Source organism: Bos javanicus, chromosome 9 (assembly GCF_032452875.1).
Source record: "Bos javanicus breed banteng chromosome 9, ARS-OSU_banteng_1.0, whole genome shotgun sequence".
NCBI lineage: Eukaryota > Metazoa > Chordata > Mammalia > Artiodactyla > Bovidae > Bos > Bos javanicus.
Genome location: NC_083876.1, coordinates 62193135 through 62769850, shown reverse-complemented (window position 1 = coordinate 62769850; position 576716 = coordinate 62193135). Strand labels below are relative to the sequence as shown.

Below are 576716 nucleotides of genomic sequence, written 5' to 3'. Positions count from 1 at the left end.
CCTCCTCACTACTTCTCCATCTGAGATAATCAACTTTTCTCTAGAGGGCTCATACCACAGCTTTCTAACTGACTATCCCCTGCTGGGAAAGATTGAAGGCAGGAGGAGAAGGGGATGACAGAGGACAAGATGGTTGGATGACATCACTGACTCAATGGATATGATTTTTGAGCAAGCTCCGGGAGATGCTGAAGGACAAGGAAGCCTTGTGTGCTGCAGTCCATGAAGAGTTGGACTGCAAAGAGTGGGACACAACTGAGCAACTGAAAAACAACAGAGACATCACAGCCCACTTTCTTAGCCAAGCTGGGCCAGAATCTATCCTAGGTGGTCCAGCAGCTTCCCTTCCTCACGCCCTCACACCCTCCAGAGCAATCCTACCCACCCCTGTGGTGTTGATACCCCTGACCATGGGCGACACTCAAGGCTACTCCTCCTGGCTGGAGGTCTTTCCTAAGCTCTGTCTAGCGCTGTTCATGCTGCCTATTAGACATGCCTACCCAGTACCCTTTGGACACCTCAACTCCGCATGTCCCAATCTGAACTGTCATTTCCCCCCTCTGCTGCCACACAGACCTTTTTTATTTCCCATACCTAACTTCCACTTAGGTATGCCTAATGCAAGAAGAGTGAACCAGACCCCAGAAGGTTTGGGAAGTGTCAAAAGAGCACAGTCCAGAAGGCCCCACCCACAATGTGAAGTTTCTTTTCAAGTCCCACTTTTTAAACTCATTTTGTCAATTTTGCATTCTACTCTATAACATCTCTGTTTTTGTTTTGAAATTAAAATAACATGTCCCCAAATCTTCAAGCAAAATTGATCTTTAGAAAGGTGGATGTTTAATCCTATGGCTGCCAGAACTTTCAAGCCCCGTAGTTTGAGAAGCATGGGTCTGAGCTGGAATGTCCATTTCTTTGCATTTTATTTGCATGACTCGACTACAGGTGTCCATTTGTCTCTGCAGCTCCAGCCCTCCATCCAGCTCCATGAAGTCCAGGCACTCTGAACTGCTTGTCATTCTGTGACCAGCACACTGGTTCGCATCTCAGGACGTTTACCTGTGTCCTGTTTACATATGCTGTTTCCTCAAACCAGACCAAACCCTTCCCCCATCTATCTGCTTATTCTCTAGATTCAACTCAAGTATCACATTTCCTGTGAAGCTCTCCATGATGAACTCCACTAGAGACTGAGTTAACTATCCCTCAATGAATGCCCCCAAAATTCATACCTTTCCCAGAGCATCATCTCACTTGATCTTTATTTTTATTTGTAGAATAACTGCTTTACAGTATTGTGTTGCCATACATCAACATGAATCAGTCATAGGTATATATATGCCCTTTCCCTCTTGAACCTTCCTCCCACCCCTCTAGGTTGTCACAGAGCACCTGATTTGCCTATTGTGCCTGCTTGCTGCGAGCTCAGTTGCTTCAGCTGAGTCTGACACTGTGACCCTATGTGACTCTATGGACCGTAGCACACCAGTGTCCTCTGTCCATGGAATTCTCCAGGCAAGAATCCTGGAGTGAGTTGCCATGCCCTCCTCCGGGGGCTCTTCCCAACACAAAGATAGGACCCACATCTCTTAATGTCTCCTGTATTGGCAGGCAGGTTCTTTACCACTTGAGCCCCTGGGAAGCCCGATTTGTGTCTCACTTGATCTTAATTCTTTGCTATGTCTCTCCTCTCTGACTGTGGATTGTTTCAGGGCAGTCTGTATCTTATTGTAGTGCTCTCCAGGGTAGATTTGGCTGCCCTGAATGGCCATGGGGATGTCCAGTTCCTCTCTCATTACTCAGTCCATCCCCTCTGTCCAATAGGATGACCCCCGGATGGACAGGAGCTCTCCAGTCAATGGTGGATCCCTAGTTTTCTTCTCCTGCTCTATCCTCCAAACAAGCTCTGAAGACCCAACACATGTAGATTCTCAGTGAATATCAGTTAAATGTTTGAATGAACCCATGAGCAGCACCATGGTTTTCTTAAGCTGCATTCTGTTTTCTCAATCTTACCTTCCAGAGAATCCTGATATCTCTGAATTTCCAACATCTAACCACAGGCCAGCACTTACTGGACATTAATGTGTAATAAATAAGCAAATGAATAAGCTAATGTGTGTGCATTTCGGTGTTTCTTTAAAAGTACATGCGCTCAGTTTAATTTTTCATCCTAACACCTGGTGTTTTTACCAACCTGTTAGAAATTGATTTTTCACTCGGAAATGGGATCTTGACAAACTGGTGATGAATGAATTTTTTTTAAAACCTTATCTGTAAACAGTGTGATATTAAAAAAAAAAAAATTCTGGCTCCTTTAGGAATTGAACTTTTGGGTGGCTTTGATCTTTACCATAGCTACTATAATTTAGTGGGTAAAAACCATGGTCTATCTCTGTTTATAAGTATAAATGCACAATAAATGTGGTTTTGAAGCAGGGCACTCCTCCTAAGCATTTGGACAGAGCTAAGTGCAAGTACTTGGTCTTCCTCCAAGTCCACAGTGAGCACTCAGTGAATTCTTTGTTCATAACTTGCTCATTCCCTTCTGGATGTAAAATTGGAATGTTAGAGGATGTTATCCTTACCTTAGCCACTATTTGGTTATAACTTGGCTGCCAGGAACTACGGTCAGGCATAAGCCAGCAGAAAGCAACTTCAGACTAGGGACGATTTTGGCTTTACCAAACCTTAGAACAGTGGTCTTCCTTTTTTTAAAAAATAATTTTCAGTAAAAAAGTTTGTGACCAAACATCCCCAATATCCACATATGTATTTATTTCTAAATTTTGTACACCCAAGACTATATGTAAATAAATGAATGAGCAGGTTAAGTAATGTGTGTGCATTTCAGTGTTTCTTTAAAGGTACATGCACTCACTTTAATTTTTCACCCTGCCATCTGCTGTGTTTACCAACCCGTTAGAAATTGGTTTTTCACTTTGAAATGGAATCTTGACAAATTGGTGATGAATGAAGTTTTTTTAAAGCCTTATCTGTTATCAGTTCTATTTTTTAACGTATCTGTACTTCTATAAAACTCACCCAAATGGGCATCTAAAGACAATGTGCAAATGAATAGAAATAGAAGTTATATTTTCTTCCTTTACCCCAATGGACTGTCTCATGAGTAGCCCACTGTCTGAGGGGCTCACAGCTTGCTCTGGAAGGCTTGGTTAGAATAAGATTCTCCAGTATTAGGCCATTGACTACATGGGAACCCACCTCACCTACTGGCTCACTCCCTTCCATTAATCCTATCAAAAGTAATTGGCTTGAAACTTTTCAGAAAAAATTAGAATTCAGTGATAGAGTGATGATTTAAAAGACTTTATTTCCAGTGGAATCAGCTTTTTATGGTCATGCTAAATGCCATATTTCATTCCAAATGAAAAGATCAAGACTGCTGATTATATTGTAGGATAAGGAGAAAAGCAATAAAGCTGCAGTATATTCTCAAAGCAGGTTAAAAATGGTATGGCAAGGAAAAGGAGGGTTTTATCTCACAAAGCCATAGACACTGGACAAATTAATTTTCCTTTTGAGCAAGTCAGCCATCATCAGCAAGGCCCACTGCAAACTATTAGGATTTGTGATAATAACAAGTGCTGCAGTGGCACTCGGTGTGGTTCTCCACTCTGACATTTCCCATCACTGTGGCCTAAACGGAAGGGAAGAAAGATAGATGATAGACAGAGGCAGATGGATAGATAGGCAGGCTAGCAAAATTGAAAACTGTTCAGTAAAATAGTCTCTAGCCAGCTGAACTGAATAAATGCTTGCTACATGGGACTTCTGTGCTGGTCCAGTGGCTAGGACTCTAGCTCTCAGTGCAGGGGACCCAGGTTCCATCCCTGGTCAGAGAACTAGATCCCGCCTGCCACAACTAAAGATCCCACATACTGAGTGCTACAACTAAGACCCTGTGCAGCCAAACAAATAAATAAGTACTTTAAAAAACAGACGCTGGTTGTATTCGCATAGTCTCCTTTTCAGCTGATATTTTCATTCCGAAAGCTTAGATTTGCACTGTTATAAGTATTCTATGTTTTCTCCCAACCTGCCCCTTATCACCTCTGTCCACTGTCTTCATTCTGGATAGATCCAGCCTCTGCCCACAAGGTTGCTGACTGTCTTGGTTAAAGCAGACAAGCTCAGCCCTTCGCTCTACAAATGCCCATTGAAAGACTGGTCATTAGCTACCTCTGGCGTGAAGCCCATGGATGTGCTGTGAGGACATTTCTCTGGTTGAACTGTTAGAAAGTTTCTGGGGCCCTTTAGGTCCTCACCTTGGTAAATGCTTTGGCCACACAGCATGTAGCTTCCGAGGTGATGTTCTTGGGGACCAACATTGTCTTCTTAGACCTCGCTGGAGTGGGGTATGCCCTGGAGAAGCAGCACCCCATGCACTGATAGATTGGAGCATCTGGCTTGGAGAAGTATTTGTTTTCTTTTAGCTTGCATTCAGGACAGCCTATCACCAAAAAAAAAAAAAAAAAAAAAACCAAATTTAAAAAGAGAGAGAGAGAAAGAAAAAAAAAGAAAGAAAAAGGCAAAGAGTAAAATAATCCAAAAAGAATTTTAAAAAAAAAAACTGTGAATGATTCCTTACTATTGGACAACAAATATTCTTTTTTTCTATTGGCAGTTAAAATAAATAAATACTTTTTGGTTGTATGTTCATCTTCACACACAATATCTGTTTGTCCTGACTACAGTTATTTTCATTGGAAAATAATTTTTGCAGCTAGGAAGCATGGGACAGCTCAGTAGTATAAGATTCTTTAAGAATGACTTCTCACTTTCAGTGCTGATAGTATGTCTGTAGGTAGTACAAGACTTGACAGATGAAAACACCATGCTCATCCAAAAGAAGAATTTTGCCCAGAGGCAAAATATTTTGCACTTTAGAATCTACTATTTCTTTCCCCCATAGACACTCCAAATACTGACAGAGGAAAACTTGTCAGAATTAAGAAAGCTTGGTGAGTGGGACAGCCTGCTACTAGATCTGGCATCTGCACTTGGGAACAGAGGTTAAAATATTACCACTTGTCTAGAGAAAAACCATCACCAATAGTAGCTCACAGTTTCATAGCAGATGGGGTGGTATCAGCTACTATATGAGATTTTTCAGAAAATAGAGCAAAAAAATTGACTGCATAAAGCGGTTTTGTTTTCTAACTTGTTAACTGATATGAAAATTCATCTACAAAGGCAATGTTAAAATAATCCCAAATCTTCTGGGAGAAATGTAAAAAAAAAAAAAAAAACCACAAGCTAAACTGAATAAGGAGCATTTTTTGCTTGTAAAACTCAGATAAAGAGTAATCAGGAATCTATTTCAGATGGAAATGTACAAGCTGCTATTTAAATGGACATGTAAGATATCATTTTCACTGTACATTTTTTGGAACCTAATTTAATTTTACGTTCACAATCTAAAAGTGCCTTGATATATACCCAATGGCAAAGATTTGTCACATTTGAAAAGGAGGTAGAAATGTAATTAATGGAGTTATTGATGTACATTTAGAAATGTGTGCTTTCTTGTTACTGCAGACCCAAGTTGGGTCACATACCCTGCATTGTAAACTCTCCATCAGGAAAGGAATGGAGAATTTGCAGAAACAGAGACAAAATGGCCAGAATGACAGCTGCATATTTTCTGTAGTAATCCATGGCTCTTCTGCAAAACAGACATAGGGAAAAAAAGTTACTATAAAATTGGCTTAACAGGCATAACAACCAGTAGTTTTAACATTGCTGCAACTAAGTCACCAATGTCTTGACCCCTTGGCCTACAGCTCCCAATACATTTTAAAGCCATGTATAAAAAAGCAATTTCTCTTTAGGAAAGAGGTAGAGAATTGACTCTTCTCATTTCTTTTATCAACCAGTATAACCAGGCCTAATGATAACAATAAGAAATTCTGTTTCCAAAATCTTAACATCCTGTTAAGAATCTTTAATTACCTTATTTATAAAATATGAAACTTCAATAGATAATATCTAAGGATATCTATATGATGGATGGATGGATAAATTGACAAGCTTAAATATGATTTATAAAATAAACAGTATTTGAGCCCATCCTTCCCAGTTCCATGTGGGAGAACAGAAGGAAATGACAATGCCTCTCTTGTTTTTTATTCACTGGGGGTAGCTGAGTTGTAAGGCTAGTTATGAATTGCAAAGTAAATGCTAATCTAACAATGTGGCAAGAATAGACAGCAGGTAGTATTAATCAAAGTTTTCCTAAATGCACTTCCTGACTTATTTATACCTGTAGTACAGCTTTACCTAAGCATTCTGAATGCATGAGATCATGTTAAGTAAGGTCAGCTGAATGATTGATCATATCCAGATATTGACTGCATTTAAAAATTGGGTTTTATCTCTACATGTTTCAGAAAAACCTCATGTAAGATAAAAGGGGCAGATGTTTATCCCTGTTTATTTAAAGGGCTTATGTTCAAACCATGAAAGATAAGAGACAGAGAATCAATTACCTATGAAAAGACAATTCAGAACACTTAAAGAATTAACACCAATTTAACAGAATCACTTTTATAAAATGGAAGAGGGAACAGTTCCCAATTCAATTTATGCGTCCAGGATTACCCTGACACAAAAACCAGAAATATACAGAATAAAGAAAGAAAACAAGAGATTGGTACATCTCATGAAATTTATTTTTTTATCTCATGATATTTAGATGGGAAAATCCTAAACAAAATAATAGCAAATTGAATACAGTAATGTATAAGAAAAATTATTCAACACAACCAACTGGAAATAATTTGCAATAGTCAAGACCAGTTCAATATTTGAAAACCACTCAATTGTAATCCACCATATCAAAAGAATAAAGAAAAGAACCATATGATTATACCAATTGACACAGGAAAGCATTTGACAAAATCCAATACTCTTTCACAACAAACACTCTCAGAAAACAAGAACCAAAACAGATTTCTCAACTTGATAAAGATTTGATAAAGAGCATTTATAAAAACCTACAGGTAACCTACAGATAATATCATACTTAATGTGAAAAACCTAATGCTTTCCTCTTAAGCTCAGAAGCATGATGAGGATGTCCATTCTCATTACTCTTATTCAATATAGTACTAGACATTCTAGCCAGCGCATAAACACAAATTTAAAAGGAAGAAGTAAAACTGTCCCTATTTATAGATGATATGATCATCTACATTTAAAAAAACAAAACAAGGAACCTACAAAAAAGGTCCTGGAATTAATTAGTGAGTTCAGCAACAAGATTGAATGACAAGAACAACATACAAAAATCAACTACATGTCTATATACTAAAAAAAAAAATGCAGAAACAAATTAAAACACAATACTATCTATACTCACTCCAAAGAAAATAAAATACTTAAGTATAAATCTAATGAAATATGAACAAGACTTGTATGCTGAAAATTACTAAGTATCGATGAAGTAAATCAAAGAAGACCTAAATAAATGGAAAGACAAATCATGTTCATGGATTGGAAGACTCGACATAGTAAAGATGTCAATTCTCTTCAAACTGATCTCTATGTTTAATGAAATGTCTATCAAAGTCCTAGCACAGCTTTTGTAGACACAGAGAAGTTTGTGATTACTGAATGGCGAAGGATCTAGAATAGCTAAAACAATTTTAGAAACAAAGTGGGAGAAACCAGACTTCCTGCTTAAGTGTTAAGTCTTACTATAGTAATCAAAATAGCATGATATTAGGAGAAGGATAGATACCTAGACCAATGGAACAGAATAGAGAACCAAAATATAGACTCTACACAAATATGTCCAGTTGGCTTTTGACAAAGATGTCAGAGCAATTTAACAGAGGAGTTCTACTTTTCCAATAATGGCTGCTATAACAATTGGACATCCATAGGCAAAACAAACACAAAAACAGAACATATAAACATATAAAACAAACACCTCAATGTAAACCTCACATCTTATATGAAAATTAATTCCCTGGGGTAGGGGGAGGAAGGCTCAAGAGGGAAGGAATATATGTATACTTGTAGCTGATTCATGTTCTTGGACAGCAGAAACCAACACAACATTGTAAAGCAATTATCCTCCAATTAAAAATAATTTTTTTCAAAAAGTTAAAAAAGGAAAGAGAAAACTAATTCAAAATGAGCCATCCATTTAACTGTAAAATGTGATATCATAAAATTATTAGGAAAAAAATTGACGGGGGCAGGGTCTAGATGAAGAGTTTTTAGAGTAGTCAAAAAAATTAATAAAAAAAATTGATATATTGGACCTCATCTAAATTATGAGTTAACTCTCAAAGAGGACAAAACTACAAGATACAGACTTGGAGAAAACGTTTGCAAGCTGCATATCTCACAAAGGACTAGCATTTGGAATATATAAAGAACTCTCAAAAGTCAGTAGAAAAAAAAATCCAATTGGAAAATGGGCATTGCCCTGGAAAAGATATATAGAACCCAGGGATCAAACCCAGGTCTCCCACATTGCTGGCAGATTCTTTACCAGCTGAGCCACCAGGGAAGCCCAAGAATACTGGAGTGGGTAGCCTATCCCTTCTCCAATGGATCTTCCCAACTCAGGAATTGAACCAGAGTCTCCTGCATTGCAGGTGGATTCTTTACCAGCTGAGCTACTAGAGAAGCCCATATAGAAGGCAAATAAACACATTTAAAATATTCTACATCAACCACTAGGGACATGTGAATTAAAACCACAATGAGATATTACATACCTAACAGATAAAATTAAAATAACACCAAATGGATGCAGAGAAACAGGATACTTCAAACTTTGCTGGTGGAAATATAAAATGGTACAACCTCTGAGGAAAATAGTTTGGAAGTTTCTTATAAAACCGAACATGTACTTACCATACCGTGTAGCCCAACAGTTACACTTGGGCATTTGTCTCAGAGAAATGAAAACTATGTTCAAGTAAAATTTGTACACAGAAGTTCAGAGCAGCTTTACTTGTAAAAGCCCCAAACTGGAAATGATCCAGATGCCCTCCGGTGGACGGAGATGAATAGTTGGTTGTGCAAACAATGGTACCTCCATACCAGAGAATGTGGTGTAGCAGCAAAAAGGAACACATTATTGATAGACATGCAACTTGGATGGATCTCAAGGGTATCATGCTGAGTGAAGGCTGCATACTGTATGATTCCATTTATATAGCACTTATGAAATAATAAAATTAATAGAGATGGAGAATAGATTAGCAGTTTTGAGAAGTTAGTATTGGAGAGGGAGTTGATGGGAGTAAATAAGTGTGGCAATCCACTCCAGTACTATTGCCTGGAAAATCCCATGGACAGAGGAGCCTGGTAGGCTACAGTCCATGGGGTCGTAAAGAGTCGGACATGACTGAGCAACTTCATTTTCACTTTCATACAAAGATAACATCAGGGAGCCTGTGGTGATGGAAGAGTTCTTTATCTTGATTATGATACGGATACACTAAAATATATTCAGGGTGAAACTGCAGAGAAATACACACAATCCTAATGAAATCCAGATAAACTCTGTGTGTTGTACCAATGTCAATTTCCTGGTTTTCCCTTTGTACTATAGTTATGAAAGGTATTATCATTGGGTTTGTTGTGTGTGTGCTCAGTGCTCAACTGTGTCCAACGCTTTGAGACCCCATGGACCTGCCAGGCTCCTCTGTCCGTGGGATTTGTCAGGCAAGTATACTGGAGTGGGTTGCCATTTCCTCCTCCAGGAGATCTCCCCAACCCAGGGATAAAACCTTCTCTCCTATGTCTCCTGCATTGAAAGGCAGATTCTTTACCCACTGAGCCACCTGGGAAGTGCTCCTGGGGGAATTAGCTAAAGAGTTCTCAGGACTTCCCCATGTATTTTTTTGCAACTTCCTCTAAATCTATAATTTATCAAAACCAAAAGTTTCTTAAAAAAAAAAAAAAAGACTTTTCAGAATGAGTCTTAAAATTTCACATGATTCAAAACTTGTGGTTATTTTTCATGTGGACTGCCATAATAAGACCATGTTTTTGCCAAATGTTTATATAAACCCATACCTTTTATAAGAATAATTTCTCAGACAGCAGAACTAACAGTTTATAAAACAGAAAGCAGACTATGTACATATTGGTAAGGCTAAAATATATGTAATGTCATTATTTCTACCTGATCTATATACTTACGCCTAGTATTTAGGGGTTTTATTTATCTTCATCCATGATTAACACTGAATAAATATTGTCCTAAGTCAGTGGCTCTCAACAAGTGATCTGAGGATCCTAAAGAGTTTTAGTGGGTCTGGGAGGTCAAAATTATTTTCACAATACCAAGATGTTGTTTGGGTTTTTCACCCTTACCCCCTCACTAGTGTTCAGTGAAATATTCTAGAGGCTATGTAATATACGACATTGTAACAGACTGAATAAAGAAGCACATAAGAATGTAACTGTATTCTATTAGCTCAGTGCTGTTTAAATTTTTGCTTCAAGGTAAAACAATTCCATTCTTACCACTGACTTTTTTGTTTGGAAACGGTCATTTTTTTAATAAATATATTTTATCTATGTTGACATGTTTTTTAAGTTGTTTTAAAATGAATAAATATTTTAAAACTCATAACATAATTTCTAAATCAAAGACTATTAATAAATATAATTTCATTAAAAATTATTTGAGCTCTTCAATAATTTTTAAGATCATAAACTGTTTCTAAGATTCAAAAGTTTGAGAACAACTTAAGTGATATACAAAGTCACAGGGAAAATATCAGAATTGCAATGGGTTTCCTTTTTAAACTAGTATCATTTTCATGCTTTGATATTGCAGCTCATATATTATGAAAATTCAGCATTATGCAGTGAACAATTATATCAGAATTAATTCAGAGAGAAGCATTTATAACAAGATGGCAGAAAGTGAGAGCACAAAGCTGCTGCACATTTTAGGATTTGCTTTATGCTGAGGGGAAGATTTAAAAAGCAGAACCAAGTCACCATTGCTTTAGCTTTTAATAACAGAAATGGCTTTGTCTTTATTTTAAAAAGAGATGAGATTAACCAAGCGAAAAGGGATTAACTCTCAAATTCTAGGTGTTTCGGAAAACATTTTAACAAACATTTTCATCAGTCTAATCACCCTTAGGTCTTTCTGTTTGGGAAGAAAAACATTAAGATCCAGGGCAGGAACAATAATTATGTTCAGCTGGGATTTATGCAATTTTGCAAAAAATGCTTGATCTAAATCAGATAAACTAATCTCAGTCTCTCCGTATTCTGAGTGAGGACACTGCAGGCATCACAGACTCTAGACATCCAACGCCACAGTCCATCTCAACATCCACTCAACATGCCCTCCCCTCCTGCCACCTGCCCCATCAAAGTAACATGAGGCCAAGGAAATATGTGTTCAACTTGACCTGTAAGGCCTTTCTCCCATTTCTCAGCCCACCCACCTCAGACTTAGTTTAAGGAGCTGCCAGCCACCAGCTTCATGGTGAAGGTTTCATCCTACTTCAAAGGCAGAATAAATAACTCTCCACTGCGTTTACCTATAACTTTGCTTATAACTTTTAGCTAAAAGTCCACAATCTGTCCTGAATACTAGCCAGTTATGTACGTTTGTCTTTCCATCCATGTAAAGCTTCTTAAGGGTAAAAACGGTGACCCCTAACCCACCCCCTTCCTAGCACAAGGCCTAGAGTATATGCAGTTTGTGTGCATGGATGCTAAGTCGCTTCAGTCCTGTTCAATTTTTTTTGTGAATCCATGGACTATAGCCTGCCAGGCTCCTCTGTCCATGGGATTCTCCAGGCAAGAATACTGGAGTGGGTTGCCATGCCTTCCTCCAGAGGATCTTCCCAACCCAGGGATCAAACTCGCGTCCCTTATGTCTCCTACACTGGCAGGCAGGTTCTTTACCACTCACGCCAACTGGGAAGCCCCATTGGGACTTTAGATCAGTAATAATATCTATCAAAACTTGCTTGTGTAGAGCTGTCATGCATAATGAGGAACAAGATAACTCTTGAATGACAACTTAGAATAAATGTTTAATTAAATAAAATATTTTCAGATAATAAATTCATTAGAGACAATATACTCATTTGGCTATAAAATTTGTAGCTGGCTAATATATGAATGTGTAAGTGTTAAATATTCTGCAGGTAGGAGTCACTTTATGCAATGATATATTAAAAAAACATTAAGATCCAGGGCAGGAACAATAATTAGGTTCAGCTGGGATTTATGCAATTTTGCAAAACATGCTTGATCTAAATTAAATATACTAACCTCTGAAGTGACTTAGCACGCCCTCATGCATTTTGGGGGCCATTTTTGAAAAGTTCACCTGCCATAGCAGTGAAAACTTAGGGACAATGAACAAAAAGGCTTCTCCTTGAAGCTCCTCCACTCTATTTTTATCAGAAAAAAAAAGTGTCTATAAAGTAAGGTGCCAAGATTGAGAAATCTATCATCCTAGTCTATCTATCCTATTATTAAAAGGCTTCAAGGCAAATTAAATGTACATAGATACATACATATTACATATGTATATTTATATATGTATATTTGCATATGTAATATGTATGTGGATGTGTGTGGATATGTTTGTACATGCATGTATGTACATGAACACATATATATGTATATTACATATATAAAAGATTGTTTCAAGATGACAAGTCTTTGGTTCAATGTGACATCCTGCCCTTCATTTATCTGCAAAGATGCTGTCATTTCTCCCCCCACAGCCAGAGAGTGAGGTTTTCAATTTTTCTAAAGGTGGTAATAGATGGGGTGACTCATCCATACTCTTCATACCAGGAGGAGCAGCTGATTCATAGCACACTTTTGAGATGACTGGTTAGGTGTAGAGGCATAATTCTTTGTTAACAAAACAGACTAAATCTAACTGATTTCTAGAGGGTTAACCTAAGGTTTCACCTCATTAGCCCCATCGAGCCCAGCTAACAACCAAGAAGAAGAAAAGTAGGCTGCCTTCAGTGAAGGATCACTAATGAAAGGGACCCTTGAAAGAAAAGCCTTTAATCCCCAGCACACTGCCTGGCATGTGATAGGTATTCAAGACATGTTTGTTAAACTGAAGAGAGGTCTGTAAGTTTCAACATCTTGCCTGGCAAGTGCATGCACGTGTAGTCATTTCAGTTGTGTCTGACCCTTTGTGACTCTATGGACTATAGCTCCTCTGTCTATGGGATTCTCCAGGCAAGAATATTGGAGTGGGTTGCCATGCCCTCCTCTAGGGGAATCTTCCTGATGCAAGGATCAAACCCGCTTCTTTTATGTCTCCTGCATTGACAGGTGGGTTCTTTAACACTAGCACCACCTGTGTCTGGAACAGCGAATAACAATAGTTCAGCCTTGATGAAAGATCTGAAGGTGGACAGTCGCAGGGGTAAGTGTTCAGCATCCTTCATCCTTTATCCCACCAACTTCCAGGGAGTGGATCCCTGAACAGGCTCACCTCTACCTCCTATCAACTGACCACCACTGTCTCTTGCTGGATGGCTTGGTCAGTGCTCAGGAAACTCAGCTGGAGTAGCCTTGACTACTCATTTTCTTTCTTCATGTGCTCTAGTTTCAGTAAGTGGTTTTTCACCCTGTTCTTGTAACATATTTTGAATCCCAGGTCCAGCAGTGTGTGTATTCTGCGATCCCACGCTCCAGCCCCAAATCCTCCAAGTAGACATTGAAATTGCTTCTAGGCCCCAAAGTGACCTTGAGACCCAGCAGTGCATTCACTGATGGTCAAACGATGGCTGAGAGGTTGGGGGGATGGAATGAGGAGAAACTGGTTAATACTCCTAAGATCTGTCTCAAATCCCCTCAACCATTCTTTGATATAGATAATTAATATTTTCTCTAATATATGAAAATCTGAGTTTTGGATGATTTGACAGTTCAACATTGTGAAACACAAGATTTAAGGTCCAAGTTGAACCTTTGAAAGATGAGTAAGTACCTGCTACACACCAGGCACTGGTCCAAGTGTGAGTGACACAAATATGAGTAAGTTTCCTGCTCTCTGACCCAGATACAAAGGTGAATAACTATGAATTAGAGTGGTGAATGCTGCAGTAAAAGTATTTGTAGATGTTGAAACATTTGATAGGCTGGGGGCAGGAAAATGGAGAGGTGAAAAGCTAATGAGAATAAAAAAAAACACATGCTTCATGGGGACAAAAGCCATGAAAGTAGTAAATCAATATTTTACCATTTTGACATTTGTTCTGGAGCTTCATGTATTCAGGAGTCCTCATAATTTCCCGTCTAATCACAGAGGTTGCAAATACTGTGGTCACAAATTGCTCCAGCATTCAGAGGAAAGTCAGTGAAGTCATAGAATTCTGGAACCGTATCTGGGATGGGATTTCTGTTGATCAATTACTTAACAGTGCTTTGTGGCTTTGCAAAATTCTAAAAGGGACTCAACTTATTTTCCACATGAAATGAAGAGAAAGAGTGAAAAAAAAGGGGAGGTCTCAGAGTCAAGAGACATATAAAGTACAACTTGTACAACTATACTTTATAAACAAAATCAAAACAAACAAAAAAAAAACCCAGGGGTTTCCGTAAAAACAAGGAGAACAAAAGATGGCCTTTAATTTTTTTTTTTAAAAAAAGAAAAAAAGAGGCAGTATTGAGAAGGGAATTGAAATGCTCATAGAATTATAAAAATTTCAATTCCTTTTTGATCATTCTTGTAACAGTCATATTTTGAGAAGCTTCTTTTCTTTATTTTTTGTATTATACTCTCCTTATCTTTTATCCCCTCAGTCCTGAACCCCCCTCCCATCTCCCACCCCATCCCACCCCTCTAGGTTGTCACAGAGCACTGAGTTGAGCTCCCTGTGTCACACAGTAAATTCCCACTTGCCATCTATGCTACATACAGTAATGTGTATACATATGGCCATTCTGACCGGTGTGAGGTGATACTTCATTGTAGATCTGATTTGCATTTCTCTAATAATGAGCAATGTTGAACATCTTTTCATGTGTTTGTTGGCCATCTGTATGTGAGAAGCTTCTTTTCTTAACTGACTAAATTTAAGGGGCTTAAAATAAGATGTACACGTTCTACTTTAATTGTTATATTAAGGCACTTTAAACTGTTGTCATAATTATGTAATTAAAATCAGCTCTACCATTACCCTTCTGGCTTTTCTAGCACAAAAGCATTTTTTAACTTTTCTACAAACTAAATCAGCAAGAAATTTAGATAGGACTAATTCTATGCACCATAATAATACTGTTTCAAATGAGAAATTCAAATATTTGTTGTTTAAAAATACTCATTTTTTTAAAAAAATCAACATTATTGCAGTTATAAATGCTATCAGGAACAAAATATTGAATAGTGTCAACTTATCACACAGAAAAGTAAAACATCCAGAAGCCAGAACAGTTTTACACTGAGCACTATTGTAGCAATATAAGAATCTTCCTTGTAACTTTTAAAATTTGTGAAAACATTTTTAATGTTTATTTGAGCTATCTTCATGCATTTGGCATACCAACTATGATTTCCATTTAAAAGCACTAAGTTATACAAACATTGCCCTAAAGTCTCTCAACTGTGATATGGACCTGAGATTGTAGATTTCTCATTCCCAGCGCCTTATTTTATCAGCATTATTTTTCTATGATAAAAACAGAATGGAACTGCAAAAAGCAGTTCCCTTATCATTTATTGCCCCTAAGTTTCCTCTGCTATGGCAAGTGTACTTCCCAAGATATGGACACAAAAATATCTCTCGGTTTACATTCACTCTGCAGTATGACCTTGCTACTTCCACATCAAAAAGTGGTGTGTCTGTCTTTGTATCCCACTGCTCTAGGTGGGCTCTGTGACTACTGACACCGAGAGAATGAGGCAGCTGTGAGATTACCCCTTACACCAGTACAACACTGGGCCAGTCCTGGGAGTAGCCCTGCACTGACCTGGCAGTTCCTGCTTCCTGGGTCTTAGAAGCCAGCTGGCATGTAAAAAGTGCTACTGCTCTAAGACCACCACACTGTGAGGAGGCTATGAGCCACGTGAACCAGCCCTGGAGAATGAGATGCCACATGGAAAGAAAGAAAGAGGCCAAAAAGTGATGAGTAAAGAAGCCCTCTGGATGACCAGCCCAGTCAACCCTTTAGATGACTCCAGCCCCAGTCACTGTTGGATCACAAATGCATGAGAAACGAAAGTTAAGAACTGCCCAAGGACTTCCCTGATGGTCTGGTGGTTAAGACTTCACCTTCCAGTTCAGGGGCTGCAGGGTGGATCCCTGGTCGGGGAGCTAAGATCCTAACTGCCTCGCAGCCAAAAAACCAAAACATAAAACAGAAATGGTATTGTAACAAATTCAACAGACACTTAAATAAAAACTGCCCAACTGAGCCCAATCCTGAGAGCCCAATCCTGCAGAACCCTGAGAGATAATAATAACTTTCTGTTTTACCCACTAAGTTTTTAAGTACTGTGAGGCACAGTAATACATAACCAGAACAACTGCTGTCTCTTATAACAAAAACCTCTCCTCCAAGGTCCGAGATATGGGACCCCAGTCTTGACTCTCCTTTTTCTTCTGGTACTTTTCCTCTGTGAGGTGTGATTTATATAACACACATTCAGTTAATCTATTAGGGAGAAAAGTGTGAACAACTTGGATTTAGAATTGTACACAGTATCTGTCATACTGAATTCAGTAATAACTTCCACTTTACAAAGAAAGCCTACTATTAATTGAGTACTTGTGTGTGCTAGGTATTCTTTTGAGCACCTTGAACACACAAATATATTTAATACTCATGTTGACACTGTGAGGTATTCCTCTCATTTTGGCAGATAAAGAAATTCCGTAAGTGAAGTAACCCAGGTAAGTTTATAAAAATCATCACTCCCAGAGCTAAGATTTTAGAAGGTCTCTTTACAACTCTTTACAAGCTCTGAATCCCATATTCCTAAACTGTTTCAAATCTTTATATTTCACAATGAACTTCTTAAATGGTTTTCTCAGGTGATATGCTACAATTGCTAAGTTGCTTCATTCGTGTCCGACTTTTGGCAACCCTACAGACCGTAGCCCGCCAGGCCCATCTATCCATGGGGATTCTCCAGGCAACAATACTGGAGTGGGTTGCCATTTCCTCCTCCAGGGGATCTTCCCTATCCAGGGATGGAACCTGTGTCTCTTATGTCTCCTGCATAGGCAGGCGGATTATTTACCACTACCACAACCATACACATAAATAAAATACTGACGTCTTTTCATTGAGAGCAACATTATGTTGTGCCAGCTTAAAGATCATTGCTTGTGTAGTTTTTTATTTTGCATATGTTTCTGACTTCACCTTCTTCAGAACAACCTTAAGAAAGGGATTTCATTCAGATAAAGAAATAATTTATATCTGATCAAGTTATGAGGACTAGTGTCTGATTAATGAGAGTGGGAAAAGCAGATAATCATTAGCTTTAAAAAAAATTTTTTTTTGATGTAGGTCATTTTTAAAATCTTTGTTGAACTTGTTACAATAGTGCTTCTGTTTTACGTTTTTTGGTTTTTTGGCCTCGAGGCGTGTGGGATCTTAGCTTCCCGACCAGGGACCGAACTCACCCCCTGCATCGGAAGGTCAAGTCTTAATCACTGGATCACCAGGGAAGTCCCAAGCACGAGGTTTTATATCCATTCTCTCTACAGTTCTATAAGGAAAGCATTATGGCACCTATTTCAGAAAAGTAAAAGGATTTGCCAAAATCATCTGGAAAGTGAACTGATCCTAAGATAGTGCCCTTCATCTGCCTAGAAGCACACAGTTAATCCAAACTCTTTAGAGCATTGATTTGAGCATGGATCATGCTGTTGTCTTTTCAAATTCAATTCATAACACTGCCCTTGATTCAGCTCCCACTCTAGCCTCAGTGCACTCTCAATCGCTCTCCCTCTCTCTTTCTCAGACCCCAGTGAACAAAGAATGCTAGAGCATTTCTATATGGTTATCTCTGAGTCTGATGAATCAAGAAATTACTGGATTCTTTTCTACAATATTACAGTGAGTATAGTCAACGCTATGGTCTTTCTGGTAGTCACATACAGATGAGAGAGCTGGACCATATAGAATGTAAATGCCAAAGAATTGATGCTTTCAAACTGCAGTGCTGGAGAAGACAGCAAGGAGAACAAACCAGTCAGTCCTAAAGGAAATCAACCCTGAATATTCATTGGACAGACTGATGCTGAAGCTGAAGTTCCAATACTTTGGCCACCTGATGCAAAGAGCTGACTCATCGGAAAAGGATCCTGATGCTAAGAAAGACTGAGGGCAAGAGGAGAATGGGGCAACAGAGAATGAGATGGTTTGATGGTACCACTGCCTCAGTGAACATGAGTTTGAGCCTACTTCAGGAGATCGTGAAGGATAGGGAAGCCTGTTGTGCTGCAGTCCATGAGGTTGCAAAGAATCAGACACAATTTATCAACTGAGCAACAACAACAATGGGTAATGCTAAAATGTTACACACCAAAACCAGAATTTGCAAGGATCCTAAGTTGATAGTAAACTACTCTGGGATTCACAATCTATAAAAATGGAAGTTTGGTGCTATAGGTCATGCTGTTCTCAATGGAAATATGAATTGATTCCTGTACATTTTCTCTTTGTAAAAGCAAAATATCTTGCTCTATTTTTGAACAAAATGCACATTACCTTCTAATTTTACTATTTTGTCTCCTGGCTCTTACTTTGAGTTTTAATGTAAATTTGAGAAATATACAATAAAACTGAGAATTTGTTCTGGAACATAATAAATTGCTTTTCTAACACTGTTCACATGCTACTATTTTCAGCAAGAAATGGTGAGAAATATGACTCAAAATTTCAACAACTCTATTACTGCAAAAAAAGAAAGAAAAGGGGAAAAAGAAACTTAAACCAAAGTCAAAGTTAAAATGAAGACACATAAACTTTTCATAAATGGTGATTGTTCTTATCACTTAAAAATAACTCAAGACTATAGCTAAGTATTAGAATCAAAATATTGGGTGACCAAAATTTTGAGTAATTGAATTGGTGTTAAGTCAAGTAATTATTTAAAAGACATTTTCAGAAACTTAAAAATATTCCTCCATTCTAATATAAAATATCTTCTTTTTGGATGGAGAGAGGGTAGTAGAACTTAGGAAAAGAAAGTTCCCATAAAAGTGACACGGAGCTTCTGTATTCCCGAGAGACCCATGTAGTGTCAGCTCATAATTCTTCCATTTGCCCAAATCCTGTTTCTCAAAAAAAATAAGTGTGGGGGGGGGAGCACTTTTATTTTCTAGTCTTAATTTCCTAGCCAGCTGCCATTCTAAGTAGCACTGATGCAAATATAACTTTTAGCAAACATTTCTGGAAACTCTCAGCAGAACAAACAAATTCGAATTAGCCAAGTGATGTTGAATTGCAAGGTCCATCAGTAACAGTGGGAAATACTACTGACACTTATTTTCATGGCATTCTATGAAAGAAGAAAAAGGAAACAATGCTGTTCAAGAGATTTCAGTGTTACAATTCAAGTCTACCCAAGAACATCTATTTGAAAAGAGACGCAAAGCCATGGTCATTCAGCTGAACAGGTGAGCTGCTTTACCACTGACCAGCTTGAATATAGTTATGCGTCATTTAAAAACTGATGACGAAACAGTATCAGCAACTTACATAAGGTCTACTCTCCCTCTACCTGACCCCTGGAAGCCACTGAAACGGATGCCTTTCAAATGACATCCAATATCTCTTGAGAAAAATTTTTAGTTACTGACAGGCACTCAGACATCACAGCAGGAGACAGTTGGTTTCTGGCTTCAGTTAGATAACATCTTAGCCTGTGATCACAGACCACAATTTTGCAGACTTCCTCCCAATTCAATCATGAGTGCTGAAAGGAGAATGCATAAATGCCTGTCTCTCTTCTTACTAGGGTTTATGCACAACCAGCTCCCTTGTATCCTCAAATATTTTACCCCTCAATTAAAATCCCCCAAATTATTTCATTCATTTTACCGTCCTCTGGATTTTTGCAGAATGTAGTCAGGGCAGTTGACTGTGGATCTGAAGAAGAATTTTAGTTTTGTCTTGTGATTTCTCAGCAACTGCTTTTAATAAAGTCCTCACCTGTCTTATATACCAGCAGAGTCATAAAAGCTGCATGTTCCCACCTACATCTAAGTCCAGGGATCAACAGTAAATTCCACCCAATGATTGAATGGTACTTCACATAATTACCATGACATCAATTTTATCTTATCTTGTTTCAGCCCTTAGATTATTTTTTGTTTTGAGCCATTTTCAGATGGTGTTGACTGCAAGGTCAGCCTATGAAACAAGAGAACTCTGTTATTTTCTACATAATTTTTTCAAGATTTATACACAACATCCTGAAAGTTGACACTTTCCTATAAACAAGATCTTTACAAGTATTACATTTAATTAGCTAAGTACCTGATGTTTACTTAAAAAAGCAGAGCTGAAAAATTCAGATTCTAGATACAGAGCATTTCTAGCCTTACAACATTATCCCAGTAGAAAACAGAAAAAGAAAACATACACGTATTTAGACTCTTCTAAAATTAAATGTGCATCAGGTTTTAATAAGGATGCATGGAGAAGGTATAAGGTGATGCTGAGAAGGACTGATTGGTTCTCAATATTTGTGCCTTTACCCCCTTACTTTACTTTTGAAAAGCTCAGTTTCTTCCAAACAGAAAAATACTTAAATTTCACAGCTTGCCAACTATGGAACATTTTGCTCCAAGATTCCCTGTACATTGTATTCCCAAAATTTACCAAGAGCCTCAGGCTCCTATTAGGGCTGCTTCTATCCTGCCTTTAGGGTTGTGATCCTAAAAAACCTTCCTGCCTCCGTCTACTCTGCTTAGTGCCATTTCTGTAAGAACTTAGACACAAACTACCAAATACTTTCCCAGGGGGAAGATCCCTGTAAACACAAAAAGCAATTCTCATTTAACATGAAGAAATGGACCAAAGAAAAGAAAGTTGTTCTGTGGCTTATTATCTCCAATAAGTTGATTTGTTTGTTGTAGCCGTGCATTCCGGGAAACAAACTCACTCAGAAGGACAATGCAGATAGTGGAGTGAAGTTTATTACACCTGTGGGCCCAAGGCAGAGTCTCCTCTAAACCAAGGACCCTGACCAGTTTCTGTGAAAACCTTATATACCCTAAATGTACGTGCTCAAACCCACCTCCCCAAATTCCCTGAAACTAATCTGAACAACGGAAAAGAAAGATACAATCAAAGTTAACCCGTGATTCATATGCCTTAAGCCTAGGTAGTTAACAGTGGACAATTATCAGTAGGCCTGTCGTCATACCCCAATAAGCATAATAGAATTTATGATTCTATTCAGTTACACAGATAATTAGGGTATTCTTTTAGGTGATGGAGAGTCTAGGTACAAGCCTGGGGCTCTTCCATCCAGGGGGTCTGGTTTTCCAGTTGGTTTGTCTTTTCCATAGATACTGGGCATATAGCTCAAAGTTCACAGTCCGGCCCAAGATGGAGTCCTGCTTTCAAGATGGAGCCTGTTCTGCCTGTTTCCTCCTTCACTTTCAGTTCTTCCACCTTTTTCAGATTTCCATATTCTCCTTCCATAGTTTCTTCCAGTATCTACTCTATCCATTCACCTTTAAAAGATATATATTTTTTGGCTGGGCTGGGTCACAGCTGTGGGATGTGCAGGACCTTAGGAGAACAAGGGATCTAGTGCCCTGACCAGGGATTAGACCTGGTCTCCTGCACTGGAAGTGCAGAGTCTTAGCCACTGGATCACCAGGTAAATCCCCTGTTCTCCTTTTCCTGGTGATGACTGGTATCACCATTCTTCATGAATTTCTGCCATTTAAACCCCAAAGGGTTGGCAGTGTATTTTCAAAGTAGAAGGCTTATTTTGGAAATCTAGAACCTTTATAGCTTTAGGAGAAGAAAGCCTTTCATGTCTTATGGGAAACTTCCTTTTCCCTCCCTCCCTTACAGTCATTCAGTCATTTCACTCTCCATTAGCTTAGTCTCTCCCCTCCATTTGCACCTTCTTTCAAAACTTCTTTCTTTTGTATCTGGAAAATTAAGTAGAATTTATGTTTCTTGTGTGATCTTATTAAAGTATTTTCATTTGGTTTATGATTGGTTATGGATTCCATTTTTATTTCACATGTTTCTATGTAAGAATTAAGAATATTAGGGGATTCATATGAACATTTTATAGTGTTTTTAGAGTTTACAGTTTTTTAACATGATGTGGCAAAATAAACTATACAAAAGAGTTGTCAAAAATAACCCCTTCTGGGAGGTGGGTTGTAGGTACAAGTGGGAAAGGACATATATATACCTATGGCTGATTCATGTTGATTTATGGCAGAAGCCAACTCAATATTTTAAAGTAATTATCCTCCAGTTAAAAATAAACAAGTTTAAAAAAAAATAAAACAATTCCTTCTACATGTGACCACTCCCTGACCCCAGATCCCAGTTTCTGTACTCTGTAGTAATGTTTCCAATTCCTTATATATGTTTCTACACATAGCCTATGTATACATGAATAAATACATTAACTTCCCATCCCCGTCCAAATTCTCCTTAAAACAATGAACAGAATATAAAATTGAAGGAAACTCTGCCTTTGTCCTCAGAGTTTAGAGAAACATCTTTCTGTTAATATAGTATAAATTATACTTTTCTATACTTCTTAAAGTATAGAACACATATTACTTTTAATTATAATTGGGGAAATTAAATTTTAATTAACTGGGAAAAAACAATTTTTATTTATAATTGGGTGAAGTACTATTAACAAAAACATTTTGAAGTCAAACAATTTTATGTAGCTGCTTCCACATATTATTAACAGGACTATCCCATACTTGGCAGCTTTATTTCCCCCCTTCTTTGGATAACTTGTTGGAGAAGGCAATGGCAACCCACTCCAGTACTCTTGCCTGGAAAATCCCATGGACAGAGGGGCCTGGTAGGCTGCAGTCCATGGGGTCACTAGGAGTCGGACACGACTGAGCGACTTCACTTTCACTTGGATAACTTGTAGGGCTGGTGGGTGAGATGTCCAGACCTCTCATTCATCTACTGTTGTCTCTCAGTTGCTAAGGGACTTCTCTGGTGGCTCAGGCAGTAAAAAATCCACCTGCAATGCAGGAGACCTGGGTTCGATCCCTGGCTTAGGAAGATCCCCTGGAAAAGGAAATAGAAACGCACTGCAATATTCTTGCCTGGAGAATTCCGTGGACAGAAGCCTGGTGGGCTACAGTCCATGAAGTCACAAAAAGTGGGACACAATCCCTAACACAAGACACCATTTCCATTGCTAAAATCCGCAGTGCCCATTACAAAGAGGTAGACTGGCTAAAGACACTAGGACTGTTATCTGAAAACTGGATTTGCCTCTTGGTGGATGTCAAGCCACTATACGCAACCAAACCGAAGATCAGGAGAAGGAAGTATTTATTATTACTTGCAGCAAGTAAGGAGAACACATGGATCTTTCCCAAAGCAGTATCTCCTCAAAAGGCAAAATTGGGGAAGTTTTAAGTTAAGGGTATGTGCTTATTCATGCAGGAGCTTGAACTCAGCATAGAATTGGGGCAGAGGTCAACAGAATCCTAGCTTTAGTTGATTGAAGTCAGGAGGGTCAACAGGTATGCAGGTCAGGAAGCAACAGTTAGAAATGGACATGGAACAACGGACTGGTTCCAAATCAGGAAAGGAGTACTTCAAGGCTGTATATTGTCACCCTGCTTATTTAATGTTTATGCAGAGTACATCATGAGAAATGCCGGGCTGGATGAAGCACAAACTAGAATCAAGACTGCAGGGAGAAACATCAATAACCTCAGATACGCAGATGACACCAGCCTTATGGCAGAAAGCAAAGAAGAACTAAAGAAAAGAGCCTCTTGATGAAAGTGAAAGAGGAGAGTGAAAAAGTTAGCTTAAAACTCAGCATTCAGAAAACTAAGATCATGGCCTCTGGTCCCATCACTTCATTGCAAATAGATGGGGAAACAATGGAAATAGTGAGAGACTTTATTGGGGGGGGGAGGGGCCTCCAAAATCAATGTGACCGTAGCCATGAAATTAAAAGACGCTTGCTCTTTTGAAGAAAAGTTATGACCAACCTAGACAACATATTAAAAAGCTGAGATATTACATTACTAGCAAAGGTCTGTCTAGTCAAAGCTATGGTTTTTTCAGTAGTCATGTATGGATGTGAGAGGTGGACTATAAAGAAGGCTGAGCACTGAAGAACTGATGCTTTTGAACTGTGGTGTTGGAGAAGACTCTTGAGAGTCCCTTGGACAACAAGGAGGTCCAACCAGTCCATCCCAAAAGAAATCAGTCCTGAATATTCACTGGAAGGACAGATGTTGAAGCTGAGGCACCAACACTTTGGCCACTTAATGTGAAGAGCTGATTCATTTGAAAAGACCCTGATGCTGGGAAAGATTGAAGTTGGAAAGAGAAGGGGATGACAGAGAATGAGATGGTTGGATGGTATCACCAACTCAATGGACGTGAGTTTGAGTGAACTCCAGGAGTTGGTGATGGACAGGGAGGCCTGGCGTGCTGCAGTCCATGGGGTCTCAAAGAGTCAGAAACGACTGAGTGACTGAAATGAACTGAGGAGGGTCAATGTAATCATTCCATCCTCCACATGGGTGGGGGCCTTGGTTCCTGCAGAACTCAAAGATACTGTATGTATTATTATGTATTATTATACATCTCTTGCGAAAGAACTCTGCTTTATCACTGCACTATTGCTTGCCTTTTCTCTGTTCCTGCATTCCTTTGTTCCCTTAAGATCACTAATTACTTAATGACCTATATGAGAAAAGAATTTAAAAAAGAATAGAAAAAAACATTTTTTAATAAAAGTATTTTAAAAAGTGAGACTTCTCTGGTGGTCCCATGACTAAGAATCTGCTTTCCAATCCAGGGGACATGGGTTCTATTGCTGGTCTGGGAAGATTCTACACTTTGAAGGGCAACTAAGCCTCTGCTCCACAACTAGAAAAAGCCCATATACCACAACAAGGACCCAGTGTAGCCACCAAAAAAAATTTTTTTAAGATTATAAATTACTGAGTCCTGTTTAAGGGCAAGCTTGTGGCCAGCTTTAGATCACAAAATGGCTTAGGTGAAAAATAACTTCTCTTATATCTAGAAAGCCATTCCTGGTTCTCTTTCTCTAGGGACCCCCTAACTTAACTGGTTCCAGATGACAAGGAAAATATCCATCCTTGCAAGGCAAAGTCCTGAAAGCATGTCATAGTACAGAGCAGGCGTCAGGAACATCTTTTCTTAGCAATATGACACGGTGATGGCAAGGAGATCAAACCAGTCAATCCTAAAGGAAATCAATCCTGAATATTCATTGGAAGGACTGATGCTGAAGCTCCAATACCTGGGCCACCTGATGTGAAGAGCGGACTTATTAGAAAAGACCCCGATGCTGGGAAAAATTGAAGGCAGGAGGAGAAGGGGATGACAGAGGATGAGATGGTTGGATGACATCACTAACTCAGTGGACATAAGTTTGAGCAAGCTCCCAGAGATGGTGAAAGACAGGGAAGTCTGGTGTGCTGCAGTCCATGGGGTCACAGAGTTGGACGCAATTAAGCAACGGAACAACCACAACTACGTGACTCAGTGAAGTACACACAGGCTATGCTAAAATGCATGGATTTTTTTCTAATGACATTTTGTCATTTACTCTATTTTGTTTTTCAGAATAACTACCTTTGTAAATGTTTCATATACTCAGTTGATTTGTTTTATAAAACATGATTTAATCTTTCTAATAGCAAAGTACGATTATCACAAACATATTGCCTCAATCAGAAGAACAACTGAGATATGTAAAATTCTTGCTTTTTCAAGTAGCTTTTGCTTCAGTGATTCCAAAGATGCATTACATGATTTTAAATTTTCAAGCCACACAAGAGTATTTATGAGGAAAAATAAGTCTTCCACTTAACACACTCCCATTCCCAAAAGGATTCACTTTGAACAATTTCTTAATGTTTCCAGAAATTTTCTGAGTACATAAACACATTTTATGGGGGGGTTGCTGTATACAAATAGAAACATAATAAACATATTGTTGAATGTCTTACCTTCTCTTTTTACATCTAGCAATGTATTTTGGTGTTTTTTTTTTTCCATATCCAACCACACAAATCTAAACATACTTTTAAAAATATTACCCAGTAGGAAATTCCTTGTGGTCTAGCTGTTAAGACTCTGTGCTTTCACTGCTGAGGGCCTGGTTTCAATCCCTGATTGGGGAAATAAGATCTGCAAGTGGCTTGGTCAGAAAAAAAAATAGTACAAAGAATTATGAATCATGAATTACTTAACCAGCCCTCTAATAAGCATTATTTGGATTATTTCCAAGTTTTTTACTATTACAAATAGTACTATATTTATTATCCTTGTTCTGGTTACATGTACATTTATAGTTCTACGATACACTGAGAAGTGTAATTGCTGGATCAAAGAATTTGAGAGTTTTAAACTTATTTAGAGATTGCTCAAGTGCTCTTCTCCACCACCACCCCATAGTTGATGTCATGAAATATGTTAATTTCTGTGAAATAGATGAAAAAGAGTATCTAATTTTTATTTATATAATTTTGAGCAAGGCTAAACATCATTTCATAAATTATAGAGAATTTATGGATTGTTTTTCTATAACTACCTATTCAAAAATATTCCTCAAGTTGTTAATTTTATCTTTAATTTTGTATATCTATTTTATATATAGTAGTTTGTATCTGCTAATCCCAAACTCCTAATTTATATCTTCTCTACCCATCCCCCACCACCCCGCCACTTATGTGGTAACCATAAGTTTGTTTCCTTTGTGAGTCTATTTCTACACAACATGATAAATCCACTATGCTTCAGTTTTTTTAAAAAACTGATTACCATAATAAATTTACTTACTCAAAAAAAAGAGAGAAATTAAACATAACTCATATCTTTAACAGTCTAGTTGCTATGAATTAAAAGTATTGGGATTTTTCCCCTCAATATTCTCTTTGACTTGTCATGAGGCTATGAAGACAGAACTCCTAACCTCAACTTGACTCTTTAATGTTGTGTAGCTCTTTCTTGTAGTCTATACCGTGTTCCATCTAAATCAGATTGATCAGGCTGTTTATTTAAAATACAGATTCTTGGGTCCCATCTGGGACCTCCTAGATCAAATTCTCAGTCAGCTGAGCCAAAAGATTTGCATTTTATGTGCCAAAGCTTGCAAACCACGATTGTGCAGCACCGTTTAGCAAACCAGCCATGTAGTTAAGGTGTAATAGCATGTGGTTTCATCTTCAGCTGTCCCTGTAGCACAACTAAATTGAAAATGGTAGAGTCATTTGTTCAGCTCTGCAAGCCTCCACTTCCCGCCAACAGCTGGAACCCCAAGCACCAGGAACCTGCGATAAAGATAGCCCGAAGCACCAAACAACTATCCCCGTGGTCACAGACTCAAAGGCTGGCAGCAGACAGTTTCTCAGTTAAGATAAAGTTTTTAATCAGCAGCAGCAGGTAATTGACTGACAGCCTGAAAGAACAACCTGAGACGTGATGTCTAACACACGCAGCAGCAACAAACTCTCCCCAGAAGTGATGGACAAGAAGCAGGCCAACTTGACACATGCTAACCACCCGAGAATATCCTCTGCTATTTCAGTCAAAACAGCATGGCCTAATCAATAATGCAAACATCCTGTTTCCCGGGCTAACAGACTCTGTCACTGGATTCCTCAGAGAGATAAAGAAACTGCTGCTACAATTATGCATAATCTTCCTCTAGCCTGAAATGTCAATAGAGGAGGTAAATAATGCTGCAGAGAGAGGAAAACCTCACAGGTGAAAAGTAATTTGCTTAACATTTTTCCTTTTTTTTTTTTTTTGGTTTTGCACATACCTCCTCCCACTTTCATTTAATAAAGCTTTTGGTAGTGGACTATCAATGAAAGGCTTCATGAAAGAATTAGGTTTAGTGCAAAAATCAAAAAAGAAGAAATTGAATTGATAGAGTGGTTTAGTTATATTTATAGTGCATGAGGAGAGAGAAAAATGAAGCCCAAAGGAACTTTCTACTCTCATTCTGTTGAAGTCTTAGGAGACATTAGATGTGTTGTGGGTTTGCTTAAAGCCTCCCCATCCTAAAGGGCTTGGCTCTTTGCTGGGAGAGGTAAGGGTACTACATTCAGAAAATTGTGTCTTTTCCCTCTGTGTCTGTATCAATTGCCATGTGCAGATTCAGAGACAGTGAAGAACTTGGTGGGAGGCAATCATAGTCACTTTCATTAAGTAAAAGACATGTCCTTGGAATAATGCCTTTGGAGGGTCACAGGTGCCCCATGATTCCCTCAATAAGGAGGGACAGCAGTGTGGCTGTCCTGGTGTGAAATGTAGGCTACAATTCAACAGAAAGTATATTCAAAAGGAAAGAGGGAAAGGGAAAGTTGCTCAGTCGTGTCCAACTCTTTGTGACCCCATGGACTGTACAGTCCATGAAATTCTCCAGGCCAGAATACTGGAGTGGGTAGCCTTTCTCTTCTCCAGCGGATCTTCCCAACTCAGGGGTCGAACCCACGTCTCCCAAATTGCAGGTGGATTATTTGCCAGCTGAGCCACAAGGAAACCTTGTCACAAACATTATCCTGACACTCTTTCACCACATACCCAACCACTCCAACCCCCAAGCTCTAGTTGAACAGGAGGGTGGAAGGATTCTGCCTAAGCTCATAGTCTAAGTGCTGCCTAAGGGAATTCCCTGCTGATCCAGTGGCTAAGACTCCTTGCTCCCAAAGTAGGGAAATGGGATTTGATCCCTGGTCAGGGAACTAGGTCCCACATGCCATGACTAAGTGTTCAAATTCTTAGTCCTGCAGGCCACCACTAAAGATCCCAAGTCCCACAACAGAGATTCCACATGCCACAATGAAAGACTGAAGATCCCGTGTGAAACAACCAAGACCTGATGCAGCCAAATAAATAAATATTTTCTAAATAAATAAAGGTAGAAGGTCATGCGCTCATCTCCTCTTTCAAGAACTCCAAAATTGCAACTTACTGCTAAACAACCATTGACAGGAAAATGTTGGATCACACCAATGAAAGATATCCCATGTCCAAGGGCAAAGAAGAAGCCCCAACAAGACAGTAGGAGGGGCAAAATTGCATTTAGAATCAATGGCTCAAAGAAAACCTTTTGCACGCCAGGACCCAGAGACCCCACAGGGACTGAGCCAGATGTGCCTTTGAGTGTTTGAGTGTCTCCTGCAGAGGCATGGGTCAGTAGTAGCCTGCCAGAGAGCAGGGCTTCTGGCTGCAGCAGACCTGGGTCACACAACATTACCCACCATAGAGTCACCAAGCAGATGACCCACAGACTGCATAGCAATTATACCAAAGACATTCTCACACTGTTAAGAAAGTTGTAGGGCCCATAACAGATTTCCCAACTTGGGGATCCAGCAAAGGGACTGAGAACCCCAAGGGAATTTGACATTGGAGGCCAGTGGGATTTGATTATAGATTCCACAGGACTGGGGAAACAAACTCTTGGAGGGCACAAACAAAACCATGTGTGCACCAGGAGCCAGGAGAAAGGAGCAGTGTCCCCAAAATAGACTGAGTCAGTTTTGCCTGTGAGTATCCAGGAGTTTCTGGTGGAGGCATGGGTTGACAGTTTGGCCTCAGGCCAAATAACAGGGAGGGAACACAGCCCGACTCATCAACAGAAAATTGGATTAAAGATTTACTGAGTATGGCCCTGCCCATCAGAACAAGACCCAGTTTCCCCCACAGTCAGTCTCTCCCAAAAGGAAGCTTCCATAAGCTTCTTATCCTTATTCATCACAGGGAAGACAGAATGAAAACCACAGTCACAGAAAATTAACCAATCTGGTCACATGGACCACAGCCTTGTCTAACTCAATGAAAGTATGAGCTATACCATGTGGGGCCACCCAAGACAGATGGGTCATGGTGAAGAGTTCTGACAAAACGTGGTCCACTGGAGAAAGGAATGGCAAACCACTTCAGTACTCTTTCCTTGAGAACCCCATGAACAGTATGAAAAGGCAAAAAGATAGGACACTGAAAGATGAACTCCCCAGGTCAGTAGGTGCCCAATATGCTACTGGAGAAGAGTGGAGAAATAACTCCAGAAAGATGAAGAGATGGAGCCAAAGCGAAAACAATGCCCAGTTGTTGATGTGACTGATGATGGAAGTAAAGTCAGATGTTATAAAGAACAATATTGCATAGGAATATGGAATATTAGGTTCATGAATCAAGGTAAATTGGAAGTGGTCAAACAGGAGATGGCAAGAATGAACATTGACATTTTAGGAATCAGTGAACTAAAATGGACTGGAATGGGTAAATTTAATTCAGATGACCATTATATCTACTACTGTGGGCAAGAATCAAAAATGATTGAATGATCTCTGTTCATTTCCAAGACAAACTATTCAATATCACAGTAATCCAAGTCTATGCTCCAACCACTAATGCCAAAGAAGCCGAAGTTAAACAGTACTATGATGATTTATAAGACCTTCTAGAACTAACACCAAAAAAAGATGTCCTTTTCTTCATAGGGGACTGGAATGCAAAAGTAGGAAGTCCAGAGATACCTGGAATAACAGGCAGGTTTGGCCTTGGAATACAAAAAGAAGCAGGGCAAAGGCTAACAGAGTTTTGCCAAGAGAACGCATGGGTCATAGCAAACACTCTCTTACAACAACACAAGATGACTCTACACATGGACATCACCAGGTGGTCAATACCAAAATCAGATTGATTATATTCTTTGCAGCCAAAGATGGAGAAGCTTTCTACAAGACCTTCTACAAGCTTTCTACAAGTCAGTAAAAACAAGACCGGGAGCTGACTGTGGCTCAGATCATGAACTCCTTACTGCAAAATTCAGACTTAAATTGAAGAAAGTAGGGAAAACCACTAGGTCATTCAGGTATGACCTAAATCAAATCCCTTATGATTATACAGTGGAAGTGACAAATAGATTCAAGGGATTAGATCTGATAGAGGGCCTGAAGAACTATGAACAGAGGTTAGTGACACTGTACAGGAGGCAATGATCAAAACCATCCCCAAGAAAAAGACATGCAAAAAGGCAGAATGGTTGTCTGAGGAGGCCTTACTAATACATGAGGGAAGAAGAGAAGCTAAAGGCAAAGGAGTAAAGGAAAGATATACTCATTTGAATGCAGAATTCCAAAGAATAGCAGGGAGAGATAAGAAAGCCTTCTCAGTGATCAATATAAAGAAATAGAGGAAAATAATAGATTGAGAAAGACTAGAGATCTCTTCAAGAAAATTAGAGATACCAAGGGAACATTTCATGCCCAAAGATGGGCACAATAAAGGACAGAAATGGTATGGACCTAACAGAAGCAGAAGATAATAAGAAAAGGTGGCAAGAATACACAGAAGTACTATACAAAAAAGATCTTCACAACCCAGATAACCACAATGGTGTGATCACTCACCTAGAGCCAGACATCCTGGAATGCAAAGTCAAGTGGGCCTTAGGAAGCATCACTTCAAACAAAGCTAGTGGAGGTGATGGAATTTCAGCTGAGCTATTTCAAATCCTGAAAGATGATGCTGTGAAAGTGCTACACTCAATATGCCAACAAATTTGGAAAATGCAGCAGTGGCCACAGGATGGGAAAAGGTCAGTTTTCATTTCAATCCATAAGAAAGACAATGCCAAAGAATGTTCAATCCTTGGTCAGGGAGCTAAGATCCCTCATGCTGTGTGGAGTTACCAAAATTAAAAAAAAAAAAAGTTCAGAGAGTTGAGAGAATACAATCATTACTGAGTATGTCACTCCCTCTCCCTACCCATCAAATACTGTATTTTTAACAATTTCTTTTGCTTTGAAAATTATTTCTATCCTTTGTGATGGAGACATGCTGGATCAGGTCCTAGAAAGGTTGAAAGCTCTGACCTCAAGCATAAAGCATTCGAGGCTTACCCTCTCTCATAGTGTCATGTGAAATCTCTCTTCCAGACCTGACCTCTCCCCTGAGCTTCACATCAGGGTCTTGTTTCAGTACACTAATGAGACATTGCTGTGTAACCAATCACCCCAAAGTCTGGAGCTTAAAACAACAAACATTTGTTACCTCACATACTTTCCGAGGGTCAGAAATCTGGGACTGTCTTAGTTGGGTGAATCTGAATCAAGGTCTCTCTTGAGACTGCAGCCCAGCTGTCACATGTGGTTGCAGTCATCTCAAAGCTCAACTAGGACAGAGAACCAATTTCCTAACTCATGTAAGTGGTTGCTGGCAAGCCTCAATTCCTCATTCAGACAGGATATTTATAACACAGGCTTCTCCATAGGGTGGTTAACAGCATAACAATGTGGTGGGCAGTGGGAAGAAGCAGGGGAGGGAGAGGAGGCACCCCAAACATCCACTGGAACCCTCATTCATTGTTAGTGGGAATACCAATAGTATTGTCATTTTAGAAAAGTTTGTCAGTTTCTTGTAACATTAAATATATATTTATGTTGTGATCTAACAATCTCTCTCCTAAGTATTTATCCAAGAGAAATTATGTCTGTGCAAAGACCTGCAGGTGAAAGTTTATCAAAGCTTGAAGCATAATAGCCAAAACTAAAAATAATTCAGTTGTTCTTCAACTGGTGAATGTATATGCAAAGTATGGCACCTCCATACATAGGAATTCTATTCAACAATAAAAAGAAAGAAACTATTGGTACCTGTAAAGCAGGAGTGAATCTCAAAATCATTAGGCTAAGCAAGGAAATCTGGCACAAAAGGTGTGATTCTGGAAAAGGCAAAACTATAGGGATAGAGATCAGAGTTTTGGAAATAGAGTGAGGAGTTTGACTCCAGAGAAACACAGAGGAAATTTTCTGTTTGAGTGCAGTGGTGGTTATATGACCGTATACTTTTTTTTTTTTTTTAATTTCGGCTGGGCTGAGTCTTCATGGCAGAGAGTGGGCTCTTCACTGGGATGCACAGGCTTCTCTAATTGTGGCACAGGGCTTCGTTGCCCTGTCACATGTGGGATCTTAGTTTCCTGACCAGGGATCAAACCTGCATCCCCTGCATTGGAAGCACAGAGTCTTAATCTCTGAACCACCAGGGGAGTCCTTCTATGACGTTATGCTTTTCTTGATACTCATAGCATAATCTGGAAATGATGGATTTTACTGTATGTCAACTATACATCACTAAGTCTGATTTTATTCATTGGAAGGACTGATGCCAAAGCTGAAGCTCCAATACTTTGGCCACTTAAGGAAAAGACCCTGATGCTGGGAAAGATTGGAGGCAAAAGGAAATGGGGGCAGCAGACGGTGAGATGGTTAGATAGCATCACCAGTTCAATGGACTTGAATTTGAGCAAACTCCGGAAGATAGCAAAGGACAGAAGCCTGTCATGCTGTAGTCCATTGGGTCACAAAGAGTCTGACCTTCAGACTTAGTGACTAAACAAGCCTGACTTAAGGAAAATATAAAAGTAAAGGTGGGGAGGGCAAGAGAAAAGGCATGAAAGTATGACAGCATGGTGTATGCAAGAAAGAGACTCCAACAGTTCAATCTTACAAGGACATAACTGTCAAAGCAAGGAATGCAAGGACACAGTCCTGAGCCTTTCACTCATGCGAGCAGCTTTCACCTCAAGCTCAATATATTCAACATGAAAGCCCCCATCCCTCTGTCCTAGAAAAGTACCATCTTGCCTGTTGAGGATGTAATTTTCCTAGTCAGTGAAACCCTAAAGCTGGATCATTGTCCACGTCTCCCTCTATCTGCCCTGCCAAATCCATGCTGCTCTCTTGCAGTGCCATGGCTTTTGTGCTTTTGGTGGTGGCAGCAGTGGTACACTGATGACCACGAGGGTTTTCCGTTTCTCTCATGTACCATTTCTTTTTCTTACCCCACTGCTCCCATATAGTTCAGGCTTTTGTTTCGTCTCACCAGGATTAGAACATGGCAGCCCTCTAACCAGTGTTTGTGCATCTAGTCACTCACCCTTCTTGCCAGATGAAAACGCCAACCTTATCCTACCATGTCCTAAACGAAAATTGATTCAATGTCTTTGTCAACAAAAAGACTCTCTGCTTGATCCAAATCTACGTTTCAAGTTTATTCCTCAGTCCACCCAGGTCAACAGCCTGCTTCAGAGCCAGCCAATCTGAGTTGTGCAGTTCCACCTGTGTGTATTTTCTTCAAGAGAGATCTTACAGTTTTGAGTTGCCCTCTCCTTTGCTCTCCCTATATTTATATTTTTTTAAATATATTTATTTATGAATGTATTCATCTATTTGGGTGAACCGGGTCTTAGTTGCGGCATGCAGGATTTTTCAGTTGTGGCATGTGGGATCTAGTTCCTGACCACAGATTGAACCCGGGCCCCCAGCATTGGGAGTGCAAAGTCTTAGCCGCTGAACCACCAGGGCAGTCCCTCCTCTCCATATATTTCAATCCTTTTCTTCTACCATGACTCAGCACAAGTCCTCTATCTCCCCACTTTCATCTCTTGCTCCTTAAGTTGCACTTGCTTCCTTCTCTGAACTCGGCAATACTGATTGTTCAGTATCCAGGAAGTGGTTGTATTGATAATGGTATTTCTACAGCCATTGAAAGAGATTACAAACTACTTTCCTTTTCATCATCCAGTTTGAGGACTTCTCAACAAACCTAGGAGATTATTCTTATTTCAAAGTTAAAAAATCTGAGGCTATGTAATGCATGGTGATTTGCCTAAGGCCACATAGCTAAGAAATTAATTTTTGAAATGAACAAATGAAGACAGAACTAGGAAATTGACTTAGCAATCAAGAGGAAGAGGCAGGACTGTTTTTAATAGAGAAGAAACTATTTAAAGTCAGAAAAGGACTATGTCAAGTCAGAATTCAACCATGATTTGCATTCTTACAGACCACACTATCTGTTTGGCTTTTGTCAGATCGGTAAGATACAGTAAATGGTAGTACTTAATCTAAACAGTTCAACAGATGAACTTTTAATAAACTTGAAACTGGAAAACAGTACCCTAAGCAAGGACTTATTTCTGCTTCTGTGACTGTTGGAGCTGGCTGTGTGGGAGAGTTAACTACTATGATAAATGTGGAATTAAAATTAAAAAGCTCTGATGTATATTTTTAGAGGACAGAAACAATTAAAATTAAATGTAACTCAAAATTCAGTTCGTAGAGTTGGCATTTAAATTGGCTGTTTAGCAAAATTCTATATGATTAAAGTAGTCACTTGAAAATGTCTTTCAAAGTAAAGCATTTTAGTATGCTCCAGTTCTTAGATGATCGATATCACTTGATCTTTATGTTCTCCTCTGGAATTGACTTGTTCTGCAGGTTGAGTTAGGAACTCTTGGACTAATGTTTTAGAAAGGAGCTTATCAGAATAAAAGAAGAAAGAGAATCTTATCTGACAATAAAATATCCTGGTCCTTTAAATACTGATAGCATCTTCAGTGTAGAAAGGAGGATAGGGAGGAATCATTTTCTTCATATTAAAGGCTTGGACCTTTATCTCACAGTCCATTTTGAGTTATTGGATGTGTGACTATCTTTGAGGGTGCTGATGAATCAGAAAATTCTTGCGGTTGTGCTTCTGACCTAGAACATTTTTTAAACAAAAGACACATTTTTTAAAACCCCATGTGAACAACCATATGATCTCTGAGAAAGGATATCTAATTTATTCCATTTTTTATTTCATCTAGAGTTATACCAAAACCATGACCAGCAGATAAGAAACCAATTTTTAAAACTCCCCGGGGTACACATGAAAAGATGCTCAACATCACTAATTATAAGAGAAATGTAAATAAAAACTACAATAAGGTATCACTTCATACCAATCAGAAGGCCATCACCAAAAAAATCTACAAACAAAAAATGCTGGAGAGGATGTGGAGAAATGGAAACCCTCTTACACTGTTATTGGGAATGTAAATTGGTACAGCTACTGTGGAGAACAGTATGGAGGTTTCTTAAGAAACTAAAAATAGAACTACCCTATGATCCAACAATCCTACTCCTGGGCATTTACCCAGAGAAAATCATAATTCAAAAAGACACATGCACCCTAATATTCATTGCAACACTATTGACAATGGCCAGAACATGGAAGCAACCTAAATGTCCATCAGCAGAGGAATGTATTGATAAAGAGGTGGTATATATATACAATGGAATATTACTCAGCCATGAAAAGAAATGAAATTGTGCCATTTGCAGAGACCTGTGCTGTGCTTAGTCGCTCAGTTGTGTCCGACTCTTTGTGACCACATAGACTGTAGCCTGCCAGGCTCCTCTGTCCATGGGGATTCTCCAGGCAAGTATACTGGAGTGGGTTGCCATGCCCTCCTCCATGGCATCTTCCCAACCCAGGGATCGAACCAGGGTCTCCTGCACTGCAGGTGGATTCTTTACGGTCTGAGCCACCAGGGAAGCCCAAGAATACTGAAGTGGGTAGCCTATCCCTTCTCCAGGGGATCTTTCTAACCCAGGAATTAAACCAGGGTCTCCTGCTTTGCATGTGGATTCTTTACTAGCTGAGCTACCAGAAATGCGGATGGACCTAAAGACTATCGAACAGAGTGAAGTAAATCAGAAAAATAAATATCATATATGAATGCATATATGTGGAATCTAGAAAAATAGTATAGATGATCTGATTTACAAAGCAGAAATAGAGACACAGACGTAGAGAACAAATGTGTGGATATCAAGGGGGAAGTAGCGGTGGGGGTGGTGGTGATGAATTGGGAGACTGGGATTGACATATATACACTATTGATGCTATATATATAAAATAGATAATTAATGAAAACATACTGTATAGCACAGGGAACTCTACTCAATGTTCTGTGGTGACCTAAACAGAAAGAAAATCCAAAAAAGGGGGGTTATTTGTAAATATATAGCTGATTCGCTTCGCTGTAGAGCAGAAACTAACATGACATCATAAAGCAACTATGCTCCAATAAATTACTACAAAAACAAACTAAAATCCCCAGGGCAGAGACTAGCTGGATATTCACCAAATAGTTTTCCTCTTCCTCTGCACCCAAATAAACACTTCCCAACCCCTGAGCACTCAAGAAGACCATATAATCAGTTCTTGTGAATTAGATGTTAAAAGGGATGTGCCTCTGTCCATCAAGGCAGTTAAGAGGGCTTCCCCCTGTGCTACCTGGATAATGCTAGGGTGCCTCTGAGGTGACACGTTGAAGATAGCAGAGTCACAGCACTGAAAGAGCCTGATCCTCAGTCAACTGTATATAGAAGACCCTCCATACCTTCCACCTTCCACCACTAACTGCATTGATCTTCACAGTGAGAAAGAAAGAAATTGTCATTATGATAAGGCATCAGAGTTTCGGAGATTGTTTATCAGACTACTGGCTGTTGGCCTACTTACTATCTCTTTGCTCCCCTCAAAAGAAATTTCTACCACTATGAGCTACCATGCAATGTCTAAACAATTCTTTTGTCTTCACATTTTTTTTTTTTTTGTTCTAGCTGCCTGCTCAAAGCCAGTGGATCCTAACTTGGAAGCCAAGGAATTTTTTAAATTTGATAAAAATTCAAAACCCTTATCTGTCAGAAAATAAACAAATGCAGTCATGTTCCCAATTTTTTTTAAATTGGAAGATAATTGCTTTACAATGTTGTGTTAGTTTCTACTACACAATGAGGTGACTCAGCTATAAGCATACCTATATCCCCTCACTCTTGAATCTGCCTTCCACCAACCCTGTCCCATCCCCTCTAAGTCATCACAGAGCACTGAGCTGAGCTCCCTGTGTTATACAGCAGCTTCCCACTAGCTAGCTATCTATTTTACACATGAAACTGCAAGTGTTAGTCGCTCAGTAGTATCTGACTCTTTGAGACCCCACAGACTGTAGCCTGCCAGGTTCCTCTGTCCATGGGGATTCTCCAGGAAAGAATAGCCTTTGCAATTTCCAGGGGATCTTCCCAAACCAGGTATCGAACCCAGGTCTTCTGCTTTGTAGGCAGATTCTTTACCATCTGAGTGTAGTGTATATATGTCTAGACTACTCTCCCTATCCGTTCCACCTTCTTCCCCTTCTGTCCACATGTACTTCCTCTTCGTCTGTGTCTCTATTTGTGCTCTGCATATAGACTCATCTGTACCATCTTTATAGATTCCATACACATGCATTAATATACAGTATTTGTTTTTCTCTTTCTGACTTACCTCACTCTGTACGACAAACTCTAGATTCATCTACATCACTTCATTCCTTTTTGTATCATGCCCAAAATTTTGCTTAAAACTTCAAAATATTTTCAGAATCCCAGACCCCAGACTAAGATTCTCGCTATTAGCAATTAGTGTATTAGGAATATAGAGGAACCTGAGTTAAGTCTTAAGTGTATATTATTTTCAATCTTTCCAGTTTTACTTGTCATCCCCTTCATTGTACAACTGCCCAGTCATATTCACGTCTTTGATCTTTGGATTTTAAAAATGCAAAATAAAACCTAGTTCTCCAACATTGATTTTTCTCTCCCAGAATAGAGACATCAGTGTAACAGTCCCAATGTCAAATATCAATTCTGCAAACAGGCCTTTTGATTTCTGTATTGATTATGAGCAGTCTCTGCATCAGAACCATCAACGATGTGATGGTCAATATTCTATGCCAGGCACTGTGCAATTGCTTTTGGAAACAGCACCTTAACTTCCTAGCGTGAGCCTTGAGACCTTTTCAGTTTTGCCCTGTCAAGCTCCCTAATCTCATTTCTCATCAGTATGGCACATAAAATATTTGTTCTTATAGTATCACATGGCTCACTGGTACATGGAATCTACCATGCTCTATGACTTCTATGACTCTATGACATGGAATATCCTCTCCCTAACTATCCAAAATCTCCTGTTATATTTGAAGGTTCCTCCCACGCATCACCTTTCTGGGAACAGATGCTGGCCTGCACACTCCTGAATGAAGTGTCCTCAAGCCTGCTTCCACAGGGTGGCCCAGGCCCAGGCCACAGTACTCCTCACAGTGCAGATTTGCTGCCATGCCTCCCATGGGACTGTTAGCTCCTTGAGGGTGAAGACTGTCTTTTGTTGCATGCTCTTTTTCATGATTTTGTTATTGAAGTATAGTTATTTAAAATGTTATAGTACATTGAAGTATAGCTAATTTAAAATGTTGTGCTAGTTTCAAGCGTATAGCAGTGTGACTCAGTTATAGGCACCTAGCAAAAGGACACCTGCACCTCAGCCCTCTGTTTTCACATTAGTTTTTCTTTCAGGGGACTCCATTCTTTTCTTTTTTAAATTGGAGTATAGTTGCTTTATAATGTTATATTAGTTTCTGCTGCTGCTGCTGCTAAGTCGCTTCAGTCATGTCTGACTCTGTGTGACCCCATAGATGGCAGCCCACCAGGCTCCCCCGTCCCTGGGATTCTCCAGGTAAGAACACTGGAGTGGGTTGCCATTTCCTTCTCCAATGCATGAAAGTGAAAAGTGAAAGTGAAGTCGTTCAATCATGTCCGACCCTCAGCAACCCCATGGACTGCAGCCTTCCAGGCTCCTCCGTCCATCGGATTTTCCAGGCAAGAGTACTGGAGTGGGGTGCCATTGCCTTCTCTGACATTAGTTTCTGCTGTACAGCAAATCAATCAGCTATATGTATACATATAACCCCTCTTTTTGAATTTCCTTCCTATTTAGGACACCACAGAGCTTTGAGTAGGACTTTCCTGGAGCTCAAATGGTAAAGAATCTGCCTGCAATACAGGAGACCAGGGTTCAATACATTGGTCAGGAAGATCCTCTGGAGAAGGGAATCGCAATTCACTCCTGTATTCTTGCCTGGAGAATCCCAGGGTCAGAGGAGCCTGGTGGGCTACAGTCCATGGGGTCAAAAAGAGTCGGACATGACTGAGCGACTAACACACAGAGAGCTTTGAGTAGAGCTCCCTGTGCTATACAGTTGGTTCTCATTAGTTATCTATTTTATACATAGTATCAATAGTGATGGGGCTTACCAGATGGTGTTAATGGTAAAGAACCCACCTGCCAATGCAGGAAACTGAAAAGAGACATCAGTTTGATCCCTGGGTCAGGAAGATCCCCTGGAGGACGACATGGCAACCCACTCCAGTATTCTTGCCTGGAGAATCCCTTGGACAGAGGAGCCTAGTGGGCTACAGTCCATAGCGTTGCAAAGAGTCAAACACAACTAAAGCAACTTAGCATGCATGCACACATAAATAGTGTATATATGTCAATGCCAGTCTCCCAGTCCACCCCTCTTCTCTTTCCCCCTGACCCCCGCCCTTGGTATTCATACATTTTGTTGTCTGTGTCTGGGACTCCATTCTTTTTCCTTTATGCCAGTCTCTTCTGTACCTCACAGAATATGATTGCTGATGGATCCTAAACCTTATATGTCAGAGCTTCCATTACCATAAGTGATTTTTCTCAAGTTCGAAGGCAAAAAAAGTCCAGAAGGATGCTGGCCTGACTTTGATCATATTATTATCCTGGATCAACTGTGACATGTTACATAATGACCCTCTCAATAGATGCCCACATCCTGATCCCAAGAACCTGCCTTACAGGGATCTTGCAGTTGAGACTAAGTTAAGGATCTGGAAAGAAAGATTGTCTTGGATTATCTGTGTGAGCCCAATATAATCACAAGGGTCCTTATAATAAGGAAGCAAGAGAATCAGAAAGAAACAAAGAGAGAGAGATGTAAAGGCAGAAGCCGAGGTCATAGAGGAGAGAAGATGCTATACTGCTGGCTTTGAAGATGGAGGAAGGGGCCACAAGTTAAGAAATGTAGACAGCCTCTGGAGGCTAGAAAAGGAAAGGAAATGCATTTTCCCCCTAAACTTCCAGAAGGCATGCAGGTTTGCTGGCACCAATTTTATCCCAGTGGAACAATTTTGGATTTCTGATCTCCAGAACTGTATAATAATAAATGTGGCTGATTTTAAGCCAATATGTTTGTGATACTACCTTATAGCAGCCATAGGAAATTAATATACCAATCAAATATGGCCAGGGAATGGGCTGAGCTTGAGTCCAACTTGAGTCAGATCCTGCCTCACATTGATTTCCTATGACCAATATCACCCATTAATAGTATCTGCGTTCTAGGCTACATTATGGAGCTGACAGATGTGAAATTGTTTAAGCTATTAAACTCCCTCGAGGACTCTCAACAGCTAAGATTTCTTTAGGATAACATGACCAATTGGTAAATTAAAGGTAAAGATTCTAATATATTGACTTTCCAAGCAATTTATATATATATATATATATATATATATTCTAAAACAACTAAATTGTATAACATATATTAAGATATAACAGTATAAGATTTAATTCTCTAAATTCTCTATTCAGTCATGATCATTAAATGACTCCCAAGTACCAGACACTATCCACCCAGGTGCTGGTGATTATAAATAAAAATTTATGTGTGAACAAAATGTAAGTGATCTCTGGGACTTCTGTGATGATCTAGTGATTAAGGCTCCGCACTTCCACTGCAGGGGGCTCGAGTTCAATCCCTGGTTAGGGAACTAAGATCCAGCATGCCTCATGGCATGATCAAAAAGTAAAAGAAGAAGAAGAAATAAATTATATATATATATATATATATATATATATAATTGAGCTTTGCTTTCACAGTGTGTATTTTGAATAGGAGGGATAAATACTAAATAAAGTCAAATAAATATGTAATTAAAATGTAATTATAAATTATAATAATCTTCTGGCAGCAAAAAGGAGACAAATTATGAAGTAAAATTTAGAGAGAATATAATTTAAATGGGAAACAAGTCAGAAAAATTTAGAGTTTTTATCTCTTCAGATTTCAAGGTAAAAAAAATCCATCAGAAGTAGAAGTGATTTAGCCACACTGACATCTTTCATCCTTAGGTAAATATAATATATTTCCTGAATAGAGGCTCAATCTGAATTTTGGACATATACCTTCTTCTTTACATTCTTCTTTTATTTATTCCAAATAACCCATTAAGGATTGGTGGCAACTTCCTGTAGAAACTTATTTTGGGCTTTCCAGTGAGCCAGTCTTTAAGACAGAAATATATTCATCTAAAAGGAAAAATTCTCTCTAAATGTATTTAAACACAGAATCTGTGTGTGCTGAAAGGTAGCAAGTAAGATAAATTTGGGGAAAGCTTTGGCTATATTTCTACCCTGGATATCGTTACAAAAGATATCCTGTTTATTTCCTCCCTGCTTTCTCTCAAAATGAATATTTGGGCTAAATTATTATTTTTACTTTTTAAAAATTCCTTTTCATAGTTTACCAAGAAGCCATTTACCCTTGGGATTGGATGGTAAAAATTAAGGCTGTGGAGAGGGTAAAGAGACCAGGAATCTTCCTGATTTTGTGGGTAGATTCTTGCTATCCAATGACTTCTAAAAATCAGCACTGCTTCTTCAAAGGCAAGACTGTCCTCCTCACCTGCTATCGATGGACTGCTGATCACGGTTACGCGGCTGCTCTCAGCAAATTGGGCTCTGTCCCAGAAAGGAGTTTGATCAAGATCACAGGAGTCAAAAAAGCCACAGTTAATAAGATATCTGAAAGAATTTGGAAGATGCTATTGATTCCTTATTCTCTACAAATTGTTTAATCTCCTTAATCTTCTTTAAAAGGACAAAAAGAAATCATACACACACGCACACACAGACACACAAAATCTTGGATTACAGCACAAGCAGAGTGTAAACAACAAATCAGATCTTATAATGAGGGCAGGTTCTTATAATGAGGCCCTTATAATGAGGGCCAAGTTACTCAAGGTATGAATTTGTGAATTAAACTGTAGAATCTCAGATCTTGGTTGATGAAACCATCATCATTATAATCACAGTTATGAGCGATTTCTTAGGGCCGGAATCCAGACTAAATAGTTAATATACATCAGATTACCATAATTACTTCTCACAGTGACTCTGAAAGATAAAAACATTTACCCTCATTTTACGAATAAGTGAAATGACACTTAGAAAACTAGAAACAGTAGAGCCAGCAGTCAAACCCAGACCAAACTTTCCACATCACACGATGCTCTCTGACTGCCTATCAGTATTGTTTTAATTGCTTATTGACTTTAAAAGCTCAACATAAATAAACAATAGTACATGATTTTCTAATTTTGGAATTGTTAAGCCTTGAAGCACTGCTTTGGGCTTCCCAGGTGGCTCAGTGGTAAAGAATCCACCTGCCAGTGCAGGAGACATAGGTTCTGATCCCTGGGTTGGTAAGATCCTCTGGAGAAGGAAGTGGCAACCCACTCCAGGATTGCCTGGGAAATCCCATGGACAGAGGAGCTTGGCAGGCTACAGTCCATAGGGTTGCAAAAGAGACATGACTTAGCAGCTAAACAACAGTAAGTACTGTTTTGAATTCATCCAAACAGTTTGTCTTCATTAACTCTACATATATATAAGTCTGTCAGTTTAGATCCCAACAATAGTTATATATCAGATTTCAAAGAACAGTTGTTTTTTTTTCTTTTGAACTTTTTCCTTTGTATTGGGGTACAGCTGATTAACGATGTTGTGACAGTTTCGGGTGAACAGTGAAAGGACTCAACCATACATGTATATGTATCATTCCCAAAGAAAAGTTCTTTAACCTACTGATTTACTACATCTTTCATCTAATGTGTATGTCAGTTCTGTGTTTTTTAAACTAATGCTGGATTTCTCAAACTGATGTTCATTGTGAAGAAAAGGCATTCTTCAGAGAAAATCATTTACCTATTAACATTATTAAACACTCATCTTGTGGAGAAATCTATTACAAAAATGCAAGCGTTGAGATATACTGGGTTATACTGTGGCAATAAATTAATCTTGAATTCTTGGTTGCTTGCTTAACACAATAAAGATGTATTTTTTGCTCATCCTACATGTCCATCACAGGTCAGCAAGTATCTCTGCTCGATTCAAGGACCCAGGCTGACCAAGACCCTACCAAATTGCAGGCACTCCATATGGAACACATACCTTCCTCAATTAGAAAAGAAGAGAGGCTGAAAATTATACATAAGCTGCTTATTCCTTCACTCTGAAGATCTCTTTGGCTCCCATTTCATTGGCCAAAACTAGTCACACAGGTTCACAAACCATAAAGAGGCTGAGAAATGGAGGAGGAACCAAATGAAACATTTGACAAATGAAACATTTGGTGAGCATTCCTATTTCTCCCACAATAACATAATGATTTTTTTTGTCTTTTATTCATCTTTCTTGTCTTTTTTTTTTTGAAGGATAATTGCTTTATCTCTTGTCTTTTGAGAACAGCATAAATTATTGGTCAAGCTGCACACACTCAAGTAGAAATCCTTTTAAAATCATATTGTTTTGCCTTTTGTGCTCATTTATAATCTGTATCTATTTGAACTAGCTTAAGAAGAGTATGAAAAAAAAAGAGTGGTTTCTTGGTATTCCCACTAACAATTTCCATTGAGACAAAATAGGCCTCTGCAATGCCCCTCCCTGCTTTCTACTTTTTCCCTTGTGATTTGATAGCACTTTTTGGTAGCTCAAATGGTAAAGAACCCACCTGCAATGCAGGAGACTTGGGTTCAATCCCTGGGTCAGGAAGATCTGCTGGAGAAGGGTATGGTACCCACTCCAGTCTTCTTGCCTGGAGCATTCCATGGACAGAGGAGCCTGGTGTACTACAAAGAGTTAGATACAACCGAGTGACTAACACTCTCACTTTTTCCATGGTTCAGATACATGGTTCCACTACAAGCAGAGATAAACATTCTCTTATACACAGATTACATGCCTATTCAAATAGTCCAATATTGGCTTCAAGATAGAATCAAACTTTCTATTACATGACTTCCCTCAAAAAAACTAGAGACCAAGTATTCTCAAATCAAAGTCTTTATTTTTGTTCAATATCATCCAACCTTAAATGAGTTCATAATTTAAAACACTATAAATCCATTTATCAATATCTTACAACCAGTTTAACTTAATATTTCCATCAGAATATCATATTTCTTAAAGGTATACAATTTTCTGAGTCCTTTACTGAAATAGTTTTATGGCCAAGGTCAATGATTAATTATAGCTCCTCTAAAGTCTTTCCGGAATGAACTGATTGTGTATGTGGTCAGGGTAAAGAACTTTGACCTCTGAGAGCTCATTTGTCTGTGTTTTCACCCTCAGCAAATATTGCTTCTTGAGAAGAATCTTGCCATGCCTAAAGATGCTGCCATAGCCATCTCTGTGCCGAAGTGAGATGACTACTTTATGAGACCCCTGTATTGTAATCCCAGCCGGTTTGGTGTGAAAAGCTAAGGCTTGTGGCTCTGCACACTGAATACTCATTTGATAACTTTGAGTGAAGCCCCTCTGGGAGATTCGCAGAAATGAGAGAACTCTAATGACAGTAACAAATACTTTGCCGGTTAGGAGGTTTCTAATTCTGTGCTTTCAACAAAATTGAAGGAGCACCTAATCAAGCTGTCAGTTGCCCTATTTTTAGCACAAAACTTGAAAGAAGTTTTTAAAATTGGGTAATATTGCCACAATAAAGCTTCTTCCATTCCCATTACTTACAGGAATAAAGATTTCTCACAGGTTACATCATTAAATTTTTTTTGAAAATTGAATAGAATTGATGCTGCAAATTCCATCTTCTTCTTATGATATGTAATAGCTATCCATGAAAGTGAAACTGATGGTTGCTCAGTAGTATCCAACTCTTTGAGACCCATGGACTGTAGCCTGCTGGGCTCCTCTGCCATGGAATTCTCCAAGCAGGAATACTGATGTGGGTTGCCATTCCCTTCTCCAGGAGTCTTCCTGACCCAGGGATCAAATCTAGGTCTCCTGCATTGCAGGCAGATTCTTTACCCTCTGAGCTACCTGGGAATTATCCATAGATGCATGTAAAATGTGAGTAGTAAGAGTCACATCATAGTACTGCTGTGAACAGTAAATAAACTAACACAAAAATGCCGTAGACCATGAGTCACAAAAAATCAACACTAATACACGTTAACTATTATTATTTTTATCATTATGACCCTTGTACTTGGCATAGAAGTAACAATCATATGAATTACAGCTGTTTCCCCATGCATTTCTAAAATGTTTAGAAATGCCTTAGTCTCTTCATCCATAAAATGTAGGTAATAAGAGTATCCTCTTCATGAAGTTGCTGTGACAATTAATTAACCCAGTTCACGTAACACAGACAATGCCAGGCACCTAAAGACTATTCTATCTGTATTAGCTATTAATATTATTCTCCCTACACTTGGCATGCGTGCTAAGTCACTTGAGTTGTGTCCCACTCTTAGTGACTGCATGGACTATAGACCCCAGGCTCCTCTGTCTATGGGATTCTCCAGGCAATAATACTGAAGTGGGTTGCCATGCCCTCCTCCAGGGGATCTTCTCAAGCCAGGGATTGAACCCGTGTCTCCTACAGCTTCTGCATGGCAGGTTGATTCTTTACCGCTGAGCCACTAGGGAAAATCAATAATGCAGACATCTTAGCACAAGCCTATCGGTTCCTGCCTGGTCCCATACTGCTTTTTCAGCCTTTTTTCTGTTAGGATCCAGCATGAAGTTATTCTGGGAGACTCTTACCTACTTTTCCTCACATTCCCTGCATTTCTTATTTTCTGTTTCTCCGTTTTGCTCAGTTTATTATTTTCCTGAAACGCTCCTGCTTTGTATGTCTGGGCTTACCGTGGTGCTGGCATTTATGTTTCTGTTGCTTTGTTATAGGTGCATGCTAAAATAATTGCAGGCTGGGTTCCTACAACCTCATCAAGACAAGGAAGTTTGATAAAAATACTGGAAAATTTGAACAGGTCCTACTGACTAGAGTCACAAGACAAGATTGTGCCAATAACTCTGTGCATGCCTGGTCACTATGAGAAAACCCTTCCCAGGCAACTTCCCTGGGAGATGTCCTAGGAACCCATCTACATCTTATGTTTTGTCTACCCCAGATTCTATGACCTCAGCTATCATGGAAAAAGTGTAATTTGGCACAACTCCATAGTTCTTGACCAAAACTAAGTCTTAGGTTTTTTAAAAAGTAATATAACTTTATAATCCCACAGCCCTACCTCTGAAATCTAAAAATCTCTTAAAACTGAAATCTTATTCATTACCCTGTTGGCAATAAAACCCGACCCAACTCAGACTCATTTGACAGTAAATCCTGGCCCAAACTGAGGAGATCATTTACAATCTTTATTTTACTTTGTGTGAATATTTATGTATTCTTGAGAAATATCAGAGTGCTAGATTACTTGATTATGAGTTGCTTTCCTAAACTTTATATATATGTGTATATATATATAAATAATTATAATATGTATATAAAGAATATATGTTATATGTAATTATTATATTCTTTTTATATCTATCTATCTGGCCTCTGGTGGAGTTTGGGAAAATAGCTTATAATAGAGTAATCAAGCACTTCAGTATTTCTCAGCAAAACATGTATATGTGTATATATACATAAATACAATTTTTCTAAAATTAATACTTCAAAAAAATCTCTGAATTCTGAAACAGATTTGTGTCCAAGGGTTGCAGACGTGGGTTTGTGAACTTGAACAGATGTAAAAACACCTGTCATATACAGTCTTCCTTCCACCATGCATTTGACCAGGGTTGAAGCTGGGTGCAGAAACATTGTAAATGAGTAATAATGGGCATTATACCATTAATTTCCATGTACCATTTCCTGTTTACTAGCAACTTCTTAGACTCTCCTTCACTTACAGTCTCAAGGAAATTCTGGTAAGCTTGTTTAACTTTTCTGGAGATAATACACATCCTAAGTTGTGTATTATCACATGAAAATTTATGCTTTCCATGTGTCTGCTTCTTCACCCAGATGTTTAAGCTGTACTCCTTTCATTACCCAAGACTTTTACTGGTGCCCCCAGAATTTGACTGAAGCAGGTTTCTGAGTCACCCCTTTAGGGGTATCTCAGTGTCCTTTCTTTTAGCAGACATAACAGGCTGATTCCAGTATTTGTATTTTTTTCACCCTTGTTCCTCTAGTTCAAAATTTCTAGAACCCTGTTCTCATAATTTGCCATCAATGCTATTGTCGTTTTCTTCTTTCCTATTTCCAGTTCTCTCCTTCCCTAAATTACTCCAAAAATAATCACTCACCTATTTTGGAAGTAAACTTTTCATGATTACTAAAATGCATACAAAAATAAGATTAAGTATATTACAATTTCATATAAAGAGAACTTGTGTTTAGGAAAGGACTGCTGGCTTTACAATCTCTGAATATAATTTCTAGCCATTACTTTCCGTGCGGACAACCCAGGACTCTCTATATATGCACCATGTGCTTGTTTGCACATGCGTCCTCAGTCACGTCCAACTCTTTGCGGCCCTATGGACTATAATGTAGCCCGCTAGCCTCCTCTGTCCATGGGGTGTCCCAGGCAAGAGTAATAGAGTGGGTTGCCATTTTCTTCTCCAGGGGATCTTCCCCACCCAAGGATCGAACCCACGCCTCTTGCATCTCCTGCATTGCAGGCAGATACTTCATCACTAGAGCCACCTGGGAAGCCCCCCATACATGCACCATAGTCACAATAATTTAATGGATAATGTGACTTTTCCCAAAAGATAGGAGTGATAATTTGTGTTTCCAGCTAATAAATAGTTTAATAACTCAAGCAGTTTCTCTCCTGCACATACCCTCACACCCAGTTTAAACTGTTGACTGGGAATTCCCTGGTCTTCCAATGGTTAGGGCTGGGTGCTTTCACTGGTGGGACCCAGGTTCGATCCCTGGTTGGGGAACTAAGATCTCTCAAGTCACACCGCATGGTCAGGGTGAGGGGTGGGGAGAACAAAAAACCTGGAATTAACTTAATCGTTCAGTCTGATTATCCAGAAGTTTCTCTCCATCATACTTTTAAAGAAATCAGTGCTGCAGATTCTGGTCTTTGCTGTGGTAGATGGTTCCACAGAATCAGATTCTGCTTGTTGAAGTTTATACTTGTTCACCTAGACACACACCAAGTAAAAAATCTCTCGTTCTGTGTGTGTGACAGTAATTAGGGATACAAGATGATTTTTCCACAAGACTTGCAGAGCAAGTTGGTGATCTGTACAAACTCTAAAAGCATGGCGCAGCAGAGGAAGATGTGAGAGCCTTAACCCCTGAGGTAACATTAAGGGCTTCTCTGTCATTTGTGAATAGTTCTGTTCTCTCAGCAATACTCTCTCAAGTAAGTAACAGTTGGGGTCTCTTTGTCACTGGCATTTGATGATCAGACCCAGCTCCAGCCCTGACATCATGATGCATAAGAGGTAAGAAGCTGCAGTTTATGTTCATCATAATACATTCCTGTAGACTAAAAGTCAATATCCCACTTGACATTCAGAAAATGTCCTCATGAGCCTGCCATGAACAAATACCATAGACTGTGGGGCTTACACAGCATAAATTTATTTTCTCAGTTCTGAGGCTGGAAGTCTGAGATCAGGATGCTATCATGGTTGGATCCTGGTGAGGATTCCATTCCTGGCTTGCAGATGGTCACCTTCTTGCTATATCCCAACATGGTGAAGACAAAGAGAGAGCAAACTCTGGCATCTCTTCCTAAAGGTCATTAACCCCTTCTTGAGGGTCCCATCCTGATGACCTCATCTAAACTATAAAGAAGATTGAGTACTGAAGAATTAATGCTTTTGAACAGTGGTGCTGGAGAAGACTTTTGAAAGTTCCTTGGATTGCAAGGAGATCAAACCAGTCAATCCGAACAGAAACAGAAGATATTAAGAAAAGGTTGCAAGAATGCACAGAAGAACTATACAAAAAAGATCTTCATGACCCAGATAACCACAATGGTATGATCACTCACCTAGAGCCAGACACCCTGGAATGCGAAGTCAAGTGGGGCTTAGGAAGCATCACTATGAACAAAGCTAGTGGAGCTAGTGGAGGAATTCCGGTTGAGCTATTTCAAATCCTAAAAGATGATGCTGTGAAAGTGCTGCACTCAATATGCCAACAAATTTGGAAAACTTAGCAGTGGCCACAGAACTGGAAAAGGTCAGTTTTCATTCCAATCCCAAGGAAAAGCAATACCAAAGAATGTTCAAATTACCTCACAATTGCACTCATCTCACATGCTAATAAAGTAATGCTCAAAATTCTCCAAGCCACCCTTCAATAGTACGTGAACTGTGAACTTCCAGATATTCAAGCTAGATTTAGAAAAGGCAGAGGAACCAGAGATCAAATTGCCAACATCTGCTGGACCATCAAAAAAGCAAGAGAGTTCCAGAAAAGTATCTACTTTTGCTTTATTGACTATGCCAAAGCTTTTGACTGTGTGGATCACAACAAACTGAGGAAAATTCTTCAAGAGATGGGAATACCAGACCACCTTACCTGCCTCCTGAGAAATCTGTATGCAGTTTGAGGAGCAACAGTTACAACTGGACATGGAACAACACACTCGTTCCAAATCAGGAAAGGAGTACGTCAAGGCTGTATATTCTCACCCTGCTTACTTATCTTATATGCAAAGTATGTCATGCAAAATGCTATGCTGGATGAAGCACAAGCTGGAATCAAGATTGCAGGGAAAAATATCAATAACCTCAGATACGCAGATGACACCACCCTTATGGGGGAAAGCGAAAAAGAACTAAAGATAAGAGCCTCTTGATGAAAGTGAAAGAGGAGAGTGAAAAAGTTGGCTTAAAACTCAATATTCAGAAAACTAAGATCATGGCATCTGGTTTCATCACTTCATGCCAAATAGATGGGGAAACAATGGAAACAATGGGAGACTTTATTTTGGGGGGCTCCAAAATCACTGCAGATGGTGACTGCAGCCATGAAATTAAAAGACACTTGCTCCTTGGAAGAAAAGTTATGACCAACCTACACAGCATATTAAAAAGCAGAGACATTAGGTTACAACAAAGGTCTGTCTAGTCAAAGCTATGGTTTTTCCAGTAGTCATGTATGAATGTGAGAGTTGGACTATAAAGAAAGCTGAGCACTAAAGAACTGATGCTTTTGAACTGTGGAGTTGGAGAAGACTTTTGAGAGTCCCTTGGATTGCAAGGAGATCCAACCAGTCTATCCTAAAGGAAATCAGTCCTGAATATTCATTGGAAAGACTGATGCTGAAGCTGAAACTCCAATACTTTGGCTACCTGACATAAAGAACTGACTCATGGGAAAAGACCCTGATGCTGGGAAAGATTGAAGGCGGGAGGAGAAAGGGACGACAGAGGATGAGATGGTTGGATGGGATCACCGATGAGATGGACATGAGTTTGAGTAAACTCTAGGAGTTGGTGATGGACAGGGAAGCCTGGCGTGCTGTAGTCCGTGGGGTCGCAAAGAATCAGACATGACTGAGTGACTGAACTAACTAATCCTAAAGGAAGTCAACCCTGAATATTCACTGGAAGGACTGATATTGAAACTGAAGCTCCAGTACTTTGACCACCTGATGAGAAGAGACCCTGATGCTGAGAAAGATTGAAGGCAAGAGGAGAAGGGAATGACAGAGGATGAGATGGTTGGATGACATCACCGACTCAACATGAGATTGAGCAAACTTTGGGAGATAGCAAAGGACTGGGAAGCCTGGCATGCTGCAGTCCATGAGCTCACAGAATCAGACTTGACTGAGAGACTGAACAACAACAACAAAACCTAATTACCTCCAGAGGATTCTATCTCCGAATACCATGACAATAGAAGTTAGGGCTTAAATGCATTAATTTCTGGTGGTGGGGGAGGGGACATAATTCAGTCCATGACAGTTTCATAATGTTTTTTCTGAGCAAATAATGGAATAGTTATGCAGAGGTTAAGCTCCATGGGAAAAGCATGTGAAAGGAGTGATGTGGCAATAGAGGTTTAAGTGCAAGATCTTCATCATGAACTTCATGCACGCACACACAAACACACAGACACACATGATTTCACAAGTGGCATCTGGGAAATTTCCCCAAACAGTAGTGCATGGTCTTAACATAAGCAGCAATTTGCTTTCCTATTTGTTTCTAGAGGGGAAATTTATTGGCTTCCCTGGTAGGTCAGACGGTAAAGAATCCACCTGCAACGCAGGAAACCCTAGTTCAGTTCCTGGGTCGGGATGTTCCCCTGGAGAAAGGATACACTACCCACTCCAGTATTCTTGGGCTTCTCTGGTGGCTCAGATGATAAAGAATCCATCTGCAATGCAGGAGACCTGGGTTTGATTCTTGTGTTGGGAAGATCCCCTGAAGGAGGGCATGGCAACCCACTTCAGTATCCTTGCCTGGGGAATCCCCATGGACAGAGGAGCCTGGTGGGCTACAGATCATGAGATCACAAAGAGTCAGACACAACTGAGTGACTAAGCACAGCACAGGGAAATTTATATTTCAGACTAATTTTTGTTGGTTTTTGTTTTGGACAATTCCACCTGAAGACTAGCCAGAGAAAGAAAATAAAGAACAATCATTCTCCCCTGGCCATTTTGCCTGCTGAAGGGAAGTTTCTTCATATATCTACATCCACAACTGAGCCTTCATAACGAGCACTGCTTTGCCCATTATGGGATTGAACCAGTTAAGGGGAAAAGGAATTGCTGTCATTTATTATCAGCTCTTAATTCTTTTTCAGTTGCTGCATGTATCCAGGCTATAGTGATTCTTTACTTTAGAGGGGATTCCAGAAATAAAAGATTATCCTTTTGAAGACCTGTTCCTTCCTTGCTTGGTTTTTGTGTTTTGTGTTTGTTTAATTTTTACTAATAACCAATATGTCTCTAGAGAAGGAAATGGCAACCCACTCCAGTATTCTTGCCGGGAAATCCCATGGACAGAAGAGCCTGGCAGGCTACAGTCCATGGGGTCACAAAAGAGTTGCACGTGACTTAGCGATAAAAGCAACAGCAATATGTCTTTGCCTTCCACCCAAGTCCTCTCTCCCCCATGAATCATATTTCATTCCATTCTAAATTTTTCCTTTTTCTGGTTCTTAAAGCATGCATTGTATGGGCTGCATAATCACTTCCCCAATAGTTCTTTAAGGTGATCACATATAACATTCAGTAAATATTTGATATTCTGTATAAATACTTCTAGTCTATTAATTGGACTTCCCTGGTGGCTCAGGTGGTGGGGCTTCCCAGGTGGTGCTAGTGATAAAGAACCTGGCTGCCAATGCAGGAGACATGAGAAACACAGGCTTCGATCCCTGGGTCAGGAAGATCCCCTGGAGGAGGGCACAGCAACCCATACCACTATTCTTGGACAGAGGAGCCTGGTGGGCTACAGTCCACAGGGTCACAAAGAGGTGGACACAATTGAGGCAACTTATCACACACATGGTGGCTCAGTGGTGAAGAATCCACCTGCTAATGCAGGAGATGTGGGTTCGAACCCTGGTGCAGGAAGATCCCCTAGAGAAGGAAATGGCAACCCATTCCAGTACTCTTGCCTGGAAAACCTCTTAGAGGAGCCTGGCAAAGGCTACAGTCCATGGAGTCACAAACGGTAGCACGTGACTTAGTGACTGAGCACAAGCACACAAGAGTCTATTAATTACCTGTTTCCTTAAAAAGAGAGAGCTAACAGGAGAGACAGCAAGCTATGTGCCATTGAGCTTCTTCTGGAAACCTCTTCATGGTTTATGCCATCAGGCAATGGTTTTCATTCACAGCTCTCAGGCAGGAATGAAGGGAGGTCAGGGCAGAATGGAACTCATTTATCAAGTATTCTTTCCAATTTCTCTGCTTTATACTTGGTCCTGGAGATTCAAATTTAAAAGCAAGGAAACAGTTGATCAAAAATAAGAGGTTGCTGCCTTAAGAATTCCTCCATTCGGGTTAGGATTCTGTGCTTTCGCAGCTGAGGACCTGAGTTCAATCCCTGATTAGAGAAATACGATCTTACGTGGCGCAAAAGAGAAAAAGAAAAAAGGAAGTTGCTACCTTGTTTTTCTGGTTCCATTGTCCTTGGGACATCTGGGGGCACTGGCAGCCTAACATCCATCCCATAGTACAACTGGGAAAGGGTTAAGGAAACAGAAGAACACAGAGGGGACCACATCCATAACTATTTAGTGTTCTAAAAACTCATTTGGGTGCAGATTATGGTGATTTGATTCAGTACCAAAGGCGGTTGAATAATTATTGAAGGACTTATTAAAAAGAATACATTTGAGAAACAGGATTTAGTGATCAATTTAAATAATTATTCTTAAATTAATCATAAAATTATGTTCATCCTAGATTTCTACAGGTTTCTCCAATTCTTGGCTCACACAACTTACCCTATCAATGACATATTTTTTCCTACAGAAATCCATTAACAATTTATATCTGTAAAGTGCAATTTTGATCATTTGATTGCTGTGAAAAGCAGTGGTTTGCTTTCAGCAAAGGTGACATTTTGCCCCTGATCAAGTAAGAGAATAACTGTGTGTGGAGCTGCTATCTTGGTGCTAAACAATGGAGTCTGTGCATCCGAAACAAAGAATGTATTTGCAAGTTGTTGATTTCAGGAGAGATTTAGAGGAGGAAGTTAATACTTTCTTGTTAAATTCTATATCACCATAATACTTGGAATTAATTGCAAATTAATGCAAAGGTTTGTATGAGTGACAATTATATACAAAAAGCTACAGGAAAATAAATTTAGCTGCTGAAGATATATGTGTTATAAAGCTTTTTATTAAGAAATGGTTAATATTACATTCTTCTCCCAATATTTTCTACACTCTTAGTTCTGCTACTCAACTATGTTACAAGAGGAATTTATTACTTTCATTGCATTCCCATTAATCTTTTAAAAAATAAATACTGTATTGCTTTTCATTTTATTTCTCTGCTATTGTTTTTCCACTAGGCAATGATTTTTACCAGGAGGCTGAAATCAATAAACATTTAACAAGTACTATACATAGGTTTATCATCAATCAAAAACCCCAAGGACCTAACACAGCACTTATTAAAATTGAGTTGGATTTCATCCTTGCTATTGTATTTTGTGAAACCTCTTTTACAGGTTCTGGTTTATTTTACTGAGAAAATGATGCAATTCTCAATGATAATTGACAAAAGATTTAAGGAAATGTAATTCAGAAAAAAATAATTTACTGCACATAGCTGGAACATGAAAATTTGGAACCCTTTTCTTCTACTCTCATTCTGCTTTGGTAATATAGTAGAGATGGATATTTTGAGACTACTTTGGCTTTATGTAATTTTTACATAGAAAACCTTTACTTAAAAGGAGATAGGAGATAAGAGTGCTTTCCAGGAAGGCAAAACCAATCTCATATTTTTGAGGAAAAGCTGCTTAAAATAACATGAAGTTGTCTCTGGTTATTTGATTATACTGTCTCCCCCTAAGCCAAGAAACTAGAATGGGACAAGTCAAAAACTTAAAGATCAAATTATTAAAATGATGGCAGAACTTTAGAATTAGAGTGTGGCACTAATTATTATTAGGAGTAGAAGGGAAAATACATAGTTAATACTAAGGAAAGCTGAAAATATGAGTACAGATTCTAGCTAGCAATGAGAGGTCCTGGTACGGAAAACCACACAACTCCAGATGTAACAATGCAGAGGTGATAGAAATGAGCTGTCAGGCCAGGACCTCAAACTTTTCATGCATTGATCTCCTTGTATAATCCTCTGTCACTGGGTTACTTCTTCCTTTATTGCAGCCCATCACAGTCCAACCTGCAGTATTTCTTTGGGTTCTGGAACCCACTTGCTGGTTTTTCCCACCTACCAGGAAGAATTTATGGCTGAATATTTACCAAAGAATAATTCTCACTTATATTAACACAGCACAGCATCAACAGTGCTAGGAGCACACTCTTCCACTTCAAGAAACTCACAGCCTTTATTTTTACACATTATCCTCACCAAATGGAACTCAATATTGTTTGAAATGGCTATGTTGTCTGTACATGCATGTATATGGTTATAAAGGAAATTTCTTGGGGAATGTTTTGATAGTTAAGAAAAGGAAAAGAAAGGAAAGGTGGGAAGGTGTACACACTTTGTGGAGAATACAGTTTAGTAATCAGAAATAAGTCTGTGCAAGAAACTGGGAATTTTGTAAGACTAACCATAAACTCTCTGGGCTTACAAACCCTTCTGTAATCAATCTATCCTCCCAAAAAAAGTCCTCAGAGGGCTGTCACTCCCTTTTCTCCCACCATTTGATTTATAAATTAAAGTCAGGGGTATTTTGTTGAAAATGTCCAACAAACCAAAAGAGGATAAGGCCCATTTAAAATTTGTATACTACCAGGTGTAAAATTAGAGAAGGAAATGGCAACCCACTCCAGTGTTCTTGCCTGGAGAATCCCAGGGATGGGTGAGCCTGGTGGGCTGCCGTCTATGGGGTCGCACAGAGTCGGACACGACTGAAGCGACTTAGCAGCAGGTGTAAAATAGATAGTTAGCGGGAACCTGCTACAAAACACAAGAATCTCAGCTTGGTGCTCGGTGATGACTTAGATGGGTGGGATGAAGGGGATGTGGCAGGGAGGTCCAAGAGGGAAGGGGAATATGTATACATAGCTGACTCACTTCACTGTACTGCAGAAACTAACACAGCATTGTAAAGCAACTATTCTGATAAAAAAAAAAGAATTTCAGTTTATGAAAATGCAGGAACTCATTAGAAAAGACTCTGATGCTGGGAAAGATTGAAGGCAGAGGAGAAAGGGATGACAGAGGATGGATGGCATCACCAACTCAATGGACTTGAGTTTGAGCAAGCTCCAGGAGTTGGTGAAGGACAGGGAAGCCTGGCATGCTGCTGTCCCCAGGGTTGCAAAGAGTTAGACACGACTGACTGATTGAACAACTGGTCAGTTCAGAGACTTCTTGGCTTCTCAAAGGCTAATATTACTTTTACAGAATATGTTACAACTTGAATGCATGGTAATCTATAAAATAGGAGAAGAAAAATCAGGGCAACAACCGTCACTCCAAGCTTTAGTTAATATTCCTTTAGAATGGGGTGATTTTTCAGAGCCTTAAATGCTTGCAACTGAAAACAGCTTTATGAATAAGAATAAGGTAAATTCTTAGCAGATCAATACCTTGTTTTCAAGGAGCCGGATTCTCATTCTATGTAACTATGGAAATCAGATTACACAGGAAGACAATCTTCCCCAGAGAGCTGGTTACAGGTGAACCTTCTCGTACTGCTAGTGAAATTAAAATTCCAAATCCAGCTATGTTGATTGAATTCAACACACTCTACTGGGCATATGCCTCATTTTAGCAAGCTTTATTTTAGTAAATGGAAACAAAGTACAAATACTCTGATTGAAAGGCTTATTTGACTTCTGAGTGTAATGCTGCTGAACAATGTGAAAACATCCTCTGCATCAAGAATCTGGTATTAACATCTTTTACAACCAGCAGTAACACTTAGCAATTGGTTTTGATAAATTGTTTTCTAAGCCAAATCACTGTTATATTTTCTAACATCTCCAAGGCTCCTCTCTCCATGGGGTTCTCCAGGCAAGAATACAGGAGTGGGTTGCCATTTCCTTCTCCAGGGGATCTTCCAGACCCAAGTGTCAAACAGGAATCTCCTGCAACTCCTGCCTTGGTAGGTGAATTCTTTCACCACTGAGCCACATGGGAAGCCCATTTTGTCTTAGGTAGCTCTATTTTACAAATTTCAAGTTGTTGATTCTGTACTAAAATTAACCAGTTTAAAGACTATCTTCCATCTTTTTAGGATATTAGCACTTGTTACATTTGCACTTGTGACTACTGTACTAAATGACCACAGACTAAGTAGTTTAGAACAATACAGATTTGTTATCTCACAGTTTGGGAAGTCAGAAGTCCTAAAGGAGTCTCACTGTTAAAAGTCAAGGTTTTGGCAGGGCTACATTCCTTCTAGAGGCTCTAAAAGAGAATCCATTTTCTTGCCTTTTCCAGTTTCTAGAAGCTGTTGCTCCCTTTCATCTTCAAAGCCAGCAATGGCTAATCAAGTCTTTCTCACAGTGAATCATTCTGACCTCCATATGTTATGACCAACCTAGACAACATATTAAAAAGCAGAGACATTACTTTACCAACAAAGGTCCATTTAGTCAAGGCTATGGTTTTTCCAGTGGTCATGTATGGATATGAGAGTTGGACTGTGAAGAAAGCTGAGCACCGAAGAATTGATGCTTTTGAACTGTGGTGTTGGAGAAGACTCTTGAGAGTCCCTTGGACTGCAAGGACATCCAACCAGTCCATCCTAAAGGAAGTCAGTCCTAAATATTCATTGGAAGAACTGATGCTGAAGCTGAAACTCCAATACTTTTGCCACCTGATTCGAAGAACTGACTCATTTGAAAAAACCCTGATGCTGGGAATGATTGAAGGGGGGAGGAGAAGGGGACAACAGAGGATGAGATGGTTGGATGGTATTACCAACTTGATGGACATGAGTTTGAGTAGGCTCTGGGAGTTGGTGATAGACAGGGAAGCCTGGCGTGCTGCAGTCCATGGGCTCACAAAGAGTCAGACATGACTAAGCGACTGAACTGAACTGAATTATCTATATTCATTTGTATAATTTTTTCAGATTCCACATTTATGTGATATCACATGATATTTGTTTCTGACACTTCACTTAGCATGTTAATCTCTAGGTCCATCCATGTTGCTGCAAATTCTTTTTTATGGCTGAGTAGTGTTCCCTATACATGTATACGTGTATATGTATAGATATAGCTAAATGCATATGATATATATGTATGAGAAGTGAAAGTTGCTCAGTCATGTCCAACTCTTTGCAACCCCATGGACTATAAAGTCCATGGAATATCTAGGCCAGAATACTGGAGTGGGTAGCCATTCCCTTCTCCACGGGATCTTCCCAACCCAGGGATCGAACCCAGGTCTTCCACATTGCAGGCAGATTCTTTACCAGCTGAGCCACAAGGGAAGCTCAATATATATGTATGGAGTTTCCATACATATATGAAAACTATGCTCTCCACAGTGACTACACCAATTTACAGTCCCACCAACGGTGTAGGAGGGTCCCTTTTCTCCACACCCTCTCCAGCATTTATTGTTTACTATTATTATCTTCAAGTTTTTGGAATAGTTTGAGAAGTATAGTATAAGTTCTTCTTTATATATTTGGTAGAATTCCACAGTGAAGCCATCTACTCTTGGAGTTTTGTGTGTGATGATTTTTTAAAATTATAGACTCTGTTTCACTTCTAGCAATTGGTCTGTTTAATTTGTCTGTTTCTTCTTCTTTTTCAAAAAAATTGAGTAGAGTTGATTTACAATGGCATGTTAGTTTCAGCTATAAGCAGCATCATTCAGTTATACGTATAAATGTATAAAAGGGTAACCGACCACCATCACCAATATGTATAAATGTATTAATTCTTTTTCAGATTCTTTTCCCATTTAGGTTACTACAGAATATTGAGTAGAATTTCCTGTGCTATACAGCAGGTCCTTGTTGATTATCTGTATTATATATAGTAGTGTGTGTATGTTCATTCCAAGCTTTTAATTTATCCTTCTCTCCTACTTCCCCTTTGGTAACTATAAGCTTGTTTTCAAAATCTGTGAGTCTGTTTCTGTTTTTTAATGAGTTCATTTGTATCATTTTTAAAAAAAAATTAGATTCCACATGTAAGTGATATTATTGCCTGTTTCTTCTTGACTCAGTCTTAGCAAGCTGCATCTTTCTAGAAATTTGCCCATTTCTTATAGGCTGTCCAATTTATTGGCATATAACTGTTCCTCTTATGATTTTTTATATTTTGTAGTATTGGTTTTATTTCTCCTCTTTCATTTCTTATTTTGTTTATTCAATTAAATGAGACTCAATTTTAAGCAACTATTATGCTATGTAATATTAGTAAGAAATTCCATGAATATACCATGCTTGAAATTGTTTATTAACTTAGATGTTAAAATATCCCCTTAAGGGGAAAGCTTATTCTCTTACATCAGTAAAGGAATATTAAGAGTGAGCTAATGTTTCTTTCTCATTTGATACTTCTGATAGAATGGCTTTCTGGTGTATTATTTCTGTTTTATATTAGTGACAGGTCGCAAATGGCTTGATTTCTAGTAAGAATTACTTATTTTATATAAAATATTCAGTGAACCAGGGAGGCAACTTCTTTTAACTTTGCTTCAGGAAGCCCAAGTCTTGCTGTTACTTTCATTCCACTATAGGATTTCCTTCTTTAGTGCTCTGCCCTATTTCAAGTATAGAAAGAAACAGAACGCTTACAAGCACTCAACTGTCTACAGCTTTGGTGCATCATTTAGAAAGTAAGAATCATTTTTCACTGAGTGCTGACTGGCACAACACAGCAGGGGAGTAAAGCCGAAAAGAGAAACCGGGAGAAACTTGTGTGTTCTCTACGCTTGGGTTTCCTGTCAAACGAGTAAAAGCAGGAATTAAAAAATGAATCGAATGTGCTTCAAATAAACCTTTGAAAGATTAAAGTCAAAACATCAGGTTTTAACTTCCAAGTGATCGATATGTATCGCTCCTCACAGAGGAATTAGAAACTACTGTGTACATATTTATTTGAGGTTGTAGGTCTGTAACTATCAAAACTAGTTTATGACAAACAAGATGTTGGAGTATTTTGTATTTTTCATTTACTCAAGCCATATATATATATATATATATATATATATATATATATATATATGACTCAAAAGGTTACTTTTAAAAGGGTAACCGATCACCATTACTATCCTGTATAAAGTTTTTGCACTAAGAATTTTCCGTTACTCCAAATACTTTCCCTTTAAAACACAGTACCCCTAAAGTCCCTAGTTGTGTTAAAGATGACTGCATGTATGCACCTTGCAGTGTGTCGTGCAGGATGTCCAGAATATCTGTAGTGATGGTCTTGGTGAATTGAAGCCTAAGCCCTCCATTTCCACCTCGGAACTCATAAAGCCATTTTTTGCTACAGTTCTTTTGGAAAATAACTTCCTTTGACACACTTGCCACTGTTAAGTTTCTATTTGGGGTGGGGGGCATATCTTCTCACATCTTTAAAATTTGAAATTGTTTCTTAGTTGCTCTTGATGTCGAGTGATTACTATTTTTTTTGTTTTGTTTTGCTTCCAGTGGCATAACATGCTTCTATTATATTGGATCTTTGATCTCTTTAGAAACCCACTTCGGGCCACTAAATATGTTTCTAAGTTTTGGCCATCAGCCTTCTCATTGTATCCTCTACTTTGGCCATCTCATCCATTTTCATGGCTTTAATTTTTATTTTAATTTTTAGAAACCTGACTCCCAAATCAATATCTCCAAACTGAACTTTTCCCTTCACACCTCCACCTGCCTGATAGACAGCATCATCTAGATGTTGTGCTGGCGTCTCCATCCCAAAAGGAACCCATCAAAATCCCCTCCCACACTTGCTCTCACCTGTGTTAAGCTTTCTTGCTTGCTTATTTCTGTTCAGGGTATTACTGCCCTTCCAAGTTTTGGCTTCCAAACCTTGAGTTCAGCTTTGACCTTTTGCTTCCCCTCTCTTGTCTGTCCCACAGCTGTTCAAACTTGCCTATGAAATCTTTCCATCACTTCTCTTCTCCCTTCCCAATGTTGTATCCCAGCAGCTCTCATAAATCTCTCCCAGGAAGAAGTTTCTTAATTAGCCTCTTTGCCTTCTGTCTCTTCTATTTTGTCCTAAGGATTCCCAGCTAGAGCTGCTCTTGTAAAGAACAACTCCAATTTTAAGGCAACGCAAGGTGGCTCAGTGGTAAAGAATCTGACACAATGCAAGAGACATGTGGAAGACGTGGGTTCGAGCCCTGGGTCAGGAAGATCTTCTGGAGGTCAGTGGCAACCTGCTCCAGTATTCTTGCCTGGGAAATTCCCATGGACAGAGAAGCTTGGCAGGCTACAGTCCAAGGGGTTGCAAAAGGATCAGACAAGACTTAGTGACTAAACAACAAGTTCAGATTTGAGCCCCCAAATCTGGAGTAAGCTAAGGGTGGAGGATTAGTTAAGCCACTTTATCTTCAATTCACTAGTTCTTATTTATAAAGTGGATAATAATAATTTCTATAAGCTATCATTATAGTTGCAATTACATGAAAATATGCACATAAGATGATTTTTCCTGGCAGTTTTGGTCTTCCCAGGTGGTGCAGTGATAAAGAATCCACCTAACAATGCAAAAGATGCAGGAGACAGAGCTTTGATCCCTGAATTAGGAAGATCCCCTGGAGAAGAAAATGGCAACTCACTCCAGGAATTCTTGCCTGGCATTTTATTATTAATAGCACTCAGTAGATGGTAAGTTAATTATCATGTCACTTTGCTGCTCAAAATTGTCAGTAGACTGGCAGTCCAGTGGTTAGGACTCCATGTTGTCACTGCCAGTGGAGGTCTGATCCCTGGTCAGAGAAGTAAGATTCCTCAAGCCGTGAGGTGTGGTCAAACAAAAAATTATCAGTGGTTCTGTAATAGTCACAGCTCTAATCTACCTTTCTAGTGCTGAATCCCACTTACTGGACCCTCACAAACTATTTTCAGTCGTACGTGCTGAACTGTTCTCTACACATTTCATTTACCTAATATGTTTCTTAATTTCTCGTTTGTCTCATGGTTGTTTATTTAATTTCCCCTATCTGAGTCAACATTCTGTTAATTACAACTGACTTATATACCTTTCACAGTGAAGTTAAGTAAAAAGGGATATTATTAACTCAACCATGGGAGTCAATCAGGGACTACAAGGATGTCAAGCCTCATGGAAAGCACCTCCTTGGTCACTGGCTTTTGGGGACCCCACGGGCTCCACTTCTTTCTACACATCAGCTTCATTTCCTGCCCAGCAAGTTGGCTTTCTCTGCCTCTTCTTCTACCTGCAGCAACTCACCTCACAGGTGTATGCCTCACTATTTCCATCCACTCAGTTTCACACACAGATCAAGTGACTCTACATTCCAACTGCAAATTTCTGGGTCAAAGAGTCATTACAATCAGGTACAACATGAGGGCAGATTGCCTCAAACAATCTGAGTGGCCAGGGCCCATCCTGTGTATTCCAGGCAGTTCTCAGAGCAAATCCATTCAGGGTAAGATGTTCCAAAGACAGTTAATATCTCAGAAAATAAGATCAATAGGGTATGATCCCTTGGACTACAAGGAGATCCAACCAGTCCATTCTAAAGGAGATCGGTCCTGGGTGTTCTTTGGAAGGAATGATGCTAAAGCTGAAACTCCAGTACTTTGGCCACCTCATGCGAAGAGTTGAGTCATTGGAAAAGACTCTGATGCTGAGAGGGATTGGGGGCAGGAGGAGAAGGGGATAACAGAGGATGAGATGGCTGGATGGCATCACCGACTCGATGGACATGAGTTTGAGTGAACTCTGTGAGTTGGTGATGGACAGGGAGGCCTGGCGTGCTGCGATTCATGGGGTCACAGAGTCAGACACAACTGAGCGACTGAACTGAACTGAACTGAGGGTGTGAGTAGTGTCTTCTTATCTTTACATTTTCTCATCATTCTTACAAATTGTGACATCCATAGACCCTTTCAATAAATGTTCGTAGAAAGATCTGAAATTTTCTATTGTGAGTTTGCTAAAAGCAATACCAATATTAAAAGTGAAGTTAAATTTATAATTTACTTAGTCTGCAGAGAAAGATATAGACTTGAATGGGAGCTCCAAGACCTCATAATGCAACGGAAATTTTTGCCAAAAAGTGAAGGCCACATGAAAAGAGGCTCAGTGTCACCAATTATTAGAGAAGGCAAAACAAAACCACAATGAAGTACCACATCACACTTGTCAGAATAGTCATCATCAAAAAGTCAACGAATAACATACTGGAGAAGGTGTTGGGAAAAGGGAACCCTCCTACACTTTGGTGGGGATATAAATTGGTACAGCCACTACAGAAAACAATGGAACTTCCTTCAAAAAATATTAAGTAGAACTATCATATGACCCAACAATTCCATTCCTGAGTATACATCTTGACAAGGGAGAAAATTCTAATTTGAAAAGATACATGTATCCCTATGTTCATAACAGCACTATTTACCATAGCCAAGACACAGAGCAACCCAAATGCTCATTAATAGATGACTGACTTAAGATGTGGTATGAATACACACACACACATACACAGGCACACATACACAATGGAATGTTACTCAGCCATAAAAAAGAATGAAATATTGCCATTTGCAGCAACATGGATGGACCTAGAAAATATTATATTTAGTGAAGTAAGTCAGAGAAAGACAAATACTATATGATAGCTCTTATATGTGGAATCTAAAAAAGAATACAAATGAATGTATATACAAACCAGAAACAGACTCACAGACTTATAGTTACCAAAGGTGGGGAGAACAGCTGATAGGCACAAAATTAACATATGCAAACTACCATAAGTAGAGCAAGTAAGTAACAAGGGTTTATTGTATAACACAGGGAAGTATACCAAAAACTTGTTACAACCTATAATGGAATATAATTTGAAAAAATACTGAATGCCTGTGTTGTACAACTGAAACTAACACAATAATGTCAATCGACTATACTTCAACTTAAAAAAAGATGCTCAATTCGACTCAAAATTTAAGAAATGCTCATCAAAATATGGTACTATTTTTAAATGATGAGATTGTTTTAAAGGCTTGACAAAACATAGTTCTACTAAGGAGTCCTTGAAAATGGGTTCTTTTCAACACCTTTCTAAAGTGTTGATGGGACTGTAGCTGGTCCAACATTTAGGAAGCACAATTTAGCAACATCTGACGAAATTAGGATCACAAATTATTTTGATTTAACAATTCTTTACTAGGGAAATTATCCCATTCATATTTACCTATTCAAATAATCAAATATATGCACAAGGAAGGTCACTGCAGCATTTCTATATTAAAAAAAAAAAAAAGAAAAAATAACCTAATTGCCTATCAGAGAAATGGTTAATTGAATTACCTTCACTTATACCATGGACTATCATATGCCCATTAAACAGAATCCTGATATGGAAAACTTGTAAATAAATTACTGAGAGAAAAAAGCAAAATGGAAAACCATCCAACTAAGTGGCATGAATAGATTTGTTAAGAAAATAAGAGTAGTAATAAGCATACATTGCTTATATATACAGAAGAAATTTTTTTTTTTTTTGGTCACTGCATGGCTTGCAGAATCTTAGTTCCCCAACCAGGGATTGAACCTCAGTTCCTGGCAGTGAGAGTATGGATTTCTAACCACTGGATCACCAGGGAAAATAATATTTTAAGACTAAGTAAACCATTGCTGAGCCAAGTAACAGGGTGGGACGTGATCTTGGAGGTTAGAAATGGAGGAAGATGTTTATTTTTTATTTTATATCTTTATTTTCTGGTTGAAAATTTTATGCAAACACAAATTATATTTATAATTTTAAAATTAATGGCACCTAATTAGCAATCAAAAGAAGTCTCAGAACCATGGATATTTGGAATTTACAAATCAAATTTAAGTCTTTCTTCCCTGTCCACTTGCCCTTATATGTATAAAAAGATGCATTTTAATAAGACTGGTAAATACAGGGAAATTTTTGAACTCGCTTCTCCTACCCCTCACACCACTTCTCATAGGGCTGTTAAAAAGTAATCATGTTCTTCTCCTTAACAAGAAGCTTTTCTGGGGATGCATGAGGAAGAGGTTCAAAAATTCATATTTATTAAAAACACACCTCCCACAAGCTTCACATTGAACTAGGAGCTTAAGAGTTAAATGATTCACAAAACAAAGGTTTTGAATAATAGGATGATTAGAGCAAATTTAGAGGAGTTGGCTATAACTTTTTTGAAAATATGATTTGTGCCCACTGGTGGGTGGGGCAAGAAAGAGGTTATTTAGGCTTTTTTTTCTTTCTTTTTTACAAAATAGGTACAATGGCCATGAGTCAGAGGGAAGGAGGGGAAGGTAGAAATTCGGTAACTCTACGTCTGGAACCATATTATTTGAAGGATCCCAAAGTGATGGTTAGAAATGCAAATTTCTAGAGCCCAACTTCAGTCCATTTAATCAGACTTTCTAGAGGTGTGGCCTGAGAATTTGCATTTAGGTCAAAATTTTCAAGTGAATTTATGCACACTAAAGTTTTAGAGTTTCTCCTGTAAGATAATTCAGATACTGAAGAATAAATCGTATCTGGAGTCAGATGTAATCTTCTTACATTAATTTTTCTCTTTAGAATTCTAGGAAGGTGGTAAGGTCCCATATCAAGCACTGCACTAGATGACAGTGAGTGAACTCATGGTGAAGAAATTGAGAAAAGATTCGATTATGTTAAAAAACAATCGGACTGGAAATTTAGAATCTCTTGCTGCTGCTGCTGCTAAGTTGCTTCAGTTGTGTCCAACTCTGTGCGACCCCATAGACGGCAGCCCACCAGAGCAGATGATTAAAAAAAACAATATTGTGACAAAATGTAAGAGCAAAGACAAAATTAAATCAGATCTAAAGCACAGTTTGTTAACGAGAAAGCTAGAGCCTGCGTTTTTGCAGTTCATCTGATATAGTGTAACAACTGAACATCCATCTTGCCATCTTTTGATTCTACTTGCCATAACTTTTGATTATAGATAATTTGGTTGACAAAACACGAATTCCCCAAAATATTTGAAAGGCAGCTGCAAATAGGTTCTTAGAGGTGTGCTGTGCTAAGTCGCTCAGTTGTGCCTGACTCTGTGACCCCATTGACTGTAGCCTCCCAGGCTCCTCTGTCCATGGAGATTCTCCAGGCAAGTATACTGGAATGGGTTGCCATACATTTTTCGAGGGGATCTTCCCAACCCAGGTATCGAACCCAGGTCTTCCACATTGCAGGCAGATTCTTTACCATCTGGAGAAGAGCATGGCAACCCATTTCAATATCCTTACTTTAGTTCAGTTCAGTCACTCAGTCATGTCTGACTCTTTGCAACTCCATGGGCTGCAGCATGCCAGGCCTCCCTGTCCTTCACCAACACCCGGATCTTGCGCAAACTCATATCCATCTAGTCAGTGATGCCATCCAACCATCTCATCCTCTGTCATCCCCTTCTCCTTCCTGCTTCAATCATTCTCAGCATCAGGATCTTTTCCAATGAGTCAGTCCTTTGCATCAGGTGGCCAAAGTATTGGGGTTTCAGCTTCAGCATCAGTCCTTCCAATGAATATTCAGGACTGATTTCCTTTAGGATGGACTGGTTGGATCTCCTTGTAGTCCAAGGGACTCTCAAGAGTCTTCTCCAACACCACAGTTCAAAAGCATCAATTCTTCAGTGCTCAGCTTTCTTTAGGGTCCAACTGTCTTATCATGTATGGATAAGACTAGTCATCTAGTCTAGTTGACTAGACGGACATTTGTTGGTAAATAATGTCTCTGCTTTTTAATACGCTGTCTAGGTTGGTCATAACTTTTCTTCCAAGGAGCAAGTGTCTTTTAATTTCATGGCTTCAGCCACCATTTGCAGTGATTTTGGAGCCCCCCAAAATAAAGTCTCTTACTGTTTCCCCATCTATTTGGCATCAAGTGATGGAACTGGATGCCATGATCTTAGTTTTCTGAATATTGAATTTTAAGCTAACTTTTTCACTCTCTTTCATTTTCATCAAGAAGCTCTTTAGCTCTTCTTCACTTTCTTTTTTTGTTTGTTTCAGTTTTTTGTGGTTTTTTTGGTTTTTGTTTTTGTTTTTTTTTACAGGAAATAGCATTTATTGGTGAGCATGATTAAGGAGGAGACAGCGCTGATGCTCATGAGTGCAGGGCCCGCCATTTGTCCAGGAGACCACGATTAGAGATGTATTTGACCCCACAGCTGTCCAGGATGAGTCGCTTTTCTGCCACAAGGTTTTCAAATTCATCTGTGTTGAACTTGGTAAATCCCCACTTCTTGGAGATGTGGATGTTCTGGCGGCCAGGGAACTTGAACTTTGCCCGGTGGAGGGCTTCAATCATATGCTCCTTGTTCTGCAGCTTGATGCGGATGGACATTATGACCTGGCCAATGTGGGCCCTGGCCACTATGCCCTGGGGCTTTCCAAAGGCACCACACATACCTGTCTGGAGTCTATCAGCTCCAGTGCAAGACAACGTCTTGTTGACGCAGATGACATGAAAGAAGTCGAGCCACACTCGGATGTGAAAACCATCTTTGCCACAGCTTTTCACCATGTGCTTGTTGGCACAAATATAGGCAGCCTCCAGGGCTTCAGAGGAGAGCTGCTCATACTCATATGACACCATGTGGCCCCAGAGTGGGAACTCATCCACTTTGGCTTGCTTATGCCCCAAGTCAAAGATGCGGATCTTAGCATCAGGGACACCTCAGCAGAAGCAGGACTTTGGGTACAGCTTGTTCTTCCAATACCCGTAATACCGGGTGGGGAGACAGCCCATGGCGACACCAGGATCTTCAGTGGCATGCTGAAGGGAAAGAGCTCTTCTTCACTTTCTGCCATAAGGGTGGTGTCATCTCCGTATCTGAGGTTATTGATATTTCTCCTGGCAATCTTGATTCCAGCTAATGCCTCATCCAGCCCAGAATTTCTCATAAAGTATTCTGCATATAAGTTAAATAAGCATGGGGACAATATACAGCCTTGATGTACTCCTTTACCTATTTAGAACCAGTGTGTTGTTCCATATCCACTTCTGTTTCTTCTTGGCCTGCATAAACATTTCTCAGGAGGCAGGTTAGGTGGTCTGGTATTTCCATCTCTTTAAGAATTTTCCACAGTTTGTCGTGATCTACACAGTCAAAGGCTTTGGCATAGTCAATAAAGCAAAAGTAGATACTTTTCTTGGAGAAGGCAATGGCAACCCACTCCAGTACTCTTGCCTGGAGAATCCCATGGATGGAGGAGCCTGGTAGGCTGCAGTCCATGGGGTCGCTAAGAGTTGGACACAACTGAGCGATTTCACTTTTCACTTTCATGCATTGGAGAAGGAAATGGCAACCCACTCCAGTGTTCTTGCCTGGAGAATCCCAGGGACGGGGGAGCCTGGTGGGCTGCCATCTCTGGGGTCACACAGAGTCGGACACGACTGAAGCGACTTCACAGCAGCAGCAGCAGATACTTTTCTGGAACTGTCTTGCTTTTTCCATGATCCAACAGATGTTGGCAATTTGATCTCTGGCTCCTCTGCCTTTTCTAAAGCCAGCTTGAACATCTGGAAGTTCATGGTTCATGTACTGTTGAAGCCTAGTTTGGAGAATTTTGAGCATTACTTTATTAGCGTGTGAGATGAGTGCAATCGTGCAGTAGTTTGAGCATTCTTTGGCACTGCCTTTCTTTGGGATTGGAATGAAAACTGACCTTTTCCAGTCCTGTGGCCACTGCTGAGTTTTCCAGTATCCCAGTTTGCTGGCATATTGAGTGCAGCACTTTCACAGCATCATCTTTTAGGATTTGAAATAGCTCAACTGGAATTCCATCACCTCACTAGCTTTATTCATAGTGATGCTTCCTAAGGCCCACTTGACTTTGCATTCCAGGATGTCTGGCTCTAGGTGAGTGTTCACACCATCACAATGTGGTTATCTGGGTCATGAAGATCTTTTTTGTATAGTTTTTCTGTGTATTCTTGCCACTTTTTCTTAATATCTTCTGCTTCTGTTAGGTCCATACCATTTCTGTCCTTTATTGTACCCATCTTTGCATGAAATGTTCCCTTGGTATATCTAATTTTCTTGAAGAGATCTCTAGTCTTTCCCATTCTATTATTTTCCTCTATGTCTTTGCACTGATTATTGAGGAAGGCTTTTTTTAATCTCTCCTTCCTATTCTTTGGAGCTCTGTATTAAAATGGGTATATCTTTCCTTTTCTTCTTTGCCTTTCACTTCTCTTCTCTCAGCTATTTGTAAGGCCTCCTCAGACAACCATTTTGCCTTTTTGCCTTTCTTTTTCTTGGGAATGGTTGTGATCACTGCCTCTGGTACAATGCCATGAACCCCCATCCAAAGTTCTTCAGGGACTCTGTCTATCAGATCTAATCCCTTGAATCTATTTGTCACTTCCACTGTATAATCATAAGGGATTTTGTTTAGGTCATATCTAAATGCCTGAAGTGAAGTCACTCAGTCATGTCCGACTCGACCCCATGGACTGTAGCCTACCAAGCTCCTCAGTCCATGGAATTCTCTAGGCAAGAGTACTGGACTGGGTTGCCATTTCCTTCTCCAGGGGATCTTCCCAAACCAGGGATTGAACCCGGGTCTGCCACACTGTAGGCAGACACTTTACCGTCTGAGCCACCATTCTTGCTTACAGAATGGACATAGGAGCCTGCTGGGCTATAGTCCATAGGGTTGCAAAGAGCTGGACACGACTGAAGCAACTTAGCATGCACACAGTGTTGAGAGAGGACCATTACTCACTCTGTAAAGTCTAGGATATTTTTGATAATATGAGGATAAGTATAAATCCATTACCTATGACCACCCAAAATGAATTGAATTTAGTTCAATGGGCATTTATTGACTGCTCATTTTTACCTTAAAATGTGTCAAGGAATATTAGAGAAGGGAGCCTGGATATAAGACACAATCTCTACCCTCAAAGGGCTTACAGGCTCATGAGCATAGACTGTAATAAAAAGCAAGATAAGGGATTTCAAATCAAAATGCAGTAAATAATAGATTGAAGCTATAGGAGTATTGAAGAGTGGTTATTTCTGTATGGAAAGTGGGGAGGGAGGGCGGTGCATGTGAACTAAGGGAAAGCAGAACAAATCAGTCAACTCTACTTTGGTGACAGATATATCCAGACTTTTACTCCACTACCAAGATAAAGGAAGACTTATCAGAGGAGCCCTGATTACAGAGGGTGTGGTTGAGAGAATGAGGATGTGGAGAGAGGAATCATGAGTAAATGAACATTTTTGTAAAGGTGTGATAGAGGGTAAGCACCTAGTGGGACTGATCTGGTCCAGTGTATGAACAGAATATTAAACACTCAAATTGACATTATTATTAGTTGTTATATTGAAGAATATACCTGTACGAATCACAGAAATCAGCAAAACTCCTAAGAAGTTGATGTCCTAAAATAGTAAAAGAAACCTGTGCATTTCCAAGTTCATCACACTTTGACAGACCTGTTTTTAAAAATCCAGATACCACAAAAGTGATATTCTTTCATGGATTTTCAATGAGGTAAAGGAAATGCAATGATTAATACTTAGAAATAAGAAAAATGCACTTTTTATATTGCCTTTCTAAAGGCAATTTCTATATTTCTTCTCTGGACAGACACTGTGAATCAACACAAGCATTCCCTGAGACAGCATAGACCACATTTATGATTTCAAGATTTTATTTTGCTTTATCTTGCCATTTTTTTTCACCTAGGTTAATATGTTTGAATAATTGAGGCTTTTTTTCTTTAGAATGCTATTACTTTCTTTCTCACCTGCACTGGGCTTTTCCTCGTGGAAAGAAAGACAAATCCAAATAGGCAATACAAATATCCCTCTTCATTAACTACTTTTTCATTTAAATATATCCCCTGGAGAAGGAATGGCTACCCACTCCAGTATTCTTGCCTGGAGAATCCCATAGACAGAGGAGCCTGGTGGGCTATGGTTCACGGACTGAGCAACTAACACTTTCACTTTTTCACTTTCATTTAAATATATATGCTATCTTCCTTCTGGGAAGAATTCAAGGACTCGAAGTAATCCCTTTAAATGCGGGCCCAGCGTTCCGGGTGCCTTTGGCATCGTTTCAGTGTGCGGCACAGCACCTGCCTGTTGTTTTCAACTTTGGACTCCACTCTCTGCTCGTCTCATGAAAAATGTTTTCCTCGGAAAAGTGTGGTGTGTTTTTAACCGATTCCAAGAGACCGTCAACCCATGCTCCTTCTTTGTGTCTGCACACAATGAGTGATTCCCAGACTCCGGGCGGCGTGGGGTGGGGAGCGGGGGATACTTTCTACCGGACCGATCCCCAGACAGACTCCAGCCCTCACCTCAGAGATTCAGAAGGCGGCCTGTCGGGCCTGGCGGCCCAGCCCCTCGGAGAAGAGCAGGTAGAGCCCACCGGAGACCCAGCAGCCGTGCCCGCGTCTGGGCCTCCGCACGACAAACTCTAGCGTCCCCGCCGCTCCCTTGAGAGGCTCCAGCATCCCTCGGCCTGGAGATCCCGGGCGGTCGCGACTCCTGAGCCAGGATCCACAGTGGTTCCGCGGACTCGATCCGCAGGGCTGGGTGGAAGAGCCGCGCCGCCAGATGTCCGGGCTGCGGCTGCTAAGCGCCGGCCTCCGGGCAGCGAGCTCCCTGCCGCGGAGTGGGGACCCGAGGACAAGGCTAGCCGAGCGGATCGGAGGCAACCTCAGTCCGGCTCCAGCCCCATGCACCTTTCCGGTCGCCCCAGGAGAAAGCCGGGGAAAGGAGAAAGGGCGGCGGGAGGGCGGCGTGCCCTCCTCCCTCTGCTGCCCGCGGGCTCTCCCAGCTTGCCGGGATTGCTCTGCGCCCTGGGGGCCTCAGCCCTGAGCCATCCGCCGCGCCAGCCGCAGCCCGGGCGCGGCCTTCTGGCTCTGTTAGCAGGCACAACCCCACGCCCTTCCGGCTCCCAGGCTCTGCTATTTCAAGAATTTTAGGGGGGAAAATGTGCACTGGCGAGGTGGGGGCCCACGCAGCCTGGGAAACTCGTGAAGCAGGCTGGCAGGCGCGGCCTGGATGCAGTGACCTCTGCCCCCTAAGGGTGTCCCCAGCTTTGCTGATCGCAGGGGTGGAGTGGTGGTTTTTTTCTGTCTCCCAAATTTACTCTGAAATCGAGTCTCTGGTGAGTGAAGGTCCACATGATTATATCACGTCCATAGCAGTCGCGCTGTGTCCTATATGGGTACGGGGTACTCGCGACGCAGACACTGAGGTCCCCAGAGACGCTGAGTCTCTCGGCCCCAGGGCTTATGCTTGTTTTCTGGATGGAACAGGCCTCCGAATTCCTCCAGGAACGTCTCAGTAAGTAGGGGTGGGTGTGCGTGTGTGTGCAGTGATTCCTATGACCTCACAGGTGTGTTATTAATATAAGACCAAATAGACTTAAGTGCAATAATACATCGTGTACTTGTAGATACCTTTTTGAATAGATAATGAAATTTCTGCGATCTTGAAGATCAACTCGTCAAAGCATAGTATTTCCAGTCCTCGTTTAATTAAAAAACCTGCATTCTGTAGAGATTCCATGGATGTGTCTAGCTAGCACCTTTGGAGTTTCAAATTGAATCTCCATTCATTTTCACAATGGAACACTTGTCAGAGAAACTGCCATAGCAGGTTACTCTTCCTCAAAACTGTAAGCTGCCTCCAGGCAGGGATAGTTTTCATTCATCTTTGATTTTCCCCTGCGCAAAAGTACTCAATAAATGATTGTTAAATGATTACACCACACCCTCCAATCCTTACATGTTCTATAAATTCTAAAGGAGGAATGTAGGAAGGGGGCGGGGGGGGGGGGGGATGAAAGATACCAAATAAAAGTGAACGATTTAGTAGTCCAAGTTGGGGCACATTTGCAAGACAGTGATAATGCTTAGAATCAATTTGTTAATCAAATCTTTTTGGTTTTAGGACTATCATGGGCAGGAAGTGGAAATGATCCACATTCTCCGGCTTTTTTTTTTATGCCAATAAGTGGATACATTTCTTTGGGATATATTTTGCTTTCTTCTCTTTTTTTTTCTTTCTTTCTATATATTAGGTGTGGTGTAAGCCATTATACTTGAAAGTATGCCTTGCTGGCTTTTGAAACCTTAGATGTTTTGGATTTACTGGTAGCTAATCTCATATTTCTCACTTTTTATATTTTCACTGGCATCCTACCATAACATACATTGGCGAAATCTGGTTTAGATACCTAAAATACTTCACTTGGGCACATGACCTACAAATACTAAAATCCATTAGCTGCCTTTATTGTTGCTTTTTAGCTCTCAATGATACTTTTGTATCTTTGTTCCTTAGCCTTTGAGTGTACTCCACAGACTTTTCTGTTCCTAAATATCTGAAGAACCTGTGTTGTTAATAGGTAATATCAGCACACACATACTGTATTATTATTTAGCTGATAATAATTTTCATAAAGGATTCATTTTGTGCCCACTCATATAATGGCAGTTAAACATTGCCATCACTGATGCATTATAAAACATTCATTCTGGACAACACACTGTCAATGTTTTCTACTAATGTTTTCTACTAATTCTACTAATACTAGAAATCTCTAGATACCTCATCACTATCATTGTTTCTGAATTTCTGTAGACCAGTTGTAAGGAAGATAAGCCTTTTGTCTAATTTTAGACTACTAAAAAATATTTGTTTTAGTCTGAACTTTAGGCTTAAGCACTTGAATTTTTGTACTACTTTTACTGTTTTGTTCAAGTGCCAAGTATCCATTCTTCTCAGGTTGTAAATAAAATATGGTTCAGAATACCATCTCTATTTACAGCGCCAGGAAAAACTGCTGTTAAACTTATAACTCGATAACCTTATTCTTTTAGCAATTTTACCTCCGTTGTGATTTTTAATGAAGTCCTTATTGCTTTTTTTTTTTTTCCTTGACCTACTTTCAAGAGCTTTCATATACAACGTGTTTTCAGTGATGGTGATTTCTGTAGTGTGTAGGAGAGTCTTAAATCGCGGTGGAACAGATTAGTTGGCTATCATTTATTCCATAAATGTCTTCGTGGTTTCAAATCACCTGGTTCCAACGTCCACAGTTTCACAGTCTGTAATCTTTTAAGCTCTGCTTTTCATGGGTTTGCTCCGTTCTCCAAACTGAGGACTGACTGGACCTCATTCTGCTGTGATCCAATTGTTACTTTTCTTTGTTGCCTCCACCCCCTAGAGATTGTATTTTCAAGGGAGATGCGTTCTTGGGGCTGCAGAGGAGAGTGGGACGAGATCTGGTACCTCAGGCAATAGGAGGAGACCCCTCCTTCGCATGCCGGTGAAAAGCTGGGGACAATTTTGACAGTTCAGTCTCGCTTTTGCTCTCGGGCTTGTGGTCCATGGGTCGGTTTTACCTGCTCCCACTTCGCCTGCCTCTGGCCTGCCTTCGGGCCAATAGCAAATGCAGCCCTTACTCCACCCCACCCAGAGCGCTCCCTCACCCGTTCTCTTGGGGAACTGGGGCATGTGTCCGTAGAAGACTTCGGGGACTGGGGAAAGCCACGCCGGGATTCGGACGCTCGAAAGGGCAGCCCCTCCCTAAGCTTTTCCCCGCGTCGCGGCACCCACGTGACCGAGAACAGGCCTCCACCGGCCCGCCCCTTTCGTCCGCTGCTGCCCACTTCCCGCTCGCGGTAAGTAAACCGCGGTTTTCCGCACCGCCCAACCCCGCCCTCCTCCTTTCCCCTTCCCTTCACCTCCCTCCGGCTCCCTCGCACCACTCTACCCGCCCCCATCCTCCCCACCGGGCCCTTTGTACGTGCTCGGCGGCGTGCGAGCGCGCCCGGCACGTGACCCCGCCGAACGTGGCATTGTGTTATCACGTGACCCAGGTGCGTACGCGACGGAGCGGGGTGTGAAGATGGCGGACGAAGAGGCCGAGCAGGAGAGGTTGAGTCGCGGCGGAGGCGGCTGCGCCGCGGAGCTGCAGCGCCTAGGCGAGCGGCTCCAGGAGCTGGAGCGGCAGCTGCGGGAGAGCCGGGTGCCGGCCGTGGAGGCGGCCACGGAGTACTGTCAGCAGCTGTGCCAGGTGAGGGCGCCTGGGGTCCCCTCCCCCTTTCCCCCTGCTAGAGGGGGAAGAGGGCGAGCGAGCGCCTGGCGGCCGAGCGGTGGTCGGCGCTGCCTTGGCATCGTCGGCGCCGCCGCCCTGGCGGGAGCGGCGAGTACCAGGAAGACGCCTTTGTGTGGTTGCCGTTGTGGCGGTTGTTGTCGGCTGGGGGAAGGGAGTTGTGGTCAGGATGGAAAATCCCCCCTCCTCTTTCCTTCCCCGAACTCGGGACTGCGCGGTCCCCGAGACCGAGAGATGCAGACGGCGAGGTCTGGAGCCCTCCCCTCTGTGGGAGAGGGTAAGCGTGGAATGGAGGCCAGGTTCGCTTCCTCCTCTTATTGTGCACTGGGGATTACCGCGCCCCGCGCCTGTGCGCCCCTGCTTCCCACTCCGACGGGCCTGCGCCCCCACTGGTTTGATTCCTTTGCCTCCGCTAGCTTGCTTTCATCCGTCCCGCCCCCCGGTCCCGTTCTCGCTGTCTCCCGGCCTTTGTTGTTCGAGTTTCGCTTTAGGACTGAAGGGGCCTTTGTTGATGTTCCGAGGAGCAGTCCCCGCCGACCCCTTCTAGCCTGCGATACCTTCGGGGGTAGGGGGGCGGAGATTGTCCCCTCCTGCCTTTACTTGCTAGGAGCCCCGCTTCCATGGTAGAGGTTGCTCTCCTCGGCGGAGGAAAGCTGTGTGTGTATCCTAGGGTCGAATGTCTCTATGGGGTGGCTTCTCCAGAGTCCGGTTCTCTTTTGCTTTCACCCTTGGAGGATGTGTTTTCCTCTCTGCCCTTCCTCCCTCGTCTACCCACCCCCTATCACTTAGAGCCGTCCCTGTTTGGCCTCCCGGTGGAACGGAGATGATTATGTGGACCCGTGCTCAGGTCAGTTTCAGGCCTTACCCCCCTTTTTTTTTGCAACAAGGACACTGCTTTCCAGTAACTGCGTTCTAACCAGGATTTGGAATGTTAATAGCACTGTTTGATAGAAATCGGGGAGTTTGTGTCTACATTTGGACTTGATTACATACCCTCCAGTTAAGTTTGAATTTAAAGGTGCTGCTGCTGGCTATGGTGAAAATTTTGGTTAGATAATTTTCTTGAGGAAGCAAAAGAATTTATACGGGTCGCATTTCGAGTTAGCTTGTGAACACATTATAGAGAAGTTGTTTCGAAAAGATACTTAACTTAAGGTGAAACAATGGTGGGCCGTTTTAGCATATCAGAGTCATCACATTTTCACTTAATTTTTAGCCTCCACGTTCTGAAATCTTTACAAGATCAGGGATACTTGATACCATACTCAAAATTCTCCATTGTTGTTTGCACCTTGTTGTCACAGATTATTTGATAGTGGTTCATTTTCTTGAAACAAGCAAACCAAAAACAACTTTGTGAGACCGCAAGATGACTTTCTGGGAATAAATGCTATGTGAAAGCCACCCTGTTAAAGTAATATAGGTCTGGTGAATACCTATGGCATAATTAGAGATTATGTCATTCCTTTGAATCCTAGGTTTAAAGAATTGTTGAAATTTACTAATTTCACTATCCTGACTGTAACCACTCATTCCTAATTGGCCTTGTAGATATTAAAGTTTACTTAGATTTTTTCTTTTAAAAAGCCACAAAACTTTAGTAAGATATGCATAAAAAGAGCTCTTTCATTTGTAAGTGAAGTTAGCTTTTTAGTCCGTGAAAAGTGTATCTTAGCTGAAAGACATTTTTCAGGTAGCAGTTCCCACTGATGGATTTAAGGCTGATTACTGTAAATACTCTTGACCAGCTGTAATTATAAGCAGAATTAATAATTCTGGGAAAGTGAAGTCTCATGCAAGTCGGTCTTCATCTGGAGGGTGTGCAGCATAGAGAGTTGTCACTTTAAAATGATTTTTCATGTATGAAGCAGTCTTCCTTTTTTGTCAACATGAAAGAAATTTCCTGTAGCAGTTTTAAGTGTTCAGTCTTACAACATGTACTTTGTTTATACTGACCAGTGCTACTTGAAATAGTAATAAAACAAATGCTGGGTTTGTGAATTTCAAAAATAATGAAGTATTGCAGGCACTAAAATCCCGCAATAATGTAACTGCATTTAAAAGTGGTCTCCATTATTTGAATATGAGGGTGTATCTGATGTTTCAGATCCGCTATAGAACATTTTCTTTATGTGTGTGTGTATATATATTTGGTTACCTGTTTGGTCTTGCCAGATGGGAGGTAACTGGAAACAATTGTTTCTTTAAAATTGTATCATAGCCGTTGTTACTTAACATTTCAGATAGGAATTGAGCAGAGCAATGGTTAACAAACAATTACAGAATTTATTAGAGCGGTCTAAAAACAGTGCTAGAAATACTAGGAGCTAGAAATTGCATCTACCTTTATTATTTAGCTTTTTCTCTCAGGTTTCCATGTAAAACTGGGATATTCACATGCTTCAGGAATGCAAAGATGAATAAATATTTGTCAGAGTTAGTGTGCTTCAGAGTTAACATTCTGTGAGTGTTGATGCTTAGTGCTTGTGTAATCCTCATTGTTGCATTTATTTTAAAATACGACTTAGTTTATATCCTGAATTTTTTACCTCAACAAAAGGTGAATTCTGGAGAATGAAGTGAAACCAACAGAAATAAAGTTGCTTACTCTTTTCTGTTATAGATTTTTCTTTCTTTTTGAATGAGGTATAGGAGAGTAACAGATTTCTTGAGTTCTGAGAACTCTTTCATTTCTAAAATAGAAATGAAAAATGTTTAAGTTCTTCTTATTGTTAACAGTATTGTTTTGCTCTTTATATTGGGTTGCTTCCTGGAAGCATGCCTCACTTTTACATGAGCATTTGCTTTAAGCTTAAAAGGAAAAGGAGGGGAAGATTTGGTAGAGGATGGGTACATGGGAGTGTCAGTAAAGAAAAATCTTAGATTTCTTTATATCTTTATAAGCTAGTTGTAATCTGGATAGTGCTTACTTTTTAAAAAACCAAATTAGAATAAAAATATCTGTTATTATTATATATAAAAACTGATTGTAGTTGGGACTTGGGACTCTTTATTGTATTAGACTAGACCAGCATTCACTCACGCATTCAGCATTATTATTGAATACCCGCACCGTGGACCAGGTAACCATGAGTGTGGTCCTTGGTCACAAGGATTCTACAGTCTCTGGAGAAAGACAAATAATTGCAGCAAAGTGTGATTTATATCTTTTATACGAAACACTGTTTATTTGGAAGTTTCAGCAAAGGCATTCCAGTAGAAGAATTGTTCTGAAAGGATTTTAAAATGACTGTTCATTTAAAAAGTTATGCCATTGTAATAGTTGAAGAATGAGTTGTTGGAGCATGGTGTCTGTTGACAGCATTATATACTGGACTGGATGACTGCTTGATGAATGAGTAATGACTGTTTTTTGGTTATTATCAAAACTGATGACCATTTAAAAATTTTTTTTAAAATTTTATTTATTTGGCTGCGCTAGGTTCAGTTGTGATATGAGATCTTCAATCTTCATTGCTACATGTGGGGTACTTAGTTGTGGCATGCAGGATCTAGTTCTTGAGTTGGGAGTGTGGAATCTTAGCCAGCGGACCACTAGGGAAGTCCCTAATAATTATTTTTAAAGGTGGAATTGGTGTTGTGGAAATTCAGTTGCATATCATACACACACACACACACACACACATATCTCATACCTTTGTTCATACCATAATTCATATAAGCAGTGGTTCTCAACTAGGCATAGTGCTTTTCCCACTGCATTTCTCCCTTCAAGGACATTTGGAAATATGTGGGTCAGTTGTTTGGTTACTCCAGTGACTGGGGTTGTGATAACTGGCCTTTAGTGCTCATGGGCTGGATGCTACATTTTCTGAAGTCACCAAGACAGTTGCACACCATTGAAATGTACCGCTTTGCCTAAAGACCCACAGTTCCCTTTTGAGAAACAGTGGCAAGAAAGAAAAGGAATATATTCATGTTTTTGGTTGTTATATTCTTTTTACATTAATATATAGGTATATTAGGCTTTCCTGCTGGCTCAGACAATAAAGAAACCACTTGCAATGCTGGAGACCTGGGTTTGATCCCTGGGTTGGGAAGATCTCCTGAAGGAGGGCATGGCAACCCACTCCAGTATTCTTGCCTGGAGAATCCCCCATGGACAGAGGAGCCTGGCAGGCTACAGCCCACGGGATTGCAGAGTTAGATATGACTGAGCAACTAGGCACATAGGTATATTAAGAAATGTAGTTAATCTGGAACAGATCCAGGCCAGAGCTTTTTGACCGTTGTGTAAGTGCACACTGAGCTTCAGTGCACATTGAACGTGAGCATTTCTACTTTCTTAGCACAGATTACAAGCAATTACTTAAACGGTAAAGCATCTGCCTACAATGCGGAAGACCTGGGTTTGATCCCTGGGTCGGGAATATCCTCTGGAGAAGGAAATGGCAACCCACTCCAGTACCCTTGCCTGGAAAATCCCATGGATGGAGGAATGTGGTAGACTACAGTCCACGGGGTCGCAAAGAGTTGGACGCGACTGAGTGACTTTCACTTCACTTCACTTAAACAATTACTCAAACAATTCACTTTTACTAGGTTAAAAAAGGTGACAAATTCAGCATACTTAGTTGACCTGATTAAAGCAGAGATTTGACCTTTTGATATCACTGAAATTCTGTGCTTATAAGATGATACAGGAGACTAGTAAGATGTAAACAAATAAGATTTAAATATCACTTTAGGTACATCCTTGGCGGTCCAGTGGTTAGATTTCTGCTTCCACTGCAGGGGGCGTGAGAGTCAATCCCTGGTCTCATAGGTGAGCTAGGATCTCACATGCCAAGTGGCAAAGCATTGTTCCCTCTCCACCCCACCCCCCCAAAAAAGAAAAGATTTAAATGTCACTTCAAGATGACAGTTGAAGAGAGTCAAAAGGCTGTGTATCACTAATATACTTGCTTTATTTTTTATTCTCTTTTTAAATTGAAAATGTGGTATGTTAAAATGATTTTTTAAAAGACGAACACTGAAAACTTGATCTCCTTCCCACCCTAGGTGTCCAGTCACCTTCCACAAAGACAGTCCCTTAATAGTATTTTATGGATCTTTCCAGAAATGCCATTTACTCTTTTAAGAAAAAATTTAAAAATGAAGGCATAGTGTACAGTGCATCTTTGTTTCACAAAAAAAAAAAAAAAGGTATCTGAGAGCATTTTGTAGCCGCACGTGTAAACCTGTGGCTTTCTGTTTTAAATTGTATATTGATTCTAGTCTGTGTCTTAATCAGTTAATTGTTGGTGATTATTTAAAAGAATAATTTAATTTCACCTGCAGTAGTTTCAGTAGAATTCAAAATAGGTAGTAAGCACCTCAGCCTGGGGTATCAGAAGGCTTTATTGAAGAGATGGGATTTGACTTAGACCTTAATGCCTTTATTAAAACTATGTTTAGTGCCTTATTGGTGTAAGAAACAAAAATGAAATTAAAACTGTTGAGAGCTACTCAGTTAAAATTGTGCAGTTACAGTATATCTTTGTGTATGTTTCTTTCATCTATTTGATACAAGTTGATTCTTTTGTCTGCATGTTTTGCTTCCTTTTAATTGTAGTGGCAAGAATTTTGAAAATTCTTAAAGTTCTCCTTGAGAAACCAGACTTGATTGATAGAGACTATCTTAATTTGTAGGTCACTTCAAATCAGAAGAAAAGATGGCTTGCTTGTTAATTAGTGATAATTACTTTAGGTATTGAGGGAGTAATAAGTCATTTAAACTTCAAAAGTTTAGGTAATGCTCAGGGGAAATAATTTAAGTGTTCATAATTAGAATGATTGCATGCTAGAGACATTAAATTCCGCTTTCCAGAATATACTTTTACCAGTTTTAGCAAAGGAAAGCTTTACCAAATTTTGCTTGTCTCCTTCTTAACACTTTTTGGTCCTAACTTAAAATAGGGGAAGGGAAGATGTATTCTGCAGTTGCTATTCATAATATTTTATATTACTAACTTGCAAAACCAAGGATTTTTAAAAATACATGGTCTTAACTATGAAACTGCCGCTGCACTTACTTTCCTTGAGATTCTTTCAAAGTTGAGAAATTACATTATTTTTCTCAACTCCCACACAAATTCAGTTCATAAAATTAACCAACCAATATGTGAGTAGCCTTGCTTCTAAAATGGAAAGTTTACTTATTATTAATGTGTTTGTCAGATACCCTGTGTAACTTTTAACTATGTATTTTCCAGGAGAGTCTCTTGATTCATTGTTTATCTTTTAGCATTTAGAGTTGCACAGTGCACGTCATTAGAAAAAATGTTACCTTTCTCGCCTTACCTATATTTAGCCAAGATTTGTTAAAATTCAATCAATTACATATATATTTTTAAATTTATTTTAAACAAATATTTAAATTCCTCTTATGTGGGAGCACTAAGAGAGCTATGGAGACTTGTAGCATAGAGTTTACAAGATCTGGCACATATATTCATAGTTAAGTAATACTATTAGATAGTAAAGTACCTGGTGATACAGTAAATAGAGTGTGAATTAAGAAAAACTAGATGGAAATGGCAACCCCACTCCAGTGTTCTTGCTTGGAGAATCCCAGGGACGGGGGAGCCTGGTGTGGTGCCGTCTATGGGGTCGCACAGAGTCGGACACGACTGGAGCAACTTAGCAGCAGCAGCAGAGCATTTTGAAATTACTTAAATTAACTAAAAATTGAACAGGAAAGGAAAGCACTGTTTATGTTGGGTCTTAAATGTGGGTAACTAATGTTAGAAGGATGAGAATAAACCTCAGAGAACTGGAACAACTTTGGCATCTTGGAGAAAACGTCAGGGGCTGAGATGAAAAATAGGATAGAAAAGGTAGATTAGAACCAGCTTAAGGGTGTAAGATCCAAACCAAGGACTTTTAACTGATCTTTGTAAGTGTAGATGATATATAGTTACCATTTCCTGAAGACTTGCGCTTCCAAGTTTGAGGTCCTGGCATATTTAGAAGTTCAGAATCTTACAGCCTTTTTTTTTTTTTTTTTGAAATATCCTGTATCAGTTAATGCCAGGTAACTACTCAACTACAGTGGTGCTAAAAGAGTAGCCCGTTTTTATTACTGTTATCAAGTTTATGGGTCTGATGGATAGTTCTGCAGTCAGCTGGTTGGTTGTCTGAACTGAATGATCCCAGATGATCCCACTCATGTCTTGCGGTTGGTAGTTTGGTTGAGAAGCCCCAGTTAAGTTGGCTAGTCTCTGCTCCACTCTTACCCTCTACCCTCTAGTGAGGTAGCCTCAATTTCTTCACTTTGCAGCAGGAACGCCAGTTCCCTCAAACAACTGCTTTCCAAGCTTCTGATTGTGTCATCACCCACTGGCTCAACAAGTAGTCAAAATCAGCCTCTTTGGGTATAGGGAGATGTGATTTTTCAGGGACCAATTTTATAACAATCTGTGACATATCCTGATGGTGTAATCACTCACCTAGAGCCAGACATACTAGAATGTGAAATCAAGTGGGCCTTAGGAAGCATCACTACAAACAAAGCTAGTGAGGTGATGGAATTCCAGTTGAGATATTTCACATCCTAAAAGATGATGCTGTGAAAGTGCTGCAGTCAATATGCCGGCAAATTTAGAAAACTCAGCAGTGGCCATAGGACTGGAAAAGGTCAGTTTTCTTTCTAATCCCAAAGAAAGGCAGTGCCAAAGAATGTTCAAACTACCACACAATTGCACTCATCTCACATGCTAGCAAAGTGATGCTCAAAATTCTCCAAGCCAGACTTCAACGGTACATGAACCGTGAACTTCCAGATGTTCAAGCTGGTTTTAGAAGAGGCAGAAGAACCAGAGATCAAATTGCCAACATCTGTTGGATCATCGAAAAAGCAAGAGAGTTCCAGAAAAAAACATCTATTTCTGCTTTATTGACTATGCCAAAACCTTTGACTGTGTGGATCACAACAAACCGTGGAAAACTCTTCAAGAGATGGGAATACCAGATCACCTGACCTGCCTCCTGAGAAATCCTTATGCAGGTCAAGAAGCAACAGAACTGGACTTGGAACAACAGACTGGATTCAAATCGGGAAAGGAGTACATCAAGGCTGTATATTGTCACCCTGCTTATTTAATGTATATGCAGAGTACATCATAAGAATGTATGGACTGGATGAAGCACAAGCTGGAATCAATATTGTCAGGGTCAATAACCTCAGATATGCAGATGACATCACCCTTATGGCAGAAAGCGAAGAAGAGCTAAAGAAAAGAGCCTCCTGATGAAAGTGAAAGAGAGAATGAAAAAGTTGTCTTAAAACTCAACATTCAGAAAACTAAGATCATGGCATCTGGTCCCATCACTTAATGGCAAATAGATGGGGAAACAGTGGAAACAGTGACAGATTTTATTTTGGGAGGCTCCAAAATCACTGCAGATGGGGACTGCAGCCATAAAATTAAGACGCTTGCTCCTTGGAAGAAAAGTTATGACCAACCTAGACAGCTTATTAAAAAACAGAGACATTACTTTGCCAACAAAGGTCCATCTAGTCAAAGCTATGGTTTTTCCAGTAGTCATGTATGTATATGAGAGTTGGATCCTAAAGAAAGCTGAGTGCTGAAGAATTGATGCTTTTGAACTGTGGAGTTGGGAAGACTCTTGAGAGTCCCTTGGACAGCAGGGAAATCAGCCAGTCCATCTGACAGGAAATCAGTCTTGAATATTCATTGGAAGGACTGATGCTGAAGCTGAAACTCCAGTACTTTGGCCACCTGATGTGAAGAACTGACTCATTGGAAAAGACCCTGATGCTGGGAAAGATTGAAGGCGGGAGGAGAAGGGGATGACAGAGGATGAGATGGCTGGATGGCATCACTGACTCAATGGACATGAATTTTAGTAAACTCCGGGATTTGGAGATGGACAGGGAGGCCTGGCATGCTGCAGTCCATGGGGTCGCAAAGAGTTGGACATGACTGAGCAACTGAATTGAACAGAACGACATATCCCACTTGGGTTTATTCTCCACTGCAATTCCGGGCACTTTTATGGATCAGATTTTTATTCTGTATAGCCCCACCTCTGCTTTCTTCTCACATATATTCTGTGATATTCAAAGATGTTCAAAGATTATTAGATTTTCAAAGCATATCTAATTGCCCCTTTTCTCTCTGGTTGGCAAAAAGCATTTCATTCCTGCTTTCTAATCTCAGTCTCCAAATAGAAAGGCACCCCACCCCATCATTGTACCTTTGGAAAATGTATGGAACAATCTCTCATTTCCCATGGTTCTTTACCTTAATGTTAAACCTAGTGTGTATTTGGTGTTTTGTGTTGTCTCTCTGCCTTACACAATTTAATAATATAGTTATTGTCCTAATGTTTGAACTTATTTTTTCTTAACTGATCAACTTCTTTTAACCTGTCATTCAGTTTGAAATTCTCCCAACATCCTGCTTTTAACCTTCTACCTCAGTGACAGTCCAGTACTCATGACAGTTTTTTTCAGGTTTGTGTTTGCAGAAACTCAAGAGTCTGCAGATTTTAGAGTTACTCAGCTCAGTAAGATGTGACTTTTTTTATGGCATCACTTAGTTGTCCACTGAAACAAGATTATCGGACAGAAATACTTACCTTTACTATGTGTAATGCATTCTCTATTCATTTATTATTTTTTGAAAGCTGCTGTTGATTTTGTGATCCACTAATACATCATAACCAACAAATTGGAAAACACTACTTTCGGGGAATTTCTGGGCACAATTCACTAATAAGCACAAACCCAGATAGCCCTTTGTTGTAAGGTGGCCTTCTAGTCTAGTTGATTCAGAACATGCATACATTTTTATTTTAGAGGAGCATCAAAATTAAAATATAATTTAAAATTTCTTATAATGAATGCTAAAAACCCAACATATGTCCAGGGAATTGGTTTGAGAAATGTTGGTACATAGGCTCAAATCCACACTGAAGCTTGAGCCCAGTGATCTCCATGCTTTGTTACTACTTTTTTTTTTAACACTTTCACTATTCACCAGGAATTTTCTACTCCATCTAAATTGTTCATTCCTCATTTAACTGCTTTTGTGACTTTGTTCAAAGGAGCAGTGTTACGCAGTGAAAAGTCAGATGTCTTTTGAGTTCAAATAGGAGGTCTCCAGCAATCCACACAAGGTTTTACTCATACTTTGTCTGGGGTGAGGATGAAGCTTGGCATTAGAGACTAGACTGAACAGATTGAAGAGGAAAAGAATTAATGTTCAATGCAGGCACTATTAGATGCTTTACTAACAGTGAATTGTTTAATCTGAAGACCTATGAGGTCATAGGATTAAGAACTGTTTAGTCTGTTTAAATGTTTGTTTACCCAAATTGCCTCTTAAGATCTCATCTTTGCTATATAATGCTTGTTCATTATGACATTGATTTATCAGAAAATGTTCAGTGTTGTCAGGCATTTGTTTAGGAAGACTGAGCTATGTGGATAAATGGTCAAAATGAAGCAGTTCTTTAAAACATGATTTTCAAATATATGGATAATGTATTCGTGTGGAAGATTTGGCATCCTAGTGATGCCTGACATATAGGCAGTGTTACAGTGTGTGTTCAGTTACCTAGTCATGTCCAACTCTTTGCAACCCCACGGACTGCAGCACACCAGGTCTCCCTGTCCCCTCACCATCTCCAGAAGTTTGGTAGGCAATGTTATTTATGTTCTAAGTTTATCACTCCTAGATACAAGCTTTATTTACTTTTTTTTTTTTTTAACTATTACTTATTTGTCCGGATCGGGTCTTAGTTGTAGCATGTGGGATCTTAGGGTATTTGGGCTCAGTAGCCGTCATGCGGCCTTCGTTGCTCTGTGGCATGTAGGATCCTAGATCGAATCTGAGTCCCCTGCATTGGAAGCGCAGAGTCTTAACCACTGGGCTGCCAGGGAAGTCCCAGATTTTACATTTAGAGAGAGGTAATCTAAATTTAAAAATAATAATTAATTGATTTGGTTGTCATTCCAATTAGTTTGGGGATGTTTGTTTGTTTGTTTGGCCTCTTAGCTGCCTGACCAGGGATTGAACCCACATGCCCCAGTCCGTACCCCCCCACCCCCACCCCTGCTATGAAAGTGCTGAAACCTAACCACTGGACTGCCAGGGAACTCCCCTAATCAATTCTGTAGAGATACTGGAAAGCTAGCATAACAAATATTTAAATTAAGTCCTGTAGTAATTTTGACTTACCAGAGTTAATGAAGCAGATATTTGTGATTTGAGAGAGATTTATTTCCAGTAAATCAGGATGATTGTGTTTGCTTCTTCTTTTAGATGAGACATTATTGTCAAAAGCAGGCATTTAGAATTTTTACTTGTATAAATAGCTTACATTTTATGTTTTCTAGATAAACATTTGTACATATTCTTGATCATTTCCTAATTTCTGTAAATAAAAGAAATCCCATTTAACATAAACTTGAAAACATCATTATATACTTAATTCAAAAGCGTGAGTATTTATATTCTGAAAAGTATAGATTTTTATTTTCTGAACAAAACTTGCACAAGATTATATTTCAAAAGAATAAAACATGAAGCTTAATAAAATAACTATTAAAAATTAATGGGCTTTCCAGGTGGCTCAGTGGTAAAGAATCCACCGGTCAATGCTGGAGAAGCAGGTTCAATCCCTGGGTTGGGAAGATCCCCTGAGTTGTTCAGTTGCTCATTCATGTCTGACTCTTTGCGACCCCATGAACTGCAACATGGCAGGTTTCCCTGTTCTTCACCAGCTCCCAGAGGTTGCTCAAACTAATGTCCATTGAGTCACTGATGCCATTCAGCCATCTCGTCCTCTGTTGTTCCTTCTCCTCCTGCCTTCAGTCTTTCCCAGCATCAGGATCTTTTCCAGTGAATCGAGTCTTTGCATCAGGTGCCCAAAGTATTGGAGGTTCAGCCTCAGCATCCCTCCTTCCAATGAATATTCAGGGCTGATCTCGTTTAGGATGGACTGGTTTGATCTCCTTGCAGTCCAAGGGACTCTCAAGAGTCTTCTCCAACACCACAGTTCAAAAGTACCAATTCTTCAGCACTCAGCCTTCTTTATGGTCCAACTCTCACCATCCATACATGACTACAGAAAAAACCATAGCTTTGACTAGACAGACCTTTGTCCATCCCCTGAGTAGGAGGTGGCGACTCACTACAGTTGCCTGGAGAATCCCCATGGACAGAGGAGCCTGGCAGGCTACAGTCCATTGGGTTGCAGAGAGTTGGACACGAGTGAGCACAAGCATGACTTAAAATTGATGCTTAAGTACTTTGTATCTGTAACTTGCCATGATTTATCCACTACATACATATATAACTGTATTTTGAATCTTTTTAGGGAAAGTTTTTTGAAACCGCTGGACTAAAATGGGATATTGCAGATAGCATAATAGACAGTGTGAATAAAATTTATATCCTCAAACAAATTGATCATGAAGTTCATCATCAGCGTGAAGATATTTTATAGGGAGAATATCTGAGTGCTTGTAGGAAGAGTATATGAATGCTTGTCATAAATTACTGCTTCTTAGTAATTCAGGATTAACCCCAGTAGTATGTAAAATTGAATATGTTGGCAAGAAATGAGTCAGACTTAGTATATTTAGTATTGTGACCTATTTAGCATTTCTGAAAAGGCAACCTAATGTTGTACATGCTACCTAAAGAGAAATTACTAACACCCAAAAAGACGTTTGAGGATTTACCTATCTTGAGTGAAAACATGTAGTGTTTGGTACCCCCCTCCCCCCAGAATCATCTTTTATTTTACTTGATGGGAAAACCTACCCTCTAGATTCTTTCACATATACTTTGCTTGACAGCCCATTAGATACTGTGAATTAAAGTATTGGAATTCTAAGGGTGTTGATTTTAATTTTCATAAAAATTGTTTATTGTGACCCTTGACATGCTACCTATGACTTTCCTGTTTCTTTATTGAAATTGAGATGCTACAGACTTGTTGGTTGTTATAAGAATTGATCAAAGGCATGATTATGTAAAGTGATTGTTGTCATATAAAGTACCATTTTAATTTACACTTAGAGACTACTTTGGAAACACCTTTGATGTTTTATATATGATAATGCTCTAGCATAATTTTTTTCATTAATACTATCATTTCCAGGTCATCTATTATCACTCTGAAAATAGCATTAGATGACTGATTTACCAACTTGGTTGAAGCCTACATTTTAGAGAACGCAGGATTAGATTTTATAATAACTTATGAAAGATCTTTTTGTCTTTGGAGAAGGGGTACATATTACTCAATGTGTGTGAATATGCCAGGAGAAGAGAATTGACTTTGCAATTAAAATCTTTCCTTTGTCCAAAATTGTAAGACTGGGATTTGAGAGGCTGGGATGAGAGATTCTAGTATTACCTAGTAACCAAAAGCATAGATTTTGAGCTATGATTTGAATTCCAGCTGTCTTCTGTGGGACTTCAAGCTTGGTTTTGGGCCTCTGTCCTCATCTCTAGACTAGAAGTAAGAATAATATCTGCCTTAAAGCTGCTATGATTAAGATATAATATATGTTGGGTGCTTTGCATATCATGATGCTGGAAGCACACAGCAAACATTAGCTATTATTTATAATACATTTACAAGTATGAGATCTGAAACTTTCCCTCATAAAAGAATATTTTTCTGTCACCAAGTCAGGTCTGACTCTTTTCGACCCCATAAGAGAATATTAATCTTAGTAAAATACTATTTAGCTTCTTCTCTACTGGTTTTCAAACTTAAGAAATGAGGGAACTCTCTTTTCCTTCTTCTCCCCCCCTAAAATCTGACTTGAAATCTTGATGAGTAAAACAGAAAAGTTACAGCTGTGAAACAGTTTGGTAAGTATAAGAATAATGTAGAAAATTAATAACACTGTTGCCAGAGATTGTAAAGGGAGTTCAAGCATTGTTCTCTTCAGATGTTATTTTCTTCTCAGATGGTTCTTTTTTCTTTCTTTATTCTACTGCTGCTCTACACTCTCCCAAAAGAGAATGAATGACCTTGTCTTAGAGGCATTAACAAAGCCATCAATGAAGTAATATATTGTATTTAATTTTTCCACACTAAATAAGCTCACTTTTTGGTACTTCAGATTTAAAATATATTTACTTCTCTGGAAGCAGGGCACTGATGTAAATATGTCTAAATAGAGAAACTATTTTATCAGAGAAACAGTAAATGTTAAATAATAGTGAAACTTACACATGGAACAGTCCCACAAGTATACTCAGTGTTTGTGGTTAATTCTTTCTGAAAATTTATTGAGAGGACCTAGACCATCTTGTATATTACCTCAAATATCATATTTTTCTCTAAATTATTTATTTTCTTCCTTGGATTTGAGAAGAAATGACTGTTACCTGGCAAGAGGATCTTTATATCTGTGACCTTCTTAGATAACCTTTCTGCTAACCCTAATCCTTGCTCCAGACTGGATGGTCTTTTCACCTGTGCATCTTCTCAGAGAACCTTTCCACTTTCCTATTCCTTTACGTTTTTCTTTCCATCACTTCTCTCCTTTAGCTTATAGAGATGTGTGTGTGTCTTTCTTGTCTTGTTGCTTTGTTGATCATGTCTTCAGATTGTCTTCCTTTTTTCTAACCTCTTCTCTCCACATATGAGATGTCTCCTATCCTAAAATTTATTTTCTTTTTAATTTTTAACTGGAGGGTAATTGCTTTATAATGTTGCATTGGTTTCTGTCGTACAACAGTGCATATTAGCCGAAAGTATCCATGAAATTAAAAGACGCTTACTTCTTGGAAGGAAAGTTATGACCAACCTAGATAACATTAAAAAGCTGAGACATTACTTTGACAACAAAGGTCCATCTAGTCAAGGCTATGGTTTTTCCAGTGGTTATGTACAGATGTGAGAGTTGGACTGTGAAGAAAGCTGAGTGCCAAAGAATTGATGCTTTTGAACTGTGGTATTGGAGAAGACTCTTAAGAGTCCCTTGGACTGCAAGATCCAGCCAGTCCATCCTAAAGGAAATCAGTCCTGGGTGTTCATTGGAAGGACTGATGCTGAAGCTGAAACTCCAATACTTTGATCACCTCATGCGAAGAGTTGACTCATTGGGAAAGACCCTGATGCTGGGAGGGGTTGTGGGCAGGAGGAGAAGGGGACGACAGAGGATGAGATGACTGGATGGCATCACCGACTTGATGGACATGAGTTTGAGTAAACTCTGGGAGTTGGTGATGGAAAGGGAGGCCTGGCGTGCTGCAATTCATGGGGTCGCAAAGAGTCGGACATGACTGAGCGACTGAACTGATACATATATATAACCCCTCCCTCTTAAGCCTCCCCCTGCACCCACCACCATCCCATCCCTCTAGGTCATCACAGAGTGCCGGGCGGGGCTCCCTGTGTTACATAGGAGATTCCCACTAGCTATCTGTTTTGCACATTGTAATGTGTTTGTTTCAGTGCCACTTGATTAGTCTCACTTTCTCATTCCCCAGCTGTGTCCACAAGTCCATTCTCTTTGTTTGTGTCTCTATTCCTGCCCTGCAAATAGGTTCATCAGTACCATTTGTAAATGTGTTTCTTTAACTCTTGTTTTCTAGTCTTTCTTGCCAGGCTTTGGGAAAGTACCCCACATGTTGTCTTTTGAAAATTCTCTTTTTAAGGTGCTTTGCTTGGCATATTTGTAATACTTTATTAATTTCAGACCCAGGTAGCAATCCAGCAACTTAGACTATTTCATATGCCTGCATGTTGTGTTTAATAAAATTTAATTGTCAACATTTTAAAAATCATAAGCTTTCATGTTGACATGAGAGTAATTTCTCCTGGAGAATTAGAAAATTGGGTAATATTGGACTCATTCATGGCTACAAGCTGAAGTAATGCCTGCTCAGCCTCTGTTAGCATTTTAAAATGTTTGACCCCATTTTAAGTTGCTCTCCCTTTAATTTATTTACACTGCTCTTCAGATTCTCCTACCTTTGTGACTGCTTCTTAGTCGTCTTCACTGACTTTTCCTTTCACCTGCTGGAAATCCTTGGTCATTATTAGCTAGTATTAATATGTTAGTATTTAAGGGGACTAGACCCAACATTTCTGAAAATTTTTGTGGCATTTCTTCAGTGTTCTTCCTTTCACTCTTCCTTGGTGACCCTCAACCATTTTTCCCACCTCATCATCATGCCTGAGACAGGACACTAATCAGGAGGTGGCTTATGTGCCCTGGTTGGTAATCCGTGCTTACATACTCATCTTCAGCAGGTATCCACTCTGACAGCCCCCTGTCTTTCTGGATGCGATTTCCAGGGGGTCCCTTCTCTTAGGCCTTGCCACTCTTCTTAGCTCTTGCTTTCTGTTCCAACCACTTGTGGAACCCTTCCTCATGGGAGTTCAGTAGGTACTTTTTTTGTTGTTATTTTCATTTTTATTTATTTACTTATTTATTTTTGGCAGTGCTCAGTCTTTGCTACCGCACTGGCTTTTCTCTAGTTGCAAAGATTGGGGGCTACTTTCTAGTTGCGGTGCTTGGGCTTCTCATTGTGGTGGCTTCTCTTGTTGCGGAGCCCTGTCTCTAGGGTGCCTGAGCTTCAGTAGTTGTGGCTCCCACCCCTTGGAGCACAGGCTCAGTAATTGTGGTGCACGGGCTTAGTTGCTCCTTGGCATGTGGGATCTTTCCTGATCAGGGGTTGAACCCATGTCTCCTGTATTGGCAGGTGGATTCTTTACCACTGAGCCATCAGGGAGGCCCCAAGTTGGTATTTCTAATTAAACAAGTCTGAAATTGAACCCATTCATGCTCCTCTCCACTCCCCCACCCCCTACCAAAAGAAAGACTGATGGTATTGGTGTAACTACTCCCCTCCCCCTCAAACTTAGTGAAACCTTGAGTCATTTTTAGCTCCACCTTTCACTTCCGCAGTGCAGTCACTGAGTTCTGTTAATTTTATACACACACCGTTTCTTGTATCTTTCTCTGGTTATATCTGATATACTCTTAGTAACCATTTAGTTTCTTATAACAAAAAAAACCCAACAGGTTTTTTTTCATGAAGGTACTTTTCTGTCCATTCACTTCGCTAATCTGTTTCCTACATTGTCATTAAGATTATGTTATTCTTTCAAGGCATGGGTATCATATTTTTAAAGACTTTTAGAAGGGTAACGCAGTGTGGAAGAGTTCAGACACCATGAATTGAAATCCCAGCTCCACTGTTTACTGGCTACGAGCTCAGTTTCTTAACCTGTTAAATGAGGATAGTTGTATTGTGAGGCATCAGCACAGCACCCATCACATTAACAAGCACCACATAAAATGCTCTTCCATGAAAAATAAAATTCAAGCTCATTAGCCTTGCATTCAAGGACTGTCATGACCTGGCACCTAGCATGCCAGCCTGACTGATTGGCAGCCATATCTTATTTCTTTTTTTAGGTAAAGCCTTAAGAGTTTATAGTCTGTTCTTTTACTACGGTTTACATAACTTCCCTCACGTCTGTGCTTTGGCTTTAGCTTTCCCCTTTAGTGTTTCCTTCTTTTATCAGCTCCATTTCTCCATATTTTTTCTCTTAAATCTGATCAGATTGTTAGTTATTATTACATTTTTCATGGGGCTTTCCTGTACTTCTAAATGGATTTAATGATATATTCCCTATCCTTTTTTAACGAATTGTGTGTGCTTTTCTGACTTTTTATCACAGTTTTTCCATATTAACATTGTGGTTGTTGCTTCATCCTCTCCCCAAATTGGAGCTCCTTAAAAGCAGGGGCTATGCCTTATTTTACTGAAGCAGAAGTGGTTAAATCTGTTGAATGATTGTCTCCTCTTTTTTTTCTTGAATAGGTTGGTTTAAATTGTGGGTTGAATTTTGTGCTCCATTACTTACTGAAATTAGGTTTCTTCTGAACACTCTTGTTTCATCTCAATTCCAACATCAGTTTTCTATGTTCAAGGCAAGGGTTCAATTTGATCAAATGTTTTTATAAAGCAAACTTGAGTGTATGATGAGTAGTAGCTATCATAATATCTTGCATTTATTAAGTGCTGGAAGGAAAGTTATAACCAACCTAGACAACATATTAAAAAGCAGACATTACTTTGCTGACAAAGGTCCGTCTAGTCAAGGTTATGGTTTTTCCTGTGGTCATGTATGGATGTGAGAGTTGGACTATAAAGAAAGCTGAGCACAGAAGAATTGATGCGTTTGAACTGTGGTGTTGGAGAAGACTCTTGAGAGTCCCTTGGACTGCAAGGAGATCCAACCAGTCCATCCTAAAGGAGATCAGTCCTGGGTGTTCATTGGAAGGACTGATGTTGAAGCTGAAACTTCAGTACTTTGGCCACCTGATGTGAAGAGCTGACTCATTTGAAAAGACCCTGATGTTGGGAAAGATTGAGGGCAGGAGAACGGGACGACAGAGGATGAGATGGTTGGATGACATCACCGACTCGATGGACATGGGTTTGGGTGGACTTCAGGAGTTGGTGATTGACAGGGAGGCCTGGCGTGCTGCAGTCCATGGAGTCGAAAAGAGTCGGACACGACTGAGCGACTGAGCTGAACTGATTGTGTGCAAGACACTGGTGTATGTGTGTGTATGTGTGAGAGAGAGAAACAGAGATGGCGTGAAGGACTGATAGAAAGGAGCTCATTGTAATCCTCAGTCATCCTCTTAGGTGGGTGGCTGCTATCCCTATTTATATATGAGACTGCTGAGGCACAGATAAGTAAAGTAGCTTGCCCAAGTCAGTAAACTCGTTTAATTGAAAAGAAAAACAAAACCCAAACTAAGTTTAACATTTTTTTTTTCTTTTTGGGTATTAAAATTTGTTTTACATACAAAGAGAACTTACAATAATAACCTTAAATTATTTGAAACTAAACTTCAGGAAAGCAGAGCAATGAATATAGGCAGTTAACTGTGATCAAATTTGAGTAATAGTCTTATTTAAGAATGTCTTGATCTCTTTGTTTAGCAGTAGTGGGAATTTCATTAGTTTTGAATTTCTTTGAGTAACGTTGCAAATTGAGGAAGAAGTATGTCAAGGCTGTATATCGTCACCCTGCTTATTTAACTTATATGCAGAATACATCATGCAAAATGCCGGGCTGGATGAAGCACAAGCTGGAATCAAGATTGCTGGGAGAAATATCAGTAACCGCAGATATACAGATGACACCACCTTAATGGCAGAAAGTGAAGAGGAACTAAAGAGCCTCTTGTCGAAGGTGAAAGAGGAGAGTGAAAAAGCTGGCTTAAAACTCAGCATTCAAAAAATGAAGATCATGGCATCCGGTCCCATCACTTCGTGGAAAATAGATGGGGAAACAATGGAAACAGTGAGAGACTTTATTTTCTTGGGCCCCAAAATCACTGCAGATGGTGACTACAGCCATGAAATTAAAAGACGCTTGCTCCTTGAAAGAAAAGCTGTGACCAACCTAGACAGCATATTAAAAAGCAGAGACATTATGTTGCCAACAAAGGTCCGTTTAGTCAAAGCTGTGGTTTTTCCAGTAGTCCTGTATGGATGTGAGAGTTGGACCATAAAGAAGGCTGAGTGCCGAAGAATTGGTGCTTTTGAACTGTGGTGTTGGAGGAGACTTGAGAATCCTTTGGACTGCAAGGAGATCAAACCAGTCAGTCCTAAAGGAAATCAATCCTGAATGTTCACTGGAAGGACTGACACTAAAGCTGAGGCTCCAATACTTTGGGCACCTGACGTGAAGAGCTGACTCATTTGAAAAGACCCTCATGCTGGGAAAGATTGAATTCAGGAAGAGAAGGGGATGACAGAGCACGAGATGGTTGAATGGCATCACCGACTCAGTGACACAAGTTTGAACAACCTCTGGTAGATGGTGAAGGACAGAGAAGCCTGGCATGCTGCAGTCCTTGAGGTCCCTCAACAACAATTTATAGGTCTTTTAAGGGTATAATCAATACATATTTATAAATTAAAATCAGGGCAACTTGTTGAAGAAATCTGTTTCTAATGTCCTAATATAACTAAGATCAATTCTTTATTGGATTAAAAAAAAATGCATTTGTGTTGTTTGGCCTCTTTATATGGTGCAAAGAAGTACCTGAAGTCCATGGGGAAAAGTAGGTCATCAGTGGTCTTTAAGGCTGCTTTTAGTTGGGTATCCTGTAAACATTTTAATATGAAACCTCAGTATAGGGATGTCTCATTATAAACTTCACACATGTGCATGCATATTACTTCAGCTTATATTGCTATTTGAATGTTTATTAAGTAATAAAATTTGTATTTTAGATAGATTTCATAGAAAAAGTTTTTTCCCTCTTCTGTACTGTATTTTATACTCTGTTTGGAAACTGCTGGTTTATAGTGCTACAAATAGCTAATGTTTCTGAGATAACGTTAAGTAACTGCTGGGTTTATTTTTCCCATTTTCATAGTGTACTGGAGAAGTGACAGTAGTGCCCAATCAGATTTTGTTTTTCATCCTGCCTTTTAGTCACATTTAATATAATGTGTATTCCCAGTTTATTGTTTCTGTCATGCTTTACCCTTTATGAAGATCCCTGAGCATTGAGTGCCTGTTAACATCAGATTCCCTCTCAGCTCTGAATCAACTTGCTCTGATATTGGAGCTTGGTCCTTTAAGCATTTCTCCATTGATTGGTATTAAGTTTGTCAGTAGAGGATCTGAAGGGACTTTACACAGAGGGGCTTCTTGCTGCTACTGCATGACCATGAGTGGCACAGATACAGGGACATCCAGTGGTTCTCTGCCCCAGGTGAGTGCTCAGAGTGGACAGAGTCTTGTTGAGCTCACAGCCCCAGCCCCAAATTTGTGACCACCTCTCCATGTCCTGACACGGACACTGCAGTCCCCAGCTCCAGCACCCCACCTTTCCCTGTGTGGCTGCTTGCTCCATAGGTTGTTTCCCGTGGCCCTCCGTGCAGATGCTGCTGGCAAGCAGGTTCTCAGCTCCCTTTGTGGGCTCACCTCCCAGCGACTTAGGCCCAGGGAACCCAACCTGACAGACTTCTTTACTATCCAGTAGGCTGCAACTGTATCTTCTCCAACAAAGTTCAAGCCCTAGCTTTGGGGAAGGGCCCTCTACCTGGTGTGTTTTTTTGCTTCTGGTACTGTCTCGGCTCTTGAGTATTTTTTTAGAGTGCTGTTTAATTGTCTGTGTTTCTCCCTGTTACGATCATTCTTCATGTGAAACTTTGCCTGTTCGAATCTCCAGTTTTTTGGTTTGACCCTGATACAGTAGGCTAACATGAGATAAATTACATACTAAACATAAAAACTGTATGCAGATTAGTATCAGTACTTTCAGCCTCATACACTTTGGATATTTGGCTCATCAGCTAGTTCATGGAAACTGGCTTTGGTATTAAAGGAATATATATATATATATATACACACATATATATACACACACACACACACCATGGTTGTAAATTCAGTTTATTGCTCCCCAAAGTTGTTTAGATGAGGGAATGGAGCAGTTGTGTGTGTTTTCATAGTTTAATATCCTTATACTTGAAACAATCAGGAAGTGTCAAATGAGAACTTTCCAGTCTTATAAAGTTATTAGCATATTTATTGCTCAAAAAATTTCCACCTGGTCAGTTTTTGGAATAAATTAGCAACTGACAGGCAGAAGTTATCTTTAAAAAACTTCCCCAAGTAGTAGTTTGGGTTAAGAAAAAAGAACACCCACACTCCCAGAGGATGTAGGGCTGGTGAGGCAAGGCGACAGAAATGTTATCTTGAGTAACTTATTAGTAGTAGTAACTTCTTAAATGGTTTATTTGTAGACTTCTAAATTTGATTCTGTTTAACATTTTCATATTAGAGGTTTCTTGTGGATGTTTAAAATCAGCTTTGCTAATTTTAAGATTCATCTCATATCTTTAGTAACACATACCACATACCTGCAGTTATTGCTATACAGTTGACTAAAATACTCTATTAATACTACATGCATTCCCAGGAATTTTTCTCAATTTACTGGTTACTGGATTTCTGACTTCCACTATGGTTTGTGTGAACCCTAGTTCCAGCTTTTTCTTTGAAGCTTAAAATGGATGAAGATAATGTTTCTAGAAGTTAAAGAATAGAATAATAAAAATAATCAGATTATTGATTCTGTAGCCAATAATTTTGAGGTATCCAATAGCCTTTACACTGGCATGAAAGTAATGAATCTACAGTGTATTAAATAAATCATGTATTTTTAATTAATAAAAGGACACCAAAATCTGATTTGTGTTTAACTTCACTATTTGTGACAACTTTGGTAGAAAGATTATTGAAGATAAAACTGATAATCCTGACTTTGTAGATGATTATTTTCCCAGTGGAACATTTATCTAGTTAGTATTTTAAGTAAAATTTTAAAAGTAAATAACATTTCCTGTGAAGGAGCCAATTAAAAAAAAATAAACCTAGCTTATAATTACTGTGTACACCATGAGTGCTTTTGAAAAGGAAAAATGTATTTTTTAATAAAGTTACAAGTAGAAATTTTTCTCCCTGCAGTGGAAAGAATGGTACCTTATATGTCTTTAAGTCTTTAACATATAAGATTGATTCAATAAGGATGTGATGTACTTGAGAAGGACTATAATTACAAAGAGATGGACCTAATCATCTTAAAGAAAAATAGAATTCTTTGCAATAGTAAAAGTAATTGGGAGGAAAATAATTTGTAGTGTGTGTATGTGTATATTAGTCACTCAGTTGTGTCCAACTCTTTGTGACCCCCTGAGAAGGAGCCCACCAGGCTTCTCTATCTATGGATTTTTCCAGGAGAGAATACTGGAGTGGGTTGCCATTTGCTTCTCCAGGGGATCTTCCAACCCAGGGATTGAACCCAGGTCTCCTGCATTGCAGGCGATTGTTTACTGTCTGAGCCACCAAGAAGCCCAATTTATAGTATGTATTACTATCAAATACCTTTTTTTCTTGCTGGTTGTCTTCTGCAAGAAAATATAACATGAAATAGATGTGGCATATGTTGTATCTTACTAAAGTAAAATTCAAGTATATTATACAGTGTTGTAACTTAAAAGTTACATTTTTTAAAAGCCTCCTTTGGTTGACACAGTATGGCAGTTAACACAGTAATTTTAATTTTCTTGGTGTACTCTCTGTATTCTTTTAGAACTTTAAGCATACTTTTCTGTGTTATTAATGGAGGTGAAAGTGAAGTCGCTCAGTCGTGTCCGACTCTTAGCGACCCCATGGACTGCAGCCTACTAGGCTCCTCCGTCCATGGGATTTTCCAGGTAAGAGTACTGGAGTGGGGTGCCGTTGCCTGTCTTTTTATTCACACAGTAAGCCTTAAATTATTATTTTGTATTCTAGGAACATGATGCCATGGAGGAAAGAAGGGTTTCCTACTATTTTTTTTGAATATTAGGCAAGCTTACTCTGCAGTTTAGAAATAATAGTTGTGGGTGGTTTCTTTTTTTTTTTGAGGAGGTGGGGAGGTTCCTTAAAACTTAATTTCATTCCTTCTCCTTTCCCCTGCGCTTTTCCCCAAGTAGTCACTGTTTTCATATTTCTGAGTCCCACTTTGCATCCTCACTCACACCCCCTATTGCAGGTGTTGAAGAATTCAGCTACCTGTTAAGGAAGATCTAGACTAATTTATGATGTCTTAATTAGATAAAATATTGAATAGATAATAAAAAAATATGGATAATTTGGGGAAGGGTAAGTTAGAAGAGTCTTCAAAGAGAAAAACCACATTATTGCTGTTACCTGAGTGCAACCTTGTATTATTTTTTTTAAGTTGTTCTGTACTCCTAAAGTCATATAGTTTCTCTGAAAACTTGAACTCAAAACATGTCCCTAACTGCTCTTGTTACATGACAGCAAGTGTTGATGGAATAGATGAATAGGAAGATGGAGCCTTAGGCATAGTATGGATTTGTATGTTCAGGATTCCAGTTATGTCGTCATCACTCTCATCTTCCAGTTATGTGGGCAAATAAATTAACTTTTTTCCCCCTTTTTTACTTAAGTGATTTTGTGTTGAATTTCTAATCCTAATAAGAATATAATCCAAATTTTAAGGGGAAATTAAGTACAAAAATGTAACAAGTTGTCGGCCCTTTCTGACATAAAACATACAGATAATCATGGGTTCAGATAAATTATATGTGTCAGTGAACTTTAAAGAAGAAATCATCTTGTCCAATAACTCACTTGACTACACCTCTGGATTCCAAGGCCTTGGCACCTAATACTGAAAAATATACGTGTCCTCAGCCCAATCTTTAGTTGATGGCCTGTTGAATGAACCTGTTTTGTGGACAAATGTTTGATATTTACTGATGACCTAATGTAGTTTGGTGCTTCTGTGTTAAAATTGCTTTTACTGCTTAACTGTTTGCGCTGGCAGTGAGAACACTGAATGCCCGTAAATACCAGGAATGTGAAATAAATAAATCACTTTGATAGGGAAAGAGCAGCGAAGAACCAGAAAGCTCCTCCATGTTTCCTGAGGTGCTCTCTTCTTATTTATTACTGCCATGGGGAGTTCTGGATCCATTATTGCTAGATCTTCCAGTTTTTCCAAGAACTAGAAATCGTATGTATATTGTCCTAATTTTGAAATATTGGCACTTAACTCAAAATGTCTGGGAGGATCCCCAAAACACATTGTGTCAGCCAAACAAAACATGTCTGGGAAATTTAAATTTATTCCTGGATATTTTGAGCAGTCTACAGTTTGCCAGAAACAGTACATGGAAAAACTCCTCCCCCAGAGTGAGATTTGGTTATGATTCTATCACTGTTAATGTGTTTCCCTTCTTCATTTGCATCTCTGAAAATAGTACTCTCCTGAAGGCATCTGGAAAGAGGTGTGTACAAATGGCTAATATGGTGGGAGGACAGAAACAAGTCAGTCTGCTTTGGCACCTTCTTTAGAATAGAGAGCTCCCTGAGGTAATGAGTCCTGTTGGCAGATACCTAAGAAGTCTCTTACCATCCTCCAAGTCTTGTATTTCTGCTGTAGGACTCTATGCATTGTTTAATTTATCCTGAGGCCTGACAGATTTTTAACCAGTATTCTAAGTTTCAGGAACTGTTTAAACGTTATATATATATCCAAGGGTGACTGTATATCAATGGACAGACAGAGGAGAGCACATCAGATATTAGCTTGCAACCCTGTTAATTTGGTTTGGGTGATTATTTTAAAGAGTTAAAAATATACTTCTGTTAAAATTAGGTTTTAGAATGTTAGTATTCATATTTAATTTTTTTGCATTATCTAAGAAGAATTCTTAAGTTTAGAATTAATTAGCTGTATTAGCTTTTGTAACAAATAGCCAAATACTAAGTTTAAAAATTAATGAAAGATTTTAACAAGTAAATAACCTTTTAAAAATAAATTTCTTTTTTATTTATTTGTTTGGCTGCATTGTGCTCATGCTCAGTAGTTGCAGTGTGGGTTTAGTTGCTCCAAGGTGTGTGGGATCTTAGTTCCCCAACCAGGGATTGAACCTGTATCCCTGTACTGCAACGCAGATTCTTAACCACAGGACCACCAGGGAAGTCCCTAAAAATAAATTTCTTGTTAGGATAGTTTTAGATTTACAAAAACATTGTAAAGACAGACAGGACAGTGAATTCCCATTTACCCCATGACCAGTTTCCCACATTAGTCACATCTTGCATTTGTGTAGCAAATTTGTCATAGTTAATGAACCTATATTGATACATAGTCACTAACTGAAGTCATACTTTATTTGCATTTTCTTAGTTTTTTATCTTAATGTTTTTTCTTGTTTCAGAATCCCATGTAGAACACTTCACACTTAGTTGTCATATCTCCTTAAGTTTCTTTGTGCTGTAATGAACTTCTCAGACTTTCTGTATTTGATGACCTTAAGTTTTGAGCAGTTCAGTTCAGTTCAGTTGAGTCACTCAGTCGTGTCAGACTCTTTGTGACCCCATGGACTGCAGCACACCAGACCTCCCTGTCCATCACCAACTCCCAGTGTTTACCCAGACTCATGTCCATTGAGTTGCTGATGCCATCCAACCATCACATCCTCCATCGTCCCCTTCTTCCGCCTTCAATCTTTCCCAGCATCAGGCTCTTTTCCAGTGATTCAGTTCTTCACATCAGGTGGCCAAAGTATTGGAGTTTCAGCTTCAACATCAGTCATTCCAGTGAACACTCAGGACTGATCTCCTTTGGGATGGACTGGTTGGATCTGCTTGCAGTCCAAGAGACTCTCAAGAGTCTTCTCCAGCACCACAGTTCAGAAGCATCAATTCTTTGGCGCTCAGCTTTCTTTATAGTCCGACTCACATCCATACATGACTACTGGAAAAACCATAGCTTTGACTAGACGGACCTTTGTTGGCAAAGTAATGTCTCTCCTTTTTAATATGCTGTCTACGTTGGTCATAATTTTCCTTCCAAGGAGTAAGCGTCTTTTAATTTCATGGATGCACTCACCATCTGCAGTGATTTTGGAGCACAAAAAAATAAAGTCAGCCACTGTTTCCCCATCTATTTGCCATGAAGTGATGGGACCAGATGTCATGATCTTCGTTTTCTGAATGTTTTAAGCCAACTTTTTCACTCTCCTCTTTCACTTTCATCAGGAGGCTCTTTAGTTCCTCTTCACTTTCTGCCATAAGGGTGGTGTCATTTGCATATCTGAGGTTCTTGATATTTCTCCCAGCAATCTTGATTCCAGCTTGTTCTTCATCCAGCCTGGCATTTCTCATGATGTACTCTGCATATAAGTTAAATAAGCAGGATGACAATATACAGCCTTGACCTACTCCTTTCCCAGTTTGGAACCTGCCTGCTGTTGCATGTCCAGTTCTAACTGTTGATTCCTGACCTGCATATAGGTTTCTCAAGAGGCAAGGTTAGGTGATCTGGTATTCCCATCTCTTTCATAAAATTTCCACAGTTTGTTGTGATCCACACAGTCAGAGGCTTTGGCATAGTCAATAAAGCAGAAATAGATGTTTTTCTGGAACTCTCTTACTTTTTCAGTGATCCAACAGATGTTGGCAATTTGACCTCTGGTTCCTCTGCCTTTTCTAAAACCAGCTGGAACATCTGGAAGTTCATGGTTCATGTACTGTTGAAGCCTGGCTTGGAGAATTTTGAGCATTACTTTACTAGCGTGTGAGATGAGTGCAGTTGTGTGGTAGTTTGAACATTCTTTGGCATTGCCTTTCTTTGGAGCTGGAATGAAAACGGACCTTTTCCAGTCCTGTGGCCACTGCTGAGTTTTCCAAATTTGTTGGCTTATTGAGTGCAGCACTTTCACAGCATCGTCTTTTAGGATGTGAAATAGCTCAACTGGAATTCCATCACCTCCACTAGCTTTGTAGTGATGCTTCCTAAGGCCCACTTGACTTTGCATTCCAGGATGTCTGGCTCTAGGTGAGTGTGAGTGATCACACCATCGTGATTATCTGGGTCGTGAAGATCTTTTTTGTACAGTTCTTCTGTGTATTCTTGCCACCTCTTCTTAATACCTCCTTCTGTTTTGAGAAGTACTGGTGAGATATTGTGAAAATCCCTCAATTGGAATTTGTCTAATGATTTTTTTCTTGATTAGACTGAAGTTATAGTTTTTTGGCAGGAAGACCAAGCATGTAAAGTGCTGTTGTCATATCAGTCATGTTACAGGTACATATTAAAGATATGATCTAACACTGTTGATGCTGACATTGATTACCTGGCTCAGTAGTGTTTGTAGGTTTCTCCAATGTAATGTCACTCTTTTTTTTCACCCTTCCCATGATGTACTCTTTGGAAGGAAATCACTACACTTAAGATGTGGGAAGGTAGGTCCTACCTCCTTGATTATGGTGTCTGGATAGATTATTTGTAATTCTTTTTTTTTTTTTTTTAAGAAATTAATAACCTTTTATAGTCATTTAAAAATATTTATTTTTGGTTACTCTGGATCTTTGTTGCTGTGTGCAGGCTTTCTCTAGTTGCAGCAAGCAGGGCCTGCTCTTGGTTTTGATGCTTGGGCTTCTCACTGCAGTGGCTTCTCTTATTGCAGAGCATGGGCTCTAAGTTCATGGGCTTCGGTAGTTGTGGCTTGAGGATTCTAGAGGGAGGGCTTAGTAGTTGTGGCACATGGGGTTAGTTGCTCCGCAGCATGTGGGATCTTCCTTGACCAGGGATTGAATCTGTGTTCTCTGCATTGGCAGGCAGATTCTTACCCACTGTACCACCAGGGAAGTCCTTGTAATTTTTTTGTAATGGGAAGTTTGTCTCTTTTGCCACATTTATTTACATCAATATGCATTCATGGCTATGTTTTATACTTTGGGTTATAATTTAATACTATTGTACTTTGTTGCTCAAATTGTTCCAGTTTGGGGCATTGGCAGCTCTTTCATTTGACTCATGTGTCCTTTTGGATTACTTCCTCTCCCTACCAATTCTGTATGTGTGTGTGTGTGTGTGTGTGTGTGTTAGCACAATAAGTCTATCTAGGAAAAAAAATTGTTTTTAATAGAGGTTAAGTTTTAAACACAGGTAATCTTTCTATTTTTACTCTCTTGCTAACCCTAAATCTCCATAGTAACTAGCAAAATTCCACTATTATGATTATGCCCTATTCTCGGCTTTCTTTATTCTGGTACTTTCACAGGCATTGGTGAACATTATCTTGGAAGTGAATATTGTCAAGATAGAAAATCCTAGAAGATTTTGAAGTTCTTGAAGCAGTGAAAAATGCCTATGCTTGCTACAGGAAAATTTAGCAGAAAAAGGAGTTCTTAGGCCCATGGATATACTTTTTAAGAATACTGAGGAAAATTCCTTCAAAGGAATATTTAAATATCTAAAAAATATCTTTGAAACATACATTTATTTTACTTTTGATCAACTTTAATAGTTTTTGGTGATATAAAACTCATTTCCAGGGATTGGACCCTAATATAATCTGTCTGTAGAGTTTGATTTATTAGGAGCCAGTGAAGTCATGGTTTGGAGTGAGGTTACTCACTGATAGTAATTATTCATAGAAATGTAATAGTCATTAACATCCTCTGAAAGTCAGTTCTAACACAGTTATCTATGTAGTTGGAACATTCTTTAAGTCAGATAAGATGCTTCTGTGTTACTAGTTTTTCTTAGCTCTCCAGTACATAATATTAATAGTCTCTTTCCATTTTTTAACTATTCCCTTTAAGTTAAAAATGACATTTGTGTTATTTAAAAATCCATCAATACAAAAGTGTCATCCTCCCTATCCTGTTCTACTCTTCACTCCAGAGATAACTAGTTAAAAAATTGTATCTTTGTAGACATTTTCCATGCATTCACTTAAATGTAATTCTTTATATGTTTGTATTAAGTAGCAAGATAATAAATATTGTTCTGTGCTGTACATTTTTTTCATCTAATAATATATACTGATCATTTCATGTCAGTAAATTCAAAACTACTTCATTCTTTTTAAATAAAACATTTTATAATGAGCACATACCATAATTTAGGGCTTCCCTGGTGATTCAGGCGGTAAAGCGTGTGGCGGCAATACAGGAAGACCCAGGTTTGATCCCTGGGTCGGGAAGATCCCCTGGAGAAGGAAGTGGCAACCCACTCCAGTGTTCTTGCCTGGAGAATCCCATGGACAGAGGAGCCTGGTGGGCTACAGTCTGTGGGGTCGCAAAGAGTCGGACACGACTGAGTGCCTTTACTATACCTATACCATAATTTATTAAACAATCTATTACTGACATTTAAGTTTTATAATCTTTGTCATTTTGCAAAGTGAAATGGTAGTTCCGTGCTGCTCTTAGTCTTATATTCCTGACAGCTGGGGTGGTATGAAATTTCTTTTTCATAGACTATGCGATGGAGAAGCCTTTCAGAAGGTTTTATTTTCCATCTCTGATTCAAGGTTATAAAGGAGCTACAGCTGAAATGGTTTTCAGATAGTTTCTGTTTTAGGAGTATTTTGTTAAATCTTCATATCAGGTGCCTCTGAATTGATGGTTAATATTTTTTTGGAAAAAATATTTCAAACCATTAATGTTTTAAGCAATGTTAAATATATTGATCAGTATTTTCCATTAGTTTCATATTGATTCTATGAATATGATGCATTAAAATTAGGAAATTCAGACAGCTAAAGATCTATGTATTATATGACGCTGATCTGTTTAAAATTTAAATTCTAAAATAATTGAGTCATATCACATAATACACATTGTCTTTGTGCTTCATGTTCAGTCATTTAAAAAATGTTAAAATAAGGACTAATTTGTAGTTGGGAAATGGATGATGCTTAATATAGGTGATTAAAAGATACAGAATACTTGAATGTGTTAGAAGGGCTTGAGAAAGTTATTAATTCTGACTTCAGCAATCCTTATTTGAAACCATTGAAGCCAGATGTGATTCAGAATTCAAAATTTTATGACTTTTCAAAAAGTTATATGGTGTATGTACTGTGTTTTACACAGTACCAAAGAGGGGCTTTGGGTTGCCCATAGGCACATAGCAGGATATATGAATATTCTTAGTAAGTGGGATAAAAGCTGTGAAGTATTTCATTTCTTTTTATTTTTTTTCATTGGATAATATTCAACTCTATGGATATAATACAGTCTGTTTGCCCATCTACTCCATCTAATGGACATTTGACTTGTTGCCAGTTAGTGTTGCTATGAACATTCATATACATTTCTTTTTATCAATGTGTTTATATTTGTTGGGGTGCTTTGCTAGTAGAATTGCTGGTTTAGATAGTGAATTTATTTTTACAGTTTTGTGAAACTGCCAGACTATTTGTCACAAGTGGTTGTATGTACCATTTTATATTCTTCCCAGCATGGCATGAGGGTTCTAGTATCTCTAGATTCTCACCAAAACTAGGTATTGTCTGTCTTTAATTACAGCTATTCTAGTGGATTTGTGGCTTCCCTGGAGGCTCAGACAGCAAAGCATCTGTCTACAATGCGGGAGACCCTGGTTCAATCCCTGGGTCAGGAAGATCTCCTGGAGAAGGAAATGGCAACCCACTCCAGTGTTCTTGCCTGGAGAATCCCAGGGACGGTGGAGCCTGGTAGGCTGCTGTCTATGGGGTCGCACAGAGTCGGACATGACTGAAACGACTCAGCAGCAGCAGCAGTGACTAATGATATTAAACATCATTTCATGTGCTTCTTAAGTCATTTGTTAATCTTTGGTGGACTGTCCATGTAAAACTTTTGCCCATTTATTTTAGGAGGGGGTGGTCATTTTTCTTTTTATTTTAGAGTTGTAATAGTTCTTTATGTATTCTGGATACAAGTCCTGTATCAGGTACATTATTTGCAAAAATTTTCTCCCAGCCTAAGCCTTGTCTTTTCATTTTCTTTTTTTTAATAAATGCTTTCAATTTTTTCCAGGTCTCTTGAGGTGCAATTAATAAATAAAATTGTATTTATTTAGGGTGTGCATGATGATGATTTGATATACATACACATTATGAGATTATTACAATCAAATTAGCCTAACCATCACCTCACATAGTTATCATATTTATGTATGTGTATGTATGTGTGTGTGTGGTGAGAACACTGGGATTTACTGTCATAGCAAATTTGAAATTAATTCTGGTCACTGTACTGTACATTAGATTCCTAAAGCCTATTTACCTTATAACTGAATGTTTGTACCCTTGGGCCAGCATTTCTACATTCCTCCCACACCCCAATCTCTGGCAGTCACCATTCTACTCTTTGCTTCTATGATTTTGACTTAATTTTTTTTTTTTAATTCTGTGTATGAGTGAGATCATATAGTATCTCGTTTTCTGTCTGGCTTATTTCACTTAGCATAACGTCCTCTAGGTTCATCCAAGATGTAGCAAATAACAGGTTTTTTTTTCTTTTTTTGTGACTGAATTTGTGTATATATAACATTTTCATTGTTTGTCAGTAGACTCAGCTGTTTCCATATTTTGGCAGTTGTGAAAATGCCACATGAACATGGGGTTCCACATATCTTTTCAAAATACTAATTTAGTTTCTTTGGGTATATATTCAAGAAGTAGAATTGCTGGATCATACAGTAGTTCCATTTTTAATTTTTTGAGGATCCTCCATACTGTTTTCCATAATGGTTGTACACTTTACACTCCCACCAATGTTCACAAGGGTTCCCTTTCCTCCACATCTTCTCCAGGACTAATTTGTTCTTTTTGATGACAGATACCCTAAGAGATCTGAGTTGATACCTTGTCATGGTTTTGGTTTGCATTTCCCTGATGATTAGCAAAAGTAGATAAGGAGGACCACATCGAACTAAAAGGCTTCTGTATAGCAAAGGAGGTTTTTTCCTATGTTTTATTCTAGAAGATCTACAGTCTCCAATCTTCCTTACTTTTACCTCTGCAGTCTATTTTGAGTTAATTTTTATGAGTGGTTTAAGATAGAGGTTTAGTTTTGAAGAATTGATCACTTTTTAAGGTGGGCTTTCTGCTGTAATATTTCATGTTCTAAAGTAGGTGTATTAGTTCATTTGAGATGCTATAACCTAATTAACATAAATTTGGATGGCTTAAAAGCAATAGAAGTTCATTTCTCACAGGTCTGGGGATTGGGGAGTCCAATATCAAGGCATGAACAGAATCTGGTCTGGTGACAGCCCACTTTCTAGTTCATAGACACCACCTTTTCACTTTGTCCCACATAATAGAAGAGGCAAGGGAGCTTTCTAGGACCTCTTCTATAACAGCACTGCTGCTGCTGCTGCTAAGTCGCTTCAGTTGTGTCCAACTCTGTGCAGCCCCATAGACAGCAGCCCACCAGGCTCCCCCATCCCTGGGGTTCTCCAGGCAAGAACACTGCAGTGGGGTGCCATTTCCCTCTCGAACGCATGAAAGTGAAAAGTGAGAATGAAGTCGCTCAGCCATGTCCGACTCTTGGTGACCCCATGGACTGCAGCCTACCAGGCTCCTCCATCCATGGGATTTTCCAGGCAAGAGTACTGGAGTGGGGTGCTATTGCCTTCTCCATAACAGCACTAACCAGATGTATTTTGTGTTCTTAGAATATAATTCTAAAAATGAGAAATTCTGTGGAGACGAAACTGCAGTCACAGTTGTCATTTTTAGGGTAAAGTTCCTGTATGCAGAAAGAGTTATACAGTGTTGTAAGAGTTAATTGGATAGAATCTAAAAACACTTCCTTTCTAGGTTATGTTCTAGACATTGTTACTTTTTAATCTCTGTTACATCAAGTTTCTTAGGAAATTAAAGAGTCAATAATGGGCATTTTGGTTGAGCTGGTAAAGAGTCCACCTGCAGTGCGGGAGACCTGGGTTCAATCCCTGGTTTGGGAAGATCCCCTGGAGAAGGGAAAGGCTACCCACTCCAGTATTCTGGCCTGGAGAATTCCAAGGACTATATAGTCCATGGGGTTGCAAAGAGTCGAACATGTCTGGGCCACTTTCACTTTCATGGGCACTGTGAACAGGTTAGTGTCAAACATGTATATATTAGTCTAAAATTGAGACCTTCTACACCAAGGAACTCATTTGACTGCTTTTGTAAACCTTGCTTATGTTATTTGTTCATTTGCTAAGTCTTGTATCCAACTCTGCAACCCCGTGAACTGTAGCAAGGCAGGCTTCTCTGTCCTCTGCCATCTCCGAGTTTGCTCCAATTCATGTCCATTGAGTTGGTGATGCTATCTAATCATCTCATCGTCTGCCAGCCCCTTCTTTTGCCTTCAGTCATTCCCAGCATCAGGGTCTTTTCCAGTGAGTCACCTCTTCACATCAGGTGGCTGAAGTATTGGAGCTTCAGCTTTGGCATCATTCCTTTCAATGAATATTCAGGATTGATTTCCTTTAGGATTGACTGGTTTGATCTCTTGCAGTCCAAGGGACTCTCAAGAGTCTTCTCCAGCCCCATGATTCAAAAGCATCAATTCTTATCAACCTTCATTATGGTCCATCTCTCACATCCATGCATGACTACTGGAAAAACCATGGCTTTCACTGTATGGATCTTTATTGGCAAAGTGATGTCTCTGCTTTTTGATCTGCTGTCTAGGTTTGTCATAGCTTTCCTTCCAAGGAGCCACGTGTCTTTTAATTTCATGGCTGCTCTCACTGTCCACAGTGATTTTGGAGCCCAAGAAAATAAAGTCTGTCATTGCTTCCACTTTTTCCTCTTCTGTTTGCCATGAAGTGATGGGACCAGATGCTGTGGTCTTTGGTTTTTGGATGTTGCGTTTCAATTCAGCTTTTACGTGCTCCTCTTTGACCTTCATCAAGAGGCTCTTTCGTTCCTCTTTGCTTTTTGTCATTAGAGTGGTATCATCTGTGTGTCTCTGGTTGTTCAGTCCCTCAGTCGTGTGCAACTCTGTGACCCCATGGACTGAAGCATGCCAGGCTTCCCTGTCATTCACCATTTCCCAGAGCTTGCTCAAACTCATATTGGTTGAGTCAGTAATGCCATCCAACCATCTTGCCCTATGTCATCCCCTTCTCCTTCTGCTTTCAGTCTTTCTGAGCATCAGGAGTGGCTGATGAGCATCAGTGAGTTGGCTCTTCCCATCAGGTGGCCAAAGTATTTGGAGTTTCAGCTTCAGCATCAGTCCTTGCAGTGAAAGTCCTTGGAATCCTTCAGGATGGACTGGTTTGATCTCCTTGCAGTCCAAGGGACTCTGAAGAGTCTTCCCCAACACCACAATTCAAAAGCATCAATTTTTTGGTGCTCAGCTTTCTTTATGATCCAACTCTCACATCCATACATGACTACTGGAGAAACCATAGCTTTGACTGGATGGATCTCTGTTGGCAAAGTGATGTCTCTGCATTTTGATAATGCTATCTAGGTTGGTCATAGCTTTTCTTCCAAGGAGCATCTTTTAATTTTGTGGCTGCAGTCACCATCTGCAGTGATTTTGGAGCCCAAAAATCTAAACCTGCGTATCTGAGGTTGTATTTCTCCCGGCAATCTTAATTCCAGCATGTAATTCATCCAGCCTGGCATTTTGTATGATGTACTCTGCATGTAAGTTAAATAAGCAGAGTGACAATATACAGGCTTGTCATACTCCTTTCCCACTTTTGAAGCAGTGATTTGTTCCATGTCTGGTTCTAACTGTTGATTGTTGACCTGCGTGCTGGTTTCTCAGGAGACAGGTAAGGTGGTCTGGTATTCCCATCTCTTTGATTTTCCACAGTTTGTGTGATCCACACAGTCAATTTAGTGTAGTCAGTGAAGCAGGAGTAGATGTTTTTCTAGAATTCTCTTGCTTTTTCTGTGTTCTGGCAAATGTTGGCAATTTGATCACTGCCTCTTCAAAACCCAGCTTGTACATCTGGAAGTTATCTGTTCACATATTTCTAAAGCCTTGCTTGAAGGATTTTGAGCATTATCTTGCCAGCATGTGAAGTGAGTGCATTTGTATGGTAGTTTGAACATTCTCTGACATTGCCTTTCTTTAGGATTGGGAAGATATATTGGGTTGGCTAAAAAGTTCATTTGAGTTTTCCATAAGATGGTATGGTAAAACCAAACTTTTTGGCCAAGCCAGTACTATTAGAACTAGAGGAATTAATGAGCCATACCATGGCAAGGAAGGGAATAGGAAATTTTGGGGTTGTGATGTTCATGCCACCAAAATGCTGCAAGGAATTAGGCCTTGGATTCTTGGAAATTCTGGAAAGTGAGTGTTTATAGCATCCATATTAGAAATTATTTAGGATTTAAAGCTGTCAGACACTCAGGTTCTGAATGGTCACTTCACATCCTAGAATGAGCGTATGGGCGTGTGAATTATGTCAAGTTCATAATTGATTTTCTTTGAAAATGCAGAAGTGCTACTAAAATAGCTACAAGAGTGGGCCATTGGTCAAGGACAGTAGACTGTGGTATTGGGAAACAAGTGTCTGCACCAGAATAATATGGAAGTAAGATTATGAAATAATTTTGAATTTCATCACAAGTAAGAGTGACTTAACCTCAGATATGCAGATGACATCACCCTTATGGCAGAAAGTGAAGAGGAACTAAAAAGCCTCTTGATGAAAGTGAAAGAGGAGAGTGAAAAAATTGGCTTAAAACTCAATATTCAGAAAACGAAGATCATGGCATCTGGTCCCATCACTTCATGGGAAATAGATGGGGAAACAGTGGAAACAGTGTCAGACTTTATTTTTTTGGGCTCCAAAATCACTACAGATGGTGACTGCAGCCATGAAGTTAAAAGACGCTCACTCCTTGGAATTTTGAAAAGTTATGACCAACCTAGATAGCATATTGAAAAGCAGAGACATTACTTTGCCAACAAAGGTTCGTCTAGTCAAGGCTATGGTTTTTCCTGGGGTCATGTATGGATGAGAGAGTTGGACTGTGAAGAAAGCTGAGCGTGGAAGAATTGATGCTTTTGAACTGTGGTGTTGGAGAAGACTCTTAAGAGTCCCTTGGACTGCAAAGAGATCAACCAATCTATTCTAAAGGAGATCAGCCCTGGGTGTTCTTTGGAAGGAATGATGCTAAAGATGGAACTCCAGTACTTTGGCCACCTCATGCAAAGAGTTGACTCATTGGAAAAGATTCTGATGCTGGGAGGGATTGGGGGCAGGAGGAGAAGGGGACGACAGAGGATGAGATGGCTGGATGGCATCACCGACTCGATGGATGTGAGTGAACTCCGGGAGTTGGTGATGGACAGGGAGGCCTGGCATGCTGCAATTCATGGGGTTGCAAAGAGTCAGACACGACTGAGCGACTGAACTGAACTGAAGAGTGACTGATTCAGTTCTCACTGTTTAGGAGAAAGATGATACAAAAATAGCACCAGCATTAAGGGACAAACTCTAGCCTGAGATGCTGAGGAAGACTCGGGAGTTGCCAAGGATGCAGATAAGTGTCAGTTGATTTTTTGAAGTTAGACTTCTGACTAGTTTGGTAGTTGGGAATAACTTCCTTTACCAGTTCTATTCAGAGGAACTTTTTATTATGGATATGTTAATATGTATTCCTGGGAATATGGGTTTCAAATATTTCTTGCCAGTTGTAGCATTTCATTTTATGTGGGGTTTTGGTGACCAAATACTAAGTTCTAGTGGAACTATAGCTGTCAGCATCTTCCTTTACGGTTGTGTGTTTTGTGTCTTGTGTAAGAAATCCTTCATTGTCCTTTGAAATACTCTCAAGATCTTGAGATCTTCTCCTGTATTCTTAAAGTATTGCTTTTCACATTTAGATTTTTTGATATTTAATCCATTTGGAATATAATTCTGTTATATACTGGGAATTGTAATTTTTTTCTCCTGAGGAGATGGTTGTTTCAGCATTATCTATGGAACGCTCTGTATATTTCTCACTGATAAAACTAATGGCACATCTGTTATATACCCAAATTTCCATATACACTTAACTCTGTTAAAGCCCTCTAGTTCTCCTTTGTCATCTGTACCTGTACAGATATCATGCAGTCTCAATTTCCATCTCTTTAAGATGTCTTTCTATCTGATTAGGGGATATAATCCCACCTGGCTCTTTCAAAATTGGTTTGGCAGCCTACCAGGCTCCTCCATCCATGGGATTTTCCAGGCAAGAGTACTGAATTGGGTTGCCATTGCCTTCTGTGATTGATGAGGGCAGGCCCTAACTTAATCAAGTGACCAACATAAACATCATCCATAATGGGACAAATTGAAGTCATGTGTTGCTTGATAGGATCCAGTGGGCAGAAATCATCATGCTTCTGTGATATTTCTGCCAAAATTCATGGGTAAAATTATGAGAAAACACCGAATCCAATTTGACAGCTTTTCTACAAGAATAACTGGCATCTAATCTTTGATAGTGTAAGAGTCCTAAATGAGTCTTTAAGGTTCCACTTAGGACTTAGAGATTGAAGGGACCATGCCAACTAAATGCAGAACATGGTTCTGAACTATATCCTTTCCCGTCCAAGATGACATTGGAATAATTGGCAGACTTGAGTGGTGTCTGAGAGTTAAATGGTAGTAGTGTACTATTTATTCCTGATTCTCATGGTCTTACTCTGATCATGTAGGAAATACACATTAAATACTTGAAAGCCATGGAGCACCAGGTTGGCAACTTACTCCCAAATAGTTCTGGAAAAAAACTTTCTTTGTACTGTGTTTTCAACTTTCTATAACTTTGTGATTGTTTCAGTTTGTTTGTTTGTTTTTTTAATTTTGAGAGTTTATTGCAGGATTTGGTTGGGTAATATTTGGGATTTTAAAATCTGTTTACTAAGTGAGATTGGTCTGTGATTTTCCTTTCTCATATTATGTTTATTCGGTTTGTAGCCTTTGGGGGGAACTTTTATTCCCTCCCTTTATCCCTTCCTTTCTTCCAAAGGTTTCTTTAATAGACAGTCTGTTTCCTAAAGGATCACTTCCTGGATTTTCCTATAGAAAACCAACTTGATTCTTTTTTAAAAAATGGATTCAGTTTCTTTAGAGAGTAAAGAAACTTTATTATTGAGATAGTTTTAGTAACTTTTTCTAAAACACTTCCCATTTCATTCATATCTTTAAGCTGTTTCATTAAAAAACAAATAGTTAAAAAGATTTTTAAAGCTGTTTCAAATAAGGAATAACAGTGTATTAAGATTAAAAAAAAAATTTGTATTTTGTAGTTTTGGTCCCTTTCTCATTCCTAAGTCTATTTGTACCTTCTCTTTTTTCTTGATTACTTTTGCCTGAGGATTTTTTTTTTTTTTTTAAGTCTTTTCAGATGACCAGTGTTTGGTTTTGTTGATCCTGTCTGTTGCATTTTTATTTTCTATTTCTTATACGTCTGCTCTTATTTTTTATTACTTTTAAGTTTTTATGCTTTCTTTGTATTTTTCTCTTTGTCTAATTAACTACTTAGTTGTTTTGACAAAATTCTGTGTAATAACCACAAAACCCTAGTGACATCTGATAGTATATATTGCTCATTTATCTGAAGTCAGGACAGGGTTGGCAAGGCAATATGCTGGCCTTGGCTGAAGTCATCATACACAGGTTTAAGGTTGACTGGATGTCAACTGATAGAGGGTGGTCTCAAGAGATAGAGGGTGGTTGCTCCCTGGAGCAACAGGGATGACATGTTCTCATCTTCCTGGAACAGCAGGCTAATTTGGACACACCTCCTTTTGATGGTAGAAGCATACAAAGGAGGAAGATTCTTAAACTCATAGATAACCTACTATCACTTCTGCCACACACTGTTAAAACAAGTCACGTGAGGTAGGAAAATATTCTCTGCCATTCTGAGAGAAGTATTCCAAAGTCATGTGAAAAAGTGTGGATACAAAGAGTGAGGAATTCAGTCTGCCACTTGCCATCCCCAGTATTTTGCTTTTCCAAGCTTTTTATTATAGAAGAAGTACAAGGATAGTACACTGAATGCCCAGTGTTAGCATTTTGCTATATGTATCTTGTCTCATGCTTTAATTCTCTTTTTTTCCCTTGAATTCTTTAGAGTTAGGCATCATGACATTGCTCCCTTGTGTTTCTCTCTTAAGTCCAAAAAATGCAGTCATCACACTCAGGAAATTTAATACTGACACAATAATAATAATATTGTCTGATTACAATATGTCTTCAGATTTCTCTGTCTCAATATTCTCTGACTTTTCATTTGGTCTTTTTCTATTGCAACCAGTTTAGCTTTATCGCAACGTAAGTATTACTGCCAATCACTTTGCTGTGCAAAATTGCACAACAAAAATCACAAGGCTTATGGGGGAAATGGGGTTAAAGGTACAACACTCAAAACTTCATCAGTGTCACCCATGGAGTCTTGTAAGAACTGCAGTACAATTTTATATCTAGTGGTTAAGACGTACATAACTAAGATAAACGTGGTGCTTTACCTTGAAAAAGACCTATACTTTGTAGGAGTGGTGTCAGAAGAGTTGCAGTTTGTTGGTGAGGTAGTGGGAAGAGAATTCTCTGAAATTGGACAGAAAGTTGAAACCATGTGTGGATAGATATGGCTCATCACACACCTGGTGAACTGACATAGCTGGTACATATTTGAGTTGTATGCATTTTCTGTTTTCCTACACAGCTTAGTTCAGCCGGGTGTAGTTTTCTAGTTTCACCTAATGTTTCTCACTAAAAAAGTTACACATAGGCAAATAGAAGATTAATGTTTTGCTCATACTGTGTTGGAACAAAGTTGCATGTTTTTTTTTAAGCTGTAGCATAACTTAAAGTACAAACATACGCATCTATAAATTTCCCTCTTAAGATTGCTTTAGCTGCATCCTGCAGATTTTTAAATATTTTGGCTATAATTTAAATCTGAGTATTCTCTGATTTCTATTATGATTTCTTCAACCCATGATTTAGAAATACACACGAGGGAGGGATAGATTTGGAATTCGGGGTTAACATGTACACACTCCTATATTTAAAATAGATAACCAACAAGGACCTAGCACAAAGAACTCTTCTCAATATTCTGTAATAACCTAAATGGGAAAAGAATTTGAAAAAAGAGTAGATAACATGTATAACTGAATCACTTCACTGTACACCTGAAACCTAACACAGCTTTGTTACTCACCTGTACTCCAATATAAAATAAAAATTCTTTTAAAAAAAGAAATGCTCTTAAAAATTTTCAAATTTGTAGTTTTCTTTGTAGGTGTATCTTGTTAATATTTTCTAACTATTGCCTTGTGTTCAAAGAATGTGAAATGTATAATATTCTTAGTTATTTTTGTGACTGTGGCATAGTGTGGAGTCAGTTTTTGTAAATGCTTTGCATTTTTAAAGATGTGCATTCTCTAATTGCTGAGTAAAGGTTAATATATTTAAATTACCTTATTTTCTTAGCTGAATATTCTATGTTTATCTCACTGATGCAATCCAGACTCTCCCTCAGTTGTATAAATCTCCTCTCAGCTTATTCAGGCACGTTAGGTAGTCTGTTAAGTTCATCTTGAGGAAATTGGTCCTAGAGTCATCTGATATGTGATAGTTGTTTTTCAGGCCCATTGTCTTCTTGGGATGTTTCTCCTTTACCTCTCTCCTGTTTCCCTTTTTCCTAGATATCATTTTCATTCCTTCCTTGGTTTATCTCCCCTCATTTTGATGAAATTCTCTCTTCAGTAGCATTGTGAAAAAAAATATGCCGACAAGTTGAACTTTTTGAGAGCTTGCATGTCTGAAAATGACTTTTCTGTCTTAATACCTGTGGTAGTTGGGCAGAAATGATTCCCCTTCAGTTTTTAATGGAGTACCTCATTTTCCTTTGGCTCCAGTGTTGCTATTGAGAATTCTGTTCTGCCCCAGTCTTGTCTGAAGCTTGTTTTGATCTTCTCTGTCCTTGAGTGCCAGGATTTTATGAAGTAGTGCTTTGATACAGGTCTAATTTAAGTGATTGTGCTGCACACTCAGTGGGTCTTTCAGTTCTTAGAATTTGTGTCCTTAGATTCTAGGAAATTAACTCGAATTAGTTCTTTGATTTCTTCCCCTCCGTTTTTCTGTTCTAATTTCTGGAATTCCTGTTGTTGATTTTGAGATCTCTAGCGCTCTTCTCCAGATCTCTTTTCTTTATTATGCCTTTTAATTTGGGGGTAAATTTCCTGAATTTACCTTCCAACTCTTTGATTGAGGTTTTCATTTCTGCTATTACATTTTTAATTTAAATCTTTTTTCTATAAATATTCCTTTATGATACGGTATTTTTATTCATAGGTCTAATACATTCTCTGACCCCTAAATAGTAATGATAGTTTCTTGAAATTTTGTCTTCTTGTATACTCCAAGTTTCCTTTTAAACTAATATGTTTTAACCTCTTGAGTGCTCCTTGGTTACCATTCTTTAAAGGGGTGTGTGTGTGCATGAGTGCTCAGTCATGTTCAACTCTGCAACACCATGGACTGTAGCCCACTAGGCTCCTCTGTCCGTGGGATTTTCTAGGCTGGAATACTGGAGTGGGTTGCCATATCCTTCGCCAGGAATCTTCCTGACCAGAGAAAACTGCATTGGCAGGTGGATTCTTTCCACTGAGTCACCTGGGAAGCCCCATTTAAAGATATACTACCAATAAACCGACTGAGAACTCCAAGCTCATGAGTGGGATTTGTGGTGACTTTCACCATAAGGGGATTCAGCTGTTGTCTTTTAATGGTGGAAGACTTTGTTTCAGAATCTTTGGGTCTTTTCTCTTGAATTTCCTGAGAATGACTCAGCTAAGGAGATTTTGGCAATTTTGAGGAGAAAGGAACTCAAGAAGGGAAGTTGTCTCTATAGTCCATATTTGGAAAACTCAGCAGGGGCCACAGGACTGGAAAAGGTCAGTTTTCATTCCGATTCCAAAGAATAGCAATGCCAAAGAATGCTTAAACTACCACACAATTGCACTCATCTCACACGCTAGTAAAGTAGTGCTCAAAATTCTCCAAGCCAGGCTTCAACAGTACGTGAACCGTGAACTTCCACATCTTCAAGCTGGATTTAGAAAAAGCAAAGGAACCAGAGATCAAATTGCCAGCATCCATTAGATTATTGAAAAGGCAAAAGAGTTGCAGAAAAACATCTATTTCTGCTTTATTGACTATGCCAAAGCCTTTGACTGTGTGGATCACAATAAACTGTGGAAAATTCTGAAAGAGATGGGGATACCAGACCACCTGATCTGCCTCTTGAGAAACCTGTATGCAGGTCGGGAAGCAACAGTTAGAACTGGACATGGGACAACAGACTGGTTCCAAATAGGAAAAGGAGTGCGTCAAGGCTGTATATTGTCAGCCTGCTTATTTAACTTCTATGCAGAGTACATCATGAGAAATGCTGGGCTGGAAGAAGCACAAGCTGAAATCAAGATTGCCGGGAGAAATATCAATAACCTCAGATATGCAAATGACACCACCCTTGAAAGTGAAGAAGAACTAAAGAGCCTCTTGATGAAAGTGAAAAAGGAGAGTGAAAAAGTTGGCTTAAAACTCAACATTCAGAAAACAAAAACTATGGCATCTGGTCCCATCACTTCATGGCACATAGATGGGGAAACAGTGACAGACTATTTTTTGAGGCTCTAAAATCACTGCAGATGGTGACTGCAGCCATGAAATTAAAGGATGCTTGCTCCTTGGAAGAAAAGTTATGCCCAACCTAGACAGTATATTAAAAAGCAGAGACATCACTTTGCCAACAAAGGTCCATCTAGTCAAAGCTGTGGTTTTTCCGGTAGTCATGTATGGATGTGAGTTGGACTATAGAGAAAGCTGAGTGCTGAAGAATCGATGCTTTTGAACTGTGGTGTTGGAGAAGACTCTTGAGAGTCCCTTGGACTGCAAGGAGATCCAACCAGTCCATCCTAAAGGAAATCAGTCCTGAATATTCATTGGAAGGACTGATGCTGAAACTGAAACTCCAAATACTTTGGCCACCTCATGCGAAGAACTAACTCATTTGAAAAGACGCTGATTCTTGTAAAGATTGAAGGTGGGATAGAAGAGGATGACAGAGGATGAGATGGTTGGATGGCATCACCAGTTCGATGGACATGAGTTTGAGCAAGGTCAGGGAGTTGGTGATGGACAGGGAGGCCTGGCGTGCTGCAGTCCATGGGGTTGCAAAGAGTCGGACACAACTGAAGGACTGAGCTATTGAACTGAACTGAATGCTCCCCTCATCTCATGCAGATATCTTTTTTCCCCTCTACTTCTCCCCAGAATAAACTACTGGGGATTGTGGTGGTGCCCAGCTTGGGTCACCTAACTACAGAGAGGGATGCAGAAATCAGAGGGGCCACCTGCCTACACAGTCCTGTCATTCTCGGTCTCACCTTTGCCTCATTGCCAGAGGCACCAAATGCTCTGGTTCTTGAGCCCTTTGGTGATTGCGAAGAATTAGGTCTTTACCTAAACCCTGCTTAGGAGTCATTTTTCTCAGAGTGCTAATCTTACATATGCTTTCCAGTGTTTAAAATTTTGTTTATCTTTCCCCTACTTCTGTTTTCTTAGTCCTTGTAAGTTTATGTCACTTAAATCACTCTTGGTTTATTGAGGTTTGAAGGGAGCAGAGTACAAATTCTATGTGTCTAGATCCACCGTTTTCACACAAAACCTTAAAGTAACATTTAGCAAGTTTGAAATTCTGAAAGAGTATCACCCACACTCATGCTCAGTGGGTACAAAAAATTGAAAACCCTGTTATTTCTTTCACTTCTGTCCAGTGGAGTTTTCTGGAGGTTACATGATATGTGATATTGCAGCAGATTAAATGCAGAGATAGATACGAGAATCCTCTTTTCTATTAAGTCAAACATTGAAGAGATTTGAAAAATGTAAAAAAGGCCACTCTTCTAATTTTTTGAAAAAAATTTTTCATTAAAAATACCGTGTTGATAGTAATACAGGATGAGTTTCTTGTTATTTAAAATCCATTTGTAAGTATATAATTAAACATCTCAGTTTTCATTTGTAATTCTCACGTGGTGAAAAGCAGTAGTTACAGCCTTCATAAACACTTTGGATTTCTCAGTAATTTTTAAGAAAGTAAAGGGTTATGAGGTCAAAATTTTGAAAACATGTGCTCTAGAGAATCATAGATGTAAACTGAAATTGGACCATGTTTTTAACAATATAGACATATCCAACACTCCAGTCTTATCTTTACCTAGCACAATAGTGTAATTTAATCCTCATGCTTATTAGATTGAACACTCCTGTGGATTTGTTCTTCTTTTGTTTTTTTCTCCTAATAATCATGAGAGGAACTAAATGAAGCTTCTGGAAGTTACAATCTATACTGTCGTTATCCCTATAGATATTCCAGTCTCTTCTGATTTAGATAATAATAAATCAGCTTGGCCAGAATATTAAATGTCTATTTTTGTTCCCTAGGGAACAAAATTGGTTCTCAGGGAGTAAAAAGAATTTTAGATATTATAATAGTTTGTGGTCCATAAACAGTTATATAGTACATTTGTGGTCTTACAGTTTCATTGGGGGTGGGGGCGAGTTAGGGAAAAAAGTTAAGTCTCCATAGGAGCAGATGAGAGTGAAAAAGAGGTTGAGAAACACTGTTTTAGAGATCCTGCTGGAATATGACCCTTTAACCTTTCTTTTGCTTGTATTTCTTTCTCAGATCCCAGGCTTGCTGCCTAATACACACTATAGAATTGGGGTGATGACAATAGTTAACTTGTGGGAATCCAATAGGTCCCTTCAAGAGGGAGACGCTAGGTGAGGATTCCAGCAACCAGAGAACTAGTGCCTCAGCTTCAACCACTTGTTGCAGGGCTGGACTATGAACCCAAGGATTCCAAATTTTCCAAATTAAAAAAAGTTAGAAATCCAAATTCTCTGTAAACTTATGATTTCTAAATGTTAGAAACTAAACTAATTTGTAAACAATATGCCCATCAGTCAAAACCTCTGTGAATCACCAGTTTAGGGACTCCCTCCCACCCCCACTAGTATAGTCTCTTTTGGCATGATGGAATGTGTCTCCCTAAGTATGATTCCTTTATTTATTGCATTCTAAACTCAGAGCCATTTTGTTGCTGCTTTGGTAACTTCAGTGATAGATCCTCCTGTCCCAGGAGGCCAACCTGCTCAATTTTTGGTTAACTCTGTTGCATGGTCAGTCTGATAGAAAGCAGAGATTTATCTTAAAACTTTAACCTGGTGGTCTTGGTTTATCCTGTGAGACCACAAAGAATAAGACTAAAACTCTGGTTTTGTGCGATAAGTCTTCAGATTTGTTACTTTGGCTGTGAATCGGCGCTTTATTTTTCTAGAAATGTAGAGCTTAGTATTTGAGAATTTGGGCTCTGAAATCAGACTACTAAGGTTTGAATCTCCTCTCTGTGTCTAGTTCTGTGATCTTATGACTTATTTATTTTATACCTTTGTCCATTTTAATACCAGCATATGACTGTAATTTATCTAATTGGTGGTACGTATTACGTGTCTGGTATATAGTAAATATTCAGTAAATGTTGTTTATTTCCCACATTAAGCATCTGAGCCTTAGTTCCATCAGTCATTCTTCAAGCTGTGCTGTGCTTAGCTGCTCAGTTGTGTCTGACTCTTTGCAACCCTATGGACTGTAGCCACCCAGGCTCCTCTGACCATGGGGATTCTCTAGGGAAGAATACTGGAGTAGATCGCCATGCCCTCCTCCAGGGGATCTTCCCAACCCAGGGATTAAACCCAGGTATCCCACATTTCAGGTGGACTCTGAGCTACCAAGGAAGCCATTCTTCATAGACCACAGGTTTAAATTTGCTTACTAAACTTATAGTTTACTCATTAATGGAAGCAGTCTATGCCTTGTAGGAAGACTTACAGATTTCTTTTCCTATCTCTTCTGTACTATTTCCTCCCATATGCCTCTCCAAACCAGTTCCCGATGACTTTTATCTTTGTTCATTTCTGTATGTATATATAAATATAAAAGCACCACACACAGGCACACAGACTTACTCATTCTTGAACACAAGATCATTGGAGGGACAACCAAAGTGTGAAGCTTAGGCTGTCCCCACTTCTAATAGAACCCTGATTTTGCTCACACGTTTTTATTTTAAAATAGGAATCTTGGAGAGTGCCATTTGATTGGTTTAAAAGTCAACTATGGAGTTCCTTTATACTGTGTGATTTTTTTTTTAACTTTTTATTTTGTATTGGAGTAAAGCAGATTAACCATGTTGTGATAGCTTCAGGTGGACAGCAAAGGGACTCAATCGTACATATACATGTATCCATTTTCTCTCAATGGCTCTGTGATTTTTGGCATAGGCATGTGATGAAATTCTGGTCATTGAGACCTGAGGAAAAATTTACTGATAGAATTGAGCTTGTGGTTTCTGGAAAAGGTTTCTCTGTTCCTTAAAAAGATGCACATGAAGTGGTGGTCTCATCTTCTGGCTATTGCTGAGACCTGGGGATTGGGTGGGAGTACCACCTGAGGATGGCAGAGTGAAGGCAGAGATGGGTCCTTGGAGAAATTGTTGAGCTGCTAAACTAGCCAGTCCCGCAACCTGTCCTTCTTCTATTATGTGTGAAACTTTTCTTACTGATTCTGCTGCCTTCAGTTGGATTTTCTTACTTTCACCTGAAATATGGCTGGCAAATTGGATAAATAGTCCATAACCTCATAAAGTTAGGAGGAATAATTGAAATAATAAAGTAATCTACAGGTTTACAGTTCTTTGACATTGCCACAAACAGTATGTGAGTGGACAGAATGTTTCATAGAGAGTGAGGCTACCTGGCTTTGCTAATTACTGATTCAGTTAATATTCGAATTGCAGGTCACTCAACTTCATAAAACAAAATTAAGTGATCTTTAAGATCTATTCTGATTATGCGTAAAGATTATTATTCTGGAATTCCTGCCTGAAACGGAAGGTTTTGTATATATTAAGGCAGTAGATATAAATAACCTTTTTATTTGAAGAAAGCGTAATTTATTAGCCAGTCATGTTGGGAATGCTTCCAGTTCCACAGTGGTTCTACTAATTTTAGTGTCTTGGGAAACAAGGGAAGCTCTACTATCAGTACACTAACCAGCTTGAATATCACCTCATAGCTTTGTAAAAATAGATATTTGTTTTTTAAACCAACTTTGAAACTTATTCCCCTGTAAGTCATCAGTATGAGCATGTCGTTAGTTTTCTTTTTCATACCATCTCATCATCTGCTGTGATCCTTTTCTTCTACCCTTTCCCCAGTTATTAATACACTTAGTCCCAGACCACTAAGCAGCCACCTAAGAGCTCTGCTTTTCACGAGACTCTTTCTCTCTCTTTCTTCATCTATAAATGAAGTGAAAATATATAATTTTTAAGGTGCTTTATGGTTCTAACATTCTGTGATTTGTCAGTTATTTTTCTCATCAGTTCAGACCCTGTTATACCTAAAATAACTCATCTTTGGTTATAACTAAAGTTAAGAAATTTTTTACCTCAGGACAGTAGAACTCACTTATGTAAAGGAAAAAAGGTAATGCATTAAATACCCTGTGCAGAGCCAGATATATCAAGAAATGTAGAGCCTGGGCAAAATGTAGATATATATACACACATGTAGATATATATAGTTTTTTTAAGGGTTTTTTTGGAAGGGGATTGATTGGGAGACAAGAAAAGGAAGAAACTTACAACTTCAAAACTTTTGGGAACTCAGTACATTATTTTCTTTTCCAGGAAAAGTTAAAACTATTACAAGATTGATTCATTACTGCAAGAGAACTAATAGGGGAGACCTAAGTGTTTGATCAAACCCATATTAACATTTGCCAGGCATGAAATTCCCTAGACATCTACACTTCTTTTTCCAGAAAAAGGAAAATAATATTTAATGATCTTCAGTAGAGAGACAGGTGCTAGGTGAAGTAAGAATTATACGCATCAGTTCAGTTCAGCCGCTCAGTCGTGTCCGACTCTTTGCAAGCCCATGGACTGCAGCATTCCCAGCCTCCCTGTCCATCACCAACTCCCAGAGTTTACTCAAACTCATGTCCATTGAGTCAGTGATGCCATCCAGTCATCTCATCCTTTGTCATCCCCCTTCTTCTCCCGCCTTCAATCTTTTCCAGCGTCAGGGTCTTTTCCAATGAGTCAGTTCTTCACATCAGGTGGCCAAAGTATTGGAGTTTCAGCCTCAGTCTTTGATTTCCTTTAGGATGGACTGGTTGGATCTCCTTGCAGTCCAAGGGACTCTCAAGAGTCTTCTCCAACACCACAGTTCAAAAGCGTCAATTCTTCAGCACTCAGCTTTCTCTATAGTCCAACTCTCACATCCATACATGACTACCGGAAAAACCATAGCTTTGACTAGATGGACCTTTGTTGGCAAAGTGATGTCTCTGCTTTTTAATATACTGTCTAGGTTGGGCATAACTTTTCTTCCAAGGAGCAAGCATCCTTTAATTTCATGGCTGCAGTCACCATCTGCAGTGATTTTGGAGCCTCAAAAAATAAAGTCTTGTCACTGTTTCCATTGTTTCCCCATCTGTTTGCCATGAAGTGATGGGACCAGATGCCATGATCTTAGTTTTCTGAATGTTGAGTTTTAAGCCAACTTTTTCACTCTCCTTTTTCACTTTCATCAAGAGGCTCTTTAGTTCTTCACTTTCTGCCATAAGGGTGGTGTCATTTGCATATCTGAGGTTATTGATAATTCTCCCAGCGATCTTGATTCCAGCTTGCGCTTCTTCCAGCCCAGCATTTCTCATGATGTACTCTGCATAGAAGTTAAATAAGCAGGGTGACAATGTACAGCCTTGACGTACTCCTTTTCCTGTTTGGAACCAGTCTGTTGTTCCATGTCCAGTTCTAACTGTTGCTTCCTGATCTGCATACAGGTTTCTCAAGAGGCAGGTCAGGTGGGCTGATATTCCCATTTCTTTAAGAATTTTCCACAGACTCTATTTGTTTACTTCCACTGTATAATCGTAAGGGATTTGATTTAGGTCATCATATCTGAATGGTCTTAGTGGTTTTCCCTATTTTCTTCAATTTAAGTATGAATTTTGCAATAAAGAGTTCATGATCTGAGCCACTGTCAGCTCCCCATCTTGTTTTTACTGACTGTAGAGAGCTTTTCCATTTTTGGCTGCAAAGAATATTATCAGTCTGATTTCAGTATTGACCACCTGGTGATATCCACATGTAGCGTCGTCTCTTGTGTTGTTGGAAGAGAGTGTTTGCTGTGACGCGTGCATTCTCTTGGCACAACTCTGTTAGCCTTTACCCTGCTTTGTTTTGTACTCCCAAAGCCAAATTTGCCTGTTACTCCAGGTATATTTTGACTTCCTACTTCTGCATTCCAGTCCCCTGTAATGAAAAGGACATATTTTTGGGGTGTTAGTTCTAGAAGGTCTTATAGGTCTTCATAGAACTGTTCAACTTCAGCATTACTGGTCAGGGCATAGACTTGAATTACTGCAATATTGAGCATTCTGCATTTCAGACTCTTCTGTTGACTGTGATTGCTACTCCATTTCTTCTAAGGGATTCTTGCCCACAGTAGTAGATACAATGGTCATCTGAGTTCATCTGGAATTCATGCATTCCAGTCCATTTTAGTTCGCCAATTCCTAAAATGTTGATGTTCACTCTTGCCATCTCCTGTTTGACCACTTCCAGTTTGCCTTGATTCATGGACCTACCATTCCAGGTTCCTATGCAATATTGCTCTTTACAGCATCGGACTGTACTTCCATCACCAGTCACATCCACAACTGGGTGTTGTTTTTGCTTTGGCTCCGTCTCTTCGTTCTTTCTAGAGTAATTTCTCCACTGATTTCCAGTAGCATATTGGGCACCTACCGACCTGGGAAATTCATCTTTTCAGTGTCCTGTCCTTTCGCCTTTTCATACTGTTCATGATTGGTGTTAATTTCAAAAAACTTGAAGGTGTGAGTGAAGTCATCCTGCATCATATCATCATATCATAAAATAACCAAAGTGAAGTGTTAAACACTCAGTGTGTTTGACTCTTTGTGACCCTGGAGACTGTAGCCTAGCAGGCTCCTCTGTCCACGAAATTGCCCAGGCAAGAATACTGGAGTGGGTAGCCATTCTCTTCTCCAGGGGATCTTTCTGACCGAGGGATCGAACCCGAGTCTCGTATGTCTCCTGCATAACCAAGGAAAACACTAAAACCAACCATGACAACATTTGCAGATTTAACGTTTTTTAGACACAGAACATCTGCTGAGTTTTATTCCTAGAAGTAGAAGGATAATCACAAGACCATTCCAGAATGCAGATTTTTCCATTCAATTGGTAGGTTTTGTTTTGATTTTTCCAAGTCCTATTGAGAGAGATTTGTACTGACAACTCTATAAACACGTGGTATTTTTTCCAGTACCACTTCTAAAACGCTCTTAACACCAAATAGATGTCCTACAATTCAATTCAATTAGGTCATACTCCACAGGTAAAGGGCTCAATCCCACAAGACTGCTCTTGTTTCACGTGCCAGTTCCAAGGACTAGGCCTTCGGGTAATTTGTACTTCTGTCCAACTTGGAGAGGGTCTGGGTTTAGGAATATATATACTCAGAAAAAGTAACTTGTTACTATGTTGCTCTTCAGTTCACCAGATTACCTTTTCTATTCTTCCTCCTCTCTGATGGCTTACTACTTCTAGTAGTTATAGGGTTGTAGAGAGGACAAGGTAAGAAGTGTTTTCTTTTGAGTGTTTGATAGTAAAATATAATTCTGTCCTTCCTACTTTCCTCCTTGCACAGTTTTAAAAAGCTTCCTCTGTATGCCAGAGGATACAAGCAGGACCTCATGGAGTATTCCTTCAAGATGCCCTCTTTTCTAGGAAATAACACCTAAATTTGCCATGTGTTGATGAGTCTTAAACCTTGAAGTGTGAGAAGGCCACTAATTGTGGCCATCTTCTATATTATAAAAACATTTAATTAGAGTTCTATTTCATTTAGCATAATTGTAGAACCTTTTAGATAGTTTTTAGTAAGTTAACTATTTTAATAGTTGTAGAACAGATGTGTGTCTAATTACTGCTGCCAGTTTCTTCCATTTCTTCTGTAGGATAAACAGCATTTTGATTTTCCTTGTAATAATTTTGATGAGGTGAAATATTTGAACTCTTTACTTCATTAAGGAATAGTGTTCTTTATTTAAAAAAATAAGCGCTTTATTATAAAAATTTCTTGAACTTACAATCATTAAGTCTTTAATAATGATTTTATGTATGTTGAACGTCTTTAGATTCATTTTTTTAATGGTAAAACTTGTCATAAAACAGTAATTTTTTATGACTGAAAATACTTCATGTCTTTTCTGGCCATAATGTGATTCATTTATTGTTAGATGTTGAGTTTTATGTTCCTTGAATGAAAAATAGAAAACATAAATATTTGAAATTCTTCACTGCATACCTGCTCAAATATAACTTGCCCACACATCTTCTTTTTAAAATAACTTTTAAATCTCTGAAATTTGGGGGTGAAAGATGGCATTTTGACTCAGAAAGATAGAAGAGAATGCTTACACTATTTAAAACCAGACTTCATGAAATGATGCTATTTTTGGATGAATTAACACTATAATTTTCTCCTACAAAGAGTTGCTGGATTATGGCTTTATTACTTTTAATATTTTAATCAGTATAAACTGCTTTTTGTTTTTATAAAATAAAGTTGTTTTTCAAAATTTCCTAGGGAGGAAAGAAAAACAGTTGATTTGTCAATCTGTATTTTGATTTACATTGAATACTTTTTATTATTCCTTCCAAACAGACACTCCTTGAATATGCAGAGAAATGGAAAACTTCAGAAGATCCTTTACCTTTATTGGAGGTATACACAGTGGCTATCCAAAGTTACGTTAAAGCCCGACCTTATCTTACCTCTGAATGTGAAAATGTAGCTTTGGTTCTGGAACGCTTGGCATTGTGAGTAAACTTTTGAGTAAATAAAAAACTTAGATTAAGCTTTTTGTTTTAACTCTGCATCTCAGGTCTTATGATAGTTTAATTTTAAATAGATTCGTTATGCAGGCTCTACTGATAATATTAGAATTATTTATCTTATTTTACTTTAAATTTTAATAATTATTTATATCCTTACAACTTCTTGTTTTTTAGAAGCTGTGTTGAACTTTTACTGTGTCTGCCTGTTGAATTATCTGATAAGCAGTGGGAGCAATTTCAGACACTGGTGCAGGTGAGACTATTTACCTACTAGATTTAACATAGGTATATCTTCTGGCGATTTTCTTTATTCTGAATAAATTATTTAGTTAAGATTTAAAAGATTTAAGTAATGACAAACATTAATTGCTGTTCTTATAAACGGTGATGACTTGCACATAGTCAGTACTCAAGATGTTTATTAAATGAATATATACATTTAAGTAGATTGATTGAATATTGCACAGTTCTTTAAGATCACATTAGAACTTTGCCACAGCAGTAAAAGAACACAAAAGAAAATGCCCTCATTGTGTTTAGAAACAGTTTAATTGCTGAAAATTGTGGTGTGCTTTATAAGAATTTAACATATCTCATTTAATCCTTATGAAAACTTTGTGGGGGTAGGTATATTTTTCCCATTTTAAAGGTGAGGAAACTGAGGCTCAATTCTACAGTATTTATTGGCCCATACTTATACAGCTAATATCAGAGTAGTAATTTGAACCAAGATTCTTTATTCCATAGCCCATACTTTTTCTCCTATATCTGAAAACACATGCTTTATTTCTTTTACTTAGTGCTGTTATTCTACTTATAAAAGTACTACATAGTTTAGCACTTAGTTGTTTTGGAGTATTTCAAGAATATTAAATTTTGTTTAAGCACTAGATTGTGCTGGATATATTATAGCTTCGAGTAAATTTTGATTAATTGGTTAGTTTAAAAGAATGTTCCTGCCAGCTAATCTCAGAAAGTATAGTTGTCTCTCTATTCCTCTAGCCAGAGTTCTTAAAATACCTTTTGGCCTTATGTTTTTCCATAGAAGAAATATAAAAGTAGATTAGTCTCAGATTTTAGAAGCATGTGAAATAAACTATAGTTAGGCAGAAAAGTCAACTTTTCTATTTTAATATTAAATATTAAAATCTATGTCAAGTGCAAAATTCTTGAAGATAGGGGTCATGTCTTTATACCGTAGGATTTCACATAGTATTTTACACATAGAGATACTTAATAACTGTTGGAAGTGTCTTGTCCTGTTTGTCACATTGCAACTAACTTTTTGATCATGCAGTTTCTACTTCAGCATATCAATAACTTGTGTCTCAGGTTTTTTCCCCAGCAAGTGGTTATTTTTAGGTAAATGATTGTTTCAGAACTATTTTCATAGTTTGGTACTCACATACACTCTACCACAGAATTAATTAAGTAGATAGTTTATATGCAAATATAATACTGAATTCCTCATACTAATTTTATTGTTTGTCAGCATAAGGTAAACTTTGAAACTTTCCTTTTTGAAACAGTAGCACTACTTGATACTTTTTCATGTGGATTAATGAGAAGGAAATAACTAAATCCCAGTATGGTAGCTCTCAGCAGTTGCTCAAAAAAAAAAAAAATCTTAAGGCACTTGAACTTGTTTTGGTGAGATTTTTATGGTTTTGAGGAATAGATTTTTAATACAAATACAGCATGAGCTTTAAGAGTTTCCATGATACTTTGCTTTCATTTCAGAGCTTCTTTGGGCTTATTTTATACTGGCTTAACTACATTTATTTTATTTTGCTTGTGTTTTAACTAAACATTTCTCTACCCCACTAGAGGATAAGCCCCAGAAACGCAGGGACTAGTTGCTCTCTTCCCTGGTACTTTGCCCACAGAAATTCTCAGTAAACATTTTCTGAATTGAATTAAAATTGTTGGTCTTTTGTGGCCTGAAAAATATGCCAGTTGCACGAACACTTTAAAACAAGTAAGCAAGGTTCAGTGTCAGCTTTAATAGGATATTGCTAAGACTATGCAGTCTTACAGATGTATGAAAAGTCATACATTTAGTTGTTTCCCTAAGTCCATTTTATTGAAATAACGTGTATATAAGTTGTCATTTAGCCTTTGATGTAATTTGTCATCTGTTAATGGTAGAAGTTTTTTGGAAAATTTTTTTTACTAACAGAGGATATAAAATGTATAAGGTCTTTCATGGTATGGATATTCTGATAGCTTCCTCGAGAAATAACTTTGCTGTTGGTTTAGATCTTGGGGGAAAAATAATATGAACTTATTTCTAGAAATATATTTTATTTATTTAAAATTTATAATTAGTATAATTCTTATTTTTGAGATTCATCTTAAAAATCAGAAGGATGCAGCACTTTGTAATGTGACATGAAAATTTTAAGTTAAGTCTTATTTTTCAAAAGTTTAGTATTATATTTAAAGGCTGATAAGCTTGCTTTTGAAAATCTGTTGTAATTCTTTGGATGTTTATTTAATATTTATAGGTAGCTCATGAAAAGCTGATGGAGAATGGCAGCTGTGAATTGCATTTTTTAGCTACTCTAGCTCAAGAGACTGGGGTGTGGAAAAACCCGGTACTGTGCACTATTCTTTCCCAGGAACCATTGGATAAGGATAAAGGTAAATTTTCTAGAGAGAAGAGAGAAAGAAAAAAGAATCATTAGACTAGAGAAAATAAGTACTTAAAATTGTTTTGATATAATCCCAGAATATTCCAAGAAGGACCATTTTGTTTAAGTTTTATATGAGGTACTTGAGGCCCTTCACTTTTTTTTTTAATTGGGGGAAGATGTATTTACAGGATTATGTAATCTTAGGGTAACAGAGAAACTCTTTTTTTTCCTCAACATTATTTTATCCGAGGAATTCCCTCTGTAACATCTGACAGGTGGCAATCTAGCTTATACTTGATAACTTATTTGACAGATGGAGAAGCAAAAGTAGGGTAGTGAAATGATTTTTCTCAAAATAGATAAGAAATTAATGCTAGTAACTCTAAAGTCTTGTGCCTCTAAGATTAGTACTCTTTCTTAAACAGTTTTTTTTTTCCTCAGACTTATTTTATCCTGCTTTGTTATTATTATATGGGCTTAGGCAATAAAGATCCCAGTTAAACTGACAGGTATCCTACTAGATAGATGGCTAAACCACTAATATGTATAACACTTAATGTTCAGAGTTCAAAAACTGTATGTGCTGTGAAGAAGAGCACATATTATTATCTTTGGTATTTTCTTGAGATTATTTAGGAAAGTGCTCAGATTTCCCAAGGTATTTAACTAGAGAAATAAATAAGCTTCTTCCATTGTCGCTTTTCGTGTTGGTTGATGGCAAAGCTTAGGCATTTTGCTATGTGATAGCAATTTCTGATTTAGAAAGGAGTAAACTCATCATTTGTTAACTCTTCTGGTACTTTGATATTTACCAAAAGACTTCTCAGCTAATCTCCAAACTTCTCATCAAGCTGATTGTTCCTACCTGACTCCTCTCTTAATATTTACCCAGCTTTCTGGATAGTTTTAGCAGTGTTATCTGTTTCTTGGCTTTCACTGCAAGTTTATTTGTATTACTGCCCTTTGTGTATTTCCCCAGATTAGTTACATTAGAGGTCTCTTAGACCTTAGAGAAATAGATCCTCATTATTTAAAATAATAAGAACAACATTTAAAGGTTGAGAGTCTTAGGGGCTTTTTGCCTTTGGTGTATTATTTTTTATCCCCAGTATATTACCACCACTGTGTTTTTATTTCTATAATTAAATTCTACTTTTTACTCTTCTCAGCTTTAGAAATATTGGATAGAATATATTAATAATAATACCAAATTACATTATATAGTTATTGCAGTTTGAAATGTGCTTTTAATCTTCACAATGATCCTATGGAAAAATGGGATCTTTTTTTGTCCCTGTTTCACAGGTGAGAAAATACAGGCTCAGAAAGATTAGTTGTCTTTTCTGTATCACACTGCCAGTGATGTGAAGTAGAGCTGGGAATCGAAGTGAGGTCCCCAGCTCTGTCCTTTTTATATTATGCCATGTTGCACCCAGCCTAATAAAATAAAATCACACCTAGCTTAAATAAAGATTTAACTCCTTTTTTCTGTTGTCAGCTTCTGAAGAGCATCTTTGCCAAACTCTCACATTATGCTGATGCAGAAAAATAGAACCTTTACCTTAGCAGAGATTTAAAATTTACCTTAAAAGAATATGTGCTCAGTATGTGCTCAGTGTCCTTTTTTGTTTCAATGTGCCTAACATTGTTTCTGTTAACAAATGTCTTTGCCCATCTCTGTGCCACTTTATTTCATGATCCTCACCTGGCATAGCTACTGGAATAATTTGGGCTATAAAGCAAAAGGAGTTTCTACAGTAACAGATAGACTGTAGGTAGCCAGATTTTAATATGACTCGTGAAGTAACCAGAGGGATGTTATATGACTGAGAGACTGTGCAGCTATAATCTTTATTTGGCCCTGTTATTTAGCCTACTTCTTTGACGGAAGTTACTCTGTGGGTAATCACATAGACTTGAACTATATGTTGAAGTAATTAACATTTTACACATATACACTAATTTATTTACATTTTCAAATTGGGCAATTGTACAGCATGTGGAACTTTCAGCTTTTTATATGATATATCCAAACCCTTGGTTTAACCTATACTGGCCTATGGCAAGTTTGATAAGAGCTAGAGCTCTGCCAGCAATAGGTACACTGTAATAGGCTATGTTCATTAGTTTGTTGATAGCAAAGCGTTTGAAGTTTTGATGTAGTATTTGAACAGTGGATAATCGACTTAATTCTGATTTATTTTAAATAACTAATTTTTATTGACTAATTTTAGAACTAAAATTTAGTTTTATTGACTAAATTTAGAACCACAAAGCCAGGTGGCTCAGTGGTGAAGAATCCACCTGCAGTGCAGGAGATCTGGGTTTGATTTCTGGTTCGGGAAGATGCCCTAAAAGGGAATGGCAACCCACTCCAGTATTCTTGCCTGGAGAATCCCAGGGACAGAGGAGCCTGGCAGTCTGTAGTTCATGGGATCGCAAAGCATTGGTCGTGACAACACACATGCAAAGCCCAGCTAAAACCAACAAATGTTCTTTGATTTAGGGATTGAGGGTGTATGGGACTCAATTAAAAATGCTGGTTTCCCTTTAAGGTTTTAGCATCTTAGAATAATGTAACTCTGATATTTAAACAGTGTAATTAAGTTGATGGCCTTTGAATATCACAGGAACTTTAGGCTTACATGTTACTTGTGCCTTCCTTTAGTTATCATCTAAGAATTGGAAAGGCGCTGAATAATCATTTATCTTTTACTCAATTTTAACTCCCTTCTAAGACATTACTCACTGGTAAAATGAATGGGCCTTTGCTTGAATACTCATAGAGAATGGTAACTATGTAATTCACTCCATTTATAGCTGCTATTAGATAATCTTTATTGTGTAAATTGTGAAAAACTATGTACTTAAGAGTTGCTGTCTTGGATCTAGTGCTACCCATAAGGCCATGCATACCTAACAAAGTACAAATCCCTCTAAAGGGACTAAAAGCTATCCTGGTGTGTCCTGATTTTAAGTCTACAATCATGATTTCTGACTTCAGTGCATTTTGTTTTTTGTTCATGTGTAATTCTCGAAACTTAACATGAACCCCGAATATGATCTGGCTGGCATTTTTATACATAGTATTTTGGCATACAAAGTATTCCTTTTTTTCTTTTTTTAAATTTCACTGTGTTAAATCCATTCTGCCTCTGCAGCTTGTCCATATTATGTTACATCTTGGTTTTGTTAGTTCAAGGGTTTTGTCTTTCCAAGTTTAAGCAGATATTATTAGCATACAGTATGTTGGCATCCAGGTTCTTGATAATGACCATTAAAAAGGTCATACTCAAACACCTAGCCCCTGGAATACTTATAGACATTTTCTTGTTTCCTTTTAGTCTTTTAGCCAGTGCCCTTTTGATTATGGTTGTTTCATCACATATGCCTGTTTCCTTGTGTCTGGTCCATGGCTTTCCTTTTTGTCTATAGTGACACTATGATGAAAGACCACAAGAGGTATTTGGCTAGAGTTTTATTAAGTAAGATTATTTACTATTGAGGTTAGTCTGACATTAATGTTTTAAAAAATATTTTTGTTTATTTATTTGACTGCGTCTGGTCTTAGTTGTAGTGCACAGAATGTTCATTGCATCATGTGAGATCTTTTACTGCTGCTCATGGGCTCTAGTTGTGGCACAAGGGCTCCAGAGCGCGTGGACTCAGTAGTTGTGGCACAAGGGCTCCAGAGCATGTGGGCTCAGTAGTTGTGGTACAGGGGCTTAGTTGCTCCATGGCATGTGATATCTTAGTTCCCCAAAAGAAGACTGAACCCATGTCCTCTGCATTGCAAGGTGGATTCTCAAACACTGGGCCACCAGGGAAGTCCCTGACCTAATCATATTTTAAATGAACTATTTTATAATAGTTTTCTAAATACTCCACACCAGTTTTCCCAACTGTTGGTATGTATATATTTATTAATTATATATGTTAATATAGTATATCATTAGTATGATCTGTTTGTCACAATTAATAAACCAGTATCAATACTTTGCTATTAACTAAAGTCTATACCTTATTCAGATTTCCCTGGTTTTTACCTGTTGTCTTCCTTCTGTTCTAGGATTCCATCTAGGATATCACATTACATTTAGTCATCATGTCTGCTTAGGTTCCTCTTGGCTATGATAGTATTTTCAGACTTTGCTTGTTTTTGATGATCTTGGCAGTTTTGAAGAGTATTATAGGATTTCCCTCAGTTTGGATCTGTCTGATGTTGCTCACGTGATTAGTACTTGGCTTATGGGTTTAGGGGAGGAAGATCACTGAGGTACAGTGCCATGGTCATCATACGAAAGGTACCTGTAACCAACATGACTTCCTCACTGTTGGTATTAACCTTGGTCACCTGGCTGAATGTGTTTTTCACATTCAGTGAAATTACTGTGAAATTACTCTTTTTCCACCTTTCCATGCTGTACTCTTTGAAAAGAAGTTACCTTATGCAGCCCACACTTAGGAGTTGGAGAGTTAAGCTCTACCTCCTTGAGGAGGCAGTATCTACACAGATTGTTTGGAGTTCTCCACAGCAATCTGTCTTTTCTTTTTTAAAGATTACTGATGTTTTGGCTGTGGTAGGTCTTCGTTATATGTGCTGCCGAAGCAAGCACTGTGGCAGGTCTTAATTACTGCCCTCGGGGTTTCTCTTAGTTACGGTGAGTGGGGGCTACTGTTTGTGTGTGAGCTTCTCATTCCTGTGGCTTCTCTTGTTGCAGACACTGGTTCTAGGCTTGCCGGCTTCAGTAGTTGCAGTGCCTGGGCTCAGTAGTTGTGGCACCTGGACTTAATTGTGGGATCTTCCCAGACCAGGGATCGAACTGGAATTGGTTGCATTGCAAGGCAAATTCTTAACCACTGTACCACCAAGGAAACCCGAAATCTGTCTTTTCTACCTTATCTATTTGTTTAATTAATATGGACTCAACTGATATTTACTTTATGCTTTAGTGATAATACAACACTATTTTGTTGATCAAATTGTTCAGCTTTGGCCACTGGGAACTCTTCAAGTTAACTTCTCTGTCCCTTTGACATAGCCCCATGGTTGTGGGTTATGTTTTTGTTTGAGTACTTCCTTGTTTTTTGTTTCTACAAGATGCTCTATGTTTATTCTGTGTATTTCTTGCCCCAATCCTATAATCAGCTGTTTCTCCAAGGAACCTTAGTTCCTTTCAGTGGAGAATAGTGTTAGGAACCAAGCCCTGGTAACTGGTTGTGCTCGTTGCTACTGAGGTGTCATTGCCTCCAGGAACTCTCAGCAGACAGAGTAAAAAAATATATGTAGGTATAATTAATCTGTGTGTGCACACATATTTATAAATGTTTGTATATGTAACCAGTTGTATCTATATTACACTAAATGTGAGAGTTTATACAGATGTCTCCAACTCTAATCTATAGCACCTGGATCATTCTGACCTTCTCTTCTTATCTATAACCTCTCATTTCAAAAGAATGTCATATAATTGGAATTATACAATATGTAGCGTTTTCAGACTTCTTTTACCGTAGACCATCCTATATTGCTTAATCATCCATATATTACTACTTACTTACTCCTAGTGTATGTATAGTGATTTCAGAATTGATAACCTGTATCCCTGTGGAAAACAACTTTTATCAGTGTACACAGTGCCTTTTTCCATATTTGTACTGACTCCTCTTATCCCAAGTTAGGTGAGCAGCCCATTCTCCCATCTCTTTCAGTGAAGTTCTTTCATTACATTTATAAGACAGAATCTTTTGCCATATTCTACAGTCTCTCCTGGGCTTCGCAACCTCCTAAATCATATTTTCAAATTTGCCTACCATTGGAGTCCTTCTTCATGCCCTAAAGTTGTTTGGGTTTTGACCAATGCATATTATCATGTATCCTCCATTATAGTATCATACAGGATAGTTTCGTTGCCCTAAAAAAGATTAACTGTGCTTCACCTGTTCAACCCTCTCCTGAACGATGACAATTACTTATCCACGTTTATAGACTTTTCAGTCTACCTTCATTCATTTAACAATATGCATGTAACATTTATCTATGTATTAGAGTGACTTAATAGCTCATTCAAAAAAAAGTTGCTGAATTATATTCCATTGTAAGAATCTACCACAGTTTGTTTATCCATTCACTTCTTAAAAGACATCTTGTTTTCTACCAGTTTTTGGCATTAATGAGTATAACTGCTATAAATATTTGCATACAAGTTTTTTGGATAAATTTTCAGATCAGTTGGGTAAATACCTAGGAGAAAGATTGCTTATATGGTAAGAGTATATTTTGCTTTGTGAGAAGCTGCCAACCTATACCATTCTGCATGCTGTTCTAGATTCTCACTGGTAGTTACTTTTATCTATTTGGGCAATTTTAGCCATTCTAATATATGTGTGTCATGATATCCCATTACTTTAATTTGTGTTTCTGCACAGACAGATGATACTGAACATCTTTTTACATGAATATTTGCCATCTGTATATCTTCTTGGGAGAAGGATCTGTTTATATCTTTTGCTTTTTTTAAAATTTTTTACTGGTGTATAGTTGATTTACAATGTTGTGTTAGTTTCTGCTGTACAGGAAAGTAAATCATTCATACATATACATATAGCCACCGTTTTTAGCTTCTGTTCCCATGTAGGTCATTACAGAGTATTGAGTAGAGTTCCCTGTGCTATACAGTAGGTTCTTTTTAACTTATCTATTTTATGTATAGTAAAGTATATATGTCTATCCCAATCTCCCACTTTATCTGCCCGTCTTTCCCCCTTGGTAACTGTAAGTTTGTCTTCTAATCTGTGACTATTCCAGTTTTGTGAATAGGTTTATTTGTACTCTATTTTTTTAGATTCCACATATAAGCGATATCATGATGTTTGTCTTTCTCTGACTTATTCAGTATGACAATCTCTAGGTCATTCACTGTTCCCTTTAGTTGTTATAGTTTGATATAGGTCCTTTAGCAGATAGGAGCTTGGCAAATATTTTCATTTACTCTGTGACTTGTTTTTCTTTACAGTGCCTTGCAGAGGGCAGAAGTTCTAAATTTTAATTAAGTCCAACTTATTTTTTTTTTCTTTCATGGATTGTGCTTTTGTTGTTTTGTCTAAAAATAATCACCAAACCAAATATCATATAGATTTGTCTCCTCTTATCTCCTGGACCCTGGAGAAGGAAACGGCACCCCACTCCAGTGTTCCTGCCTGGAAAACCCCATGGACAGAGGAGCCTGGTAGGCTACAGTCCATAGAGTTGCGAAGAGTCAGACACGACTGAGCGACTTCACTTTACTTTATCTCCTGGATGTATCATATTAATAGTTTTGCGTTATATATTTTGGTCTGTGATACATTTTGAGATAATTTTTGTAGAAGTGCAACCTAATTTATGTTTAGTGAATCTTTCTTGGTTCTTGACAGTCACTTTTTTTTCCTGAACACTCACAAGTCATATTTCTAATGTATTAATTTTAAGAATCTTCAGTTCAGTCGCTCAGTCATGTCCGACTCTTTGCGACCCCATGAATCACAGCACACCAGGCCTCCCTGTCCATCACCAACTCCCAGAGTTCACTCAAACTCACGTCCATCGAGTCGGTGATGCCATCCAGCCATCTCATCCTCTGTCGTCCCCTTTTCCTCCTGCCCTCAATCCCTCCCAGCATCAGAGTCTTTTCCAATGAGTCAACTCTTTGCATGAGGTGGCCAAAGTACTGGAGTTTCCGCTTTTAGCATCATTCCTTCAAAAGAAATCCCAGGGTTGATCTCCTTCAGAATGGGCTGGTTGGATCTCCTTGCAGTCCAAGGGACTCTCAAGAGTCTTCTCCAACACCACAGTTCAAAAGCATCAATTCTTCAGCGCTCAGCTTTCTTCACCGTCTCTCACATCCATACATGACCAGAGGAAAAACCATAGCCTTGACTAGACGGACCTTTGTTGGCAAAGTAATGTCTCTGCTTTTCAATATGCTATCTAGGTTGGTCATAACTTTTCTTCCAAGGAGTAAGCGTCTTTTAATTTCATGTCTGCAGTCACCATCTGCAGTGATTTTGGAGCCCCAAAAAATAAAGTCTGACACTGTTTCCACTGTTTCCCCATCTATTTCCCATGATGTGATGGGACCAGATGCCATGATCTTCGTTTTCTGAATGTTGAGCTTTAAGCCAACTTTTTCACTCTCCACTTTCACTTTTATCAAGAGCCTTTTGAGTTCCTCTTCACTTTCTGCCATAAGGGTGGTGTCATCTGCATATCTGAGGTTATTGATATTTCTCCCGGCAATCTTGATTGCAGCTTGTGCTTCTTCCAGCCCAGAGTTTTTCATGATGTACTCTGTATATAAGTTAAAGCAGGGTGACAATATACAGCCTTGACGTAAGACTCTTAGCAATATATTTATTCCTCTAGTCTACAGTTTGCAAAATGTACCTCAGGTCCCATTTTGAAAATTATATTTTCCCACCTGTTTCCATTTGCTCCATTGTTCTATCTTTTTCAATCTAAAGGTTGTTATCAGACCCACCATTCTCTCTATCATCATAAATAATGAATAATCAAACCCAAGGAGCAGAGACCCTTCTCAAGAAGTTACCCACTTCCACCAATTTGATTATATTCATCTTATTTGGCATGCTTGTTGTTTAGTTGCTATGTTGTTTCTGACACTTTTTCGACCCCATGGACTATACCCTTCCAGGTGCCTCTGTCCATGGGATTTCCCTGGCAAGAATACTAGAGTGAGTTGCCATTTACTTTTCTAGGAGATTGCATCGCAAGCAGATTCTTTACCACTGAGCCACCAGGGCAGTCCAGTTGGTAAGCTAGGGGTCATCTTTTTAATAACAGTTTGCATGGTGTATGCATCCTTGGTCCTGAACCTGCTGTTTTTTCTTTTTTTGTATATGTCATTATTGTAAAATCTAAACTTTGAAAGAGCTCCCTACTAACAGTTACACTGAATTCCTTCAGCCCTTTCCCTTCTATTTTGGAATAATTTGCAGTTGCATAAATTGTGTTTTTATTCAGCTTGCCAGTTCTTTCTTGAATCCTAAGCCCTGGGGTTCATTTTTTGTTTTTTGAACTCCTTGGTTTTCAAAGGAAATTTCTAAAGCTTAAGATTTTCCATAGTACTTATAAGTCCTTCAGAGCTTTGTGAGAAAATAAGTCTTTATTTCAGTAATAAACTTTACATTTTAAAATAAACAGGAAAAACATGCTGCTTGGTTTACCAGATATTAGCATATCTACGATGTAATAATATTTTAAAGGAAGAGATGGGAGGAGAGAACAGATGAAATGAGGCCAGATCTGATTACATGCAGCTGAATTTGTTTTCAGATAGAAATCTCTAGTTCTTCTACTTGTTGAAACTTTTCCTGTATATTTTATGGGCCTATGTGTATCTTCACCTGTATTCTATGTATAGAATACCAAAATGGGTGATTCTGAAACCTACACTTAAATATGTTGACAGTTTTTTTGAGTGTTAAAACATTTCTTATACAAAATCACTAAAAAGAACATCTTGTAGATTATACATTAAGTAAGCTTAAGAAATACAGTTCTCCTAACATTTCTATTTGGTTATCCTTTTTTTTTTTTTTTTTTAGTTAAAAAATTTTTTTTGCTTTCTCTCTCTTTGGCTCTTACTGACCTTGTCTTGTTATAAAAAACAAATAAATGGAATATTTTGAATTTTATTTTTAAAAATCACTGCTAAATTAGATTGCCCTCTTTAGGTTTTACTTAGATCATTGAGGATCAGTGACTCTGAATAGAATTAAGCTAATGGAATTTAACGGCAGTAAAACTGTAGAAGTGTTCACTTTCCCATTTCAGACTGATGTTTTATTTTGCATTTTGTTAACCTTAATTATATTCTACTGTTACATAACTAGATATATGGTGACCACCAAGATTTTATTTTTACTAGTAATGATTTAAAACATAAACTTACTGGCTTTTCTAAACATCCTAGAAAAAGTCATTGTTTCTGTTCTAATGAGTCTGATTTCATTATCATGTTACATGGATAAAGACGTGAGAATTTAATTAAATGTAATAGTAATAATTAAATCTTACTCCACAAGAAAATTTTATGGTTACATACTTACTTTTGTTGTTGTTGTTCAGTTGCTAAGTTGTGTCTGACTCTTTGCAGCCCCATGGACTGTAGCACGCCAGGCTCCTCTGTCTTCCACTATCTCCCAGAGACTTACTAGATTCATCTATAACATGGAATTTTTAAAATTTATATAAATTCTATTTTACATCAATCATGTCAAAAATCAGTTACGATCATAAAGTTTCAGGCTTAATGACAAAGCAGGTGGTTTAAGCAATTCTGAAATCTTCAGTGAAAATGCTGTGTCTTGAAATTTAGCTTATTCTCCCAGGAAAGGGTGAGAGGTTGGGTGAAGGAAGTGTTAAGCTTTTATTAAATTTCTGAATTTGAATTTTTTGAACTAATGCTGAATTGATTTTTTCATTGCATTTTTTTCTTGTGGTAAAAACGCAGAATTTAATCATTTTTAAGTGTATAGTTGGAGAAGGCAATGGCACCCCACTCCAGTACTCTTGCCTGGAAAATCTCATGAACGGGGGAGCCTGGTGGGCTGCAGTCCATGGGGTCGCGAAGCGTCGGACACGACTGAGCGACTTCACTTTCACTTTTCACTTTCATGCATTGGAGAAGGAAATGGCAACCCACTCCAGTGTTCTTGCCTGGAGAATCCCAGGGACGGGGGAGCCTGGTGGGCTGCAGTCCATGGGGTCACGAAGAGTTGGACACGACTGAGCGACTTCACTTCAGTAAGTGTTTGGTAGTGTTTTGTATGTTCATACTGTTTTGAAACATATCTGCAGAACTTTTTTAATCTTACAAAAAGATTTTATCACTTGCAAGAGTGATTTTAAACAATAGCTCCCTCCTTTTCCCATACTCCACTCCCAGTCCCTGGTTAGTCAACATTCTGCTTTTTGTTTCTATGACTTTGACTACTTTACATACCTCATATAAGTGTAATCATACTACATATTTACCTTTTTTTGACTGGCTTATTTCATTTAACATAATGTCCTCCAAATACAACTGTTGTTAGCATGTGACAGAATTTCCTTCTGTTTTAAAGGTGAATAATACTACATTATATGTATGTGGCACATTTATTTATCAGTTCACCTGTTGATGGACATCTGGATTACTTCTACCTCCTGGCCCTTGTGAGTAGTGCTGCTGTGAACACAGGAGTCAGATGTCTCCTTGAGACCCTCCTTGACTTCTTTTGTGGCATCCAAAAGTGGGATAGCTGCACCACATGGTAGTTCTGTTTCTGATTTTTTGAGGAACTTCTAGACTGTTTTCCTTAGAGGTTGTATCATTTTATAGTGCTATCAATAGGACACAAAGGTTACAGTTCCTCTACATCTTCAACCAACATTTATTTTCTCTTTTTGTTTTGTTGTTGTGTTTTTGAAAATAGCCATTCTGAGACAGGTGTGAAGTGATATCTCATTATTTTCATTTGGATTATTTGATTGTTGTTGAGTTATAGGAGTTCTTTATATATTCTGAACATTAACCTCTTATCACATATGTAATTTGCAAATATTCTCTCCCATTGTGTAAGTTGCCTTTTTACTCTGTTGATTCTGTCCTTTGATGTAGGAAGTTAACTTTGATGTAGTCTTATTTTTTTGTTGTTGTTCTTGGCTAACCCTTGGTATCATGTCTAATAAATCATTGCCAAGTCCAGTTCTTGAAGCTTTTCCCCATTGTTTTCTTCTAGAAATTTTATAGTTTTGGGTGTTATATTTAGGTCTTTAATTCATTTCAGATTGTTTTCTTATATGGTATAAGGGTTTAATTTTAATCTTTTGCATGTGGATATCCAGTTTACCTAGCACCATTTGTTGAAGAGACTATCATTTCCTCTTGAGTGGTCTTGCCACCTGGTTGAAGATTATCTGATCATTTAGTGATGGTTTATTTCTGAGCTTTTTCTATTCTGTTGCATTGCCTATATTCCTTTTATGCCACTTTTGATTGTTTTGTAGTCCATTTGAAGTGAGGAAGTGTGAGACCTCCACCTTTGTTCTTTTTCAAAATTGTTTTGGCTGTTTGGGATTCCTTGAGATTGCATATTAGTTTTAGGGTCAATTTTTCTATCTCTTCAAAATAGCCATTCCAGTTTTGTTGGGATTACATTGAATCCATAGCTTGCTTTAGGTTATTGGACATCTTAACCACATTAAGTCTTCAAATCCATGAACATGAGGTTCCCTTGCATTTCCCTGTGTCGTCTTTAATTTCTTTCAGTAATGTTTAATTTCTTTCAGAGCTTCCCTGGTGGCTCAGACAGTAAAGAATCTGCCTGCAGTGTGGAAGACCTGGGTTCAGTTCCTGGGTCGGTAAGATCCCTGGAGAAGGTAATGGCTACCCACTCCAGTATTCTTACCTGGAGAATTCCATGGACATAGGAGTCTGGTGAGCTGTAGTTCATAGGGTCGCAAAGAGTCGAACATAACTGAGCAACATGAATTCAAATTCATTCAGATTAGCTGTTTGCTTCCCAGGTGGCACTGCTGCTGCTAAGTCACTTCAATCATGTCCGACTCTGTGCGACCCCAGAGATGGCAGCCCACCAGGCTCCCCGTCCCTGGGATTCTCCAGGCAAGAACACTGGAGTGAGCTACCATTTCCTTCTCCAGGTGGCACTAGTGGTAAAGAACCCCCCTGCCAATGCAGGAGACGAAAGAGACTCGGGTTCAATCCCTGGGTTGGGAAGATTCCCTGGAGGAGGGCGTGGCAACCCATTGCAGTATTCTTGCCTGGAGAAGGCCATGGACAGAGAAGCCTGACAGGCTACACTCCATGGAGTTGCAAAGAGTTGGAAACGCCTGAAGCGACTTGGCACACACCCAGTGTTTATAGGTTTCACTGTATAAGTATTGCACTCTCTTGGTCAGGTCTGCTAAGTACTTTATTCTTTTTGTTGCTATTATAAATGGAATTGTTTTCTGAATTACCTTTTCAGTTTGTTCATCGTTAGCGTATAGAAATGAGTCTTGTTTTTGTGTTCTGATTTTGATATCCTGCAACTTCACTAAATTTATTTAGTGCGTGTGTGTATGTAATCTTGAGGATTTTCTACCTATAAGATGATGCCATCTGCATTCAGATGATGATATTTCTTCCTTTTTATTTTAGATGCCTTTTACTTCTTGCCCAAATGCTGAATCGATTTTAAGAGAAAATAAATTTTTTTAATGGAATAGGTGATGCAGATTCATGAAGGTTATGATGGGAATTTTGGAATTTATCATTTGAACACAAAGGGAAACCACTTGGAGATTTTAACTGGGAAAGGAGAGTTGCATATGTTCTTCAGAGGTGCAGGGAAAAAAAGCATCCTGAGTCCTAGTGGAGATGTGTTAGAAAGACTAGCAGAATGCAACAGAGTGGTCTGGGAGATTAACAGTTTGAGCTGAGAGAAGAGGGTGAATGGTAGCTGTGTAGGTGGAGAAAAATGAATGGGAGTATGGATGTGAGAGTTGGACTGTGAAGAAAGCTGAGCACCGAAGAATTGATGCTTTTGAACTGTGGTGTTGAGAAGACTCTTGAGAGTCCCTTGGACTGCAAGGAGATCGAACCAGTCCATTCTAAAGGAGATCAGCGGAAGGAATGATGCTAAAGCTGAAACTCCAGTACTTTGGCCACCTCATGCGAAGAGTTGAGTCATTGGAAAAGATTCTGATGCTGGGAGGGATTGGGGGCAGGAGGAAAAGGGGACGACAGAGGATGAAATGGCTGGGAGACTCTATGGACTCGAGTTTGAGTGAACTCCAGGAGATGGTGATGGACAGGGAGGCCTGGCGTGCTGCGATTCATGGGGTCACAAAATGTCGAACGTGACTGAGCGACTGAACTGAACTGAACTGAAGTATTTGGGAGTTGGAAGTGACAGGATCATATGGTGGATTGTAGGTTAGGATAAGGAGGAACAAGGCAGAAGAGGAAAGTTTTCATACCACCTTTTAGTTCTCTTTAGTTTTATAACACATATTGTGGCATACATATTTTTGTATGCAGAGTTTGAGATGATTGTGAAAGAGCTAGCTGGAGACGCTGCAAGGGGAATTATGTGCAAATCTGAATGTGGAGATAGACACTCAGTGAATAGATTTGACTCCACTTTGGGGGGAATCCAGGACCTAGTCCTGGGTACATGGTCAGTTAATATTTATATAAAGATTTATCACAAATATTCAACTTACATATTGTAATAGTTTAAAAATTAATTATCTTTCATGTTTTTCTTTTTACTATTATGTAAGTGGCATTTTATGGAAAGAAAGCCATTATTACTTTAATTGAACTGACAGTATCACTCATTTACATTGCCATTGTAGGTCATCCAGATCTCTTGATAGGGTTGAGTGTAGTAAAACCTGCTTTTTCCTCCCAAGGATGTAAATACACAGGACATAAATAAAAAGGCTACCCAAGTAAAATTCAATGTATTTTATGGTTTTCTGGGATAGGGGTGGGGAAAGCAGGGTCAGATCAGATCAGATCAGTCGCTCAATCGTGTCTGACTCCTTGCGACTCCATGAATCGCAGCACGCCAGGCCTCCCTGTCCATCACCAACTCCCGGAGTTCACTCAGACTCACGTCCATCGAGTCAGTGATGCCATTCTGGCCATCTCATCCTCTGTCGTCCCCTTTTCCTCCTGTCCCCAATCCCTCCCAGCATCAGGGTCTTTTCCAGTGAATCAACTCTTAGCATGAGGTGGCCAAAGTACTGGAGTTTCAGCTTTAGCATCATTCCTTCCAAAGAAATCCCAGGGCTGATCTCCTTCAGAATGGACTGGTTGGATCTCCTTGCAGTCCAAGGGACTCTCAAGAGTCTTCTTCAACACCACAGTTCAAAAGCATCAATTCTTCGGCGCTCAGCCTTCTTCACAGTCCAACTCTCACATCCATATATGACCACAGGAAAAACCATAGCCTTGACTAGACGGACCTTTGTTGGCAATCTGCTTTTGAATATGCTATCTAAGTTGGTCATAACTTTCCTTCCAAGGAGTAAGCGTCTTTTAATTTCATGGCTGCAGTCACCATCTGTAGTGATTTTGAAGCCTAGAAAAATAAAGTCTGACACTGTTTCCACTGTTTCCCCATCTGCAGGGTAGGGAGTGAAATTTGATGTGACTAGCTACTTAAGAATAAAGATAAAGCTTTTTTCAAGAGTCTGATAATCTTTGATGTGCTGTTATAACTTTGTAAGGAAAACAGGTCCTGGAGTGGAAAGAAATAGAGAAACATATAGAAGAATGAGGGAAGGAAAGCAGGTAAAAGGAAAATGGAGAAGGAGAAGGGGGAACGTGGGGAGTGAGTTTCCCTCCCCTAAGGGGGAGGTTCTGAATAGAGGTTAAATGTAATCTACTTTTGATCCATTTGAACTGTGAGCTTCAGAATACATAATTACTTTCCTCTGAAAACAAATGCTACTTCACAGCTCTCTTACTTAAAGTGCTATTCTAACAAGTAGTAGGCACACTAGCTAAAGAATTTACTTTTTCTCATTGCATCACTATGTTAAGGTGGAAGTTTGCAAGACTGGGCTGCTTCTGGTCCCGGTTCTATTGTTAACTGGTTTTATGACCCTAGGAAGTCATTTGCCTTCTGTGAGCCTCAGTTTACTCATCTGCCAAATGATGGAGCTGGATAAAATGATCTATAAAGCTCCTTGTGCTCAAATAGTCTGTATTTCTTGGAAATCTGTTTTGCGCTAAGTGTGGCAATGGTTTCCCATTGTTTAAAAACACACACACAAGTATGTTTTTGAAATATATAGTAACATATTCTACTCTACTTGAGTTAGTACAGAAACTATTTTGTATAATTTGTCATTCTAACTACATGCTGCTCTTTGAGATTTTAGGGACTGTTTGAAATTCTATTAAGATTATCATTAGTTTCATTTAAAAGTTGCCACCTTTAAATAATTTCTTTGCTATGATCTTCAGAGTTCGCTGAGTATGAGTTTTTCTGGGAGTATGTGAAATAATTACCAGGCTTTTTACCACTAGTGTTTCCTGGAACCTCAGGCTGTTTCTTAAAGTCCATAACTTATAGCCAGAATAACTTTTTAAAAAAACTCTTATTTCCTTATGTTTTCATTGAAAATCTTTACAGATTTTGCTTTGGCTATTGAGTTAAACTATGAAAAGATATTTGCAGTGTAATTGTCCTAACAGAATTGTGTGATATTGAAAAGAAAAGTAATGCCCTATGTATGTCAGACATACCATCAGAGGTACCAGAGGGTTATACGGATAGTGTTATTTATCTGTGTTTAGTCTTTATACTTTTTTTTTTTTTTTGGTGTAGTTTAATGTGTAAAGAATAGAGAGTAGCAGGAATAAGGTCTAGACTTCAAGAAAAGGATGAAATTTGGGATCTTGTATTATTAAATTACTTATATGCTCATGGTTTTAATACTGAGGAGCTTTGATCATACTATTTTATAGAAGAATATTTTCACAGTGGAGTACAGTTAGAGCTAAAGTTACTAAATGGTAGCAAAGGATATTTACTATCCTTTGCTACCATTTAGTAGCAGAGAAAGTAGAGAGGAAGAACATCTTTTATTTTCCATGTTCTAACCCACAAATTACTTCCTAGACATGTTTTCCAGTCCTTTCACAAGTTGAGAAATCTTGTGTTTTATTTATAGGGCATATAAAATTTTATCACTTGAAAGCCTTCCAAAGGTTGTCGGCTAGCCGTCACCAAGTAAATTTTTAAGCACCATTTTCATCCTGGTAAAGAAAACTTAGGGAAAAGTTTAAATTTGTGTTTGTTAAATTTTAAAATCTCCTTCACAAATTAGAAAAAAAGTTAAATTCTTCCTTGTAGTTCATCAGACAAGCACTCAGAAATCCAAAGTTTGAACAGAATGAATATTTATTATACATTAGTGGGTCTTACGGAGAAGGCAGTGGCACCCCACTCCAGTACTCTTGCCTGGAAAATCCCATGGATGGAGGAGCCTTGGTAGGCTACAGTCCATGGGGTCGCTAAGAGTCGGACACAACTAAGCGACTTCACTTTCACTTTTCACTTTCATGCATTGGAGAAGGAAATGGCAACCCACTCCAGTATTCTTGCCTGGAGAATCCCAGGGACAGAGGAGCCTGTTGGGCTGCCGTCTATGGCGTCGCACAGAGTCGGACACGACTGACGCGACTTAGCAGCAGCAGCAGCAGTGGGTCTTAAGCAAGTGTTGAGGTTTATTGGTTGATACTTTTAAAACTTAGAGAACTTTCAGCAGACTACCCTCCAACCCCTTATTTATTTTTCCATGGATAATTTAAATTTGTCCTAAGACACCTATTAAGGCAAGATAGGGCTTCCCTGATGGCTCAGCGGTATAGAAGCCACATGCAGTGCAGGAGCCGCAGAAGATGCGAGTTCCACCCCTGGGTCAGGAAGATCCCCTGGAGGAGGAAATGGCAACCTACTCCGGTATTTTTGCCTGAAAAATCTCATGGATAGAGTAGCCTGGCAGGTTACAATCCATGGGGTCACACAGAGTCAGACATGACTGAGCATGCATGCTCAGACTTCACCTTTTAAAATGAAAAATACATCAACAGAATTGAACACAATATTAGTTGAATTTCATCCTCTAGAATATCCAAACATCCTTTTGTGGTTACCATATAAGAATCCTCCTGCCATCACAGGAAATGCCAATAGAGACAGGTTCAATCCCTGGGTCGGTAAGATGCCCTGGAGTAGGAAATGGCAACCCACTTCAGTATTGGCTGGAATAGTTTATGGTCAGGGGAAACTGGTGGGCTTTAGTCCATGAGATTGCAAAAAGTGAGGCACAACTGAGGGACTGTGCATATACACATGAATGTGTAATGCCCTCGCCCTGCAGATTTCTAGAAATGCTAACCCCTGATATTCAGGAATAAAAGCTGTGGGAGAAAGAATTTAGTATAATTTTAATAATACTGACTCGGAATCCAATGCAAAATTATTTTTATAATCAGGAATTCAACTCACCTCATTGTAAATAACTATAAATGGTACTTTAAGGGGCTAAAGTATTAATGCAACTCTAAAAAATTAACTACATAATCATCTTCTGCTTATAAGATCAAATATTTTGTGACAGTCTGAGAATAATAGAAAATTGCAACAACAAAAAAGTTTAGTTTCTCTGCTTTAAACAAATATTCCTTGTAAGTATTTGTATTGCAAATGAACTATTTACCAAATGTTAATAATCTATTATGTCTTGTTTTTTAAAGTGAATGAATTTTTAGCTTTTGAGGGTCCCATCTTGTTGGATATGAGAATTAAACATCTAATCAAAACAAATCAGTTAAGTCAAGCAACTGCTCTAGCAAAGCTGTGTTCTGACCATCCAGAGATTGGTACAAAAGGTAGTTTTAAGCAAACTTACCTTGTCTGTCTTTGTACATCGTCACCAAATGAAAAGTTAATCGAAGAGGTGAGTATGTTTTCTTTTGTTAGTAATTATTTTTTAAAGTAAAACTAATAATTTTTAATTACATTAGAATGTCTTTGACTTCCTTTTCTCTTAAATAGTGAAGAGCCATTGTTATCAGTGTTAAGTTTTTGATGTGCTCTTAGATAGTGATTGTAAGCAGCTTTCAGGATTATATGTAAACATTTCACCTGGCTTCTACTTTAAATAAATTGGCTCTTTTTTATCGGAAAGATGGTGGTAGCTTAATTTAGCTAGCATTTTTTATTAGTGTTCAGGCTTTAATTTCAGTTTTACCTGACTTCACAATACTTGCAGATTTTATTTTAACTAAGTAACTTAAAAAAATGTATGTCTTCCCCCTAAGTATACTCTCTCTCTGTCCCTCTGTATACATATCTCTCTCTGTATCTATCTATATTCATTTTTATTTGCATAGTTTAATTTAAATTTGCATGTTTAGTTTTTGTTTGTAAGACAAGTGATTGTGTTTTTTTCACTTCTAGTTGGCATAAAGTATAGTATTCATGTATTTGTGTATTTTATACTACAGATTTCTAAAAGTAGAATCGTAATCCAAATGGAATTTTGCATCTTAGAGGACTCAATTCCAAAATGAAGTTGAAGATAGGGTAGGAGAATTGAAAGTTGTTGATCAAAAAAGCAGAATATGTATATAAAGACAGTAGATAAAGAAAACTATAATACATTGGACAGTGATGTGTATATATGTCTTATTATCTCTAATATAAGTATCCTTTGATTCCAGAGCAGTAGCAAATGGCGAACAAAGGGATTGTGGGACAGATTTTAGGATATGCAAAGGGAGAAGCTGAAATAAAAGAGAGGACAATTAACAGAGGGTGCATGATCCCCTGAATAGATGGAGATTGTAATCAGAATCCAGAAGAAAGATAACCTCTAACAGAAAGCTAAATGGTCACATGAGGTTAAAGGTTGGAATTATAATGGTGATTGTGCGATTTTTCTTGAGAATAGTAAAGAGGAAGACGATAGCCTTGGACCAAGATGAGAAGCCTGTAGTGTATGTTTTGGATAATGAGGATCCTAGGAAGAGTGATGGCATGCAGTTTCTAGACCGGATGAAGTAGAGCCAAGGGCTCTGGCTTAGGAGATCATTAGTTTGGATATTAGCTATTTTTCTCTTTAGTGTTTCTCTTTTATCTCAGGTAATGGCTTTTTCATTGCTGTTTAGTAGGAGCTAAATAGAGGATTGAAATTTTCTTATTAGTCAAGAATAACTTTGTAGACAATTTATTGGCAAATATATAGTTTCTTGAGATACAGCCTTTGAAATGTGTGTGACATTTTTTAGTCCTTAAATAGTTATTATGATATTGCATCCTGTGTATTTTTCAGCTTCATTTAAGTTTTTATTATCAGTTCAGTCCCAGCCCTTAATTAAGTCTGTCCATCTGCTCATCCTTCCTTCAGGAGATTTTTATTAAGTAAATGAAAGGTGTCATCTAAACACCGAGGGGGTTGTAAGTGAGTAAAGCATGGGTCCTTAGAAGCATACCTTCTAGCAGGAAACTGTCTAAAGATAGGGTGGTTACATTAACTTCTAAAGTCCTGTTTGAAGTTGAAGACTGAATTTGTTATCTCCAGGAAAGTCTCTGTTTCTAGCTATCCTGAATAGTCAAAAAAATCTTGCAGCACTGAACCTAAATTCCCTCTTGGTTTAATTATCCAGAGTTAAGTAACAACAGCCCACCCTGCTGTGGGAGATCCTCAGGAAAATTCTATCTCTGATGTCATATGAAGTTGTTTTTTCCTTCTCATTTTAAGCAGGTGGAATTAAGATACTTCATGTTCTTTAAGCAGAGTACACAGAATCAGTTTCCCCACCCAGAAGCAAAACTAGATCACATGCTGTAGAACAGAACAGGATATGTGTAAGTCTAACAACATTTCTTGTTAGAAATCCCTTTTCACTTAGAGATTGTTTGATTATTCATTTATTTTTCTATTAGAAACATGTTGAAACTGACTCTTCATTGTTCCAAGTGAAGTAAATTATGTCATCACTTCTGCCCCAGGGAGAGTAATCACTTTGGAGCAATTGCCCAAACATTGCCCCCTTCGAAAGAGGAATGCTCTCTCCCTCACATGACCCACTTGAAACATTTCCTTTACCTATATGGTTCTTGTAAACATTTGAGGTTTTTACCCATTCCTTAGACTAGGTGGGAATAGATATTGGAAAGAGTCAACCATGACCTGGACCTATAGTCTGTGTCCAGATGAGCCAGTAAGCAAGGAATTGACTATTTCTCAGGACCCTTCCACTGTGATAGAAATAACAGCTAGCCCTGGTGGATGGCCGAGGAATGAGGCTGAGAGAGACCAGTGTTTATCTGGCTTCTCTTGAAGGACTGGGCTTTGGCCTGGGTTCTTGGTGTCAATATAAAAATGAAGTTAGAAGTGTTTATGTATTCAGTATTTCTATTGGTTTTGTTGTCAAAATAAACATAAAAGTAAAATCTTCTACTTTGCCTCTCTCTGTTATTTCCCATTTGACCCAAGTAATCATTAAATGTGAAATTTGTTTATTTCTAATATTTTTACATAGAAACATACTTTAAACATGCACACATCCTTGCTGCTAGGCACTTTTCCTGCTCTTAGTATGGACATCTTTCCATGTCATTTCTTTATAAATCAACCTCATTCCTTCTTCTGGCTGCATAATTCCATAGTATAGGTTTGTAATTAATATTTTAGTCAAACTAGAGGACATTTAAATTGTTGCCTGGTACTTATTGATAGATCCTTTCATTCTTCTTGGGAGTACACTGGTGGGGTAAATTTCTGTAAGTAGAATTGCTGAATCAGAGAACCTACACATCTTAAATAGGGCCGTGCTAACAACCCCTCCCCCCCCAAAAAAAAGATTATATGAGTTATGCTCCCATAAACAGTATATGAAATTTTTTATTCCTTAACACTATAGAGTATTTATCTTTTAAATCTAGCTTAAGATTTTGCTATTCTGAGAGTTTAAAAAAAAACAGCTAATTATTTTAGTGTAACAGGTTTACCGTTTAAGTCCTTTTCTGGATGGAGGAAAGCAGTTTTATTTTGATAAGCAAAAAGCTTCTCCTGAAATGTGTTTAAGCCCATACATTTTAAAAGTGCACTTAGTGAATGTATGTGAAATATGAAGTGTTCTGTATTTTTTGAGTATCTGGCAAAAGGCCATATTAAAACATAAAAGTCATTATTTGCAGTTTTGAAATAATTTTTACACTTTACAAAGGGATTTAGAAAAGTATATCTTTAACAAACAGATCATGCTAATTGACTTTAAGAGTTTTATTCATATTTTTAAATTTTCTAGTGTTAAATTTTTGGTCATTTTTTCAAAGCAATACAGAGTAGATATTTGTAACACATAAATAGTCCCTATATTGGTAATATATTGATAGTCCTTACTTTATGCTGCCTTGGATTATGAAAAATAGTTCTTGCTCATTGATGGCTAAAGTTGACCTATGTTTCACTTGCACAGTTTTAATTCAGCCATTGATTAGGTTTCATTTTCTCTGTAGTGTCCTCTTTTTTTTCAAGTGGGGTATCTATATTAGGGAAATAAAGGCTATTGAATAGTGCATAGTAAAAATTGCTTCCATAGCATACCAATAAAAAGTGAAGTTTTCTGTGTAATTAAATATAGCAGATGTTTCAGTTCGTATGTTGTGTATTTGTGAATTTATAGTTGTTTGTTGTTTGTTTATAGTACCTTTGTTGTTTTTATATTTTACATAGATACATGTTTTATTATTAAGTGTAAGCTAATACAGGTAATATCTTGGAAAAACTAATTTATTATATATAATGTATACATTTTGCATTATCTAACCATTCAGTAAGAACACCTTAGGTTTTTAAAACACATGAAAATTTGATTCAAAATAAATTAGACTTTCATGATTTAAGAATTTTTTTAAAATTGAACTTGTAAAATCAGCATTGATCAATGAAGACCCTCAATGTGCTTATGCAATATGCTTATGTAGAAGTCTAGAAAAAGCACAGACTTTGAAGCTAGATCTGGGTTGAAATCTTGACTGCTAATTAAGCACGCAGCTTTGAGCAAGTAACTTAATTCTCTAAGCCTTGTCTCTAAAAGAAATAGTATTAGTTTAAAAAAAAAAAATCGTAGTAGTATTTACCAGGCAAGCCATTGTGTTGGTTTAGCAGTGCTGTTCCTGAAGAAACTGACACAAATAAATGAATAGTAGAGTAGCTGCTATTTTTATTATTACTGACATCTTAATGTATAAAATGTTACTAATACCTATCTAGTAGAAAAATTATGATTAATAATTATATACATGTATAAGATGTCTAACAATACATTTAACTTATTGTAGGTATTTGAAAATACTAATTGTATAAATGTGTATTGTTCAGCCCTTTTTGTGTTTGTTTACATAGGGTTCCTTATAGATAAAGATCTATACAAAAGAGGAAGACACAGGAATAATGGAATAAGTACTGTGCCAGGGAATTCCAGGATTTGGGTTTTAATCATAACTCTTATACTAACTTCATATTTACTTTAAGAAGTGATTGTTCTTAAACACATAGATTCAGAGTTGGGTCTTAGTGTTTTCTAGCTTGATTTACTGTGTAAAATGGAACTTCTGAATCTGTCCCCTTGCAGTCTTTATCCTTGTTGTCAAAGATCAAACCTCAGGATTACCCCATTTCCATTCAGACACTTGTTTAATTCTAAACACCTTACATTTTACACACAGACACACACAAACACACACACTTTTCCTGTACTCAAAAATTAATGAGACACAGAGATTAACAGAGATATGTGTAGTTAGCTCTGTGGTACATGGGTGCTAATGGTTTGTATTGATCTTCAGTTCTTTTTGCCATTTGACAGTTGTACCATGTTAATTCTGTGGAACACCAGTGATTTGGGATTGTATGCTCTTTGTCACATCTTTATCTTAAAGCAAATACTTATAGAGATCATAGGTAAATTCTGATTGTTTTATGTAGTAAATCATTGTAGTAGAGATAATAAATTTTAATTTTTAAAAAATAAGCAATAGATGTAAGTGCATAATTAAATGAAGCAAGTTGCCTTCATCTAGGTTATACTTATGCATGCATGACTTGACAAGCTTTGAGATGGAATGAATATATATGAAAAGAAAAATAATGGAGATTTATAGAACTCTGAGGTGAGCTTCATTTAAAAGTGGTATAGCTACATAAAATGTTTCATGTTTTATTTTATTCCCTCTGATGAATAGACACTTTGTTTTTTAGTCTATATCCAGTAAATGTTTGTCTTTTTGTTCATTCTAATGCTTTTTAAATTACTGGATAAAGGGGAAAAAATACAAGTAGCAGCTTTTCTTTTTCAGTATTATAGACCTGATTTAATGGGTAGAGGTTGCTTATAATTAGCATTAGTTATTTACATATAAATGAACAGTTGTAAAGGTCTTGAAAATCATTGGTTCTCTGACTTGAAGAAAGATTATTTTTTTTAACAGTAGCCCAGTCATGACAAATTATGAATTGCTAATTTATGAGTTAATGAGGTTTTGCCAAAGAAAATGATCTGTACATATTAATAAAAATTGTAAAGTATATTACTATATATTCTAACATAAAACCATTTTATGGCATATTTCTGTATCCTTTCTCTGTAGATTTCAGAAGTTGATTGCAAAGATGCCCTAGAAATGATCTGTAACTTAGAATCTGAGGGTGATGAAAAAAGTGCTCTTGTCTTATGTACTGCATTTTTATCACGTCAGCTTCAACAGGGAGATATGTACTGTGCTTGGTGAGTTGATTTTCTTTTGAAAAGAGAAGGTTGTTAAATAAGATTACAGATAGGTTGTGCAGATACCTTAAGAACATATTTTTAAAAGTCTTTTTAGTGTTACCAAGACAAAAAAGCTTATTTTCAGATACTATATGCTGTGTAAACTGATTATCAAGTAGTTCATATTATAACTTTAAAATTTTTTTGTATTAAGAGACCACACAATTCCTTAGTATACCAGTAATGATCATATAATGATCAGTTATAATTAGGAAAATTTTAAATGTTGGAAGGTGAAAGAAGGGCTTATTTTATTTAATGCTACAATAAAAATGTTTTCAGCTATGTAAGCCACCTTTAATTTAATGTATGTATTGTTCCTTTGCATATTGCACACTTTTTGCTATTAATGCATAACTAGGTGCTAGTCATTAATGTGTAGAAATATAGTTCATTTACCTACTTACGAGGTGTCATTCTGTTAATACTTCACTAAATTCTTCAATACACATTTCTTCATATGGTACATTCCCTAGTGTGCAAACCTGTTAAATATATCATCTTTTGGGAGGATACAGATAGCAGGGATAATTACTTCAGTTAAATCAAAAAACTTAAGATCAGCTGTCTTAAGTTGGTGTTAGCTCAGACTGGCGATTTATCTGATCAGTCGACTGTATTATTAGTCTTAAGTGTTGTGCTTGTATTGTGGAAACACAAAAGAAAATTTAGTGTACAACATTCTGAAATTTAAGAATATTTACCTGAACTGTGAGGGTGAGCTCATGGTAGGAAGTGGCAGTACAGGGAATTGAGTTGAGATAGAAAAATCAACTAGAAAGCCTGTAAGTAGTTCAGCTGGGAAGTTAGTAAAGTTTCCTGTGGATATGGGGTGAGGTGAGAGAAATGTTTGAAGAGGCTGATAGATAGGGTTAGTAATAATGATGCGTTAAATTAGAAGGGCAGTGAACCAAAAAGAATGTTAATTATCCTTTTCATGTATTAACTTTCAGGTTTCAGGAGAGATCAAAGTGGGGAATTCTTAGAAAAAACTAAAGAGGTGAAAGTGGTCAAAACTAGAGAGACAGATTCTGAAGTCCTCAGTATGCAGGTTAAAATCCAGTAGATGAGCGGGTTATTCAAGTGGATGGTGAAAAGGGCAAATTTTGTAGGACTGGAAACTGAGGAGCTAATTGGAAAGGCCTGTATGGAGAATACTTGAAGTAGCAAAGATTTGTGTGGAAGTTAACTGTGGAGGACAGAGAGAAATAGGATGATAGGTAAAAAGGTGGAAAATTTCTCAGTTCAGTAGGGTTATTTTCTAACTGTGGTAGCACAGAGCAGTTATTTTCTTCTGGGTTCTATGTCATCATTGATTCTTAACATTAATAATAAATTATTAGAAGATAAAAATTAAATGCTTTTTAAAGATCATTTTGCCATTGATGCATTTTATATATACACATGTATTTTGCATTTCTTATTACTTTTAAAGTTCAGATGTGGTGTGTGTATCTTGTTTAAATGTGAGGTATGTATCTTATTTAAATGTCACGTGCTTTCCTAGTAAAAGGTAGTGAGTGCTTCTTTGAGATTGAAAAATCTTAATAAAATGATAAATCATATCTTGATTTTATTTAATAAGTCTCTAGAAAATTGAGTCTTTTTCTTTTAAACCTCATTCCACATATAGCTTTAGAATCTGAAACTAGTTTTAATTTCAAATGTAATTACTAGACTAAGTTCATGATTTTACATTGCACCTCCAACTTACTTTTTTACTTTTTTTTTTCTTTTTAGGGAACTCACTCTCTTTTGGAGTAAATTACAGCAGAGAGTAGAACCTTCTATTCAAGTGTACCTAGAAAGGTGTCGTCAACTTTCTTTGTTAACCAAGACAGTATATCACATTTTCTTCCTGATTAAAGTTATTAATTCAGAGGTAAGAATGATCAAGGTATCTTAATTTCAGATATGTAAATTACACATTTAATATGTGTACTTCCAGTGACTTTTATTTCATTTAATGCTTTGAACATTGATTTTCTTATTAGTCCTTAATTTTACTTGATACAGAGAAACTTAAAAATGCAAATAAGAGCCAGGGGCTTGCTCTTAGCCCAAAGACAAGCAATGTATACATAATACTCATATTTTATCATTCCACAGTTTTTCTTCTAGGTGTTACACTGTTTTGATAATTTGGTTCTATATAAATTTAGAAAGTGTAAAAAGAAATATAGCTTCCTTTGCTTGCCATCTGGCAGACTACAGTATCTAAAATTCCTTCTTCTACAAAAGACCAAGAAATACTTGATGAAATAAAACATTGTTCTTAGTGCTTAGCAGCTTGATTACAAGAATAGTGGAGAATTCCCTAGGCTCAAAAAGAAGAATCTAAAAATTGGAGTAGAAACTTTGAGCTGAGGCTAGGGTTCTCTTAACCTGCTGGGGAGTGGGGTGTGTTAGAACTTGGAGCAGCTAAGGGGTTTGAAGTTTTATATCCACACAGGGATAAGAGATAGGATCTTGGGCCCTTTTAAGTTGGAGATTTAGAACTGAGTTCCATGTCCCCCACCTCCTCTCCACTAACTTGTAAAGTACTATAATTTCATTGCAAAGTGAACTAGGAAAATATTACTTGAACACAGATGATGGTCAGGAACCTTGTACATGTCCATCTGGACTATGGGTCAGAGAAGGAAAATATTTTCCCTAACAAATTATAACCATAGGTCTGCCCTCACACAGATTTAGGGTCCACATTTACCCTACACTATAACCAGGAATCCCCACATCAAGTGAGTGTCAGGGAAGAAGACCTTTTCCTCTCCATTTCCTTCTTAGTTATGTTGGTTTTTCTAAGAATTAAACAGACATGGGGCAGATTAACAGGAGAACACCAAGCAAAAGTTTAATAACAGATATACATAGGAGAGGCCCAGGAAATCTAAGAAGCTCGCCAAAATGGCCAAAATCCTCACCTTAAATACCACTTTCAGTTAAAGACAAAGAGAGGATGTTGGGAGTAGCGGTTTGGGCCTTCAGAGCAAAAGGAGGCAGTTCACATGGAAATGGAAAAGCAAGTGCTTGTTGGGTCCTGCAGAGACAAGGGGACACAGTGGACTCTGATCTCCAGGCCCTGCAGAGTCTCCTCCACCATGCCCATCCCATGTTCTTTGCAGATACATCTGGGATAGCTCTGTTACAGGAACAGGCCCTTTTTCTAAATTCTTTTAGTCGATAAAGAGGAGTTTTGGGGGGTAACAAGAAAAACCTTCTTAGTCTCTTCTTAGTCTTCTGTTTCTTAAACATAATCAGCCTAAAATAATCCTCCTGTCAAAGAGACACATTTTGGGGTGGTGGAGTTTGCTCCCCTACATAAATAATATTTGAAAAGGTAAGCGTGAAGTCCTGGGCTGGTAAATGCCTAGGATCCCTGGCAGAAGCAAATTGAAGAACTACTTTGGAGGAACATACCTTCAATACATGATTCTTTGATAAAGTTCTTCTCAAGATAGGTTCACCATCAAGATTTACAATGAAAATGTCATCCATGGGCAGTTTTTGAGGAGAGAACTAACAGTAGGATTAAACTTTTTAAAGGATAAAAAGTACATAAATTACATATATTTAAAGACATAATTTAATCATAAATATCTATTAAGCATACAAAACAATCCAACATGAATGAATTTCAGTAGAATGATGGAATCATTTGCTTAATTCTTTAAATACAGTCTGATAAATCTATAAAGTACATATATTTAAAAATATAAAATAAGGAATGAAAGTATGAAAAAGAGAGAGAGGTCCTATAAAATGACCAGGCAGATTTTAAAAAGAGTCAAAAGAACTTTTAGAAATACAAAAACATAATCATAGACATGAAAACAATAGATGGATTAAACAGTACATTAGACAAAATTCTAAAGGGAAGTGATAACAGAGATTGCATATGTTTCCATTCATTTACTAGCAAAAATCAGAATCCAGCTTTTACAAAACTAATTTCTTTTGTAATAGTAATCCTTGTAGGAATGCATTTGGTTTCCACTTTAAAAGTACACAAGGGATGCCAAACAGGTCTTAGGGATCCTTGAAAGCTAGGATGTAGCTAGGATGTAGCATGACATGAAGTATTTGTATGTATAATTTTATTTTTGAAAGTAGGGTCCAGCAGACATTCTTACTGTCTTTGATCTTTTAAGATCTATATTTGGTCCGTAAATCTTACATGTATCTTTTGCTTTTTTTTTTCTCCTGAAATAATTTCTCTTCATTTTCAGGATTAAAGAACAGGAATGAACAGTAAAGGAAAGAACAGTAAAGAACAGGAATGTTTATCTGGTGTACCCCTTTCCCCTTTGTACCTCAAAACTCTAGGAGTTGTTGAGAATTGTTGCCCAGCTACTCACATAATGAGTATTAAAATAATTATTTCCTTCTTAAACTGTAATTGAGATCTGTAAAGAAAATGGAGCAAATAACTTAGTTCATCATTTTATTTATTTTTTCCTAGACCCCTGCAGTCAAAGAGTTGAAAAAATAAAGCCCTACCCTTAAGGACCTCATTTTTGCCGAGACACATTACCAGTTGCTTTGTAATGTGTCTTTCTTTAATAGTGGAATATCGAGACTCCTGAGAGGGAAAGAGCACATGGCTTAGCACAGTCTCTGGTATAGAGTAGGTGCTGAGTGAAGAAAGAAGAGGGCCCTCTAACCCATTTACCTATTAGATTCTCAAGTAGTGTTGGCCAAACAAAGTTCCTAGTAACCAAAAAAGCATGAAAAGTAGTATAAAGAAAAAAACTGTTTTCTCCTCTGTTCGCTACTCACTAAGTGCTTCTGAGCACCACGTGTGTGATTTTTTTCCTACACTAAGTACTCCTCTGATTCTCCAGACACCAGTTCAGTGTTCTGTAATTTAACTCAGTTCTGACACTGTTCACCTAACTCAATCTCTACTCAACTCTAAAGATAGTTGACATATAACCAGTTTATGAATTGAATATTACCTGTAAACTTAATCATCAGTCACACATACACAGAAAGATAAAAAACTCAAAAGAACAAAAATTTTGATACTGTTTTGTTGGCCTTATTTGTTAAGGTTTCAAATTGATTTACATCATTAAGATGGCCAGTTCAGTTTCTCAGCCTGTTTCACCCACTCTTCTTTTGGCCCACAAATCTAAGCTTCCCTTTCAGTAAAATATTTTGTTTTCTTAACCTGTGAAAATACAAATCCTTTCAGCTCTTTTGAACTTCTTTTGACTTCCTTGCCCTTTGGTCTAAAGCACACATATTTCATTACCCTGAATGTGGCCACATCTTGTGACTGGCTTATTTTTCAATTGTTTGTTCTCTTTTAGCCTTTTAAAACCCATTTTTATCTCTTCATATATTTTTCAACTGACTCTTACCTGTGTTACTGCTATATTATCATAATAGTTCAAGATGCTAATTCAAAAGGATAAAAGGTTTGTTGTGTCTTCTGCTATTCCTTATTCTTAGGATGTTCCAGTCATGAGGTAGGTGATTTGGCATTCAATTTTGGGCTTCCCTCGTGGCTCAGCTGGTAAAGAATCCTCCTGCAATGCAGGAGACCTGGGTTCAGTCCCTGGGTTGGGAAGCTCCCCTGGAGAAGGGAAAGGCTACCCACTCCATCCAGTATCCTGGCCTGGAGAATTCCATGGACTGTATAGTCCATGGGGTCACAAAGAGTCGGACATGACTGAGCAACTTTCACTTCACTTCACTTTATGATCAAATTAGGATTCCCAGTATTAAAAAAAGAACTTTATTCTCAAATGTGAGAATCTCTTTTCATTGCTAATGAGTTAGGAATTATGGGGACATTCTCAGTTTTATAACTGAACTAAGAGGGTTGTTGTTTTCAGAAGGATTGTAAATACAAACTTAGGAAATGAAATTTGCGATAAAGTTGATGACGTTTCTTGATCACTTACTATGTGCCAGACATGATACTTTAGATCCATGTTATCTATTAATGTTCACAGCAGTTTGATTAAGTTTAAGTGCTGTTTTGATCTCTTATTTTATATTGTGATATGAAAGATCAGAGAAGTTAAATAACTTCCAAATTTGCTAGGACATTACATGATTTTATACTCTTGTCTTAGCTACCAGTGTTTATGTTTTTTGCTATTCTCTACAGCTCATTTCACACACACACACACACACACACACACACACACACACACACAGCCACGATGCTTGGGAGGGGTTATCTTCATAGATGGTCTATTGCAAAATTTGAGAAAACAAACCTCAGTTTTAAAATGACTAAATTCACAAATCTGCATTGATGAGTGTAAATTAAGGTAACATTTCTTGCTTGCTTCTTCACAGACCGAAGGAGCTGGACTTGCCACTTGTATAGAGCTGTGTGTAAAAGCTCTTCGCCTGGAATCTACAGAAAACACTGAAGTGAAAATATCTATCTGCAAGACCATTTCATGCTTGTTGCCTGATGATCTGGAAGTTAAACGTGCTTGTCAACTGAGTGAATTTCTTATTGAGCCTACAGTAGATGCATATTATGCTGTGGAAATGTTGTATAACCAGCCAGACCAGAAATATGATGAAGAGAATCTTCCAATACCAAATTCTCTACGCTGTGAGCTCTTACTTGTATTGAAAACTCAGTGGCCCTTTGATCCAGAATTCTGGGATTGGAAAACTTTAAAACGACAGTGTCTTGCATTAATGGGAGAAGAAGCATCCATTGTGTCTTCAATAGATGAATTAAATGACAGTGAGGTTTATGAGAAGGTAGCAGACTACCAGGAAGATAGTAAAGACACTTCTGTGAATGGTGGAATTGGTGCTAATTCTGGCCTTAGAGACATTTGTGATGAAAAGCAGAAAAAGAGAGAGATAAAACAGTTAAGAGAGAGGGGATTTATATCAGCTCGGTTCAGGAATTGGCAAGCCTACATGCAGTATTGTGTGCTGTGTGACAAAGAGTTCCTTGGTCATCGAATAGTACGACATGCTCAAAAGCATTACAAAGATGGGATTTACAGTTGCCCCATATGTGCAAAGAACTTTAATTCTAAAGAAACTTTTGTCCCTCACGTCACGTTGCATGTTAAACAATCAAGTAAAGAGAGACTGGCAGCTATGAAACCATTAAGAAGGTTGGGAAGGCCTCCTAAGATCACAGCTACCAACGAGAATCAGAAGACAAATGCTGTGGCCAAGCAGGAGCAGCGGCCAATCAAGAAGAACAGTCTCTATTCCACAGACTTCATAGTGTTTAATGACAATGATGGCTCAGATGATGAAACTGATGACAAAGACAAATCTTACGAGCCAGAGGTGATCCCAGTCCAGAAACCAGTACCTGTTAATGAGTTCAATTGCCCTGTCACTTTTTGTAAAAAGGGCTTTAAGTACTTTAAAAATTTAATTGCTCACGTAAAGGGACATAAGGATAATGAAGATGCCAAGCGCTTTCTTGAAATGCAAAGCAAAAAAGTTATTTGCCAGTACTGTAGGCGGCATTTTGTAAGTGTTACTCATCTCAATGATCACTTACAAATGCACTGTGGCAGTAAACCATACATCTGTATACAAATGAAGTGTAAGGCTGGTTTTAACAGCTATGCGGAGCTCTTAACCCACCGAAAGGAACATCAAGTCTTTAGAGCAAAGTGCATGTTTCCTAAATGTGGTCGAATTTTTTCAGAAGCTTATTTACTGTATGACCATGAAGCACAGCATTATAATACCTACACGTGTAAGTTCACAGGTTGTGGTAAAGTTTACCGTTCTCAGAGTGAGCTTGAAAAGCATCTGGAAGACCACAATACGCCTGAAAAAGTGCTGCCTCCTGAAGACCAACTTAATTCAGCCAGAGATTCTGTTCAGCCTTCCAGAGTGAATCAGAGTGCAGAAGGGAATGCTGAGAAAGAAAGATCCATGCTTCCTTCAGAAAATAGTGTTGAAAACACCATCCCAGCTGATAGAAGTGGTGCTTGGGATAAAAGCAAGGCAGAATCACCTGTGACCAAGCAAGACCAGATTTCTGCTTCGGAGCTTGGGCAGGCTGATGGACCACTGCCAAATGGTTTGGGAAACGCTGCTCCCACTCCTCTGCTTCAGGCCAGTGAAGTAGCCGTGTCCATTAAGGTGTCCCTCAATCAGGGGATCGAGGAGAACTTTGGAAAGCAAGAAAACTCAACTGTGGAAAACACTGGTGAATCACTGGTCACAAACTTACATATACCAGTTGAAAATGCTTGTAATGATTTGTGTCACACGGATTTCCAAGAGAGAAAGGAACAGGAGTGTTTTAATGAAACCCAGATTACTCAGAATTCTTTAGTGGCCTCAGAAGCCCTCAAGATAGACGGCATGACCACACAAAACTTAGAAAGACAAGTGAGCAACCTGATGACCTTTTCTGTGCAAAACCAGGCAGGGTTTCAGAACAGTTTACCAACTCCCAAGTTTGAATGTGGAGGTAATGTTAAAACGTCATCTAGTCTTTATAATTTACCTCTGAAGACGCTGGAAAGTATCACATTTGTTCCACCACAGCCCAACCTCAGTAATTCCTTAGGAACTCCATCAGTGCCTCCAAAAGCGCCAGTTCAGAAATTCAGTTGCCAGGTTGAGGGATGTACTCGAACCTACAACTCTTCACAGAGTATTGGGAAACACATGAAGACAGCACACCCCGACCAGTACGCAGCATTCAAAATGCAGCGCAAAAGCAAAAGGGGCCAGAAAGCTAACAATTTAAATACACCAAATAATGGAAAATTTGTTTATTTTTTGCCATCACAGGTGAGCAGCTCTAATAATGCATTTTTTACACCACAGACCAAAGCCAGTGGGACTCCTGCCTGTTCTGCTCAGTTGCAGCATGTCTCATCTTCCATTTTCCCAGCTCATCTAGCAAGTGTGTCAGCTCCACTGTTGCCCTCGGTGGAAAGTGTCATGAATCCAAGTATACCTTCTCAGGATAAAAACGAACAAGGTGGTGGTCTGTTATGTTCCCAGATGGAGACTTTATCTAGCACCACCTTGCCAGCACAAATGGAAGACCTAACCAAAACAGTTTTGCCTTTGAATATCGACAGCGGCTCAGATCCTTTCCTTCCGTTACCTGCAGAAAGCAGCTCTGTGTCTCTCTTCCCATCACCAGCAGACAGTGGGACTAACTCTGTTTTCTCCCAACTGGAAAATAATACAAGTCATTTTTCTTCACAGATCGAAGGAAATACCAATTCCTCCTTTCTAAAGGGAGGGAATGGTGAGAACGCAGTTTTTCCTTCACAAGTCAGTGTTGCAAATGACTTCAGTGGCGCTGGTGCCCAACAGCCTGGACCAGAAAAAGTGAAAAAAGACCGCGGGCGGGGCCCAAATGGGAAGGAAAGAAAACCCAAGCACAACAAAAGGGCTAAATGGCCGGCAATCATCAGAGATGGGAAATTTATCTGTAGCAGGTGTTACAGGGCTTTCACTAACCCCAGATCTCTGGGTGGACACTTGTCTAAGCGATCTTACTGTAAACCACTGGATGGAGCAGAAATTGCTCAAGAACTTCTACAGAATAATGGGCAGCCTTCTCTTCTTGCCAGCATGATTCTCTCCACAAATGCCGTGAACCTGCAGCAGCCACAACAGTCTGCATTCAGTGCAGAAGCATGTTTTAAAGATCCATCATTCCTGCAACTTCTTGCTGCCGAAAACCGCTCCTCAACATTTTTACCAAATACATTTCCTCGGACTGCTGTGACTAGCTTTAATTCAAGTGTTAGTCAAGAGGGGAGCGAAATCATCAAACAGGCTTTGGAAACTGCTGGCATTCCCAGTACATTTGAGGGTGCCGATGTGCTCTCTCACGTCCCCACAGGTTGTGTCTCCGACACAGCACAAGTAAACACAACAGTGATGCCAAATCCACCTGTGCCAACCCTGCTGCAGACAGTGTGCCACCCAAGCCCCCTGCTGACAGACCAGAATGGGACACCAAACCCCAAAACTTCCTCCATTGAGGAATGCAGAAGTTTGCCTGTTTTTCCAACAAACGACTTACTACTAAAGACTGTTGAAAATGGTTTGTGTTCTAGTTCATTCCCTAATTCTAGCGGGCCATCACAAAATTTTACTGGTAGCAGTTCTCGTGTTTCAGTTATAAGTGGTCCTCAGAACACAAGGTCTAGTCATTTAAATAAGAAGGGAAACAGTGCTTCTAAGAGAAGAAAGAAAGTTACTCCTCCACTAATTGCCCCTAATACTCCCCAAAACTTGGTAACGAGTGACTTAACAGCAATGGGACTTATAGCAAAGAGTATTGAGATACCAACTACTAACCTTCATTCCACTGTAATTCCCAATTGTGAACCTCAGGGTTTGGTGGAAAATCTAACACAAAAATTAAATAATGTTGACAATCAGTTGTTTATGACTGATGTGAAAGAAAACTTCAAAACCAGTCTTGAGTCCCATACAGTGTTAGCTCCTTTAACATTAAAAACTGAAAATGGTGATTCCCAAATGATGGCTTTGAATTCATGCACACCTTCAATAAATTCTGACTTGCAGATCTCTGAAGACAATGTCATACAAAACTTTGAAAAGACTCTTGAAATTATTAAAAGTGCTATGAATTCTCAGATACTTGAGGTAAAAAATGGATCTCAGGGTATTGGTGAAACATCACAGAATGCTCAAATAAATTATAACATTCAGCTTCCTTCAGTAAACACTGTACAAAATAACAAGTTATCTGAGTCGTCTCAGTTTTCCTCCTTCATAGGTATCATGCCAACAAAAAGTAACATTCCTCAGTCTGAAGTATTACATAAGGAGGATCAAATACAGGAGATTTTAGAAGGCTTACAGAAATTAAAATTAGAAAATGACCTGTCCACTCCAGCACCCCAGTGTGTACTGATAAATACATCAGTGACACTGACTCCCACTCCTGTGAAATCAATTCCAAATGTCACAGTTCAGCCAATTTCTGAAATTATAAGCAACATTCAGTTTAATGACAGAGTTAATAAACCCTTTGTGTGTCAAAACCAAGGCTGTAATTACAGTGCTATGACAAAAGATGCACTGTTTAAGCACTACGGTAAAATTCATCAGTACACTCCAGAGATGATTCTTGAAATTAAAAAGAATCAGTTGAAATTTGCTCCATTTAAATGTGTAGTACCTACATGTACGAAGACATTTACAAGAAATTCTAATCTTCGGGCACACTGTCAGTTGGTACATCATTTTACAACAGAAGAAATGGTCAAATTAAAAATAAAAAGACCTTATGGAAGAAAGTCTCAGAGTGAAAATTCATCAGCCCCACGAATTACACAAGTGAAAAGACAGCTAGCTCTGACAGAGGAAAATAAAAGGGAATTCCAGCCTGCTTTAGAATTGGGAGCAATGAAAGAAAATACCCTCAGTAATATAGCGGTGATCCCAGAAAAACAACTTCTAGAAAAAAAAAGTCCTGAAAAAACAGAAAGTTCTTCTCAAGTGATTGCAATTACTTCAGAACAATGTAATACAAATCCTGTCACAAATGTGCAAACCAAAGGACGGAAAGTTAGGAGACATAAAAAAGAAAAGGAGGAGAGGAAACGCAAGAAGCCAGTTTCTCAGTCTCCTGAGTTTCCCACAAGATACAGTCCCTACAGACCTTATCGCTGTGTTCATCAGGGTTGCTTTGCCGCTTTCACAATACAGCAGAACTTAATTCTGCATTACCAGGCTGTGCACAAATCAGATCTACCTGCATTTTCTGCAGAGGTTGAAGAGGAGAGTGAAGCTGGTAAAGAGAGTGAAGAAATTGAAACGAAGCAAACTGTGAAAGAATTTCGATGTCAGGTGAGTGACTGTTCTCGAATTTTCCAAGCAATTACTGGCCTAATACAACACTACATGAAGCTTCACGAGATGTCGCCTGAAGAAATTGAAAGTATGACCGCTTCTGTGGATGTTGGGAAATTTCCATGTGATCAGTCAGAGTGTAAATCTTCATTTACCACATATTTAAACTATGTTGTTCATCTTGAGGCAGACCATGGAATTGGGGCCAGGGGAAGTAAAACTGAAGAAGATGGCATATACAAGTGTGACTGTGAAGGCTGTGACCGAATATATGCAACCCGGTCTAATCTCCTCCGACACATTTTTAATAAGCATAATGACAAACATAAAGCTCATCTCATTCGGCCACGAAGATTAACACCTGGTCAGGAAAATATATCAAGCAAAGCAAACCAAGAAAAGACTAAGTCTAAACACCGGGGGACAAAATACAGATCTGGAAGGGAAGGAATCAAAATGCCTAAGACCAAACGAAAGAAAAAAAATAATTTGGAAAACAAGACTGCAAAGATTGTGCAGATTGAAGAAAATAAGCCTTACTCTCTGAAACGTGGAAAGCATGTATATTCTATAAAGGCTAGAAATGATGCCTTGTCTGAGTGTACGAGCAGATTTGTCACCCAGTATCCATGTATGATAAAGGGGTGTACGTCGGTTGTTACAAGTGAAAGCAATATAATCAGACATTATAAATGCCATAAATTATCTAAGGCATTTACATCACAACACCGCAATCTCCTCATTGTCTTCAAACGGTGTTGCAGCTCACAATTAAAGGAAGCTTCTGAGCAAGAGGTTGAAAAGAGTGGTGTGAAGGATTCTGACACAAGTGTATCAGAGAGCAATGATAATGCAAGAACAGCTGTAGTTCCACAGAAGGAAGTTGTAAAAAATGAAAAAGATGAAGTGGATGAACTAACAGAATTATTTATTACCAAATTAATAAATGAAGACAACACAAGTGTGGAGACCCAGCCTCAGACCTCTTCAAATGTAAGTAATGATTTTAAGGAAAATAACCCTTGCCAGTCAGAAAAACCAAAAGCAAGTAATTTGAAGAGAGTTAATAAAGAAAAAAATGTCTCCCAAAATAAAAAGAGAAAAGTTGAAAAAGCCGAACCAGCACCAGCAGTTGAATTAAGTAGTATACATAAGGAAGAAGAAACTGCTGTTGCAATTCAAACCACTGAGGAGCACCCTGCGTCTTTTGACTGGAGCTCATTTAAACCAATGGGATTTGAGGTATCATTTCTCAAATTCCTGGAGGAGTCTGCAGTGAAACAGAAGAAAAATACCGACAAAGATCATCCCAATAGTGGGAGTAAAAAAGGATCCCATTCAAATTCAAGAAAAAATGTCGACAAGACTGCTGTGACTAGTGGAAATCATACATGTTCTTGTAAAGAAAGTGAAACTTTTGTACAGTTTGCCAATCCAACACAGCTTCAGTGCAGTGATAGTGTAAAAATTGTTTTAGACAAGACTCTGAAAGATTGCACTGAGCTTGTCTTAAAGCAGCTTCAGGAAATGAAACCTACCGTCAGTCTGAAAAAACTTGAAGTACGTTCAAATGATCCAGATGTGTCTGTTATGAAAGACATCAGTATGGGCAAAGCCACAGGGAGAGGGCAGTACTGATAACTGATGTGCTATAAATACATTATTTACAGTTTTATTTTAAATAGGAAGCCATCAAGCATGCTAAAATTGTGAATCCTTTTCGTTATTTTTTGTTGTTGCTGACGTGAATTAACCTGGCCAAAAAAGAAAAAGAAAAAAAAAAAAAACATGACGTTTTGTCATGTAAAACTTTTTTTTATCCCTATGGGACTTGAGGAACAGAATCCATACTTCAGTTACTGTAAATAGTTGAGCTAAACCTCAAATTTCTATCAGCCAGTTGCCCTTTTCATGAACTAAACTGAGTTATCTGTGTGATTGATTTGTTTCACCAGGTCACTGCTCATGTGTAACAGTACTCTTTGTAGATACCTTTTTTTGTATATATTTATTATTGTAAATCATTTGCTGCCACCAGCAGTGTGTAAGTCTAAACTATTAAATGACACGTTTATATTTGGAATTTTAATTTTTAACCAAGTGATCAAGTTTTTAAAACTGTTCTTTTATTGTTTTAAATTAAGAATTTTTTGAACTAAAAACTAGAAACTCTGCCATAGTTCATTGATTTTTTTTACATAAAACATTTATTTATAAGATGATCTCCCAAAAAAATTTACTTTTCACAGAGTAGGCACATTATATCAGCAACTTGCTCTGCTTTGTAAATTTACCTTCCAGGATTTTTTTGGGTGGTATACATATGAAATTAAAGCAGATTCTTTAGCAATTTCCTATAGCTACAATTTTTTTTTCAAAGCTTTCAATTGGATATAGTTACTATGATTCCATGAAATATAATGGGAATGTGAATAAAGGATTTCCTACATCAAAGATTTTAAACATTTGGTATTAAAAAAAAAAAATCCTTTGTGAATGTGATAGAAACTAGTAGTGTGGAGCAGTGTAAATATTTGAGGTGGTGATTTGTGAAGTAGCCCAGTATTGCCTTAAATAAAATCACATTTCATTTCTTGTTTTATACATGTGATCTTATAAAGGTTTTGTTTTTTTCTCCCCCATTTTCTGAGATTTATAGATTGGTGTATAGCTTTAAACTGTATAAACTTTTGTGGAAAGATTTTTTTAAACATTTTTATAAATCTTAAAATTGGTATCATCAAAGTGAGCCCATCTTGTGTTTATAAAATGCAAGAGTTCCTTAAACATTTATAATTACATAGATAAAACACTTTCTATAAGGAAGTTGGATGTTTTGATTTTACTGTTTATAGATGTTAGATTGTACAGATTTGTCTGTATTTTCCTGCCATATCTAATGATACTTTTTTCATTAGATTGGTCTTCCAGAACAGTATTAGTTGTTATAATTGATTATTTTGATTATTCAGTATATTGTTAGCTCTTATAGTTTAGCTTTATTCACCATATTTATACTGTGGATTTACGGCCAGAGATAGAGGTTATTTCAGGAGAGTTTATGAATCTTTCTTTGAAGTCCAACTAAAATCAGTACTGGAAACAAAAGAAAACATTCTCTCAAATTTACTTTTGTTTCTGTTTGCCATGAATAGTAGCATTGATTTTTGACTTTGTTTGTTATAAACCAGTTACATTCACAATATTATTGCCTGAGATATTGATGATATTGTGATATGAAAATGTGTATATTCCCTGTGCAACATCAGACTTGGCAGGAAAAATGAAGCACTTAATATTAACTGAAATTGCTGGTACTCTGAATAAATAAGCATGGTCAAGGAGTGAATTATTTTCTTTTGGGAAATATTTTTTTAAGTTTTATTATTAAAATATTATAGTTTTATTTTTAGGGCCAAATGGGGTATATGGAATAGTTGGTTTCTCCTCCTTAAGGTTTATTACCAATATGCATAAAACTTGACACATTAAAATCTCTACCCTTTGGTAAGCCCACTGTTATTTATTAAAATAAAAATTGTTCTTATGGGTGATTAATACATGTTTTATTCCTAAATAATAACTTAACTTTGAGTAATTTTAATATTAAATTTTTGTCAACAACTGAATGTTTCCGTACAGTTTTCTTAGAAGTTGACCTAACTCTTAAAGGTAGGCATTTGGCAAACTGCTTATAGTACAGCAACAAATAGGTTTATTTCTGATGAATGTAGTGATGAACCTGTTAAGGAAAAATGCCAATGTATTGGGGCTTTTCTTTTGCTCATTAGCTTAAGAAAATTAACCACTAGATGTTTCTGTAATTGTTCTCCTACGTGTCAGTGGGGGAGATTTGCCAACATTGAGTTAATTTTTTTTATATTCCAGGTACTGTATGCTTAAACTAATTATGGAATAGTGGGCTTTTTAGCATGGAACAGAAAAATCAAATTATGGTATAAAATAAATAATGAATTTATAGAACAACAGCATGTTGGTAAAATTTGATACGGAATGTAATGCCTAAGTATTAAAAAAGAATCAAAAATTATATATTTTTCATGGTATACTTTTCCTCAATGCCTTGTCTTTGAGATATTTTCTTCCCAGAGTGTAAATTTGCCTAACCTTTCATCATTTGAAAAATGGATTTTTTTTTTCCCCTCTTCTAAACCCAGAGAATTTGAATCTTACCAGTCAGAACATGTTATTCAAAATCGAGTTAAGTGAAATGTAACGTTTTGAGAATTTTTTCAGCGATGTCAAATTCAGTCAGCATAAGTAAATTTTTTTAAACTGTTGGACAGAGAGTTGAACAAGGCAAATTTTGATCAGGTAAGCAAACACAGTTGCTGTAGCTATTAAAACTACATAAAAGCTAGAGATATTGAGGAAATGCTCTGTTTTCAGGGCGAAAGATAAGTGGTTATGAGTGTTTATAGAAAGATGAGTCTTGAAAGATGAATGAGAGGTCAGCAACTGATCTGACTGAGGGGAAAAGGGAATTCTAGGCTGTAGGTAGGGAGTAGCCTAGTGCATTTGCAGTATTAAGGTGGTCAGTGTGGAAACATAGGGAGTTGCAGAAGCTGAACCCAAGAGGCAGATGGGCCAGGTCATGAAGGTTCTCATATGCCATGTTATCTTCACCATGCTTTGATTTGTAAGTGCTTACTGAATGCATTTATGTTAAACGATCTAATCAGGTACCAATTTTAGAAAGGCAGTTGGTACAGTATAGAGGATAGGTCGGATAAGTTGGAAGTTAAAAGTTGGGAAACTTGAAATAGTTCAGGCAAAAATTAGTGGGTAGTGTGTGTGATGTCAGTGCATGGGAAGGTGATGGGAGTGACCAGTGAAGTTTTCTAAACTGTATTAGATGTCCTGTTAAAGAACCCAGTGTGTCTTAGCATGTGGAACTTTTGTACAGAAAAGATGTTAAATGTTAAAGTGGGAGTTTTTCAGACTTCAATGATGGTGAAATATAATATTGACTATAGTTCCCTATGCTATACAGTAAACCCTTGTTTCATATCTATTTTTTAATTAGAAATATAACATTCTACTCATAGTCTAGTGGAATCAAAATGTCATAATGTTTTTAGGAAAAATTCATTATTTTCCTAATACATATATAATGCATTTATATATATATATATATATACAAAAGCTTTCCTACTACACTTGATAAAGACTTGAGAAAGAACATAAAAAACGAGATGGAAAAGTTGAAAAACAAACTAAATGAAATGGGAGCACTGAATATGAAATAGAAAAAGTAAAACATAGTAGATAAAAGATCATTGTGTAGTCCAGTTGTTTTTAAACATGACTGCTCATTAGAAACATCTGGAGCTCTAGTGAAAAAAGCAATGCCTGAGCATTTGTATTTTTCAAAAAATTTCAGATAATTCTGATATGCATCTGGATTTTAAAAGGTGATTGTAGGTTTTTTCTATTATATCCTAGTTTTGGTGAAAATGTGGTTAGTCACTCAGTTGTGTTTGACTCTTTGCAACCCCATGGATTGTAGCCCGCCAGGCTCCTCTGTCCGTGGGATTCTCCAGGCAAGAATGGGTTGCCATGCCCTCTTCCAGGGGATCTTCCCAATCCAGGGATTGAACCCAGGTCTCCAGCATTGTAGGCAAGTTCGTTACCATTTGAGCCACCACAGAAGCATTTCAGTGAAAATAGAGTTTTATTCTTTTTCTGTTGACCAATCATACAATGATATTAAGTGAGTAATAGTTACATAATTCACTAGAGTAAAAGACGTTTATCAGTTTCATAATCAATAGCCAGACAAAAAAGATAATTGTAAGCCATAATGGGAACATGATTAACATGATAATATAAAATAATTACATATAATTTGGGGAGTCTGCGAGTCATGTGGTAAGTGGAAGTGCATACATGCACATGTTTTCATCCACCCAGTCAGTGTCTTTCGGTTGATTTAATCCATTTACATTTAAGGTAATTATCCATATGTATGATCCTACTACCGCTTTCTTAATTTTTAATTGTTTTGGGTTTACTTTTTGTAGGTCTTTTCCTTCTCTTGTGTTTCCTGCCTGCCTAGAGAAGTTCCTTTAGCATTTGTTGTAAAGCTGGTTTGGTGGTGCTGAACTCTCTGAAACATTTGCTTGTCTAGAAGGCTTTTGATTTCTCTGTCAAACCTGAGGGAGAGTCTTGCTGGGTAGAATATTCTTGACTGTAGGTTCTTCCCTTTGATCACTTTTAGTATATCATGCCATTCCCTTCTGGCTTGTAGAGTTTCTGTTGAAAAATCAGCTGATAGCCTGATGGGAGTTCCCTTGTAGGTCATTTGTCATTTTCCCCTTGTTTACTATGTGTTGCATTTAATATTTCATCTTTGTCTTTAATTTTTGTCAGTTTGATTACTATATGTCTCTATGTGTTCCTCCTTGGGTCTGTCCTGCCTGGGACTCTGTGCTTTCTGGACTTGGTTGATTATTTCCTTTTCTGTGTTCGAAAAGTTTTCAGCTATTCGTTCAGTTCAGTTGCTCAATCATGTCTGACTCTGTAACCCCATCAACTGCAGCAACCAGGCTTCCCTGTCCATCACTAACTCCCAGAGCTTGCTCAAACTCACGTCCACCCAGTTGGTGATGCCATCCAACCATCTCATCCTCTGTCAACCGCTTTTCCTACCTTCAGTCTTCCGCAGCATCAGGGTCTTTTCAAACGAATCAGCTCTTCCCATCAGGTGGCCAAAGTATTGGAGTTTCAGCTTCAGCATCAGTCCTTCCAATGAATATTCAGGACTCATTTCCTTTAGGATTGACTGGTTTGATCTCCTTGCAGCCAAGGGACTCTCAAGAGTCTTCTCCAACACCACAGTTCGAAAGCATCAATTCTTTAGCACTTAGCTTTCTTTATAGTCCAACTCTCATATCCATACGTGACTACTGGAAAAACCATGGCCTTGACCAGATGGACCTTTGTTGGCAATGTCTCTGCTTTTTAATAAGCTGTCTAGGTTGGTCATAACTTTTCCTCTAAGGAGCAAGCATCTTAATTTCATGGCTGCAGTCACCATCTGCATTGATTCTGGATCCCAAAGAAATAAAGTCTGCCACTGTTTCCACTATTTGCCATGAAGTGGTGGGACCAGGTGCCATAATCTTAGTTTTCTAAATGTTGAGTTTTAAGCCAGCTTTTTCACTCTCCCCTTTCACTTTCATCAAGAGCAGCCCACTCTAGTACTCTAAATCCCGTGGATGGAGAAGCCTGGTAGACTACAGTCCATGGGTTTACAAAGAGTCTGATTCGACTTGAGTGACTTCACTTTCACTTTCAGTGTTGTTGAGAGGTCTCTTAAGCTGTCTTCATTTCTTTTCATTCTTTTTTCTGTATTCTGTTTTACAGCAGTAATGTCCACCATTCTGTCCTCCAGGTCATTTATCTGTTCTGGTTCAGTTATTCTGCTTTTGATTCCTTCTAGTGTATTACTCATCTCTTGTTTGTTTGTTCTTTAGTTCTTCTAGGTCTTTGGTAAACATTGCTTGCGTTTTCTCAAGTCTTTGGCTCCATTCTTTTCTCGAGATCCTGGATTGTCTTCACTATCATGATTCTGAATTCTTTTGGAAGGTTGCACCTCTCTATTCTTTAGTTGTTTTTCTCAGGTTTTATCTTGTCCCTTTATCTGGGACATAACTTTCTGCTTTTTATCATGATTAATTTTCTCTAATTTGGTTTTTGTTTTAGCCACTGTGAGACTGTGCTCCTCCTTCTGACTGCCTTCTGATGGATGAGGCTAAGAGACTTGTGTAAGCTTCCTGATGAGAGGGACTGGTGATGGGGAAAACTGGGTTTTGCTCTGGTGGGCAGGACCTTGCTCAGTAAAGCTTTAATACAGTTAGCCGCTGATTGGTAAGGTTGCACTCCCTGCATTGTAGTAGTTTGGCCTGAGGCAACCCAGCCCTGGGGCATGCAGACTCTATGGTAGGGCTAATGGCGAGCTCCAAGAGGGTTTACACCAAGGGTGACCATCCAGTGTTTGCATCCCTGTGGTGAGCCCTTGCCGACCCACATCTCCACAGGAGGCCCTCCAACACTAGCAGGTAGTTTTGGTGGTTTTGTGCCCTCCAAGACTGGAGTCTGTTTCCCCTAGTCCTCTAGAAGTCCTATAATCAAATCCCACTGGCCCTCAAGGCAAGATTCCCTGTGGAGTCCCAGTTCTTTTGTCGGATCCCTAGGCTGGAAAGCCTGGGGTTAAGAACTTTCACAACAGTGCAGTAACAACTTCGGTATTCTTGTTCTCCAGTCTGTGGGTCACCCACCTGGCAGGTATGGTATTTGATTTTATTGTGACTGTGTCCCTCCTGCCATCTCCTTGCGGCCTTTGTCTTTGGGTGTGGGCTGTCGCTTTTTGTTGGGTTCTAGCATCCTCCTCTCAATGGTGGTTCAGCAGCTAGTTGCAATTTTGGTCTTCTCACAGAAGGAGATGAGTGCACCTCCTTCTGCTCCACCATCTTGAACTAGAATCTTTCCAGACACTCATCCGATTTCCCATTTTCCTGATGCTTCCACATCCTCGAACACATTGTAAGCTTACCCACCCCCACCACCTCAAGCCTTTACACATTTTCTTTGTAATGCTTATTCCTCTATGTTTATAAGCTCAGCTTAAATGGCAGCTTCTTAGAGAGTCACCCAGATCTCTCTAGTGAAGTTTCATGTGTTCATTTTCTATACCAGTGTGTTTAATTTTTGTATTTGTGGTTAATTATCTGCCTCCCAACCTACCACTCAGTGAACAAATTATATCTTCTTTTATTTCCTAATGACCTTGCTCATTAAAGGTACCTCTCATTGCAGTGATCTTCCCATAAATGGGAGCACTGTGCTTTGACATAATCAAAACCTGTATCACTTACAAGTCTGGAATTAAAATTCCATTTCTCCAACCACAAACTTTCCAGCTCATCTGCTTGAGCTCCCGCCACTAAAAAGTATTTCTACGACATCACAACTAACAGTTAATCCCACCACTTGATCACTCTTTACCAGTTCATTCCTGTCTTCATCTGGTCTGGCTTAGAGGCTAGATTCCACTTTACAGATACCTTCAGACCATACCCCCGCACCTCCCTTCACATCATGATCTGGAAAACCCTCAATGTTTTCTGTCTATTGTTGAGCAGTTGAATGGGAGAAAATTATTACAAAAGGCAGGTTAACAATCTCAAATAGGCCCAAAACTACCTGGCAATTTTTAAATTTTCTGAGAAAAATGCAAAAATTTGATAGGAACTTTGTCAGCTTTTCATCCCTAAATTTACAAACCCATTGATATCTGCACTCTCTTCTACTTAGGAAAAGTCAGTCCCTCTTCACTTTCTCAGAACTTCGAATTAACTATTCTTGTTTCATCAGTCTTTTACTAGATTCTTCCCAACAGCCCATAATATGCCCCTAATGGCTGCTGCTATTTAAAGAAAGGGGTGAAGGAGAGGGGTCTTTTGTTCCCATCCAACTATAGCCTTTTATTTAGTTCCCATCATAACTAATTTGAGTTACCTCCATTTTTCATGTATTAGCACCTTGTATCGGAGAAGGCAATGGCAACCCACTCCAGTACTCTTGCCTGAAGAATCCCAGGGACGGAGGAGCCTGGTGGGCTGCCGTCTATGGAGTCGCGCAGAGTCGGAGTCGACTGAAGTGACTTAGCAGCAGCAGCAGCACTTTTATATCCCTACAAGTTTTCTGAAATTACTTGCATTAGGATCAGCAGTCTCTTCCATGCTGTCATAGCTGTTGGTTCCTTTTCTTCTCTCATTTACTACCTCAGGAGCATTCAGTAGGGTTGACGACTTCCTCTTTAAAGTATTTTCTTGGTTTTTTGGGTTGTTGTTTTTTTTTTTGTTTTTTTTTTTTTTGCATTTTCTCTTGGTTTTCTCCTTATCTTTAGCTTTTCTGGCTGCTTCATCACTGGATCCAATCCTAGTTCTCCTGGGACCTGACCTTTGGCTCCATGTGAGTCTCTACACTCTGGATGATGCAGTCCATTCTGTGGAGTTCAGTGTTACCAGTGTGCCTGTCACACCTGTCAACCCAAAGATCAAACTTTTTATAGCTTCAGGCTTTCATGTTCAGCTGTCTACATCACAGTTAAGCATGTCACGTCCAAAGTCATTGTGTTCCCCGCTTTACCTTCAATCTATTCCTCTCCCAATTCTCTCTATCCAAAGTCACTACCTAGGTTTCTCAAGTTAGGCTTTGTAGCCCCAGCTGTAACATGGCCAGTTAACAGTGTTAACAGCACTCAATGTCCTTGATACCACTCATCTTCAGTTGTAATTGCTTTTTTTCTACCTTGCTGAAATCTCACCACCCATGCCACAGAAGCAACTTATAGGTTGCACGAGGGCAGAAATCTTTAAATAGATCACCTACCACTTTATGCCAAGTACCTAGTCCAGTACCTTGAACATAACAGAACATACTTAACAGAAGTAAAATTTTATTGAATTCTTAAATGGAAGATTATTCAAATTCTCATGGAGCTCAGAATTACACTTATTATAATTTCTTAGTTCTAGGGATACCGTAAGATTAATAAGGTGAGAATATTATACTGTATGATCTGTAGTGAGGGGAAGCAGTTAAAGGTTTAACTGAAGAGGGAGATATTGAGGGAGGGAAAGAGAAAGCTCCAGGCTATGGGGAAATATGAAAAGCTGTGGTAAGAATAACTTTTGAGGAGATGGTAAAAAGCTGAAAAGAGTTTAAAGTGAACAAGGAAAGATAAGCAAGGGCCACATCACACAGTGTCTTAGACCTAATTGTATTTGACTTTATCCTCGGTTCACATTTGGGTTTCAAAACGAAACAATGAAATTCTTACAAGTTTAAAAATTCACTATTGAGAGCATTTTACTGGGGAATTCAAGTAGATCAGTTAAGAAGGCTTTCCAAGTCATCTGGGGGAGAGAAGATACTGTTGGTGTGGAATGGTGATGGCTAAAGGAGAAAATTGAATGGACTTGAGAGATCTAGAATATTGGACAGGACTTAAATCATTATGAGTTATGGAAAAGGAAGAGGAAGGGAGAAGTAGAGAAGATTTCCAGGGTTTTGGCTTGAATGGTTGAAGAAATACCATTTATTCAGGGAGATGAGACTGGAAGAGGAGCAGTTTTGTGAATGGATGATTGGCTAGAGAAGTGTATACAAAAGGGCCTAGGGCTGAACTCTGAGGTGAGTTAATTGAGTATTTTAAAGTAGATTAAGAGAAATAGGAAAAATCATGAAACTAAAAGGAAGCAAGTATCCTCTGGATTTAGTAGTAAGAAAGTTAATTGGTGACCTTGGCAGTTTCGTAGCTTGACTCTGTAAAAACCTATTTTTGGAAAGTTTGGTTGTGAAGGAGAAGATAGAATGGTAGCTGGAATCCCATGGACAGAGGAGCCAGGCTGGCTACAGTGTATGGGGTCACAAAGAGTCAGACACGACTGAATGACTGAGCACGCGCGCACTGGGGAAGTACCCATTAAAGAGGCAAAAGTTGACAGATTAGTAGATGGAACCTCGCCTCAAGAATAGGTGGCCAAGGTCAGCGTTACCAAATAGAAAGGACATCTAGACTAAGTCTGTTAAGTAGGAATGATGATCTAGGAAACAGCATTCCTGCCCCACAGCAAGCGTTGAAAAAGTAGGAAATCAACTTAAATGTTAAAGTTTGAGGTGAAGAATAGGAGAAGAGGCTGTATATACAAGGATTGCTGATAGAGCATTCAAAACCCAGCTAAGTTAGAACATAATCTTGCAGTATTTCCAGTAGTGCTGCTCAATGTGAATAGAGGAGGAAGAGGGAAGAGGTTGCATAGTCCCAGGACAGGTATTTCATCAGTGAGTCGAGCCTGGTTAGGGTAGGAAACAAAGCTAAGAGGACAGAAGAAAATTGAACAGTCAAGGGACTGGAGGTCTTTTGGGGGGAGAGTGGGAGTGTTAGAAGGCTCAATGTTTTTTTATTTTTATACAGTTTAAATTTTTTTTAAATTTTGGAGTATAGTTGATTAGCAGTGTGTTTCAGCTGTACAGTAAAGTGATTGAGTTGTACATATTCCCATATGCTTTTTCAGATTTTTTTCCCATTTAGGTTTTTGCAGAGTTCCCTGTGCTATACAGTAGGTCCTTGCTGTGCATGTCAATCCCAAACTCCCTATCTGTCCCTCCCCCTCATCTTTCCTCCACCCTGCTAACCGTAAGTTCTTTCTCTAAGTCTCTGAGTCTGTTTTGTTAATAAGTTCATTTGTTTTATTATTTTTAGATTCCACAGATAATCAGTATGGGACTGGAGGTCTTAATGGTGCTGAAGAGAGGGTATTATGGGAATAAGGCTGAGAATTAGGTATGAAAGACTAGAGTGTTGAAACTTAAGATTGTAGGAGTAATGCAGTGTCTGGAAATGACCGTAGAAGTATATTATTGAATTAGAATGTCGATGAAGGCTAAATTAGAATGTTGATGAGTTGAGAAATTGAAACAGATTTTGGTCTGATTATTGGATGGACTGTATACAGAAGATGCTGTTAGTAGGAAGTGATGTAAGAGCCCGAGTCCAGTGCTGAAGTCCTGCTTTTATTAGAGATTTGGTGGGGAGCTTGCTTCCTTCCAAACTATGTGGTACATGTAGACGTTTGGAAAATAGTTTCTTCATAGTATCATCGTGGCCCCAAATCCTTGGGAGATCCAGGTTCAGTGAAGATTCAGTTCCAGAATATAAAGATGAGCTTTGAATTCTTTCTTCAAGCAAGGGTACAGTCTAACAGGAATCTGCTGTATCTGGCTTGCTTAGGCCTAGGCTCCATGTTCAGACCTGCCATTGACAGTAAAACAGTTATATTGTGTGTGCTTAGTCACTTAGTTGTGTCCCACTCCTTGCAGCTCCCCAGACTGTAGCCCTCCAGGCAGGAATACAGGTGTGGATAGCTTCCAGGGGATCTTCCCAACCCAGGTCTCCCATGTTGCAGGCAGATTCTTTACCAGTTGAGCCACCAGGGAAGCCCAAGAATACTAGCATGGGTAGCCTATCCCTTCTCCAGAGGATCTTTCCAACCCAGGAGTCAAACTGGGGTCTCCTGCATTGCAGGTGGTTTCTTTACCAGCAGAGCTACCAGGGAAGCCCAAAACAGTTGTATTATTTGACTATTACTGTGTGCCAGGCACTGTGCTAAGAATTTTCCTTGTATTTTCATTTATTCTTTTACCAACTCAAAGAGTTTGGTGCTCTCATTCTCATTTTAAGATGAGGAAGTCTAGGTGTCTTGCTTAATGATTTCATGGCTAGTATGTGGCGGAGCTGAGAGCTGAAAACAGGCAGACTGACTCCAGAGTTTGCGTATCCCTTGATTTGGAGAACAGGCTGACAGCTTGCTCAGTGTCTTTAGCTGAAATGATGCTGTGAAAATTGTCCTGGTAGCTGGAGGGAATTTTCCCCAAATGATTAGGAATCAGTATTAGGAGATGATTGGTAAATGATAACTCTTTTAGGGCTTCCCTGGTGGCTCAGCTGGGAAAGAATCTGCCTGTAATGTGGGAGACCTGGGTTTGATCCCTGGACTGGGAAGATCCCCTGGAGAAGGGAACAGCTACCCACTCCAGTATTCTGATGTGGAGCATTCCCAGGACTGTATAGTTCCTTGGGGTCACACAGAGTTGGACATGACTGAGCAACTTTCACTCTTTTAAGACCCACATCTACTAAAATTTTTGGTCTATAGTTTAATAGTGATTCCAAAGGAGGGGAAACCCTTTCTGGAACCCAGTCGAGAGTCATGACAGAGGTGGCAGTGATCATGAAAGTAGGGAACCTGGAGGAGCAGAGGACCCCGCATTAGAGGTCTGCACTTGGAAACCAAAGAAGCTAAGAGAAAGAAGAAAGTGAGAAGCAGCTCTGGAGGACTGGAGTGGACTCTGTCTCACTCTCCACTCTAGTTAGCATATGTTGGAAGCCCTATACTTGAAACTGTAGTCTGGCCTTTTGTTCACTGCCACCTTGGCTACCAGGTTCTTGTGTGTTCCACAGAATAGCTATGGGCACAGCAAAAGAACGTTCATCCTGCATGCCCCGAAAGCTTTGGTGCGGCCAGTCTTGGGCCCCCCAAATGTCCCTGTTCCACAGGAGAGGTTGGAGAAGAGGAACCAGAAATAAGGGTCGTAACAGTAACCCTCATGTGCCAAGGTCCCTGTGAAACAATGAGGTGTTAAAGTCGCAGGGGGTTTAAGGACACAGGGTGGGTTTCAAACTGTTCAGGAACAGATCACACCGGGAATAATTCTTAGGAATCAGGTACCTAGGAGTCATTCTGACCAGGGGTTGGCCCCTCTTTCTTACCAAATCATAGTCCTTTCTTTTATACAGAGACTTCACAATGGTCATCAACACCTAGACAGGGATGGAAAGGGGGTTGGGGTTTTTTAGAGAGTCTTACGTGTTTCCAGAACACTTCTGTAATCAGTACAACCCAATGTTCAAACAACTGAGTCATTTTGGCAATTCTTGCTTGTTTTCTCCAACTCTCCAGAAAACCACTTAGCTGGTAAACTCATTGTCTTTCCTTACTTGAAAATTTCAAAAGCATCCTTAATGTATTTATTAAACCTGTTAACACAGCTACTTTAAACTGGAGCATATCAAAGTTTTTTTTCTCAAGTATATCTGCCCTCAAACAGAAATTTTCTAATCCATGATGGTGGTTGGGTGGTATTCTAGCCTGAGTTACACAATTTAAAATGTAATTCTTAACCACAGGAAAGTTAGCAACCTTGTTTTATGGAAAGTTCTTGTTGATGGTATGGGAGGCAGTGTAATATTTTAGTAATACAAATGTTTCAAGTCAAATGCCATGGCATATGTTGGTGTCTTACACTTCAAAAATAGTTTTTTGAAAAAAATGTAGTCTACATGTTACCAGTATAAAACAAGAAACTAAAGCAATTCTCGTTTCTTCGAACAAAACCTTGATCCCACACCAGTCCTTCAGCCAAAGTAGATGAGCCAGAAGTATGAAAGGCAACAGTTGCTCTGCTAGAAGTGAGGCAATCAAAAACATCCAGAATGTTCTGTGTGATGATGGTGTGCGCCTTTCCAACACAGAATAATGGTTGTGTGTAGTCATTGAGCTTTTAGCTTGTGTTATTGCTCAAGTCTGGCTCTATCTAAGTGAACAGTGGATAATAATAAACAGTCATGTCAGACACTGTTTGAGTTCCTGACATGCTCCGTTGCATTCCTGACATGCTCCGTTGCTCGGGAGTGTCTGAGTTTGCAACCCCATGGACTGTATCCCACCAGGCTCCTGCACCCATAGGATTTCCCAGGCAAGAATACTGGAGTAGGGTGCCATTTCCTACTCCAGGGGATCTTCCCAACCCAGGGATGAAACCCCTGTCTCTTGCATCTCCTACATTGGCAGACATTCTTTACCACAAGCGCCACGTGAGCCCAAAGCTCCTGACAGTGTCCACTCATTTAATCACAACCATAGGAAGAAGCTGGCATTGGACATAACTGTCACAGTTTCTATTTGTGTCACCACCATACTCATCTATTCCAGGAGACCTGTGTGTTCTTACTGAGGTTGCCAATCCTAGAATACTGCTTGAAGGGAACTTACATAGTAGTTACAATAGTATGTATGTGCATGTACACACACGTTTGTATGTATACCTTCAAGAGAAAGCAGACATCGCAGTAGATTTTATAATCCTGTCAGAATGGGAAGAGAGACCTTGCCACCGTTTGATTTGATAAAAATCTGTATTTAAACCCTGTTACCACCTTGCTTTCCCATGTTTATATGAGGCGATGTTCATATTGTCTTCCCAGGATACGTTACACACACACCTTTTCCGCAATCACATATGCATGTGGCAGTTCATCAGTACGTAGGTGGTTTATGCGCACTTGTCTCCGTGCAGGTTTAGCTGCCAGCACCTCTCTCTCTGACTTAAAGTTTGTAAGCCTTTGCTGAAATGAAGTTGGTCTGGAGGTGAAATTTGCGGTGCAGCTCGTTTACATGCATATAAATACATCTAAAGTGGATGTGCCTGTGTAAAGTCACGGATACCAGAGGCCTTACCATGTGTGCTGGTCAGATGCTGAGCTGCACGAGAGTGAGAGGCCACAAGATGGCAAGCTAACACTGGAAAGCATGTGTGCAGTTAGGGTCCCAAAACTGAACGAGAAATTACATTTTCATTGTTTTTATTTCTTTTTATTTCTACTTTGTAAAGGGTGTGGGCTGATACGTGGTGGTCATTTACATTTTTGAATACTTAGGATTGGAATAACTATTGAAACAGTTTTAAAAATTGGGAGATGACTATAATAGATTGGCTGTTGATTCATTTTAGGATAAGTAGGCCACGGTTTACAGTAGAAACAGACTAGAGTCACCTTGCATGGATTATGCGTATTTTTAACTTTTCCCAAAGCACCAGTCAAAAAGTCTTGTTTTGATAAAAAGATCGTGCTTTGTGTATATGCAAGGGAGACTTGGAAATGGGACTTTTAAACTGAGCATGTTGCCATTCCCAACAAAATCAGAATCATCAAAATCAGAATTCGTTGCCTAACAAAGTAGAAAAACAAAAATAACTGGATGTAGCGCAGTTGGTTGTTACATGGAATACCAACATTCCAAAGATCTTTGAAACTTTGTACAGGAAGATTCTGGAAGGCTAGATTTGGAGTTTTAAAAAATCGAATTCTTGCTCTGTCATTTCGTTTAACATTAGGCAAGTCACTTTATAATTCTGAGTTGTCATTTTTTCATTTGTAAGTATTTTTAAGATTTCCTCTGATTCCAGAATGCTATAATTTTTTTTTTAGTTTATACAATGTAGATATGCTGTGAATTTCATGAATACATTAATTGATGCCAGCAACTACTATGGATTAAGCCCTAAAGGTATGATGATGAAGGCCTTGATTTTTGCCTGCATTCAGTATACTTATAATTTAGAGTGGGGTTAAGAAAACAAGCAAATAATATAGGAAGAAGTGATATAATAAAGCCATGTGCTAATTACAATATCTAACACTTTAAAAAGTTAACGTCTATATGCTGATGCTTCACGTGGACCATCTCATTTAATTTGTTCAACAACCCTATGAGATAGGTATTATCTATCCCCATTTTACAGCAAAAATTTGCTCTCTAGTAGAAATACTTGATCTAAGCTTTGAAATGAGAATTTCTCAAGCTGGAGAAAAGAAGAATGGAATAATACAAAATATTGATTACCTTACATGTCACTATAATATAGCCATGATTTTAAAAAAGATAAATCTTATAATCATTTCTGTGGAACTTCCTAAATTGTTTGTTATACAAGGAGGTCTTGTTATTGTACATGCCATTTCTTTTTTAAGGTGATTCTCTTAATTATCAGAGATCTTTCTACGATATCAGGTTTATATAGTAATATAATCAGTATAATGTCTCACTTTGCATCCACACAATATATGTTCTAGGTACAAGAACCACAATCTGGACCTTGGGGAATTCAAAGGAAATATTGAACTCATCTAGCTATACCTTCCATTCAGTCCAGCATTATTCTTGATCATCTCTTTCAGTGTTATTTAGGAATCTCACTGCTTTATCAGGCAATCACTTAAATATCAGGCAGTTCAAATATTAGGTAAAAATCTTTATGATGTTCACCCATTGGTCCTGGTTCTCAAATCTTGGAACATGAAATAAGCAATTTGTCTTCCAGGCGTTGGGAAAGTCAGTCCCTATCATGTTTCATTTCTGTCATTCAGTATATTGGTCATTTCTTCTGTCTTCAGTAATGCCTTCAGGAAGCATGCCTTCTCTGTCTTCATCCTAATCACTAACGTGAATGTAGTCAGGAACTGTTTTTGTCTGTAAATAAAAGAGGCTAACAAGTCAATGACTTCCCTAAGGTGGAAGTTAAGTTCTCTGTCACATAACAACAAAAATAAAAGCAAGGAGGGACTTCTCTGGTGGTCCAGTGGTTAAGAATCTGCCCTCCAATGCAAGGGAAGTGGGTTTGATCCATGCTTGGGAAAAGAAGATCCCACATGGCACAGAGCAGCTAAACCCACACACTTTGGAGTCCATGTGCTGCAACAAAGACCTCCCATGCTGCAACTAAGACCCCAAGCAGCAAAAATAAATAATAAAATATTATAATAATAAAAAAAGCATAGAGACAGGCGGTGCAGAGCTGATGGTGATTCCATATTGCATCATCAGTGTCATAGGAGCTATCTTTCTACTCCTTTATCCATAAGGTCCATAAGCAGCTCCAACTATGATGTCTCAGGCAGAAAGAGGATGGGGAACAAAAAACATGCAAGGTCGTTCAGCCCCACTTTTTAACTCTTCCCCAAAGCATCAGTCACAATATCTTGTTTTGACAAGAAGGTTCTCACCCTGCTAAATCTGCGTGCAAAGGAGACTTGAAGATGTGCTTTTCCTTTTTTTAAGCAGGGGACATTGGCAACCCCAGCAAAATCAGAGTTCTTTTAGGTGGAGAGGAATAAATAGATGGAAGAGGCAAGAGGAACACATTTTTTTCCCCCAGAAACACTGTGCTTCTCAGTACTATGGACCTAAAAAGCTGTGGCAATACAAAGATGTGAATAGATGAATTAGATAAGATTCTCAACCTTGGTCATAGTAGTTTTAACGTCATCATCAAATTAATGTGATTAGGAGCAGTCTTCTCTAGGAAGATTGGCTTATCAGGTTTGCTAATCTACAGAAAGTCAAGTCTCAAGTTACTGTACTTACTCTCCTTTGAGATACTTTTTAATTGAAGTCACTTGGCTAACCTGATGATTCATACTTCTTTTAGTAACGAGATTGATGATCATCAATTTAGTTAATGACATTTTTATAGCAAGAATGTGGAAATTGTGTTGCTTAATATTTATCACTAAAAATTAATTTAAAAATGTGTCTCGTCTGCCTCACTCTACTGCAGTTTTACCAGTGACCTTTTCCTAAGGGTCAGGACCCTGCAGTCCACTTCTTCAATGTCCTGTTACTCTGCACAGACGAGTAGCGTCTGCCTCAATTCTATACCATAGTTGTCCTGTCAATCTCTACTCTGATAGGAGCATTAATGTCTGAAAAATTTTAAGATAAAAATAAGTTAACAGAAATTACATATATTACTTTGATCTGAACATGTTTTCTTTTTCCTTTTAATAGAACATTAGATCTCCATAGCTGGGGAAGGATCTAATACTTCACCTGTAAGTACAGGGACTGTTGACTTACGCAGTCATTTCCCTTTGCTTTCAGACACAATATGTGGGTACATTATAGAATTGTGAAAGTTCATCTTTGTCTTCTCAGAGTCAGAAAGTTGTTTACTAGACCCTCTGGCACAAGAAGGACTTCCCCTGGTGGCCCAGAAGGTAAAGAATCTGCCTGCAATGCAGGAGACCTGGGTTAGATCCCTGGGTCGGGAAGATCCCCTGGAGAAGGCAGTGGCTGCCCACACCAGTATTCTTGCCTGGAGAATTCCATGGCAGGCAGGATAGCTCTGTGGAAAATTCTCAGAACTCACCACAATCACCAATGCCTTTTATAGCTGAAGGAAGATTTGCTTTGGAGAGAAGACCCAAATCTATAATGAAGAAAGAGCTGCTGGCAGGTCTCTTCCACACCTCCCTTGGGCTTTTGTCATTAAAATTCAATTGAACACTGATGCTTTTTGTCTCCACAGGCTCCACCTCTGCTTTCTTTCCTCACCAGATTTTCAGAGCTGTGAAATGGCCTCTTGTTTATGCTGTCATACTAAATATACAAATAAAATGTAAACTAGGGATGAATTCAATCAGTGTTTATGAAAAGTGTTACATACCTGTGATGGGATATGAGCTAGAAATATTTTGAGATGGGGCTCTTTGGGGTTTTCAGTTGCTTTGTTAAAAACTTAAAAGCAAAAGTACATGCAAAACAATGAAAAGATTTGTAAAGAAAAAGTTCATCTCTCCTCTTATTGTGACCAGTGTTGACATCCTTCTCATTCTTTCTTCCTATTGACACAAAAATTCTATACATACACATATGTCAAAGTTAGAATGCTTGAAGCCTGAAAAGGAAAGGCTGATACGAGTCATACCTCTTTTTTCTAGTATACAGGGAAGAAGTTTTTGAGGAACATGAATTTTATTAGGACTCTTTTAGTTGCAAGATCTAGAAACTTAATTTAAACCAATTTAAACAAAAATGGGGTCTTACCTTCCATGTAAGTAAACTAGAAAGGGTAGGGTGGAGCCAGTGTCCGGGACAGCAGGATTGAAGAATCAACATCCTCAGGTCTTTGCCTTTCCCCCACCTCCTCTCTAGTCTGCAGTCTGTCTGAAGAAAGCTGGCTTAATTTCCTTGGAAAGACTGGAACCATAACCACTTGCATGCCTAGGCATTCTTTCATCCAAGAACTCGAAAAAAAATTTTTTTTTCCTTCCAGCTCCAATTAGAAGAAACCCTGTGGCCAGGGGCAAAATCTGTAACCAGAAATATTTTTGCAGAAAAGTACAAGGAAGACAAAATCGTTGCAAATCAAGAATGAACGTGATAAGTGTTAGTTGCTCAGTTGCATCCAACTCTTTCGGACCCCATGGATTGTAGCCTGCCAGGCTCCTCTGTCTGTGGAATTATCCCAGGCAAGAATACTGGAGTGGGTAGCCATTCCCTTCTCCAGAGGATCTTCGCAATCCAGGGATTGAACCCACATCTCCTGCATCATAGGCAGATTATTTACCATCTGAGCCACCAGGGAATGGCTTGAATTAAGTCTGTTTACTGATCTGGAAGCCTGGTGTGGTGAGCAGGTGGTTTAAGGGAGACCTATGGTGATTTTTAACTCTGCTTTTACTAGATGAGTGTCTTTGAAAAGGCAACTGCGTTTTGGGATCTCACCTTCTCTGTCTGCTTCCTGGGCACCAGAAGCATGCAGGGGGTTAAGTGAGGTGGTACATTAATAAATACAGGACACAGGTGTGAAATACTCCATGGCACTTTCGCCTCCACCCTCGTTAATAGAAGTGGAAATTTTCTTGAGATGGGAATTATGTATCTCTAAAGATGCACAACACAGTGTCTTCTATTAATTGTTGCTCAATAAATATCAGTGTATCCATAAGAGAAAGAATAAAGAAGGCAAAGTTTAACTGCCAGTTTTTCTCAAATGCTTTGAGTCTTCACTGACACCCAGACAGCTTCCAGAATGTTTGTACAGGAAACTCATTTTGTAAATTAAGCTTTAAAGAAAAAAATTATCCCCCTTTCTATCTAAACAACTTCACGCATGGCCTTTGCTTCCATTAGCTTTAACTCTTCTCCGTATGCAAAATGGAAAAGCACAAATGTACATATGTTTTCATTCCTTTTAGCTTGAGCAGAGCTTGTTGTCAGGTGAAGAGGCTGAGGTCCCCAAAGACATTTTGACAGCAAATTCATCCTCAGACTGAAAAATTCCCTGACCTCCCTCCCAGTTGTGTACACAGAACCCTATTTTCTAGATTCCATGCCATGATCAGGGCCTCCAAAACCTTAAACCTCTGTTAACTGCAGATATATATACATATATATATATATATATATATATATATACACACACACACACACACACATATATATATATATATCTTATATATCCTAAAGGAATATATATATAGTGTGTTACTTGCATTCAGTATAAGGCTTTCAGTGGTTACCTGCATTTGTGATGGCTACCTGTTTTCATAACACAAGGTGAAGTAAACTGGATATAAGTGCCTGAGTCCAGCAGTGACCTGTGGAATAAACTGGAGGAAGGGGGACCACAAAGTTCACATCCTCTCTGCTCTCCAAGACAAGTCCTTAAGACAGATTACAACTGTTGTTGGTGGCATGATCTGTGGGCTACATAATGACACAAGCTTTGTTACACATGAATTGTAATGAGACAGTTTAGGTTAAAGGAGGGAAGGCCAGGGAAGACATGACATAATCAGTTTTTGTTAAAATTACATTTTTATGCACTGACTTTTTGTTTAAAAAAGCCACAGCAGAGAAGAATGATTTCTGAGCTATCTTTACCAGGGAGGGTTGCAAATCCTATTCTAAAATTGTCAGAACAAGTTTTATGTCACAGAATAATCATGCCCAGTGTGGCCAAGTAGTGATATCAATGACAGCCAAGTAACACCACAAAGTCACTTCATTTTTATTCTGGAGAAATGCACATGTGTTAGCATATTAAATCCAAAAAAGGAGGAAAGTGAAAGCGATAGTCTTCAAATCAAGTAATAATAAACATCTTTTTTTAAACATTTTTTTACACTAACATAACAGCATAATACACTGTTACTGTCTATCCTAGAGGGAGATGTACCAGCAAATTGTAGGCAAACCACAACCCTTGTGAATTCCTGCTTGTAGAAAGGTCCAACAATATGGAAATTTACAAAATCTTTTGAGTGTTCTATGGTTTAAGATAAGTGTTCAGAAATTATCAGGTGGGTGTATTTTCTTTCTGGGTTGGTGGGTCCCCATCCACGTGGGACCTACCTCCCTCGTGACTACAGTGCCCCTTCCACATGTCTGCTAGTTCAGGCTCAAGTGGACTATCCCCCAGGAATATTTGTATTTAAGTTGCCTTGCATGCATGCTCAGTCATGTCCAACTCTTTGCAACCCTACGGACTGTACCCTGCCAGGCTCCTCTGTCCATAGGATTCTCCAGGCAAGAATACTGGAGTGGTTTGCCATTTCCTTCTCCAGGGGGTCTTCCCCACCCAGGGATCGAACCCAGGTCTCCTGCATTGGCAGGTAGATTCTTTATCGTCAGAGCCGCCTGGGAAGTTGGATACCAATAAACGATGGCTTTCTTCCCTTTCCCCTAGTCCACTTCTATCCAGAGACACTTATACTGCAAAGTGTCCTGGACTGAACCTTCTCACCGAATGTGCTCCTGTGTGCCCCTGGCTCAGCTGCTGTTCCACCCTCATCACGGTCTTTCTCCACAGAGACTGAGCAGGGCTGAGTGAGGGGAGCCTTGGCTGCAACTTGAGAAAGATCGCCAGTGCCTCCATAGTTGCTTGGAGGCCATCACATTTGTCAGAAGTGCCACTTTTTATGTTTTCCAGTTGATAGATCTAAGTGCTTAGAAGAATGTTGTTGGATTTCTTCAAACTAATTTGCAGTTAACTATTCAAACACAACTCATGTAGCCTCACGAACCCTACAACCAAACAATAAGACCTCTGTCTAGTATATACAACTGAGCATGAAAATTTTTAAGAATTTCTCCCAAATGACATTAAAGTTGACACACTTTGTTTGCCAAGGAAGCCTGCTACTGCTAAGTCACTTCAGTCGTGTCCAACTCTGTGCAACCCCGTAGACGGCAGCCCACCAGGCTCCCCTGTCCCTGGGATTCTCCAGGCAAGAACACTGGAGTGGGTTGCCATTGCCTTCTCCAATGCATGAAAGTGAAAAGTGAAAGTGAAGTCGCTCAGTCGTGTCTGACCCTCAGCGACCCCATGGACTGCAGCCTTCCAGGCTCCTCCATCCATGAGATTTTCCAGGCAAGAGTACTGGAGTGGGGTGCCATCGCCCTCTCCGCCAAGGAAGCCTAGTTCTTGCTTAAGGGAGATGCAGGTTTTGCTTTGTTTAAGCCTCTTGTGTGTCACAGAGTAACTTTGTTTCACCTCCCTGGGCTTTGCTTGTGGCCAAGTCTGAAGAGTGCTTCTGGAGCAGGGGAGGGACCCCTATCTCAGCACATGTAACATACTTGAGGTTGTGGCATTCACACGTGGAGGACTTGAGTCTTTTAGAGTATTTTTGGAGGCAGCACTTAATAAAACACTTGAGGACCAAAAAGCTCAGTTCAGTGACATTCAACACAATGCACAGGCATGAAGTCACGACCAGGAAGAGGATGAAAATCGTTTTCTCTGTGGGTTTGGAGACAAAGCAATCCACAGTATTGGGGCAGGGCTTCATATCACACTTCAGGAGGTAGGGAACACGAAAGCCATCATATAGCTTGTAAAATAAAACCAGGAAGCCAATTTCGAAACCGGTTTTAACCATGAGGCTGATAAGGTACGTGTACCACAGGCCCCCACCCATGGTGCCTGGGCTGACATAGAGTTTCTTCCTGTGCCTTTTCTCTCTACCCTCACGATAGGCTACATGTAGAACCACCAGCAGTGAAGGCGTGGAGACCATGATTAGTTGTAAGGCCCAAAGTCTGACCTGGGAGATGGGGAAGAAGTAGTCAAAACACACATTTTCACAACCGGGTTGTCTAACGTTGCACTCAAACTCTTTCTGCTCTTCTTTCCACACGTGTTCTGCTGCCACCATGTAGACCAGCAAACGGAAGATGAACACGACAGCCAGCCAGATCCGCCCAATCCCCATGGAGTATTTATTTACTCCACTCAAGAGGTCTCTGAGGAACATCCAACTCATGGCTGAGATTCCAAAGAAGGCAAGATTCTGCAAAAGAAAATCCCTCATGATTCATTTATCTTGATTCCATTGATTGTTTCTGCTACCTTACCTGTTGGTTATAGAATTGACATTTTGCATTATTACAACCCTGGATATTGAGGGCTCTCTAAGAATCCCATAGGATATCCTCGCTTTCATACAAGGAGATGACACAGCTGGTCTACAGGACATAAATGATCCTATGCCCAGTTTGATTTGGAATTTGTTTGGTCACCCAGACTACCCCATCTCCAAACAAATCCTTCTAATTTATGACTTCTCTCTCAGGGTGGTTGGGCTCTGTGGCTGAGCTGGAAAGAATTAGATGTGACCCCCTAGGTGACCTGGGTACCTTCAGATAACCTTCACATGCCATCTTCTCTCTTTGTATAATGTTCTTTTTTTTTTTTTTTAATTGAAGTACAGTAGATTTGGGCTTCCCTGGTGGCTCAGCAGTAAAGAATCTGCCTGCAATGCAGGAGAACTGGGTTCTATCCCTGGGTTGGGAAGATTCCCTGGAAGGGGGCATGGCGATCCACTCCAGTATTCTTGCCTGGAGAATCCCAATGAACAGAGGACCCTGGTGGGCTACAGTCCATGGGGTCGCAAAGACACAACTGAGTGACTAAGCACAGCACACGTAGTAGATTTAAAACATTGCTTTGGTTTCACGTATATGGCAAAGTGATTCAGTTATGTGTTTTTTTCAGGTTGTTTTCCATTATATGTTTTTACAAGATACTGAGTAGAGTTCCCTGTGCTATGCAGTTAATCCTCATTACTCAGCTGTTTTACGTATAGCTATGTGTATCTGTTAATCCCCAACGCCTAATGTATCCCTCCCCTCCTAGTACGCTGTCTGTGCTGCTCAGTTCTCTTGCTCCCCTCTCCACCTCTTCTGCTCTCTTCCCTGTAAAAGCAGATGGGAAGCTGTCATCGTGGTGACATGGTCTTTCTTGCACTCTGCTTCCATCTTGCTGTAGAACTGAACTCTGGTCTGGGCCCTGATTTGTGCATTGGGCCCACAGAGTGCTCAGCACTCTCTGTTTAGCAGTCTTTTGAGTTGATCTCTCACAGTCACCCTAGAGAGGCGGGGTTTTGTCTGTCTGTGGTGGTGGTGGTAGTGTTTTTTCAGATGAGAAAGCAGACTCTGAAAAATAAAGTCATCTGCCAGGCTCACAAAATAAGAGGCAGAGCAGGGTTCAAATCCAGTTTCCATTATGCTAAGACGGAGTCCCTCCCCACGGTCACCACTGACATTGGGGCTGGGTGATTCTTTGTCCAGCAGCTGTCCTGTGCATGCAGACTCTTTAGCAGCATCTTTGGCCTCTACCAGCTATATATCAGCGTCACCTCCCACCCTGTTTGCGATGACCAAAAATGTCTCCAGACATTTCCAAATGTACACTAGGGACAGAAAAATCTCTCCAGTTGAAAACCATTACTCTTGGGACTTCCCTGGCAGTCCAGCAGTTAAGACTCAGTGCTTCCACTGTCGAGGGCATGGGCTCAATCCCTGGCTGAAGAACTAAGATCCTGCATGTCACACGGTGGTGACAAAAAAAAACAACAACAACAACACACCAAAAAACCATTGGTCTTAACTCTCTACCACAATCAAAATATATGGACTGGAGCTCCAGGTCTGCTACTAAGATACTGCGTTATTTCTCAGGTGAAAATCTTGCCACTTCAGGTTCTATCTCCAATTACAAAGATGAATTACTTCTTGCTTTCTCTATAGACTCAGCTAAGGGAGTATCATGCAAATGACGATGTAAGGGAAACCAGGGGGTTAAGAAAATGGGGATGTTGTGGCAACAACATTCCTATCAGAGCACATCACATGGTCTCTTCCAGAGGGAACAATATGTAACGAGCCCTTGTGCTAGAGCCCCGAGGAGATGTATGAAAGTTAAGAGGTGTTTTCAGAAAAAACAAAGACACAGGTACACAATGCCCTATTCAGTAGGGAATAAAATACTTCACTGTCCTTGGCTTCAGAACACAAACAAAATTGCATTAAATAAAAAGGATTCTCAAATCCACCTCAAAGGTTAACATCTCCATGAATTATTAAAACAAAGCCTCAGAGATTAAAAAGGGGAAAGGGGGATATTATGTTTCCTATGACATGTGTCACTGGGCATTTGTCCACGTTACTCAGGAGGATGTTTATGTAATGTTGCAAAACGTTTAAAAGTAGCCTGTTGGACATTTTGGAGAAGGGATAAAGGTTAAGAGATTATCTTCCTGTTTTTCCAAAAGTAGTAAGAAAGTGATCAGTGTTTAAATAGAATCAGAAGACTGCTGCCATCAAAAGTGCCGGGATTATGAGTATCATCTGACTACTGTCCATCCTATTTTGAATCTCTCTGCTGGTAGAAAGGCAAGTTTTCTCAGGAGGGAGGGGTGTTCTAACACCCACTTTACACGGGGGTGCTTTTGCACTGTGGATAAGAGCCTGGGCACAGTGTTGGACCCCTTGGGTTCAAGTCCAAGTTCATCTCTGATGCAGACAGTACTTCCCTCATGGGGCTGAAAACAGAGACTGACCCATGTTAGGTACTCGGTAAGCATTATCATTATGATTTTTAGTTTTGCCATTTTATTGATGTCTAAGTGAAATCTTTCCAATTGCAAGGTAAATGCATTTTTTCTCCTCTAGCTCTGTTCCTATGAATATGGGTAATAGGAATCTCCCAATAGCCCTTTTGAGCATTTGAAAGCTGTGAAGTCATCAGCTCAACATTTTAATCTCTTAATAATGTAGATCACCTCCTTAATTTTAAAAAGGGTCTTTAATTTATCCCTTTTCTTAAATCACTAAGTATTGCTCCCAATTTTTGAAGAGTCTCCACTTATCATTTCAAATGTACAAATTATCCTGTGACTTTCTCCTTTCCCTTAAGAAGCAGCAGTTTACTGCACAGGAATTTTAGTTTGGAAAACTCCAATATTTTTTAAAAGTAAAATGTTCAGTATTCTAATATAAGGAATAATTTTGAAAATTAGAAATTTCCCCCAAACATTTGATCTCAATTAAAAGTGAGAGTGGGAAGAAGGTGTGAGAACAATCATATTTCCACATGTGAAAGAATGAAATTGGATCACTTCCTCACACCATTAAAAAAATGAACTCAAAATGGACTGATGGCCTAAAGAGCTAAAACCGTGCGTACATTTGTGTTAAGTTGTTTCAGTCGTGTCCAACTCTTTGTGACCCTATGGACTATAGCCCCCCAGGCTCCTCTGTCCATGGGAATTCTCCAGGCAAGAATACTGGAGTGGGTTGCAAAAACCATAAAACTCAAAATCCTCCACCAGCTATTCTAAGGTTCTACGAACTGATTCATCCAGACAAAAGGATTAACCTTGTTTTACTTTTTTTTTTTAATCTTTAATATGTCAATAGGATTTCCAGTATCACCAAACCATTTTAGACTTTTGTTCCTTCCCTCCTCACACACTGGACTTAATGAAAGAGTGCTTTCTATTTTAACAATACATTGAGGTCACTGAGTAAAATTTTCCAGTTGCTATCTGTTTCAGCTAAGTACCATAAGGAAGGTTCCACCATAACAACCCTCTGGAGTTAGGAAAACTACCACAGACCTAGAGCTTCGGTGGGTCATTAACTTCCAACTGGTCTTTATTTCTTGTGATGAAATGATGTGCCTTTACTTGCCTAATCCCTTCCTGATGTGTATCAGCATTATTCAATGTCTTCTAATTTAGCCATTTTTAATAAATATGTCTGTAAACATTGAATTTTTAAAAATCTTATTTATTTATTTCATTACTGTAGTACTTGACTGATTTTAAAAAAATAACAGTAGTTTCTTACAAAATCCTAAATCTGTTTTTTTTTTTTAATAAAAAATGAGATTTTAAAAAAAGAAAAATTAATGGAATCACAGCCCTCCATAAAACATGACACCCTGGAGTGAGAGTATAGCCAGGATAAATTTGGAGACAAATTTGGAGACAAATACCTCCTTTGAGTGTGAAATGAGTAAAAACCATTATGGAAAAGGATTAGCTCTTTATAGAAGAAACCCACACCAAAGAGATCATCTGTCCTGTATTCCTGGGATACGCTGGAAAGTACTAGAATGTTGGTAGATAACAAGGAGTAGGAGTATGCAGGACTTCAAACAGCAAGGTAAGAATTGGGAATTTCATAGCAACCAGAGGGTACCTGAGTAAAGTGGGAAGTAAAGAAAGAAACGGAAGACAGTCAATCGTGTGGTCCTGTGACTGGCATCATGATAGAGCAGCGAAGATTCACAAGGGACTAGAGCTCTGTGTGAAAGATGGGTGAGCAGAAATGACCTAAAATGACATATACCTACCTGCTCAGTGTCTACACGGCTCTCTACATGGAGAGAATACTGAAATGTGTGGACACTATTCTCCTGCAGCCAAGGATACTGGATTTTCTGAGACAACCCCCACTGCAAACGTGCTGCGCTGTTGTCAGAGCTACTGAGAACATGTGCAAGTCTTAGGTTCAGAAAATGAGTTCCATTAACCACCTGGCAGAGCAAGGAGGGCTAATGCATCTGGCATCTCTGGAGTAAATGTCCATCACAATCATTTGCATCTCACTACTCCAAGTGACCTTCTGAGTAATCATGTCCTTGCCAAGACTCCTTAAGCTATCCAAAGAAGTTTTCCTGACATTAGATACAGGAGTTCCAGTCCCTGGAGAGGCACTTTATAAATCAGGCTTCCCAGGGCTTGGTTAATCTGGATGAGTCCCTTGTGGATGAGTCCCTTAAAGCTGACTCCGCTTGGGGTGAGCTAACTATACACCCGAACTTCTGAACATTTGGCCTGAGTACCAGCCTTCCCATCCTTCTCTTATTGCAGGATGAGCCTTTGCTATGCTAGCAACTTCCCACACGGGAGGCTTCTTGTGTGGTTCAGGCATCAGCAAGCCAAGTGCCCTCCCAGGGCTCCAGATGGCACTGTTCAAGAAACCCTGGCACTGCTGGAAGCCAGGGACCTGCTCCATCATTACCAAGAACAACATCATCAGCCTCCGTGCCCAGCTGCTTTTCCCTTCTCAGTAATAATAACACCTTGGATATTATTATCCTTGGATAGGGCTTGACTATTTCCAAAACATCTCACAGCATCTCGTCTGTCCCCCGCCCAATCCTCTGTAGTTGGCAGTGTACAGTAGGACCTTCAGTGCAGTGATAAAGAAACTGAAACACAGAGGGGGAAGAGGCTTGTCCACGACTCCCAGCAATCAGGTGGAAGTCCAGCAGCAGAAACTGCAGGACGGGTCTCCAGTTCCCCCTGCAGCTGGTTTCTGTCCTACTTTGCACATGAATCATTTAACCCCTAAAGAAAAGCTTCCTCTCAAGGGCCTTTTTCCACCTCTGAGACCCATAGGACCTCCTGACGTGTGTGAACTCTCTAACCTCTTGTTTGAATATAAAGTATTTCATTTTTAGAGATGCCTGCTTGGAAAAATCCCCCAGAGATTTTCTCAGCTCAAGATCTGTGGCCCCTGAAGGCCTGTTGTTAGATTCTCAAGGGTGTGTGAGAAGTGTATGAATGTGTGTGCCTTTGGTCTAGGATCTTTAAACAAACAAACAGAAGCAACGCTGGACAACCAGCTCATAACCCAGGCTGCCCCAGGCTCTCAGCGCTCGTATTTACCAGTGTCCGGCAGACTACAAAGCCTTCTGGCCAAATCCAGTCCACCACCTGTTCTGTAAATAAAGTTTTGGGAGACAGTCATGCCCATTCATTTACTACTGTTGTTGGGCACTTTCATGCCAAAACAGCACACTTGAGTAGTTGCAACTGAGATATAACAGCTCTCAAAGCCTAAAATATTAACTCTCAGGCCTTTTGCAGCAAATGTTTGTTGACCTCTGATATTTAAAGTGTGTTTTAAAGCATCTTGGAACAAAAAGTTGCAGAACTTTAATCATCTAGGCTTGTGAGCAACAGCACAGGATGGGTTGTGCTCAACGGAAGGCCACAGGAAGCAGCGGGGAGGGTAACGGGAACCAAGGTGCTGGTCGCTAGAGTGGGGACCAGCGATGGGAGAAGCAGCCAGGACTGCCCTGCTGTTGGGCAGGCCCATTGCAAGGACTCTACAGTCAGAATCTCATTCTCTCAATGAGCAGCAATTTTATTTCAGGCAAAATGATGTCTTTTGTCCACTAAACTTTAATTTACTGGTTTTGTGATGTTTGATTTTCCTTTGGTAAATATAGCCTCATGAAACTCGTAAGTTCAGGGACTTCCCTGGTGGTCCAGTGGCTAAGAGTCTGTGCTCCCAGTGCAGCAGGCCTGGGTTTAATCCCTGGTCAGGGAACTAAGACCTAGTGCAGCCATATAAATATATATATTTTAAAGTTGTAAGTCTAAAGATGAGCCTGTAAGTTAGGTGTAAAATTATTTTACAGCTCTTTTTATTTTTTGTACCTATCAATCACAGTATACTAAAAACGTGTCAATAGTGAGGGTCTACGAGCAGCACTGAGGTGAACAGAACCCACCCAGGCTGACACATGTCCGTACACAGGACTTGTCTGCTACTTCACTTTCCTATATGAATAAAAGTGTTGACACTTTCAGAGTATCCCCTCATAGGAACAGTGCAAAGGTTGTCCTCAGGCCACACAGAAAAGGCCACTGAAAGGTCCTGGGCTGTGCCTCTGTGCCCCCATTACCCCACTTACATCAGCCAATGTCCCATTTTCCTGCCAGGCTTCTGCCCTGGCCAGAGCCTCCCAAAACCCTTGTCACCTCCACATTCCAAATGGGCAACTTTACTTAAGAAGCAGCTCATCCAGAAAGGGCACCTGTGATGCAACACAAAACTGCAAAGCAGTTTGTCTAGGTTTGTAATACAGTAATTAGGATTCCTTCCTAAAGGGAAAGAGGGAATGACTACTCAATTACAATAAGTAGCTTACCTTCCCATTAAATAAATAAATCTTACCACAGGAGAAATAAGCTTAACTTACCTCTTGACACAGATGTGAAGATTAAGAAGAAATCCGGTCCGTTGCTCATTCAATTTAAAAACCATGAGTTGATTATATTATTTCCCTGAGAGGGAATGGTGTTTTAAGCTGAGGAAAATGGAGTCTATTGGTTTCCAAGGTAGTGTAAGCTGAACAGGTGTAACCTGATCGTTTGTTTTGGCTCATAACTTTGATGAGAATTCTGGTGTCTCTGCTGTTTACAGTAAACGTTAGAAGAGAATTGAAACTGAAAAACGAATTCAAAGCTGTTCACGTACACACAGTTTATTGAACATGCCTTTTAAAAAAAACCTTGTCATCATCTACACAAAGAAGCCGGGACAATAGGACAGGGTGTTTCATCTCTTCAAATGATTTCCCAAGGTTATTTATCAGAAGACATTGACAGAGGAAAAATACTAGGTGAAAGAATAAGTCAATCTATCTTTAATGAGCTTATTTTAACTTCACGTCATGGGTTCTAATCTTAGAAATCCTGAGAAGTTAAAAGGCATAGTAAAAATGACTTTTCTAAACCCAGGGAACATTGATAATAGACATTTTCTATGTATATAAATAGAGAAAGAAAGTACTTTATCTTTTTATGGAGCCATTTCTAGGCATGAGTTCAGCTAAAATTAAAGATGTGCAGAAGTGAAAATGAAATCCCTCTCTCTTGGAATAAGAATAGTTTAGAAACAGAATTTTCACAGTTAGAAATGATATTAGATGTCATGAAATCGAATGCCATCATTTTAGAAATGAGAAAAACAGAACCACAGCGAGCAGCTTGCCGCAGGTCCCAGAGCCAGGGTATAAAGTGTAGAGAAGGGCTAAGCAGGAAACCCAAGTCCTAGACTTCCACACTGTGATAGCCACTTCTACAGACCATGTGGATTTCAGTTCTCTCTTAACTGCTCTTAACATGCATGACCTGTAAAATTATTCCATATGTTCACATATTTAGTCCAAAATTAGAAGTGCAGTTTACTTTGAAAAAGCATTGATTTACACTATGAATTGTATTACTGGATAAACCTTTTCCATACCTAACGAAGCAAATCTTGTTTGATTTGGTTTTGTTTTTACAGAGAGATCCCAGGATCCCACAATAGTGACCCAAAGGTTTGTGTGTGCTCAGCTGCTTCAGTCGTGTGCGACTGTTTGCGACCACCAGGCTCTTCTGTCCATGGTTACTATCATGACAAGATCCCAAAGCTTGTTTTCAGATGTGATCATTTCTTTTAGTTTCCACTCCTTTGTTATAATGAGCACTTATCAAACTTCACCCTTGGCCTTAGAACATTACCTGTTGTACTAAGACACCTGCTGCCAGGAAGGTTGGACTGATGTGGTGTGTTGTTAGGGTAATCTTCAGGTGGCCTTGCTGAAAGCTCCAGCACTAATGATTTGAAAGATCCCAGCCTTCAGATAATGTTAGCACTAACCCAAACAAAGGTAGCATTTGATGATCTAGTGTGGCAGAGGTGTAATTTTCTAGGTAAAGGTCCCTGTCCTCAGGGGTCATGTAACATAAGCTAGAGGAGGCAGAAATTACTGGGGCAGGGGGCCATCAGGAGAGATTGTATAGAAGAAAGTATATGGGTTTGCTCTGCTGAACCTGACACTTTCTTAATCACGCTCATGTTTTCATGTTTTTGCCAAACAATTTAATTCTCCCACCCTCCTTTTTTTGTTGTTGTTGAGAAACACACATAATAAGAACTGAAAAAGGAGTGGCATGTTGTAGGGAAAATAACATTTTAGAGTTAGAAATTTAAGGGCGGGGAGAGGTAAGAGAAGAGCCAGAGCTGGAAAGAGAATGGAATGAATGCTGTTTGCCTTGTTCTCTGTTTTCAGTGTGAAAATGTGGCCCTGCAGGACGTCAGCAGGAGCAGAGCCCAGAACAGGATAAGCCAGAGCCGTCGAGTGTCCAGTGTGTCCCCCTGGATGAACTGCACAGGGGTCGGGGCTGCAGGAAGACTTGCTTGGGTACAGAGATGTGTTGAATGCAGAGCCGTATGACAGCCAAGGTCTAAGTGTTAACATCACAGCTGGTGGTGGTGATGCAGGTCTAAGCTCTCCTGTATGTCGGGAACCCTCATGCAGAGTGCTGTGCTCTGAACTCAACCTTGATTGTTTCCCAGCATAGTTTCTCTTCTAAGGGAGGTAAGCAGTCCTTCCTGCTCATTTTAGACACAACTGGAGCACTGAGTTTTTTTCTGGCCTCAGTAAGACCTTTGATGAACTCAAGTAGGTCTTGAAGACAGTGACCAGAGTGGAGAGGGCGTCTCTAAACAAATCTTAAAAAGATGGATTGAAGGTGTTTGTTTAGCCTAGAGAGGCAAAGTTCAAGGGAGTTACTTATCAGAATTTGTGTCAATTCTCTACTAAGAATTTTTTTTTTTTTCCTTTTGGGCAGAGGTAGAAATCCCACAGACCTGAGTTCAGATATACAAAGGTTGGAATTCCAGACCTGTTTTTCAAACTTTGTGAACTTACTCAAGGTGCTTGAATTCTCTGAGCCTCAGTTTCTGTGTTTGCAAAATGGAAAGGGCATTCCCTTCTTTGTTTTTCTTGTAGTGCTTAAATAAAATAATAACTCCTCAATAAATAGTAGCTGTTGTTATCTTTGTCCACTGAAAGCAATGCTGACTTTAGAGTTGTGAGATTTCCTGTCAAGAAAAATGGGACCAGCTGATTCACGCTTTTGTATGGTAGAAACCAACACAGCATTGTAAAGCAATCATACTCCAATTAAAAAATAAATTTAAGAAATGGGATCAGAAATAGAGAAATATGCAGAGACTTGAAAAGCATTGCCCTAGGCAGCAAACCACATATGGGGAGAATGTGCCTTCACGTCTCAGAACAATTGCTCTATAGTACAATCTGTGAACACAAGGTACTTACATGAAAAAGTACCTGTCTCTTTCTTTTTTCCCTCTTTAAAAAAATTTTTATTGGAATATAGTTGATTTAGTATTGTGTTACTTTCTGCTGTGCAGCAAAGTGAATCAGTTATATATACATATATCCACTCTTTTTTAAATTCTTTTCCCATATAGATAACAGAGTAATGAGTTTCTTGTGCTATACAGTAGATCCTTATTAGTTATCTATATTATTTGGAAAACTCAGCAGTGGCCACAGGACTGGAAAAGGTCAGTTTTCATTCCAGTCCCAAAGAAAGGCAATGCCAAAGAATACTCAAACTACTGCACAATTGCACTCATCTCACACGCTAGTAAAGTAATGCTCAAAATTTTATATATAATAGTGTGTATATGTTAATTGCAATCTCTCAGTTTATCCGTGTCCCCGTCCCTCCTGGTAACCATAAGATCATTATCTATGTCTGTAACGCTGTTTCTGTTTTGTAAATAAGTTCATTTGTACCATTTTTTTAGACTTCACATGTAGTGATATCACGTGATATTTGTCCTGACTCACTTCACACAGCATGACGGTCTCTAGGTCCATCCATGTTGCTGCAAATGGCAGTATCTCATTCTTTTTTATTGTATATGTGCACCACATCTTCTTTATCCATTACTCTGTCAATGGACCCTTGGGTTGCTTCCGTGTCCTGGCTATTGCAAATAGTGCTTCAATGAATACTGGGGTGCCGTGTGTCTTTTCAAATTACGGTTTTCTCCAGGTATATGCCCAGGAGTGGGATTGCTGGATCATATGGTAGCGCTACTTATAGTTTTTTTTGTTGGGGGGAATATGCTATTTTATTAACATTTAAATTTCACTAACAATGAATTCAAGTATCTGCTAGCCATGTGCTCAGATTTTTGAAATAAAGATAAAATGGACGTACAGCTTTAAGGGTGCAGTGTATTTAACACTGCACAAGGTACCCAACAATTAGACAATCTATACACTTAGGAGCAAAAGTTTAGAGACAAACCCTGAAATTGGAGGAAAAACATGCCACTCAGGACTGAACAGAAGTCCTTGGTTGCTGACAGAATCTCCCTTTGACTTCAGACTTGAGACAAACTGAGGGAGTCTGTGTACAAAAACCCACTGAATTCAGACCAAACAGTAACAGGATAGATTTGCCACAGCCAGTTTGGACTGTGGGGGCCAGTCTGAAGCGAGAAGGGTTAGCTGGAGGCTGGAAATGTTGCAACTGAAATGCAGGATGTGTAGATTTAGAGCAGCCATCTTCTAAGAGTCACTGATTTCCAAACAAGTTCACAAGATGCTTTTCCCAAACAGGTTATTTTCAGTTTTTTAAGGAACCTCTGTACTGTTCTCCATTGTGGCTGCACCAATGTACATTCCTACCAACAGTGTAAGAGGATTCTTTTTCCTCCACACCCTCTCCAGCTTTTATTATTTGTAGATGTTTAGATGATGGTCATTCTGCCTGGTGTGAGGTGATACTTCATTGTAGTTTTGATTTGCATCTAATAATTAGTGATGTTGAGTATCTTTTCATGTGTTTGTTGGCCATCTGCATGTCTTCTTTGGAGAAATGTCTATTTAGATCTTCTGCCCATTTTTCGATTGTATTTTTTGTTTGTTTGTTGTTGAGCTGCGTGAGCTGTTTGTATATTTGGGAGATTTATCCCTTGTCCATCTCTTTGCAAATATTTTCTTCCATTCTATAGGTTGCTTTTTCATTTTGTTTATGGTTTCTCTTGCTGGACAAAAGCTTTTGGGTTTAATTAGGTGCCGTTTGTTCATTTTTTTCTATTTTTATTACTTTAAGAGGTGGGTCAAAAAAGATATTGCTGCAATTTATGTCAGAGAGTGTTCTGCCCATGTTTTCCTCTAAGAATTCTATAGTATGCGGCCTTACATTTAGGTCTTTAATCCATTCTGAGTTTGTTTTTGTGTATGGTGTTAGAGAGTGTTCTAATTTCATTCTTTTTTTTTTTTTTTCCTCCTGAGAAAATGAAAAGGGGTACATGTGGATATACACAAGGGTGAACTCTGAGAGAAAGTTGCCTCTAATTTCATTCTTATAAGGCAAGCTGTTAGTTCCCCAATCAGGGATTGAACCCATCACCATGGAGGCACGGTCTTAACCACTGGACCACCAGGGAGGTCCCTACTTCTCTCTTTCTAACATGCAATCCTCAGTTATATCAGGAGCTCATGGAAGATTTTTAGCATTTAGAATGACTCCAGGAACACAATAAATATTTCTCATGTATTTATTTATTGGAGCATAGTTGATTTACAATATTGTATTTGTTTCAGATGTACAGCATGGTGATTCAGTTATACATACATTTTTTTCAGATTCTTTTCCCTTTTAGGTTATTACAGAATATCGAGTAGAGTTCCCTGTGCTATACAGTAGATCCTTGTTGCTTATCTATTTTATATAATAGTATTCATAGTATTAGGGCTTCCCTGGTGGCTCAGACAGTAAAGTGTCTGTGAGACCCGGGGTTCAATCCCTGGGTTGGGAAGATCCTCTGGAGAAGGAAATGGCAACCCATTCCAGTACTCTTGCCTGGAAAATCCCATGGACGGAGGAGCCTGGCGAGCTACAGTCCATGGGGTCGCAAAGAGTCGGACACGACTGAGTGACTTCACTTTAACTTTCATTCATAGCTCAGTTGATAAAGAATCTGCCTGCAATGCAGGAGACCTGGGTTCAATTCCTGGGTCGGGAAGATCCCCTGGAGAAGGAAATGGCAACCCACTCCAGTGTTCTTACCTGGAGAATCCCATGGACAGAGGAGCCTGGCAGGCAACAATCAATGCGGTTGCAAGAGTCAGACACAACTTAGCGAATAAAGAGAGAGAGAGATGTGTATGTTAATCCCATACTCCTAATTTATCCCTCCCCTTCCTATGTATTTCTCAGTAATAGTTGATGAGAGCAATATAGTGCTTCCTAGGTTTCAGATTCTGATAAGAATGAGCCATAGGGCTCTGTATCCTGAGCTGCTGCCTCTTATTCTGGTGCCATTGGTGATTCATTCAACTTCTGACTGATGTAGGAAAGGATTGAGGAAAAATGCCTCGTGGATACAGAATATCTGAGGAGTTGGAAAGGTCACATTTCTATATCTAAAGTGAATTTTCAGCAGTTTTCAAATGAAAATATGAGCATCATTTCCTGATTGTGTAAGTGTTAGTTGCTCAGTCATGTCTGACTCTTTGTGACCCCACAGACTAGCCCACCAAGCTCCTCTATCCATGGGATGCTCCAGGAAAATTAGTTGCTCAGTCATGTCTGACTCTTTGTGACCCCACAGACTAGCCCACCAGGATCCTCTATCCATGGGATTCTCCAGGCAAAAATAGTGGAGTGGGTAGCCATGCCCTCCTCCAGGGGGTCTTCCTGACACAAGAGTCAAACTTGGGTCTTCTGCATTTCAGGCAGATTCTTTACCATCTTAACCACCAGAGAAGCTCTTTCCTGATTGTAACTCCTTTTAAATCAGCCCTTTCTGGATCCAGTGGCACAATGGGCTTGCCCCACACCAGGCAGTCATCAACAGAGACCCAGCTCAGAAACCACATCTCCCCACCAGGTCACTGAAAGCACTCACATTTTCAATATTTGCACTTAGAGCATCAGGTATTTTCTAAGCATTTTCCATAGCCAGGAGATATTGCTTTCCTGTTTGAGATACTGTTTTTCCTAAATAAAAGGAAGTCACATATTCCCCAGGCACCAGGCTTTCAAAATTTTCTGGGTTTGAGTGGGCTCTAAGTTAATCAATGCATATGCCTCTAGCTCTGGTTGAGTTTTCTTTATTATATATTGGCTGTGTTGGGTCTTAGTTGCAGCAGGTGGGATCTTCAGTCTTCACTGTGGCATGCTGTATCTAGTTCCCTGACCAGGGATCAAACCCAGGCCCCCTGTATTAGGAGTCAGGAGTCTTAGCCACTGGACCACCAGGGAAGTCCTTCTACTTGATTTTTCTAGCTGTCAAGTCTACGGTTAGAAGGCCCTATTTTACACACCTCTACTTAAGAAAACAAGTATGCAGTATCAGAAAACATTTAGATCCACCTGGATATGTTCAAAGTACACACAGTGTAACAGATATTACACTTGTATGACAAATAAACCTAGGTTTTCGTTTCTCTCCCTTTATTGAATTTTCTTTAAGAAAAATAATAATATGAATGGCTTTGTGTATATGTAAATGTTAATGCAGATATTGGAGAACAAACTACAGATTTATATCTTCTCCACCAATTTGTGTCAAATGCTTCCTAATTTAATCCTTGCATGCCTCCCCACCCTTCCAAAAAATAATACTATTTTGATAGTTAGATTCTGGATGGGAGACACAAGTACCGGCAACAAAATCCCACTGTGTATAGAAAAGTCTATAGAAATCTGTAAATGTACCCTGTAGATTAATAATATGAAATATAAATAGATACATACATGAGTAAGTACCCCCCACTCCAGGGTGGCTGGAATACTCACTGACTATGACTTCATAGTGTGCTCAGGAGTTAGCTCCATCATCCGGCAACAATGTGCAGGTATTGGATAACAGTGTCTGACCTGTAATAGGCATTTGATAAAAGTTAAATTTACGGTTAAAAAGGTGACTAATGAGTCATAGTTTAAACAATTTGAGATTCCCATATGAAAGGGGATCTCAGTAGGTTAAAAGCAGGAGCTACTGGTTATTTCAATGCAATCGATGGGCAAAAATATTAATACATATGTAACTATAAGAAGATGAAATAATTGGGTCAAATACTTCCTCCAGTGCCTAAACTAAACTTTAAAAAATCAAAACAAAACCACATCCAGATTAAAAATTAACGCGGACTTTTTTGTGTGTGTGATTCAAATGAGAGGCACACACTTAAAATTCCATTCAGGGCTTAAAGCCTGTGGCTTGACCACTCCATGTGTTGCCAAAACATTTCAGCAGATGGTGTTTTGTAAAATAAACATGAACATAAAACAGCCATACGCTCTTCTAAGTTTTCATGCCTAAGTATGCTTACCTTTTGCTCCATGTAGTATAATTTGTTGTTATGTAGTCACTAAGTCATGTTGGATTCTTTGTGACCCCATGGACTCCAGCATGCCAGGCTTCCCTGTCCTTCACGATCTCCTGGAATTTGCTCAAACTCATGTGCATGGAATCAGTGATACCATCCAACCACCTCATCTTCTGTTGCCCCCTTCTCCTCTTGCCCTTAATCTTTCCCAGCTTCAGGGTCTTTTCCAGTGAGTCTGCTCTTCGCATCAGGTGGCCAAAGTATTGAGTTTCAGCTTCAGCATCAGTCCTTCCTATGAATATTCAGGGTTGATTTCCTTTAGGATTGACTGGTTTGATCTCCTTGCTGTCCAAGGGACTCTGAAGAGTCTTCTCCAGTACCACAGCTCAAAAGCATCAGTTTTTTGGTGCTCAGGCTTCTTTATGGTGCAACTCTCCACACAGTTAATTTTACACCCAGCCTGCATATGGGTATACACAGAATTAACACAATGGCACCCAGAGTCAAAGCTTCATAGCAATCTCAGAGACTTGTTAAGCATCTTTAGCCTATTGGAAAGGCTGAGAAGGAAACCCAGCATATGTAATGACCTGTGTCAGGCACTGTAGAGAAAGGAGAAGGCTTTGCCAGGAGTACCACTACACACCCACCAGAATGACTGAAATTGAAAAGACAGACAATATTAAGATATTGGTGGGAGTGTGCAACACTGAAACTCTCATACACTGCTGGTGAAGTATAAATTGGTGCCATCACTTTGGAGACTATTAAATGTAGTAAAATTGAACATACACCCACTGATGACTCAGCAGTTCTAATGCCAAGTGTGTATATATGTGCATCAAAATACACCAATGTTCATAACAGTCTCAAACCGAAAATACCCAAATGTCCATCAGCATAAGAATGGGTACATGAACTGTGACATATTCATATTTTCAACCTCCTCACAAAGACTACCAGGAAAACTGTTGATCAAGTAAAGCTTACAGAGTCTTTGTAACACAGGAATTAGGGAATAGTGTTTTTAGGGTTTGGAATTCTGGGCTCACAAGATTAATGGCAGGTCTTTCAAGGTAAGGAACTGGTTAGGATTGGGTCAAGTTCATGATACCATATTTTAGGAGTGGTGGTCATAACAAAGTGACATTCTGCAGGTGAGCTTTCTAGAAATAAAACCATTGTTTTGGTAAGTGAGTTGTTTACCTAGACAGGAAAACTGTTCGTGTTTATTAACTGGTTAGCAAAAAAATTCCTGATATAAATAGTAATGTAATTTATTGATCTGCTATTGTATCTTCCTTGTTATATTGACACTGGGTGGTCTCAGCAATCAGTCCCATTAGTTAAGTTCATGTTGAGGCAGAAAATCTCACTTCTCAGGACAATGCAATACTGTGTAGCAATGGAAATAAATAATAGACTAAGTGCATTAATATGAATGAATTTTAAAACAGAAAAGTTTAAAAAATTAATACATAGTGATAAAAATCAAAATAGCAGTTACCAGAGAAGGGGCTGGATAGTGACTGAGAGGAGCTGTGATGGGGTTCTGAGATGCCCTTATGGGATATTCTGAGATATCCTAGCTCCTAACTCAAGTGGTGGTCACTTGAGTGTGTGCACTTGGTAAGAATCCATCAAGCTGTTCACTTAGGATTTGTATACTTTCTTTTAATTAAACAAGAAGATTATTTAAAAAATAGAGGTGAATAAAGGAAAAGTCTAAATTCCAGCCCATATGTGTGTGCTCAGTCACTCAGTTCTGTCCGACTCTTTGCAACCCCATGGACTCTAGCCCACCAGGTTCCTCTGTCCGTGGGATTTTCCAGGCAGGAGTACTGGAGTGGGTTGCCATTTCCTTCTCCAGTGGATCTTCTCAACCCAGAGATCAGACCCATGTCTCCTGCATTGGCAGGTGGATTCTTTACCACTGAGCCACCTGGGAAGACAGAATAGAAGTGAGTAGAAGAAAGATCCAAATTCTATCACCAGTGTATATTAAATGATTGCTACTGAAAATAAGTATCAGTTCAGTTTAGTTCAGTCGCTCAGTCATGTCCGACTCTTTGCAACCCCATGAATCACAGCACGCCAGACCTCCCTGTCCATCACCAACTCCCGGAGTTCACCCAGACTCACGTCCATCAAGTCAGTGATGCCATCCAGCCATCTCATCCTCTGTCATCCCCTTCTCTTCCTGCCCCCAATCCCTCCCAGCATCAGAGTCTTTTCCAATGAGTCAACTCTTCACATCAGGTGGCCAAAGTACTGGAGTTTCAGCTTTAGTATCATTCCTTCCAAAGAAATCCCAGGGCTGATCTTCAGAATGGACTGGTTGGATCTCCTTGCAGTCCAAGGGACTCTCAAGAGTCTTCTCCAACACCACAGTTCAAAAGCATCAATTCTTCGGCGCTCAGCCTCCTTCACAGTCCAACTCTCACATCCATACATGACCACAGGAAAAACCATAGCCTTGACTAGACGAACCTTTGTTGGCAAAGTAATGTCTCTCTTTTGAATATGCTATCTAGGTTGGTCATAATTTTCCTTCCAAGGAGTAAGCGTCTTTTAATTTCATGGCTGCAATCACCATCTGCAGTGATTTTGGAGCCCCCCAAAATAAAGTCTGACACTGTTTCCACTGTTTCCCCATCTATTTCCCATGAAGTGATGGGACCAGATGCCATGATCTTCGTTTTCTGAATGTTGAGCTTTAAGCCAACTTTTTCACTCTCCACTTTCACTTTCATCAAGAGGCTTTTTAGTTCCTCTTCTATTAAATAAAATCTGAACAAAGGAAATAATTCCTCATAATTACACAGTCCTGTTAGTCTGTTTGCCTTGATTCATGTGCTTTCTGTTATTCTGTGCCTGTGTCACTTGGCTTTATTCCATCAGGCATCCAGCCACTAATGGCAGAGCACTCTTTCTCTGCCTGCCCACTCAATTGTATTGATCAAAGCTCTGCATCCGTTCTGCAAACAAACAAACATTGTACAATATGATGTTCATGATGCTCTGTTAGACTCTGGGACCTCTCTCTAAATGTTTGTAAGTTTGGTAATAGGCTGCAGAGTACATCTGCGGGTTTGAAGAGAGACAGACACTCTTGGTTGCTTGGAGTGAGTGGTAGAGTCTGATTGATCTAGAACAGAAATTGGATCATTTGTAGAGATGTGGGTGGACCTAGAGAATGCCAAAGTGAAGTTAGTAAGAAAAAAACCCCAAATATGATATATTAATGCATATATGTGGAATCTAGAAAAACAGTGTAGATGATCTTATTTACAAAGCAGAAACAGAGACACAGAGGTCAAGAATAAATATATGGCTACCAAGCAGGGAAAAGGGTATGTGGGATGAACTGGAAGATTGGGATTGGCATATATACATTATTGATACTATGTATAAAATAGATAACTAATGAGAACATACTGTATAGATTAGGGAACTCTACTCAATGTACTGTGGAGCCCTGAATGAGAAGGAAGTCCAAAATAAAGGGGATCTTCCCAGGTGGCTCAGAGTGGTAAAGAACCTGCCTGCCAATGCAGGAGATGCAGGAGACACAGGTTTGATTCCTGGGTTGGGAAGATCTCCTGGAGAAGGAAATGGCAACCCACTCTAGTATTCTTGCCTGGGAAATCCCACAGACAGAGGAGCCTGCGGGCTACAGTCCATAGGGTCGCAACTGAGCATACATGGCTGATTCATTCTGCTGTACAGCAGAAACTAACACAACATTGTAAACCAACTATTCTCCAGTAAAAATTAATTAAAAACAAAAAACAGAGCGAGCCTCTTGGTCAGATTAGAAAACCTCTACTCCTGTTCACACGGAGACTGGCCTCTTGCTTTGCCTTGTCACTGTGGGTTTTAACAACAGTAATGCTGCCATTAATCCAGAAAAGCACTTAGCTTGTCACCAGGTCACCTTACTTCAACACAGTTGCAGCTTTCCTGTGAATAAAAACACCGTAATCCACAAATAACCTGCCCGGTGTGTCAGCTGCTGTATCACAACGTCCACGTGACTTGAGGAAATGCTCCAAGTGTTTTCAAACTAAAGAAAGAACAGGAGAAAAGAGAGAGAGTCAAAGAGAATAGAAGAAAAGGGAATCTTTCTTATTCGAACTTAAAGAGACTTTTCTTATTTGTTTAAGCAAGGTCATGACATTCTTTTAGAGACATTGCAATACAATGCAATACAATAAAGGTCTTTATTGTATTTTATTCATCGAAGTAACTCAATTACTTGCTTTACGCCCTAAAAGGATAGAGTTAAAAATAATTAGAATAGAGTTTCTAATCTTCTGAAAAGCTCTGTTTATTTATTTAAATTGAAGTATAGTTGATTTGCAATGTTGTTAGTTCAGGTGTACAGCAAAATGATTCCGTTATACATACATGCATATATATATGCATACACACATACATATTTATCCAGATTCTTTTCCCTTATAGGTTGTTACGAAATACTGATTATAGTTCCCTATGCTATGCAGTAGGTCCAAATCTCTGTTTTGTTTTTGAAGCTTAGGAAGCATTTTCTCAAGATAAATGTCACTGCCCCCAAATTATCCCACTCACTTGATTATATTTGCACTAATCCCAATCCATGCAGACCTAGGATCAACACCAACTGTATTTAAATCTCCACCATCTGAAATGGTCATTTTGTCTGATTTGCTGGAGGCTTCATCCAGTCAGACATATAAATCTCCAGAGGAATTTCTTAAGATGAGTTAAAATATGACACATCCCTCTCCCCAGGGTAGAAACTATATTATAAAAACCAGTTATGTCTCACCTGGCGGATGAAGAAGGAAAGTGACTCACCATGAATGTCTGTGGTTCCCAAGGTGAGGTCTAAGGAGGAGGAACAGCAGCACCCTGGAACTTAAAGTGGAATTTCTCAGGCCCCACCCCAGACCTCCTTTCTGAGACACTGGTAACTGAAGCAGGTTCGATCCCTGGGTTGGGAGTATCCCCTAGAGGAGGAAATGGCAACCCACCCCAATATTCTTGTCTGGGAAATTCCATGGACAGAGGAGCTTGGCCAGCCACAGTTCATGGGGTGGCAAAAAGTTGGACACGACTGACTGAGCACACATTCACAATTGGTGTTTTTTAACAAGCCCTCTGAGTCTGACGCTTGCTCAAATTGCAAACCCTTGATGTGGGAAAATGCTGAGGGTATGTGGATGTCAGACCAACTGACAAGGCTTCAGAAACACTAAGCATCTTGTGAGTTCATTTGTTAGGCTCTGCAACCTCTCTCTAAATGTTTGTAAATTTTTAAATATACTGCATTTTATAACTACATTAAATTTGCTTTATTTCAAAGATATGTACAGGAAACAGTAGTTTCTAGTACAACCCAAATATCCCCAAGCTTTTCAAGCATCTAGATAAAAATAAGGTCTCATGAACATTGATACTGGTGTTTCACTGGCATATTTGTCCTACCTGTAAATCTCAGGGTCTCCCCACCCAAGGGCATGGCTAGTTAAACTGGCAGGTTGCAAAGCCTTGCATGGGCCCCTCTCTACCTCAGGGAGCTCCCCCTATTTTTGGAAATTGGGTTTGGGCAAGGGTGGAAGAGTAAGAAGGGTGGGCTTGGGGATTTGTTTGTGTTTTACCAATGATGGGAGCAGATTGATAAAGGAATGAAACATCTGTGCCTCAGTTAAGAGAAGGTTCTGCAGCCTTGGTTGCTATTGGAGGTAGTCACAGAATTGATGTCCAACAATAATCAGTATCAAGGCTGCAAAGAACAAAGAGCTTTTTGAGGGGTCTTAACAATTACAATTTGGGAGACAGATTCAGGTAAAACCAAGTGAAAGACTCTTCTGGGGAAGAGAGTCAGACACTTAAAAAAGCAAAAGCCATAAGATTGTTCAATAATTATCATTGACTTTGGTGCAAGGAAGGAAATTTTTTAAAATGTCATTAATTAATTAGTTAATGTTGGCTGTGCTGGGTCTTCGTTGCTGCGAGGGGTCTCCTCTCGTTGCTCTGAGTGGGAGCTACTCTCTAGCTGTGTGCTTAGGCTCCTCATCGCGGTGGCTTCTCTTGTTGGGGAGCACGGGCTCTAGAGCATGTGGGCTTCAGTAGTTGTAGCACCTGGGCTTAGTAGTTGCAGCTCGCAGGCTCTAGAGCACAGGCTCAGTAGTCGTGGCACAGGGGTTAGTTAGCAGCATGTAGGATCTTCCCAGACCAGGGATCAAATCTGTGTCTCCTGCATTGGCAGGTGAATTCTTTACCACTGAGCCACCAGGCAAGTCCAAAAAAGGAAATATTTGTCCTTAAGGGATAGGCCGTCACCAGTTATTTTAGGGAAATCCAATAAGTATCTTGAGTTTCTGGAACACTGGGCAGATTCTCTGGACACTTGCTTTAGATGGTAAGTGATCAAAAGTCAGGTTCCATCCAGGCTGAGACGTGTGTCAAGTCACACTTTCTCGTTGGCTTCTGGCTCCATTTGAGAGCATTCTCTCAGCAATACCAACCCCATTTTGATTCTGCTTTCATAACTGTGGGCCTGCAGGCCCATCCTAACAGCTCTACCCTCCTCACTGGGCCCCCTTTCACAATATCTCACTTGCACCCTATTCTGGAAAAGTGTTCTTCGTGATCCAGAGGCACAGTGCAATGGGTTGGTTGGCTATTCTTCATCATGGAACCTCCTCCTCACCATCTCCCTAGTCCACTTAACATCCCTTCAGTGAGTACTTCTGGAGCTCTTCATGTCTGGAAATACACCTATGAGCAAAATACAGAGCCTTCATGCAGCTTCCTTGAAGAAGCTCCATGGAGCTTTCATGGTGTATTCATTGTCATGGCAATCCTAGCGCAGGTTGGAAAAGAATTTCCAGACACAGAGCATTTCAGAAGGAAGTGAGTTTATTAAGAGTAAACAGCAGAGGTCATGTGGGTGCTGCAAACACAGTGGGATGACTTCCTGACAGAACTGGGAAAGCCGACACTTCGTGGGTTGGTAGGAAATTTTTATAGCCTCAAGACAGAGAAGTTTCCTGCTGGAGGTTGGCATCAGGTGATTGGTTAGGGTGCTATAGGGTGAGCACTGAGGTGGGCATTTTGCCTAATATGGAGTCAGGAAGCTCGCTGGTGATGATCGGGAGCCTTTTGGCAACAGTTACAAAGGGGCTTATTCAGTTCTGGAGATGACCGTGTTTCTGGGCTCCCCTTTTGTAGCCTTCATGCCAGGTCTTGCACCAGTAGCCTTGGAATAGGACTCCACATTCATGTCTTCATGGAGCTTACATGAAGAAGAATGGAAAAGAAAGACAATAAAGAAATAAATTGTATAGTGGCAGGTAGTGACACTATTTTTTTCAAGTCCCTTGGGAGTCTCACATGTGTGTTCAGCACCAGGTCCACCCATTTCTTTCACTCTGGACTTTCTCTCACCATAAGAACACATCCCCTCACCACCATGTGAGGGCATGGCTGTGGCACCCCTTGGTGGAAAAGTTCTGTTCTGTGGTCCCTGCTGGCTGCTGCTTCTCAGGAGTTCTGTGTAATCTGGACTAGAAAGCAGGTCTACCAATAAGGTGGAGATCTGCTGGTTTTGTCTTCCTAGTACCTCTACCAGAGAAGGCAATGGCAACCCACTCCATTTGCCTGGAGAATTCTTGCCTGGAGAATCCCAGGGACGGGAGCCTGGTGGGCTGCTGTCTATAGGGTCACACAGAGTCAGACACGACTGATGTGACTTAGCAGCAGCAGCAGCAGTACCTCTACCCCATCCTAAATCTCGGAGGTATGATGATATGACCTTGACCCAGGCTGGGCCAGCCATAGTATCCCTTCCCCCTGTCCACAGCAATTTTTCCTGAAAAATGGTACAGGACCCAAAAGTCATGAAAGCTAGTCAGAGCTCTTTTATGAGATTTGATATATAGATGATTAGAAAAACTCTTTTTCCACTTGGATGAACCTTAACGTGATGAACCCTACTCCAAGACATGGAGTAAGTGTATGTAAGAAGCAACTGAAGCACATAGAGAAATGAGACAAGAGAGCCCTGTTGGCATATATGGATGTACCACGTCTCATTGTTCCCCCAACAAGTTCCCTCCCTGTACCTAATTACATGAGGTAATACAGATCCTTTCACACTTGAGTTACTTTCAGTTATTTGCAGCTGAAAATAATAATTGTATGCTAAGCCCACATTAATCATATCAACTACTTTGACATGGACTGATGCTAGGGAAAAGAAGCCAGCATTTATTATACAAAAATTACAGCAGCAATAAAACAAACCCTGCCTTTGACAAAACACCATATTAACATCATAGTAATAAGTTAATACAATTTTATTACACCTTATAAATTAACTATTAATTCTTGCCTGAAAAAAAAAATGCACCAGCACATATGAGATTCCCTTGAAAGGGCTCACAGACCATCAGGGAACTTCTAATTAAAACAGACATCTTTTGTAAACTTGAACGAATTTTCACATGGATGAAACTTTGTTTTATGCAGCTAGTCCCATCAAATATAAAATCTCCTAACCCTAGCAAATATCAAATCTCTTGTTAAATATTATTAAATATTGATGATGCTATTTTAAAACAGGATTATAAAAGCTGCATTCAGACTAGCATCATTCTTCAAAGTAATTTCTTAAAAGCATCATAAAATAGAACTATTGTCTATTCATATCATTTGCATTGTACTCATATCCATTAAACTGACAAGATCTTCAGGCTTTTCTCTCTTATAATTACCTATAGTTTATGCTTTTTTTTTTTTAATTAAACAGGTTCTTAGGTTTCATTTATTCTTTTACTTGATCACTTTAGGTTGGTCATGATAGTAAAAGTGCTTTTCTTTGCATAGTGGTATTTGGCATTTAGGGCTTCCTGGGTAGCTCAAGTGGTAAAGAATCTCTGCAATTCAGGAGACCCTGGTTCCATTCCTGAGTCAGGAAGTTCCCACGAAGAGGGGATAAGCTACCCACTCCAGTGTTCTTGGGCTTTCCTGGTGGCTCAGACAGTGAAGAATCCGCCTGCAGTGCAGGAGAGCCCGGTTGGATCCTTGGGTTGGGAAGATCCCCTGAAAGAGGGTATGGCAACCCACTCCATCACCATCAGCAAAGTGTGTGCAAATCACAACCATAACCACATCTTGGAATTTCAAGGCACTAATAGAATGGCAGAGCACTAACTGTGCATTTGAAAGACTGTGCCCATAAAATGGGGCCCGCAGGAGACCAGATTCAAGTGTTCTTTCCCAAATCAGAAAGCTTTCCCCTTCCATTAAATAAACGTAGTTCTAGGTGATTTCTTCTTTTACTTATACAAAACACACACGCGAAACTGGAAAGTTACTGGAACCTAGGGGACTGAAAACATAAGGCAAAAAAGGGAAGAAACCTAAAATGCCCCTTGCAAACCTCATCCCTCCGTTGGGCTGGAGGACCAGGGATGTGGAGGAGAGGCGCTAGAGTCATCTCCACAACTCCCGCGCCCCTGCGCCGCAGCCTCCAGGCCGTAGGGGCCGCTGCAGCGCCGAGTTTGCGGAGTGCGCTGAGACGCTCTCTCCCGCAGGAGGAGACGAGACGGAGTGCGGCGGGCGGGCAGAGGTGACCCCGCGACAGGTGAGCGGCGGAAGGGGTTGGCGTGACGGGGTCGGGGACGAGGTGGCCGCTCCACAGCGGTCTTGATCCTGTCCTTGGCGGGCCCTACCGCCCTGTGGACCTTGCTCCCAGGTGCGTGGATTCGGACTCGGGGGCGTTCTCTCGAGGCCCCCTCTTTCCCGGTACAGTCGTCGCCACTCGGTGAACTCCCAGAGCTGGATCTGGAGGTTTCTGACCCCACGGGGCGCGTGTCCCGCCCCATACGTGGACACCTCCACCCAAAGAACCTTCTCATATTCTGGACAGTTTTTTTGGTATCCCACCTCACCAAACTCCTAATTAGGGGAAAGTGGTTTTGTAATTTTTTCCCGTGAGTTTCCTCTTTGCTTTTTAAGCGTGTTTACAGTCCTGTGTCTCCCCTGCAAGACAATGTCTAGAACTTAATTGAATGCAGTTTCTTTTTCTGGAGGCTTCAAAGGCATCTGTCTTTGACTAATAGCAAGATGTAGTGTAGGTCCCGGAGAAGGCGATGGCACCCCACTCCAGTACTCTTGCTTGGAAAATCCCATGGACGGAGGAGCCTGGTAGGCTGCATGCAGTCCATGGGGTCGCAAAGAGTCGGACACGACTGAGTGACTTCACTTTCACTTTCCACTTTCATGCATTGGAGAAGGAAATGGCAACCCAATCCAGTGTTCTTGCCTGGAGAATCCCAGGGACTGGGGAGCCTGGTGGGCTGCTGTCTATGGGGTCGCACAGAGTCGGACACGACTGAAGCGACTTAGCAGCAGCAGCAGCAGCAGCAGCAGCAGTGTAGGTCCCACAATATGGGGAAGGCAGCGGACCCAAATAATACTTTACAGCCCTCAGATTGTTGGCAACATCCTTTGTAAATAACATTCCTTGTCAGTATCTGTCTCTAGGTATGGTAAATTTCAAGGGATTAAAAAAAGAATAACTTTTATCATTAAAAACAACAAATACAGAGTTCATCTTTAAAATTTAAAACCCAAAAGAGAGGGGACACATGTGTATCTATCTGATTCATGTTGATGTATGACAGAACCAACACAGTATTGTAAAGCAATTATCCTTCAATAAAAAATAAATTTAAAAAATTAAGTGATTATAATTTTATGCTTCGTTGGAATATTAATTACTCAGCCATAAAAATGAACGAAATTGGGTCATTTGTAGAGAAGTCGTTGAACCTGGAGTCTGTCGTACAGAGTGGAGAAAATCAGATAGAGAAAAACCAATATTGTATATTAATGCATGTATATAGAATCCAGAAAATGGTACTGATGAAGCCATTTGCAGGACAGGAATAGAGAGACAGATGTAGAGAACAGACTGTGGATGGTGAGGGGGGCTGGGAAGAGGAGGGTGAGACAAATGAAGAGAGTAGCATTGACACACATAGGCTACCTTGTTGTAAAATAGCCCGACGCTGCTGTATAGCACAGGAAGCTCAGTTCAGTGCTCTATGAGACTAGAGGGGTGGACAAGGGTGGGGTGAGAGACTCAAGAGAGGGGGGATATATGTATACATATAGTTGATTCACTGTTGTTATGCAGCAGAAACTAACACTAAAGCAATTATACTCCAATTGAAACATTTTGTTACATTTCTTCAATCTCATAATGACTTAGAAATGCTGAGTCTTAGTGATTTAGGAGTGAAGTGGTGGACCAGTGGTTGGCTGGAACATGAGTGACCTGGATTATCTCACTCTTCCATGGGCAAAGACAATCAATCTCTTTTGGTTTAGATTTGTTTAGAAAAAGGGATTGAATTAATTGGTGGAGATGAAAATAGCTACTATTTGTTGAACTTCTGTTATGTCCTTTAAAAAATGTTACCTCATTTAATCTACAAAGTCATTCTATGCAGTAGGTAATATCCCTTTTATAAAAGTGCAAACTGAAGCTCAGAGAAGTTGTCACTCAAAAACATACACTTAATAGGTAGCAAAATTGGAATTTGCAGCAATGGTACATTCCCTTAAGACAGAAAGCTGTCTGATTCTGTCCTGAACTTGTGTATTCTAAATCAAATTATTTTTAAGGTGTCCTGCCCCAAACTTCAAGTTATTTTCTTAAATTCTGAAATAGTGTGGTATGTGAAACAAAAATAACAAGTACATTATATATCCTTAAAGTATTTTATCCATTTTATAATTCCCCTAAGGCTTTTATTTAATAAAAGCAAGGCTTTATTGCTGGTATTCCTTTTCACCAGTATTCTGTGATTCTGACCTTTTTTTTTTTTTTTCCATTTATCTTCTGTTCAGATGCTTATTTCAAAATGAATATCTAAGGATTAAGTTTCTCACCAAAGTAACTCATATTCTTTATATCTTGGTCTAATTTTTATGTCATGCCAGTTTTGTGCCAGCAAATTGTTTAATATCAGCTGCCAAGTACATTCTGGATTATCCCACAGAGCTGGAATTTTAATAAAGGAGAGAAAATGGTTTAAATTTTCTGCTGCCTAAGATCATCTTTGTACAGTCTCGTACAGTGTATTCGTTCTGGGGGCACGATTTTCACTCATACTTTAGGGCGTTGCTACAAAGAGGCCGCTGCTTCCTTTCTCATCACATATTGCCTTCCCCAGAGAAGGGGCAGGAGAAAAAGGTAAGGAACCTTTTGCTGGGAGGGACGTATGAAGTAAATGCAGTTTAGTTTAGATCTTTTTTTTTTTTAAAAGCTTTTAGATTGGAGTATAGTTTCTTTACAATGCTGTGTTAGCTGCAGGTGTGCAGCACAATGTATGATTTAGTTATACATACGTTTTTTCCAGATTCTTTCCCCTTATAGTTTATTACAAAACACTGAGGGTAGCTCCCTGTGTTATACAGTACATCCGTGTTGATTATTTTATATATAGTTGTGTATGTTAATCCCAGATTCCTAATTTATCCCATGCTACCATTCCCTTTTTTGTAACCATAAGTTTGTTTTCTATGTCCATGAGTCTTTTTCTGTTTTATAAATAAGTTTGTATCATTTAGATTCCATGTATAAGTGATATCATATGGTATTTGTCTTTCTCTTTCTGACTTACTTTGCTTAGTATGATCTCTAGGTCTATCCATTTTGCTGCAAATGGCATTATTTCGTTTTTTTGTTGTTCAGTTGCTCAGTTGTGTCCAAATCTTTGCTACCCCATGGACTGCAGCACACTAGGCTTCCCTGTCCTTCACGATCTCCCAGAGCTTGCTCAAACTCATGTCCATTGAGTCAGTGATGCCATCCAGCCATCTCATCCTCTGTTGTCCTCTTCTCCTCCTGCCTTCAGTCTTTCCCAGCATGAGGGTCTTTTCCAGTGAATCAGTTCTTCACATCAGGTGACCAAAGTATTGGAGCTTCAGCTTCAGCATCAGTCCTTACAATGAATATTCAGGACTGATTTCCTTTAGGATGGACTGGTTGGATCTCCTTGCAGTCCAAGGGACTCTCAAAAGTCTTCTCCAACATCACAGCTCAAAAGCATCAATTTTTCAGCATTCAAGCTTCTTTTCAGTCCAACTCTCACATCTATATAGCTTTAACTATATGGACCTTTGTCAGCAAAGTAAGGTCTCTGCTTTTTAATACAGTATCTAGGTTTGTCATAGCTTTTCTTCTTTCATTTTTTAGGACTAAGTAATATTCCATTGTATATATGTACCACATCTTTATCCATTGATCTGTTGATGGACATTTAGGTTGCTTACATGGCTTGGCTATTGTCAATAGTGCTGCAGTGAACACTGGAGTGCATGTATCTTTTTGAATTATGGTTTTCTCTGGGTATATGCACAGGAGTGGGATTGCTGGATCATATAGTAGCTCTATTTTTAGTTTTTAAAGAAGCCTCCATACTGCTGCACCAGTTCACACTCTCATAAACAGTGATGGAGGTTTCCCTTTTCCCCACATCCTCTCCAGCATTTATTATTTGTAGATTTTTCAACGATGGACATTCTGAACAGTGCTAGGTGATACCTCACTGTGATTTTGATACTCTGATAGTTAGCAGTGTTGAGCACCTTTTCATGTGGTTTTTGGCCTTCTGTATGTCTTCTTTGCAGAAATGTCTTTTTAGGTCTTCTGCCCATTTTTTGTTTGGGTTGTTTGATTTTTTTTTTTTTTTTTGGATATTGAGCTGCATGAACTATTTGTATGTTTGGAAATTAATCTCTTGATCACATGATTTGTAAGTATTTTTTCCCATCTTTGATTGTCTTTTCATTTTGTTTATGGTTTCCTTTGCTGTGCAAAAGCTTTTAAGTTAATTACATCCCATTTGTTTATTTTTGTTTTTATTTTCATCACTGTAGTAGGTGGATCCTTTGGGATCCAAAAAGATATTGCTGAGACTTATGTCAAAGAATGTTCTGCCTGTATTTTCCTCTAAGAGTTTTATAGTATCCAGTGTTAAACTTAGGTCTATAATCCATTTTAAGTTTGTGTTTGTGTATGGTGTTAGAGAATCTTCTAATTTCATTCTTTTACATGTGGCTGTCCAGTTTTCCCAGCACCAGTTGTTGAAGAGACTTGTCTTTTGTCCAGGAGAGACGTATGAAGTACATACAGCTTAGTTTAGATCTTTTTTTATAGGCAGGTATGAAAAACGCAAGTCTCTTCTATTAAAAAAAATTATGTACACAATTTCTTATTTAAGGGAACAAGAAATGGGTGATGGAAAAAAATGAAGAAGAAATAAGAACAGGGCACCTGGACAGATTGCACAGCCATGGGGTGGCCCTTGGGATACCTAACTTACTGAATGTTTTAGAGGTCAACTGGCGCAGAAATTAATCACCAAATTGGCCAGCAGCAGTGCAATGTCAAGTTCCTATCATCCCTGCTAGTGTGTGTTTGTGTGTGTGTGTATGTGCATGCACGCACATGTGCACACTAGAGAGAGAGAGTCGCCTTTTTAACACAATAAATGCGGGTCCTTGCTTAAAAATAAACTCATCTTGAAAGCAAGTATATCTAGAGATGGATCAATATCACATGTGAATAAGTAAGTGTGATTTACCTCACGCTTTGCAGTGGGGAAAAAAAAGAGTAAGAGAAGAAGTGGGAGAAAGTGATGGGGGAACTTAGAAGCTCTAATGGATGTGTGTCAGATGGTAACTGTTTTTGAGGTACTGTCCACTCACTGTTGGAATAGGTTGTTGCTGTGCTTTGGATTCATGATTAGTTCTGTAGCTTTTAAAATTACAACTTACATCAGCTCTGATTAACACACCTGTGAAGAAACTAAGGTTTTGCATTTTATATACTTATTCAACCACGACATCTTGCATGTCTTTCACAGTCATATTCCTACAGTTCTGTGGGCCAGGCATGTGAGGAGATAGAAAAGAACATTTTCTTACATGAAAAGTTTCATTTTGTTCTGTTCATATTACAAATTCTTACCTAATAAATCTCTTTTTGGCCTCAGTAATCTGTCTCTCTTTATTTAAAGTATCAGTCAGTCATTCAGTTCAGTCACTTAGTTGTGTCCGACTCTTTGCGACCCCATTGACTATAGCACGCCAGGCTTCCCTGTTCACCATCTCCCGGAGCTTTCTCAAACTCATGTTCATCTACTCGGTGATGCCATCCAACGATCTCATCCTCTGTCATCTTCTTTTTCCTCCTGCCTTCAATCTCCCAGCATCAGGGTCATTTCCATTGAGTCAGTTCTTCACATCAGGTGGCCAAAGTAATGGAGCTTCAGCTTCAACATCAGTCCTTCCAGTGAATATTGAGGACTGATGTCCTTTAGGATTGTCTGGTTTGATATCTTTGCAGTCCAAGGGACTCTCAAGAGTCTTTTCTGACACCACAGTTCCAAAGCATCAATTCTTCAGCACTCAGTTTTCATTATGGTCCAGCTCCATATTCATACATGAATTAAAGTCAGTAGTTCTAAAGTATAAGATTCTAAAATAATTTCCAAATCAAAGATTTGTCATATTTAGGGAGTATTTTGCCATACTGTAATAGAAATGCACTGACCAGTCCTAAGAATAATAAATAAATAGTTTTATATTTAACTAAAATAATATTGGTATAATTATTTTCATAAATGTAAGGGGTGTGTGTGTGTGGTTGCATGCACGCACGCTTCATCACTCAGTCATTTCCGACTCTGTGACCCCATGGGCTGTAGCCCACCAGGCTCCCTCATCCATGGAGATTGACCAAGCAAGAATAGAAGGTTGTTAAAATTTTTTGTTAGTTCCGTGAGTGGTATAAACAAGTTCATGAACTTTGGGGAGAACTGTTGGAGCATCTGCAGTGACTGTGGCACATACAAAGAGAAGCGGCAACAGAACTGAGCAGTCTTATACCAGGCCTAGTAAAAGAGTGATATATGATAGAAAGTAGTACTTTCATTGGGCTTCCCTGGTAGCTCAACTGGTAAAAAATCCATCTACAATGCCGGAGACCCTGGTTTGATTCCTGGGTTGGGAAGATCCCCTGGAGAAGGGATAGGCTCCCCACTCCAGTATTCTTGGACTTCCCTGGTGGCTCAGACAGTAAAGAATCTGCTTGTAACGTGAGAGACCTGGGTTTGGAAGACCCCCTGGAGGAGAGTATGGCAACCCATTCCAGTATTCTTCCCTGGAGACTCTCCATGGACAGAGGAGCCTGGCAGACTACAGTCCATGAGGTTACAAAGAGTCAGATGTGACTGAGCGACTAAGCACAATACTCTCATATGTTCCTAAAAATATCACAAACAATGAAAATTGTGGTATGTTAAATCTTTTAAAATATAGTGTGGTAGGTAATTCTTTAATTTGTAAAAGTCACTCAGTCATGTCCGACCCTTTGTGACCCCATGGACTATACAGTCCATGGAATTCTCCAGGCCAGAATTCACTGGAGTGGGTAGCCTATCCCTTCTCCAGCAGATCTTCCTGACCCAGGAATTGAAAAGGGGTCTCCTGCATTGCAGGTGGATTCTTTACTATCTGAGCTACCAGGGAAGCCCTTTAATTTGTAAAAGTCCCTTTCAATAAACATTTGCAGTAGTTTCCAGCCTATGTATTCTTTAATTGTCATTTCTGGCAAAGAGTTTAACATGAACAGTTTAACGTAAATGGAATGTTGGTGTCTAGAGTTTACAGTATAATAAATACTACCTTGATTGCTTATTTACTTGTTTCATCACAAAGTAAATGTAGGTTCAGCTAAGGAAAGAGAATCTTGTGCAAAATACAATATATATATATATATATATATATGTGTGTGTGTATATATATATATATAGCAGAGAGGCTATCTCCCAGGTGATAGACCTCAGTAAGATCCCCAAATAAAACTTATCTTGCAACTTTAAGTTTGTGCATTTTTCTTCAGTTTACAGTTTCAAGAAATTCACCTAAGAAATGTGCATGTGAGTGGACCCCTGGTTCAGCAGAAAACATTGGAGTTTTTTGGTAACCTTGGGCATGATGTGTTAGAAGCATGTGCTGGCTGAACAGGTTTCAGGCATATTATGGAATTGTTTCAGAAGTTGTCTGTAGTGGAAAAAAAAATCACTGTTCCAATAGAGAAAATTAGTAACTTGAATGCTGTTGAAATTTTTTTTTAATTTTATTTTATTTTTAAACTTTACAATATTGTATTAGTTTTGCCAAATATCGAAATGAATCCGCCACAGGTATACCCGCGTTCCCCATCCTGAACCCTCCTCCCTCCTCCCTCCCCTCCCCTCCCTCTGGGTCATCCCAGTGCACCAGCCCCAAGCATCCAGTACCGTGCATGAAATTTTTTAAAAATTGCTAGTTACTGCTTGAATGATGTGTTAAATGCTGATGAACCAAGTGTTTTATGAGTTGTTACCTCATATAATTCATGTCCAAAGTGGACTTCAAAGAAGAGGTAAATAGAGGTTAATGATCATTCTTTTCTGCTGTAATGCATCGCGGTCGGAAGAGATGAGACCACTTGTCATTGGCAAGTCAATTAACTCCCAGGGCTTCAGAAATGTTCATTTGCTCCCCAGTAATGATGAAGCCAGTATACATGTCTAGAGAACATGAGGTTTATTTGATGAATAACTGAGAATGGTTGGTAAGAGGAAGATAGGAGTGAAAAGCAAGATCCTCTTGCTGATGGACACCTGCTCTGCCCAACACACCCCTGTGTTTGGATCACATGTGTTGAGTTTTCTCATTGACTAATCTTTTTCACTTTTGAAAAAACTGGACTCCTAAGTTTCTCCATAAGTAATAAGGTTGCAGAAATATTGCTTTTATAAAGACTGTAAAATGGGAAACTTAATACTTGAATAAACAAAGTCCCAACAAGTGTTTAAATGTGAGTGTTTGACTCTCATTTTATAACATTTACTGAGGGTTCAGCATTTCCCCCAAAGAATTTTATTATATTGTCATGAATCTCAGCCGTTCTTTGGAAAGCTTCTTTCCCTATCTTTTCCCTTCCAAACTTCCCCCCACCCACCCCACCAGCATTCGGTGGCAGGATTGGTAAGAATAACCTTTTGCCCAGTAGTATGTAGAAGAAAAAAATATTCACGAAGTGTTGACATTCTAGCAGGGAGAACCAGAAGCCAAAAGACATACTTGGATCTATTAGGATAGATTCTGAGTAATTAAGAGAAAAATGATTTCCAATTAAGGATTAGGATAGATTCTGAGTAATTAAGAGAAAAATGATTTCCAGTTAAGGAGGTAGCATAGTGTTTGTTGCCAGAGAGTGGGCGATAGAGGAGGAGTAAGGACAACAGCTGCTCACCCTTCCTGCATGGTACTGGTGCTGGGGTGACCCAGTGGAGGAAGGCAGAGGGGTGGGAAGGGAAAGTGGGAGAGGAGTCAATCTGTAGGAGGAATGGAGCGAAAGAATGCTCATGCCTCTTAGGTTGGTGTCCTGAAAGGGCTGTTGGAAGGTGAAGAATGGTGAAAATGGAAGGAAATTAAGAAGGTATGGATAACCCACTGGCCACTCCTACCCTTAGTACCCCCTTCATTTAGCAAGATACAGCATGACTCATACCTCACTAGTTCCACGAGATGAAAAATAACCATTTTACCAAACAAAACCTAAAGGCCATTTACAAAGTACGTGTTATACAAAGTAATAAAAGAATTGACCATCACTTTTGATATATATCTAGACCGGAATTTGAAAAAAGACTGAATATAGAATGATTTTTTTAAGAGCATTATCAGAAAAACATAACTTTGAAGGGAAAAAAAGTCTCTGATTTTATTTTTAGGTATTAAATCATCGTTAGTCAAGATGTCTTCAGCACCTGAGCCTCCAGCCTTTAAAAAGGAGCTGCCCAAGGAGAAAGACCTGGGAAACATAGGGCTCAGAGGGGTCCGCACCACAACCTTATTTCGAGCTGTGAATCCAGAGCTCTTCATTAAACCTGTAAGAAATCATCCGGGATAAGACTTTATGTTCAATTTACCTAGGCTTTCAGAAATAGAAAGTTCTAATTTTCTTGTCACATTTGATTTTATCACGGATATTTGATGTTAACTAGTGCCATCTATGGGGTCACACAGAGTCGGACACAACTGAAGGGACTTAACAGCAGCAGCAGCAGTAAGACCTCTCTGTGGATAAGAAGTAGATGGAAGGAAAATCTTAAATGCTGTTTCACTAAATATACATATAAAACTAATTATTTTGAGGGTGTTTGAGAATTTAAATGGTAAATAGTTGAATTTTAATCAACTGATCAAATTCCTGTTTAAATTTTATTTTAATAGCTGCATTGATTTTAAGGAAACTTGTTTGATTGGGTACTATTAAGTAAATAAGGCCTTCCATTGAAACAAAGAAAACAGAATGGAAATCTGATCAGTCTACAATTCCAGGCTTATTAATAATGTTTTAACCTAGGAGATTTTGCAAACATATATTGAAAAATATGAAAACATGCATTTATACACTGTTAGGGAGTTAGCTAATTATATTTTTGTAGCAAGTTACTGAATACATTTGATTTGTTAAGTTTTATTTTTTGAAAAATGCAAATCAAGTCATAAAATTTACTTAAATGTTTGAATTTGATTAGAATTTTAATAACATAGTTACCAGTATAAACTGTTTGAAAGTTAAATAGGTCAATTTAGCAATCAAATCATTAAATCAAGGTAGAATGTTTTAAAAACTTTGAACTAATGTGTTTTTTTACTTGCCAAGTACAGTTCAAGAACTGCAAAAGTAAGCTGCTCTGAGCGAGTGGCCTTTCTCAGATGTCCATCCCACTGAAAAAGTTTGACCTTGATTTTTTTTGATGATTAAGAATAGTAATGAAACAGAAGCAGAAATGATAACAGAAGCAGAAAATACAGAATTGAAAAGCTTTATGATCCAGCAATCCCACTGCTGGGCATACACACTGAGGAAACCAGAAGGGAAAGAGACACGTGTACCCCAATGTTCATCGCAGCACTGTTTATAATAGCCAGGACATGGAAGCAACCTAGATGTCCATCAGCAGATGAATGGATAAGAAAGCTGTGGTACATATACATAATGGAGTATTACTCACCCATTAAAAAGAATTCATTTGAATCAGTTCTAATGAGGTGGATGAAACTGGAGCCTATTATACAGAGTGAAGTAAGCCAGAAAGAAAAACACCAATACAGTATACTAACGCATATATATGGAATTTAGAAAGATGATAACAATAACCCTGTGTACGAGACAGCAAAAGAGACACTGATGTATGGAACAGTCTTATGGACTCTGTGGGAGAGGGAGAGGGTGGGAAGATTTGGGAGAACAGCATTGAAACATGTAAAATATCACGTATGAAACGAGATGCCAGTCCAGGTTCAATGCATGATACTGGATGCTTGGGGCTAGTGCACTGGGACGACCCAGAGGGATGGTATGGGGAGGGAGGAGGGAGGAGGGTTCAGGATGGGGAGCACATGTATACCTGTGATGGATTCATTTTGATATTTGGCAAAACTAATACAATTATGCAAAGTTTAAAAATAAAATAAAATTAAAAAAAAAAAATTCAGGAATTCCCTAGCTATCCCGTAGTTAGGACTCTGCCCTGTCACTGCCAAGGGCCCGCGTTCAATCCCTGGCTGGGGAACTAAAATCCCCAAAACTGTGTGGTGTGACAAAAAAAAAAAAAAAAGTAGCATCCCTTTGCCTCTTAGGGTCTTGGATTTTACACAGCAAGTCAGAGTCATTATATACAGCATATCTGTTCTATGACTGTGTCTCTTGAGGTAATAGAATAAGTTCCCGGAGAAGGGTGTGTCTGTTTTGCTGTGCCTGGTATATAACATGAAAGGCTTTCTGCCAGGTTTTCATGATCCTGGGTGACAAGAAAAGCATGTAGACTTCATTCCTCACTTCTTAATAAAAATAAAAAATTTAAGGTTTGCAGATGGGAAACTTGGGCCCAAAAAAGTTAAGCAACTTCTTCACAACATAGGTAACTGAAAACTGAGCACTGGACCAATTTCCTTCTTAAAGGTGAAGGTCAGAGATGTCCCAGCTGTGATGGGAAGAAGAAGAGTCTTCCATAGTCTCTAAGTTATCAGGAGTTGAATTAACTGAATAAAGAAATGGATAAATATTAGAAATGAAATTTGACCCTAGGAATGCTGGTGTGGTACTAAAGCCTTGGCATGACGAGCGGAAAGTGCAGGAGATATTTGAGTCTCCTCAAATTGGTCTTATTGAGACCTCGTGATTTGTTTTTTTCTTTGACAGAACAAACCTGTAATGGCTTTCGGATTAATAACCATTTCGCTTTGCGTGGCTTATATCGGTTACCTACATGCGACACAGGAGAATAAGAAGGACCTCTATGAAGCTATTGATAGTGAGGGACACAGTTATATGAGGAGGAAAACATCTAAATGGGATTGATTGCGCTGGTTGCTGCAGATGAAGGTTTACTGGGGCCTCTGAAATCTTCAGCTGAAAATTAGGACCGCACAGTGTCTTGTTTGTTGTTCCAGAAGATGCTGCTGAGAAAGAAGGATGCCGATTGCAGCCAGACCCCGAGAGTGAATGTTATCCTTTCAAAATGGCAGCCATTATCGTGTTCTTTTTTCCACAGAAAGAGCTGTTCAGTATTTTACTTTTATTAAATCGTCTTTTAAAAAGTGCCATGAGAATGGAAGTCATTTTTGTGAATTATAAAGTTCTGTCCAATAAAAGTACTGCTGCTCTTAAATTTGCATGGTATTGTTAATATTTTAAGGGGAATGTGCATTTACAGCTGTTGTGAAGGTTTAGTTTTGCTATTTGCAAAGGCAGTGTTCTTTTTCTCTCTGGTGAAGAAGAAAATGATTATAAATTATTGTAAAGCCTGCAGTTAAAAACAGTTTTTACAGAATTACAGATGGGTCATATATTTCAGTTTTCCATTTCAGCTAATTTTGGTCCAGATTTTTATTTTAGTTGAAAAGATACTCCCACTCAATTACTAAAATAAAGATTAAATGAAAGAATAACCCAGAGTAATTGGAGTTGTTTAAAAAAAATAACCAGACAATATGTTATACTGAGTATGATGTTTTTATTTGACTACAACTAAATGTTATCTATTTTGTTTTCATTGTAATTTGTTGTTTCATTTTTATTTGTATTTCATTGTTATCATTGTAATTTAATGTTACAATGATACTATAAATGTAAGACCTAGAGCATTTGGTCTTAGTTACTTGAAAACTAGTTACTTAGTTACTTGAAAACTAGAACTGCTCAGTAGATAAGGTCTAGATTTAAAGTAACTGTAAGTATATGGGGTTTACCTTATACCTTTCTGATGAGGGTTCTAGATGTGTTTTATTTCTAGATATTTACCACATTCTCCAAATCATTGGAGTTGCATCTTAGTAAATAAATCTTGTCTCTGAAATTTTGTTTCATTTATTATTAACAAGTAAAATAATTGCAAAGGCAGAGTTTATCATCATAATGTAAGATTTAATTTCCAGTGCTTTATGATAGTTTTGTAAGATACATGAAAAAGTAATTATGTCTGATTTGTAGATATTAAAGAGCTTAGCTAATTGAGTTATCTGTATGCAACTAAATTAAATCTTTATTACTGACCCTTAAATATTTCTTTGTGAGGTCTCTCTATATAGTACACTTCATACAGTTTAAATACACTTAGGTGGTATACAATGCCTTTTAATTTAAAGTATTATCTTTTGCTGTTGGTTGGTAAAGAACTAGAGTTCTTCTGTTTTCAACTTATGCATTTAATGCCACATCATCATCATTAGAGTTCTTCTAATATTCAACAAAAGAAGTTACTGTTTGGTGGGGGAAGTATTAGTGAGCTATCAAGAGGTTATTGCAGCAAAGAAGGGCTGCAGGAACTGGGCAGAGGGCAGCCTTAAACCACGTGACTGTGTGTGAGTGAACCAGGGTAGCAGTAGATTCCACAAGGTGCGCAGCTGCGAAAAATAGTGCAAGGGAAGAATTCCATTGAATTTTAGAAACAACCTGACTTCCCTGGTGGCTTAGACGGTAAAAGTGTCTACCTACAGTGGGAGACCCAGGTTTGATCCATGGGTCGGGAAGATCCCCTGGAGAAGAAAATGGCAACCCACTCCAGTATTCTTGCCTGGAAAATTCCATGTACAGAGGAGCCTGGTAGGGTACAGTCCATGGTGTTGCAAAGAGTTGGGACAGGACTGAGTGACTTCACTTTCACTTTCAACCTAACTGTGCTACTGTTTATAGGTCTGTTACAAGTTCTGTAGCACGGTCTTCTATGTGCAGTGTCAAAGACTGCTTGGCTGTGGATGTTTTCATTCCTTCTCTAAAGGAAAATGAGACAAAGTCAGTGGTCTAAGGAGGGGATGCTCAGGGCAAGATGCTCAGGGCATCTTGGAGTCTGAGTTCAAGTGGTAGGAGAAATGTTTTCCAATGCAGGAATCTGGTTGAGATCGGGCAAACTGTAACATAATAGATTGTCCTAAAGCAAGTATTGATAAATGAACTGCTGGTAAGCTGCAAGCAACCTCTTAGCCCAGGGAAGTAATCTGTTCTGATAGAAGAGCCATTTGCCCAGAAGAGCAAGCAGTTTAGTTGTTAAGAATTTCCCAGTGTAAACAGTGAAGTTATTTATTGTTTAATAGCCTTATCTTCTGTAAGGCAACCAATCCTTCCTAGTTTTCTAACCAAGGAGGGGATTCTTGAGATGCAGTTCTTTCCATTTTAAAACAAGACAACAAATGAATTAACTATGATTTTAAAAGCCAACCTTAGTAATTTTGAGTGCTTGCTTGCTGCTGCTGCTGCTGCTGCTAAGTCGCTTCAGTCGTGTCCGACTCTGTGTGACCCCATAGACGGCAGCCCGCCAGGCTCAGCCATCCCTGGGATTCTCCAGGCAAGAACACCAGAGTGGGTTGCCATTTCCTTCTCCAGTGCATGAAAGTGAAAGGTGAAAGTGAAGTCGCTCAGTCGTGTCTGACTCTTAGTGACCCCATGGACTGCAGCCTACCAGGCTCCTCCATCCATGGGATTTTCCAAGCAAGAGTACTGGAGTGGGGTGCCATTGCCTTCTCCGGAGTGCTCGCTTACTGAAAGTAATTTTTCCTTTAAGGTACTGTGTGATTTTCCCAGTTTTATTGCCCTGGCACAAAAGCATTATAGATAACCTAAAAAAAAATTAAACTCCTTTTTTTTAGTTCTGGCTTAAAAAATCAATTCTTTAAGTAAACATTTAACAGAAAGTATGGTAGACTGAATAATACACCTCTTTTCCCACACCACCCTAGAGATGTTTGGATCCTAATTCCAGAACCTGTAAACATGTTCATTATATGACAGAAGGGTTAAGGTTATACCAATAACCTCAGATATGCAGATGACACCACCCTAATGGCAGAAAGTGAAGAGGAACTAAAGAGCTTCTTGGTGAAGATGAAAGGAGAGTGAAAAAGCTGGCTTAAAACTCAACATTTAGAAAAACAAAGATCCCATCACTTCATGGCAAATAGGTGGGTAAACAATGGAAACAGTGACAGGCTTTATTTTCTTGGGTTTTCGAATCACTGCAGATGGTGACTGCAGCTATGAAATTAAAATACCCTTGCTCCTTGGAAGAAACTCATTGGAAAAGACCCTGGTGCTGGGAAAGATTGAGGGCAGGAGGAGAAGGGGATGACAGAAGATGAGATGGTTGGATGGTATCATCTACTCAATGGACATGAGAAAGAGAGAGTGAAGTACAGGGTAGCCTGGTGTGCTTCAGTCCACGGGTGCTCACAAAGAGTCAGACATGACTGGGAAAAAGAAAAACCATGGCAGAAGGAACTTGACAGATATGATTAAGTTCAGGATTTGAAATAGGGAAATGACCCTTTATTATTTGGGTGGGCCTGATATAATCACAAAAGTCCTTATAAGAGGGAGGCAGATGATGAGAGGAAGAAGCAATGTCACCCTGCAAACAGGAGGATAAGAGGCTATATTGATGCAAGCCCATGGGCCGAGGAATAGGGACGGCCTCTGGGAGCTGGAAAAGGCAAGGAAACAGATTCTTGCTGAAGCCTCCAGAAGGAAGCAGTGCTGCCAACACCGTTGTAGACTTCTGACCTCCAGAACTGCAAGACAATGAATTTGTGTGGCTTTAAGCCACCAGTTACGTAGTCATTTGTTACAGCAGCAGAAGGAAACATACAGAAAGTATCTGGGAAATGAAGAGCTGTACCATGCTGCCTTTTGTCATGATTTCTAGTTGCTTTTATGAGCAAAGCTTGTCTTACCTAGCAACAGTTGCTAAGTAAGTTAACAATTTAATCTAGACTCCAGGAGGGAGCAGCTGCTTAAATCTTCCCAAATCCAGTGCCCAGACCTTCTATGGGCAGGGGCTTTCAGTACCATTCTTTACCACTAGGCGTATAACCACTACCTAACCATGGTGAATCATTTACTCTTGATAAGCCTCTAGCATTGTCTTCAAACCTTGAATCTCTTCTGCTTTCTCAAACTTGAACTTTTCTTAAAACTACTTTTTCTAATCCTAAGAGTGTTTTAACTGTACATAGTAAAAGACAACTTTAATTATGATCAGAAATCCAAATTATACAAACTTTGTTTGTTGTGCTGTTTGTAATAAAATAATTCCACCAGCCCCTTTTGGGGAAACCTTCAAACGGATCCATGAATACAAGCCATTTAAGACACGGTTTTACACTCACAAAGATATACTGGGTAAGTGAGTTTGCTGGTTTTCTTTGTCCTAATGTTTCATAGCATTGTATGTTATTCTTGTTGTGTAGACTTTGATCAGCTGTCCTAATCAAAGCTCCTTGTCCTGCAGATGTGTCTGTTTGGCATGAGAAGAATATGGGTTGAAATCCTGCTTCTCCACTTTCCAGTTGTGTGCCTTGGCAGGATACTTAGCCTCTCAATCTGTCTCCTTATATGTAAACAGGGATGTTAATATAATACTTTTCTTGCAGGTTTCTTCGGAGGCTTTAATGAAATATTCGTACCTATTCTAAAGCCTGGCACATAATAGTAACTTGGAGTTCTTTTGCCCTTGCCCATCCTTGAGCACTTTCCATACACGTAGGAGAGAAATATCTCTAAGTAACACCTTAATAAACAGATGAAAGAAACTGTGTTCTTTGTTAGCACTGGTGACATAAAATAGATTATAAATAGCATGAGAATATGTACTGTGTATATACTTCTTTTATCTTTTAAGTCCTTTTGTATTTAAAAACATTTTAAGTATAGCTGATTAATGACGTTTCAGGTGTACAGAAAAGTGATTCAGTTTTATATATACATATATTATTATATTCAATATATTTTATATTAAATTATATATATATGTTCTCTTTCAGATTATTATCCATTATAAGTTATTATAAGCTATTGAATATAGTTCCCTGTGCCATACAGTAGGTCTTTGCTTACCTATATTATATATAGTAGTATTATCTGTTATCCCCAACTTCCTAATTTATCTCTTCCCCCTATATATGCACTTCTAATAAGCAAATCAAATTTTAATTACAGGTTTCCTTTTCTCCTCATTCCTGTCAGGTTTTCAGTCAGGTTTTAAGCCTTGGAAGTGTTTTCCTAAGTACTCTCAAACTACTTCTCAAATCCTGTCTTCCTTTAATGTGTTAAATTAGTGGTGATTAAATTTTACTCCTGATCTTTGAAAATGTAAAAAGCTATAGAATGGAGAGTGTTTTGAAAAAAAAAAAACTAAAATGTGGAGGGAGATCAAATTGGGATCATCCTCTAAAAATATCAATACCAAAATTGATTACTGATTTTAACTTCTAGTAACTGTTTAGTGTGACTTATTAATTATGATCTCTATAATGATTTGGCTTTTTACACTCAGAACAGTGGATATCCATTTTTAGATATGTTTTTTTTGGTTGATTCCTTATGCCTCCTAGTATATCTGAATCGAAACATTAAGTGGATAAATTAAAACATGTATCAATGCTAATAAGTATTGCAGAGGGTAGTTCTCAACATTGGCAGTGTTCTACAGAATTTTTAAATCCAAACACAAACGTCATTGGATTTAATACTGTTACGAAGTCCAAATTCATTCTACTCACTGCATGAGAGGCCAGTAAATCAGGAGATGAGTTGTTGGGGCAAAGAAGAACGACTTTATTCAGAAAGCCAGCAAACAGAGATGGCAGATTAATGTGCCAAAGAACCTTCTTACTCCTTTCAGAATGCAGGCATTTTTCATATTAAAAGGGGAGGAGGGGTGAGTTGGTTGGTGCAAACTTCTTGGTGCAGGAATCCTTTGTTCTTGTAATTGTCCATTATGGGTCAGTTCATGATGTTCCTGTAAACCTCCAGCAAGACAAATCTTATTCTCTGTTCTGCAACTTTTCGGCTCTACATGAATGGAAAAGCGTTATACCTTTAAAGGTCAGAACCTTGAGAGCAGGCTACCCTGTATATTTCAGGCTATAGGCAACATTCTTCACTTTAAGCAAAAGCAATTGAATACAAAGGTTAAAGTAAATGAAAACATCTAATATGGAGTCAGGTTTGTTCTTCCCTATTACAATACTAATCCAATACAGACCCACTAAATTAGAACCTTCAGAATTGGCCCTCAGCATGTGGGCTTTTAAAAAACTTTGCCAATATTTTTTACATATTTAATAGATTTTTATTTGGAAATAGTTGAAGACATTTTAAAAATAGAACAGAGTTCCCACCCAGGTTCTCTCACTGATGCCTTACATAACACTGGTACATTGTCAAAACCAGGAAATTGGTGTTGGAGCAATACTGTTAAGTTAGGTGCAGACCTTATTTGTTCTTTTTTCCTTGGTGTGTAGTTTTATTAAATTTATCACATGTAGATTCATGTAACCATCACTACAGTCATAACACAGAAATATTTCTTCACCACAGAGAAACTCGCTCATGTTACCTCTTAATACCTCCTCATTTAAACTCCTGGCAACCACTAATCTGTCCTCAGTCACTATAATTAAAGCTCTTTGACAATGTTTTATATATAAAAATATATATATATATATATATATACTATATTCTCTATATATCCTGTGTGTGTGTGTGTATAATCATACAGTATGTAACTCTTTGACTTTTTTCACTCAGCATGCCCTTAAGATACAAGTTATTCTTCATATTAATAGTGTGTTCCTTTTTTCAGCATTTTAAAAAAGCTATGCAGGGATCCTGTTGTACAGTTAGGGTGGAGAATGACTAATACAAAGTACTGGAACTTATGTATAAAAAAGGATAATAGCAGCCCACACTTGTATCACATTTTTATGAAGTGCAAAACTTTGCCAGTCCATGCTTAGTCCTATGTCTTTCTAAGTCTTCTGTAATTATCTCTTCACAATGTTGGGCCTGTGTAGTATATGTCCATCCTCCTCATAGTATTCACTGCTTTATACTTTTAGACTCACTGATAATCTAGTAGCAAAGACTGTTAAATCAATGCCAATTAATATGTATTTCAGTTGCAGGTGACAGAAACACAACTCAGACTAGACTATTTATAAAAGAGGATTTCTTGACCCTTGTAACAGTGGTACCCAAGAGGGATCTGGTACCAGGGCTGTCAGTCTGTCCATACTTGCTGTCTCCATGCGTTGGCTTAGTTGTTTTACTGCTGCAGCCAAGCTGACTCCAGCAACTGAGAAAGGAGTGAAAGTGGTTCCAAACTGCCCTAATCATCTTGATATCTCCAGCTTAGAAACCTTAGAGGAAAAGAGCTTTGTTCTCCTTATAGCCTTATATAAAATAAGAAAGAGTGTGTTTGGCCAGGCTTGAGTCTGTGCTCCAGTTAACGGGGCTTGGAAGGTGGGGAGCATGTGATGGGCCAAGCAGGTTGGCTGCTGTGATTGGCAGTCCCAGAACAGGTGAGGGAGGAAGTTCTTGAGGAAAATGGGTCCTGTTACCAGAAGGAGAAAATAAAGTCTGTCACTGTTTCCTCATCTAAAATAAAGTGACAGACTTTATTTTCTTGGGCACCAAAATCACTGCAGATGGTGACTGTAGCCATGAAACTCAAAGACGTTTGCTCCTTGGAAGAAAAGCTATGGCAGACCTGGACAGGGGCTGGTGCACTGGGACGACCCAGGGGGAGGGTATGGGGAGGGAGGAGGGAGGAGGGTTCAGGGTGGGGAACACAGGTATACCTGTGGTGGATTCATTTCAATATTTGGCAAAACTAATACAATATTGTAAAGTTTAAAAATAAAATAAAATTTAAAAAAAAAGCACAAACATTACTTTGCCAACAGAGTTACATCTAGTCAAAGCTATGGTTTTTCCAGTAGTCAGGTGTGGATGTGAGAGTTGGACCATAAAGACGGCTGAGTGCTGAAGTATTGATGCTTTTGAACTGTGGTGTTGGAGAAAACTCTTGAGAGTCCCTTGGACTGCAAGGAGTCCAAACCAGTCAATCCTAAGGGAATTCAATCCTGAATATTCATTGGAAGGACTGATGCTGAAGTTCCTATACTTTGGGCACCTGATGTGAAGAGCTGACTCATTGGAAAAGATCCTGATGGTGGGAAAGATTGAAGGCGGGAGAAGGGGATGACAGAGGATGAGATGGCTGGATGGCATCACCAACTCAGTGGACATGAGTTTGAGCAAGCTCTGGGAGCTGCAGTCCATGGGGCAGCAAAGAATCAGACATGACTGAGTGACTGAACAACAACGAGATGTGTGGGTTGTGGTGAAGGGCACTGAGTCCATCCAGGTCTCACCGTGCTGTGAGCTCCTTCCTAATCAGTTGGGGGAATAACTTCCCTCTTTCACTGGTGTCTTTAGAGATTGAAACTTCCCAAAATGATCTCTTAGATAACTCTAGTAAATAACTTGATAGCAGTGAAAAAGAAAGCCAAGATACAGTCCGTGGATATATGTGATTTTTTTTCCTCTTCCACTCCACAGATATTGGGAAAGATATTCTGAATAAGGAAGAGCAATTTCAAGAGGATGCACTCAAAGAACGTATTGCACAGGCAGAAGCTGATATATGGGCTAAGGTAAAGGAAACCGGAAATCCACCTGCATGCCTCTTGGCAGTTCTTTCTCTTTGGGGATTTGTATATGCTAGAGTCAGGCAGGGCTGACTTTGAATGCTGGTCATCTGTGGGGCAGGTTCTTCAGCTCTGTAGTCTTGGCATCTTCAAATGTGAAAGAGGAATAATAATACTCTCTAGAATTGTTGAGAAAGTTCAATGAAATGACATGCCCAGCACACATAGATGCTGAGTAAGAAGCAGAAATCATCAGGAGCTTCCATCCTTTAAAATTGCCCCTGTGTGTGGATGACTCTGGCTCCCTTTATTCTCATTGAATTAAAACTTCAAAAAAAGATATTCTTGTTGATAATTGTTTATTCAATTCAGTTCAGTCACTCAGTTGTGTCCGACTCTTTGTGACCCCATGAATTGCAGCACGCCAGGCCTCCCTGTCCATCACCATCTCCTGGAGTTCACTCAGACTCACATCCATCGAGTCAGTGATGCCATCCAGCCATCTCATCCTCTGTCCACCCCTTCTCCTCCTGCCCCCAATCCCTCCCAGCATGAGTCTTTTCCAATGAGTCAACTCTTCGCATGAAGTGGCCAAAGTATTGGAGTTTCAGCTTTAGCATCATTCCTTCCTAAGAACACCCAGGACTGATCTCCTTTAGAATGAACTGGTTGGCTCTCCTTGCAGTCCAAGGGACTCTCAAGAGTCTTCTCCAACACCACAGTTCAAAAGCATCCATTCTTCAGTGCTCAGCTTTCTTCACAGTCCAACTCTCACATCCATACATGACCACAGGAAAAACCATAGCCTTGACTAGACGAACCTTTGTTGGCAAAGTAATGTCTCTGCTTTTCAGTATGCTTATTGCTTAATATTTAATATGTAGACCATCAATTTGTGCAGCGTGTAGTACCCAAGTGGCTTTTTTTCCAAATACTGCATCATAGCTGAGTCTCTTTTTTTCAAGCCTCTCCCAGCTCCTCTTTGCTCCAAAGTCCTTGACACCTTGTCCACGTGACTGCTGAGGGCCATGGGAGCAATTTGAGTGCCTTGGAGCTCACAGTCAGATCCCAAACACTTCAATAAGGCAAAACCTGTATCCTCCAGCTCCCATTTCTCCCAGTAAGAAAGAAAAGGCTATATGTGACTTCCCTAAAGCGGATTAACACTCCTTGAGAGCAGGATAAGCCACAATGCTTAGAAGTTATTTCTCAGTTTCTCTACAATATAGACATCATAGAAAAGAGTATTGAAATTGTCCAGTATTAGTTCCAGCAAAAGCTTTGTATGAAAGTCCTCCAAACGTACAAAATGCTTCAGTGTGAAGGGTAATAGATATAAAAGTCTTAGTAGTCATTTATCCTTATCAATAATAATACAATTTAAATTGACTGTGAGCCATTAATTATATTCCCTAATACAAGGGAATGCTTTTGTGAATAATGTACAATTTAAATATAAGTTTATCTAATATTCTGGGCATTCTTTTCAAATAAAATAATGAAACATCTTTCTGAAGACCCTGATGCAGGGGGTCACCCTGCTTATTTAACTTATAAGCAGAGTACATCATGAGAAACGCTGGGCTGGAAGAAACACAAGCTGGAATCAAGATTGCCGGGAGAAATATCAATAACCTCAGATATGCAGATGACACCACCCTTGTGGCAGAAAGTGAAGAGGAACTAAAGAGCCTCTTGATGAAAGTGAAAGAGGAGAGTGAAAAAGTTGGCTTAAAACTCAGCATTCAGAAAACGAAGATCATGGCATCCGGTCCCATCACTTCATGGCAAATAGATGGGGAAACAGTGGAAACAGTGACAGACTTTATTTTTTTTGGCTCCAGAATCACTGCAGATGGTGATTGCAGCCATGAAATTAAAAGATGCTTGCTCCTTGGAAGAAAAGCTATGACCAACCTAGACAGCATATTAAAAAGGAGAGACATTACTTTGCCAACAAAGGTCTGTCTAATCAAGGCTATGGTTTTTCCTGTGGTCATATATGGATGTGAGAGTTGGACTATAAAGAAAGCTGAGTGCCGAAAAATTGGTGCTTTTGAACTGTGGTGTTGGAGAAGACTCTTGAGAGTCTCTTGGACTGCAAGGAAATCCAACCAGTCCATCCTAAAGGAGATCAGTCCTGAGTGTTCATTGAAAGGACTGATGTTTAAGCTGAAACTTCAATACTTTGGCCACCTGATGCGAAGAACTGACTCATTAGAAAAGACCCTGATGCTGGGAAAGATTGAAGGCAGAAGGAGAAGGGGACAACAGAGGATGAGATGGTTGGATGGCATCACCGACTCAGTGGTCATGAGTTTGAGTAGACTCCGGGAGTTGGTGATGGACAGGGAGGCCTGGTGTGCTACAGTCCATGGGATCGCAAAGAGTCGGACACAACTGAGCAACTGAACTGAACTGAACTGATGCAGGGGATCTGGGGTGGTACTCAACCTCCCTTCTCAGCAAAGTTTTGACTTTGTGCATTTTTCTACTTCTCTGTATTTTCCATAATTTCTTGGATGAGCCTACATTACTTTGATAGTTAGTCAACAAGAAATAGAGTGCCAAATTAAAAAGACCACCCAGCAGCCTGCAGTAAAGCTCTCCTGGGCAGCTCCTGAAACAGTAATGTTAGCCAGAGGCTAGGGCTGTGTTAAGGACATCTCTGCCTGAGACAGCAGTGTGCTGTGGGAGGTCTGAGATGGGAACAGAGCCAGTTAGTGGGGCCCCATGGTGGTGGCTAATTTCATTAAGCATGAAAATCTGATGTATGTTAACAAATAAATGAACTCTCTTTCAAAGGCCGATGAACGCCAAAGACAAGCAGTGAAGAAAGCCCTCGAAGAAGCAAATGACATGTACAAAATGCAAATCCAGTTTCTGAAAGAGGAACATGAAAAAGAGTTAAAGGTTTTTTAAAAAATTATTATTCGGGTATAATTGCTTTACAGTTTTGTGTTAGTTCCTGCTGTACAACAACGTGAATCATCTCTAAGTATACATACATCCCTTCCTTGAGTCTCCCTCCCATCCACCCCCAGCCCAGCCCTCTAGGTCATCACAGGGCACCAAGCCAACTTTCCTGTGCTGTGCAGCAGCTTCCCACATGGTGGTGTATATATGTCATTGCTACTCTCCCAATTCATCCCACCCTCCTCTTCCCCTGCTGCTTCCACTTGTCTCCTGAGATTTACAGGTTTTTATAGTGACCTGTTTGTTGTCTTTTAAGAAGTACTTAAGTTTGTAAAAAGCTCTGGCAAGGGAATGGGAGAAAAACAATCATACAGAAAGTCTAGATGAGTATTTTATGGAGGTTGGTTGGGAGGCCCAGGATTTTTACAGAAGAAATCCTGGACTCTACAGCAAGAGTGATGATTGGGTGCAGGAGAATCCCTTTGACATAATGAACCATAATGAACGGCCTTGGATGAGCCCAAACCTTTATGGGGTTAGATATGAAGGAGACACCCCTGCCTGTCAGTCTCCACATCTCTTGTCACTGGCTCTCCTCCTCTTACTGCTCTTTCTCTGGATCCTCAAACCTGTACTCACCACCCTCTTCCCACCTTGGAGACCTTGTCAGAATGTTCTTCCTGCACTTCATCAGACACCCAGCATCACTGGTCAAGGGAAGCCTTACCCAATCAGCTCTGTGCTGACACCCAGCATCCCTACTCAGCACTGGTGTAGGTACATAGATGGGAGGATTGATTACTTGTTGAATGTCTGGTTGCCACACTCCTGCAGTCTCCACAAGGACACATCTGACTCACTACCACCCTTATCCAGGGGCCAGTGTGGTGCCCTGACTTTGTAAGTGCGAAAGCAGGCTGGACAGAGGAAGCAGGCTCGATTGCATCCTTCTCCCTAAATTTGCATTTACTGTGGTTATAAGAGAGACCCCTGAGCTGTTTCTCAGGTATTTCCTGCAGGATCAGAAGTCACACGAGGGAAACTCTTTGCAGGCTGTACCTGGTACCATTACACGACTGCACGACTTGGGGTAGTTAGTAAACTTATCAAGGCAGAGCCCCAGGGTTCCTCACACAGTTCAGTCCAACAGCTGCTCAAAGGAAAAGCACACAGCACTCCTTTCACATGTGGGTCATGGTCATGGGAACGACAGGACACAGTGCCAAGTCATGATTCCCGGGCAGAGGCTGGAGGAAAAGCAACAGAAGCATGGCCGCAGTTTGGCCTCATTTAGCAAGAGCATAACTCATAAACAGTTCAGGGACCACAGGCCCATTTGTCCATTGTCAACGCCATGCACACCTGTCATTGATCAGCTCTGTACTAGGGAGGTTAAAGGGACCATCCTTGCCCTCAGAAAACTTGCTAGTAGGAAAGAGAGCTCCATCCCAGGGCTCCTGAAACGTGGTGGGCCCTCCCTATCTGACTCCAGGGGCCATGGTCCCTGAGGGGCTGGCTGCAGTGGACCACTGCCCATCCTTGATTTCAGTTCAAAACATGAGGAGCGTTTATAGCATGTCTGGAGAGGCCTGCTGCTCACCCAGCAGGGACAGAACGGCCACACCGGTTCTTGAACAGTGAAATACTTCTCTATCAGTTGATAAATCACCATGCCCAAGCCTGCCCTGGACTTCCCCAACCAACAATTTCAAGGGGTAAACATTTCCATGGGTGTGGAGGCCTTATGTCCCTGCTCTGTGCTGCAACCAGAGGACAGACATTTTAAACATCACTGCTGGCATTTGGTTGTGAAAACACAAGGTAACTTAAATGTGATGCCTGTTTCCAGGAGCTCACATCACAGTCTTGCTTTAAGTCATTTGGTGGTACCCCGTATAGTCCTTTTTTTTTTTTTTTTTTAACTTTATAATATTGTATTGGTTTTGCCAAATATTGAAATGAATCCACCACAGGTATACACGTATTCCCCATCCTGAACCCTCCTCCCTCCTCCCTCCCCATACCATCCCTCTGGGTCGTCCCAGTGCACCAGCCCCAAGCATCCAGTATCGTGCATCGAACCTGGACTGGCGACTCGTTTCATACATGATAGTATACATGTTTCAATGCCATTCTCCCAAATCTTCCCACCCTCTCCCTCTCCACAGAGTCCATAAGACTGTTCTATACATCAGTGTCTCTTTTGCTGTCTCGTATATATGTGTTAGTATACTGTATTGGTGTTTTTCTTTCTGGCTTACTTCACTCTGTATAATAGGCTCCAGTTTCATCCATCTCATTAGAACTGATTCAAATGAATTCTTTTCAATGGCTGAGTAATACTCCATTGTGTATATGTACCACAGCTTTCTTATCCATTCATCTGCTGATGGGCATCTAGGTTGCTTCCATGTCCTGGCTATTGTAAACAGTGCTGCGATGAACATTGGGGTACACGTGTCTCTTTCCCTTCTGGTTTCCTCAGTGTGTATGCCCAGCAGTGGGATTGCTGGATCATAAGACAGTTCTATTTCCAGTTTTTTAAGGAATCTCCACACTGTTCTCCATAGTGGCTGTACTAGTTTGCATTCTCACCAACAGTGTAAGAGGGTTCCCTTTTCTCCACACCCTCTCCAGCATTTATTGCTTGTAGACTTTTGGATCACAGCCATTCTGACTGGCGTGAAATGGTACCTCATAGTGGTTTTGATTTGCATTTCTCTGATAATGAGTGATGTTGAGCATCTTTTCATGTGTTTGTTAGCCATCTGTATGTCTTCTTTGGAGAAATGTCTATTTAGTTATTTGGCCCATTTTTTGACTGGGTCATTTATTTTTCTGGAATTGAGCTGTAGGAGTTGCTTGTATATTTTTGAGATTAGTTGTTTGTCAGTTGCTTCATTTGCTATTATTTTCTCCCATTCTGAAGGCTGTCTTTTCACCTTGCTAATAGTTTCCTTTGATGGCAGAAGCTTTTAAGTTTAATTAGGTGCAATTTGTTTATTTTTGCTTTTATTTCCAATATTCTGGGAGGTGAGTCATAGAGGATCCTGCTGTGATGTATGTCGGAGAGTGTTTTGCCTGTGTTCTCCTCTAGGAGTTTTATAGTTTCTGGTCTTACGTTTAGATCTTTAATCCATTTTGAGTTTATTTTTATGTATGGTGTTAGAAAGTGTTCTAGTTTCATTCTTTTACAAGTGGTTGACCAGTTTTCCGAGCACCACTTGTTAAAGAGATTGTCTTTAATCCATTGTCTATTCTTGCCTCCTTTGTCAAAGATAAGGTGTCCATATGTATATGGATTTATCTCTGGGCTTTCTATTTTGTTCCATTGATCTATATTTCTGTCTTTGTGCCGGTACCATACTGTCTTGATGACTGTGGCTTTGTAGTAGAGCCTGAGGTCAGGTAGGTTGATTCCTCCAGTTCCATTCTTCTTTCTCAAGATAGCTTTGGCTATTCGAGGCTATTTGTATTCATACAAATTGTGAAATTATTTGTTCTAGCTCTGTGAAGAATACCATTGGTAGCTTGATAGGGATTGCATTGAATCTATAGATTGCTTTGGGTAGTATACTCATTTTCACTATATTGATTCTTCCAATCCATGAACATGGTATATTTCTCCATCTATTAGTGTCCTCTTTGATTTCTTTCACCAGTGTTTTATAGTTTTCTATATATAGGTCTTTAGTTTCTTTAGGTAGATATATTCCTAAGCATTTTATTCTTTCTGTTGCAATGGTGAATGGAATTGTTTCCTTAATTTCTCTTTCTGTTTTCTCATTATTAGTGTATAGGAATGCACGGGATTTCTGTGTGTTGATTTTATATCCTGCAACTTTACTATAATCATTGATTAGTTCTAGTAATTTTCTGGTGGAGTCTTTAGGGTTTTCTATGTAGAGGATCATGTCATCTGCAAATAGTGAGAGTTTTACTTCTTCTTTTCCAATTTGGATTCCTTTTATTTCTTTTTCTGCTCTGATTGCCATGGCCAAAACTTCCAAAACTATGTTGAATAGTAATGGTGAAACTGGGCACCCTTGTCTTGTTCCTGACTTTAGAGGAAATGCTTTCAATTTTTCACCATTGAGGATAATGTTTGCTGTGGGTTTGTCATATATAGCTTTTATTATGTTGAGGTATGTTCCTTCTATTCCTGCTTTCTGGAGAGTTTTTATCATAAATGGATGTTGAATTTTGTCAAAGGCTTTCTCTGCATCTATTGAGATAATCATATGGTTTTTATTTTTCAATTTGTTAATGTGGTATATTACATTGATTGACTTGCGGATATTGAAGAATTCTTGCATCCCTGGGATAAAGCCCACTCGGTCATGGTGTATGATCTTTTTAATGTGTTGTTGGATTCTGATTACTAGAATTTTGTTAAGGATTTTTGCATATATGTTCATCAGTGATATTGGCCTGTAGTTTTCTTTTTTTGTGGGATCTTTGTCAGGTTTTGGTATTAGGGTGATGGTGGCCTCATAGAATGAGTTTGGAAGTTTACCTTCCTCTGCAATTTTCTGGAAGAGTTTGAGTAGGATAGGTGTTAGCTCTTCTCTAAATTTTTGGTAGAATTCAGCTGTGAAGCCGTCTGGACCTGGGCTTTTGTTTGCTGGAAGATTTTTGATTACAGTTTCAATTTCCGTGCTTGTGATGGGTCTGTTAAGATTTTCTATTTCTTCCTGGTCCAGTTTTGGAAAGTTGTACTTTTCTAAGAATTTGTCCATTTCTTCCACGTTGTCCATTTTATTGGCATATAATTGTTGATAGTAGTCTCTTATGATCCTTTGTACTTCTGTGTTGTCTGTTGTGATCTCTCTATTTTCATTTCTAATTTTATTGATTTGATTTTTCTCCCTTTGTTTCTTGATGAGTCTGGATATTGGTTTGTCAATTTTATTTATCCGTTCAAAGAACCAGCTTTTGGCTTTGTTGATTTTTGCTATGGTCTCTTTTGTTTCTTTTGCATTTATTTCTGCCCTAATTTTTAAGATTTCTTTCCTTCTACTAACCCTGGGGCTCTTCATTTCTTCCTTTTCTAGTTGCTTTAGGTGTAGAGTTAGGTTATTTATTTGACTTTTTTCTTGTTTCTTGAGGTATGCCTGTATTGCTATGAACTTTAGGACTTTAATCCCTTAGGACTGCTTTTACAGTGTCCCACAGGTTTTGGGTTGTTGTGTTTTCATTTTCATTCATTTCTATGCAAATTTTGATTTCTTTTTTGATTTCTTCTGTGATTTGTTGGTTATTCAGCAGCATGTTGTTCAGCCTCCATATGTTGGAATTTTTAATAGTTTTTCTCCTGTAATTGAGATCTAATCTTACTGCATTGTGGTCAGAAAAGATGCTTGGAATGATTTCTATCTTTTTTAATTTACCAAGGCTAGATTTATGGCCCAGGATGTGATCTATCCTGGAGAAGGTTCCATGTGCGCTTGAGAAAAAGGTGAAATTCATTGTTTTGGGATGAAATGTCCTATAGATATCAGTTAGGTCTAACTGGTCTATTGTAGCATTTAAGTTTGTGTTTCCTTGTTAATTTTCTGTTTAGTTGATCTATCCATAGGTGTGAGTGGGGTATTAAAGTCTCCCACTATTATTGTGTTATTGTTAATTTCTCCTTTCATACTTGTTAGCATTTGTCTTACATATTGCGGCGCTCCCGTGTTGGGTGCATATATATTTATAGTTGTTATATCTTCTTCTTGGATTGATCCTTTGATCATTATGTAGTGACCATCTTTGTCTCTTTTCACAGCCTTTGTTTTAAAGTCTATTTTATCTGATATGAGTATTGCTACTCCTGCTTTCTTTTAATCCCTATTTGCATGGAAAATCTTTTTCCAGCCCTTCACTTTCAGTCTGTATGTGTCCCCTGTTTTGAGGTGGGTCTCTTGTAGACAACATATGTAGGGGTCTTGTTTTTATATCCATTCAGCCAGTCTTTGTCTTTTGGTTGGGGCATTCAACCCATTTACGTTTAAGGTAATTACTGATAAGTATGATCCCGCTGCCATTTACTTTATTGTTTTGGGTTCGAATTTATACACCGTTTTTGTGTTTCCTGTCTAGAGAATATCCTTTAGTATTTGTTGGAGAGCTGGTTTGCTGGTGCTAAATTCTCTCAGCTTTTGCTTGTCTGTAAAGCTTTTGATTTCTCCTTCATATTTGAATGAGATCCTTGCTGGGTACAATAATCTGGGCTGTAGGTTATTTTCTTTCATCACTTTAAGTATGTCTTGCCATTCCCTCCTGGCTTGAAGAGTTTCTATTGAAAGATCAGCTGTTATCCTTATGGGAATTCCCTTGTGTGTTATTTGTTGTTTTTCCCTTGCTGCATTTAATATTTGTTCTTTGTGTTTGATCTTTGTTAATTTGATTAATATGTGTCTTGGGGTGTTTCGCCTTGGGTTTATCCTGTTTGGGACTCTCTGGGTTTCTTGGACTTGAGTGATTATTTCCTTCCCCATTTTAGGGAAGTTTTCAACTATTATCTCCTCAAGTATTTTCTCATGGTCTTTCTTTTTGTCTTCTTCTTCTGGGACCCCTATGATTCAAATGTTGTAGCATTTAGTATTGTCCTGGAGGTCTCTGAGATTGTCCTTATTTCTTTTAATTCATTTTTCTTTTTTCCTCTCTGATTCATTTATTTCTACCGTTCTATCTTCTAATTCACTAATCCTATCTTCTGCCTCTGTTATTCTACTATTTGTTGCCTCCAGAGTGTTTTTAATTTCATTTATTGCATTATTCATTATATATTGACTCTTTTTTATTTCTTCTAGGTCCTTGTTAAACCTTTCTTGCATCTTCTCAATCTTTGTCTCCAGGCTATTTATCTGTGATTCCATTTTGATTTCAAGATTTTGGATCAATTTCACTATCATTTTTCAGAATTCTTTATCAGGTAGATTCCCTATCTCTTCCTCTTTGGTTTGGTTTGGTGGGCATTTATCCTGTTCCTTTATCTGCTGGGTATTCCTCTGTCTTCATCTTGTTTAAATTGCTGAGTTTGGGGTGTCCTTTCTGTATTCTGGCAGTTTGTGGAGTTCTCTTTATTGTGGCATTTTCTCACTGTGTGTGGGTTTGTACAGATGGCTTGTCAAGGTTTCTTGGTTAGGGAAGCTTGTGTCGGTGTTCTGGTTGGTGGAGCTGTATTTCTTCTCTCTGGAGTGCAATGAAGTATCCAGTAATGAGTTATGAGATGTCTATGGTTTTGAGGTGACTTTGGGCAGCCTGTATATTGGAGCTCAGGGCTGTGTTCCTTTGTTGCTGGAGAATTTGTTTGGTATGTCTTGCCCTGGAACTTTTTGGCCCTTGTGTGGTGCTTGGTTTCAGTGTAGGTATGGAGGCGTTTGATGAGCTCCTGTCAATTAATTCCCAGGAGTCAGGAGTTCCCTGGAGTCAGGGTTTGGACTTAAGCCTCCGGCTTCCAGTTATCGGTCTTATTTTTACAGTAGTTTCAAAACTTCTCCTTCTATACAGCACCATTGATAAAACATGTACGTTAAAGATGAAAAGTTTCTCCGCCATGAGGGTCACCCAGAGAGGTTCACAGCGTTACATGGAGAAGAGAAGAGGGAGGAGGGAGTTAGAGGTGACCCGGATGAGATGAGGTGGAATCAATAGAGGAGAGAGTGGGCTAGCCAGTAATCACTTCCTTATGTGCACTCCACAACTGGACCGCTCAGAGATGTTCACGGAGTTATACAGAGAAGAGAAGAAGGAGGAAGGAGGCAGAGGTGGCCAGGAGGATAAAAGGGGGAATGAAAAGGAGGGAGACAGATCCAGCCAGTAATCAGTTCCCTAAGTGTTCTCCACCATCTGGAACACACAGAAATTCACAGAGTTGGGTAGAGTAGAGAGGGGTTAGGGAGGAGACACAGGCGACCTGGTGGAGAAAAAGGAGAGTCCAAAGGAAGAGAGAGCAGTCAAGCCAGTAATCTCGCTCCCTAGTGAAAAATGGGTACTGAAGATTGGGTTCTTAAAGGTACAAAATTGGTAACAAATATGTAAAAGCAAAAATTAAAAATCTAGAGTAGAGTTTGGAATTTCAAAAATACAATGTTAAAGAAAAGAAGAAGGAAAAGAAAGAGAGAGAAAAACAAACAAATAAAAACAAAGTCGCAAAAATTATAAAGAAAATATAGGTATAAAATTGATAACAAATACCAAAAAGCAAAAGTTAAAAATCTAGCGTAGAGTTTGGAATTTCAAAAATACAATGTTAAAAAAAAAAGAAAGAGAGAAAAAACAAACAAACAAAAACAAACAAAGTCGCAAAAATTATAAAGAAAATATAGGTACAAAATTGATAACAAATACCAAAAAGCATAAATTAAAAATCTAGAGTTGAGTTTGGAATTTCAGGTATACAATGTTGTATAAAAGAAGAAGAGAAAGAAAGAGAGAAAAAAAGTCACAAAAATTATTTAAAAAAAATATATATATATAGGTACAAAATTGATAACAAATAACAAAAAGCTAAAATTAAAAATCTAGAGTAGAGTTTGGAATTTCAAAACTACAATGTTAAAGAAAAGAAGGAAAAAAAAGGTCAAAATATTATATATATATATGAAGTTTGCTTTTAAAAAAAATAGGGTCTTTTTTTTTTTTTGCAAAGTAATAGTAGGTTATAAAAGTGAAAATTAAAGGAATAATAGAGGACTTAAAATTTTTTTTAATTAAAAAAAAGAAGAATGATCGTAAAAATAGTAAAAATATATCTAGCACTTTCTCTGGTTTTGTTGTCGGTATTGTGGGTTCAGTTCATTTTTGGCTAGCTCCTTGGTCTGACTTATCTTTCTCAAGATCTATAGGCCCCTTCCTATGTAGACGGTACTAACCACAGGGTTTTAATCTATTGCCTGTAGCTTCCAAGGTGGTTCCCTCTGTTAAAGCTTCTTCTGTTTGCTGGTCTCTTCAGTGTCTGGTTTCCACCCTGACACAAAGGGGACGGTGGAGGACACTTTTTTTTTTTTTTTTAGGCTCACTTGTTCAGTCACTCTGTGGGGAGGTAGGGATGCTGCCAACAAATAACACTGGCGTGTGCTCGCAGTGCCTCAGCCACACTGGGTCTGCCCCCGCTCACGGCACATGTAGCCTTCCTGCCCACACTGCTCAGGCTCTAGGTTGCTCCGCCGGGAACCATCCGTGGCCGGCCCTGGGCTGCTTGCACCTCCCAGGTCCAAGCCGCTCAGGTTCAGTCACTCGGGTAGTCCTCAGAGGCGCAGGCTCGGTTGGGCTTGTGTTTTGTGCCCTTCCCAGGTCCGAGCAGCTCAGGTGATGAGGTGTTTGGCGAGCACGATTGCTGCGACTTATCGCCTCCCAGGCGCACCTTCTCAGGTTGATGTTGACCGTCCAGACCCCCAAGAAATCTTAGTTAGCAAAGAAGCCTGCTTACAGTTTTATAGATAATGTCTCTCTGGGGTTGCGATTGCCCCCTTCCGGCTCTGGCTGCCTCTCACCAGAGGGGGATGGTCTGCAGCCGGCTATCTCTGTTCAGTCCTTTGTTTCGTCCGCGGGCCTGGCGGTGTCTTAGGTTAGGGCTGGCTTTTCGCGTGGTAGATATCCCAGTCTGGTTTGCTAGCCCAAATTATTTCACTCAGATAGCGCTCAGGGTATTCAGGCCAGATCCTTACTCTAAGCGATGCAGCCCGCGCCGCGCCTCCCTGCCCAGCCCCCGCTTGCTAATGGCATGTGCAGGCGTCTGCGCTGCTTCTCCGCTGGGGGAGTTACCACAGGGCTCATAATCTGCTGGTTTTAATTGTTTATTTATTTTTCCTCCCTGTTAGGTTGCCCTCTGTGATTCCAAGGCTCCGCACAGATTCGGCAGTGAGAAGGTTTCCTGGCGTTTGGAAACTTCTCTCTTTTTAAGACTCCCTTCCCCGGACGGAACTCCATCCTTCCCTCTTTTGTCTCTTTTTTGTCTTTTATATTTTTTCCTACCTCCTTTCGAAGACTTGGGTTGCTTTTCTGGGTGCCTGATGTCCTCTGCTGGCATTCAGAAGTTGTTTTGTGGAATTTACTCGGCGTTTAAATGTTCTTTTGATGAATTGAGGGGGAGAAAGTGTTCTCACCATCCTACTCCTCTGCCATCTTAGCTCCTCCTCCCCCCGTATAGTCTTCAGGGGCTTCCCAGGTGGCTCAGATGGTAAAGAGTCTGTCCACAATGTGGGAGACCCGGGTTCGATCCCTGGGTCGGGAAGATCCCCTGGAAATGGCAACCCACTCCAGTACTCTTCCCTGGAAAAGTTTATGGATGGAGGAGCCTGGTAGGCTACAGTCCATGGGGTCACAAAGAGTCGGACACGACTGAGCAACTTCACTTTATCACATATAGTCTTTGGTGGCTCAGTAGTAAAAGATCCGCCTGCCAGTGCAGGGGACACAGGAGATGCAAGTTCGATCCCTTGGTCAGGAAGATCCCCTGGAGCAGGAAATGGCAACCCTTCCCAGTATTTTTGCATGAAGAATTCCATGGACAGAAAAGCCTGGCAGGTTACAGTCCACAAGGTCACAAAGACTCAGACATGACTGACCATGCACACATGTACATGTCTTTGGGTTGAGTTAATCCACTTAGTGTTAAAATAGAAGTCCTAAGAAAATTTAAGGGGGATAGTTAGAGGGAGGTTGGCCTTTCCAAATTATTCCATAAAAGTTTTAGTGACTTTTTTTCATATAATGAAGATTTGTCTAAGTGGAGTACATAGGGTTGTTTCAGCTGTAGGATCCCCAGACATAGCCCTCATTATTGCTTCTCAGGGGGTGCCTCTGAACCACCTCCCTAGAGTCTCCCTTCCTACAGATTCCTGGTCCCACCTGTCCTACACAGTCACTGACAGTGTTTTTAACCATGTGCTTCTCATGCCTAAGAAAATTTGAGATTACCAGTACAGAGAGCAGAAAACCAATTTCTAGCACCAAACAGCCTTACATTCTGATACATAGAGCTCACCAGGTACTGCTCTTCTGTGATGCTAAGAATTTGGGATAAGTTTTAGGTGAATTGCTGTGAAACCAAATTTCCAGGTCTTGTCCAATGGACAGATAGGATTCTGAAAAAGTGCTAATATTATCTTATTCAAATACAATAATATTAAAAAGTAAATAATAAAATGGAAGCTAAGGGAAAATGAGAAGAGGAAATACGAAGTCAGGTGTGAATCCAAGACTCAGAAATGTCAGTAGCCATGAGGTCCTGTGCTGTTATCACAGCTGGGCCTTTGAGCTTTCTGACAGTCAGTTCAAAGAGGAAAGTGCTGCAAATCACCATGTCCCCCAGCTAAAGACAGATTCAAGGCCCAAGATCTTGCTGCCTGTGATATGTGAGAGAAACTTCTCCTGAGGGAGACATGGTGGCATGAAGAAAGGTCTGTCACACATCTGTACAGTCAAGATGATGGATTTGGTGAGGCTGTCTCTTATCTCATAATAGAGGCCCATTCTCTCAAAATGCACTTCAATAAAAGTAATTTGACTGGAAGGCTTTCTGTTGAATAGGAACACTGCCAAACAGTAGGTCATTGAATTATTTTTTGTAGCTTTAAATAGCTATTGGACATGCCATGTGATACAGTAAAATGCTTTCGGTTTCACTAAATCATTACATGAAAGAGGAATGGGATTTCATTCTCTAAATTAAATTCAGAACGCAGTCAAAATAAAGGGCTGAGGTATCCTTTTTAAGTTCTGTGATTCAAATAGAAATGTATTACGGTAGTACATCATCTTTATAAGGCACAACCATTTGGCAATCTCAGTTGCTGAAAATGTACTTGAAAACCCAGAAATGATACCTAAGAAGTTGAAATATCCCCTAAGATGTTCAACAGCAGCCTCTGACTACAAGATAAAGACTTAGACTTATTACCCGTAGCAGAACCTTCCATACTCTGCTCAGAAATTGTCTCTGGGAGGTGGGGAGGGGTTCGAAGGGAGGGAGGAAACTTACTGAACTGTCTGATTAGACTGGACAGAGTTTCTGGAATGAAAACAAACCGGTGAATCTCTGGAAAGACCCCAGCATCACAGCCAGCAATGAAGTGAAAAGCTGGTGGGTGAGAATCCTGCTTTCTGGGCCTAGTTCTTCCAATGACTCACTCTGTGAAGTAACTTAATTTCTTTTTTGTTTGTTTTGTTTTTACATTAAAATTTTTTTTATTTTATATTGGAGCATAGTTGATTAGCAATGTTGTATTAGTTTCAGGTATACTGCAAAGAGATTCAGTTATACATATATTGACACATGGATCTATTGTTTTTCAAATTCTTTTCCCATCTAGGTTATTACAGAATGTTGAACAACTTAGTTTCTGTATGTTCTCTCTTATCCCTAAAATAGAGATACACATTTCCCTTTAAATGAAAGTTTTGAAACAACTGGAGAGAATTAACTGCTCCTCCTTTCTGGCATGTATTTCTTTTAGAACAGTGGTTGCAGGATGCAGTTTGGGTCTCCTTCAGTAGGCAGAGTCCTGAGGATGGAATTCCAGCCTCCTCCTGCTTGGAGCAGTGGGCCCAGCACTGTATGGTATGGTATGCCTGGCATACCATGCCTTCTTTGGGCATTTCCAGGGATACAGGGTTTCCCTTGAGAGCCTGTTGCGCTCAAGTTCTGTTTTGTTTTTGTTTTTGTTTTATCTTTTGGCCATGCTGCAGAGCATGTGGGATCTTATTCCTGGACCAAGGATCAAATCTGTGCCTCCTACATTGGAAGCATGGAGTCTTAACCACTGGATCGCCAGGGAAGTCCCTAGTCCTGGTTTGACAAGTGTCTCCTCTCTTTACCTAGCTGAAGGCTCCATAGGTCCTTCTACAGGAACAAGTGGTGGAACTCTTGTTCCTGTCTCCATCATGACTGAGGACGGGCTTCTCAAGGTGAATGAGCTGGAATACTCCAGAAGGACAGTGAGGGCATGCAGGCAGCTTCCTGAGACTGCCGTCCTCTGGACTGCTTGCTCAGGTCCCCTCCTACCCAAGAGACTCTCCTGGTCATTATTTCTGCCACTTTCCAGGACTGACTTCCTAAAGCAGAATTGTAGTCTGTATTTCTAATCGTGGATAAAGATAATAGGATGCTATAGAATATTTGAAGAATCAAAAAATGACCATGACTCAATTACTTTTCCTTTTGCATATTCCTTTTCAATATTATCTATGTACATACTTGGACTTCCCTGGTGGCTCAGTGATAAAGAATCCGCCTGCCAATGCAGGAGACGTGGGTTTGATCCCTGGGTTGGGAAGATTCCCCTGGAGAAGGAATGGCAACCCACTCTAGTATTCTTGCCTGGGAAATCCCGTGGAGAGAGGAGCCTGGTGGGCATGAGTTAGCATCTAAACAACAGCTATAGTATACGTACTTATGCTATACAGTTTGTACATTTCTGGTTTTACCTAGCATCATTATAAGTTTCCCATATGGTATATACTCCTTTTCTTTCCTTTTCAATAGTTGTATATTAATAATATTCCATTGTATAGACATACCATTTCAGTTTTTCTTTTTAATTGGGAGATAATTGCTTTATAATGTTGTGTTGGTTTCTGCCATGCAACAATGCAAATCAGTCATAACTATATATATATGTATATATATATATCTCCTCCCTCTTGAGCCGCCCTCCCAACCACCACCCCCCCCCCAAGTTTTTTAAACTTTCTTTTTTGGTATTCCTTCATTTTTCTAAACAATTCTTTTTGTATTGAATGAAAAATTCTTTAAATTCTATGGTACTTTACAATTTTCAAAAGTTTCACACACTTGATTTCATACAACCCCATAAAAATCCTCCTTTTCTCCCCACCCTTATATCATGCCTTCCCCCTGACCTCTTCCCACTGGTAACTTATTCGTTTGATCTCTATATCTATGGATCTGCTTCTTATTGTTCAGATCAGATCAGTCACCCAGTTGTGTCTGACTCTCTGCAACCCCATGAATCACAGCACACCAGGCCTCCCCATCCATCACCAACTCCCGAAGTTCACTCAGACTCTTGTCCATCGAGTCAGTGATGCCATCCAGCCATCTCATACTCTGTCATCCCCTTCTCCTCCTGCCCCCAATCCCTCCCAGCATCAGAGTCTTTTCCAATGAGTCAGCTCTTCCAATGAGGTGGCCAAAGTACTGGAGTTTCAGCTTTAGCATCATTCCTTCCAAAGAAGTCCCAGGACTGATCTCCTTCAGAATGGACTGGTTGGATCTCCTTGCAACCAGACTCTCTCAAGAGTCTTCTCCAACACCACAGTTCAAAAGAATCAATTCTTCGGCGCTCAGCCTTCTTCACAGTCCAACTCTCACATCCATACATGACCACAGGGAAAACCATAGCCTTGACTAGACGAACCTTTGTTGGCAAAGTAATGTCTCTGCTTTTGAATATGCTATCTAGGTTGGTCATAACTTTCCTTCCAAGGAGTAAGCATGTTTTAATTTCATGGCTGCAGTCACCATCTGCAGTGATTTTGGAGCCCCCCAAAATAAAGTCTGACACTGTTCCCACTGTTTCCCCATCTATTTCCCATGAAGTGATGGGACCAGATGCCATGATCTTCGTTTTCTGAATGTTGAGCTTTAAGCCAACTTTTTCACTCTCCACTTTCAGTTTCATCAAAAGGCTCTTCAGTTCCTCTTCACTTTCTGCCTTAAGGGTGGTGCCATCTGCATATCTGAGGTTATTGATATTTCTCCCGGCAATCTTGATTCCAGCTTGTGCTTCCTCCAGCCCAGCGTTTCTAATGATGTACTCTGCATATAAGTTAAATAAACACGGTGACAATATACAGCCTTGACGAACTCCTTTTCCTATTTGGAACCAGTCTGTTGTTCCATGTCCAGTTCTAACTGTTGCTTCCTGACATGCATACAAATTTCTCAAGAGGCAGATCAGGTGGTCTGGTATTCCCATCTCTTTCAGAATTTTCCACAGTTTATTGTGATCCACACAGTCAAAGGCTTTGGCATAGTCAATAAAGCAGAAATAGATGTTTTTCTGGGACTCTCTTGCTTTTTCCATGATCCAGCGGATGTTGGCAATTTGATCTCTGGTTCCTCTGCCTTTTCTAATTGTTATACACTCTTAAATCATCAGGCTTAATCGGTGTATATTCCATCAGGCAGATAAATTATGATCTGAATACCCTCTTAGTATTCATTTTCAAACATCAAAGCTGTAGCATCTGATCCTGGTTTTCCTGTTGTTTAAGGAAATGGCAACTAGGACCAAGATGCAACTGCATAAAAACTTGGAAGAAGAACTGCAGCGAGAACACCTGGCTGCCGAGCAGCGCATGGTCCACAGGATCCAAAGGATCATGATGGAGTGCCACCGCGAGAAGGTCCAGGCTGTGCAGGAAGCACGAGAGCAGGAGAGGCTCATGGCCCAGGAAGAGATCCAGTCTCAGAGAAGGTACACCAGGGAGAACCCCTGCAAATCAGTGTATCCCCTGTCAGAATCACCTTGGAAAGAGGGTAGAGTGGATGCCGTAGATACTTCCTACTTTTTGTGTTTTTACATTTTTATTACAGAATATATCAAACATGGGGAACAGCATATAATATATTGTAGAGTGTGTGTGTGTGTGTGTGTGTGTGTGAGAGAGAGAGAGAGAGATGTAAAGAAAAATAACACGAATACTCAAGGGCCTACCAGCCTTTTGAGTGGATTGGAAAGTCCCATGTTCTTCCTCAACCACCTTTGTTTCCTCTTCTCCTATCTTGCAAGGTAACTACTGCCCTAAAAATTGTGCTTTTCATGCCACATCTCCAATTTTAGGGGAGGCAAGGTATTAAGAAATGTTTTTCCACAAACACATAACGGTCTTCACATCCCCTAGCCCACATGGTACACTACTGTGGATGTGTTACTTCTGGTCTCTTTCTGTTTACACAAGTCATAATGCTATAAACAAAGTTGAGCTTCTAGAAATACAGAGAGAGCAAAATTTACTAAGTCCTGACTCCCTGCTTCCTGCCCACTGTCTCCCACAGACAATCATTTAAAAGAATGTAGTTCAGTATCCTTCCTTGCTCTTTTGATATATTTGCTCCAAAATCACTGCAGATGGTGACAGCAGCCATGAAATTAAAAGACACTTACTCCTTCGAAGGAAAGTTATGACCAACCTAGACAGCATATTAAAAAGCAGAGACATTATTTTGCCAACAAAGATCCGTCTCGTCAAGGTTTTTCCAGTGGTCATGTATGGGTGTGAAAGTTGGACTATAAAGAAAGCTGAGCACTGAAGAATTGATGCTTTTGAACTTCACTATGGTGAAGACTCTTTAGAGTCCCTTGGACTGCAAGGAGATCCAGCTAGTCCATCCTAAAGGAGATCAGTCCTGAGTGTTCATTGAAAGGACTAATGTTGAAGCTGAAACTTTAATACTTTGACCACCTGATGCGAAGAGCCGACTCATTGGAAAAGACCCTGATGCTGGGAGGGATTGGGGGCAGGAGGAGAAGGGGATGACAGAGGATGAGATGGTTGAATGGCATCACCGACTCAATGGAGATGAGTTTGAGTAAACTTCGGGAGTTGGTGATGGACAGGGAGGCCTGGCGTGCTGTGGTCCATAGGGCCACAAGGAGTCCGACATGACTGAGTGACTGAACTGAACTGCCTTATATATGTGCATAATTTGAAGTAACTTTTACATAAATCAGATCACATATACATGTATTAATATATATGTGAAAAATACCAAAGTAACCATTTTATATATGTAGTGAACATTTGATGGGTTTGGCCAGTTTTAACAGATCAGCATTCAAGAACCCTAGTAATTATCAGGATCCAGAGGTTCCAAACCTGTTTCTGGGTGCTCAGTGACCTGCCCAAGCTCATGTAGCTGACACAGCTGGACCCAAACTGAAACCTCTCTGCTTGGCCTCCTGGTCTAGAACTTGTCTCTTGCTTCACTGCTTGAATTAACAAATCTATTTGTAAACAGTGGAAACAGTGTCAGACTTTCTTTTTCTGGGCTCCAAAATCACTACAGATGGTGACTACAGCCATGAAATTAAAAGACGCTTACTCCTTGGAAGGAAAGTTAATGCCCAACCTAGATAGCGTATTCAAAAGCAGAGACATTACTTTGCCAACAAAGGTTCGTCTAGTCAAGGCTATGGTTTTTCCTGTGGTCATGTATGGATGTGAGAGTTGGACTGTGAAGAAAGCTGAGTGCCGAAGAATTGATGCTTTTGAACTGTGGTGTTGGAGAAGACTCTTGAGAGTCCCTTGGACTGCAAGGACATCCAACCAGTCCATTCTGAAGGAGATCAGCCCTGGGACTTCTTTGGAAGGAATGATGCTAAGGCTGAAACTCCAGTACTTTGGCCACCTGATGCAAAGAGTTGACTCATTGGAAAAGACTCTGATGCTGGGAGGGATTGGGGGCAAGAGGAGAAGGGGATGACAGAGGATGAGATGGCTGGATGGCATCACTGACTCATTGGACGTGAGCCTCAGTGAACTCTGGGAGTTGGTGATGGACAGGGAGGCCTGGCGTGCTGCGATTCATGGGGTCGCAAAGAGTTGGACACAACTGAGTGACTGATCTGATCTGATCTGATTTGTATATAATTAATGGGCAAAATGTCCTTGTGAGAAACTGTTTAGAAGAGAGCCAAAAGTAAAATCCTATAGGAAGTATGGATAAATAGGAATGAAGGCTGCAGCCTTGGCTATTTCAGTGGTTCCCTACCTGCATAGTCTGTAAGTCATTGTGAGGTAGAGAAGGAAGAAAATAGAGGATTTGGGGAGAAAGTTAGAGAAGACAGTAACTCCTGAGTGAGTTTTCCAAAGCAGTGGAGGGTGGTTCTCCTCTCCCTCTGCCTCCTCTGCTCCATCTCAGGAACTCTGCCCGTCCTAAAGGAACATCTGAGTCTCTCCTCATACTCCCCTGAGCCTCCTGCTCCCTCCTTCACTCCTTAACTTTTGCCCACCTTTGGCCCCTTCCTGCATGAAGTTCAAAGGTAGAAGACTTTCGATGGCCATCTTTCACTGAACCCGTTGACTAAGACTAGGAAACTGCTGTGCCTGTTATGTAAGTATATCCACCTAGAATGTCCATTTTGTTCTTTGATGTGTCCCTAGTGCCTATAAGAGAGCCTGGCACATGGTGGGCATTCTTCAAATAATTGTCAAAGGTTCAAATTTGTTCCAGTCAGCTGAACCCACTCTGCAGCACACCAGATCTCATTTAGAGACTTTGCTAGATTCCAGCATTCTTTAGAACATTTGCAGAAACTAATATGTGGAGTGAATGTGAAAGTCACTCAGTCGTGTCCTACTCGTTGCAACCCCATTCTATTCAGTCCATAGAATTCTCCAGGCCAGAATACTGGAATGGGTAGCCACTGCCTTCCCTTCTCCAGGGGATCTTCCCAACCCAGGGATCAAACCCATGTCTCCCACATTGCAGGTGGGTTCTTTACCAGCTGAGCCACTAAGGAAGCCCACTGTTTAGAATTCCACTGTGGATCTCTTGTTGTTCTTGTTCAGTCACTCAGTCGTGTCCACCTCTTTGAGACCCCATGGACTGCAGCACACCTGGCTTCCCTGTCCTTCACTGTCTCCCAGAGTTTGCCCAAACTCATGTTTATTGAGTCAGTGATGCCATCCAACCATCTAATTCTCTGTCATCCCCTTTTCCTCCTGCCTTCGATCTTTCCCAGCATCAGGGTCTTTTCCAATGAGTTGGCTCTTCACATCAGGTGGCCAAAGTATTGGTGCTTCATCTTCAGCATCAGTCCTTCCAATGAATATTCAAGGTTGATTTCCTTTAGATACATTATAATCAGAGGCATATGAATTTGTTCAGCAGTGGTTCTCAAAGTATGATCCCAGATCCTTTAGTAGGACACTAAGGTCAAAGCTATTTTCTTAATAGTATTAAGACATGATTTGTCTTTTAACTCCATCTCAGGAGTAAATAGTGGCATTTTCCAGGGTTTTATGAGGTGTGATACCTCAAAGGTTGAAGCAAAATGAAAATCTAGCTTTTCTCCTATTTAGCCAGACAATAAAGGGTTTTACAGAAATGTAAAATGATGCCACTTTTCTCATCAAAAGATTTTTGATTTACAAAAAAATATTTTTCATACAAGGTAAGCTTTTTATTTTAACATTTAATGGATTTATTCAATATTTCACATGAATTTATAATGCTTGTGAAATGTCTGACTTTAATTTTTGAAAATGTTAGGGTCAGTAGATATAAACTATATATATAAACAAAGGCTCTTTGGGTTTCTTGGTCATTTTAAGAGTGAAAGTGATCTTGAGACCAAAAAGTTTGGCTGTCATAGAATATTGCTCAGATAGAATCAAAATTAAGGCTAAACTCACTTTGTGAGATAGTTTCCTGCTCTCTAACTAAAGGCGAGTAGCTATGTTGATATATAGAAATACTTTCTCTAGGGGTTTGGAGCTCTGACCTTATTTCTTCATCTTTGTAGAACTCTCCATTCATATTTTCTGGTAGACTTGGTAGACTCCCTAAAGTTAGCATTAGTCAGTAGACTGGTGGCTTCACTCTAGCTCACAGCAAGGAAATCCATGTGTTCCTTCCCTGCTCTGAAAAGTACTTTTTGATTGTTAACATCTAATCAAAAGCTCATCTTGACCAGCCTGTCTCAGACTGGGACCCATGTAAACCATACAGTCATGTCTTCTCCATCTGTGGTGAAAGACAAAATCTTTTGGTTTTTAGTGGGTAATCCATCTAACCACTAACATTCAACTCTTACTCTTTTTGATAGAAAGGCCATGGAGGAACTTATGAGTTCTGGTGTCACAGTTGTGAAGGATCAGAAGAAGAGTGTGAACCAACTGATAAAGGAAAAGCAACATGAAATGAACCTCTACTATTGCATGACTCAGAGGCAGAAGCAAGAAGAGGTTCAGGAAGTGCTTCAAGAAGCAGAGAAAACACATCAGGCCAAACTTGGAAGTGTGATGGACAAACTGGTTAACACTCAGGGGGAGCTGCTGTCCATAGCGAAGCAACTGGGAATTATGACAAATTGGAAAGACTTCCTGGAGGAAGAGTTACAGGAAACCAGGGCAGCATTTCAAAAATACATCAACTATACATTTCCAAAGCTCTCACCAGGACACGCAGATTTTATTCTGCCAGAAAGAAAGAAAACACCTTCCAATCTTATTATTCCAGAGAACCAAACAACTCCTGATTAGAAGTCTTCATCTGAAATTTCACTACAAAAGACGCAATTCAAAAAACTAAATAAATTCATTCAAAAACCATGTATAGATCCCCAGTTATGTGCATGGTACTATTGAGCTGTAAGCGTTTTGATGGAAAACCAAAATATTCAAAAGCACATTTCAGGCTACAATGGGCTCCAAGTCTAATGGAGGAGAGATAACAGTGAGAGGGGTCAAAACGGACTAGGAGGTGGTACTTCCCCCACAATTTAGTGGTTAAGTAGTCACCTTCCAGCGCAGGAAGCGTGAGTTCAATCCCTGGTGGGTAAGCTAAGATCCCACATGCCTCACAGCTAAAAAACCAGAACATAAAGAAGGAAATAGTAACCCACTCCAGTGTTCTTGCCTGGGAAATCCCATGGACAGAGGAGCCTGGTGGGCTACAGCCCATGCGATCAAAAAGAGTCAGACATGACTTAGCAACTGAACGACAACAACTTGTCTTAAACCTGTCTCTCTCTTTATGTCTCCAAATGCCTGCTGCACTGTTCGTACCTTGTCTTCTTAAGCTAAAACCTGAACTTTTCCACTCCCCTTTCTCCCTTCCCTCTACCAATATTCTTTTCACAGTCACTTTAGCAGTATTTCCCAAATTCTGTCCCTTCTCTTAAATTTCAACATCATTGCTTTGTCCTAGACTACATAAATGCTTTCCTTATCTAACCTAGTGGCCTCTCCAAAGCTCTCCTTACCGCCAGGTCATCTCCAGTCAACCCTGGAACATGCAGTCATATCAGTTATATACCTTGTTATTGGTCTGTTTTAGGACTTCCCTGGCAGTCCAGTGGTTAAGACTGCTTCCACTTCAGGGGGTGTGAGTTGGATCCCTGGTTGGGAAACTAAGATGCCACATGCCTTGGAGTCAAAAAACCAAACCATAAAGCAGAAGCAATATTGTAACAAATTCAATAAAGACTTTAAAAATGGTCCACATCAAAATCAAAAAGCAAACAAAACTGGCTAAGAGGAAAAAAGATTTCATGGAAGTCTAAACTTGTATATCTGGCTTTACTCATGTTTCCATCAGACATTTAACTCTTTTAGTATTTGTTGCAGTTAAAAACAAATAAAAGGAAGTGTTCTTCAAGGATTTCCATTGTGGAGAGGTGTGCTGACCTCCAGTATGTCTAGTAACCTAGCCTAGAGATTATTATTTGGTGAACTGCAATAGCTTTGTAGGGAAAAAAGCAATGTTTCTCAAGTTCAATAGGAAAAAACTTAAATTCTGGGAACCCTATGTAAAATAATTCAGAAAGAATTCCCTCATATTTGCCATTTGTGAAAGATAAATGTCTTTGAGGTCAGATTCCTTGCCTCAGGAATTGAGGGGGGTGGTCCCCTTATTTTATACCCAAGCCCAGGAGTACTTCGAACTCATCTTCTTTGGGTCAAAATGCAGAAAATCATTATATGCCACAATGCGAACTAACATATCAGCATCTACTGAATTAAAATAGAAGAAAACCCAAGCCATAAAGAATTCTCCAAAAAAAAAAAAAATCTATCCATCTTAATGTAACATCCTTAAATTATTAATTACCAGCCTATACTGGTGGCTTTAAAATTAAATACCTGGAAAGCAGTTTTCAGTAAATTAAAAAGTGCTGTTGTCAAGCAAGCCTTAGGTGAACTTGTTTACATTGACTGGTCTGGGATTTCCTAATGGTAAAAGCACCGATTTGTTTACAACTGCGTAATGGACTACACTCTCCTAGTGTTTAGCTTCCTGATTCTGCAGAACTATTGCAGCCTGTACCATCGATTGCCTAGGGGCTGGAAACCAGAACATGTACATAGTACTTTACACTTCTTTTTCCAGTACATTCTCACAATACATTCTTCTCCCAGCAATCAATGGGATAGACAAGACAGGGGTGAAGGTTATCTCTCTTTTGACAAATGATAAAATGAAGACTACTATGTACTAATATATTTACATGTGTGAAGCACATTTTTAAAGTTGAAGTACAGTTGATATGCAATGTTGTGTTAGTTTCAGGTATACAGCAAAGTTCAATTATATATAGTACATATATTATTTTTCAGATTATTTTCCATTATAGGTTATTATAGGGTATTGAATATAGTTCCCTGCACTCTATGGTAAATCCTTATTGTTTATTTTATATATAGTATGTGTGTATGTTAGTCCCACACTCCTAATTTATCCTCCTTCCCACCTCTTTCCCCTTTGGTAACCATACGTTTGTTTTCTGTGTGACTCTGTTTCTGTTTTGTATATAGCTTTGTTTGTGTTATTTTCAGATCTTACATGTAAGTGGTATCATGTAATATTTATCTTTCTGTGTCTGGTTACTTCACTCAGTATGTTATTCTCTAGGTCCATCCACACTGCTGCAAATGGCAACTTTTATGGCTGAGTAATGTTCCAGTGTGTGATATAAACCAGTTATCTGTTGATGGGCAGCTGGATTGTTTCCATGTCTTAGCTATTGTAAATAATGCTGCAGTGAACATTGGGATGTATGTGCATGTGTGTGTGTGCATGTGTCTTTTAAAATTAGAGCTTTCATCTTTTCTGGATATGTGCTCAGGAGTGAGATTGCTGGATCATATGGTAGTTCTATTTTTAGTTTTCTAAGGAACCTCTATACTGTTTCCATAATGGCTGCACCAATTTACATTCCATCAACAGAGAAGCACATTACAAACATTAATATTTAATCTTCACAATGATTTCTGAAAGTAGTTGTAATTGTACCCAATTTATCAGGAGGGAAACTGAGGCTCGGGGAGATTCAATAACTTTCGCCAGGGCACATAGCTGGTGACAGGGTGGGAATTCAGAATACTGCAAGGCACAGGCAGATGGCTGCTTGAAAGAGACCTGGACCTGGGTTTTTCAGACTTGAATAGATAAGAACAGCAGCTGACACTGGGGAGTGCTAGTGTGTGCCAGACAGGTGTATACAAGTGGAATCATTCGTGTTCACGTGGAACCATTAATTCAGGTACAGACAGGTCAAGTCACTTTCTCAGTGCCATACAGTAAGGAAAGGTCATAGCCAGTTTCAAATCCAGAAAGGGAGTCTTTAGCTCATGCCTTTCATCATTATTTTGTTCAGAGATAAAGGCCTTGGTGCTTGATTGGTTGAATCTCTGGGTGTGTGTCTTTGTGGCATCCGTGATTAGGACTGGAAAGACGTGGTTTATCCTTGTCTGTCATGGATCGTTTTTGTCTCTTCTAGAAGGGAGAGGGAAATGGCAACCCACTCCACCACTCCAGTACTCTTGCCTGGAGAATCCCAGGGATGGGGGAGCCTGGTGGGCTGCCGTCCATGGGGTCACACAGAGTCAGACACGACTGGGGTGACTTGGCAGCAGCAGAAGGGAGAGGAAGTTGTACCTAGGATTGTGTCTGAATTATTGTAGTTACCCAGAAGTTTTCAGCTAAGCACACTCTGTAGAGGAGCAGAAGAAAAGCATCTTCTAAAGGGGTTCACTTCGTGGCCACAATTAAGGTGTCTCTATTGGCATCAGTGATACAGTGAGTAACATAAAAAGAAAACAGGTGACTTGTTTTTTTGGTTTGGAAAAAGGAATCTAGTTTCTCAGGTTGCAACCAGATCAGAATAAATTACATGACCCCTGTTTTTAGTCTTCAGTATTTTCCTTGTTTGTACTTCACCTTCTGAGAAGGCAATGGCACTCCACTCCAGTACTCTTGCCTGGAAAATCCCATGGATGGAGGAGCCTGGTAGGCTGCAGTCCATGGGGTCACTAAGAGTCGGACACGACTGAGCGACTTCACTTTCACTTTTCACTTTCATGCATTGGAGAAGGAAATGGCAACCCACTCCAGTGTTCTTGCCTGGAGAACCCCAGGGACGGGAGTCTGGTGGGCTGCTGTCTATGGGGTCACACAGAGTCAGACACTACTGAAGTGACTTAGCAGCATACTTCACCTTCAGCTCCCACCCCAATCCCAACTCTTAGCTTCCCTTAGTTTTGTGTTTGCTCGTGCTCAGTCATGTCGACTCCTTGCAACCCCATGGACTGTAGCCTGCCAGGCTCCTCTGTCCATGGGATTTTCCAGGCAAGAATACTGGAGTAGTCTGCCATTTCCTCCTCTAGGGGATCTTCCTGACCCAGGGATCGAACACGTTTCTCCTGCATTACAGGCAGATTCTTTACCACTGAGCCTCCAGGGAAGTTTCCTAAGGATTTTAATTTGGATGCTTTTGAGAAGGGTGGAGTTAGAGATCTTCTTACTGTCCTGATTCCAGCTTGACCTGCTCACCAGAGGACTCCTCCACCCCCTCCCCCAAAATGCTAATCAGCCCTCATGTTGTACGGATGATCTCAGGGGGCCCTGTAAGGACAGATTGACCTGATCCCTGACCCTCACTTGCCTTTTGCCCTGTAGCCTGGAGTCAGCACTAAGCATGGTGGGAGGGGACCTCTTCATTCCTTTTCCTCACTCAGCTCTGCCTGTCCCAAGGCCAAGTTAGAGAAACAGCATCTTTATTCTTATCCAAATCCTTCACTTTGATTTGATCACTTCACACCACAGTTCTTTCTAACTTGAATGTCTCCAAGATGATAGACCTCTGAGAATTAAAGTTCAAAGTGAATGGATAATCTCAGCAGAAAAAGTTGAGAGTAAACTGAAAATGAGATTGTCCCATCTACAATGCCTCAGCAGTCTCTTGTTTCTATGGCACTGATAAGGATGGTCCTTGTGGATGAAAAAAAAAAAAAGAATGGGAAATATAGCAGTGACCACTGATGGAGCATCTGCTGCGTGTGTCAGCTGTTGCACTAAGTTCCTTCTAAACCTTGTCTTAACTGAAATCTCACAGCAATCCTGTAAGATGCCTCCTGTTACCTCTGATTTGAAAATTAGGAAACTGAGACTCAAAGAAGTAAAATCGATTGCTGAAAAATCACAGAATTGTTTGACTGCAAACCCATGTGTGTTCTGCAACTACAGCACATCAGCCTAATTTTGTGCCTGTGCAAACACTGAGGAGGTGTCAGGGGTGCCCTGCTTTCAAAATACATTGTAATTGCAGTGGGCAAGTCTATATTACTGTGCGGAACACTTACTCTTTCAGTGGACATCGGCCAAGAGTCAAGAATTGATCAACCTTCACTGAATGTGCTTGCGGAGCCCTCCTAATGTGGAGCCCAGGGAGGAATTTATGTAGGGGCATAGCCTGGAGCACCCCCTCCTCACACCAGCATCAAGAAGGGCAGGTTCCCCTCAGGGTTCTGGAGAGAGATCAACTGCTTGATGCTCAAAGGTGAGAATCTCAATGTCAAGTGAAAATTGAAAGTGAGAGATGTCTTTGAAATCTCAGTGGAACCCTTACTCAAGTTTTCTGGCAAAACCTGACTGAAACTAAATCAGGGTATTTTTGAAAAGCAGGATGCCCCGAGTGAACCAATTTTTAGTATAACTTATCTTGAGAACACTTAGTAACCCTCCTGATACCAATTACTCTGAGTACCGTGCCTGGAGAGGCCGCTCTAAACCTTTGATACTAAGCCCCACATAAGTTATTAAGGCTGTTAGGATCCTACTCGGAGAAGGCAATGGCACCCCACTCCAGTACTCTTGCCTGGAAAATCCCATGGACGGAGGAGCCTGGTGGGCTGCAGTCCATGGGGTCTCGAAGAGTCGGACATGACTGAAGTGACTTAGCAGCAGCAGGATCCTATTTCCCCGACCAAGGATGGAACCTGTTCTCCCCTTGCAGTGGAAGCTCAGAGTCTTAACCACCAGACCGTCAGGGAATTCCCTAGAGAGTTACTTTAAAAAGCACATAAAGAGTGCATTTTTCTTTGTTGTCTTAGATGCTCCCCGTACAGTAAGAGTCTATGTGGTTCCTATGGGTTTGTTTTTTTTTTTTTTTGCATTGGGATATATCCAGTTAACAATGTTGTGATAATTTTAGGTGAACAGCGAAGGAACTCAGCCATGTACATGCATCCATTCTCCCCCAAACTCCTCTCCCATCCAGACTGCCACGTAACATTGAGCAGAGTTCCCTGTGCTGTATAGTAGGTCCTTGTCAGTTATCTTTTTTTTTTAAATAATTTTTTAAAATTTATTTTTGGTGTGCTGGATCTTTATTGCTGCTCAGGCTACTCTCTAGTTGTAGTGTGCAGGCTTCTCATCGCAGTGGCTTCTCTTGTGGCCAGGCACAGGTTCTAAGGTGTGCAGGTTTCAGTAGCTGCAGCTCCCAGGCCAGGATCTAGAGCACAGGCTTAATAGTTGCAGTACATGGGCTTAGTTGCTCCATGGCACATGGGACCTTCCCGGATCAGGCATCAAACTCATGCCTCCTGCATTGGCAAGTGGATTCTTTACCACTGAGCCCCCAGGGAAGCCCTGGTTATCCATTTAAAATATAGCAGTGTGTACATGTCCATCCCCAACTCCTTATCTCCTCCCCTCACCTTCCCCCTGCCACACCTTTGCAACCATAAGCTCATGCTCAAAGTCTGTAAGTCTGTTTCTGTGTTGTTGTTTAATTCTCTCTCTTTTAAAACAAGTTTTATTTATTTATTTATTGGCTGCATCCTGTGGCACGTGGATCTTAGCTCCTAGATCAGAGATCGAACGCACACCCCCTGCATTGGAAGCAGTAGTCTTAACCAATGGACCACCAGGGAAGTCCAGCTTCCATGGTTTCTAATACTTAGGAAGGTATGTTAATTCCTAGAGACCATCTGGAAACTTAATGTGAAGACCCTTAGAAATTACTGTAGTTTAATTTTCTAGAAGTCATTCCACCAAGACAAGAACCTAGTTTTTAGAGACAATAACCCTGTGGGCTGGGAAACAGGTGCCTAGCATCCCTAGGAGAGATGAAGAAGCTACCCAGACCCATAACAGTCACAAAGCACTGGGATTGACTGTATAGTAATCCCTGGACTTTTATGTGACCAAGAAGTCACTCTGATATTGTCTTTCTCTAACTTTGGTTTCCATTTGACCTATTAAAGCCTGCATAGTCTAGCTTTGGGGGCCTTATTTCCACTGAAGCCATAGTAGAATAGTAGACACTATTTGGCACAACTCCAGTTTGTTTACAGAACAGAGGATTTTGACATTGTGCTACCTCTAATAAGCTCTCCTTTCTGCTTGACTGCTTGGCTGAAATCACTCAGGAGAGAAAAGAAGAAACCATTGACATTTGCTGTCCAGTTATCAGAAGTCAGGCCATGCATGAATGCTTCACCTGTATTATTCAACTTCTGTCTCACAATAACCAGGTAAAGAAATTTAAGCACGTTGAGGTTGGGTATTCTGCATCAAGTCACCCCATTTGAAAAGTGCAAATGCATTCAGCTCATTGCCATCTGATTCCAAATAGCAGGATTGAAAACAAATGATTTTACTCTCAGTCAGTTCAGTTCAGTCACTCAGTCCTGTCCGACTCTTTGCGACCCCATGAATCACAGCACGCCAGGCATCCCTGTCCATCACCAACTCCCGGAATCCACCCAAACTCATGTGCATCGAGTTGGTGATGCAATCTAGCCATCTCATCCTCTGTCATCCCCTTCTCCTCCTGCCAATCACTCCCAGCATCAGTGTCTTTTCCAGTGAGTCAACTCTTCACATGAGGTGGCCAAAGTATTGGAGTTTCAGCCTCAGCATCAGTCCTTCCAATAAACACCCAGGACTGATATCCTTTAGAATGGACTGGTTGGCTCTCCTTGCAGTCCAAGGGACTTTGGCAAAACTAATACAATTATGTAAAGTTTAAAAATAAAATAAAATTAAAAAAAAAAAAAGAAAGAAAACAAAAACTGCTCTAAAAAAAAAAAAAAAAGAGTCTTCTCCAACACCAAGTTCAAAAGCATCAATTCTTTGGCACTCAGCTTTCTTCACAGTCCAACTCTCACATCCATACATGACCACTGGGAAAACCATAGCCTTGACTAGATGGACCTTTGTTGGCAGAGTAATATCTCTGCTTTTGAATATGCTGTCTAGGTTGGTCATAACTTTCCTTCCAAGGAGTAAGTGTCTTTTAATTTCATAGCTGAAAGCACTATCTGCAATGATTTTGGAGCCCCCACTGTTTCCCCTGTTTCCCCATCTATTTCCCATGAAGTGATGGGACCAGATGCCATGATCTTCGTTTTCTGAATGTTGAGTTTTAAGCCAACTTTTTCACTCTCCACTTTCACCTTCATCAAGAAGCTTTTTAGTTCGTCTTCACTTTCTGCCATAAGGGTGGTGTCATCTGCATATCTGAGGTGATTGATATTTCTCCCGGCAATCTTGATTCCAGCTTGTGCTTCTTCCAGCCTAGCGTTTCTCATGATGTACTCTGCACAGAAGTTAAATAAGCAGGGTGACAATATACAGCCTTGACGTACTCCTTTTCCTATTTGGAACCAGTCTGTTGTTCCATGTCCAGTTCTAACTGTTGATTCCTGACCTGCATATAGGTTTCTCAAGAGGCAGGTCAGGTGGTCTGGTATTCCTATCTCTTTCAGAATTTTCCACAGTTTATTGTGATCCACACAGTCAAAGGCTTTGGCATAGTCAATAAAGCAGAAATAGATGCTTTTCTGGAACTCTCTTGCTTTTTTGATGAGCCAGCAGATGTTGGCAATTTGGTCTCTGGTTCCTCTGCCTTTTCTAAAACCAGCTTGAATATCTGGAAGTTCATGGTTCATGTATTGCTGAAGCCTGGCTTGGAGAATTTTGAGCATTACTTTACTAGCATGTGAGATGAGTGCAATTGTGTGGTAGTTTGAGCATTCTTTGGCATTGCCTTTCTTTGGGATTGGAATGAAAACTGACCTTTTCCAGTCCTGTGGCCACTGCTGGGTTCTCCAAATTTGCTGACATATTGAGTGCGGCACTTTCACAGCATCATCTTCCAGGATTTGAAAGAGCTCAACTGGAATTCCATCACCTTCACTAGCTTTGTTCATAGTGATGCTTTCTAAGGCCCACCTGACTTCATATTCCAGGTAGTTAGTTCTAAATAGAAACACTTTAATATTGAATTGAACGAAGTTCAAATTTTTCTTTAATACATAGCAACTGCATGCTAGGTTTTAAAATTGGCAGGGATCCAAGTTCATTGGTCTGCCTTTCCCTATTTGTAACTATATGTGATACTTACTGTTTCTCATAGCACTCTTTCCATCTCACCTGCTTTGGGTGTCTATTTCCTACCGCTGAACCTTAAAATTCACTAGACTCTCTGCTGAGGACCCATAGCAAACTCCAGGGCCAGACAGTGTCCTTGACATATCACTCTATGCACAAGTATTTTTCATCTCACTGCACCCCACCCCCCACCTCAGTGTTCCCAAGAAGGGTTATTTCTATTATTGGTCCATTTGAAGGATTATCATTTAATCACATAATAGAATATATCCACAGAGTTGTGCATTTTAACTAGAAATATACTTACCTCTAGAAGCTCTACAATCTGTTTTAAAGAATCTACATCTTTAGAAAGCACTTTTCATTTTCATGCATTGGAGAAGGAAATTGCAACCCACTCCAGTGTTCTTGCCTGGAGAATCCCAGGGACGGGGGAGCCTGGTGGGCTGCTGTCTATGGGGTCGCACAGAGTTGGACACAACTGAAGCGACTTAGCAGCAGCAGCAGAAAACATAGGGATGTATGGGATATTAGTGATTGACTTTGTTTATTCAACATGCAGTAGGGAGCAACCTACTGTATCAGGTACTGTGTTAGATGCTCAGGTTCTTAGTATAAGAAGTAAGGGTGGTCCTCAGTCTTAGAGAAATCAGTTAAGTAGGTACAAGGATAGTGAATACATGTGTTATAACATTGTTGAAGGCTGGAGAAGTAGCAATAATGTGCTCACAGCTCACTTCCTAACTCATGTCATGTTATACTGCCAAGCTGTTAATTTCTACCCTCAGTAGCCTTCTAGCCAAACTGGTAGTCTTGCTTTGTGCTAAGTCCTGTCCACAATAGTGACAAAATAGCTTGATTTTTAAATGTTCAGAGTCTTAGAAAAGCTCAATCTTCCAAGACTGAACCAGGAAGAAATAGAAATTATGAAAAACCCAATTACAAGCATTGAAATTGAAGCTGTGATAAAAAATCTCCCAAAAAACCAAAGCCCAGGACTAGATGGCTTCACAGGAAAATTCTATCAAACATTTAGAGAAGAGCTAATGCCTATCCTTCTAAAACTCTTTCAAAAAATTGAACAGGAAGGAACACTTCTAAATTAATTCTACGAGGCCACCATCACCCTGATACTAAAATCAGACAAAGACAACACAAAAAAAGAAAACTATAGGCCAATATCACTGATGAACATAGATGCAAAAGTCCTCAACAAAATTATAGCAAGCAGAATTCAGCAGCACATCAGAAAGCACACACCATGATCAAGTTAGGTTTATTTTAGGGAGGCAAGGATTCTTCTGTATATGGAAATCAATGTGATATACCATTTAAAAAAATTGAAAGATAAAAACCATATGATCATCTCAATAGATGCAGAAAAAGCCTTTGACAAAATTCAGCACCTATTTATGATTAAAACTCTTCAAAAAATGGGCATAGAAGGAACCTACCTCAACATAGTAAAGGCCTATATGATAAGCCTATAACAAACATGATTCTCAGTGGTGAAAAAGTGAAAGCATCCCCCTAAGATCAGGAACAAGACAAGTGTGTCCACTTTTGCCACTATTATTCAACATAGTTCAAGAAGTTCTAGCTTCAGCAATCAGAGAAGAAAAAGAAATAAAAGGAATCCAGATCAGAAAACAAGAAGTAAACTTTCACTATTTGCAGATGACATGATACTGTCCATAGAAAACCCTAAAGATAGTATCAGAAAATTACTAGAGCTAATCAGTGAATTTAGCAAAGTTGCAGGATACAAAATCAATACACGGAAATCACTTGCATTTCTATATACTAACAATGAAAAATCAGAAAGAGTAATTAAGGAATCAATCCCATTCACCATTGCAACAAAAAGAATTAAATATCTAGGAATAAACTTACCTAAGGAGATGAAAGAACTGTACACAGAAAATTATAAGACAATAATGAAATAAAGAAATCAAAGATGACATAAACGGAGGGATATTCCATGTTCCTGAGTAGGAAGAATCAATATTGTGAAAATGACTATACTACTGAATTCAATCTACAGATTCAATGTGATCCCTATCAAATTACCAATGGCATTTTCCACAGAACTAGAACAAAAAAATTTTACAATTCATATGGAAACACAAAAGACCCCGAATAGCCAAAGCAGCCTTGAGAAAGAAGGATGGAGCCAGAGGAATCAAGCTTCCTGACTTCAGATTGTACTACAAAGCTACAGTCATCAAGACAGTATGGTCTTGGCACAAAAGCAGAAATATAGACCAATGGAACAAGATAGAAAGCCGAGAAATAAACCCATGCACCTATGGGTAACTTATCTTTGACAAAGGAGGCAAGAATATACAATGGGGCAAAGATAGCCTCTTCAATAAATGGTGCTGGGAAAACTGGACAGTTACATGTAAAAAAATGAAACTAGAGCACTTCCTAATGCCATACACAAAGATAAACTCAGAATGGATTAAAGATCTAAATGTAAGACCAGAGACTATAAAACTCTCATAGGAAAACATAGGCAGAACACTCAATGACATAAACCAAAGCAAGATCCCCTATGACCCACCTCCTAGAGTAACAGAAATAAAAACAAAAGTAAACAAGTGGGACCTGATTAAACATAAAAGCTTTTGCACAGCAAAGGAAACTATAAGCAAAGTGAAAAGACAACCCTCAGAATGGGAGAAAATAAATAGCAAATTTTTGAAATTTTGAAAGAACTGACAAAGGATTAATTTCCAAAATATACAAGCAGCTGATACAACTCAATACCAGAAAAACAAACAACCCAATCAAAAAGTGGGAAAAAGACCTAAACAGAAATTTCTCCAAAGAAGACATACAGATGGTTGACAAACACATGAAAAGATGCTCAACATCACTCATTATTAGAGAAATGCCAATCAAAACTACAGTGAGGTACCATCTCACACCGGTCAGAATGGCCCTCATCCAAAAGTCTACAAACAAAAAATGCTGGAGAGGGTGTGGAGAAAAGGGAACACTCTTGCACTGTTGGTGGGGATGTAAATTGATACAGCCACTATGAAAGACAGTATGGAGATTCCTTAAAAAACTAGGAACAAAACCACCATGCTGCTGCTGCTGCTAAGTCACTTCAGTTGCGTCTGATTCTGTGCGACCCCATAGACGGCAGCCCACCCCGTCCCTGGGATTCTCCAGGCAAGAACACTGGAGTGGGTTGCCATTTCCTTCTCCAGTGCATGAAAGTGAAAAGTGAAAGTGAAGTCGCTCAGTCATATCCAACTCTTCTCGACCCCATGGACTTCAGCCTACCAGGCTCTTCCATCCATGGGGTTTTCCAGGCAAGAGTACTGGAGTGGGGTGCCATCGCCTTCTCCAGCAATGAGAAGCTAGCTCATCCCAACTAGAGAAAAGTCCAAGCAGCAAGGAAGCCCCAGGACAGCCAAAAAATAAAACTGTATTTAAAAATTATGATAAAATTCAACTACAATTTATTTTATGATCTTGCAATTAGCATTAGGTTGACTGGACCCTTAACTACATCTAAGGTCTAAGCTATGGAGGAAAAACTATGACAAATCTAGACAGCGTATTAAAAAACAGACACATCACTTGGCTGACAAAGGTCCGTCTAGTCAAAGCTATGCTTTTTCCAGTAGTCATGTATGGATGTGACAGTTGGACCATAAAGAAAGCAGAGAGCTGAAGAAAGGATGCTTTCAAACTGTGGTGCTGGAGAAGATTCTTGAAAGTCCCTCGGATAGTCAATCCTAAAGGAAATCAACCCTGAATATTCACTGGAAGGATTGATGCTGAAGCTGAAGCTCCAATACTATGGCCACCTGATGCGAAGAGTCAACTCACTGAAAAAGACCCTGATGCTGGGAAAGACTGAGGGCAAGAGGAGAAGCAGGTGACAGAGGATAAGATGGTTAGATATTATCACTGACTCAACTGACACGAATCTGAGCAAACTCTGGGAGATAGTGAAGGATAGGGAAGCCTGGTGTGCTGCAGACCATGAGGTCACAAAGTGTTGGACAAGACTTAACGACCAAATAACAACAATAAAGAACTACTGAAGCAAAGTAAGTTACATATTGCTGATATCCCACTGATAGCTCTTTATTATTAATTGGCTGAATCTTTTCTAATCTTTTTATTTCTAACACTTTGTTTAAAGTTCTTTGTCTTATCACTTTCATCATGAGCATTTCATTCTGAATTATCTGACATCTTTTGGATATCTGATAAAACAATTATCAAAACACAACTCCAACTTACTCAAGACAACAGAAATCATTCCTTTTATGACGTGATTGTTAGTTCCTCATGATTCAACCATTTTCAGAAAGTTCTCCCGTTTTCCACCAGCTTTCCATCATTTGACAAAAGACCTCAAGGCCTTACCCAAGTGTGGTCAGGGCTGCAAGAAACAGAGCGGCACTAGCAATCCTAATATCCTCTTCACTCTGAGACTATGAAAACTTTAGGTAGCCACACTGAGCTTAGCGGTGAATAGAAACACTTAGTTTTTCTGCATATTCCACCCCATCTTAAATAAAAACATATTTAAATAAAAACACTTCATCTTAAAAACATAACTGGTTTTGTAGAGCCAATTACACAACTGATTGAATTTAACTGCTACTCTGTTGATGTTTACTCTTCAATTTTAAATTTGTGATAGGTTTAAACCCTATTCATCTTACACCTAAGAAAAGTTGCTTTTTTTCTTCACTGCCATTTTTGAACAAGGAAGCTTTTAAGAACATTTATTCCTTTCAAAGAGATTCTATTACTATACCTTCTAAAATCGTGGACATGATATATAAAGCAATCAACTAAGACCAGAATTCTTTTTTTTTCTTTTTCTGTTAAACCTTCATTTTATTGTTTCTGCTAAAACTTCTGAAATGAAGTTAGAACTAAGGAAATTCAAAAGTGTCACATTTATAGGTGAGTAAATAAACTTCCATTACTACTACCTCTTGGCTCTGTAACAGCTCTGAAGTTTCTTATATCACTGACAATCTGTTTCCTTTCCTTGAATCACAACTTGTGTTTTTAAATAATATTCAAATGTTTTTTACTCTCCTTTGTCCTCAAGTTCCTAAATTCTCAAGCACAGATATATTTTATTTTCCTGACATAAAATAATGCACCTACTTCTATCAGAATTATTTCTTCAAAACAAGGTATGGAATTGCATTCTCATGATTCCAGGTACAAGTTCCAACATACAAATATCAACAAAATCCATTACCATTTGCATTGAAAGGACAACATCAGACCCTAACAGTGTCTAAGGTTTTCTATAGAAACTAATCTTCCCTCTTCCATATTCCCATAGTCCTTCATTTATACCTCTATTACAAAACCAGTATTCTACCTTGTAATCAAATAGATATACATATTCTACTAGAGAAGAGCTTACTTGAGGCAAAATGCTTCTCTGTTCTTCTCTGAATGTATCATCAGTCTAACAATGCTCATACTTTAAAAACATTTGTGGTATTGTATTAAATTCATTAGCACCAAAAAGATTTGATTAGAAGAAGTATGAGATTCCCAGAAATTCATAATGTAAACAGTTTTACATCCATAACTATTTCTCAAATAGAGCAACATCAGGCTTTGCAATGGATTTAACCTTAGCTTCACAATAATTTGACATATGTTATCCATTCTAAGGTACAACTTTACATTTCATCATGTCTGAAATTTAGAAGATTCTTAAAACTACATGGAATGTTACATGTAATTTGTGTGTGTGTGTCCATTCACTCAGTTCTGTTTGACTCTTTGCAACCCCATGGACTGTAGCTTGCCAGGCTTCTCTGTCCATGGAATTTTCCAGGCAAGAATTCTGGAGCAGTGAATCTTCCTGACTCAGAGATTGAAACTCCATTTCTCCTGCCAATGCAGGAGACAACTGTGCAACCTGGGAAGCCTACATATACTTTAGAAATATTTTAAAATTCTTGGGTATATATAAAATAATGGTGAGTCTTATGATGGAAGGTATTTCATAGTAGCAGTGCACTTTAACAGTGGATGCTTCATTTCACTAAGCTTCAATTTCCTACAGTGTAAATGAGACTCAAAATACCTATATCTCAGCATATAAAAGACGTGGTCAAAGAAACTATACCTTTTTAAAGAAAAGGATCAAATGAAAGATTAAAATGAACTGTAAAAAAACTGTCTGATAAGCATTAACTGTAATCATGCCTAATAAAGCTCTTGCCACCTACCAAGAGTCTAATTAAAGATAGCAACTTACTTAGTCATCATCATCATCAACAATAGCAAAATCACCATGATCTTGCTTAACAGGGAACTGAGAGGAAAAAAAGTTTCACACTGTAATATTGAAACACCATGTCTTCTGTCCTCTAATTCCTTCCAGAATGCTGAAAATAATTTCCATAATTTCTCAACAGATATATAAGCTGCCAGAGCACATTTCGAGATTACAAAAAAAACAGAACAAACAAAAACTGTAAAGGTCTTGAAAAGATTCATCTTCCGAGTAACAACCAGCTGAAGAAAAATCACCAAGTGACAGACAGTAGACAGAGGTAACAATAAAGACCACAAGATGGGGTTATCAACCTTTTGAGGCTGCTGCTGTTCCAGGAGTTGCTGTCTGAGATGTTCAAGATTTTGCTGCTGCAGTTGTTCTGCTATCTGATGAAATGACCCAGCAATTCCACTCCTAGGCATATACCCTGAGGAAACCAAAATTGAAAGAGACACATGTATCCCATTGTTCACTGCAGTGCTATTTACAATAGCTAGAATGTGGAAGCAACCTAGATGTCCATGGGCATATGAATGGATAAAGAAGTTGTGGTATATATACACAATGGAGTATTACTCAGCCATAAAAAGGAATGCATTTGAGTCAGTTCTAATGAGGTGAATGAACCTAGAACCTATTATACAGAGTGAAGTGAGTCAGAAAGAGAAAGATAAATACCGTATTCTAACACATATATACGGAATCTAGAAAAATGGTACTGAAGAATTTATTTACAGGGCAACAATGGAGAAACAGACATAGAGAATAGACTTATGGACATGGGGAGACGGGAGAAGAGGGTGAGATGTATGGAAAGAGTACCATATGTAAAATAGATAGCCAACAGGAATTTGCTGTATGGCTCAGGAAATTCAAACAGGGGCTCTGTATCAACCTAGAGGAGTGAGATGGGGAGGGAGATGGGAGGGAGTTTCAAAAGGGAGGGGATATACGTATACCTATGGCTGATTCATGTTGAGGTTTGACAGAAAACAGCAAAATTCTGTAAAGCAATTATCCTTCAATAAAAAATTAATTAAAGAAAACAGAGTAGTGCTCCTTCATTCTTTCTTTTAAACTTTTTCTTTTATATTGGGCTTTAACTGATTATACACCAATACAAACCAGAGGTTTTGGATCATAGAAAAAGCAAGAGAGTTCCAGAAAAACATCTACTTCTGCTTTATTGACTATGCCAAAGCCTTTGACTGTGTGGATCACAACAAACTGTGGAAAATTCTGAAAGAGATGGGAATATGGACCACCTGACCTGCCTTCTGAGAAATCTGTATGCAGGTCAAGAAACAACAGTTAGAACTGGACATGGAACAACAGACTGGTTCCAGATCAGGAAAGGAGTACGTCAAGGCTGTATATTGTCACCCTGCTTATTTAACTTATATGCAGAGTACATCATGCAAAACGCTGGACTGAATGAAGCACGAGCTGGAATCAAGATTGCTGGGAGAAATGTCAATAATCTCAGATACACAGATGACACCACATTTATGGCAGAAAGCGAAGAAGATCTAAAGAGCCTCTTGATCAAAGTGAAAGAAGAGAGTGAAAAAGTTGGCTTAAAACTCAGCACTCAAAAAACGAAGATCATGGCATTTTGGTCCCATCACTTCATGGTAAATAGATGGGGAAACAATGGAAACCGTGACAGAATATATTTTGGGGGGCTCCAAAATCACTGCAGATGGTGACTGCAGCCATGAAATTAAAAGATGCTTGCTCCTTGGAAGAAAAGCTATGACCAACCTAGACAGCATATTAAAAAGGAGAGACATTACTTTGCCAAAGGTCCATCTAGTCAAAGCTATGGCTTTTCCAGTAGTCATGTATGGATGTGAGATGGACCATAAAGAAAGCTGAGCGCCAAAGAATTGATGCTTTTGAGCTGTGGTGTTGGAGAAAACTCTTGAGAGTCCCTTGGACTGCAAGGACATCCAACAAGTCCATCCTAAAGGAACTCAGTCCTCAATATTTATCAGAAGAACAGATGCTGAAGCTGAAATTCCAATACCTTGGCCACCTTATTTGAAGAACTGACTCATTTGAAAAGACCCTGATGCTGGGAAAGATTGAAGGCTGGAGGAGAAGGGGACAGCAGAGGATGAGATGGTTGAATGGCTTCATGACTCGATGGACATGAGTTTGAGTAAGTTCCAGGAGTTGGTGATGGACAGGGAAGCCTGGTGTGCTGTGCTGCAGACCATGGGGTTGCAAAGCGTCGGACACGACTGAGCGACTGAACTGAACTGATAACTGATTTAACAATGTTGTGATAGTTTCAGGTGAACAGTGAAGGGAATCAGCTATATATATACATGTATCCATTCTTCCCCAAACTCCCCTCCCATCTAGGCTGAGGAATGGCTTGATTTAAATTTTGTTTTCTGCAAAGTGGAGTCTACAATCTCAAAGTTAAATTTTCCTAGTTCTCATATGGTTTTGTTCATCTTGAGGTGGTCAGTTGGCCAAGAGAAGATGGTTGTTTCCTTCACTGGTTCAGGCCGACAGATTCTTACTTAACCAAATACCATTTCTAGTTCTTCAGAATACAAGGGAATTCCAGCATCACTGGGAGAGGCTTCAGGAAGACACAAAAACACAATGCTGCAACTGCTGTCACCCATTCCAGAGAGTCCAGGGTCATGGTCTGGCTTCATACTCTCTGGTCTCACAGATAAACTCGGTGGACTTTTACCAGCGAGCCTCCTCCAAGTAATGAGAGCATCACAGGAAAAAACCCCACTGTTCTATTGCTGAATGATTTAGACAAGTTGCCCAGGGAGAGTGCCACTTTAGAAGGGTATGGCCTTTCTCTTCCTCTTCTAGTCATCAACATAAGGAAACTCAGTGCCTAAAAAGACTCCTTGACAAACAAGTAGTAATTGGTAACTGTTAGTTATTATTTTTCATCCCTACAAAAATAAGATCACAAGTCACATATGGCTCATCATCTCTCATGCACATCCTATAGCCACTGATTCTAATTTTTAAAATGTACCAATTTTATTAGTCTTATTTCTTCAGTCTTTTATGTATATAGATGGGTGTGAATTATCATTTATCTACTGCTTGAAAATTTTATAGTCTATTTAGTCAATGTAATATAACTTTATTTTCGCTTTAAAAATTTAATCGTATGAGATGCCTGTTGACATTTAAAATTGTTCTATTCAGTTCCTTTATCTCTGTACCCTGTGGAGTCTGTTTATTGACTACAGATGTTAAGCACTTTGTTAAGGAACAGACAGCTGCAAGATAAAATATGTACTTCACCTGAGTGGTGGCATAGAAACCAGCATGTGGCTGAATCTATAAGAACTCCAATGGAAAGTATGTTTACAAGTTTAAAGGGCATACTCACAATCTACAGATTGGATTGGAATGACTGCGAGATTGTTTCAGGATTGTAAGATTTCCACGTAAAAGAAGTTAATAAAAGGCGTATTAGGGTAAGTCTCTTATAATTGTGATTTTGAACAAGCTACTTTAAATTATACAATAGCATGAACTGACAAGAGAAAAATAAATAGAGGGGCATCAGGACTGTAGGGGCTCAGAGCCCAAAACAACTTTGCAAGGCAGTCATAAAGATGAAACTCTGCATGTCCCTGCAACCAGAAGTCCAGCAACAATTAGCCCAGAGACAAAACAGAAAAAGCCTGTTTTTCATTGATTTCAATACACTAAAGGCAATAGCTAAAACTGGACATGGAGAGTGTGAATGTAATAGAAACCCACCGAAACACCACAGGGTTGCTGTTGTTACTATTGTTTTGAGCTCAGTCTTGGCATTGTTTGAGACATAATAGATAAGCTGATTCTAAATTTTAGGTGGAAAAATAAGCAGCAAGTATTTTAAGGGAAATTCTGACAATAAATGCAATGATGGGCCACTCACCTTTTCACTCTGTGCCATTAGAATCTGAAACAGTAGTCCTGGGGCATGAACAGAGAACAAATGTCACAGAATAGGATCTGAGAATAAAGTGTAAAGGTATAGGAGAAACTTAGGGATGCTGTCCCAAATTATGGAATATTCCATTCTGAATCTCCTTAATATTGCTTATTAATTCAGCATATGACAAAAATGGCATTTTGAAGTAGTGAAAAAAAAGATGCCTTATTTAATTAATTGTTTGGAGGTAACCAGATAGTCTTTGAGGGCAGAAATGATTGAATCCTATTTTTCAGTTCATCAGAGTATATTCCAGTTGGAAGAAGTGAAAAAGTGAAAGTATTAGTCGCTCAGTCATGTCTGACTCTTTGCGACTCCATGGACTGTAACCCATCAGGCTCCCCTGTCCATGGAATTATCCAGGCAAGAATACTGGAGTGGGTTGCCATTCCCTTCTCCAGGAGATCTTCCCCACCCAGGGAGCAAACCCATGTCTCTGGCATTGCAGGTGGATTCTTTGCCTTCTGAACCACCAGGGAAGCCCACTCTAGGTGGATCAAAGGTTTAAAAGTAAAATCAAACCTGTAAAAATATTAGAAGAAGCCACTTGAGAATGTTTATTTCAGATTGAGGAGAGCCTTTTTAGGTTTGACATAAAGCCTAGAAGAAAAAAGTATTAATAAAAATGATAAATTTAACAATAAAAATTTAAAAATATGCTAGGTCAAAATCATAAGCAAGGACAAAAGACAAACCATAAATAAGAAAAAATATTTGCATTTCCTATTAAGGCAAAGGGATAATTTCTAGGAATTGAATAAGGAATGGATCAACAATCCAATATAAAAATAGATCAAAAATATAAGTGGAAAATGGAAAAAGTCAAACATCATTTAAATGTATGAAAAAATGTTATAATCAAGAGGAATGTAAATTAAAATTACATTAAAATTTATTTCCTACCTATTAGACTGGAAAAGATGAGAAATTATAAAACTGTGTTGGTGAAAGTGTGAGAAGAAGACTCTCATGCATTGCTGGAAGGAACATAAATTACACAAGTTCTATGGGATTCAATTTGGCACTACCTGTTGAAATTAAAAGGCGTATACTGTTTGACCCAGCAATTCCACTTCTAGGAGTTTATCCTACAGATATTCTTATATATGTAAAACAATATACGGACCAGATTGTCATTACAGTAATATTTGTAAAAATCAAAAGACTAGAAACAATAGAACTGGTTATGTCAATTATGGCACATCTTTCCAATGATGCAATTCCAATGAAATAATAAGCTTCTATAAGAAAGGAGGGAAAAAACATTTGTGCTGATTAAAAAAACTTCCAAGACTTCTGAGAGTATTTGTTGAATGAATGTCATTAAGTGTAAAGTCAAGGTGTGAATGATATGCACAGTCTAATCTACGTATATGCTCATCTATTAGGCAAATACCGTTGAGCATCTGCTGTGTATCAGGCATCACACTCCACACTTGGGATGTGCTTGTAGCCACACAGGCAAAGATCTCACCCATAGTGGAGCTTACATTCTGTAAAGGGGACAGAGCTCTGGGAGCCATGGAGGCAGTGATCCTGTTAAGGGGCTGGTGGCCACCATCTGGGAGACAGCAGAGGAGGGGGCAAGCAGAGACCAGATTCCAGAAACATTTTCAAAGTAGTCAGCAGGCTTTTCTGAGAGACTGGATGTAGCCCATGAATGAGAGGAGTCAGGGATGGCTGAGCAGCTTGAAGGCTGGGGTCGTGATGGGCTAGATGAACACAGGCCGGATGGACAGGATAGGAAAGCTGCAGGAGGAGTTTTTGTGGGGCGGAAGAGTAGGAATTCAGCTTGAACAAGTTGAATCTGAAACATCTATTAGACATCCAAACAACTGTTTAATCAATGTCCTCTCTAGATGGTATATAGAGCCAAGGGTACGTTACTGTGTATTTGCTAGTGCGGGTATGAAATACCTCTGCTGCTGCTGCTGCTAAGTCGCTTCAGTCATGTCTGACTCTGTGCAACCCCATAGACAGCAGCCCACCAGGCTCCCCTGTCCCTGGGATTCTCCAGGCAAGAGCACTGGAGTGGGTTGCCATTTCCTTCTCCAATGCGTGAAAAGTGAAGAGTGAAAGTGAAGTCGCTCCATCGTGTCCGACTCCTAGCGACCCCATGGACTGCAGCCTACCAGGCTTCTCCGTCCATGGGATTTTCCAGGCAAGAGTACTGGAGTGGGTTGCCTTGCCTTCTCCAGTGAAATACCTCTAGAGAAATACAAAAAACTGGAGATTTTGATTGATTCTTTAGGAGAGAATTGAGTGGCTAGGAATCAAGTGTTGAATGGAGCCTTAGGTTTCATTCTATAGTGAGTTTAGACCTTTAAATTTTGAACCATATGAATATATTATGGTAAAAATTAAAATAATGTTTAACAGTAATAAAAATTACAAGCTGTGTTATACAATTTCTGCATAATGATGCCTAAACACTTTTTCCCCTCATTGTTAAAACATTTTTTTAATGCTGAGAAAAGGATATTAGTTTTTCTGATTCCAAAGACATTTATTGAACATCTGTCATATATGATACTGAAATTTTTTTAAAATTAACAAGATATGGTCTTTTTTTAAACATAATAATGTGATAAATTTGAGTAAATCTACCTGTTGGAACTAATTAGTAGCAAAAGCTATACCTTATTAGTATTGGCAAACAGCTGATTTATAAAGCACAGCTGCTGGGGCTTTTTTTTTTAATACAATAAAGTAGGTATCACATGGTTATTTGGACCCTCAGAAAAGATTCAGATTTTATGATCCTAAATTAAATTAAATAGCTAAAGATACAGTTGATCAAAGCTTTTCTAGACAAATAATGTTTGATCTCTTTTAATTCTATCTCAGTACTGATTTGTGTGTTTTTTGTTTTGATATAGAAAAATATAAATCATATAAGAAACGTAAGAAACACCTATATGGTCTCCTGTCCAGAATTAATAACAGATATCAACATTTGGTCATTGTTTTAATCAGCTCAAAGTGCTGTAACAAAGTGTTGTAGTCTGGGTGGCTTAAACAACAAAGATTCACTTCTCATAGTTTTGGAGGCCAGGAAGTCCAAGAGCAAGGAACCGGCCAATCTGGTGTCTGATGACAGCCTACTTCCTGGCTTGTAGATGACTGTTCTCATTGTATCCTCACATGGTAGAAGGCAAAGAGAGGAAGCCAACTCTCAGGTCTCTTCTTATAAGTGCACTAACTGCATTCATGAGGGTTCCATCCTTTTAACCTAATTACCCATTGAAATCCCCACCATCACATTAGGCTTAGGATTTCAGCATATGAATTTTGGGAGAACACATTAAGTCCATACTTTGCTTTATATGCCACATTTATGCTACAGTCATGTTTGCCTTTAATATTTAATAACACATATAAAATATTACAAATTAAACCTGGGTCTTCTTTGTTCTTCTTTCAGTCCTATTCCCTTTCTTCTTGAGATAACCACTCTCCTAAATGAGTGTGCATCCTTTCAGTCCTCATTTTTATTACACATTTGCATTCATAAATAAGATTTAAACTTTAAAAGACCCTATTATTTGGTATACATTAATTTGTAACTTGCCTATTTTCACCTAACATTGTTTTTGAGAGCTATCCATGTTTGATACATGTCACTGTTTTATTATCCTCTAGATAATAAAAAATCCATCTCTCTAAGGTGTGGAATTACAGCAATTTTTATTTGTTTTTTGTTTTTTTTAATAAGGGAACCATACATGATTCGGAGAAGGCAATGGCACCCCACTCCAGTACTCTTGCCTGGAAAATCCCATGGATGGAGGAGCCTGGTAGGCTGCAGTCCATGGGGTCGCTAGGAGTCGGGCACGACTGAGCAACTTCACTTTCCCTTTTCACTTTCGTGCATTGGAGAAGGAAATGGCAACCCACTCCGGTGTTCTTGCCTGGAGAATCCCAGGGATGGGGGAGCCTGGTGGGCTGCTGTCTCTGGGGTTGCACAGAGTCAGACACGAGTGAAGCGTCTTAGCAGCAGCAGCAGCATACATGAATTGGAATTGGATTATGCCTAAATCCCTGGAAAACGAAATGGCAACCCACTCCAGCATTCTTGCCTGGAGAATCCCATGGCAGGCTACAGTCCATGGGGTTGTAAAAAGTTGGACACTACTGAGTGACTCACCTTTATTGCTAAATGCCTTAAAACATTAAAACTGTATTCTCAAACTGTGTGTCAAGTTATTTCAGGACACTGTAGCAAACTCATGGGGGTGAAGCAGGATATTTTTAAATTTCAAGGAAAACACAGTGACGTTTGTCAGATACACACTACTATTGCATATCTAGGTCTACTAGGTACTGGTTCTCGGAGAAGGCAATGGCACCCCACTCCAGTGTTCTTGCCTAGAGAATCCCAGGGACGGGGGAGCCTGGTGGGCTGCCGTCTATGGGGTCGCACAGAGTCAGACACGACTGAAGAGACTTAGCAGCAGCAGCAGCAGGTACTGGTTCTGGCCTAGGTTCAGATAGTTAGGCACTCCTTTTGGCCTAGGCATGCAATGAAATATTATCAAGACACTAAAAGTCACCAGGAACTGAGAAAATTTGAAAATCTCTACATAAGAATAAGGAACCTATGAATTTGTGTATCTGGCCCCACAACTTGGTGTACAACTACAGTAATTTCAGGCAGAGTTCCTCCAAGAAACTAATTAGCCTAGCCTTGCAAACCTGTCTACTTCATTGATAAAACAGGGAACACCTGGAAGGAATAGTTTAGTGTTTTAAATCTCTGGCAAAATACCTAAGATAGTATCTAAATTGTTCCAGGGACTTTTCTGGCAGCCCTGTTGTTAAAACTGTGCTTCCAATGCAGGAAGCCTGGGTCTGATTCCTGGTCAGGGAACTAAGATCCCACATGCCATGTGGTGTGGTCCAAAAAAAAAAAAAAAAACACATGCAGAAAATGCTTCAAATAAATTGTTTTCACCAAAAATGCCCCTCAGACTATGATAAACCTTAAATGTGCATGTAGTTATTTATTTGTACCAGAAGAATGCTCAACTACCGCACAATTGCACTCATCTCACATGCTAGTAAAGTAATGCTCAAAATTCTCCAAGCCAGGCTTCAGCAATATGTGAACCATGAACTTCCTGATGTTCAACCTGGTTTTACAAAAGGCAGAGGAACGAGAGATCAAATTGCCAACATCTGCTGGATCATGGAAAAAGCAAGAGAGTTCCAGAAAAACATCTATTTCTGCTTTATTGACTATGCCAAAGCCTTTGACTGTGTGGATCACAATAAACTGTGGAAAATTCTGAAAGAGATGGGAATACCAGACCATCTGATCTGCCTCTTGAGAAATCTGTATGCAGGTCAGGAAGCAACAGTTAGAACTGGACATGGAACAACAGACTGGTTCCAAATAGGAAAAGGAGTCAAGGCTGTATATTGTCACCCTGCTTATTTAACTTCTATGCAGAGTACATCATGAGAAACGCTGGACTGGAAGAAGCACAAGCTGGAATCAAGATTGCCAGGAGAAATATCAATCACCTCAGATATGCAGATGACAGCACCCTTATGGCAGAAAGTGAAGAGGAACCAAAAAGCCTCTTGATGAAAGTGAAGGTGGAGAGTGAAAAAAGTTGGCTTAAAGCTCAACATTCAGAAAACGAAGATCATGGCATCTGGTCCCATCACTTCATGGCAAATAGATGGGGAAACAGTGGAAACAGTGTCAGACTTTATTTTTGGGGGCTCCAAAATCACTGCAGATGGTGACTGCAGCCATGAAATTAAAAGACGCTTACTCCTTGGAAGGAAAGTTATGATCAACCTAGATAGCATATTGAAAAGCAGAGACATTACTTTGCCAACAAAGGTTCATCTAGTCAAGGCTATGGTTTTTCCTGTGGTCATGTATGGATGTGAGAGTTGGACTGTGAAGAAAGCTGAGCACTGAAGAATTGATGCTTTTGAACTGTGGTGTTGGAGAAGACTCTTGAGAGTCCCTTGGACTGCAAGGACATCCAACCAGTCCATTCTGAAGGAGATCAGCCCTGGGATTTCTTTGGAAGGAATGATGCTAAAGCTGAAGCTTCAGTACTTTGGCCACCTCATGCGAAGAGTTGACTCATTGGAAAAGACTCTGATGCTGGGAGGGATTGGGGGCAGGAGGAGAAGGGGACGACAGAGTATGAGATGGCTGGATGGCATCACTGACTCAATGGACGTGAGTCTCAGTGAACTCCGGGAGTTGGTGATGGACAGGGAGGCCTGGCATGCTGCGATTCATGGGGTCACAAAGAGTCCGACACAACTGAGCTACTGAACTGAACTAGGGCAAGCACTGAGAGAGGGTCAGGGAGGGAAACATGTTGAAGAAAAGGAAGATTTGGGGCATGGTTTTAATGATTAACAAATCAGCCAGATTTTACTCATAAGCCCTATTTCTGAAGATTTAACTTCCTTCCAAGAAACCAGGAACTCGGCTTGGGGGATATAATGGAATACTTAAGACACATTTCATCCCAAAGGATGCCATCAGGGACCTTGGTTTAGGAATGCTTGCATTCCTGCTTAGTACCACTAGGGGCGCTGTCAGGGACACTCAGGTTTTCTGCAGAGGGAGAAGGTGACTGAGAAGACAGGAAAGATGACAAAGACTTTCTCCTCCATCACAGATACATCACACACTCTGTAATCCCAGGGCCAAGTCCATCTCCTTTGCTTTGCTGGTTCCTATTTTACATAAAGTCAATATAGTATTGCTGCCCCATATACGTTTATTTCTATTTAGATAGAAGTGAATTGAAGTCGCTCAGATCAGATCAGATCAGTCGCTCAGTCGTGCCCGACTCTTTGCGACCTCATGAATCGCAGCATGCCAGGCCTCCCTGTCCATCACCAACTCCCGGAGTTCACTGAGACTTACATCCATAGAGTCAGTGATGCCATCCAGCCATCTCATCCTCTGCCACTCAGTCGTGTCCAACTCTTAGCGACCCCATGGACTGTAGCCTACCAGGCTCCTCTGTCTATGGGATTTTCCAGGCAATAGTACTGGAGTGGGTCTCCCGCACTGTAGACAGACGCTTTACCGTCTGAGCCACCAGGGAAATTCTATCTATTTAGATAGAAAGAACCTCGTAAAAGAAAAAAAGGCCGGGGGGCTGAGGCGGGTGGGGATGGAGGATGGCTTCCCTGGTGGCTCAGACGGTAAAGAATCTGCCTCCAATACAAGAGACCTGGGTTCAGTTCCTGGGTTGAGAAGATCATCTGGGGAAGGGAACAGCTACTCACTCCAGTATTCTTGTCTGGAGAATTCTATGGACAGAGGAGTTTGACGGGCTACAGTCTATTGGTCACAAAGAGTCCGACACAACTGAATGTCTAACAGGAGAAAAAAAAAAAGAGTTTCTACTTCTAAAATGTCATGGAAAAGGCTTGGTTTGGGAGGAAATTGCTGAACTTGAAAAGAGAAAAAACAGCAGATTTTAGACAGAATAACTTTTTATTTTAACAAAATTAATGCTGCTAAGAAATCTGAGACAAAAATATATTGCTTTTGCTTCATGAGTAAATGATATCCATCTCCCAAAGGACCATCTGTGGTCATTATGATGTCACCTTGGCAGAAACTTGAGGACGTTAGTGGATCAGATGTCTTGAGTCTTAATAAAGCACCAATAACATTTGAAAACAAATGATAATATAACCTATTCTTACTTTCTTTGTAGAAAGGGGCACTTCCAAAAAATACCATCAACCTTATTGTCTTTCAATTATAAATGGATTCAAATGTAATTTTTTCCAGGATGTTAACGTCACATTTTAAGACCCATTACAGAGAAATAAATAATTCAGAATGTTTTCTGGATTACTGGAATTTAAAAGTAAAGCCAGCTTTGAGGTCATGTAATAGTTTTGCCAAACCTAAAGCCGTCCTAAAGGTCACAGTCAGATTCATAGTCATGTTTTTCCAGTCCTCTGTGATTATGGCACTTGAATAAGTACCAATGACAGATGTTTTTATTTTTCCCAGAACTAAGATTTTAGGTAGAGAACTGCCTAGCAGTGGCATACCAAGCTTATGTCAAAAATACTAACGTAAAATCTGGTGTTATATAAGGATTTGACTCCTAAATGGAATGAAAATAAAAAATGAAAACATTTTTAATTAAAATTTTTTTCATATCTTAAATAAGGAATCTAGGTTGGAGATGGTAGGTTATTCATTCTTTAAGCCTTCACAGAAAACCTACTGTACACAGTCATTGTGTAAGTTCGTAGGGACCATAGAGATAGGTCAGAGAGTAGTGTAGAGGATGCATTCATAAACAATGATATAAACAACACAATTCCAAATCTGGGGACTGCCCCAGTGGAGGAGTTAATAAAGGGGTACAGGAATTCAGGGCCTTCCCAGGTGATGCTAGTGGTAAAGAACCTGCCTGCCAATGCAGGAGCCAGAAGAGATGTGGGTTCAATCCCTGGGTGGGGAAGATCCCCTGGAGGAGGGCATAGCAACCCACTCCAGTATTCTTGCCTGGAGAACCCTATGTACAGAGGAGCCTGGTGAGCTACAGTCCATAACGTTGCAAAGAGGTAGACACGACAGAAGTGACAGCGTGCACATAGGGGCTCAGAGAAATATAATGGCTAGTTTTGATCTGGGCTGAAAGACCAGTTCAATCTCAGTTGGCAGATTTGGTGAAAGAAGGTAGGGTATTCCAAGCAGAGAGAAATTGAGGAGGAAAGGCACAGTCAAGAAAAGTCACCTGATGTGGTACATAAAGTGAAGGTTGTGAGAAATAAGGCTGGAGAGTGAGGTCAAGGTTAACCACAGACCGTCTCCCACACCATCCTGGAGAATTCGGAATTTATTTGCTAGGCAATGGCATTATTATGAACACCTTCAAAATGGATCAGAGAAAGATGTCCACAATAAAATGCAAAAATAAAGAGCTAAATTAACCAAATGATACTCCAAGTTCACAATGCAGGAAGCTCTTTTGTTGTCAAGAGACACTTTCTTATTTAGGAAAAAAAATAGAGTGAAAGCTATCAATGATCACTTTTGTAACTTGGAACACTATTTCCCAATAGGGTTTTGAGAGAAACTATTATTAACAAAACAACATATTTGCAAACAATAAAGTCCTATTTCTTTAATTTTTATTTCTTAAATAACAAGAACAATAATTTACATGATGGGAAGAATCATATAACATTAAGGACATGGAATAGTGTTTTATCCTATAAAAACTAATAATAAATAACATTCTCAGACAAAGTGAGAAAAAAGGAGAGGCAGGATGGAGTAGGGGAAGAGAGATAGAAGAAAGAAACAGGGAAGACAGGAGGAGAAAGAAAGATGGAGGAAGAAAGGAAAGTGGATTGATGGAGGTAAAGAGAGTCCTTAGGAGAGAGACATGGGGTGAGTAGTTGAGAAATGGTTAGGTACACAGATAGCAAGAAGCTTCAAAAAATCCCTGATCTTTTCACTTCCCTCTTCCTCTTCAGACAACTTCCTCTCTTCTTCCATCACTGGCACCATTTCCAAAGTTCTGCTTGTGTTTGCTATGTGCTAAGTCACTTCAGTCATGCTGACTCTGTGCGACCCCATGGATTGTAGCCCACCAGGTTTCTCTCTCCATGGGATTCTCCAGGCAAGAATACTGGAGTGGGTTGCCATTTCCTTCTCCAAAAGTTCTGCTTGCTCCTCTCCAAATCAAGGAATAAAGAAAACCTAAGGCTTATATTTAGGTCATAGTTCACATGATGACAAACCTCCTGATAGCCAATAAACGGATAACGATTTTAAGAATTGCCTACTTTTACAAAAGACATCATAAATGTATGGTTTTACTGTGCCTTCCTGTCTCTCATCTCCTTTGAGCTTTCAGTTATGTAGAACAAGCCTTCTCCTCCTTTTACAGATCAGAAAAGGTAAAATGGCCGTAGGATCTTCCTGAGTCAGTGATATCCATCTCCCCACAAGCCGTCTGTAGCTGTTATGATGTCACCTTGGTAGAAACTTGAGCACATGAGTGGATTAGATGTCTGGAGAGTGAGTGGAAACTATCTAGAGTCTTGATAAAACACAACATTTTAAAGCCAATAATTATATAACCTGGTTTTTTTGAGTTTATGATAATGAAAATGGTACTGAAGCAGAAGATCTGAGTTTTAATAGTAATAAGGATATTACTAACTAATAAAGATAGCTTGGTTTATTAAGCACTGATGCACAGACACTGTGCTAAACCTCATATATATGCATTATTTCCTTCCACCTCCACCCCAGCTGTATGAGGTCAATGCTATTTTTTAATAAATGATGCAACTAAGGTTTAGAGAACTTAAATGATTTGGCCAAATGTTTTATTCAAGCTTTAGATCATTTTGTTTATAACCTCTTTGGGCCTCTCCTTTTTTGTCTATAAAATAAAGCCACTGAGGTAATTTGAAAAAGAATGAAGATGTAGTTTATGCATCAAAGGAAAAGTGTCTGTCACACTATGTCAGGAGTTGCTAAACTTTTTCCGTGAAGCATCAAATACGGACTATTTCATCTTTGCAGGCCCTGTCATCTCTGTTGCAGCTATTCAACTCTGCCCCTGTGGAGCAAAAGTGGCCTTAGACTTAGGATGAGCGTGGCTGTGTCCCAATCAAACTTTATTAGGGACATCGACATTTGAATTTCACATGTCAGAAAATATTGTTCTTTGTTTTTTTTTCCCAACTGTTTAAGAAAATATAAAAATCCTCCTTAGCTTGAAAGCCATACATAAACAGGCAGGGGGATGGGTTTGCTGTCATCCTGTCATTTGCAGACCTTCCTTTAAGTGAAGTAAGGCTGTCATTTGAAGACTTGACTTTATGTGAAGATATCACAAATGTCTGTGTCCACAGAAGCTTTTCTTAGCAGACTGGTAACATTATTTCTAAATAATCAGGAAGGAAATTTTTTTCAAGTAAAAGAAACTGTTTAATCTATTCTCATCAGTAACTGCTGGCTCTGCCGTGTCTTCTACTTGTGGTGTGCCCTATATTAGAAGGAATCGCTGGACCACTTGAGTGTCTATCTTTATATTATCCTGACCTAGATAAAGGCAGTGACAAAGAACGCTCAAACTACTGCACAATTGCACTCATCTCACACACTAGTAAAGTAATGCTCAAAATTCTCCAAGCCAGGCTTCAGCAATATGTGAACCGTGAACTTCCTGATGGTCAAGCTGGTTTTAGAAAAGGCAGAGGAACCAGAGATCAAATTGCCAACATCCGCTGGATAATGGAAAAAGCAAGAGAGTTCCAGAAAAACATCTATTTCTGCTTTATTGACTATGCCAAAGCCTTTGACTGTGTGGATCACAATAAACTGTGGAAAATTCTGAAAGAGATGGGAATACCAGACCACCTGACCTGCCTCTTGAGAAATCTGTATGCAGGTCAGGAAGCAACAGTTAGAACTGGACATGGAACAACAGACTGGTTCCAAATAGGAAAAGGAGTACATCAAGGCTGTATATTGTCACCCTGCTTATTTAACTTCTATGCAGAGTACATCATGAGAAACGCTGGGCTGGAAGAAACACAAGCTGGAATCAAGATTGCTGGGAGAAATATCAATCACCTCAGATATGCAGATGACAGCACCCTTATGGCAGAAAGTGAAGAGGAACCAAAAAGCCTCTTGATGAAAGTGAAAGTGGAGAGTGAAAAAGTTGGCTTAAAGCTCAACATTCAGAAAACGAAGATCATGGCATCTGGTCCCATCACTTCATGGCAAATAGATGGGGAAACAGTGGAAACAGTGTCAGACTTTATTTTTCTGGGCTCCAAAATCACTGCAGATGGTGACTGCAGCCATGAAATTAAAAGACGCTTACTCCTTGGAAGGAAAGTTATGACCAACCTAGACAGCATATTCAAAAGCAGAGACACTACTTTGCCAACAAAGGTCTGTCTAGTCAAGGCTATGGTTTTTCCAGTGATCATGTATGGATGTGAGAGTTGGACTGTGAAGAAAGCTGAGCGCCGAAGAATTGATTCTTTTGAACTGTGGTGTTGGAGAAGACTCTTGAGAGTCCCTTGGACTGCAAGGACATCCAACCAGTCCATTCTGAAGGAGATCAGCCCTGGGATTTCTTTGGAAGGAATGATGCTAAAGCTGAAACTCCAGTACTTTGGCCACCTCATGCAAAGAGTTGACTCATTGGAAAAGACTCTGATGCTGGGAGGGATTGGGGCAGCAGGAGAAGGGGACGACAGAGTATAAGATGGCTGGATGGCATCACTGACTCGATGGACGTGAGTCTGAGTGAACTTCGGGAGTTGGTGATGGATGGGGAGGCCTGGTGTGCTGTGATTCATGGGGTCGCAGAGAGTCAGACACGACTGAGCGACTGAACTGAACTGAACTGACCTAGATGGGGTGCATTGGAGAGGCAAAAAGCAAATTAATCCCAGATTCAAGCTCCAAAGAAGAAATTGCTAAGTAAAGCATTGTTGCTGGATTCAGAAATAGTTGGTTTTAAAAGATAAATTGCATCATGTTGGCATTCAGTAAAAGTGGCGAATAGCTTTTTGAGCATCAACAATTACAAGTCTGGTTCTTCTCAAAGCAGTAAGGCTCCTGGCAGCTTAGGAGGCAGTATTAACCTGTGTGATCAGAGACGCACTGTCCTTGATCTTGTCTCCACATGCAGTCTTCTTGGTGGTCTCTCATTCATTAGCACCTTAAATTAGTGTATCTGAAAACAAAACGTGTATCCCTGCCCCCTAGACTGAGCTCACAGGCGCATGCGCAGATGTACCCTGGAGGGTCCGGCTGTGCGCCTGACTGGCTCTATCCGTTTCTCTGGCTTTTCCAATCTTTCAGTCGTCCTAGTGTGAGGATTCCTTTCATCTCTTGATTCTCTTGACCAAAGGAGTTGGTGTGTGACCACCTACTACATGTAAATATCTTATACAGACGTTGGACTTGTCCTGCTGAGGCTTAAGAATAGGTCTCCTTTCTGGAGGCTGAAGGGGAGGCATCTCCCAAGAGGGCACTCATCTCCCGTGTCCATCCTCTGTAGGAAAGGCAGACCCTCGTCCAGGAAACAGGAATTCTGAATTCTGTCTCAACCCACGGGAGAGTCCCACGTTGCCCTGGACCCAGCGCTCTAATAGCCTGAGTTTGAAGAGGTGCCAGGTTAGTGTTTTTCAGTGGTAGACATGAGGACGGAGCCTCAGCAGGAAGGAACCTCAAGAGTTTCCACTTTGTTGAAGCTTAGAGAGCAGGCCACACCTTGTAACCAGGTTGTGGTATATTTTGTTATGCTTTCTTTACTTTGTGTTACTACCCTTTGTGTTGGTGTTAATCACTCAGTCGTGTCCAACTCTTTGTGACCCCATGGACTGTAGCCCGCCAGGTTCCTCTCTCCATGGAATTCTCCAGGCAAGAATACTGGAGTGGGTTGCCATTTCTTTCTCCAGGGGATCTTCCCGACCCGAAGATCAAACCCGGGTCTCAGTTAATACCCTTGACTTTGGTAAATTCTGATTTAAATGTTCCAGCCTTGCTTCAGGATTGCCACTGGTTTTAAAAGCAAGCTTGTAAAAACTGAGGCGTTAAAAGGGAAGCAGTGCCCCCCTGAGGCCAGTTTAGTGCTGCCAGCAATAACCGGAGGAATCCCTAAAAACCTGTGCAAACCTACTAGGAGATTGAGATTAAGAGTTGGTGTTCAATGGGGAAGGCCATCTTCATCACTGTGTGTTCTCCACAATTTCTAAATCCATTGCAGATAAACATCCTTTTACAGTAACGGTGTAATGCTGATAGATAGCATACAGATTAGGCTTAGGCTGGAGGCTGTGTGACTTCAAGCAAGTTATTTTATCTCTCTGTGCTTCAGTTTCCTTATTGATACAATATGTGTAATACGACCTCTCTGAAATGATTTATTAATAGAATTAAATAGGTTACTATACAAAATTACTTAGCACAGCGCCAGGCTTACAGTATATCCTCAGTACCAGTCCTCTTTATTACTGTAGTCTCTCCCCAGACTTGTTCTATATCATGCTGACTAACAGGACCAAACCAACTTCTTCCATGGGTCTTCTTGGAAACTTAGCAAACTGTAGTAAAACTATCAACATCAGCTCCTGAGATTCCAGCAGCAGCCTAGGCACTGTAAGAACTCAAAAGAATTTTATTACACAGTTCTTGTCCTCTGGGGCCTTACAAACAAGTTGGAAAGGTAGATACAATGTGGCTCCATTGCTTAATAACCTTGATGATGTTGGACAAGATTTTTTAAAAATATCTCTAGAACTCAGTTTCCTCTTTTGAAAAATGTGGATTATAATAGTGACTATGTCATAGGGTTAATGTGAGAAGTAAATAAGTTCATAAAGGTAAAATGCTTACAACAGTGCTGACATATGGTAAATGTTAGTTTCCTGGCATATACCACCATGAAGCAGTGCATGTATGATGAAGTACCAATAAGAGGGGTGTCTCGGGGATAGAGCAGGGGTTCATGCAGCTTCATGAAGCCTCATGGAAGAGATAAGACTTGAGCTGAGGTTGCAGGTTGGATAGCACTGGGATAGGCAAGACAGGTTCATAGTATTCCCCAAAACACTGAGAAGGAAATTGGCAGGGACATTTGTTATTTGTATTTGTTAAAATACAGACTGCTTCATTATTTCCTGCATGCCAGAAACTTGAGAATTTCAATGTGTTAATAAATGGCTATGGATGCTTAACAAATATTTTCTGACTTGCAAAAGAGACAGGGAAGGTACTGTGTGTTACTTATCCATAAAAGTTATGTTGGTTTCTTAAATTCTATAAAATATTTGGTCTGGATTACTGGAGCTAAACTTATGCCGTGTATGTAGTTCGGAAAAAAATGGAAGAAATTGTAGCTATAGGATCCTATTTCAACAGCAGGTGGCTCCCTCACATACAGGTAACAAAAGTGGCCCTGTGGTCTACACAGGAATCATTTAAGTCATCTGAGCAGTTGTATGTCATTGAGGCTGCATTTGGAAATAGTTTTTTGCATTGATTTTTTTTTTTTGCATTGATTTTTGTCTGAAAGATGACATTCATACAGCAAGAAGGAATGTCTTCTTTCTTGGGAGCTATGCTTACCTCTGAGGATCACAATCTGATCACTGTTCTTCTGTGAGTGAAAATCATATACTTGGCAGTACGTTTTCCCTTATTTCTATCATTGAAGGACTTTAGTAGTACTTATACATGCTGGGAGCATCACAAGTTTGGAATTCCTACCTTTCAACATTAGAGTACAATTTTTGTAACAGCACCGATGATGCACCAGTCACCTTTCATTTAATCGCTTCTTGATATTTCAGTTCCACAGATCTCATCTTCATTTCATTTGGCATGAGCAGGAACAGTTTTCTGCCAATTGGGCCTCCTGACACCCACCAGTGTAAGCATAGTTCCATCCTAGTCAGCTCAGCCCTTGTCTGGTATTGTTTCTCCACCTCAGCTTGAGCTTTGCTGTTCTCTGTTTTAGGATGCTGCTGGAGAAAGTCCTCAAATAGAGCACATATAGGCCACTGTAGATTTAAAATAACAGAATTACAGAGCTGAGAGGTTACTTAGGGCTCCTGTGGTTCATACACCTCCTTTTATGGTTTTCTAAAATGAGAAAGTCAGGGAAGTTACTTCATCTATACACACACAAATATGTCCATATATAAATGTACATATACATATATATATGATCACTCTGCTGTACACTCCAAACTAGCATGACATTGTAAATTAACTATATACATCAATAAAAAAATTTTAAACACGAAAGACTACCACAGTGGCAAAAGTGGGATTGGTTTCCTCATATATTCTTTTTCAGATTCTTTTCCACCATAGGTTATTACAAGTCCAAGAATAAAGGGGAAGAGGACAAAGGAAGCTGTGGGAGGCGAATCAGAGAGGGACTTACAGATCTTGGCAATGTCCTTCAGCCGTAATGACGGACATCTCTGTCAGAGTGTTCTGAAGGGCAGTGTTATAACCTGAATGTTTTGTCCTCCCCAAATTATTTTGTTGAAGCCCACCATGAAGCAGGGCATATATGATGAAGTACCAATAAGAAGGATGTGGGGATAGAGCAGGGGTTCATGCAGCTTAATGAAGCCTCATAGAATAGATAGGACTTGAGCTGAGGTTGCTGGTTGGATAGCAATATGATGGTATTGGGAAGTTCTGCCTTTGGGAGGTGTTAGGTTTAGTTAAACTCATGAGGTTGGAGCTCCTGTGATGGAATTAGTGTGCTTATAAGAGACACCAAAGGACTTGCTGCCCCCCTCCACCCTCAGTGTGTGGATACAAGGAATGTCTTTCATACCCATAAGAAATGGGTGGGAGAAATGTCTGTTTAGGTCTTCTGTCCATTTTCTGATTGGGTTGTGTTGGGCTTTTTTTTTTTTTTTTTTGGTCCTAAAAAACTATTTTTATACTAGGCACTTAATAAATATTAAAAAACACTAGCCAAATTTTCATGCTTTTAATGTTACAAGTGTGTATCTAATAATTGTTGAAACCAGAATTGCTTTCTTGTACAGTTAGTCTCACCTTGCTGATCAAACTGTCATACTGCTCATGGATTAATTTTAAATGAAATGCAACTCTAGCATAAGACTGTGATTTAAGAGAGGATATACAGTATTTTTATGACCTGACTGACAACATATTTCTTATTCCAGATTTTTACCTATCAGTGAAGGATTTAAATGGGACTGTTAGCCATTTATGAAGACTCTTGACCTTTTGAATATTTATTTGTAATATGTATTCACTCACAGAAAGTTGAGTGTGTATTATACGTCAGGCCTTGGTCTAGGAGCTAGGAACACAAAGTATGATCGGGCCCATTCCCCAGCCTAGCAAGCTCACGTCATAGTAAAGGGAATCAGACATGAACACCAGTAGGTGACAAGAAGGTTAGGAGGGCCAGGGTAGAAGTCTGCATAGAGTGCAATGGAGGCCCAAAGGGGGAATCCGTCAACCATGTGAGGGTGGGAGATTTGGTTGGTAATGACTCCACGGAATAGGGTGACATTTGAGCTTTGTCTTGAAAAGCACAGTTGGGTAGGGCAAGTAATATGATTAAAAGAAGTTGCTTTAGCCAAAGCATAGAATGCTCAAGGGGTGAGTCATTTGGAAGTTTGAGTTCAGGTACAGCAGGCATGGGTTTCCCTTATGGCTCAGTGATAAAGAATGTGCCTGCCAAGGGAGGAGATGGGGGTTGAATCCCCGGGTTGGGAATATCCCCTGGAGAGAAAATGATAACCTGCTCTAGTTTTCTTGCCTGGGAAATCCCATGGACAGAAAAGCCTGGCAGGTGACAGTCCATGGGGTCGCAAAAGAGGTGGACATGACTTAGTGACTACACAACAACAGCAGGCATAAGAGCCCAGTAGGACTTTCTGCAATGATGGAAAAATTCTATTATCTTCACTGTCAGATATGGTAGCCACTAACTGAACGTGGCTCATGCAACTGAGGAATTAAGTTTTAAATTTCATGTAATTTTGACTAATTTAAATAGATTCTTACGGTTGATGGCTACCATATTGGACAGTGCAGGTAGAGAGACAAGAGGTCAGATCAGGGAAGAACTTATATCTCATTCTAGTGGGACTGACTGTTTTCTTGTAGGTAGTGGGAAGTCTTCAAAGAGCTGCACATAGGAAATTATTTGATCAGCTTTGCATTTAGGAGGGGGTGCAGACAAGAAGCAGATGAAACATTTAAGAGCCCTCAGAACACAGTAACTAGGGAAGTAATTGGGGAAGAGAATGGACTTTAGACATGCTCAGAAGGAAGAAGAGCCTGGCTTGGTGACAAGTCTGCATGTGAAGGGTGATGGAGAGAGAGGAGAATTCTCTGAAGCAGGTTTGGGCTGCTTCAGTCATTCTTCAGTCATTGCATCTGCTATTAATTACTAACAATTCATCCCAATAATGTCAAGTGGGATGGGTTTTGAGAGAAGATTCATATTAGAGATAATGAGTTGGATCATGTTAGAGATAATGAGCTTGGAATACGTCAGAAATTCGGCTGAATTGTTACTGTCCTCCTTCTTGCAGTGGGCCAGGAGGGACTGGCAGTCCAGCACTCACCACTGGAGGAACAACTGTATTAAAATAAACTGATGGAATCTTTGACCATTATCTAGCCACAACAAAATAGCTCCTGGAAGTGGAATGCAGCTCTATTATAATTTCAGCAAACTGGTCAAAAAAATTCCTCCTCAAAAAAATGAGGACTCACAGACTACAAAGTAAGGTGAGTTCTTTGATAATTGAGAAAAAGATTATTTCATTTTTAAAAATTGAAGTATAGTTGACTTATAGCTGTGTTAGTTTCAGGTATACAGGAAAGGGAGTTGTACAGATTGTTCTTTTTCACATTCTTTTCCATTGTAGGTTATCACAAGATATTGGCTATAGTTGCCTGTGCTATACAGTAGGTCCCTGTTCTTTCCCAATTTAATATATAGTAGAGTGTATCTATTAGTCCCAAACTCCTAATTTATTCCTTTCCCCTTTGGTAACCATAAGTTTATTTTCTATGTCTGTGATCCTGAAAATTTTATTTTTTTAAAATAAGGGTTAAGACTTTACCAAATTAAAGTTTGTCCTTGGGCGCCAATAAACCATAGTGTCCTTCTCAGAGGAAGGGAAGCGCAAAGATGAAATCAGTCTGGAGCCCAATCACCAGGCACCATCCCCACCTCCAGCACCTGCTCTTCCAAGAAACCTGTAAGCCTAGAGGTCCCACCCTTCTAAAGCCCAGGCACCACTGGAAACCGTAGACTCTAGTTTGAGGCATGGTCAAAAGGAGCAAACCTGAGAGCAACCTTTCTTCGTGGGGACACAGAAAGGGGTGCTTATAGGTGGGTAGGAGATCCTAAAGCATGAGAGTCAAAAGTGGAGTCAGAGGAAGGTCTTCTGAAGACCTGTCATTTAAATGCTTCCTCTTTTCCCTCCACAATTATAATTCCCTCCAAAATCACCCTAACTTTTCAGTAAAGATAGTAAAGAATCTAAAATTTCTCTCTCTCTTTTTTTTTACTCTCCCACTCCTAAACTCACCTCCCTAACCCAGACTGTCTTGCATGACTGTTATGTCCCAGGCTGTTCTTAGGTGCTGGGGATTCTGCAGAATATGTTCCCTGCCTTCAAGGAGCTTGTGGTCTAGTCGGGGGACAGACAAGAAAACAGACTCCCTGAGAGTACTGAGAACCCTGTCGGATGTATGTACTGGGGGACAGGCATGGGGAGTGGCTGCTTAGTGACTGTGGACATTCCTCTTGGGGTAGGTGGAAATATTTTGGAATCGATGAAGGTGAAGGTTTAGTACCCTATCCCCAATTGACAGGTCAGAGAAAGTTTCATAGGAGACATGGCTTCTGACAACATGGAGGAATTAACCAGATGAAGAGGGAAGAAGGACATTCAGATAGAGGAAGTGACCTCTGCAGAGATCTGGAGACCAGTGAGTAATGCAGCATGGCCAGCGAGTAGAAAGAGTGTGGTCTGGAGCGGGGGAGGGGAAGTAGTTGTGAGAGCTGATGTTGGGTGGGTGAGCTGAGAGCAGGTCGTGGGCATCTTATATGCCACGCCAAGAAGTTTGCACTTTGCCACTGAGAAGCCTTCATAAGCTTTTACGCAGGGATTGATCAGATTTTCATTGTTTAAGTATCATTTTAATATAGCCAAGGATTTGGAGGGTCCCTGGCTGGAGAGGGGAGCCATTTAGTTGGCTGTTGTTGTAATCCAGGACAAAAAAATAAAGAAAAAGTAGTTGCTTTAATTAATTCAGAAGTGGGAATGGAGAGACTTGAATTGATTCAAGAGACAATAATGAAGACTGGGTTGTTAATTTAAGGATTGAGAAGATGAGTGTGGGAGTGGATGGGTGAAAGACAGGGAGAAATTCACCTTTTAAAAAGCTACCTAGTAATATTATCTGCATATACAAAGTAGGTAAATAGATCTCAGAATTCATCATGGGGGACTCCCAAGGAATTTCTGATATGCTATTTCTCATTCTCCAGTGTTGAGAATCACTGTCACAGAGGCTATAATGTAAAGGGTTTTATGCTTTAGATCCTGTTTTATTCATCAGGACTATGTATATGAAATTTACCTCTTTTGAGGGGAAAATACTTTTAAGAAAGAACCACTAGCCTCCGCCCTTTTTTAGAGGTTTGGTTTTGATTGTAACAGAATTTGCTGATTTAATTTTTCTCATTTTGTGTTCTTGTAATTTCACTTCTCTTGTAACACTTGAAAGAACAGGACCCCATGCTTGGGGATCTGCAGTAAGTGTTTCAAGTCACCCCCTAGCCCCACCCCCACCTAGGTTGTGAAAATCTGACCCTAAGGTTTGTTGTTTCCCCAAGGGCTGAGGCATGTGATGGAGAAAAAGATGGGAAACCAATAAGTAATGCTTTTGCTCATCCTTCATCTTACCTTTAAAGGTAACTGACAACCATAAAGAAAGGCCAATTTTTAGGGGTAAGTCTAATGAACTTGGGCTTCCCAGGTGGTGCTAGTGATAAAGAACCTTCCTGCCATTGCAGGAGATGTAAGAGACATGGGTTTGATCCCTGGGTTGGGAAGATCACCTGGAGAAGGATACAGCAATCCACTCCAGTATTCTTGCCTGGAGAATCCCATGGACAGAGGAGTCTAACAGGCTACATTCCATAGGGTCATACAGAGTCAGCCACAACTGAAGCAACTTAGCACACACGCACACTAATGAACTTAAGAAGCTTGCTCTTTTTGTGTCGGGAAACTCAAAATTTGCTTTTTTTCTGGCTTTTTATATCTGTGCCCATGTAACTAACTCTAAAGAGGAATCTCTCTAAGGAAGATGATTAAGAAATGATCTTGTGAATCTTGACTGAAAGGATGTGGGAAAGCAGACTAAAAATAGTTAATGCTTTTTCTAAGGGAAACTTCAGTAAGAATGACTTGCATTGTCTTCCTTGGGCAACGGTTTATTTTTCATCATTATTCTGAAAATTCAGCTACCCACTCCATTAGCAAACATTTCTGTGGAGAAGGAAAGTTAAACTGGAAAAGTACATTGTCAGCTAATTCTAAGACTATGACTTCCTCCGTTTCAAAACTGGTAAACCACGCATATTTCATAGACTAACATGATGGTTTGTGTTTTGAAAAAATAGCCAACTGTTGCACAGTGCATGGATAATAATAGAGAACATGAGTGAGATAGGTGAAAAGCACAAGATCTGAACTTTTACTTTAACTTTGAGGATTTCTGGAAACCAGGATGCAGCTCTATTTTAATGACCTATATAGCCCAAAAGCATAACCCAAAGTGGAGAAGTTCTCCATTATTGTGCCTTTTCTTTACTTTTTATTATGAAATATAACATATACAGAAAAGGTTAATGTAACATGTGCACCATTGAATAGTTATAAAGTGAACATCCATATAAATACTGTTCAGATACATTCAGTTCAGTTCAGTTCAGTTCAGTCGCTCAGTGGTGTCCGACTCTTTGCGACCCCATGAATCGCAGCACGCCAGGCCTCCCTATCCATCACCAACTCCCGGAGTTCACTCCAACTCAAGGAGAGTTCACTTCTTCTCCTGCCCCCAATCCCTCCCAGCATCAGTCTTTTCCAATGAGTCAACTCTTCGCATGAGGTAGCCAAAGTACTGGAGTTTCATCACTCCTTCCAAAGAACACCCAGGACTGATCTCCTTTAGAATGGACTGGTTGGATCTCCTTGCAGTCCAAGGAACTCTCAAGAGTCTTCTCCAACACCACAGTTCAAAAGCATCAATTCTTCGGCGCTCAGCTTTCTTCACAGTCCAACTCTCACATCCATACATGACCACTGGAAAAACCATAGCCTTGACTAGACGGACCTTTGTTGGCAAAGTAATGTCTCTGCTTTTCAATATGCTATCTAGGTTGGTCATAACTTTTCTTCCAAGGAGTAAGCGTCTTTTAATTTCATGGCTGCAGTCACCATCTGCAGTGATTTTGGAGCCCCCAAAAATAAAGTCTGACACTGTTTCCACTGGTTCCCGTCTATTTCCCATGAAGTGATGGGACCAGATGCCATGATCTTAGTTAGAGATCCTTAATCATGAGTCTACTGATACTTGCAGAGAATTTGCCCATATCTCCTTTTTTTCTTTTTTTTTTTTAAACACTGTATAGGTTTCCACGCTGCTAATACGGTTGTTTAAGAAATCTAGTTTTTGACATCCTTTAGTTCACTGAGGTGTAGTGAACCTGTCTTCTTCTGTCTGAGCTTTGGGTCTCTCTGTATCTTGCTTGTCTTTTTTTTTTTTTTTAAGTTATTCTCGCCCATCCCTTCCAGTGAAAGGCTCTCTTTTGGACCCAGCCACGCCTCCCCACCTTGGCTCTACCCACGCCCAGGCCCCGCCCCTTTCGGGCCCTAGCGTTTGGTCTCCATGGTTACTCCAAGAGTGCTGGACTGCCGTGATAGCTCCAGGGAAGAATTGGGTAGACCCAGCTCTAGCTCTTCACTACAGCCAAGGTCAGCCCACCCCGGGCTCCAAGCCCTTGATCCCGGAGTGTACCTCGCGAGGAGGCGAGCATGGGTCAGCGGACGGAGCCTGGGCAGGGGCAGCATGTCGTCTAACCTGGATCAGGGGAAACTGACAGTAAGGACTCTTCAGGCCCCGCCGCTGAGCGTAAAGAGCGGTCGCTTCTGGTCGGAGGCTCACAGGTCCCCAGGTCAGATCGCTAACCAGTGCTGCTCGGCACCGCTCGCACCCCCGCCGGCTAGAACTCGGGAGGTTTAGGCTGAGGCGGGGGTTGTGAGGAGGGCCAGGGGGCGGGGACTGAGGAGAACCCGCAGAGACCTGTACCAGGTGCCCGACGGCGCACGCGCACACGCGCGGCTTCTATTCATTGAGCAGGAGTTTGTTAGTTACCAGCTGCTGTTTGATGCGCTTACTTTCTGCCAACGCTATGTTAACAACTAAGTATATAGACTGGGAAAGGAGTACGTCAAGGCTGTATATTGTCACCCTGCTTACTTAACGTATATGCGGAGTACATCTTGCGAAATGTTCGGCTGGATAAAGCACAAGCTGGAATCAGGATTGCTGGGAGAAATATCAATAACCACAGATACACAAATGACACCACCCTACTGGCAGAAAGTGAAGAGGAACTAAAGAGCCTCTTGATGAAAGTGAGAGAGGAGAGTGAGAAAGTTGGCTTAAAACTCAACATTCAGAAAACTAAGATCTTGGCATCTGGTCCCGTCAGATCAGATTAGATCAGATCAGTCGCTCAGTCGTGTCGGACTCTTTGCGACCCCATGGATCGCATCATGCCAGGCCTCCCTGTCCATCACCAACTCCCGGAGTTCACTCAGACTCATGTCCATCGAGTCAGTAATGCCATCCAGCCATCTCATCCTCTGTCGTCCCCTTCTCCTGCTGCCCCCAATCCCCCCCACCATCAGAGTCTTTTCCAATGAGCCAAATCTTCGCGTGAGGTGGCCAAAGTACTGGAGTTTCAGCTTTAGCATCATTCCTTCCAAAGAAATCCCAGGGCTGATCTCCTTTAGAATGGACTGGTTGGATCTCCTTGCAGTCCAAGAGACTCTCAAGAGTCTTCTCCAACACCACAGTTCAAAAGCATCAATTTTTCGGTGCTCAGCCTTCTTCACAGTCCAGCTCTCACATCCATACATGACCACAGAAAATACCATAGCCTTGACTAGACGAACCTTTGTTGGCAAAGTAATGTCTCTGCTTTTGAATATGCTATCTAGGTTGGTCATAACATGGCAAATAGATGGGGAAACAATGGAAACAGTGACAGACTTTATATTCTTGGGCTCCAAAATCACTGCAGATGATGACTGAAGCCATGAAATTAAAAGATGTTTGCTCCTTGAAAGAAAAGCTATGACCAATCTAGACAGCATTGTATAGAGGATGAGATGCTTGGATGGCATCACCGACTCAGTGGACATGAGTTTATGTAAAATCCGGGAGTTAGTGGTGGACAGGGAGGCCTGGCCTGCTGCAGTCCATGGGGTCGCAAAGAATCGGACATGACTGAGCGACTGAACTGAACTGATATAGAACTCCATCCTCAGGACAGCTCCCAGGAGAGAGTAGTAGTAGGATTCATACTTTTCAGATGAGAAAATCACTTCAAAGAGAAGTTAAGGAAATGGCCAAGGTTTCAGCTAGAAAACAGGGCACAATGGAAACCAGGCTTTCTGGTTCTCCTGGACTAGATGCCAGGTGTTGTTAACCTTACCTGAACCCTGATATGCTGAAAGTGATCTTTACCTACCTGACATGCCTTTGTATTCTCTGCATGCTAATTTCCCCTGTGCTTAGATCAGAAAACCTGATCACTATTAACACCTACCACCTTTTCACCAGGAGTTCATTTTTTTCCCCGTGATCCATAACTCGTTATATGTTTTGGTTTTTTTGCTTTTATGTTTTTAATCAAGAGTCTAAACCTTCACTTGGATGTGCAAGAAATAGAATTTTGATGATTCGAGCAAGAATTGTGTTCCAAGAGTCTCTGATAATTATGAAAGGTCATTTAGTGAATGTGATGAAATAAGCATGTCCTGTTTCAAGCTGATTTTGCCACCTACATAGTGGAATTTCTCACTAATTCTACTCCTATACCCATCCCCCATTTCTAATACTGTTTAACATTTTTTTAATTAAAAAATATCATGTTATAAGGGTACTTTTGATAACCACCATCATTTAAATAAAGAGGAAATGTTTCAATCATTAAGTCCCAATTGCTCTCACTGTTATCATCAGTCCTTCATTTTTATAAATATGAAACCAACTAAGGAAAAACAAGAGGGGCCTGTATACTAGTAAATATTATTAAGTTAATAAATAATATGACTCTTTACAAATATATTAGTGGTGAAATCTCAAAAGGAAAAAATATAAATACAATTAAAAAAATCTTTTTATTTAGAATGCCTCCCACTCAGGCTGAAAGTGTTATAAAGAATATCATTCGAGAAATAGGACAAGAATGTGCAGCCCATGGAGAGATTGTTCCTGAAACTCTGGTTGCTTTTATGGTAAGAATAAATATTTTTGTGAATTACTGCTTTGTTAAAAAAATTTTTTTCAGCAGTGCCTATCTTGCTCTTAGAATTCTGTGATGTTTTCTTAACTTATTCCGTTGAAAACCTATGGCGATTGGTAGACAAATTGTGTTTGGGTGTGCTCAGTTGTGTCTAACTCTTTGCAACTGCATGAATTGTAGCCTGTGAGGCTCCTCTGTCCATGGGATTTTTCCAGGCAAAAATACTGTTGTTGTTTTTTTTTAAATCTATAAAGCATGTTAGTTCTAGGTTTAAGAGACTGATTTAGAAGATCTCAAAGAATCTTAGAAACATCAATAATGTTTTTCCTGTGTTGTAAGTTTTTTTCTTTTTAACATGTATTGTTCACTGTTGTAAAAATTACTCATTTCCTTGATATCCCTCTATTCTTGCTTTTGGTATAATAATACACAATAAAAATATGGTAAAAATATTCAAATTAGTTTCCCAAGGTAAAATTCTTCCCTTTCTCCAGTTTCTGATGAAGATGCTGATAAACTGGGTTGTAAGAAACTCAGCTGAATGATCGACCCCTGGGTAATCAAGAGGGAGTTATTTTATTTTATTTTTTTAAAGAGGGAGTTATTTTAAAAGTGGAAAAACATTAAACTAATGTTGTAGTAATATGAAATAAATGTAATGGACTTTTTCCTACTCTCAGGTGAAAGCTGTTGTTCTGGACCCGAGTAATGGCTTTAACACGGATAGAACGCTCACAAAAAGTGATGTGCAGAAACTGGTAAAGGTGATTATCCAACAATTCTCAAATTTTGAATGATTTACTCACAATTCTAAATATTTGATTTGTGTTGATCAATAGTGCCTTCAGCTCCATGAAACAAAACCCCACCAAACAGTGGTGCAAACAAATTAGAGATTAAATTTTTTCTCATAGGATGACGTCTAGAGGTTCATAGGTTGTTTTTCCTGACTTCCTAGGTCACCATCATGCATGTGTTTTCACCCCAGGGTCACAAGAAAGCTCTTCCACCTTTAGGCAGGTATAAGGTGAGAGGACAAAGGTCAAAATGTGTGTGCAATTGGATCTGTCGCTTTGTTTTTGGAAAATAATGGGTTTTCCCAGAACTCCCCCATCTCTCCCCATTTGTGGCCTGCCTGCGTGCTCAGTCGCATCTGACTGTTTGCCAGCCCATGTGCTGCGGCCTACCAGGCTCCTCTGTCTGTGGAATTCTCCAGGCAAGAATACTGGAGTGGGCTGTCATTTCCTTCTCCAGGGGACCTTCCCAACCCAGGGACTGAACCATATCTCCTGTGTCTCCTGCATTGGCAGGTGGATTCTTTATCACTGTGCCTCCTGGGAAGCCCTTGCATTTATTGAATAGAATGATATTTCAAGTGAGCCTGGGATATTGATTGTTTTCCTCTTTCCTTTTTTAGCTGAAAGGAAATCTCTGCCTTAATCCAGATTGAGGCTTTGTTAGTAAGGAAGGAGGGGTATGGATGCTGGCAGTGTCTGCCGCAGTATTTTAGAGACATCTTATTCATCTAATGAGACATTGAGAAAATTAACTAATATACAGTTAAGTTATATACAAATTCGTATTCATATAATTATTGATTCAACATAATTTGTGTTTTCTAAAAGGAAAATTGAACCCAAGAGCAAAATGATTTGTAGGATAGTTTGGGAATTTGAGATTGACATCTATACACTGCTGTATTTAAAACAGATGAAGAGCTAACCATAAATGATCTACTATAAAAGAAAAAAAAAAAGAAGGAAATCAAGTAGATGTGCCTGAAAAGCAGTTGTAAGAACTAAAGAAGGCAGGAACTTTAGATACTGTTAATTTTTCCATATGTTTTAAGTTTGACTCACTGGGTTTAGATACTTACATGTTTATTTTCTAAATATTTGTGAATGGATTTCCTAAAATTTCAACATTATTTTTCCTCCTGGGCTTAATGATTTTAATTCCCTCCTTCACACAAAAGACTTGAAACAAGCTTTCCCAGACTTGTATGTGGATATTTTCTGAGCTCAAACAAATGGCAGAGAAAATTTTCATCATCTCCATCTTCTCTCTCAGCCAGCAATTTCCATAGTGAAACATAGGTCTGTCCGCAGATGTTAGAGGATCAAGAAGAGCTTTGGAAGATTGAAACTACAGAATATGTTGTTAGGATAACGTGCAGAAGAAACTCCATGATTCTCTATGGCAGCTGAGAGCTGGGTCTTTCTGTGCTGAAACTAAGAATGTGCTATAAAGCCTGTTCTTAGCAATAGGGGAAATGACTAATGGTCAGTCAGAAATTTTGTTGGAAAGCCGTGGAGAAGAACCAAGGAGGGGCAGAAAGTGTTTTTCTCCTTTTCATGGCTTTAGAAGCAATTTTCACCCCCTCTAACTCAACTAAGTTGGCAAGAGTTTGATATATTTTTTGAATTTTATTTTTCTTATTGCAGTGTAGTTGATTTACAATATTGTGTTAATTTCCACTGCACAGCAAAGTGAATCAGTTATACACACATATATAAATTCTTTTTTATATTCTTTTCCATTATGGTTTATCCCAGGATATTGAATATAGTTCCCTATGCTCAGTGTACTTTTAATGTGACAGGGACATTAACTGTCAATTTATATCATAATTCAATTGATAAAAAGTGTTTCCTTTTTTCTCAATTAAGAATCATGTGGATGTGCTAATTTTTGCACTTGTAAAGTCTGTGCTTGGACCGGCACCTCTCCACCTGGAACAGTCCAGGTGTCCCATCCTCACTCCTGCTTTCTCCTCTCCCTTCTCCCAGGAAAGTAGTGTTGGTGCCCTGGGAGGTGGGCTGAGTGAAGCTGTTGATGTGCCTGCCAGGTACAGACATAAAGTCCAACATGAGAGAGGGAAGAGTGGGGTTGGGGGATGGCGAAGAAAGGAGAAAAGAAAAATTCAGGTTAACTGTCTATCATAACAAGGCAACACGGAGGAGGAGGATAAGCTATCTGTGTGTGTGTCGGTGCGGGGAGGGGGCAGAGGAAGGCAGACAGGAGAAAATGGACCAGAGGAAGAAATTTTGAAACAGGAGGCAGGGTCAGAGATTGTCTGTGACCAGAGGATGGTTGCCACAGCAGCTTCTTATAAAATGGACATGACCTCCAGCATCAGCTAAAAAAAAAGGGAGCATGAAGGTTCAAATAAATGGTAATGAGGAACTCAAGGAGAGCTCCAGACATGAGCATAAGCTTCATGCAATGTCCACCCACATTCAGTCTTCAGAGACTGGCCTTGTCGAGGTCCTTGCCTCCAATTAGACTATTAGCCACCTGGGTATGGTAATATTGGCTAACTCAGGGGAAATAGCTTATTACTTAATAAATGTTATTGGTTAAATGATCTATAAAGCATGAAGTTCTGAGGAAAAAAATAATAAAAGGGGTTATTGGTAGATAAATATCAGAAGCTATTGCTTTGATGTTTCTCTTTGATTTTAAAAATAACATTGGAAAATACTTTTAATTGCTTCAGAAAATATAACTAGAAGCATTTATGGGATATTCTCTTTTAGCTTTGTGTGAATCGGCTATTGGACAGCAAAAATCCTTCCCTGGACACCATTAAGATGCAAGTCTATTTTGATATGAATTATACAAGTCGAGGTAACGTATATCTACCTATATTGATACCCTTTAAAAGAAGATTCATTTTGTATTTCAGGTTATAGGGCTTCATTTGGTTGATGAAGAACAATTTAACTTTTTTGCCTGTCTTTTGAAATTTTTTCCAACTTTGAAGAATGTGATAATATTGGAGATGCTAAATGAGACCATTGGCCTTAATGAGTGTCAAAAGTTTCTGAGTCTATTGTGCTTTAACTGTTATACGACTAATACATAATATCATAAAGCAGCCAGCCCACTGAAGTTAAAATTTTTAATTTGCTGATTTTTTTGGTTCCTGGTTTATATTATTATCTCACAATGCTTTCCTAAATTATGTAACTTACCGAAAAATGAAGTTAATGATGGGAAATATAAGCTCAGAACATATTTTGTATGTAAATCATTTATTACATACATCTGAGATAAACTGGAAACAAGATAAAAAGGGAAATAAAGATTGCCTCTGCTGACTGTAATGATATCATTATTAACCATTTGGTTATTTTCATTGTCTTTTTTCTCTTTATGTATTAAACTTTTAGTTATGCTATATGTGTAAAATCATGTATCTTGCTTTTTTGATTAATAATAATGGCATTTTAGGGCTTCCCTCATGGCTCAGTTGGTAAAGAATCTGCCTGCAATGCAGAAGACCTGGGTTTGATTCCTGGGTTGGGAGGATCCCCTGGAGAAGGAGCTGCCAACCCACTCCAGTATTCTTGCCTAGAGAATCCACATGGACAGAGGAGCCTGGCAGGCTACAGTACATGGGATCACAAGTTGGACACAACTTTGTGACTAAACCATCACAATGACATTTTAAAATAATAGTAATGAATTGATGTAATTTAGATTTTTCTTAATTTCAAAGTTTGAGGTTTTGTGGTAAAGTTATAGCTATGAATTGTGTATGGTTGATATTTTAATTATTGCCCTTGTTAAAGGGTATCTAATTGACTTAGTTGCAAAAATTGTAGTGCTGGTGAAGTGTGGCTTCTGCCACAATTAAGCTTAAACCTCATTGTATCACAGGAAGAAGGGTGAGGGATACAGTTCCTGATGCAATATTGTATTACAGTAATGCCATTCAAAGGAAATTTATCTAGAATTAAAATAGAAACACACATAGTTGAAGAGGAAAATTTATACTATCTTTATGGGTATTTATATTTGCTTACATATAGTATACTACATGTGCTTACCAATAGCATATAGATAGTACATACAATTTATACTGTATATGTTTATAATGTATATACATACGTAATATGTGTATATAATGCTTATAATGTATATTATAAAATGTCTTGTATACTTCCTGCTTAACTAGGAGGTTTTAGCCCTATCTATTATGTTTGGATTGTCTGTTTAAATGTCTTACATGTTTTGACAAAGTATGCCATTTAAATCACAGTAGTACATCTTTGCCACCAGATTTTTGTCTTGAAGTTACTTGCTGGCCACTATTTATTTTTTTGTTTTGATGACTATATCCTAAGCAAATACTTGTTTTCATGCAGTAGAATTTCCATACCATGCCATTTCCCCTTCTGGTCCTATTTTCTTATTGGAGAAGAATTCAAAGTATCAATATATGGAACATTGTCTATTGCCATTTTTAGAGGAATTTCTTGAAGAACATCACCGGGTCATAGAGTCTAGATTAAGTTCTGTTAGCAGAGAGATTACAGACAGTCGAGCATGTGTCCGAGAGGAGCTGGAAAGCCTCTACCGCAAGATCGTCAGCTACGTGTTACTGCGTTCTGGGCTGGGGTCCCCAACAGACATCAAGATTGTCAGAGAGGCAACAGGTAAAAAATGTACATCATTTCCATTCCATGTGTGAACATACGTGAACATCGTATCTTATAAAATATGGTGAATTACAAGTGCTGAACGTTGAAGTTTTCTCCTTTTGTCTGAAAAAAAAAATTAGCGCAAATAAGAGGTTAAAATTTACCCACATTCCTCTTACACAGTGTAGCATCACTAAAACTCAAGTAGCACCTCTGGGAAGTGAATATGTTCATCTTCTTAGAGCTGTATGTACCTAGGGACGTATTACTCCTCACTAGAGAAGCATTTGCAGTATGATTAAGAGTACCAGGCTGGCTGAGGAGTGGGAAATGTTGGGAGAGTAAACTTCATACTGGTGAAAGGAGTTGAGTTTGTCTTCTAGGATGGATGAAGGTAAACAACACTGTTTTATCCTTAGGAAATACTTGCCCAGTTTTGTATATAAGATAAGGAATAAGCAATATCTCTAATCTTCCCACGGCTTTCTTCCATAATGCTTTTAAAGCATCATTTTTTTTTCTACTCAGAATCCTACTCATAGAGTTTGTTTTAATGCCCATTGCCAAAAAATTACTGATGGATGCATAATTGTAGAAAAAGATGTGAGGCAATGGCATTATTTTTAGCAGCTCAGCTTTGATGTATGCTAAATTTTGCCAAGTATTCTGGAATCAGGTATCAGACAGTTAAAGAATCATCTAAGTAACTCTATAAAGACAAGCCCCTTAGGTTTCTGCTGAAAGAGACTTGCTATTTAAGTTCTGGTATCTTTATTCTACCATTTTGTTGTCCTTTTTGTGGTTTGTTTAGCTGCCCTACAGAGTGTATTTCCTCAAACTGAACTTGGGACATTTCTAACTCTTTCCAAGAAAGACAAAGAACGCCAGCTGAAAGAACTCACCATGATTGTGACTGGAATTCGTTTATTTAACAGAGACTGTGGAAAGGGAGGAGAAGGCATTGATGACTGTAGGTATATCATTAGGTTAATTCTATAGGTTACACAGGTTTAAATTTTAATGGAAACAGAGGAAAATAATACACAGTACATCACTGGTATTCTTAGGTTTAACATTTGCAGTTTTGATTATACCTTAGATACTGCCTACTGTTCATAATGTACAGTAATCTTTCATGTTATTGGGGCAAGACCATACATTTTTATGTACCATGAAGCCAGGGGCTTTGATCCCTGCATTGGGAAGTTCCCCTGGAGTAGGAAATGGCAACCCACTCCAGTATTCTTACTGGAAATTCCATGGACAGAGGAGCTTGGTGGGCTACAGTCCATTAGGTCAAAAGAGTCAGACACGACTGAGCATGCGCTGCACATGAAGCTAGTATAGGGTGTGAATCAGTAAAAGGATCGAGAGGACCTCCAGAGTCCAGCCTCCCCAATTCAGTGGACCTCTATGTTCTTTGCATGCATATATGCTCAGTTGTGTCTGACTTTTTGCAATCCCATGGACTGTAGCCCACCAGGCTCTTCTGTCCATGGGATTTTCCAGGAAAGAAAACTGGAGTGGTTGTTATTTCCTACTCTAGGGGATCTTCCCAACCCAGAGATCAAACTCGCATCTCTTGCATCTCCTGCATTGGCAGGTGGATTTTTTACTGTTGGTACCACCTGGGAAGCCCTCCAAGCCAAATAATCAAAATGGAATAAAATTCAGTGATTCAAAAAATGAAAATCACCCTGAAAAGAAAACTGTTGCTGATGTGGTTAATGGAATGAAATAGAATAAGAGGAGAATATTTGCAAGTATATAAATCCAGAGCCTCTACTATGCTGTTACATACTTAATGCATTCATTATCTCTATAAGTTTGAAAGCATTTGTTGAAATATTTGCTCAAAGACCAACCAGTAGGAGTAAATTCCTTGTGTGTGTGGCACACATGTAGGCCCACTGAGAAGGTGTTAGTGTCTATTACCAGATCACTGATCTAGTACAATAGGGTAATTGTTTTTGCAATTTAAAAAGTGTTCTAAAAAGTCCAATTCCCATTCTTCATACATTTCCCTACTTTGCTAGATGATTCTGTTGTTTTCCTGTATCCCAGTGAGTTTCTTAAGTGGTACTCTTTTATTTCCTTTTTTACAAGCATAAAGAAGATTCACAGAAGAGATAATAGTGGCTTTTCTAGAAGCACGTAATTAATTGCACATAACACCAAAGCCTGTCTGTTCTTTAGACTCTTCTATATTTTGTTGACAAGGTGATCTGATTTAACTCTTAGTTCTTATTCCGGCAGTGTGGTGTTTTGTTTTATTTGTTTTTTGATAAGTTTTTCTTTTTTGTTCTTTCCTTCCTGATATAGAAGTGATGAAACACCTGCCTCTTTATTATTAATTTGGTTAAGAAAAAAAATGGACTCAACCTACTGTTTAAATATGACTACTTTCTAGGCTTTGTTTTTCTGAATTCTTTTAGCTTGCCTCATGTTTCCTTTATTATGCCTTTCAAACCAGTGCCAGCTATTCTACAGGAAGCAATCCCAGCCACCACTCAGCATGTTGATTCCCAGCTTGAAGTGGTTCAGGAACAGGCATACCGCTACACAGCCATCCTGGAGAAGGTAGCAAAGAATCCCCTCATGAGTCAAGAACTTCAGCCTTATATGTTAAGAGAAGCCCTATATAATGTGCGGCAATGCGAGATCTTCCTTCAGGTCATTTTGGTGAGTTATTGTCTTAAGAGCTGGCCATTTCCACAGAATGCAACCTCATATATGTATATGTATATATGTGTATATATAGACATATATACACTTGCTTTGAATTAAATGTTGAGCTTAATTTTAAAAAAAGCCACTGATTAAATAGGTTTTTTTTTTTTTTTAGCACTTTCTATGATCCAGGTTCCAACTTTTCCACTTACTGTGATCCAGGTTCCAACTTTTTAAACATTCTTTTCCTTAATGGTTTATTATAGGATATTGAATATATTTCCCCATGCTATATAGTAGGGCCTTGTTTGCTGTTTATCACAACCTCCTTATACATTGTGGGGTGACCAGGTCATTGATAAAGAAAGCAACCTTAATAAGTGTTCAGCATATATTGCGTCTGTAGGATCAAGGACTGAAATAGAAATGGGAGAGTTGGATGCTGATTTTAATGAAGGTGCGTTGAGAGGATTTTTGATAGTTGATTCTCTTTGGTCCCTGGTAATATGATTGTTGCATGGTATGGTAATGCAGGTATATGTCTGTGTATAAGACATGTTGCATTGTTTGCTTTCATTCAGAACAAGTGTTTAACATATAGTTTGGCAGGTTTTTGGCACTCAAAGAACTTTTATGTAATTACTTGTTCTAATTGTAAAATTTGGTGGAGGAGATTTTTTTCCTGCTTCTCTAGATCTAATAAACAAACCAAACACTCTCCCTGCAAAGAGTTGGAAAATATGGTATGGTAAAGTGGTGATTTTCAACTTTTTTTTTAAAAGCATCAGAGCCCTTTCTAATAGAAACTTACCCAGAAGAAGTTTACTTACTCCTTAAAATATAAAGCAAGTATCTAGACCAAAGGATCAGAGGCCCTTTTCCTCAAGGAGCATTCCCAAGCCATCCTAAGATTCCAGGAAACACAGTTTCTTAACTGTGTCATGGCAGCGAACTAAGTTTCTACCAGTTACTGTTTTGTTTTCTGTTTTTTTCCCCCTAGCTATATTGAGGTGTAATTGACAAAGTTGTAGGATATTTGAATTGTACAGCGTTTTGATTTGGTACACCTCTATATTACCCCGCTGAATTGATTAATACATCCACCCCCCAGTCGCTGTTTCCCTTCACACAGCCTCTTATTTTCCAGTACCCGTAAGACCACAGGATTGGTGGAACTGTCTTTTGTGCAAGTGAATACTAATGTCTTGAGGGATACAACAGGCTGTGTTCTGCCCCCCTTTTTGTTTTCACATGTATGTTGATTACTCAGTAGTACTTTGTTCGTTTGTTTTGATAAGGCTGTGTCAGGTCTTTGTCGTGGCGCTCACGATCCTCACTGTGTCGTGTGAGATCTTTCACTGCGATGCATGGACTCTACTTGTGGCTCGCAGGCACAGTAGCTGCAGCGTGCAGGCTCCAGAGCACGCGGGCTTCAGTAGTTGTGGCACACGGGGTCTCTCGTTGTGGCGTACCAGTTAAGTTGCTCCACAGCACATGGCATCCTAGTTCCTGACCAGGGATTGAACCCACGTCCCCCACCTTGCAAGATGGATTCCCAACCACTGACCACCAGGGAAATCCCTTGATACTGTTTTTGGATGCCCTAGGTCTGTCTTCTCTCCTTACCTCCACTACAGAGGAGAGAAGGATAACATCCAAAGACATGAATTCATAGCAACAAACTAGGAGGGGTCCTCACAGCTTGTCTACTATCTGTTTGCTTTCAGAAGGGAGGGCTCTAAATCAACTCCCTGAAACCAAACCATTCTTCAGGGTAGATGTTCCCCTGACACGGACTTGTGGCTAGCAGCCTTTGTAATTAGTCAGATACTAAGAGGATTTCACAGTCAGTTTGAGTGCGTAGGGGTCCACAGGAGCAGAATCTCATATTTACTTTTGTCCTTTATGCTCAAAAGGGATATTATAAGAAAGAACTTCGGGGAACTGTCACATATACTCTAAGGATGTTGTGGAGGATGTGTTCCTTCTATAGTATCTTCTCACAGCTTTCGCTCATGAATCGTATTCAGCCAACTGACAGTCTTAAAATCTTTTTGGTGCTGTGCCATTCAGTGGGATCTTGTCTCCTCGACCAAGGATTAAACCTGTGCCCCCTGCTTTGGAAACGAGGGGTCTTAGCCACTGTACCACCAGGAAAGTCTTAAATTCCCTGACAGTCTTGAATTCTCATTGGAGTTCTTACTCTTACATCTCTTACTAGAGAGATGGTGAGTAGAGGGCTGAAGTGCCAAGTGTGGGTCTTGCAGCCAGACTTCCTAGGTTCTAATCCTGCCATTGCTACTTACTAAATCTGTGTCCTTGATGAAGTTGCTTGACTTCTCTGTGCCTTAGTCCTCACATCTGTAAAAAAGGGGTTACTGATAGTCCCCACTAGGTAAATAAGGTAGAGCAGTGTTGTCAGACAGATGAAGATGATGATGACGACAAACACAGTGTTTACCATCATCATCGTCAGGGCCTTAGCAGAGCAATTCTAACTTCGTTTCAATAGGGGCACAAGTAAGGGCTCTTACTTTTCTTGAAATAGCTCCTTTCCAAACCCTTTGTTGCTCATGTTATTGAGAAAGTTCACATTCTGGTCTTAGCACTCTTCATGACTCTTTCATTCTCCCTTTAGTCAGAGTCAGAATGAGTTTTCTTTAAGTTTCTGACTTTCTTCCTGCTTAATCACTGTTTCTTTTTGTTGTTATTGTTTTTATTTTTATTGAGACCTACTTGAATTACAATGTTAGTTTCAGGTGTACAACATAGTCATTCAAAAATTTTAAAGATAGTACTCTGTTTCTAGTTATTATAGAATATTGGCTATGTTCCTTGTGGTATAAAAATATATCCCTGTAGTTTATTTATTTTCTACATTATAGTTTTTATCTCTTAATCCCCATCCCTATTTTGCCCTTCCCGCTTCTCCACTAGTAGCTATTATATTGTTCTCTATATCTGCAAGTCTTTTTTTTTTTTTTTTTAAATATTCACTAGTCTGTTTTATCGGAAAAGGCAATGGTGCCCCACTCCAGTACACTTGCCTGGAAAATCCCATGGACGGAAGAGCCTGGTGGGCTGCAGTCCATAGGGTCGCTAAGAGTCAGACACGACTTCACTTTCACTTTTCACTTTCATGAATTGGAGAAGGAAATGGCAATCCAGTCCAGTGTTCTTGCCTGGAGAATTCCAGGGACAGGGGAGCCTGGTGGGCTGCTGTCTATGGGGTGGCACAGAGTCGGACATGACTGAAGCGACTTAGCAGCAGCAGCAGCAGCAGTCTGTTTTATTTTGTGGATTCCACATATAAGTGGTAACATACAGTACTTGTCTTTCTCTATCTGACTTATTTCACTAAGCATGATACCTTCCAGGTCCATCCATGCCACTGCAGATGGCAAAATCTCTTTTTATGGCTGACTAGGATATGGTAGTTTTTGATACTCCAGCCTTCCCCCATCAATCTGCCTTAGTTACAGTTTAAGGTTGATCGTTACAGAATGGATACAATTTAATGAGTATTATTGCTAGGTTATAAAATACCTCAGTTTGTATTTAGCTGAACCCTTTTCCTATCCATGAAATCTATGAATACTCTTTTTTAAAGTCACATTATTTGAACAAATATTAATAAGATTTTTTGAAATATTGATTTTGATTCAAAAATTTTTCTTTTGTCAATGCTACATTCAGTTTATGTAGACATTTGGAAAATCCAGTTATATCCTGGGTAAGATGGTGAGTTATTGTCTTTTGATCAGGACTTTATCTGCTATAGTGAACAAATTCAAATATTCTGGAAGAGAAAGGAAGGAGTGATTGCAGTCTTGCTGACTGTCTTAGCTGAGAGAACAGAATTCCACCCTCTGTGGGCTTTTGATGAGCACGGCAGTTACCAAAGAGAGAAAGCCACTTATTGTTATTGTACCAGTAAAAGTTGCATGACACACAACATTTCTTAAAATATACAAGTCAAGACTTTTGTACGCTTCCTCTGCCCAAGCTGTGTTTGCAGGGCCATTCACAGAATAGATTACACAGGGCTTCTTGATTTTTCTGAAAATGCAAGTAAAATGTCAGTTAGGTGGAATTTGTGCTTGCTTTAGATTTGTTGAAAAATGTTCATAGAAGAAAGTATGAGAAACTTATCATTTAAAAAGTAGGGGAGAGGAAGAATAATGCTAGGTACACATACTTTCCCCAAGCATTTTTTGGACTGCACTATGAAAAGAAGGTTTGTGACTTTATTCTTGTGTTTTTTGCCTCCAACAATCTCATTAGCAATAGCTTTGTGTTAGGATGCTGTCAAGTTTATGGTGGCAGATGCAAGTTTTTCAAAATGTGAATTTTATCATGGGTAACAAAAGCTATCCTTTTCCCAAAATGATGGACTCATTTCATTGACTCTCAGGAAACTATCTGCCAATAGATAAGGCTCAAAAATCATAGTTTGTCTGCCAGTTGTTCTTTCATATAAAAATGCTTTTCTACTAGAGAGGGGAGGAAAAGGCTCATTCATCTTGCAATCCAGTTATATAAGAGAACTATGTGTTTTACTATGCATGATAGCTCAGTTGGTAAAGAATCTGCCTGCAATGCAGGAGATCCCGGTTCGATTCTTGGGTCTGAAGGGATAGGCTACCTGCTGGAGAAGGGATAGGCTACTCACTCCAATATTCTTGGGCTTCCCTTGTGGCTCAGCTGGTAAAGAATCTGCCTGCAATGTGGGAGACCTGGGTTCGATCCCTGGGTTGGGAAGATCTCCTGGAGAGGGGAAAGGCTACCCCCTCCAGTTTTCTGGCCTGGAGAATTCCATGGACTATACAGTCCATGGGGTCACAAAGAGTTGGACATGGTTGAATGACTTTCATTTCCACTTTCACAGAAGTGTTTTATGTATACTTTCTATTTGATCTGATTGTTAAAAAACTATGCACATAAAGATCAAAATTCAATAAAATTAATACTTCTTACTGCAATATCAAGGATAGTGAAAATAGCTTTTTTTATTGAGATACAATTGATTATATTTGTTTCAGATGTATAACAGAATTATAATATGTTGCAAAATGGTGACCATAGTAAATCTAGTTAAACTCTTCAGCACGTATAGTAACAGTTTTTTTTTCTTGTGATGAGAACTTTTAAGATCTCCTCTCTTAACAACTTCAATTGTACAGTACAGTATTATGAACTACAGTCATAGTCACCATGCTATGTATTACATCCCGTGACATGTATCTTATAAGTGGGAATGTATACCTTTTCATCCCCTTCACCCATTTTGCCCACCTCATCCCCCAACCAATGGGAATTACCAATCTGTTCTCTATCTATGAGTTCAATTTTTTAAAAAAAGATCCTACATATAACAACAAGGTCCTATTATAGAGCACAGGGAACAATATCCAATATATTGTAATAATCTATCTTGGAAAAAGAACCTGAAAAAGTTGTATATGTGTAACTGGATCACTTTCTGTATATCAAAAATGAACACAAAATTGTGAATCAACTATTCTTCAATTTTTTAAAAATTCCTCATATAAGTGAGATGATATGATATTTGTCTTTGTTAGACATATTTCCCTTAGTAAAATTCCTGCAAGGTTCATTCATGTTGCTGCAAATGGCAGGATTTCCTCGTAAATGATGCTGCAGTGAATCTGGGGGCATGTATCAGTGAATGTATCTTTTTGAGTTAGTATTAGGTTAGTTAGGTTAGTTAGTATTGAGTTAGTTAGGTATTCATTTTCTCCAGGTAAATACCCAGAAATGGAATTGTTGGATCATATGGTAGGTCTATTTTAATTTTTTGAAAAACCTCTCTACAAATTTTCCATACTGGCTGCACTGAGTTACATTCCCACCAGCAGCGCACAAGTGTTCCCTTTCCCCCACGTATCTTTGCCAAGGCTTGTTCTTTCTTGTCATTTTGATAGTAGCCATTCTGTCAGATGTGAAGTGATACATCATTCTGGTTTTGATTTGCATTTTCCTGGTGATTAGTGATGCTGAGCAATTTTTCATGTATTTCTTGTCCATCTATATGTCTTCTTTGGAGAAAAGTCTATTCAGATTCTTTGGCCATTAAAAAATTTTATTGTTTGTTCTTGCTAGAGTTGTATGGGTTCTTTATATATTTTTGATCAGATACATGATTTGTGAATATTTTCTCCCATTCCTTTGGTTGCCTTTTCATTTTATTGATGGTTTCCTTTTACTGTGCAGCTTTTTATTATTATTATTATTTTTTTTTTACTTTACAATATTGTATTGCTTTTGCCATACATCAACATGCATCCACCACGGGTGTACACGTGTTCCCAATCCTGAACCCCCCTCCCACCTCCCTCCCCATACCATCCCTCTGGGTCATCCCAGTGCACCAGCCCCAAGCTTCCTGTATCCTGCATCGAACCTGGACTGGCGATTCATTTCTTATATGATATTATACATGTTTCAATGCCATTCTCCCAAATCATCCTCCCTCCCTCTCCCACAGAGTCCAAAAGACTGTTCTATACATCTGTGTCTCTTTGGATGTGCAGCTTTTTAGTTTGATACAGTTATACCTGTTGATTTTTGCTTTTGTTGCCTTTGTTTCTGATGTCAGAAAAAAAAAATTCACCAAGACTTTACTGCTTATGTTTTCTTCTAGGAGTTTTGTGTTTTCTTCTAGGAGTTTATGTTTTCAGGTCTAACATTCAAGTCCTTAATTCACTTTGAATTGGTTTTGTGTGTGGTGTAAAATAGTGGTGCAGTTTCGTTCTTTGCAGGTGGCTGTACAGTCTTCCCAGCACCATTTATTGAAGAGACTATCCTCTCTCCATTGAATATTCTTGGTGCTTTGTGGTAAATTAATTGACTGTATATATATATGGGTTATTTCTGCACTGTCTGTTCTGTTTTATGGGTCTATGTGTCTGTTTTGATGCCAGTACCATGTTGTTTCAATTACTGTGACTTTGTGACTTTGTAGTAGTTTGAAACCAGTTAGCATGATGCCTTCTGCTTTATTCTTCTTTCTCAAGGTGCTTTGGCTATTTGAAGTCTTTTGTGATTCCATATAAATGTGAGGATTGTTCATTCTATCTCTTTGAAAATGCCATTGGAATCTTATAGGGATCATATTGAATCTGTAGGTAGCTTTGGGTAGTATGATCATTTTAACAGTATTAATTCTTCTAATTCAGGAGCACGGAATGTTTTTCCCTTTATTTATGAGGACTTGCTTTGCAATTAAAATTCTGTATAGTCATGAACAAGCTCTTTTCGGTAAAATGTAAACAGTGTGATTGTTCTAGGACACTGTCAGGAAAAATGAAGAAGTTCTGTGTGTCTAATCTGTAGATGGAGCCTACAGGCATAGCTTGGGGGAGTAGCTCTGGAGTAGCTTTACTTAATACATCACACCTCTTAAAACCTGTAAGTAAAGCTACTCCAGACCTACTGGAGTAGGCAGATTTATTTGTTTCTGGTTGTTTGTATGTAAATCTAAGTAAGTTAAGCACTGCATTTTCATATTTTGATTTCTAAAACAAAACTAGCAGTCAAGGGAGGAAGAACAGAAGGGTAGACAAGAGACTTATTAGATAGGATAAATGATATGTAAATTATTATAATTTTGAGAAAATATTTATAAAATTATAACAAATAAATAATGGGAGAATGAGGAAAGAAAGAATAGTACAAGTAAAATTAAAACAGGATATATATTACAGAAGTGAATGAAAAAATTCATTAGTTGAAATGCAGGGCTAATATTTGATATGTCTTATAATTATTTTTTGTCATTTAAAAAGAGTCTAGTAAAGCATGTTTTTAGTCTACAGATATCTGAGAACTCAAATGCAGCTTTTTTTCTCTTCCAGTAATTGTTACTCTTGAACACTGTTTGTACTAATAAACCTATGCACTGCCATTTCTGGTCACAGCTTGGGGTAGGAGCCAGGGGCTCGGGTGATCTGGTGTAGAACCATGATTCTATCCCTCATTCACTGTGTATCCTTGGGCAATTTACTTACCTTTCTGTGCCTTACTTTTCTTATTTGTACTTACCTCTTTTTGTACTTCTAAATATTTATTGTGGGGCTAATGTGTCACAGGATCCACTGCTTAGAAATGCAGTTATGCTGAATATCAGAGTGCTGCTGCTGCTGCTAAGTCACTTCAGTCGTGTCCGACTCTGTGCGACCCCATAGACAGCAGCCCGCCAGGCTCCGCCATCCCTGGGATTCTCCAGGCAAAACATGGAGTAGGTTGCCATTTCCTTCTCTAATTCTCAAGTGAAAAGTGAAAGTGAAGTCACTCAGTTGTGTCCGACTCTTAGTGACCCCATGGACTGCAGCCTACCAGGCTCCTCCGTCCATGGGATTTTCCAAGCAAGAGTACTGGAGTGGGGTGCCATTGCCTTCTCCAGAATATCAGAGTACCTGTATGCATTTGAGAAAAATTATAGCCATTGTACTTCAAAGGGTTCATCAATCCATCAAACGTTTCTGGGGCCCTGTTCATATGTTAGCACTGTTCTTGGTGTTCAGGATACCCCAGAGAGCAGAATCCTTGCCCTCACTGAGCTCACCTTCAGGAGATGTGGGGAGCAAGTAGGGCTTAAGATATATATAATTGTGTAGCAAAATATTAATGCAAATTATGTTGTCTTCACAGTCAGATATAATTACCTGTGCTCAAGAAGTGGAAATGATGATAAAGCAGTTAGAAGCCCAGCTGGAACAATTAAAATTGACTGTAAAGTCAAAGACGGCTGTCCCAACATCACAAGTCTTTGTAAGCATTTGTCATCAACTTTGAAACTTGTTTAAGGGTGAAGGAACTTTGAAGTCCCATAAAATTGGATCAAAAGTAATTTTAATTGTATTTAATATGGAAAATATGATATTAGTTTTATACAAGTTGATCCTGTTCTTTTTGCTTATTTTGTAGTTAATAATCATAGAACTCGGTTGTTGTAAGTTGAATGAGAAGATTCTCTTAGTAGGCAATTGCTACCAAAGTACGTGATACCAGTATTGTCTGTCAGTTCACTTGCTCAGTCATGTCCAACTCTCTGTGATCCCATGGACTGAAGCATGCTAGGCTTCCCTGTCCATCACTAACTCCCAGAGCTTGCTCAAACTTCTGTCCAACGAGTTGCTGGTGCCATCCAACCATCTCATCCTCTGTCGTCCCCATTTCTCCTGATTCAATCTTTCCCAGCATCAGCGATCTTTCCCTGATTCAACTGACTCTTTCACAATGAGTCAGTTCTTCATATCAGGTGGCAAAAATATTGGAGTCTCAGCTTCAGCATCAGTCCTTCCAATAAATATTCAGGGCTGATTTCCTTTAGGATTGACTGGTTTGATATCCTTACAGTCCAAGGGATTCTCAAGAGTCTTCTCCAACACCACAGTTTAAAAGCATCAATTCTTCAGTGCTTAGCTTTCTTATGGTCCAACTCTCACATCCATACATGACTCTACTGGGAAAAACCATAGCTTTGACTAGAGAGACCTTTGTTGGCAAAGTAATGTCTTTGCTTTTGTTGGTCATAGCTTTTCTTGGCTTTTAATTTAATGGCTGCAGTCACCATCTGCATTTTTTTTGAATGCTCCAAAAAATAAAGTCTGTCACTGTTTCTACTGTTTCCCCACCTATTTTCCATGAAGTGATGGAACTGGATGCCATCATCTTCGATTTTGAGTGCTGAGTGTTAAGCCAAGTTTTTCACTCTCCTCTTTCACTTTCATCAAGAGGCTCTTTAGTTCTTTGCTTTCAGCCATAAGTGTGGTATCATCTGTGTATCTGAGATTGACATTTCTCCCGGCAGTCTTGATTCTACCTTGTGCTTCATCCAGCCCGAAATTTTGCATGATGTACTCTGCATATAAGTTAAATAAGCAGGATGACAATATACAGCTTTGATATACTCATTTTCCCAATTTGGAACCAGTCTGTTGTTCCATATCCAGTTCTAACTGTTGCTTCTTGACCTGCATACAGATTTCTCAGGAGGCAGGTTAGGTGGCCGGGTATTCCCATCTCTTGAAGAATTTCCACAATTTGTTGTGATCCACACAGTCAAAGGCTTTGGCATAGTCAAAAAACAGAAGTAGATGTTTTTCTGGAACTCTCTTGCTTTTTTGACGATCCAACAGATGTTGGCAATTTGATCTCTGGTTCCTCTGCCTTTTCGAAAACCAGCTTGAACATCTGGAAGTTCACGGTTCATGTACTGTTGAATCCTGGCTTGAAGAATTTTGAGCATGACTTTGCTATCATGTGAGAGGAGTGCAGTTATGCAGTAGTTTGAACATTCTTTGGCATCGCCTTTCTTTGGGGTTGATAAACTGACTTTTTCCAGTCTTGTGGCCACTGCTGAGTTTTCCAAATTTGCTGGCATATTGAGTGCAGCATTTTTACAGCATCAGCTTTTAGGATTTGAAATAGCTCAACTGGAATTCCATCATCTCCACTAGCTTTGTTTGTAGTGATGCTTCCTAAGGCCCACTTGACTTCAGATTCCAGGATGTCTGGCTCTAGGTGAGTGGTCACACCATCATGGTTATCTGGGCTATGAAGATCTTTTTTGTATGGTTCTTCTGTGTTTTCTCACCACCTCTTCTTAATATCTTCTGCTTCTGTTAAGTCCATACCATTTCTGTCCTTTATTGTGCCCATCCTTGAATGAAATATTCCCTTGGTATCTCTAATTTTCTTGAAGAGATCTCTAGTCTTTCCCATTGTATTGTTTTTCTCTATTTCTTTGCACTGATCACTGAAGAAGGCTTTCTTATCTCTTCTTGCTATTCTTTGGAACTCTGCATTCAAATGGGTATATCTTTCCTTTTCTCCTTTGCCTTTTGCTTCTCTTTCTCTTCTCTACTATTTGTAAGGCCTCCTCAGACAACCATTTTGCCTTTTTGCATTTCTTTTTCTTTGGGGTGGTCTTGATCACCACCTCCTGTACAATGTCACGAACCTCTATCCATAGTTCTTCAGGCACTCTATCAGATCTAATCCCTGGAATCTGTTTGTCATTTCTACTGTATAATCATAAGGGTTTTGATTTAGGTTATACCTGAATGGTCTAGTGGTTTTCCCTACTTTCTTCAATTTAAGTCTTTATTTTGCAATAAGGAGTTCATGATATGAGCCACAGTCAGCTGCTGGTCTTGTTTTCACTGACTGTATAGAGCTTCTCCATCTTTGGATGCAAAGAATATAATCAATCTGATTTTGGTGTTGATCATCTGGTGATGTCCATGCGTAGAGTCTTCTCTTGTGTTGTTGGAAGAGGGTGTTTGCTATGACCAGTGCATTCTCTCAGCAAAACTCTATAAGCCTTTGCCCTGATTCATTCTGTCCTCCAAGGCCAAATTTGCCTGTTACTCCAGGTGTTTCTTGACTTCCTACTTTTGCATTCCAGTCCCCTATAATGAAAAGGGCGTCTCTTTGGGTGTTAGTTGTAGAACTAACTTCAACTTCAGCTTATTCAGCATTACTGGTTGGTTCATAGACTTGGATTATTGTGATATTGAATGGTTTGCCTTGGAAACGAACAGAGATGATTCTGTTATTTTTGGAATTGCACCCAAGAACTGAATTTTGGACTCTTGTTGACTATGAGGGCTACTCCATTTCTTCTAAGGGATTCTTTGCCACAGTAGTAGATATAATTATCTGAGTTAAGTTTGCCCATCCCAGTCCATTTTAGTTCACTGATTCCTAAAATATCAATGTTCATTCTTGCCACCTCCTGTTTGATCACTTCCAGTTTGCCTTGATTCATGGACCTAACATTCCAGGTTCCTAAGCAATATTGCTCTTTACAGCATCGAAATTTACTTCCATCACCAGTTACATCCACAACTGGGTATTGTTTTGCTTTGGCTCCATCTCTTCATTCTTTCTGGAGTTATTTCTCCACTCTTTTCCAGTAGCATATTGGGCACCTACCAAGCTGAGGAGTTCATCTTTCAGTGTCATATCTTTTTGCCTTTTCATGCTGTTTATGGGGTTCTCAAGGCAAGGATACAGAAGTGGTTTGCCATTCCCTTCTCCGGTGGACCACATTTTGTCAGAACTCTTCACCATGACCCGTCTGTCTTCGTTGGCCCTACGCGGCATGGCTCATAGCTTCACTGAGTTAGGTAAGGCTGTGGTCCATAGTATTGTCTGTGGCAACAGAAATAATCCATAGTGCAGTGTTGAAAGCATGTTTACAGTAGCTAGTTAGAAATTGCCTCCAGCAAAGAGGTGATATAACTTGTGACCTTTCTGAAAAGATAGATAAAATCACTTTGTTTACAAGACCTGCATGTATTCCGAATTTCTGATTATCTGCATCACCTTTTTAGGTAAATCTGGGAGCGATCACTGGGTTGGGAAGATCCCCTGGAGGAGGCCATGGTAAACCACTCCAGTGTTCTTGCCTAAGGAATCCCCATGGATAGAGGAGCCTGGAGGGCTACAGTCCATGGGGTCACAAAGAGTCAGACATGAGTGAGCAATTAAGCACAGGGAGCCCCAAAGATATACAATATGCATTTACAATATTTTATGGAGCATTTTGAGCTTCTGATAATTTTCTGTAATCATTCTCAATATTTGATTTTAAAAACCAAGGAACAAAAGCCTAAGTTATTTCACTTATAAGTAGGGCCTGATTAATTTTTTGTTATATGAATATGAAAAAGAAATATTTTACCTCACTAACACAAAATCTCTAACTTACAGCTTACAAGAAAATGCCCCAAGATGTATCCCTGACCTTCCAAGTTCTTTTGAATCATAATTGAGCCAGATAAATCTAATTATAATGAGTCATATTTAGCTATTTTTTTTAAAAAATATTTTTTTCCTCTAGACCTTTTGAAGTGAAGTGTCCGTGAATGTTTCTTACATGATCATATGTCTTTGGTTCTTTTGAATAAACTAACTTTCTAACAATTATACCAAAATAATATACTTTGAAATACAAGTTTATTTTCTTGTAATTTGTGAGTCCAATTTCTACTGATTCTATTGTCTAACTTCATGAGACTTTCACTTGTCTTACTAGAGAATTAATCTCTTTATCACAACAGAAATTTGTACTAATTTTTAAGAGTGATTTATAATTTTATTAAACAGTGACATTTTGAACATTTTTGTCTCTTCTGCAGCCCATCTTCATTGCCCTTTCCAACCTGTGGACTAGCTTTCAAGATGAAACTGTCTTGATTAGCATCCTTAGTAATTTAACTACTCATCTTGAGCCATTCCTGGGGGCTCATGACCTGTTCTTTCCTGAGAAAGTGATGCAAGTTCTTCTTGATGGAGTGACTGTGAAAACTGACGTGTGTAGAATAAAAGAGCACATAGGTAATAGAAATCATCTATTATTTCCTCTTCCTATTAAAATTACCTCTAGAATAAAGTCACTCTTTTGTTTTAAAATTTTCAGCTTTTATCTTTCTGATAAAGTTTTGAATATATTTCTTGATTATAAGACTACTAACATTCATTATAGAAAATGTAGAAAACTGTAAATATATAAACTGAAGAGTCTGCTATCCAGCAATAACCACTGGACCATAAAGAAGGCTGATGCTGAAGAATTAATGCTTTCTAACTGTGGTGTTGGAGAAGACTCTTGAGAGTCCCTTGGACTACAAGGAGATTCAACCAGTCCATCCTAAAGGAAAGCAGTCCTGAATATTCACTGGAAGGACTGATGCTGAAGCTGAAGCTCCAATACTTTGGTCACCTGATGCAAAGAGCTGACCCATTGGAAAAGCCCCTGATGCTGAGAAAGATTGAAGGCAAAAGGAGAAGGGGGCAGTAGAGGATGAGATGGTTAGATTTCATCACCAACTCAATGTACATAAATTTGAGCAAACTCCAGAAGATAGTGAAGGACATGGAAGCCTGGCATGCTACAGTCCATGGGGTCACAAAGAGTCAGACATGACTTAGCGACTGAACAACAATAATCATTCCTGATGTTATTATTAGTGTTTTGGTTAAGAGTGATTTCATGTGCTTATGGGTTTCAGTTGTAATCTTAGTGATTTTGTTAATTTGTTTGTAGTAGAAAAGGATGTTAATCTTTTCTCTATTTGTGCAAACAAAGCTCCACTTTTTCAGAGTGCTTTTTGCCATATATCTACCCCAGATTCAGGTAGAAATTTATGAATCAATAAATGTTACTCCTGTAAAATTGAGCTCATTTTAGACCCTTTAAGAGATGCACTGATTCTTATAGAAAGGCTGTCTTTACCAATAAACTTCTTTTTATATTTGTAGCCCCTTCTATAATTTGAGTTAAATACAACTCAAAATTCATAAGAAATGTCAAAATAGAGTTTGGGAATTGAATTGTTGCCTAAAATGGAAAGTTTTTTGAGAAAATGAAATTAAATAGTTTACTCTTTAAATTTCCTTTTCAAATTCTATTTTTTTGAAAGTGAAAAATAAAATATAGTGGTAACACTCACTCTTAAACTGCTAGAGTATGTAAAACCTGAACACTAAATCAGAAAGACTTTAAAACATCCTCTCAGTTAAAGTTTTTCCTACTCATGTCATTTTGTTGAAACAGCATATCTATGCAAATACTAAATGAAATTGAAAAGTTAAAGGCACTTCAGCAGTAGATATTAAATTCAACCATATTGGCAAGATGTGTCATCTCCTACTATAAATCAGAATTGTTTATGCACTAGAACACAATTTATCAAGTCACTGCTCCAGTGAATTGGGAGACCCAGTGTTCTTCTAAAAAAATTTATACTTGCCACATCTCATCACTGTTTGAAGCTTTCAGGCACATCAGGAAAGAAGAGGGAAGAACCTTTGTTTTTTCTGAAGTGTGTATTTACTTCCAGCAGTAGCCACAGGGTCGTTTATAGTGTCTACTGTTTGGATACAGAGCCAGAAACAGAAGTGAAGGTAGCACTGCAAAAGCAAAGACGCTCAGGCACCAGTGCTTTGTAAAGGCTCTTTTTTATTTGTGTAAAAAAAAAAAGTAGCAACATGAAGAAGACTTTTTATAAGTGTGAAGAACAAAAATTGCACTCCTTGTATCAAAATTAAGTTACTGAAAAATGTTTTTGTGACTCTTTCTGCTCATTCTCAACCATTTCAAGAAGGGACGGTCCTAGTATATAAGCATCGTATTCAAAGTATTTTGTCACCTTGCATATTATGTTACTAAGAGCTATGCTGTTAGTTAATTTATTTCTGTTTTAGTCACATAGCAGCCAGTCTCTTCTGCTCATTTACCCAATGAATAAGGTTTCTCTTGTACTCCTCTTTCATTTTAGAAGATAAAGTAAATGTGGCAGATTTCAAAAAACTGGAGTGGCTTTTCCCAGAGACAACAGCCAATTTTGATAAATTATTGATTCAGTATCGGGGATTTTGTGCTTACACTTTTGCTACAACAGATGGTCTTCTCCTTCCAGGTACATCATTGGAAATAATACTGTTCTCCCTTCTCGAATTTTTTTTTATTTAAATGAAATGTGTTTATTGTCACTCATTCACTTTGTAAAACTTTATGGAATCTAATGTTGAACTAGGAAAGGAGCTACAAATGTGATCCAAATGAAGTATTTATCTCTGAAGCGCTTGCAGTATAACCTGATAAACTGACATAAATAAGTTACAATGCAAGTGATAAGTGATGGAATGTATATCATGAAATATAAGTGCTGCAGTGTCATAAGAGGGGATGACTCATATGTCAGTGAAGGATTCTAGAAACATTATATGGCATTCCTAAAATATGTCATTTTCCAAAGTGATTACTTGAAAGAGCAACACTAGTGTGACCGATATGTTTATTAAAAAATATTCTTTGTCACTTTATGGCTCTATTCCATTAACATAGATCAGTATTTCTGTATAAGTCAGATCCCACTAAAGAAATGGCCAGTATTTTATCAAGTCAAATTCCCCTATGAGGTATATATATATTACTGGAGCTTCTCCAAAACAAAGTAAATCAGAAATTGAGAGGAAAATAAATTATTATTCAAAAAGTGCCATGTGAATTAGAAATAGAATCATTACAAAGAATTATTGGGATTGTATATATGCAGGGTAGAGAACATACACTTTGACTCGTTTTTTTATGGTAGTAGATTTTTTTATTATGGGAGTAATAAAAGGTTTACCTTGGGGAACTGAGAGAATAGTATTCTGAGGTCCCATGAGGGTCACTGATAGTGGAGAGAAACCAAACAAGAGCCATGAAGTAATGAAAAGCAATGGAATGGAGGTGGTTTCTTTCTTCTCTGTTCTGTTTTTTCCTTCCCTTTCCTCCCCTCTCCCCAATTTCTCTCTCTCTCTCTGTTCACAAATACAAAAGGAAGGGAGTCATGAGATAGACAAACAGAGAGAAACATGGATGCAGAGTGAAGAGAGCAGTACCACCATGTGGCTGGAAAAGCTATGGATGGAGGAGCCTGGTAGGCTACAGTCCATGGGGTTGCAAAGAGTCGGACACGACTGAGCAACTTCACTTTCACTTTTCATTTTCATGCATTGGCGAAGGAAATGGCAACCCACTCCAGTGTTCTTGCCTGGAGAATCCCAGGGACGGCGGAGCCTGGTGGGCTGCCGTCTAGGGATTGCACAGAGTCGGACACAACTGAAGCGACTTAGCAGTAGCAGCACTTGGAGAACCTGGTTTCTAGTTCCCATTGTCTGTTAGTAAACAAGGTAATTTTGAGCACATCTTGTGCTTTGGACCTCAGTTTCCAGGTCCAGAAAAGGAGAAGGACCAATTAGGAAATCTCTTTGGTCCCTTCCAGCTCCCATCAACTATGATTCTAAGAAAGGGGGAGAATGAGAAAAGTAGACAGACTTGTGGGGCTTTGGGTTTTAGCATCCTTTCTGAATCAGCTAGTCTGGAGACTTAATTTCTGCTTATTCCGTTGCTTCTACGTCTACACTGTTCTCTGGGCAGTAGCCACCTACGCTGCCTGGGAGGAATGCTCTAGGAGTCTCTCCTTCCTCAAGACTGCAGATCACAGGGCTTGAGTCCCCAGGTGATGCTGGGGCTTACCTGACAGAGTCCTTTCAGATGACATCGTTGACTTTATTGTCTGCCCCTTCTTCCCTTGCACACTGCTCCAGCCCCACTGGCCTTCTTGCTATTCCCAAACATTCCAAGTCCATTTTTCACCTCAGAGCTTTTGCACTGACTATTCCCTCTACTTGGACCACTCTCCCCCTCACCCCCACATAGCTACATACCTTGCTCCCTCATCTTATTCAGCCTTCTCTGTTCACCCACTTTAAAATATCAATCCCACCCTCCTTCCTTTGACTGTTTAAACTGCTTTACTTTAATTTTACTTTAACCTGTTTACTTATTTGTTTTCTGTAGCACTGATCACTCTCTGGCCTATGCTATATTTATTGATTTGTTTTCACTGTATTCTCAGTGCCAAGAACAGGGTCAATAAATATTTGTTGAATAAGTGAAAGAATGAATAATAAGAGTGTTACTGTTTCCTATATAATTCCCACAAACTGTGGATACTTATAACCCATATTTTATGTAGTATCTTTTCATAGTGGGAAATACTTCCTAACATGCAAATGTGCATTTTGGGAAAAATGTCTCATTTTTGTAGTTCTTACCAAATTATTTTTAAAACAATGCTTCTAGTAGTTGGTTTGGTTTAAGGAGATTTGAAAAACCTGCTAGATGACTAAGTGGCTTCCCATAGAAGATTTTTAAGCAACTTATAACTGGATAGTGAACTATATTTAGATAAAATCATAATTTAAAGCTTAACAATATGGTACTTCCCTAGCAGTCCAGTGGTTAAGACTCCACGATTCCAATGCAGGAGGCATAGTTTCAATCTCTAGTCAGGGAACGAAGATCCTGTATGTGGCATGGTGTGGCCCCTCCCCCCCAAATTAAAAATATAAAATAAATTTCTTTTGAATTTTACATAAATATAATTTAACAAAATGTGTAACTTAAAACTGCTAGTTGTAACATTTCAGCTAAATAAAGACATGTGATGTGTTAAAAATGGAGTATGAGGGAAGGGTTCTATGAACGTATTATAAACATAGAATCACTGAGTATTTCCTATCTAATTTAGTTCCTTTTCTTAATTTTCAGGAAATCCATCAATTGGAATTTTGAAATATAAAGATAAGTATTATACTTTCAATACCAGAGATGCTGCATATTCGTTTGCAGAAAATCCTGAAAATTACATTGATATAATTAGAGAAAAAGCCAAAAGAAATGCAGAATTGATTCAGCTACTGGAACTTCATCAACAGTTTGAAAGCCTTATTCAGTATTCTCAGGTAAGCAGGGTTGGCATTTTAAGAATTTATGACATTTAAAAATGTAGTTGATAAAAAAGTTACATTTTGTTGTAGAATCCTTCCCAAGTCCAGGCAGGAGACATGGTCAGATGAGGGCCTTTACAGGTTATCTGAAAGGCATTCACATCCAAAGATGGAAACTAAGGAAATCCACAAAAAGTAAATGAAAACAAGATAAGGAGTCAAACTGATGAATTGGACTGGAAAAAATCTGGAAGGACAAGACTGCTGCTGCTGCTGCTAAGTCGCTTCAGTCATGTCCGACTCTGTGCGACCCCATAGACGGCAGCCCATCAGGCTCCCCCGTCCCTGGGATTCTCCAGGCAAGAACACTGGAGTGGGTTGCCATTTCCTTCTCCAGTATGTGAAAGTGAAAAGTGAAAGTGAAGTCGCTCAGTTGTGTCTGACTTTTAGCGACCCCATGAACTGCAGCCTACCAGGCTCCTCCGTCCATGGGATTTTCCAGGCAAGTGTACTGGAGTGGGGTGCCAATTGAGATAAATCATTGAAACTACAGTATTTCCTTGTCTAAAACTGAAGGAGCTCAGTACAGGTAATACAGGTGATAACTCACGCTCAGAGGTGTGAAATCATTTAACAAGTTTAAATGGCAGTAGTCTGAAAGGCCACAGAATGAATCTGAAGGTGTGTTTCTGTGTGAATTGGTGCCTATCCCCTAATACATTCAACAGACATTTCCTGAACTGCTTGCCATGTGCCAGGCATGATACTTGGCACAGTGAACAAAGCAGGTAACAATCCCTGCCTGCAGGAGTTCCCATTCTGCTGTTGTAGATCCTTGTTTTCTTCTTGCCTCTCATTTTCACTGTTCCAACTTTTAATTACTCTGTCATCCTCTCTGGTTTAATTTACCCCTTTTAAACTCACTAAAGTAAAATCCTGCAAGGCATTATTTATGAATTTTTTTTTTTAATATGTATCAACATTCTAATGATCAAGCAGGTGGGTTTGGGCTGGACTAACTGGGTTGGCAAGGACCCCAGCAGTAACTGGTAGGAGGAAGATGGGGCTGGTGACTGTGAGCACAGAGGGTGGTCTGAATGCTTGGGCAAGGAGACTGAAACCGGCCAGGGATGACATGGCTGAAAGGGATCTGCTGTTGGCACTCTTGTTCTGACATGCCTCTGCCAGCCTGTTGATGTGACATTGCAGCTGTCCTTTTGAGGTAGCAGGAAGACAGGGAAAGACTAGACTCAGATAATCAGAAAGGTATGCTGAGTGTGGATATCTTTTCTATTAAAGGACAATTTCCTCCTATATTCCTGGTTTTCCCTTTCTGTGTATTTAATCCTTCACTAACCTTCACTACCCTTAGAAGTGAGTATTCCCTCTACATATTTCATATTATATTCATAATTTTTACTTGCCATTTGCTTGTATTGATATAATATTGTTATCTTTCAGCATCTTTTTATCTACCTAATTATATCATAAGGTCATTTTGAAGGCAGAAATTATATCTTATGCTAAATAGTAGGCATTTAGTAAATCATCTGTTTCTTGATTTGGAGAAAGAAGTTAATCTATTTGCCCTCTCCTTCTCTAGGACTGGAGTTTCTTAAGCCTCTCTACCTGCTCCAGCAGCCTCATTTCCAGCATAATCATAACTTGTTTAGCCTGGAATTATTGAATACTCAATATTTTAATACTGTAGTGAGCTTCTGGGTGCTTTGGAAGAAAAATGAATCTATTTAACTAAAATGGATAATAATCTGCTGTGTATACATTGTTTAAGATATATTCTAAAGGTATTCTGATACCTTAAACAAACATGATTTATACCTAATACTTAATAGCTATTCTAAGCTTCAATCCATTTCCAATAAGGTATTCACTTATGCTTCAATTGTGAAAATTGGAGAGGAGCATTTGATTTGGGAATGAGTGATGTTATGTTTTCTCCTTTCAAAATATACCTCCTACATTAAGGAGGTATAAAATAAAATTGGGCACAAATCCACAATGCCCAAGAAATTAATTACATTGGGCTTACTTTAATTATGAGCTTTTATTTTTTTTTCTTTGCTGATATTTACAAGTAAGTTTCATATTCTTCTTTTTCTAATGTTTTGTTAATTTTAGCTAAATATTTTAGTTATCTGTAAAATAATGTTTATTTTTTAGAAGTATTAATTATAAAACTCTACTTCTTTAGATGAAAGAGGTTGACAAACGTTATATAAAACCAATTACAAAATGTGAAACTGGCACTCAGACGGATACGCACTTGTTGCCACCAACAATTGTGAGATCATATGAGTGGAATGAATGGGAATTAAGAAGAAAAGCTATAAAATTGGTTTGTAACAATATTATCCTCTAAATTATTTATAGTTGGAGAATTTTGAAGAATTTTAATCTGTTATTCATAGAGTTGGTATGCTAAATTATTTACATGAAATAGTGAGTTGTACAGTTTTTTTTGCTAAAATAAAAATAATTAGCATAATTTATAATTTTCTAGCTTTACAACATTATCTTCTAGTATAAAGCATATGTAGAAATATAAAAGCATGAAGCTGCTCTCAAATTTTATCAGTCAGTAACTATAACAGTAATAGTTTCTATCCTTCTGTCTCTCTATTGATCTATATAATGGTTTTAATCTATTGTGCCAACCTATGAGGTGCTAGTATGTAAAGCCCTCCAGCTTCTTCTAATCATTTAAAGCATACTCTTCTCCTTTTTGGACTTTCTTGAGAAGCAGAATGCTACCTCTATTATATCACAGATACATTCTCCTCTTATTGTCAATGTGTTCCTTCCAGACACTTGACACGCCTGTCCTTCCGATTCTTAGTCATCTTAATCACAGCAGGTGCCTACCCTTGAGGGCTTCCCAGGTGATGCTGGTGCTAAAGAACCCGCCTGCCAATGCAGGAGACATAAGAGATGCAGGTTCAATACCTGGGTCGGAACGATCCCCTGGAGGAGGGCATGGCAACCCACTTCAGTATTCTTGCCTGAAGAATCCCTTGGACAGAGGATCCTGGAGAGCTATAGTCCTTGGGGTTGCAAAGAGTTGGACATGACTGAAGTGACTTAGCACTCAGGCATGCACCTACCCTTGAAGTCTGTCTTTAAAACTTTCATCCTTATCTGATTCAGTGGAATTCCCTCCACTCATCCTTTTTATAGCATCTTGTCATTTTAAACAGCAAATACAGTGTGAAGGAACAGACCTCTTTTATCTGTAGCCTTTTCTCAGTATATTTTATCCATCTCTTTAACTGAAATAAGGTATGGAAATAAACGAAGACTACTCATGTGAGAACAGAGGCTATTTATTTAAAGATTGCTGTATCCAAGGAGTCAGTCACCATCACTTGCATTGGGCAGGGACTCAGAGTAGGGGAGAGGAGTGAAAAAGTTTTATAGTGAAAAAGGGGGAGGCTTGGGTATTCCTCTGGAGGAAGTTGACAGGAAACTCAGTTCAGTTCAGTCCCTCAATCATGTCTGGCGCTTTGCGACCCCATGGACTGCAGCACACCAGGCTTCCCTGTCCATCATCAACTCCCAGAGCTTGCTCAAACTCATGTCCATCGAGTCGGTGATGCCATCCAACCATCTCATCCTCTGTCGTCCCCTTCTCTTCCTGCCTTCAATCTTTCCCAGCATCAGGGCTTTTTCCAATGAGTCAGATCTTTGCATCAGGTGGCCAAAGTTTCAGCTTCAGCATCAGTCCTTCCAATGAATATTCAGGACTGATTTCCTTTAGGATAGACTGGTTGGATCTTCTTGCAGTCCAAGGGACAGGAAACAAGAGGCAGACTAACTACATGCAGGCTAACTAGCAGCATGTAGTTGGCTTAGTGAGCACTAGGCTTTCTCTGATTGGTTCAGAGTTGGAAGGGGAGGCAGCCAAAAAAAAAAAAAAATAGGGCTGTTCTGAGCTGATTGCTACAGCTACTGAGGTTGTGGTTTATCTTCTGAGACTGGTTGCTGCAGAGGTTGTATGTTAGAGTTCTATTTCATATAAGGTCCAGCCTATGTCTGTTTGTATATTCAGTCTCTCTTGTCACTAACCATATCAATTCCCTTGTTATCCTCCCTGGTGGCAACTTTTTAGCCCCTGATTTCTCGAGATGAGAAAGCTTCAGCTTCCTGGTGTATCTTCCAATCATCGTCCCATTAGCATTCTCACCAGTTATTCTTTTGTAGTTCTTGAAGCTCCCATTCCCTGTATTCTTTTCTATTATCTACTATACTTGCACGAAGTCATCAGATGTGTACTGGGTAGCTTACATACCCTGCTGCTTTGTTCTTCAGGAACTAATAGTTTAGCAGGTGAACATTGATACATTTCTGTTAAGTGGTTTAACAGAAGTGAAATAAAAATTCTATCCATTGACATAGGTGATTTATTAAGTTGACCTTGAGATACAGATAGGCAATGGAGAAGAGAGGAGTGATGGTTAGACAGACTGTGAGAAGTAAATGTTAGATCTGGGCTGGAAATTTTAAAAAGAGAATGGAGTGTTCAGTGGGGCGGAACTTTGTACTAACTGGACTCTCTCTTCTCATTCTTCAGCTTCATTCAGATCCCCACCTTAGACCAAATTACCCCTAGATTTGCAGCATGTTGAATGCCAGCTCCCCATATATTACCCAGAACAACTTGTTGATAAGACAAAACTGAGTATATGGCTTACAGTGGTGAGGGAAACCACCCCTTCAGCAGAGCTTTGCAGAGTCTTGGAGTGGGGAAGAGTAAGGTCAGGATTTATTGAGACTTCGAAGTTTAGTTGAAGGTAGGTGTTTCAATGCCTGGGATCAATTGGGGGATGGGTTTGAGGCTTGAATTGGGTTGGGTAAAGATCATGAACAAGCAGTCCAGGATTGATGGAAATAAGCAGGTGAATCTGAAGGCAACTGATACAAAGAGTCCTAGGGTTTCTTCTCTGTGTTAATGTTTACTACTGAAGAGTTGATGCGTCTTTCAGGATGCTGTATAATGAAGTCAAGTGATTTGCTTTGGCAAGAGACTCTCAGAATAGTAAAATTATGCTAATGAAGACATAGGAATAGTAAAGCCCTACTAATGTAGACAATAAGTTGTGGGCAGAAGTAGTTTCCATCATCTGCAGTATCTCAAACTCTGAAATGTTTCCTCTAATTCTAGGTCTCTCCTTCTTAACTCACATGTTCTAATCCCTTCTGAGTTTTTTCCTGTGGCTTCACCACACCTTCAGTAAAACCCTTATTCTCCTTTATATAAACTCTTCTTTGCTTCTCAGCTGGAGTAATCTGTTTAACCTAATGTTTACTAGTAATCTGTAAAAGGAGTAAGCAAAATGTAGAATAATATAAAATATTATCTGGAAACATCTGAACATTTCAAATTAAGTGTTGGGTGAAGCCCATTTAAGTAAGACAGTGGAAATCTTAAAATTTTTGTCTTTTAAACAAATAAACCAAGAATGGTGGGGAAAAAAAAATCCAAGTGGTATGACTCTCTAAGTATAATAATGAATTGAGCTCACTGTACATTTGAATCTGTACATTTTATCTTTAGGTTTTTATGTCCATTTTCATTAATCTATTTTCCTACTTCTCAGCAAAGGGTATTTATTTTCTAACATGCTCTAAATTGTCTAATATTTTAATGTTTTGTAGAAACATGCTGTGTTGTAGGACTAATTTCTTTGTGGATGGAGAGGAGGGGAAAAAAAAGGCAGATATTAGCTACCCAGTTCAGTTCAGTTCAGTTCAGTTGCTTAGTCGTGTCCAGCTTTTTGTGACCCCATGAATCGCAGCACACCAGGCCTCCCTGTCCATCACCAACTCCCGGAGTTTACTCAAACTCATGTCCATTGAGTTGGTGATGCCATCCAGCCATCTCATCCTCTGTCGTCCCCTTCTCCTCCTGCCCCCAATCTCTCCCGGCATCAGAGTCTTTTCCAATGAGTCAACTCTTTGCATGAGGTGGCCAAAGTATTGGAGTTTCAGCTTTAGCATCAGTCCTTCCAGTGAACACCCAGGACTGACCTCCTTTAGAATGGATTGGTTGGATCTCCTTGCAGTCCAAGGGACTCTCAAGAGTCTTCTCCAATACCACAGTTCAAAAGCATCAATTCTTTGGCGCTCAGCTTTCTTCACAGTCCAACTCTCACATCCATACATGAGCACTGGAAAAACCTTGACTAGATGGACCTTTGTTGGCAACGTAATGTCTCTGCTTTTGAATATGCTATCTAGGTTGGTCATAACTTTCCTTTTGATAGCTATTACCTTAGAGTAAAAAGCAGATATTAACTAGTATCTTAGAGTATTTTATTTGTTCTTTAGAGGAATGTTCATTCCAGTGTAATTCTCTTTCTACTTAGGCCAATTTGCGTCGGAAAGTTACTCACTCGGTACAGACTGATCATAGTCACATGAGAAGAGAAAACTGTTCCCAGGTGTACCCTTCAAAGGATGTTGGTACGCAGTCCATGAGGGAGGGCAGCAGCCGAGTGCCCCGGCCGCAGATTTACATAGCTGGTCTCCGTGGGGGCCAAACTAAGACCACCTATGGAGTCAAGGTGAACTTAACTAGAGCGGTTGATGAAACCTAGTTAGAGACCGAGTTTTTAATATGGATACCACAACTTATGAACAGTGGCAAATATTTAGGAGTATGTTTGCATCCGTGAAAATTCACTGACTTTGGGGGGGCTGGTACATTCATTGGTTGTATGAATGTTTTTGGATTCTCATTTATATGCACTGTCAAACTCCTACAAAAAAGGAAACATTGTTTTCTGTAATACATTTTTCATTCTATTAAAATTGAAAAGTAAAACTCTGTCCATTCCTCTTTGACTTCTAAGAAAATGTTTGGCAGTATCGAGACTGAAATTATTAGATATTAATATATTAACATATGATTAGATAGTTATATATATATAATATTATTATGCTTGGGATGGAAATTTATTTAGATAACTTTTTATACATTAGCATCAGATTATTATGCCTGGGATAGAAGTTTATTTCTAAAATCACAGTTAATATTGAACATTAAAAATTTTAAATGTAGTTAACAGTTTCAGCTTCATTAGCTACCCAATGTAACATGAATTAAATTGGTATAAGATTTCATTAATTTGGAACAGTTAGAACAAAGGCCCACATGATGTTTTTATTTTTGTTTATTTATCCCAATTGAGGTCTTGATTTTAATACTTCAGTATTCCTTTACTCAGATTATTTTATCTGTTTATCTTTTATCTAGCACGAATTTGTTGAACACTTATTTTTTTAACCTCTCTTTTCTCTTTTCTAATTGTAATAGTACTTAAAATGTAACCCTAAGTCATAGTTGTGATCACATGATGTCTTTTAAAATCTGGAAATTTTACTTGGAGTCTGGCTGATGGCCCCTTGAAAAGACTGGAATATCTGGCAGCCTTCTGGAATAACTCGGTCAGCCTTCCGTAAGCAGTGGCTCTGCCCTTTCGTAGGGCAGGTGCCTCTGGTTGCAGTGTAACAGCGGGGCAACTCCGACGCCTTACGGGGCTCCCGCTTCACTCCTTTGCCCTGTTTGCCTGACTCCACAGGCAGCTGTTTCAGGCCCCTGTGAATTACTGAGAGCTGAATTTTACAGCCGTTGTTTTCTTACTGCCTTACATGCTCCCAATACACATGGATGGGTAATGAAGACTCTCAGATGGACAGGCTGTTAAAACTTGCCTCAGCAGCTGGGGGTTCATTTATATTTAATACATTTTTTTTTACTTATGTGACTCTTAAGGGGTTTGTATAGTTTGTTTTCTATATAGGTTAAATGTTACTTACATTAATAGCATGATATGCTTCAAAATCCATTTCCCACATATATTATAGAGGTAAACTTCAAAAAACAGATCTCCTTCTAAGTTGTCATGATTTTCATACCTATAGTTTAATTTTTTAATTGAAGTATAGTTGATTTACAATGTTAAGCAAAGGGATTCACTTATATCTTTTTTATATTCTTTTCCATTATGGTTTATCATAAGATACTGAATTTAGTTCCCTCTGTTACACAGTAGGACCTTGCTGTTTATCATACCTGTAATTTAAAAGTGATGTTAAAGATAGGTTGGCTGGCTGTTGAGGCAAAAAACCTGGGGGTGAGAGTGGGGGTGTGAGGGCTCTGTCCCTGAAGATGGTGGGATGGTTAAAGGTGGTACTAAACTTTACAAATTCAGGAATTTGATTTTACCTATTCTAATCAATCCTTTTTTGATCTTACAAGATTCCTAAACACAGAAAAGAATGGCCGATAAACCACAATTTGGGGTTCTGAAGTTAGGGCTGAAAGTAGAATTGCCAAGCAAATAAAAACACGAAATATGATTTGCTAAGCTAATATCAGAAAGTCATCTGGTAAGAATAAAAGAATCAGAATAAAGGGAGCTAGGTCACATGGTCAACTCATCTTCTCCCAGGACCTCTCTAAAGAGTTTTAATCATATGTTGGACCCAGTGTCAGTTGGTCAACACCATTTCAGCAGGTCATAGCCTGAATTCATTTTCTCTACCACACTTGTTTCTCCCTCTGTATTTCCTTCTGTGGTCAAAGGTATCACCACCTACTCAGCAGCATAAATTAAAAACTTCTGGACTGTCTCCCACAGCCCCTACATTTAACTAGTCATTGCACCCCGTTGATTTGGCTTCAGCTGCCTTTGAGATCTGTGTCTTCCTATTCTTACTGCTGTTGTCATAATTTAGATGTAGAACTATTGCTTGATTCACCAGCATAATTTTTGTAACATATAAATCTGATCAGATCACCTGGCTCCCTCCCTGCCAACCCTCACTCCTCTTACTTAAAAAGACACTTTTTTTCATTATCTAGGGGATAAAGTAAAAATTCCTTAACATATGTGAGACTTTTCAAAATATATCCCTTTATCTTTTAGTTGCATATTCTGCCTCCATGCTCTCTGTACACATTATATACATAGTAGGCAGAGTCCAAACGGTCTGAATATATTAGAGTCTTCAATACACCTTTGTCCCATGGAATAGACTCCACAGACAGCCCTAGAAAATGTTTGTCCCCATGAAATCTGTTCATCAGTTCAGTTCAGTTGCTCAGTTGTGTCCTACTCTTTGCCACCCCATGGACTGCAGCATGCCAAGCCTCCCTGTCTATCACCAACTCCTGGAGTTTACTCAAACTCATGTCCATTGAGTCAGTGATGCCATCCAACCATCTCATCCTCTGTCATCCCCTTCTCCTCCTGCCTTCAATGTTTCCTAGCATCAGGGTCTTTTCCATTGAGTCAGTTCTTTGCATCAGGTGGCCAAAGTATTGGAGTTTCAACTTCAGCATCAGTCCTTACAATGAATATTCAGGATTGATTTCCTTTAGGATGGACTGGTTGGATCTCCTTGCCGTCCAAGGCACTCTCAAGAGTCTTCTCCAACACCATAGTTCAAAATTATCAATTCTTTGGCACTCAGCTTTCTTTATAGTCCAACTCTCACATCCATACCTGACTACTGGGAAAACCATAGCTTTGATTAGATGGACCTTTGTTGGCAAAGTAATGTCTCTGCTTTTTAATATTCTGTCTAGGTTGGTCATAACTTTTCTTCCAAGGAGCAAGCATCTTTTAATTTCATGGCTGCAGTCACCATCTGCAGTGATTTTGGAGCACAAAGAAATAAAATCTGCCACTGTTGCCCCATCTATGAAGTCATGGGGTCAGCGGCCGTGATCTTAGTTTTCTGAATGTTGAGTTTTAAGCCAACTTTTTCACTCTCCTCTTTCACTTTCATCAGGAGGCTTTTTAGTTCTTCTTCACTTTCTGCCATAAGGGTGGTGTCATCTGCATATCTGAGGTTATTGATATTTCCCCCAGCAATCTCGATTCCAGCTTGTGCTTCATCCAGTCCAGCATTTCTCATGATGTACTCTGCATATAACTTAAATAAGCAGGATGACAATATACAGCCTTGACATACTTCTTTCCCGATTTGGAACCAGTCTGTTGTTCATGTCCAGTTCTAACTGTTGCTTCTTGACCTGCACAGATTTCTCAGTAGGCAGGTCAGGTGGTCTGGTATTCCCATCTCTTTAAAAATTTTCCATGGTTTGTTGTGATCCACACAGTCAAAGGCTTTGGTATGGTCAGTAAAGCAGAAATAGATATTTTTCTGGAACTCTCTTGCTTTTTTGATGATCCAGTGGATGTTGGCAATTTGATCTCTTTTTCCTCTGCCTTTTCTAAATTCAGCTTGAACATCTGTTTATCAGATTTCACTTTTTCAGTGAAGGTTTTCCCCATCACCTTTGAGATAATTAATTCTTCTTCCTTGGATTTTCACAGGAGTTTATCCATACTTTTACTATAATAGGGCTTGAAATAAAAAGGTCTGTATGTGTCCCTCTGTATTCTCCTGTTAGACTGTGCATTTCTTGAGATCTGAGTTGTGTTTTAGCCATTTTTACCTCCCTAGTATTGTTACTGTATCTTGTTGGATGAATGAGTTTTTTAAAAAAGGAATGAAAGAAAGGACAGACTGGAAGCAGGGTATTGGTTGAGTGATTATTTTAATAGTCAAGGTGGTAAAGTAGTTATTGGAAAATAAAAGGAAGAAACACAGAGAGGAAAAAGGAGATCACCTTTGGGGAAGTTGGTGGAAAATAAAGCTGGATGAGGAGGGTGGGCATAGATTTTGGAGAACTCTGAAAGACAGAGGAATGTGCTGCCTTTCTGTAGTATGATATTAAACAACAACAACAACAAACTGTGGCTGATTCTGGAACAGAGGATCCACTGAGGGAGAGAGATGCTGGAATTGGTGAGATGGAGAAAAGTGAAAGTGAAAGTCACTCAGTCGTGTCCGACTCTTTGTGACCCCATGGACTATACAGTCCATAGAATCCTCCAGGCCAGAATACTAGAGTGGGTAGCCTTTCCCTTCTGCAGGGCATCTTCCCAACCCAGGGATCAAACCCAGGTCTCCTGCATTGCAGGTGGATTCTTTACCAGCCAAGCCACCAGGGTGAGATGGAGAGGAAGCTGTTAACAAGGGTTAGGGCATCGTGGTTTTGGATGACAGGAAGGGACAAATGTGAGATTTAAGGAAGGAGATATTACAGCCCAGGAAAGAGAAGGGAAAATCAAAGTTTCTACCCTGGGAAACAGAGGATGATATGAGAAGGGGAAGTGGTTGGTCAAAAAAGATAATGGGTTCAGTACTAGAAATTTTGAATATAAGAAATGACAAAGAAAGAAAAGCAGAGGTGACTAGAATTTGATCTGGAGAAGGGTAGTTTGGGGGATCATCACCAGTGAATGGGGATGGAATGAGGAGAAAGAGAGAAGACAGAGAAGCAGTCAGAAGAGTAGGAAAAAAATGTAAAGCGATCTCTGTGATCACGCAAGTAAGGTCTAGGTCTTCTACTTATTATTAGCTGTGTTATCTGATCTCTCCCCACTGAGTTTCTTCATCATCAAAATTGGGATAATGGTTCCCAACTCATTGGCTTGTCTGAGAGGATTAAACCAGTTCAGTTCTGTCTCTCAGTCATGTCCAACCCTTTGTGACCCCATGGACTGCTGCACTCCAGGCCTCCCTATCCATCACCAACTCCCGGAGTTTACTGAAACTCATGTCCATTGAGTCGGTGATGCCATCCAACCATCTCATCCTCTGTTGTTCTCTTCTCCTCCCGCCTTCAATCTTTCCCAGCATCAGGGTCTTTTCAAGTCAGTCAGTTCTTCACATCAGGTGGCCAAAGTATTAGAGTTTCAGCTTCAACATCAGTCCTTCCAATGAATATTCAGGACTGATCTCCTTTAGGATGGACTGGTTGGATCTCCTTGCTGTCCAAGGGACCCTCAAGAGTCTTCTCAAACACCACAGTTCAAAAGCATCAGTTCTTCAGCACCCAGCTTTCTTTATAGTCTAACTCTCACATCCATACATGACTATTGGAAAATCCATAGCCTTGACTAGACAGACATTTGTTGGCAAAGTCTCTGCTTTTTAATATGCTGTCTAGATTGGTCATAACTTTTCTTCCAAGGAGAAAGTGACTTTTAATTTCATGGCTGCAGTCACCATCTGCAGTGATTTTGGAGCCCCCCAAAATAAAGTATGTCACTGGTTTCCATTATTTCTCCATCTATTTGTCATGAAATGATGGGGCCATGATCTTAGTTTTCTGACCAGTTAGTTAACATGTGTAAAGCATTTGTCTGGTAAGTGCCTTGTTAATGTCAGCCAAGAGGGGAGAGATCCCCCAGTGTTTCATTTCTCCTGCACCCCCACCCTCATTTTTCCTGATTTCTGTTTTCTAGATCTCAGTACTTAGAATAATGCTTGGCACATTAGGACTTTCCTTAAATGTTTGATGAACAAACACAAGAGGCTGAAGAATGGAGTTGGCAACTGCCGAGCTGTTTTAACAGTGTTGGCTTGAGTTGAAATAAGATTGCAACCAGCGAAGCAGAAAATTATAGAACTAAGTACAATTATCAGTGACTGTTTGGCAGGAAAGGAGAAATGAGATTATGGTAACTAAAAATGGAAGCAGAGGAAAGGGAGAGTTAAGCTCAAATAAGAAATGTTTAACCTGGGTGAGGGGAGGAGGAGATGAGGGAGTAGGGTGAGAGAGAGGTCCAAGAGGGAGGGGATCTATGTAGGCATATGGCCGATTTACTTCATTGTACAGCAGAAACTAAGACAACATTGTAAAGCCATTATATTCTAATAAAAAGAAAAAATAAAATCTATTAACTTAAAAAAGAAATATTTAGATACTGATGATTATTACTCATTTAACTCTTTTTAAACTCAGTTCAGACACTGAATTTTACCTTGTGTCTTTGTATTTTTAAAACAAATTTTCTCAGTTCTAAAATGCTACAATCCTTCTGGTTTGTCTTTAGTAATTTTTATACCACAGGAAAGAGTTGTTTTAAAATCACAGTGAAAGTGAAAGTTGTTCAGTTGTGCCCGACTCTTTGCGACCCCATGGACTATACAGTCCATGGAATTCTCCAGGCCAGAATACTCAAGTGCATAGCCTTTCCCTTCTCCAGAGGATCTTCCCAACCCAGGGAGGGAACCCAGGTCTCAGATTAGTTTGGGATTTTTTTAAAATAGAAGAATGAGAGTAATATGCTTAAGCTGCATTTGTCTACACTGTTCTTTAATGGTTTACTGTACTTTAAACCTTGCCACTTTTAGTAATCTATTGTACAAATACCATACTTGAATTGAGCTACAATCTCCTTAAGCCTTTTGGTATTTGCTTCCTGCACAGTCTTTTTGTTTAATGAAGTTCACGCTTTTACTTTGTTACTAATGGAGATAGTAGTGGGCTTCCTTTCATACAATTCATTGAGACTAGGGTAGCTCTGATACCTAAGCAGAGACAGAAGTGACAGGGTATCAAGACAAATACTGCAGTGTGATAGTGACAATCAGAAAAATCACTGGGGTCTCAGATGGAAAGAGCAACAGCTGCTGTAAGGTTATTTCATCATCAGGCAAATGATCTTATAGCTCACATAATGGAGATGTCTGCTCCTTGCTCTAACCAAGGTTTGTACAGAAAACTAGACACACATAAAAGAAACACATTGAACTGATACTTGTCTTGGAAGACTTAGGATAATTTGAAATGAGAAAGTAAAAATTACCTTAAATCAAGAATGTAAATATCTGCTTGGCCATTCACTGGGCTGGGATGAGAAACACAAAAATCCCAGCTTCAAAGTCAACAGGAAACAATATCTCCCTCAAGGATATGCTACAGTTGTAAAGTATAATAACACCCTCCTTTTTTGAGTGTCTACTTTCTAATTCACTGAAAAGTTTTGTTCTCTGAAATCATACACTACTAGGAACCCTGCTGTGGAAATTGTATCAGTAACAATGAAACACTCTATTCTTGCTTGAAGGGTTTCAGTCACTTTGATCCAACGTCGCAGCTTCAGTTTCCAGCCTAGTTCCAAAGCCTTCATTTAGGGGACTCCTGAGTGTAACAGTTCACATATACAGTAACTTTGGAGTTTCCAAGAAACAGGATCCTGAGACTATTTAGCTCTGATGTTGAGTTTTTCACACACAGCCCTGTTTTGAATCTAACAAAGTACTGCTTCTTTTTAAATTTCACCCACTCTAGTATTCATGTCTCAGAGAAGGCAATGGCACCCCACTCCAGTACTTTTGCCTGGAAAATCCCATGGATGGAGGAGCCTGGTAGACTGCAGTCCATGGGGTCGCTAGAGTCGGACACGACTGAGCGACTTCACTTTCACTTTTCACTTTCATGCATTGGAGAAGGAAATGGCAACCCACTCCAGTGTTCTTGCCTGGAGAATCCCAGGGACGGGGAAGCCTGATGGGCTGTCGTCTATGGGGTCGCACAGAGTCGGACACGACTGAAGCAACTTAGCAGCAGCATCAGCAGTATTCATGTCTAGAAAATCCCATGGACAGAGGAGCCTGGTGGGCTACAGTCCATGTGGTTGCAAAGAGCTGGACATGATTGAGCAAACATACACAGTAAGTCCATCCCTCCCCCAGATTCTGTAACTGTCTTTTCCTTTGTTTCCCGAGACCTCCCACAGTTATTCTGATGTGCAGTCTCCTTCACTGGAATGGACCAATCATCCTGACTCGATCTGACTATAGGTTTGTCCCTGGTGGGTTTTGGGCTGATCAGGTTAGGACAAGAGGCATCAGAATCTAGTCAAGGCTCATGGTAATGGAGCAGAAAGTCTTTGCAGGCAATGAAAATTTTAAGAAGGAAAATTTACATTATGTGAACCAGAAATGCCACAAAACTAGCTCTAAAGCATTTTACCCACCACCCTAATTATGATCGGTGTGTATATGTGTAATACTCTTCTCCCCAAGAAGGAACCATAGTTTCTTGAAGCGTAGTTGATCCCATGGCTTAGAAGAGGGAAAAATCAAGACTGGCCTGGAACCTGGGACCTTGTTGCCAGAAATAAAAAATGTTTCAAAAAATTTCTGCAGATTTAAAGAAAGGAGTGGATGTATAGGGTTCATACTGGGGCAATTTGAGTGTTCAAAGAATAATTACAGTTAATTGAAGTAAGTTGAAACTATAATGATACTCCAAAATAGGAGATAAATAAACCATATAAAACAATATAGAACAAAATAAATGTATGATAGAATATTTTTAATTTTTGCAATTAATTTCAAGTACAGATATGAGTTTTTAAGTATATATGGGTATGTATAAGAACATACAGCAGGGAACTGAATAATTGCATAAGTGAGAACTGTACCAATTATAGGAAGAGGTGATTAGCACCAGTCAGCACACATACAACCAGGCAGAGGGAAGATTCAACATTGCTCTGAACTGAGATTAATCAAATGTCTCACTATATAAACTATGGTCTCCTTCTTTGAGTTCCTTCTGATATTGTCGTTTAGTTGCTAAGTCATGTTTATTTGCTAAGTCCTGCTCTTTTGATACCCCATGAACCATAGCCTGCCAAGCTACTCTGTCCGTGGGGTTTCCTGGGCAAGAATACTGGAGTGGGTTGCCATTTTCTTCTCCAGGGGATCTCCCCCACCTAGAATAGAACCTGCCTTCTTTACACTGAGCTATCTGGGAAGCCCCACTCCCCCCTATTAATGTGATGCTAATAAGTAATGAAAAATTTTGCAATAATATTAAAAGGATATATATATAAAATGATCTTAGGTTCAATTCAGTCACTCAGTCATGTCCAGCCCTTTGTGACCCCATGGACTGCAGCATGCCAGGCCTCCCTGTCCATCACCAACTCCTGGAGTTTACTCAAACTCATGTCCGTTGAGTCGGTGATGCCACCCAACCATCTTATCCTCTGTTGTCCTCTTTTCCACCCGCCTTCAATCTTTCCTAGCATCAGGGTCTTTTCAAGTGAGTCAGTTCTTCACATCAGGTGGCCAAAGTATTGGTGTTCCAGCTTCAGCATCAGTCCTTCCAACGAACATTCAGGACTGATTTCCTTTAGGATGGACTGGTTGGATCTCCTTGTTGTCCAAGGGACCCTCAAGAGTCTTCTGCAACACCACAGTTCAAAAGCATCAATTCTTTGGTGCTCAGCTTTCTTTATAGTCTTTATTTCTTTATAGAGAAATATCCATATATGCCTACTGGAAAAACCACATCAATATATGGCTACTGGAAAAACCATAGCTAGATGGACATTTGTTGGCATAGTAATGTCTCTGCTTTTTAATATGCTGTCTAGGTTGGTCATAACTTTTCTTTGAAGGAGCAGTGTCTTTTAATTTCCTGGCTGCAGTCACCTTCTGCAGTGATTTTGGAGCAAAAAAAAAAAAAAAAAAAAAAGTCACTGTTTCCACTGTTTCCCCATCTGCTTGCCATGAAATGATTGGATCAGATGCCATGATCTTAGTTTTCTGAATGTTGAGTTTTAAACCAACTTTTTCACTCTCCTCTTTCACTTTCATCAGGAGGCTCTTTAGTTCTTCTTCACTTTCTGCTATAAGGGTGGTCTCATCTGCCTATCTGAGGTTATTGATATTTCTCCCGGCCATCTTGATTCCAGCTTGTGCCTCATCCAGCCCAGCATTTCTCATGATGTGCTCTGTATATAACTTAAATAAGCAGGGTGACAATATACAGCCTTGACATACTCCTTTCCCTATTTAGAACCAGTCTGTTTTTTCATGTCCAGTTCTAACTGTTGCTTCTTAACCTACATACAGATTTCTCAGGAGGCAGGTCAGGTGGTCTGGTATTCCCATCTCTTTAAGAATTTTCCAGTTTGTTGTGATCCACACACTCAAAGGCTTTGGTGTAGTCAATAAAGCAGAAGTAGATGTTTTTCTGGAATCCTCTTGCTTTTTTGATGATCAAGTGGATGTTGGCAATTTGATCTCTGGTTCCTCTACCTTTTCTAAAACCAGCTTGAACATCTGGAAGTTCACGGTTCATGTATTATTGAAGCCTGGCTTGGAGAATTTTGAGCATCACTTTGCTAGTGTGTGAGATGAGTGCAATTGTGTGGTAGTTTGAGCATTCTTTGGCAATGCCTTTCTTTGGAGTTGGAATGAAAACTGATCCTTTCCAGTCCTGTGGCCCCTGCTGAATTTTCCAAATTTGCTGGCATATTGAGTGCAGCACTTTCACAGCATCATCTTTCAGGATTTGAAATATCTCAACTGGAATTCCATCACCTCCACTAGCTGTGTTCGTACTGATGCTTCCTAAGGCCCACTTGACTTTGAATTCCAGGATGTCTGGCTCTAGGTGAGTGATCACATCATCGTGGTTATGATGGATCATGAAGATCTTTTTGTACAGTTCTTCTGTGTATTCTTACCTTACCTCTTACCTCTTCTTACTATCTTCTGCTTCTGTTAGGTTCATACCATTTCTGTCCTTTATTGTGCCCATCTTTGTGTGAAATGTTCCCTTGGCATCTCTAATTTTCTTAAAGAGATCTCTAGTCTTTCCCATTCTATTGTTTTCCTCTATTTCTTTGCATTGATCACTGAGGAAGGTTTCTTCTCTTTTCTTGCTAGTCTTTGGAACTCTGCATTCAGATGGGTATATCTTTCTTTTTCCCCTTGCCTTTCACTTCTCTTCTTTTCACAGCTATTTGTAAGGTCTCCTCAGACAACCATTTTGGCTTTTTGCATTTCTTTTTCTTGGGAATAGTCTTGATCACTGCACTGCCTCCTGTACAATGTCGTGAACCTCCATCCAGTTCTCAGGCACTCTATCAGATCTAATCCACTGAACCTTATTTGTCACTTCTACTGTATAATCATAAGGGATTTGATTTAGGTCATACCTGAATGGTCTAGTGGTTTTCTCTACTTTCTTCAATTAAGTCTGAAAGTCATTTAGGGGAAAGATCATGCTACGGAAGGTGTAGGCTGCTGGGAATCTCACAATATTGTACCCATGTTCCTGTAAGAATGGAGGTACTTATATCCAACAATATTTTTAACCAATCCACATATCTTGAAAACCATTTGACGGTGAATTATTTCTAATATCGCTTATGCCAATTAACATGCTTCAGTGAACGTGGAGATTATAGCGGTTGAAGTCTGTGCCTGTTGATATGCCTAACGTTTTGAAGCGAAGATTGTGCAGTTAGAATGTCTGGTAAGGTAAATATAATCAGAGATGATGCTGACGATGAGGACACAGCCACAAGACTTTGAACAATATATAATATAAACTTTAAGTTTAAATAAGAGGTAACAACAGAAGTTAATGAGTGAGGAACTTAATGCAAGTTACAGAAGTTGCCTAGTTTCTGTTACTTTCCGAGTTTTAGGACGATATACAACAGCTTTGCCAAAATCCTTTCATCGAAGACCAATTCCTATTTGCCGCCAAATCACCTGGTGAGGACTACAGTTCCCAGAAGGCAACGCTCGGCTCTCGCGACTCAGCCTCGTTAGCCGGCCGGGAGTTGTAGTTTACAAAAGAACGCTGTGGAACCTAAGTTTTACTCCCTTGTCAACAGAAACTGGGCGGTATCGGTCTCTTCTCCCTCCGGGTCCGCCCCTTTTCTGCAGCGGTCGAATTCGTGAACCTAGTCCAGGTGCTTGGCTGGGCGGGAAGCCGCGGCCGGTTGGCCGGCGGGGCGCTCTAGGCCCCGCGGTTTTAGTCTCTATGACTCCGGGAGGCGGTCCCGGGTGCCCTGACGCGAGCGGAGGGGGTGCGGGTCAGTTCCGCGCGGCGCTGTCGGGGAACCATGGCAGCCCCAAGAGGTGAGGCCGGGGCCGGCGGGACTGGAGAACCCGGGTCGGAGGCGCTATGCCGAGCGAGCCTCAGCACTTGTCTGCATCTGTCTGCGGGCGAGCATCTTCCGTGCCCGCGGGGCTCGGGTCTCCGGGGGGTAGGCCCGGGCGTCGGGGAGCGGGGATTTGTGTTGAGCGGCTCCCGGGCTTGAGCGCGCGCTGCCACGGGTCAGGGGAGCGCGGGGCAGCCAGCCGCCCACTGCGGCTGCTTTCCCGAGGGGCGGACTCAGGGCCAGCCGGTTTGGCGGCCGGAGACCGCACCTGCCTGGACGAGTGGGTGGGAACAGAATTCAGACAGGCCTGGGCTGTAGCGGATCGGGCGAGGGGTCAGTGCGCCGGGCCCGGGCTGGAACCGCATCACCCAGCGGGAGGCAGGACAGGTCTCAGTGCGGGCCGGGGTCACCGCGTTTGCTGTCTCCGCGGTGCCTTCTACACTGGGATGCTCAGAACCTTAAGGGTATGCTCCGGGTGCAGAACCTAAGCAGCGGCTGGTCCACCTAACAGATACTGAAAACATCCTTGGGGCAGGAGAATAGCCTTGCAATGTGACGAGACGGAGAAAGCTGTCGTTAACAGTTACTCTCGAGAATGTTATGTGGTTAGAAGTAACACTTGAATATTTTGTGGGAAGGATGATACCCATCCTCCGCCCCTGCCCCTTCCCCAGGGATAGCTCATTAGAGTAATAATGTTTGATGACTAATTGCCTTTTCCTGAGTGTAAGTATCATTAACTCTGCAGCTCGTTTGCTTTGCTGGATGGGATAAGTTGAAACCGGAGTTGAGTTTCTGAATGGTAAAGCTACAAGAGATTGGGCAACACCCGGATTCTTCTCCACATTTCCTCCATAGAGCTCTTGGCTTCACCCCTGAGTATACGTTGAACAAATATTTGAACAATAGCTTTTTGCTTGGGTGGCGAATTATTTTCCTGGTTGGAGAGGCCACGTTTATCCTTCAAGCCCTGCTCAGGGGCATTGTCTGCAATTGCGTATGCTTCTCGCATTTCAAATAAGCCCACCTTTAAGAGTCTTTTATAGCAACACCCGAAATAAAGGAAAAAAGTAGAATTCTTTTGATAATTGACATAAAATGAAAATAGCAAGATGAATGGTGAAGGCAGTTGCAGAATTACCTAAGTCAAATCATCTGAAATAGTTGCTCAGTTTACAGATTTAGGCTTATTGTCAATACCTATTTGTTGTGCCTGGGTCGTGTGATAAATCTTACATGTCCGCTAGAACTGTGTAATACAAAATTGCAATCCCGAACTTCCTGATATTCACAAAGGATTTATTTATCTGGGACTTCCTAATTTCCATCTTCTCAGGTGTTACAAATAATGTCCCCTCTAAAATATAGTGAACTATAACTGAGAAAAATATACAACTCCAGTTTGTAAATTTGTTTTGCGGGGCGGGGTGGTGGGATTCTCCACATATAAACAGAAGTTGTGTGGGAGCTAATGGGAGCTTTGAGAGGAGAAAACAGTGCCGATGTGCCACTGTGCCCACTCAACAATGCAGTTAAGCTGTGGACTTTTTGCCACCGCATGGATCTTAGTCCCCGACTAACGATTGAACCTCTACCTCCTGCAGTGAAGCTCAGGAGTCTTAACCATTGGACCACCAGGGAAGTCCCTGTATGGACTTGTGATAATATTACCTTGAAACAAACTGAAATTGCTAATAATTGCACTTTCATTATACAGATATCTAAACTTATTTGCTTGCTCTTCTATTTAATTGGTAGTTATTTTCAGGAATATCAAATGTATTCCCATTTAATCACTATGCTAATAGGTGTATTTTCAAAATTTTAGCCATTCATTGTGTTGTTTTGGAATCGGGAACCTATATAATCGCTGACATAGTTTTTAGTTTAGGAGTCCTAACCTCTCTTATTTAGGAAAGTATTGATAATCTAGGACATGTGGGTTGGTAAACTTTTTCTGTTAATAGCTGATGGTCTCTGTCATAACTACTCACCCTGCTGTTGCAGGGCAAAAAAAAAAAAAAAAAGCCATAAATAATTCAGAAACAAGTATGTTCTAATAAAACTTTTTGTGACACAGTAATTTGAATTTCATATAATTTTCATACATCACAAAATGTTATTTAAAAACTTTTTTCCAACCATTTAAAAATGTAAACCTATTCTCAGCTTTCAGATCATAGAAAAATGAGAGGAAATGTACTTTGTTCACCCCTGATCAAGAAGATGGGAAATGCTTTCTCCTGTACTGCTGTTTATTTTTTGTCTTACATTTCCTCCTTGTGTAGGAGAGTTTTAGGGCAAGTGAAATATTACAGTAATCCTCTTCAATCTCTTTTACATTAACATTGCCTTTTGGGTCCTCAAGATCGATTGAAACTTTAGGCAGAGATAAGCTCTATTTTTCCTGTTCTGCCATCCAGCTTTTTAGGTAAGACCTAATGTACTTTTAAACATCTGCCTGAATTTTGCAAATAATTCTTTAATTCACCCAGGGAAAAATATTTATATTGAAGAACCTGTTTTCCTAGTAAGTTTCCACCTTACCATACAAAGATGATTTGTTTGAAACTTTTATTTTCCTGTGCAAGTCACCTTTGAATTATGGTTAGGCTTCCAAAGTAGTTAAGAGGCATACTTAGATGTAATGTAGTTATAGTAGCAGCCCAGAGCAACCTCTGTCCCTCTGGTTCTTAGCCCAGGTTGTCAAAGTATGGCCCATTGGTCAAACCCAGCCTATCACTTGTTTTTGAATGGCCTGTGAGCTAAGAATGGTTTTTACAGATGAACGTTTGCAGTTGATCTGATGGAACACCAACTTTGAAGACCAGTGAAGCACAATGTTACCTGCCTCCACCTCCACCCCCATAATTCCCGTCTTCTCAATACAAGAAAGCATTGTACTCAATTATTATTATATTTTGAATTTTTCCAATAAATATAAGTTAAATGTGAAAATATGTTTTCTCTCTTGTCACCTACATACACCTACATGATATCCTTAATTTTGCCTCATGGCCTAAAAAACCTAAAATATTTACTGTTGGCCCTTACAGAAAAAAACTTGCTGATCCCTGTTTAACATGTGCCTGAAGATTTGAAAGGAGGTTAAATATAGCTGGGGATGAGGGAAGTATGAAGTGGGTAAAAAAAGTAGAAGTAGTTTGAGTATTAGGTGATGGCTGTCTCTTAACAGGGCTGGGAGTTCTGAAGGAGACCTGGCTCCCCACTGCTTGTGGTTTTATTGAAGTTGGTGGACCAGCCTTGGTGTCTGAGTGATGGCTGATGCTCAGATATACTTACAATAAGTTCTTAAATTGAGTGTTCATAAGTTGTGTATATTTCCTGGATTTCAGGTTTTACAGAACTTCATTCTTAATACTCTTTTTGTGTGTGTGTTATGAGTTATCTTTCATATAATGCTGTGAAATGAGAGGCTGGATGTAATTTATAAAATTCTGTATTATTTTATCATTCACTTATTCCTTTTGTTTTCTTCCTGCTGTCTCTCTGTTTAGAATATACATTGCTGCTGTTGTTTTTATCTTGCCATCAATGTTTTGCTTTCACAAGTATGAGTTATAAAGATATATAAAGTGTGTAATTTATAACATCCTAAACTAGAGTTAGTTAAGCCAGATATCTTGCAATTGAGCCCTCCCCAGGAGCAAAATCTGTGCCTAACCAGTTGATATTGAAAGTCAGCTATGTATTGTGTGTGTGTGTTTCTTTTCATGTAGTTAGAGAGCATTGTTTTGAAAACAAGTTTTTTAATGTATTTTGTGCTTGAAATTGGAAAGCATCTTGAAGTATAACACTGATTAACTTTTATATACATAATGTTGTCTATTAAATAATATCTTTGCACATATTTTCCAGAAAATGTCAATTTATTATTCAAGTTATACTGCTTGGCAGTGATGACCCTGGTGGCTGCAACTTATACCATAGCTTTAAGATACACAAGGACATCAGACAAAGAACTCTACTTTTCAACCACAGCCGTGTGTATCACAGAAGTTATAAAGTTATTGCTAAGTGTGGGCATTTTAGCTAAGTGAGTATAAATACTTTTTAGTGTGTTAAATTTTTACTTTTTTACTCAGTTACGTTCTTTATTAGAAAGTTCAAGCTATATCTTCATATGTTTGATTGCTCTAGAGCAAGCTTTCTCAGCTCAGGTCATTTTTGCTCCCCAGGAGGTATAATTTTGGTTGACCCAACTTGGGGGATGCTACTTACATCAAGCGGGTGGAGGTCAAGGGTGCTGATAAACATCGTGTGATGCCGTGTCCTCCAGGACAGCAATCCATAACAAAGAAGTCTCCATCCCCAAATATCAGTGGTGCCAAAGTTGAAAAACCACCATAAAGCAGGTGGAGTTGGCTAACTATGGCCCACTGGTTAATCCAGTTTGCTGCTTGTTTTTGTTGCAACACAGACTGTGTGGCTCACACAGCCTAAACTATTTACCATTTGGTTCTTACAGAAAATGTGCTGACTTCTGTTAGAGAGGAATAAAGCGATCATAATAGTTAACATTTCCTTAGTATTTTCTGTGTTAAGTGTTAGACACTGTACTAAGTGCTTTTCCTTAGTTATCTGGTTTGGTCTTTATACATTCTTTAGGTAAGTATGGTAATTACCCCTATTTTACCTACACGGTGTCTGAGGTTCCTCACTATCGTGCTATTAATATTTGGTAGCACTGGGGGCTTTGGATCAGTAACATTGGGTGAAAATTGTTTTAGCAAGGCTGAAATATAAGACAGGGTTGAGAATAGTGCCTTTGGAGTGATACAGACCTAATTTTAGTCTTAGACTCATTGGGATTATGACTTTCCATATATTCCTTAGCTTCTCTTCTTCTCCTAAGCTTCAGTTTCTCTATTTCTTTTTCTTTTTTTAAAGTTCACGTTTTAAGTCTTTAGTGCTGCCCATAAGCCCAGCAGTTTTTTACTTGTCTGTTTTCATTTCCCACATTATATTCATAGACTGGAATATTTTAAGTCTAATAAAAATCAGGTGACTTTCTCTCCACCAGTAAAGGAAAGTGGGAAATATATGCAAAGGGAAGTTCTGGACACTGTCTATAAAACCAGGGGTAAGAGTCCATTCAAGATAGAGGAAAATAGCCATAGGCTGTGGATGAGAGAAAACAGTAACAAAAGACAAAAGAAAATGAGACAAACAAGAAGGCAAGCTTCGAGTTACACTGTATAGTTTCTTTAGTTTGTAACTGGAGAAAGCAGAGTTGTGAGAATTAAAATCTGGTAGGAAATTACTTGAAAAGTTTTTTTTAACCTTTTTTTTTAAAAAAATTTACTTATTTGGCTCTGCCAGGTCTTAGTTGTGGCACGTGGGATCTAGTTCCCTGGCCAGGGATCGACCAGGCCCCCTGCATTGGGAGCCCAGAGTCTTAGTCATTGGACCACCAGGGTATTCCCATACTTGGGAAAGATACACGAGATGGGGACCCACCTGGGTCATGTGGACAAGTGAATTCATATAGGTTTCAAGATGTATGCTGGTGAGTGTAAGAAGCAGTGAAGAATAGCAGGTGTAAGGGTTAAATTACATTTAAACACTTTAAATTTCATTTAACAAATATTTATTAAGTGATTTCTGTGTGAGTTTTATAATAGGTGCTGGATATAGAAATAGACTGGAGAAGGAAATAGCAACCCACTCCAGTATTCTTGCCTGGGAAATCCCATGGACAGAGGAGCCTGGTGGGCTACAGTTCATGGGGTCGAAAAGAGTTGGACAGGACTGAGCAACTAAACGGAGAAGCCAGTGGCAACCCACTCCAGGGTTCTTGCCTGGAGAATCCCAGGGACAGCGGAGCCTGGTGGGCGGCCATCTGTGGGGTCGCACAGAGTCGGACACGACTGAAGTGACTTAGCAGCAGAGCGACTAAACCACCGCAGAAGTAGACTTGGTATGATATGAAATAGATACAGTATAAATAAAATAGATGTTGTGGAATGAATGAGATATGGTTCCTGCTTGCTTCAAATTTAGGTTTAGTGGAAGAGACAGAAAATATACTAGAAAACACATGCATGATTACAAATAATCCATCTGAAAAAAATACTTTAAAAATGATGTGGAGAGGGAGTAAAGAACAGAAAAATAACTTGAAGCTAGACAGTGGAAAGGTTTAATAGAAAATCTGTGTTTGAGATTTGTCTTATAGGCAGAGCTACTGTGGCAGTCTAACGTGTTGGGTTGCAAGTAGGTTAAAATCTCAGACGTTTACAGTTTCTTAACAAGATCCATTTTTAAGGAAATTTGGCTTCCACTATTCTGGTTTTAGAAAAGACAGAGGAACCAGAGATCAAATTGCCAACATCCGCTGGATCATAGAAAAAGCAAGAGAGTTCCAGAAAAACATCTCTTTCTGCTTTATTGACTATGCCAAAGCCTTTGACTGTGTGGATCACAATAAACTGTGGAAAATTCTTCAAGAGATGGGAATACCAGACCACCTGACCTGCCTATTGAGAAACCTATATGCAGGTCAGGAAGCAACAGTTAGAACTGGACATGGAACAACAGACTGGTTCCAAGTAGGAAAAGGAGTTCGTCAAGGCTGTATATTGTCACCGTGTTTATTTAACTTATATGCAGAGTACATCATGAGAAACGCTGGACTGGAAGAAACACAAGCTGGAATCAAGATTGCTGGGAGAAATATCAATCACCTCAGATACGCAGATGACACCACGCTTATGGCAGAAAGTGAGGAGGAACTCAAAAGCCTCTTGATGAAAGTGAAAGTGGAGAGTGAAAAAGTTGGCTTAAAGCTCAACATTCAGAAAACAAAGATCATGGCATCCGGTCCCACCACTTCATGGGAAATAGATGGGGAAACAGTGGAAACAGTGTCAGACTTTATTTTTCTGGGCTCCAAAATCACTACAGATGGTGACTGCAGCCATGAAATTAAAAAATGCTTACTCCTTGGAAGTAAAGTTATGACCAACCTAGATAGCATATTCAAAAGCAGAGACATTACTTTGCCAACAAAGGTCCGTCTAGTCAAGGCTATGGTTTTTCCTGTGGTCATGTATGGATGTGAGAGTTGGACTGTGAAGAAGGCTGAGCGCTGAAGAATTGATGCTTTTGAACTGTGGTGTTGGAGAAGACTCTTGAGAGTCCCTTGGACTGCAAGGAGAGCCAACCAGTCCATTCTGAAGGAGATCAGCCCTGGGATTTCTTTGGAAGGAATGATGCTAAAGCTGAAACTCCAGTACTTTGGCCACCTCATGCGAAGAGTTGACTCATTGGAAGAGACTCTGATGCTGGGAGGGATTGGGGGCAGGAGGAGAAGGGGAAGACAGAGGATGAGACGGCTGGATGGCATCACTGACTCTATGGACGTGAGTCTGAGTGAACTCCAGGAGTTGGTGAGGGAAAGGGAGGCCTGGCATGCTGTGATTCATGGGGTCGCAAAGAGTTGGACACGACTGAGCGACTGATCTGATCTGATCTGATTCTGGAGAATGTCAGGTAAAGGAGAGGCCTTATTGTGTCTTTAAAAAGCAAGAATCTCTATATTTGAAATGCCAGAACAACAACCAATTTAGGAATAAATAAATTAATAAAAATCTTATGGCTTAACTTCTTTTAATACAAAAATGGAGATAGTGGAAAAGAGGCACAGGGAGCACATTTCTTGTCCTTATCCCCCAGCTTCTTTAGGGAGAAAAAATTATGACCCAGGAATGAAATAGGACTGTTAAGCATGGAATCTGCTATTTAAAGCTGTAAGATCAAATCGTGGTTCAGTTGTTTTGTAACTGTTTAAGAATTTTTTAAAAAGTAGTGAAGCCTTTGGTTTAACTCAGCAGTTGGGCTAGTGTCCTGCCAACCCACTGCATGGACTTTTTGTGTTATTTTGATGCTTTCCCAGCTTTGCATTGCTCGCTTATAGTATTTCTTATTTTAAGCTATTCAATGTTATGGGTATGGTCAGTTGAAGTTTGTTTTGTGGAAACTTTCTTTGAAATTAATATAAAAGCAGAAAAGTTTCTAAGAATTCATCAGATTAGTTAGATAATGGTGTTGAAACAACAACTGTGGAAAACCAAATACTGTACTTCGTTGTCGTCATCATCAGTAACCAGATGGCTGTTTATGTCACCAGGATAATGTAGTGAAAGTGAAAGTTGCTCAGTCATGTCCTTTGTGATCCTATGGACTATACAGTCCATGGAATTTTCCAGGCCAGAATACTGGAGTGGGTAGCTGTTCCTGTCTCTAGGGGATCTTCCCAACCCAGGGATTGAACCCAGGTCTCCCACATTGCAAGCAGATTCTTTACCAGCTGAGCCACAAGGGAAGCCCAGGATAATGTAGAGCCTCTTTTATAAACATTACCTGCAGAGTTCACAAGACCAGGGACAATCAGAAAAAAGTAAAGAATTATGGGACAGAGTTTTGATGGCTGCTGGCATTTGACTTGACATGGCTAGCAAGAGTTTGGCTGCGAAGAAAAATCATTTAAAACACAAGGAGTTTCCAAGTGGGAAAAAACACTGGGGGAAAAAAAAGATTACAAAGCATAAAAGAAGTGAAATGAATTAGAAACTACTGGATTTTAAAGCAAACATAATTTTTAATGAGAAACATGTTGGCAAATTATGTGGTTATTCAAAACACATTGGTAGGGCAGAATTTCTTGGAGCAAATCAAGAGGGCATCTGTGAAAATGTTAATTTCTTGGAATGGTAAAATAGTGAAAGAATTATTTTACAGCGTTAGGTCACAGGTTGATAGCTGCAGAATGAAATGAAAGGACATTGTGTATTACTTCTTCAGCTTATTCAGCAGTATGTCATGAGACAGTCCCTAATGAAACTAAATCAGCGCTGTGTGGGAAACACACCCAGTGAAAACGCTGCAAGTTGATTCTAGATCTTGAAAGGACAGCTAGCTTATCACGGTTCCCCTGAAGCAGTTTGGAATATGGAAAAGATGAATAAAATAGATGGCTGGACTGTGACTGAACAGTTAAGAGTTGGAGCACGTGAAAGCACCTAGAACTTATGTTTGTCTTTTTGATGCAGTTGTGTGAAGTTTGCAGAGTAGATTTTCCAGATATTCTCTATGCTGTAATTTCTTTATACACATATTAAAATCAGTAATTTAAAAAAAGTGGACCAAAGGCAAATAGGATGTTAAGTAGTTTGTTTCCCCCCAAAAAAAGCCAGGTTGGATGTCAGTGCTTTATTTGCTGTGGTAGAGAGACTTCTAAATATCAGAAGATACTTGTTACTCAGAAATTTTAGGAGTTGCTTTGTTGGTACACATAAACAAATTGATTTCATAATTTTGAACTTATATTGTTTGAAAATGCTTTACCACATGATGTTAAACTAATTCCTTCTATAAGGGTAAAAACATGACATTGGACTTTTTTACTTTGTTTTCAAAGTAGAAGCAACACTTTATCATCTGAGAGAAAGGATGAGGACTTCAGGATATTGTGGGAGAATGTGAAAGAATTCTGTTAGAAATAACTAAAGATTTAGAACTTGGAGAATCTTCTGAGAAGAAAAAGGGAAAGTTAGATCTTCATGATTAATACATTTTCCCTATGTTCCAAAAAACTAAGTTAATGTAAAAATTAGATAATACTAAATTTTGATTGGAAAGTTTTAGATAATGACAGAAAAGGAAAAAAGTGAACTACCATGTCAATGGAAAAAACTGTTAAAGGAGGTAAAAGCTTATTCGCTTCTTCCCACTCTTTACACTCTGTTAAAGGGCAATAACTTTATCGAGTTGATAACTCCAGAACCTCACTTGTTTCTGATGTGTGCAAAGCTTGCCGCACTTACTTAGGATGGTCCCTCCAGTAACGCTCTTTGCTCAGTAGTATGCTTCAGTTCAGTTCAGTTGCTCAGTCGTGTCCGAGTCTTTGTGACCCCATGAACTGCAGCACGCCAGGCTTCCCTGTTGGCTAATTGTTAAAGTAAGTACATATCATTTTATACTGTGTGGAGATGGGGGCAGAGACTCAGGACAGTTCTTAAAAATTGTTAACGTCTTGCTTATAATTAAGTTCACTTAAAGAGAAATGTGTCACTGCCATGTCCAAATACTCTGTTTCACTACCTTCAAACATTTTTTTCTAATTTTTTTTTAGATGTGGACTATTTTTAAAGTCTTTATTGAATTTGTTACAATATTGCTCCTGTTTTATGTTTCCGCTTTTTAAAACTTGGATTTGTTACAATATTGCCTCTGTTTTACGTTTTTTTTTTTTTTCGTCTGTTTCTGTGTTTTATGCTTTGGCGATGCATGTGGGGTCTTAGCTCCCTGAGCAGGGATGGAACCCTCGCCCCCTGCATTGGAAGGCGAAGTCCCAACCACTGGACCACTAGGGAAGTCCCAAACAAACATTTTAAATATAGTCATGCTTTGTTTCAATATATTGCTAAAAAGATGTAGTGCAATAGTCAGGTTCATTCATTTATCAAGCCCCAGTTATTTGCTCTTGCCTGGAAAATCCCATGGACAGAGGAGCCTGGTGGGCTGCAGTCCATGGGGTCGCTAGGAGTCGGACACGACTGAGCAACTTCATTTTCACTTTCATGCATTGGAGAAGGAAATGGCAACCCACTCCAGTGTTCTTGCCTGGAGAGTCCCGGGGACGGCGGAGCCAGGTGGGCTGCTGTCTCTGGGGTCGCACAGAGTCGGACACGACTGAAGTGACTTAGCAGTAGCAGTAGCAGTTATTTGCTCAGCACTTTTCAGGATGTAAGAAATATAGCTGCAAATTAAAAAAATCTATTCTGTCCTCATGGAGCTTGACTCTGGTGGAGAACTAGATATTAAGCAAATGAATAATCAGTGGGTGGTAGTAAGAGGATAAGTAGTTTGTTGCATAGTAGCTAAGTCATGTCCAATTCTTTTGCAACCCCATGGACTATGGCCCACCAGGCTCTTCTGTCCATGGAATTTCTCAGGCAAGAATACTGGAGTGGGTTGCCGTTTCCTTCTCCAGGGAATCTTCTGACCCAGGGATCAAACCCATGTCTCCTACTTGGCAGGTGGATTCTTTACTGCTGAGCCACCAGAGGATAGAGGATGCTGTAAATAAGTAAGAGGGGGGGTCTCCATTTGAATATGAGGAAGTTATATTTAACACAGACCTGAAGATCAAGCAGAAGATGGGCAAGAAAAGAGCAGAGAGAAGGTAAAGAGATCAGTGTGTTAAAGAACAACAACAGATCACTGGAGTGCTATGAGAGTGGAGTGGTACTAACACGAAGCAGGAGAGGTGGGCAGGCATCAAGAGGAACTGTGTGCCTGTGAAGGAGTTCAGATTTATCTCAAGTGCATCAGGAAATCACCAAAAGGATGAAACCAGGGACTAACAAGGCGACCCATATTATGTGAGTTACTTGGGCTCCTTTGAGGAGAATGGACAAGAAGGGTGTAAGAGTTGGGAGTAAAGAAGCTTATGAGAGCCCGGGGATTGTGGGCATGATGACAGTGTGATGAAGAGAAGTCAATGAAGAGAAGCTTCTGCTTCTCAGAAGTAGAAGCTACAGGACTGGTGATGGCTTTGGATAAACAGTTGATTACTACTATCGCAGTAGTTCCCACGAACACTGAATTAGTGATTACTGAACTTGCTCGTAGAGGAGCAGGGATAGGTTCCTGTGAGCCTCTGGTCACAACATTTTCATCAGCTGATCACCATAGAACCTTGTTTCTGTTTAAAGACACCTCATTTAATATGTATTGTTGACTTAATAGCATTGAACTCAGGGCCAGGAGTGCTGTAATTCATGCCGGGACAAAGCTTATCTACTGTGTTTTCTCCATAAGGCACACCACAACTTTCTGGCACTTCAGCACTATTGCTATAATGTATAATAAGTTGAAATTTCCTTAGAAAAACCAAAGAATAATGCTTCTTTGGGCGTTTGTTGTGAAAAAAATTTTTGAAAACCCAATGAGCATATATCTAACTTCATTTTTTTGGAAAGGAAGTGACCACTCTCTGGAATACTGGCTGTTAATCACTGTCAAAATGTGTTAAAAATAAAAGTGCCAAACATCCTCTCTTAAGATTGCAGCAACTGCTCTTGCTGTCTTCAGACAGTCAGGATTGTTGCTGTTGAGAATGGCAGGCTGCCAGAGAGTAAAGGTGTTAAGGAAACATTCTCCGCTTAAGAACAGATGAGGGAGACACACAGGTAAACACAGTTTTTGTTTGATTCTTTTTCCACTGTTTTAGCCTTAGGTATTATTTCATCTTCTGTAATGAGAAATCTGAGGCTGAGGGAAGTTTTAATTTGCCAAAGATCCCTAGAAAATGACTGGCAGTGACAGCATTAGAAAGTTCCCTGATTTTTATTTTCAAATCATTAGTCTTTTAGAACAATGAAATAATTGAGCTGTTATGTGATTAGCCAGGGCAAAGATAATGCATTTAGTAGTAGCATTGTTAGACACCTCAGTAATTTTATTTTTTCTTAAGTTTTCATTTCCAAATGTTAACATTTTACCATGTGTGTTTTATCATATTCTTGATTTCTGTGCATTTGTATGTGTGTATAAAGTTTCTGTGAACTGTTGGAGAGCAAGTTTTACACAAGCTGCCCTTGTCCCTAAATTCTTCAGTGCGTATTTTCTAAAAAACATAACATTCTCTGACATACTCACATATATCAAATTTGAGGCATTAGTATTGACGTGATACTGCTAACTAATTCACAGACCTTAGATAGTTTTGTCAGTTGCCCACTGGTGTCCTTTAATAATAAAATAATCACACTTTAGTTTTACCTCTAGCTGCCTGTAACCTGAGACTGTTCCTCCATCTTTTTTTTTCCTCATGTGTTTGCCACTGTTAAAGAGCATAGTCCATTTGCTTTGTAGAATATCCTTCAGTTTGTTTGTTGAATGCTTTATTATGATTAGGTTTTTGGTCAGGAATATCACAGAAGTGATACTCCTTCTCAGTGCAGCTTATCAAGAAGCACATAATGTCTATTTGCCCCCATTAGTGGTGATTTAACTTTGATTTCTTGATTAAGGTAGTGCCTGCTGCTGCTGCTAAGTTGCTTCAGTCATGTCTGACTCTGTGAGACCCCATAGACGGCAGCCCGCCAGGCTCCCCGTCCCTGGGATTCTCCAGGCAAGAACACTGGAGTGGGTTGCCATTTCCTTCTCCAGTGCATCAAAGTGAAAAGTGAAAGTGAAGTTGTTCAGTCGTGTCTGACTCTTTGCGACCCCATGGACTGCAGCCCACCACGCTCCTCCATCCATGGGAATTTCCAGGCAAGAGTACTGGAGTGGGTTGCCATTGCCAGGTTTCACCAAATAAAGTCACCAATTTTCTCTTTGTAACTAATAAGTATCTTATGGAGAGATATTTTGAAACTAGGTAAATATCCTCTTTCTCTTCATTTTTTGATTTGATGTTTCCAAATGGTAATTTCCCAATTCTAACACTCTCTACACATTGATTGGTTGGCCTTCTACTCTGAGGGTCTTCCGTGGTGGCTCTGACAGTAAAGAATCCGCCTGCAATGCAGGAGACCCAGGTTCTATTCCTGGGTCGAAGATTCCCTGGAGGAGACCAAGGCAACCCACTGCAGTATTCTTGCCTGGAGGTCCCACGGACAGAGGAGCTTGGCAGGCTGCAGCCCATGGGACTGCATAAGAGTTGGAACCGATTGAGCAACTAACACATACACACATATTCTACTCTAAGAAGCTTTTCCTTCTTTCTGTCCTTCACTCCCTCCATCCACCTCTCACTCTCAGTGTAGATTCATGGATTATCTTATTATGATGGCTGGAATCCATTATTATCACTCTTTATTTCTGTGCTCACATTGTCCAGATTTGGACAGTGGGATCATCCTCAAGTTTCCCCGTTTTTTTTTTTTTTATCTTTTTCATATTCTTACCAATCTTTGAGTAGTTTCTTTTAGCATAACAAAGGGTGCGTTCCCTGCCCCAATCCTGAAACCATAATTTCTCTAGGAAACCTTTCTTTTTTACAAGAATGGTATTTAGAAACCAGAATCTGGATGCATGATGTGCACATTGGTACTGGAGAGAGAACATTATTTCTGGGCCCTTTACTCTGTTTCTGTATATGTATGTATATAACTATGAGTTATATATTGTTTGATACCTGCAATTCTGACCCAGTACCACAGAGTTCATTACAACTTTCCCCTTTTCTGTATTTTCTTTTCCAATGATGGTAAGTTTGACTTTCATTATTTTAAAGATATTTACTTATTTGCTCAGTCCTAGAATATATAATAAGTAGATTCAGAATTTCTAACATACAGCTGTAGAAAAGCAAACCTACTAACTAAAGTTCAGTATTTGTATGTAGTTCTTTTTGCATTTAGTTTTGGAGCATACAGTAAAAAGACTATTTTAGAATACTTGGGTTAGTTCTGTTTTTCTCCATCAGTGTTATTTTGGTATTCATGAAAAAAACTGACAGGTTTGTTTTTTCTTTTTGGTTTGTTTGTTTGTAATTAATTTGGAGTTTTCCACCATCTTTGTTTGATTTTACTTTTAAGTTTCAGTAATTTTTGAAATATGAAATTATACTTGTTTTTATCATAAGTTAGAACTGCCAAAAAAAATGGGGACTGGGGGGAAGAATTGACGGGTGGCTACCTTACTTTGATAAATAAGGTTTAAGGTTTAAATGGTCTGACTGGGGAATTTTAGTGCATGTAACTAAAATGCATGTACATGTATGTATGTACAATGCTTGTAATTTTGTGTGCATACAAAGTTTACACTGTGCTTTGCTTTTTAACTTTTTTCCACTTAAATGTTTTATCTTAGAGATGGTTCCATGTCCATACATAGAAATCTGTCTTATTTTTTTTAAGAGCTGTGTGGTATTCTATTATACAGATGTATTATATAGACCAGTTTCTATTGATGGACATTTGGATTGTATCCAGCCTTCTGCAATTGTAAAACAAAGACATAATGATTATCTTTTAATATACACTGTTGTGCATATGTATGAGTTATATACATATGAATGAGTCATATATGTATGAGTCAGACCACTATGGTAAAGGAAATAAACATCCTATTTTGTGGAGAGGGGAGCAGCTTAGCAGTCTGATGCAAAAGCAAGTATTTGAATGTTAAGTTATTGATTTCTAAGTTATAATCCAGTTGAAACATAAAACAAATACATGTAAAAATGTTTTAGGTTCATAAAATAATTACTACAACAATTCACAGGAAAATTGCTAGTTAGCTTTACTAAACTCTGTCATAGCTATTAAAATGAACACTTTTGATTTACATCTGTCATTGGTGATATGAAAAAGGAAGTGCAAACATTGTTACATTGTCTTAGAACAAAGTCAGCTTTTTGTAATTTGCTGTCCACCACAGCCTGTAAAGACTAAAGAAACCTAGCTGCTAAGTCACTTCAGTTGTGTTGGACTCTGTGCGACCCCTTAGACGGCAGCCCACCAGGCTCCCCGTCCCTGGGATTCTCCAGGCAAGAACACTGGAGTGGGTTGCCATTTCCTTCTCCAATGCAGGAAAGTGAAAAGTGAAAGTGAAGTCGCTCAGTCGTGTCCGACTCTAGCGACCCCATCCATGGACTGCAGCCCACCAGGCTCCTTGGGATTTTCCAGGCAAGAGTACTGGAGTGGGGTGCCATTGCTTTCTCCAAGAAACCTAGAAGGATGTGTAAATAAACATATTACTTTATGTGTGTCTAGTAATAAATGCATCTTAAATCTTTGAACTACTTATCCATGTAAGACTGGAGAAAATTATTTTACTATTTCATAGTATTACCTAGAATAATGAATGAAGATTAACTTTGCAGATAAGAAATTTGTAAGCAAAACTGAAATTTCTTAAGCTCATGAGTAACTTGTGCTGTATTATTATTCCATTTTACATAGTGCCTTGGTAACCTAGCCAAGGATTTTAGGTCTCCTAGTAGTTCTCGTCAGATCAGGAGCTGGAAGAATGAGACCTACTTTTGACCAAACATAGATCAGAAAGAATTGGTTTCAGCCGGTTAGTAGGAAATTTAGGGGGGTAGGCAGCAGCAGAATCTGTCTACAATCAACATGGAGCTTCAGCATTTCTTCAGGTAACAAGAGGTTGAATATAGATTCTTTTCCAGTGATAAAAATAAAACAGTAAATTTAATGGGACAGACTTTTTTTTTTAAAATATGCTTTTTGATTTTAGACATGTTTTATCTCACAATGTCATTTATATAATTAGATTCAATAAATTTGCTTTTAACAAAATATACTCATTAAAGTGCATGGGATTTGATTTCCAAAAAATATCAGGGTGGGAAAATGGAAGAAAAAATGGCCTTTGGTTTTTATGTGTTCCTTTCACTAGGGCTTCCCTGGTGGCTCAGAGGATAAAGTGTCTGCCTGCAATGCAGGAGACCCAGGTTCGATCCCTGGGTTGCGAAGATCCCCTGGAGAAGGAAATGGCAACCCACTCCAGTATTCTTGCCTGGAGAATCCCATGGACAGAGGAGCCTGGAGGGCTACAGTCCATGGGGTCGCAAAGAATCGGACACTTTACTAAATAAATCTGTTTATTTAGGAAGTTGCTAAGTGGTGTCCAACTCTTCATGACCCCATGGAATGCAGCACGCCAGGCTTTCCTGTCCTTCACTATCTCTTGGAGTTTGCTCAGACTCATGTTTGTTGAGTTGTTATTTAGGAAATTGCAAAGTGGTGTCCAACTCTTCATGACCCCATGGAATGCAGCATGCCAGGCTTTCCTGTCCTTCACTGTCTCTTGGAGTTTGCTCAGACTCATGTTTGTTGAGTCAGTGATGCAATCTATCTCATCCTCTGTCACCCTCTTCTTTTGCTTTCAACCTTACCCAGCATCAGGGTCTTTTTCAGTGAGTCGGCTCTTTGCATCAAGTGGCCAAGGTATTGGAGCTTCAGCGTCAGTCCTTCCAATGAATATTCAGGGTTGACTTCCTTTAGGATTGACTGGTTTGATCTCCTTGCAGTCCAGGGGACTCTCAAGAGTCTTCTCCAGCACCACAGTTTGAAAGCATCAATCCTTTGGCGCTCAGCCTTCTTTATGGTCCAACTCTCACATCCATCCATGACTACTGGAAAAATCATAGCTTTGACTATATGGACCTTTATTTTACTCTACAATGTCATTAATTATTCTTGAGCTTTTGTTTTCTTTTACAAGTTCTTCTAGCTATCTCTGCTATTTTTTGTAACTTATTTCCAAATGTCTTGTTATAATTACATAATATTGATATAATTCTATGGTGAAGTTTGAGCTTTCCACTAATAGCATTCTGGTAGACCTTGGCTTCTCTAGTATCTGCATTAGAGAAGAAACCAGAAAAAGATACTAAAGCCTTCTTGGCAATGAAGAAGTAGTAATTCCTAAGCATCCAAGAAAAAAGATCCAATAAAGAGGATCTAATAAGGAGCCACAGACCTGAAGGTTAATCCGGACACAGTACACCGTACTCTGCTGGTTTTGCTACATTGAAGAAGTGGAGTATTCAGATTGACCGGTGATGTCTCACAGCCCTTCTTTTGATGTGAAAGCTGAAAAGTGTAGAAGTGATAAGAAAAAGTGACATGGAGAAAAGGTGCCACAGCAACCCTGATTATTGTTGCAGGCATGGTGGTTAACAGAAGAAGCAATCAGATCTGTAAGCAGCCCATACTCGTGCAGAGCAAGAGAGTCAGTGATAAAGAGACCAGCTCTGATCTCTGGATAGCCAGTAGTTCACCTGATACTCTTGAGGGTTTAGAGTATCTCTGTGGAGTGGATGTGGGGTGGCACTGCCTATAGATGGGGATTAGAGGAGGGATAAACAGCCACTAAACTAGAGCTTGAGGAATCGTATATGGGAGATAAATAGACATGAAAGGAAGTAGAACATAAAAGATGGGTACAAACTGGTACCCATCTTTCAGGAGTTCCTTAGGGAACCACTCTGAAGACACATCAGTAGAAAAGTATTTTGGAAGGACATAAAGTAACGGTTCAGTGAAAGCAGTGTTCTGTAAGATTTATATTTCTTCCATCATAAGGTGCTTCTTAGAATTATGACAAAATGTTCAATTATGTTTTCTAATATATCACCTGTTAAAATGGTTCTTTGAGTTGGATCTCTGTGATTCTTTTTAATCTTTATCTTCAGTTTTATAATGGAAAATTTGAGAAATTTTTCTTTATACTCTTTTAAGATGTGGAGAATTATATGGAACATCATAGATTTGTTTTTTTTTTTAAAAAAAAGAATGTTAAAGGTTTAAAGGGCCAAACTTCAGGTGTCTGGAAATCTCTGTAGATTTTCCCAGTACAGTCATCTTTCTTGTATTCTCTCCTTCTTCTGGATGGCATTTGTTCGTTCTCTCTAGGCTGTGTGTTACTTTTCAGCATGAGGATTTCCCATTGTGGTGTGGAGTGTATTGAATTTGGCAGCAGATGGTCTGTAACTAAGGACATCGTGTGTTTCTGTGGTCCAGGCCAACTTTCCTGTCTTAAGTATTTTCTTGGGGGCCGTAGTGTTCTGTGGTGAAAAGGCATGGGTAGTCGGTTCAACATTATGGACTTTTTGCTCCCCGTCAGAACCTGGGTAATTATTTTTGCCCTATTTAATATGAAAATACCCAGTTAGTGACTGTTGATTCTAATATGTTAACCGAAAATTTGGAGGCTCATTGTGAGTTGACATAGATTGGTCTTCCCAATGAAGCATTATGGTCCTTTTAAGGATATTTTGAGCTGTAGTTAGGAGCCTTTTGATACAACATTTTTTGGTGTTGATGCTTATGAAAGTGTTCTTTGATATGTATTTTCAGGGAATAAATGAGCTGATTTGTAGCAGGGTAAAGTATGAGTCAGATTAGCTATTAATAGTTCCTCCTGCAGAAAAATAAGAATACATTGCATGCATTAATCAATATGCATGCATTAATCAATATGCAGTCAAGTAGTGAACTTTATGTACACTGTAGATACAGTTTACTGGTATTAATTATTCAGATTTCCTGCAAAGTTATATAGATACATACTTGAGTTTTATGAGAATATGGTTATCTAAAGATTTATTGTCCACCATATTGCACAAACACCGAATTAGTTTACAAATAATATTGACCTATATCACTCAATTCCTATTCCTATCTCATTGAGTGATGCAGGTCAATATTTATAAATTAATCTCAAGTAACTTCTTTAAGTACTAAAGCTTTTTCCTTTTGCTTGCAATTTAAATCTATTGTAATTAAAAATTGTTTAAAATGGATATGCAGTCTGATTAATCTAAAAAATAATCAGGGTAAACTTGATATAATGGCAGTTAAAGTGGCAGGGATTAATTTTTTATGGGTAATATCAGCAATTCTGGTTTCCTGTTATCTCGTAACTTCATATACTCAGAAGCCTCTGGAGCTCTGAGCAGAGGTGGATGATGGTAAACCAAGTTGTCATATTTTCCCAAATAGAAATTGTAATTGTTTTCCACTTATTGTTGGTATATTTCTTTTAATAAATCTAAAATTAGTCAAAAATTCTAAAAATAAACTAAGTTTGCTAAATTCTATCAGTGAACTTAACACATCGTAGCTCCCCTACCTGTGATGGTATCTAACAGGATGACCTTTCATGTTCTTCCTCACCTCCTCTCATTTCCCCTTTTTGTTTTCAAAGAGAAACTGGTAATCTGGGTAGATTCAAGGCATCTTTGAGAGAGAATGTCTTGGGGAGCCCCAAGGAGCTGATGAAGTTGAGCGTGCCTTCCTTAGTGTATGCTGTGCAGAACAACATGGCTTTTCTAGCTCTGAGCAATCTGGATGCAGCAGTGTACCAGGTAGGTGGTAATCAAAAGTGCAGAATCTTTAAAAACATGTTTTTATGGTGAAAGGATTTTTATTAACCCTTTATCTCACTATCAAATATTTTTCTCAATTCTATTAATGATACCAGATATATTTGTGTCAGAGTCTAATGTTAGCTGAGTTGATTAGTTCATTGTTTTGTTCTTAGGTGACGTACCAATTGAAGATTCCCTGCACTGCTCTATGTACTGTTTTAATGTTAAACCGGACGCTTAGCAAGTTACAGTGGATTTCAGTTTTTATGCTGTGTGGGGGAGTCATACTCGTACAGTGGAAACCAGCCCAAGCCACGAAAGTCGTGGTAAGAAACAAAATACTTAATGTAACTAAACTAGGAAACTTTTAAAAGTCTTATGCACTTCAGACAGTCACACTGATGCATGGAGCTTGATTATATTTGAGTGAAAATAACCTTTGCCAGACTTCCCTGGTGGCTCAGACAGTAAAGCATTTGCCTACAATGCGGAAGACCGGGATTTAATCCCTGGGTCGGGAAGATACTCTGGAGAAGGAAATGGCAACCCACTCCAGTACTCTTGCCTGGAAAATCCCATGGATGGAGGAGCCTGGTAGGCTACAGTCCATGGGATCGCAAAGAGTTGGACATGACTAAGCGACTTCACTTTCACTTTGAACCTTTGCCTTACATATATCCTTTTTTCTCCTCAGGAAAATGTTATTAAGGAGAGGTATACTGGCTTCTTTTTTTTAAAGAGGAGAATATGCATAAAATACGTTAGAGATGGATGGTATCTTAAACTCAATATAATGCCCCTCCTTCATTTTATGGATAACAAAATTGAAGTAACTTCAAAGAGAGGAAGTAACTTATCCAAAGTTCCACAGTTAACAGCTAACCTGTGACTCAAATTGTGCAAACTTCCACACAGTGTATATGTTCAGAATTTCTAGGCCTCTTTTAGACGTTTTCTCAGAAATACTGGGCAAAGTTTTCTCCATCTAATTTTCATGTTCTCTTGCAGTCACAAAAATTTTTGCTTTGTACATAACCACCACTGTCAACAATTGGGCTTAGAGAGGAGTAGTAGTGGTTTTCCTGATAATTGATAACTAAAATAGGGCCAAAAGGCGCCTTCACGTCTTTTAGTCCAAGAGTTAAATATTAAGGTATATACCTGATTTTTTTAAAAAACTATTATATGCTTTAATTGGTTGTTTTCCCAAAGAGTAGAAAGAACCACAGTGGAGGATCTGAAGGCCAGGAGCTTCCTTCTGCATATTCTTCCCAAATGAGAGACCATGGGTTCTCCCATCCAAGTACTAACCAGGTCCCACCCTGCTTAGCCTCCAAGATCAGAGGAGTTCAGAGTGGTATGACCATAGGGGGCCCATGGTCTTTTAGGAGCAGAAGGCAGCCGGGGAGGTATACAGAGCTTGTGAAACTAGAAAAAGTCAGCTTTTTACGTACTTTCTGGCCTGGCTGAAGAATTTTTTTTCCTCAGAAACTGAGTTTGAAATTAAGTTTTTATTGTCTTTACATGATGTTTAAATGTGCTTATATTCTTGGTGACATTTCAAACACTGATCAAATATGTACTGCATTGTAACTCGGATGTAGACCATTGGAGAAATTATTTGGGAAATAATGCAAACACTTAAAAGTTAAATATGAACTTCCAGGACCACTTTACATGTTTAGCAAATGTCCACCTCACATAGGTAATGTGTATGAAAAGCTTAGTAAACTAAAGCAGAGAATTTGACTACTGGAGCACTCTAGAAAGTTCTTTCGTATCTTGAACAGAATGAAGCTTCCTGTAACTGCCTCTTGTTCCCTGCTCTCATCAGAGTAACTCAGACCCCTGCTAGCTCCACATGATGATCCTTGGAATGTCTGAGAACAGTGTCACAACCCTACCCTCTGTCTTTTTCTGTCCCACTATTGAGAGAACCTTGTTTCTTTCTATAATATGCCTTCTGGAGACTTTGTGATCCCTGGCTCGTGCCAGTGCTGCCTTGTATTTCTTTTCTAGATGCCTTTAGCCATTGTTTTTCCTCAGTATGTCCCCAAAGCTCATACCATCTCCAGATGTTGACTGAATAGTGTGAGTTGTGGTGGTGGTGGTTGGTGGTGGTTTAGTTGCTAAGTTGTGTCTGACTCTTGTGACCCCATGGACTGTAGTCTACCAGGCTCCTCTGTCCATGGGATTCTCCAGGCGACAATACTGGAGTGCGCTGCCACTTCCTTCTCCAGGGGATCTTCCTGAGCCAGGGATAGAACCCGAGTCTCCTGCATTGCAGGCAGATTCTTTACCAACTGAGCTGAGTTGTAGTTCGCTAATTATCTCTAGACTTGTTCAGTCAGCCTAAGGTTATATCAGGGTTTTTTTTTTTTTTTTGGTTGGAGGTGGCTATCCATTCTGTAACTGATTATATAACCACATGTAGCTGTTTCACACACACACACACACACACACACACACACACAGTTTTTCTCAGATGTGTTTTGTGCAGCAGGCTTCTAAACCAAAGTGCAAGATGTGTTTATTAAGCCTTATATTTATATTTATTAATATAAGCCTTTATATTAAGCCAGTTCAAGCCTCTGAGGACTTTCCAGTCCTTATTGGTTGTTAGCTTTTTCTTGAAATGTTATTATGCTTTCTGCAGATTCAACACATATGTCTTCTGGGTCTTCACTGAAAATTTTAGACAGGACAGGATCAGAGTTCTGTGGACATGCCTTTAGATCTCTCTTTGACTCTTTTTTGTCCTCTTGCTTAAGAAACATTTGTTATCTCTGACAGTTTTCATGAATCAGGAATTCAAGGGTGCCTGAGCTCTGGCTTCTTTTAGACATTCTGGCTTGAGGGGTCTCATAAGAGGTTGCAGTCAAGATATCAGCCAGGGCTGCAGGCAGCTGAAGACTTGCCTAAGCTTGGAGGAGCTGTTTCTCTGGTGGCTCATTCATATGCCTGGCTGGTTGATAGTGGTTGTGGGTCTAGCTTGGTTTTATTCTGTTAATTAGCACTTTGCTATATGAGCATTCACTCAGCTATGAATAGAACTAGTTATCCTCACTCCATTTCTCTGTCTTAGTAACAAAAATACTATGCAAATCTGTCAGATTTCTTACTGAACATTATCTCTGTGGAATTCCCCTCATCACTTAACTAGGAATCCTTTCAGTAAGACAATTTGGTATGTCATCTTCTTATTGAAGCCACACTGTGTGTGTGTGATGACCATTAGACTTTTTAAGCTCTATAAGTTATCTGTTCTGTGATTTTGCTTGTATTCAGTAACAGCACTGCAGTCACACTAGTTATTAGCAATGTTCTAAGTGCTTTACACACATTAACTCACTTATGCCCACACCAATCATATGAGATGTGTGTATTTATTTCCATTTTCATATGAGGAAACTGATAGGGAAAGAAGCTTAGCAGTGGGTCCACAGTGACCTTGCTTGAGCCCAGGCAGTGTGGCTCTTGAGTCTGTGCTTTTGGTAAGTGTACTGGCCTGCCTTCAACTTCTCAAGCTGCTCTTGATAATTTCTGCAGCTTTTCCTCTGCTCTGCCTTTCTGAAAATCAGGACAGTATTTACCCAATTCAGATTTTCTGGCATAGTTTCCATGCCCTAGTAATATTCACAGATATAGTGAACACTATCTTGACTTGCTACTGTTCTTAGTCAAGATGCTTCTCAATTTAGGTAGGTGTTTTTATGATAGCAAACCACACATCTTGGACTTAACTTTCCATTCATTCATTCATTTAAAATCATTATTCACAGAGAAAGTGGAAACTATATTTGGGTAACTCTTATTTTCTTGCTCTCTAATAGTATGTCATTTAGCCAAAGAAACACTTTTCTCTTTTAAAGGCCTTCTTCAAAGTATTTTTGCAAGCCTCCACTTATTCTGAGTTTTCAGTTTTTTTGATACTAAAATTCCTGGTTGGTTCCTCTTGGTTTTGTATACTGTAATTTTTTTTTCTTAGTGTTCCTATAAAATGAGAATTCATTGAAGATGCCCTTAACTAGTGACACCTGGCTTGTTTACTATTCATGAGAATCTCATTCTTCTGAACTCTTATCCTTCTTGAACTATCTTCCCACTAGCTATGGAATTTCTCAGTTTTATTTCTTTGAATTTTCATTTATTCAAGACTGGAGCTCAGGCCTTCTTAACTATGCTGTGTTTGGCTGTTGCTTATCCTCTTAAAACACTGCCCTTAAGTTTCCATGACTTCTACTTCATCGCCCAGTAGTTTATCAGTTAGAATTAAGTCTAGAGGAGCAGTCAGTGTCTATCACCATTTTTCCTAACTGGAGAGATTAAACAGCAGAAAAGCCAAGAATTTGTCAGACATTATATTTAGTAGCTTGAGCTTTCTAGTGTCCTTCCATTATTTTTTCTCATCTCTATGCCAGTCTTATAGTTTATATTAGGAAAGCATCCATGTTAATCCATTGTAGTCTATAGCAGTGATCCTCAAAACAGTGTACATCAGAATTAACAGGAAGGTTAAACAGATTATGAGGGTGGAGGCTAACAGTTTATGATTCGGTAGGTCTGGGGAATGCCTGTCAGTTTTCATTTCTAACAGGTGATGCTGCTGCTGCTGCTGTTCCAGGGACCATACTTTCAGAATCATTAGTTCATAGTATCTTCTATTTCTCCTTTTATCTTCATGCAGATATCTTCTCTCTCAGGTCCTTAAAGTAATACTCTCCTTATTTGTTATCAGGCTTATTTGTTTTGAACAAGGTGTGTGCTTATCACGTTACAGTCATGTGTCTCAACCCTGTAGTTTCTGAGTGCTACCACTCAGATAACATTGATCTCTGAGAAGAGACTGATGAAAGCTCCTGAGGGTTAGTTTAGGAAAGAGGAAATAAGGTTGAAACAATAGGTTGGGGGTCCATATACCTGCATCTGTTAGCAAAGTATTATGAATATATATACATGTTAATCTCTTACATTAATTAACTATTTAAGAATCAGAGCTGTGTATCAGCTTCCTCTTTATTCATTTAGTATCTAAAATAGTGTATATGGTACATAAAAGTCATGCTATTAATATCTGATAAAAATTAAGTAAAGCTGGAAATCTTACAAGTCCTTTATCCCATAGGTGATAGGGAATAAAACAAGTCAAAGTGTCATTTCCATGATTGATCCTATAAGGGCTTGAGTTATGGTGGTGTCAGAAGTTAAAATTAAGTGGTGGCTGCTGCTTGCATGCTAAATTGCTTCAGTCGTGTTTGACTCTTTGTGATCCCATGGACTGTAGTCCACCAGGCTTCTCTGTCTGTAGGATTCTCCTGGCAAGGATACTGGAGGGGTTGCCATGCCCTCCCCTCCAGATCTTCCCAACCCAGGGAGCGAATCCGTGTCTCTTGCCTTGGCAGGCAGGTTCTCTACCACTAGCACCGCCTGGGAAGGCCAACAGGTGGCTGACTATGCACAATTCTATGCTCAGGTGCCACTGTTATTAGGAAAAAGCCACACATGGTTATCGTTTATTGTGCCTGTGATTTGACCAATATGTTTTTAACTTAATACTTTTGTCTGTCCCTGGGATGGCATTTTGTTTGGTCCTGTCTTATTCTACAGAAAAGCTGTGTCTGATACACATACTTTCAGTAGAACTGTAAACAGATTTTTGTATTCATTTGTTTGGTCTCTTGGATGAGTTGTGTTTTTAGTCACTAAGAATAACTTTTAAAACATTACTATTGCAGGTGGAACAGAATCCACTGTTAGGATTTGGTGCTATAGCTGTTGCTGTATTGTGCTCAGGATTTGCAGGTAAATCATAAAAGCACCACTTTATTCAGTTGTCAAATTGTTTTTCTAGGAAGCATGTAGTAGTGTTTAACTCAGCTTAGATCTCAGTCCTTACTCATTTTTGCAGTTACCTAAGAATGTATTTGTCATCGTTGACTATTCCCAGTCCATCTAAGAACCCCAAAATAAATGAAAAAAGACCTCTGAAAATGTAATAAGTTAGCCATCAGAAAGCTCAAGTATTTCTATTTTTCTGGCACTGACCTCAGGCTAGATTCAGCTGCTTTAGGTTGCTAGTTACCAGCTTGCTATCTGTATTTCCCTCATACTCTCAATTTCTTTCTCTGCTTCAACAGATTAGGAATTATGGAGTAGGGAGGAAAGGGAGGTGGAAAATACCTCAGAAAACCTAGTACCCAGAAGTAAGAGCCAAAAAGGGAGAGAAGAATCAAAACCACTAATATCAGATAAACATGGAGGTCTGGACTCACATGTGTAGGGAAAAGCAATCCCTCACTGAATCAAGAAGAGACAAAAGTATGAATGTTAAGTGCAATATAAGAAATGAGATGTTTTACAAATAGTTCCAATGGAGAAGAAACTGAAAGGGTATATCAGTTATAGCTATACATCTTTATTATTTATTTGTGCTATTTCAAGAGTTAAGACTATTTTTTTATTTTATAGTACTTTATTTTTGACTGGGAAAGTAATCTTTTTCTCTTTTCATCTAGTCATTTGATAAGAGGGGAAAATCTAAATTTAGGAATAAACTTAATGACAGCATTATGCTAGACTTTTATTCTTAAACAGCAAATCAGAAACAAAAATTGACTTACACTCGAAATAATATACTATTTGATTTTTAGCACTATTTTGAACACTTAAAGTGTGTCCAACATTCTGTTTAGTTCAACCTCTCAGTACACAAGTGAGGAAACAGTAGGTGGTTTAATACCCCTCTATGCTTGGAGTAACTGAGAACTGAATAGTTGAATGGTTTTTCCAGATGAGGAAAATCAAAGTTAGAAACAGGAGTAGCCATTACGTTTGTTTCCATTCTCTGGCTCTTTCCAACATAGGTTCATCAAAGAAAAAAATCTTGGTTTTCATTTCATTTTAGTTGATGGGTACTCTAGTGGCAGAGTCTCTAGCGTTTGTAACGAAACTCTTTAATGTTCTTGTTAAACACACATTCATTTCAAGTATAGAACTTATAGCTGTGCTATATGACTTTTTGAGGGAGAAGTTACGTGCTTTTTTGGAGTACCTAAAAAGCTATGGATCATCAACCTCAGAAAAACACACATATCCACAAAACACTGTCTGGTTAGGGAATTCATGTTCCTTCTGACAGTGTGTATGAACTTGGCCTATGGACCCCTGCTTTAAAGGAAAGTGGCTTCACTCAGCAGGTTCTATTTAAATTTTATTTTGGTTGTGTTACTTATTCTGAAAAAAAAATTCCTGGTGGTGATTATATAGGTTATTTTGCAAAGTGGAGAGTATTCATCACTAAGCAGATACTATAGGAGTATGATTAAGATAATTGACTCTTAACAGTATAGTTTTCTAGCTGACCAAACCAAGTGTTTCATTGGCATTAGTAGACAGCTTTGGTGATCTAGCTCACTGCTATAATAAAGGCAGAAACTTAACAATATTAAGATTTCCTATTAAATGTGGGTTAGAAAGCTCCCTCTTGGTTATTAATTCTATATGCTCTGTAAAAACAAACTGGTAATGTTCAGTATGGCATGTGTCATAACCAGCATAATAAACGTGCATCAAATTAATATAAAATGTTTCCTAAATCATATACTTTATATCTTTAGATTTTTATTCTAAATGAAAGACATTTTAATTTCTAATAATATCTATTTCATATTTGCATGCTTAATTTTCTTTCAGGAGTATATTTTGAAAAAGTTTTAAAGAGTTCAGACACTTCCCTTTGGGTGAGAAACATTCAGATGTATCTATCGGGGATTGTTGTGACATTAGTTGGCGTCTACTTGTCAGATGGAGCTGAAATTAAAGAAAAAGGATTTTTCTTTGGTTACACATATTATGTCTGGTTTGTCATCTGTAAGTATCTAGGAATTAAAGGTTCTAGGTAGATATTTTTTTAAAAAAATATTAACAATATAATAATATAGTATATATTATATTATGTAATATAAGTTAGATGTCATTTAAGCCTTTATAGCATTTTAAAATTGTTCCTTTGATACTGAGAATACCAGCTTGAAAATGTAATTTTGATTTTATTGACTTACTTTTGTGGCAAAGCTATCCCAAAGCAGTTTTTGCCTTCACAATCAAAAGTACCTAATGTGTTAGCAATAAGTGTGTACAGTTTAGTAGTAGAGTACATAGCCCTTTGGGCATCTGAAAAACAACGTTTTGTAGGAATTACGACTCACTTTTAGTACAAACTCTCTGAGAAGGCTGCGTCTAAGGAAGATAGCATTTTCCTAGGTAAATTAGTATGGCATCTCTGGGGATGAAAAGTGCCCCACCGTCATAGAATGTTTCATATGAGTGTTAAGATTCTCTTTCTTTCTGTACACAAGTCCTTGCCAGTGTTGGAGGCCTCTACACGTCTATAGTGGTCAAATACACAGACAATATCATGAAAGGCTTTTCTGCGGCAGCTGCCATTGTCCTGTCTACCATTGCTTCAGTGATGCTGTTTGGATTACAGATAAGTATGTCTTACTTTGTACTGTAAGTTTTTAACAGGGAAGAGCTTCTCATTTCCTTGGTTCATCTTTTATTAAATATGGCAGTTGCTTATAGTGTTTATAGAAATTCCTTAGTTTTGCTATAGTTTATCCTAGAAGTGCATCATATATGTGTGGAATGTGGGGTTCACGGTACTTGTTATTTAAATGGTTCCAGAGCTTAAACCAAGGGTGTTACTTCTGTGTGAGAGTGAGCAGGCTACTCAGTAGGAAGAGCATTTTTGCAGTCAGGGCCTTCCTGTTTCCCAGGTATTATATACAAGACAGCTTAAGTGCTTCAGCGTGAATACAGTATGACTAGGTACACAAGAAAAGAAACAGAAGGACTTGAAGAATTGATTACTTACCCCAGGGAATTACTGTAAACTTGGCTTTTTTTTTTTTTTTGAGGAAAGAATAGTAAAACTTCATTTCCCCCTTAGTTTGTACCTTCCATTTTAGACTTGGGTATAACCTGCTTTTGAAACTACAATCCAAATCTAAATTTTCTTTTATAAAGCTATCTTTATTTCATTTAATATGTAATTAATAAAGTCATTACTGTAGCTGGCATTCTGGCACCTCCTTTATGCTTGTCCTTCTGATTTTCCCTAGCCATATCCACTATTAATTGGCTTCTGAATTATTTAAGCAGAGATACTGACTTATCAGATATACCATAAACTAATGGTTTATGAGGAAAATCTGTCAAATATCAACATTAAGTAAAAGAATTAGATCTGGCCTGTATTTACATTTCATTTTAAAACTGACTTGTTATAAATGCAAATAGAAGAACATCAATGTTGTAGATATCTTAGAAAAAAATTGGTAGTATGGTTCAAATCTTGCTTGTACCATTTATTAGCTGAACAGCCTTGGGGAAGTTACTTAACCCACGTCTCAGTTTCTGTGTCTGTAAATTGGGAACAAGATCACCCATCTCCTAGGGTTATTTTAGGCGAAATGCTTATTCGAACAGTGCCTGGCACACAGGTGTTCTGTATAAAGGCAGCTGCTTTCCATTTCTAGGCCCTCCTTTAGATGTTTTTTCTTCTCTTATTTTCACTTTGCGTTTTGATCCATCTTTATCCTCAACAAATCCTATGCCTGTACTCCTAATGAATATCTGGGAACAGTGTAAATGCTTTCTGGTCAGTGTTCTGGCTGACTGATGTCAAGGAACTTAATTAAGAATGTTAGTAATCTTAGTTTTCTATTTAATTTACCCTCTTCCCCCCTTTCTGAAGGAAAAGCTAGTCTGTCTTAGGGATGAATTAAAATCCATGGCTCGATGTCATTTCTCTGCATGACATTTTTTTAAAAGATAGTAAGACTGTGCCCTTGTACTCCCTAAAATAGAATATGGCTTAGTTTTGAACAGAATATACAGTTTGACACAAATATTTAGTTATATAACGCCTCCTTTGGGCAAGTAATTCAGTTATGTCCTGATTTTCAGAATTAAGAAGATTAAAAAAAAGGTTAGCAGAAAATATAAGTTTACTGATTAAATCACCACCTCATTTGCTATTCAGGAATGCAATCCTCAAAGGTTTGAATCATTAGTCACCTAACTTTTTGAATTTGCTAACTACCTCTTACTCTAAACTTTAACAGGCTTCTAGTATCATGGAAAATCCATACTTCCCTGCTTTTTCAGTCAGCATATAGGGATGTTGGTATGCTCTCGGTCCGTGATCCAAGACAGTGATACGTGTGTTCTTGAAAAGTGTGTAGTCAGTGATTGTCACTCCCTTGACTTTACCACTTTTTTGTTTTTTTTGGGTACGGGTGGCGCTAGAATTGATTACTTTTCTAAACCTTACCATCAAAATACAGAACACTTAAAATTTATTTTCCATACAATCTGATAGTGTAAACCCACAGTTCAAAGTCTTCAAAATTTTAAACTGATCATTGTTATGTAGTTTTAAGGGCACAAATACAGATTAAGCTCTTTTTTTTTTTTTCCTTTCCAGCACTCACCTTTGCTCTGGGTACTCTTCTTGTTTGTGTTTCTATATATCTCTATGGATTACCCAGACAAGACACTACGTCCATCCAACAAGGAGAAACAGATTCAAAACAGAGAGTCATCGGTGTGTGACTTTAGCCTCAAAAGAGATTCCTACTAAGACTAAACCATTTATATTAAACTAGAGCCTTAAGTCAATTTCAGAAGGTAGATTTAAAAAACAAAAACTGTTTAGCCTAAGAATTAAGAAGAAAGCTATGTGAATGAATTGCAGAGTTTTAATGTGACCTGTTTGGAATCAACCTGTTTTAAGAATGAAGGATTTTTATTATTGTATATATAACAATGTATATATAAAAGTATGGAGATGATGTGGTGTTTAAAAAAAAATCATGCGAGGCTGCAATATTCAATTAATGAGGTTTGGGGTTATGTTAAAGGTTAAAGTGCCAAAGCCATTTCTGTACTAACTGTTCTCTTGTTCAGGTACCAGGGGAGAAGGGTTGACCCCTCCTTATTCTCCAAGGCATGTACAGTATTTAGTCCCAGCAGCAGTGAAGACTCTCTTCTTACAAAAAGGAGGCAAAACCAAGACAGGCTAGTTCAGAAACAAACTGAATGTGTAACTTCTCCAACTGAATCTATTTAGAAACTCAGACGATGATGTGTGGGTGGTGGCTGAATACCCCTTTAAGTGCTGTCTTTGTGCCATTCATTGTCTGGATTCATATTTCTTTGCTGTTAGAGGATATACTTTTCTTCAAAAAATATTTCTAATGTCATTTTTGTACTTTTTTAAATAAAGTATGTAACTGTCGGGCTCTCAATAATTTGTGAAACTTCAGTGTTTTTTTAAAAAATTTCTATGATATGGGAAAATTCAGCAATAAACTTAATTTATTATATGAAATCTGTTTGCTCACTACTTGTATTGTAGATATGACCATTAAGATAATGCTTAAGCATAAACACAAGCCCAAATCATTAAATTTTTTAACTTTCTATATGCGGACTTTTATCAAGTTGCAAAAAAGGGCTATAAAGTAACTCTAGCTAGCATTAAACAGCAACAAAGGGAATTTCTAAGACTGTAGGGCTCTAGGCTGGATCATCAAAAAAGCAAGAGAGTTCCAGAAAAACATCTATTTCTGCTTTATTGGCTATGCCAAAGCCTTTGACTGTATGGATCACAATAAACTGTGGAAACTTCTGAAAGAGATGGGAATACCAGACCACCTGACCTGCCTCTTGAGAAACCTATATGCAGGTCAGGAAGCAACAGTTAGAACTGGACATGGAACAACAGACTGGTTCCAAATAGGAAATGGAGTACATTAAGGCTGTATATTGTCACCCTGCTTATTTAACTTATATGCAGAGTATATCATGAGAAACGCTGGGGCTGGAAGAAGCACAAGCTGGAATCAAGACTGCCAGGAGAAATATCAATAACCTCAGATATGCAGATGACACCACCCTTATGGCAGAAAGTGAAGAGGAACTAAAAAGCCTCTTGATGAAAGTGAAAGAGGAGAGTGGAAAAAGTTGGCTTAAAGCTCAACATTCAGAAAACGAAGATCATGGCATCTGGTCTCATCACTGCATGGGAAATAGATGGGGAAACAGTGTCAGACTTCATTTTTTGGGGCTCCAAAATCACTGCAGATGGTGACTGCAGCCATGAAATTAAAAGACTCCTTGGAAATTAATTACTCCTTGGAAGGAAAGTTATGACCAACCTAGATAGCATATTGAAAAGCAGAGACATTACTTTGCCAACAAAGGTCCATCTAGTCAAGGCTATGGTTTTTCCAGTGGTCATGTATGGATGTGAGAGTTGGACTGTGAAGAAGGCTGAGTGCCAAAGAATTGATGCTTTTGAACTGTGGTGTTGGAGAAGACTCTTGGGAGTCCCTTGGACTGTGAGGAGGTCCAACCAGTCCATCCTAAAGGAGATCAGTCCTGGGTGTTCATTGGAAGTTCTGATGCTAAAGCTGAAACTCCAATACTTTGGCCACCTCATGCAAAGAGTTGATTCATTCGAAAAGACCCTAATGCTGGGAGGCACTGGGGGCAGGAGGAGAAGGGGACGACAGAGGATGAGATGGCTGGATGGCATCACCGACTCGATGGACATGAGTTTGAGTAGACTCCGGGAGTTGGTGATGGACAGAGAGGCCTGGCGTGTTGCAATTCATGGGGTTGCAAAGAGTCGGACACGACTGAACGACTGAATGACTGAACTGAATTGAGGGCTCTAGGCTATAGGAATTAATGTACATTTCTTTCAGGGAGCTGCTTTTTCAAAGACTTGGCTCTAGCAATCATTGACCCTGTGTCATTTTACTCAAAATTCAAATACTAAGGAAGTTAGGAATACTAAGGATCTGGGAAAGGGAAAGCTTTTTCCAAAGAAGAGGCGGGGGATACTAGACCTGTAAACAGGTCCCAACTTACGTTTTTATTCCATGGCTGATTTATGCTGAAGAAATATTGATACTTTAAGTAGAGAATTAGCAATCTGGAAGCTAATTCACTTAAGATTGGAGTCTTTTCTAGGATTAACAATGTATGTGATACTTGCCAATATAAACCTAAGCTCACTCAACTAAAGAAGCTTTAAAAAAAAAAAAGCTTTAGTTCATGCTAATTGGCTTCTCTATGCATAGACTGTCATTGGTATTCAGAAGACTTTTAGTATCAATAGTTAGAATAAATTTTAGCAGATCAGAAAGGAAATTCTCAGATGAGGATAGCTGAACCTATCAAACAGATCACATCCTACTCATGTTCCCTAAGCAGGTAAATGTACTTAACAATATGCAGATACACGAAACTGGGAAACTCCATTTCAAATATGCTTTAATGGGCTAATTTACAAGGATCCTAAGTCGGTATCTGTAAAGTAATTCCTTGTTATTCAGATGTATTCAGTGCCCCAGTTCATGTAGTGTGCTAAGAGTTATCTGTACACAGCAATGAAAAGATAAGTAGAAGATCTGTTTTCTGGGAGTAGTCAGCTGTATTGGCAAAAAAGCTTCATTTTGGTCCCCCTAAATTTAATAAGAACACTCATAATCCTAGGAAAATTGAGATTTTTCTTCACAAGTTTTAAAAAAACCAAATAATCTTATTTATAAGAAGAGTTTCTGGATGAATGGTATAGTAAGAAACCTCAAGCCAGAACTCACATCACCCCATGAACACATACATCAGCATGTGGAACAGGTCTCACTGAGAAGTAACTGGAAATGGGCAGAAAGACTTGTACACCAAGGTTGTAAGAAAGATCCACACAGAATCAGTAGGAAGGAAGGAAAAGCAGCAGTTTGGGACTAGTGCCCCAGGGAGGGGACTCAGAAGGGAGATCACATGAGTAGAGAATCTGGGCACCCCAGCCCTGGGTCAGACACAGCCAGCCCCCTTGGCTGGTCGGAGGGCTGGTGGGATAGGAGGGCTGGGGAAGCCTAGGTGCCACTAGACTGGAGTGTGTGCACCTGTGGGGACTAACTCCCCCTGTTGGTGGGAATGTAAATAGGTGCAGCCACTTTGGAAAACAATATACAGGTTCCTCAAAAAACTAAAAATAGGGCTATGATCCAGCAGTTCTACTCCTGGGTATATATCCAAAGAAAATAAAAACACCAAAGAGCTATGCCCCCCACCCCCACCCCCGGATTCACAGCAGAATTGTTTGTAATAGCAAAAATATGGAAGCAACATAGTATCCAGCAACAGAAAATGTGTATATACATGAATATTAGCCATAAAGAAATGAAATTTTGACATTTTCGACATTTTCAACAATATGGACAGGCCTAGTTATTATGCTTAGTGAAATAAGTCAGAGAAAGACAGATACTCTTGTTATCACTTATATGTGGAATCTTAGAAGTAAAACAAATGAATACAACAAAGACAGGTACAGAGAACAAACTAGTGGTTACCAATGGGAAGTGGGGAGAAGCAAAACGGGTAGAGCTTAAGAGATACAAACTACTATGTATAAAACAGGTAAGGAAGAAAGATATATTGCGTTGCACAGGGAAACACAGTCATTGTTTTGTATTAACTTTAAATACAGTGTAATTTATAAAAATAGTGAATCACTATATATACCTGAAACTAATGTAATATTGTAAGTTAACTATACTTCTATTAAAAAACAAAAACCCTCAAGCCAGAGTTTAAACTCTAGTCCTCTGTCTCCAGTAGACCAAAGTGACTTTAAAAAGACTTCACTTAGTTTTATAAAAGTCTTTTTAGTACTTATTGACCATGAGAGAACTCAGATGATTTTAAAAGATAAAAAAATTTAATAAGTTGACAAATCACTTAATAAAATGTAGACAATAAAATATAGATTCTGACACAGAATAATAGTCAATTCTATTCTAAATAGCAAGGCATATAAGAATAGATAACTAGAATTTAGTATTTGAAAAGCAATTTAATTAGAAATTACATTCTACATACAGGTGTTATTCCAAGAAGTTTCATTCCGTTGGCTAGGACTGAGCGGACAGCTCTGAAAAGGTGAAGTCTGGCCTACAAAATAAATCAAAGAATGATCAAAGGTCAATCCAATAACAGGCTAACTATAACTGAATAAGTAAAATTGCTTTTAGAAGTAATTCTAACATTCTTCTAAATTAAAGTAGGAACAATATCGCCAAGTGCCCGAGGGTTGGCTGTGAGCAAAGAAAGACAAATTCCTAGAATTTGTTTTAGGAAGACTGGTACTCAAGGGTGGTGGGATGGGAGTGACAGAAACACCATGAAGTACAGCTTCAGATGAGAGGAACTAATCACTCTATCACCTGATGCAGGAAAATATTTTGTCGTATGTTGGAAAGTAACGTTGATTGTTACAGCCTAATTCCAGTTACTGCCTGAGTGTATAAGTACACTGCTGTAGTCTGACAACAGGATGCTATTTTAGGAACATTTACAAGACTGACTCAGTAATAACAGTCTGAGGATGCTAGAGATGACAGTGAGCAACTGGATACGACATACCCCGGCCACCTCAGGAGGACTGTTTCTGACGTGCAGTGTTCTGTGTGCCACCGCAGCGAGGTGACTGGAACGGGAAGAAAGAAATCAGGATCAGAACCAGCAGGAGTTTCCTATGTGACATATAAGCTTGATGTCTAATCTCACTCCCTCAATTTAGACAAGTCAAAGCCCAAAGCCACTGAAGGGTATTTCCAAAGTTGAATGGATGAGATTGAATTCACTGCTTGTCGCTAACTGGCAAAGTGAAACACATGAAACTCCTGTTTTAGATTTTTGGTCCTGGTTCTACTACTAGGGCTTCCCTGGTAGCTCAGATGGTAAAGAATCTGCAATGCAGGATACCTAGGTAAGATCCCTGGGTCAGGAAGATCCCCTGGAGAAGGGAATGGCTATCCACTCCAGTATTCTTGCCTGGAGAATCCCATGGACAGAGGAACCTGCTGGGCTACAGTCCATGGGGTCACAAAGAGTCATACACGACTGAGCAACTAACACTAACACTACTATTAATAGTAATGGATGGTATTATAATTTTGTTGTCCTTTAAAGTTATGATTTCACTGTTTTGTAAGTACAGGGGATTATTTTTTAATAATTAGCTTTCCTTTATTTAGGCATCCCTCAGGATGAGATGTAACACAGCCTGGCCTGTCTCCTCTGTATAGTGAGGTGGTGGTGTAAGACTAGTTATCAACCCACTCTGCACACACTGGCCACTCTTAAAATATTTTTTCTGTTTAGGTTATGGCAGCAAGAAGAATACTCTGCCATAGAAATGATGCTTACGACATTGGTTCCAATGACTGTGACAATAAAGATTTTCTGGCTTCTTCATTTCTATATGTCTAAGTGAAAATTAAAAGGAAACAAAAATCTATAAATCTGGGGAAGACAGGTAAAAAGCATGATCAAGAAAAAAGTCCCAGTAAATCTCTGATTTCAACAAATCTTGAGTAAAAGCAAATACTTCCTTTCTTAAATAGCTTTATGAGAAGCTACAACTTTGTTGCTCTAAGACTCAACCTCTATTCAGAGTTTCTAAAGCAGCCACTGCAAAACTTCTATCAAAGTGTCACCTACTCGCTTTCCAATTCATCCTCTACCCTCTATCAGACTGACTTTCCTGTGCCTCTGCTTAAATCTTTTTTTATGGGCCTCACTGTCCTGAACATAGGCCGGAATGCTTCAGTGCACAACAAAAAGGCCACGCATTTGTTCCTCATTCTCTCAGAGCTGCGTTTGTAGTTCCCTGAATGTGTCACCTTCTTGCCCAGCTGGGGCTTTTCCCTCCGCTGCCACCTTGTTTCTCCTGGCTTACATCTACTCCCCTCCTCTGAGAAGTCCTCTCTGATCCCTCAAAGCTGGGCTGAGAGCCCTAACCTCGGCCCTCATGTCCACTCTATCCTAACACGCACTCTACTGTGACCATCCACGATGGAGCTATTGGTTCCCGTTCAGTGGACGACAGTGACAGGACCTTCAATCACTGAGTGAATGAACATTAACTGCTAACTGCAAAGATGAAGCGAGATGTCCTGTAACTTAAAGTGTGTAATTTTTTAGGCTGACGGATTTGTCTATGGGAAACCTTTAGAAGGAAAGGTCCTTTGTCATATCAGGTCTCAAACACTTAATGCCTGAAAATAGCAAGTTTATAAAGTACCTTAGAGTTAGAAGGTAGCTGACAATGTGCCTGGGCTGAAGGTCTTGAGATGACCTATAAAGTACCTCGTCGAACCTAAAAGAAAGATGAGAGGAGTGGTTGGCAGGGGAAGGCTGGACCCTCCGCTAAGATGCTAAGACAAAGATGGTGAAAGGTTGACTTGATATCATTAACGGTATTAGACATATGAAAAACAACCTTGTGTAAATTTGAAGGTGAAGGCACATTTTTCTTTCTTACAAATTCCTCCATGGCAGGTACTTTCTAAATTATCTTAAAATCCTGTAGGCCTAGCCTAAAGCAAGGACTTAAATCATAGCTGTTAAATGTACACAGTCTCCAGCCATGTTTAGGAACATAATCAAGCAGTCTATTCACTGCCAAGAAAACCAGGTTGGCTTATTTTTTCCTCAAAAGTAAGCCAAATGTAAGTAAACTAACCCCTCTTCCCAGGAAAGAACCACAGACCACTGTGTGGCAATCAGAAAATGCCCTTGTTGCTAAGCATCCACATCCCTTCCAGACATTCTGGAGATTAGTCAGTCTCTCCTGACAAGTATGGCTTCACTGATAATTCTGGTGAGAGCTCAAAAGTATGGTCTCCTGCCCAGTGTATTTGAGGCTGCCCTGAAGCCAAGAGGCAAATGAAAGACTTATGGTCTCAGGGAAGGTGCACAAAGGCAGGGATTTTCCTCCACTTATCACAGAGGGTGAGAAGATGATTGTTTCTGAAACTTAAAAGGTTACGCTTTTACTAGGCTTTACATTCTCATACTTTGATCTGAAGGATGTTAGGCATCTGGGCTAATTTAATGGTGATACTGTTTTTAAAACCTCAGGATCAGCCGTGAGCATGCCCTCTGTCTGCTCTCAAAGGGTAGGCATTCACTTTTTGGTCACATCTTTGGAGAAGTGCTGTCTACAGTCACTGGCCTGTTCACCTCAGTGGTCAGCAAATGAGAACAGTCCCTTCACGGGGAAGCAGCAGACTGGATCTTGTTAGGACACCATACCTGAGAAGATGCTGGAGAATGGAAACAGATTGTGGCTCCTGTAAGCAGGCGGTGTTGAAGTCATTGAGATAACCGCATCCAAAAGTCTCTTCCAGACTGTTGTCAAGTTTAAACACAACAAAGAATTAAGCAAGTCAGCTGGGCTACGAATAGTTGCAAATAAGGAACATCTTCCTAGCATGCATACCCTCACCCTCCTTAATCTGTTCTAGACTTGGAAGCTAACAGCATTTGACTCGATGCCTCAATTTTTCCTAAATCTGTTTCTTCATCTGAAAATGGAGTATATTCCTTGGCGGGATTATTCTGAGTGCTAAATAAGGTAATACACAGAAAAGCATTGTTATATAGGTATGCAATAAATAAACATTCAAAAACGCCCTCAAGATCCAAATATAATAGGAGGTCCACCAGACTTCACCTAGCTTTGAATGTTAGATGTTGGAGAAGTGCAGAAAACAGAGCCTTTGGTCTTGGAATCACTCCACCCAGGCCTCACCCTGAGAAGGCCAGAGCCGTCCTGTATTTCCCTGCAGCCCCTTGTCACCTGTGGAGGCGGGCGTGTGTGTACTGCAGGAAGACGCCCGTGTCCCCACGGCTCTGGAAAACACGATCCCAGCTGAACTGATAGTCAGACAGCAGGAAACCTCTGAAGTCCTAAAACGACAGGAAATCTTCAGTGTGAGGAGTTGTTGCAGCACCAAATCAAAGGCCCTCCCTCCCAGGAAGCAGTTTTCACAGACCTGAATGATGAGGGCTGCAAGTCCCACCTGCTCTGCTGTCTCCTCGGGATTCTCCAGCTCTTTGGTCGCTGAAACAGACAAAGGTAGCTACTTTCACCTTGCATGAAACTGTACAAAACCCAGGATTGAAGTGGAGATGTGTTGTGTGTGCTAAGTTGCTTCAGTTGTGTCCAACTCTTTGCAACCCTGTGACTGTAGCCTGTCCATGCGATTCTCCAGGCAAGAATACTGGGGTGGGTAGCCATTCCCTTCTCCAGGGGATCTTCCCAACCCAGAGATCAAACCTCTGTCTCTTATATTGGCAGGCGGTTCTTTCCCACTAGCGCCACCTGGGGAAACCTGCCCAAACGTATGTGGACAGCATCAGGAACAAACAGGTGCACAGTGGGTACTTTACTTGCCTATTTGGGCGGACTTAACTTTGCTAATGATGTTTCCCAAGCCTTCATTAAAAGGGAAGAGACATGATTTTCCTTACAAATATCCCATATAAGACAGTAGACTTCTTTACTTCTGTTACTTCTTTTTCCAAGGGTGAAGCTTACACAAAGCCATGAGGACTTGTGACTTGCTTCAATTATGGAATATAGGAACTCTGCATAACCACTCCAGCTGTGGAGTGACGATGCTAGAGCTGCCTGGGCAAAGAGGCTTAGGGTGTATCGATTCACATTACTGGACCAAGCCACAGCCAAGTAGCAAGCACCAAACCCTAGCACCCTGAATTAGTGAAGCTATTTTTGACAAGGTTAGTGAAAGTTCCAAGGAGGGATGGTCAGAATAAATCACACTGCACAAGAAGTCCAGCAAAACTAAGAGTGGACGTAAGTTATGCCTGTAACAAAACAATGAATTTACTCTTAATAGAAGCCATGTTCTGTAGCATCCTCAATCGAATCTCATTTAGAACATCTTCCAGAAAAGTAACATCTCCTCTCCGAGTTTTCATTCCCTGCACTACCCCAAAGGGCACGTGCTGGCACCTGAAATGGAACAGCAGGCATTTAGTTCCCTGAAAACTGAAAAGGAGCTGCTTGATCAAAGCAAGTAACAAGACACTTACAGAGAACAGTTTGAACTTTGAACTCCTGTGATTAATAAAAAGTGAAACATGCTGTGATGTGTTGTGTGCCACAGAAGACGTTAAACACACAACCTCACTTCATAGTCACAGGATATGATTAGACTGTTAGTTGCCTTTATGAAAAAAAGGAGATGAGAATTAAGCATTTTGAAAATCAAGCCATTGAGAGCAGTCATCTAATAAAACCATTTATTAAATGTTTAGACAACAGAAATTAATATAACCCTGCAAAACTAAGTGCAAAGAACAAATGTTTTTCCACACTAACAGCTTGAAACAAGAAAGTAAAGTCTGAATGAAAATCTTTATCAACCTGGTACATTTTTGGACATGGCTGACCTAGCAACAGCTGAATGCTCTTGAGAAGGCAATTTAGAATCACACAGACTGTACCTTTCTGCCCAGTCATATCCCATGATCTGCAGCATCTGGAACACTTGCTGAAAATGCTTTTTTTGCCCTTTATCTGTCTTGAGAAAAAAAAGTGTATTTAAATAAAAGAACAGTGATAAGTTAAATCTACAGTGTTGTTGTTTAGCCGCTAAGTTGTGTCCAACTCTTTGCAGCCCTATGAACTGTAGCCTACCATGGTCCTCGGTCCATGGGATTTCCCAGGCAAGAATACTGGAGTAGGTTGCCATTTCCTTCTCCAGTTGATCTTCCAGACCTAAGGGATCAAACCCACGTCTCTGGCATTGGCAGGTGGATTCTTTACAACTGAGTCACCAGGGGAGCCCATTGAATCTACAATACGTTGGACATAAATCATATTAAAATATTTGAGTTTTGACAGACTAGAGTCCTTATCAATGGATCAGTTTTAAATAAACATATGAAGAGGATGCCACTGGAAGAATGTCTAAGCAGAGTGCTCTACAAGAGCAGGAGGAGCTGCAGCACTGCACTGAGTATTCTACCCAAATTACTCCTTTCTCAGCTATTGTGACCTTTATCTCCAAGAAGGCCAGAACTAAGCACTAAAAAGATATTTAATAGCAATTTTTCCCCCTTAGGAGAAAGGAAGGTTTCACATGGAAAGAAAGGAAGGGGAGAGGAGACTAGACTATTACTCAGCATAAAAGGAATAAACCACTGACATATTCAAGTTTGGGTGGATCTCAAGGGCATTCATTATACTGAGTGAAAAGAGCCAATCTCAAAAGGTTACCTAGTGTGAATCCATTTATGGAACATTCTCAAAGTGACAAAACTGTATGATGAAGAACAGGGCAGTGGCTGCCAGGGATGAGGGTTGGGGGAAGGCATAATTACTAAGTGGTTGCCATAAACGAAGTTGTTTGGTGATGGCACAGTTCTGTATTATGAATGTGGTGAAGGTTACCCGAACATACATGTGATAAAATTTCATAACCACCCCCCCATCCTTCCACAATCCAGGCCCTACCTAACACCAGTGTCTATAAATATTGGTGAAATTTAATTAGGGTCTCTACCAATGTTAGTTTCCTGGTATCTTTGAGGAAGACTAAAAGTAATATGCTGCTGCTGCTGCTAAGTCGCTTCAGTTGTGTCCGACTCTATGTGACCCCATAGACGGCAGCCCACCAGGCCCCCCGTCCCTGGGATTCTCCAGGCAAGAACACTGGAGTGGGTTGCCATGTCCTTCTCCATGCATGAAAGTGAAAAGGGAAAGTGAAGTCGCTCAGTCGTGTCCGACTCTTAGCGACTCCATGGACTCCAGCCCACCAGGCTCCTCCATCCATGGGATTTTCCAGGCAAGAGTACTGCAGTGGGGTGCCATTGCCTTCTCCAGAAGGTAATATGGAAACTGTACTATTCTGAAACTTGTGAGTCCTAAAATATTTAAAGTAAAAAGTTATTTTTAAAAAATGCATTATGACACATACATATTCATTACACATAACCACTCTTTTGTGTAATTTTCTTTTAATATGAAGCAATGTGAACTCTTTCATTTTTAAAGTTTTTTTTTAAACATAGTGGTTGTCATACCACTGAATTCTTTCTTTCTATAGTTTGACAAATTATTTTTGCATAGTTTTTCAACAAGGCTTTCAGTTTCTATCTTTGCAGTTTTCATGAGACAGGCATCATAACCTTTTGTTTTTTACTGTGATTACTTACCACATAGATCATTTTATCAAAATTATACTTTTCCATTCGATCTATTGCAGCTGCAAGATCTCTGAAAAAAAATGGCCATAGATTAAGTTACTATGCAGATCTGGGCAATAATTTGTTTCGCCTATTTAATAGTAATGAAAGTTTTCTAATTAAGAGCTACTGTTATTCCTCAGCCTCAGGTATAGTCCCCATGCTTCTATAATCCCAATACCATGCTTAGCTACAAAGCAATTAATAACACAATCAGCTTTGGGAAAAGAATTATGAAAGTGCTGTGAAAAGATAAAAAATAAATAAAAGCTCTGGGACAAGTAGTGATAATAACTAAATAGCTCTAGGCAAAGTGTTTCTAGGTAAATGCTTTATGATTTGTTAAGCCTTTACTGTAAAGAATCGCCCTTCTGTCACTGTTCTGCAATATGCTTTCCTAAAGAACTTATTTAAAGCATAGGTGATACAACACCTGAACAGGTATCTTCTAGCCACTCTTCCAAAGCCGTGGATCACTCATAAGCAATATTTTCTCAAGCATTTGAAAAATACCATAAATTCTTTGACTAAAATTCTACTTATCTCTGGTTAAGTATCCAGTTTGCACACAGTATGAAATATTAAGAGTAACAAACTCATAAACTATGAAATTTTAAGTAAACATTATTTAAATATTGAACTTAAAAATTATTTTAATTACCTTATGGGGAATACAGTCAATAACTAAGTAATATCTTATATGGTGACATATTGTACCTAGACTTACCATGGTGATCATTTTGAATATATAGAAAAACAAAATCACTTACACTGCTGTGAACTGGGAACTAACAGTGTAGTAGGTCAATTACAATTAAAAAACAAACTCACAGAAAAAGAGATCAGATTTGTAGAATTTCAGAGGGAAAGGATGGGGGGGGTAGAATTGGGTAATGGTAGTCAAAAGGTATAAACTCAGAGGTAAAAGATAAATTTAAGAACTAGGGATATAATGTAGAAAATGGGAAATTCACATTGCCATATTTTACATAATGAAGTTGTTAAGAGAGTAAATCCTAACAGTTCTTATCACAAGGAAAAAAATTTTCCTATTTCTTTAGTTTTGTTATCTACATGAAATGATGGATGTTCACTAAGTCTACTCTGATAAACATTTCATGATATATATAAGTAAGTCATTAGGCTGTATACCTTAAACTTACACAGCGGTGTATGCCAATTGTATCTCAGTAAACTGCAAGAAAAAGAATTAAAGATATTTTTGCTTAACACTACAAGATCCTGGAAGAATCATTTTGTACTCACCTCATGCTCCTGATAAAATAGAGCATGCATCCTGAATGGAGGTAAAAACTGTCTTGTGAGGGGCCAAAAAAAAAACTTACATATGTATAAAACACATATGTATATAATCCAGACAAATATGTGGTGTTAAAATTTCACGAGGGTGGGCACAAAGAAAAATATGGCTAAAAAGGCTCTTGAGAAGGGTTATAATAAAAGATGGTTGTAAAACAGTGATACAGATTATCCCCAAAATGAATTCATAAATATACACCTCCATTATATTTTTCTATTTGACTCAAGGACAAAAATAAAGAGAAACTTTTTGATCCAATGAAAAAAAGAGATGAATGTAAGAAAAAGTCCTAGGCTGAGTTTGTAGAATTTGGATTTGAAAGCTGAAAGAAATGCCAGGTCATTTAGTTCAGGTCTCTTTTCACCAAGTAGAGAATCATGGCCCAGAGAAGTTAAGTGATTGATGATTATGGTCTCAGAACAAAAATTCAGGTCTCTAGTCTCACTCTGTGCTCTTGTTGGTATCATCCTGTACTTTCGTTTGTCTGTTATAACAATTCCTTTAACTCACATGCACACACATAGTTTTATTCTATAAGGAAACCATCAAGGGGCAGAAACAACTGAAATTACAGCAAGGTGAAAAATCAAACATTTCTACATCTGGCAAAAAGATAGTTATTCTCCCAAAGAAAAAGTGGAAAGTACAGGTATTAAGGTAAATACACAGAAAAATCTGGACCTAATGATAGCTCTGCAAAAGATATCAGATAAGAATAGTTACAGAGTCTCCATTCTGAGTGGACACATTTCTTTCTTTTTTATTTGATAGTGGACTTGCAATATTGTATTAGTTTCAGATATACAGCATAGGAATTCATATTCGTGACGAATATAGTCCAGATGAGTGGAGAAACAACTCCAGAAAGAATGAAGAGACGGAGCCAAAGCAAAAACAACACCCAGTCGTGGATGTGACTGGTGATGGAAGTAAGGTCTGATGCTATAAAGAGCAATATTGTATAGGAACCTGGAATGTTAGGTCCATGAATCAAGGCAAACTGGAAGTGGTGAAACAGGAGATGGCAAGAGTGAATGTCGACATTTTAGGAATCAGTGAACTAAAATGGACTGGAATGGGTGAATTTAACTCAGATGACCATTATATCTACTACGGTGGGCAGGAATCCCTTAGAAGAAATGGAGTAGCCATCACAGTCAACAAAAGAGCCCGAAATGCAGTACTTGGATGCAATATCAAAAATGACAGAATGATCTCTGTTCATTTCCATGGCAAACCATTCAATATCATAGTAATCCAAGTCTCTGCCCTGACCAGAAATGCTGAAGAAGCTGAAGTTGAATGGTTCTATGAAGACCTACAAGACCGTTTAGAAGTAACACCCAAAAAAAGATATCCTTTTCATTATAGGGGACTGGATGCAAAAGTAGGAGGTCAAGAAACATCTGGCAAATTTGGCCTTGGAATACGGAATGAAGCAGGGCAAAGGCTAACAGAGTTTTGCCGAGAGAATGCACTGGTCATAGCAAATACCCTCTTCCAACAACACAAGAGAAGACTCTACACATGGACATCACCAGATGGTCAACACCGAAATCAGATTGATTATACTCTTTGCAGCCAAAGATGGAGAAACTCTATACAGTCAACAAAACAAGACCAGGAGCTGACTGTAGCTCAGATCATGAACTCCTTATTGCCAAATTCAGACTTAAATTGAAGAAAGTAGGGAAAACCACTAGGTCATCCAGGTATGACCTAAATCAAATCCTTTACAATTATACAGTGGAAGTGAGAAATAGAATTAAGGGACTGAAGCTGATAGAGTGCCTGATGAACTATGGACAGATGTTCACGACACTGTACAGGAGACAGGGAGCAAGACCATCCCTAAGAAAAAGAAATGCAAAAAAGCAAAATGGCTGTCTGAGGAGGCCTTACAAATAGCTGTGAAAAGAAGAGAAGCAAAAAGGAAAGATATACCCATTTGAATGAAGAATTCCAAAGAATACCAAGGAGAGATAAGCCTTCCTCAGTGATCAATGCAAAGAAATAGAGGAAAACGAAGAATGGGAAAGACTAGAGATCTCTGGGGAACATTTCATGCAAGGATAGGCTCAATACAGGACAGAAATGGTATGGACCTACCAGAAGCAGAAGATATTAAGAAGAGGTGGCAAGAATACACAGAAGAACTGTACAAAAAAGATCTTCATGACCCAGATAATCACAATGGTGTGATCACTCACCTAGAGTCAGACATCCTGGAATGTGAAGTAAAGTGGGCCTTAGGAAGCATCACAATGAACAAAGCTAGTGGAGGTGATGGAATTCCAGTTGAGCTATTTCAAATCCTAAAAGATGATGCTGTGAAAGTGCTGCACTCAATATGCCAGCAAATTTGGAAAACTCAGCAGTGGCCATAGACTGGGAAAGGTCAGTTTTCATTCCAATCCCAAAGAAAGGCAATGCCAAAGAATGCTCAAACTACCACACAATTTCACTCATCTCACATGCTAGTAAAGTAATGCTTAAAATTCTCCAAGCCAGGCTTCAACAATACATGAACTGTGAATTTCCAGATGTACAAGCTGGTTTTAGAAAAGGCAGAGGAACCAGAGACCAAATTGCCAACATCTGCTGGGTCATCGAAAAAGCAAGAGAGTTCCAGAAAAACATCTACTTCTGCTTTATTGACTATGCCAAAGCCTTTGATTGTGTGGATCACATAACTGTGGAAAATTCTGAAAGAAATGTGAATACCAGACCACCTGACCTAACTCTTGAGAAATTGGTATGCAGGTCAGGAAGCAACAGTTAGAACTGGAAATGAGCAACAGGTTGGTTCCAAATTGGGAAAGGAGTACGTCAAGGCTGTGTATTGTCACCCTGCTTATTTAACTTATATGCAGAGTACATCATAAGAAATGCTGGGCTGGATGAAGCACAAGCTGGATCAAGATTGCTGGGAGAAATATCAATAACCTCAGATATGCAGATGACACCACCCTTACGGCAGAAAGTGAAGAAGAACTAAAAGCCTCTTGATGAAACTGAAAGAGGAGAGTGAAAAAGTTGGCTTAAAACTCAACATTCAGAAAACGAAGATCATGGCATCTGGTCCCATCACTTCATGGGAAATAGATGGGGAAACAGTGGAAACAGTGGCAGACTTTATTTTGGGGGGCTCCAAAATCACTGCAGATGGTGACTGCAGCCATGAAATTAAAAGACACTTACTCACTGGAAGAAAAGTTATGATCAACCTAGACAGCACATTAAAAAGCAGAGACATTACTTTGCCAACAAAGGTTGGTCTAGTCAAGGCTATGGTTTTTCCAGTAGTCATGTATGGATGTGAGAGTTGGACTGTAAAGAAAGCTAGTGCTGAAGAAATGATGCTTTTGAACTGTGGTGTTGGAGAAGACTCTTGAGAGTCCCTTGGACAGCAAGGAGTTCAACCAGTCCATCCTAAAGGAAATCAGTCCTGAATAGTCATTGGAAGGACTGATGTTGAAGTTGAAACTCCAATACTCTGTCTATCTGATGCAAAGAGCTGACTCATTTGATAGGATCCTGATGCTGGGAAAGATTGAGGGTAGGAGGAGAAGGGGATGACAGAGGATGAGATGGTTGGATGGCATCACTGACTCAATGGACATGAGTTTGAGTAAACTCCGGGAGTTGGTGATGGAAGGGAGGCCTGGCATGCTGCAGTCCATGGGGTCTCATAGAGTTGGACATGACTGAGCAACTTAACTGAACTGATAGGTTATTACAAGATAACAGATTTAATTCCCTATTGCTTATGAGTAGACACATTTCTTATAACAACTACTCAAAGGTTTATTTAATCTGTCCAGCAATAATTGGCTAGCATAAAAAAAAAATTTCTACTATATATCTTTGTATCTAGAAAAAGAAATGTACCTCTTAGATATATAGGTGCCTAAGTCCAATTATATGGAATTGATAAAAGGAAATGCCAAAAAGTAACAGAAAGTAAGAATTTTCTAAGGGACAGTAAGGTATTGGATGGTTGTTTACAGTTGTCTGGGGAAAAAATGATGGTAGTTAACAACAACAACTATATGCTATAGAAGTGGTTTGTCATCTAAGACTCTAGGATGGGAGACACTAGAACCTTCTGCCAGCAGCGCTCGATTCTGGCTGTCTTTTGCTTGTGTGGTTTTTTTTACTGTCCTGTCTTCTCCTTGCTATTAGCTTTGTCTCAGAAATAAGGGTGCTTGATAAACCTGTGCTGTACTTAGTTACTCAGTCATATCTATCCGACTCTTTGCGACCCCATGGACGGTAGCCTGCCAGGCTCTTCTGTCTATGGGGATTCTCCAGGATAGAATACTGGAGTGGGTTGCCATGCCCTCCTCCAAGGGATCTTCCCGACCCAGGGACTGAACCCAGGTCTCCAGCATTGCAGGCAGATTCTTTACCCTCTGAGCCACCAGGGAAGCCTGGTAAATAAAGACTGCTCCTTTCCATAGGGTTTGGTCATGGAGACAGATGACAGAATACAAGCGACATGGCCTGCTTCCCCCATGGCCTATTTTACCATAAATCAGAATGAGGACTGGCACTCATGTACCTGTTAGATGATCTTTACAGAGTGAGGATACCACTGAGCCAACATGAGCTCCTTACAGCATACATACTCTGGCAATGTGCAAATATAAAATATTTATAGTTGGCAACAAGGTATTTCAATTTTATAGTCTGTAGAACACTGTATTCATCTCTGGAAGTCTTATGATGTTTAATGATAAACAGTTTTCGACTAACTTTTCTGATGACATTAAACCTTTCCAGGAACTATAAATAGCAATAAATATAAACTCAATAAAAATATCTTGAGTGATGAGAAGAGATTTTAAGAAAGTAGAATTTGATAACAGTTTTGAGAATGAAAAAATTTGTCTTAGCATTAATCCTAGAACAAAGAACATGAAATCACACGTTCTACTGATGAGCTTCATATAAGACACAAACCTGGTTGCATACAGAGACGTCCCGTCACTTCGCATTACAGTACAAACTGAGGAGGGGTCACCATTCCCTGAAAGATCTACTACAGCAGTGCCTTTTCTAGAAAACGCAAAAAAAGGGAATTCTGAAACAACATAATGAATTAAGACCTTTAACAATACAGTATCTATAACCTTATCTTTGGCAAACTGGAAGCTATTTTTATTCCTTAGGTAGCAATAAGCAGTATAACCAACAATGAAGAAAAACAGGAGGCAATCTGCACTTGAATGACTATTAACAGTAGGTATTTGGTTTAATATTTACTTATCTTTTTAAATTCTGTAGCTTTGGATGAGGTAACTAAAGTCTTTAACACACCGAGTCGAAAACGAGATTTCAACTACAGTTTACCTATGAAACATGTTCTTCAAATCCAAGTTATTGTAACACTCAATATTGGGTTAGTTTTTAACATGCAAGAGTAAACTATGAGTAATAAAATAAGCAAATTGTGTTACTGTCTTTCCTGCCCAATCAAAAATTAGAATCTGTACATGGCGATCTAAAAATTTTCCTTAAAGACACTATTGAGGATGCTGTGAACCACATCCTCTTGTCTTTCTTAAAAGGATGATGAGAGAAGCTGCTCTTTGGAGCTATGAAAAATGGTATATCTAAGCAACTGGTTTGCTTCTGTTACACATGCCTGGGCTCCTATGAAGGTACCATTTCTCTGGCTGATGAGCTCAAAGCTAAATTGGAAATCTACCATAGGCAAAGAAGCAGAATCCCAGTGTGTGTCACATGATGTACTAATATCATTCCTGACTTCCTATTATTTTCTGCTCCTGCTTCTTGATTTCCTCATTTTACTCTTTCAAAAGCTTTGTGTTGTATTATAGCTATTTTTAGAAGCTGTTTTTAATCCTTTTGAACAGGACGGGATCTTTTTAAAGAGGCAGGGTTGAGTATGAAGAGTTCTATTTCCCTATTCCAGTTATACCATTATCAGCTTGTGTGAGCTTAGACAGATCACTTTACACTTTCTGTGCTTGTTTCCTCATATGTAAAGACAAGATAATAGTCTTTCTCCCAAGCTTACCAGGATTTTGCTTTGGCAGCACAAAACAGCATGTGGAAAACTAGTCTGAATGGCAAAAAGCATGATAACAAATGCCAGGAAAGCTGCACATGAGACTCTGCTGTCTTTGCTGAGAAAATACATCAATACTAACTTCAAAGAACTACAAAGAACTTTCTAAAGAACAGGAACCTGATCATACAGTGTTTTCTGTAGGAGTCCTTTACTGTCCAGCAACTTTAAGACTTCTTGAGATTTTTCACGGTAAAACGATTCTCCTGAATATTCATCAAAGTGTACTCCTAGACGCTAAGAGGGTTCAGAAACAAAAGGAAAAAAAGAGTTACTTACAAGTCCTATTATCTTACCCTAAAACAAAATAAAATGCTCTACAGTCTGTCATACAGATGGGGAAAATAAGAATTAAATCAAGTCACTCTGGCACTCCAGCCTTCTAGTGGCTCCGCCTTATCAGTCAAGCCCTCACAGTGGTACTGTGCTGTCCGGGAGGGGAGTTGCTAGGCACCTGTGGTTATTCAAATGCACATGTAAGAAAAGTGAATAGTTTCTCAGTCACACTACTCACACTGAAGTGTGAGCCCTTGAAAGCGCTCAATGGCCACGTGTGGCAGGAGGCCGCCATACTGGGCAGCACAGATATGGGACGTTTCTGCTGCAGCAGGAAGCTAACCATTTCCACTGCACAGTCCTGGAAAATGTCCTATCTCCTGCCCTACTCTACAACCCCCTGGACCCTGTTCCTACTGTCCTTCATCTCGCTTCCTTACTCCAGCCATGTGGGTTCTTTGATGAAACCCTGCTCAGGCAGCCCGTCTGATCCTCCCTCCTCTGTTTCACTTTTCTCCATGCACGCATCACCACTGAACACACTCTCAAAGTTCTTGTTTAATCTGTACTGCCTTGAATTTGTTTAACTTGCTGTGTCCATGTGAGAATGTAAAGTCCATGAGAAAAGAACTTATATGCCTTTTACTAACTGTTGTATTTCTCCCATTCCCAACATGTTATTAGACGAACAAATTTATAGCCATCACATATGCCTAAGGAAGCAAGAGAAGAAACAATGGTTAAGAAAAAGTGAAGGGATGATAGAAGAAAGAAAAGAAATGCCAGACTGAAACCAAGTATTAGGATATCACTTCATATTCAGCCTGTGAAGTTCATTTTTAAAATTTATTTCATAGCTCTAACTTTCAGCCCAAAGAAGAATATGTGAGTCCCAACTATCAACTCAGTGACTAACAACAAATCTGAGCTTCAGAAGCAACCTTTCTAGCCAGGAGTACCAGTGAAGAGCTGTATTACATGACAGGATAGCAGGAGAGTGGGTGGGTACCTGGTAAATCCGCATGTACTCATCTATGCTCAAGTCCCGAAATTTCTGCCATAGGGCAAGTGCTTGCATGTCGCCTAGTTCCAGTCGCTGGAAGAACTCATGTGCTGATTTTGCTACGTTTTTATCGTCTGCTGCTTCTTTATTAACTTGTACATAAACCTAAAGGCATAATAGTATATTAAATGAAGTACACTACCAGTCACTGTTATCTTCAAAACAGAAAAGAGGAAAACAAAACAATCCTGAGAATTTTCATTTAAAGGTTACACAAGTGCCCTTCTCACGAGCGTAACCTTTTCTTTTTCTTTTGCTATGGACCCTTAGTGAGCCCTACCAACCTGTTCTCAAAATGCATATACATAGGATTATACAATACAGGAAATAATCACATTGAAATATAAATGTTCAAATATTTAAAAATATTTGTGATATAGTAACAGAGGAAAACATTAAATTTCTGATTGAGGTTAATGAAAATAATGCGTAATTTTTTTCTTCTCATCCAAGTTCATATACTGTTAGGTCAAGAATGCCTGGTTTAGACTAAGCTAGCATTTCTTCTTAAAAAAAAAAAAAATGTGAAATTATTATTGCTGCGACTTCTCTGAGAAAAGGCTGAAGACAGTAGACTAGTTCAATCTGGGAAAGAAAAGGCCAAAGGATGATTTAGCAGTTATTTAGCAGTAATGAAAAACATTTTAAACTCTTCTCTAAATCTGCAAAGACCAGGAAAAAAAAAAAAACAGGTGCTATAGGAAGACCTTTGGGATAGTTAGCTTAATTATACTCCAACTTGGGCTCTCGAGAACCGTGGGAAGCACTCACTTCAGTGTGCTTTTGCGTGATCTGTCCTGGCTGGCTTAGCTCTGCCCCACCCAGTGATGGGAGTGCAGGCGGATGGCTTATTAAGGGCTCTTCCAGTGCTAGGATTTTGTGTTCACAGAATCATTTTCCAGTCTCTAAAATACAAGGTTGATAAGTGATATAAAAATATCAACAATATAGCTCAAGTAATATTGAAATGATGCATTATGGACTATAAAGATTTTACTTACAAGTTGTAACTCACTTCCAGGGTGAAACATGAACAATAAATTTATTATCCTCATATTTTTTCCAGCAAGCTATTAAAGTAGTATGATAAAAAAAAAATTGGCAAATAAACTACCCAAAAATATGAGACCTCTAAACCCTTGCATACTCTTAAAATATCATGGTAGCAGCACTTAGGTAAAAAAAAAAGTGATTTTATTGCTGGAGACTACTTTAGGACAACCATAATGTGGCTTATGGGTTCCCAGGTGGCTCAATGGTAAAGAATCCACCTGCCAATGCAGGAGATGCGGGTTTGATTCCTGGGTTGCGAAGATTTCCTGGAGAAGAGAATGGTAACCTGCTCCAGTATTCTTGTTTGGGAAATCCCATGGACAGAGGAACCTGGAGGGTTACAGTCCATGGGGTCGCAGAGAGACAGATATGACTTAGAGACTAAACAACAACAATGTGGCTTATACCCACTAGATACTACTAACAAAAGGAACAGGGTATTAAACACTTATCTCAAGCTAAAAAGGCCTCAGCTTTCATAGATGGCTCATGTTAATTACTGGAATTGCAAAAGTAAACAAATAAGTGCTTTCAAATAAAGGTTGCTGTTGTTTAGTTGCTAAGTTGTGTCCAACTCTGAAAAGAGTTAATAACACAGCAGGTCTAGAAACTGCTATCCTTAAAATGTGTTGTCTGCAAGTTTAGCTCTTGGCTGCCATCTGGGGAACTTGAATTTTGACAATGCTCCTACCAATCTAACCAGTAAGAGTGGGTCACAGTGCCTCTAAACTGCTTGTGCAAACAATATAGTTTATGCTAAACACCCGCTTTTCTTCCAGGAGTTTGGAATTTTAGTACCTAGCTACACAGAGGGCGGCTACATAATCAGCCTCCAGTGAACTTCCCTGGTAGACAACATTTCACACAGGCTGTCACAATTTGTTGTAGCAGGAATTAAATACATCCTGGGTGACTCTATTAGCAAAGGACTTGGAGGCTTGGGCCTGATTTCCTCTGGACTTGCCCCCATGTGCCTTTTCCCTTTGCTGATTTTGTTTGGCATCTTTTTGCTATAACAGATCTTAGCTGTGAGTTCAACCATATGCTGAGTGTTGTGAATCCTTTCAATGAACCTTTAACTTGAGGGTGGTTTTGGGAGACCTGATACTTATCATAAAGAATTAATTTCTACATGGTCCTATGAATAAGTCAGAACACAGAGAAAGAAGATTTTTGGTATGAAAAGTTATGACCAACCTAGATAGCATATTGAAAAGCAGAGACATTACTTTGCCAACAAAGGTCCATCTAGTCAAGGCTATGGTTTTTCCTGTGGTCATGTACAGATGTGAGAGTTGGACTGTGAAGAAAGCTGAGCGCCACAGAATTGATGCTTTTGAACTGTGGTGTTGGAGAAGACTCTTGAGAGTCCCTTGGACTGCAAGGAGATCCAACCAGTCCATTCTAATGATCAGTCCATCCCAGATCAGCCCTGGGATTTCTTTGGAAGGGATGATGCTGAAGCTGAAACTCCAGTACTTTGGCCACCTCATGCGAAGAGTTGACTCATTGGAAAAGACTCTGATAATGGAAGGGATCAGAGGCAGGAGGAGAAGGGGACGACAGAGGATGAGATGGCTGGATGGCATCACTGACTCGATGGATGTGAGTCTCAGTGAACTCCGGGAGTTCACTCAGACTGGCGTGCTGCAATTCATGGGGTCGCAAAGAGTCAGACACGACTGAGTGACTGAATTGAACTGAGGAAAAAAGAGAGTCACTGCAAAACAGTAACCTGCAGACTTCCTGACTTTTGAATGACCTATCCAATGACAACTGCTTAACAGTCCAGCCTGCAGAAGTAAAGGCATACATATATCCATAAATGGCTTGTTATTCAAAATTAGTATCTCCACCCTCTCCCTGTCTCTCTCGCGCCTCTTCGCTCCATCTCCCTCTCACATACACGTGTGTGTGGTGTGTGTGTGTACATGCACATTCAGTTTAGAAGTAAATATATTTAAAAAAAATCCTTATTTTCAAAAGAGGAAAGGTATTAGATTAAAAAAAAAATCTAGGATCCTAAATTCAAACAGTCAAACATTAAAAAATCTAATATACACTCAAAATACTGATAAGAATATTTTAGGAAAAACATCACCAGAATCTTTTTCTCCCTTCCTTAAGATTTAAAACAGAAATAATTAAAACAAAAAGCCATTCCTAATTCATGAAGACAAGCTTGGCATTTCATCAATTTGTAGGGAAAAACCAAACATTACTGAGAATCAACTGACATTATTAAACAGAACAATAGAAGAGCCTTAATTAGCATTTAACAATCTGCCTGTAAGCATACTATATAAAACTATTAACATTCATTAGCATACTAGAAAAGAAATACTTTTTCCTTTGAAGTAAAATTTTATACAATGCATTTCTGAAATTACACTTTTCCATTTATAGTTACTTTGAATCCACTACCCTCAGAAAGTATGTATTCTGAAGACAGCCCCCTTCTGAGGTTAGATCCAGACTCAAAGGGAATAAAAAGGAAATTTTAAATTTGCATTTGATAGGTAACAGTGTGGCTGAATTAAAGTGTTTTTGAGGATGGTTGAAGAAAAGTGTTTTTGAGGATGGAGATGCAATTTTTCTTTTAGAGAACAACGAGACCTGTGGCGCTGTCCGAGGGGAGTAAGGGTGAGGGACAAAGCATGTGGCTTTGGGGAAGACATCACGAGCAATGGTGAAGCAGGGAAGTTGCCAGGAGAGAGGAGAGAATTGCCTAGACTGAGAAGGGCCTGAGGGGAAAACTCCTGGGGACAGTGTGGGCTGGGCAGCCCCTCAGGTGGCGGCAGGCCCTCACAGGGCAGCGGTTCACAGTGTCCCCACACATGGAGGCTGGTCTCCGGGCCTCTGGGACTGCGATGCAGCAAGACCTCCCAGGTGAAGTCTGTCACGCAAGCAGAGCTGGGTGCCTCCAGGGCATCATGTAGACTTGGATCCTGGGCATGTCAGTCACGAGTAGTGTGCACTGAAGCCAAGAAGAGGTCTCGATAGCTCTCTTGGGATGCACACAAGAGCCTCTGTGTGACCTGGGAGGTGGAAAACCCCAAACCTGACTTGAGTTGGCTCCCACCATTCTCAAAAGTGATCGCTGGGTTCAGACTCAGGTTTATAATTTAAAAGCTATTTCTTGTAGCTGTTATAACAAGTAAAATCCACCTCAATCACAACAATCATTTTCCCTGAAAAAAGTAATGTGGATTAAACCAACAGATTACATTTGAATTCAATTCTTTAAACAGTATGAACTATTAACTGCCTATATAATCCTATATATGTCTAGAATTGATTTAGTCTTGATTTACTTTGAGAAATTGTTTTGAGATTCTGAAGTCAGAAAAAAATATGGTCTTTTGATTTTAAAAAATGGGAGCAAGTAAACATTATCACTTTTTAAATTGGTGCTTTGGTCCTGCCTTATCTTGTTTTTTATTATTTTGCTACTGATACTGGGAAACTCAGGGCAAAATCTCTTACATACACATTACCTAGTAATACATTATCTCCAACTTTCTATGTCTTTTTTGTTAAATGCCCATCACTGTGATTACCTCAAATCCTTTTAGAAAAGGGGCAGGGTAAAAATAATGAACTACTATAGGGATCATTCTGAAGCTTTACAAATGCCAGTGCTAGGGGACTTCCCTGGTGGTCCAGTGGTTAGTACATGGTGCTTTCCCTGCTGGTGCCCAGCTTTGTTCCCTGATCAGGGAACTAAGATCCCACAAATTGTGTGGCATGACCAAAGGGGAAAAAAAAAACAGCCAGTGATAGGGTACAAGGCTAATGCATATTGTATTGGCATATTTACCTCTTATGAGAGGCTGCTCATATTTCAGAGAATCTCTATAGTTCTCAAAATACAATTAATATGCAACATCAATGAGTGAAGCTCTAAAATCTTCTGCAGCAAAAAACAAACAAGCAAAAAAGCCACCAAACCAAAAAACCGAAAACAGAAAAAAGTGACTGGGTTCTATGTTCTTAAAGGTACAGAGTTAGCTTTTATTAAGGTCCATTCAAGTAGCTTAAATCTAGGAGGAACTCTGAGAAATTACTTTTAAAAATCATTAAAACTGAGTAAATGATGACCCCCATATACCTATGATTTAGATTTAACATTATTAACATCGTAAGAACTATTTCTTTTATGTTAATAGGAAGGCATTTTGAAAACTTACTACTACTGTTTTCTTTGAATCAATAGAGTGAATTTTAAACAGCAAATATATTATTTAACTCATCAGCCAATTTGGGGGAGGGGAGGAACTATTAAAAGCCACTTCTCTGTTTCGTGAAAAATTAGTAGAACAAGGAAAGGAAAGGTTTCGAATGTTGGCTGAAAAATAGTCCTAGGTCAATGCACAGCATGGCCAGATGTCCTGGTTAAAGAATGACTACCGGTGCAGAGAACAACCATTTTAAATAGAGCAAAGCACAAGCATGGAAATGTAGCAGAGAAATGACTGCATTAAATATTTTCATCACAGAAAACAAATGCTAAAACTATGATATAATTTCTAACCTGGCGAAGAAACTGAAACTGGGGGGATACTGATCATGGTGCAAATTAGAGGCACCCAGGCCATGAAATCTGCTCCTGGATGGCCAAAGCCAAATTTAAAACAAATACGCCAGAAGACAAACTGTGACAGCTAAACTACTAATTGTGCCTGGGGTACAGTAATTTAATTTTGAAAGAAAGGAAAATGCTTTGTAAATAATGACAGCCAGTGGAAATGACTGGCTCAGAAAGGCACTCTGCAGGGCCAGTGGTGGGGTAAGACAGTATAGCACACAGAGCCCTCTGGAGCAAAGTTGCCTGTGGTGGATTTCTTGGGCTTGGTACTTGGGTTCTTTACCAGTAAACTGCATAATAAGTTAGATTTTGGACAAATGCTAAATAGTGTATCCTATGAGAGTTAGCCCTTCCTTGGAGCTTTACAGAAGGTTTCTTTATGCCATAACTTAAACAGAAGAGGCAAATTCATTGAAGCATTTACTGTAAGGCACTGTGTCTGAGGCTGCAGATAAAAGACCAAGAAGACAGATCCTTCCTCTAAAAGAGCTCCATCTGTAACTTGAGAAGGAAAAAAAAAGGATTTGACCAAGGTTCAGGTTTTTTGTTTAGAAACAGGACAAAATCATTAACATTTGCTTACCACTCAAAAAGGGACAAACTTTCTCATTTATATTAAAAGCTGTTGCTGGAAGTAACCTACAGTGACAACTGTAATTTTAAATGAAACTGGGTCTGCAAAAATAGCACAAAGATAAAATAACCTAGAGTCTTCCATAGTAGGCTCTGCATTTTTCTCCATTCAGCAAAGGAAGGAGGAAGAAAGCAGATAAGTGCTCTAATGGATTGCTGTTTTCTATTACAAACAGCAAGGTGGGTGTATTTGACTAGCTCTATTTTGTCTATAAATACTGCTCCTCTATGAAGCTATCAGGGCTTCCCACATAGTTCAGTGGTAAAGAATCACCTGCCAAGCAGGAGACACAGGTTTGATCCTTGGGTTGGAAAGATCCCCTGGAGAAGGAAATGACAACACACTCCAGTAATCTTGCCTAGAAAACCCCATGGGCAGAGTAGTTTGGCAGGTTACAGTCCATAGAGTCACAAAAGAGTCAGACATGACTTAGCAACTAAAACATCACCACCATGAAGCTATTAGGCAAAAGAACACTTAATGAAAGCAATATTATTGTGCCTTGAGTTTTTTGTTATTCATAAAAGTACCCCCTTCGCCTGTTCCTTATGTGTGTCTGTCAATCAACAATCTCTAATGTAGATGTCTGATACCCCTCTTCTTATGAGTCTCAAGAGGCAGGAAACTGTATTAAACTGCATAGAATAAAATGTATGTTTAGGTTGCCAGAGAGTTTAAGAACAAATTTTACTACAATATTTAAAAGATTATGGGCCACAAATATTTACTATTGTCAGGATTAAATTAAAAACTTCTGAGATTGGGTGGGAGAAAATGCCAGGAGTAACTCTCATATGTCAAACTGTACTCTAAATTCTTAAAGAATGTTCTCTGAACAACACAAGGTCTCCAAGTGGTTTCTTGCATTTCCCGCACTGTGGGTTCGTCTCTGGGGCCTGGATCTGATGAAAGGTTCACTAAACTCATGATAAAAATACTCATGATTATTCACAGTTTTAGAAAATAATACAGTAAAATGCCAGGCACTAAGGCAGCATACTTTATTGACAACCATAAAGATTTACTAATTTTTAAACTCTCGACTATCCATAAAACTCTCAATGGGAAAGAGGGGGGAAAAATCTTTTGGTTAACAGTATAAATCAAATGGCTCAGATGGTAAAAAATCTTCCTGCCATGCAGGAGACTTGGGTTCAGTCTCTAGGTCGGGAAGATCTTCTGGAGAAGGGAATCGCAGCCCACTTCAGTATTCTCGCCTGGAGAATTCCATGGACAGAGCAGTCCATGGGTTTGCAAAGAGTCACACACGACTGAGTGACTAACACTTTCACTTTCATAAATCAAAACATAGGCATTTAAAATGCAAGTGAGGGTACAAACTCAGGAGGAAATCACAAATGTTAATGATATTTAAGAATCAGATGTGTTTGTTATATTTAACTACAAAATAATATAACAAAAATGAAAACTAAGCGCTCTCTGTGGCTCTGGCTAGAAAGGTAAAGCGTCGCTTGGCAAGTGCTCTTCCTCACACACAACCTTAGTCTGATCGCCCATATGTCGCCAAAGTGGCTGGTAGTATCTGTGCTCCTTGTCAGGCCCAGAGATAACAACTGGGATAATGAAAATGAAACACATTTCTGGAGATTAATTGGACAGGAAGAGCTTTATTGATAAGCTCCAGGAAGAACTGAGGACAGAAAAGCAGAGTGAAGGGACTAAATGAGGTAGAATGGAAAGACGTGCACATTGGGCAAAAGCCAGGAAAAGGAGCTGAAAGACAAATGAAAAAGGACACACAAATTTGGAGAGACACATATATGCCTTCCTTCTACAATAGGACAAGAGCAAAAACGTATATACTCATGTTTCCTCAAGTCTAAATGAATTATAGTTATTAGAGCAAAGGAAGCTGCAGTACATAACAACAAATAAAAGCCCAAAATAATTCTTTGCTGAATCTGATATTCTGTGTGTTTATGCCAAGATTCTATACCTGAACAAATACTGTCCCAAATCAACTAAAATAGTAATAAAAGAAATATTTGGATAAGAAAATTAAAGTAAGTCCTTAGTAAAATATAAGCAATATTTTCAATAATTTTGGGTCCTTGTTTTAAGAACAGTTTTGTTGTTTGTTTTTTTTTAAAGCCCCTGGGAGTAAAAATGTGTTACCAAGCTGCACTGTACTCTGAAAAAAGATGAGGCATTTTCTAATTTTTTTTCGCCAACTTACTTCAAAGAGATGCTGTAAAGGACTGGACTGCAGTTTTTCTTCATAGCCAAACAGCTGGAAGCCAGTTCCCAGAAGACCTACCACAATAATCCATAAATGAGAAAATTTAAAAATGGAACAGAAGAGAACAGTCATGGCAGGGAACAGGTATGCATCCTAAGAATATTGCGAAACACACACTATCATGTCCTGCTACCCATAAACTGACACAAGTCAAATTCAATATATTGAATCACAAATTAAATATATATAGAAGGGCTCACTGAAATTAATTCCACAGAAACCAAAAGACTGTGAGCTCAAAGGCAGAGTCTGGGACTAATTTATCTTTGTGCTAACAGTGCCCAACACCTACCTCCCTACAAGACATCAGTAAAACAAGCATTTATTGAGCAACTACTCTGTGGAAGGACATCATGCTACCAGGCACTAGACACACTAGACACTCAAAATTTGTGAAAAGACAATGATGGGAAGTGATTTCAAATATCTTTTAAAATTTGTAGATGTGAAAATAAAGATAGGAATCAGATTAGTGTTATAATTATTAGTTCTCAACTGAAAGTAAAACTCTGATTACTCTTCTCATTCAAGGTGACAAAATGCTTTTATCTGGCTATATATTTGTCTTTCACTTGCCATTGTTTTGTTTAAGTTTTTGGTTTTTTTTTAGTCTTTTGTAAGTTCAAAATTCAGAGATGGTATTAATTTGAACTTTTAAAAAAATAATAGTTGAGGTTTCAAGATGACAATGAAAATTCTTAGTACAGACTGTGAATATTTATATTCTAAGATATATTGAATATTTATATTCTAAGATATTTTGCTAAAAGGTGACCACAATTTTGGACTTGAAGGATATATGTAGCCTGGGCCAAGAGTAATTTGTTTCTATGTCAGTTATGTAGCTTCAGATCTAAAGAAGCTATTGCTGCTGGGCCTTGCTGATGTACATTTTTCTATACAGACTCAGCAGAAAGTGGAATGTTACTAAACACAGGGTAGGTAATCTTTGGAGCTTAGACAGGAACTAGAAGGATGATTAAAATAAGTACCAGCACCATTCACTTTTAAGCAAAAGCAAATGTGATCATGATTCAGGGTCCTGGAAGTTGGGTGTGAAAAGACACCCAAAGCATTCTAAAGAAATGGAGACAGGAAAAATAAAGGCCAATTCCATTTGACATTAAACCTAATACATTTTCAAAAATTATTTCTGTACTTAAGAACTGTTGGTCACTTTCAATATGGGATAGGTGAACAGCCAAAATTAAAACTCTTTAACAATGATGGTTTGATGGAAATGTCGACAGACCATTAACCATAGTAGTCCTTTAGAGAAAAACCACTACAATAAAACCTTGCAGCTAAAATTTAATGAATATCATAATCACATATTTGCTAATGGCTGTGAAGTGCCTGAATCAGTCAAACTCATATAAAGTGGGTGCCATCTATTAAATCTGACTGTTGAGCTTAGAGCCCAAAACTCTGAGTGCCCACTGTGAGCTGCAGGTGGGTTTTTAAATGTGAGGTGTGTTTTCTGTTCCTCCACAATGAATAGGAAGGACACTGTTAGGGTCAAGTTCTATTCTTTTTAGTGTCTAAAAAAGATTTTTATTAACTGAGAGGATAACGCTCGTAAGAGAAGATCATGATAAATTTATCTTTCAGAAACTCTGATTTCATTTCAGTAGATATGGAACATGGTATTTAGTACTGAAAATGTTACCTAGCCTTTCTTTTGGAATAGACTGTGAAAGACTTCCCAAGACAGATTCTTTCATCATTCTGAGTGCCTATTATGTGCTAAGCACGATGGATACAAAAATAACTAAGACATAGCCCATGCTTTCATGGAACATTTCACCTAGCAGGGGAGAGTAGCATACAAAAGAATACAGTAAGAAGAGAAGCCCATTTGGGTAGAACTGGATACTAGGAACTTGGTGATGTGAGAAGGTGGGCAAGGGTGTGTTGGGGTGTCAAAGAATGCTTTTCTGAGATGACACAAGGGCTGGATCTTAAAATGCACATGGTAGCTGCCTGAGATTTTAATAAAAAACTTTGCATTTTACATGCTACTAGTCCTTCCCTACCACATCAACTTCATTTATCTTATCATTCCACACCTTGACTACTGCAGTATATGAGCTGGGAACGGTTCTGAGTAAACTCAAGACATTAGAGATAATCTGTGGCATTCAACTCTTTGGGTCTCATGCTTTTCTTTCTCTTTTCATTTTGACCAATCGCCCACTCCATGACTTGTACAATTTAAGGGGAAGCCAAAATATCCCAGGTTGTTTTTCCTCTAGCCACTGGCTCAGGCTATGACAAATTCCATTTCCTGTAGGTTGGGCCGGGGAGGCTGTTGAGAAAGGTGTATACCTAGTCTTACTTTTCCTCTAATACTTACATCTACATTTAACTAATGAATGTAAGCTACTTTAATAAAACCACAAAAGTCTGTATTTTTCAGGACTTGTTCTGTATGTATGACGTTTCCTCCCCCCCAAACTTACTTGTATGGTGAGAATTATTCTAATAAGTAAAATACAAGATTTATGGAAAAGAGCCATCAGGAAAAAAAACAGGTAGGAGGCACTACTTCATCCAATGGGAGTTTGCCCATATTTTGTCCAGATGATCAAGTAACGTGATATTAAAACAAATTAATCTTAACAATGATGTGAAAAATAAAACCTCAAACTTACTTACCAAACTGCATGCCCCAATCGCCAAGATAATTTATTCTTGTTACTTGATGTCCTAAAGCTTCTTTGAGATTTGCTATAAAATTTCCTAGTAATCAATAAAATACATAGTTTCTCATTCTTACATGTTTTGGCATAAGAACCATCTAATATCAAAGCATAACAGAAAATTCTGTTGACAAAATTTATTTTTAAAAACAAAAACATTTATTATTGTGTTTTCATCTATATTATGGAAAGGGAGTAAAAATTATTTTGGAGGATACAGTTATTCTAAATCTCAACAATTTTCATCAACATTAATGGAGGTTATGAATACACAGAGTAACTGTGATTCCAAGTCAATTCCAAGGACAGAAAATAACAGAATCTCAGTAATTAACAGAGAATATATAATTTGGTTGTTCCCTACTTAGCCATATCGTTTGTTTTTTTTTAAGTAGCTCACTCCACCTTCTTTCAGTTATGAAGTCCAACCTCTCATGCTGCTCCCTAAATAACAGCACACAGGAATCCAAGGACTTCACCTTTCTGTACTGCTGATGCAGGTTTGACATTTGACATCTATTCCCTTCTGCATATACTAAAGCTAAAAGTAACAGAACCCAGAACCTCTTGCAGTTAGGGTTCCAGAAGTCATGGGCAATCAGATACACTTTGCTTACGATCTAGAAGGTGAAAAGCAAGTTACCTTTATTTTTTCTGAGAAGCACAGTGGTGGAGGTTTTGACTTTTAGTGGCATCACTACTAGAGGTCCTAGTGTCCTGTCATACAACTTCCAAGGGGAGTGAAAGATAGGATATGGGTGACCTCTTTTGCTTCTCTGAATTCTCGAAGGTACAATAAACCAGGAATGATGGCAGGTTCCTGACTCTGGCAGCAGCAGTAATCGAAGAAAAGGCAGAAGCTCCCTTGATGATGAAGTTCTGTGGTAGTTTTGGGCATCATCTATGTCAGCTTAATCCAAAGCGTCTTTAACACTCCCAACAACTCTGCAAGCTATTCAATATCCCATTGTAAATTTCCTCCCGCTTTTACTAGAGGAGATCTGCTGCTGCTAAGTCACTTCAGTCGTGTCCGACTGTGCGACCCCATAGACGGCAGCCCACCAGGCTCCCCCGTCCCTGGGATTCTCCAGGCAAGAACACTGGAGTGGGTTGCCATTTCCTTCTCCAAGACGATATCTAGTTTTCTGCAAATAACCCCTCACCAATGCATAGCTGACAAATTACAGTAGCTACTTCTCCAGTTTCCCTACTTCTAGACTTCCCCAAACTCTATAGTCCCAGCAACAGAATTCACCTTTTGCAGATGGTACTCAGACTGTATCCCTATTTTTTTGTAGTACCTTATTATTTTATGTGTGTGCTTAGTCATTTGATCGAGTCCAACTCTTTACAACATCATGGACTGTAGCCCGTCAGACTCCGGTCTATTGCTTGGGGATTCTCCAAGCAAGAGTAGTGGAGTAAGTTGCCATGCCCTCCTCCAGGGGATCTTCCCAACCCAGGGATCAAACCCAGGTCTCCTGCATTGTGGACAGATTCTTTACCATCTGATCCACCAGGAAAGCCCACGAACACTGGGGTGGATAGCCTATTGCTTCTCCAGGGGATCTTGCCGACCCAGGAATCAAACTGGGGTCTCATAGCAGGCAGATTCTTTACCAGCTAAGCTACCAGGGAAGCACCTATTATCTTATAAATCCAACGAAATGCTTGAACCTAGGCTTTCGGAATTAGGCTGCTGCTGCTGCTGCTAAGTCGCTTCAGTCGTGTCCAACTCTGTGCGACCTCATAGACAGCAGGCTCTGCTCACCCCTGCCCCCGCAACCTGGGGATTCTTCAGGCAAGAACACCGGAGTGGGTTGCCATTTCCTTCTCTAGTCGGAATTAGGCTACCTAATTTCAAATCCTTGCTGCTATACTTTACTAGCTTTGTGATTTGGGGAAAGTTACTTTTGGTGTCTGAGTTTCCTCATCTATAACCAACAGGACTTAATAATTAGGGCTACTGTGAAACTAGTTCAGATAATACATGAAAACACTTAACATGGTAAGTTTCAATAAATATTATCTCTTCCTGGTTCAAGCATTTCCCTTAACAACTGTCAAAAAAGTTTACCATGCTTTACCCATCAATTATTCCTATGCTTTTGACCAAGTAGTTTTTCTTATACAGTATATTTCTTATATTCTTTTTCATCTAGTCCTGTCATTTCCTCTCTTATAATGCTGCTTGAGAACTTTGTAACAAGAGTCGACTGTAGTGCAACATAACCTATTCCAGAAATACGGACATTTTCCAAATCTTTAAAGTATTCCAGTATGGATTAAATCACTTTCTTATAAGTATGCAAAAGACAGATTTCTATACTGGAAGACAGATTATATGAGATAAACTCTAAAGTCCCTTCCAATTCTAATATTACACAATTCTAACTGCAGTTTTAAGATGGGCTACTATATAAATCATGTTTTAATAGAAATCATAAGTCTACTGTACACTCAAACATTACAACCAAGAAGTATTACAGCAATCTTTGTTAGGATAGTCCTGTTTAAATTTTCAGTCTTGAAAACTCCAGTTAGTACTCATATGACTCAGACTGAGTTTATTTTTTAAAACAAAATATATGGACAAAAAAAATTGGGAGGATAACTATCAATCCCATATAACTGTTTTCATTTATGCATCTTTCAGTTCTTCTTAATATGCATACATACTTTTAATAAGTTTAAATCAAAATATACATACCTGGTTTCTAAGTCAATCTTTTGGTTTTGAAACAAATTTCTTCTTGTCATTTTTAAACCAATTTTTTTCATTTTGGGGTCATATTTAATTAGCATTAAGCTCATATAAACTTCATTTTTTTGTTTCTTTGTCCTCTTACTACTTAAGCATTAAACCAATACTGCTTCAAAAGTCATGTTCAGTATTTTCTGTGAAACTAACAGTACTTACCTATGATGGTAGAACGCAAATGTCCAACGTGAAATTTTTTGGCAACATTAGGTGAACTGCAAGATAATTGTAAAAGTTATTTTTTTCTGTTCTACAAACAAGAGTTCTAAAATGAATTAGGTCATAGCTCTATAGTTTAATATAATTGTGGACTAAAGCCTTTGGTAATTTTGGACAAAGACAGTTAAAAATTAGACATTTAGAGTACTTCCCTGCTGGTACAGCGGATAAGGATCTGCCTGCCAGTGAAGGAGACACAAGTTCAATCCCTAGGCCGGGAAGATTTCACATGCCAAGGAGCAACTAAGCTTATGTACTACAACTACGGAAGCCCATGAGCCTAGAGCCTGTGGTCCACTGCAATGAGAGCCTGTGCACTGCAACGAAGAGTAGCCCCTGCTCGCCAAAACTAGATAAAGCCCATGCACAGCAATGAAGACCCAGTGCAACCAAAAATAAATAATTTTTAAAAATTAGACATTTAGAGCAAAGATAAATTAGATCTCAGAAAGAACCACCCTTAGGGAATTGATCCTGTGACTCAAGAGGTAGTCACATAACATACATAGAAGTGGCACACTCAGCAAGCAGATACAGTAGGGGCTTGGTAAAAAGACGAAGAAATTCAGAGAGATTGTTTTGACACAAACAAGGTACATTATTAGAAATTAAGTTTAGTGCACTAGTTCTCAATTCTTTAGGATCTAAAAATTATTGTGGACCCCAAAAGAATTTTATTTATATGAATAATATCTATCAATATTTATTGTATCAGAAATTAAAACAAAAATATAAAAATATTTATGTGGAAAGCTTCCCAGGATAACCAGAAATAGAATTTACCATTCCAAATTCTCAAGCAACACATTTGTTGCTCTTGGTGGCTGAGAAGTTGCAATTAAGATTTAACAATACCTAATGCTAGTTGGAGAAGACTCTTGAGAGTCCCTTGGACTGAAAGGAGATCCAGCCAGTCCATCCTAAAGGAGATCAGTCCTAGGATTTCTTTGGAAGGACTGATGCTAAAGCTGAAACTCCAATACTTTGGCCACCTCATGCAAAGAGTTGACTCACTGGAAAAAACCCTGATGCTGGGAGAGATTGGGGGCAGGAGGAGAAGGGGACGACAGAGGATGAGATGGCTGGATGGCATCACCGACTTGATGGATATGAGTCTGAGTGAAGTCCAGGAGTTGGTGATGGACAGGGAGGCCTGGCGTGCTGTGATTCATGTGGTCGCAAAGAGTCAGACACGACTGAGCGACTGAACTGAACTGAACTGAATGCTAGTAAAGTAATGCTCAAAATTCTCCAAGCCAGGTTTCAGCAATATGTGAACCATGAACTTCCCAGATGTTCAAGCTGGTTTTAGAAAAGGCAGAGGAACCAGAGATCAATTTGCCAATATCTGCTGGATCGTGGAAAAAGCAAGAGAGTTCCAGAAAAACATCTCTTTCTGCTTTATTGACTATGCCAAAGCCTTTGACTGTGTGGATCACAATAAACTGTGGAAAATTCTTCAAGAGATGGGAATACCAGACCACCTGACCTGCCTCTTGAGAAACCTATTTGCAGGTCAGGAAGCAACAGTTAGAACTAGACAAGGAACAACAGACTGGTTCCAAATGGGAAAAGGAGTACGTCAAGGCTGTATATTGTCACCCTGCTTATTTAACTTATATGCAGAGTACATCATGAGAAACGGTGGGCTGGAAGAAGCACAAACTGGAATCAAGATTGCCAGGAGAAATATCAATAACCTCAGATATGCAGATGACACCACCCTTATGGCAGAATGTGAAGAGAAACTAAAAAGCCTCTTGTTGAAAGTGAAAGAGGAAGAGTGAAAAAGTTGGATTAAAGCTCGACATTCAGAAAACGAAGATCATGGCATCTGGTCCCATCACTTCATGGCAAATAGATGGGGAAACAGTGGCTGACTTTATTTTTGGGGGCTCCAAAATCACTGCAGATGGTGACTGCAGCCATGAAATTAAAAGACGCTTACTCCTTGGAAAGAAAGTTATGACCAACCTACATAGCATATTAAAAAGCAGAGACATTACTTTGCCAACAAAGGCCTGTCTAGTCAAGGCTATGGTTTTTCCCGTGGTCATGTATGGATGTGAGAGTTGGACTGTGAAGAAAGCTGAGTGCCGAAGAACTGATGCTTTTGAACTGTAATGTTGGAGAAGGTTCTTGAGAGTCTCTTGGACTGCAAGGAGATCCAACCAGTCCATTCTAAAGGAGACCAGTCCTGGGTGTTCATTGGAGGGACTGATGCTGAAGCTGAAGCTCCAATACTTTGGCCACCTCATGCGAAGAGTTGACTCAATGGAAAAGACCCTGATGCTGGGAGGGATTGGGGGCAGGAGGAGAAGGGGACGACACAAGATGAGATGGCTGGATGGCATCACCCACTCGATGGACGTGAGTTTGAGTGAACTCCGGGACTTGGTGATGGACAGGGAAGTCTGGCGTGCTGCGATTCACTGGGTCTCAAGGAGTCAGACATGACTGAGTGACAGAACTGACTGACTGAATGCTTCTAGAGCACATTTACTCTCCGACAGGCACAGTCTGACACACTTTACATGCATTAACTCAACAGTCAGAAGAACTGTGATATAATCTCTTATTTCTGATGAGAAAATTGAGACACACAAAGGAAAAAAGATAATGAAGCACATTTGGCAATATCTTGAGGACTCTTGAACCTAGATGATAAGCATATGGGGCTTAATATACATTTTCTCTCTTTTGTGTATGTTTGAAAATTTCTTAAGTTTTTCAGTATTAAAAAAGATATTAACTAGGACACAGCTGGTTAAAAATGGCAAAAACAAGAGCTTACTTGTGGTCTGTCTCCAAAGCCTTGTTATTTACCTTTTTAAGGGTATTACAATTTAAAACCTTGAACTGACAGATGTGTATACAATTGTGGCAGTTATGAAACTATAAGGAAATTCATGTAATCATTATTTAGAAAGAAAGCAAATGTTCTTCTATGGGATTAAATAATAAGTAATCTAGTCAAGAGAGAAGAACAAGGCTTAGGCTTAATTACCCGTCTTCCTTAAACAACTAGAAAACTAGAAAGATATATGGAACACTGGTTTTACGAAACTGAACAGGACAGTGAAGGACTGTGATCCCTAGGAGAAGGTCAGCCAACAGGGTGACCCTTAGGACTGCTTTACTAGCAAATTCATGAGATGTAGCTAAAGCAGACCAATGTATACCATGCAAATGTTTATATCAGAAGAAAGGTTTCAAATCAATGACTGAAGACTCTCCTTTAAGAAACTAGAAAGGGAGGCTCAAACTAAATCCCAAGTAAGCAGAATAAAAGGGAGTAATTGAGATGAAGGTTAAAAAAAAAAAAAGACAGAGAAACTGTGATATCATAACCGGTAGTGGTAGTTATGTGACCTGGCATCTTTGATAAAACTCATTAAACTGCATGTTGAAATACAGTGATTTGCATTGTACTGTATACCTCAATAAAGCTGATTTTTTAAAAAATACTATAAAAAACTAAAAATAAGCTGGCCATGGATGTGCTGATATTAAAGGAATGTAAGATACATTGTTTAATAAAAAAGGAGAAGAACAATGTATAACCTGTATGATCTCTAGGTGGGTAAGCAAAAAACTGACATTGGTGAATGTCTGCATAAAGAGAACCAGAAGACTGAGGTAGGGAGACTGCCTTCTCACTGCACACCCTTTTGTCATCTTTGAATTTTCAAAAACTAAGGTTATTATCTAATAATATAGTTTTTGCATAGCTTTTGCATTTTTAAAAATGCAAAAAGGTATAGTTGATTTACATTATATGTTTCAGATGTACAACAGTGAATCACAACCTTTAAAGAAAATACTCCATTTAAAGTTATTATAAAACGTTGCCCTGTGTGGCACAATATATCCGTGTAGCTTATTTCATACATAGTAGTCTGTATGTCTTAATCCCCTATCCCTACCTTGCCCCTCCCCACTGGTAACCCTGTTTGTGCTCTGTATCTGTGATTGTTTCTTTTTTGTTATATTCATTAGTCTATTTTTTAGATTCCACATATAAATAATAACATAAGTATTTGTCTTCCTCTGACTTATTTCATTTAGTACAATGCCCTCCAAGTCCATCTATGCTGTTGCAAATGGTAAATTTTCATTCTTTGTTATGGTTGAGTGGTATTCTACACAAACCTCATCTTTATCCATTCATCTGTTGATGGACACTTAGATTATTTTCATATCTTGGCTCTTGTAAATAATGCTGCTGTGAATGTTGGGGTGCATTAATCTTTTTAAATTAGTGTTTTTCTTCTTCAGATATATACCCAGGAGTGATATTGCTGGATCATATGGTAGTTTTATTTTTAGTTTTTTGAGAAACCTCCATACTGTTTTCCACAGTGGCTTTACCAATTTACATTCTCTCCAACAATGCACCAGGGTTCCCTTTTCTCCACATCTTTGCCAACATTTGTTATTTGTGATCTTTCTGATGATACCCATTCTGATAGGTGTGAGGTGATATCTCATTGTGGTTTTCATTTGCATTTCTCTGATGATTAGTAGTGTTGAACATCTTTTAATGTGCCTGTTGGTTAGAACTTTTGTACTTTTTTTTTTTTTTTTAATTAGAAGAACTGAATCTGTCTAGAGCTTCAAAAAACCTCCCTTGAAATATCAGTTTGACATTCTCTGGCACCGCATTCCTACTTGGAAGGGAATACAATGAAATGGAAAATACAAATTCAATTCCTTTGGCAGCCAAAGTAACTACTATGGATTACAACTTGTATGCTTTACTGGAACTCTGAAATATTACTTCATGTAATTTCCTCAATCTTGTAAGAAAAGAGATATTATTACTCTTATTTTCCACATATAAGAGACTAGAGAAATAAACTGTCCCATCCCAGATGACCGAATCAGTTACTAAGTGAAAACTAGTACCCTGATCTACTGGACTCCCATTTTCCCAGAGGTCAATTTGTTTTCTGGGAACACTTCACATCGAGGAACAACAGTGGGTGGGGGAACATGTGTTGATAAAAGAGAAGAATGGCTATCACTGCTGACTGTGCTCCTGCAGATTTGATCTGAACACAATAGGAAGGGCTGACTCAGGAGAGAGGCAACTGCTGCTGATGGTTCAAGTCTTACTCTACCCACCAGGCAGAGCCAAAGTCTGAGGTAGACAGTTATCTACTCTGGCACTTTATCACACTCCTCCTGGATCTGACAAAATATAGGGAAACCAACCATATATCACTATATCAGGGAGGCAGTAAAGGTTAAACATACAGGATTCAGAGTTAGCTCTGTGACTCTGAGCAAGCTCCTTGACCTAGCATCACCATCATCATCTCAATTTAAGGGCCAAGTTCCTATTTTTCAAAGATTTCTTTTGATGTGGACCATTTTAAAAGTCTTCACTGAACCTGTTACAATACTGCTTCTGTTTTATGTTTTGGTACTTTGGCCCCAAGGCATGTGAGATCTTAGGTTTCTGACCAGGGATCGACCCCTCACCCCCTGCATTGGAAGGAGAACTCTCAAGCACTGGACCACCAGGGAAGTCCCGGGGGCAAGTTTCTTGAACACAGTATTTCTATCTCTTTACTTTGGGATGAAGTCACCTGGTCTATTAAAGATACTGTATATTTAAAGAAATTCTCTCTTCCCATCTCTTTCATTTTCAGAAGAAATTCAGGAAGGATGTTTTCTATCAATTTTTACCCTCCTGTCTACCTCTCTGTCTCCCTTTTGAAATCACAATAAGAATCACAGAATCTGGAATACTTCTAAGGGAGGAAGCAGCTCTAGTCCCCCACCAATGCCAGATGAAAAACAACAGAAAGCAGAGATGACCGCTGGGAAATAGACTCTGCTTTCATTAATGATCAGATGCTTATAAAAGTTCCAGCCTTCCTTAACTGCTTTGGAAAAAAGTTGAGAGAGGCAAATCTGTAAGTAAATAAAGTGCAGTTCAAAAAGCCTCCAGAATACAATTCAAATGGAACACGCTATTTTTAGACATTTCTTATAAGCACAAACAAAAAGGAGTATTATATGGGAAACAAAAACTTTGGAGAAAAACCAAAGAATCAATGACTAAGAAAGACTAGTCTTGGTATTTTGATTTTGGTTGGGGAGAAGGGATGGTAAAGAGGAAGTGAACATTAAGAAGGTACATGGGTGGCAACTTTTCACATTTCAAGAAGCTGGCAATAGCACTATTTCAAGAGTGAATGTGCAGTAACAGATACTATTCTACTTTCCTACTGATATTCCTTTACTGCTGGTTAGGTAAGAGCAAGGAGTGTAAGAGTACTGAAGTGCTTCCCCAGAGAAGGGTATGTATACTGCATCACTGTAAAGATATAATGAAAAGAATTAAAAGTGTCTACAAACTCTTTGCCACTCTTTCATTAAGAGATATAATCTATTTCCCTGCCCCGAGTCAGGGATGATCTTGTGACTTGCTTTGACCAGCAGTGACATAAGTGATGATATGCCTGTTACAAGACCAGATATTTTACTATTTTGGAGTCCTGAGCACCTTTGTAAAGAGGTCTGGCTACTCTGCTGGAGAGAGAATACAGAGAGATGCCTGGCCAACCCACAGGTGAGACACCAGAAAAGTAAATGAGTTACCTGGATTTCTAGCCCTAGTATAATGTCTAGATGACTAGAGTTGCTTAAATGACCACAGGCAAGCAAAAAAACCATTAGGCTATGCTCTTCCCAATTTCCTGGTCTATACATGAAACATAAAACAACTGGTTGTTGTTTTAAAACACTAATCAGTAGTGTGGCAAACTTTTTCTTAAAGAGCCAGACAGTAAATATTTTAGGTCATCTGGTCTCTATCTCAATTATTTGTCTATTGTACTCAATTGCCACTAGAGTATCAAAGTAGCCACTCTGAAAATATGTAAATGAATATCTAAGACTGTACTCCAAATTTACAAAAATATAGCAGGCTGGATTTTGCCCATGAGCTAAAGTTTGCCATTCCCTGTATCAAGTTTTGTAGTGGCTTGTTAAGCAAGAGAAAATTGAAATGACAAGCAACTTTCTTTGGGGGATGGCCTTAGAGTAGTTCCTCTCTGGTGTGAGGATGACTGCAGAAGTCTCTGTTCTTTTGATGCAACAACATTTAAACTTTAAATATCCTGACTGAAGCACACTGGTAGCATAAGATTTATTCATAATTTATATCTGCTCCATAAGAAGGTTAGCTTACTCAACAATCAATCCTTGTCATAAACAGGTGAGTTTACCAAGTCTTAGAGGGTCTGCTTTTTCTAAGAACAGGATTGAGTGACAGAAGACAGTACAAATAAACCCCATTCACCTCTGATTATCCAGGTGCTAATCATAACTAAGTTTAAGTTATCACCATAAATTATGAGTTAAGAAACCAGAAATAGTATTTACCACGTCCACTTAAAAAAAATCTTCCACAAAAACATATACTAAGAAAAAGGCTCTAGCAAGTTCTAGCTAAGTGAGAAAACAGCTCATCGACACTTTTCCTTAGCTTTGAAAAAGGGATTTCTCCAATAATGGTCATGAGTGGTCACCTGCTAGCCATACTCCAAAAGTAATCTTTTTTTTTTTTTTTTTTGTTACCTAAGAACAATTCAAAGATTAGATAGTTTTATTGATGGCATGGCATGTAAGAAAGTTATCATGAAGACTATTTAGAGCCATATTAAAACATCAAGCTATTTTTCTGGTAATTTTAAATAATATGCATTTCATGTAATAGACCCTGGGATGTTAGATCTGAATTGGTAACATCAGTAAAAATTGAGTTCCAGTAAAATAAGCACTCTTATAGCCAGAACTTGGCTTCTAAATACCTTCCCTCACAAAAAGGGAACTAGGACTTCTTGGGGGAAATGGACAATTTCAGGTCTGAGTAAGACTGGAACATCTTATGCCAAAAAGAAAGTATACCAGGACTTAAGGGAACGTGCAAAGAGAATAAAGGAGCCTGATCTGGGATAATTTGAATATGTGTGTGCTTAGTCACTCAATTGTGTCCAACTCTTTGCAACCCTATGGACTGTAGCCTGCCAGGCTCCTCTGTCCATGGGGATTCTCCAGGCAAGAATACTAGAGTGGGTTGCCATGCCCTTCTCAAGGGGATCTTCCCAACTGAGGGATTGAACCCAGGTCTCCCGAATTGCAGGTGGATTCTTTACTGTTTGAGCCACCAGCAATCCCACTTTTGGGCATATATCCAAAGGAAACAAAATCATTATCTTGAAGAGATGTCTGTTCTCCCATGTGCACTGCAGCATTATCACAATTGCCAAGGTATGGAAACAGCCTAGGTGTCCATCAGTAGATGAACGGATAAGGAAAATGTGGTATGTATATATAACGGAATATTATTCAGCTTTAAAAATGAAGGAAATTCTGTCATTTGCAACAACACGGATGAAACTGTAGGGTATTATGCTAAGAAAACTGAGCCAGACAGACAAAGACAAATACTGCGTGCTATCATTTAAATGTCAGATCTAAAGACTAAAAAGTCAAACTCTTAGAAACAGAATAGAGAAGTAGTTGTCAGAGGCTGGGGGCTAGGGGAAACAGGAAGAGGTTGGTAAAAGGTTCAGACTTTCAGCTATAAGACAATTAGTACTGAGGATCTAATGTATAACGTGGTGAGTACAGTAGATAACACTATCTTGTATAATTGAAATTTGTTAAACAAGTAGAACAAATGTTCTCACACAAACAAAGAAGTAAATATGTAAGGTGACAGCTATTAACTAACTCAACTGGGGAAATCCTCCCACAGAGTGAGTGAGTGAGTGAGTGTGTGTGTGTGTGTGTGTGTATCAAATCATGCTGTACACTTTACCTTATAATTTGGTCAATTATACCTCAATAAAGCTAAAAATACATACACATACATCACAAACACAACAAAGCTTGTTTTCTGGTAATTATATTACTTTGCAATTCTTAATATGATAGTAACCATCATATGTACCTTAAGAATCTACTAAAATGAACTAGTTCTTCTAAAAAAACAAATCAAAAAATCTATTAATACATAATTAATAAAGGAAAAAACCCATAATAACCATTAGGTACTTTTTTGGTTAAAAGTTCAAAAAGTTTTATTCATGGTTTAATGATCAACTCACTGTGACTTTAATTACATAGTCTCACTGATTTTTCATTTTTCCATGTGTAATTTTGTGAGACCCAGATGATAACAGTAAAATACCCACCTGCCCAGTCAGTTGATCAACCAATGCATATGACTGGTAGGTACTCACCTGAATTCAACCACGATCCTCTTCTGGGGGAGGCCAGAAAAAAGTTCACTTTTTAATCCATATTTTGAGCCATCTTCAATCACCTGTTGCAGTACTGTCTGTAAAGTAAAAGGTATGGGATTTAATGATACAGAAAAATTGCAATTTTCTCAATTACTTTGTTACTGGGAACTAATTCTTGCTAATTTTCTCATTCTAATTTATGGAGCTGAGAATTTTACAGCATTGTTAGCAGCTCTGCCTTCTTTGATCACTAATGCTAATCAGAGTAGTCATGACACAAGTTAACATCTACGGGGCTCATGTCTATTCATCCTTACAGCAGCCAATGATGGAGATATTTTACAGATGAAGAAACTGAAGTTTAGAGAGGTAACTGCCAGAAGTCCATAGCAAATAGCAACAATAATACTAGAAGCAGCATCTAATATTTATTGAATGCAGATTTCAAGCCAGGCACTGTACTAAACATTTTATATGTATTATATATATTACTCCTCACAACTACCCTGAAATGAGTATTATTTTTACAAGTGAGGAGACAGAAGCTCAGACTGGTTAAGTAACTTTCCCAAGGTCACATTGCAAAAACTTTGCTCACTCCACAGCCTAAGTGTTAACTCGGCATGGTGCTGCTACTTCTGTGATACTGATGATCTCAGTAATGGTAGAAAACAAATAAAAAAAAATATATAATTCAAGTGCCTCTTGGCTACATAAGAAATGAGGCAATACCACAGAAACTGTCAAAACATATTCCAGGTTAACTTTTAGTTACTAACCACAGAATTACTATATAGGTTACAAAATTCATACTTTATTTTTTGCTAAGGGTGATGATGCATTTATTCATTATTTATTTTTTACTGTAGGATTTTGAAATGACTGATAGATTTTTATTTACTCTTAAATTGATTTTGTTCCACAAACAGGATTTTACATCCTCAAAATGTAGTTTCTGACATGAAGAATTCTATGGTTAGAGCTCTTAAGACAGTCACTAAATCGAAAAGGCAGAAAGGGAGTAGGAGGCAATAAAGCAACACTTTTAAGAAGCCTCTATTGAGTGCCAGGTTCAAGTCTAGAAGCTTCTATGTTATCTTTAAGCCTTACAATCTTAAAATGGGCAACATTTCCCATTTAACTGATGCAAGAACTAGGTTCAGATATAGAGAAAATCTTTCACTGACACTGTGCATTAAGCTATATAGAGAAGATTATATAGACATTAAATATTGTCTATTGTACACGAGGGACTCATTCAATGTTTGTTACTCCAAGAACATGGGTCACAAGAAGACTGCAAGTAGGGCAGTAAATGTTATAGGTAATTCACACTTGGATCATTCAGAGGTTAAGGCTTATCCATCCTTTTCATCCTCTATCCCTTTTTATGTAAGGGATGGCAGACTCCAAAAAAGGTAGTAGCAGTTAGTTAGAATTCTCTTTTAACAAATGACTCTTGAATAATTGATTTCTCTGGCATAAACAAACTAAGAAAAAAAAATCTTTAAGACTATCTTATGTGCTTCACTTCCAAAGCACTCACTGACAATTGAACCCACCTGCTAACTAGTTTCTTTCTCTACTACTTCACTGAAGGTGCTCTCAAAATCAGTATTTTAAATGTCAACTCAGCTGAATACTTAAGTTGTGTTTATTAATCAATTCATTTTTTGTAAAATTAAAAAAACTAAACAAATTAAGATAGGGCTAAAGTCTGCTCTAATCCTCATCCCTTTCTGCCTTCCCCAGGGGTAACCACTTTTAAGCATCATTTTGGTGGATGACGACTCCCTCCTCCTTGAAACTACCCTTCCTTCCTTGGTTGCAGTGACATCATTCTACTGACTTTTGCTTTCCTTTGTAGATCCCTCTTTCAATGCCCACCCCGATTCCCTCGCTGCACTCTTTCCTCACTTCTCGCTCCTTATTTACACTTCTTCTAGGTGTAAAGTCCTAAGACTTCACCACTTACCTACCAGAATCTTGTGCTATAGACTGATCTACACAACTTAGGATCGAGCATCTCCCTCAGGCACTTCAAATAGAACATACTCCTCTTCCTTTTACATTTTTCATTTCCACAAACTTCACTCTGAACCCTCCAGCTAACCAACTCAGAGACCTGGGAGTCCCTAAGATCTGCCTTTTTCCCTCAACCTCCAGAATCAGTCATCTGTTAATCACCAAGCTCTGCATGTGCTGTCTCCTACATATCATTCTAGTTTTCTCCTCTGGTTTAGACCCTCATTATCTGTCAGCTACACTGCTACAAAAACTAAAACAGAAAAGTAACACCTATCTTACATAATATACATATTCAATCAGGTCTATGGGCTTTCCTAGTGGCTCAGTGATAGAGAATCCGACTACCAATATGGGAGACACAGGTTTGATCTTTGGGTTGGAAAGAGCCCCTGGAGAAGGAAATGGCAATCTACTCCAGTATTCTTGCCTGGGAATCCCATGGACAGAGGAGCCTGGTGGGCTAAACACCGTGGGGTCACAAAAGAGTCAGACATGATTTACTTTCTGTTTAAAGGTTTCAATGACTTCTTACCACTTAAGTGATTTTACCAGTTTCTGGTTTGATTTTTACATGCATATCATTTTTACTTTTTTAATTTTGAGGAAATTAATTTGTTGAAAAGCACACTGTAATACTGATAAAAATCACAAGTTAGAAGTGTTTTATAATAACAGATAATATATAATGATTAAAATGAAATAAATTTCATTAGCATAATAACAAAAAATCATAACAGGGGCCACCTTTGGTACACATAACTCACCATGGAAATGACGACAGAGGAAAAAGCTGAAACTATTATGCACTATTATGAAACTATTATTCCCACTGTGTAATTTCACATCCTTCCCCATGCCATCCAATGTACAAATCATACTCAATCAACTTCTGACTTCCAAACAATGCCATATTCTTATTTGTACCCTGGCCCAACTGTCCCCTCTTCCTGGAATGCCTCCCCAAGTATATTCTTTATTTTCATCCTAACTCAAGGTTACCTTTTGCTTCCTCAAGACAGATTTACTTTGAGGGAGTAAAGGAAAAAAAGAAAAGATTTATGTGCTTCTTTCTTTCCACCGGGGTTGCATCTTATACATGCCTTCATTATATGATTCATCCCAGTGTCCAGCCATTACACATTACCTTGTGATTTTTTTATGCTTTTCTTTCCTTGAGGCCAGGACACATGCCATTTGTCTCTGTATTTCAGTAATATAGTCCCTGGCAAATAATAAGCAAGGGGTTTATTGAATTAGTGGGCACAAAGAAGAATGTCAGAGAGCTAGTAAAGTTACCTGATATTACAAAAGAGAAATAAGTTAGGGGCCATATATTCACCAATATTTATGTTTAAAGGTAAGATATACTTGGTAATGTAAATGGAGGTACATAAAGAACTTAGCAGAAATTAAATCTTTCAAAAGTTTCACTTTTTGGAATGCTTTAGCCAATTAATGACTATTCCAATTGGCTGGTACTTTCTATTTACCTCCCACCATTCCATTTTCTGTGGATGAATTTTGCCATTTTATTGAATTCTTTATTGGTTGGTATTTCTCTACAACTTTCAACAGAACTTCTAATGAAGCTACCACTGCTTGATTAACAGGTCAGTTCCTTAGTCAGTAGCTGAAACATGCTTAATCATTCATTCTTTCCACGTGTTCAACTGACACTACACATGACTTGAATGTAACCACTGCCTACTGACATAAACTCAATTAGTGAAATAATGAGCAAAGTTAGAGCCACTGAAATCAGTCTTTTTTTTTTTTCTTTTCCTTAAGTTTTGGAAGAGCATGCACAGTTGAATTTGGCAAATAAAACTGCATGTATGTGAAATAAAAAATAAGGTTATTCATTGTGTATTTCTAAGGCACACCAAAAAAAAAAACAAACCCAAATAGGATTTTGTTTGCTTTTTCCCTATGTGGTTAAACTCGTTTTCTGTTTTTCCTCCCTGTAAACCGAATTAACTATTAATTGAAGCTATAGTTCCTTCTGAAAGTCATCTGTGAAAAGTGAAAGTGAAAGTTGCTCAGTTGTGTCTGACTCTCTGTGACCCTATGGGCTATATAGTCCATGGAATTCTCCAGGCTAGAATACTGGAGTGGGTAGCCTTCCCCTTCTCCAGGAGATCTTCCCAACCCAGGGATCAAACCCAGGTGTCCCGCACTGCAGGCAGATTCTTTTACCAGATGAGCCACAAGGGAAGCCCAAGAATACTGGAGTAGGTAGCCTATCGCTTCTCTAGCAGATCTTCCCAACTCAGGAATTAAACCGGGATCTCCTGCATTGCAAGCAGATTCTTTACCAATTGAGCTATCAGGGAAGCCCAAGGAACAAGTTTGGTACCAAAGTGATCGTTCTTCATAGTGATAAGTTCTTCTAGCACTGAAAAATATAGTATTATCTAGCCCCAGAGATTTGGCAGTTTGCACTACTTTTAATTTCACATTTTAGCCTCCTACCTTTGAGGATGATTTATATGAGGACAGTATAAACTGCTATTAGTGATCCAAACCTAAGCTAACATTTAATCATCCCGATTCTGCCAGTATTAATAACTCAATTGCAATGCATGAACAGATACATTTTATGCAAGGCTGAATTTGTACACGTGTAAGCAATGACAAACTCATAATTCTCTGCTTGATGATTAAGTTTTGGACATAGATCATCGGCTACATGTTAATCTTGATAACTTCAAAGTGGAAAAAAAGTTTTATAATGGTCCTGAGAGGGTTGAATTTTCTTTTCAATGCGATCTGGAAACTTGAGACTCACAAGTGAATATTGTTTAAGGCCCAAAAATAATGGAGCCAAGTGTAGAAGAAATTAGGCTTTGAGCAGATAAGAATTATTAAATCATAACTTATAACACAGGTAAAATGCTTAATATTCCTTTCCCAAACTATAAGTACTGCTCTAGGATGTATCTTTACTGTGACACTGAGCAGGGCTTCTGTAAGCAATCGGCTTGCCCTTTAATGAAAATCACATTATCCAGAGCCTCAAAGTTGTTACAATGAAGGGAGGGTTTCCACGTGAGGAAGAGCAGCTGAACCCCAAAGCTCTCACTTTTTCCCCCACACTGTCAACTGAGAAGGATTTGCGAATTTTTTTAATAAGTGAGCTAGTGGGCATCCTTATACCACAGAAAAACCTCAATTAATTGTAATAAAGCATGAAAACTCACAACCATTGAAATTTTAAATTATTAACAAAATATATGCCTTGCCTCGAAATATAAACCACATCTCCTTCAGCTAAGCTGGCTATAAAGGCAAACATCTACCATAGCACATTTTCCCATCTCAGGGAAAACAAAAAATGTAAAATATTGGCATCTATCAAGGGGCCTAAAATTTGGAAGGCACACTGGTAAGCTGCCTTTCTCCTTCTACAAACACTGAAAAAGCAACTGGGAAGAAAGAGTTATTTATTTCAAAATGGGACATTAGATTCACTGGTTTGCCAAGTTGACATGAAATGTTATCAAGAGCCCAACAAGATAAAGACACTTGTTGACAATCTCAAAACAAATTTCCTTCTTGTCCCTGTGACAGATTTTGGTTTAACAAGTTTAATCTTGAAATAACAGTGGAAAAAAAGATAAAAGAAAAAAGTTCAAAGATCTAAAGACAAGCATGAAACACTTTTTCAGAAGAATTATAGGACTGATGGGTAAATATCTGTAAACTATATAACCTTGGTAAGAAACTGTATTAGAAGTTTTGGTTTTATCTTTATTTGCAATTAAAGACCATAGTATATACAAAGTCTGACCTATCCAACAATTGTGTTGTTTTTTGTTTTTTTTTTTTAATAATAGACCAAACAATGCATTATGATAAATTTTAAAGTTCGATTGAGATAAAACTCAAAGGGTCTCACACCACTGCTTATCTAGGATTACCTGTCCTCCACACTCACTCAACAGAGACCCAATTTCTCTATGAGGTTTCCCCAACTCCTTCAGGTCATTCTATTTCACCATCTCTGATCTTTCTTATGCTTACTGTACCACTTTAAGAAAATTCATATTGTTTTATTAGAAGAAAAAGAGTCTTATGGTTTTTCTCGTATACATCTTATGCTTCCAATAGATTATAGGCTACTAAAGAGTGGCAACCAGCTACTGCTTTCAAAGTATTCAATGTACTACTTTGTACTTTGTACAATGTACTTTCAATGTACTGCTTTCCTGTATTCAATATGGAGTCCAATGATTCATTTAATAATAGTATCTCGCACTTACTGCATGCCTGGTGCTGTGCTAGGAACCGTGTATGTGAGAAAAACAGATGCTATAAGCCCTAATGGAAATTAGAGTTTAAAGGGCAAAAGGCATTCATCAAATAAGAAAAATGTAAAATAGCAACTACAGTTAAGTTTTGCCAAGGAGGCATATACAGTGTTAAGAGAGTGTATGAATGAAGGGGTCAGAAAGGCACTGCTAGGGAAAAACCAAGATGTGCAGGATAAGCAGACTGAACTTGGGGTGATTTCCACGCAGTGGGATCAGAATGTGTAAAAGTTCTGAGGCAAGAGGAGGCAGGATAAGTTTAAGAACCGGAGGGAAAACACTGTAGCTGAAGCGGAGGGAACGAGAGAAGGTGCAACAGCTGCACCGTAACCTGTTCTTACCTTTGTTAACAGTTCTCTGTTGATTTTGAAATTTACAGTCCCTTGACCAGTGCTGATTTCACTCACCACTGTGTCACATTTTAGCTGAAAAGATATAAAGTAAAACAGGTATGTTATAAAATAGGCCTAATGAGTTTTGCAGTTCTAATCCTATGGGACTGGCTTCCAAGGACAGCAGATGTGTCCTTTCTCATAGTCATGTGTCTGGACTTGGGCTTAGCTGGTCTCTCCAGCTCTGTCATTATATTTGTGTTCACATGTTTTCTTCTTTCCCGGCTGGAATGCTACTCTACTCAGAGACTCTCTCTTCCTCTTTCCCATTCTCTCACTTCAAATTCTCTAATGTGGAAAAAAGGGAGCCATCACTTGACCCCCACCTCACGTACTATAACATGCAATGAACTCTTTATTTTACCCACCTTTCGTAAGAGTGTTAGAACATGATACCCTGTTAGGGCCTCTGCTAAAACAACTTACACCCCCATAAAATATGTAAAAAATTTAAATATTTGGTCTTTAATGAACACGCTTTACATTTTTAACCAACCAGATGTTCAAAGCAGCTGGGAGACTTAAAGAGATACCTGTTGTTACTGAGGAGCCACCAGCTTTCATTTTTGAGAACTCACAAGAGGAGGAAATAAATATTGTAGTTAGGAGAATTTTATTCCTGGTATGCTTCCTGATAAAAATCTGGGTTGAGAGACCATGGGTTCAATCCCTAGTTGGGGAACTAAGGTCCTGCGTGCAGTGTGGCAAAAAAAGAAAAAAAACCTGGGGTGATTTCTGTGGTCAAATAAACATTGACTTAGCTACCAGAGCCTCTTTATTATACTCATTCTTTATATATTTTTTTCTGTGAAACTGACTTTCATTGTTTGGACTCTTCAGAGTGCCCATGCCTTCCTCAGTGTCACATGTAGTAATCCTATTTAAAACAAAAACAAAACAACTTTGTCCCAGATCTTCCTCTTTCTTTCTGAAGGTATTAGACACTCACAGTTTAGATGTGGTCATTCTCCACAGTCCTGTCAACTCCTCTCTCAGATACTGAGCCCATCGGAGATATTAGAAATGAAAGAGGATTACTAAATTATCTAACCACTTCTCTGAAATCATGGTTCTATTTACATCTAATCATTTCTTCGCATATTTTAATGTTCATCTTCTCAGAAACTCATTTTTTAAAACTGCAGCCCACTGTTCTAATTTATTAAACTTGTTCTCCTGAATTCAGAAGTCCATCCAGCTTCAATGTGTAAATTTAATTAACACTCAGTCTTCCTATAAGTAATCAAAAAACTGAATACTGTCAGCTCAACAGGAGTGTTTCATAACTAATTTCAAAAACCATCCTAACCTTATAATATGCAGCTAAAATAAATTTAAATTATACTTTCCAAGGTGTCTTGAACAAAAATACTATTAAATTCATTATTATGGCTGACATAGCCTGCAGAATATTTTTTTATTTAACATGTTTATTACAATGTCAAAAGAGATAATAGTGCTAAAGTACCTTCTCTGCCAGTCTCATGGCTTGAATTTGAATATCTGGTCTTGAATGGTCATTGTTGTTTTCCAATAGAGAATCCACAGAAAGCTGGAAGTCAGCTACCTCTCTAAAGACAGACGTGAAACAGGAAAAGACTGTTACCTTAAAAATGTTACCAGAGGGAAAACAAAAAAAGACTAATCACTTTGGGTTCTCTACACTGACATAATCTTATCAGAAGAAAGCAAAGCAATTAGAAGTATCATCACTATGTACTGATTGAGTACTTTATCTTATAAAATTCTTCCTCTTCCATCACCCAGCTGTAGCCTTATGGTATCTCTGTAAGAGACACACAGCAACCACCTTATTTGACAAATGTGAAAAATGACGTCTGGCAAGTTCATTGTCTCCCCTAAAAGTCTACTGCAACTACTAAACAGAGTCAGAAAAAAGCTCAAGTCTCTTGACCTCTTCTACAAATCTTCCTCCACTATTTCAAATACTTCCTTCTTTCAAGCCTCTTCATTGACCTTCAGATGACCAAAGCAAAATTTTTAAAAACTGGTGAAATCTGAATTTTAACATGCTGCTGCTGCTAAGTCGCTTCAGTCGTGTCCGACTCTGTGAGACCCCATAGACAGCAGCCCACCAGGCTCCCCTGTCCCTGGGATTCTCCAGGCAAGAACACTGGAGTGGGTTGCCATTTCCTCCTCCAATGCATGAAAGTGAAAAGTGAAAGTGAAGTTGCTCAGTCGTGTCCAACTCTTTGCGACCCCATGGACTGCAGCCCACCAGGCTCCTCCATCCATGGGATTTTCCAGGCAAGAGTACTGGAGCGGGGTGCCATTGTATTATTCTTAACACTCTGTAGTTCTTTAAAGAGACAGACACTGCCATTCTTTTCATTGGGTTGGTGATGAAACAATGCAAAAACAAAGAAACCAAGAAAGAAACTAGGCAAGCGAGTAGTGAAAACAATCATTTTCTTCAAAGAGCAGTTATCTCTAAGGAAGGATGGTATACAGGTGGCTTCAACAGTAACCAATGTTTGATTTGTAGAAAACAAAATTTGGAAAAAATTAAGACCTAACATGTTAGAAAGTGAGCATGAGTGTTCATTACATTATTCTCTATAAATTTTCTATAGTTTGAAATTGTTCAAGGTATAAAAATAATATACAAACTTCCAATTAATTACTGACACTGAATGTTTAATAACGAAGTAGAGAATGAGACTCTCTGGGCAGAATAGGTGGGCTGAACCACTGTCTGTCTAGCCCATTTCTAGCCCCCTCACCTGCTCTTGGACTTCCCTGGTGGCTCAGCTGGTAAAGAGTCCGCTTGCAATGTGGGAGACCTGGGTTCAATCCCTGGGTTGGGAAGATCCCCTGGAGAAGGGAATGGCTACCCACTCCAGTATTCTGGCCTGGAGAATTCCATGGACTGTGTAGTCCATGAGGTCGCAAAGAGTTGGACACGACTGAGCGACTTTCACTTCACTTCAACACAAAACACAGGAGCACAAATAACTTCCTTATCATTCTTGAAATCCAGGCATATGTCTAAAAAATTGTGTAACTTCTGATCACATTAAGGAATCTAGTCAATAATAACCACTAAGAATTTTCCTGAGCCTTGAGCAGTGACCAAGGTGGCAAAATAAAAAGACCCTGAGCTAACCTCCTTCTGCATGCACATGAAAACTGCAACTATTTAACAGAGCAACTATCCACTGAAGTCACTGGATGACTAGGCGGCTCAGACAGTGAAGAATCCCCCTGCAATCCAGGAGATCCAAGTACCATCTCTAGGTTGGGAAGATCCCCTGGAGAAGGAAATGGCTACCCACTCCAGAATTCATGCTGGGAGAATTCCACGGACAGAGGAGCGTGGTGGGCTACAGTCCACGGGGTCACAAAAGAGTGGGACACAACTGAGTGACTAAGTATAGCAGCACAACTTGGGACAGAGACACTGACAGCAGTCAATTTAGGGAGCTCATTCATGAGGATACTGGTGCTAGTAAATACCATTTTGAAATTCTCCTTCAAGCTTATTAGTGCTGGGTTCCAGCTTCAGGTACTAGCCAGTCTCATTAGTTTGGGGGTATTCCAGGCCAGGTACATGGCCCCACCCAACAATGGGCTGACAATAGCCAAGGGATCCCCAGGCTGCCACAAGTATTCATAGGGACCCTCCTTCCTCACTGGGGTGGGCATCAGCCCTGGGATTCCTGGACCCTGCAGCAAAAGATATGGCTCAGCCCACTAGGACACAGCCTTACTCAACATAAGGCTGACACCACCTCCAGGATATCCCGGGCACCTCAGCCAGCCGGGTCAGGACATGGCCACACTCACCAGTGGGCGATCACCAGCCTTGGGTCACTTTGACCCTGCCCTCCAGGAGGCCATCACCAGCCCCAGGACTATTCAAGGCCATGGCCCTGTTCATGAGCAGGCTAACACTGGCTCTGGGACTGTGGGCCCTGCAGCTAGCCACCCTAGGACTTAGCTCCCCAACAGAGAGGCAGCACTAGTCTCAGGATCCCTGGGGCCCTGTAGCCAGTTGTCTTATGACCCAGCCCTACCCATCTGCTGGCCTGTACCAGGCCCTGGGGTCCCCTGGTCATACAGCCAGCCACCTCAGGACCCAGCCCTGCTGATCAGCTTGTCATCATCAATAATGGGACACATCAGGCCAAGTACATCTCTGGGCAGGGACACAGCCCCACCCAGCTGAAGGTCAGGCATCTCAAGACCTCCAGAGTCCCAAGCTTCCCTGGGACTGGGTCCTGCCCACCAGAGGGCCCAGGACCAACCCCCACCCTGGATCCCCTTCCCCCCGCCCCCCATTGCTGGCACTACTCCTGGACCCTCAGGGTTACATTAGACCCAGTACCACCTACCAGTGGGCTGACAGACTGGGACCACTAGGGGGGCCTTGTAGCTACAGACACCAGGACCTGGCTCTGCCACCAATAGGCCAACACTAGCCCTTGGACCTTCTGGGGCTCTGTAGTCAATTGACTTCAACCAACCATGGATCATGAAGTACCGCAGTTCATGCTAGCTGAAAAAAAAATCCACATATAGCTGCACCCATGCAATTCAAACCCACGCTGTTCAAGAGTCAACTATATAATTCAGAGAATTAGACTACCTGAACAAATAGATTCATATCACATTAAATAAACCACATTAACAAAAATAATATTTCTTAATTTTCCTGGCATGTTATAGCACTTTAGAATCAAATTAGAAATACAGAACAGTTAGGTTTTGTTTCAGTACTCTAAAGGATAACTGGGGTTATGAAGACAAAGCAGTAGCAATTCCTTTAAACAAATTCAATATGCAGAATTTTCAACTGGTAGATTAAAGAAATTGAGGTCCTCCTTATTATTTATTTTCTATGAAACAAAATCTTAGTTTTTCAGACTGCTAAAGTGGAACTGCACAAAGGAACTCAAAGCAGGTATAGAAAATCTTATTCAAAAGAGGGGCCAAGACAACAGGCAAGTGAAAAGATGCCCAGCATCACTAATTACTAGGAAAACGCAAATAAAAATGAGGTATCACCTCACATCAGAATAGGTACTGTCAAAAAAGTGAGAAATAACAAGTGCTGACAAGAATGTGGAGAAAAAGGAATACTCATACACTGTTGGTGGGAATGTAGATTGGTGCAGCCACTACGGAGATTCCGCAAAAAGACTAGAGCTACCATATGATCCAGCAACTTCTGGGTATTTATCCAAAGAATATGAAAACACTAATTTGAAAAGATATAAGCACCCATATAGAGAAGGCAATGGCACCCCACTCCGGTACTCTTGCCTGGAAAATCCCATGCACGGAGGAGCCTGGTAGGCTGCAGTCTATGGGGTCACTAAGAGTCGGACACGACTGAGCAACTTCACTTTCACTTTTCATTTTCATGCATTGGAGAAGGAAATGGCAACCCACTCCAGTGTTCTTGCCTGGAGAATCCCAGGGACGGCGGGGCCTGGTGGGCTGCCGTCTATGGGGTCGCACAGAGTCGGACACGACTGAAGCGACTTAGCAGCAGCAAGCACCCATATATTTATTGCAGCATTATTTATAACAGTCAAGGTATAAAACAAACTAGTGCCCATAAATGAATTGATATAGAAGATGTACACACACACACACACACACACACCAACAATGGAACGCTCCTCAGTCATAGAAAAAGACGAGATCTTGCCATTTGGGACAATGTGGATGGACCTTGAGGATATTATGCTCAATGAAGTAAGTCCGACCAAGAAAGAAAAATACCGTATGATTCTGCTCACATGTGGAGTATAAAGAACAAAAAATAAGTGAACAAATCAAATCAAACATACAGATACAGAGTTCTAGTTACTAGAGGGGAAGGGGTGGTGGGGAGAAGTAAACGGGTAAAGGGGATCAGCTGCATAATGACAGATGGAACACTAAATTTTTGGTGGTGACAAAGCATGCTATACTGTATACAGAATATTGTCCATGTGAAATATATACAATGTTACCTCATTTAAAAAAAAAAAACAAGAAACAAAAGATGGGTCAAGACAGTTCAGCTTACTAAAGGTCTTTGAAACACAAAATAAAAACAGGCATTTCCATTATTATGCAAAATGCCCTTTACAGATTCATAAATTAGGTAACTGTTCGAAACACTGAATCAGTTTACATACAAAGCCCATCTTTTGGTCAGTGGTCTCCTCTATTCTTGGAACTCAATACAGATGAAGTTGTAACAGGCTATTTTAAAAATGCTCTTTTACAAGATCATATGTAGCCTTTCTCTTTCTTTTCCACTTATCCATTTGTCCTATTCTAGGAAAAAACATTCATTCTACTTTGTCTTAAAATCCTAACAAAGTTAAGGGGACAAAATATTTAAGGACATGATGGTATAGTAATAATGGTATCATTATATCGTAACAGTATAATGATAATTTAAGCTTAAAGCATTACGCCTACTACGTAGCTAATTTCTTGTCATTATTAATTAACTGAGAGAGTATTTTATTCAAGTATTGAAATTTTCTAGTCAACTGGGAGCCTGGTGGGCTGCTGTCTATGGGGTCGCACAGAGTTGGACAGGACTGAAGCTACCTAGCAGCAGCAGCAGCAGTCACCTGGTAAACAAGTATCAATGAGAATGATCAAACTCACAAAACAGCTCTCTCTGAATCCAAGTAGCAACTATATAGAGTATATGTAGCCCTAACCAGTAGTTCTCTATCACTGCTGCTGCTGCTGCTAAGTCACTTCAGTCGTGTCCGACTCTGTGTGACCCCACAGACAGCAGCACACCAGGTTCCCCCGTCCCTGGGATTCTCTAGGCAAGAACACTGGAGTGGGTTGCCATTTCCTTCTCCAATGCATGAAAGTGAAAAGTGAAAGTGAAGTCACTCAGTCGTGCCCGACCCTTAGTGACCCCATGGATTGCAGCCTTCCAGGCTCCTCCGTCCATGGGATTTTCCAGGCAAGAGTACTGGAGTGGGATGCCATTGCTTTCTCTATCACTGGGGGGGTCCTCAAATGGAAACAAACAAAAAAACTGAAACCAAACAAAACCACTAAAAATCTAGCAGTCAACATGGCACAATAGTATTCAGGCATTAGATACGTGTTTCATCTCTAAGATCTCTTCAAAAACTCTGATTTTCTAACTAGAATCATAGTTCTTTTATTTGCTGTTACAGAATTAACTCAAACCTTATTCCAAATTTCTCAAAGACTGCCATACAGTTATCACACTAGACATCAAAACAACATGAGAATATTAATATAATCTGCCACGTCAGAGTATTAAAGCATAGAATTTTATTATTTAAAGCCATAGAAATAACACATTAAATCATGTATTAAGGATAATTTCTTTTGTAAACTGGAGAGTAACTGCATTTTTTGGTTAACTGACAAAATCAATCACATTCTAGATCATTACAAATATATTATACTCAACCCTTTTCTGGAAATCGGAACTGCAGATATTGACTTGATCAAGTTTTCTGGTGGAAGATCCAACACTCTGGAAAGCTAGAAATCAAACAAAAAGAATAAAACAGTGCAAGATTGTTAATATATTTGTTCCAGATTAACAGAATGCTACTCAACAATTAAAAAAAATGCTGAACCACAACACAAATGAGCTTCAAATGTACTTTGTTTTGTGACAAGTGCCAGAATCAAAAGACTGTATAATGCACGATTCAACTTATTAGACATTCTGGAAAGCCCAAAACTCTAAGATTGAAGATTAGATCAGTGGTTGCCAGGAGTTGAGGACAAGAAGAGGGTTTGACCATATATTGGCAAATAGAACTGTTTACTAAAAAGGATCAATTTCTATTTGTAAATTTAAAAAACTTTTCTTCAAAGAGTAGGGATAAACCACTGAGGACCAAAGATAATTTGCTTTTTATTCATTCATAAAGTCTTTTTGTGCTAGACACTGTTTTAGGAGTTGTGAATACAGCAGTGACTAAAAGACAAAAATCTCACGCTACTTAAACAAGCAAACAAATAAATAATGGGGGGGGGGGGGCGGGAGGAACCTGACCCACAGGATCTACCAAGTTTACTCCCTTGCATTTTTGAAAAGCTCACTGACTGACCCTCATCAGAAACTCAAAGTTTGTTGGAGGAGACATTCTTACTTATTGAATGATTCTCACATGATAGAGATTTCTTACACGCCTAGTTTTTCTCCCAAATAATTCCATGGATCACTATTGTAGACTTCATGAGTGATGAAACTGAAGTTCAGAGAATTTATGTAATTTGCTTAAGCAGAAAAACAGAGATGTGAACACAAGCTATCTTATAAGCAGAACCTACATTTAATCTCTATGTCACATCTATATCCTTTCAAAGAGAAATGTATGAAAACAAAACAGTGAAACAGCAGTACAGTCATATGAATTTAAAACTGTCTTCACCTTTCTCCCCTAATTCCTCAATCTTTATGCAACCTCTGCAATGGTCAAGTCATAGCTGGTGAGAGAAGGGAAAGGGAACAGCGGGGTGAATAAAAAAAGAACGTTGGAAGAGATTAAGAAGCAATCTTAATCCTCTTCAGAGGTGTTTGTAAGTGTTCAGAAGGAGAGGAATAAAACTAAAGCCACTAACCCCATTATGAGTAATAATATCTACCCTAATATCAAAATAAATTGGTAAATTTCATAAACCTAAAAAAAGGTTAAAATTTGCAGACCTGGAGCTATCATTTATGTTTAGGATACTCTGTAGTTCTGCTTTGATCTAGCATATGCTGATTCTTTAAGTTTAAATCTCAGAGTGCAGTCTTTCTTTTTAAATTCTAGCCTTTAGGAATTGAATTACTGTATACTTTACAAAAAAGGCTTTTTTTCCTTAAGACACTTGCTCAGTAGTGGATAAATAGTTCCAAAGCATTTACCAAATAAAGACTGTAATAGTTCATGTTTATATTGCAAAATGTTCCTGCCAGTACAGCTACATCAATAATAAAGGGTCCACTTTTACTATCTATGAGTCCTTGAGAAAGTCATTTTACATCAATGAGCTTAAGTTTTCCTATCTGAAAAGCAGGGATAACAAATCTATTAATAATAAACTAGGGCTCTTGTGAAGACTAACAAAATTGTGTCACATAACAAGCATGTAATAAGTATTATTTCCTTCTTCCTTTAAAGGGTTTTATTTCGGCCATGTCTTTCAAACTTATCCATAGCAATAAGATCTTCTGCCTATTCTTCTATTATATTTTTGCCTATTTTAAATATATCTAAACTCTGCTGAAAAATAAAAGACTGTCATGCAGTTATAAACAAATTAAGTCATTAGCCACTGTAGTTGCTGACCAATAATACACCCGACAAAAAAAATGAGGCATTCTGTGCTTTGGAAAATCAGGCCCCTTTAGAAAGGTCTATGTACATCTCAGCAAGAATTTTAATAACCCAGATTCTTGAACCTTCCTATATCTGAAGCAGCACTGAAATAATTAACTGAGACATTTGTTCCTTGTGATTAGCTGTAATCTCTTACTGAGATGTAAGCTTGACTGTACGCATTCCCTAGCCAACAGCCACGACTCAACTGGCTTCTCTTCCTACCTCTTTAGAGCAATTCACTCAGAGCTGCAAAGTGGCGGTCTCCCAGGCTACAGTCATCAGTAAGGTCCCTGAGTAACCTACTCCAGTGTTCTTGCCTGGAGAATCCCATGGATGGGGGAGCCTGGTGGGCTGCCGTCTATGGGGTCGCACAGAGTCGGATACGACTGAAGTGACTTAGCAGTAGCAGCAGCAAGGTCCCTGAGTAAAACTGAAACTCACACAATGGAATACTATTCAGCCATAAAAAGCATAAAGCCATCTGCAGCAACATGGATGCAACCAGAATTTATCATAATAAGTGAAGTAAGCCAAAGAGAAAGACAAATAACAAATGGTATTACTTATATGTGGAATCTCCAGGAGATGGTGAAGGACAGGGAAACCTGGCGCGCTGCAGTTCACGGGGTTGCAAAGAGTCGGGCACAACTGAGCCAACGAACAACAAATATGTGGAATCTAAAAATATGACACAAATGAACTTATCTACAAGACAGAAAGAGACTCATGGACAAACAGAGCAGACTTGTGAAGGAGAGGTGGAGTGGGAGGCTGGAGTTAGTAGATGTAAGCTATTATATATGGAATGGATAAATAACATCTTACCGTATAGCATAGAGAACTATTAACATAGTCAGTATCCTATGATAAACCATCATGCAAAATATAAGAGAATGTATATATATGTGTGTAACTGAATTACTTTGATGTACAGCAGAAATTAAACACTGTAAATCAACTGTACTTCAATAAAAAAACACTATAAAAAAATGGTAAATTTGGTTATGTGTTGTTGTTCAGTTGCTCAGTCGTGTCCGACTCTGCGACCCCAATGAACTGCAGCACACTGTGCTTTCCTGTCTGTCACTATCTCCCAGAGTTTGCTCAAACTCATGTCCATGGAGTCAGTGATGCCATCCAACTATGTGTACTTGCCCGCTATGTGTATTTTCCCACAATTAAAACCCAAAAGACAGACTTGGGGATTAAGTAGTAGAAAGAAGTCTTCTTTAATCATCTCCCATTTCCTACCCATTAACAAATTAAAATGAAAAGGAAGGAAGAAAGAAAAGGAGAAAGGAGGGAAGGTTAGAGGTTGGTTGGTTCTCCATCAACAAATACAATATGATAGGCACAGCTCAAAGTTATAAACTTCAAGAATGGAAACCAAGGAAAGATACAGCAGATTCTGAGAAGAAATGGAGCAGCTGTTTGGCAAGGCTCCTAAAGTGAATTAACCACCTCATTAATACACCAAATCTGGAGAGAAAACATTGAATTCTCCACCCCGCCCCCCCCCCACCCCCACCAACCCATCTATGACTGATAGATGCTACAGAACTGCAGGCAAGAACGGGTAAAACAGAGAAGTGATTTAGGGCACTTTCCAGCAGAAGTGAAGATTCTAGGGCTAGAATCTGAGGGCCTCCACAATGGAAACACAATATACGCCCCAATCACAGGGAGTAAATCCTGATATTGTGTTGCATGGGCAGGAAGAGTCATAGGAGAAATTTTTATAGGAAGACAGAAAAATGTCACAACTAGCAGCAAAAATATGCCAAGTCAGAGTTCAGGAGTAATGTGTACAGGTCACCACGACCTCCTGGAGAGACAGAAGAGTAGAAAGCTGCAGAGTGTATATTTTGTAACCACAAAAGTGAGCTGAGCCAAGAATAATGCTGATATGGAGAGTAAGGAAGCTGCCCACACAATCAGGAAGCAAATATGAAGTCTGGGCAGAGCTGTCAAGCACTAGTAAGATGAAAAAGAACAGGCATGAAAAACAGACAAACTGAAAGACAGCTCAATAAGGAGAGAGCAGGGGCAGGGACTGCAAGAAAAAAAAAATAATGAATGTGGCATACAAGAGATCAAAGAACTCTAGAAGAAAAATACAATTTAATACAAAGACATTCTTCACAAGGGCTTCAAGATGTCTGAATATAATAACAAGAACTAAATGACTGAAACAGAGTGAAATAAAAATGGAGTCTGATGATCAAACATTATAGAACTAATAATTAAATACAAAGGAAGAGTGTAGTCAGAACTGAAAATAGAACATAAAAGGGCTAAGATAATCAGAGAATATACATTTAAAAAAAACATAAAGCAATCAAAGATAAATAAAATTGGGTACAAGATAACTCAACCTTAGGGTAACTTGTGTCCCTAAAATAATAGATAGCCAATGGAAATTTGCTGTAGGACTTAGGGAACTCAAACTAGGACTCTGTAACAACTTAGAGGGGTGGGAAGGAGTAGCAGGTGGGAGGGAGGTTAAAGAGGGAGGGGACATTTGTCACCTTTGGCTAATTCATGTTGATGTATGGCAGAAATCAAACCAATACTGAAAAGCAATCCTCCTTCAATTAAAAATTAAAAAACACAACACCAGCAGCAAAGAAGCAAGTGAACAGGAAGAAGAGGTACACTGGCTCTCCAGCTGCAGTAAGTCTAGAGAGACAAAGCACAAACCCACACGCTAGCGTGCCAAGAAGAGATGCAAAAGATTCTCAAACAGAATGGAGCAGCCTTATTTAGCAGGGCTCCTACCTTAGTCTCATTTACCAGCAGTCATAGAAATGAATGAACAAAACCTAAGAAAAATAGAAAGTACTCATAGATTTATATTGTGGCTCCCCCAGAAGCGGGGCCTGGGAAAAGGACTGCGTGCAGGCAGTTTATCTGGGAAGTGACTCCTGAGAGCAGAAGTGATATATGGGGGAGAGTGAGAGAAGAGAAGAAGTAAATATAAGATAGTGCTATCAAGGTCACTGATGCAGGCAACAGCGGCTTAATTTCTATCTTACTTTTGTATACAATGTATACTGAAAGTGTCTATCCAAAAGTAGGGAGCAGGAGCCTCCATCTCTCAGTGATTGAGCGGGAGTTCCATGAGAGTGTTCACTCCACCCAAGCCGAGTCTGTGTTGGTAGCAGGCTTTTTGACAGGATGAAGCGCTGTCGATGCTAAGTAAATGGAAGCACATGTGAAACTGTTCACATCAGTGGCAGCTAGAATCAGGTGTGACCTAGGTAACAGGGCATAATTGTCAATAAAAGGGAAAGCATCCCTGAAATAAAGAACTAAATCTAAATTGTGGTGTATTACTGCCATGGCACACCACTCACCAGTAAAATGAAAGAACTTGATCTCTGTGCACCATTATGGAGAAATCTTTTAATATTTGAAGCAAAGAAACAACAACAAAACACCCCAACATGCAGAGGATAACTAAAATTTGATTACTGCCTATATAAAATTTAATAACTTGCAAAAGAATACTATATAGGAGTACTTTCGTAGGTAGTAAGTCACATGCACAGATATGATAAACACAAAACCTCATATGTGAAGAGAGTTTGCAACCAGGGATGGATCCCCAGGGGATTTTAATAGTATTTGTAATAGTTTATTTCTCAGGTTGGGTGATGGGTACATGGGTATTAATAGTATTCTCCATGATTAAAGACTGTCTTAAAAGGGAAAAAAGAGACAAACAAATGGAATCTACAGATCAAAATAAATGACTACATCAAAAAAACACAATGACAGAAACAGAAAATGACACATCCTGGTCAAGTCACTAAATTTCAAAAATAAAGCACCCAATCAAGAAGACTCCAGAGATGAAATAAATGTATTTTACTTTGTCACCATGCTAACTATTCACAAAGATCACATTCTGGTTAAAGCAAATAATTTAGAATTTATATAAGGCGAGTTTCATCTACTGGAGAAGCTACAAAATGATACACTTATTTCATCTGCTCAGTTGGTTTTTAAATTGAATTAGTTGCCAATATATGAAAATCAGAAAAATTTTAAATAACATTAGATTATTGTATGGTGTTTGCATCTGTGGTATCAGACTTTGGAAAATCAAAGTCAGAACTAAACAATCTGGTGTTATTGCTTTATTTCTAAAACAAAGATTTTTAATATTATTCCTAAATCTACTATTTTCATAGTTTTTTTAAACACGCTAATTTTCCAGTGATTAACCCTCCTTTTGATATGCCTAGGATTTTTTTTTATCTGAAAAGTCATAATTTCTTTTTAAAAAAAGTTAAAAAAATAATGCCCTTCTTGAAAAATCTACTCATAAACAAAGGCAGCCAATTAAGCCATGTATCAGAAGATTGGTCATATACCAGGTAAGCATTGTATTTAATTAAAAATAGAAGTATGCAGATATCATTAATAAGTGTTACTAACTTTGACAAAGTTACTGAAAAGGTAGAGGAAAGTTACACCAGCCTTAAGAGTGTCATGTATACTGCCTAAATCTGAAACATCAAGATTTTAAGAAATTAACATTCAATGTTATATTAGTTTCAGGTGTACAACAGTGATGCATGAAATGACAGCCAAAGTAAGTGCAGCTACTATCTATCACCATACAAAGTTGCTACGTTACTGACTATATTCCTTATGCGTACATTGTGTCTGGTGACAATTATTTTACAGCTGGAAGCTTGCACATCTTAATTCCCTTTACCTCTTTTGTCTGATTCCCCCAGCCCCTCCCCTTTGGTAATCACCAGTTTGTTCTCTGTAGAGATGAGTCTCTGAAACATTAAGATTAAAAAAAAAAATAACGCTCCAAACTGTGATGCTGTTCATGATCTGTTAACTGCTCATTAGAAAATGAGGGCTCATTTAGAAAATATATCAATAATTCTTTGAAATGTACTTTTGTTGCTACTGTTAAATTCAGGCTAAACTGTGTTTAACACTTTTTACTTAAAACTACATTTAGGTTACGAATATATGAGGAATCAGGATAGTATACTTTTAGCAGTCGGACATTATTCATTGTAAAGCTTAAAAAAAAAAACTGGTTACAATACAGCCCAATTTTTATAAAAAGCCTATCTATCCTTTTTTCCACCTGTATACCTGCAATGAAATGTATCTAAAATAAAGGTCAACATTAGTGATAACTACTTATGGGGGAGATTTTTAAAAATATTCTTGGTACCTTTTTTATTGTAATTCTTTACAATAAGCAGGTATTACTTTTGCAAAAATGAGAAAGGTTTTTTTACTTTATGCACAACTTTATAAAAGTATCTACTGTTAAGGAATTCCTGTTGAAAATTAAGCAGTATCGTTCAGATACACAGTTTTCTGGTTACCTAACTTCATGTAGGGTTGCTGCACCGCACCCTGCAGGCCCGAAAGCCTTGTTGATGCCCAGCCTGGAGACCAAAAAAAGGGACCAGGAGACAGTGACAGACACTAATGATTTATCAGATAGAAAAATCTTACATGTCTGAAGCCTGCTGCTGCTGCTAAGTCGCTTCAGTCATGTCCGACTCTGTGCCACCCCATAGACGGCAGCCCACCAGGCTCCCGCGTCCCTGGGATTCTCCAGGCAAGAGTACTGGACTGGGGTGTCGTTGCCTTCTCCCGTCTGAAGCCTAGGACCTGGAAAACATCCCACCCTGTAGAGCAGACAAGACACAACAGCCATTTTTGCTACTTGGGGGAAGAAGGAGCTACCATTCATTTATAGGCGGAACTGCCATCAGGTTGGCTCACCAGTTACCAGAAAAACCAGCAGCTGAGGGAGGGTTCAAGAAAGAAGGCAGTAACTGAGTAAGCTCTATAATTAAGAGGATTGGATAGTCATGTGGGTGAAGCAGGGCCTGGTCAGCAGAGAATACAGAGAGCAAGGGAACAGCCATCTTGAATGGCCTGACCAAACAGGTGCTAAAGTTTTTACCTAGGCTAGTGGATAATAATTAGGTCCCCAACTCCAGCCTCTGGGGGTAGTAGTGTGGAAAGGTGGTTCAAAATACCACATCCTCAAAACTCTGAGATAATAATGACTAATGAGTACTACATTTATACAATATATAAAACACAATCCTGAGCACTCTATTAATTCATTGAATCTTAATGCCAAGTCTATAAGGGAGCTAAATAATTTTCCATTTTACAAATGAAGTACAGTGAACTTACCTACTTATCAGAGAAGCTGGATTTAAACCTGTATCTTCTGTTCTTAATCACTATACCAGGGGTTTCCACATTTTGCTGCCCATGGGAATGACCCAGGGATCTTTAGAAAACACTGGAGTCTGGCTCCCACATGCAAATATTCTAATTAATACAGGGTGTGACCTGAGCAACAGATGTTAAAAAGCTCTTGGGATTGATTATAATCTGAAGTAAAACATGGGGACCACTGTACCATACCTTTCCGCTGCTGGTCATCTTTAGCTAGCTGCTATCAAGCCTGAGTGAATATCAGAATCACCTGATAAGGTTTAGAACTTTAAGGCCCCTACCCCATTACAGCCCAAGGGACCTGGGCTTAGGAATTGTTTTTAATGCTTCTCAGGTGATTCTCGTCTCAAGTAGACAAAGCTAGAGACAAATTGCAAAAGGAGAAACCAGCTGCCTCCCATGTTAACAATCAATGCCCAATTGAGGGAGGGTTTTTAATTCAAGGAGTATAATTCAAATGGATGGGGCAAATACACAAAAATAAGAAAACATTAAGAACCACTGTCAAATATTGGAGAGCATGGTTTTTCATTTCCTTACAGTCTCATAGGTTCCAAATTATTCTGGAAATAATAGGACTTTCTTCAACTGTCTCTGAGATTGAAATTAGTGTTTTCTCTGATGAGAAAGTGACCTAAGAGTTTCTTTGGCTACAGATTTCTTTTTTATTTCCCTTTAGGTAAAAGTGTTCTCCTGGGTTTCATCTGGGGCTACCACAGATATAACAAGGGCATTTTGCTAGCTATCCACTTGAGGCCTCATAATAGTGAAAGAAAATTTTTTTAAAGAATATGTCAGAAGTTTATTTAGTTGAAAATAAAGCACTAAAAGAAGACTAAGGCTCAAAAATTTAAACCTGAAGACAGAGGAATAAAATCCACAAGGCACAGTCCTTGAAAAATAAACTAACTTACAACTGAGCAAAAAGGAACCCTGAGGTTGAAAGCAGAACCATGTCTAAAAGGGAGAATCAAAGTGAAAATTCACATATGCCAGATCTGGTTTGGGAACCTATCACCAGAGATTCTCATGAATAACACAATAATAACACCTACTGAATGCTGACAATGTGCCAGGTACAATTCTAAACCTTGGATTTGGCAACCTAAAGTCAAAGATTCCAATGTAACAGAACCTGGCTCCCAGGATACCTGGCATGAAAAAGACAATAATTAATCAGCTTGAGGGCAGTTCTCAACAATTTGTTTCCCTTACACACAGGCACACATAAGTCCCACATTTGGTAGTCAGGAACTGAACACAGAGTCAAAAAAATATACTATCAGTGTGGCTAGTCTACATAGACTTGAAATTCAGTTAGGAGTTTAACTTGCCAGGTTCCAGATCAAAATCTCCAATAACCACACAAAAAATCCTAATTTAGCTGATGAAAAAAAGATCCTTATGCTTTAGCAACCAAACATATATGTGGCAGAACTGATACCTTATAGAAAATTAATTCTATATTTTTATCCAGATAACAGTCTACAAGGCAATGAGTTTCAAAATTCTTGAAAGATGATCAATCTTTTTTCCAGATTCTGAATTACTTAAACTATCAATTATCCTTGGTTATTCCTCATTTCTGACTCTACTATAACCAGATCCCAGGTGTACGTTTGCCAGCAAGAGCCAGTGCACCAATATTCCCACATGTGCAGAATTTCTTCAGGTCTGAACTAGTTCAGACTCAAATAGTCAGCAAACAAGGTATCAACTGAAACTTCAGTTCAGTTCAGTTGCTCAGTTGTGTCCGACTCTTTGCGGGAGCCTTCTCCAACACCACAGTTCAAAAGCATTAATTCTTCCACGCTCAGCTTTCTTTATAGTCCAACTCTCACATCCATATATGACTACTAGAAAAACCATAGCCTTGACTAGACGGACCTGTGTTGGTAAAGTAATGTCTCTGCTTTTTAATATGCTGTCTAGGTTGGTCATAACTTTCCTTCCAAGGAGCAAGCATCTCTTAATTTCATGGCTGCAGTCACCATCTGCAGTGATTTTGGAGCCCCCAAAAATAATGTTTGTCACTCACTGTTTCCATTGCTTCCCCATCTATTTGCCATGAAGTGATGGGACGAGATGCCATGATCTTAGTCCTCTGAATGTTGAGTTTTAGGCCAACTTTTTCACTCTCCTCTTTCACTTTCACCAAGAGGCTCTTTCATTCTTCTTCACTTTCTGCCGTAAGGATGGTGTCATCTGCATATCTGAGGTTATTGATATTTTCTCCCAGCAATCTTGATTCCAGTTTGTGCTTTGTCCAGCCCAGCATTTCTCATGATGTACTCTGCATATAGGGTGACAATATACAGCCTTGACTTACTCCCTTCCCGATTTGGAACCAGTCTGTTGTTCCATGTCCAGTTCTCACTGTTGCTTCCTGACCTGCATACAGATTTCTCAGGAGGCAGGTCAGGTGGCCTGGTATTCTCATCTCTTGAAGAATTTTCCACAGTTTGCTGTGATCCACACAGTCAAAGGCTTTGGCATAGTCAAAGGTATGATCTAAATCAAAAAAGAACTTCCCAAGTGATTTGACAGTAAGTTACCTGCAGTTATTTATAATGAAAGAAATTTAGCACGAGTCTTAAAGAACTTGTGGTTTGAAGCTGAACTGAATGCTGGTGAGCCTGTAAGAACAGGTTGGAAGTAAACTACACATTTAGATAATACAGTCGTTGCTGTGGTTCACCCGAATGTGTGAGAGTATCTTCCCAAATTACCAGGCCTAAGCTGCAAAATTTATGTTGGGGAGATACTCCAGCTTAGGACTAGATGACAACAACTGGACTGGTTTAACAGCTCCTTGAGGTCATGAGATTTGACAACACAACTCAGCAGTCAGGGAGCTGTGTCTGCTATTCACTGTTATCAGTGTATCTCCTCTATCAATTTATATATTCAATAGATAATAAATTAGTGAGGAGGGGAGCTTAAGGTCTTTAAAATATAACAGTCACATAACAATGAAATGCAGTGAGCCTATACTGGAAAAAAAGGCTGTTGAAAAACATCAACAAAACAGGAATGGATTGTAAATTAAATTTTAGAAAAAGTCTATCAGTGTGATATGAATCTAGTAACTGAACTGTGGTTATCTAAGGTAAGCCTTGTTCTTAGAAGTAAACAGTTGGGTATTGGGAGGTTCATTTATGAAAGTTCATTAGGAGTTAATTTATGAAACCTACTCTCAAATGATACAACAAAACAGATCATACAGATATAAAGATAATGATGAAGCAAATGTGTAACACATTTATTGGTGAATCTGGAAAAAGGGTGTACGGAGTTCTCTCTACTACTCTTACAACTTTTCCGTAAGTTTGAAATTGCTTCAAAATTAAAAGGAATTAAAATGAACTGGCTTAATTTATCCTCAGCATCAAAACCTAAAGGAAAAGCAAGTGAGAAAGGGAAACAAATCTGTACCGTGTCATTATGTTTCTGAGCCAGACAAGAGTGCTGAACATTTTACCAAGGTCATAGTGCAGAATCCAAACAATGTGTGTTTTGAATCAGTTGGGTTGGTTAGTCACTGAACTCCACAGTTCTGTAGCTCTGTGACTTTATTCTCTCCATCTTCTTGAGTCTAAGTGTCCTCCTCTATGAAGTGGAGATAATGCTGCCAAGAGCATAAGATGAGTGAGATGATTAAATGAGATGCTAATATCAAGTATTGAACACCTCATCTACATACCACTGTGCTGAGGGTTGGGAGACAAATCTCTATGGGACTCTAAGTTTCTGCAAGTCTTATGCAAAACCCAACTGCTCTTTGTCCTGGACTATCTTTTCAAGGATATTTGTATTACAGATAGCTATGTGAGACAAAAATAGTGTTGCACATCAGAATAAAGGGGAAAATGCCTGCTGTCATTACAAAAGTCTCAGGGTCCTCTCCTATATAACACACATCATCTGACCCTCTGCACAGGGCCCTCTGGGAAGAGTTGGAGCTTGGGGAATCCACACAAGAAAATGTTGATACTCTGGCTACTACTTTTGCTGGAAATAATGAAATAATATAATCCTTTCTCCCAGGGCTCTTATATTTTCTGCCACTGTCCATGAACTGTGGCTGACTAACTTGTAGGGTAAAATCACAAACTCTTCACAGTTTTCAACACTAAGCCCTCTGTGCTAATATTACATTATTAAAGCTTATCAATAGCCCTGTAAAGTTCAGTAAAATGCTGCGTGGTACAAGTAAGATATTCCATATCATCATCATCATCATCATCATCAATCCTTGCAATAAATTAGCAATCAATACCATCATCTGATAGCTGACAGATTAATTAAAAGCTGCCAAGAGTAAATCTGTTACATTAATGAAAGGACTGGAGTTTGAATTCTTTGCACTTTTACCATGTCATCTCACAGTTTTAAAATTATGAACTTATTTGGAGAAGCTGAAAAGTTTATATTACATCCCAACAAGTATTTTTCAGGCACTTTGCTGATCTGGGCAAAGAACAGTGAAGAAAACATGCTCTCTGTCTTCATGACGCTTATAACATACACCAAAACAAGTAAACCATGACAAAATAATTAACTCAAAAGTGTTATGACAGAAGCAGACAAGGGACTGAGACGGAGAACAACTGGAGGACATATTTATCAAACCATAGGTTGTCAGTTGGGAATAAATTCAGTGAGTTCCAACCAGGATTTCTGTGGGAAAATGAAGCAGTACAGAATAGAAAAGAATGCACACAGATTACAAACTATTGTTCTGTGCAACTTCCATCTAGTATAGGAAGTCATAGTACAAAGTGCATTTCTTCAAGGCACAGGGAATAATCTATGCAATCTGAATGTGATGGCAATGGAAAGAACTTACTAGGTTGGAAAATAAGAAAATTACAGTGCGGCTACAATCCTACAGAAAGGGCTAGAGTGGCATGAATTACTGTTGGAAAGAAAGATGTTAAGGTTCTGACAGTGAGTTTGTGTAGTTTTAAACAGATAAGTGATCTGATTTATGCTCTAGAAGTCACTTTTGTTGCTATAAAGAGAATGGATTGGAGAGAGGGCAAGAATGGAGACAGAAAGACCCATCAGAATGCTGCTGTAAGGAGCTGATGCAGGTGACAATGGTGGTTTGGCTTGGGGTTGGGGGAAAGAAGGAACAGCAGCAATGGGAAAAGAGTGGATGAATTCAAGATATTATTTTGAAAACAGAATCAAAAGAACTTACTGAAGTAAGCATCAGAGGTATACTCTAAAGAATCAGTCATCCCCAAATATTGTGGTTCCATGAGCATGCCATGCTGTCTTATGTGTCTATGGATATGCTCTTCATGAAAAATCCTATCCCCACCAAACTCTCACTCTCCTCACTTAGTATACTGCAACTCAACCTCTCCTCAACAGCACCTTTTCCACAAAGCCTTCTCTGACACTAACAGGCTATCTTCTCCATATTCCCTCAGCATTTCACACACGATTTTAATACAGTGGTTACAGACTGCACTGCAGCAACCTGTTTATATGACTGTTTCTCAAATTACTCTGAAGCCATGCCAGGAAAGAACCCATATTCCATTTACTTTCAGCTTTGGGTCTGAGGTGCTTAAAAACTTTAGGTGCTTAGAAAGTGCTTAGAAAACTTTAGACTCCGAGAACCAGAGAAATGACAACATAAAAAGATCTCAGCTGGGTCGCTAGTGTTCAAGAAGGAAAGATGAGACCATGAACCAGTTAGTAGGAGTGTCCAAGATGACTGGGTAGGAAGACCCTGAACTCACCTCCTCCAATAGGTATAGCAAAATTACAACTATTTACAGATCAACTATTGAAGAGAAAGACCTGAAGACTAGCAAAAAATGTCTTCTTACAATTAACAATATAAAGAAGGAACCACAACCACAATGGCTAGGAGAGGTGGAGAATAGTATAATCAAGACCCATACTCCCAAATGGACAACAAATGGGAGGAAAATTACAAGACCAGAGGTTCTTCCAGAGGAGCGGGGGATCCGAGCCCCACATCAGGCTCCCTAGCCTGGAGGTCTTGCACCAGAAAAACAAGTTCTCAGAACATTTGGCTTTGAACGGTGGAGGGGTTAACTTTCGGGAGAGCCAGTCTGTTTGCAGGAAACAGACTCCACTCTTAAAAGGGTGCACACAAAATATCATACACTCTGAGACCTATGGCAGAAGTAGTACTTCAAAAGGAACAAAAAATAAGTGAGCGAGCCTGCACCAAACTAAATAACTTTTGCACAGCAAAACAAAAAAGGTCACCTACTGAATGGGAGAAGACAATTGCAAATGATACACCAGACAAGGGGTTGCTACTGCTGTGTCCGACTCTGTGTGACCCCATAGACGGCAGCCCACCAGGCTCCGCCGTCCCTGGGATTCTCCAGGCAAGAGTATTGGAGTGGGGTGCCACTGCCTTCTCCAGACAAGGGATTAGCATCTGAAATATATAAAGAATTCATACAACTCAAAAAAAAAAAAAAAACCCCAATTAAAAAATGGGCAGAGGACTCGAACATACGTTTTTCCAAGATATGCAGACAGCCAATAGGCACGTGAAAAGATGCTCAACATAACTAATCATCAGGCACATGCATATCAAAACCACAATGAGATGTCAATTCACATCTGGCAGAATGGCTATTATCAAAGGACAACAAATAACAAGTGTTAGTGAGGATGTGGAGAAAGGGAACCCTTGTGCATTGATGTTGGGAATGTAAATTGGTGAAGCCACTATGGAAAACAGTATGGAGATTTCTCAAAAAATTGAAACTAGAACTGCCATGCTGCTGCTGCTAAGTTGCTTCAGTCGTGTCCGACTCTGTGCGACCCCATAGACGGCAGCCTACCAGGCTCCCCCGTCCCTGGGATTCTCCAGGCAAGAACACTGGAGTAGGTTGCCATTTCCTTCTCCAATGCATGAAAGTGAAGTCGCTCAGTTGTATCTGACTCTTCTCGACCCCATGGACTGCAGCCCACCAGGGTCCTCTGTCCATGGGATTTTCCAGGCGAGAGTACTAGAGTGGGGTGCCATTGCCTTCTCCAAGAACTGCCATACAATCTATGAATTCCACTTCTAGGTATATATCCAAAGAAAATAAAAACCCTAATTCAAAAAGATATATGCACTCTTATGTTCATTACAGCACTATTTACTATACCCAAGATATGGAAGTAATGTAAGTGCCCACCAATAAATGTATGGATAAAGAGCATGTGGTATATGTATACCATGGACTATTATCCAGCCATTAAAAAAAAAAAGAGGAGTCTTGCCATTTGCGATGACAACGATGGATTTAGAGGATATTACACTATGTGATATGTCACACAGAGAAAGGCAAATATTGTATGGTTTCACTTTTATGTGGAATCTAAAATGCAAAACAAATGATCAAACATAAGCAAATAGAAACAGTTATAGCTACAGAGAACAAACAACTGGTTGTCGGTGGGGAGGTGCTGAAGAAAAATATCAATAGGTAAGAGTGATTTAAGAAAAAAAAAAAACTGACTCATTAATCAAAATTTGCTGAATCAATGTGCTCTTTCATGTAACATATTCCTTCATTCCTAAATTAGGTAAGAAACCCCATTCATAAAGGTATGTATTGCACATATTTTTATTTTTATCCTTGTTTCAGATCATCTCTCAATTATCTTGTTTGGGGAAATACATGTTTGCTTAATCTTAGTTTATGTTGTCACACAACTCTGTTACATTCTGTTTAATGATCGGATTGTGCTCCTCGCCTTCACAAAGTATAGGAAGGAGCTGATTTCAAAGTTAGATCTTTGTTCATGAACCAACTCTTCGGTAGGTTATTTAATCTCTCTGAATCTCAATTTGCTCACCTGTATCACAAGGTTAATACTTCTCTATTGCAGGGGTGTCCCAAGGTTTAAATGTGACTGTGAAGTAATTAGCACAAATATACTCAATACATATTAATTCCTGTTTCCCCAACTTGCTTTCTCTATAAGGAAGGATACTGCTGCTGCTGCTGCTGCTAAGTCGCTTCAGTCGTGTCTGACTCTGTGCGACCCCATGGACTGCAGCCTACCAGGCTCCTCCATCCATGGGATTTTCCAGGCAAGAGTACTGGAGTATGGTGCCACTGCCCGAAGGATACAGCCTTTGAAAAATTAAACACAATACGTTTCTGGTAATGGCACTATCTTGATCTCAGGGTGTTTGTAACCAACTCACACAAAAGGTTGGACACTGAGGTCCAAAGCTACCTACCCTGGACATAGTTTACATGACTAACATGTTTTTATTATTCATGTTAACATGATTCTCTTATTTCTTTGCTTTCAATAGCATGATTTTACTTTTTTGAAAGAGTAAAAAAAGATTTTTGATGAACTCTAACGTTCCAGTGTTTTATTTCCATCCTTACTACAGAGTTGTTTAAATACTGAAACTGATTCTCCCTAAAACCGAGTTCCTCTGCCAAGTTCACGATTAACCTCTCAATCCAAAATGTTATTCCCTTTCTTGTCTAACACCTGATCCCCTCAAGACTGAGGAGGAGCATCAAAGAAAAAGGATGGAAACCAACCAGGACCCTGTGGGTCCCTCTTGGGTATAAAAAACTTTCTAGTTCCCTTCAGCCCTTTAGCTCTTCCCTGAGTTCCAAACAGGCAGATTCAAAAAGTTATAAATTCGGAAAGTGAGGGAATACAGAAAAAAAAGGAAAAGCAATCAAACAACCAGGTAGGGAGAAGGCAGAATCCTAATTACCCCTCAGGGGATACACAAAACAATCTACTTTGAATTTCTCTACTGGAACTAGGCATCCACCCAGGTGAAGGAGGATTAACTATCTGCTAGCTAAGAACTTGGACTGGTCAGAACCTAAGGAATGAAGATGTTGATCCTTTCTGACCCTGGTGATTTCAACTAAACCTTATACTCTCAACCACTGACTCAATATGATATGGAATTCACCTGCTCAAGCCCCTTCACGAAAATGCACAATACCTTTAGCTTAAAACCTCCCCGATTTTGCCACCTGAGAAGATACTGCTCTGGGAAAGGTAACCCTTGGCAACCCCCACATCTCCGTACTTGCGTAAGTAATAAATCCTTCTTTCTCATCTTTGGTTTGGCTGCGTCTTCTGCCCCTACACCCCTCAAGAGGCAAAATGTTTTCCAGGAACAATATGCCTCAGAATCAAAAAAAATAGGGCCTCATGTTACATTTGGAGTTACCAAAAATAACACTAGGACGGGCAGTCAAAATGATTGGAAGAGAAATGACTAGCTTTGAAGTTGTTGCTGCTGCTAAGTCGCTTCAGTCGTGTCTGACTCTGTGCGACCCCATAGACGGCAGCCCACGAGGCTCCCCGTCCCTGGGATTCTCCAGGCAAGAACACTGGAGTGGGTTGCCATTTCCTTCGCCAATGCATGAACATGAAGTGAAAGTGAAGTCGCTCAGTCGTGTCCGACTCTTCCCAACCCAGCCTACAGCCTACCAGGCTCCTCCATCCAAGGGATTTTCCAGGCAAGAGTACTGGAGTGGGGTGCCATTGCCTTCTCCGTTTTGAAGTTAGCTCTTTTCAGATGGAAATTCAGATCCATCAACTACACTAAGAGAAATGAAGTGAAGTCCGTGGACTGTAGCCCACCAGGCTCCTCTGTCCATAGGATTCTCCAGGCAAGAGTACTGGAGTGGGTTACAATTTCCTTCTCCAGAAAGGATCCGGGGATCGAACCCAGGTCTCCCGCATTGGAGGTAGACGTTTTAACCTCTGAGCCACCAGGGAAGCCCAACACTAAGAGAACAGAACACTAACTTCTAGGGGGTCTAGGCATGGCCCACTGACTTTCTATCCAGGTAACTCACACTGAGCGGCGGGGCGGTAAGCAGTGAGCGAAGCAATGTGCGCCTTTCAAGGTTTACTTTTCACCCTGAAAACTGATCTGGGCCGCAGGCTCAACCCTGGACCGGGTTTGCCTCGGCCGCTCCAGCACCTCCTGAAAGCCGAAAGCAGGCGGGAAAAACAAACAGGGTATCAGCAAAACCCACGAGGCCTCCCGGTGACTGCGGGCTGGCTCGCAGCGGTGAAAGGAGCTTCGTGGCTCAGGGGTCCACCATATGCCAGTTCCCGGGCCCGTACCTGACTGGCGATGGACCTGCGGAAACCGCACGCCATGTCTGACTCCACGAAGCGGGTTCCTCCAGAACTTCGCCCCTCCCTTCTCTGCACGCCCCGCCTCCGCGCGCCGGAAGCCCGCCCCGAAGGGTGCTGCCAGCCAATCAAACAGCAGCGTGGCCCGCTACTAACCTCTGCCCCGCTGCCGCGAAGGAGCGCGGGAAATCCCGAGTGCATCTGGCGTTCCACAGGTTGCTGGAGCCATGGCCACCTCTTCGGTGTCCAAGGTATGTGGGGGCGGGCGCCTACTAGGACTCCATAGCTGCCTCATTCTCTTGTGAAGGAGGGATGAAGCAAAGGTTACATTGTCCAGTTGTCCTGGCTCGAGGAGCAGGAGCGGCGGGCGGAGCTGAGGCATCTTTGCTCCGCGTCTAGTGCAGGCCAACTTTGCTTGGGGAGCGAAAACGCCGAAATGCCTTAGTGTTTTGCCTCGGAGGAGGTTTTAAGTTCTGCTTTGTGGAGGTCAGATCCCGGGAGGATGTGCCCTAGTCTGCCCTCTTTTTTCCTTCTCGTGTTTATTGTGCGCCAAACGCTGTTAGGTACAAGTAGTAAACAAAATAGACGCAGATATTTTCATCATTACCGAAAATTCTTTTAGTGCCTCTTTAGACACTGAGTGCCGCTTAGTAATATTAGGAGTACAGCTGGAAGCTCCTGAAACTTAAGTTATGTGATAAACCTGTGAATGCAGATATAGTTGCAATGACTTTTCTCGCGTTCAAACAGTAAATTAATGAAGGATATACCATGGATTTAATTTTTAATTTTGATTAAAACTACATTAGAATAAAATCATGAGACTCAGTACTTTGCAAGAGTACATATTTGGGAAAAACTACAAAGCGTAGGATTCAAGCGTACTGAAGTTTGAGCGACTGTGATGCCAGGTGCAAATGCCAGAAGAGCTGTCACTGCTACTATTTTTTTTTTAGGGTTGATGCTGTTTGCATTTTGCCCTGGTTATAAAGTTCATAGGTTTTAAAAGGGTTTTATTGGGAGTATAGTTGTTTTACAATGTTGTGTTAGTTTCTGTTGCTGTTCAGTTGCTAAGTCCTGACCTTGTACAACAAATGAATCAGCTATATGTATACATAAATCCCCTCTTTTTTGAATTTCTTTCCTGTTGGTTCCATAGGTTTTGAGTGTTCTGTCCCCCAATCCTTTTTGTTGCTTAAGCTTTTCTTATTTTTGTATACTTTGCAGGATTGTGAGAGGTTTATGGTTTTTTCTTTTTTCAGGAAAGCATTTATGACATAACAGATGCTTGTATTGACATAATTATGAAGGACACCTTACATAAATGAGAATCTTTAAGGACTGTTTTATTGGTTTATTGAACTGTCATCTTCCTTTTTTATTTAAACTAAACTTCTCTTTCCTTGTCATGTTTTCTGGCTGTTGGCTTTCCTCCCGTCTTCCATCTCCAACACCATTTCTTGATCAATAGTTCAAAGTAAATAATGGTATTACTCCCGCTGCCATATATTGGGATCCATTCCCAGGGCTCTTCATATCTCACTCCTTCATTGTTCCTTTTCCTGCTCCTGAATTGCAGGTGGCTATAGAAAGGAGGCAGTGACAAGCTTGTCATGGCACCAAAAGATTTTTCTTAAAAAAAAAAAAAAAAATTAAAAATACTTGTGTATTTTAAATCGTTCCATTCAGTTCAGTCGCTCAGTCGTGTCCGACTCTTTGCGACCCCATGAATCGCAGCAGGCCAGGCCTCCCTGTCCATCACCAGCTCCCGGAGTTCACTCAGACTCATGTTGGTCGAGTCAGTGATGCCATCCAGCCATCTCATCCTCTTTCCCCTTCTCCTCCTGCCCCCAATCCCTCCCAGCATCAGAGTCTTTTCCAATGAGTCAACTCTCTGCATGAGGTGGCCAAAGTACTGGAGTTTCAGCTTTAGCATCATTCCTTCCAAAGAAATCCCAGGGCTGATCTCTCTCAGAATGGACTGGCTTGCGGATAAAATTGTTCAAGACACAATTCTTATTTTGGACCCTGCTTCCTAGGTAGCTCAGTGGTAAAGAATCTGCCTGCCAACGCAGGAGACTTGGGTTCAATCCTTGGGTCTGGAATCCGCTGGAGAAGAAAGTGGTAACCCACTCCAGTATTCTTGCCTGGAAAATCCCATGAAACAGAGGAGCCTGGCGGGCTACTGTCCATGGACACAACTTAGTGACTCAACAACAATTCACATGGCCAGTTTATATTTGTACAGCAGTCCTTAGATCTATCCCGAGATGGCTTTTCCTAGGTATATTTCTTTCATTTTCCATAGAAATGGAAATCTTGAAGAAGCTGTCCATGATACAGCTTTAGGATTGTAGAACAAGCATAGGACCAGCAGCTTGGGGCCTGTGTATCACTAGTCAAATAATAATGAAACTCAGTGTAGCTAGGAAATTACCCAAAAAGTTATTTGACAAGCATTCATCCATTTTGTATACTGATTGCCTAATGTATATGTTAACACTATCCTAAATACTGGGGAGACAGTTATGAATTAAATGCAGTCTGTACTCTGAAGGTGCTTAGTAACTGGGGAGACAGTCATAAATAGCTATCTTATATAGGGAAAATAATTTAAAACAAAGCAAAACAAAGATATGCAAGTACTGTGAGATATTAGGGGAAGGAATAATTCTTCTGATTAGAGAAATTGGGGAAGGGTTCCCAAAGCAGGTGAATTGGAGTCGAACTTTAATGGATAAATGAATAAGGATTTTTTTTCAGATGAAGAAAGATATGTAAGGTGAATCAGTAGCCAGAATTGTCTGTGTCCTGCCAAGGTTCTAGATACTTGGAATTTAATTAAATAATGAATGTTTCTTTAGAGATGGGAAGGTGTCAGTATTTTGTCTCATCTTGATGTTAATATTAATGTTCTTTTTTCACTGGGTTTTATAAAAATGGAGCTTTAATGGGTTTAAATTTCATCAGTTTTTATTTTCTTTGTCTCTTAGATTAGCTCCCAAAGAGTAAAATCAAAGAAGAGCTTCCCATTGGAGGGAGGAGAAAGAAGTATTTAATTCCCTTGTTGTTTAAGAATTTCCCTTCTATAATTCAGATTGAAGAAAGATTTCTTAGCACTTTAAAGAAATGCCTTAAAAAAATCTGTTTATTCATAAAATACTATGTTAATCAGATTTGTCTACTCCTTGGCTGCTTTGACTTTATGCTATTTTTTCTCTGTCTTTTTTGTAGGGTTGCTTTGTGTTTAAGCCAAACTTCAAGAAGAGAAAGATCTCTGTGCCAATAGGTAAAATATCTTAATATGAGATTTGTTAGTTTTCCTCCCTCAAGTCTGAACTAACCTAACTCTTAATAAATTAGTAATTCTCTTGCCTAAGCTTGCTTTGCTTACCGTGTTGATATAGCATTTATGTTCGAAGGCGTAGGACAGAGTGGTAAGGGCACTGCCCTAGGCTCTAATCTAAAAGAGGATCCAAATGTACCTTCAAAAGACAAATTGAAATTTCCCTCAAAGGGTTACCATTCTTCAAAAGAGATTGTCTTAAAAATCCCAGTGATTTCTTGGAATGAGGTAGGGAGAGTTGACTGCACAAATGCAAGGGGGATTTTTTTGAGTGATGGGTATGTTCTCTAGATAGGATGGTTACGTTAAGTGTACACCTTGGTTCAGTTTAGTTCAGTCACTCAGTCGTGTCCGACTCTTTGCGACCCCATGAATCGAAGTATGCCAGGCCTCCCTGTCCATCACCAGCTCCCGGAGTTCACTCAGACTCACGTCCATTGAGTCAGTGATGCCATCCAGCCATCTCATCCTCTGTCATCCCCTTCTCCTCCTGCCCCCAATCCCTCCCAGCATCAGAGTCTTTTCCAATGAGTCAACTCTTTGCATGAGGTGGCCAAAGTACTGGAGTTTCAACTTTAGCATCATTCCTTTCAAAGAAATCCCAGGGCTGATCTCCTTCAGAATGGACTGGTTGGATTTCCTTGCAGTCCAAGGGACTCTCAAGAGTCTTCTCCAACACCACAGTTCAAAAGCATCAATTCTTCATACCAAACTGTTAAATGGGCATATTTTATTATTTGTAAATTACACTTCAATAAAATTAAATTATTAAAAAAATACTATCTTCCTCTATTTATATCCAAATATCTGTTTAGTGGTCATGTTAGAAGACTTGACTACTTCAAACAAATTAAGATGTTGTTACCAGTCAGAAAATGTTTATTGCACTGGTTCTCAGTTGGGGCTGCAGATTATAATTAGTTATTTTTACATATTTATTTAGTTGCTCTGGATCTTAGTTGTGGCACACAGGATCTTCATTTGCCACATTCGAATTCTTAATTGCAGCATGTGGGATCTAGTTCCCTAAGAAGGGATCAAACCTGGGCCCCCTTCATTGGGAGCACGGAGTCTTAGCCAGTGGACCACCAGGGAAGTCCCAAGATTAGAATCACTTGAGGAACTTAAAAAAAAAAAAAAAACCTGATTATTTTTTCAGTATAATTGTAGATTCATGTGCAGTTGTAAGAAAAAGTGGAGAGAGTTCCCTTGAACTCTTACTCAGTTATCCCTGTTGGTAGCATATCTCGTGCCTGTAGTACAGTTTCACAACTAGCAAACTGACAGTGGTACAGTCTGTCGACCTTATTCATATTTCAACTTTCTTAAAAATGCTGATGCCCAGACCCTATCCCAGACCAATTGAATCAGAATCTGTGGGAGTGGGACCCAGGTGTTAGTATTTTTTAAAAGCTCCTCTCAGGCATATTGAATATTTCCACTCAATATTCAGTACTATGAAGATTCATTCTGATGGGAAAATTATGTGCAGTTAAGTATACTCATGCACTAATTTTGTATTAAAAAAGGAAAACTGGACTATCCTATTGTTTGACTAAGAAAATAAACAGTTCAAATATATAAAATTGGATTTTTCTAAATCATCACAGAAAGTAGACCTTAAAAGTGTTAATCCATCAGTTTGAGACCAGCTAGGCTTCCCTGGTGGCTCAGTCTGTAAAGAATCCACCTGCAATGCAGGAGACTGGGCTTTGATCCCTGGATTGGGAAGATCCCCTGGAGAAGGAAATGGCTACCCACTCCAGTATTCTTGCCTGGGAAATCCTGTGAACAGAGGAGCCTGCTGGGATACAGTCTATGTATGGAGTGGCTGAGAGTTGGACACGACTGAGCAACTGACACACACGTGTTAATTTGTTTAATCCTCTCAGCAAACTATGAAATCAGTTTTAAACTGTTTTCTGCACTAAAGTATGTGAGGATACTTAGACTAGAAAGAACTTTCTCAGTGATAGTGCTAGCAAGTGGCAGAGCTGAAATTTGAAATCAAGCTGATTCCAGAGCCTACGGTCTAACCACTACTTAATACTGTCTGTCATAATATGAGGCAAGTTTTTGCTTAGAACTTTTTGTGTTGAATTTCAGCTGTAACTTACTAAGATTTGTTTAAAGATTTTTAGTGTTAATAAAGCGAATATGTATAATTATATAGTTTGACCTTTGAAGTACCTGAGGGGTTTTTTTTTTTTTTGGTATGTATGTGCTGATTAAAGGCCAACAGATACTGTTTTATTACGAAACTCTTAGGGGGAATTGACCCTGATTATAGGATGGAGCAGAAATGAGGAAAACAAATCCAGATTTTAGCACTTGCTTTCGCTGGCTTCAGTTCTTGAAACAAATTGCCTAAAGAAGTAGGAAGATGCTCTGCATTCCTCACCATTTGTCCCCTTGGCTTGAAGACACTTGGGCATATATATAAAAGAAGAATGGTACCTCTCCCTTGCTTCAGCGTTGTGTGGATGACTGCACATCTGTAACACAACTGGGCAAGAGGTGGAGAGGGAGGGAGGGAGGGAGGGCCAGGCATCGGCACTGGCACTGCAGGGGGTGTTCACCTGAGCAAAGCAGCTAGACTAGGAGCAGGAAGGAATCTGTCAACAGGGAGAGCTTACTTTCTTTAGCTTATCTTAATACTTACTTTTTTTTTTTACCTACCATATCTACAAATGACAGCAGTTAAAGTGTCCTGCTGCTGTTTTTTCCCCTCCAAATTTTAATAGTTAAAATTATATATTTTGATGTAGCATAAAAGGTAATACCACTTTAATGTTTTATATGCTTTTACTCTTCAAATTCGGAGAAGGCAATGGCAACCCACTCCATTACTCTTGCCTGGAAAATCCCATGGACGGAGGAGCCTGGTAGGTTGCAATCCATGGGGTTGCTAGGAGTCAGACACTGCTGAGCGACTTCACTTTCACTTTTTACTTTCATGCATTGTAGAAGGAAATGGCAACCCACTCCAGTGTTCTTGCCTGGAGAATCCCAGGGACGGGGGAGCCTGGTGGGCTGTCGTCTCTGGGGTCGCACAGAGTCGGACACGACTGAAGCGACTTAGCAGCAGCAACTCTTCAAATTAAAATGACTTTTTCACAATTAAAAAATAGATACATTTAAAAAATAAATAGCTTCTTCTATTTAAGGACCTGTGTTATTCTGTTTTATCTCTTAATAATGTATCTTCCGGAGAAGGCAATGGCACCCCACTCCAGTACTCTTGCCTGGAAAATCCCATGCACGGAGGAGCCTGGTAGGCTACAGTCCATGGGGTCGCTGAGGGTCAGACAAGACTGAGCGACTTCACTTTCACTTCTCACTTTCATGCTTTGGAGAAGGAAATGGCAACCCACTCCAGTGTTCTTGCCTGGAGAATCCCAGCGACGTCGGAGCCTGGTGGGCTGCCGTCTATGGGTGCCAGTGCCAGCCGGCAAAGTTGATCAGGTCCCGAGAACGTGCACGGCAGGGCTGAGAAAAGAAACTAAAGCAAGAGACTACAACAAAGATGGGGTCGAGAGGTTCAGACACATCTCCACGAATGGACGCAGTCTGACACCAACTTTATTCAGCATCTTATATTTATACAGAAAAGTGTGAGAAAGACAAGACAGTTGACATTTTTTCTTGGTTGACCTATACATCTTACAGACAGTCACAAGAAATCTTGAGAGCATGGGAATGGCACCCTGTTATTATTTCTTACACCAGATAACATTTCTCTGTGTGTGAGAAGTTTGCACAGAACTCCAGGTGTCCGGGACAGAGAGCTGTGTAAGCGCCTAATCTCTGGGGTGGCGGGACAGAGAGCTGTGTTTGCAAGCAAACCCTCAAGGACTGAGGCAGCTCCCAGAGCTGTGTCCTTCGGACAAAGGACCCCGTTCTCACGGGCAGCTCCCCGAATATGGGGTCGCACAGAGTCGGATACGACTGAAGTGACTTAGCAGCAATGTATCTTCTTGCTTTTATTTGGTTTGCATTTTTATTCTATAACCTTGTCTATCCTTTACCATATGATGACTTCAGTATATTCTAAGGCTTTTGATAAATTTTAAAAATCAGTACTTATCAAAAACTGAGTAACAATTAGAAGGAAGAGTTCCTAAACTTGAAAGAAAATTTCTATTCCAAACTATCAATTAACTTTAAAACTTGTTCAGAGGATACTAGCAGCATCTCAGTGAAATCAGAAAAAAATATGTACTTTCCCGATTATTTTTTAATACCATGACACTTCTAGCTGTTGCAATATCTATCAGTAAACAGGAAATATGAAGAGAAGTGGAAAACTATAAGGCATATAAAATATTTGACTACTTTACATATTCGAATATTAAAAAAGAGACCTGTAGTATTTGGAGATGTGAATTTTTTTTAGCATATTAAAAATTTTTGTCACTTCTTCCCTAGTCGTCTACAGATTTTAGTTCATCCAGTCAAACACCAGTATAATTGGTTTTGAGAAGTGACAAAATTAATTTGAAAGAATGTCTTAAATTTTTTTGAAAGAGAATAATGTTTGATGGTAGTAGGAAGAAGCTGAATCTATTTGATATTAGAATGTACTACACAGCTACAATAATTAAAAGAGTCAGAATTGGTACGGGAGTAGAGTTGGATTTGGTAGAACAAAAGAAGTTCAAAAACAGTTACAAGTGTATTTGTAAGTATTCAGACCATAAGGGCATCTTACATTGGTGGGAGCAAGGATGGATTATTCAATAAATGAGTATTTTTTAAACTGAAAGTTTGCAACCCAAGTGTGAGTCATGAAATTAATTCAGTGGGTCCTGACAGTTTTAAAAACAGGTTGGAAAATGTTTGCTATCACATGAAAATGAAAAGTACTTCTTTAGGATTTTTGTTTTTCATAGATGTACATGTATAGGATGTAAATGTGTTCCTTAGTATGGATCATGGTTTAAAGAGTTTGAAAACTTGCAATAAATAGTGTGTTGATAAATGGCTAACCACGTAGAGGAAAACATTCAAGAAGGATGTAAAATGCAGACTAAATAAAAGACTGCTATACTATTTCAGTTGAACAAAGAATAAGAATAGTAGCAGTTAAATGAATGAGAATTAAATGAATGAAAATAGAAAAAGAAAAAAAGAAAATAGAAAAAGAAAAAGAATAGTAGCAGAAGAATTAATGAGAATCATTTAGTAAAGGAGAATAAATGAATGAGAATCACTTATTAAAGGAGAGTTCAAATATGTGAAGTATACAGAACCTTGTAAGAGCAAATAGAGAAAATACATTAATACTAGATGTATGTACCTCAAACCAAAACCATTAAATAAACTGTTAGAAATTTTTAAAAAATGATAGAAATACAATCAAAATTTAAAAGATTTTTGAACTTACAAATACCATTAGTATAGTAAAAATATAGATATAAATAAAATTAAATATAAAGGATACTGAATGTTACATATAAAATATATATATTTCTGATGTTTATTAAAAAATTCAATCCTGTCACTTCTTGTGTGATTTTGCACAGAGATTTCCTAAGTGTTACCATGTAAAAAAGAAACTGACTGATTTCTTTCTGTGTTTTTAGAGGACTATTTTAATAAAGGGAAAAATGCATCCGAGGACAGTAAGCTTCGCTTTGAAACTTACCAGTTAATATGGCAGCAGATGAAATCTGAAACTGAGGTGAATCCCTTTTTTTTTTAAAATAACGTTTCTTTAATATCATACCTCTCATGTTTGTTGGCTTCCCATTTTACTTTCTACCAATTTATAAGAATATTGATGACATGTAGTTAATCTTGGTTAAGCATAATATGTGTATCCTAAAACAACCACAACACCCTTGTTTCAAGTATTAAGCCTAGCTTCAGGTATTGGGACATATGTTTACAGTGGTGGCTCCTAGTGCATAGGCCCTTTTCATATCGTCACTACTTCTAAATAGTGGCACTCTTTTTATTTTTTTAATTAATTTAATTAGAAGGTAATTACTTTCCAATATTGTGGTGGTTTTTGCCATACAGCGACATGAATCAGCCATGGGTATACATGTGTCCCCCATCCCAACCCCCTGTCCCACCTCCCTCCCCATCCTATTCCTCTGGGTTGTCCCAAAGCGCTGGCTTTGAGTGCGTTGCTTCATGCATTGAACTAGCACTGGTCATCTGTTTTACATATGGTAATACACATGTTTCAGTGTAAATAGTGGCACTCTTTAAATTATCCATTCAGTTACACATTTAAGAAATCAAGCTAATTCTAAACTACTTCATTCTCTCATCCCCCTTTTCAGTTGCCATGTTCTTAATATTTCAGCTCTGAAAAGTTTCTCCACCATAGCAGATTTGTAGATGTGAGACCAGCATATTGAGGGGTCTTGTTTTGTTCGACCACACAGGATTGTATTTCTTGTTCTTTTGTGTCTTTAGGGGGCAGAGTTATGTACTTCCAGTTTATTACTGCTTCCCAGCACCCTCTATTGCTTTCCACCTGATGGCTTTGCTCCTTGCTGTATTTTGTGGGACCCTTGAAGCAGTTTGGATTTATGGTTTCTAGTTTAAAAATGCTAAATCACTTCAGTCGTGTCCGACTCTGTGTGACCCCAGAGACGACAGCCCACCAGGCTCCCCGTCCCTGGAATTCTCCAAGCAAGAACACTGGAGTGGGTTGCCATTTCCTTCTCCAATTAAAAAATCTAAATGGTCCTAATAGATTGTCATCATATCCTCTTAACTGATGTCCCTGCCTCTGATGTCAAACCCTTCAGGTCTGTCGCTTATCCCTATGCCACCATTGGCCAAATCCTGTGGGGCAGATCCAGCCCTATGCCAGGCTACAGGGGTTTTCCAGCCCCACTACCAGAACAGCTCCTATGATCCCATCTAATCTGGCCTTCACAGATTAACCCTTCTTAACCCCGATTTAATCATACCTCATGGTTCTCCCCACAGGACAAAATCCTAATGCTTCAATTTCAGATATATATTTCCTTGGTCTAGTCCCTTGAGTGTTTTGTCCAGTCTCATTCCTGGCCACTTCTCATGTTCTTTATGTTTAGCTGTGTCTGATTCCGCAGATGATTGGTGCTTTCTTCCTTGTTTGCCTTCTCCATTGTCCATTCCCATTCCTTCTTCATTTTTTTTCATCCACCATCACCTCCTGCATCACCTGCTCCGTGCTTTGGCTCAATTATATTACCTGCTCAGCTTAAGTTGGATGGTCCTTCTTTTTGCATAGATTGCTACAACAATATTGGAACAGTGTATTTTAATTTAATTGTAAGTGTTCTATCTCAGTTCTTCTCTTTTCTTAGGGAAGAGATTTTTTCATTTGTAAGGTGATTAGAAAAGCCTTGTTGAATAAATAAATGAGATTTTTTGAAGGAAAGAATCCCAAACACTGGATATTCACTGGATATTTAAGGAAAAAAAATTTAAATTTCATCTAATAATCATTTTACATGTGATCTTTGGAATTGAAATTATGATAGTTTTCTTTCTCAGATTTGGAAAGATGTATCAGATTGCTGCTAAAAATAATTTGTGAAGTTTTGTGTTTTCTTTGTAGCGACTACAGGAGGAATTAAATAAAAACCTATTTGACAGTCTCGTTGAATTTCTGCAAACATCTCATTCTGGGCTCTGGAAGAATTCTAAAGACTGGAGCTGTGAAATAAAACTCAGAGAAATTCCAACTGCTGCTCTTGTTCTAGGTACAAATGTGTGTGTTTGTTTTTTCGTAAATAGTGGTTTTGTTGTTGAGAATAGTATGGAATCACCTGTTCTGATAAATTTGTTTTGTCTTTTTCATTTGCATAATTACATTGATCAAAATTTGCATACTTTGAAAACCAATTAAGTGTTCTTACATTAATCATACATCTGTAAATTAAATTGACCAAGGGTTAGTTAGTACCCTCCTCACCTTTTTGTCAGAAAAATGAAGGGGCACTAAATTTGTATTACTATTACTCTTTCTTCATTAGTTATTTTAATATGAGATTTGAATTCAGTGATAAACTATCAGTATATTGATAGATGTGACTTTTACTTTTTAAGTCATATCTTTAGTGAAATTACTCTGACCTTAATTTTATTTCCCTGTGCTTATTTTTAAAAATTTTGTATTGTAATATTGTGTTAATATTAACTGTTTGGAGGGGGAGGTTGGATGAAATATATATGTTACTTTCAGACTGCAGATTGTAAATTTTTTAGGTGCTTAAGTATCCATCACTAATATCTCATTTTAATTAAACATCTGGAATGCAGGATATTGGAAAAAATTCTTTGGAATATTAGCAAATTTTCTTCATTCCTTTTGAAAGGAAAGTTGGATTTATTTGGATTCCAACTTAAATTCCAATACATTTAAGAGTATTCCAAACATACTTTTCATTGTATTTCCAATTTATTATTTATTCAAGGTATTTATATTAGTGAGCTCTCAGATAAGAAATTAATTCTGTTATTTAATACTGCCTCTAACACTGTTCATTACCTAAATATTCTTCCTGATATTCAGGGCAATACCTCTCAAACTTTAATGTGCCTATAAATAATCTCCAGGGATCTTAGTAAACACAGATTTTCATTAATAAGTCTAGGGTGGGGCCAGACTTATTTGCTGGTTATTTAAGCTTGCTCATTTCTAACAAGCGTCCAGCTGATGCCCATATTGCCAATCCCAGGACCACTCAGTAACAAAACTCCAGCGAATGGTTGTTGTAATGCTGTGGACCAGTTTTTCAGTGCAGTTTTAGTTTTAAACCCCTTCCATTTACTGATGAGAAACAGAGACCTACTGATGGCTGGCCTGTACTGTCGGGGTTTTAGTTTCTCTCCTGCCAGGTTATACAGCCTGATAGATGGCTATTGTTGTTCAGTCACTCACCTGTGTCCAACTCTTAGTGACCCCATGGACTGCAGCCTGCCAGGCTTCCCTTTCCTTCACCATCTCCTGGAGCTTGCTTAAACTCATGTCCATTGAGTAGGTGATGCCATCCAGCCATCTCATCCTCTGTCCTCCCCTTCTCCTCCTGCCCTCAATCTTTCCCAGCATCAGGGTCTTTTCTAATAAGTCAGCTCTTTGCGTCAGGTAGCCAAAGTATTGGAGCTTCAGCATCAGTCCTTCCAGTGAATATTCAGGACTGATTGCCTTTAGGATTGACTGGTTTGATCCCCTTGTAGTCCAAGGGATTCTCATGAGACTTTTCCAACACTACAGTTCAAAAGCATCAATTCTTTGGCACTCAGCCTTCTTTATGTTCCAACTCTCACATCTGTACATGACTACTGGAAAAACTATAGCTGTGACTATATGAACCTTTGTCGGCAAAGTAATGTCTCTGCTTTTTAGTGTTCTGTCTAGGTTTGTATAGCTTTTCTTCCAAGGAGCAAGTATCTTTTAATTTCATGGTTGCAGTCACCACCTGCAGTGATTTTGGAAGAAGAAAAAATCTCTCACTGTTTCCACCGTTTCCCCATGAAGTGATGGGACCGGATGCCATGATCTTAGTTTTCTGAATATTGAGTTTTAAACCAGCCTTTTCACTCTACTCTCTAACTTTCACAAAGAGGCTCTTTAGTACCTCTTCGCTTTCTGCCATAAGGGTAGTGTCATCTGCATATCTGAGGTTATTGATGTTTCTCCCAGCAATCTTGATTCCAGCTTGTACTTCATCCAGCCCAGCATTTCGCATGATATACTCTGCATATAAATTAAATAAGCAGGATGACAGTATACTGCCTTGATGTACTCCTTTCCCAATTTGGAACCTGTCCGTTGTTCCACGTCTGATTCTAATTGTTGCTTCTTCACCTGCATACAGGTTTCTCTGGAGACAGGTCAGGTGGTCTGGTATTCCCATTTCTTGAAGAATTTGCCACAGTTTGTTGTGATCCACAGTCAAAGGCTTTAGCATAGTCAATAAAGCAGAAATAGATGTTTTTCTGGAAATCTCTTGCTTTTTCTGTGATCCAGCAGATGGTTGCAATTTGATCTTTGGTTCTTCTGCCTTTTCCAAATCCAGCTTGAACATCTGGAAGTTCTTGATTTGTAAACTGTTGAAGCCTAGCTTGGAAAATTTTGAGCATTACTTTGCTAGCGTGGGAAATGTGTGCCATTGTGCAGTGGTTTGAACATACTTTGGCATTGCCTTTCTTGAGATTAGAATGAAAACTGACCTTTTCTAGTCCTGTGGCCACTGCTGGGTTTTCCAAATTTGCTGGCATATTGAGTGCAGCACTTTAACAGCATCATCTTTTAGGATTTGAAATAGCTTAGCTGGAATTCCATCACCTCCACTAGCTTTGTAGTGATGCTTCCTAAGGGCCACTTAACTTTGTACTCCAGGATATCCGAGTCTAGGTGAGTGATCACACCATCATGGTTATCTGGGTCATTAAGATCTCTTTTGTATAGTTTTTCTGTGTATTCTTGCCACCTCTTCTTAATATTTTCTGTTTCTGTTAGGTCCATACCGTTCCTATCCTTTATTGTGCTCATCTTTGCATGAAAAATTTTCTTCAGTTCAGTTCAGTCGCTCATTTATGTCCGACTCTTTGTGACCCCATGAATTGCAGCACGCCAGGCCTCCCTGTCCATCACCAACTCGTGGAGTTCATCCAAACTCATGTCCATCAAGTCAGTGATGCCATCCAGCCATCTCATCCTCTGTTGTCCCCTTCTCCTCCTGCCCCCAATCCCTCCCAGCATCAGGGTCTTTTCCAATGAGTCAACTCTTCGCATGAGGTAGCCAAAGTATTGGAGTTTCAGCTTTAGCATCAGTCCTTCCAAAGAACACCCAGGACTGATCTCCTTTAGAATGGACTGGTTAGATTTCCTTGCAGTCCAAGGGACTCTCAAGAGTCTTCTCCAACACCACAGTTCAAAAGCATCAATTCTTCAGTGCTCAGCTTTCTTCACAGTCCAACTCTCACATCCATACATGACCACTGGAAAAACCATAGCCTTGACTAGACCGACCTTTGTTGGCAAAGTAATGTCTCTGCTTTTTACTATGCTATCTAGGTTGGTCATAACTCGCCTTCCCAGGAGTAAGCGTCTTTTAATTTCATGGCTGCAGTCACCATCTGCAGTGATTTTGGAGCCCCAAAAAATAAAGTCTGACACTATTTCCACTGTTTCCCCATCTATTTCCCATGAAGTGATGGGACCAGATGCCATGATCTTAGTTTTCTGAAGTGTCTCTAATTTTTTTGAAGAGATCTCTAGTCTTTCCCATTCTATTCTTTTCCTCTGTTTCTTTACATTGATTATTTAGGAAGGCTTTCTTATCCCTTCTTGCTGTTCTGTGGAACTCTTGTATTCAGATGGGTTTATCTTCCTTTTGTCCTTTGCCTTTTGCATCTCTTGTTTTCTCAGCTATTTGGAAGCCCTCCTTAGATAGCCACTTTGCCTTTTACATTTTTTTCTTGGATATGGTTTTGATCACCACCTCCTGTACAGTGTTAGGAATCTCCATCCGTAGTTCTTCAGGCACTCTCAGATCTAATCCCTTGGATCTATTTGCCTGATACATGGTTGTTTGATAAAGTCAGGGGTCTGAGGAGAACATTTTTCCAGTTAAAGACAGTGTTGGTTATCATGTTTCCAGTAGCAGTTTTCAAGCAGTTAAAATTTTATAGTAGCAAGTCTCAAGCTGTTACCCAATGTCTGCTATCGGAAACTGCCTAAGCATCAAGGCACCGTCTAGAAATCACAGATTGTGACGTTAGGGAGCTTATCAGTAGATAGAATTTTTTTAGTGGGGAAATGGCCAGTCAGCTCTGATAACTGCATGCAGAGCACCAAAACTGATTTGTGGAAATGAGACCCAGGGATACAATAAATTCTTAAAGAACCTAAAGTTTTAATTTAGATTTAGACTGTTCCCTCAAAAATCAACTTAGCATGACTTACCTTTTGTATTTTGCTATGATCATTTAATAGTATTAATGTTTGGATTCTCCTCAGTTGTTAAGTTAGGGTCACACTAAGGGCCTTATTTTTGAATGATTATTTTAAAAGCTCTTTATGAGTTTGAAATTCCTCCTAAGATGTTTTCACGGGTCGTTACACATCCCCAGTAGTTTTTTTTTTCTTAAAGAAAAGTTGTGTTAAATACCTTCCCTGACAGGTATAGTGCCTGCCTCTTTGTATGTGTTTGTAATGGAGATCTTTTCATTTATGCAGTATATTTTCTTATTTTCTATTATTAATCATGTTTTGAAAATGTTTTACTTAGTAATTCACTTGGCATGTAAAGTTCCTTTTCTTATTGTTAAATTATTAATGATAAAAATGATGGTATAATATTGGTTTATTATCCCATAGGTGTGAATGTAACAGATCATGATTTAACACTCAGAAGTCTAACAGAAGTCCTTCAGAATAATGTCACTCCTTATGTAGTCTCATTGCAAGCTAAAGATTGTCCAGGTAAAGTATAAATGCTCTAACAGCCTTGATAAGATGTTACAAATCTCCATCCTTTTCTTTTCTCGCTTTAATTATCCTCTTTATTTGTGGGAACAGCGTGGCACTACACTTTTGGCAGGATGAGGTTTTAAGTGCCTCTCAGAGTAATCTTGACTTTTGCAAGACTCTTGACCACTTTTGTTCAGTTTATTCTTGCCCCACCCCTACCATATCAGCTTCACTACCAGTGATAGTTCAGGCACTTCCCAAGATGTGTTCCTGAAGCCAGTAAAATTTTAAAAAATTGGGCAGTTTGGAACAGGAAGTTGAGAATTGAGGACTGAGGAACTTTTTATTTAGCCCAACCGAGAAGAGACTACATAAATAGGCTCATATTTACAGCCTCAAATCATTGTATCATTCCACTTTGAAAGACCACCATGGTCAAAAAAAATAGTCCATTGCCAGAGCTAATCTTGATGGAGCCATTAAATCATGAAGAATGTGGACACTAACAGAGTCAGATGTGCTTAGATTTGGACTGACAAAAGGGCTTTAAGTGGTTATATTCATGTTCATATACTATTTGAAATTAAATAAAAGTCCTTGGGACATCTTTAAAATGACTATAGGGATTTCACTGGCAGTCCATTGTTTAAGACTGCACACTTCCAATGGAGGGGGCACGAGATTGATCCCTGGTCAGAGAACTAAGGTCCCACATGCCGCATAGCATGGCCACCAAAAAATAAAAAAGATGATTATAAGGAAGAGTTTAATCAGTAAAATAACTTATGTAAATAATAATATTGATCTCTTTTTAGGGGCCTTAAAAACCTTTTGCTGTCCAGTGTAATTTAAATGTATATTATTATTAATATAATTTGTAGTTTTCATGTTTACACATTTGCTTAGGTAACACTTTTATTACAATAAATAAATACAAACTTTGTCCTAGTATTAGTCTGAATTAATAAAATTTAAATATTAAGGAGAGAATACTAATGAACCTTAATAGAATACTAATGAACCTTAATAGTTAATATTAAGTGTAGGAAAACACGTTCTACTGAGATAGTGATCAAAAAGTCTTAGATTTGTTTTAAGGGAATATTCTTTCTTATGTTTTATGTTCTATAGATATGAAACATTTTTTGCAAAAGCTGGTCTCACAGTTGATGGACTGTAAAGTAGATGTGCAATCCAAAGAAAAAGAAAGTGTTCAGGTCATCCAGAAAAATGTACATTATTCAATGGATTCTCTTTCCGCTTGGTATATGAGTGTCACACAGGTAAATGTAAACTGACAATTTTTTTTTTTTTTTTGCCAAGAAATTGGCGTATGATTGAAGAGGCTTGGAATTACAGTGAACTTAGTACTGTTTTCATCTAATAAGGATATGTTTATGCAGCACTAGGTAGCTAATTTAGTAGTAGCTACTTATTTTTCCTAAGGTTACTAGAATCTAAAAGTTTTCTTTTATTGGTATGCAACCTAGTTCCTGGGAAGTGTTTAGTTTTTTACAGGGTCATTTTATTTGTGGGAGAATGTTATCTAATGTCAAGACAGCATCAGGAATTTGTTCAGCTGCAGATTCTATCTCTATGACAATGGCTATAACTTTAATATATTATCTCTTGGGTTCCTCGTTTACTTTGGTGCAGTAGAACCATGCTTTCAGTACCCATTGTTTGATGAGGAATAGTCATATATGTGTATATTCAGTTGAGTTCATTCACTCAGTCGTGTCCAACTCTTTGTGACTCCATGGACTGCAGCACGCCAGGCTTCCCTGTCCATCACTAACTCCTGGAGCTTGCTTAAACTCATGTCAATGAAGTTGGTGATGTCATCCAACCATTTCATCCTCCGTTGTCCCCTTCTCCTCCTGCCCTCAATCTTTCCCAGTATCAGGGCCTTTTGCAATGAGTTAGTTCTTTGCATCAGGTGGCCAAAGTATTGGCATTTGAGCTTCAGCATCAGTCCTTCCAGTGAATATTCAGGACTGATTTCCTTTAAGATGGACTGGTTGGATCTCCTTGCAGTCCAAGGGACTCTCTAGAGTCTTCTCCAACACCACAGTTCAAAAGCATCAATTCTTTGGTGCTCAGCTTTCTTCACAGTCCAACTCTCACATCCATACATGACCACTGGAAAAACCATAGCTTTAACTAGACGGACCTTTATTGGCAAAGTAGTGTCTCTGTTTTTTAATATGCTGTCTAGGTTGGTCATAACTTTTCTTCCAAGGAGCAAGTGTCTTTTAATTTCATGGCTGCAGTCACCATCTGCAGTGATTTTGGAGCCCATAAAAATAAAGTCTCTCACTCTTTTCATTGTTCCCCATCTATTTGCCATGAAGTTATGGGACCTGATGCCATGATCTTCGTTTTTTGAATGTTGAGTTTTAAGTCAGCTTTTTCAGTCTCCTTTTTCACTTTTCATCAGTAGGTACACACACAGATATATATATATATATATACACACACACATAATGTATACATGTATAAATCTCATGTGTTCCATGTTTGGAGTTCTCAACGAATAAACGCTCTGTAAATGAAGTATGTTTAACAGGCAGATAATATAAATAGAAGTTTCATTCTACCATGACATCTCTGGTGAAACTGAATAACCTAGATGATTCATGAGTAACTGCACCATAAAAACCACAGTCTTAGTTTATGATGCTGTTGTAGCCAGATAGTATGGGAAAAGTTACTGAAGTGACATTTTCTGCTGAATGTATTTGCTGAAGTCATCATAAATGAAGTTTGTTTTGCTTTATATAGGGATTAAACTGATTCTAATGCTTACCAGAATATGTTAATTTGATCCACAGTTTGTTTCTGGAAATCAGATACTGCCTGAGATTTAGGTCAGAAATCTTTAAAAGTTGGGATTGGATCAGATGATATTTAATATGTTTTTCAACTTGAAATTTCACAGTAGTGGAACAGCAAGTAGTGTTACTTATTACAGTTTTTAATTAGAAACACTGGTTCTCCCCTTAAAGCAAAGCAAAATATAACATTCTATGAACATAAAAATCAATTTTATAGAAAATATTGCCTTCTCCCCATGCTTTTCCTGTCATTTTCTCAAATAGAAGAAAATATAAATATTTCATATGAGTTATAGATTTTATGAATTTTTTTCTTCTTGGTTATTATTCCCATGTCAGACACAGAATGATTCTGCTAATAACTGTTGGAATGAATTTCTCTTTATTTTGTGGGAGAAATAAAAGAAATAATGTTCCTGTGAAATATGAAGAACAATATATCAATTTGTGGCATTATAGCATTGTTTGGGTGGTAAAGCTTACTTTTAACTCTTTCTTTCCACCACGGCTCGAAAGAAGACAGACCCCAAAATGCCAAGAAAAAAGAGAACTTCTTCCAGCCAGTGGCAGTCTCCTCCTGTTGTGCTTATCCTAAAGGATATGGAAAGCTTCACCACAAAAGTACTCCAAGATTTTATAATTATCAGCAGGTAGATGGTGTATCTTTTGGCTTTTTCACAAAATTTTTTATTAAGAAGACATATAATTTTTAACTCAAAAAACAACCTTTTGCAGAGAAAATGCATAGCAGTTTAATCTTCATTTTGATGCTAATGGATTGAAACCAGGATGGTTTCGAAGTGTTTATAAAATTGAATGTTTAAAACCACCTATCAGATTTTCATGTGCTTTTTGATCCAAAAATTAGACTCAAAAGACAAGTTAGCCAGTTTTTAATTAGAATGATAAAGCAGAATGAAATGTAGTTTCTCTCCCAAGGTTGTCTGTTTCTTACTTGCCCACTAGACAGATAAGCTGCTCCAGGTTGAGCTATTCTTCTCGTGTCTTATTTTCTGATGCCTATCCACTTAGAAGGTCTGAGTTACATATGTCTCTACTGAGCAAGAAATTTTTTTAAAATAACATTATTTTATATGGATTTCTAATGAGAAACAACTTTTATGACCTTACCTGAACTTCAAGACAATCCTGTGAGACTTGAAATTAAAATAAATAACCCTATTTAAAAACCCAGTGACATGCTTTTCTCATGGTACATTTTTTTTGTGTAATTTATATTGGCATCTTCTGTATGTTAACTTGCTTAATAGTTATGGCTACATTTGCCTAAACCTATATTGTGTGAGAATCTACTAATATTAATACAATTCTTACTTTGATAGTCCTTCCCCACCCCCATTTGAAACTAAGATTTCCAGATTCTTAAGACTTCTCTTAATGTTGACATTGAACAGATTTAACATGCTGAAAAAATGCACAGTACAGAATAGTGATATAAAAGCTATACTTTTTGGAACTCAGACTTGTGACTGCTTTTACTCTCGAAAGTAAGAAAGAAAAACTTAAGCAGTAATAGAGTGCAAGTACTTTATACTATGAAAGTAGACCTGCATACCGGTAGAATACTGAGAAGCAGTACCTATTATGAGGGAACAAACAAAATCATCCGCCACAATACAGAGGGCTCTGATCTGCAGTAGCTCTAAGGAATATTGCTGCTTTAGTCTGTGGAAGTCATTTGTGTTCATACTGGTAATGCTAAGAATAAATCATGTTCAATAAGTTTGAGTTAAGAATGCAGGGAAAGGATGTAACATTTTTAAATTATGTCCATTAAAAATATCTTACATGTTTTTAAGAAAATTTTTCTAAAGCTTGGCTATTATGGCGGGATTGACATAGTGTGGAGAAATGTCCATAAATTAGTGAGCTTCGTGTGACTGAACTGTTAGGCTAGATGTCTAACCATGAGGAAGACTGTAGGTATGGCTCAAACTTTGGATGAGAGTTTGAATAGTATCTGACACTTCTTTTAACACTGATTTTGTATAACCTAAGAGGAAAGCACTCGGTCTTTCTGGACCACCATGTTCTTATTGCTAATCCATTAAATAGATTGATTTCAGAGCTAAAATGTCCGGGAAATAGCTAATTCTGTGCTGCTGTAACAGAGGAAAATGAGTGACCTAACACTTTTTATTATTTAGAATGATCTTCCTTAGCATTGTGTTATAAAGTAGGCATTAAACAAAGGTTGTCTTATTTTAAAATATGATGTATTGAAATATATTTGCTAAAGACTTTGAATTTTTGTAACTTCCTTTGAAAACCAGTCAACATCTACATGAATTTCCACTAATACTCATTTTTGGAATTGCTACATCTCCTGTTGTCATCCATCGGCTGCTTCCTCATGCAGTATCATCTCTATTGTGTATAGAACTGTTCCAGTCTTTGTCTTGTAAGGAGCACCTGACTACAGTACTTGATAAGGTAAAAAGAAAAAATTGTACCAGTGCAATAGGATGAAAAGAAAACTTCCAAGAATAGACTGTAAATATAAATGTTAGTGATAAATTTCTGGATCTCTCACTATGATATTGTATATGTTCCTACACATATTTTTGTACTTTTATTTATTTTATAATGTATAGTTTGGCCTTTTCACTTAAAATATAAGCTTTATGGAAAAAGTAATCATATCTTTCTATATCTACCTACCTATTAACCCTATTAACTAGTCATTACTCAATGGAAAATTACAGGTTTTTTAAATAAATTTTTACAAAATTTAATGACTCCCTAGTAACAGTAGCAATGTTTTGACACTACATTTTATGTTAAATGATTTGGAGTTTTTATGGACTCTTTCCTGTCATGCTGCTCATGACAAAAAGTAAGTACTAAGGTATTCCCAGACCTTAGCTCTGTGTTTCTACCTAAGTGGAAATACTCTACTTTAGTATTGACCTTCTGTGAATTGTTGCTGAACTCAGCTCCTTGAAGATGTGCTTTGTACTGCTGTGTAATTTAAACAAATAATGACATTCCACTTATTTAATAATCACTTTGACATTTTTTCCCTTTAAAGGTGGTATCCATTGACAGCTGGAAATTTTTCCAGCTACAGTATTTAAAGTTGCTTAGTTGTGACCAAATTCAGTTGGCCTTCTGTAACTCTGCTTCAGTTTGAAAAGCCTAGTATGACTTCATTTTCAGATTTTAAATCTTCAGTGTAGCCACTGAAAATTAGCTGAGTGATACAAATTTACCAAAAGCCTAGTATGACTTCATTTTCAGATTTTAAATCTTCAGTGTAGCCACTGAAAATTAGCTGAGTGATACAAATTTACCAATTTAATATTTTTTAAATAGACACCTCTTAATTTTAGGTTTCTCATTCAATAGTACATAATGCGTTACTCTTCATTACTGTGCATAGATGAAAAAGAAATCTTATCAAATAATAAAAATTGCCACAGCCTACAGCTTCTTCAGTGACTTCTGATGGGAGAAAAGAGATTGTATAGATGATATTTTTTGATAGAATTTAATAGAACTTTTACAAATTAGGAATCGAATGAAGGATGATGAACATCTTTGATTTGAAGATGTAGAATGAATAGCTACTTGTGTTGTTGTTACTGTTTTATAAATTATTTTAAAGTTTTGGTTGATATTTGTCCTACAAAAAATCTAGCTACTGGTATAGCTTTCATAGGTACTGTGTTATAGTATTATTTTTTGCCTCATTATTTACTTGATGTTTATGATGAGTCAAGACTAACAGGGAGTATGTCCTGCCTTCCTTTTCTCTCTTTCAGCTTCTTCTTACAACTCAGTTTCCATTTAAGCTAAGTGAAAAAGTGTTGCAGATTCTGACCAACATCTTTTTATATCATGATTTCTCAATTCAAAATTTTATAAAAGGACTTCAGGTAAGAAGACACTAGTAGGTTTGAAAGTTCACAAGCTGATTCTAAATAAATTTGTGTGTTATTTCAGACTGACTTTTGAATGTGATAATTAGACATTTTAAATGACAAGATCTGGATAAGTAAATTCAAGTTATATTATTCTGTGTTCAATGAATCCTTTGCTATCTTGCATCAAAATATAGAAAATATGTTAATTCAAATATTAAAACTTGAAAAGACCTTTCTCCTTTCCAGTGATTCTTAACCATTTGGTGGGGGAGGAGGGGAGGACTTAACTTTTTGAGAATCTGATGAGCACTAATGGGCTTTTCTACCTGAGAAATGATATATATAAAGGGTCATCAAAGTTTTTCTTTAAAGGGCTATATATTAAATATCTTTGGCTTTGCATGATACATGTGGTCTCTGTTGAATGTCTTATTTTTTAAACATAACCATATTGGGACTTCCCTGATAGTCCAGCGGTTAAGAATCTGCCTTGCAGTGCAGATGTGGGTTTTATCCCTGGTTGGGGAACTTAGATCCCACCTGGAGCAACTAAGCCCACACACTGTAGAGAGCCAGTGTGCTGCAACTGGAGAGTCCATGCATCTCAACGGAAGATCCCGCATGGTACAAAGAAGATTCCACATGCCACAACTGAGACCCCACATAGTCAAATAAATACATTTTTAAAACAATCCTTTTAAGGTATAAAAAATGATTCATAGTTCCTGCTGCTGCTGCTGCTAAGTTGCTTCAGTCGTGTCTGACTCTCTGCAACCCCCATAGACGGCAGCCCACCAGGCTCCCCCGTGCCTGGGATTCTCCAGACAAGAGTACTAGAGTGGATTGCCATTTCCTTCTCCAATGCGTGAAAGTGAAAAGGTGAAAGTGAACTCACTCAGTCTTGTCTGACTCCTAACAACCCTATGGACTGCAGCCTACCAGGCTCCTCTGTCCATAGAATTTTCCAGGCAAGAGTACTGGAGTGGGGTGCCATTGCCTTCTCTGTCATAGTTCCTGAGTCATATAAAAATTGGCTATAGACTGTAGCTTGCAGTGCCCTGCATATGTGTTTGTGTTCATTTTATTTATTCCTGTATACTGTGAATGCATTTTCACTAAGGTTTCATAACTTGGCAGAAGAAAATTAATGAACCTGATCTAAATAACACCTAATCTAAAAACGGACCCCATTCCCAGTAATTTCAAAGTTAATAATACTTCCTTCTCTTGGCAATTACCTAAAATACCTTAACAAAGTGTAATTGTGAACCCATGCTATTTGTCAAGTTCATTAAAACCTATGTATTAGTAATCTTTAGCCCAAGAGTACAGTAGGATATTTCATGTTCATGTAGTGCCCGAAGATTACAAATTATTTCTTTTCTCTTATGTATTCTTCTTTTACATTAAACACAATAGTGTTTTATTACATAAGAGTATTAGCTCTTATGGCAAATATGTGTCTTGTTTTTTCAACTTTGACTTTGTAAAAAGAGTATTTTAAAGCAAGAAAATATTATTTACCTTAGCAGTGAAAAGAAAGTAAAAGTCGCTCAGTTAAGTTCAGTTCAGTCGCTCAGTCGTGTCTGACTCTTTGCGACCCCATGAATCATAGCACTCCAGGCCTCTCTGTTCATCACCAACTCCCGGAGTTTACTCAAACTCATGTCCATCAAGTCAGTGATGCCATCCAGCCATCTCATCCTCTGTCGTCCCCTTCTCCTCCTGCCCCCAATCCCTCCAAGCATCAGGGTCTTTTCCAATGAGTCAACTCTTCGCATGAGGTGGCCAAAGTATTGGAGTTTCAGCTTTAGCATCAGTCCTTCCAATGAACACCCAGGACTGGTCTCCTTTAGATGGACTGGTTAGATCTCCTTGGAGTCCAAGGGACTCTCAAGAGTCTTCTCCAGCACCACATTCAAAAGCATCAATTCTTCAGCACTCAGCTTTCTTCACAGTCCAACTCTCACATCCATACATGATCACTGGAAAAACCATAGACTTGACTAGACGGACCTTTGTTGGCAAAGTAATATCTCTCTGCTTTTGAATATGCTATCTAGGTTGGTCATAACTTTCCTTCCAAGGAGTAAGCGTCTTTTAATTTCATGGCTGCAATCAACATCTGCAGTGGTTTTGGAGCCCCAAAAATAAAGTCTGACACTGTTTCCACTGTTTCCCCATCTATTTCCCATGAAGTGGTGGAACCAGATGCCATGATCGTAAGTTTTCTGAATGTTGAGCTTTAAGCCAACTTTTTCACTCTCCTCTTTCACTTTCATCAAGAGGCTTTTTAGTTCCTCTTCACTTTCTGCCATAATGGTGGTGTCATCTGCATATCTGAGGTTATTGAGATTTCTCCCTGCAATCTTGATTCCAGCTTGTGCTTCTTCCAGCCCAGTGTTTCTCATGATGTACCCTGCACATAAGTTAAATAAGCAGGGTGACAGTATACAGCCTTGACATACTCCTTTTTCTATTTGGAACCAGTCTGTTGTTCCATGCACAGTTCTAACTGTTGCTTCCTGACCTGCATACAGGTTTCTCAAGAGGCAGATCAGGTGGTCTGGTATTCCCATCTCTTGAAGAATTTTCCACAGTTTGATCCACACAGTCAAAGGCTTTGGCATAGTCAATAAAGCAGAAAGAGATGTTTTTCTGGAACTCTCTTTTTCAGTGATCCAGCGGATGTTGGCAATTTGATCTCTGGTTCCTCTGCCCTTTCTAAAACCAGCTTGAACATCTGGAAGTTCACAGTTCACATATTGCTGAAGCCTGGCTTGGAGAATTTTGAGCATTTACTAGCGTGTGAGATGAGTGCAATTGTGCGGTAGTTTGAGCATTCTTTGGCGTTGCCATTCTTTGGGGTTGGAATGAAAACTGACCTTTTCCAGTCCTGTGGCCACTGCTGAGTTTTCCAAATTTGCAGGCATATTGAGTGCAGCACTTTCACAGCATCAGCTTTCAGGATTTGAAATAGCTCAACTGGAATTCCATGACCTCCACTAGCTTTGTTCGTAGTGATGCTTTCTAAGGCCCACTTGACTTCACATTCCAAGATATCTGGCTCTAGGTGAGTGATCACACCATCATGATTATCTGGGTCGTGAAGCTCTTTTTTGTACAGTTCTTTGTATTCTTGCCACCTCTTCTTAATATCTTCTGCTTCTGTTAGGTCCATACCATTTCTGTCCTTTATCAAGCCCATCTTTGCATGAAATGTTCCCTTGGTATCTCTAATTTTCTTGAAGCGATCTCTGGTCTTTGCCATTCTGTTGTTTTCCTCTATTTCTCTGCATTGATTGCTGAGGAAGGCTTTCTTATCTCTCCTTGCTATTCTTTGGAACTCTGCATTCAGATGCTTATATCTTTCCTTTGCTTTTCGCTTCTTTTCTTTTCACAGCTATTTGTAAGGCCTCCCCAGACAGCCATTTTGCTTTTTTGCATTTCTTTTCCATGGGAATGGTCTTGATCCCTGTCTCCTGTACAGTGTCACAAACCTCTGTCCATAGTTCAGGCATTCTATCTATCAGATCTAGTCCCTTAAATCTATTTCTCACTTCCACTCTATAATCATAAGGGGTTTGATTTAGGTCATACCTGAATGGTCTATTGGTTTTCCCGACTTTCTTCAATTTCAGTCTGAATTTGGCAATAAGGAGTTCATGATCTGAGCCACAGTCAGCTCCCAGTCTTGTTTTTGCTGACTGTATAGAGCTTCTCCATCTTTGGCTGCAAAGAATATAATCAATCTGATTTCTGTGTTGACCATCTCGTGATGTCCATGTGTAGAGTCTTCTCTTGTGGTGTTGGAAGAGGATGTTTGCTATGACCAGTGCATTCTCTTGGCAAAACTCTATTAGCCTTTGCCCTGCTTCATTCCATATTCCAAGGCCAAATTTGCCTGTTACTGCAGGTGTTTCTTGACTTCCTACTTTTGCGTTCCAGTCCCCTATAATGAAAAGGACATCTTTTTTGGGTGTTAGTTCTAAAAGGTCTTGTAGGTCTTCATAGAACCGTTCAACTTCAGGTTCTTCAGCGTTACTGGTTGGGGCATAGGTTGGATCACCCTGATATTAAATGGTTTGCCTTGGAAACGAACAGAGATCATTCTGTCGTTCTTGAGATTGAATCCCAGTTCTGCATTTCGGACTCTCTTGTTGACCGTGATGGCTACTCCATTTCTTCTTAGGGATTCCTGTCTACAATAGTAGATATAATGGTCATCTGAGTTAAATTGACCCATTCCAGTCCATTTAAAAAGTTGCTCAGTCGTCTCCAGCTCTTTCCAACCCTATGGACTCCAGAGTCCATGGAATTCTCCAGACCAGAATACTGGAGTGGGTAGCCTTTCCCCTCTCCAGGGCATCTTCCCAACCCAGGGATCGAACCCAGGTCTCCTGCATTGCAGGTGGATTCTTTACCAGTTTAGCCACCAGGGAAGTGGTGAAATTGAGATACAACAACTTTCTAATTTTACTTCTCTCATTCATTTCATTTCATTCGTTTATTTACTTCATAAGTGTTTATGGAGAATCTAAGTCAAGCACTGGGCTAAGCCCTGAAGATACAGAGGACAAAGAAATCTCTGTCTTCAAATTGCTTATTCTTTACTGAAGGAGGCAGAAAAGTAGAACTGCAGCTCTTGAGTAGTCAGTGCTACTAGAGAAACATGCTTGGGGATTCCATAGAGAACAGAAGTGTATCCTAAGGAACAGGAGCTTGCTGGGTCAAAGTTGGAAAGGTGACAGTAGACGGAGAGAGCTCCGTTGGAGGGGTACTACTTCCCTGGTGGCTCTGATGGTAAAGAACTCACGTGCAATGCAGGAGACCCAGGTTTTGATCCCTGGGTTAGAAAGATCTCCTGGAGAAGGAAATGTTTACCCACTCCAGTAATTATTGCCTGGAGAATCGCGTGGACAGAGGAGCCTGGCAGGCTACAGTCCATGGTTTGCAAAGAGTTGGACACAACTAAGCATAACATAGTAGTCTAGACAAGTTAGGAGAAGGGCTATACTAAGGTAGTGATGGTGAGACTAGGGAGAAGGAGACAGATTCGAAGATGAGACAGAATCTTGTGGCTGATGGGATATGTAGGAGAGGAGCATCTTACATACACACAGGTTCTAGCTTAGCAGATGGTTTGGAGTTCGGTACCCTTTATTAAGTGTATGTGTTAAAATAAAGCCAAGAACCCGTTTGTCAGAAAAGGATGTTTCTTTCTATGTATGGTAAATTAAGGGCACTTTGGATATAAAAATTTGTACCCAAGAGAAAGATCTGGACTAGAACACTTAGGATTTATCATTGAAAGGTAGGTGGTTGAAGCTGTGTCATAGAAATGAAGTATCACCTAGAAGAGTGAGGAAAGGACTAAGAGCAGACCCCTAAGGCAAGCTTACTATAAGAGTGAGCAACAGAAAAGGAGACTAGGAACAGTAAGGAAAGCCAACAGGAGAATATTTCACTGAAGTCAAAGGAAAAGGAAATATAAACTGTATGCTGCTGCTGCTGCTAAGTCGCTTCAGTCGTGTCCAACTCTGTGCGACCCCATAGACGGCAGCCCACCAGGCTTCCCCGTCCCTGGGATTCTCCAGGCAAGAACACTGGAGTGGGTTGCCATTTCTTTCTCCAATGCATGAAAGTGAAAGTGAAGTTGCTCAGTCCTGTCTGATTCTATCGACCCCATGGACTGCAGCCTACCAGGCTCCTCCGTCCATGGGATTTTCCAGGCAAAAGTACTGGAGTGGGGTGCCATTGCCTTCTCCGATAAACTGTATGCGCACATACAATTGAGAAAGTGGGTGGAAAAAAAAATCCATATTAGGGCTTTCCTGGTGGTCCAGTGGTTGAGAACCCACCTGCCAATGCTAGGGACACGAATTTGGTCCCTGGTTGGGGAAGATGCCACGAGAGCATTAAGCCCCCATGCTGCAACTACTGAAACCTGTGTGCCTAGTGCCTGTGTTTGCAACAGGAGAAGCCGCTGTAGTGAGACGCCTGCACATGACAACTAGAGAATAGCCCCACTCACTGCAACTAGGGAAAGTCTGTGTAGCAGTGAAGACCCAACGCAGCCAAAAATAGAAATAAATGAGTGTGAATAAAGATTATTTGTTAATAATTAAAATATTAACCAGGTTACTTAATCTTTCTGGGTCTCAGTTTTCTCATCTGTAACATGAAGGGATCTGATTAGATGATTTTTTAGGTTCCTGATTATTTATGTTATTATTTATGTTAGGTACTGTATTAAGTATTAACATTGCTCCATTGATACGTATTATCATCTCCAGTTTTGCACTTGAGAAAGAGACTTAGATTAAGTAGCTTGGCCAGGATCAGACAGCAGAATCTCAATACCCCATTTGTCCAGTTTTCCTAATCATCAGTTGTTCCATTGCTCAGTCGTGTTTTACTCTTTGTGACCCCATGGACTGCAGCACGCCAGGTCTCCCTGTCCTTCACCATCTCCTGGAGCTTGCTCAGACCTCATGTCCATGGAATTGGTTATGCCATCCAACCATCTCGTCCTCTGTAGTCTCCTTCTCCTGCTTTCAATCTTTCCCAGCATCAGGGTCTTTTCTAGTGAGTCAGCTCTTTGCATCAGGTGGCCAAAGTATTGGAGCTTCAGCATCAGTCCTTCCAATGAAATTCAGGATTGATTTCCTTTAGTATTGACTGGTTTGATCTAGGGACTCTCAAGAGTCTTCTCCAGCACAATTCAAAAGCATCAGTTCTTAAGCGCTCAGCCTTCTTTGTGGTCCAGCTCTCACCTCCATACCTGACTCCTGAAAAAACCATAAGCTTGACTATATGGACCTTTGTCAACAAGTAATGTCTCTGCTTTTTAGTATGCTGTCTAGGTTTGTCATAGCTTTTCTTCCAAGGAGCAAGTGTCTGCAGTCACCATCTGCAGTGATTTTGGAGCCCAAGAAAATAAAGTCTGTCACTGTTTTCACTGTTTCCCCATCTGTTTGCCTTGAAATGATGGGACTGGATGCCATGGTTTTCATGTTTTGAATGTTTAAAATATAGTTCTTTGAATGTAAATTTTAGTCATCAGTGGGAGATACTATGTGTAAGTCTTTATTTCTGTAGAAGGTGCAATAGGGCATATAATCACTATATGTTTAAGTCCTTCCCTCATTAGGTAGATGTAACCAGCTTGTTAATCGACCCAAATATTGACAACACACTTGAACTAAATAGCTGAGTGTTACTGGGTTCTTGTTTTATCTACAGCTGTCCTCCAACTCAGGTGACTTAGTTCCAGCCCTCCTCCCCAGCAAGTCCTATATTGTGTTTGGTTTTTACTTTTCTCATGTTTAAAAAGTAGTGTTAACATTGAAATAAATATAATCACATTAACATAACTATATAAGCAAGGAAGAAGACTATGTTAGTATGTGGAACGATAACGTAGTACTTGGCATGAACAGTCTCTTTCTATTTTGTACTTGTTTCCAACTTAGGCTGCCCCTTTGCTTTATAGCCCTATACCTCCTGTAGAGTGGATTGTTTTGGAGGATTTGCTTTAGTCTTGGATATTTGGTCTTCAGCTCTACAGGCTCAAAAATTCATTATCGGTTTATGCATGAAAGGTCAAGCTCAAACACCTTAAGACTAATATATAGGCTAGCATGTTAATTTATTAATTTGTGGTGGGGACTACTGTTTTCCAGTGACCAGAATTTGTTTTCTTCACTATTTAGGGAGCTCTCTCTTTCGTACAAGGTACCTAGAAAAACCAAACTGGTCATGAGAAGCTTGCTTAGAGTCAGGAGTTTTTAACATGTGCGTAGTCTTGTAAAATACATCTTACGAGTTATGGTAGAAGCTGGAAAATCAGTCCCCCTTGTACTGGAGAGACCACAGAACTCTAGTTACTGGACTATACATATCTACCAAATATGTGCCGTCTTTTCCTCCATGACAAAACTGAGTTTTAAAAGATACACTTTCTTTGGACATGCCTCATTTTTCGTTATTTATTTATTTTTTTAATCAGTAAGCAAAGTTCTGCTATTGTAGCATTTTTGTTTATTTAGCAGACCAGTTTTTATACTGATTTTAGGTTGGTATTTTCTTAGGAATATTTGAGCATCTGTTAGACTGTTAGATCACACCACCGTCACACCTCCATCACAACTATTGTTACTGTAAATGAGTAGCTTCTGCAGATAGCTGATCTATCCACTTATGGTCGTTTCTTTCAGTTTATACTTCAGAGATTACAATTTTCTGACCTTGTCTGCAAAATTGGAGCCCTAAAATACTCTAGGTATATAGCCAGTTATGCATTGTTTGTACTTTTATTGTGACATTATTAAATATATTAGTGCCATAAATACTTTAGCTGTTTAAAAAAAAAAACCTTGATATTGAGCAGACATGGGGCAAGAGATTTACTGTCAAATACAGCAAATATATTTAATCTTTACTTTTCTTTCAGCTTTCTCTATTAGAACATTTCTATTCCCAGCCGCTCAGTGTTCTGTGCTGTAATCTCCCAGAAGCCAAGAGAAGAATACGTTTTTTGTCAGCTAATCAATGTGAAAACATCCGACGTCTTCCATCATTTAGAAGGTAAAAAGAGAAGTACATATTTAGTATATCCTGTAAAAGAGTTGGGGCAAAATAAGGGATCTCAGAGCCAGTTAATTTTGAAGTGGGTAAAGGAAAAAGAACTTTTTTATTTAGAGCAAAATACTTTTGTTTTTAATTGAGACATTTGGCATAAAGGAAAATATTTTTGCAGGAGGGCATAATTTTCAGTATTGTTAGTTACTTTTTATAAGTAACATTTCCTGTTTGTGGAGATTATGACCTTCGTTTAATATTAGACCCCTAGACTAAGAAATGAACCTGATTTAAGGACTTGACCATGACTTGGATTTATTTTTGAAAAGAAATAAAAGAATGTGGCCACCAATCTAGGTAGTTCTTCATTTCTGTATGCTATTCAAGTATTTAAATTTTTCATTCTCTGTTTTTGTGTATACGGTGGTAAAAATTTTAGGTATGTGGAAAAGCAGTCTTCAGAAAAGCAAGTTGCACTGTTGACCAGTGACAAATTTTTGAAGGTAGGAATATGGATATATTTGTTGCTGTTTTATTCTTTTTTTTTCCCTTCATGAAGAAGAATATGCACAAAAAATTTACCGAGTTTATTTTTAAATAACTATACACTCTAACATGCTTTGCATAGTGAAGTATTAGATCTTGATAATCCTATAGAAATGTGATTGTTAAAGTTGATGTAAAACCTCAGTTCTAGAGGAAGACCTTTTTTTTTTTTTTTTAATCAAGAAGGAAAAGCTAGAACATGAGGTTTCTCCTGTGGTCTGTTTTGGAAACACTTGCAGATCTCAACTTTCTTTTCCACTTAGTGGTTTTGGAATCTGTAGGTGGTCTCATTTTAATGTTCTTATAAGGGCTGTCAGAAATAGAAGCCATTCAACTTAGGGCCCCACTGCTAAGTGGATACTAATTTGATTTGGAAAAAAAAATCATTACATATTGATAATATAAGTGCCAGGAAAGACGTAATGAGCTTAGAAAATTATGAGTTAACTATACAGCATGGGGAATATCAAAAGAGGGAGTTGTTTTCTTTCTTAAATAAGTAATACTTGGACATGGTACATAATTCAAAGATAAAGATAATATACAGTGAAAAGGCTCCCTCCCACCTTAGTCCTCTACTACCCACTTACCCTCCCTGGATATAGCCAGTGTTGCTAGTTTCTTATGTATTAGTCTTTAGATATTTTCCACATATACAAGTAACAAGTAATTATATATATTTTGAAGGTTTATTCCCCTGTCTTACAGAAGATAAATACATACACTATTTTGTATTTTGTTTTCTTAATCTTGGAAATCATTTTATATCACTACTAAAGAGTGGCATTGTATTATTTTTTAGATTAACTTTCTTTATTGTGATATAGTTGATGATACATAAGTTTCAGGTGTACATCTTACAGTGATTTATAATTTTTAAAGGCTACACTCCACTTACAGTTGTAAAATATTGGCCATATTCCCTGTTGTACAATATATCCTTGTAGCTTATTTATTTTATACGTTGTAGTTTGCACCTCTTAATCACATTCCCCTAACCCTTCCTTCTCTCTACTGGTAACCATATCTGTGAGTCTGTTTCTTTTTTGTAACATTCACTAGTTTATTTTTTAGATTCTACGTATAAGTGATATGTAGTATTTGTCTGACGTATTTCCCTTAGCATAATACCCTGTAAGTGCATCCATGTTGCAAATGGTAAAAGTTTCATCGTTTTTTGTGGCTGAGTAGTATTCTACTGTATATGTAGTCCCACATCTTCTTTTATCTATTCATCTGTTGATGGACACTTAGGTTAAACATTGAGTGCATGTATCATTTCAAATTAGTAGTTTGGGATTTTTTTCAGATACATATCAAGAAGTGGAATTGCTAGGTCATATAGTAGTTCTGTTTTTAGCTTCCTGAGAAACCTCCATACTGTTTTCCACATTGTCTGAACCAATATACATTCCCCTCAACACTGTACGAGAGTGTCCTTTCCTCCACATCCTTGCCAGCATTTGTCATTTGTGTTCCTGTTGATGATAGCCATTCCAATAGGTGTGAGGTGCTATCTCATTGTGGTTTTGATTTGCATTTCCTGGTTGATTAGTGTTGAGAATCTTCATGTGACTGTTGGCTGTCTGCATTTACTCTTTGGAAAAATGACTCTTCAGTTCTGCCCATTTTTTAATCAGGTTGTTTGTCTTTTTTTGAAGTTGAGTTGTATGAACTGTTTATATATGTTGGATATTAATCCCTTATCAGTAGTATCATTTGTAAATATTGATTCCCATTCAGTAAGTTGTCTTTTCGTCTTGTTGGTTTTCTTTGCTTTGCAAAAGCTTTAAGTTTAATTTAGGTCCCATTTGTTTATTTTTTTGTTTTTGTTTCCTTTGCCTTAGGAGACAGAGCCAAGCAAATACTACTACGATTTATGTCAGAGTGTTCTGCCTGTTTTCTTCTAAGAGTTTTGTGGTTTTCAGTCTTATATTTAGGTCTTTAATTCATTTTGAGCTTATTTTTATATTTAGTGTTATAGAATGTTCTAATTTTATTCTTTTACACATAGCTATAAGAGTGGCATCATATTTTATTGAATGAATGTACCTTCATGTATTTAACAAGTCCCTTACAATTAGAATGTGTGATGTCACACTTATTTTCAGACTCTTTATACCTTTTTAAGGAAAATGTTTATTAGAAAATTGTAGTAAAATTAAGATGAGATTGAAGTTAAGCCCTAGCACTCTGTGGGTTTTACTGATACAAACTATTTTCAAAGTTTTTTTAATTGGAGGATAATTGCTTTATAATGTTATGGTGGTCTCTGCCATACATCAATGTGAATCAGTCATAATTATATGTATTAATATATCCCTTCCCTCTTAAGCCTCCCTCCCCTGCCACTCCACCCATCTAGGTTGTCACAAAGTACCAGGTTGGGCTCCCTATGTATTAAATTTTGAATAAAAGAATAGTAGTTCCTGGAGGGCATGTGTTATATATAGGTAAAGACTAATTTACCTCCTTTTAAAAAACTCTCAAAAAATATTGAGAATGGCTTCTTTTTGATGTTGTTCAGCTATAGTTTACATATGTAATTACAATGCAAAATGGCTTTTATCAAACATTATTTCTGATGCAGAATCCATACTAGGCCATAATATAAAATCACTTCTAGATTGGATTTAATAATCATTTTAATAAAGTCTGTAATCTTTTCAGAGCAGTATAGGAAGTCTTCAGACACTAAAGTAGGTTATTTCAATATAGAGGAAATTTAAGAACCAGTGGGAAAGGATGTGTGCATGTTACTGAGTTTTTTGAGATTAGATGACTTAGCTCTATTGAGTCAGTGAGTTTCCAAGTGTATTTCCAGCTAGAAGTTTCTGTCAGGAGTGTACTTTCAGAGGTCAAGAAGAGATTTTTAAAGAGTACCTTTAACCATTGAGATGACAGAAGGAGAGAATGTCTAGGCTGGCCTGTTGCAGAAATTTGCTGTGTTCAATGGCTCAGTAATGTCTGACTCTCTGCTATCTCATGGACTGCAGCACTCCAGGCTTCCCTGTCCTTCACTGTCTCCCTGAGTTTGCTCAGACTCATGTCCATTGAGTCACTGATGCCATCCAACCATCTCATCCTCTGTTGCCCCTTCTCCTCCTGCCCTCAATCTTTCCCTGCATATTGGTCTTTTCCAGTGAGTCAGTTCTTCACATCAGGTGGCCAAAGGACTGGAGCTTCAGCTTGAGCATCAGTCCTTCCAATGAATATTCAGAGTTAATTTCCTTTGATCTCCTTGCTGTCCAAGGGACTTTCAAGAGTCTTCTCCAGCAGCATAATTTGAAAGCATCAGTTCTTCAGCATTCAGCGTTCTTTATGATCCAGTTCTTATGTCCATACATGACTTCTGGAAAAACCATAGCTTCAACTACACGGACCTTTTGTTGGCAAAAATTATATCTCTGCTTTTTAATATGCTGTTCAGGTTTGTCATAGCTTTCCTTCCAAGGAGCAAGCATCTTTTAATTTCATGGCTGCATTCACCATCCACAGTGATTTTGGAGCCCAGGAAAATAAAATCTGTCACTGTTTCCACTTTTTCCCCATCTATTTGCCATGAAGTGATGAGACCGGATGCCATGATCTTCGTTTTTTGAATGTTGAGTTTTAAGCCAGCTTTTTCACTCTCTTGATTAGAGTGGTATCATCTGCATATCTGAGGTTGTTGATATTTCTCCTGGCATTCCTAATTCCAGCTTGTGATTTATCCAACCCTGCATTTTACATGATGTACTCTGCCTGTAAGTTAAATAAGCAGGGTGGCAGTAAACAGCCTTGGCATACTCCTTTCCCAACTTTGAACCTGTTCATTATAGTCTAATATTAACTTTGCTTTTCAGTAACTTTGTGTATTTTCTAAGCATTTATTTATACTGTGCTCAGCTTTCAGACCTGTTTGTTATCATCTTTGCCATATTCATTTTCGGATTGCATATTTAATCATTTAGAGGTGTATTTTCTTGGGACTTACGTAGTAAGAAATATGAAGAAGCAACAAAGATTTGCACCTTTAACCTGAAAAAATTTTATGTTGGCTACTTGCTGAATTCAAGGAACAGAAGTTATCTCTGAAAAATTAATGTGTTGGTTTTTCTAGTTTAGACCAAAAATATCTTTTAATATTTTATTCTTATTATAATGCTTTTCTTTTTATCTTTTTATAGTTTAGGTTTAAAATTCGTGATAATTTTATATGTATTTTTCTACAATAAAAAAAATTGGAAAGAAATGCCAGATGATAATCAATAATATAGTACTGCATGATACAGGGGATGATTCATCTCGGAAATCTTGTGTTTGAACTCCAGCTGCTCAGTAGCCTTGTGTACTTAAGGAAATCACTTACCCTGTTTAAGCCTTAATATCCTTGTCTCTGAATTTAGATAATCCCTAGTAATGATTTCTCCATAGCGTTAGTGTTAATCAAAGTCTATTCAGCAAATGAGAGTGAGTTTAAAACAAATAGAACAATAAAACTTTTATAAATGTAAATCAGAAATAGTTACTATTGATTTTTTACCATGATAAAAATAAAGATATAAATTAAATATACTGTTTTATATATTCTATAACATATATACAAAGTGTATATAATACTCTGTTATATAGTCATATAGAGTATATAGTTGTATAGACTTACCTCCTATTAGTTTTGTGCTCATTTTCTACATTTATATTTCTGAGACATAGATCTCAAAGTGTAATCTAGTGAAATTTATATTCTTTATATCAAGATTGTTTCTGCCCTAAAAATCTACGGGCTGTCTACTCTGATGAACTAAGTGACTGCTCGAGACCTTAGCATATATCAGAATCACTCGGAGCACTTGTAAAATGCAGGTATCTAGGCTCCATCTCCAGAGTTTCTGATTGTGTAGCCCTGTGCTCTGCCCCAAGAATTTGCATTTCTAGAAGGGTCCCAGGCAGTGCTGATGCTGCTGGTCTGGAGGCCATTCTTTGAGAACCACTGACATAGACAACTCCCTAGAAGAAAACATCATTTATTGTCTCCCTTTACCTTGTTTTCTTAAGTGTAGAAGCTAGTAAATGCCAGCCTAAACAAATGATTCATCTCAGTGGTCTTCTGATTGGACTTAAGATGTAAAAAAAAAAAAAAAAAAGGCAAACAGAAAAATTCACTTCAACTCCCTTAAGATTATGGACCCTTAGTTTCATAGATAACTGCTTTAAAATTGTATACCAGCTTTGTATTTCATAAACTTTAGGAATGAGTTTTTTGAATGTACTTAAATCTAAAAATTTAGCTAACTCCATCATGTACATTTGTAGAAGATTTATTAAGAAGTTCAAACTAAGGTGAGACATTAGAAGGCCACATATAGTTGATGAAAGAGTCAAGATTCTGTGCATTTTCTCATTTCTGAGTAGTCTGTCCCTTGAGCAGTTTGTACAGTGCAGCTGTGTACAATGCCTGGAAAGTATGCTCTCATAGCTAGCAATTAGGTTCTTCTAAGTTTAAACAGAACAAGCTTTATCAAGCTCCCATTAATTCAAACTTCTGATGTCCCAATAGCTTTCAAAGCCTATAATAGAAGTTTAACAAATAATCTTTGAAGTTTCTTTTAGAATGCTAAGGTTTTATTTACTTGTTCATTAAACAGATTAATAATTTTTCTTCTGCCTGGTTAAATCATTTAGATTCCTCATTGAAAGTTCATTTTAGTGTATAGGTTTAAATGAAATTAAATCAGGCAGTTTATTATGGTAAACAGCTATAGGATTTAAATGAAACAGCAGGAACAGTGGCTGGATATATTTTTACAGTGTTTTGTCCCAAAGTTTTGCTTTAGTAATCAAGCTTTCTTTATTTTTTTAACTTTAATCTTTAATTTATGAAACTCTATTTCATGAGAAATTGAGCTATCAGACATGTCTTAAACAGAACTTTCAAATTCACCATAATAGATAAAATTTTTACTCTTTCTTGTGCCTGAAATTTTGTTTGAAGTCAAATATTAAGGAGAATTTAGATTTTGGCCTCATATCATATTTGCATAATTTTTATCTGATAATAAAATAAACTAGTTTTTGATATACTGAAAAGATTATTTTTTTAGTAAGTAGTGAAAAATTATCTTGCTTTCTATGAGGAAATGTTTTGGTGGCAGGAGAATATTAACAGCCTTTTCCAATTAGTAGTTTTTATGCCTGTCCCAGCACCGTATCTAAGATTGCTGCTGCTGCTAAGTCGCTTCAGTCGTGTCCGACTCTGTGCGACCCCATAGACGGCAGCCCACCAGGCTCTCCCGTCCCTGGGATTCTCCAGGCAAGAACACTGGAGTGGGTTGCCATTTCCTTCTCCAATACATGAAAGTGAAAAGTGAAAGTGAAGTCACTCAGTCGTATCTGACTCTTAGTGACCCCATGGACTGCAGCCTACCAGGCTCCTCCGTCCATGGAATTTTCCAGGCAAGAGTACTGGAGTGGGGTGCCATTGCCTTCTCCAATGCATGAAAGTGAAAAAATAAAGAGAAGTCGCTCAGTCATGTCTGACTCCTGATATAAATGCTAGGGTAGCAGTATGGAGGCTAAAGGGCTGAGAGAGACAAGAAGATTAGCACTCCTTCCACCCAGGGAGCTAGGAGAAAGCCATGGTTTGCTGTTCTCTAGGTAGCTGCCATGTGAGAAGTCAAGCCTAGGAATCATCTTCAGCTAAAATTTCTCTCTAATGAGAAAAATAACGCTTAGTTCTGTCAAGATGATAAATAAGAAAATGCTGTGTTCTTGGACAGCTGATGCATTTTAATCCTAAAATTTGCTTGTTTTACCAGCTTTCAGTGAGCAGGGAATTAATTGAAAGGAATAAGTTGCTTAAGTTTAGTCACTTTTACGTACTTTCATTTAGTTTTCTTGAGCTCACCCTGCACCCCATGCATGTAATTCTAGACACGAAAGTGATAAGTACTCTGGAAAGAAGAGAAATAAATGCCAGAACTAAGTATCATGGCACATATTATTCTACTAATCATGTTTTATTTACCTATATATATATATTTAAGTTTTACATAGTCATTGGCTTCTGTTAAAAAAAAAGTAACTAATCCTTAATGATGGGGAGGCCTTGTCACATGAGTAAACAGTAATGATTTTTGAATGAATGACAGACAGACATAATTTATGTGACTGGAGATAGCATATTTAAATGGCTGTATTACACATTGCCAGCACTCAATATGCCAGCACATTTGGAAAACTCAGCAGTGGCCACAGGACTGGAAAAGGTCAGTTTTCAAAGCAATGCCAAAGAATGCTCAAACTACCGCACAATTGCACTCATCTCACACGCTAGTAAAGTAATGCTCAAAATTCTCCAAGCCAGCCTTCAATAGTATGATGTACTGTGAATTTCCACATGTTCAAGCTGGATTTAGAAAAGGCAGAGGAACCAGAGATCAAATTGCCGACATCCACTGGATCATTGAAAAAGCAAGAGAGTTCCGGAGAAACATCTATTTCTGCTTTGTTGACTATGCCAAAGCCTTTGACTGTGTGGATCACAATAAACTGTGGAAAATTCTTCAAGAGATGGGAATACCAGACCACCTGACCTGCCTCTTGAGAAACCTGTATGTAGGTCAGGAAGCAACAGTTAGAACTGTGCATGGAACAACAGACTGGTTCCAGATAGGAAAAGGAGTATGTCAAGGCTGTATATTGTCACCCTGCTTATTTAATTTCTATGCAGAGTACATCATGAGGAATGCTGGGCTGGAAGAAGCACAAGCTGGAATCAAGATTGCAGGGAGAAATCTCAATAACCTCAGATATGCAGATGACACCACCCTTATGGCGAAAGTACAGAAGAACTAAAGAGCCTCTTGATGAAAGTGAAAGAGGAGAGTGGAAAAAGTTGGCTTAAAGCTCAACATTCAGAAAACTAAAATAATGGCATCTGGTCCCATCATTTCATGGCAAATAAATGGGGAAACAGTGGCTGACTTTATTTTTCTGGGCTCCAAAATCACTGCATATGGTGACTGCAGCCATGAAATTAAAAGATGCTTACACCTTGGAAGGAAAGTTATGACCAACCTAGACAGCATATTAAAAAAGAGACATTACTTTGTCAACAAAGGTCTGTCTAGTCAAGGCTATGGTTTTTCCAGTGGTCATGTATGGATGTGAGAGTTGGACTATAAAGAAAGCTGAGCCCTGAAGAATTGATGCTTTTGAACTGTGGTGTTGGAGAAGAGAGAGAGTCTCTTGGACTGCAAGGAGATCCAACCAGTCCATCTTAAAGGAGATCAATCTTAGGTGTTCATTGGAAGGACTGTTGTTGAAGCTGAAACTCCAGTACTTTGGCTACCTGATGTGAAGAGCTGACCCATTTGAAAAGACCCTGATGCTGGGAAAGATTGAAGGCAGAAGGAGAAGGGGACGACAGAGGATGAGATGGTTGGATGGCATCACTGACTCAATGGACATGAGTTTGGGTAAACTTCAGGAGTTGTTGATGGACAGGGACGCCTGGCGTGCTGCAATTCATGGGGTTGCAAAGAGTCGGACACGACTGAGCGACTGAACTGAGCACACATTGACTGGCAACTGACAGCTGGCTATCAGTGTGATTTTTTTAGGTCCATGGTGGTTTTATTTTTTTAATCTGAGCCAGCATTTACAAATAGAGAAATTTTATATCACAAATTCAGACTTTTGTCTTCTTTTGAAAAACTACTAAATCTGGCCCATATCAACAAGACAACAGTGGTTGATCTTTTTTTCCAGCAGTTACTCTTGCTGAGGAGAGAGACTGCATGTTGGCCTCTGTTCATTCATGTACTACTACATTCAACAAATACTTCTTGAGTGCCTACTGTGGGCCAAGTATTAATCTAGTACAGGAGTAAACAAAACAAGCAAACCTCCCTGCCTTTGTGGAGCTTACCTGCTATCAAAGTGAGTAGATAAAACATCTTTGTGAGTAATAATCGCTAAGAAGAAAACAGTGAAAGAGAGAAAGGGAGTACTGGCAGTGTGCACAGGGAATGAAATTGAAACTTTAAATAAGAGCCTCATCAAGAAGGTGAGTTTTGAGTAAAGAGGAAGTTATAGAGCATCCCATACAGGAATCCAGAGGAAGAAAATTCTAAGCAGAGCCACAACAAGTGGAGAGGATGTGAGATTGGAACTTGTCTGGCATGTTTGGGGAAGAGCAAGGGGACTGTTTTTGCTGCTTTTCCTACAGCTCACTGTTTTCCCATATCTGTCTCAAAGATCAGTAGAGACCAAGAGGTCTTCTTTTAAGAACAGAAGAAAACATTTCTTTGGTAAACAATAAATATTTCTAGGCAGTGCATCTCTGTTGAAAAGACCATCCAAACACAGTTATGAAATAAAACCGTGGTAGCTATGACTGGTATGGAAAAGATTCCGGAGGAAAAATTTAATGAATAGAAAACAGGAGAACTATTTCAACAGGCTATGTTTCTGCATGAGCATGGTGTGATGCTGCTGTAATGTATTAAGAGGGAAATTTTCTCATGCATCAGGACCTCTTACAGGCTGAAGTTTATGAAAATGTGTTCATACAGTGCTTTAGGAATTGTTGCCCTGCACATTTGCAGGTAGCTGTTGCAGTAAGACAAAGAACTTAGAGGACAGATTACATGAAAAAGTTAAATTAGTCATTGGTGATGTTTTCTGTTGCAGCTGATAAGCACACAGGTATAAATAACAGTGGAATCTTTCTTATATGGAGTAAGGTTCTGAAGTCAGCACATTAAGTCAGAGATTTTGGATGGTCAAAATTACTGTTGAAGATCCCTTAGAATGGTATAACAGATCTCTCAATTAGTCCAGCGTAGCCAGTTTTATTTCCAATGTTGGAATAAGAACTCCCATATCCTCAGATGAAATAGTCTGCCATGTTATAGGAACAAAACAAAAGAAGACAAAATGTTTTTTAAAGGCTAGAATTCTAATCATCACAGGGATGTGAGGCACAGTGGAAAATGTGAAGGTACTAAGACTGTTTGGGAGAAAACATGTTTGTATCTTTCCTCTTCCACTTACTCCAGGGCATCTAGTTCCTGGAGTGTGCAACATTGCCCATACTGTGTCAAGTATTTCTTTTCTTTCCACATCCAAGTAAATTTAGTGAAGATGTCATTCATTTCTACTGTATCACCCAGTTATTTGTATTTACAGTTAGTCCACAAAGCAAAAGTAAGAGGTAGTACATGAAGTACAGTTATTATTCAGTAATAGATTCCTTTTCCTTCAGAATATTGCCCCTGTTTACTCACATATCAAGGTAAGCCATTAGTGGCTTTAAGCAGTCTCTATGTTATAGCTTACAGTGAAAATAGAAATTAAGTGTACTCTGACAGTGGCAGTTAAAATACCCTTTGTTGTGATAGAAGACCTAGATTTTTGAAATTACCAACTAACTCAAATACTGGTGGGAAAAAACTTTGATACTAAAAACTTTTCTTTCATTTGCTCTATGCTTTCAGATAATGACTCAGATTGCTGACCAAGGAATTGATTTCTAAGTGAGTTAGAGTTCAGGAAAATATATCAGATTTGTTATATTAGATAGTTTAGATTTGTTTGAATTTATTGATATCTGGGGGCTTTCTGGGTAGCACAGCTGGTAAAGAATCTCTCTGCAATGCAGGAAACCCCAGTTCAATTCCTGGGTTGGGAAGAGCCCCTGGAGAAGGGCATGGCAACCCACTCCAGTAGTCTTGGGCTTCCTTGGTGGCTCAGATGATAAAAATCCACCTGCAGTGCGGGAGACCTGGGTTTGATCCTTGGGTTGGGAAGATCCCCTGGTGGAGGGCATGGCAACCCACTCCAGTATTCTTTTCTGGAGAATCCCCAGTGACAGAGGAACCTGGCAGGCTATAGTCTATGGGGTTGCAAAGAGTTGGACACAACTGAGTGACTAAATGCAGCACATTGATACCTGGAGGTGTTGTTTTCTGCATGGTTGACCACTGAAATATTGGGTATCTGCAGAATATTGCAGGAAAAAAGACAGTTCAGTACTTAAAGTTTTTTAATTTGACTTCTTATTGGAGAAAAAAATTTGAAGATGGTAGCACAGATCATAATCCTCTTAAGAAAATGTTACAGGAATAAGTGATAAAAGTATTTGAAGTATGAAAAATGCATGATAGGGTATAGTATTTTAAAATCCCTTTTAAAACATTTCATAAAGTTCTAGAAAACTCTCCTAATCATCACCCCTCCAAAGAAAAGCCTTTTGAAACTGATTTGTGAGATTGGTCATCCCATAGGTTTCTTAAGACTGCCTCTCATATCACACGTCTTAGATTCTAAATTATACAGCTTGTTGGCTTCAGGGTTCTAATTTTCAGTTTCACCCGCTTAGTTGGTAAAGTGAACAAAACCAGTATTGGAGAATCTCAATGAAAAAGCAAAGATTTATCATAGTCACCTGCATGTTTCTACTACAGTCTGTCCTTCCCTTTCAACACAACTTTAGTAGGACTCTTTTCTGAGTACAGGGACTTCCCTGGTAGTCTAGTGGTTAAGACTCTGTGCTCCCATTGCAGAGGGCATGGGTTTGATTCCAGGTCAGGGAACTGAGCTCCTATAATGCTGCGTGGTGTGGCTTAAAACATCATGGAACCACAGTAACCATTAATTACATTGGTACTGAGGGCTCTGGTGATCTCCTCACCCCTCTAATGCCACGGAAGCTAGAGGATGATGGCCATCCCTTGCTGTGGTATACACCAGGTGACTGATGTGGGCAAGCGTCCAGCAGGTGCTCTTTTGCACACTTGTATTTTGGAGGGGCCAAGTCTTTGTGGCAGTGCTTTAGACAAGAGGAAATTAAATTAGTTACAAAATTAATTTAGTTTTGGTATGTATAAAATATCACCAGACTTGACACTAAATAAAAAGTATCCAACTGTTATCCTAGATTTTGTGTGCATGATGAATTCTCAGACTTAAGGTTAATTTGTAATTCTGAATCTTCTCTCATCAGTTTTCTGGAAATTAGATTTTATTATTCTACTAATTGCTGACTTACATATTTGTAATGACTTTTTTAGGAGGAAACACAATCATTACTAGAAAACCTGCATGTTTACCATAAAAATTACTTCCTGGTTTTGAGATGTCTTCATCAGTTCACCTCTTCTCTTCCCAAATACCCATTGGGTCGACAGGTAACCAGAACTTACTCATTTGGAATCTCTGATGTAGGAATATTACTGGTTTTTCCCTTTGAGTTTACTAGCATTCAGGCCTCAGAATTTGCAATGGATCCACATCTTGCCGTGTATGCACAGTCTAAATCCATTCCAGCTGTACATGTTACTGGTAATTGAAACAGTATTTTTTGTTCTTTTGGCCACAACTAGAAACAGCCATGTGAATCCAAGTGGTGGTGCTTTCCCTTCAGTGTGTTTGTGCTAAGTCATTTTAATTTATTCTCTTTAATACTTTGTCACTTATACTGAGAAAGCTGATCCTCCACTTTAGTGAAATAAAAAAGGAATCTGTTTGAGACTGCCTAATGGTTAACCGTGCATTATACCCAGAACTAAAGGAAAGTAGTGCTTTTGCTTCTTGCAGAATTATGCTCTGCTGGCGTTTGGGTCATAACATAAGCCTGTGAACCATCTGCAAGGGAACAATTCTGTATTCCTAAATCTTTGCATTCTTAACTCAGAGGTTGAGAGAACAAATATAAATGTAAGAATGACTTGTTTATTTTCTGCCATTAAACCTTCTTTTTAGTAATCACATCATCATTTTAATAATTTTCTTATTGCAAAGTGACCAGTGATATCAGCCAATCCCAATAGGATCTCATTTTGCTCTCATGTGAATGATGTTTTATGTAAATGCCCAATCCATGTGATATGTGCCCTATCTATTGTCATTTACAGAAAATGGCTGTTTTTAAAAAAAAATTTTTTTGACCTCATTTATGATTTTCCCAAACTAGTAATGTGCAAACTTAGATCATTTTTGGTCCCTCACAAGTATGCTGTTCACTTCCAGATCAGAGAGCTGTACTGCATGTGTTTAGAAAAGAACATATGGGATTCAGAGGAGTATGCATCAGTCTTGCAGCTGCTGAGGTAGTTTGTTTTTTTTTTCCCTTTTTTATCTACTCTAAGCCTGCCAATAAATAACACCTGCTTCCAGAACTCTGCCTGCCAAGGAGTTTCATAAGTAGCCACGTTGTAACTAATATTTGTATATATCTTGAATTTTATGTTTGTAGTTAATAGAAACCATCCATTTCTTTGCTAGTCTTACCTTGTTTCTAAACTTTTGATTTTTTTTAAGTAAAATCAGTGTTTGCTTTGTGAATTGTTGATACCACACAGGAAGAACCTTGGTGTTGATCACTTCAGCTCAGCCAGCTTGCCGTTACGATAGGGAAGGTAGTCACAGCAAGCATGCTCACGTGGCTCCAGCCTGGTTGGGTTGAGGGGCGGCATCACTGAGTGAAGTGCATCCTGTGAAGGAGGCCACTGCTGACCCAGATGAGGAGTGGCTGCTGCTGGGCAGTGGTCTTGATGCCTTCCCCAACCTGAGCTGACTCTGTCAGCATTAACATTGGCCAAGCTGTAAATTTTTTCTAGTATTATATGAATAAATAAGGTATCTTGGTGCTATTATCAGATATCAAAGATCACTTATTCCTGACAAATTTATCTTTTAAAGTTATAATTATTTGTTTTCTTTGGCTTTATGCCTTATATGTATGGTGACTTGTTAGTCTTTCGTAAAAATAATGACCACTTGGGTAGTGAAAGAAGGAAATCCAAGTGTGAGTTGTTTTTGCACGCAGTCTTATAATTTTCCTCAGTGGATATAAATGTTCATATGAAAATATCATAAAGAAGTCCAAGAACTGAATATTTACTAAGCCTTGGCTTCCCCTGGGTCCACAAGAAAAGAACAGATGGGCACAGTAGGAGGAAAATTCACATTGAAAGCACTTTCAGTCCCGAGACTTAATAATACAAATGTTAGTTATCCAGCAGGTGCAGCTTAAGATAGGAAACTAATTTTATGCTATCTGGAAAAATAACTCCCCATGGAAACTAGATTGCCACTGAAAAGCTATGTTTTATTTCATTTTCTTTAAATGCCAATAAGAGATTTCCGTATATTTACATACTTCAACTGGAATGTTCCTGAAATTTCTTTTGTTTTCTATTCAAGTCAGCATACTTATCTCAAGCACCCAGTTGATTCTTGCTGGGTTTCCTCTTTAAGCTTCATGATTAGCAATTGCCTTCCTTTTCCAGTTGGGTATTTCTAAATTCATAGATTTCTTTGTCAGGGAGAGTCAGGGATCAAGAATGCCAATTCTAAATAAGGGTAAGGAAATGTGAACAATGATAGTTATGGTATGCACTATTGGATAGTACTAATCAGAGATCATGAAGTCTTGCTGTGTCAGGCACTGTCAGTACACTTTCCAGTCTAATACTCAGGTGCGCCTTTGTGGCAGACACCATTAGCCACACTTTACAGCAGATGAAACTAAAGCACAGATAGGGTTTAAGTAATTTGCCTGAGATCTTATAGCTGTTGATGGAACTAGGATTTTAATTCAGATCTGACTTTAAAATTTTTATACTTTCCACTTTTCTTTGCTCAGGTCTAAAATAGGGATTTGGGGATCTGAATAAAGCAGAACCAGTGAATAGAAAGCAAAGTTTCAATCATATTGCTAATCTGAGGTCAGAAACAGGAATATTAAAAACACTAAGGATAAATACAGCAGTTACAGCAAGGACAGGCAAGAATCTGGAAACTACCAGAGAGAAAGAAATCTGCCACCCTTCAAACTGGAATTCTTCTTTTCCCCTTTGTATAGATAAGATGTTGACAAAAAATCAGGGACACTTGTCAGTTTAGTCATTCTAAATGGGAAACATCTGAATTTAGGAAACCAGACATTCTTGTCTCCTGTCTTCAAATAATTGAAGTCATAAGAGAAAATTAAGTTAAAAATGATCACTGAATGTTTCTTTGGAACGAAAATCTGTAGTACTATTAGAAACATAGTCTAGTAACATTTCCAATTTGAACTTTTTGTTAAGAGTTACATGAATGGCAGTATTTTTCTTGAAAAATCCCTTTTATCTGGAAACTGACATGTTTAAATAACCAGAGGTCTACTTGATGAAATATTTTGTGACCATTAAAAAGTACAAAATTCCTAACATTTGTGTGGAACTGCAAAAGACCCTAAAGAACCAAAACAGTTTTGAGGAAGAACATAGGTGGAGACATACTTCTTGATTTCAGTGTATATTACAAAACTGTAGTAATCAAAACAGTATGATATTGGCATGAAAACAGACACACAGAGGAATGGAGCATAATAGAGAACCCAGAAATAAACTCATGCTTACATGGGCAGTTAATTTATGACAAAGGAGACAAGAATATACAATGGGGCAAGAAGAGCCATCAACAAATGGAATTGAAAAAACTGGACCACTAATCAACTCAAAATGGATTAAAGATGAACACAGTTAAAACCATAAAACTAGAAGAAAACATAAGTAATGAGCTCCTTGACATTGGTCTTGGCAATGGTTTTTTGGCTTTGACACCAAAAGCAAAGACATAGGAGTGGGACTGTATTAAGCTAAAAAGCTTCTGCACAGCATAGGGAACCATCAACAAGATGAAAAGGCACCCTACAGAATGGGAGAAAATATTTGTAAATCATATATCTTGATGAGGGATTAATATCTAAAATATATAGAGAACTCATACAACGCAATAGAAAAAAAATCTGATTAAAAAATGAGCAGAGGATATGAGTAGACATTTTTCCAAAGAGGACATACACATGGCGAGCAGGTACATGCAAAAGTGCTAAACATCACTAATCATCAAGGAAATGCAAATCAAAACCACAATTAAGGTATCACCCATTAGAATGACTTATCAAAAAAACAAGAAACAACAAGTATTGGTGAGGGTGTGAAGAAAAGGGAACCCTACTTCCCTGTTGGTCGGAATGTAAATTGTGCAGCTACTATGGAAGACAGAATAGAGATTCCTCAAAAAGTTAAAAATAGAGCTCCTTTATGATGTAGCATTTCCACATCTGCATGTTTATAAGAAGGAGAGGAAAGCAATAACTCAAAAAGATATCAGCACTGTGTTTACTACAACATTGTTTACAGTAGCCAAGACATGGAATGAACCTAAGTGTCCATCAATGGTTGAATGGATAGGCAGATTGTGTGTGTGTCTGTGTGTGTTATTCAGAAATAAAAAGAAGGAAATGCTGCCTTAACACTGAACTTACGGAATCAGAGAACAAATTGGTGGTTGCCAGGGGTAGGTGGTGGTCAAAATTGGTACAAACTTCCAGTTACAAAGGAATCCTAGGATTGTAATGTACAGCATGGTTACTATTAATAATACTGTATTGTGTATTTGAGAGTTGCTTAGAGAAACTATGTGAGATGACAGATGTTAACCAGATTTATTGTGGTGATCAGTTCACAGTATATACATATACTGAATCATTTGTATACCTGTAACTAATGTTATATGTCAATTATATTTCAATTAAAAGATATTTACAAGGAACTTACAAGAATATTGAAAATGTCAACTATTCGTAAGTGGAAAAGACCTATAGAATTTATCAGTTATTTTTAAGTGTAAATGACAGACATTGATGTGTGGAGAGTATGCATTTATAATATGTCATAATCTGACATGAGTGCAGTGGTTCTGCATGTCTTCCATAACCTTTCCTCTGTCAGTCAACTCTTGGAGCCTGAAGACCACATTCCTATACAGGATATGAGTTGGTTAATTTTCTCTCAACCATGTGTCATTATAAAAGGATATATTTAAGTTAAAACACTGTTTGGGAACAGAAAGTGGTAAAAAAAAAAAAAAAAGTTATGCTAGCTGAGCAGTAAGCTAGGTGAGTGTCTTTTTCTGGTCAGCTGTGAAAGACCTTAAGAGGAAAATTTTAGCTTTCTATTGGAGAGAATTTCTAGACAGCCACCTAAATATCAAACACTAGACCAAGAATTTTTCAGATTTTAAAATTTGAAAAATCATGCTTCAATAATAAGATTTAAAGGGTTAACATAAATCATAAAGTCCTCCACTTCTAGGCCACTGATGGCTCAGCTGGATGGAGGCACACTGCCCTACCCCAGCAGTACCAGTGGAGCCCCATAGCAATGGTTCTCAGACTGGGCCCTTCTTCTTAGGAGAATTTACTGTCCCTTGGCCCCTCTGCCATCAACTGAGATCACTCATCTAGAGTTATCACATTGTTTTTCTCCAATAAGTAAACCAAAGCCAGAAACATTGAGTGACTTTTCTGCAGTTGGCAGAGCTGGCATTTAACTCCAGATCTTCCATGTTCAGTCAGTTTTTCAGCCCTATTCCAATTTTTCGAGTGGTGGTATAAAAGGAAATTTATATGGGTTTGTGGCCAGAAGTCCATGTTGAAAGGGTACCCCACATTTTAAAATGAGCCAGCAGAGCAAGCTCCTGTGGACTCAACCCACACTCCATCTTGAGGACATATTGGCACAGTGTGCAGACATCTGTAATGAATGGAGCCACAGTGTCTAGTCTGCTTATCCCAAGTGGAACCTTATGAGCTTGCTACAGAAACAGATTTTTAAATTCAAGTTGATTGATAGGTGAAGAATTTACTTTAGGCTGAAAGAGATTATTTTAATTTCTGAATAAGGCTTTTGAATTAAACAGTAATATATTAGCAGGTCAGCTCAGCTTTCATTGAGTTTAGAAAAAAAAATGACTGAAGTAATAATATTGACATTTGATCACTTTCAGTTCAGTTGCTCAGTTGTGTCCAACTCTTTGCGACCCCATGAATCGCAGCATGCCAGGCCTCCCTGTCCATCACCAACTTCCAGAGTTCACTCAGACTCACGTCCATCAAGTCAGTGATGCCATCCAGCCATCTCATCCTCTGTCATCCCCTTCTCCTCCTGCCCCCAATCCCTCCCAGCATCAGGGTCTTTTCCAGTGAGTCAGTTCTTCACATGAGGTGGCCAAAGTATTGGAGTTTCAGCCTCAGCATCAGTCCTTAGCTTAGTTCAAAGAGACTAGAGGTTTAGAATCTAAATAATGCATTGTTTCCTGACTTTGCAGATTAACTTTGATAATATTTAAAGATCTTGTTATGAAAAATGACACAACTCCACAGTCTGTGAGGCACTTCCTAAATAATAATAATCTAACTTCTCATGATCAAGATGTATCCATGCAAAAGCTCTCTGAGACTGCAGAACTAAAATATGATTTCAACGGGGATTGCTAATCCTCAATTTGCATCCTGTCAAGCCCTTCACAGTTTTCTGTGGGCTGCTGCTTAACTCAGACAAACAGCTGAATTGTTGAAGCTCATTTTAAAGCAAAAGATGCTGCGTGGCTTTAGTGTATGTAAGAATCAGTTGAAGCATTAAACATACAGATTCTACCCTCCCCCCAAAGATTCTGAATGTGACTGCTGGAAACTTGGGTGTAATGGTCAGCGGAAATCAGAATTTAAGAAGCACTTTACATTTGGACAGGTGGTCCAGGGGCCACACTTTGAGAAATGTGCTTCTAAATAATAATGGAGAATAAGAAAGGAATACAAAAAAATTGAGGGAAGAAATGAAGCTGAAAAAGAAGCTGGATGGCTTTAGGCAGTTGGTGTCAAATTAGTTCCAAAACTAGACCAAGGTATTCTACTGCTAGTAGTGAGCTGTGTTTTTTTATCTCAACAGATAAAAAAAGATCTGCATTTGTGTTTTAAGTTTTTCTTTATTAAACATTTAGTGCCTACTACGACTTCAATGCTAGTAAAATGAATGGGTAGCTAAGAAATAATTAATTAAAAAAAATCAGAAGTAGCTAATTAAACTGTTCAAAAGCTTTACTTCTTCTGATTTCAGGGTTATACTTTTGTAGTGCATCAGTAAAAGTATTTATGTATTTTATCTTGCTGAAGTGTCTCTAACCATATGGTAGAATTGACTCATTTTGACGTAGTATAAAAAGCTTGAAAGTGAAAATGTTGGTTGCTCAGTCATGTCCGACTCTTCATGAACCCATGGACTGTAACCCACCAGGCTCCTCTGTGCATGGGATTCTTCAGGCAAAATACTGGAGTGGGTTGCCATTCCTTTCTCCAGGGGATCTTCCTGACCCAGGAATCAAGCCTGGGTCTCCTGCATTGCAGGCAGATTTTTTACCATCTGAGCTACAAAGAGCATGGTGCTCCATGAGCCCCGTGACTTCAGGGTGCTCCCTCCAGGAGCCAATTTGAAAACAGAGAAATTATTCTTCACCTGAGGTCATGAAATTTCTTTTTTACTGCTTGGCCACTATCTTGTTTACCCATTCAAAAAATGTTGTTTTTAATACTCCATATGTCGAGTCACTGACCTGTTGACAGTGATGACCCTAGTCCTTACCCACATTGAATCTTGGCTGAGTAGGGAGATTAAGGTGGATAAGTAGATAGACAGGTACAATACAGGATAATAAGGCCTGTGTTGGTATGGTCTAGTGCGCTAAGGAACTAATAGACTGGACAGTTACCCTCTGTTTCTTGGAGGAAGTGACCTCTAATATGAAATATCAAGGCTTAGAAGGAATTAGGCATATTTTGGTTTATTTCACTTGTTACCATCATATGTGATTGCTTTGTTGTGTTGTCTTGGAAGAAGACAGTCTCTGTGAGTATGTTTTTGGCAAGCCTTTTCGTTTTGCTTTCTTCTAGTCTTTGTTGATGTACTTCCAGGTTTGAGTCTAGAATATTTGAATATTTTTCAAAACTGTGCTGGTAGTGTCTGCCTAGAACTTGAGAACTCATTATTCAGAAGATCTTTGCGTTAGCCATGGATTGACCAGTTTCTCCTCTAGCCTGTTCTCAATCAGACGTTTATATTGACCAGTTTCTCCTCTAGCCTGTTCTCAATCAGACGTTTATATAATTAGTACTTAACCGGAAATTACTGCCTTTCTGCATGATGAAGCAGAACACTCAATGCTCTTCAGGGTGATTGCTCTTATGATTGCTAAATGATTCTCTGTCTTAGTTTAGGGAAATTTTTTTTTTTTAAATAACAAGCTATAGAACTTTTAACACATTAAGTACCACAAGCCTTTTTTGAACCATTTACCCAAAAGTGATATAATCACTTAATCAAGTTGGTTCAAGACAGAATAGCTTTTTCAGTACTAATGAGACCTGTCTTAGATGTGTTATTTTTCCTCTCTTTAAAGTGGCGGTCCCCACCGTTTTTTGCCACCAGAGGTCAGTTTTTTGGCAGACCACTTTTCCACGGATCCAGGGTTGGGTCAGGGGGATGGTTTCAGGATGATTCAAGCACATTGCATTTATCATGCAGTTTATTTCTGTTATTAGTACACCTCAGATCATCAGACATTGAGTCTTGGAGGCTGGGGACCCCTACTTCAAAGTGGTCTGGTGTGCTGACTTTCAAACTTTTTGATACAGTTCGTCCTCCATGTCTGCAGGTTCCACATCCATGGATTCAAGCAACCACAGGTTGAAAATATTTTTTAAAATTCCAAAAAGTTCCAAAAAGCAGGGGGGAAAATGCATATGAGTTTACTGTGCACTGGCAGCTATTTACTTTGTATTCATATTGTATTTGCAACTATGTGCATAGCATTTACATTGTATTATATTCTATAAGTAATCCAGAGATGATTTAAAGTATCTAGGAGGATATGTATAGGAGATATGCAAATACTGTGCCATATAATGGATTCCAGCATCCTCAGATTTTTGTATCTGCAGGAGTCCTGGAACCCATCCCCCACAGATACAGTAAGGACAACAGTATTTTCTTCTCAGTTTTATTCTGTTTCTTTGAAAGCAAATGCTAGATGGAATTCACAACAATTTGAAGCATATCACACTGCTCCAGTTTCTCTTCAGTCTCTCCGTAGCTGATTTGGTTTCCGCACTCTTTTGGTCAGGGTCACCAGCGACCCTCATGTTTCTAAGTCTCATGGTCAATTCTGTCTTCATTTGCGTTAACCTATTATCATCTAACACAGTTCATCACTCCTCATTAATGACTTTCTAGGGCCTAGATTCTTTTGGTTTTCCTCATACTTCAGTGCATGCTCCTCCCCTTCAGTCCTCTTTGGTAATTTCTCTTCTCCCTAACATTCTAACATTGCAGTCCCTCAGGGCTTAATCAAAAGCCCCCACTTTTCTCCTGTGTGTCAGACTCTTAGGTCCATCTACCTATTTGCATCTCCACTTGGATATCTGTATATATCTCAGAATTAGCATGTTTCGAACTGAATGCCTGATTTTCCCTTGAAACCTAGAATCTTGCCGCATTCTTTCTATCCTTCCAATTGTTCAAAGCCGAAAACTTGCATTCTGCCTTCAAAATATTTCAAGAACCAAACCTCTTCTTAACACCTTTCCCATTAGTACCACCACTGTCCAAGTCACTGTCATCTCTCGTTTGGATTATTGCCATCACCTCCTAACTGACTTCCTTGCTTCAATGCATGCTCCCTTCCAGGCTTTTCTCAAAATAGAAGTCAGAATAATCCTTTTAAAATATGCCAGATAAGGACATTTCCTGGCAGTCCAGGAGTTAGGATTTTGTACTTACAGTGTCAGGGCCTGGGTTCAATCCCTGGTCAGGGAACTAAGATCCCGCAGGTGGAATGGTGTGGCCAGAAAACGAAATGAGATGACATGAGATGAAATACAGTCAGATAATGTCCCTCCTTTGCTCAAAACTCCCATTTGCACTCAGTAAAACTGCAGTCTATACAGTGACCCTGCGTGATTTAGCCCCCCATTACCTCTCTCTGATTTCATCTTCTGCTGCTTGTTCTCGCCTTCCACTTGTGTGGCAAGTAATTTAAATGAGAACATAACACTTTTCTGACATTAATGCTTGTGTTATATATCTCTGAAAGCCAGTCATTTGCTGGTGGCTTTTTGTACTTTGAGATTTTTCCTGGTACAAACATGTTAAGTCGTACTATATACAGTGTTCCACAGCTTGGATTGTTTTTTGTTTTTTGGATTCGTCTGGTTGGTTTTTGTCGTTGCAGGTACTTGTTTTGCACCTAATATTCTACTTAAGGTGCTTCTATAATATCATTGGTAAAAGCATAGATGCCAAGCCAGACTAGGTTCAGATCCTAGCTTGCCAGTTACCAGACTCTGAACAAGTTGCCCAAGTTTTCTGTGCCTCTGTTTTCTCATTTCTTAACATGATAATAATAATAGTATTTGTATCATACAGTGTTGTGGAGATCAAATGATGCCTGGTTATGTGTGCTTAGAAATATTAGTTGTCATCATTTGCATTACTTCACTGTTTATCACTGCTATATAGTATCCCTTGTTTTGAAAGTGTAGCACTTGATTTTATTAGTCCCTTGTTTGATATATGTTTAGGTTGTTTATAATTGTCTATTACAGTTATCACTGAGGGTGAGTTTGTGTTTGCACATTAGTATAATTATTTTCACAAAGTACACACATAGAATTTTTGAGTCCAGAATATAAACACAATTGTATTAAAGTACACTTGCACCAGCAGTGTATCAGTGTTTCCCCACACCTTTGCTGATGCTGGATATTATCAGACTTAAAAAGCTTTCTTTTTTTCTTCTAGCATTTCATGATTGATGGAATAGTTCTTTCCCCACTTCTCACACCGCATTCACATTTTTATTCTTTCCGAAAAATGCTGAGGGTAGTGGTCAGTTTTTTTCAAGCTAGTTATTTCTAATACTCCCCACTGATTTGAAGTGCTACCATTATGTGATGTACCGAATTCTCATATATACCTCTCTTTCTAGACCCTTATTTCATTCTGTTGGTCTCTTACTGTACAAAGTACCATCTGACTTTTGCTATATTAGTAGCCCTGCTACACATACTGAAGTATACAAACATTGTTCCTCAGTTGTAGGAACATGAATTTTTTTTCTAGATAAATTTTAGACTGTTTCTTTAGGCTTTTAAAATATGCCCACTGGAATTTTGTTTCAGAAAGTGTTGAAATGTGGATTAATTTGGAATGAATTTATTTATTTACAGTATTGAAGGTTAGAACTGAAAATGTCTATTCAGGATTTTAATATTTTGCTATGTCTTACACATTTGTTATAACATTCTGTAGTTTTTGTTGCCATTTTGAACATGCTCTTTTTTTCCATAGTTAGGCTTCCCTTGTGGTTCAGCTGGTAAAGAATCTGCCTACAATGCAGGAGACCTGGGTTTGATCCCTGGGTTGGGAAGATCCCCTGGAGAAGGGAACGGCTACCCACTCTAGTATTCTGGCCTGGAGAATTCCATGGACTGTATAGTCCATGAGGTCGCAAAGATTCAGACATGACTGAGGGACTTTCACTTTCACCTGTAAGATATTAATGTGTGTGTACATATACACACATATATGTATTTACCTTATATCCAGACACCCTTTTATATGCTTTAATACTTTTGTAGCTTTCTTAAACTTTCTAACCTTACAGTCATATCATACGCAAATAATAAATTTCATCTTCCTTGCTTATATTTGTACCACTTGCTTCTTTTTTCTTAATTCGTTGTAGACTAGATTCTAGAATGATGTTGAAGAGTAGCGATAATAGCAGGTATCTTTGTTGGTTCATTTTATGTAAATAACTGAATTGAAAATTTTTAATTAATAATTTTATTGGATTGATCACATTGCTAGCTCTAATCAGTGTTACTTCAGGTCTTATTTTTATTAAACCTGGGAGTACTTAAGAAAGTGTAAGGTCATTTCTTATTCTGGAAACAATAGGAACAGAGTCTTTGACTATGAATAAAAAGAGGAATAAGTATCCAAATCTCTAGAAGTCTTCTATACCTGAGATGAAAGAGCCACCCTTTCCAATCAAATGTCATATTAAAAATTATGGCTAGTAAAGTTTGATTTCAAAATTATATGACACAATGCCATTTTTTCCTGCATCCTGAAGATGAATAATAGGGTTTACCCTCCTCAATATTCAGTTTTGTAAGTTGCCCGGGGATAAGAGGTGTGGCTGCCTGTGGCCTGAGAAGCTAGTCAGTCCTTAGGGGCTGCTGGTATGGGTTCTGCCTCCATCAGCATTTCCTCAGCCCTGCCAGCAAGCCAGTGCCTGTGATTACTTGGAGCCTGGCAATGCAGCTCTTGCCTGAGTCTCTTGTCCTTCTGAGCAGGGCTAAAGGTCGGGGATGACAGGTTATTCAGGTGTGTCTGACTTTGAGTTAACTCTCTTGTCTTCATAGTTTGATTCATAGTCTGGGCAATAGGAAGCCAGAAGTTTTAAATAATCTCAAATGTAATCAAGATTTTTATGTGTTGGCTTGGTTTTCTTTGACCTGTTAACTGCCTTTCATTCACAGATAAAGGTTACACTTTGGATAATTATTTCATTGTTGTAGAATGAAGAAGAGATATTTTTCTTAAAATGAGGAAAAAGTTTACTTTTTGTCCACCCCTCTCAGTTTCTACATTTATTGGTTATTTTCTTCATTTGTTTTTGTTTTAGAGTCTTTGTGGTGGGTTTGTTTTTTTTTTTTTTTTTGGTTTGTGTTTAAATTCTACTTGAAGTAATCAGCTTAATTTCTAGGTAATCATAGTCTACTTAGCTTTTTCTCTAACTTAGTAATATTAAATTTTTATTTTGAAAAATTAATTTTTCGTCTTGAAAATATCAAACATAAGATAGTTTTTACAGAATCACTCAGATTCTGAATTTGGCTGCTTTTTCCTGATTAATTTAAGAACTGGTAATCACTATCCTGTTACTGACTGATCTTAGGGGAGAGATCCTCTAAGTAATGACCCTGAAAACAGGATCTTAATTTTAGAATATGTGTTTCTTCTCTGTTTCCTTTAAAAAAAAATTTCATTTTATTTAATTTGGTTGTGCTGGGTCTTTATTGCTATGCATGGGCTTTCTAGTTGCAGCAAGTGGAGGCTTCTCTTTGTTGTGGTGCACGGGCTCTAAGACACACAGGGTTCAGTAGTTGCGGCTCGTGGGCTCTGGAGGATGGACTCAGTAACACAGGCTTTAGTTGCTCCACGGCATGTGCAGTCTTCCCAGGCCAGGGATCGAACCTGTGTCCCCTGGCGAATTCTTACCCACTATACCACCAGGAATGTCCCCTTCTCTATTTCTAACAAAGATTTTCTCTATGGACTTGAAGGAGTTGTGCAATCGTTCTACCTATGCTATAGAATAAACGCAATTGCCTTCCAGTTTAAAGTTCAGTGGATTTACTGACTGGTGTTAATAAAGCTGATAGAAGATATAAAACCTAGCCAAATTGGTAATAAGGAAATCATTGATATACTTTTTGGTCATTTCACATGTGCTTTCATTTAGCATGTGTTGTTATATCCTCAGTGGATGTTTCTTGTCTCTTAATTTACCTTTAGATCTGAAGGAAAGGAAAACTAACCTCCAAAGCCTACTGTGTGATAAATAAGCACTGTGCTAATCTTCAGCTGCATCTTCTCATTGAATTCTTAAGGCTCCATCTCACTTGTGAAATTTGTGAGTTACTGTTTCCATTTTAGAGACAAGGAAGCCAAGGATCAAAGATGTTTAGTAACATGTTCTTTATTACAAAATAGCAAGTGCCAAAGCCAGGCTACAGACCCAGATCTTTGTGAATTTTCCAAGTTGAGCTTCAATTTTTCAAGTTGAGAACTCTTCTGAGTACTTTGCAGTACTTTGAATATCACATCCATTGAGGAAGGTCTCTCCAAAAATAGTTGGTAGCTACAAATAAAGGATTTTACACTGTCTTCTTCTGAGCAGAAACATTTAATATGTAAGCACTGTTTTTTAAGTATATTGATTTTCCAGTTATATTACATCTCGTCACGGATTCTGTTCTAGGTTGTTGGCAAAGGATGAACTGATGGCCATGCTTCAGAACTGTTTCAAGCTTTTTCAGTCCTCTTCTGGAAAGGAGCTTGGCAACACAGCAAAGAAAATAGAGGAGTTCCTGGCCCAGTTTCAGAGCCTTGACGGTGAGAATATAATATCTTGCCAATTCTACTGGCTATGACAGTCATTTGACTAGAATAAAATGGAAAACCCCGTGTTTTGATGCACTGAGAGATGAAGAGATAATGAGTTTTTGATCAGTCAGTATACCAAGCCTCAGAATAGCAGATCTTTGACAACCACAACTAGGCCAAATGGTTCTCTTCCAGCTTTGGTTAAAACAATGAAAACTATCAAATGGGCAAGAAAAAATATTACTTTCTCCAGATGGACTGTTTGGAGGACTTACCTTTAAAAAAAAAATAGGCAGCAAAGAGAAATAAAAAAGAGGTAGTAGAAGGGCATCATAATTAAGAACTCCTTTTAGATGTTGTTTCTTAAGCATTTCATCAGATTCTTTATAGATTTCAAAAACAGTGCATAAATTATTTGTAAGCCTGAAAATTAATAGCTGTGAACTGCTTTCCCAGCAGTGAGGCTCATTGCTATGCTGATTACCAAAATATGCTTGAGGTTTGCTTTAATCAGATTTACAAAGCTTGAATCTCTCAATCCTCAATGAATTGCAGCAGCCTGGCGTTCCTCAGTGTTGGAGAGCATAGTTTGCTTTATCTTGCGTGATCTGCACAGGAATTGGTATGTCTGCCGAATGCTGGAGTGCCTGCTTGTGTGCAGGCAGCCTGTCTTGTGGTCTGATGCACCAGGACTTCTTTGTTCTGAGGGGGCTCCATGAGTTGATACTGATGTTTAACTTTTTGTGGGCTCTTCCCTTGCTCCATTTCTAGCACTAAAGTATGGTACTCCTTGGTAAAACAAAATGACTATGTCCTTCTTATTTTCCCCTATTTAGGGAAATTTTAGTGGAGCCTCGGGAAAAGAAGCAATCTGGTGCGTATAAGCACATAGATTGGACATGGCATGGTGAAAACATTTCACTTAGAATGTCTCTACCAATTTTTCCTGTGTTTGGCAAATGTTCCTTTGTCTTTAAATCCTTTGGATTTAGGAAACTGCTTTTGCTGAAGCCAGTAGAAGATGAAAGAGCCAGTCTGTTTGACTGGAGGGCCACCCCACAGTACAGGGGCTCCCTCCAGGTCATGCTCAGGCATTGCTCTATACTGCATTTGCATGACAGTCTGAGCTGAACCAGTTTCAAATCATAAACATTGTAAAGGACTAAAAACTGGTATCACAGAGATTATTGAGTCCAGCTGCAACAGAAACTAAAGCCCAGGAAGAGAATCCTCTGAATTGAGATCTCAGAGCTAGCCAGGATAGCATCCAGCCTAGAGCTCACATATTTCTTAACTACCATCTCATTATTTTTTTCTCTCCAATTCACAGTCACCACCTAATTATGGTCACTAGGACAGGGAGGGACCACCCTTAAAGATATAAATAGGACAGAAGACTTAGAAGAATATAAGATAAATTAGCTAAATTTTAATCTTTTACAAAATTGGACTTGGATTTTTGTAAAATGAAACTGTAGATATAATCATGTTAATTAGAATTTGTGTAACACAAGCTAGTGAACAAATCTTGTGATGTGCTAATACTAAATAAAGGAATGTGGCTTTTAGAAATGGGAAGGTTGGTAATTAAGATAACAGTCTTCTTCAGAAGAATTTTATAAGTTGAAGCAAAACCAATGTCTTGGATAAATGTACTTCTCTATTTCTAAAAGTGCCATGTTGTTAATAATGAAGTGAAATTAACCCTCCCTTCCCATACTGGGCCAGTAGTAATATTTGACTATATGCTATCTCTGGTTCCTTGACAGTTATTACGTATTACAGTTTAGGTTTAAAATTACATTTGGAGGGTTTGGTAGGTGAGAGTGTCATATGAGATTTATTTTTAAGGCTCTGCAACATGTTACTGAAATCAGATGAAGAGTTTATTAGGTGTTCTAACCTTAAATCATGTCTTTCTTAAACCAAGAATTATCACTAGCTAAAAAGAAATTTATTGTTTGAGAACAAAGCAGATTCTCCAGCTGCATCTTCAATTCAGTTCAGTTCAGTCACTCAGTCATGTCCTACTCTTTGCAACCCCATTAATTGCAGCACGCCAGGCCTCCCTGTCCCTCACCATCTCCCGGAGTTCACTCAAACTCACATCCATCGAGTCCGTGATGCCATCCAGCCATCTCATCCTCTTTCGTCCCCTTCTCCTCCATCTTAGGTTTGGCCAAATAAGCCTTGAAAGTGTGAGATTCCAAAACCTGCCCTGCTCCAGGAAGAGGCTTTCAGAGTTTCATGATCTTTAGAAACACAACTACACCTTTTACAAGATATAGTTTTCTGTTTCTTATGCTGAAGAACCATGATGAATTTTGTGTTTTCATAGATTATCTCAAAACTTTTATGTACTGGCCATTTTAGATGTAAGCAGCATTATGTCCAGAGGAGGCAGTGGCACCCCACTCCAGTACTCTTGCCTGGAAAATCCCATGGGCGGAGGAGCCTGGTAGGCTGCAGTCCATGGGGTTGCTAAGAGTCGGACACGACTGATCGACTTCACTTTCACTTTTCACTTTCATGCATTGGAGAAGGACATAGCAACCCACTCCAGTGTTCTTGCCTGGAGAATCCCAGGGACGGGGGAGCCTGGTGAGCTGCCATCTATGGGGTCGCACAGAGTCAGACACGACTGAAGCGACTTAGCAGCAGCCCAGCATTATGTCAAATACAGTGCATCAGAAGATCGAGGCTAAGTTTGCCAGGGTGTTGTTTTGTTTACATCAATCATGGCATAGTCAGAGAAATACAGTTTAACTTTTTTTAAAAGCTATTTATAATAACACAAACATTTGGAAAATATTTTCCTGTTTGGAGTTTATTTTCATTGTGGTCACATTTTTGAAATTCAGTAGCTGCTTTTTTTTGAAGACCTCTCTGTAGCATAACTTGTGTAATGTTTATTGACCTTCAGTCTCTGGAAGAGATCATTTATCTGATGGAACCTTGATCTCTTGCCACATTAAAAAAAGAAAAAGGATGAAACTTTATTCTCCTTGAAGTAGTAGAAAATGTTTGTTCTCTTGAATGGATTTACCCAAGCTGCTGTATGTCGGTTTTGTATTAAAAGCAGAAACCAAAGAGGAAGAAGATACTTCTCAGTCACAGTCAAAAGGGCTTCAGAAGACGGACCTCTATCATCTTCAGAAGGTCAGATCATTCTCTTTTCCTTCCAGCTACATCCCCTGATGCTCCTGTGTGCTCTTGATTAGCTCTGCTCAGATGTTTTTGTTTTCATTTTAAAATCACAGCTAGGAACAAAGCAGACTTTGTAACTCACTTATAAATTGAACATCCTGTTTACCCCATAGCTATCTTCATTCTCCTTGTAGAAATCTGGAACTTACTAACCAATAAAGATAGAACCTGTTCTGATAGCCTCAGGGAGAAAGAGAATTAATTAATATCAATAATGGAAAATGGGAACATGGTTGCAAAAAGAAATCTGATTATTTATCTGATGTATTTGATTTTCAGTTTGGTCAAATTGAGATTCCAAAGAGATTTAACTCATTAATGTTATATATGTTCCTTGATTTATTTATTTTTTAATGTATATTGATTCATACAGTGTGTCCAATATAGCCTTTTTCAGATAGGTCTCACTTTAGGATCTTGGTTGGCGAAATAAAGAACCTTCTCTGTACCATGATACCAAGTTATGATCATGTAGAATAAAATACCAATCTAAGCAAAACAAAACTTATGGAGTCCATCCTGTTAACATGGCAAAGAGAAGGATTTTTTCTTCTTGGAAGTCCTTTCCTTAAATGAAGTAAAGAGTTGTGGCTAGTGAGCGCACTGGCATATAACATAGTAATGAAGTAAACTGCCCATCTCCTCATTCCTTGAAAAGTCACTTGATGTTTTTTGAAGCAATACGCCTAGGAGGAGAGATTCTTCCCCGTTCTTAAAGATGACAGATAAACACAACCCATCTTGATTTGGTTCTGTTTCTGTACACCCTGTCATATGGAAGGGCATTGACTGCTTCTGCCTGAGCAACAGAGCTCCCCCTCTGAGGGGCTTCCTGTCTCAGAATCACCATAGGTCTGTTCTTTCCTCCACAGTCCTTACTGGAAATGAAGGAGTTAAGAAGTACCAGTAAGAGGCAGACCAAGTTTGAAGTCCTCAGAGAACAAGTTGTGAGCTTCGTTGACAGTCTGGTGAGGTGAGTTTATTGTTGCTCTGCAGAGCTAGAAATCAGGCTTCTTGCCCAAATGACACTGGTGTGATAGTTGTCTTCAGCCAGTGCGGAACTCTTCCGGTTTAGGCTTTATGCTTCTCAAGTCCCTCCATGCAGCTTAGACTTGTAATGTTGATTCCTTTCCCATCCTTATTAAAGCAGCTAACCAGATGACTTAGTTCATTCTTGAATAGAATACAGGCTTAAATTTAACCTGGTTCATTATGCTGACGGGGGAGAGGGGAAGTGGGGTTGGAAATAGAAAAGGATTTTTCTCCTTTCTAGTAACAAAGTGTTTTCATTGTGCTTTATCCTTGTTGTGTCTTTGCTCAGAGCATGCTGGATCTCAGCCAAGCCCAGAAAACAGACAACCCAGCCCAGCCCAGCCCAGCCATAATGCCCTATTTTATTCTGACTGAAGGTTTCTAAGGGAGACCAGTGCAGCTTATGATCATGTCAGCACCAGTGTATAGTGAGAAACGCACTCAGAGTCCGTTTAGAAGTACACTACTCCAACCTGTATTTTAAGATGATCCCTTTCTTGAGAAACTCAAATCATTCAGAGTTTGGATTTCCCAAAAGCCAGCTCTGTAAAATCACCTACCTAACCTGCAGTTGGGACATGCCATCTAGAAAAAAAAATGAGAAGTCTTAAAAATAAAACAAATAGTTTAAAAGTAGGAAAAGCAATTATCATTGCTTATCCTGTTTTTTTAATGGCAGTTCAGTCTCCGCAGCAGACTGGGTACTGAATAGAATCAAGTACTGAAAAAGCAATTCAGCTATTGAAGATGAAGAGTGGTTTTCTGATAAATTACCTGTCCCTCTTGTAAGTGAACAGTTCCATTTTCCAGGACTGTGTGGGGCAGTCATTGTTCCTGGTCACTGGGGAGAAATTACTGATGTCAGGACAGAAGTCAAAAGGATCAACCAAGTGTGACAAAAGGAAGGTTAAAGTGAGAGAAATGTGTCACATAAAAGTGATACAGTGCAACGCTAAAGTGATCTCCTGGCTAAAAACGACCTTGGAGAACTCACAGAATTAACCTTGCCCCACCGGGCTTTCCCGTGCTTATAGTTTCTAGACCCACGTGCCTCGTTCTCTTTTCCCAAGTTGTGACCATTGTAGTTGCTAAAAATAATTTTACAGTGTAATATGGCATAATTTATAGGTCGAATGTCATGTTCTTTTCTGAATTCCCACAGATCCCAAATTGTAGGCTCTGCAACCAACCAGCCATTCCCTTTTCATGACCTTTGATTAATTAATATGTCTGACTTTTCACCTTTCTGAGTAGTTACTGAAATAAAACTGACCATGATTGTGTTGTGAAATCACAAAAATTTCCATACCAGGATTTATTATCTTTCCCAAGATTGAGTGTCCCTGCAGGGAAGAGGTTAGGACTGTGTAGCATGTTAGAGCTAAACAGGACCAAGTCATGCGGCACCTAAAGCCCAGAGAGAGGTTGTGACCTGTGGAAAGTCAAACAACCCCAGTCTGCTGACATCTGACAGAAGGCCCATTCCATTTCCCCACACTGTCCCCAAGGCTCACACCACAGATGTTTACCACAGAGCTTGGAGTTCTAGAGAAAAGAAGTCCTTAAAAGATAAATAACAAGCATTAGACTCCAGGAAGCAAGGAGAGTTCCTAGTATACCATGAGCAGCTCTTGCTGAAACTACTGAGAAATGAGAATAACTTGCCACTGAGTTAACTGTTTTCACCAAAATCAAGCTTCGGCTTTGTAACCCTTGTGGATACTAAAGTGGTCGTACCAGTTCCCCTCAGACCACCTCTTTTGCTTGTAGACTCTGATCTGAGCATCATGTAGAGTTCCAGTGCCAGACTCACTGCTGATTTCTGTGCCAGTCTCCATATTTGTATTTGGATTAAGAATTCTAATACGTGGTGATGTATAGTCCAGTGGAAACAAAATACAGGCAAATATTTTGACTCTGATGGAAGTTCTTTAGATACCCATCTGAAAAGGTCTTCTTCCTTGGTTGCTGCTGCTGCTGCTAAGTCACTTCAGTCGTGTCCGACTCTATGTGACCCCATAGATGGCAGCCCACCAGGCTCCCCTGTCCCTGGGATTCTCCAGGCAAGAACACTGGAGTGGGTTGCCATTTCCTTCTCCAGTGCATGAAAGTGAAAAGTGAAAGTGAAGTTGCTCAGTCATGACTGACTCCTAGCGATCCCATGGACTTCAGCCCACGAGGCCCCTCCGTCCATGGGATTTTCCAGGCAAGAGTACTGGAGTGGGGTGCCATCGCCTTCTCTACCTTGGTAATTACATGAATCTCTAAACATTAAATATAAGGATTTTAAAAAGGGAGAGAAAGACAAATATGAGACAGTATCTTTTCTGAAATTGACCTGATTTGGTTGCCTTGTTAGATTTCCAGTCCTTATTACAGAGTAGGGACTCCAGCATGATCTTTTAATGAACCATCATGTATGATGATTGGGGACAGCCTGAGATTGGGATAGGAAAAGTTTATGGTCGGAAATTACAGTTGGGTAGCCAGCCATCCAGGTAGGCAGCTGGCATACAGAAACCATTCCCAGGGCTACAGCTAAACCGCCTAATCCAGTTGACTTGAGAAGGAGCAGCATCTGGAAGTGAAGTGAGCAGGGGGTCTGGGGCACTTGAGATGGGCAGGATGGAGTTGGTGGGGTGTGATATACATGGTTTGGACCCTCTCTGCCTCCTCTCTTCCTCAAAGCCAGACCACGCAGGTGGAGGAAGTGTCGTGGGATTTTTCTAGGCAGTGTTATCCTCTCCAGGAGGGAAGAAAGCCAGAACACCGGAAAGAAGAGTAATTTCCCTGGTGGATGGGCTGAAGAAGCTGCTTAGCTCTGCCTGCACTGGTGGGAAAAGGAGCTGATACAAATCTGTCATGTGACCAAAATACTTGAGGCACAGGACTGGCTAAACCCCAGGAATCTTTATGAAGGCATTGTGAATTAACTGCTTTAATCGAGCTTGTGACTTATTACTCTGCCTTTGGGTTATGGATGCCAAAGTTTCCCCGTTCTGATTTGCAACTCACTGGGCCACCCAGGAACCATGTACTTTCATGGCTGAGACTGGCTGACAGACTTACTATATATATATTCAGAGTGAAGTTTTTAATGCTGTTAAAAAAAAATTCAGATTTCATTAAAATTGGTTTATTACCTAGTCAGATAAGACAGAAGAATCTCAAATTAGTGATTTTTTTTCAGTAATTGAAATTTTAATGATAGGTGATTTTTTTTAATACTCTGAAGTGAAAATTTAGCCTTTTCTGCCTATAAAGAGGAATTCTAACACATAAAAACTTCACATATATTTATGTGAATATATTTATGTGAATATTTATATATCTCTCATATGAGAGATATCTCCATGATCCAAAAAGATTTCCTAAACTCTTAATTCCAGGTCTGAGGCCTATGTTTAACACTGCCAAGAGTTAAATGTTTGCTATGGTAAGAAATATGACATGTTTCCTAAATAATTCAAGAAAGTATTCATTGACACTTTAAGAAATGCTACCTTAAAGATTTTGAGCAAAAATGTAATTTGTATACATTTGTTCCTAGAGATTTGAATCAGAACTAAGATATAGTTTCCTTTACTCCAGAGAGTAGAAGTTTTAAACAATATTACAGGGAAGAGGTAGAATTGAGGACAGCTGCACTGGATTTTATACTTATTTTGGCTGTTGTTGATTTTGTTTTTTAAGTAAATTGTTCAGTCCTCCACAGAGGAGTAACACAAATACTATATTGAAATGAACCTGTGCTCATCTAAAAGCTGATACCTGACCTTGATGGTTTCAGAGAGTACCTCCTGCCTCCAGACACCCAGCCTCTGCATGAGACGCTGTACTTTAGCTCTGCCCACACCCTTCGCCAACACCTGAATGCCGCCCCTCGCATAGCCCTCCACACTGCACTCAACAACCCCTATTACTACCTCAAGGTAAGAAGTGGACATTTCTCTGACAGTTCAGTTCAGATTCCAGGCTTTATGTAACTTAGAAATAGTGTAAATTTGCTGTTCTAATGAGCAGGGAGCAGGCAGCTCAGTGTTGTACCTCTTTCAGATATTTTAAAAAACCCTTTAGATTTTAGAGGGCTTTTTTCTAAGCCTGTGAACTAACACTATCAACTTTTGATCATGTGTGATTGTCTTCTCTTTCATGTAATAAAACCAGGCCATAGGAGTAACTTGAGTTGAAAATAAGGGAAAGGCTTCTTACAGATGTAACAGCAGATAATTGGTCAAACCTTGTGACTCAGTGAAATTACTTTTAAAATTCCAAATGATTATTTCTGATGGAAAAAGGAAAAACTTTGCAATTTCATCTTGGATTTTAAACCAAAGAAAGATCTACCCTGAGAGTATCTCCAAAACTGAATGTAGATGCCACCAGCAATCTGCTGGAAATAAAACTCCTAAACTCCAGACATATCTGCCAGTTCCAGGTTGTTCTTTAAACAAAGAGTTCAATGACAGGTAACATGATCACTTTAAACATTTCAGAAAGCTGAAAGTGTCAGTTGTTATAGACACACATAAAATAATGTGTTGATAATTTGCTAAGTTAATATTAAATTGCTAATTTGTTAATGTTATCAACTCAAACACCTGGAAATCTTACAACAGAAGATACTTAAGAAGTGACTCCATAAAACATACGAAGACAGTTCTAATGTACTGGTTTCCCATCTGAAAGGGCACGCAAACTAACATGCTAAGTAAGCATTGTGAGAGAATGCTGAGTAGGAAGGTGTAAATCATGGTTTTCAGTAATGTCGGTAGTGGGGTAATTGAATAATTTCATGTTTAAGGTACAGAATATCAATTATTTTTATATATAAGCCACGAATTAAAACTCTACAAAATCCATCTTTTTTTTTTTGGCTAGTATTGAGTCACAGAAGAGAACTGTTGTGATTTCAGAAGTTTGGGGGAGTATATAATTCACTTGTGTATATTTGAAAGAGATTTTGTTTCTTAATAAGAACCATCAATTTCAAATAGGTTGAAAAAACACTGATGGTTTTGTGGGGGATAGGATCTGCAATGCTGACAACACAGTCTTCTTTGAGCGACAACCTGTAGTCCTGGTAGTGGTATGTTGGTATTTATTAGTACAGTATAGTAATTGCTAGAATTCAGGTAATTAGCAGTGTTGGAAGTGGCAGTTTATTGAAAATCCACAATTTGATAAAATTTTATGGAAACCAGAAATGCATCAGAGTCTCAGTAATGAATAATGTATGATTTAAATGAAAAAAAAAGATTAATAATTAATGATGAAAATGAAAAATATTCCTGTTTTTTGATCCTGGCAATATCCATCCAGTGACTAGGAGCTAGGGAGATTTTGACCAACAACCAGTTAACTATTGGAGAATAAATACAACTCACAAAATAAAGGAAACCAAAGACTTCATTTATTAGTAATTTCAGGTTAATTAATTTGTGATTTTGTTCCTCATGATTTTTGAAAAGTAGTTATCTTAGTTTACTGTTATTTTTAGAATGAAGCACTGAGAAGTGAAGAAGGTTGCATTCCCAATGTTGCCCCAGACATCTGCATAGCATACAAACTGCACCTGGAGTGCAGCAGGCTAATCAACCTTGTGGACTGGTCGGAGGTAGGTCAGGGGGAAGGAGCAAGCTGTCTGTGTGTCTAACCAACCGTGACACCTTTCTTGGGCTGCTTTTATACTTTTGGTACTTTGGAAGTCATCTCTTACTTTCTCAGTCGCCTGTCTTTGGTTTGGAAAACATTATAAATCACCTGGCAAGTTTCTCCGAAAAGGCACCTAACTGCTCAGCAGTTCCACCCAAGCCCCAGAACGCTGATCCCAAACGCCTCAACCAAACTAATTCTGTTAATAATGCTATGTCCTTGCCAGGTCAAAATAAGTACATGTACGTTTTAGTATGTTTAACAAAAGCTAAACAGTTGAGGTCAGTTCTGTTATCCCACAGGATGAAACAGTATATTATTAACTAGCATTTCCCTTATTGGATGAAAGAAAAGAAAATATTGGAATAACTATACAACAGATTTAACAATCAGAAAGTACAAGGAATACTTGGCAAGGCAAAGGACAACTGTTATTATTCTTTAATAATTATTCTTTCCCTCTTCAGAATATTAGAAGTTAACTTTGTTAAAGGCCCTATTTGAAGTATGTCTTGTCACTATTTAAAAATATGGTAACTGGTTGCTTCCAAGAAAAATAGGCATTTTCCTGGGTGATGGAGGTTGGGAGTAGAGGATACAGGACAGCCTCATGCTTTTCAACTTTTTCAGCTTCTCAACTTTTATTTCTTGTTTTTCTCTGCACATTTCCTAGTTCTCTGAAATATAAGATTATTCGGGAACCATTCCACTTTCTTTTAATGTGTACTTATTTAAAGTGATCATCAGTGTAGTTCTGAGACCCTGAAATTTGGTACAATTTTTAAAAATGTGTAGCTACCAGCAGCAGCAATGTTTGACCTGGCTTAAAAATACAGAGCCTTTAAGTGCAAAAAAATAAAAGATGTTTGACAACAGCAGATTTTATCTTCCTCTGTCCTGTCTCTCAAAAGGCTTTTGCAACAGTTGTGACAGCTGCTGAAAAAATGGATGCAAATTCTGTAACCTCAGAAGAAAGGAATGAAATTATCCAGTATCCTTTTAAAATCAATTCTACAACGTCCAGGTAAGCATGCAGAATAGTTTATCGTTTCTCCAGATCTACACTAGAGATAGAACCATACCACACCAGAATAAGTTGTTCCTTAATACTTATTTCTAATTTAAAATGAGACAAATTGAAACTATTTGGTCTAAAACTTATATAAAGGTCGTTTTCCAAAGTTCACCAAAAATGTCCCAGAATGGTCATCATTGAATTCTCTATGTTTCTTAGGTTATTGATGTAGTTTAAGAAGTTGGCAGGGAAGCAATTTCCATACTCCTTGAAAGATGAGAACTAGATAAGTGGTAAGCACTTTTCCATTTGTGTCTTATTGACAGTAGAGTCTAATTATACTTAATGTTTTCCAGTAAGAGTTATAGTTTAATCTAGTAGTATGCATTTGAACTGTACTTCAGCTCACCAACTAATGTTTTAACACTGAGATTTTAACTCCCTTTTTTTGGGTCAGAAATACGTGGTGAATTTCCTTAGCTATAGCCTCCAGTGCTCGGTTTATTAGAGCTGTCTCTGAATTAGAACTTTTGGGATTTATAAAGCCTACCAAACAGAAGACTGACCATGTGGCAAGGCTAACGTGGGGAGGCTGCTAGACAGCAAACGAGTGAAGCCAGAAAGATAACAATTAGCCTAAGAGAAAAAGACCAGTCATGTTTACACACGGCTCAAAGAAGATTGTCTGGCAAGAAGAGAAGTATGGAATCCCTGTGTGATGTTTAAACAGAAAAGTAGACTGTTAACCCCAAACAGGAATGTATCAAAGCCCCTTTGGAGAATTTTGAAATCCAACAAGTAACACGCAACTAGAAACTTTTTCAGAATATCACTGCAGAAATTATGAATAAATTGTTCTTGAACATGAATAATAAATAAAAGTAATAAATTCCTTTATCTAAGAGAATCAGTTGATCTGCAGTTGATCTAATAGTATTAATACTTATTTTTGTTCTACCAGTTTCTTGCACTGGTATTCTTCACTTGTGTAAATTATGTAATAAGATGAATATTCTAGAGGATTATTTCTCTCCCTCCAGAGGTTCTAAAACTGCCTCTACTGCCCCATTTCCTTTAGTCTTACAGCTTAAAAAGTCCCAAGTTGTTTGGCTTTCTGATAAAAGACAGTAAATATTGTACTTTACGTTGACCCATCATGGAGTCTTAAAGAGCCTCAAAAATCTTTACAAATCACATCAATCCTTAGGGCTCAGATGAAATGACACCTGAATCTCTTCCATAATAAGAATTCAAATCAAGATAGTGAAACAAAGAGACCTCAAGTTCATTATTTAATGTCCTGGTTCCAAGAGAATTCTGGGATGTATCTTTAAGTATACTAACATACCAAAATTACCATGCAAATATGACTGGGAGGGAAAAAGTCCAAATTCAGTGAGGACTATTATAGTTGAAGACCTTAGAACTATGTACTTTTAGGTCTGTGTGTTTAGAGGACAAATTTAATATAAACAGACTTAATACATAACTTAAGCCTCATTAATTCTGGAGTATAAAGGAGGTATTATGTAAGCATAAAGGGCTCCTTAGCCCTGTGGCAACAAGGTGAGCTGAGATAACATTAATGGATAACCGCTGCCTTCTCCACTTCCCGCTTCAAAAACTTTTAAGTGCTAGATGAAATGTTCAGTTCAGTCACTCAGTCGTGTCCAACTCTTTGCGACCCCATGAATTGCAGCATGCCAGGCCTCCCTGTCCATTACCAACTCCCGGAGTTCACTCAGACTCACGTCCATCGAGTCGGTGATGCCATCCAGGCATCTCCTCCTCTGTCGTCCCCTTCTCCTCCTGCCCCCAATCCCTCCCAGCATCATTCTTTTCCAGCGAGTCAACTCTTCGCATGAGGTGGCCAAAGTCCTGGAGTTTCAGCTTTGGCATCATTCCTAATGTACCCCAGACAAATTGTCATAATGTTGCCAGGGTTAAAAAGAAAAGTAAATCCCAAGGTACCAGAAATAAAAAATAAATTCCAAGCCAGAGCAGAAAGTGTCTAGCCCAACAAAGCCTTGAGACAATTACCAGAGTTGCATTAGTTCAGATAGATTAAATGTCTTATCTTCATCTTAAAAGATGCTAGATTTCTTATTCAGCAGAATTGAAACACGTGTACATATGCACAAAGGGCTGTCAGCTTGGAAATTAAGGAATTCATGATGCAAATGAATGTATAAACACAAGAGGCTTTTGACACCTTGGAATCCATGTGTTAGAGGCAGAACTTCTAGGGGTCATCTAGGGGTCCCTGAAATGAGGCATAGAGCAGAGCAGATCATGGACATAATCAAAGACTAGATTTCTGTTGTGTGACATTTTCCAATGTATCTTCACAACACCTAGGTCACTATTTTTTCCTCAGTATTTCTAGCCATTCCCCTTCAGTCAGATGTGCCCTCAATCATGTTTCATTTTTGACTATGGTTGGTAAAATCTAGGTAAAGAATGTGTGATTGATTTGTTCACAAATTATTTATTGAGCATGTATCATGGGACACTGTTGCAGCAACTTATAAGTACTTCAGTGAGCATAGATCTTTGCCCTCACTGCATTCTATCAATAGCAAAGAACAATTATACAATGTTTAAAAAAAAAAAACAGCAAAAGGGAAGCAGATCATGCTGAACATGCCCTGCCTGAGATGGCGTTTGAATAAAAAGATTTAGCCATGATTTTATGGAAGAAGTGCATTTTAGATAGAGAACAGCAATAACAAGGGAAGTACGCAAGCTGCACTGGAGGAACAGCGAAGGCGGCCAGTGTGGGACACACAGTGAGCAGCAGGGAAACTCAGAACTGAATGAGGTGGAGTGGAGAGCTGTAGACCACTGTAAGGTCTTTTAACTTTTATACGTAGGAAGCCATCTAAGCCATCCTTTCAGTTCAGTCCAGTCGTGTCTCTTTGCGACCCCATGAATCACAGCACGCCAGGCCTCCCTGTCCATCACCAACTCCTGGAGTTCACTCAGACTCACGTCCATCGAGTCAGTGATGCCATCCAGCCATCTCATCCTCTGTCGTCCCCTTCTCCTGCCCCCAATCCCTTCCAGCATCAGAGTCTTTTCCAATGAGTCAACTCTTCGCATGAGGTGGCCAAAGTACTGGAGCTTTAGCTTTAGCATCATTCCTTCCAAACACCACCCAGGACTGATTTCCTTTAGGATGGACTGGTTGGATCTTGCAGTCCAAGGGACTCTCAAGAGTCTTCTCCAACACCACAGTTCAAAAGCATCAATTCTTCGGCACTCAACTTTCTTCACAGTCCAACTCTCACATCCATACATGACCACAGGAAAAACCATAGCCTTGACTAGATGGACCTTTGTTGGCAAAGCAATGTCTCTGCTTTTGAATATGCTATCTAGGTTGGTCTTAACTTTCCTTCCAAGGAGTGAGCGTCTTTTAATTTCATGGCTGCAGTCACCATCTGCAGTGATTTTGGAGCCCCAAAAAATAAAGTCTGACACTGTTTCCCTATTTATTTCCCATGAAGTGATGGGACCAGATGCCATGATCTTAAGTTTTCTGAATGTTGAGCTTTAAGCCAACTTTTTCACTCTCCTCTTTCATCAAGAGGCTTTTTAGTTCCTCTTCACTTTCTGCCATAAGGGTGGTGTTACCTGCATGTCTGAGGTTACTGATATTTCTCCCGGCAATCTTGATTCCAGCTTGTGCTTCTTCCAGCCCAGCATTTCTCATGATGTACTCTGCACATAAGTTAAATAAGCAGGGTGACAATATATAGCCTTGATGTACTCCTTTTCCTATTTGGAACCAGTCTGTTGTTTAGAAAGACCTTTAAAGGATCACTGGCTATGGAATAGGTGAGGAGACACAAATGAGGCAAAACAAAGACCACTTTGGAGGTCACTGGAATCACCCAGGCAAGACACAAATGTCTCCTACAAGGGTAGTAGTAGAGATGGTTGAGATTTTAGATGGAAAACAAGATTGGATGAAGGATGTGAGGAATTCAGTACTCTCTGAAAAGCTTCTGAATGGCGATGCCATCAACTGAGGAGTTGATACTAGAGGCAAGGAGCCCCAGGTCATCTCTAGACATGTTTTAAAGTTCGGAGAAAAGACCAGGCCAGCAACCAGCAAAGGAAAGAAAATCAGGCCAGTGTGGTGGTATCTTGCCACCAACTGAACAAAGTGTTTCAAATGTTGATTAGATTTAGCAATGCACAAAATGTTGGTGGCTAATGAGTGGCTGAAGAGTGAAGACAAAGCCTGGCAGGCATCACCTATCATAGCACTTTGTGTGATATAATAACAGAGATCATGGCATCATCTTATACCATGAAGTTTTAACATGAAACTAATAAATGCTTTAGACTTAACTTCCAGATTACAGTACGTTTAAAGCAATAGAAGAGTTAATGACATTAATTATGACAAATATTCAATAAGATGACAAGTTTAGTTGTTCCAGAAAGTCAGAATCTTAATTGAATTCTGCTTTAGGGAGAAAAAAACCTGCAAAAGACATTTTGAGGACAAATGGGAAAACCTGAATATGGATTAGATGTTAAATTAGGAAAGCATTCCTTTAAGTAGGAGGTAAAAGAGTCCACCTGCTAGTGCAGGAGACCCGGGTTCAATCCGTGGGTCAGAAAAAGGACAACCCACTCCAACAGTCTTGTTGGGAAATCCCATGGACAGAGGAGCCTGATGGGCTACATGTTCTTAAATAATATACATACAAAGCAAAAAGGGCAGAATAATTGTTCCCTTTAAGAGGATTGCTGGACTGTATTTTTAGCTTTTGATTTTCTAATAAAATTGACCAAAAAAGTGGGAGAAGAATAGAAGTTTAGAAAATTCTCGAGTTTTGTTCTAAAGATTATAGAACACAAAAATAGGTTAATACCTAGAGAGGAATTATAGGATCAAAAGACTTAGTCTTTTGTCAAGTTTTTTATGAGAATTAGATATAAAAGGAAAATGGGTGCAGGAGAGGACTGTTGGCCCTACCTTTGAATGAGCTAATGCTCCCCAGCTGGGGCAGAGGTAGGAGCACATAACTGCTGGAGCCCTATCTATGAGTAGACAGGGACAGGCTCATCAGGTGCTTTAGCAGGATATTCACTTATTAACAGCAGTTACTGTGTAATTTTGAAGTAAGGGAGTAACCCAAAAAAGGCGGATACAATCATTTCCAACCTTGGATCAGCTGGGGAACATGTCAAACAGATTCCAACAGTCTTCACCTCCCCTCAGTCTTCTAAAGCAGTCTCTAGGGGTAGAACCTGTAAAGGGCTCCAGTTAATGTTGCTGATGCAATAAATGTCTCATTTGGAAACCATTTTCTTTAGGATGTAAGTTCTTGCCATAGGCCAAAGATAGCATTGATATTTTTAAACTTACTGTATTTTTTTCACATTGCCTGTTTTCCCTATACAGGAAATTATATCCGGTGATTTACCCTAGTTACATTACAGTAACCGGGTACAGCTCAATACCAGCAGGGCCTTTTACTGTAAAGAATATGACGACTGTTGGCCGACTAAATTCTGTACTTATTGGAAGCAATTTCAGAGCTTTTTGGGAATTCAAAGTGAGGCTTGTATCTACTAATCGCCACCTACTGGGTCCATGTAAATCTTAACTGTTAATAAATCCAAGAAGTTGCCCACATTTTTCATTTTCTGAAATTACGTCACACACTAAATCAGTTAAAATCAGGAAGCAGCCCATAAGACAGAATTTTGGGGTCAGGTGGATAAGCAGAAATTTGGCTGTGGGGGAAATTTTGTTCTTGACCAAAGTTGAATCTAGAATTAAAAGGTTATTTGAGGGTCCATTCAGACTGCCAGCACTGGTTTTCCTTATAGCATATCCTCTATACCAGACCAGTTTATAAACTTTAAATCTACACGAAAAGTCACATGTGCTTATTATATGAAAAGAATGTTCATTTTGGAATGAAGAGGAGATAAAGCATATTTACATTCTATCCTCACTCCTCCATAATTTTTACTTACTCTTGCATTCTAAAATGCTGTCCCACTAGACCAGTGGTTCTCAGCTGGGGACCATTTTAACCCCCCTGCCCTGACATTTGTCAGCATCTGGAGGCACATTTTTGGTTGTCAGGACTGGGGGAGGGCATTACTGGCATCTAGTGGTAGAGGCCAGAGATGCTGCTAAACATCCTACATGCAGTAGTCTCCCCACAACAAAGATTGAATCTGGCCCCAATTGTCAGTAATGCTGAGGCTGAGAATCTGTCAGTCCATTAAAACCAGGTAGGATTATCCACCTTATGGCCACCCTTGCTACACCAATGTTTCTAAAGCACTTAATGGGCATATGGATTACCTGAGGATCTTGCAAAGGCCCTCTACCACTTTTTGGCCTTGTTTTAGACAAAGAATATAATTTTGGTGAAATATAATCACTAAAGTTAAAAAGGAAAAATAATCTTTTTTGTCTTCTACTAATTAGGTCAATTATAAACATATCCCAGTATATTTATGACTTAATTAGTAGAAATATGTTAATAGAATTTAAAAGAATTCACTGAAGCACTCTTTGGTCACTTCATTATAGGAAAGCTGTGTCTGGAAAGCACATGTGGAATGGGAATTAGATGTACTGAATGATGCTTTCATAGATTTTCCTTTAAAGTATACAGCTGTTAAAACTAACCTTCAATCATGCAATGAGAAGAGAGACAACTTGGAATCAGAACTCAGTTTATGAAAAGACTGATTTTGAAATCTTATCAGAAAATTGATTCCTGGAAAATGCTTACATTTAAAACACTGGCTTTATTCAAATACTACCCATCTGTACATTAAGAACAAGCAGATTAGAAGTAAATGGTTTATTCTTCCAACTAAATTCCAGTACTACAAGGGCAGTAAAACAATGATACACGGTGGGGGGAATGCAGCTATAAACATTCGTTAAAAAGACTGATAGAATAAATAAAAACTACCAAAAAAAAAAATCCCAACAGGGAAATCATATAAACCCATTTGAAACCCCAAGAAGTCCTGGAATACAGAAATGCCCTCCTCCTCCACTAGTTCATAGGAAGCACTGTAGGCTATTTGCTTAATAATGTCCTGGGATTACATCCTAAATTATTAACAACTGGTTATAGCTTGGTTGTAGTGCACAATTAAAATCACACTAACTTCATCTGAAGTGTCTTTCTACAGTTTTATTTACACAACCAGTGAAGGGCATGTTCTTAGAATACCAGCTTTAATCCTTTCCAAACATATTAATAGAAGCCAAATTGTAATGATACAGCAAATGAGGCCACTGGCATTAATACAGGTAGCAAAGGTCCACATCCGGGTGGTATTGACATCAAGGAAATTTCCAAATCCGGTTGCTGCCTAAGAGTGGTTGCCACTGACGAAAGCTTGAAATAACCTGTATTCACAGAGGGGTATTGGCATTGCTGCATGTCATAATTGGGACCTCTTGCAACAACTCAACAAGGAACAAGGCAGCCCATAAATGCAGAAAACGTGATTCATGAAACATCTAAAGGGAGAGAAAAGGAAAATGAGTGCAAAGTTCAGATCAAAATTTAAACACGCCAAAGCTTCATCCCTAATATACTGCCCTAGATATTTAAATAAGCAAAAGTAATAAGCCTGAGTAAAATTTTACTGCTTATTTCCTCCAAACTTTTTCTCCTTGATACTGTTAAGTTCTCTTGTGTATGAAGATAATTATAATAAATTATAACAAACATCTCCATAAGATTGTCTTGTATTTGGTTCAAAGATGAAATACTTACAACTAGCAGGCTGTTCTCCATATCGTCGCATTATCTGATCATGTGTAAACTTCACAAATGCATCATATTGTTCTATAAATAGAGGTAATTATCAATTACATGATTTGTAAAAATGCCCTCTTAATCTCTCAAGGCCAGAGAAACTCAAAAGTCCAATATATATATAGTGAAATAATTCTTATTTGGCACTTAGACACACAACCTCAATAGTAATAGCTTTTCAAATGGAAAGAGCATGGAGCTTAGGAAACCCACATCAGCTCAAATCACACAACCTCATGTATAAGCTGGGTGGGGCTTATTTCTTATTAAAAGTAAAGATATTTTTCCTCTGAAAATTATTATAAGTAGTCTATGAATGGTAATGTACTGCAATGAGAGAAAACAGGACAAAAAAGCATAGTAAAATATGTAATTAATCCAAATATCCACCTGTAACCTAATTAGATGCCACAGAAAAAGATGTTATATAACTAACAAATTCTCTCACCTATATTAGCACTAACTCCCTAATCATGAAGTTTACAAAATCAATATCCATTAAATCTGTGGCTTAAAAATCGGGGGGGAAAGTCTGATTATGTTAGCACACATATTTTATTTACTACACTTAAATTATCAAATTTTATGGAAAAAAATTTTCTGGATAATTAAAAGAATGCAGCAGATTGATAAAATTATGTACACAGTGCCAGTTAAATTTCAAGTCTTCAGACTGATGCAAAATTATGGTGAAAGGTACAAAGTCAAAAACCTCTTCAAACAATGTGACCGATAAAGAATTAATCTCCAAAATTTACAAGCAGCTTATGACAACAGCATCAAAACAAACAATCCACTCAAAATGGGCAGAAGACCTAAACAGACATTTCTCCAAAGAGGACAAACAGATGGCCCAATATGCACATGAAAAGATGTTCAACATGGCTAGTTATTAGAGAAATGCAAATCAAAACTACAATATCACCTCACAGTGGTCAGAATGGCTATTATCAAAAAATCCAAAAAACATGCTAGAAGATGTGGAGAAAAGGGAACCCTTCTACACTGTTGGTGGAATGTAAATTGGTACAGCCACTATGGAGAACGGTTTGGAGGTTCCATAAAAAAGTGAAAATACAGCTACCATATGACCCTGCAATCCCACTCATGGGCATATATCTGGAGAAAAACGTGATCTGAAAGGATACACGCACCCCAGTGTTCACTGCAGCACTGTTTACAAGAAGACGTGGAAGCCACCTAAATGTCCACTGACAGAGGAGCGGATAAAGAAGATGTAGTGTATATATATATACACAATGGAGTATTACTCAACCATTAATAAAAGTGAAACAATGTCATTCGCAGCAACATGGATGGACCTAGAGAGTGTCATACTAACTGAAGTCAGAGAAGGAGAAATTATATATATATCTGGACTCTAAAAAGAAACAATACAAATGAACTTATAAAACAGAGAGACTCACAGACTTAAGAAAATGAACTTATGATTGCTGAGAAGGAAGGAAGGGTTAGTCACTCAGTCAAGTCCAACTCTTTGCAATCCCATGGACTGTAGCCTGCCAGGCTCCTCTGTTCATGGGATTTTTCAGCAAGAAAACTGGAGCAGGTTGCCATTTCCTTCTCCAGAGGATCTTCCCAATGCAAGGATTGAACCCACATATCCTGCACTGCAGGCAATTTGTTACTGTCTGAACTACCAGGGAAGCCTGAGGAGAAGAGTTAGTTAGGGACTTTGGAAAGGTCATGTACACACTACTATACTTAAAATGGATAACCAACAAGGCCCTATTGTATAGCACATGAAACTCTGCTCAATGTTATGTGCCAGCTTAGATGGGAGGCGGGGGGTTTGGGGAGAATGGATACATGTATATGTATGGCTGAGTCCCTTCACTCTTCACCTGAAACTACCTCAAACATTGTTAATCGGCTAATACCCCAATACAAGATAAAAAAGTTCAAAGTTTGGAAAAATAACTTAAACAACCAAGTGTTTTAAAAAAAAAAACCCCACAAGCAAACTGTAGCCCTCCAGGCTTCTCTGTAAACAGCCAAAGCATAGGGTATTATCAAAAGAAATATCTAGTTTCCTAATATTGCTGCTCATCTACATGGCTAACAAATACTATTTCTTAAAGTCACTAAGGAGGGCCATGAGCTATAGCCAAGTTCATTTCCTTTCTTGAAATGAAATTCTCTGGTTCTCAGAGAGTATGCCTACCAGTGTATAGAAGGGGTAATTTAATTGATGTGTAAAATGTATGTGAGAAAGAATGCATTTCTTCGGATGAGTTTCTGGAAAGACTCTAAAACTCATCTCTTACCTGCAAGTTTTGTGTTCAGTATTTCTTCATATTCTTCTCGAACTTTCTCCTCACGTTCTTTCAATAAACGTTCACAGATCATCCCAACCTGCCGTAGAGTGAATAAGGGCTGTTCTTTTTTTAATGGTGAGGATGTTCCTGATGGAGTCCCTATGTACAACATGAACAAAAACCTCATCAGATTTAGAGGCATCATAGAAAAGCATCATCTAACTGAGGTGGTTTCATGTGAGTATTTCCAGTGCTCATATAAAAGCATTTTTCTATCAGTCTTTAGCACAGTATTTCCCTAGTCTTAAATCAGGTTTAATCCTATCAGCTTACAACTTTGGAAAGACACAGCAAAATGTATGCCATCAAACATAAGGGGGGAAAATGTGAAGGTGAGTTGAGAGAATAACAAAATACAAACAATAAATTTTTTGGTTTTAAATTAATTATTAGCCACGAGAGACTTTGTAAAAATAAATACTGAGAATATATTCCTAATATTCAACATTAAATTTTACAGTTCAGCATCCTTAAAGACTATTAATGTAGCAGCCACTTATACAGTGATAGATTTCTTCAGAATGCATTCCTCTTGAAGTATTTACTTAGGGTACTTTTATTTTCCAAAAACATCATTCCTCTTTTCTTGAAAAGAACATCTGAAATTAATATTTTTTAGAACTCAGGTTATGACAGTCACTCAAGATAACACTGCTGCAAGTATCCTATAAACAGAAATACACAGATTTGCTATCAATTGTTTGTCCTGTTTATCTGCCCCAATTCCTCTTTATACCTGCTCTTTATTAACTTGATGGCTGGGACCAGTTAACTGAGTATGTTTGTCCTGTGTCCAGCATCAGCTGGACAGAATACCAGAATTCTTGTGTACTGATATACAAGAATAAAGCATACCAGCTTTAGTCCACAGCTACCAAACTATCTTTATTTACTTTCAAAATCTCAGCTTTGCTGAGGCTGCCAGTTAATTGAGCTTATAAGAAGTAAACTGACAAATGAGAGGAGCTTGCTTTCCCACGATACAATCCTGTCTCTACCCTTACCTCCCCTTACCAAATTTCACCAACTTATCCCCTTCACGTGAGAGTCCCTTGGACAACACAGATATCAACCAGTCAATCCTAAAGGAAATCAGTCCTAAATATTCACTGGAAAAATTGCTGCTGAAGCTGTAACTCCAACACTTTGGCCACCTGATGCGAAGAACTGAGTCACTGGAAAAGACTGTGATGCTGGGAGAAACTGAAGGCAGGAGAAGGGGACGACAGAGGATAAGATGGCTGGATGGCCATCACCAACTCGATGGACATGAGTTTGAGCAAGCTCCAGAATTGGTGATGGACGGGAAGCCTGGTGTGCTACAGTCCATGGGGTTGGAACAGTTGGACCGAGCGACTGAACTGACTGAAAATTTTAAGTGTATATGCAAACTATCCTCTCCAATAAAAGGTAGGTAAAAACAGATGTAGCATCAAAATAATCAACCTTTAGGCATTATCCTAAAAGACAAGTGTGTGTGAGGGTGCATGTTCAGGGACATTTTTGGTAATAGGAGAAATCTCAAGTCTATCATTATTAAATAATTATGGGAAATCCGTAGAATGCAGTATTTAGCCAAGGCAAAGTATATCTATACCTGACAGAGAAGCATATGGCTGTATTTTTTTTTTTCTTTAATAGAGGCTATGAATCATAGCATTTATGGGCAAGTCCACTTAAGGGATGTTACCTACAGATGGCTGTCTTTGAGTCATGGGAATCCAAGTGGCTATTACCTTTTTTGTACCATATTTTTAAGAGATTATGAGTTACCTGTATAAATGTTTTTTCAAAAATCAAGGAGAAATAGGAGCTTGATGACTAAAGGCAATTTGTTTTCCTTTTTCCCATACTAAGTAACATTTCCTTTCACACTTATCAATTCTTTTATTACCTGGTGAAGCTGGTCCGCTGAGGAGAAATGCATGTGGCTGTGCATCAGAAGTACAACATGGGTCTGTCTGTTGAAAACTAGTTTCTAAATGTCTTCTCTTCTGCATGCGTTTATACTCTTGTTTTATGTTGTACAGAATTTGTTCTAGAAGAAAAAAAGTCAAAATTTGGCAAGACAAACACTTTCAAGTTAAAAAATAGGTTGGGTTCTACTGAAAATATTCTCTTCAAATATCTAGAAAACTTATGTTTTGGGAGGAATTCATTTCAGCATAACGGGAACACTCAATCAGAAATAACACATACACACCATCTGGAATCCAGCTATTCCAAAATGCCATTCTTTCTGAGCACTCATTAGTTTAAAAATAAGTTTTTAATTCAATGGTAAAGATAAAGGAGTCTGAACTGAAACATGTATTTCACTCATATTCTAAGAGTATCAGACTCAAAGGTCATTTATTCACCACACAGAGAACTATTAAACAGGCTTTTCCAAGACCATAAATAATTAGAAGCAGGGAGAAGTATGTAAAATACAGGTACACAAGAGTGAGAGGTGACAGCAATAGGTCAGCAAAATGACAGAGTTGACGTCAACTAAAAAACCATTATACATTAAGCAGCCATGGCCATTAATATTAAGCTCAACAGAACTGATGAGTATCACAGTCTTAGCAGCAAAGTTCTGTCCTATATCTTTGGGGTAAAAACCCATGTAAAGTGATTGGTACATCACTCATTAAAAGATGATTAATTAAAAACCACTACACTACAGTGCCACCCTCTTGAACCACGACCATCAAATGAGGAATGAAAAAGAAGCAGCATATCCTTTTAGGCCAGTATGATAAGTTTCAGAAGACTTCTAACTCAAAATAGTGACAGTTAGCCAGCCTCTTCAGAAAATCCCTCCCTGAGGTTCCTACTCCCTTCAAACAGACTTTCTTACCACCACCACAGTTCTTAAATTCATAGGATATCCATGGGAAACTACATCCCAGGGAGCTTGTTATTCCCGACTCAAAAGCAAAAGTAAACAAAAATAACAGGCAATAAAATGTTTTGTAAATATAATGGAGTGTAATTCCACACCATTCTAAAATGATGCAATTTTAAAATGAACTGAAATGCAACTGAAGGCTAAAGATTTATGTAAAATGAAAACAATCCTTTTTTGAAAAAGTTAATACTGGAAGGTGTTTTTAGGTATACACTTAAATCTTACTTCTCTTTTCTCAGTTTAATTTCCCCACTAAGAACTTTTAGAGCTTTTGAGAGAGAGACTGTAAGGGTATCAATCAGTCCCTTAAGCATTTAGAGTCTGCCAGTTTCATTACTATAACCAGAAAGCAATTAAAAAATAAAGTCTTGCAAATAAAATAAAAATTTTAAAAATGTCTTGCAAAAGACATCTAGTGAAGAGTCCATTTATGTAAAATTTTGTGTGTAAACAAATCTGTTTTAAATATACATGAATACAAAAATCACACATCGGAATGACTAACCTCAGGATGGTTGTTTGAAAGTCTGTAACATTTCTCAAAATGTTCTATCATTTGTTTATATTAAACATGGTCATCATTTTCAGTCCTTTTCCATTTATGTGAAATTGTAATTTAAAACAAAGTTACCAATGTGAAATAAAATAGCAATAGCTATCTACTAAACAGCTAAGCACCATAAGAGAAACATGCTTCCTAAGATTCAGAGGTGTCCAATAAAACCAGTGCAACATCCTGTACCAACCAGGTCAGGCACACATATCCTTTTTTCAAAAAATAACTCTTTCAGTAGCAAAATTCTTTAAGAGGTTTCTAAAATAATGATGTTTCGATCTCATAGCAGGCTTCACTCATTTATCATTTTATGTTCAGTTACCATCATGCTGATCAAAAGTACCATTCAAAGCTTACTCACGAAGACTTCAAATATAATAGCACAAAGTAATTTGGCTTTAACTTCTTTTGTGTGACTTATTCTTTGATCAGTGTGGTGACAAAACTGTTCTCAAGATTACTTATTCTTCCTTTTGCTTCACCCAAAGCACAACCAAATGTACCAAAAGAATAGCTGTAACAATTTGTTCATTTGAAAGTCTTGAACAAGTTCTAGCCTGAGAAGAAATATATGGTAAAACTTTTAAAAATTTAGCTTTATATATATCTCCATACTATCTAAAATTTAAGAGATTTTATTAAGGACCTGTAAGGCACAACTTAAAATGAATTCACCAATTTAAAAGTACAATTTGATGAGTTCTGACAAGTGCATACATAGTTCTGGAACCACCACAACCACAATAAAGAATTTTATCACCCCAGCTGTTCTCAGTCACCACCTTTACCGCCACTACTTTCTCTGCTGTCAGTTTTGTGTTTTCTAAAACTGCTATCTTAAAGAGTAGATTTTTGTCTTCTTTCACCCAGCAAAATGGTTTTGAGATTCATACATGATGTTACATCAACAAGTAATCCCTTTTTGTTAATTAGTATTCCACTGTGTATATACGGTATATATCACACCTTATCCATTCTCCTTTTGGTGGACATTTGGACCGTTTCCAACTGGGGGCTATTATGAATATTCAAGTACAAGCCCATAGGTGGACAAATTTTTATTTCGCTTAAGTAAATACCTAGGAGTGGAACTGGATGGACTGATTATATGGCTAAGAAATTGACAAACCATTTTCCAGAGTAACTGTATGTTTTGCATTCCCACCAGCAATGTGAGTTCCAGGTGCTCCACATCTTTGTCAACACTTGGCAGAGCTGAAGAATTCTGAATGCTACAGCATTGCTTTTTATACCTATTAAGATAGAACTATGTCATCTAAGCCTCACTGTGCTCTTAAGATGCTTTAATACTGGTAACATGCGATCAACAATGTTACATAGTGAATGGCCCAATTTCAGTTCAGTCAGTTCAGTGGCTCAGTCATGTCAGACTCCTTGTGACCCCAGAGACTGCAGCACGCAAGGCTTCCCTGTCCATCACCAACTCCCGGAGCTTATTCAAACTCATGTCCATTGAGTCGGTGATGCCATCCAGCCATCTCATCCTCTGTCGTCCCCTTCTCCTCCCACCTTCAATCACTCCCAGCATCAGGGTCTTTTCAAATGAGTCAGTACTTTGCACCAGGTGGCCAAAGTATTGATTGGAGTTTCAGCTTCAGCATTGGTCCTTCCCAATGAAAATTCAAGACTAACTTCTTTTAGGATGGACCGGTTGGATCTCCTTGCAGTCCAAAGGACTCTCAAAAGTCTTCTCCAACACCACAGTTCAAAAGCATCAATTCTTCAGCACTCAGCTTTCGTCACAGTCCAACTCTCACATCCATACATGACTACTGGAGAAACCAAAGCTTTGACTAGACGTTTGTTGGCAAAGTAATGTCTCTGCTTTTTAATATGCTGTCTCGGTTGGTCTTTTTTTCCAAGGAGTAAGCATCTTTTAATTTCATGGCTGCAATCACCATCTGCAATGATTTTGGAGCCCCCAAAATTCAACTCTATCACTGTTTCCATTGTTTCCCCATCAATGATGGGACCAGATGCCATGATCTTAGTTTTCTGAATACTGAGCTTTAAGCCAACCTTTTCACTCTCCTCTTTCACTTTCATCAAGAGGCTCTTTAGTTCTTCTTCGCTTTCTGCATAAGGGTGGAGTCATCTGCATATCTGAGGTTATTGATATTTCTCCCAGCAATCCTGATTCCATCTTGTGCTTCATCCAGCCCAGCATTTCTCATGATGTACTCTGCATATAAGTTAAAGAAGCAGGATGACAATATATAGCCTTGACATTCTCCTTTCCCGATTTGTAACCAGTCTGTTGTTCCATGTCTACTTCTAACTGTTGCTTCCTGACCTGCATACAGATTTCTCAGGAGGCAGGTCAAGTGGTCTGGTATTTCCATATCTTGAAGAATTACCCACAGTTTGTTGTAATACACAGTCAAAGGCTTTGGCATAGTCAATAAAGCAGAAGTAGATGTTTTTCCTAAATCAACCATGAATATTCATTGGAAGGACGGATGCTGAAGCTGAAGTTCCAATATTTTGGCCACCTGATGCGAAGAGCTGACTCACCACTCTGATGGTAGGAAAGATTGAGGGCTGGAGAAGAGGGTGACAGAGGCTGAGGTGGTTAGATGGCATCACTGACTTAAAGCACATGAGTTTGAGCAAACTCTGGGAGGTGGTGAAAGTCAGGGAAATCTGGTGTGCTGCACTCCATGGAGTTACAAAGAGCCTGACACCACTGAGTGACTGAACAACAACAACAAAGTAGCAAACAGCTAACTAGTAATACAAGCCTCAAGTTCAATCTCCATCAGTTCAGAGGTCTAGGCAGTTTTGAAGCCAATAACCAAGAAATCTCCCCAGATTCAGTATTCCAGAATTCACAAGTTCAATTTACATATCTGGTCAACTTAAGTTGCTTCCATATCAGCAAGATGAAGGCCTTACATACATCAACAATGTACCTATATTCACTTAATCTTAAACTAAAATCTAACCGTCTCTTATGGATCTAAAATGACATTATATTCCAAGTACATGTAACATCTGACATTGTGTTGCCAACAAATTTACTAGTCCATTAAAGAAAGTGAAGCTTTACTAACATTATCAGTTGCACATTCCAGTTTTAATCATGCAGACTTCATATTTGGTTTGTGAAGCATAGATTAAATTCGCAGCAAATCACAGAGCAAAATATGTATTTTCAGACAATCTACACTCAAATGGTTGTAGTATATCCCTTTCCAAAATCCTTAAAACTACATCACCCTTGTTCTTACATATACTTTTATCTTGAACAACATGGGGATTTTCAGGGTACAGAATTCCTGCTGTTGAAAGTCCATGTAACTTGTAGTTTGACCCTGTATCCAAGGATATGGTTCCTCTACATCAGCAGGGTTCCACATCCTTGGATTTAACCACCTTTGGATCGTGTATTTACTATTTTATTTACTAGTGAAAAAAATCCACATAAATGGCCCTGTCACTTCAAGCCCACATTGTTCGAAGGTTAACTGTAAAATATTAAGACTTTTTGCACTTATTAGGTTAAGTGAAAGTCAGTATTAGCAGATTTATGACTAAGGGCATTTTCATTCCCAAATCTAGTAAATATCACTGAGGTTGCTAAAGAAATTCTCTGTAATAAGCAGATTATCAATGAGCCTATTCCTTTGGAATATCTGAAATATATATATATAAAAGCAAAAAACCTAGGTAAATGTGAAAAGAAAAGGCCTGGCCTGAGACAATAAAGCCTGTTTACTCATCTTAGTTGCCAACGACTACTTTAAAAACCCTGGACACAATGAACAAGGTCAACAATATAAACAGGAGAAAGCAGGGATTAAAAAAAAAAAAAAGCTGCTAATGATGGTAAAAGAAATAGCATCAAGATAGGACTGAGAGTGAAGGGAAAATGGAATTAGAAGCAATTAGAAATGTGTTTAAAGGAGAATCTCGAAATGGGGGATGGGGGTGCAGGGTCATCATCAAGTATCTTTCTAGAGTAGAGCCCATAACTATAAGATGTCTAAAAATTGGTGATACATGAAACTAAATATTTTTGCTCCAGACCTGTATGGACTTCCTGTTTTCCTACTGACATAGTTACTAGATCAAACATTAACAGTTTCAAATTCAGGTATGAAAGACCCGTTTATCTTCACCTTACATGCTAATTTCTCTATGGAGTACCTTTGGAAAGAAACAAGCTAAAAGTTCATCTAAACAGATTAACTCAAACAATGAGATTAAAAATGAAATAAATCTTGAAAGCCTGTCAGATCTAGGGAGGAACACAAATGAAATGGAAAATCTGTACACAATTAAGTACAGAAAACCTGCAGTAGCTATTAAGACCTAAAACTGAAACTGTTCCAAATAAAATAACAGACCAAATCTAGAGCTCTGAACTACAGACACTGCCATGTCTGTATTTTAATTTATCAAGCAGACAATTCAGAGTTGCTATGGAGACCCATCTTTGTAATTTCAATTATTCTCCTAGATCATCTGATCAGAAACTAGCATAGTTCTTAAGCACTCCTTTAAGGGAACCTTAAGGATAATATTCTTATCCAGTCAAGAGCTATCCAATTTAAAAAAATGAGCTGATGGCATTTTAAATTTACTTTACAATTATTGATATGTTAAAGGAACCTGAAACCAAATTTTAACAGAAGATTGTCAAGGTATATCTACATTTTTAACTTCTGTTTGGACTACCATGAATCCTAATAAGCATAATATAGCTGCATATATTTATATAAACACCAGAGTATTGGCTACAGTATTTTAAAGGCAACTGACTCAGATTCTAAATTTACATTATATTTCACTGCATTAGAGTCATCCATTTATCCCCTACAAGAAGAAGGATAACTATAATTAGTACAGGTCAAATTCTATTACTTCACTGGTACCACACAGTAATTACTTATTTGAAGTAAATGGCTCAATTTATTAAATTCTTCAGGTCTAAGTATAAATTACAAGTTAAATGCACAATGGAAGTCACTAATGCAAAGAATCCAAACCATGCTCAGTCAGCAGGTAGCACCTCCCCGATACACATGCAGTTTCATACCTCTATTTTATATTACATTAGATTCTATGTGCTAACCATGATGCTTTTGTTGTTTACTTCTTTACTATCTTCTCAAGTAGCTTACAAGCTAGAAAGAGAGTAATAAGAACAAAAAATGAAAGAAGTAAATGGTGAAGAGAAAGAGGAAACTGAACTATCCAAAACAAAATATGCAAGCTTTGGAAAACATTTAGTGCCAAGTTTCAGCTTCTATTTCAAATAACCATGGGCCATCAAAACAAGATAAGGTCTGGAAGGATAAAGAGCAGGCTCCTTGAGGACTGTAGGGCAACACAATCAAGCTAAACAACTAACCTGTTTCTCATAACAACTTATCAGGGCCCCCAAAACACACTTACACACATAAATATTGAGATACAGCATATCTGGAAACCAGAGGTTGCAAACTGATGATTCATGAATTAAATGGAGTCCAAAGACATGTCTGGCCTGAACTTTTTTCAAAACAATGTGGCCAACATTCAAAAGTTGAATGATCAGATTTCTGGCTACTGTTGATGGGGAGGGAGTGGCTGGGGGTGGGTATTGGACTGTGTGGCATAGTTCAGTTCAGAGTGGCTGCTGCCTTTTGGGTGTAAGTTCTCAAGTGCTTCTAAAACTTTAACACACACACAAATCACCTAGGGACTCTGTTAAAATGAACCCTATTAAGGATGGAGCCTGGGTTAAGCATTTTCTAATGAGTTTCCAGGCATTGCAGCAGGTCAGGAGCAAGACTGGAATTCACAAGTCCCCATCTTGTTTATTTCAATCATTACTTGCCTGGAACTATGGACATTTAAGTTTCTATCCCCTGCTTAAAATAACTCTACTGGCAATTAAAAAGAAAAGTGTTTGGTTTATGTATTATTGGACATACCAGGAAATGGGAGAGGAAGAGAAGGGAAGCAGTAGCAGCTGAGATTATTACAAGCACAAAAACATTAAGGATGATCTAATTTATGTTGCCACTCTCACCTGGATGGCTTTTATAATTCTAACACATATACTTCCCAAGCATGAAAATACCTTGTAAATCAATTTAAACTTCACTGGCCCTACTTAAGGAGATTCATCACATGACATTAACATAATCACTATGTTCATTATGTGACTGATAGTGAATAAACACGTTTGCTTTTTGATTTCTGCTTTATATATATATATATATGCCTATGTGTATATATATAGGTATATATACTTAAAGGAACTATTAAGCCAGCCAGGAGTGGAGCTGAATGAATCTAGAACTAACGAACTCATGGCCAGATGAAGACCAAAAAACAGCTGGAAAAGTGGAAGAAAACAGTTTGCTGTCATAGTTAAAATACACAAGATATTTCAAAAAGAAGGGAGTGTCAGCAGTGTAAATGCTATAAGGACGGTCAAACAAGATGAGGATTGATTGTGTGCCATGGAAGTCATCACTGGCTTGACAAAAGCCTCAGAAGGTACAAATATACTAGGAGTAAGTTGAGAGCCCAGTGGAATTAAGCAGACTATCTGAAACCTCTTTGAATCTAGTTTTGAAATGGAGGAATCTGGATGCCTGCTGGAGGAAAAATAAGGATGCTTCATTTCCTTTATAATGGGAGGCTTGACACTATTTCAAGCCAAAAGCAAAGATCTGGTTGACAGACAAAAACCAGAGGTTAAGGTTCCTCTGGAGACAAGTGGGATCCTTCCTTCACTATGTAAAGGGCTTTAATTATCTCATTTAATCTTCCCCAGTGATACTAAAAACAAAATATGCAAAAACACTGGTAGAGTAGGTACTGGGAAAATTAAGACACTGCCATTTGCTGGCCTCTATTTTTTCCATGAAGTACAAGTAAAAGGCAAGGTTATTCACTAAATAAATGGTAGGACTGCTGGACAATGTAAAAAGTCCCATTTGAGGTTGCCCAACTGTAACTATCTCCAGTACTCAGGGGCAGGAAATGCTCTTAATTCTCATGACATCCCCAGAAGGCAGATACTACTATCAAGTGCATACAGATGAGGAAAATGAGGCTTTACTGCAATGTCTTCTGAAAGGTCATACAGCTGGAATAAGGCAAACCCAAGCCTTATTTTAACTTATATGCAGAGTACATCAAGAGAAACGCTGGGCTGGATGAAGCACAAGCTGGAATCAAGCTGGGAGAAATATCAATAACCTCAGATATGCAGATGACTCCACCCTTATGGCAGAAAGCGAAGAACTATAAGAGCCTCTTGATGAAAGTGATAGAGGAGAGTGAAAAAGTTGGCTTAAAGCTCAACATTCAGAAAACTAAGATCATGGCATCTGGTCCCATCACTTCATGGCAAATAGATGGGAAAGCAATGGAAACAGAGAGTTGATTTGGGGGGCTCCAAAATCACTGCAGATGGTGACTACAGCCATGAAATTAAAAGATGCTTGCTCCTTGGGAAAGAAGTTAGACCAACCTAGACAGCATATTAAAAAGCAGAGACAATTACTTGGCCAACAAAGGTCCATCTAGTCAAAGCTTTGGATTCTCCAGTAGTCTTGTATGGATGTGAGAGTTGGACTATAAAGAAAGCTGAGCGCTGAAGAATTGGTGTTTTTGAACTATGGTGTTGGAGAAGACTCTTGAAGAGTCCCTTGGACTGCAAGGAGAGCAAACCAGTCCATCCTAAAGCACAAAAACATAAAGAAAATCAGTCCTGAGCATTCACTGGAAGGACTGACGCGGAAACTGAAACTCCAGTACTTTGGCCACCTGATGTGAAGAACTGACTCACTGGAAAAGACCCTGATGCTGGGAAAGATTGAAGGCAGGAGAAGTAAACTCTGGGAGTTGGTGATGGACAGGGAGGCCTAGCTTGCTGCAGTCCATGGGGTCGCAAAGAGTCGGACACGACTGAGGGACTAAACTGAACTGAAGCCTGATCTCAGGGCCTAACCTCTTAACATCTACTACCCTCTCCAGTATCATATTGGTACACCTAGTCAATATTCTATGAGTACCTGAAGTGAAAATAAATCAGAAAACAGAATGTCAGTTAGAATAGAGGGATCCACCGCCATGTACTACTAATACTTCACACAATGAAACATCAAACTCTATGACTGTTAAGGTAGTAAGCTTTTGGCACATAATTTTCATCTACTTAGAACCCTGCAAATACAATCATTGACTGTAACAGGTTAATTGTAAGAAATGTTTGTATTACATTCAGATATTTATACAAGGGATGCTTCAAGTGTCTTTAAACTGCTTCCTCTGAGGATAGGCATCTGTAACTAACTAGAATGATATATTGGTGTTTCAACAGTTAGGAATTATTCTAAACTGACAAGTCAGCATTACCACACATGCTGAGTACAAGAACAGCCTCTGATAATGTACTATTTCACCCTGAGCTATGGATCAGGTTCCCCCATCTGTCACAACCACCTAAAACCTCCTACAGTTTTAACCAATTATACTGCTTAGAAAAGTTTTTCTTCCAGAGAATTATGCATCAGCATTAGGAACAAGGCAATCTTTTGTAACAAAAGGCAAAGTTCAAGGAAAGTAATGTTTGAAAAGCTGGCTTTCTGCAACCTTTCAAATTCTACTCCCATTCTATTAAACTGCTACATCAGTTCAATGATGCTGTGCTTTTTAAAAAAAAGAAAAGAAAGAAAAGCAACTCTTCCAGGTCCCTCTCTCCAAACTTCCTCCCTTTAGTTCGATTTTTAGAGAGAGTTTTCTAAGAATTAACATTAAGGGAAATGAAAATAAATACTAAACCAAAGTCTGAATGTACACTACAGACTAAAACAATTTCAGAAACAGTCAATAAATAAGCTTCAGTAGTAAAAGTGTGATGTAATCAGTAAGCCAATTTCAATGCTCAGGCTGTCAAAGGTGAAAATAATGCTAATATGGACAACTGTCCACAGAGAATTAAAATAGGTATTTGATAAACCATAAAGTTTATGGTATTTTTCTTCATGTTTAGATAGTTTTATAAGTACCAGCAGTTGCAACTCTTGTCAGTACCCAGAGACTGTCTTTTCTTTGCCTAACCAGCCTAGAATCTGAAACTCAAAGGAGGTTCACAAAAACTTGAATAAGTGACTTTGAGAGAAAGTACTTACATTTTTTAATAATGGTAAGAAAATCCAGGTACATGAACAGAGAATTTAAAAATATATGGTAAGAAAATCCACGTACATGAACAGAGAACTTAAAAATACAGTCAAGTTCAAAAATTGCATTACTGAAAAAAAAAAATCATAGGTTTAATAAAATCAAAATGGTATAAAGCATTTATACTTCAGGATGATCTATGATATCTGACATATAAAAATTAGTGACTTACAGTTTGTAAAGAGAAGAAAGCAGTTATACTCTAAGACAAACTACAAGCATATTGTGAGCTATTTTTCTAGCGCTGGAAGGATAAAAACCACTACCACTACCCCCAAAAACCTATCATCACAAGAAAGATTATACAATCTGGCACAATGCAAAACTGTGATCAAAGGGCTCAAAATAAATATCAAAGCTGACACTAGAATTTTAATTTACCTGCAAGGATTCTCTCCCTGCTCAATTATAATTGTAGTATCTTCCCATCAAAAAAAAATTGCTTTAACTTAAATCATTCAATTCCTTTAGAAATGAAAGCTCAGAACTTCATAGTACAAATTATTAGTCCTAAAAATCATGTAAAATCTTTGAAAATGGTAAAATCCTTGTAAATGGGGCTATTTCAAATATTGTAATACACATAACCATGTGGAGAAGGAAATGGCAACCCACTCCAGTACTCTTGCCTGGAAAATCCCATGGATGGAGGAGCCTGGTAGGCTACAGTCCATGGGGTCAGGAAGAGTTGGACACTACTGAGCAACTTCACTTTCACTTTTAACTTTCATGCAATGGAGAAGGAAATGGCAACCCACTCCAGTGTTCTTGCCTGGAGAATCCCAGGGACGGGGGAGCCTGGTAGGGTTGCCGTCTATGGGGTCACAGAGAGTCAGACACGACTGAAGTGACTTAGCAGAAGCAGCATAACCATGTTTATCATCACTATTCAGAAACATGAAGGAATACTTCTGGTGCACTTCAAGAGCCTCAAAATACTATTTGAAGTCTTTAAAATAAATACTTTATTTCTTGTTACTACTCATCTGAGTCACAGTTTTAAAAAATGTTGTCACATATTGTGGCTTTATTGTCACAGAAGGAGAAGTGAAATTATATTTTTTTCTTAAAACTGCCCAAACCTTAATTCAACAAATACATTTAGTAGATATTTTAAAACTCTGTATAAGACATTAACTGAGAAGATATAGCAGGTAATTCTCAAACTAGACAAGTCCCACCTATCCTCTCAAAATTCAGAGGACATTCCTTTTCACTAACAGTCTTTGCTACAAAACTGCCACTCATATTTCTCAGGTGTGTTTAGAAAGTTGAGAAACAATGGTAAGCTCCTGAGTTCTAGAAGTCCTATGCTCAGTAGTAAAACTGAAGATGCATCTCTTAAACTAAGGTCATTTATGAAGACCTCTTCACCATCTGCAGATGCCAGACAGGTTCATATAGGCTTTAACAAGTATTCCACTCTTCATACTTTTCTGAAAGTAGGCAGTCTTCTCAAAGTCAGGAAATGCATTGTGGTTTTACATATGCATAGACAGCATTCTGTACCAGCAGAGGGTTAGCAGTAGTAACTGTTAGTGCTACTAAGTACTAGCAAGGACTGTAAGTTGCTGGTTAATTCACCTATGGGGCTACCCAGGTGGCTCAGTGGTAAAGAATCCACTTGCCAAGGTAGGAGATGCAGGTTTGAAACCAGGGTTGGGAATGGAGGAGGGCATAGCAACCCACTCCAGTATTCTTGCCTGGAAAATCCCATGGACAGAGGGTCCTGGTGGGCTACAGTCCATGAGGCTGCAGAGTCAGACACGACTCAACCTTGTAAACAATTCACTTATGGGCACTTGAAAAGACCCAATACCATTCGTTTCTTGTTTCGTGAACCAACTACCCAAGAGGTCCAAACTTAACCTATGCTATCATTATGCATTTTTCTTTAAGTGGAAGAATCATCAAAGGTTTCTTTTCAAAGAAGAAAAATACACAAAAATGGGCACTTCCAATGAACCTCTTTCTCAACCTTTCAAAACTAAAGCATTTCTATCACTGTCTTCCTGTCTATCTAAACACTTAGGAAAGGCCTATCTGAGTAATATACAATATATTCTTTTTCCTATAAAGCCATTCAAGAAAACTGAGGAAATTTTATTATTCTCCTTTACATTGGAGCATTTTCACCTAACAAAGAGTTAGCAAATCTCTTCTCTGATCTAGACATGTTTACGCTATGTGTTTCTGTGCTCAAGATAGGCTTTCATTTTTCTACTTTCAAAACAAAATAGCTTAATAATGAATACAACTGCACTCTGCTTTTAATGGCTTATAGACTTACATGATTCTTAAATGCATAATTCACAGAACTATTAAATAACTGCAGCTACATACACAGTCCTAAATAAAATATCAGGTTTAAAATCCAAAGTACAAAGACCATTAAAAACAGTTTATTTGCCAAATCCACTGAGAAACTAGAAGCAACCTAACAGCTGTCTAAATAACCACAAAATATTAAAAACACTTCTGGCTCAATATAAATGACATCTGAAGTGAAATGTTGCCTCCTCCAACAGACATCTCATTTGTTTGTGTAGAACCATTTATACTTCATTTAAGCCAGCTGGTGTCTCCATTTGCAGGCATGCATCAATGTCTACAGAACAATCTAAGTTCCTGTAAACCCTTCCCCATTCACAAGCTGCAATTTCCATTCTTAATGGCAAGTTTCCAGCAAATACAATGAGCTTTTACAAAGGAATTTAACTCTTCATCCAACTCAATTCCTAAGGCAGACTAGAGCAATAGTAACAAGTCAAATGATGTGTATAAACCTGTCTAGCAAATTCACAAATAGGTTGAGTTCACAGAAGGATCACTTCATTCAGCCACTCATTCATTCACTACACAATTGTGAAAAATAATGTGTTGGATTTGATTGACAGTCTCATATATTTTGATTTTATTAAAATATGTTTGCTCTAGGGAACGTCATGATAATCTTTTCGCTAAGTGACAATATTGAGAGGTTTCAAAAACCAATCAACAAGGATACAACTCTTACAAATCAGTTTTCAATAAACTTGCCAGGATGAGTACTAATAAAGCTAAGTAGAGGCATTCATTTTTCCAACCACAGCAAATGGTTCCCGCCACTCCCCATCTCCAGTTATCACGCACTTTTCTTTTTCCACATCCTGAGATTACTACAAACCTCACTGCCAACACCCTCAACGAGGACTGGACAAACGTTTTCTGAAAAGAACCAGACAGCAAATATTTGATCTTCGGGAAAATACAATCTCTATCGCAATTACTTGACCCTTCTGTTGTAAAGGGATATGGACAATACTTCAAAAAAAAAAAAAAAGAGCATGGTTGTGTTCCAATAAAACTTTATTTGCCAGTTCTTTCCTTTGTCCTATTAAGTTGCAATAGTTTGAAAAATATTGATTTAAATAACAGTCATCAAGTCAAACCTTCCTGAGATGACTAACAACCAAAAAAAACAAAGCTAGAGTTTAAAAGATACCCAGTTCCTGAAGTGACAACATGACTTCAGCAACATATCAGAAAACACATATATAAATATATCCAGAGAACAAAAGTAAATTCATAACAAATTATACACATGCTCTGAAAAAAACTGCACTTCAGTAGTCTGTTGTAAATTGTTTAAATTATATTTGAACCCACAGAAATGAAAACAAAGAACTTCCATAGAGCCCCAGTCAATTTCATTTTGGTAAGTTGCTTTCCATTTCCAATCCTAGCTACTTATTTCTGCTAAAAATATATGGTATTCACTCTAGACAAGTTTAAAGAATCACCACTTTTAAAATAGGAATTTAAAAATTAGGTAGAGGACATGAAAACTGGGAAGCTCTTTGATACCTGCACAACACTGCAGCTCCCATTATGACATCATTACCAAAACCATACAAGAGCAAGCCCAAAACTGGCCGTGTAAACGTAAGGCTAAATTAAATTACATGTAAAATGTCATTCCAAGACCACAGTTAAAAACTTAGCAACTCAAAAGTTAATCAATTTTAACTGCTGTTCTCTAATTGAAATAGCTAGAAAAAACACTTTTCAGAGAATCAATAAATACCAGTTAGTGTGTGACTTTAGAATTCAGGATATGATCAAACTTACAGCAGACGTCAAAAACACCTTGAAAAACAGGAAACATACCAATATTTTGGAAAAATGTGAATTTGAATCAGCCGGCTTAAACAATTTCAATAATTCCAGTCATTTTACTATTTTAACAGTAATGGTCCACTTAACTGAAATATAAGAAAATGTGGAGTCAATTGCATTAGTGAATGCTTCAAATACATCAACGAAATGACAGATCTGCAAAGAATCACAATTCTTTCTGAATTAATTCCCTTTATAGTGAGGACAAATATAGCCCCTAGCTGACTTACTTTATATGCTCAAGACTATTTTAGCATTGCAATATACTTTAACTCCCAAACATAACACTGTATTAATTCACCCCCTCGAATGAAATTTACTGCTGGTTAGCTAGAGCTATTTTTAAGTGGCCTTATTAAGTACAGATTCCACAGTATCATTTCAATTTTCAGTGATAGTCTTTCACTAAAAAGACAAACTCTGAAAATAGTATTAATCCCAGGAACTCATTCTTGACACTGTTCCAACAGCAAAAGATGGTAGCCTAGGCATTTGAGGATCTCCCCATATATTTGGAAAAAGATATTTTAAAAGTATGACCTGAAAAATAACAAAACTTATGTCAATTCCAAATCAAGTTACCAGTAGAGTTAAATACTGCCCATAGATTTTCTTTTTAAAGCTGACGATAAACACGTAAATCAAGCTATGAAAAGGCTTTGTCTACAGATCTTATTATTACCAAAGGCTCACACATGAAACCTTTGCATGCTACACGCACAAAGGAAACATTTACACTACCAGTCCACATAAGCCTATCTTAAGACTATGCCAGGGCACACAAGGATTTTCAAAGTACAGGAAAAAAAGGACACAAACGCAGCACAAAGCAGTCAAGAGGTAGCTGCCCAGTCACTTTCAGGAAATGTTTCAAGACGAACAGCAAAAATATTCTGAAGTCCCTTGGAATCTTGGGTTGATTTATTATTTTCAAGGCCTAGTCCTTTCCTTCCAAAGTACTTTCATGAGCAGAAATAAAGCACTTTTAACTAAAGCTACTACTCAGCCCCGAATTTCAATACAACTTGCTTTTCATTAAAAGTTCAAGTTTCTCAAGGTCTAGACATATATAGTGTGATCGTATTACAGTATTCGGGAAGAGCATTTTCTTTGTTGTTGACCCTGCTAAGGAAACAGGTCTTGACTCAGCCAAAGTGGCGTTCTTGTGGGTGATTAATGACAGGCCTAGATCTCGCCCCAGTGACATCCCTCCCCCACCCCCACCCGCTCCGTACTAAAATCAGCCATGTCTGAACTGGAAGAGGGGCGGCCGCCTAGCCTCAAACCACCCAGTTCGAGAGTTAATAGGTGCAACCCATCGATTCTGGAAGACAGCCATCGAGATTCGGGTGAAATGTGTGACCCTTCGTTTGCCTCGATTTCCGTGTAGCACTCTCTGATCATTTCCGCTGGGGCTCTCCAGACTACGGAAACGCTCGATTCCAGTCATTCGGCCCAAAGAAAAAGACCTTCCTCTATCTCACAATACCCGGCAAGGCACCATCCCTACCCACCCCACCCCCGCCCCATCCCCCGGTATCAGGCTATTCCTATTGTGTCTCCGACACTGAAAGAGCTCCTTAAGAAAAGTGTGGCCGCCGAGGACTCTGCTAAGGACGGAGAGCCCTCCTGTACCCCCAGTCCCGCGGGCTCATCCCTCGCCCCCCACCCCCCGGGCGGCCGCAAGACCGAGTCCCACCTGTGGTGAGACGGGAGGAGACGTCGCCGAAGGGAGATGGCTCCATTCGGAGATACTTCTGCGGCGAGGCGGCGGCGGCCGAGAAGGAAGCGGCGGTGGCCGCGGCGGCCGACGACGGGGTGGCGGCGGCAGAGGTGGGCGCCGACAATGGCGCACATCGCCTCCGCTTCGGGGACGCCGGGCTCAGCAGCGGGTCGAAATCCAGAGTCCGTTTCAGAGTGGCTCCGCACGCCATGGCCGGGACGCCGGGCTCGGGTGGAGTCAGGGAAGGGAGGGCGAAGGAAGCGGGGAAGAGCGGGGACCCGAAGAGAGCCTAACCGACGGGCTCAAGAGCGGAAAGCCGGCTGGCGGAGCGCCGGCGAGGGGAGCAGAGCCGCTGCCGCCGCCTCCGCGGCAGGGGCAGTGGCCCGGGCCGGCCGGGGCGAGAGCAGGAGGGTAGGTGGCGGCGGCTCACGCTGGCCGCGTCAGGGGGGCTCTTCCGCCTCCTCAGGCGCGGCTCCCCCGGGGGACGCTACGGCCGCCCCCGCCGTCCGTTCGGGCTTTGCGCCGCGCCTGAGGCGCTCCTGCGCGGAGACCGGTTCCTTCAGAAGTCAATAACAGCCTCGTGAGATGTGAGGCTAGAACGCGGCTCTTAAGACGCCCGAATACCGTCCGAAGTTAGAGAGCGCTGGTCGACGCGGCGAGATTGAGGCTGCGGCAGCGGCAGGAGCTCCAGCAAACACGTCCAGCCGCTTCCCCCTGCACTGTCTGACTCTTCCACCCGCCGCCGGCCCCAATATGGCGTCAATAACAACGCCGCCGATTCAAATCCTGCGGCCTCAGGGCGCGTGCGCATAGCGGGGGGCGGGAGCCCGAGCATGCATTCTGGGAGTTGTAGTTTATTACTGCAGGGAGGACTCTGCGTGAAAAGCGGTTAGGGAGTAGTCACGAAAACTACGACTCCCGTCATTCAAGGCCAGCGATTCCGAGTTCCGGATTGGAATTTAAATCCCCCTACACATCTTGAGTGTAAAAGGAACTGAGGGTAAGAGAAAAACGAACCCGTGAGAGAGTGGGAGAAAAGAAAGCCGACCGGTAGGGAAAGCAGGTTTTGAAAAAGCTTTAAAATTCATGTAGTAGTTATCGTGGTACGCTCCCACAGTGATTTACCAACCGGGAACTTGAAAACGAAACCAACCTAACAGTTCAAGACTGATTAAAACAGTGCCAGAAACAAAACCTGTCACATCGACTGGCTAGGAAATACTAAGATTTTTGGAACCTATTTAGAATTGCAGGAGAGAACAGTGATACTATCAGGTTACAGGAACCTTGAATTGAACTTTATGCGTTGCCCTTTCCAGATAGCTGCTTGCAGCCACTTATTCGGCAAAGCCAGCTTTACCCTATAAATGAATAGGATTTGAACGACGTACAGAACTAAATTGTTCTGGTTTGAATAAAAAGCTAATATCAGAAGTTGTACTATCTCAATATTGGTGTATATCTTGTGAACGGTAAAAAATAAATCGAAAGACAATGGAAAGTCTAGAGAGTAGATATTAGACCCATTTTGTAAGCAGAGAAAAAATTTTTTTATAAAAGTGATACTTCTAATCAGGTACCTAAAATGCAAGTCAAATACAGCATTAGTAAAAAAACAAACAAACAAAAAAAATGATTTATGTGAAAAACTATCCTTTGTCCTTTGCATATGGAAGCTATCACCAACCAGTCCAATACAAAACTAGTTATCTATGTGAATGCCATAATTATCTAGTGAAAGGTATAAAATATAGGCTTCCAATGCTTATTTATTCTTGTTATTTATTAACTAAAAGATGTACCATTTTGTGTATTATTCTTTACACCATTTTTGGACAATAGTTTAATACATTTATTCTTGTTTTACAAACTGTTCAACTCCTCAAAGATCAGCAGTCATCACTCTGTGTTAACAACTAAGCTGTGCTAATTTTAACATACTGTTTGGAAAATAATCTTTGAGAAAAGATCAACATTTAATGCAACAGCAGCTGAACTATGACATCTAATAGATACATTTTTACTAAATTCTAAACACTCCATGGAATCTATGATATGGTCAAAATAACACAATATACATATTTTATGTAAATGAGTAGAAAAAGGTACGTTAACCTATGGAAAACAAGCAACAAAGCATTTATATCCTGGTAAATATTTTCTGAAATTAAGATTTAACCTGAAATTATAGAACTTAAATTGGAAAAGGAGTGTTAGGAGTTGAATTGTGTCTCCTCAAAATGTATATGTAGTCCTAATTCCAAGTATCTTGGTATGTAAGGTATTTGGAAATAGGATCATTTCAGATATAATTAGTTAAGATGATGTCATACTGGAATAGGGTGGGTCCCTAATCCAATATGACTAGTACCTTCTGTAAAAAGGGGAAATTTGGACACAGACAGGCAGAACACCATGTGCACATGAAGGCAGCAACCTAGATGATGCATCTACAAACCAAAGAAAGCCAAAGATTGCCAGCAAATCATCAGAAGCTAGGGGAGCGGCATGGAACAGATCCTTCCTCATAGCCCTTGGAAGGAACTAGCCCTGCTGATAATCTTGACCTCGGCGTTCTAGTCTCCAGACAATGAGACAATAAAACCGAAAACTGTGTTGTTTAAGCCACCCACTTTGTGGTACTCTGTTATTAGAAAACTAATAAAGAGGCTTGTGTTTATTTGAGTTAGGATGATTGCCTGGAAAAGGAGGAAAGAGTTGTGTGTAAAGGTGGCAGGGATTATCTGGTAAACCTTGACATTTTAGTCATAATAACTACCCTTGTAATCACCACTGCACTGCATATCTGCTAAAGGCTCTCTGTTAGGATTAAAACAGTGGGCGGGCTGGGGCAGCCTCTCCTTCTACCAGTGACTAAGGAACCTGTTCAGCTTAGAGGAAGAAGGGGAACTTTGCCAGTTCACCTCTGTGTCTTTGCTCAGGTTCTCTTCCATACCTTTTGCCTAACTACTGTAACACTCAACCTAGGCATTGTCTTCTATAGGAAACCTTCCCCAAGCACATCTAGTCTGAATTCGTTTTATAGATTCATAGAAAAAGAGACACTTATCTTCATTATTACCCTCCCCATTGTAGTACTGTTAATTCTTTGCTCATGACTCTGCCTCTCCCACCACTGGATTAGCTCCTGGCCAATAGCTTAGTACTTTGCACACTTCAAATACTCGTTGACTGTTTCTCAAACATTTTAAAATCACCTTATCCACCCAGTAATCCACATTATACTTATTCCTTAAGATAGATACCTATGAAAATATTACAGCAACCTTTTTAGGGTAGAAGAAAACTGTTGAAGGAGGGAAAAAAAAAAAACCTAAACAAATTTCTTACACTAAAAAAAAAAAAAACTTGAAAGGCTGTAAGTCTTAACATGGCCTTAAGTCTTAACAAATTTAAAAATGAATTTTTATTTTGTTAATCAACAGGCAAAGAGAATTATATTTAATGCATTAATAAGTTGAATCAGGCCACGTGAACCTAAATATACAGTACAGCTAAAGGCTTCAGTGACCCACACAGGCCAGAATTCTCTTGCGGCAACTACAAGTCTCCTGCATTACAGGCAGATTCTTTACCGTCTGAGCCACCAGGGAAGCCCCACAAGGCCTATAACAAGTTTTAAAGGCTTGAAATATTTAGAATAGTTTTGCAACAATCTAGCAAGTATTTTCTGATTGGTACTATCTCACACCCCACTCCAGTACTCTTGCCTGGAAAATCCCATGGATGGAGGACCCTGGTGGGCTGCAGTCCATGGGGTCGCTTGAGTCGGATAAGACTGAGCGACCTCACTTTCACTTCTCACTTTTATGCATTGGAGAAGGAAATGGCAACCCATTCCAGTGCTCTTGCCTGGAGAATCCCAGGGACGGGGGAGCCTGGTGGGCTATCGTCTATGGGGTCGCACAGAGTCAGACACGACTGAAGCAACTTAGCAACAGCAGCAGAAGCCTCTGGAGAAAATCAAACTGCTTTACCAAGATGCTGGTCTTTGCCTGGTATTAGACTTTCCTGCTGCTGCTGCTGCTGCTGCTAAGTCGCTTCAGTCGTGTCCGACTCTGTGCGACCCCATAGACGGCAGCCCACAAGGCTCTCCCGTCCCTGGGATTCTCCAGGCAAGAACACTGGAGTGGGTTGCCATTTCCTTCTCCAATGCATGAAAGTGAAAAGTGAAAGGAAGTCGCTCAGTCGTGTCCGACTCTTCGCGACCCCATGGACTGCAGCCTACCAGGCTCCTCCGTCCATGGGATTTTCCAGGCAAGAGTACTGGAGTGGGATGCCATCGCCTTCTCCTAACTATTCCCAAAATACTACCCAGGATCTGATTCTGATGAGTCATTCCTTCTCTAAAGTCAGTAAAAGTATACATCACTGGATGACACAAAATATCTCATCATCTTGAGCCTGAAGATCATCTTGTACCATAAATCATTTTCTTTTTTTTTTTACTTTACAATATTGTATTGGTTTTGCCATACACTGACATGAATCTTCCACGGGTGTACATGTATTCTCCATCCTGAACCCCCCTCCCACCTCCCTCCCCATACCATCCCTCTGGGTCATCCCAGTGCACCAGCCCCGAGCATCCTGTATCATGCATCGAACCTGGACTGGCGATTCGCTTCACATATGATAATATACATGTTTCAATTTTTTTCTGATGTCAAATGAAGGCAAGTACAAATATGTAAAGTGGGGAGAGGTGTTTGCTGACTTTGCATATTGAGTTTGAGTAATCATATGGTTCAGCATTAAGACTAGCAGCTCTAATTCAGAAGTCACTTCAAATCTATATTCAGAACAAGCATTGCCTAGGGCCAAAGAAATGTTTAATCATTGTGTAAATGAGTGCGGTAGGGAAGAATAGAAATTGTAATTGCTTCCATATAACATCTTGTAGGCTGGCTGGAGTCTCTTCTAAGCACCATGTTTGGCATACTATTATACTTACTCACATATTCTTTTCCATTGTAGATATGATGCTGACCAGTATTAACTTTTCATTATTTTGGTTGTGGTCATTATTTTGACCTTTTGATTTGATTTGATAGACCATAGTGTTACCAAAATCATGCACATATACGTGGTTTCTAGAGGTCACCTATTCTAGTCCCCAGCCTCAAGGTATAGTTACCAGTGAATTTCTCAAGCCAAATCAGCGTGTCTGACTCTTCCTAAATATATTCAGGAGCAACTTCCAAAATTCTGTTGTATAGGCAACTGCAAAATCTCTAATATTTAACTTTAACCTCCTCTACATCAGAGGCTGGTTTCGACTTGTATAGTACTTATCAAGAACAATGCAGAAATTAATGCAACATTGTAAAGCAGTTATACTCCAATTAAAAAAATAAAAAGAACACTGCACTCCAGGAAGTAAGATGATTCATTACTCATTTATCCTGAGGGACTTCAAGAGAAACCACAGAAGAATCTCTGGACAGTCAAAATAAGCTTTTACAAAGTCCTTTAAAATTTTTTTTGCATATTTTTCTCAGGTTTGTGCTCTCAAGGACCTGTAGCCTTATAGAAACTATTTACAGAGAAGCCAATCATGTCTAAGGACTTTATTTCTTAGTCCAAACCATTTAGAAGAGGGGAAAGGGAATTGAAGATGCTATGTGCCAACTACAAGTAATGCAATCATTGGATAGCAAAGAGAGACAGTAAAAAATAACTACAAAATTCAAAAAGCATTACAGCCTTGAGCCTACAGCCTTGAGCCTTGAAACTCAATGACACCTTGAGCTCAATGACACCTGAGGAATTGCTGTATTATTATATCACCATATAATAAGGGTAGGGTTGCCAGATTGAACAAATAAAAATATAAGATGCCCAGTTCAATTTGAATTTCAAATAAGCAAGGTACAATTTGTTAGTACAAGTTTGTCTCACATATTGCCTTTGTTTATCTGGAATACAAATTTTACTGAGTATCCAGTATTTATTTCATCTGGCGACCCTATATAAGACCAGGACTCCAAAGTCATCAATAAAATGCACTTAGTATACAGCTCAAAAACTGTCACTAATATGATATTAGAAAATGTTTCATTGATAACATCTAAGATTAAGAAAATCAAAACTTTTAGTTGTCTTTGGAAAGTTAATTTAGGTGATATACTTTGAACAATGCATGTTCTAGTCATTGCAGAATGTCAGGCTTAAAATAAAGATTGAATAAACATGAGATGAAGAGTAAAAGCTTAAAACATCATCTCCCGATGCGGGAGCCCCTGCAGGCTATCCCTAGCCCCACCTGGTCGTTTAGTTTTAGCGTTCCTTCACACCTTCTCCTGTAGGTGTCAGTTCTTCTGTCTTGCTTGACTCCAAGCCTGACTCAGAGGTGCTGTCACTGTCCCCGTCGGGCTCCCGTGCCCTCTTGTGTCTGTTTTCTTGGGCTTCCATGATGCCACCGTGAACCTTCCCTGATGTGGCTTTTCAAGAGAATGAGACGATGCCTACACTTCCCTAGTATTTTGGGTTCCCTCTGTGAGCCCACTGATATAAGGGACACTCAGGTGTGTGGTGTGAAGGAAATGAACAGGCCCTGCTCTTCCCCCTAGGAGAAGCTTTTCCACCCCCACACCCTGATAACAAGCACCAACCTGGGCCAATGACTGGTCACTTGCAACCCTCCTGGCCTCTGTCAAGGGCTTCATTGGATGACCAAGAAAGTGCTAGATTTCATCCAGAAGTCACATCCCACATTTATTCTTTGTGGTCTGATTAGTCCAAGAAATCATCTCTATCTGAAAGGAGGTAGTCTGCATTCTTAACAGGATTTGCCTCTGAGCAGTAGAACATGGAGAGGGTCTGTGGCAACCAGATGAACAAGACACGGTTCCCACCCTCAAAGAAGCTTGAAAGTGAAAGTGGCTCAGTCGTGTTGGACTCTCTGCAACCCTGTGGACTGTCCCCACCTGGCTTCTCTGTCCATGGAATTCTCCAGGCAAGAATACTGCAGTGGGTTGCCATTCCCTTCTGTAGGGGATCTTCCCAACCCAGGGATCGAACTGAGGTCTCCTGCCTTTCAGGCAGATTCTTTACCATCTGAGCCACCAGGGAAGCCTCAAAGAAACTTACTTCCTACTCTGTATGCTTATCTGAATATACTTTTACAAGAATTCCCTTTATCATAATTTTTTGAAAACTAAAATATAAGTTTATGGAAATAACATCATCTCAATGATCATCAATCTGAAAATTAAAGGCCCGTAACGGTACATAGTACACAGTAAACCCATAGTGAGTGATGGTTGTTGTCATCATGCTAAGGCAAACTCCAAAATTTTCCCAAACCGAAAGTAGTAAAAGAATATAGAGAGTATCTTATTATTATTCTGCAGAGGCCTGTCACAGCTTCTGGGGTCTAGTTTCTGAGACCACCTCTCCCCTCTCTTCCATGCTATGCCACTAGGAGGAAACTAGGCAAGATCTAGGTTCTTAATTGGTATCATTGGGTTACAGGGTGTGCCTCACTGTGATCTCATTTAGATAGGTGAGTTAGAGCCTTGGTCGGCAATACTGGGAGGAATACAATTATTGTTTTCAGGGACCCCCACCCCATCCCCATGGCCATGTGCTTTCTCAGTTCATTCTAAATAAAAATCCAAGGGAGTAATGTTAACCCCATTTGGCTCGTGAACCTGCACATGTGTGCTAAGTCGCTTTAGTCATGTACAGCTCTGTGGACACCATGGACTGTAGCCCACCAGGCCCTCTGTCCATGGGATTCTCCAGGCAAGAATACTGGAGTAGGTTGCCATCCCCTCCTCCAGGGGACCTTCCAAATTCAGGGATTGAGCCGAGGTCTCATGCCTCTTCTGTGTGGGCAAGCGGGTTCTTTACCACTAGTGTCACCTGAGAAGCCCTGGCTCATGCCTAAAATCAGTCTTAAATGGGTCAGAGTTGGGACCATCAACCAGGTGTGTAAGATCCCAAAGATGTGGCCTTGCACTCCACAATGTTGACTTGGGCAGTGAAGAAACCTGGAGAGAAAGAGATGGATTAATTTAAATTTTACAAAGCATCATAATGGAAATAAGCAGCAAGTGGTCAATCAAAAAAAGTGTTGTTTTTAAGGACAGTGTAAGCAAGCGTTCCAGATGACACCATAAAATGTATCCTATGACTGTTGTGTTTTGTTTCCCCATGGAATCTGATCCTTGAGTACCAAGCTTTGAGAGATGATATTGTGGGATCACATTTCTGTTCTGAGGCAATGGTGAGATCCAGGAAGTGTTAAGGAGTCACACATAGTCCATGTGACTTATTTTTCTTTCTTAAGATCTTTCATCCTGTCTTCACAACAGCTAGCTACAGATACCAAAAGTGAAGTGAAAGTAAAGTCGCTCAGTCGTTTCCGACTCTTTGCAACCCCCTTGACTGTAACCTAGCAGACTCCTCCGTCCATGGGATTCTCCAGGCAAGAATACTGGACTGGGTTGCCATTTCCTCCTCTAGGGGATCTTCCCCACCCAGGGATCAAACCTGGGTCTCCCACATTCCACGCAGATGCTTTACCCTCTGAGCCACCAGACAGATACCTAAATATCAGGCCTAAATAATATTAACCACATCTTTTACTTAATTTGCTAACAGGCAGCTAAATAGATATTCAGGTTCCTTTCATTCCTCCTGATTGCTTTCTATGTAAGATGTGGCCCAACAATGAGACAGTTTGGTGTCAGCTGGGTGCACACCTGGACTAGCAGACAGTTTAGTGTCAGCTGGGTGCACACCTGGACTAGCAGACAGTTTAGTGTCAGCTGGGTGCACACCTGGAGCTAGCAGACAGTTTGGCGTCAGCTGGGTAGGTGTGCACCCAGGTGACGCCAAACTTTCTCATCGTTGGGCCACATCTTACATAGCAAGCAATCAGGAGGAATGAAAGGAGCCTGAATTTCTATTTAGCTGCCTGTTAGCAAATTAAGTAAAAGATGTGGTTAATATTATTTAGGTCTGATATTTAGGTATCTGTCTGGTGGCTCAGAGGGTAAAGCATCTGCGTGGAATGTGGGAGACCCGGCTACAACTGCATAAAAATCTGCATTGTAACAAAGCTCCCCCAGGTGATTCATGGACACTTTTTACACTTGAGAAGCTCTCCTCTAGTTCACTTAGCCTCTCCCTAGCAGATGTGTTAAAAACACTACACCATGGTCCTCAGGTGTACACCAGACCCTCCATGAAGCCACAGTGATACTGAGATAATGGAGACATGGCCCCCTGTGGTAGAAAAGAATAAAAGGAGGAGGTCCAGGCAATCTAAAAATGCTCACCTGGATCATTGAGAATTCTTGGATCTAGATGTCTTTCTGCTCATGAAAGAGTGGAGTTCAGAATGATTTTCAGTAGAGACAACACAACTGAAAGCTGTGTTTGCTTTTTAAGAGATCGTAACTCAGGAAAGGAGTAAGAAGAAAAAGAAGAGGTGCATGCATCTTCCATGCTGCTAAACTGTTCTTTCCTCAGTAACTAACCTTCTATAGCACTCCAGCAGAGATGTAAGACCGCTAAGCTTCTGAGAATCCACTCACTCACACCTTTATTGAATGATTTCCATATGCCCATCTCAGTGCCAGCTGCTCCAGTTTCAGGTAAAAACTAAGTGGTCCTAGCCTTCCTGAAGCTCACTCGTAGCTGTGTGTGGACAGTTTTTTCCCAAATCTGTGACTGGGAGCGAAGGCTGTGGCTTGCAGTTTGAGAGGAAATGGCTAATTCTGCTCCAGTTTTCCTTCCTTTATAAATTTTATAACATTACTTTCATGGCTTGAGTGTTCCTCTAAAGAAGTTTTAGCACGTGAAATGCAAGTGGATGAGTAGGAGACAGCTACTTTCTTCAAAAGTGGAAATGATCTCAAAAAAAAAAAATAAATAAAAAGCTGAAGCATTATCTGCCATCCAACAATATTTCTTCTAAAATTAGGTAACTCACCATTCTAGAGCTGGGTTCCTTATCACTGCTACTCTAAGTGTGGTCTGTGGGTTTTTTCCCAGCCACAGCAGGATAAGTGTAGACATAGACAATGGTTTAGAAACTTTTAGAGCAATTTGACATTGTTACATCATGCACAGCCTCGCCAGAGGATCCAGTCTCATTGAACAGGGTGCTATAGATTGAATGTTTGTGCTCGCCCCTCCTCACCCAAAATTCATATGTTAAAACCTAATTCCCAATTGTAATGGTCTTTGGAGGCATTCCTCTGGGAGCTGGTTAGGTCATGAGGGCGGAGCCCTTGGGAATGGAATTAGTATCCTTATAAGCCCCAAAGAGCTCCCTTGCCTCTCCTACTGTGTGAGGACACAGAGAGAAGGTACTGTCTATGAAATAGAAGCAAACCCTCTACTGATGTCTTGATTTTGGACTTCCCAACCTCCAGAACTGTGAGAAATGTTTGTTGTTTTTAACCCACCCAGCTTATGGTATTTTGTTATAGCAGCTGAACAAACTAAGACACAAGGTCTAGTTCAGGCATTGCACTGGAATGGCTGTCACATGTGACACAGTCTTCCTATGAGCCATCCCAACATGTGGGAGATTTTAAGTTTAGTGTGTCCACTGTCATCCCAAAGTGTATAAATTCCAGAATCCATCTTGTTCACTAGTTTATCAAAGATAATTTAAATTTAAAACTGATCTTTTAACTTTATAAGATCGGTTTTGGAATTGACTACTGATGAAGGATTGAAAGTGAATGTTGAATATACAATACCATGGATTTCGTTTTAGACAAAAGTAGAAAATGAACATCCAGAGCTTGCAGAAATGGCTTTATTTTTCCTTTCTCATGAACCTACCTCTGTAAGACTGGTCTCTCTACTCTGAATGTTATTAAAACATAGAGGGACTTCTCTGGTGGTCCAGTGGTTGGGACTCCAGGCTTCTGCTGCAGGGGGCATGGATTTGATCCCTACTCAGGGAAATAAGATCCTGAATACCTCAAAGCATGGGCAAAAGATAATAGGAAGAAACTGTTTAAATATACATGATCCCCTCTTTGTAGTGCTTTCATCTACTCAATCTAGATTAAATAAATTAGTGAGCAAAAAGCAAGCTCACCTACCACATGAAAACCTTTAAATATTAATATATAAAATGCTTGTTTCAAGTACCCATATAAGCATTTACCATGGAGAATTGCTATTTTCCTCCTAATTTTTGTTTCACCACAACTGTGGAATGACAAAAAAGTACTGAAGCTAAACTATTAATTGCCTGTACTCAGGTGTGCAGTGAACAGCAGACACATTTTTGTGATTTTTTTTCCTGTGTTTTGTTCTTTGATTATGTCAATTGTAATATATATGCCTGTTGACTCTAATAAAATATATAGGCTTGTGTTATATATTTTCTCTTTTTTATTTCTTTTTTCTATTAATTCAGTTTTTCTTCTATTTCCAAATGTAATGATCCACCTAGATTAGAAGGGAAAACCTGGTCCTTCATCTCAGAGTTTGAGAAAAACCTCTCCATAGTAACCTGTGTGTTAATGACTACCGTCAAGCCCAGCTCATGAAAAAGAAAGAATGTTATTAGTATTAGATCATATGTGTATAGCATTGGCTACCTGCCAGGCATGTCCTGTGTGCTTTACAAGTATTAGCTAGTTTGCTCTTACCTTGTGAATTAGGTGCTATCGTATCACCGTATAACTGTTGAGAACACTGAGGTTCAGAGAGGTTGAGTCCCTTGCTCAAGGTCACACAGCTCTAAAGCAGAGCCTAGTTTCAGAGTCCACGCTCTGACCCACAGAGGGATGCAACACAGGTGTCGTAGTCATAGTCCTCCACTAAATAACTATGAATTTATGTCATTTAACTCATGAGGGGAAAAAAAGGAAACATTAGAAAAGACAACAAAAGCTCCAATGCAGAGTCCCTCCCAGGTCCCAGGCATTGAGTTAAATGCTTTCCATGCATGATCTCAGTGTGTCCTGAGGGCAGGGTGCTGGAGGATATGGCTTAGGTAGTAGGGGAGATGACTTAGTGTATGGGCAAGGCAGAAGTCAAGCTGCATCCCATAATGAGAAACTCTTCCTTCTTCAAGCCTGTGAGTTCTTCTGATCACATCTGGGCAAGTCTCTTTGGTACAAGTCTTATATGACTTTCTCACACTGGCTTATTTTTGTTCCAAAAGGAGAGCAGGACTGAGCTGAACACCTTCTCTGGAAACAAGATCTTTTTTATTTCCACTACACCTTCGATTTACAGCGAGTCATTCTCCATTGACGATAAAGATGTAAAATTTTCTTTCAAAATGTATTTAAGTTTCAGAAGTGAGCTTTAGAAAAATACAGAGAGGATATAGTTCTTACATGGACTTAGCAAAAGTTATGGTGAATGAAGTTTGACAAATACTTCCATATCTTTCAACAACCTGGGAAGAAGGTATAATTGTTCTCCATTTATAGGTAGGAGATCTGAGGTTCTGAAAAGTTCAGTAAACTTCCGAAGCCTATTCTAGAGGAAGGTGACTATTGGGATTTCAACGTAGAAGTGTCTGCATCCAAAACTAGTGAGTGCCCTTACCTGTTAGGTACACTGCCTCCCTTAGATGGCAATCGTGCTTGCTTCCTCCTAGGACTGTGACTCAGAGCCCTCTGATTGTATTTCATGATAAAACCAGCCATTCTCATTGTATGCGCCTTGCTGCTGGTCCTCCATAAGGTCCTCCTCTGGGTATTTTCATTGTAATACTAAGATGCTGTTTATCTCTTTTGCTCTTGTTCTCTCACAAGTGTACTAGGAAGTTTTTCCTGAGGCTGCATGGCATGTGCTATCACGACAGATTGAATGTAGAAGTAGATAGGAGAATCCAGCTACCTTCGATTAAGCCAAACATTAAAAGGACGAACAAAAACATAAAACAATGTCATTCTTTTCATGAAATCTTTTTAACTTGTTGGCTTGTTTTAGAAAACACAGCTATTTTTTGTTTTTGTTTTGTAACTTTTAAACTTTATTTTGTATTGGATGACATGGCAACCCACTCCAGTACTCTTGCCTGGAGAATCCCATGGACAGAGGAGCCTGGCAGGCCACAATCTATAGGGTCGCAAAGAGTCGAACATGACTGAGTGACTAACACACACAGCCAATTAACAATGTTATGGTAGTTTCAGGTAAACAGCAAAGGAACTCAGCCATACATATTTTTATTGTTTTTTTTTTTATTGTTTTAAATTGGAGTAACTTACTTTACAATGTTGTGTTATTTTCTTCTGTACTACACGGTGAATTAGTTATATATATACACACATCCCTCCCTCTTGGATCTCCCTCCCACCTTCCAATATCCCACCCCTCTAGGTCATGGCAGAGCACCAAGGTGAGCTCCCTGTGCTATACAGCAGCTCCCCACTATTTTGCACGTGGTACTGTATATTTGTCAATGCCCCTCTCTCAGTTTGTCCCACCCTCTCCTTCCCCTGTCCCTGCTCTGTGTCCACAGTTCTGTTCTCTATATCTCCATTTCTATTCCTGCCTGCAAACAGGTTCATCAGTACCGTCTTTCTAGATTCCATATATATGCATTATTGTACAACGTTTTTTTTTTTTTTTCTGACTTAACTCACTCTATATGACAGACCCTGGGTTCATCCACATCACTACAAATGATTGAGTTTTGTTCCTTTTAATACAGCTGTTTTATTTTTTTAATTTAAATTTATTTATTTTAATTGGAGGCTAATTACAATATTGTATTGGTTTTGCCATACATCAACATGAATCTGCCACGGGAATACAGCTATTTTAAATTAAAAAAAAACGTGACTGATGTTAATGTGTAGTAGGTTTATTGTTCTTTTTACGTGAATAACTAAATACACATTTATCCATCTTAATTTTGAATGTATTAAACATCAGTATGTACTGGATAGCCCACATAAACATCAGTATGTAGTGGATAGCCCACTTTTTGGGGGCCATCAAGAGCATAAAGAGGTCTTAAGATATAAAGTATGTGGTAGGATAATATTTTTTAATATTAATGGAAACTTTTTTCCCCCAATATTTCTACCCTTCCTTTCCTCCCCTCTCCATTTAAGTAGGTAATTGTGATTCATGGCTTCAGGGGAGGGACACTACCAAATGGAAAAGCAGAAATAGGGACTGCTGCTGCTGCTAAGTCACTTCAGTCGTGTCCGACTCTGTGCGACCCCACAGACAGCAGCCCCACCAGGCTCCCCCATCCCTGGGATTCTCCAGGCAAGAATACTGGAGTGGGTTGCCATTTCCTTCTCCAATGCATGAAAGTGAAAAGTGAAAGTGAAGTTGTGTCCAACTCCTAGCGACCCCATGGACTGCAGCCTACCAGGCTCCTCCGTCCATGGGATTTTTCAGGCAAGAGTACTGGAGTGGGGTGCCATTGCCTTCTCCGGAAATAGGGACTAGCTTTTGTCAAAGCTGAAACCTACTAGGGAAACTCTGCTAGGTGCTTTGAGGCTGGAATATCAGAATACAGCAAGTGCCAGTGAGAAAACATAATAGCAATATTGAGAGAGGACAGTTTTCCCAGGACTAGAAAAAGTAATTCTCATCTCTTTAGGGTGGGTGTGGGAAGAACAAAGACAAGAGAGATCAGGAGAACTGAAAGAAGACTGGGCTGAAGAGCCCAGGAAGACAGAAAGTAAGCACTGCTCAGCCACAGGGGGCATCTTCCAGTGTCCTGGAGCCACGTGGAAGCTGGGAAGTGTCACTGCCTAAACCCAGCGTCTTTGAAGCCACTCCCCCTCCATCCTCAGGCCGGTGCTCAGGAGTGACACATTCTGATTCCCCCAGCCTGGACACCCGCACCCCCAGAACATCCCTGGACCATCAGAAGCCCAAGTGGGAGGTGACTGGGGCTCCGGGTGCCTTGAGGAGTAGTGGGGGGCCGGGTAACAGAAAACAGCTCTGGGCCCTGTAACTGCAACGTCTGATTGGAATCAGCTGCAGACCGCCCTGAGCTGGAAGAGTAGGTTTTGCAAATTTTAGGAGCACCAAACATACCTGTTGGCTGATAAGCAAATAAGAACTTGAGTTCTAGCAGAAACTGCCAACTGATGGCCATGTCCTTGTTTGACCCCCAAGTGAGTGTTCTTGGTCCAGTACAGGGGATTTTCTTAGTTGGTTGGTTTGTTCTCAGATGCTCTGGGAGGAGTTCATGCACCATCCAGGGCCCACTGTCCTTTCTCCCACTCAGGCTCTGCGCTCACCAGCATTCCCTGCCAGGCCCCTGAGGACATCTGACTTTTCGGAGCTCTGCAGTATGAAGTGAGTGATCTATAATAGGAGGACTCCTCAAGGGGAAACCCTGAAACTACATGGAATTGTGAACCTCTGCATTTTTCTGAGGACAGCATCTAAACTTTTATCAGCTACACAAAGGACTCTCTGATGCCTAGGTTAAAATCCTGGCCACTGTTTACTGGCTGCGTGACCTTGACATGTCACTTAACCCGTCTGTGCTTCGTTTTCCTCGTCTGTAAAACGGGGTTGTTAATAGTATTTAACTCTCAGGGTTGATGTGAAGATAAATGAGCTGTGTGTGTGCTCAGTCGTGTCTAACTCTTTGTGACCTCGTGGACTAGAGCCCACCAGGCTCCTCTGTCCATAGAATCTTCCAGGTAAAAATACTGGAGTGGACTCCAGGCAAGAATCCTTCTCCAGGGGATCTTCCTGACCCAAGGATCAAACCCTTGTCTCTTGTGTCTCTTGCATTGACAGGCAGATTCTTTACCAGCTGAGCCACTAGAGAAGCCCATATAAAGCACCTGGAATGGAAAACCCTTCAGAAATATTGACTATCATTATTATCAGGGAGGTAGACTGTTGTGGGTTGGGTGGAACCCCAGTGTCAGGGGGGCCAGCCTAGAGTAGAGAGATGAGTGAGGGCCCATCTTCAAGATGTAGCCTGTGCAGCTCTCAGAACTCACTCATTCAGCACACTGTCCAGCACACTGGAGACAAACAAGTCCTCTCTGAATGTGACCAAAAAGGCTGCCAGCAGCTAGGATGTGTGTGCCTCTCTTATCCTGGGAAAGATAAGGATCTGCGGGTAGCAGTCAGAGGGACCTGGGGCCATGATCTTGGAGACCACAGTTCTGCCCTGGAAACCAATGCTGCCTTAGCTCTAGGCTCGAGATACACAACTGGGCAGCCCAGGGAGCAGAAAGCATAGCAGAGTCCATCAGAAACTGGAATCCTGTTCCACCACTTTCTAGCTGAGTGTACTTGAACAATTTACTGTAAGACTCCCTAAGCCATAGCTTCCTCTTTTGAGAAATTGAGGAATAATATACCCACTGTACCAATTTGATAATATAACATAAATGAAACATTTAGCAAGGACAGAGTCCTCAGGAAATGGAGCCAGGGTTCTGGCAAAGTGTGTATTCCCGAGGCAGGGTTCATGGAGTCTAATTGGATGGGGATCCTCAAAGAACAAAGGGGAGATAGCCTTAAACATCTCTTTCTTTTCTTTCTTTTTTTTTTTTTTTTGCCTTATGGCACGTGGGATCTTAGCTCCCCAACCAGGGATCCCACCGTGCTCCCTGCATTGGAAGTGCGGCGTCTTAATCACTGGACCACCGGGGCAGTCTCTCCTTTCTCTTCTTGATGATGTGACCGAAACAGCTGACCCAGCCCAGCTTTGCCTCATTTTGTGGTTGAAATGCAGCATGTTAGAGGTTCCTTGTTCTCAAACCCAAGTTCCCAGAAGAGGAAATTTATTGGCTAGCTCCTGTAACATACTCAGACCTGCCACTGTCAACCAAAGGTGTGTATATATGGGATGGGAGAGGGAGGAAAAGAAATGAATGTTATGAATACACAGGTTCAACCAGTTCATATAAAAAGAAAGCCAAATGGCTAAGGGACACCTGAAAAGATACTCATCTTCACTAACATTCAAAGAAATGCAGATTAGCCAACAATGAGAAGTGCTCATTTTTTTTTCTTTTTTGACATCATATTGGCAATTATGATAAATAAAGATGATTATAGGAAACTTGTTAAGAGTATAAAGTGATATGACTTTTCTGGTTTGCTATTGAACATCATGTCATATTTTTAAAATTAATTTTTATTGGAGTGCAGCTGTTTTACAATGTTGTGTTTGTTTCTGATGCATCAGACATACACATGCGCATATCCCCACCCTTTTGGACTTCTTTCCCACTCAGGTCACCACAGTGTGTAGAGTAGAGTTCCCTGTGCTATACCGTAGGCTCTCATTAGTTATTTATTGTATGCACAGTATCAACGGCATATATGTTGTCATATTTTAAATGTACATAAGCTTTAACCCAGAAAGTCTAGTTGTAGGAATTTATCCTAAACAGATAATTAGAACATGCCCAGACATATATACATTGTATGCTGCTGCTGCTGCTGCGTCTCTTCAGTCGTGTCTGACTCTGTGCGACCCCATAGACGGCAGCCCGCCAGGCTCAGCCATCCCTGGGATTCTCCAGGCAAGAACACTGGAGTGGGTTGCCATTTCCTTCTCCAAAGCATGAAAGTGAAAGGTGAAAGTGAAGTCGCTCAGTCCTGTCTGACTCTTAGCGACCCCATGGATTGCAGCCTACCAGGCTCCTCTGTCCATGGGATTTTCCAAGCAAGAGTACTGGAGTGGGGTGCCATTGCCTTCTCAGATATACATTGTATATATGTGTATATATAGGGCTTCCCTGGTGGCTCAGATGGTAAAGAATCCACCTGAATGTGGCAGACTGGGTTCAATCCCTGGGTTGGGAAGATCCCTGGAGAAGAGAATGGCGAATGGCAACCCACTCCAGTGTTCTTGCCTGGAGAATCCCTATGGGCAGAGGAGCCTGGCAGGCTATAGTCCATGGGGTTGCAAAGAGTCGGACACAACTGAACGACTAAGCACAGAGCATATATATATAGATAGATAGATAGATAGACAGATACATATGCATATACACATGCTAAGTCACTTCAGTTGTGTAGAACTGTTTGTAACCCTATGATTGAAGCCCATCAGGCTCCTCTGTCCATGGGATTCTCCAGGCAAGAAAACTGGAGTGAGTTGCCATGTCCTTCTTCTGGGGATCCTCCCGACCCAGGGAGTGAACCCACATCTCTTATATCTCCTACATTGGCAAGCAGATTCTTTACCACTAGTGCCACCTGGTAAGCCCATATATAGATATTTATTGCAATATTTTTAATATTAAAGAAAAACTTAGAACATAATAGATACCCTTCAGTGGAGGGTAGAGATTATGGTATAATACTACTGAGAGGTTGTTATAAAAGGCGAGGTAGATTCATATGCAAGATGTGCATGGCAAGCTGTTTAAAGTAAAAAAAAAAAAGCAAACCACAGAAGAGAGTAAACAATGTGATTTCATTTTTGTCAAAAACATACAGTATATAAGACACACTGTACATACTATCTTAGAAATGTGTCTGCATATACACTGGATGTATTTGCCTGTGTATGTTTGTGTATATTACATAATATATAACACTTACACATTATTTGTAGTATAACAGTTACATATTTTATATATATATATGTATATACATGTATAGATGGTGGTACTAGTGCTAAAAACCCAACTGCAAATCCAGGAGATGTAAGAGATTCGGGTTCGAACCTGAGTTGGGAAGATCCCCTAGAGTAGCAAATGGCAACCCACTGCAGTAGGCTTGCCTGGAGAATCCCATGGACAGAGGAGGGTTATGGTCCATGGGGTCGCAAAAGAGTCAGACGCAACTGGAACGACTTAGCACAGCACCCATAGACATCTGTAAGGGTAGATATAAAACTAATCATTGTGTCCATCTCTTGGAATGGATAGAATTATGGAAAGCCTTCACTTCCTACTTTATCCATTTTTATAGGATTGAACTTTTTAAAAACAACCTGAATTATTTTTATAGCTAGATAAAAAGAAAAAAACTAGTAAGATACTCTATTTCAGGGAGTCAAGAGAGTATAGATTTTTTATATAAAAGAGAAACATTTGCTATTTTAAAATTAAAGAAGGACAACACAAATCCAATTTCCTAGTGGTAATAGACATAAGAGGAGGCAACACAGGCTGCCCCCACCCAGGGCCTGGGATTATTGGGTGAGAGCTTTTCCTCGGGTGGAAAGGAGAAAATCAGCTTTTCCTGGTACCACAGGGTACTTTACCTCTGTCCTGTTGGGAGATTTTGGCTTACCCACAACTCAAGGGATGTTCCCCCTTCTTCAATAGATGAATTAAGGAACATAATTGAACTCTTCAGCTCAAATCTAGAGATAATATACTTTTGTATTTACATATGAAAAGAGGAGGAAGGTAGTAAGTGGTGAGAGCTGAGGTGTACAGTTAAATGAGGGGTCAGATACAGAAAGAACCAGAGGCCAACCTGGAAAAAGTGAAGGTGGCCTGGTTCAATTTCAGTGACATGTTTATCTGCTGTCCATCACAGATTTGTGTGGGACCTTGGGGCCTTTTTAAGAAACTTGAATAGGTTGGGAAATTGAAACTCTTACTGGCATTATTATTAAGTATTTTTATTATTTTTAAGTATTTCCCTTCAGATTCTTCCTTTTTTGATAGGAACATGCTAAATATTAAAAGAGGCCATTGTGAGAAGCAGGGAAAGATAAATTAGAAGTTTGGGATTAAGATATATACACTACTATATATAAAATAGATAACCAACAAGGACCTACAATATGGCACAGGAAACTCTACTCAATATCTTATAATAACCAAATATGGAAAAGAATGTAAAAATAGAATATATATTTAATATACATATAACTGAATCACCTTGCCATGTACCTATAACCAATACAACATTGTATATCAACTATATTTAAATAAAAATGTTTAAAAAATCCAATCCAACAGAAACAAATAAATGAATATAAATAAAAGAGCCATTGTAATTTCTTTCAATACCATAGTGAATTTCAGTGGGAAAACAATGATTGTTGTTGAGTAGGCCACTTTACAAGAATGCCTCAAGTTCACACATGGCAGGAGATCTGTATTAATTTGGTATAGATAGAAAACAATTTCAACGAACAGTCTTTTGTCTTTGTTTGTAGTAGACAGTTCACCAATAATGCATTTTAAAGCATTGTTCACCAACAGCATTAGAAGTCAATTTCACCATATTACTTTTTCAAACCTCTACCACCTGGACAGGCAGACTCTTGGAGAATAAGACCCATTTTCTCCTTCTCTTTTTCTTTTTGAATTCCACTCTAAGCAAGAAACATTTGCTTAATGCCTACCTAGGGACTTCAACATTGCTAGCTCATATAATGGCCTTCCAAAAACGTCTACAGTAATGGGAATGTTGGGGATAATATACCCTCGGCCATACTGCAAAGACAGCTTTTTGAATGATTGTTCATATAAAACCTGCCAAATTGCTGATATTAGCATTGGTCATTCCTTACATTATGAGATTTTGAAGATGAAAATAATAACTGGAGACAGCAAGAGCTGGCAGGTCATCTTATTCAGCTCCCTCAGGTAACACATGATAAAATGAGTCTCTGAGAGAGCAGGACCATTGTCTAGTTTCATGACTAAGAAGTGGCAGAGATTTTTTTTTTTAATTCCAAATCCTATGCTGTTATTATTACCACTCAGCCTGCCTCTCTCAGACCAAAGTCTGTCTCAGAAATGCCAGACATTCCCTTCTCCCTACCCACATTCCACATTGGAGTCTTTGCCCCACTCCTCACCCTGGGAGGAGTGGTACTACCTACCATGTGACTGCACCCCACCAGTCTCAGCGACTGACCCAGGGATAGACGTCTGACTTCAGCTGAGCTGAACGGATACTCTCCCAAGAATTTGGAACAGGGACAAAGAGGCTGAGTCATTGTGCTGTGAGGAGCCAAGCTGCAAGGTCACAGCCAGTGGGTCTCCCACAGCAGCCCCAGGCCTCGTCCTAATGAGTGAGGGGAAGCTGAGAAATCATGAGTCAGCAGAAAAGGTCCATCTACAGAAGGATGGAGCAGGTGCTCTGAGGCAAATAGAGACACTGTGCACGTCTGCAGGCTAAGTCGCTTCAGTCACGTCTGACTCTACGTGACCCTATGGACTGTAGCCCGCCAGGGTCAGCTGTCCATGGGATTCTCCAGGGAAGAATACTGGAGTGGGTTGCTGTGCCCTCTTCCGGGGGATCTTATCAACCCAGGGATTGAACCCACGGCTCTTATGTCTCCTGCATTGGCAGGCAGTTCTTCACCACTAGCACACCTGGGAAGCCCAAAATAGAGACACTACCTCCAAATGTAGAAGAGAGACAGAGGGAGAAAAAAAATCTACATAATCCCCTTTTGGTCCCCAAACACTCAACTTTATCTCCTGCACTGGCTTATTGTAACCCCATAATGAACTCTGCCTTTCAATCAATCCTCTTTTGATTCGAGCTAAGTGGAGTTCTGTTCTTTGCATCTAAATTTTTCCTAAGACATTCCAATTCATCATGAATGTATTTTGGGGTGAAAAGACTGCTCTGTTTTTTATGAAGATTATGGAAATTGAAGTCTTATCTCAAAACCCACAATGGAATGATTGGTTTTCTGCATTCTCTTCATTAATTATCCAGACCCAACAGATGAAGCTTTCTAGGTGAATAATTTCCAGAATTTCTGATGGAAGTTAGCCCAACTTTGGGTCAAAATATGCTTAGAGTTGTTCTGTCCAGAAATAGAAATCTTACTGGAGTCTATAGCAGCCACCTTGGGAAAATACATCAGGACTTCCTAGAGCATTTCCATTTAAAGTTTCCAATGCTTGAGCCTGTTTTCTCAAAAAGAAAACTGTTCCTTTAGAGGGACCTGTAGCCCAACATTGACCTAACCAAGAAGTGGCCATATCTGTCACAGGGATATTTGTGTTATCTAAATAATGGAAAGAGCCTTTAAAAAAATTCTACTTATCTTTCTAAAATTCTTAAAACTAATATAAGTATAAAATAATGGAGAAATGATTGAGTACTTTAGGGTTCATTATATACAGTATATATATATGTGTGTGTGTGTGTGTGTGTATATATATATATATATAGTATATATATCTCTGTAACTATGTGATCTCAAATAATGGAAAGAGCATTTAAAAGGAAATTCTACCTATCTTCTAAAATTCTTAGAATTAATATAAGTATAAAATAATGGAGTAATGATTGAACATATTAGGGTTCATCATATATAGTATATATGTACACTCATATATAGTATATATATAATAATTGTGTGATCTCAAATAATGGAAAGAGCCTTTAAAAAAATTCTACTTATCCTTCTAAAATTCTTAGAACGAATATAAGTATAAAATAATGGAGAAATGATTGAGCACATTCAGTTCAGTTCAGTGGCTCAGTCGTGTCTGACTCTTTGGGACCCCGTGAATCGCAGCACGCCAGGCCTCCCTGTCCATCACCAACTCCCAGAGTTTACTCAAACTCATGTCCACTGAGTTGGTGATGCCATCCAGCCATCTCATCCTCTGTCGTCCACTTCTCCTCCTGCCCCCAATCCCTCCCAGCATCAGGGTCTTTTCCAATGAGTCAACTCTTCGCATGAGGTGCCCAAAATATTGGAGTTTCAGCTTCAGCATCAGTCCTTCCAATGAACACCCAGGACTGATCTCCTTTAGGATGGACTGGTTGTATCTCCTTGCAGTCCAAGGGGCTCTCAAGAGTCTTCTCCAACACCACAGTTCAAAAGCATCAATTCTTCGGTGCTCAGCTTTCTTCACAGTCCAACTCTCACATCCATACATGACCACAGGAAAAACCATAGCCTTGATTAGATGGACCTTTGTTTGCAAAGTAATGTCTCTGCTTTTTAATATGCTGTCTAGGTTGGTCATAACTTTCCTTCCAAGGAGTAAGCGTCTTTTAATTTCATGGCTGCAGTCACCATCTGCAGTGATTTGGGAGCCCCCAAAAATAAAGTCTGACACTATTTCCACTGTTTCCCCATCTATTTCCCATGAAGTGATGGGACCAGATGCCATGATCTTAGTTTTCTG

At 39.2% G+C, this 576716-nt stretch overlaps 10 protein-coding genes, 1 long non-coding RNA gene and 1 pseudogene across 35 annotated transcripts; 7 read left to right on the top strand and 5 right to left on the bottom strand.

The window, feature by feature from the left end:
• Nucleotides 1-3314: 3314 nt before the first annotated feature.
• On the bottom strand, nucleotides 3315-20167 carry CGA (glycoprotein hormones, alpha polypeptide). The gene is made up of 4 exons (XM_061427888.1): nucleotides 20059-20167; nucleotides 5583-5689; nucleotides 4290-4474; nucleotides 3315-3661 (listed from the first exon to the last, which is right to left on the bottom strand). Exons 2-4 carry the CDS (start codon nucleotides 5680-5682, stop codon nucleotides 3584-3586), a joined length of 363 nt encoding a protein of 120 aa, XP_061283872.1. The 5' UTR covers nucleotides 5683-5689; nucleotides 20059-20167; the 3' UTR covers nucleotides 3315-3583.
• Nucleotides 20168-66523: 46356 nt separating this feature from the next.
• Nucleotides 66524-68674, bottom strand: LOC133253986 (large ribosomal subunit protein uL16-like; annotated as a pseudogene).
• A 6977-nt stretch (nucleotides 68675-75651) lies between these two features.
• ZNF292 (zinc finger protein 292) lies at nucleotides 75652-171261 on the top strand. Of its 5 annotated transcripts, none has more exons than XM_061427883.1 (8): nucleotides 75652-75919; nucleotides 128175-128329; nucleotides 128522-128600; nucleotides 130855-130990; nucleotides 149310-149512; nucleotides 155215-155351; nucleotides 157134-157275; nucleotides 161709-171261. In XM_061427883.1, exons 1-8 carry the CDS (start codon nucleotides 75752-75754, stop codon nucleotides 168846-168848), a joined length of 8160 nt encoding a protein of 2719 aa, XP_061283867.1. In that variant the 5' UTR covers nucleotides 75652-75751; the 3' UTR covers nucleotides 168849-171261. The 5 variants fall into 5 exon arrangements, with proteins under 5 accessions (XP_061283867.1, XP_061283866.1, XP_061283868.1 ...); XM_061427882.1 differs by lacking the exon at nucleotides 75652-75919 and adding an exon at nucleotides 76950-99228; XM_061427884.1 differs by lacking the exons at nucleotides 75652-75919; nucleotides 128175-128329; nucleotides 130855-130990 and having other exon boundaries at nucleotides 128520-128600.
• A 19147-nt stretch (nucleotides 171262-190408) lies between these two features.
• GJB7 (gap junction protein beta 7) lies at nucleotides 190409-198961 on the bottom strand. The gene is made up of 2 exons (XM_061427876.1): nucleotides 198711-198961; nucleotides 190409-191718 (listed from the first exon to the last, which is right to left on the bottom strand). Exon 2 carries the CDS (start codon nucleotides 191689-191691, stop codon nucleotides 190885-190887), a length of 807 nt encoding a protein of 268 aa, XP_061283860.1. The 5' UTR covers nucleotides 191692-191718; nucleotides 198711-198961; the 3' UTR covers nucleotides 190409-190884.
• Nucleotides 193277-201324, top strand: LOC133253984 (uncharacterized). Its single transcript, XR_009738520.1, has 2 exons — nucleotides 193277-194284; nucleotides 200571-201324. It is a non-coding gene; the product is annotated as an uncharacterized LOC133253984 (long non-coding RNA).
• A 14903-nt stretch (nucleotides 201325-216227) lies between these two features.
• SMIM8 (small integral membrane protein 8) lies at nucleotides 216228-228469 on the top strand. 4 transcript variants are annotated; one of them, XM_061427880.1, is made up of 4 exons: nucleotides 216273-216303; nucleotides 223639-223675; nucleotides 225521-225678; nucleotides 228001-228469. In XM_061427880.1, exons 3-4 carry the CDS (start codon nucleotides 225544-225546, stop codon nucleotides 228157-228159), a joined length of 294 nt encoding a protein of 97 aa, XP_061283864.1. In that variant the 5' UTR covers nucleotides 216273-216303; nucleotides 223639-223675; nucleotides 225521-225543; the 3' UTR covers nucleotides 228160-228469. The 4 variants fall into 4 exon arrangements, with proteins under 4 accessions (XP_061283861.1, XP_061283864.1, XP_061283863.1 ...); XM_061427877.1 differs by lacking the exon at nucleotides 223639-223675 and having other exon boundaries at nucleotides 216228-216303; XM_061427879.1 differs by lacking the exon at nucleotides 216273-216303 and having other exon boundaries at nucleotides 223639-223718.
• A 3573-nt stretch (nucleotides 228470-232042) lies between these two features.
• On the top strand, nucleotides 232043-259991 carry C9H6orf163 (chromosome 9 C6orf163 homolog). Of its 2 annotated transcripts, XM_061427874.1 has the most exons (5): nucleotides 232048-232470; nucleotides 236695-236789; nucleotides 239589-239696; nucleotides 254928-255130; nucleotides 259487-259991. In XM_061427874.1, the coding sequence occupies exons 1-5, from the start codon at nucleotides 232323-232325 to the stop codon at nucleotides 259920-259922; spliced, it is 990 nt and encodes a 329-aa protein (XP_061283858.1). In that variant the 5' UTR covers nucleotides 232048-232322; the 3' UTR covers nucleotides 259923-259991. The 2 variants fall into 2 exon arrangements, with proteins under 2 accessions (XP_061283859.1, XP_061283858.1); XM_061427875.1 differs by lacking the exon at nucleotides 239589-239696 and having other exon boundaries at nucleotides 232043-232470.
• Nucleotides 259992-301791: 41800 nt separating this feature from the next.
• Nucleotides 301792-337711, top strand: CFAP206 (cilia and flagella associated protein 206). 3 transcript variants are annotated; one of them, XM_061427871.1, is made up of 13 exons: nucleotides 301792-302092; nucleotides 304337-304445; nucleotides 305134-305217; nucleotides 307993-308083; nucleotides 309709-309897; nucleotides 310694-310852; nucleotides 312356-312564; nucleotides 321226-321345; nucleotides 325725-325923; nucleotides 327867-328007; nucleotides 330692-330885; nucleotides 333083-333226; nucleotides 337254-337711. In XM_061427871.1, exons 2-13 carry the CDS (start codon nucleotides 304338-304340, stop codon nucleotides 337482-337484), a joined length of 1869 nt encoding a protein of 622 aa, XP_061283855.1. In that variant the 5' UTR covers nucleotides 301792-302092; nucleotide 304337; the 3' UTR covers nucleotides 337485-337711. The 3 variants fall into 3 exon arrangements, with proteins under 3 accessions (XP_061283855.1, XP_061283857.1, XP_061283856.1); XM_061427872.1 differs by lacking the exon at nucleotides 301792-302092 and adding an exon at nucleotides 302325-302555; XM_061427873.1 differs by lacking the exon at nucleotides 321226-321345.
• Nucleotides 337712-349542: 11831 nt separating this feature from the next.
• On the top strand, nucleotides 349543-380944 carry SLC35A1 (solute carrier family 35 member A1). The gene is made up of 8 exons (XM_061427867.1): nucleotides 349543-349650; nucleotides 353553-353730; nucleotides 369387-369546; nucleotides 369723-369875; nucleotides 375285-375351; nucleotides 377242-377418; nucleotides 377907-378041; nucleotides 380039-380944. Exons 1-8 carry the CDS (start codon nucleotides 349635-349637, stop codon nucleotides 380164-380166), a joined length of 1014 nt encoding a protein of 337 aa, XP_061283851.1. The 5' UTR covers nucleotides 349543-349634; the 3' UTR covers nucleotides 380167-380944.
• On the bottom strand, nucleotides 366777-456599 carry RARS2 (arginyl-tRNA synthetase 2, mitochondrial). Of its 8 annotated transcripts, none has more exons than XM_061427863.1 (23): nucleotides 456372-456457; nucleotides 445506-445681; nucleotides 438095-438168; nucleotides 435018-435181; nucleotides 432131-432233; nucleotides 430612-430695; nucleotides 423930-424027; nucleotides 414607-414662; nucleotides 411643-411726; nucleotides 408922-408998; nucleotides 400396-400554; nucleotides 399241-399347; nucleotides 397979-398074; nucleotides 391663-391723; nucleotides 389950-390026; nucleotides 389331-389455; nucleotides 388473-388540; nucleotides 388277-388386; nucleotides 387730-387825; nucleotides 386717-386791; nucleotides 385054-385117; nucleotides 384511-384582; nucleotides 367124-367270 (listed from the first exon to the last, which is right to left on the bottom strand). In XM_061427863.1, exons 5-23 carry the CDS (start codon nucleotides 432146-432148, stop codon nucleotides 367139-367141), a joined length of 1659 nt encoding a protein of 552 aa, XP_061283847.1. In that variant the 5' UTR covers nucleotides 432149-432233; nucleotides 435018-435181; nucleotides 438095-438168; nucleotides 445506-445681; nucleotides 456372-456457; the 3' UTR covers nucleotides 367124-367138. The 8 variants fall into 8 exon arrangements, with proteins under 8 accessions (XP_061283844.1, XP_061283847.1, XP_061283846.1 ...); XM_061427862.1 differs by lacking the exon at nucleotides 456372-456457 and adding an exon at nucleotides 448288-448542; XM_061427866.1 differs by lacking the exon at nucleotides 456372-456457 and adding an exon at nucleotides 448288-448542 and having other exon boundaries at nucleotides 435018-435177.
• ORC3 (origin recognition complex subunit 3) lies at nucleotides 456552-531943 on the top strand. Of its 7 annotated transcripts, none has more exons than XM_061427854.1 (20): nucleotides 456552-456634; nucleotides 459618-459672; nucleotides 465315-465412; nucleotides 467297-467441; nucleotides 472067-472171; nucleotides 473291-473442; nucleotides 475516-475646; nucleotides 477291-477450; nucleotides 478782-478895; nucleotides 487339-487472; nucleotides 487906-487969; nucleotides 500069-500185; nucleotides 501027-501106; nucleotides 513936-514069; nucleotides 517143-517219; nucleotides 518140-518240; nucleotides 522090-522231; nucleotides 523800-523916; nucleotides 524866-524945; nucleotides 525463-531943. In XM_061427854.1, exons 1-20 carry the CDS (start codon nucleotides 456611-456613, stop codon nucleotides 525566-525568), a joined length of 2136 nt encoding a protein of 711 aa, XP_061283838.1. In that variant the 5' UTR covers nucleotides 456552-456610; the 3' UTR covers nucleotides 525569-531943. The 7 variants fall into 7 exon arrangements, with proteins under 7 accessions (XP_061283838.1, XP_061283837.1, XP_061283836.1 ...); XM_061427853.1 differs by having other exon boundaries at nucleotides 517140-517219; XM_061427852.1 differs by having other exon boundaries at nucleotides 475513-475646.
• AKIRIN2 (akirin 2) lies at nucleotides 531742-554446 on the bottom strand. Of its 2 annotated transcripts, XM_061427868.1 has the most exons (5): nucleotides 553651-554442; nucleotides 537026-537169; nucleotides 535081-535230; nucleotides 532751-532822; nucleotides 531742-532491 (listed from the first exon to the last, which is right to left on the bottom strand). In XM_061427868.1, the coding sequence occupies exons 1-5, from the start codon at nucleotides 553883-553885 to the stop codon at nucleotides 532481-532483; spliced, it is 612 nt and encodes a 203-aa protein (XP_061283852.1). In that variant the 5' UTR covers nucleotides 553886-554442; the 3' UTR covers nucleotides 531742-532480. The 2 variants fall into 2 exon arrangements, with proteins under 2 accessions (XP_061283852.1, XP_061283854.1); XM_061427870.1 differs by lacking the exon at nucleotides 532751-532822 and having other exon boundaries at nucleotides 532145-532491; nucleotides 553651-554446.
• Between the last annotated feature and the right edge of the window lie 22270 nt (nucleotides 554447-576716).

Excerpts from the sequence above, each read along its gene's own strand:
- AKIRIN2 (XM_061427868.1), bottom strand. The coding sequence starts at position 553,885 with ATGGCGTGCGGAGCCACTCTGAAACGGACTCTGGATTTCGACCCGCTG. Across the intron at positions 537,170-553,650 it reads CTCCTCCCGTCTCACCACAG|AACAAATTCTGTACAACATA; the intron begins GTGGGACTCGGT and ends TTTTTCTTCTAG. Across the intron at positions 532,823-535,080 it reads ACTGAACACAAAACTTGCAG|AACAATATGATGCATTTGTG; the intron begins GTAAGAGATGAG and ends CTCTATTTATAG.
- ZNF292 (XM_061427882.1), top strand. The coding sequence starts at position 99,049 with ATGGCAGTTAACACAGTAATTTTAATTTTCTTGGTGTACTCTCTGTAT. Across the intron at positions 128,330-128,521 it reads GTTCTGGAACGCTTGGCATT|AAGCTGTGTTGAACTTTTAC; the intron begins GTGAGTAAACTT and ends CTTGTTTTTTAG. Across the intron at positions 149,513-155,214 it reads ATGAAAAGTTAATCGAAGAG|ATTTCAGAAGTTGATTGCAA; the intron begins GTGAGTATGTTT and ends CTTTCTCTGTAG.
- SMIM8 (XM_061427877.1), top strand. The coding sequence starts at position 225,544 with ATGTCTTCAGCACCTGAGCCTCCAGCCTTTAAAAAGGAGCTGCCCAAG. Across the intron at positions 225,679-228,000 it reads CAGAGCTCTTCATTAAACCT|AACAAACCTGTAATGGCTTT; the intron begins GTAAGAAATCAT and ends TTTCTTTGACAG.
- CGA (XM_061427888.1), bottom strand. The coding sequence starts at position 5,682 with ATGGATTACTACAGAAAATATGCAGCTGTCATTCTGGCCATTTTGTCT. Across the intron at positions 4,475-5,582 it reads TGGAGAGTTTACAATGCAGG|GCTGTCCTGAATGCAAGCTA; the intron begins GTATGTGACCCA and ends TTTTGGTGATAG. Across the intron at positions 3,662-4,289 it reads TGGCCAAAGCATTTACCAAG|GCCACAGTGATGGGAAATGT; the intron begins GTGAGGACCTAA and ends CCTTCCGTTTAG.
- C9H6orf163 (XM_061427874.1), top strand. The coding sequence starts at position 232,323 with ATGATCAGAAATCCAAATTATACAAACTTTGTTTGTTGTGCTGTTTGT. Across the intron at positions 236,790-239,588 it reads AAGCTGATATATGGGCTAAG|GCCGATGAACGCCAAAGACA; the intron begins GTAAAGGAAACC and ends TCTCTTTCAAAG. Across the intron at positions 239,697-254,927 it reads AACATGAAAAAGAGTTAAAG|GAAATGGCAACTAGGACCAA; the intron begins GTTTTTTAAAAA and ends CTGTTGTTTAAG.
- RARS2 (XM_061427858.1), bottom strand. The coding sequence starts at position 456,584 with ATGCACTCGGGATTTCCCGCGCTCCTTCGCGGCAGCGGGGCAGAGGTT. Across the intron at positions 411,727-414,606 it reads TTTGCGTTCTACCATCATAG|GAAATTTTATAGCAAATCTC; the intron begins GTAAGTACTGTT and ends ATTGATTACTAG. Across the intron at positions 367,271-384,510 it reads AACTTCTTGGAATAACACCT|CTTTCACATCAAAAGAAGGG; the intron begins GTATGTAGAATG and ends TACACTTTTCAG.
- GJB7 (XM_061427876.1), bottom strand. The coding sequence starts at position 191,691 with ATGAGTTGGATGTTCCTCAGAGACCTCTTGAGTGGAGTAAATAAATAC.
- CFAP206 (XM_061427871.1), top strand. The coding sequence starts at position 304,338 with ATGCCTCCCACTCAGGCTGAAAGTGTTATAAAGAATATCATTCGAGAA. Across the intron at positions 308,084-309,708 it reads TATGAATTATACAAGTCGAG|AGGAATTTCTTGAAGAACAT; the intron begins GTAACGTATATC and ends TGCCATTTTTAG. Across the intron at positions 321,346-325,724 it reads TCCCAACATCACAAGTCTTT|CCCATCTTCATTGCCCTTTC; the intron begins GTAAGCATTTGT and ends TCTCTTCTGCAG.
- SLC35A1 (XM_061427867.1), top strand. Across the intron at positions 377,419-377,906 it reads TTATGTCTGGTTTGTCATCT|TCCTTGCCAGTGTTGGAGGC; the intron begins GTAAGTATCTAG and ends TCTGTACACAAG. Across the intron at positions 378,042-380,038 it reads GCTGTTTGGATTACAGATAA|CACTCACCTTTGCTCTGGGT; the intron begins GTATGTCTTACT and ends TTTCCTTTCCAG.
- ORC3 (XM_061427851.1), top strand. The coding sequence starts at position 456,611 with ATGGCCACCTCTTCGGTGTCCAAG. Across the intron at positions 473,443-475,512 it reads GGTATATGAGTGTCACACAG|AAGACAGACCCCAAAATGCC; the intron begins GTAAATGTAAAC and ends ACGGCTCGAAAG. Across the intron at positions 477,451-478,781 it reads TGACTACAGTACTTGATAAG|CTTCTTCTTACAACTCAGTT; the intron begins GTAAAAAGAAAA and ends TCTCTCTTTCAG.